Genomic DNA, 576,716 nt, shown 5'->3' with positions numbered 1-576,716 from the left:
AAAGGAGAGACTGAACTGATAACTGCCTTTGCAGAATCACAAGGGAGACTGCAGAGGGGCTGCAGATGCTGAAAATCTGGAGGAACTCAATAGGTCTGGCAGCACCTATGAAGGAAAATGAACAGTCGGTGTTTCTGGCTGAGATCCTTCATCATGATTGGAAACAAAGAATACAGAAAACAGTAGAAATAAAACCCTACTCTTATTCTGGCATCTGCCCTTCCCATCCAGTCATGAATGGACACAGTCTAAAACATCAACTGTTTATTTTCCATTATAAATGCTCCCGGAACCATTAAATTTCTGCAGAATTTTGTGTGCATTGATAAAAGCCTTTATCCCTTTATTTATTATTAAGATCCCTTCCTTCTTTTCTTTTTTCTCTATGTCTTCTAAAGTTATTTTTTATAATAATTAATTCCTACTTTGGTTATTTTGTAAACCCCATTTTAATAATGGCTAATCAGACTGTACTCATATTTTTTTGTATTTGTACATTAATTCATCTTGTTACAAACCCTTGTGTGCATTGAAATAAAGTGACTTTAATTTTATATCTTTACTATTTTCCCCTATTCTAACTTTAATTGCACACACTCATAGCTTTGCACACTCTGTCCCATCCTGACATGTTATTATATATTATTATACAATTTACTACACTGCTCTGCTGCCTTCTCTTTCCTCAAATTTCCTAAACTTCCCTCTCTCAGAACTCTCCCCTCTATTTAGTTTAAAGCATTGGTTACAGACCTAGTTACTCAATTAACGTCTTCAGCCCGGTTATTGAATGAAATTCCTTACATGTCTGATTCATTCCCCGCTGAGACACCTGTTTATCCTTCACAACCTGGTGTACAGGCTGGGATGGAGCTTACAGTACACAGGCTTGCAAGAGGCTGCAAAGGATTGTAGTCAGCCAGCTCAATCACCACCATCATCACCATCATCCATGCACCACCATCAAGGATATTTTCAAGAGGTGGTATCTCAGGAAGGCAGCATCCATCATTAAAGACCTTCACCATCTGGTACAAGCTTTCTTCTCATTACCACCAGCAAGGACGAGGGACAGGAGTTTCTGAATCCATATTCAATAACTTAGAAACAGTTTTTTACCTTCCACCATCAGATAACTGAATGGTCCATGATAGTCAGCCTGTCATGGCTGATTCCTGATAGTCAGCCAGCCTTCCATCCAATTTTATGCATCCAAATCACTTTGAAAGTTATTGCTCCCCCATGTTTTCAGACAACAACTTTTTAAAAATACCCTCCTTATCTCCTTTCAAGTTCTTTTTCCAATTATTCTAAATCCTTTGACTATAGGAGATTCTCCTATACAAATTTCCTATGACTTTTCAAACCCTGATTTAAATCTCTCCTAAATTTTTTCTACAGATATGGTCAGAAGAACAAAGTCAAAGTTGTGTTGTCATCTGCACAAATATATATATACACACGCATAGGGTTCTAGCTTACTTGCAGCACATCACAGGCACGAAGCATCATATAAGCAGCATTCACAAGAGAAACATACCCAATTTTTACAAGAAAGCACATTAGAACAGAAAAAAACAATGTCTATTTTAGTGCAAAATGGTCATAATGTTGCTAAACTGTAGCAATTAGGGTTTTGCCAGTTGGTTCAAGAACTAAATGGTTGAAGGGAAGTAACTGTTCTTAAATCTGGTGATGAGGGACTTTGAGCTTTTGTACCTCCTGCCAAATGGTAAGAGAAGAGAAAATATCCAGTGAGGTCAGTAAGAATTGTCTTGATCCAATCACTCAACCAATAGGTTTAACTTAAATGATTGGAGAACTATAAATGCTATATATCAGGTATGCTATCTTACTCTGACTCCCCATCTTTTGTCAGTCCTGATGAAGGGTCAACTGTGCATTTTTGTCATAGATGCTGGCTGGCCTGCTGAGTTCCTCCAGAATTTTGTTTGTGTTGCTTTGAAAAAAAATTATGTTTTATTTGGACATACAGCATGGAAAAGGACTCTTCAAGCACATTGAGCTGTACTGCCCAGCAACCCACCTGTTTAGCACTAGCCTAATCACGGGACAAAACCAGAGCACTGGGAGGAAACTCACGCAGTTCATGAGGAGAACATACAAACTCCTCACAGATGGCAACAGATTGAACACCAAACTCCAGAATGCACCAAGGTGCAATAGCGTTGAGTTAACCATTACGCTACCATGGTGCCCAATTGCTGTGAGAAGTATATTTGTGATGGAAGGCAGGTTGGTATTAAAATGGAACTTGCATTTTCAGCAAGGATGAGTCTCTTTAAGGCAATGGAAACACAAGTTGGTGGAGAAGACCTTTAAAATTCCAAAAGATGGCAAGATTATAGTGGTTCCTCCTAGATTTAGGTTTTCCTAATAAAAGCTGTTATACACCTTACCATTTAAAGATTAAAGAGATGGGCTTTTTTGTCACAGTTGTTAGAATCAACTGTTTTTAATACTTTTATAAGGTATTAGATGAATTAATATAAGACTAAAATCATAGTTTAATCATAATTTTAACTTCTTTAACAAATTTGTATATTTTTCAGGGCATGTGATGGTTCATCCCCACTTATTGGCATAAAGAGGTATAGCAGTTACATAACAGTTGATCACCTTTCTCATTTTTCATTGGCTAAGTGTTAGGATTTTTCCCACATGATGTAGTTGTGCAACCATTGATAGGTCTATTCTTATTTAAGAACTTCCTCTTAACTCGATTATAAAGGTGATGGATTTTTCCAAGGCACAATCTTTATTCTTTTCTTCGCCCTTTTCATATTTGCTTTTTCATTGAATCTCTGTTTTGCTTCCCAATTCTTCACTTAGTTTGTTTAGTATTTGTATGTGTTTAAACTTTAAAATAAATGACCATTAAGATTCCAAACTCGTCGCCATTCCAGAAGAACCCTAAGTATCAGAAAAATAACAGAGATCTAACATGGTACATCGAAATATCAAAACTTTGAGTGAAATGCATGCATTACCATAATTCCTGCACAAAACCTAACCGTACATCTTTGGATTGCGGGAGGAAACCAGAGCACACAGAGGAAGCTCACGCAGTCATGGGGAGAACGTACATACTCCTTACAGACAGGAATGGGAATCATACCTCGATTATTGATTGCTGGCACCGTGAAGCGATTGTGCTAACTGCTACATTACCATGCTGCTTTGTAGTCGCATTGGAATTAAAGGATATTTTCTCACCATTAGAAGAAGAGGTAGGATCTCTTGTGTCTGGTGTTGTTGGTGCATTTCTTCTGACTGCAGCTTCTTCATGAAAGTGCAAAAGATGCCCTAAGGCACAGAGGGTAAAAAGACTGGCAAGTTGGCATCTGAGCAAAGGACATTAAATTTTTGTAATTTTATACCACCCTTTCACTGCATCCCTTCTACAAACACTATCAAAAAAGGCAGTGAGGCAAATAAAGAGTACAGGATATTTTATTATATTAGGTCATTATTTAGAGATACAGCATGGAGAAGGCCTTCCAGCCCAATGAGCCCAACAACAACCCTAGCCTAATCACAGGAAAATTTACAATGACTATTTAACCTACTAACTGGTATATCTTTGGACAGCTGGAGGAAACCAGGACACCTGGAAGAAACCCAAGCACACACACGAAGGATGTACAAACCTTCTTACAGAGGACGCTGGAATTGAACTCCAAACTTCAACGCCCAGAGCTGTAATAACATTGCGCTAACTGGTTACGCTGCCATGTCCCCTGTGGTAATACCGTGGCATTAATGTTAGATTGTAATGAATTTGCTTGGGATCTCTGATGAGAAGATTTAAGATATCTTAATGAGTTGTGAAGGGTTGTGCAAAGCAATTGGTGCAGTTGATACCTTTGTAACTAAGAGCAGAATGTTCAAGGGTTGGCACCATTTTTCCAATATAAGGTAAATATGGATAACATAAGGAATAGAAACTTTGGAACCAAAAAAATATCCTGCAATGCCACCTAGGGAAATATCCTATCAGAAGTAGACATAGTGCACATATGCAAACTAGAATCAGTGACTCACTAGCCTTTTGGTCTATCAAGTCCATGCCAACCATGGTGTTCAACCAACTAGGCCCAATTTCATGTTTTGGACCCAAATCCAGCTAAACCCTACTTGTACTTATCCAAGTGCTTCTCATACGATATCTTGCCTGCCTCAACCATTTCATCTGTAGCTCATTCCATATACTCACCACCCTCTGTGTATAGAAGTTGACCCTCAGCTCCCTGTTAAATCTCTCCCGTCACCCTGAATCTATGTACCACAAATTTAGACTCCCCTGCCCCGGAGGAAAGACTGTTACTGTATCTATGGTCCCATAATTGTAAATATTTCTATAAGTTCACTTACTTTCCTCTGCACCCAGCAATAAACATATAGCCTGGCCAACTTCTTCCTCTAACTCAGGCCCGCTAGTTTTGGGAACATCCCTACAAATCCTTTCTGCACTCTTTCTAGTTTAACTATGTCTTTCCTATAACCTGATGACCAAAACTGTGCACAGTTCTGCAATGCATCCTCTCCAACGACTATTACAACTACAACATAATGTCCCAATTTCTATAATCAAGGCCCTGGTTGATGAATGCCAGTGTTCTGAATGCCTTTTTCACCATCATGTGACACCACTTTCAATACATTTACACTCCTATGTCCCTCTGTTCCATTGTACCCCATAGCGCCCTCTACTGTTCATAGTGTAAGTCCTACACTGGCTTGGCTTTCCAAAGTGCATTGCCTCACACTTCCCTCTACTGAAATCCATTTGGTATTCTTTGGCTCACTTCCTTGTCTGATTGCGAAATATTAGTAATCTACAATAACCTTCTTCACCATCAATGACAGCTTCTAGTTCAAGTCATCTGTAAATTTACCGATCAAATCTTGTGCACTTGCATCCAAATCATTTATATAAATAATTAATAACAAGGGCCTCACCTTCAGCCCCTGTGGCACCCTACCAGTCATTGACCTCCATTCTAAGAAACAACCTTCAACTGCCAGCCTGTGCCTCCTATCTCCAAGCCAATCTTGAATCCACCTAATTAGCTTTCCCTGCATTCCCTGGGATCTAACCTTCCAGACCAGCGTACCATGTGGCACTTAGTTAAAGGCCTTGCTAAAGTCCACATAGACAATATCAACTCCTCTGCTCTCATCTATCTTTTCAATTTAGTTTTCAAAAACCTCTAAATGTTTCGTCAAGCACCACTTCCCATGCAGAAGCTGTGCTGACTTCTGCTAATCAGACTCTGTCTATCCAAATGCTGGCTGGTCCTATCTCTCAGAATTCCTCGCAGATATCCACCCGCCCCCCCCCCCACTAATGATGTCAGGTATTTATTCATTCCAACCTCCTAAACCCAATCAATGTATGCTTGCTTTTTTTTTTGATGAGATCTCCATATCTCTCAGCAGCCGAGGTTCTCTAAACTTGCTGGGTTTATCCTTCATCAGAACAGGAACATACTGCTCCCAGAATCTTGCTATTTCAGTCTTAAAAGCCTCCCACTTGCTATTTATTCCTCTCTCTTCTAACAGGCTCACCCAATCAGTCTCTGCTAGAACCAGCCTAATCCCCTCAAAGTTAACTAAGCTGCAGTTCAGGATTCTGACCTGTGTACCTGTCCTTTCATTCTTCATCACTAGATAGATAGATACTTCATTGATCCCAAAGAAAATTACATTGTTGCAGTAGCATTACAAGCACACAGATATACAAATATTAGAAAAGATTACTATCTAAAAGCTAATAAAATTATGACGTCAAGATCCATAATGCTGACTGAATGCCACTTCAGATACTTGTCCTATCTCATTCCCTAAGAGAAGGCTCAGTATTGCACATCCCAAGTAGGTCATTCTGTACATTGACTCAGTGTGAGAGTTGCCTATATATGAGGGTCCCCATATGTGCTGTGATGACAGTGAACATTTCTGGTGACAGGTTTAATCATGTATGTGCAGTGAGCTTCTTGTCTCCAATTCTCAGGATGTTGCAAGCTTGCTGTTCTATGGTGGAGAGATTTCAGTGTACCAGAGGCGGACAATTGCATCAAGAGCCAATATTGTGGCCCCCACACACACCAAATACTGAAGGAACAAAGCAGGTCAGGCAGCATCTATGTAGAGAAATAACCAGTCAAGGTTTCGGGCCAAGACCTTTCATCAGGACTGGAAAGGAAGTGAAGGACTTTGACCAGAAACACCCATAGTTTATTACGTTCCATAGATGCTGCCTGACCAGCTGAGTGCCTCCAGCACATTGTGTGCATTATTCAGATTTCCAACATTTGCAGAGTCTCTTGTGTCTCATTATATGGCCCATAAAGGAAGTGAATTTTTGGTAAGACGTCACTTCAGGTGTGAAGAAGACTATTTTGCTTTTAAGTCTGTGCCAACACTATGGTCATTAAAAAGTTAATGGATGAAACATTAAAACCAGAGGAAGTTTGGAGCACAGATGCCAATTAGTTCCTTGAGTTGCTGATATGACAATAAGGGGAGCGTCAGAATCAGTTTTAATATCAGTAGCTATGTCTTGAAAGTTGTTGTTTTGCTTATTGTGTGTGTATGTATATAATTTGCTTATATATATATAAAATAGGTAGTATGAAAAGAGAGGGAAAAATCTGTATACATTGAACACTAGAGAACTTGCAGATACTGGAAGAACTCAGGCATCATCTATGGAAATAAATAAACAGTCGATGTTTCTTACAGAGACCCTTCCTCAGGACCGGAAAGGAAGGGGAAGGAAGCCTCGTTCCTTGAAGAAGGAGGTCATTTCTGATGTCCTGGAATGGCATTTTTACAGGAGAGACAGTGGGAAGAAGTATAGGATCATTAGACCATAAGACTTAGGAACAGAATTAGGCCATTCAGCCCATCGAGTCTGCTCTGCCATCCCATCATGATTGATCCTGGATCCCACTCAACCCCATACACCTGCCTTCTCCCCATATCCCTTGATGCCCTGACCGATCACAAAACGATCAATTTCCACCTTAAGTATATGCATGGACTTGGCCCCCATCACAGTCTGTGGTAGAGCATTCCACAGATTTGCTACTCTCTAGCTAAAAAATTCCTCTTTACCTCTGTTCTAAAGGGTCGGCACTCAATTTTGAGGCTGTGCCCTCTAGCACTAGATACCAAAAGGAACGTCCCCTCCAAATCCACCCTATCTAGTCTGTTCAACATTCAGTAGGTTTCAATAAGATTCCCCCCCCCCCACATTCTTCTAAATTCTCGTGAGTACAAGCCCAAAGCTGCCAAACGCTCCTCACATGTTAACCCCTTCATTCCCAGAATCATCCTCATGAACCTCCTCCGGATTCTCTCCAATGATAACACATCCTTTCTGAGATATGGGGCCCAAAACTGGTAATAATATTCTAAGTGCAGCCTGACTAGTACCTTATAAAGCTTCACCATTATTCCTTGTTTTTATATTCTATTCCCCTTGAAATAAATGCCAACATTCCATTTCCCTTCCTTACCACAGACTCAACCTGTAAATAAACCTTCTGGGAGTCTTGAATGAGGACTTTTAAGTCCTCCTGCACTTCTGATGTTTGGACCTTCTCCCCGTTTATATAATAATCCGTACTACTGTTCCTTTTACCAAAATACATTATCATACATTTCCCAACACTGTATTCCATCTGACACTTTTTTGCCCATTCTTCCAATTTGTTTAAGTCCTGAGGCAATCACATTGCTTCCTCAGCACCATCTATTTCCCTCCACCTATCTTTGTATCATCCACAGACTTTGCCATAAGCCTATCAATTCCATTATCGAAATCATTGACAAACAATGTGAGAAGCTTCGGTCCCTACTCACTTTCTCCATGCCAGTATCTTTCCTGTAATACCATAGGAGTTTATCTTGTTAAGCACCCTTATGTGTGGCACCTTATCAAATGCCTTCTGACATCCACAGCCTCTCCTTTGTCCACCCTGCTTGTTACTTCCTCAAAAATCTCTATCAGATTTGTCAGGCAAGATTTCCCTTCACAGAACCATGCTGACTTTCACTTTTTTATCATTAGTTTCCAAGTACCTCAAAACTTCATCCCTAATAATAGATTCCAACACTTTCCCAACCACTGAGTTTAGGTTAACTGGCCTGTAATTTCCTTTCTATTGCCTTCCTCCCTTCTTAAAGAGTGCAGTGACTTTTGCAATTTCCCGCCCTCTGGGACCATGCCAGAATCAAGTGATTCTTGAAAGATCATGATCAATGCATCCATTATCTCTTCAGCAACCTCTCTCAGGACTCTTAGATGTAGTGCATCTGACCCAGGTGACTTATCCACCTTAAGACCTTTGAGTTTGCCTAGCACTTTTTCCTTTGTAATAGCAATAACACTTACTCCTGCTCCCTGACACTCACAGACCACTGGCACACTACTAGTGTCTTCCACAGTCAAGACAGATGCAAAGTACCCATTAAGTTCATCTGCCATTTCTTTGTCTCTCATTACTTCCTCAACAGCATCATTTTCCAGTGGTCCAATATCAACTCTCACCTCCCATTTGCTCATAATATTACTGAAAAAACTTCTGGTATCCTGCTTTATATTATTGGTCTGTCCTCATATTTAATCTTTTCCCTGCTTTAGCTTTTTTAGTTGCCTTTTGTTGGATTTTAAAAGCTTCCTAATCATCCAATATCACACTCACTTTTGCTACATTATATGCCCTTTCCTTGGCTTTTATGCAGACCTTAACTTCCTTTGCCAGCCATGGTTGCCTACCCCTGTCATTTGAGAACTTCTTTCTCTGTGGGACATATCTATCCTCCACCTTGTGAACTATTCCGAGAAATTTCAGCCATCTCTGCTCTGCCGTTATCCCCGCTAATCCACCTGGAGAAGCTCCACTCTCATGCCTCTGTAATCCCCTTTATTCCATTGTGATACAGATAGCCAAGATAGCCATGAGAATCGGTGAGTTTACAAAAAATATCAGTGTACAATTGTCCCGAGCGATGGAGTTAGAGAGATTGAGAAAGCAAAGAGAGGCGTCAGAAAGGATCAATTGTATTTAAAGGCAAGGTGAAAGTTGATGACATTGATGAGCTCAACACGGGTGTATGAAGCAGCACTCATGTAGTCATCAATTTAGAACAAAAAAGAGTAAGGGAGTACTGCAAGTGAAGGCTTGGAGCATGAACAGTTCCACATCACAAACGAAAAGGCAAGCATAGCTGTGCCCCATGTCAGTGCCCATGAGTTTGGAGAAAGTGGGAGGAAGTGAAAGAGAAATTGTTGACAGTGAAGATCAGTTCCAGCAGAGGGAAGTGGGTCGTGATGGTAAGGAACTTGGTTCTATTGTGAAGGAAGAAGTGGAGAGCTTTACAGCCTTCTTGATGGGGTTAGAAGGGTATAGAAACTGGACATCCATGGTGAGAATGAAGCTATCAGGGCCAGAGCTTTGAAAGTCAGTGAGGAAGTCAGGAGCATCTGAAGTGTGGCAGTTTCGGTGTGAAGGGACTAAGTGAAGGGGGATAAAATGAAGTCAAGTTGTGCGGATATGAATTCAGTGGGGCAAGAGCAGGTAGAAAGAAAGGGCCTACCCGGGCAGTTAGGTTTATGCAGCTTTTGTACAAGTAGAAATGAGAAGTGTGGGGTAAGGGAACAAGGAGGATGATGGATGTGGATGTGGGATTTTCAGAGCTGATATTGTTGGTGATAGTGTCAGAGACAATCTCCTGCTGGTCCTGAGTGGAGTCCTTCTCAAGGAGTAAGTAAGAGGAGGTGTCTGAGAGTTGCTGCCTGGCCTCAGCCAGGTAGGGGTCAGTCCACCACACTGCAGTGGCACCCACTTTGTCTGTGGGTTTGAGGCAGAGGAGTTCAAGGTAGGTAATACTGCTGCCTCACAGCTCCTGTGAGCTGAACTTGATCCTGAACTCAGTTACCGCCTGTGTGCGGTTTGCACGTTCTTGTGACTTGTGACCCCATGTATTTCCCTCATTTGCTTCAATTTCTTCCTAGGTATCAAATACCGATGCTTTCTGCTGACTGCTTTCTGGATATTAACCCTGGCCTCGGTAAAAGGCAAGAGGATCAGCAGGGAGTTAGCAGACACATGAGAGAAGGCTGGTTACAGGGAAATGACATTGATGGGATTTGCTCTGCGATTCAACATTCACACCACTCTATAAAGCTCTGGAGTAGTGCACACAGTTCTGCTCGCTCCACTGTAGGAAGGGTGCCGAGGCCAGGGAGGGGGAGCAGAAGAGATTTACCAGGATGATGCCTGGTCTAGAGGGCACGAGCTATCATGAGAGACTGGACAAACTTGGGTTGTTTTCACTGGACCGTTTGGAGTCTGAGTGGAGATCCGACAGAAGTTTATAAGAGTTTGAGACGCACAGATAGAGTAGACAGGGAGTGTCTTTTTCCCAGGGTAGAAACAGAGGGCATGCATTGAAGGTGAAAAGGGATAGGTTCAAAGGGGATGTGAGGGGTAAGTTTTTTTACTCAGAGTAGTGGATGCCTGATATGCTGGTAGAGGCAAATACATTATGGGCTGTTAAGAGACATTTAGATAGGCACATAAGTATGAGGAGGATGGAGGGATAAGGACATTGTGTAGGTAGAAAAGATCATTTTTTAGAGGGTTTTTGTATTACTTTTTAGCTGGTTTGGCACAATATTATGGGCCAAAGACCCCTTTAATGCAATGTACTGTTCTATGCTGTTCTAACTCAGTTCACTGAATGGCCGCCTTCTGTGGTGCAAAGTAATACATGATTTTAGATCAAAGAATAACAGAGAGACATAGTACAGAAGCACACCTTGACCATCAAATACTCATTTACACTGATCTCATTGTATCTCCCCACAGATTCTACCATTCACCTATAAGCTGGAGTTAATTTACATTTGACCCACCAACCAGCACAGCTTAGGACTGTGAGAGGAAACAGTGGCACGTAGAGGAAACTCACGCCGTCACAGGGAGAATGAGTAAACTTCACTTAGACAGCCCCAGGTCACTGGCCTTGCACAACGGCATCTCTACTATTCCGCTCCTGGACATGAATTCATTTTCGCTATGAGTCAGGAAAGGAGCTCCTGATTGTCACAGTCCACTAGTGGCTCGATCAATGACTCCACCCATGCTGAGGAGAATCCACAGCTAACTTTGCGAAGTGTAACATGAAAATTAACATCCCATTAGAAACAGAGCAAAGAACTTGGGGAGGTTGACTGTTATGAAATCATATTCAATACAATTTTAGACATCTGTAAAAGACCATAGGGAAATTTAACTCTAAAACAGAAAGGTATGACAATGTAAAACTCAAAGACAGAAAGAAGCCAGGAAAGAGGTACAAACCAAGTGTATTTTTGCTTTTTATTGCCATAATTTTCCTTTATTTTAATCAGGGCAAAGTAATACATATTGTTCACCAGTTTAAAGCAATTTCGCACCAATTGTGTTTTTGACTCCTTGCAATAATTTTAGTCAGGGTAAATCAGTGCCTATCTCTTCACCAGTTGAATGTAATTGCACGAAGTAAAACTTGTTTCAATTGAGAAATCTAAAGGATAGGAAGACTTTGTACTTGCATGAAAATCAATAGCAAAATCTTTCTGCGGAGATTTATTAGTTTGATGAGGCTTTCACTGTGGTTTCCAAATGAAAGAGCTGCAAGGATTCAGTCCATTATTGTCCCTGGGAGGCAGAGCTGGGAGCCACCTACATCCCAGTAATTCATTACTGCAAACTTTACACACAAATTTGTTGAGCTCAGCCCCCAGATTTGCTGGCAATCCAAAGAGTGGAAACGTCACTAAGTGGTTTCCTGAGGGGGCCAGGTTGTATCATTTACATAACTACCATGCATTGTATGGGGGGAAGGGGAGTATAGAATAAGATCAACAAGAGAGGTTCCTTCCAGTGCAACAGTGTCACCACCAGAAACAGTGTGCACATGTTTGTGTGAGTGAAAGGAAGAGAGAGAGGGAGAGAAAGATAGCAAAAGAGAGAGGGAGACAAAGAAAGAGAAGCTGAAGTCTGTCCAGCTGGAAGCACTTAAACTGTGCTTGCCCCTGTGAAGTGTTTTATAGAAGAGAAAGATGTTACACAGCGTGTGGATAAGTCTGCTGGCAATTGTAGAGCTTGCTGTTAGCGGGAAAACAGAAATTTACCGGTAAGTATTTTGTTAACAGCAAATAAAGGTTTAAAAAAATTACTTTAAATTCAAAACATTGGATCCTTCATTCCAATCTGAAAGATTGCACCTAAATAGAAGTAAAATATTAAACCTGAATGTTGTTCTTTCACTGGATGGTTATAACTGGAGAAAGTTTGAAACTAAATTAGCATCAGGATTGGCACAACTTTCTGGGCTGAGTAGCCTGTGCAGTTTTGTACTGTTCGATGTTCTGTAATCTGTCTAAATGAGGAACTACAGTGAAATCCTGGCCAATATCGATGGGCTTTCATTCACCTCAATAAGTGATGATTTAATTGTCCAATAAAATAAAAGTTGCCTATCTTGTAAGGTAATGTGACATTAATACTAAATTATGTGTGTGTTTGTATTGAACAAATAGTCAAAATTGTGAACAGAGTGCAGATGAGATTCTACTTTAGGCATGGATCAGAAACTGCTCAGAAATGCATTTGAAATTACTTCAGCTCAGTTAAGCTTCAGGTTTCCAGTGAGATTAATTTCATAATCACCAACATTAAATCTTCCATAAACCAGTGCAATCAGACAGTGTGATAGAATATAATTATTTTCCACTTTTAATTTTTTTTAATAAAACTATTCACTTTAATGCATTTTGGTTTGGTAAAGTCTGCGCAATTTTATTAATTCACTTGTTTGTCAGAGCCATACTTTAGTAAAGGTGCCCTGTGTTTTGCACAGTAAAGTTATGGAGTTATACAGCATAGCAATAGGCCATTTGGCCCACATTGTTCATACCAGCCACTGTGCGTATCAGTGTGTTGCTATGCCTTGGCAATGCAAGTGTTTGTCTAGATTAGTAGTTCCCAATTTTTCTGAGGTTACCACCCCTTTGGCTCCCAGACCAAACCCATTCACCCTTTCCAGTCATTATAGCTATAAAGAATTTTGATTTATTATGCACAGTGAAAGAAAACAGGAACTGCAAATTCAAAGCAGCGACATATAATTGCAAAAATTATTCGTCTATTTAAAGCTACAAAAAATTATTTCATTAATTACAGTAAATATAATTTTCATTAACAATTTTAGAGTGTATATTAGATGTCCAACTAATTTTTGCTTCGTTGCTTTTTCACCTTTCAGTGAGATGATTGGATGGTGCAGTGATCATCATCTGGCTCAATGTCACTCAGAAACAGTGCCAGATCCCTACGTTCAGTAATTTGTTGTCTGTTTCATCACTTTGAAAGGATTGGGTGACAGCACTGAAGCTGCTCTCCACTAAATATGATGTTGGAAAGTCAGTAAATAACACCTTGACCTTTCTCCACAGCGCAGGATAGTGTTCAGAGATTTATTTCTGCAACTAAAAGTGTTGAAATTTCTTTTTGAATCTCAGTTTCAGCTCAAAGTCATTGTGTAGTGAGATCAGTTCTTCCTCCATCCTTCCAGTTAATTCCTCATTAGAAGTGTTCAGAACTGGATTTGTTACCCAATTTGGAAACTAGTTGGACAGAAGATCTTGTCACCTCTCTGACAGGTCTTTATGCATCTCACCCTTTTGACCTACACCTGAAGATTACCATTGAGTACTCTTTCTTTCTCTGGTGACTCAGGGAGTTTCAGAAAATGGAAACGGTCGTCATGGCCAATGTTGCACTTAAATAGGGTTAACATGGACAGAATTGACTTTGATAAGATTCACATCATGCCCTTGCATGAATTAAGATTGATTTAATTGAACTTTCTGAGTAATTCTGACAAATCTGCTCTGTCATACATAATATTCTTGAGTTGATTACTGAATTTGAGTCTTCAAAGAATTTTAGTACAGTTTCAAAGATCACATGAAAGCTTCTCAAGTAAGTTCCTCTGAGAGCCATCTGACTTCTGTGTGCAACAGCAAGCGTTCAAACCGTTCATCATTCTTAAAACAAAGCTCTCAAAATAGTCCAGAGCTGTGAGCATGGGACTTAATTTTATTTACTGCTGTGATAACAATATTTGATGATTTGTGCAGCCAATCATTTAGGTTTTTTGTGACAAGATGTCATCTGTGAATGACACAGTGAACTGTAATTATGTTAAGTGCAGTTTTTTTCAAGTAAGTGGTGGCGTCCTGTCATTGATGGTGCCCCACTTGTTGCACAACCAAGAATGTAGGTCAGTGGAATGTCCATCTCTGAAAAATTGTTCGACAACCCAAAATATTGACTCTTCCTTCATATCTTTTTCAAGACCCCTTGCAAATAACAATTTTTGAACCATGTGTTCATCTTTTATGAAGCAACCATAACCAAGAAGCAAAGATAAATTGCCTGGCAAAATTAACTCATCCAACTGCAGAGCAAATTCTGTTCTCCTAAATATGTTGCACAATATGTCTTCCAAATTCTCAGACATTTCATCTATTGATCTTTGAACAAACTTGTCATTGACCAGAATCACTTTAATTATTTGGACTGGTGACTTATGCAAAACATACTCATAACCTCCTTTACTGCTGACTGAATCAGTTCTTCTCCAATTATACAGGGCTTTCCAGATTTAGCAATGAGCTTCTGCTTCTGAAAGTTTTCATGAAATGACTGAAAAAGAGCCAAGTTCTTGTTTGCTTTATCAGAGTGTATTCTCTTCAATTGTTCAAGGAGTTTGGATGATTTCATTGACTCATTTGAAAAAGAACTTTTTCACACAACAGACACATTGTCTGCTGTTGGTCACTTGGTGCTGGTATAAATCCATATTTCTGATACTCTACAAGATACCATCTACATTTTGTTATTGTTTCATCTGCTTCTGCCATTTTCATCATGGATTAACAACCCTGGTCAATCACCTGTTGTTGAAATCCAACCTCAAGCATTGTGACCAATAAAGGGGAAAGTTATGACATCATAGTAACTCCAGGAAAACCTAATTCTCTACCTGAAAGTAAAGTGAGGCAGCAATATCTCATTTGGGCTGTGGGCTAGAAAAATGTGGTCAAGACCATTCAAAATGGCAAATTCTGAATTTTACCACATTGAATGCCATCCCTAATTCACAGGAATAGCATCACTGCATGGTTAGAGTATGAAAATCTTACTAGATAACACTGTATTACAGCAGTGAACAGAAATAATGCACGGTCTAGGCCTGGAAATAACATGATTTCTTCAGTCCAGAGTTCTCATGATATCCAGGTGCAAAAGTGTCACATTGCTTTTCAACAATTATAACTCACTTTGAGCAAGGTCTAAAAAAAGGACTGAGATGATCACATGATCATTGTATTCAGTTATGAAGCAATGAGGATCAAATGCTTATAAGATTTCACTTCTTAAGTTATACCTGTAATTCCACAGCTGTACCACCTTGCTACCGAGAGCAACCTACCACTGCCCCCTTTATTTTTATCACTCCCTTAGAAACTCTCACCACCCCTGGGGGGTGATATCGCCACTTTAGGAGCCACATGAGACTGTGTCTCATAAAGTCATGGTCCTTTCTGGCAATCCCTCACATTGCTATTTACCTCAGGATTTGAGCCTCAATCCCCTCGTTTAGTTTCCACTAACTACTCACACCTGCTTTCCATCAGAAAATGCAGGATAAAGACCCTGTGATCACAACAAGGAGCTACCAGTTTGTTGGTTGACTCTGGTGTGAGTAACTGCAATTCATGGTTCTTAGCAATGCCAGTTTTAAGTCTAGCATCACTCCTGGATACTGATTCCATGCTCGCTATGTCAATAATGTCTCCCAACTCTGTCTCCGCGCCTGTGTTCTGCATTTGGGTTCGTCCACTGCCACACTCGTGTAACACATAAATTCTGGTTGAGAAGGTTGTGCTATCACAAGTGGCTAAAAAGATTGGATCCTTGCCATTTAAAAGAATGTGAGTTTATCTTGCTGATGCAAATACCCTAAGGCAAACATTACACCATAACTGATTCCACACGTGGGGAGTCTCAAATGAGGGGACATGGTTGAAAGTTAAGGGTGCAGTCTTTTAAAAATGAGATGCAATGGAACTTCTTCTCACAAAGATTGATGTATCTGTAGAATGCTCTGTGCCAAAAGGTTTGTCAGGGCTAGATCACAGGGGGTATTTAAAGCAAAAAAAAGGAGATAAATTTTTTGAAGAATTGTGGAATTGGCACAGAAGAGGAACTGTACCCAGCATAGATCAGCTATGGTCAGATTAAATAGCAGGTTAGGCTTGAACGGCCAGAAAAGCTAATTCTGGTATTACTAATTGTGTTCTTGTGTGAATTTGAGCACTGAATCATCAGACACTATTGGAAACTCTGCTTCAAAATATATTACCACTGACTTAAGCCAAGTTGGCTTTCTCTACCAGAAGATGAAGTATTTAAAAAGATTCCATGCAGCTCTGAATTCAAATATTTGAGAGGTGAACAAAATATGTGGATTATTTTGTGAAAGTCAGGATTTATCAGATAGTCTCTATCCTGTCTTCCTGACATGGAATGCAGCTGTGCCAACCGCCCTCTTGATAGGTTAGTGTCAATTTTCAATATTTTCATAGCATACAAACAGAGGTCCATAAAGGAAATGGTACCTTTCGGAAACTGAGTTGAAAGGGAAATTGTGGTGTACTTTCAATCAATGGAATGGCAAAACAAACAAGTTTCAGATAAGAATCACATAGGCTTTCCTGTTTTAAAAGAGCAAAATAGCATATTATTACAACTTAATCATGATAAGTCAGGAACAACTTGCTCAGTGAAAGTTATCTAGATATTTGAATTAAACTATATAAATATAACAAAGTTCTTCAACACAATTTGATAAAATGTAATCAAGCAAGCAGAGGCATAAGTTGTTTCGATTCAGGTGTGAAGAGAAGGCTTAAAAGTCATAAGCTTTAAAAGGAGTGAAGAGGGCTCTCGCGTTCAGAGTGCACATGGGCTTCATTTGCTATAGGGAGCCAGGAACAGCAAGGCGAAAGTCTTCTGCAAGGGTGTATTCAATCCAGCTGCCAAGACCAACTTCTCAATGTTTCTTCACCTAGCACTTGACCAAATTAACAGGCAGAATGAAAGCCCCTCTGTCAAAGGAGGGGTTAGGACACAAGATTGTAGCAGGCAGGGCACACCAACCCTTGTGACAAAGAGCAGCACTGTGATTCACAGAGGAGAGGCCAAAGGGTTCTTAAATGGGTCATTGTCACCACATATGCCAGTGTTACTAAACTTGATTCTGCAAGCTCTGGTAGCTTAACAAGTGCTTTTGGTGGAGTAAATGTGGAGGAAAGAGAGGAGGGGGATTTGCATTTTTGATGAAAAGGAATGTTACAGCAGTAGTTCGGGATGAAATTAGTGAAGGATTGTCTAGTGAGGCTTTATGGGTGTTTCTGAGAAATAAGAAGGATGACATAGCTGGACATATTTAAAGCCCTCTAACAGTCAATGAGAATTAGAGGAGCAAATACACTGGGAGATTGTAGAGAATAATGCAAGAATAATGGGTTAGGGATTTTAACTTCCCTAACACAGACTGAAACGGTCATATTGTTAGGAGCCTAGATAGAGTGGAATTTGTTAAGTGTGTTCAGGAATGTTTCCTTGGGCAATATATAGAAGTCTGATTAGGCAGAGAGCAAAGCTCAACCTACTCTTGGATAATTAGGTAGTACAAGTGACTGAGGCGGCAATGGGAGAGCGCTTTGGGACCAGTGACTATTGCTCTATTAGTTTTACAATCATTGTAGAAAGGGACAGACCAGATCCACAGATTGAAGTTCTAAAGTGGGACAAAGTGAGTTTTAACAGTATGAGACAGGAGCATGCAAGGTTGATTGAAATATGTTGTTTGTGGGCAAAGGGCCCATATATAAGTCAGAAGCTTTTAAAGGTGAGCTGGTGAGAGCTCAAAGTTTGCATGTTCCTGTTAGAGTGAAGGGCAAGGCTGGTAGGAGCAAGGAACTACAGATGACAAGGGAAACTGAGGGCTTGGCCAGGGAAAAGAAGGGAGCATGGATCAGGTACAGGAATTAAGTGAATCCCTAGAGAAGTATAGAGGATGCAGATTTGTACTCAAAAAGGAAATCAGGAAGGCAAAAAGGAGGATGAGATAGCTTTGGCAGAGAAGATTAAAAAAAATCTAAACAGATGTGAAAGAAGCATCTCCAACATCTTATGACTGTGGGTAAATTCATCTTTAAACTGCTGTGACCATGCAAGTAGCCAGAACAGATGAATGCTAGGAGGTTACAACATAATTTGACCTCAGCAGGCATGTATATTTCAAGTTCAAAGTTTAAAGTAAATTTATTATCTGTACATATATGTCACCATAAATATCCTTGAGATTCATTTTCTTGTGGGTATACTCAATAAATCCATAATATAGTAATAGAAAGACAGCACCAACAAGGCAGACAACCAGTGTGCAAATGCAAAAAGAAAGATTATAATAACAATAAAGCAATTAATAATAAGCAGTAAATATCAAGAACATGAGTAGAGGAATATGAGTCCATAGATTGTGGGAACTGTTCAGTTATGGAGCAAGTGAACTTGAGTGAAGTTATCTACTCTGCTTCAGGATCCTGGTGGCTGAGGGGGAATAACTGATCCTGAACCCGGAGTTGTGTGTCCTGAGGTTCTCGCACATTCATGATGGCAGCAGTGAGAAGAGAGCATGGCCTGGGTGGTGGGGTTCCTTGATGAGGGATGCAGCTTTCCTACAACAATGACTGTGTAGATGTGCTCAATGGTAGGGAGGACTTTACCAGTGATGGACTGGACCATATCCATTACTTTTTGTAGGATTTGCTGTTCAAGAGTATTGGTGTTTCCATACCAGGCTGTGATGCAGCCAGTCAATATGCTCTTCTCCGCACGTCTATAGAAGTTTGTCAAAGTTTTAGATGTTATGCTAATCCCTTGCAAATTCCTAAAGAAGAAGAGGCGCTGCCATGCTTTCTTCATAATTGCACTTACATGCTGGGCCCAGGACAAATCCACAGAAATGATAACATGAATTTATCCATCTGATGCCAACTACCTTTTGGTGTTCTAGATAAATTACTAGCAGGAGATTTACAGCTTGAAGGGGCAGAAGCCAGTTTCGCAATTTTAATCATTAACTTGCTTTGTCAACAACTTTTTCAGGAAGTCAGGTTATAACTGAGATCCTCAGTTATATCATAACCCTTGAGCTCCCTAACCCAAAGAACAAACTCTAATTCCTTCTTGAATATATTTAACTATTTGGCTAATTTCATGATTTTAGAAAATGAATAAAATAAAATTTAGGAATATTTGTCAGCTGATGCATGAAAATTTAAAACAATTAGAGGTTTATGGAAAGTTGCTTTTATTGGGTAGTATCATTATTTCTTCTGGTGATATGACCAGGAATTTCAGAGAGTTCTATCAGATCAGAAAAGGAGAAGATCTATTTCTGGGGTGGTGGGGGGGGGGGGGCTAGTAGAGCTGTTTGTTTTGAATCCTTATTGGGTCCTGAGAATAATGTCTCTAAGTTGAATGGGTATAGGTGAGGGAGGTGGAATGAAATGCAGGAATGAGTCACAAGTCCTCTGTGAGACAAGCTTATGACGTTCATGTGAACTGAAGGTGGGGAATATATATTATATATTAAGATTATTATCATTTATAGTTTTTATATTATTATAGATTGCAATGTACTGCTGCCATAAAACAACAAGTTTTGCAGCATGTGCCAGTGATATATATAACTGGCATGCGCCAATAATTAAATATAACATAAATGTCATTAAATTAAATAAGTAGTGAAAAAGAGAGCAAAATGAAGAAAAAGGCAAGGTAGTGTACATGGGCTCATTATCCATTCAGGTATCTGATTGCAGAGGAAAAGAAGCTTCCCCTCCCTTAATCATATTTCTGTATTGGGTATAATATCCCAGTCCCACATAGTTATCCACGCCTTGAGAACATCTGCCTTACCTGCTAGATCAGCTGTATGTATCCTTGCTATTCAGTTACTTCTGGAAGTCCTTCATTTTTTGAGTTCATTTAGGAGTTAGAGAAATTGATTTTAAAGCCTGATTATGTTGCCCATTTCTAGGTGCCTTTGCGAAGGTTGTGTTGAGTCACCTGTGAACAAATACAGTGCCTTCAGTCACAATGTTCCAGGTTTCTGACCCACTGCTGATGAAGGAGCAGTGTAATATTTCCATGTCATAATGGCCTGTGATAGAGGGGAATTTAGCGGATCCCTTATCATTAGTTGCCAACGTACTTCTGGTTAATAGAGTTGGAGGCTTGGAGAACATTTGTTACATGACAGAAATGAACTGATGCTCTTTGTTAACACAATGTTGACACAGGCCATTAATTATAAACAAATGAGTTGGGCAAGTCACAGTCACCAGGGTTTTATGCTGGTGGTATCACGAAAGATTATTTCTCAAACTGACCTCCAACTCCATAGCCAACCTGCTCAAATCCCACTGAAGGTTAAGATATTGAACTTGAGTCCTGAAACAAATTTCAAATCCCAGTGACATATTCTTAACTTGGCTACTGACCAAAATACTGATTCCAGATGTGTTGGAATTCCACCCATTTCTAAGCCGGACTTTAATTGAAGACAACTGCACTGGTTGTATTGTTCTTATGTCCCCAGATGATTAAACAGAAAAGGCCTGAGCTACTAGGACTGTATAGTTATGAAATGAGTAACCCAGAATTATCCAAGGTTGGCTACAGTGCATGCATCACTGTGGAAGAAAAGTGCTGGAAACTGCAATCACATCAAGTGGATGAGTTGAAGAGGATAGATGCATTTACAGTGTATCAGAGAGATAAAGGCAATTTGTGTCCGTATGTATTGCATCAAAAGGCTCTTAAGTATTCCCCTTGTCAAGACAAGTGACATAGGTAATATAGGTAGAGCTATTAGCAGAATTTTCTTTATTAAAAGCAGTAACTCTCAAATCAAGATAGTGGTCTGCATAAAGATGTATCAGAAGTCACAACACCTGGTGCATTCATATTTCCTAGGAACCCTATAAAAAACCATTATGCCCACCAAGTTAGTACCATCTCCTGAAGCAACTCCATCAATCCATTCCCCCCACTTGATTCCCCTACTCACCTGTCCGGTAGCATCCTTCCTCTGCCAGACACTTCCACTCACTTCAGCCAATCCCAGAACACCCTGGGAAAACACAATTGGTCATAGGATGCGCAAACTCCACACAGACTACAAGTGAGGTCAGAGTCAGCAGAGCTTAGAAGTTTCTTGTAAAAATTGGGTATAATTGATGTTTAATTTATGCTTTTCTTGTGAATGCTGCTGATGTGAAGCTATATACCTGTGATGCTGCTGCAAGTGAATTTTTCATTGTACATGATATAAACTTGACTTTGACTTTGACAGTACTATCTGCTGCCAACATTCAATTATCTCAAGATTTATTTATTTACGTATCTAAACACTACACTTTTTCCTTGTACTTTTCCTTTTCTGCTTACCTCCTGTCCAGTTTGAAGTCACTAAGCCATTTCTTCTAATTATCCCTTGCTGAATCATCTCAAAGGCTCTCAAGTTCACCATGGTATTTTACAATCTGGCTTGATGCGCTCAGGCTACACTGTATTTGCTTGTAACCGGGAAGTCCATGTCTGCTATGATCCCCTGCATTGGATCTTAGGAACTTGTGAGTTGGGTCGAATTTGCAAACCAGTCCCTTCTGAAAGCAGTCAACTCATTCTGTGCCTTAATCAGACTATTCCCCTAGTTGGAGACACAGAGAGTGCAGATGATGGAACCTGTAGCAACAAACAAGATGCCAGATGAATTCAGTGGGTCAGGCAGCATCTCTGAGGGGATGGACGGTCAACATTTCAGTTCAAGACACTTGAGCCTGCATCCACTAATTAAACAATTGAGAACAATTAAATAAGCCTTGTGTTTCTCCATTGGATTGTACCTGCCATCTTGCCATACTGCATCACCTGTCTAAGACTTTTCCTTATCTTGTTTGTGGGCTCCTGTAGTGGCTCGCTGATTGACCTGAAGCTTTGGTGAATTACCTCTCATGCTGTTCAAACAGTTTCTCGATCATATCATCCAGAGGAAGCTTTCCGTTCAGCTGATGCACTAAAGCACAACTCCTTCAAGCTTACCGACTGCTTGCCTTCAGGATTTCTGCACATTTTCATTGTACAGAGGTAGCAACGTCACCGTCCAGGTATTGCCTCTAAATCATTCTGTTCACTATGTCTTCCATGGGCCCCAGCCACACCTCTTCCTCTGGTACATTCTTCTTCTCATCAATGTTCTGTACCCTCCTCTCAGAACCTCAACAAGACTATTCACCCTAAAAACATTTCAGCTTCTTCCATGCTTGAGTTGCTGAACACAGTCAATATGTTCACTGCGTCCAGAAGAAATAGAAGCTGTTGTCTGGTCATCTGATCTCTTGCGCTTAACCCACCATTCAGTGATATTATTCAATTTAAATTATATTAAATCATATTCAATGATTCACCATTCATTGCTTGATGCACCAACCCCTTTTCTCTTCATTCCCTTAAAATCTATCAATGTCCATCGTGAAGAGAAGTAGTGACTGAGTCTCCACAGGCCTGATGGTGGTGTATTCTCTGCACGAGGAAACTCCTTCTTACTGAAGTCCTGAATCACCAGCCCCTTAATCAGAGACTGGCAGGTGATCTCAATGAAACATATAAAATTCTAACGGGATTCAATGGAATGCATTTGGGAATGATACTTCTCCTGGTGTCTGGAACCAAGGGCACAATTTATTTAATCTCGCTAGGATTTTGTATGTTTCAATGAGATCGCCAGCCTGCCTCATCAACTATAAACTATAAACATTTCTGTTGTCCATCCAATATACTTAATTCACACAGAGGTTGGTGGATATATGGAACAAGCTGTCAGAGGAAGTGGTAGAGGCAAGTACAATTGCAAAATTTAAAAGACATTCAGACTGGTCGATGGATAGGAAAGGTTTGGATGGATATGGGCCAAGTGCAGGCAAGCATCTAGGTCAGGTGGACACCTTTGTTACCATGGAGAAGTTGGACCAAAAGGGCCATTTCCATGCTGAATGACATTATGACTTGAATATCTATCTCCAGACTCACCGAGAGAGAAGGTTAGAGGTACTAGAGATTGGTCCAATAATTGTTTGAATATTAGACAAGGGCCCATGACTGAGGTTATTTATATTACTGATGTTTGGAGGTTCAACTGCATGATGATGCTGGTTGGGGAAGTGTCAGGTGAATCCCTCTGCTGCTTCATTGTCATTATGGATTAGACTTCAATATTTCATTCTGTCCTTAGTTTAGAAGACCTAATCCTTTTTCAACGCTCAAATTCTGGGAAATTCAACAAACCTGAAAATCTTTGCTGGTTTGGATTCCAAATCCATCTCGTCTTGTCTGCAGGAACATACCTAAACAGGAGCAGGAGTAGGCCACTCAGTCCCTCAAGTTGTCCTCACCTTTCATCAAGCCTTATCATTTTTACTGTTTCGGTTACCTGATCCTTCAAGCACCTCAAATAATCCAATTCCAAAAGATTTATGACCCTGAGATAAGAAATTTCAACACACCTCAAGTTTAAATGATTATCCGCTAACAATGTAGCAATTCTTAAGGAAATATTTCAACTTCAATCCTAATTTGTCCCACACGTATCAGTCCGCACACCAACCGAGGGACTAGAGAATCTAAAGACTACTTGGATGTTTTTCGAAATTATTTTTAGCATTTGTACTTGCATGTCACCAACCCAGGTGGAAAGACACTCCTCCTTCCCTTCCAGTCATTCCTCTGACTGAGCAGTGCCATTCTCCTGTAGAGCCTGCAAAAATACAAATCATCATGATGATCCCCTGACTGCATACAAGCATAATATGAAGTCGAACTTCACTCAGTCCCTGGTCAATAAAGCATCCTTTCACCCATTCCATTGATAGGATCTTTACAACCTCAAGAACTTAATGAGGATCCAGCCGCACAGAGGAGAGGCTGGAGTTTGCAGGGCCCATGTGAAAATAGATATGCTCAAGAGCATGTCTAATCAGAGCAGCCAAGGCCTGCCTCGTACACTGACTCAGGATATCATCAAAGGTAACAGACACAAGGGACTGTGTCCTTGGTCATGGGTAGGAGATACAAGAGACTGAATCTGAAACAACACAGAAGACAATGTATCCAACAGCATCTATGGAAGAAAATGGGTAGTCAATGCTTTGGGTCAAGAGCTTCATCTGGACTGAAAGATCAAGGGAACATAAGCAGTATAAAAATATTGAAGGAAGGCATGGAACAAGAGGAAGTAAACAATAAGCAGTTCCAGATGAGGAAGTGATACAAATACCAAGGAAGGACACATGGCTGTAGCAGCAAGACTGAGAGTGTGGTTGAAGATCAGGAGGGTAGTGGGAGAGGGTCTCACAGAACTCCTGACAAAGAGAATAGGGAAACATTTTCAATGTGAGAATGTTTGAACAGTCTTTGCGATGATTTAGCAATTATAGACATGAGAGGCTGCAGATGCTGGAACCTGGAGCAGGACACAAGGTGATTGAGGACCTCAGCAGGTCAAGCCGCAATGGTTACCTGGCTGTCACCTTTTCACACTTTCTCAGCCACTGAGGAGCAACGCAGAGGTCATATCAACTTCACAGCTGGGTCAGGAGAGAGAAATTGAAGCAGCCATTGTTAGGGTGTCTCCATAACAAGAAATGAAACAAGAAATAGGAAGATCATACAGTTTAACACATGGCTAAGGAGTTGGTGAAAGAGGGAGAGCTTCAGATGTTTGGATCATTGCACTTCCTTCCATGGACGGTGATACCTGTACAAATGGGATGGTTTGCACCTGCACTGGACAGGAAATACTACCCTAGCAGATAGGTTTGCTAGTGTTGCAGAGTGCGGCGTAAAGAAGAGTTGTAGATGGACGGGAAGCAGAGTACTGGAACAGACAGTGGAGGGGTTGTGGAGAAAGATGTTGTTAAAATACAAAGTCAGGAAGCGAAAGGTTGAGCATGATAGGACTAATGATCGGAGCTGAGTATATTCCAATGCAAGGAATACTGCAGGAACAGCAGGTGAGCTCAGGGCATGGATCAGCATGGGGAATTATGACATTGTAGCCATTAGTGAGACTTGGTTGCAGGAAGGGCAGTACTGGCAGCTCATTGTTCCAGGATTCCACTGTTCTAGACTTGATAGAGTGGGAGGAATTAAAGGTAAGAGTGGTGGCATTACTAGTCAGGGAAAATGTCACTACAGTGTTCAGTCAAGAAGGACCAGAGTGCTTGTCTAGTGAGTCCTTATGGATTGAACTGAGGAATAAGAAAGGTATGGCCATGTTAATCAGATTATATTATAGGCCGCCCAAAAGTCCACGGGATCTAAAAGACAAATTTGTAGCAGATTTTTCCAAGAAACATCAGATTGTGATAGTAGCTGATATTTCACTTTCCACATTTTGTCTGGAACACCCATATTGTAAGAGGGCTGGATGGGAAAGAATTCATCAGATGTGTTTTAGTTAAGGTTCCTTAATTAGTACAAAGAAGTCCCCAACTAGTGAGAGTGTGATTCTAGATCTCTTATTAGGGAGTGAGACAAAGCAATTGACAGAACTTTGTGTAGGAGAACACTTTGGATCTAGTGATCATAATGCCATTAGTTCAATATAATTATGGAGAATAGTTCTGGTCCTTGGATTGACATTCTAAATTGGAGAAAAGCAAATTCTTATGGTACCTGAAGGATCCAGCAAGTGTGGATTGGGACAAGTTGTTTTCTGGCAAAAGTGTACTTGGTAAATGGGTGGCCTTCAGAAGTGAAATTTTGAGATATAATGTTTTAAATGTTCCTGACAGAATAAAAGGCAAGCATAACAGTTTTACGAAACCTTAGTTTCTGAGAGATATTGACTCCCTAGCTAAGAAGAAAAAAGAGGTGCATAGCAGGTATGAGCAGCAAGGAACACATGAGGTACTTGAGGAGTATAAGAAAACACTTGAAAAAGGAAATTAAGAGGGCTAAAAGAAGACATGACATTGCTCTGGCAGACAAGGTGAAGGAGAAACCAAAGGGCTGAAAAGGTCAAAATTCAAAAGTTCAAATTAGATTGATTATCGAAGTACTGTACATAAATATCACTATCTACAACCCTGAGATTAATTTTCTTGTGGGCATACTCAATAAATCCAAAGAATAATAACCATAACAGAATCAATGAAAGATAGCACCAAAAATGAACGTTCAACCAGTGTGCAAAGGACACCAATCTGTGCAAATGCAAAAAATAATTAAAATATTAAATAAATAAGCAATAAATATTGAGAACGTGTGATGAAGAGCCTTTGAAAGTGAGTCCATTGGTTGTATGAACACTTCAATGATGGGTGAAGTTGACTGAAGGTATTCCCTTTGGTTCAAGAACCTGATGTTGGAGGGGTAATAGCTGTTCCTGAGCCTGGTGATGTGAGTCCTGAGGCTCCTATACTTTCTTCCTGATAGCAGTTGCGAGACGGGAGTATGTACTGGGTGGTGAGAGTCCCTGATGATGGATGCTGCTTTCCTGCAACAGGGTTCTGTGTAGACATGCTCATTCGTGGAGAGCACTTTACCCGTGATGGTCTGGGTTGTATCCACTACTTGTTGTGGTATTTTCTGTTCAAGGCATTGGTGTTTCCATACTAGGCCATGATGTAACCAGTCAATATCCTCTCCATGACTCATCTATAGAAGTTTGTCAAAGTTTTAGATGTCATGCTGAACATGAATCTCTGCAAACTCCTAAGGAAGTAGAGGTGCTGTGGTGCTAGCCCTCTTCATCCTGAGGACTTTTGTTTTCCATCTCCTGAAGTCAGTAATCAGCTCTTTGGTCTGGCTGATGTTGATGAGAGGATGTTGTTATGGCGTCACTCAGACAGATTTTCAATCTCCCCCCCACATGCTGATTTGTCACAACCTCTGGTTCGGCCTGCGACAGCGGTGTCACCGGCAAACATGTGTGGCATTGGAGCTGTGCTTAGCCACACAGTCATAGGTGTAAAGCAAGTAGAGCAGGGAGCTAAGCACACAGATAGATTAAGATCAAGAGGATAGCAGGGGACAAAATCAGTCCTCTGAAAGATCAAAGTGGTAATCCATGTATGGAGCTGAAAGGGAAGAGGGAGACCTTAAATGGATTCTTTGCTTCTGTATTCACTCAGAAGGCAGGCAGCGTCGATAGATCCAAGACAATGTAAGAGCGAGGTTATGGACCCTATAGATATTACAGAGGAGGAGGTGTTCACTGGATTAGCATAAATTGAAGTGGATAAATCCCCAGGGCCTGAGAATGTGTTCCCTCAGACACTGTGGGAGGCAAGTGCAGAAATTGCAGAGGCCCTAGTAAAGATATTTAAAGCATCCTTAGCCACTGCTGAGATCCCAGATGTTTGGAGGATAGCTGATGCTGTTCTGTTGTTTAAGAAAGCCCCTAAGAGTAAGCCAGGAACTCACAGATTAGTGAGTTTATGTAGAAAGGAGGGTGTTGGAAGATATTCTAAGGGATCGATATATTAGTATTTGGATAGACAGGAACCAGTTAGGGATAGTTAACATGAGTTTGTACACAGTAAATCATGTCTAACCAGTCTTACAGGGTTTTTTGAAGAGGTTAGCAGGCAAGTTGATGAAGGCAAGGCAGAGGACGTTGTCTACATTGACTTCAGCAGGGGTCAGTCGCCTTGCATTCAAGATGAGGTAGTAAATTGGATTGACATTTGCTTCGCAGAAGAAGCTAGAGAGTGGTAGTAGATAAAAATGTAGAAACATAGAAAACCTACAGCACAATACAGGCCCTTCGGCCCACAATGCTGCACCAAACATGTACTTACTTTAGAAACTACCTCAGGTTACTCATAGCCCTCTATTTTTCAAAGCTCCATGTACCCATCCAGGAGTCTCTTAAAAGACCCTATCGTATCTGCCTCCACCACCATTGCTAGCATTCCATTCCATGCACTCACCACTCTCTGCATAAAATCTTACCCCTGACATCTCCTCTGTACCTACTTCCAAGCACCTCAAAATTGTGCCCTCTCTTGCTAGCCATTTCAGCCCTGGGTAAAAGCCTCTGACTATCCACATGATCAATGCCTCTCATCATCTTATACACATCCATCAGGACACTTCTCATCCTCCGTCGCTCCAAGGAGAAAAGACCAAGCTCACTCAACCTATTCTCATAAGGTCTGTTCCCCAATCCAGGCAACATCCTTGTAAATCTCCTCTGCACCCTTTCTATAGTTTCTACATCCATCCTGTAGTGAGGTGACCAGAACTGAGCACAGTCCTCCAAGTGGGGTCTGACCAGGGTCCTATACAGCCGCAACATTACCTCTTGGCTCTTAAACTCAATCCTACCATTGATGAAGGCCAATGCACCGTATACCTTCTTAACCACAGAGTCAACCTGCACAGCAGCTTTGAGTGTCCTATGGACTCGGACCCCAAGATCCCTCTGATCCTCCACACTGCCAAGAGTCTTACCATTAATGCTATATTCTGCCATCATATTTGACCTACCAAAATGAACCACCACAAACTTATCCAGGTTGAACGCCATCTGCCATTTCTCAGCCCAGTTTTGCATCCCATCGATGTCCCGCTGTAACCTTTGACAGCCCTCCACACTATCCACAACACCTCCAACCTTTGTGTCATCAGCAAATTTACTAACCCATCCCTCCACTTACTCATTCAGTTTATTTATTAAAATCATGAAGAGAAGGGGTCCCAGAACAGATCAGATAGTTGCCTCTCTGACTGGAGGCCTTTGACTAGTGGAGTGCCTCAGGGATTGATGCTGGATTCATTGTTATTTCTTATCTATATCAACAATCTGGATGATAATGTGGTAAATTGACTCAGCAAATTTGTGGATGACACCAAGACGAGGGTGTAGTGGACAATGAGGGAGAATATCAAAGTCTGCAGTGAGTGAAATAGGCTGAATAATGGAAGATAGAATTTAATGCAGACAAGTGTGAAACGTTGCAATCTGGGGAGAACAACCAGGCTAGGTCTTGCTCTGTGATCAGTAGGGCACTGAGGAGTGTGGAAGAACAGAGTGGTCTGGGAATACAGATACATAATTCCTTGCAAGTGGCATCACAAGTGGATAGGGTGAAGAAGAAAGCTTTTGGCACATATGCCTTCATAAATCAATGTATTGGGTATAGGAATATGTTATGTTGAAATTGTATAAGATGCTGGTGAGGCCTAATTTGGAGTATTGTGTGAAGTTTTGGTCACCTAGCTCTAGGAAAGATGTCAATAAGATTGAAAGAGTACAGAGAAAATTTACAGAGAACCTGGGAGTTAGGACCTGAGTTATAGGGAAAGGTTAAATAGGTTAGAAATTGATTCCGTAGTGCATACAGTAGAAGATTGATATAGGTATGCATAATTATGAGGGGTTTAGATAGCGTAAATGTAAGCAGGTTTTTTCCACTGCGGTTGAGGGAGAGTACAAGTAGGGTTCAGGGGTTAAGAATAAAAGGTGAAATATTTAACGGAAACATGAGAGTGAAGTTATTCACTCAGAGAGTGGTGAGAGCGTGGAATGAGCTGCTAGCACAAGTGGTATATGCCAGTTCAATTTCAACAATTAAGAGAAATTTGGTTAGGTACATGGATGGGATGGATATGGAGGACTATGGTCCAAGTGCAGGTCAGTGGGTCTAGGCAGATTAATGGTTCAGTATGAACTAGATGGGCTGAAGGTCCTGTTTCTGTGGTGTAGTGTTCTATGACTCAATGATTATATAAATTTCTTTGCTAAGTGTATCTAAACACCACCTTATAGTTGTACTTTTATTTTGTATGAAAAGAATCTTTGGTCATAGGTTCTAGTCTTTCTCTTGGTCATCCAACAGGATTTCTGTTGCTTGTAATATCCCATCCAGCTACCTCCAAAATCCATCTCCACAGAAAATAAAATGCCCCAGACTCTAACCACTGTTCCCAGCTTCAGTTCCTCAGTCATCATGGCATAATCAAATAGTCAAGTCATACCCGATACGCAGGAGAGTCATATGCACTTCAAGGGTAATAACCAATAATACTTTCCTTACTTTGGTTGGTGGAGTGGGGAGTTCCCACTTTAAAGATTTGAGGACTAAAGTCCAGGCTAATTCTCAACTGCAATTTAGCAGGAACGCTACACAGCTGGAGGGGCCATGTTTCTACCCTGACAAATACTGTAGCCATCACAGTATTCTGTGAACAGCAATGTTAACCTTATCTGACAGTCAGGTAGGTAAGAATAATCATTTCAAAGTAAATAATTTAAAAGTGCTGCTTCGAAGAATCTCAAGGGTGTTATCCCTGGTGTCTTCACCAACATTATGACTCAGTCATTGTAACTAGAAGTACTTTTGGTCACAGTCATTTTGCTAGTTGAGGACATTTTGAGGACATGAGTTGAGAGTTAAGGGGCAAAAGTTTAGGGGTAACACGAGGGGGAACTTCTTTACTCAGAGAGTGGTAGCTGTGTGGGACGAGCTTCCAGTAGAAGTGGTAGAGGCAGGTTCGATTTTGTCATTTAAAAAAAATTAGATAGGTATATGGACAGGAAAGGATTGGAGGGTTATGGGCTGAGTGCAGGTAGGTGGGACTAGGTGAGAGTGAGCATTCAGCACGGACTAGAAGGGCTGAGATGGCCTGTTTCTGTGCTGTAATTGTTATATGGTTATAGTTGTTTGATTTTGGTGGACAGATTGTCTACCACATTGGAGACACAAGAGATTCTGCAGATGATGGAAACCCAAAGCAACACACACAAAATGTTGAAGGGACTCATTCAGTCAGGCAGCATCTATGGAGGGAAATGAAGAATCGATGTTTCTGGCCAAGACCCTACGTCAGGATTAGGCCCTACGTCAGGGCAGCAACCAAAATATAGAGGTAAAAGGAGAGGGAGGAGCGCAAGCTGGCAGGTAATTGGTGAATCCAGATGAGAGGGGGAAGGAGTGCGAGTTAAGGAAGGAAGATGAAAGGAAATCAAGTGAGAAACTAAGGGATGATAGGTGGAGGAGACAAAGTGGTTGAGAAAGAAGGAGTCTGATAGCAGAAGATAATGGGATGTGGAATAACGGTAAGGATTTGAGGAACTAGAGGGAGATGATGGGCAGATTGTGAGGGGAATAGAAGGGGTGAGAAGACCACAGGGATGAGGGTAAACAAAGGGAGGGTGGAAGGAAGGAAAAGAGAGGGAAGCAGAAATTAGAGAAATCGATGTTGATGCTCTCAGGATGGACTTTACCAAGACAGAATATGAGGTGTTGCTCGTAGTCCTCCTCCATGATGTGGTCTCTTCCACCTCTGGCTCCAACACCCCATAGAAAGCCATTTCAATTCCCCCACCATCATATCCCTCCACGGCCTCCTCTGCTATCATGATGAGACCAGATGCAGCTCGGAGGAGCATCACCTCATATTCCATCCTGTTAGCTACCAATGATGCATCAACATCAATTTCTCTAACTTCCAATAACCATTCCCCTCTTTTTTTCCCTCCTCCATTTGTTTTCTCTTTTCCCCATTGTTCCCTCACACCTTCTTATCCCATCCCCCACCCTCATAACCAGCTCATCACCTCCTTCTGCTTATTCATTTCTTTCTCTTTGTTCCATGGTCCAATGTCCTCCCCATGTCAGATTCCTTCTTCCTCAACCCTCTCTCTACCTCTTCCACCTCACAGCTTCTCACAACATTCCCTTTCATTCCCCTTCCCCCTCCTACCATCCTCCTCACACCCGGACCACCTATCACCTGCCAGTTTGTGATCCTCCCCTCCCCACTACCTTCTTACTCTGTTTCTGAACCTTTCCTTTCCTGTCTTGATGAATGGTCATGGCCAGAAAAGTCAACTGCTCATTTCCCTCTATGGACACTGCCTGACCCATTGAGTTCCTTAACCATTTGGTGTGTGCTTACCACATTGCCTACATTGTTGTATTCCTGCCTATCAAAGATAAACTACATGGCGATCAATCACTTGGGGACATTTTAAAAGGGATACAAAAAGCACTATGTGAATGCAAACCCTTTTTTCTACTGCTGGTACTATTGACTTGAAAGTTTGTCACCTTTAATGCACAAGTTTTTAGCGAAAGACCAGGAATGGCTGTAACTAAACATTGACACCTCCATGTTTTCCTCCCTCAGGTTTCGAGACCGAAGACTTTCTGGACTTCAGCCTGGAGTTTGTCGCTATGGGTCCCGACTTGAATGTTGCTATGGTTGGAGAAAGAATTACAGGGGCCACTGTGAAGGTGCAGAAGTAGCAGTATCCTTCTCCTGGCTTTCCAATATAGTGACCCGCATCCTAATCCCTCCCTGAGGTTCCAGTAACTTGGCCTCCAAACCCCTGTCCTCTAGGACTGAAAAGATCAAGGGCAGCAGACACTCAGACCACCTCAGTTTACATATTCGCTCCAAGTTTCACACCTGTCTAACTTGGAAGTACATCACTTCTCCACTACCACCAGGTCTAAGTCCTGGAACTCCCTGCTCAAAAGCACAGTGGGAGTACTGCTCAGGTAGAACAGTAGGGCTTCCAAAAATGGCTCACCACCACCTTCTCAAGGGCAGTAGGGATGATCAATAAGTGTCAGCAATATTCATATCATGTAAATAAATACTAAAAGAAATCTTGTGACTTCAGAATCAAGACAGGAAAATAATATTTTTAAATACAATCATCCATAATCCAGGAGCTGTTGCAAAGTAATTTCCACGCTATGAAATGCAATTTCTGGTATTATTTTGACAGAATTTGTGCACAGTAAAGACCCCTAAACCTTTAATAGAACTTATATTGCCCCATGAAAATAAAACAAATGCTTCAAAGGTTTAGAGGAAATGACTACCAAACTAGGAAAGATGCAGTTAGGAAGGATGATCAGAGATGACTACAGGGACAGAGTCTGAAAAGAGTAGATGAGGGTGGCACAGTGGAATGATTTAAGAAGGGACTTCTAGAGAAGTGGATCTAAAAGGCACAACTAACAGCATGGAAGAGTATCAGATACCAGTCATGATCACCTCCACACTGACAGGCTTGCACATGCAAACTCCTCCCAGTCTTCATCACGCCAATAGGAGTCACCTGACATTCACTTCTAACTCATCACCTGCAGCATAGTTAAACCCAGCTCTCATCCACAATCCTTGTTCGCTCATATGAACAAGCCAGACTCAACCAGTTGCTTCTAACCTTCAGTTAACTTATTGTGTCAAGTATCTGTCTTCCCTTTTTTTTTGTGGCCTCTTGTGGGTTGTTATTTTGCAGTTTATAAATAAAGTTATTGCCCACTGCTAAATTGTCTCCACTGTCCTCGTTTGGATCAGACATCCTCTGCAGTCACTGATAGGACGAGTGAGCCAGTGATTGGCCCAGCAGAGTTTGTTTACCTAAAGGAGCACACAATCCCGAAGCAGCCGGAAACTATTGACCATCTGCTCATCACTCTCAAGCAACTTTCCATCTCAATACTGCAACCCCGCGCCAGTCAGCTTCTTTTTGCCCAAACACTCCGATAGATCCCCAACCCAATGCCGCAACTTCCTGTCCCCCTGCATCTTACCGGTCAAGCTCCAGCCATTTCTCCAGGTTAAAGAACAAGCCAAGGTTGCCTTCATCATCTTTCCCTTGATTGCTCGAGCTCTCGACTGAGCTGCTGCTAACTGGACCAATAAAACCCACGTTTGCAACCAATATGAAGATTTTACTGCTGAGGTGCACTGGGTTTTCTACTATCCAGGGACCGTGAAAGGGAGGCAGTAGACTGGATAACTCATCGGCATCAAGGCTCTGCTCTGTGCTGGATTACATCATGGAATTCAAGACCCTCGCAGCGGAATGTGGAAGTGCTGCTTGTCCGTTACTAGCAGTCTCTCAGAGCTACCTGGGCAATGGCCATCAATCTCAAAAGCTTCATCTCTCTGTCCCTCCATATTGATTGGCATCTTATGGAATGACCTCCAGATCATTAGTCAGGACTATTTCAGGCTGCACAAACCTTATCATCCAGAACCCATGCAGGTAGGGTTAACTCTATTGACCCTCTCCCCCTCCCCCCAGTGTCTGAACATCGGTGAAGAATCAGTACATGTGCTTACTGTGCAACAACCAATCACTCATGCATCAAATGCCAACTGCATCCAGAAAGATACCTCCAAGAAGAGACAAGGGGCCTCCTACCTGGCAAGCTCACCCTGGCCCCTCGTTCCAACACCATAGTCCAACTCACTCTCTCTGTCCTCCTCCGCACTTTGACCACTCCATGCGTACATAAGGCTCTGGGATTCGGGCATAGCAGGCAACTTTCTGCATCGGACTCTGCATAGTTTGGACTTCCCACCAAGTCTGCCCCTAACCTGTTTTGCATCACGGCCATTGACGGACATCCCTTGGGGTCTGGGATGGTCAGAGCACACACCCCCTGTGCACATGAACACCGGAGAGCACTGTAAGTCCATCCTATTCCTCCTGATTGACTCATCCAATACTTCTCTCATTTTGGTTTACACCCAGCTCTCCACTCACGACCCTCACTTCGATCGATCGTCTGGTTGATTGCTGAGTTGGGGCCCTACGTGCTAGACCAACCTCACACCGTGTATCCACGGAGTCAGAGGAAACCCTCAACCTCACCAAACTACCACAGGAGTATCACAGCTTCGTGGTAGAGGTGGAAGCATCTGATTGGGCACCCAATGCCATCCTCTCACAGCAAGGACCTAATGGAAAGACACATCCTTGTGCCTTCTTGTGCAAGTTCAACTCTACACCGTGCCATTGTGAGTAGGAGACAGGAGCTACTCGCCATCAAATGGGACATGGAGGAATGGAGACATTGGCTGATGGGAAACGCCAAGCCATTCTTAATCTGGACTGACCACCTCTTATCTATTCAACAGACCCACCAACTCAACCCAGGCAGGCTTACTGGGTGCTCTTCTTCAAGCAATTCAACTTCAATCTCTTCTACCAGCCTGGTTCCAAGAACACTGTGGTGGACGCCCTGCCACGACAGTTCAACCCAGCCAAAACTGAGATTGAGCCTCAGCCAGTCATTCCATCCTTGAGAACCAGCTCTGCCAGGTCCAATAGCATGAGCCTTCTCCTGCTGACACATCTGGCAACCATACGTGCATGCTCCAGTGGGTCCATTTCTTACCCCTGCCCAGTCATCCAGACACACACCAGACTTTCTGCAGTTCTGGTAGTTCACCATGATCACAGATGTACTTCCGTTCATTGCTGTCTGCCCTCAATGTGCCCAGTCCAATTATTCCAAACAGTGTTAATCTTGGATCTCAGAGTTTCTACCGGCCCCACATCACTGCGGGCTTCATCACAGCTTTGCCACCTTCCGATGGGGCCGTGTTGATCGTGCCAGTAGTGGACCTGATCTCCAAGGTGGCCCACTTAATTTCTCTCCCCAAACTTCCATCAGTCGCTAAGGTGGCAGACCTGGTTCTCCAACATGTGGTATTCCTCACAAACAAGAGAAAATCTGCAGATGCTGGAAATCCAAGCAACACACACAAAATGCTGAAGGAACTCAGCCGACCTTGAAGCAGCTATTGAAAAGATTAAACAATCAACACTTCAGGCCAAAACCCTTCATCAGTCATAAGAGCCAATCAGTTTCTGCGATGCTTCGCCACTTCTAACCCTTCCAAGTGGATGAAGCATCTGCTTCGGGCTGAACTGTCCCACAATCTACACACTTCCTCTGCCATGACTATGACACCCTTTGAAGTGCTTCATAGCTACAAGCTCCTGTTGTTCCCTGCAGATGAGCCAACCATGGAGGTCCCATCCGCCAGGTTTGCCGATGCTGTACGTACTGCAGGTAATGTACTGGCCATGGATGGGGTGAGGTTTCTGTCAGGCCTATACTTGCAGGCACCTCCCAGTCTCCATGCAGAGGAGCTACCTGCCCCTTGTTTCTAACTCATCATCTGCAGCCTATTTAAACCCAGCTCGCATCCACAGCCCTCGTTCACTTGTAGGAACCAGACTGCCTCATCCAGATGCTCCTATCCTTCCGTTATCTTGCTGCTTTTATTGTGTTAGATATCTATTCTCTCTCATTTTGTGACCTTCATGGCTTGTTATTAAAGATATCGTTCACCATTAAATCGTCTCCACTGCTCTGTGTCGAGCCTCTTCTACATTTCCTGACACATTCTGTTTCATTAACTTGGAACCAAATGTGCACAAATTCAACCATGTTTTTGCATGTTTAGCAACTATCCAGACTAATTTCTACTCCAAAGACATAGTACAACATAATATTTCAAGGTGATATTCTCATCCTCAAAAGCACAAATTGTGGGAGTATTTTCAAGTCAAAATATCATTTCCAAACATGAACCTTTATCTATTGCTGTTGGACTCCTGTGTGATACCTCAGGTATTGAAGCCAAATACCAGATAGAAAGATGGGCTATTACAGTAATTGGAAATCTCTGTGGACCTTTTTCCCTTTGAAGTCTGATTAGTATTCATGGATCACTATTTTAACAAGGTCTTGTGAGAACCAGCCTGTGCAAACAGACTGCAGGAAGTGCACACACCTGTTATTGCTGATGGCCTGAAGTAAATGTGAAATGTATCTGATGAAAGCTTTTGCACAAGTCATAATTTTGTTTGCAGAACTATTTTCCCACCAACTGCATCTTAGCTGTTATAGAATAAATGTTTAGCTCCGATCTCTGAGAAATAAGTATGTCCTAGAAAAGGAAAACACTGTCTGGCTCATGCTGTCTGAATAGTTTACCTCATGTCAAGCCATAACTTAGATGACTATTCCAGAGATGCCAGTATCAATTGTGTTCATCTACCTGGTACATTTTGCCTGAGTTGCTATATCATGTAGCATTAATTCTTGGTTAATGTAATATTTTTTCTCTCTGTTGACAACCTTAAATGACATAATGAGATGATCTGGTACATTAGAGAATGTATAAAACTGAGAGCAGACTTGTGGCCAAAATTTCTTCTAACATATGGAATTTGTATTTAGAATGTATGCCATGTTTTGAGAATGTGCAGAAAATATGGCTGTCTGCAAAAATGCTTAATCTTGAACCCTAGAGAGGGTGAACTGATTGTGAGCCTATAGCTCTTGCCAGTGCCTTAGGAGTCAGCTCATTCCAAATTTTAACCACCCCTTGAGAGTTCTCCTGAAGTCCACATCAGACCAATTTCTGATTGATTGACCTATGTGACTATGTATTCATCTGCTCCACAGAAAAAATCATTTCCTTCGATCCCTTTTTATTAATTTGATGGCTGTTTCTATCTGTTTCATTTTCCCAGAGGCTGTAATTTCTGAGTTACAACATTTGTGCCGCTATGCATTTAAAATTACTTTAAGTGTGGTCCAAACATGTTTCTGGAGATCAAAAATAATTTGTCTTAAATGAACCCCAAAATTTATTTAATTATTACACTTGAACTGTCATTATTGCTTTTCCTGATTTGTGTGATGATTCCTGTTTCAACTTTTAAAGGTAGAGTTTCATTCCTGTCAAACACACGTTTTATGTTGTAATTCCCTAATTATGTGCAATTGGAACCACGACTAGTACATCAATGTGTGTAACTTGTACAACCACAAAATTCTGTGCATGGAATTGCTACACTGACACACTGGTCAGTGACCATCCACCGAACATGTTGTGTGCCTCATGCTTGCTATGTTGTTATTTAAAGGGATCATTCATTTTTGGAAGGTCATTGTATCCATGAAGTTGTGCCTTGCCAGCATCACAAAAGTTTTCCACACAATGAAATAAAGGCTGCTCTATTTTGGATAAAGTATGGCTGTTTCGATTGTGATTTACTGGACTATTGGGAGCAAGGAAAGAGGACATGAAGACAACACCAGTAGGCCCAAAGGAGAAGCGGAGAAAGTATTTGCCCAGGAGGGCCTATCCCCCAAGTGTCTTCTAAGAGCAGAACATAACAAAGGTGTGATAGTGCTGGAGAGAGGGCAGATAACTTCACCAGGATGTTGCCTGGATGGGAATGTTTCAGTAATGAGGAGAGAATAGAGTAGCTAAGTCTGTTTGGCTTGGAGGTAAAGGGTTAAGAGGTCAAGATTTTCACCTCTCCCCACCTTTTCATTCTGGTGTCATCCCACTTTCTTTCCAGTGCTGATGAAGGGTTTCAGCCCAAAACATTCACTGCTTATTCCTCACCATAGATGTTTCCCAGCCTGCTGAGTTCCTCCAGCATTTTGTGTGCATTGCTCTGGATTTTCAGCACCTGCAGACTCTCTTGTGCTGAAGAGAGGACATGATAGAGGCATACTAAATTATGAGAGGTATAGATAGGGTAAACGGCAGGAAAATTTTCCCCATATCGGAGGAAGGTAAATTGAGAGGACACAAGTTAAGGGTAAGAGTTAAGAGATGTAGGGTGTATCCGAGGGCCTCTCTCACGATAGAGGGGTGATTACCAAAATACACTGCCTGAAAGAGTGGTGGAAGCAGAGTCACAGGCAGCATTTAACTAGAGACTGTACTTGAATTGACTAGGCATGTGTGAAGTGCTGACAGATGGGATTTGTCACAGATGGGTGCCCACTAGTTGGTGTGGATGTAGTGGCCAAGTGGCTAACATGTTGGTCTAGTGATCTGAAGGGTGCTAGTTACTCTGCGACAGCACCGGTGCCAAGCTATATCGGCCTAGTGCCCTTCCCATGGACAACTTTGGTGGTGTGGAGATGGGAGACTTGCAGCATGGGCAACTGCCGGTCTTCCATACAACCTTGCCCAGACCTCAGTCAACATCAAAATCGATGGACAGCCGAAGAAGAAGTGGATGTAATGGTTTTCCATGGTGTATGACACTATAACTCTGCACATTTACATGCAACATGGTATCCTGAGGCTAAAGTTTTCAATGACAGTCAAGAGTCACTGGAAATATCTGCAAGCCAGGTTCCAGCCAAGGACCAGTGTCTGAATCTCTGTGCAGCAGGAGCTGAAGGTCATGACGTCGCTGAACTTCTCTGTCTCAAGATCATTCAACACGCTGCTCACCGTCTGTGGTCAGACAGAGGTTCTCCACACAAGGAGAGGGAGGCTTACTTCCATCTCCTTAGGCAGCAGTTAGCAAGTCCAAATAGGCATGGGAACTTGACCAACTTCAAGAAGGACAGACGACACCCTTGAGGTGTGACAGACCCTACATGGACCAAACTTGTTCAAGAACAAGTAAAGCTATGAACTTGTGAAGGATTTGCAAACAAAAAAAAATGCCATAAGATCCTCAGAGCCAATTTCTGCGTTAGAAAAACTCAAGCATCAGGTGTAGATTTGGCATGATCAGGTCAAATGGATTATGACTGTCATCAGTTCAACTTCAACTGGCCACGGTTGGGTCAGGGTCCATTTATCATGGACGCTGCTGCAAGGACATCTTCATTGCACCTGTGTATACATGTGCTTGTGCTTTTGACAATAAGCTCAACTTTGACTTTGGTCCAAGAGGGGTGAAATCCTGTGTAGACAGGTTTCAGTCAGTTTGGCACTAGTCAGGGAGATTGGCTATAGTTGGATTGGTGTCAGTTTGTTACAGTGGGGCCAGCATCAGTTTGGCCATGGGTCTACCTGGCTATGGTCTGGTCAGGATGAGAAAGAACATGAACACCAAAGGACAGGAGGAGCTGGAAATCTGAAATAAAAAGAAAGGATGTTGGGAGCACTCAGCAAGTCAGGTGGCATGTGTGGAAAAAGAAATGGAGTTAACACTTCAGGTCCGACACTTCTGATGATATCTGGGAATATTTTTGACCAGCTGAGTGCTTCTAGTGTTTCTGTTTTTATTTGAGATTGGCAGTGTCAGGTTGAGTTTTCATCTCATGCGCAACCAGTTGAGGTTTCTCTCACCTGATGAGTAAATTCTGCCTCAAGCTATCCACTGCTGTCAGCAGAAACCGGTTTCTGAGCAGGTGATGGACATACAGGAGGCAGGTTGTAATCAGCATCAAGTATTTTCACCTCTTAAATTTGCTGAGACCTATTTTGTCCGATATATGACCCTGTGTGGGCTTAACCAGGCTTTCAGTGAATTTTCTTCTCAGCAGAATGCAGATCTAAGCTATTGGTAATTGGACTATTATTGTTACATGTGCTGAGGTACAGTGTAAAACTTAGTTGAGAAACTATGCCCTCACATTTCATCACATCAGTACATCCAGTAGTACATAGGAAAAACTATAATAGAATGCAAAATATACTGTTGCCATTACAGAGAAAGTGCAAAGCAGACGTACAGTATGGTGAAGGGCATTGACAAGGTGCAGTGGGAGAACGAGATTCCATCCTATTGTACAAAAGGTCTGTAAATAGTCTTACAACAATGGGGTGAAAGCTGTCCTTGTGCATGATGGTATATGCTTACAGGCTTCCATGTCTTCTGCCTGATGAGAAGGGAGTGTCTGAGATCTTTGATTATTCTGGCAGCTTTCCCAAGGCAGTGAGAAGTGTAGACAGCGTGCATAGTTTTCATGATATGATCTGTGTCCATCCAGAGTGTGATCCCACTGTCTACCCAGGCCCTGAGCTGGACATAAGCAATTTGTACATAATGCCCGTAATGTGTTTGACAGGGTGGACTGGAGCATAACACCACTGGTTTCCACTGGTCTGCTCACACCTGCTTCTTCCTCCTCTCACCTTCCTTCTGACTTTCAGCAAGAGTGAGACTCCATGTCACAGTCAAACTAAACCAAAACAACAGCTGCTGCTGGCAACCCTACAGTTTCGTTATACCTGCATGGCGTGCCCTCTGCTCCGACAAATGATTGCGTCCAAAAGTCGAATTCTTTATTTGATCCTTTATTAGAATTAACAAATATACAATTTGGAAGTGATGAAACTTAAGCATACCCAATGTAAGCTAGTGTAATTAAGCATCATTGAGAGGTCAATAAAAGACACGACCTCTGTCAGCCCCTGCATCCAAATGCCCAGAACAAAGCATGAATGTGTTACTTATTCCCTTCACTTTTAACATGCCCCACTCATGTGACTAGTTACCATAATAAATGGAACACAGAATACAGCAGAGATAGAGATGGCTCCTACACACCATTTTGTCCTGTGATTGGAGTCTGATCTGGCAATATGGTATTTAAATATTGGATATCCATATGCAGTCCATTTACCTCCAAGGAGGCAGACAACATAAATTAGGGCTTGGGTAGTATTTTTGAGTAAATACACTTTCATGTTAATTTACTGATTTACTCTACACAGGTTGAGAAGAAAGTTGCAGCTCCTTCTTCTTTTAATTGAGAAATGAGTTCTTCTTTAAGACTTTGTTAATTACATTGGTCAGTATTTATTTCCGTAATATTCATTGAAGTCTTCTGGCCCTAGAAGGTGAAACAAAAGAAGATTTCCAGTCAATCACATTCTAAATCTGTTTTCATTCCCTTCATTTGGTTTTGTTCCAGCTGTGTGTGAACATGGATGTAAACATGGTGAATGTATCGGGGCAAATAAATGCCAGTGTTACCCTGGATTTACTGGTAAAACATGCAACCAAGGTAAGTGCCAAAACGTTTGGATAGTCTCTAACTTCTGAATCCGGTGAAACCATGGCAGTAGTATAGGCAGAAAGGTACAACAGAGACCAGGCAGGTTTGTGTACACAAAGGTCCTGCTGGACTTCACAAAAACCAGCAGCAAGTGGCTGAAACTGGGACAACTGGAAACAGTCTCTAACAACCAGAACAGAGTAGCTAAGATCCATAAGCACAGTGATATATGGCCAGTGACAGAAATCCAAACTATCACCGGGTCCATGCATTGGGAGGCTGTAATAGGTGGATGAAGAAAAGGGTGGAAGAGAACCATAGACTGGGATTTGGTGAAGGGGATGGAGAATCATCAATTGTTCTCCTCAGGAGTGTGGTTAAGAAGTATTTACCCTCCATACCAGTATGTCTCATTGCTTTGCTTCTTAAAATCCAGTTAGGACTGGTTAAATTCCTTTTACCCCATGGATGTTGCTTGACCTGGTGAGTTCCTCAAGCATGCTTCTTCACGCCCCTATGAATACTGCATAATGTACCACTGCCATGTTAATGTTTTCAAAGACTTTGCACCATGTGTTATCCAGGAATGTTATAAATCGGCTGGTAAAAGTAATGAATGCAGTCCTTTCAGCTACTCAAGTATTGATCCAATGTTTTTTTGGCTGCTGCAGATTTTAACGAATGTGGACTGAAGCCAAGGCCCTGTGAGCACCGATGTATGAACACACATGGGAGCTACAAGTGCTACTGTCTAAATGGCTACATGCTGATGCCAGATAGCACGTGTGCTAGTGAGTAACCAAAATGATACTGAGATATATCCCATCATGCACTGGGACACAGCATCAGGGATGTAACCTGGGATCATCGGGCATTTTGGGTCTTTCAAAATCAGGCACTCTTGCCCAGGCAACCCAGCCAGGGTTGATCAGACCCTGGCTTGTATCCCATAAGCATTGGTTCATGGGTTACAACTCTAAATCTATAGCCATCTTGAGGCTCACTCAGCAGCCTCTATGATGGTCTTCATTGCCTCTTCTTTGCAGCCCTGCAATGCCAAGGGGAGAGTAGGTTCTCCACAACGGGCAGGCAGAAAAACCTCCACATCTACCTCTGTAGGTTCACATTGAGCCCTCCATCCCTAACACTGCTCTACGATAGCTGGTATTTGGCTTTCTTAAGTTCAAATGCCTCATCAATCCGATCTTCCCAAGGGACAGTCAGTTCTACCATGAGCTCCTGCTTTGAGGTCTCTGCCAGAATGACCACAACTGGCTTCAGGGATGCTGATGTGATGAAGACATGGTACTTGAATTGCTTGCTCAGATTGACTTTCAGTTGTCAGTCAGAGGCTGTGGCAAGTAGGCCTGCTGGTGATCTGACCTGAAGCTGTGGTTGCTCTCCAGCTTTGACAAAGGCTATGGTTTCTGGGTTGGCAGAGGTGCCTACTGTTGTTAATGGTCTAAGAGATACTTTCTGCAACTGCCTTCTGCGGCTGGTCATGGTGTCGGTGGTAGTGACCTTCTCCAAGGGCATTTAGGCTGTTGAGGACGTGTTGCAGGGTCCAATAGTGTGGTAAAATACTTATGCTGCATGCATTATCTGAAAAGTTTATTATGGTTTATCCCAGGCAGTTTTTATAATAGACTGGTTAGTATAAATATGGTATTCTTAAGGTCAGAGCTCAGTACCAATGCTTATTTTATATTTTAAAATAGATTAAAATGATGATTCATAAGTTGCTACCAAAGTAGTTGAGAAGTGAATTGTACGTGTTTGACTAATCCATTAATGATACAGCAAATTCAGGCAAGGGGCAGGCATGTAAATATCTGGCCATTACTGCCAGAGACACTGCTGTGCACTAGCTGGAAAAAAATTAATCTTGATATCTGCCAAAACTGATGAATGCATTAAATCTAATCAAGTCACTGCATTTGGGTGACAGCTATGAACAAAACGCACTGCAAAATATACTAGTGCAGACAATTACAAGCAAAAGAAAACATCGTATCAATGTTCTAATTGTTAGATACTGCCCAAGATGAGAATCTCATTCCTCCAACTTTGAATATTTTAGGGAGATTTTAAAATTTTTATGTTATTTGTTGTTTTCTGCCATTCATTATCTCCTTTAGTCCATCTATCTCTCATCTTATCTCATGTCCTGTATTTAATTAGATTAGAACATCATTCTGCTTTCCATCCTTTGTGATTTTACACTCCAGTTGTTAAAACTCTTTGGTTAAGGAAATGGTCTGCTAACAGGTTCCAGATACCACATTCCCTTGCTGCAACTCACACTTTCAGCAGCCTTACGGGCATGGGAGGAACAGGGCTAACTAATTCCAAATGCGCTGTCACGGGAATGGTTTCAATGAAATACTTAATTCTTGACAGAGTATTGTGCAGTTAGAAGTGAAAATTTCTCTAAAGGGAAATACAAATATGCACAGTTTTAATTTTTGCCACTGAAACAAAAAATGACGAGATTGGGTTCATTAATGGCTCGAGGTCCGATTGAAGTCAATAGAAAATTATATTGGGTGTGGTGTAAGATTGGTAGTCAAGCCAACCCCATGGGTATCCTGCTGACTGAGTTAGACCAGCACCACCACCTTCACCTCTATACCTTAGTTAAATAGCCCCCTCCACCATTTGGAAGCAACAAGGGGGAGTTCTTTTCTCCCTTTAAATTTCTCTGTATTCTCATTAGGGATGTATCTGCTTCCATTCAGAATACACCAATAGCAAAATTGGACATGTCTCTACATGTCTCTACATGTCTCTGGTACAAAAACTGGAAGCACAAGAGCACTATGTCAGCAAAGCAATATAATGCCAACAGGACACCCACCTCCATTGTGGTTAACAAATGCCATATTTTTAGGACAAATGGATGAACAAAATTGATGTTCTGGGAGGCTTGGTGAACTCTTATTGATCCTGCCCCTGGGTGCTATCTGTGTGAATCTTGCATGCTTTCCTAGTGACTGCATTGGTTTTCTCTGGATATGCTAATTTCAGGGAATTTTAGAATGTAAAAAGGATAAAAAGGGAAGTCGATAGGCATGTATGCAGGCTGAGTGTGGGAGAAAAGGTGGAATCTCAGTGGCAAGTTTCCTGATGGTGGGCAATAGGTAAATACATAATTTCAAGAAAGTGACAGAAATCTAACTTATCTTAATCCTCTCAAAGCCTTACTTTCATTCTAGAGCAAACTGTTGGGGCTAATATTTATTCACAGTAGCCTTAATTATGATTATGAATTATGATCGATCTGTTATAACTGAATCTCCAGAATAACAGATGAAATAAGGAATGTGCGTTCCAGATGTCACCTTCCTTTGGGAATAATGAACAATAAGATATTATTTTACCCACCCTCCTTCCCACAGCACCAAGCTTATTCATCAACATTGGCAAAGATTTGAATTCTGGTCACCCATGAAATAAAGGGAACAAAACAGACCGAACCATCTGAACTTGTTGCAGCGTTACACGTGTGCTGAGGGTTTGTGGCTCCCTGTGAACTCTCAGATTTGGTGTCTTTTAGGTTCCAGGACATGCGCCATGGCAAATTGTCAATATGGCTGTGAGAACGTAAAGGGAGAGATACACTGCCTTTGTCCATCCTCAGGACTGCAGCTCGGACCAGACGGGAGAACTTGTGTAGGTCTGTGCATGATTCATCTGTTAGAGCCCAGTTTGCCAGTTAAAAAAAGACAGAAGGAAATGCTTTTATTTCGTAATGTAACCCAAATATATTATTTTCAATTATGGACCATTGTCTGGTCAAAATACAGTGAATTACACTGCTGTCTGGAGTTGTTGACCACCATTTATCATTATTCTTTTGCTCTTTGACCTTTGCTATTACACCATTACCCTTTGACTTTAGCTATTCCAACACCATTCTTGTTTGCTGACTGCTTTTCCTCCCTCTGTGCAATTGTGTTGTTTGCACAGATAGAAAACACATTGCACCGACAAGAGCTTTGAGTGTTCCCTGACACTTGATTTAACAAGGAGGAAATGAAGAAACGTTTAATAAGGAGGAAATGAGCTTCTGCAATTGTCAGGCAAAAGCCAGGATGATTTGCCTCCAGCAATCTTCAGTCTGGCAATTCCCATCAATACTTAAACATACATCCACCCAACAGTGGCTAGGAAATGTTTATTACAGAGGTGTACTTCAATTTATAAGAGAAATATATGGATTACTAATAGGCAATAAAGTGACAATCATTACTAAATTATATATGTACCTTGTGAGTGGGGTGCCTTCCACTGTATTAATTCATTTGCTGCAGATTGCAAATTAGATAAGTGAATGCTTTCAACTATGTACAACACACTACACACTGATCAACCCTTTGATCATTCCTATGGCTGGACATACACAGCTGCCAATATTGGTTGGAAGGATTCTGAGATACATGGACTTTAGCAAGGACTTTGACAAGGTCCCACATGGGAGGTTGTTCAATAAGGTTCTGTCGCTTGGCTTTCAGGATGAGGTAATAAATTAGATTCAACACTGGCTTTGTGGCAGAAGCCAGAGAGTGGTAGTAGATGGTTGCCTCTCTGACCGTGGCTAGTGGTGCACCACATGGACTGGTGCTGGGTCTGATCTTGCGTTTCATCAGTGTCACCAATCTGGATGATAACATGGCAAACTGGGTCAGCAAATTTGCAGATGACACCAAGACTGGGGACACAGCGGACAGTGAGGAAGGCTATATGAGTTTGCAGAGGCATCTGGACCAACTGGAAAAAAATGGGCTGAAAAGTGGCAAATGGAATTTATTGCAGAGAAATAGGAGGTGTTGCACTTTTGAAATATAAACAAGGATAGGGCTTACACAGCGAATGTCAGGGCCCTAAGGAGTGCAGTATTACAGAGCGACCTGGGAATACAGATCGATAGTTCCTTGAAAGTAGTGTTACAGCTAGATAGGGTCATAAAGAGAGCTTTTGGAAAGTTGGCCTTCATAAATCAAAATATTGAGTACAAGAGTTGGAATGTTACATTGAAGATGTATGAGACACTGGGGAGGCCTAATGTGGAGTACTATGTGCAGTTCTGGTCACCTACCTATAGGAACGATATCAATATGATTGAAAAAGTGCAGAGAAAATTTACAAGGATTTTGCTGGGACTTGAGGAGCTGAGTTATAGATAGGGGAAGTTTGAATAAGAGCATAGGAGAATGAGAGAAGATTTGATAGTGATATACAAAATTATGAGAGATAAACGCAAGCAAGCTTTTTTTCATTGCATTTGGGTGAGTCTAGAACTAGAGGTCATGGGTTAAGTGTGAAATATGAAATATTTAAGGAGAATATGGGGGGACTACTTCACTCAGAGAATGGTGATAGTGTGGAATAAATAGGCAGATTAAAAGTTTGGCATGGACTAGATGTGCCAAAGGGCTTATTTCTATGTGGTGGTGCTCTATGATTCAATGAGAGGGTTTATTGTGCGATTCTCAGTAGCATCATAAAACATAACATGAGCATCATCACGGAAGTAGAAGAGGCCATGCACCAGCATGTCAGAATGAGAATGGGAATTTGTTTGCCCACCAAGAAATCATGTCTTTTGCAGCGGTTGGAGTGAAGGTGCTTGATGAAGTGGACTCCCAATCTACATCAACTAGGTGAGGCAACACTGGGAGCAATGGATACAGTAGGTGGCCCTGACAGACTTGCAGGTGAAGCATTGAGGCCATGAATGGTGTGAGGCAGGAGGTGCAGCAGCAAACGTAGCACTTAACCCACCTGCAGGGATGTGCCAGTGGGGAGGGATGAGTGGACAAGGGGGGCCACGTAGAATGCAATTCCTATGGAAAGTGCAAAGAGGGGTATAGTGAAAAATGTGCTTACTGGTAGGATCCCATTGTAGATGGCAAAAGTTACAGAGAATGATGTGCTGTAGAGAAATTCGTGTTGATGCCATCAGGTTGGAGGCTACCCAGATGGAATATGTTGCTCTTCCAACCTGAGTGTGGCCTCATCATAGAGGTAGAGGAGACCATGGACTGACATGTTGGAAAGAAATGTGAAGTCAAACTAAATGAAGCAAAGATTTAGTGTGTATTGCTCAAATTTGCAGCATCTGCAGAATCTCTTGTGTTTATGAAAGCACACAACAATGATAGTTTTAAGACCAGCTGAACTACCGTCTCACAGAAAGTAAGGAACTAATATAAAGTAGTTTAGGAAATTAATCATTAACTCATAAAAGCTTTATAACAATCTAGGAGAATAAATAAGCCATCAAAACATTGGTGTTCCAAAGGCACATGGTGGACCCCTAATTAAATCATTATTTTATATGTTTCCTCCAGAAGGTTTTAAGATCTCTTGAGGGTAAATTTAATCTTGGACAATTAAATACAAGAAGAGATAGTCCTTTCTCGCCCATTTTACTCTCTGCTTGATCACACATGATATGCATCACCCCCAGTTCATCTTTCCCACCAAATGCTAGCCTGTGAAGCAGAAGTATTGAATTAATGTAGGGTTATTTGCTACTGGTAAACAATAAAGTACGAGTTTCCTCACGTTCAAATATTCAATTAAATGAATACATGCACTAAGTAGTAAATCTGCAATTAAGTTTACTTTCTAAAGAGAACATGCACATCTGTCTCATTTACTTTTTCCTCTTCTAGATATTGATGAATGTGCATCTTCCAGACCTCTGTGCCCTCCTCTGAGGAAATGTGTCAACACATTTGGCAGTTATTTCTGCAAATGCCAAAATGGCTATGAGCTTAAATACATCGATGGCAAATACAAGTGTGTAGGTACGGATAATGTTGAAGTTTTTTTTTCCAGTTGCACAACAAGCTTACAGTTGTATATTGACAATCAGGAGACAAACTGTGATCATTTTGAGTTCCCTGCTCACTTTTCAGGGGATTATCTTTGGATATAGCCCCTTTATTATTCCACTCAATGTTAAATTTGTAGTTGTAAAACTGAAGTAGCAAGCTATAAAGTAGTTGAAGTTCCCAACTACTGATACAGGTTGGTTAGTAATCAGAAGGAAGAACTCAAGCCATTTTCTGTTTCCCCCCTAAGGCTTTGTTGATCTTAGTCAGAATTTCAGGATTAGATTAATTCTGGAATGTCAGGCTACATGACTGAATGACATCATGGTTTTACCAATAGAGTACCTCACTTCTTTTGAAGTGGTTTGATGACAGATGTGTTTCTTTTGACAGATATCGATGAGTGTGCTGCCAGTACACACTCATGTAGTCCACATGCAAACTGCCACAACACTCAAGGCTCCTTTAAGTGTAAATGTAAGCAGGGATTCAGAGGCAGTGGCTTTCAGTGTTCCGGTAAGCATTGGTAGTTATTATAATGGTGCATCCACATGAGAAGCTTCGTGTGCTGGGAAGACAGATAATGAAATCACAGGTTCACTCTTAATGGAAATGTTCTTAATAAATTGCGCAGTACAATGGCACAGCTGATGAGACTGCTGCCTCACAGCGCCAAAGACCTAGTTCAATCATTGGATGCTGTCTGCATGGATTTCCCTGTTTCACTGTTTCTATTTCCACCCACTCCCAAAGATATGCAGGTTAGTAGGTTAGTTGTCCACTACAAATTGTCCTTAGTGACCAAATCTGAGGAGAGCCGTTGAGAATATGGGGTGAATAAAATGGGATTAATGTGGAAGTAATCTAAATGGTTGGTGGATTGTCAGCATGTACTTAGTGGGCTGAATGGCCTGTTTCAGTGCCAGATCTCTCTGTGGCTATATGACTATAAATGCAGTTAACATAATTATTTAAAGGTATCATATTATGGATAAAATTATAGACGATTCAGATACATGGAAACAGTTACAGAGATATATATACACTTTGTAATTATATCAATTAATATAGGAAGCATCTGTTCAACCAAAAGTTATAGGAATATCTTATACCAAAATACACTTTATGCATTTTATTCAGTTTTCTTGATTAAGAAATGTTGTCTTCCAGGAGTTCATCTGTTTCACAGATCAAGGAATACCTGAATATGTAGTTGGGTGATAACCTAAACTAAATTTCTCTAACAGCTTTAACATAGTAAAATTGCTAAAGGCATTTTAAAGGAGTGTTAGTAAACAAACATTAGCATAGGCTATCTGAAAAAAGGCATCAAAACAAATGCCCAAAAGCTTAACCTATGCTCTTGAGGAATGTGTAGAAATTGAACGGGAGGAAACAGAGACAGACGTTTGGGGAGGGAATTCTAGACCATAGGGCTCTTTCCTGATGTTCCAGGAATTGAGCAGCACTGATAGTTTGAAGCCTTACAGTGCTAGTGAAGATTTTGTACATGACAAGGGTTAATTACATAGAGAGGGTCAGTTTTTTTTTATGAAGAGGTGTCACAGTGGGTCACAGGAGTGAATAGGTCTCAATGTGCTCAGAATCAGAATTATGTCTATGATTACTGGCATATGTTATGAGATATGTTGTACAATGCAGTAATAAACAAACACTACTGAAGAAGAATAATGAGGTAGTATTCTTTGGTTCATGGACCGTTCAGAAATCTAATGGCGGAGGGAAAGTAGCTTTCCTAAATTGTTGAGTGTGGGTCATCAGGCTTCTGATCAGGCACCTCCTCCCCAATGGCAGTAAACTGAAGGGGGCATGTCCCAGATAGCGAGGGTCTTTAATAATGGCTGCTGCCTTCTTGAGGCTCCGCCTCTTGAAGATGCTGACAACGGCTAGGAGGGTTATGTCTGTGATAGGCAACCTTCTGCAGCCTCTTATAATCCTGTGCCCCAGAGGCTCCATACTAGTCAGGTTACAGTGCACTCTTTGTCTTTGAAAAGAAAAGGAAGGACTTCAGATGAAACAATTTTTTGAGTGGGACAATCAGAAGAGATTTGAAGGCAAAGAGGACAATACTATTCTTGGGATCAGGAGTAGTCAGCAAGTTAGTAGGCATTCGGTTGTCAGACCAAGTGATAACTTTCATGAACAAGCATGAGAGGAATAAGAAAGAAAATAGTGATATGTGTTTAGTGCTGGAGGTGACATTAGTAGCCTGTCACACAGTGATGAGAGAGTGTTTGTTCAAATCCCTTCATTGTACCATCTTTCCCAACACTCTGCTGGCCCTTCAACACCTGTCCATTGAACCCTCCACACTTGCAACACTGACCTCATCTCATCTTGTACAGTTATTAATGCCCAAGCCTTCAACATCTCCACCTCCTCCCTCTCTTCATTTAAAGCCAATATCAAGAACCACTTCTTTGGCAGACAGTTTGGTTGTCCCTTCCAACTTAACTCTTTAGTCTTAGTAACCTGTTTCATTGGATGAGTTTTCTCTTTCAACACTTTCTAGAGGACAGGTACTATATAAATGCAGTTTTCTGTTCCGTATTAATAAATGCCCTTACTAAATGCCAGCGGTAAGTTTAATAATCATAGTTTATGTATAAGGTTTTTAAATGTCTAGGCTTAGAATTAAACTTGCTTGAACAACTCAATATTATGCCAATTATCTATTCACATGATTATGCTGATCATGATACTTTGTAGTCCTAAAGTCTCTTGATAAATCCCTTTATACTTGAAATGCTCTCAGTAAGTTATTGACATATTTGCCCCAGTTAAGAACCAATAAAAATCCCTAGGTTAAAAGAATTTTTCTGCATTAGAAAAGGTTAGTGCTTATAATTCACTTTGCACATATCACACAAGTGGAGTATTAATTATTGTATTCTAATATATTTTAAAAACTAAAATCAGGCACATTGTAGCTCTCTTAATGTCTCTCAACCAAATGGATTAAAATTTTGTCCAGCGATTGTATTGAAAAGAGAATCAAAGGCAGAACAATCAATCCAATGAAAACTGGATTCAGCTGCTGGTGCAATGATCTGCTGGAGGAACTCAGCAGGTCGAGCAGCATCTGTGGAAATTGGTGACGTTTTGATCAATATCCTGTTTCAGGGCTGGGAATGGAGAGGTCAGATAGCCAGCATAGAGAGCAGCAGGGGGTTGGGGGGTGACAGGAAAGGATTCTGAGGTAATTAGTGGACTGAGGAGGGGTGTAAGATGACAGGCAGGCAGTGCCAGGTAGGGGAGGTGAGTGAGTTGGTGTTGAACGACTGCGGTAGGTGAATAACAGAGAAAGGCAGACAAAGAGAGGGGGAAAAAACAACTGACGGAGCAAGATGCGAAGAAGGGAGCAACACATTATATTCTACATGGGTAGTACACAGCCCCATGGTACGTATATTGAGTATTCCAGTTATAAGTAACCCTTCTTTTTAACCCTTTCTGCTCCACCCTTTCTCCATGCCCCCTCCCTCTCTTTCTGATCCTTAAGTCCTCCCATCTTTGTTCCCCCTTCCCACCTTACCCCCAGGCCCCCTTCCCCCATTTTTGTCCACTTCATCCCTAGGGTCCATCCACCCACTTTACACATAGATCCCCCACATCCCACCTGCCGCCCGATACCTGCTTCCATTTATCCTTTCTGTTCTAATGGCTTATATGAATCCAACTCTGGCAGACGTCTCTGCTTCTGTTTATCTCCCTCCAGCAGCTCACTCCCATTTTCAAACTCCTCTATCTCCAACTTGCTCCATTTCCAATTCTTTTTCTTCTCTCTATATCTGCCCCCCCCCATCTATCATTCACTTAGCGCAGTCTTCCAACTGTTCCCACTCACCTCCACTATCTGGCATCTTACATCCCTACTCAGTTCACCAATCACCTCAGAATCCTTTCTCACCTTTCCATTCTCAGTCCCAGTGCAAGGTTCGGACCCAACAAACCTCAACAACTCCTTTCCCCCCACAGATGCTGCTCAACCCGTTGAGTTCTTCTAGCAGATTACTTACTCCTCCTGATTACAGTTTCTTCAATCTCTGGTGTCTTCATTGATCTGCTGTGTTTTGGTTGTATTTCTACAACACTCAGTCTGGTCTGTATAGCACATACTTCATCCATGTTTGGAGGGTGAGGATTGTGGGACTTCGAGTGATATTCATTATGGGCTTCAGTCAGTGACTCATATGAACAAAACTGATCATAACTACAGTAAAATGCAGATCTCATCAGAGATCGCACATTTATGAAACAGATAATGCAAAAATCAGGTCCCACAGAAATGAGCCATTTTGAGTATTCATAAGACAATCTAGGAGACGTATACAACAAATGTTAAGATTGTTTTTTCAGCATACAAATGTCATGGCCAAGACCAGCATTATTATCTACTCCCAAATGGCTTTGGCAAACCACCTTCTTCAACTGAAGGCTTTGCTCATAATTTTCAGACAAATGCAGGTTGCCTATGGTGCATCTTTAGTGGTTCAGCTTCTTGGAAGATTTGCTGCATTAATCCAACCAACTAGAAATTAACTACTCCTTCAACCTTGCTCTGAATCTGTTTCTGGGGTATATAAACTAAATACTGCAGTAAGTTAACAAGCATATCTTTTTTTTTATATAGTCAAACCTTTCCTGCAAGGAAACTTGGAAGGAGAACAGGGCAGCACTGACGAAATCCTCAATGGTGAGATACTAATTCACAGACTGCAGTCATTTAAATTCCTCCACATATGCCACAACTATTTACAGTCATTGCCTCAGCCAAATGGCTATGGTTTTACTACTGCTTTGAACTATACCTCCAACCTTAATTATATTTCATGCATAAAGTCGCACAGGTCACATTAATCTACTCCAAGGGAATCCTTGTGGTTCAGTCTTCACACTTGCACTTTGGTTGTACAGATTTTAAAGTGTTTAAGTGAATTCAGGAGCAATCATCTGTGGAAGAATGGGCAATATCTTTTCATATATCATTTTTCAGATGCATTTCCCATATTAAAGAGCTCTACAACACAGAAACAGACCCTTCAGCCCATCTAGACCATGCCAAACTTTTATTCTGCCTAGTCCCATTGACCTGCCCTTGGACGATAGCTCTCTGTACCCATCCAATCCATGTACTAATCCAATCTTCTCTTAAATGTTGCACTTGAACTCATATGCTATATTCATGGGTATTCTTGTATGGTTGAACAATAATTAAACTTGATATCCACCACTTTCTCTTAGTGCCACCACTGAGTGGTTCTTGTACAGCACACAGTTCGTTGAGTCTGAGGCAAACATCAGTCACCTACTTACGTAAAAGCTAACAGCAACCCCAGATTATTTTATCCCCATTTCCATCAACCACAGTCTCATGACACCACTTCCCTCCCCCACACAACCTCACCCTTCCCCAGATGCTATCTACATTCCAGGGCTAATTTACTCCAATTGACACACCAATACTTAATGAGTCCTCTCTTTGAGACTGGAGTTGGATTCAGATCCCATCAGGACAAATGGTGCTGGAGCCACACATTAAAAGCAGAACTAGGTCAATTTTACACAAAGTGGAAATTTAGGCCTCTGCTGGTGATTCTGTGTAGTAGACCACAGCACAAGAAGTGTCATAAAGCTAAATCATCATTCATTCTGTACCATTATTCTTAATTTTGCAATCAAGATAAAAAAAAACATTTTTGTAGTTCAACCAAAAATGTACTTCGTACAATAGTATAACCAATGTGTGTTCTGTCCTTTGCCCACAGTTTTAAATCCAGAAGTAAACTCTCAATGGACAGCAATAACCCAAACTATTTTAGTGCTGGCAGCAGGATTTAGTTTTAACTTTTAAAAGGTCTTTCATAACTGTGGTCCTTAATTTGCAAAGATGTTTTACTAATGTACCAGGAAGTATGGATAGGCCATAATTTCTATGAGAGAATTACCTGTCCTCTTTTGGTGAGAATATAACAGTGCACATGTTAATATTTATTAAACCAACCAAGATGAATGAACCCTGGACTTCTGTAGTGCCTCTGTTAGTATTCAGGACACCTGATCCTGCTGTGTGCATGGCTTGCTGCCAACACCACAGAGGCAGCCACACCAGCTGTGTTGCTGAGAACCATTTAGCTGCTGTTCAAATTTGGTATGAGTAGATGCAGAGGCATGTTCCCAATATTTCCTATAGAGTCATAGAGCACTACAGCATAGAAACGGGCCCTTTGGGCATCTAGACCATGTTTTCTGTCTGGTCTCATCTACTCATAACCCTCCATACCTCTGTCAGTCACGTGCATATCCAAACTTGCTTAAATGCTCCAATTGATCCCTTATCAATGGCAGCCCGTTCCATACTCGCACTGTCCTCTAAGTGAAGAAGTTCTCCCTTAGGTTTCCTTTAAATATCTCATCTTTCATCCTAAACCTTAACTCTAGCTCTAGTCTCCCCAACCTGAGAGGGTACAGCCCTCTCCATCACGGATAAAACCCTGCTCACCATTGAGCACACCTACACGGAGTGCTGTTGCAAGGAAGCAGCATCCATCATCAAGGGCCCCACCATCAAGGCAATGCTCTCTTGTCACTGCTGCCATCAGGCAGAAGTACAGGAGCCGCGGGACTCACACCAGCAAGTTCAGGAACTATCATTATCCCTCACCCATCAAGCTCTTGAACCACAAGGGATAACTTCACTCAACTTCACTTGCCCCATCATTGTTCCCATAATCTATGAACCCACTTTCAAGGACTCTTCATCTCAGGTTCTCAATATTTATTGCTTATTATTTTCCTTTTTGTATTTGCACAGTATTGTCTTTTGCTCATTGGTTGTTTAGCTGTCCGCTTAGGGTGTGATCTTTTAGTGATTCTATTTAGATTCTTGGAATGCCCACAAGAAAATGAATCTCAGGGTTGTAAGTGATGACATATATGTTCTTTGATAATAAATTTACTTTGAACTTTGAGAAGTCTGCGTGTACCCTATCCATACCCCTCATAATTTTGTAGAAGTATACAAGATCTTCCCTTATTCTCCTATGCTCCAGGAATATAGCCCCAACCTATTCAAACGTTCCATAAAACTCGGGCCCAAAAGTCTTGACAAAATCCTTGTAGATTTTCTCTGCACTCTTTCAAGCTTATTGATATCTTCCCCGAAGGTAGGTGACCAAAACTGTGCACAATACTCTAAATCAGCCTCACCAATGTCTTCAAAGAATTTTATCATAGTTTCAAACAGTGTATAAAGCCATCTCAGACAGTTTCTTTTTGAGAGCCATCTGACTTCTATCTGCAACAGCAAGCATTTAAACTGTTCATCATTCTCAATACAAAGCTCTCAAAATATTTGAGAATTGAGAGCATGGGATTTGATTTGATTTGCTGCTGTGACAACAGTATTTAATGATTTGTGCAACTGATCATGTGAGTTTTTTGCAACAAGATAGACAATAGACAATAGACGATAGGTGCAGAAGTAGACCATTCGGCCCCTCGAGTCTGCACCGCCATTCTGAGATCATGGCTGATCATTCACTATCAATACCCAGTCCCTGCCTTGTCCCCATATCCCTTGATTCCCCTATCCATCAGATATCTATCCAGCTCCTTCTTGAAAGCATCCAGAGAATTGGCCTCCACCGTCTTCTGAGGCAGTGCATTCCACACCTCCACAACTCTCTGGAAGAAGAAGCTCTTCCTCAACTCTGTTTTAAATAACTGACCTCTTATTCTCAATCCATGCCCTCTGGTACTGGACTCTCCCAACATCTGGAACATATTTCGTGCCTCAATCCTATCAAATCCTTTAATTATCTTAAACATTTCAATCAGATCCCCTCTCAATCTCCTCAATTCCAGCGTGTACAAGCCCAGTCTCTCCAATCTCTCTGCGTAAGACAGCCCTGCCATCCCAGGAATCAACCTAGTGAATCTACGCTGCACTTCCTCAATTGCCAGAATGTCCTTCCTTAAACCTGGAGACCAAAACTGTACACAATATTCCAGGTGTGGTCTCACCAGGGCCCTGTACAAATGCAAAAGGACATCCTTGCTCTTGTATTCAATTCCCCTTGTAACAAAGGCCAACATTCCATTTGCCCTCTTCACTGCCTGTTGCACTTGCTCATTCACCTTCATTGACTGGTGAACTAGGACTCCTAGGTCTCTTTGCATTTCTCCCTTACCTAACTCGACACCGTTCAGACAATACTCTGCCCTCTTGTTCCAGCTTCCAAAGTGGATAACTTCACATTTATTCACATATAACTTTACATTTATTCACATAAATGATGTCATAAATGATTCACAGTGAATGGTAAATATGTTAGGTGCAGCTTTTTTCAAGAAAGCAAGAACCCCACAGTGGCATTCTGTCATTGATGGTGCCCCATCTGTTGCACAAACAAGAATATTGGCGAGCAGAAGGTCCTTTTCTTTGAAAAATTGCTCAACAACCCCTTCATATCTGTTTCTAGTGCCCTTGCAAATAACAACTTTTGAACCATGTGTTCATCTTTTATGAAACAAGCAAAACCAAGAAGCAAAGATTCATTGCCTGGCAAAGTTGATTCATCCAAATGCAGAGCAAATTCCAAATATGTTACACAATGTGTCTTCCACAGACACTTCATCTATTCTCAGACATTTCATCTATTTGCCTTTGAAGAGAGTTGTCGCTGAGTGGATTTGCCTTAATTATTTTGTCTGGTTACTTATGCAAAAGCATAATCAGAACTTCCCTTACTGCTGGCAGAATCAGTTCTTCTCCAACTTCATGGGGCCTGTTGTACCTAATAAAATGGCCACTGCCTGTATGTTCATGCTTTTGTGCTGCTGCAGCCCATCCACTTCACAGTTCAATGTGCTGTGCATTCAGAGATGCTCTTCTGCACACCACCGTTGCAACATGTGGCCATTTGAGTTACAGTTGTCTTCCTGTCAGCTGGCCATTCTCCTGTTGTCTCTTTCATTAACAAGGGATTTTTGCCCACAGAAATGCTACTCACTGGATTTTCATTTTGTTTTTCATGCCATTCTCTGTAAATTCTAGAGACTATTGTGTGTGAAAATCCCAGATCAGCGGTTTCTGAGATACTCAAACCACCCTGTCTGGTAACAACAGTTGATCCACGGTCAAAGTCACTTAGGTCACATTTCTTCCCCATTCTGATGTTTGGTCTGAACAACAACTAAATCACTTGCCCACACTTGCATGCTTTTGTGCATTGAGTTGCTTCCACTTGATTGGCTGATAAGGTATTTCCATTAATGAGCAAGTGTATAGTATACCTTATGAAGTGGCTACTGAGTGATTATTTGGAAAGAACATTTTCTAGAACCACAAAGAGTATTTTTATTGAGTTCCAAGGGAGATCCTTACAGTTTTATTTTGCCTATTACCACTTCCATCTGTGAATGTAGCAAATATTATGTCAAAAAACTATCTTTCTGCTTTTGATTTATGGGCAGATGAAGACATGCAGAGGAAAGTTCAGTAGATGTCACTGAGCTGGAAGTGTGTGGTCATGTATGAGACAGATTTGTAGTCAGAAGCTTATTCTAGGTTCAGAAATTACTCCAACTGTGCAAATAATTCATCACAGTTTCAGAAATTTGTCAGAACGAAGAATAGAGGCAATGGCTAAGGAAGCACCTTTGTTGCTGGGTCCAACTACAACTTATTTCCCATAATGTAACTGAAGAACATAACTATTTAGCTTTTCCTGGATGCTTGACAAGCATTCTGACTTCTAATGAGAGGTAATGAGGTAAATATAGGTTTTATCCAAGTATATGTGGCAACTAAAGCTACATGCTCAACTGATGCTGTTAAGTAGCAAGGAAATTAGAGAGGAGGCCAATGTCCTTGAAGATACCAGACTTGATGGTGCAGAAATGGGAGAATGAACTGTTACTGATGATCTGCCTTGACTACATTGATAGCTATGGAACCACAAGAATACAGATGTATTCTGCTGAAATACAATGGATGTGCTGGCTAACCATGTTAAAAGCTGAGAGGCTGAGATTGGACAGAATACCATGATGCAAAGTATCAATGCTGACGTCATTCACAGCTCTTTCAGTGCTCTGGCAAGGAAGGAACTCCTGACTAAAGAGCCTCAGACAAGCAGTCTTTTGTAGGCTACAGAATACCCAAAGACTCCAAAGAGCAATGGTGATGAGGTACAATAGTACGTAGCAAGAATGAGAGAGTCAGTGGATTTTGGTTTACCCAAGGAAAGAGGAAGGGTAGAACTAGAAGGACAGGACCAATATTACCAGGGTCAGGAAGGGAAGTCGGAAGTTTACTCCACATGGGAGCAAGTGAGCAGGAGGTGGACTTGGTGACCTCACAGAGAACATGAGAGGGGAAAACATCTTATGAAAGATGTAAGTTCATGGCCAGACCTAGCATCCAATAAAAGTTACCACCTTATGGAAGGGAAAAAGAGAAAGAAAAATCAGATCTTTGTTGACAGTGTTGTTCTCGATTACAGGGGACTAAAGAGGGATGATTTAAGCACAAAACACAGAAAATGCTTTCAACATTTAGCAGGTCCAGCAGTATTCAAAGAATGGTCTTTGATTTGAAAGGTCAATATTGTTTCCCTTGCCATGGGTGCTACCAGATCTGCTGGGTGTTCCTAGAATTTTATAGAATCATAAAGTCATAGAACACTACAGCACAAAAACAAGCCCTTCAGTCCTTCTAGTCTGTGTCGAACTATTAATCTGTGTAATCCTATTGACCTGCGCTTGGACCATAGTCCTCCATACCTCTTCCATCCATGTATCTATCCAAATTTCTCTTAAGTATTGAAACACTCTCGCCACACTCTGAATGAAGAAGTTTCCCCCATGTTCCCCTGAAACATTTCACCTTTCAAACTGCATCCATGACATAGTCTCACCTAAACTCAATGGGGGAAAGTCTGCTTTCATTTACCCTACCTATACACCCTATCAAATCTCCCTTCATTCACCTATGGTCCAGGGAATAATTACAAACCTATTCAACCTTACCTTATAACTCAGTTCCTCAAGTCCTGGTAACATCTTTGTAAATTATCTCTGCACTCTTACAATCTTACGATATCCTTCCTGTAGATAGGTGACCGGAAATACACACAATACTCCAAATTACAAGTCACCAACATCTTATACAACTTCAACATATCATTCCAGCTCCTGTACTCAATACTTTGATTTATAAAGACCATTGTTTCAAAACCTTGCTTTATGACCTTATCTATGTACCTGCGATGCCACTTTCAAGGAACTATGGACCTGTAGTCCCAGGTCCCTGTTCTATCACACTCCTCAGTACTCTACTACTCATCATGTAAATCCTATCCTGGTTTGTCCTCCCAAAGTGAAACACCTCCCATTTGTCTGCATTCAATTCCATCTGCCATTTTTCAGCTCATTTTTCCAGCTGGTTCAGATCCCACTGAAGGTTTGATAGCCTTCCTTGCTGTCTACTGCACCCCCAATCTTGGTGTCATCCACAGATTTGCTGATCCAGTTTACCACATAATCATCCACATCGTTGATATAGATGACAGACAACAAAGGACCCACACCAGCCCCTGCTGCAGTCCACTACTCACAGCCTGCAATCCGAGTCTTACTTACTGCCTGTTACATCATTGGCTTTTAGGGCAACAGTGAAGGTCCTCCATCTCTGTCTGTCCATACTATTGCACACAGAAAAGGAAGGATTCTTCATTGCTGATTCCATAACAATTTTGTTTTGACCAGTTAGGGTTGTTGGCCCTGAGCTGAACCCCTTAACCTGGAGGACTGGTGGAACATTCTTAGCCTGACTTCTACCCTTTGACCTGTTTGGCATGGATGACCCAACCAAGAGTCAAATCACAAGGCTCTGACTCTAGTCAATTTAGTTCTCCAGGTCATTGAGCAAGCCTCCAAACCCTATGTCAAGGCTAAGGTCCTCTTGGAGGACCAGTCCGAGAGGCAACCACTCTCTGGTTTCTCCTGTGGAGCCAATGTCTAATCTAATTTATTACCTCATCTTGAATGTCAAGCAGCTGAATCTTTTTGACCAACTTCCCACGCAGGAGTTTTCTTTTCCAACATCCATAGCTTTTTGTATTTCCATCAACAGATGCAAAGGTGATTTGCACCGTATAGATAATATGTCATATTGCTCTCTCTCTCTCTCTCCCTCTCTCTCTTTCTCTCTTTCTCTATGTCAGCTGTTCCTGAAATCCCCTACAAAGAAACACCTGTGATTCTGGGAGGAAGCAGGATTAATGGAAGGAAGAGTGTAGTGATAAAGAATGCCATCCCTCAGCCTGTATCTACTCCTCCATCTCTGGATCGTCTCCAACCTTTTGACTATGAGGATGGTGTTTACATTGGGAGCTATGATGAGAAAGAGCTTGATGGGGTCTATAATGGCAATGAAGATAAAGTTGAGAATTACATTGACTCAGAGGAGCTAACTCCCAGAGGGGACGTGTTTGGTAAGTGAAGCTTCTTTCACGTGACATCTAAGGTATGTGAAGTGAAAAGGTAAATGTAAAACAAGTACTTTTGAAGTATGTTTTGTGGCTATCTGGAGAAGATGAATTTCAGAGTTGAATACATGCTTTCATAATAAATGAACCTTTGAACATATGAATTTATTTTACAATGATGGAAGTGCTAAGTATAATGGAATATTAAAGATCTTCTGTGACAGCATTTGATAACAGAGTTTTACCCATCTTGGCATTTCACTCTGCAGTAACCAAGCAGGCTTTTACCATAATGATTCTACTACATATTAGCAAATGGAAACTTATGTTAAGTAACTTTAACCACAGGGAAAACTTAAGTATTTAATCCACAGTGGCACTGCAGATACTGCAGCTCTCGTGACTTAGGTTCTATCCTGATGTCTTGTGTTGTCTGTGTAGGTTTGCATGTTCCCCGGCTAACCTTGTAGTTTTTTCTGGTGTACTCAATCTTCTTCCCAAATCCCAGACATACTGGTTGTTAGGTGAATTGAATGCAGTAGATTACCCCTGGTTTCCTTAGCTGGCAGGCGAATCAGGGGTGTGTTGGTCGGCATTTATGAGAAAATAAGTTACAGGGAAATGAATCAGAGAATGAGTTGGAAAGGATAGCAACGAGAACCAGAATAGAATGGTGAGTCTCCTACTAACTCGAAAGGGAACAGGAGAAATATGGAAAAATAAATGGGCAAGATAACACACTGGAAAGACCTAAACAGTATTATCAAGTCAAGTCAAGTCAAGTCACTCCAAGAGGACCATAACCTTGTTTTAGTGTTTGGAGGCCTGCGTGCCTCAATGTGATCCAGAGAGCTAAGTTGGCTGGAATCAGGGCTTTATGCTTTGGATCTTGGTAGGGTCACCCATGCCAAGCAGGTCAAAGGATAGAGGCCAGACTAAGAGAGGTCCATTTGTCCTCCAGGTTTGGGGATTCAACTCAGGGCTAACAACCTTACTGGTAAAACAGAACTGTTACAAAAGCAGAAATGAAGAATCCTTCTACATCTGAATGCGATCAGAACCTGCATGTTTTGACATTACCGCGCAGACACAATGGGAGCATTGCCGTGCAGGTCCAACAAAGAGCTTGAAAAAGCAGCATTTTTCAACTGGAGTCATTGATTGGAGCAACTGAGAAAAGGAGATCTTAAATTGGGTCCAGATCTTATAAGGGAGCTTAACATCAAGGAATCTTAGGAGGCAGTGATCATAATATGATTGAATTCATACTGCAATTTGAGAGGGAGAAGCATAAGCCAGATGTATCAGTATTGCAATGGAATAAAGGGAATGACAGAGGCATGAGAGGCGAGTTTTCCCAGGTGGATTGGAGGAGGATACTGGCAAGGATGATGGCAGATCTGAGATGGCCGAAGTTTTGGGGAATAGTTCACAAGGTGGAGGATAGGTATGTCCCACTGAAGAAGTTGTTCTTAAATGGCAGAGGTAAGCAACTGTGGCTGACAAGGAAAGTTAAGGATTGCATAAAAGCCAAGGAAAGGTCATATAAGGTAGCAAAAGTGAGTGGGAAGTTGGATGATGGGAAGCTTTTAAAATCCAAGAAAAGGCAACTGAGAAAGCTATAAGAAAGGAAAAGATGAAATTTGAGGGCAGATTAACCAATGATATAAAGCAGGATACCAAATTATTTTTCAGTTATATAAAAAGTAAAAGGGAGCTGAGAGTTGATATTGGACCACTGGAAAATGATGCTGGTGAGGTAATAATGAGGGCAAAGAAAAGACAGATGAACGTAATGGGTACTTGCATCTGTCTTCACTATGGAAGACACTAGCAGTGTGCCAGAGGTCTGTGAGTGTCAGGGAGCAGGGAAATGCCAAAGGAAAAAGGTATTACAAAGGAAAAGGTGCCAGGTCTTAAGTCTCCTGGGTCAGTTGGACTACATCCCAGAGTCCTGAGGGAGGTTGCTGAAGAGATAACAGGTACATTGGTCACGATCTTTCAAGACTCACTTGATTCTGGCATGGTTCTGGAGGACTGGAAGATTGTAAATGTCACTCCATTCTTTAAGGGAGGAAGGCAAAAGAACGGAAGTTATAGGCCAGTTAGCCTAACCTCAGTGATTGGGAAAGTGTTAGAGTCTAATATTAAGGATAAGATTTTGGGGTACTTGGAGACTAATGACGAAATAATTCAATGTCATCATAGTTTCTGTGAAGGGAAATCTTGCCTGACAAATCTGTTAGAGTTCTTCGAGGAAGTAACAAGCAGGGTAACAAAGGAGAGGCAGTGGATGTCATTTACTTGGATTTTCAGAAGGCATTTTATAAGGTGCCTCACATGAAGCTGCTTAACAAGATAAAATCCTATGGTATTGCAGGAAAGGTACTGGCATGGATAGTAGAATGGCTGTCAGCCAGGAGGCAGTGAGTGTGAATAAAGGGGGCCCTTTCTGGATGGCATTCTGAGGAATGACTAGTGGAATTCCTCTACTTTCAAATTGTTTGTCAATGATTTGGATAGTGGAATTAATGGCTTTGTGGCAAAGTTTGCAGATGATACAAAGATAGGTGGAAGGGTAGGTAGTGGCTGAGGAAGCAATGCGATTGAAGCAGGACTTAGACAAATTGGAAGAATGGGCAAAAAAGTGACAGATGGAATACAGTGCTGGGAAATGTATGATAATGCATTTTGGTAAAAGGAACAATACTGCAGACTATTATCTAAATGAGGAGAAGGTTGAAACATCAGAGGTGCAGAGAGAATTGGGAGTCCTCGTGCAAGACTCCAAGAAGGTTAATTTACAGGTTGAGTCTATAGCAAAGAAGGCAAATACAACGTTGGCATTTATTTCAAGGAGAATAGAATATAAAAGCAGGGAGATAATGCTAAGCTTTTATAAGATGCTAGTCAGGTCACTCTTGGAGTATTGTCAACAGGTTTGGGCCGCATATCTCAGAAAGGATGTGTTGTCATTGGAACGAGTCCAGAGGTGGTTCACATGGATGATTCCGGGAATGAAGGGGTTAACGTATGAGGGGCGTTTGTCAGCTTTGGGCCTGTACTCACTGGAATTCAGAAGACTGGGGGGGGGGGGAATCTCATTGAAATCCACCGAATGTTGTGAGGATTAGATAGGGTGAATGTGGAGAAGATGTTTCCTATGGTGGGGGTATCCAGAACTAGGGGGCACAGCCTCAAAATTGAGGGTTGGCCCTTTAGAATAGTGATAAGGAGGCATATTTTTGGTAGAGAGTGGTAACTCTGTGGAATGCTCTGCCGCAGACTGCGGAGGAGGCCAAGTCTATGGGTATATTTAAGGAGGAAGCTGATAGTTTCCTGATTGGTCAAGGCATTAAAGGATATGGAAAGAAGACAGGAGTATGGGATTGAGTGGGATCCAGGATCACCCATGATGTAATGGTGGAGCAGACTAGATGGGCTGAATGGCCTAATTTTGCTCCTGTGTCTTATGGTCTTATGGACAGTAGTGAAAACTGAGATACGGACATGATAAAGGAAGCCCTGAACACCAGGTGGAGAACCTTCATTGCTGCCCTAGATGCCAGTGGTGTAACAGGCAGTAGAGCAGAGAGTATTACGAACCATAATAAAGTAATGAAAGTATTCGTGGACATTATTGCAAACCCAAAGGATCTGTTACAGAGATAAATATAGCCAGGCATCTATTCTTGTTCCTGATTCCCTACATAATTAGCTGTTAATAATCTTTTTATTTCATGCAAATACAAACATATTTGCAGTTCCTAGTTCTCAGAGGAAATTTTAAGAGTATTTGATAGCTACAGGTTTTGCTGCTACCAAGCTATCTGTCTGAGAGAGTTTTAAATCAGGGTTTGCCAGCAACACGAATGAATCTAAACAGGTGACAATGTTCAGATCAAACATATTCCCCCAGTGCGTTGCTTATGGAGGTTGGAAAACAGAGAAACCTTTCTCTCTTTGTTGGGTCATGGCAAACATTGGATCATAAGATAGTGAATATATTGAGCAGGTCTTCCCAAATGCATGCAGATGTATCTCATTCAGAACTCCCTCCTTCTTGGGTTCTAATTTCTATGTGAATCAGTACTGTAGATGCTCACCAACATCAATAACATAAAAAGTTTACAGCAGAGAACCTAGGATTGATTGATAATATGATTTTTGATGTAATGCAACAGCCTGAGAGAAACACAAGAAAATAGTTTTGACTTTAAAAGTAACATTCGTAGAAACTCAATGATGTGCTCAAAGCCTTTTATGCACACTTTGAAAGGGAGAATAAAACTACATCTATGTGAATCTGCAGCATCTGATGAGTTTGTGATCTTTGTCTTTGAGGCTGATGTCAGAACACCTTGCAGGCTGTAGGTAGGGCTCTGGAAACCTCATTCAACCAGTTGTCTCAAGTGTTCAGAGACGTCTTCAATCTCTCATTGCTGCACTCAGAGGTTCCCACTTGCTTCAGGAGAATCACAATCATACAATTGCCCAAGAAGAGCAGGGTCAGCTGCCTCAATAACTATCTCCCAGAGGCACTCACATCTACTGTAATGAAGTGCTTTGAGCGCTTGATTATGGCTATAAACAACTTTTGCCTAAGCAGGGACCTGGACCCACTGCAATTTGCCTATAGACACAATACATCTGCAGCAGATGCAATCTCATTGAGTGTCCACTAGACCTTGGATCACCTGTACAATAGCAACACTTACGTCAGGCTGTTACATATTGAATACAGCTCAGTCAGCGTTCAACACCATCATAACCTCAGTTCCAATCAGAAAGCTCTGAAACCTGGGCCTCTGTACCTCCCTCTGCAACTGGATCCTTGACTTCCTCGCTGGGAAACCAGTCTGTGTGGATTGGAAATAACATCTCCTCCTTGCTGACAATCAACACTGGAGCACCTCAAGAATGTGTGCTTAGCCCACTGTTTTACTCTCCCTATACCCATGGTTCAAACACCATCTATAAAGTTGCTGACTACATAACTAGTGTTGGCAGAATTTCAGATGTTGTCAAGGAGGCATACAGGAGTGAGATAGACCAGCTGGTTGAGAGGTGGCGCAGCAATAACCTTGCACTCAATGTCAGTAAGACCAAGGAATTGATCGTAGACTTTAGGAAGAGGAATTTGAGGGAACACACACCAGTCCTCATTGAGAGATCAGAAGTGGAAAGGATGAGCAGTTTCATGTTGCTGGGTGTCAACATCTCTAGGGATTATCCTGGGCCCAATATATTGATGCAATTACAAAGAAGGCATGACAGTGGTTATATTTCATTAGGAATTTGAGAAGAATTGGTATTATGTCACCAAAGGCACTCACAAATTTCTACATATGTACTGTGGAGAGCATTCTAACTGATTGCATCACTGTCTGATAAAGAGGGGCCACGGCACAGGATGGGAAAAAGCTGCAGAAAGTTGTAAACCCAGCTCATGGGCACTCACCTCCCTAGCATCCAGGAAATCTTCAGAAGGTGATTCTTCAAAAGGACACCATCCATCATTATGGACCCCCTTACCCAAGATGTGCCTTCTCATTGCTACCATCAAGAAGGAGGTTCAAGAGCCTGAAGAGACAAACTCAACATTTCAGGAATAGCTTCTTCCCCTTTGCCATCAGATTTCTGAATGGACAATGAGCACATGAGCACTTCCTCAGCAATTTCCCCTCTCTTTTTTCACTAATTACTTTTTTATATATAGTTATTGTAATTTATAGTTTTTATTACTATTTATTGCAATGAATTGTAAGATACAGCTGAGAAATATAATTGTCTGTACAGTTAATACAGATGTCTTAATGCAATTGAACAATCTTTTGCTGTTTAAAACCAACAGAAACAATGCCAATCGTGGCCATAATTCTTGACAAACTCCTCAAAGGAAATGTGACTGCCGGTCAGGGATACGGGTGTGTTTAAGAAAATGGAGTTTTTGCCTCCCAATACCAACTACCTTGCTGGAAAGTGCACAGTCTCTAGTAAATAAAATTGACAATCTCAGAGCTAGGGTGCGTATCAAAGGGACGTTAGGACCGCTTGCATCCTTTGTTTCACAGAATCCTGGTTAACCCCTTCCGTACTGGATACAGTGACTCAAAATGGCAGGTTCACTATACACCATCCGTTTAGCACTTCCAAGTCTCTCAAAAGGAAAGGTGGAAGAGTATGCCTCATGATCAACTCCTCTTGTTACACAAATACATCAATGTTGTCCCAGTTCTGCTCACCAGACCTGCAGATATCTCACAATTAAGTTCCGTCCATTTTATCTGCCAGAGGAGATTTCAGTGATCATTTTGGTAGCGGTGTATATTCCACCTCAGGCCAATGTCAAACAGGCTCTAGATCGGGGTTTCTCAGCTGGGGTCCTGCGGAACCCTAGGTTTCTGTGAGAGGTTGCTAGGGATTCTGCGAGAAGAATATAAAAATATACATGGCATTTTGAACTTTGTGTTCTGTGTCTATTTAGTTGTCCATTCTCAGGTTTTATTGCAAGATGGGGGAGGCCATTGATAATTGGTGAGCGCTGTATTGTACAGAAGGGAGGACGGTAGGCTGTTGAGGAGCATGAAGTGTGTTTTCCAAACATTGAATGGTCATGTCCAACTGGGGCTGTGACATCAGCCCCTGCCTCCCAAATTACATCTCCCAACTTCCCCTAACGCACCACCGACTGACTTATGGGAGCAAACAAGCAACTGGTGTAGTAAAAGTTTGGAGGGAAAATTTCATTCTAAAGACGGTCCAGTATGGCAATTTTTGAAGAGGAGGTATGAGATGGAAGAGGAGGATTCTAGGCCTATGGACAATTCTGATAAGATTAATGATGAAGAATTACGATCTTCCAAATAAGTTCACTGCACTAGTACAACAATGGACACAAAAAATGTCCATGTTTACAATGAAAGTTTCTTCTCATTGTGTTTTGCACGGACTGGTGACCCAAGCTGTCCTGTTCCATTGTGCCCAGTCTGTGGCAAAAAACCTACAAATGTAGCAATGGCTCCAGCAAAGCTGAAAAGATGCTTAACTACAAATCACAGCCATATGACATGTAGAAGTACTAATTATTTTAATTGACTATTGGAATCTCAAAGCTGATTAAGGCTTTTGAAAATAAAGTCACAGTCAGTAAAAGGATTCAGGAAGTAGCTTTAAGACCAGTTACTCAATGTTTAAAAACCATGTGAAAACCTGGACAAGGAGCACACCAATCTGCTGCTACAGACATAAATCTAGTGGCTTAGCAGAGGAAGAGTTCTCAATGGGGTGTTTAAGCTGAATGGTGAATTTCAGGAATACTTTCAAGACACCAGTAGGTCAGATTTTGCTGAGTGCTTTGAAGATGAAGAAGGGCTGCAGAAACTAGCCTAGGTAACAAATATTTTTCATCATATAAACCAGTTGAAAATGTCTCTGCAAGGCCCTGGAGGAACTTTTGACTTCAAGTGACAAGATTATTCAATTTAAAAGGAAACTGAATCTTTGCAAAAATCATGTTTCAAAAGGAAATTTTAAAATGTTTCCACTGCTGCTTGGGCTTAAGGTTGAGGAAGGTTATCAGAGAGTCTCAAGTCTTATTGAAGACCACTTGGAAGAACTGCAGAACAAAACTGAACAGTATTTTCATCCCTTTCAAAACAAGTATAGGACTGGGTGAGGGAATCTTTATTTGAACCTTCTGCTCAGCCTGAAAACTTGACTTTGAGAGAAGAGGAAAAACTTTGTGAGCTGCTGTCTGATCATGCACTCAAGATGAGATTTACTGACCTGCCCCTGAACAAGTTCCGGATTTCTGTGAAAGAAGAGTATCTTGCCATTCATAATTAACATTTAGCTGCTGTTTTCAACTTCTTACAAGTGTGAGGAAGCTTTTTCATGTTTAACAAGCATCAAGAACAAGGATAGAACTTGTCTCATTTCAGTTGAAGGTGAATTCTGAGTGTGATTACCTCAAGATCGACCCAGAATTCAGAAAATTAATGTTTGCCTTATGAGTTTTTAAAATTTATGAAAGGGAAAGAAAGAGATTAATTTAAAGAAAAGTAAGCTAAAAATTCATTCTTTACTCAAAAGAGCATTGGCAATTATTTTTGGATTATTATATCTACAATTTACTGATCATGCTAACCTACTGTGAGCTGTAGATATAATAATTTTTATGTAGGGGTTGCCTGAGAGCTGAAAATTATTTTGATGGTTCCTCCAGGCAAAAAAGGTTGAGAAAAGCTGCTGTAGATGATCTGAGCAATGGGATCAACATGCACGAAACAGCACACCATGACGCCATCACAATCATCTTGGAGAACTTTAACCAGGCCAGCTTGAATAAGTCACTAAATAATTGCCATCAACAAATCAGTTGTAGTACCAGAGGAACCTACACACTGGACCACTGATACACCACCATCAAGAGTGCCTACCATACTATTCCATGCCCTCGCTTCAGAAAGTCTGATCACTTGTCTATATATCTACTCCCTGAGTATAGGCAGACTAAAGTCTACAGCACCAGTGGTGAGGAGCAAGAAGGTATGGATGACAGGAGCACAGGAGCACATACAGGACTGCTCTGAAGCAATGGACTAGACTGTATTCAGGGATTTATCTTTGAATCTGGATGGGTATGCCACAGTTATTACTGACTTCATTAAAACCTGCGTGGATGAGTGTGTGCCTGTGAAAACTTGCTGTGCATTCCCAAGCCAAAAGCTGTTGATGAACCAGGAGCAACACACACAAAATGCTGGAAGAACTCAGCAGGCCAGACAGCATCGATGGAAAAGAGTACAATCATCCCTCCCTACTGATCTCCCTCCTGGCACTTACACTTGCAAACAGAACAAGTGCTACACCAGCCCATAAACGTCTTCCCTCACTTCCATCCAGAGCCCCAAACAGTCCTTCCAGATGGGGTGACACTTCACCTGTGAGTCTGTTGGAGTCATATACTGTGTCTGGAGCTCTCGGCGTGGCATCAGTGAGAACCAATGTAAATTGGGAGACCACTTTGCCAAGTACCTACACTCCGTCCATCGAAAAAGCAGGATCTCACAGTGCCCGCCCATTTTAATTCCACTTCCCATTCCCATTCCGATATGTCCATCCATGGCCTCCTCCACTGTTGTGACGAGGCCACACTTAGGTTGAAGGAACGACACCTTATATTCTGTCTAGGTAGCCTCCAACCTGATGACATGAACGTTGATTTCTCGACTTCTGGTAATGCAACCCCCTTTGCTAGTTCTTCAGCCCCATTTCCCTCTTTCTCCTTTTCTCCTCATCCACCCATCGCCTCCCTCTGGTGCTATCCCCCCCCCCCTTTTCTTTCTTCCATGGCCTTCTGTCCTCTTTTATCAGACTCCCCCTTCCCCCTTTCACCAATCAACTTCGCAGCTCTTGAATTCATTCCTCCCCCTTCACCTATCACCTTGTGTTTCTCTCTCCCTTCCCCCCCCCCCACCCTTTTAAATCTACTCCGCATTTTTTCTCCAATCCTGCCGAAGTGTCTCGGCCCAAAACATCAACTGTACTCTTTTCCATAGATGCCGCCTGGCATGCCAAGTTCCTCTAGCATTGTGTGTGTGTTGCTTGGATTTTCAGTAACTGCCAATTTTCTCTTGTTTGTGGATGAACCAGGAGATTCGTCATCCGCTGAGGACTAGATCTGTAGCTTTAAGTCTGGTGACCCAGGTCTGTACCAGAAACCAGGTATGTCTTGTAGAGAGAGAGAAGGCTATTTCAAGAGCAAAGAAAGAATTCTGAGTGAGGTTGGAGGTGACATTGGAAGCACGTCAACTCAGGCAGGGTTTGCAGGACATTACTACCTTTAAAGCAAACCTCAATGGCATGAATGGCAGGGAAGTTTCACTACCAGATGAGCTCAACGCCTTCTATGCTTGCTTTGAAAGGGAGAACATAACTACAACTGTGAAGATCCCCCACTACACCCAACGACCCTGTGATCTCTGTCTTGGAGGATGATGTCTGGCTGTCCTTAAGGAGGGTAAACCTTTGCAAGGTGGCAGGCCCTGTTAGAGTACTTGGTAAGGCTCTGAAAATCTGTGCCAACCAACTGGCAGGAGTAGTCAAGGACATTTTCAACCTCTCACTGCTATGATTGGAAGTTCCCACCTGCTTCAAAAAGGCAACAATTATACCAGTGCCACTGAAGAGCAGTGTGGGCTGCCTTAATGACTATCGTCCAGTAGCACTCACATCTACAGTGATAAAATGCTTCGAGAGGTCGGTCATAACTAGAATTAACTCCTACCCAAGCAAGGACCTGGACCCACTGCAATTTGCCCATTGCCACAACAGGTCTTCAGGAGGCGCAATCTCCATGGTTCTTCACATGACATTAGATCACCTAGACAATACAAACACCTATGTCCGGATGCTGTCCATTGACTATAGCTCAAAAATTAACACCATCATTCCCACAGTCCTGATCAATGAGCTACAGAATCAAGTCCTCTGTAACTCCCTCTGAGAAACCAGAGCCCACTGCTCTATTCCCTCTACACCCATGACTCTGTGGCTCGGCATAGCTCAAATGCCATCTACAAATTAGTTGATGATACAGCCATTGTTTGTAGAATCTCAGATGGAGAAGAGAAGGCGTACAGACACAAAATATGCCAGCTAGTTGAGTGATGTCGCAGCAACAACCTTGCACTCAATGTCGGTAAGATGAAAGAGCTGATTGTGGATTTCAAGAAGGATAAGACAATGGAACAAGAACCAATCTTCATAGAGGGAACAGAAGTGAAGAGAGTGAGCTACATGCTATCTTACATGCTATCTTAGATCTGGTCCTGTGCAATGAGACAGGTAAAATTAGTGATCTTGTAGTTAGTGATCCTCTTGGAAAGAGTGATCACAGTATGATTGAATTTCTCATAAAATGCTAGGTGCAATAGTTCAATCTAAAACCAGTGTACTATGCCTAAACAATGGAGACAACAATGAGATGAGGGAAGATTTGGCCAGTGTAGACTGGGAACACAGGCTATATGGTGGGGATGGTTGAGGAACAGTGGAAGACTTTCAAAAAGATTCTTCACTGTGCTCAACAAAAGTACATTCCAGTTTAAAAATGAGGCCAATAAGGATGAGAAAAGCCAGCCTTGGATAACTAAGAAAATAAAAGAAGGCATCAAGCTAAAAGCTCATGCATGCAAAGTCGCCGAGAGTAATGGGAAACTGGGAGATTGGGAAAACTTTAAAAAACAACAAAGTACCACTGAGGAAAAAAATAAAGAAAGAGAAGCTAGATTATGAAAATAAACTAGCACAAAATATAAAAATGGATAGTAAAAGTGTTTATAATTATATAAAGCAGAAAAGGGCAGCTAAAGTGAATGTAGGTCCCTTGGAGAACAAGAAGGGGGAATTGATATTGGGTAATGATGAAATGGCCAAGGCTTTGAATGACTATTTTGTGTCAGTCTTCATGGTGGAGTACATATCTAACATGCCAAAGGGAAATGATATGGGTGCGATGGGAGGTAAGGACCTATATACAATGGTATCACGAAAGAGGTAGTGCTGAGCAAACTTGTGGGCTGAAGGTAGTTAAGTCCACTGCTCCTAATGGAATGCATCCCAGGGCACTGAAAGAAATTGCAGATATTATAGTAGAGGCTTTGCTGATGATTTACCAAAATTCTCTGGACTCTAGGCAGGTCCCAGCGGTTGGAAGGGGGCAAATGTCACACCACTGTTCAAAAAAGTGTGTAGGCAAAAGACAGGTAACTATGGGCCAGTGAGGTTAACATCTGTAGCTTGAAGCTATTATTAAAGAAGAAATAGTGAGGCATCTGTAAAGAAATGGATCCGTCAGGCAGATGCAGCATGGATTCAGCAAAGGCAGGCCCTTTTTGACAAACTTACTGGAGTTCTTTGAGGATATAATGAGTGCAGTGGATAAAGGGAAACTGATGGACATTATTTACTTGGATTTCCAGAAAGCACTCGATAAGTATGACATAAAAGACTTATCCATAAGATAAGGATGCATAGAGTTAGGGGTGATACATTAACATGGATAGAGGATTGTTTAACTAATAGAAAGCAGAGAGTTGGGATACATGGGTGTTTCTCTGGTTGTCAATCAGTGGTGAGTGGTGTGCTGCAGGGGTCAGTGCTGGGTCTGCAACTGTTCACAATATATATTAACGGTCTGGAAGAGGGGGCTGAGTGTAGTGTATCTAAGTTTGCTGATGATACTAAATTGAGCGGAAAAGCAAATTATGCAGAGGATACGGAGAGACTGCAGAGAGATATAGATAGGTTATGTGAGTGGGCAAGGGAGTACAACGTTGGTAGATGCGAGGTCATCCACTCTGGAATGAAAAATGAAAGAGCAGATTATTATTTAAATGGTAAAAATTTGCAGCATGCTGCTGTGCAGAGGGACTTGGGAGTGCTTGTTCATGAATCACCACAGGTGTGTATGCAGATGCAGCAGGCTATCAAGAAGGCAAATGGAATGTTGGCCTTCATTGCCAGAGGGATTGAACTTAAGAGAAGGGAGGTTATTCTGCAACTGTACAGGGCACTGGTGAGGCCACATCTGGAATACTGAGTGCAGTTCTGGTCTCCTTATTTGAGGAAGGATATACTGGCTTTGGAGGCAGTGCAGAGGAGGTTCACCAGGTTGATCCCAGAGATGAGGGTTAGACTATGAGGAGAGATTGAGTCCCCTGGAACTGTACTCACTGGAATTCAGCAGAATGAAAGGAGATCTTATAGAAACATATAAAATTTTGAAAGGGATAGGTAGGATAGAGGCAGGAAAGTTGTTTCCACTGGTAGGGAGACTAGAACTAGGGGACATAGCCTCAGGATTTGAGACAGTAGATTTAGGATGGAGATGAGGAGGAACTGCTTTTCCCGGAGAGTGGTGAACCTGTGGATTTCTCTGCCCAATGAAGCAGTGGAGGCTACCTCAGTAAATACATTTAAGACAAGTTTGGATAGATTTTAGCATTGTAGGGGAATTAAGGATTATGAGGAAAAGGCAGAGAGGTGGAGATAAATCCATAGTCAGATCAGCCATGGTATTATTGAATGGTGGAACAGGTTCAACAGGCAGATGGCCTTCATCTGCTCCTAGTTCTTATGTTTTTATTGTTCTTACTGCCAGGAAGGAGGTACAGAAACCTGAAGACACACACTCAGCAATTCCCGAACAGCTTCCTCCCCTCTATCATATAATTCCTAAATGGACATTGAACCTATGAACACTTCCTCACTTATTTATATATATATTGTTTCTGTTTTACACTATTTTAAATCTACCTACACACATACACACTTACTGTAATTGATATACTTTTTTTTCTTTCTATACTATCATGTATTCCATTGTACTGCTGCTGCTAAGTTAAAAAAATTCACAATACATGCCAGTAATAATAAACCTGATTCTGATTCTGATGTACTGCTGCCACAAATCAACAAATTACTCAACATACACATGCCCACGATAGTAAACCTGATCCTAGTTCTGCACTTTGGTCTATTACATAGAGGCATCTCCATTGAAAATGTTAGTGGGTCTTTTCCAACTGCAGGATATGTGTGCTTTCAACATCTCCTACTTTTATTTTTACATGAGGCTGGTTCAGGTTTAGTCTATTTACATGATACCAGTCAGTTCTCCAAACTCAGACAGAAAAGATGCTCTTGTTTCCTACGCTAAATACAATTCAGGTGCATGGGAGAGTCAGAGGAAGTCACAAGCATGTGAGAGTCAGCATTGGCTGAAGATTTAAGAATTCTCTTTTATTTCTTTAAATCAGACTGCTTCACAAATGATATATTGTTACTGAACATTCGGCAATGAATAAAAACGTTCAAGTTCTGCTGCTGTAAGCAGATAGTTGCTGCAGGGAGAGGTACAGCAAAACAATTTGAGACTGCACCCGGGCCACTGGAGAAATTAGGTCAAGTTAATTAACCAATCTAATGATGACCGTAACATTTCCAGACTGTTGAAAAAACCTATCTTGTTCATTAATATCCTTTGGGGTAGTAAATCTGCCATCCTTATCCAATCTGGCCTGATAATGATTACAGATGTTGTTGATTGCCCTTTGAAGTTGCCTGGCCGGCTAACTGATTCAAGGTCAACAAATTCTGACTAAGCTACTGATGTCCTCCTCCCATGAAAATATAAATCAAAGAAATATATATTGGTAAAGCCGCTGATGATCACTACAATGATGTCAAATTACAAAACTGATCAAGAGAGAATTAATTTAAATAAATAATTATTAATACAATAATTAATTATTGTAGTAAAATATTATTTTTTTAAGGAGGGACACACAAAACTATTGATTACTTCAACGCATTGGTTCATTAAGTAAGAGATGAATATATTATTGGAAACAATTAAAGTATTCAATGCAAATATTGCATAGTTCATAGGTGCCAAATTCAAGGCCCGCGGGCCATATCCGGCCCGGCGTACAATTATATCCGGCCCGCGAGATCATTTTAGATAGATCTATTATTTTAATTATTAATGGCCCGGCGATATGAAGCCTATGATTGTAAGTTAATACCAATCATAAAAATAATTCTTGCTCAGCAGTCTTCTTCATAAGAAATGGAATTTGTGAAGTGAAACACTTTGTAGTTGTAGCAGAGACTGAGACACATGAGAACAGGCTGAAAAAACGGAGGCAATGAAAGCTGTGTTCGCACGCGCCCGACTGATCCAGCCCGCATGAAGCTGCATTTTGCCCAATCCGGCCCGTGACCTAAAATGAGTTTGACACCCCTGGTATAGTTCAACGCTACAGAATTCCATTTCGTATTCTTCCAATGATTAGTCTCCTAGTTCAGTCACATATAACATACAGGAAGTGAACACTGATTACAAACACTGTTAGTATAAATCGATTTTTTATTTCTCAGCAAAGAACATTATTCTACAATTTTCAAACAGTGAAATTTGTCTTACTGTGCTTTCTGTTTCCTATTCTGTATGAATTTTTATCTTAATAATTAAGCCATTAATTTTAAAAAGGAGGTATGATTTTGTTAGATCCAATTTATTGTTTTCGAAGTTGTCACAGAAAAGGAGCGCCCCATTTTTTCCTTTCAGTTTGCTTTTCATTCAGTTGAACCCTTATCTGTATGTTAGCACTGCCTAGAAAAGTTATATGATAAATATTCCCTGTGTACAACATTCAAATGCAAGTTAACTTCACTGTTTACTGGATATGATCATCAACAGTCAAAAGCAGCAGTGATTAGGTGATGGATTTCCAAATGTGTGATCAAAGGAGTCCTGACGAAGGGTCTCAGCCCAATACGTCGACATTGCTTCTCCCTATAGATGCTGCCTGGCCTTCTGCGTTCCACCAGCATTTTGTGTGTGTTGATCAAAAGAGGATTTTAATTTTGCTTGAAGGAAGAAACCACTTAGGTCAAGAAACTGTGTTTTCACTGTTATTAGTGTGCTAAGCTATCAATGCATTCAGAAAGAATACTCTTTTGGTCCTCCTAAAAGTTGTGATGTAGTGGCATCATTCTTCGAGGCAGAATCCTGAGTTCGAATCCAGCCGGGTCCCAACCTGGGTAGCAGCAGTGTCTGCGCGGAAGAAAGGCCTGGCAATCTACTTCTGTCTCTTGCCACAAAAACTCTGTGGACAACTACACTATCCATCGGGTCGCCCTGAGTTGATGACAACTTGATGGCACTCAATAATAGCCTCAAAAGTTGTGAAGCTGGCCAAAGAAAACGTTAAGGTAGTGGTTGATATTGTGAAAGTTATATAAAATGGGACTTGTGCAGCTCTGCTGAACATAACTTCCATTTACATTCAACACACAGAAAATGCTGGTGGAATGCAGCAGGCCAGGTAGTATCTATAGGAAGAAGCACTGTCAACGTTTCGGGCCAAGACCCTTCCAAATTTATATTCTTTAAACTGTAAAGGGTGTCAGCACTTAAAATCACACTCCCAGCAGCAATGAGCAATTTCGTGTCATGTGTAAGAGGCCGCAGTTGAGGGTGAGAGAGCCCCTGAATTTACTGAAAAGGACCTGGATGTCTTCCTCGGTGAGTTAAGTACCAGGGATGATAGTCTGTCTGATAGTAGACCCTCCTGGAGTAGTGTAAGAAGCTCTTGGCAGGGGTGGCTACTATTGTCTCCAGTGGGAGTAAGACTCCTCAGTCAACAAAGCAATACACTGATATATTTCATATTCTTATGAGATTTTAAGACACAGTTGTACTGACCCATTTCAGTAACTATTTAACATATATTTATTTAGAGAGACAATGTGGAATAGGCCTTCCCAGCCCTTCGATCCATGCTGCCAGCAACCCTCAATTTTAACTCCAGTCTAACACTAATCACAGGACCAATGACCAATTAACCTACAAAGCAGTATGTCCTTAGACTGTGGGAGAAAACTGGAGCACCTAGAGAAAAGCCACACATTCCATGATTTTGATATCAGTTAGAATGTGTTATGAAGGATAAATTATTAACGCAGCTTCCAAAAAGTAAATATCATCAGCTCAGTGGCAATTTTGAAACCTGCGTCAATAAAGTGTTTGTAAATCTGATTTATTGCAATAAATTAAACATTGGAACAAGTAATTTGGAGTCTGGAATTCATCTTTAACATAAGATTAATAGTTCTTGTTGGCAGCTGTTTAGTAGCCACAGGACATTTTCAGACTAAAGGTTAACCAGCAGATTATACAAAAGGAAATTTTTGTCTAAGGACCACTGGTGATGGTGCTGTTTGAAGTTAAGAAGCAGTAACACAAATGAATGCCCAACAGCAAGATTGTTATCTGAAAAATTTACTGCAAGGCCTGAAGATTACATTCTCCCAAAACAGGAGGTTACAGGCCTGGGGATTCCATCATTAAATCACCTGAGCTCCTCGTAAAGAGGCAGGCGAGGGGGGAGGTGATTAGCTCCTTAAGAGATTTCTCAGAGGTAATATAAAATGCTCAAGGAACTCTGTAGACCAGGCAGTATCTATGGAAAAGAGTGAACAGTTGATATTTCAGGCTGAGACCCTTCATCAGGGCTCAGAGGAAAAAACTACCCTGAGTTAAGCAATTTAAAATAGATTGAACGGCCAATGGTCTTTGAAAACAGGACAGTGCCAAAACAGTATAAACATAGCATTATCTCTGTCATTCACACTGCGCAAAGGCAAGAAACGCATTTATCAGCTGTGTGTACGATATATTACTTTTTCTTCCTATTTCATCAGAATATGTAATTTCTGTAAAAGAAAATTTATCATACTATTGTCTTTGATGCAGATTAGTTTATTGTCATGTATAACAAGAGGAATGAAATTGTAAACAGTATAAAAAGAATAAACAGTAGACATGGTAATAATTAATTCAACAATAGTGATGAGTGCAAAAACAACAGAATGGTGCAAAGTACAGTAATGCAAAATGCAAACTGAGGGAATGCAAAAGTAGCAATAAGACAAGAACACTAGAGTTGTAAAGTAATTTTGAGGCAAAACTATTCAATGTGAACATGGACCAATATCATTAAGCAAGGGGTCCATGGACCAAGGTTGGGAACTCTTGCTCTAGACAATATCTTCAATAAATTACTAAGTCTTAAAAAATTAGATAATTACTAAGAGGCTTTGCCTGTTTACTGAGATGAATGGAAGCTTAGCATGTAGAGTTGCCAAGGTAACTATCTCCCATCATACAGGTTTGTATAATACTCAATATTAATTTAGTAAAATGTGCAAGATTCCAATAACTGGAATGAAAACATGCAGTCATATCTAACGGTATTGATTGTTTCAGTTCCCAGGAGGAATGAAGCCACAGTATTCAGTCCAGTGCTGGGCAAGAAAGAAATTTCAATGCAAGAATCATTAAATGATGGTACGAAACAAATAAGCTGCTGAAAGTCTGAAAATAGGTGACCTTAAATATTCCAGCATTTTGTTAGTGCAGTGTTAGTGTTGCTCTAAACTTGCCAAAATAGTCCAATGCATCAGGTGTGCAAGATGGGTGAGACCAGTGCATCTACTGATTATTTGTGTGTGTGTGTGTGTGTGTGTGTGTGTGTGTGTGTGTGTGTTGGGGTTGGGAAGCTGAATGGGAAACGGTGGTGGTGGCTATGCTGACAGTTAGGTGACTGCCTGACACAGGATACTTAATATGAACCCCAGGCTTTATTTAAATGGTATAGACACCAAAGAATGTCCTGATACAGCTTTCTGATTTCAGGCTGATCTAAAACTGAGCTATTGGCTTTGATACTATTTTTAAAGAGAAACCGAGAAGTATCAAGTTTTATAATGTAGGATATCACCAACTTTTAATAGAAAACTTTGGGTAAGTTAAGAATTAGCAATTAATTGCAGCAGGTGTATGCAAAATGGGCAGTGACAAGCTGGATGTTCCTCATACACTCCCCAATTTTCCTTCACACATTGAAATTGAATTCCAAACCCTTGGATTTTAGAGGCTTGAAAATAATGAACTCAGGAAGGAACAAATTAAAAAACGAACCTACATAATAAATCTTCATGACATTGTGGAGAGGTGGGAAAGTCTAAAGCATGACCTTAAAGAAAACATAAATGTTCAGAAGAATCTTCATGTTCAGACTCATCAAAGAAATGGCAAAATGGAGATCAAGACAAAGTATCTCGGTTGGTAGCATTCTTGCCCCTAAATCTTGAAGGCTGTGAACTCAAGTCTGACTCAAGCATAAATCTTTAGGCTGATATTCCAATCTAGGACTGAAGAAGTTCTGTTAAATCTGCTGGCACTTGTATGAGACCTTATCAGCTGTCTCAGGTTGATGTAAAAGACTCTATTTCTCTATTTCCTGGAGGAGCAGGTCCAGGGTAACCTGGCCGAACTGTATCCATCCCTTAGTGAGTGAGATTGTTTGCTTATTATAACATTGGTGTTTAGGGGGAGTTATGGTACAGACTGGCTACTGAATTTTCTATCTTACAGCAGAACTTCTACATCAGTGAGACCCAGCGTAAATTGGGGGACTGCTTTGTTGAGCACCTTTGCTTCATCAACAAACAGGATTTCCCATTGGCCAACCATTTTAATTCCGATCCCCATTCCCATTCCAATACGTCAGTCCATGGCCTCTTCAACTGCCATGATGAGGCCACCCTCAGGTTGGAGAAGCAACATCTTATATTCCGTCTGGGTAGCCTCCAACCTGATGGCATGAACATCGATTTCTTGTATGTCCAGTAATTTTACCCCTCCACCTTCCCTCTTATTCCATCCCCCACTCTGGCTTCCCTCTTACCTCTTCCCTCACCTGCCTATCACCTCCCCCTACTGCCCCTCCCCTTTCCCTTTCTTACATGGTCCATTCGTCTCTCCTATCAGATTCCTTATTCAGCCCTTTAGCTTTTCCACCTATCACCTCCTATCTTCTTACTTCATCCCCTCTTTCCCACCTACCTGGCTTCACCTACCACCTTCTAGCTTGTACTCCTCCACTCCCCCAGCTGCTTATTCTGACTTCTTCCTCCTCCCTTTCTAGTCCTGATGAAAGGCCACAGTCTGAAACATCGACTGCTTATTCCTTTCCATAGATGCAGCCTGACCTGCTGAGTTTCTCCAGCATTTTGCATGTGTTTCTTTGGTTTAATATGTTTTGAAACATCCCGAGGGTCCTATATACCAGAAATGTTACATGAGCCTTATTCCCCAATGCTGGAGATTTCTGTCCAATGTTTCAAAGGTGAAAATTGTGCAGATTTTTATTACATTATGTGCCTGAAGTATGACACCTACTTTCAAAAAGATTCCTATTAAAAAGCCTTTCCACTCTCAAAATAGAATTATCAAAAATATATACATTTAACAGTTGGAATTTGCTGATAAGAAAGTCTCTGTGATTCTCTTTAGATTTTTCAGTGGACTGCAATTTTAATCAAGGAGTTTGTGAATGGATACAGGACACAGAGGACGACTTTGACTGGAAAGTCACTGACCTGCCTAACGGTGCTTTTAAAATTAATTTATAATTGAAAGTAATTAATTTAATGAATCAAAACACTCCAATTTGATGTGCATTAATTTCAATAGAGACATGGGATAGTTAAAGCACAAAGTCTGTACTTGTTCTGCACTACAGCAATCCAGCTAGTCCCATTCCCCTGACATCTCCTCACAACCCCGCAAATTCGTTCCTCTCAAAGGTTAATGCAACACCTTGTTCAGCACTACAAATGAATTTGCCACTACCATTCCAGTAGTGCTCTCTAGATCCCAACAAACCACTACACTAAAAATAAACTTTTCCTGATGCTCTTTGTTCTTTTTTCAGTCACCTTGAAGCAGTTTGCTGTTGACACCCCTGCAAGTGAAAACTTTCTATGATTTCTTTCCAACAAGTATTTGGTATTGTTATGTGATTACCATACCTCTTTTTGCACACTCAGTGTTCCATTTACCATCTTTTGATCACTTTGCCTTCCCTTTCTCCCTAATTTCTGCCGCCACCACATCACTACTAACAAACTCTTATGCTAATAAAGAGGACACATCAAGAATATCCTCCTTCCTCAAACAACTGAGATGTCCTCTTTCTTCAAAGTATGGGATTTCCCTTCCTCCATCATTGACGCTGATCTCACCCACATCTCCTCCATTTCCCAGACCTACACCCTCACCCCGTCTTCCCACTGCCTTAACGTTGGCCTCACCCATCACCCCATGAGCTTCCACACTCAGCACATCATTCTCTGCAATTTCACCCATCTTCGAAGGATCCTACCACCTAACACTTCTTTAATTCCACCCTCACTCACTGCTTTCCACTGGGATTGTTCCCTCCATGATTCCGTTGTCCAGTTGTCTTTCCCCAATAATCTCCCTCCTGGTACTTCCCCTGCAGGTGGAAGAAGTGCTACACCTGCCCATTCACCACCTCCCTCACCTCCATTCATGGCCCCAAACTGTCCTTCCAGGTCAAGGAACACTTTGACTGTAAATCTATTATGGTTGTCTACTGTGTCCAGTTCTTCCAATCTAGCATCCTTGACACTGGCGAGACCCAGTGTAGATCGGGAGACCGCTTTGTTGTGCCACCGCTCGATCACAAAAAGCAGGATTTCCTGGTGGCCAGCCATTGCAGTTCCAACCCCATTCCCAGTCCAACTTGTCGGCCCATGGCCTCTTCTACGGTCACTCTCAATTTGGAGGAGCAATACCTCATATTCCATCTAGCCTCCAACCTGTTGGCAGGCAGGAATGGAAATTTGTCTAACTTCCAATAAATTTCCCTCCTCCCATTTCGCTCTTCTTCAATTCCCCACTCTGGCTTCCCTTTTCTTCTCACCAGCCTATCACTTCCCCCGGTGCCTCTCCTCCTTCCTTTTCTCCCATGGTCGACTCCTGTCCTGTTAGATTCCTCTTCTCAACCTCTTTACCATTTCTACTTATCACCTCCCAACTTCTTTCTTATCACCCTCCCCCAACCCCCTGGCTTCACCTATCACCTTCTGGGTTGTACTCCTTCCCCTCCCCCCACATCCCCATACTGGCTCCTCCCCCCTTCCTTTCCAGTCCTGATGAGGAGTTGCAGCCCATAATGTGAAACTTTATGCATTCCCATAGATGCTACCTTACCTGCTGTGTGCGTTGCTCTGGATTTCCAGCACCTGCAGAATCTCTTATGCTTCTGCTATTCTTGTCTTTGCTGTTTCAATGCAGAAGAGTTTAACACCAAATTCATCACTGCTTGTATTAACTCACTGTTTCACATCTGTTTTCATTCTTGAAGACAGTATAAATCATGAGCCTCAGCCTTCAGGTAGCTTTCAGAAGGTAAATAGAATTTTGGAAGAGATCACAGATTAACACATGCTATTTCCCATTTACAAGGCAACGGCTACTACATGGCAGTCCCTGCATTTGTCGGGCTTAAGAATGAAGTTGGCCATTTGAAGCTCCTTGTTGGTGATCTGGTTCCGAAGAAGGATTTCTGTTTGACCTTTAAGTATCGGCTTGTGGGAGAGAGGATTGGAAGTCTTCGGGTACGTTTCAATAACAGGAATCCTTCATTCTGGGAGAGGACCAGAGACAAAAAGGAAGACTGGAAGGTTGGAAGCATTACAATAACTGCTAGAAACAGTTCTGAAACCCAGAAAAATGTAAGTCAACAAGCTACTCACTACACTAATAAAGCAAACAGTGCAAGCTTTTGATTGATGGATTTAATAAAGAAGGGAAATAAGATTCCTGTGGTTTAGATAAATACAGACACACTGCATAAAATGTCTTGGTCTGATTACAGCCTGTAATCTCAACAATAAAATGATCTTGAGAATTGATGGGAATAAACTAAACACACATGCAACTGAAGTAAATTATTTAAACATTCAACAGAACAATTTAAGCCTTTGACATTTGATTCTCCCTCATCGTGCTTGTGAACCGTGAAGCCCATCCACTGCGCATGTATCTCACACAGCCGTGTTCCCAAATTTTGTCTCCAATAATTTGTCATATTTTGGAAATAAAATTGAGGAGGATTTTTTTCTTTTAATTTTGATCGTTTCCACTTTGAAGTTCAATAATTAACACAAGAAAACTTTTAAGCAATAAGCCTAGAAAAGTTGGAGGATATCAATCTCTTTCACCACTATCCACGATTTTATTGAAGGAATCAGACAGAAGGGTGAAATTCACATTAATTTTAGACAACATGGACACTTTTATTATCAAGCAGCTGATTGTGTGCTTTTGCAACTTAGATTTCTAAGCTGCTGATTCTTGTAGTGCAACTCTCAAAATAGAGAAAACCATCATTTTCATTGTAAGGCTCTTTAACTTCCACTTTGTATGGTTAAAAATAACAACAAAGAATGCTGTAAATACTCAGCAGCTCAGTCAGCATATATGGAGAGAGAAACACAACTAGTGTTTCATCAGAATAGGAAAGTAAATAGGTGTAAAACAAGATCTGAGATGCAAGGAGAGGGGGAGAACAAAAGGGAAAACATTTCCTCCTCTTTCTTTCTTTACATCTTTAAACTTGCATTATCCTTAAACTTCGACATTTCTATTGAAAGGTCACAGGCCTAAAATATTAACTCTGTTTCTCTGTCCACAGATACTGCCTGATTAGCTATTTCAAACATTTTCTGGTCTCATTTCAGATTTTCAACATCTACATTTTTTGTATATGATTACCAGATTATAATCAAACCATGTTTCAAAATCCATTATAAAGATTGTTTTTTAAAAGACTTCTGCATGCTCAGATAACTTATTATTTCTTTACGAAGCAAATTTGATTTTATGATTTGAGTACTCCAAGGATGATTAAAATGCAAGAAGCAACTTGTTTTACATCTAGATACTTGGCATAAAATAAATGAAGTAACTGGATATTAATCATTCTGTTCAGAGTGCTTAAAACACATGCTTCAGATTCCAACAGAATAAATGGATATTCTGTTAAAAATAGTTTCCAAGAACTGAGTCTCAGTATGGGGAGGTGGAGAGAAGAAGAAGTTTTTTCTATGTTGTCCAATGCAGAAATCTGTTAAGCAACATTGTTTCATTTGAGTGCACAGAGAAGGGCAGGTCAAGTCTTGTGACATTGAATAGACTTTTGCCTTTGAGAAATAAAATGTTGCAGACGCTGTAGACCTGAAATCAGAATGGAGCATGCTGGAAATATTGATGACTGAGGCAGCATCTGTAGAGAGACAAGAGTTAATGTCTCAGATTGATGATGTTTTAGGTTGCAGAAAAGCAGTAGCGGAGACGGCTGTGACATGAAGGCCAAGAGAACATGAACGGGCACCCACTGAGGGAAGCTGAGGATTTTTGTTTTTGTCATCTGGCCTGTAATCTGGTGGTGATGGATCACTGAACCACAACAGAAGCTGCTGTGTTTTACAGCAATGAGATCAATGGAGAGGGAATCAGAGAGTCGCGGTAATATGTGAATGACAGATTTCAGTTACAATGGGAAAAAATTATCATTGGCTCTCAGTGGAAATACAGGGTTTATGGAGGTGAACGATGTGGAGGAGACTATTCTAGATGTGACTGAGGAATAGGCGTTGAGCCTGGGACGAGTAAATCCCACTCAAAGGCTCTGATTGAGGGGCCAGGAAAAACGCAAGTTATTAATAGAAGAGATCTGGCACCTCCAAGAGGACCACAACCTTGTCGTGGTTTGGAAGTTTGCATCACTCAGTGACCTGGAGTGCAATGTTGGCTGGAGTCTGGGCTTTATGTTTTAGCTCTTGGTAGAGTCGCCCATGCCAAACAGGTCAAAGGGCAGAAGTCAGATTAAGAGTGGTCCACTGGTCCTCCAGGTTCGGGGTTCAGCTGAGGGGTAGTAACCCTGACTGGTAAAACAAAATTGTTACGGAAACAGCTATGAAGAACCCTTCTGCATCTGAGTGGCCAAGGACAGACAGCGATGGAGGACTTTCATTGCTACACTAAACACTAGCAGGCGTAATGGGCAGTAGGTAAGGAGTCTAGCAGAGTTGACTTGATTGGGAATTTGTCACGGCTTAGGGCCAGCTGGCTTAGGCCTTTGTATCAACAGAACCTAATCTGCATTTAAAGAAGGACGAGAATCCTTCTTGCACCTTTGTAGAATGGGGATTAAGATCAGAAATTGAGTGATGCACACAGCAACGTGAATAAGGATCTTATTCTACTGCCTCTGCCCAGTTTCTCTTGGTACTGTGAGTTAAGTAGCAGATATTAAGTCTTTTGCATGGTCCATTATTTCTGCATTGTCTCTTCAGAATGCTTTCCAATTAGTCCCATCCTCTAATTGTTTCCTTACACTGAGTCACAGAGTCATACAACACGAAAATGACCCTTCAACTGAGGTAGTTCACACCAACAAGGAATCCCATTTCTCTGTATTTGGCACATATCCCTCTAAACCTGTCAAGGTCTTACATGGTGTTAACGTACCTGTCTCAACCATTTCCTCTGGCAGTTCATTCCATATGCAGACCACCCTCTGGGTAAAAATGAGGTTGAAGGTTTCAGTAGGGTATTGGTAGATTTTCTGTGCTAGTGGTGGATAAAATTTTTAACAGTTCCGGCTGGTCTGAATAATATTCAGAACCTCCTGTATATGCGCAATGATTGAGATATTGAATTAAATTTACATGTGGTCCATTAGACTATGTGGAATGTGCCTAAATAGTCACAAAGTCCGAAAATCTTACATTAAATTTGCAAAACAACCCTAGGGATACTCATGAACAATCAAACTACTATATTTACATGATTGCCGGGGCTCCACTTCCTGAGGCAAGCAGTACTTCGACTGCAAATCAAATAAAATGTATCGCCAGCTGTATCTGATATTCTCTGCAGGAACAAGGGTCTTATTTTATTTTTGTTAAGAGGTATCATGACGCGCAGAGCATATTTTCCAATGACCCATTATGATAGGTTTGTACTGGTTAAGAAACTGGAACAAATTTATACTTCCTGCTGAAATGCTCTCCCAACACTGCATCCTGCATATGAAATTTGTTTCTTAAATATGCTGCCAAATGTAGTAAGCATATTTGACTCTGATATTTGTAGCAGCCTACTTTAGTAGAAGCTTCAGCGATGGACTGATTTATCTTTGAGTACTAAATTGATGTAATTGTGATTGGGTTGAAACAGGATTGCCTAACCCAGATCTCCCATGAGAGTGAAAATCAAGGTGGTGGGGTGAATTAAGATCACAGTCTTTGATACTGGAGATCACGTCGTCTAAAAATTTGGGTCACAGATTAGTAAATGATGTGCAAATCCTGAGAATTTTCATACAGCCACTCTGGATCTTAGCAACACCAGTTATAAAGGAAGTTTTATATGATGAATGGGTTAGTGCTGAGGAAAAGCTCGGAACTTCCCTCATGGGTTTAGAAAGCAGATCATATTGCTGGTCAGCCTGAGTTATTTGCTTAATACCTCAAAGCAACTTCAGCCAAAGGCTGAGGCAGGTTATTTTAAACAATTTTTTGGACGTTGCTTTTGCTGACTAGACCAAAATTCATTGTCCCATTGGTCGAGGTTGAGCATGCATGTTGCACCCGAGCTATCAACATATTACTCCACACAGGGCAGTGCGACATGAGAGCAAGCTGTTGCCCATGCAGCAGACTCCCCTAATCCAGAGAACAGCAAAGACCAATACAGTTTGGCACCAGTGGCGTCGCAGGAGTCACCAGTCAGCGTTGAACTCAGTTTAGGACCGCCTTAGGGACTCCAGCTCCATATGCTTCTTTGGGGTTAGTCCCAAAGCCTTCAGCATGAGTGGGTATAACCACAAGGCAGCAGAGGTTTGAGATCAGAGCTTTCCTTCTCCTTGATGAGCTGCCGGCCACACCTGATGAGCCCCATCTGCCCGAAGCAAATGGTGCCAATAACCAGCCTTTGCCCCTTTTCCTGTCAGTAGGAACAACTCTGCTGGGCTTAGTAGCTAAGCTACATGTGAAGGCCAGGAGCTGGACTTGGTTGTCAGAGGCTACTTGACGTGTATGCTATTGGGAGCATTTAATAGGTAGTGGGAGCTTATCTCCATTACCCCACCCCACCCCCTGCCCATTGGCTATAAGAAACCTATGCTAATTCCTCCAGAAACATGGTCTTGGTTTGATATTTGAACTGCTACAGCCTGTATTGGTTATAGTTTGTTACATCTGTTCAAAGGCATTAGTAAGCCAGTTTTTTTTCTTAAATATCAGTCAGTTTATTGTCACTCATTTAGGTACAAGCTTTTGCTTTATTTTCAATATTTTTAAAAGTCTATATGTAAGTTCTGAAAGGGCTTAATGGGATTTGAACTCATGCTGCCTGAATCAGAAATCCTGACTGGAACTCCTATGTTTACATTATAAATTTAATCAGGTGGCCTGGGCAAGTTTTGAGAATGGAAACTGCTGGAACAATTTTTATGGGGCTACACAAAGAGAGAGAGAGAGAGAGAGAGAGATGGAGAGAGACAGGGAGAGAGAGAGAATGGAAAGAAAGAAAAGAAAACTAACACCTCCTAACTAGCTCAAGACCAAGAGTAGCAACAATGAAGTGAAATCATTCTCTATCTCTGCTGACCAGACTGATAGGAATTTAACAGCATCATTAGTTAGAGGAACTCTTTTAATTATCAGTTACGTTATGATTTTCATTTTTTTCAATTACTTTGCAGATTATCTTTGAAGCAAAGCGAGGAAAAGGCAGCACTGGTGAAATAGGATTGGACAGTGTTATTCTAATCTCTGGGCCTTGCAGAGAAGATCTCAGAGAATGACGACTGAGAGACATAAATTTCAATTTCAGCTTCCTAAATTCTTCAGTCTGCAAACACATGATAACACCTCAAATGACTTGATTGTTCACCAGCATATAAAACCCAGTCATTTTTCAATGTAGTACATACTGTCATTCTGATGCCAGCTTTTATATGGCAGCGTAGGATTCCTACACACAAGATTGTGGTATTTACAATAATCAGCATCATGTTTCCTAACTTTATAATTGTAATGTTGTACTGGTGCTATTTATGTCAGGTCTGCACTCCTTCAGTGATCTTTAACCTACTTCTCACCCGCCAGGGCTTTCATTCAGCAAGTATTCAGGTCTTTGAGAGAGTTGTTGTCATGAGACAATTGTATTTTGTCCAATGCAGTATTAGTACTACCTAAGCAATTTGTTGAAGCACAAGGTTCATGCAAATGTACTCACTGTAAAAGCATTAACAATATGATATTTAAACATGTCACAGCCATTATATTCAGGGATCTTCAGTGATTTCTGTTGGCTTGCAAAGAATGAATGACCCCCTACTTCTCTTTACTTCCATGCCAAGTTTCTGGATGCACAGAGCAGGAAAAGGAACTTGATCCTCGTGCCCCAAATTCAGTGTGCTCCTGAGATTTATTAGGTTTTGAGAAGACCTTAGCCAATGCCTGCAGTAAGAGCAGACCTGAGTATCCCAAGTATGTCTTAAGTAGCTGAGATCCCAAATCATACAATTCCAGATGGTCTGGCAGTTAAGCGTAAAGAGTCCTCAAACCTCCCTTTTACTGTTCTTCAGTGGCAATCTTCAGAGTACCAACTGACAGATGGGAAGGAGGTGGGGGGCTGGATAGACAGAGAAAATTCAAGGCTAATGTGTACAATGTTGAGAAGATTCAAGTTATTAATATCAATGTGAATCCATCACATTAATATCATGGCTTAACCTCGATCAATATAACTAATGCATTCTGCAAAGGTTTTACATTTTGAATTCAGTATTTTGTATTATTTCCTGTGTATTTGTAGAACATTTTTGCAATAAATTTTGCTCTTTATAGATAACCCTTACTCTCAATTTTCTTTTTCCATAGTACTTTCACTGACTGAAGCTTCAAATTGCTATGATAATGATAGGCGAGAGACATTCCCAGCTCTTGCAGTCACTTGAGTTGGGAGGGCATTTGTAGACTATCCGTTCAGCTAAGTGATCTATCTTCAAAAGGAAGCAGTTGCTGTAGTTCAGTTCTGCTGAATAGAACAACTAGGACAGTTGATAGATGATGGAAAGTGCTAAATGGCCTATGACTGTGTTCCTGTGCTCATTTGACTTGTCAAAAGATGACACCATAGCTTGAGAGCTTGAATTATAAACTGATATTCATCAGTTAAAGTAATGAGAAAAACTGTATTACTTAACTTCAATAAAGCCAGATATGAAGCCATCCACTTTGGATCCAAAATGATAAATTTGTATACTTTCTAAAAGATGAAAAGCAGGAAGTGATATGGAAGGGGGTTCAAAGAGACATTCATAATCCAGAAAGTCATTCCTACACCACATGCACAAGGTCAAGCCCACCCCAAGTACTGCCTATTGTTGTCTTTCAGTTGTTTTCACTGGTACTACTCAACTATGTTCAATCTGTAATGGTATTGAGTTTGCTGACCACAAAGCTCTCAACTCTAACAAAGCCCTTAAGCTCTATATTACACAGGGCTTAAAGTCTTTGTTTGAGTTTAGAACTTTGTGGTATAACTTCCTGCTTTCCACCACTTAGAAAGTATTCAAATAGCCCTGAGTACACTCACTAAAGGAATGTTATACTGTAGTGGTTGCCAACCCGTCGATCACGATCAACTGGTCGATCTTTGTAACTTTCCCAGTAGATGCCGGAAAAAAAAAAGAAAAAGAAATATACAAATACTGTTGCGAGATTGTTTCTGGATTGTGGGGTTTTAGTTCCGTTCTTTCTGCCCAGTGCACATGCGTATAGCTACCCCACCACGCACTACAGTGTACTTCAGTGGTCCCCAACCACCAGGCCGCGAGGAAACGACATGAGCCAGCTGCACGTTTCCTCATTCCCTGTCACACCCACTGTTGAACTTGAACGCACGTGAGGTCATCAGTCGCCTAAACGCAGTGACACCCTCGCGCCAGGGATCACTGGTTGGCCTCTCGCGGCCAGTGGGAAGTGTTGCTGATAAAGGCCTGGAGCGCGGACAGATGGGCACCACCTCTAAACCTGCTTAGTAGACCGAATGTCGGTGGGGAAGCGGTGCTAAAATATTCGCAGACGACCTAATTTGGACTCGGGGTTTCGTAAGTAGCAGAGCAGCTACCTCGCTGCAATCTACTGAAAGTCATCCCTTGAGCCAAACTTTTGTCCGCCGATAGATCCTACAAAGGTGGCGGGCGCGCGTCCTGTCACACTCCTCGCTCGCTCGGCCGCTCTCTCCGGACTGTGACCGCCACGGCCCCAGCATGGAGACCTCCGGCCCTTACCTTGTCCTCTCATCCCACCCACAACCAGCTGCACCTGGCCAAGGTGTCTGGTGGCAGGTGGGCGGGTGGGAGGTTGTCTAATGAGGCAATGAAGCCCTCAAAACTGCTTCAGAACCCTGAGTCCAAGCACCTTGCACTTAAAAGTCAAACCCGTTGAGTGTTTTCAGCAGAAAAAAACGTGAGCAAGCAGGACAGCAGCTAAGTGCTGAGAGCCATGAAAACTAAATTGCCTGTTTAGACCGGACAAAAGGAACCTGCTTTGAGTATCGTTGTATTCCAGTCGTGCTTAACAGCACCCCCTCCCCCGTTGGTCGGTCTGCAAGAATATTAACAATATTAAACCGGTCCACGGTGCAAAGAAGGGTGATGATCCCTGGTGTTCATGCATTATTTCTGCTTCTGGGTTGCACAGGTTTTACTTCCGGTCTTTTCTGCCCCAGTGCGCATGCATGTGACTAATCGATTTGGAGTCGATCTTGCTTTTCACTAAGGCCGAGGTAGGGGATCTTGGGCTTAAAAAGTTTGGTGACCACTATTATACTGTAACCACCCAATCTTCAAAGACTAGCTCACTTCACTGTTTATTCTCCAAGGTAAATTTGCTGCCAATACCTACCACTCCCAACAAGAGAAGACACTTCCAACTAACAAAATAGTTTAACACATCGTTCATTTGTTTACAGTAATACATACGTAAATCCACACAACACTGTTCAAACACTGTGGCGACCCACTTTCTGCGCAGGCGAACCGGCTAACAAATAGCCAGCGTGCGGGGAGAGACTTTGGTAATGCACCTCTGACGTCATTTCCGCCTGGAGAGGGCAGGCGATAGGGATTAAATGCCAGCGCTGCGGTTTGAATAAACTAGTCTCAAAACGACTTACCAACTGTGTGTCGTTACTTCAGCGCTGTGTGTAGCACATCGCTACATTGGTGACCCCGACGGTCCAAACAGGATTTGGACCAACGATGACCAACTCTTCACCTGTTCACGCAGTTTCACTAAAACTGCCGACTTTCTGGACGCTGCGACCACGTGTGTGGTTTAGCCAAGCAGAAGCCCAGTTCCAGATTTGACCGATATCCTCTGATTCCATGCGTTACTACCACGTGGTGAGTGCCCTTGACCAGGAGACGGCCGCCAGGTTGCGGATTTCATACAGTTGTTCCTGGAAGAAGGCAAGTATGAAGCATTCAAAGCACTGCTCACTGGGACCTTTGGCCTCTCACGGCGTGAGCAAGGTGCCCGCCTGCTTCACCTGGACGGTTTGGGAGACAGACTGCTGTCAGCATTGATGAACGAGATGCTGGCCCTGGCCCTCATGTTCGAGCAAGCGTTCCTAGAGCAACTGCCCGAGGACATACATCTGCTGCTGGCTGACTCAGATTTCAGTGACCCCCGGAAGGTGGCAGCCCGGGCAGATGTGCTGTGGAAAGCCAAGAGGGAGAGCGTGGCATCCGTCGGTCAGGTTATCACGCCACATGCCCAACAGCGGACCAGACCAGGCGCACACAACATAGAGGCAGGAGTGAGAAGGCCAGCGAACAGTGGTGTTTCTACCACCAGTGGTGGGGCACAAAAGCCCGCCATTGTCGCCCGCCCTGCAGTGGCCAGCTGCCGCTAATGACTATGGTGGCTGGCCACTAGGACAGCCTCTTGTACGTCTGGGACAAACAGTTGGGACGCCGCTTCTTGGTCGACACCAGAGCGGAGATCAGCGTCTTGCCCCTGACGGGGTACGGCACCCGCAACAGGCAACCAGGACCCACCCTGAGGGCCGCAAACGGCAGCATGATATGTACCTATGGCACCCGCACAGTGCAGCTGCAGTTCGGCGCCAGCCGGTTCACGTGGGACTTCACACTGGCCGTGGTGGCCCAACCACTCCTGGGGGCAAACTTCTTGCGAGCTCACAGCCTGCTGGTCGACTTGCAAGGGAAAAGACTGGTACATGCCGAGACTTTCCGGACGTTCTCCCTGGGTGAAGCCAAGTTGCCGGCCCCACACCTGGACTCCATCACGCTGTCGGACAACAAATTCACCAGACTCCTAGCGGACTTCCTGTCGATTCTGGTGCTGCAGTTCATGGCATCCATGCCCAGACATGGGGTACAGCACCACACCTCGACCCAGGGACCATCCCTCCACGCCTATGCATGAAGGCTCCTCCCGGAAAAGCTCCACCTGGTGAAGGATGGGTTCAAGAGGATGGAGGAATTGGGGATCGTACGGCGGTCCGACAGCCCATGGGCCTCCCCCCTGTGCATGGTGCCCAAAGCAGCCGGGAGTTGGAGACCATGCGGTGACTACTGCAGACTGAATGAGGCTACCACTCCAGACTGCTATCCCGTGCTGCACATACAGGACTTTGCAGCAAACCTGCATGGGGCAAGGATATTTTCCAAAGTAGACCTTGTCCGGGGATACCATCAAATCCCGGTGCACCCTGAAGACATCCCCAAAACACCACTCATCACCCCGTTCGGCCTGTTCGAGTTCCTCCGAATGCCGTTCAGCCTGAAGAATGCTGCACAGACATTCCAGCGGCTAATGGACGCGGTGGGACGCGACCTGGACTTTGTGTTCATCTATTTGGAAGACATCCTTATAGCCAGCAGTTGTCACCAGGAGCATCTGTCCCACCTTCGCCAGCTCTACTCCCGCCTGAGTGATTTTAGCCTCACGATCAACCCGGCCAAATGTCAGTTCGGTCTCGATACCATCGACTTCCCGGGCCACAGGATTACCAAAAACGGGGCAACACCTCTGCCCACCAAGGTAGATGCGATCCACCACTTTGCCCGGCCCAACACGGTCAAAGGCCTGCAGGAGTTCGTTGGTATGGTGAACTTCTACCTCTGTTTCCTCCCCTCAGCAGCCTGTATCATGCGCCCTTTGTGCACCTTGATGTCGGGTAAAGGCAAGGACATTACTTGGGACGAGGAGTCCGCAGCCGCTTTCGTTAAAGACAAGGAAGCCTTGGCAGATGCCACGATGCTGGTACACTCCAGAACGGACGTTCTGACCACCCTCACAGTGGACACATCCGACACAGCAGTCGGTGGGGTGCTGGAGCAGCTCATCGAGGGGCGCTGGCAATCCCTGGCGTTCTTCAGCAAGCACCTACGGCCACCCGAACTCAAGTACAGTGCTTTCAACCGGGAGCTGTTGGCACTGTATCTGGCAATCCGGCATTTCAGGTACTTCTTAGAAGGCAGGCCATTCACCGTGTTCACGGACCACAAACCGTTGACCTTCGCGTTCACGAAGGTGTCCGATCCCTGGTCGGCTTGCCAGCAGCGACATCTGTCCTACATCTCCGAGTACACGACGGACATCCAGCATGTCTCGGGAAAGGACAACGTCGTGGCAGACGCACTCTCCAGACCAGCTGTCCAGGCCCTGTCCCTGGGGGTGGACTATGCAGCACTGGCGGAGGTGCAGCAGGCAGACGGCGAGATGCCCAACTACAGGACCGCGGTCTCGGGTTTGTAGCTGCAGGATTTTCTCGTAGGCCCAGGTGAGAGGACCCTCCTGTGCAACGTGGCTACCGGCCAACCTCGCCCCATCGTCCCAGCAGCTGGAGGCAGCGAGTTTTCGACTCCATACACGGTTTGGTGCATCCATCTATCAGGACAACCATCCGGCTGGTCTTCAGCAAGTTCGCGTGGCACAGACTTCGCAAGCAGGTCAGTGAATGGACCAGAACGTGCACGCGGTGCCAAACAGCCAAGGTGTAGTGGCACACTAAAGCCCCGCCGCAGCAGTTCGAACTCACCCACCGGAGGTTCGACCACATTCATGTGGATATCATGGGCCCCCTACCAGTGTCCCGAGGAGTGCAGTACCTCCTAACTATGGTAGACCGGTTCACGAGGTGGCCAGAGGCGGTCCCGCTCACCGACACATCTGACGATTCCTGCGGCCAAGCACTGATTGCAACCTGGGTAGCATGCTTCGGGGTACCGGCCCACATTACCTCCGACAGAGGCGCCCAGTTCACCTCCAGCCTGTGGTCGGCTGTGGCCAGCCTGTTGGGAACGCAGCTACAACACACAACTGCCTACCACCCACAGTCGAACGGACTAGTGGAACGTTTCCACCATCACTTGAAGTCGGCTCTCAAGGCCCGCCTGAGAGGACCTAACTGGGTGGACGAGCTTCCCTGGGTCCTGCTTGGAATTCACACAGCACCTAAAGGGGATCTGCACACCTCGTCGGCTGAGTTGATGTACAGCGCACCCATGGCAGTCCCAGGAGAGTTCATACCAGCCCCAAGAGGGCAAGAGGATGAACCAGCAGCAATCCTGGACAAACTACGCAAAAGGCTCCGCAACCTGGCCCCTGTACCAACTTCACGGCATGGACAGACCCCGACCCATGTACCCAAAGACCTGCAGAACTGTAAGTTTGTGTTTGTACAAAGGGGCAGACACCGGGCACTGCTACAGCGGCCGTACGAGGGGCGGTTCAAGGTGATCAACAACAATGGGTCCACGTACATTCTGGACATTGGGGGAAAGAGGAGGTTTTCACGGTGGACCGACTCAAACCAGCCCATGTTGACTTGGCGCAGCCGGTTGAGGTTCATGCACTGTGGCGCAGCAGACCTCCCAAACAGAGGCTGATCCAGACTGTGGACATTGGGGGGGTATCACCATTTCTGGGGGGGTGTTATTTAGCAACCCACTTTCTGCGCAGGCAAACTGGCTCATAAATAGCCCGCACGCGGGGAGAGACTTTGCTAATGCACCTCTGACATCATTTCCGCCTGGAGAGGGCGGGCGCTAGGGATTAAATGCCAGCTCTGAGAAGTTTGAATAAACTAGTCTCGAAACGACTTACCGACTGTGTGTCGTTATTTCAGTGCTGTCTGTAGCACATTGCTACAACACATTTAAAATTCAGAAGGGATTTCTATCTTAAACATTTCCCAAATACAAACCATTTCTAAAACACAAACTTTTTCCAAAGCACAAATCACAAAGCATTTCTCAAACAAAAAGGATTAAGGATTTCCAAAACACAGGTACAATTCCTAAAAACTAAAAGTACATACCAAAGATGCAAACAAAGAAGTTGTCCATTACAGAAACCAAAGCTGGAGGAATGGCTTCTGGTTCTTCATTTTTCTTCATGTTCCTTACCCCACTCCTAATAAGCCTGACCTACTCTCCACATTTATACCCTTTCCAGCCACCTGGGTGACTTCACAGGCATGTATTATTTCCTCAGATATCCTTTTAACACCAAGCATATATAAAAAAAATTTGGGGACATAGATCCTACTATTAATATTGTAATGCTGACTTCTGACTACGTGAACGTCTAGGCTATAAACGCATTAGTTATTGATATGCTAAATTATATTCTCTATCTGTTCTGCAAGCATATCTTGAACTAAGCACCTTGTCTGTTTGAAAGAACCCAAATTAAACAGTCCATTGTTTTATGCTCTACTCTTGAGCAATAATAAAGCAGGTACAGTGACCATTTACAGACATAGCATATTTAAAATACAGAACCTATTTACAATGCTGTGTTTTTTTAACCTCAAGGTGCACTTTAAGAATGGAAGACTGGCTTCCATTTATGACCGTAAGTTCAACAAAGCAATATATTTCAAAATTTAATTATAACTGGCTGTGGCCTTTCAAATGGCATCTGCTATTTCAAAAGCAAGCTTGGGAAGCATGAGATAGAAGTGCATATCTATCACAAACCAAAGACTGAAAGTCACATTTATTTATTGACTGACTGATTGAGCGAGCTACAGTGTGGAGTTGGCCCTTCCAGCCCTTTGAGCTGTGCTGCACAATTTAATCCTGGCCTAATCATGGGACAATTTACAATGACCAATTAATCTACCAACTGGTTTATGTTGAGCCATGGGAGGAAACTGGAGCACCCGGAGGAAACCCACATGGTAATGGGGAGAATGTACAAACTCCTTACAGGCAGGGTAGGAATTGAACCCTGGTCTCTGGAACTGTAAAGCATTGTGCTAACCCAGGCATGGGCAAAGTACGGCCTGCGGGCCATATGCGGCCCGTTAAGCTTTTTAATCTGGCCCGCAGAACTTGATGAAATTATATTAATAAACCTTGTTAACGTTTTTTCCCCGCAATTCTGGCAATTTCCCAATAGATGACACACTCTATATACATTTGTGGCGACCCATTTCCTGGCACATCCGAACCGGCTCACAATTAGCCAGCGTTCTGGCTAAGGGAGATAGCCTGCGGGGATTTGCGAGCACAGAGCTTTGGAGCCTCTGCGCAGGGGGGCAGGTTGAGGGAGGCTTAAAAGTGAGGCTGGGGATTTCGAATAAAGTTTTTTTCTTCGACTGCAGTTACCGACTCCATGTCGTAATTTTAGCGCTGCATGTAGCACACCGCTACATATTGACCTTTGTTGAGGTGCAGTGTATTACTCCACATTTGCGCTTTGCTCTTTGTTCGGCTCGACCTATTTGTGTGAACAGGCGTTCAGCGTCATGAACATCAACAAAGCCAGCCACAGATCCAAGTTAACTGACCAACACCTCAGATCCATCCTGAGAATCACCACAACAAAACTAAATCCAGACTTTGATGCACTGGCTAAAAAGGGAGACCAACAACACTGTTCCCACTGAAGTTAAAAATAAGTTTCTTTGTTGTGTTATGTAAAAAATGCGTTTGAAAATATTTTTTTCAATAAGCCTTACATGTTACATGTCATTTCTGTTAAGTGATGGACATGAGTGGTGCGCAGGTGCACGGACGTTCTCAAAATAAAAAATGCACTCCAGATCAAATAACGCGCTCCGCATACTGGCCACTGTTCTGTCTTTGTGCTGGTCGTTGTTGAGTTTTGGCACAGGGGACAATTGAATAAGAAGGAGCAGGACGAGTAGACCTGCATCTCCTACCGTTTTTTAAATAAAGACAGTCAGGAGGAGAGCGATGATGATAATATCTTGAAGGATAACAGAATTTTCAGTGCTTTAAAATAATAACTGTTACTATTAAAAAAAGCTGTATTTTATTCATTTAATTTTCAGTGTTTTAAAAGTCATTTCAATAAATAGCTAAATACCATGGGACTTCAAAGACAGATATTTTGTTGTAATGCATTTGTTCATTTTCAATTGAAATTAAAGCACATGTTTTCTACATATCCCATGATATTTTATTTTCTCCTATGAGGTGTATTACCAAAACACTCCGTCCATCTGCTCCTGGTCCGGCCCCCCTGTCAAATTTTAGAACCCTTTGTGGCCCGCAAGTCAAAAAGTTTGCCCACCCCTGTGCTAACCACTACACTACTGTGCCACACCTTCTGTTGGTTCTCCTTAGTCAAGCACAAGCTGGCTAGCCATGATAGGTAACTCAGTCTAAGAACAAATTGCTGCGGACCAAGATATTCACTCAACACGGGATCATCAAACTTTATGGCCAAATAACAATCCTTTTAATATTGAGAAGTTCTTGTATGAGAAGTGTGACCAAATAAGAGATTAATTGCACCTCCTGAGGGTTGTTTGAAAAAATTTGCAATAAGGAATCAATTGAAGAACATTCAAATTACCTGTAATATCAGGTATTTGGGCATATTCTGCAATTGCCATGGAAATTGCTCTTTAAGATGGCATGAATATGTTTGTACTGGGAGCAAGATAATGAGTGTAGCACACCGCTACAATACCAGACTAAACTGGTTTATATAAAATTCCAGGGAGTTGTTACATTCATGAATGGTGGGTGGAGACTATTAATCCTGTTAATTGGATTAATTGAAATACAAATTGGAGTTTGTATTCCTCATTGTCCAAGTGGTGGAGACAATGAAACAGCTTGTATTGAACATTCCTCCATCAGCAGGTTACAGACTGATACAGTGAAAGTTGCAGCTGCAGATCAAACATCACACATCCTTTGGAAGATGAAGGTGGTGGAGCTGGGTACTGATTCAGCTTTCCACAGATGTAGACACATATGTACCTCCCTCCCACTCAGCCCAGAAGACAATGAGCTAGGTCAGGAGGCCTGTGAGATCAGTTCCTAACGTGCTGCCAGAACTGTCCAGTATAACAGATACCCCTTCCAGGTTTCCTCTTTGACTTCTCAAGCATAAACCTTTTGGCGTTCCTACTGTAGCATTGAACAGGAGCATCATGTGTCAATATCAAAGTTCAAAGTGATTTTTATTATCAAAGTACATATGTGTCACTGTATACTACCCTAAGATTCTTTTTTTTTGTGGGCATACTCAACAAATCTATAGTATAGTAACTATAACAGAATCAATGAAAGACAGCCCAACTATGCCATTCAACCAGCGGGCAGAAGACGACAAACTGTGAAAATGCAAATATAAATAAATAGCAAGAACATGACATGAGGAATCTTTGAAAGTGAGTCCATTGGTTGTGAGAACATATTTCAGTGATGGGGCAAGAGAATTTGAGTGAAGTTACCCTTTTGGCTCCAGAGCCTGATGGCTGAGAAACTGTTCCTGAACCTGGTGGTGTGAGTGCTGGGGCTCCTGTATCTTCTTCCTGATGGCAGCAACAAGAAGAGAGTATGTCTAGGGTGGTGGGGGTCCCTGATGATTGTGCTGCTTTCCTGCGACAGTGTTTCATATTGATGTGTTGAAGTGGTTGGGAGGGCTTTACCCGTGATGGACATTCTCTTCTATGTTCTCAGTGCCATAACATGAAGACTGTTTAACAATAGCAAAATAGATCTCCATTAATCCACCATGCTTCAGACTTTGCTGGTGCTGTACTGGCAGATTAGACATACTGTTAATATCCCACTCTTTGAATTCACATTTAAATTTTTTTTTAAATTTCCACCAAGTTACAAGGGATTTTGGGAAGTGAGACTCTGGTGGGTTTTAAACATGTGGGAATTAGAGGCTGGTGAATTTAAAGGGAATGCAAGACTGTATGCATAGTAAATTCAAAAAGAGCATGGGAACTGGTGGATACACTGCTGAATTTAAAATGAATGTGAGAACTGGCACCATGGTTGAGGGAGACCAAGTACAGGTACACGAGTGTGTTAGGAAGTACAAAGGAACCCTGATGTGTTAAAGGGAGCCTGGGAACCAGCACCCACTGAGCCAGATGACAAAACTTCAGCATTCCTGAACAACATGGGAATGTGAGCATTGTCACCTATTTACCCCGTATGAAGAATGAGTGGAGGTGCTCCTGAAAGAGAAGCATACCATTGAAGTCCGTGGAGAGGACGCAAAACAGAGACACATGGGTCACAAGCAAAAAGAGGAAAGTGTGGCTCAGGACATATAAGAAGGTGACAAATTTATTAAGGGGATCTGCATGCAAGATCACTTCAGAGGATAGCAGAATACAGCACAGCCACCAACAGGGACCTTCAGCCCACAATGCTGTGCTGAACAAATTAAACTAACAATTAAGTAACTTCACTAGAGTTACAACTTTGGCACCTGTTGCCAAAGGCCAAAGGAAATGAGGGGTAAAACCAAAGGTACTGGCAAAAAGGTACTATATTTAGTTAAGAGTTTGAGGAAATTTGGTATGTCACCAAAAACACTCGCAAATTTCTATAGATGAACCGTAGAGAGCATTCTGACTGGCTGCATCACCATCTGGTTTGGAGATGGGTTACTGTACAAGATCAAAATAAGCTGCAGAGAGTTGTAAACTTATTCAGCTCCATCATGGGCATAAGTCTCTGTAGTATCCAGGACATCTTCAAGAAGCAATGCCTCAAAAAGCTTGTGTCCATCATTAAGGACCACATCACCCAGGTAATGATGTATTCTCATTGCCACCATCAGGAAGGAGGTACAGAAGCCTGAAGGCACACACTCAATGATTCAGTAACTGCTTCTTCCTCTCTGCCATTCTATTTCTGAATGGGCATTGACCCCAGGAACACTACCTCATGGCTTTTTAATTTTTATTTTGTGCACTACTAATTTCACTGTTATTTTGTGATTCACAGTTTTTTCTCTTGTTATGTAATGCAGTGTACTACTCCACAAAGACAAACAAATTTCATGACAGATGCCGGTGATATTAAACTCGATTATGATTATGATTCTAATACAAACTTCCTCAGGTTGAGCGCTGCAGGTGCACTTGGTCCTGCAAACAGAATTCAGAACCAGAATCAGAGTCAGGTTTAATATCACTGACATACGTCATAGAACCATAGAGCTCTACAGCACAGTACAGGCCCCTCAGCCCTCCATGTTGTGCCAACCCATATAATCCTTAAAAAAAGCACCCTACACCATAACCCTTCATTTTTCTTTCATCCATATGCTCTCCAAGAGGGTCTTAAATACCCCTAATGTTTTAGCCTCCACCGCCATCCCTGGCAAGTCTTTCCAGGCACTCACAACCCTCTGTGTAAAAACTTTACCCCAATGTCTCCCCTAAACATCCCTCCCTTAATTTTGTACGTATGCCCTCTGGTGTTTGCTATTGGAGCCCTGGGAAACAGGTACTGACTATCCACCCTATCAATGCCTCTCATAATCTTGTAGACCTCTATCAAGTCCCCTCTCATTCTACGCTCCAAAGAGAAAAGTCCCAGCTCTGCTAACCTTGCTTCATATGACTTGTTCTCCAATCCAGGCAACATCCTGGTAAATCTCCTCTGCACCCTTTCCATAGCCTCCATATCCTTCCTATAATGAGGTGACCAGAATTGAACACAATACTCTAAGTGCGGTCTCACCAGAGATTTGTAGAGTTGCAACATGACCTCTCTACTCTTGAACTCAATCCCCCTGTTAATGAAGCCTAGCATCCCATAGGCCTTCTTAACTACCCTATCAACCTGAGCAGTGACCTTGAAGGATGTATGGATTTGAAACCCAAGGTCATGAAATTTGTTGTTTTGTGGCAGCAATACAATGCAAGATACAAAATTACTATAAGTTACTGAACTGAATAAACAGTGCAAAAGATGAAAAATGAAGTCCTGTTCATGGAGCATTAAGAAGTCTGGCGGCAGAGGGTAAGAAGCTGTTCTTAAAAGTTAGGTGCTGGACCTAACGTGCAGAGAACCTCCTGGAACACTCATCCATATGGAGGTGGCAGTGAAATATTATAAAATAGTTTCACTGATTCAGCACAATTCTATAGTAAACAGGGAGCAGCTCACAGAAATTGTGATGGTGGCATTACTATATACAAGTTATTATCATTCATTTACATTTTCTATTATTACTGCCAGTAACATGTATGTTGTTCAAGCTTCACTTAATAACAGTGGACAACTGTGAATTTTTTTCTGTGAGAAACCATTTCCATGCAGGGAGTATTGCTAAATTTTGTTTATCTTAATAAAACATCTCTATGCATTCTATACAATAACTGAAGGGCTCTCAAACTTTTATCAGTTGGATTAGTTACTATTCCATTAAACCTCAGTCAAACTTGTTCAGCAGCAATTGTTTCAGGAGGATGGCAGAAATACAAGATGGTAACACATTTCTTACCTTCACTGTAAAATATTAATGCCTATGTCCCTTGGCTCCTGCACCTGGATTTGCAATTGTCTACCATCCCCCAGGGTGCTAACAGTCATTTTGCAATATCTCCATCATTTCATCAAAGGATGCCTTTCTTCGCACCTGATGCCACGAGGTCTTCCAAACAAGGCTGAGTCTCTGTCTGTCATAAAAATGTTTTCTTTGTTCCAGTACAGCTTCATTTTGAGCAGGCATCTCCATCTAATAAAGCAAACACAAGTCATCCTCAATCCTGAGGGACTAACCAGGAAGGATATGTAGAATATGAGAAGTAACATATGAGAGAAGAGGTGTCTATTTGGAACGTACACATGAATACATACCTGATCGAACCTGTCATAGAAGTGACACGCATATTCACATGTAATACAGGTGTGAGGATCTAAAAAGTCTCATTTGATAGCAGCCCTTCACTGATACTGTTGATCTTTCTTTGATAATTATACTGCTGGAGAAGTATTGAATGTAAATACATCAGTAATTAATGATGTCCAGCTTAATTATTTAGCAATTTCACCTCGAAGAAGTAATTGAACACATTGGCTGCAGCCACCATAGCAACAATGGCTTTCTACAAAGACAACCAAAGTTAGGCTTATCACTGTATGGAGGAAAATATAGTGAGTTAAAGATTTTGATGGACAAAGGGTTAATATAAGGTTTTTGATTCTGGAAGCCAGTTCGCGCATTAGTTTGTTATTGATATGACCTTGGCTTTCAGCAGAGACGACTCTTAGAATAAATACTTGCAGTTGCTTATCTTGTAAGAATTAGACTCAAGGATATGAGACAAACTGTTTGTTAATACAAAGTTGTACAAAGGATTGAACTTTTTAATTTTTGACTGTTGCTATGGGTATAGTTTATCACAAGAGAACTGCATATGAACCTAGCTTACCTTTTCTAATTCACAGGGTTAATCGAACAGCCTTTGCTTTTGCAATTGATTTGTACATGCATAAAATGAGCTGTGCTCTCTGTGTTATTGGGAGTTCAAACCCACTGTTAGAGGTTCCACTCCCCATGATATCGTGAATAAAGCTCTCTTTACTTCGAAGTCTGTGGCTAATTTACTTGCACTCAGCTTTAATCAAATTTCCTTAGCAAATTATTTTCCCTAACACCCTGGAACATGATTTATCATCAGTAATTGAGCCATTTCCTCTAAAGAGTAAGTTGGCAGTCTATATTATGCATCACGGTGGAATACCTCTCCAAAAGTTCATGCTTCATATCACTCCAGAGGGACAGACACTACAGGAAGCACAACAGAGTGGACATTTTTTTACCAAGTTTACACACTACCATTCATATCACTATGTTGAAACAGGTATACCCATTGTTTTCAAGCTCACATATTCTTCTTGAAGCCCTTTTAATTAAGTTGTTTGCCGATCATTTATGGCATGTGCTCTGCTGAAATTTAATTTATAAATCTTTCTGGTCATATTCATACCTCATGTCCAGAGGCACATGTTTTCCAGTAGACACCACTGTTGGAATGGTTTCCTCTCCATTGGAAAAGTCAGCGTACCATAACATTTGCAATTACTTGTTGTTGAAATCAAATAACTGAACACAGATCTTGTGTGGTAAGGTTTTCATTTAGTTTTGCGGTCTGTGTTAAGGATATCCGGTATATTTGACTCTTTTATTGGATCAATGGAATGTTCTTCCTCTCTCCAAGTAGGAAGCATGGCAACAATTTTGGATGAGTTAAGCCATTTTACTTCATTTATCCCAACCATATTACCACATTCACCTCAACTTGTTCAGTAACATGCACCTCTTTGCTTTGACGTGTGTGGTGATCTCTGCACTGGTTAGTAACCAATGACCAATTAACAAATGGTTTTGTGGGGCCCCTACTGGATGTTTCATATGTTTAGAACTGAGAATCGTAAAGCGCAGAAACAGGACCTTAACACCATAATTAACAGCACTTCCAAAGAGATTCAATTATAAGACACATTCTCCCTACTATTCCTATTAACATTCATTTCATGTGTCCCTGGCCCCTCTTCAGTTCTCACCAAGCAACTCCTCTTCTTGCAGCACCTTTTCTGATAACTGCAGGCAGTGCAACACTTGTCCCTTGACCCATTCCTTTCCAGATGAGCCTGTGATTCACTAGCACCTCTTCCAATCTAATGCACTGCATTTGGTTGTTCACAATGTGGTCTCCTCTACAAATGCAGGTTGGATGACAACTTTGTAGAGTACTCAATTTCAGTTCGCAGGGTTGTGGCTCACTTTAATTGTCTGATCTATCTGTTGATGAAAAGGTCTAGACTTTATAGAAAACTCTTACGAGTTCACTTTTAGTCTTTGAAATCAGTATTTCAGCATCATTGCCAAACTCCAGATTTTCATTTTCAGAAAATACAAGGCAAAGGCACATACATACCATATAAGACCAGCTAAACATGGGTTTGTCAGTCAAGTTTTCATTGACAATGTTATATTTGCCTTTCTGAAGAAACCCCTTTTTAATGCTTCATTTTTACACATCATAATCACAACCCTCAGGAAATTTATCAGAATGCTTGAGATTATTTTAGCTGCTACAGCTGTTTCACACTCTAGACAATTGCAGTACAGGTCACAGGATCATAGTGGAAGTAAATTTGATCCATGTCCTCTGAGCACTTAAGCAATTACAGCTGTTAGAATCAGAGTAAATCACAAATGGTTTTGTGGGGCCCCTACTGGATGTTTCATATGCTTAGAACTGAGAATCGTAAAGCGCAGAAACAGGACCTTAACACCATCAAGTCTGTGCTGACAGCAAACTCCATTTGGCCTGAAGTCTACGCTGACCTCTCTTCTCCCCTCAACTCCCCACAGATTCTACTGCTCTTCTATACACTGGGGGCAATATCTTGTTGTTCATTCGTTTAGTCGAGTCCGACTCTTCGTGACCTCATGGTGACCTCCATAGGATTTTCATGGCAATGATACGGAAGTAGATTGCCAGGTCTTTCTTCTGCACAGGTTGGGACCCGGCTGGGCTTGAACTCAGGACCATCTGCCTTGAAGTCCAATGCTGATGCCACTACACCACCAGCCGGCTCAGGGAGCAATATACAGTGGCCAATTAATCACAAATCAACGCATCTTTAGGATGTGTGAGGGAGCTGAAGCATCGTGTAGAAACCCACCAAGGAGAGCATCCCTTTGGCCGTTCCCCTCAACAATGAGTACTCCATTTTGACTTTTGTTTGTGTGGACAACTAACGGTAGGAGCAACAGTGAGCCTAGCCCTGTGGCTCAGAAGGGTAGGAAACTGAAGAGGGTGGCAGCAGTAAGTACCAGGGTCCACGATGTTTCTGACATCCATAGTCTCCTGAAAAGGGAGGATGTACAGCCAGAAGTCATGGTACATATTGGTACCACACATGGGCAGAAAAAAGGAGGAGGTTCTGAAAACAGAATACAGGGAGTTAGGAAGGAGACTGAGAAGCAGGACCTCATGGGTAGTAATCTCAGGAATGCTGCCTGTGCCATGCAACGGTTAGGATAGGAATAGAATGACATGACAGATAAATGTGTGGCTGAAGAATTGGAGGAGGGGCAGGGATTCAGATTTCTGGATCATTGCGACCTCTTCTGGGACAGGTGGGACCTGTACAAAAAGGGACAGTTTGCACTTGAATCCGAGGGGGACCAATATTCTTGAGAGGGCAGGTTTACTTGAGCTGTTGGGAGTGGTTTAAACTAATATGGCAGGGGGATGGGAACCAGTATGATAGAGCTGAGGATGAGCCACCAGCAGATTTACAAGAATATGATGTCTGTAATATGAATATAAATAAGGACAAACCAATGATTGGGTACAAATGCGGACAGTGCAAAGAGTTAAATTGCACCAGAGAGGCAAAATTCAAAAGGATGAAGAATGCAGGACTGAAGGTGCTGTATTTAAATACACATAGCATTCGGAATAAGGTGGACGAACACATGGCGCAGATAGAGATTAGTTGGTATGACATTGTGGGCATCACCAGGTCATGGCTGAAGGAAGGCCATAGTTGGGAACTTAACATCAAAGGATATAGTTTGTATCGAAAGGACAGGCAGGAAGACATAGGCGGTGGTGTGGCTCTGTTGATTAGAGATGGAATTACATCTTTAGAAAGAGGTGACACAGGGTTGAGAATGTTGAAACTTTGTGGATGGAGTTAAGAAACTGCAAAGGTTAAAAAATAACATTATGGGAATCATATATAGGCCTCCACATGTAACCAAGATGCGTGAGTTGAGATTGCAAAGGGAGCTGGAAAAGGCATGTAATAAGGATAATGTCACAATTGTAATGGGGGATTTCAATACGCAAGGGAATTGGGAAAATCAGGCAGGTGTCAGATCACAAGAGATGGAACTTGTTGAATGCCTACAAAATGGCTTTTTAGAGCAGCTTGTGCTTGAGCCTACTTGGGGAAGGCCATCTTGGATTGGGTGTTGTGTAATATTCCAAATCATATTAAGGAGCTTAATGTAAAGAAACCCTTAGGAGGCAGTGATCATAATATGGTTGAATCTATATTGCAATTTGAGACAGCGACACGTAAGGTATATGTATCAGTATTGCAATGGAATAAAGAGAATAAAGGCTTGAGAGAGGAGCTTGCCCAGGGGGATTAGAGAAAAATACAGCGGAGCAGAGAGGGCTGAAGTTTCTGGAAGTAGTTCACAAAGTGCAGGATAGATATGTCCCACAGAAGAAGTTGTTCTCAAATGGCAGGTGTAGGCAAACGTGGCTGACAATGGAAGTTAAGGACTGCGTAAAAGCCAAGTGCAGGGTGAAGAAGGTAACAAAAGGGAGAGGGAAGTTGGATATAGGGAAGCTTTTTTCAGTTATAAGAAGAGTAAAAGGGAGGAGAAAGTTGATATTGGATCACTAGAAAATGATGCTGGTGAGGTAGTAATGGGGACAAAGAAATGGCAAATGAACTAAATGGGTACTTTGCATCGGTCTTCACTGTGGAAAACACTAGCAGTGAGACAGAGGTCCATGAGTGCCATCACTATTACAAAGGAAAAAGTGCTAGGCAAACTCAAAAGTCTTAAGGTGGATAAGTCACCTGGACCAGATGGACTACATCCCAGAGACCTGAGAGAGGTTGCTAAAGAGATAATGGATGCATCGGTCATTATCTTTCTTGAATCACTTGATTCTGGACTGATCCCAAAGGACTGGAAGATTGCAAATGTCACTTCTCTCTTTAAGAAGCGAGGAAGGCAAAAGAAAGGAAATTACAGGCCAGTTAGCCTAACCTCAGTGGCTGGGAAAGTGTTGGAGTCCATTATTAAGGATGAGATTTCGGGGTATTTGGAGGATAATGATAAAATATGTCAAAGTCAGCATGGTTTCCATGAAGGGAAATCTTGCCTGACAAATCTGTTAGAGTTTGTCAAGGAAGTAACAAGCAGGGTGGACAAAGGAGAGGTAGTGGATGTCATTTACCTGGATTTTCAGAAGGCATTTGATAAGGTCCCACACATGAGGCTGCTTAACAAGAGAGTCCAATGGCGTTACAGGATAGATACTGGCATGGATAGAGGAATGGCTGACAGGCAGGAGGCAGCAATTGGGAATAAAGGGGGCCTTTTCTGGTGGGCTGCCAGTGACTAGTGGCGTTCTTCAGGGGTCAGAATTGCGACTGCTACTTTTCATTTTGTTTGTCAATGATTTGGATAATGTTATTGATGGCTTTGTGGCAAGGTTTGTGGATGTTACGAAGATAAGTGGAGGGGTAGGTAGTGCTGAGGACGCAATGTGATTGCAAATGGACAGACAAATTGGAAGAATGGGCAAAATTTCAGGATTTTGCAGTCTCAGGATTGCTACCTGTGCCATGTGCGAGTGAGGCAAGGAACAGAAGGATTGTACAGATTAATAGGTGGCTGAGAGGATGGTGCAGGAGGAAGGGCTTCATGTTTTTAGATAATTGGGCTTTGTTCCAGGGAAGGTGGGATCTGTTCTGACGGGACGGTTTACACCTGAACTGGAGAGGTACTAACATTCTTGAAGGAAAGTTTGCTAGTGCTTCTCGGGGGGGTTTAAACTAAATTTGCAGGGGGCAGGGATCCAGAATGCGAGAGAGGATAGCAAGATGAAGAATAAAGGACAAGTGGGGACTACACAGTTCCGGAATATTAAGTGTGCAGTAGAGAAAGGTGAGGTGGACAAGTGATAAAGAGGACACATGTACAGAGGGATGGTCTGACGGAACATGGAGTTAAATGTTCAGAAAGAATAAGTAAATTTAGGAAGGACAACAAAATTCAAGGGGCGATTAGCCTGATGGGAGTTCGGGGAGTTGGGTTAAGCACAATAGGCAGCAATTTAAACAGAGAGAGGAGAAATGGGCTAAAAATTCTATATCTGAATGCACGAACTGTCAGAAATAAGGCGGATAAGCTTGAAGCTCAGGTGCAAATGGGTAACTATGATGTTGTTGGGATAACAGAGACATGGCTGCAGGGAAATCAGACCTGGGAAATGAATGTACAAGGGTATACGTGCTATCATAGGGACAGAAATGTGGGCAGAGGGGGTGGGGTGGCCCTGTTGGTGAGGAATGAGATTCAGTCCTTTGCAAGGGGGGGACATAGGGTCAGTAGAAGTAGAGTCAGTGTGGATAAAACTGAGGAACAGTAAGGGCAAAAAGACCCTAATGGGTATTGTCTACAGGCCACCAAACAGTAGCATGGATATTGGGTGCAAGTTGAATAGGGAGTTAACATTGGCATGTGGCAAAGGTAATGTCGCAGTAGTTATGGGGGATTTCAACATGCAGGTGAACTGGGAGAATCAAGTTGGTGCTGGACCCCAGGATAGGGAGTTTGTCGAGTGCCTATGGGATGCATTCTTGGAACAGCTTGTACGAGAGCCAACCAGGGACAAGGCTATTCTGGATTTAGTGTTGTGTAATGAACAGAATTTGATAAGTGATCTTGAAGTAAAGGAGCCATTAGGAGGTAGTGACCATAATATGATAAGTTTTTATCTGCAATTTGAGAAGGATAAGGGCAGATCAGAGGTGTCAGTGTTGCAGTTGAACAAAGGAGACTATGGAGCCATGAGGGAGGAGCTGGCCAAAGTTAAATGGACAGATATCCTAGCAGAAAAGACAGTGGAACAGCAATGGCCGGTATTCTTGGGAATAATGCACAAGGTGCAAAATCAGTTCATCCCCCGGAGAAGGAAGGATTCAAAGGGGGGAAAGGGGCCACAGTGGTTGACAAAGGAAGTCAGAAATTGCATAGCATTAAAAAGAAGAAGTATGACAGAGCTAAGGTGAGTGGGAAGACAGATGATTGGGAAATTTTTAAGGAACACCAGAATTTAACTAAAAAGGCAATACGGGGAGAAAAAATGAGGTATGAATTCAAGCTAGCCAGGAATATAAAGGAGGATAGCAAAAGCTTTTTTAGGTATGTGAAGAGAAAGAAGATAGTTAAGAACAATGTTGGGCCCTAAAAGAATGAATTGGGTGAAATTGTTATGAGAAACAGAGAAATGGCAGACGAATTTAATAAGTACTTTAGATCTGCCTTCACTAGGGAAGACACAAGCAATCTCCCAGATGTATGGATGGGCCAAGGACATAGGGTAACAGAGGAAATGAAACAGATTGACATTAGGAAGGAAACGGTGATGAGTAGACTGATGGGACTGAAGGCTGACAAATCCCCAGGTCCAGATGGTCTGCACCCTAGGGTACTAAAGGAGGTGGCTCTGGAAATTGCGGATGCATTGGTAATCATTTTCCAATGTTCCTTAGATTCAGGATCAGTTCCTGAGGATTGGAGAATGGCTAATGTTATCCCACTTTTTAAGAAAGGAGGGAGGGAGAAAACAGAGAACTATCATCCTGTCAGCCTAACATCAGGAGTGGGGAAGATGCTAGAGCCCATTATTAAAGATGAAATAGTGGCATATCTAGATAGCAGTGATAGGATTGGGCGGAGCCAGCATGGATTTACCAAGGGCAAATCATTCTTGATTAATCTATTGGAGTTTTTCGAGGATGTAACCAGGAAGTTAGACAAGGGAGATCCAGTGGATGTAGTGTACCTCGATTTTCAAAAGGCATTTTGATAAGGTCCCACATAGAAGATTGGTGGGTAAAATCAGAGCTCATGGCATTGGGGGGAAGATATTGACATGGATAGAAAACTGGTTGGCAGATAGAAAGCAAAGGGTAACGGTGAATGGGTGTTTCTCGGAATGGCAGGTGGTGACTAGTGGGGTGCCACAGGGCTTGGTATTGGGACCACAGCTGTTTATGATTTACATCAACGATTTAGATGAAGGCATTGAGAATAACACCAGCAAGTTTGCTGATGATACTAAGCTGGGTGGCAGTGTGACATGTGATGAGGATGTTAGGAGAATTCAGGGTGACTTGGATAGGCTGATTGAGTGGGCAGATACTTGGCAGATGACGTTTAATGTGAGTAAGTGTGAAGTTATCCACTTTGGGAGTAAGAACAGGAAGGCAGATTATTATCTGAACGGTGTAAAGTTAGGTAAGAGAGAAATACAAAGAGATCTAGGAGTCCTTGTTCATCAGTCACTGAAGGTGAATGAGCAAGTGCAGCAGGCAGTGAAGAAGGCTAATGGAATGTTGGCCTTTATTACAAAGGGAATTGAGTACAAGAGCAAGGACATTCTTTTGCATTTGTACAGGGCCTGGTGAGACCACACCTGGAGTATTGTGTACAGTTTTGGTCTCCAGGATTAAGGAAGGACATCCTGGCTGTAGAAGAAGTGCAGCGTAGATTTACAAGGTTAATTCCTGGGATGTCCGGACTGTCTTACGCAGAGAGGTTAGAGAGACTGGGCTTGTACACGCTGGAATTAAGGAGATTGAGAGGGGATCTGATTGCAACATATAAGATTATTAAGGGATTGGACAAGATAGAGGCAGGAAATACGTTCCAGATGCTGGGAGAGTCCAGTACCAGAGGGCATGGTTTGAGAATAAGAGGTAGGTCATTTAGGACAGAGTTAAGGAAAAACTTCTTCTCCCAGAGAGCTGTGGGGGTCTGGAATGCACTGCCTCGGAAGGCAGTGGAGGCCACTTCTCTGGATGGATTCAAGAAGGAGCTAGATAGGTGTCTTATGGATAGGGGAATCAAGGGATATGGGGACAAGGCAGGAACCGGGTATTGATAGTAGATGATCAGCCATGATCTCAGAATGGCGGTGCAGGTTCAAAGGGCCGAATGGTCTACTTCTGCACCTATTGTCTATTGTCTAAAAACTGACAGATGGAATACAGTATTGGGAAATGTATGATAATGCATTTTGGTAAAAGGAACAGTAGTAGAGACGATTATCAAAATGGGGAGAGGTTCAAACAGAGGTGCAGAGGGACTTAGGAGTCCTCCTGCAAGACTCCCAGAAGGTTAATTTACAGGTTGAGTCTGTGGTAAAGAAGGCAAATGCAATGTTTCATTTATTTCAAGGGGAATAGAATATTAAAACAAGGAGATAATGCTGAGCCTTTATAAGACACTAGTCACGTTGCACTTGGAGTATTGTCAACAGTTTTGTGCCCCATATCTCAGAAAGGATATGTTGTTCTTGGAGGGAGTCCTGAGGAAGTTCATAAGGATGATTCCAGGAGTGAAGGCGTTAACATATGAAGACCATTTGGCAGTTTTGAGCCTGTGGTCACTGGAATTCAGAAGAACACAAGATGATCTCTTTGAAACCTACTGAATGTTGAAAGGACTAGATAGAGTGGATGTGGAGAGGCCTCAAAATTGAGGGGCGACCTTTTAGAACGGAGGTAAGGAAGATTTTTTTTTTCTCCAGAGAGTGGTGAATCTATGGAATGCTCTGCAACGAACTACAGTGGAGACTGTTCATGGGTATATTTAAGGCAGAAGGGGACAGTATGCTGATCAGTCAGGACATCAAAGGATTTGGCAAAAAGGCAGGTGTATTAGGTTAAGTGGGATCCAGGATCAGCCATGATGGAATAATGGAGCTGACTCGATGGGTTGAATGGCCTAATTCTGCTCCTATGTCTTATGGTTTAAAGGAATGACTTGCAAACTCCACATACAAGGTACTAGAGATTATTGCTGACTCAAGTTATTGGAGCTGTTTGGCTCAGCATCAGGGACTAAAGAAGACAAAGTTTATTGTAAAACACAGCAGGCTAGGCAGCATCTATAGGGAGAAGCGCTGTTGACGTTTTGGGCCGAGACCCTTCGTCAGGACTAACAAAAAGGAAAGATAGTAAGACATCTTTTAAGGCTTACTATCTTTCCTTTCGGTTAGTTCTGACAAAGGGTCTCAGCCCGAAACGTCGACAGCGCTTCTCCCTATAGATGCTGCCTAGCCTGCTGTGTTCTACCAGCATTTTGTGTGTGTTGTTGTTTGAATTTCCAGCATCTGCAGATTTCCTCGTGTTTGAAAGTTTATTGTAGTTGCTTTTGCCTTTCACTGGCCAGAGCTTCCTACTAGAAAATGGGCTTCGAGGAAGGATTGATGTAATAAGAACAATGAAACATGTATTGGTCCATTGATAAATGGGAAATTTTTTGATATTGGACGACTGTGTATAATGCACTATATTAAATATAAAGCATTTCTCTTGATTTCCATTAACATAGCATTTCCTCGAAGAACAAACCAATATCACAAAAGCATGCACCCTAGCAAAACAGAAGATTTTTATTTAGCAGTCATGTAGAGAAGGCTGATTTCTCCCAGTCACTGTCAGGTCAGGTCAGATCAATATTTGGAAAATATTTCTGAATACTGACCTACCCATTTTGCTGAATCTCTCAACCAGGCCACATGCATTGTAACAGGAAACAGCACCTTCTGGAGGTGAGGGAAGAAAGTGCTGAAACAAAAAGAGACTTGGCAAAGTAACTTGAACTATCATAAATGAAAGAGAGGGAGAAAGAGATGACAGTGATATCAAGTTGGTATGGTGCATTCCTCCTGAATGAAAAGGAAGTGAAATTGTACTTTAATAATTAAATTAAAATAGAACATTCTGGAAGGACTCAACAATCAAAGTAATACTGCGAAAATAAAAGGAGTTAACATTTCAGATCATTCTTGAATTTCACTTCAGTTGCAAAGGAAACTGAAGCACAGCCTTCAACTTTTTCTGCTTTATTGGAGCACACACATATTATCTCCTTTTTATCTCTGCATGTTAAGATGAATATAGTTTATCTCCCTGTTTGCTCTGTGAACACTCCAAGACATTCAGTGCCAACTTGTCACATTTTGACGTATCTGCAGACAACAGGGCTAATTGTGTAAAATCTTCTTTGGATCTTTGATAACATCTTTTTTTTTCTCCCCACCAGGAATGTGAGGCACCTTTGGAATTGCTGCACTGCAAACCAAATACTTGTGAACAAATCAGCTAGCGTGTAGGGGCTGGGTAGAGATTAATGGTCACTTTTGATCCGGTGAGCACCTCCAACATAGTTTTGTGCAACATCTGCATTGAACGGTAAACCAGTGGCTGTGATTTCAACAGGGTAATAATTTAAATGAATAATGGCTTAGATTGTGGCATAGAGAGTGCAAATGAACACAATTAATTTCTAAAAGTCTTTTGAAGTCGAAAAGTAGTTTAGAGATGGCGTTAACAAAAAGAACACTCTGAATGATAACATCCAGTAATGAAAAGAGCGGAGCTAAACTACACAGGATGTGGGTGTAGGATTCCTGGCAACACCTCGCCACAGGGTAACATGGCAGACAAGCTAAAACAAAACTATTTGTTTGACTTTGCCACACAAGCTGAAACAATCAGTTATGTCACCAGGCATGCACCTGCGTTTCATGCATTCGGCATACAGTCCTCATACAATGCAGTGATGCAGCCAGTCAGGATGGTCTCAGTCGTGCCCCTGTAGAAACTTCTTAGAATTTGAGGGGGCCAGACCAAACTTCTTCAACCATCTGAGGTGAAAGAGCTGCTGTTGTACCTTTTCACCACACAGCCAGTATGTAGAAACCACATGAGATCCTCAGTGATGTGTATGCTAGGAATTTAAAGCTGTTCACCCTATCAACCCCAAATCCATGGACATCTATAGGGGCTAGTCTGTCTCCATTCCTCTTGTAGTCCACAACAATTTCCTCTGATTTGCGACATTGAGGGGGAGGTTGTTTTCTTGACACCACTGTGTCAGGGTGATGACTTCCTCTCTGTAGGATGCTTCATTATTATTTGAGATTAGGCCAATCGGTGTAGTGTTGTCAGCAAATTTAATTAGTAGATTGCAACTGTGGGTGGTGACACAGTCATATTTATACAAAGAGTAAAGGAGGAGGCTTAGTACACAGCGCTGAGGGGCACGTGTTGAGGGTCAGAGGGGCAGAGGTGAGGGAGCCCACTCTTACCACCTGCCGGCGATCTGACAGGAAGTCCAGGATCCAGCTACACAAGACAGGGTGAAGGCCGAGGTCTCTAAGGTTCTTGTTGAGCCTGGACAGAATTGTGGTGTTGAATGCTGAGATCATTGTAATCTAAGAACAGCAGTCTAAGAACAGTATCCCTCTTCTCCAGATGTGTAAGGATGGTGTGTAGAGCTCTGGCTATTGCGTCATCTGTCAATCGGTTGTGTCAGTAGGCGAACTGTAGGGGATCCAATGTGGGTGGCAGCATGCTGCAGATGTAGTCCTTGACCAGTCTCTCAAAGCATTTGCTTATTATTGAAAAACAAGACACCAGTCATTCAGACATGTTACTTTGTTTTTTTTTAGGTACAGGGACAATGGTGGATGTTTTGAAGCGGGAGGGCACTCTACATGTTCTCTCCATGACCTCTCCATGATTTTATTTTCCAGTTGCCCCAGTTTGCAGCTCAGAGATACTGACAGGTTAATTGGCTCATACATAAATTATCCCTTAATATATGCAAATAGAAAAAAGAATCAAGAGGAGTTGATGGGTGAGAGAAAACAAGGTGCAGGGGTACAACAAAATGAGAAAAGGTGCAGTGCAACCAATGGGATTTCTCCCCTGAGTACCAACATGAACCTGATGGGTTGAAGGTTTCCATCTGTGTTTTGTGTGTGTATCTTGCCTTCCTTAAATACATTTGTATTATTCTCTTCAAGCCCTTCCTGAGGTAGTGACTTCCACATTCTCATTGAGTCATACAGAACAAAAATGGGCTCTTCAGCCCAAAATATCAGCTGTCTGTGGCAATGAATTCCACAGTTTCACCCCCATCGGGCTAGAGAAATTCCTCCTCATCTCTGTCCATCGGGATGTCCTTCTATTCTGAAGCCATGCCCTCTGACACGGTAGTGTAGTGATTAGCACAGTGCTTTACAATACTAGTGACCCAGGTTCAATTCCCACAACTGCCTCTAAGGAGTTTATACATTCCTCCTCGCTACCGTCTGAGTTTCCCCCAGGTGCTGCGGTTTTCTCCCACAGTCCAACGATGTACCTGTCAGTAAGTTAATTAGTCATTGTAAATTGTCCTGTGATTAGGCTAGGGTTGCTGGACGGTGTGGGTCGAAGGGCCTTTTCTGCACGGTATCTAAGTAAATAATATCAATGTCAATCTTTTTACCCATTTATACTATTTGCCCATATTAGGAGTGCCTCTTAAACTTAGAAATTGTATCTGACTCTGCCACTTCCTTTGGTAGAAGTTTCTAGATATCAACCACTCTGTGTAAAAAACTTATTCCTCAATCACCTTTTGAATTCCATCCTCTCATCCTCAAAGTCAAATGATCAAAGGGAAACCTATTTTCTCTCATTTTTGATATTCCTACCATGGGAAAAACAATTTGACTATCTATACTATTTATGTTTCTCATAACAATATATGCTTCTATCAGGTCACTTTTCAACTTCCTCGGTTTCTTTTGAACTTCTCACTGGATTAGTTAGTGACTACCGGACAGTTTCAGACACAAACATATTTTTAGTCAGTGATTTCCTGCCTGTATTACAAGGGATGCAGTCGACCAAGGAAAAAGCCTGTTCAAAGCCAACAATGGGGACTGACCTCTGTTGGATTTCTTCCAACTCCCACCACTTCTCCCACACCACCATTCAGACACATATAATGCATTTAGACTGGTATGGGCATCTGCTGAAAGCACGTTGGTGGTACCCAGACTCTACAACCAGGTTCTACAGTGGAATCAGGAATTGGGTCACATCATTCAACTGCAGTGAGGCTGAGAATTTTCTGGGATAATGTCAACATATGTGCATTTGGTTAGAGTGGAGGTTGGTGGAGGCCAAAGAGATAAACTTTTCACAAATTGTCAAGAAATTTAAAGTACCTCATTTGCATTTGCTGAAGCAGAGCTTGGTTTGAATTTCCTTCTGGCAAAGCCATCAATGTGCTGAAGTTGTCAACCATTTGCACACAAAAAAACTTAATGTGAACTGCGCTGTGCTAAATGGAGATGCGCAATGGTATTGCATTACATCCTTGGTCAATTAGTATTCCCTCTTCGACAGAAGTCAGCAAATCTGTTTTCCCCCTATTAGCCAGTCAGGATAGTAATAAAATCCAGCTTTCCTAGTCTGCTCAATGTAAAGTACAACCACAGATGTTTCCTTACCAGATGTTTTATCAGAAGTACATTAATGAATTTTTTAAAAGAAGTAGTTCCATTAGTTTATAATAACTTTATGATCTAAGATGGTTTAAGGAGAAACATACTGAATTTAAGGGAAAAGTACATTTATCTCATACAAATGGAATATGTCAGTTTGCTTTAATGCAACAGTTCTTTTTATTATAATACAGTTTCAATATTCCACTATATAGTACAAAGTTTATGTCCTTGACAAACACCATCAGGTTCTATCAGGGTCATGGTGAGTGTGTAACACCTTTCGCATACGGGTGACTTGACTGCCATCTTCCATCAAATTTAGATACACAAGTAGATGATGTAGGTTACTCATTAAGGAATAGGCCATAAGGATAAATATGAAACTTGATTTAGCAAAACTGTGTGTACCTGCCCCACTGGGTACATGGCAATGGAATCTAAATCTTGTACTTAGTCCTCAATGTGTATCTCCCCTGGGCCCTTATCACTATTCCAAAACCCATCAACATCTCCCACCCATAGCCATTAATCACCCTGCTATATCCATTACCCACCCAAGTTCCCACTCTCTACCACACCAAGCTAATGTACTGATATTCCACCTCCAATTTCTCATTTGTTTTTTCTAATGTGAATGCCTTCCATTAATGTCTTCTCCAAGCCTTCCCTTCCTCCAGCCTAACAGAGTCTACAAAGAAGTGGTATATATTTACATTTACGTACATTGATTATTTACATTCTTGCATAAAGATGAAAGGATCAGTTTTCTGCATGGGTGCAGCCTGTGATTCTAGAACAACCACATTCAAGATTATCCCCGTCATCAAGGTACACACTCTCCAATTGACTAATGTAATTAGGTGGTTGTTTCAAAACATAATACTCTTTTTTTAAAAATTGCTCCAAAAGTGTAATCAAAAGTGGTAAGAATGGGCAGTCTTGCTTTCCAGGATTGGTTGTGGGAAACAATATTCCAGAAAGAGAACGTAATAGTGCAAAACAGTTGGAGAATGGGACATTGCCCATTGCCTACACTTACCTTTTATCTATGCATTTCCTTGATAGCAACTTCAAGCACCATTAGCAGAAAGATGGAAGAAATCTCCTCAGCATGCCTGGTCCCACTGTGATAGAACTTCAGATGTGGGGCAGTGTTAAAAAACAGCAAATCTACGTAAAACTGACTAAGGAAGAATGGACAAACAAGAGAAAATCTGCAGATCCAAGGAACACACACAAAACGCTGGAGGAACGCAGCATGCCAGGCAGCCATCTAAGGAAAAGAGTAGTCAACATTTTGAGCCAAAACCCTTTAGCAGGACTCAAGGAAGTATGGAGATATAAACATATAATCGATTTACTTTAACTTCCACTGCATAAAAATGCTAATCTTGGCATTAACGTCTGAAAGAGAATTTGTGTTAATTTCTCAAGGACAAAGCTTACCACCTTCTGATTAGTGGATAAAGAAATCTCTTTGAGGCATACTGTCAAGAAGTTCTGAAGATCAGTGCACGATCATCAGAGGTGAGATAGGCTAGGCATTTGCATTCATCTTTAATTAAGCTAAACAATCAATTATTTTCATAAATAAATAAACTCAACAGAAATTGAATGGCAGCAGTAGGAATGTGCCAAAGAACAATGATATCTTACTTAAATAACTATATTGTCACATGGGTACACCCCTGGCACCTATTATCATACCAGGGACGTCACTTCTTGATAGTATTGTGTGAATTACTGCTTCATGGATATCAGGAAACATATCAGGAAATTATTGACCAAGACATATAAAATGGAGCCATTCCAGTCTCTTCCTAAAATCTGAATATACTACTGAGGCTAGTATATTCTCCCCATGACATGACACAATTTGTTCAGACTGCTCTTCCTGGCAACAGATATGTAGCAACAGTCTATTCTTTTCATGATCTGTGAGACAGACACAGCAGGCTACATCTGCTTTCCCAGATGACCAAGTGAGTTTAGTCTGCTTGTGAGATGGGCACACTCTCCTAGGAGTTTGGGATACAGACACAAAGACCTATCTGCTATCCACACTGATACAACAAGCTTTGTCTTCCCTCACTAGAATATCTGATGTGGACAACAGGGGGTTGAGGCAGAAATATTCAGAGCTCTTGTCAGATTTGAAATTCCTCTGGTAATAGCTGCAAGTTCCAGCTAAACCAGGTGTTGTGGCTAGGCAGACTCCCAAAGATTTATTTCTGTATTTTTAGGCCCCTATGTGCTTACTGTATTACAGACATCCCTGCTGGTGAGTGGTGCCTTGCACCAAAGGTTGAGCCAACTCCTATTTGCAGATGAATCTCCATAAGGTAGGCTTGGACTAGGATCTGCTTTGAGCTTGGATATTTTGTTGCTGACAATGTCATTTACCGGGGGAGTCCTTCTCTACCAAACAAAGTCTGCACATGAAGCACCACCTCAATAAGGCAATACCCATCTAAGTTCAAAGCGAGTTTATTGCCAAGGTAGATATATATCACCATGTACAACCCTGAAATTCATTTTTGTACAGGCGTACTCAATAAATCTAATAACGATTTTAGAATCAATGAAATACTGCACCAACGGGTAGACAACCAGTGTGCAAAATACAACAAACTGTGCAAATACAAAAAAGATGATGATGATGATGATGATGATGATGATGATGATAATAATAATAATAACGACAAATATCCAGAACATGAGATGAAGAGTGCTTGAACGTGAGTCCATAGTTTGTGGGAACTGGCCAGTTATGAGGCAAGTGATGTTATTCCTTCTGGTTCATGAGCCTGATGGTAGAGGGGTATTCTGTTCCTGAACCACCTTCTTGATGGCAGCAGCCAAAAGAGATCATGACCTAGGTGGTGGAGGTTCCTGATGATGGATGCTGCTTTCCTGCGACAATGCTCCAAGTAGATGTGCTTAATGGTCAGGAAGACTACTGGTGATGGACTTCGCCTTAGCCACTACTTTTTGAAGGATTTCCTGTTCGTGGGCATTGACGCCATGCCAAATCCTTGAATCCGTCTTTGATTCGTTTAGTCTGGAATAGCCACTTCACCCATGAGATGGTTTTCTGGAGGTCATACCTGGCCCTCTTGTAGCTTTTTTAATTGTCAGACTTGAATGCTTGATCTGGCCCTAAGCAGACTGTGGATCTCATGGTTCATACCCAGCCTTCTGTTTGGGGAAGACTCTGAACGATTCTGTAGGGACACACTCATCTATGACTATTTTTATAAAGATCCCCACCATCTGGTCCATGCCATTTTCTCAGCTACCATTGGGCAGGAGTTACAGAAGCATGAAGTCCCATACCGCCAGGTGTAAGAACAGCTACTTCCCTTCAGCCATTTGGTTCTTAAACCAACTTACTCATTCTTAATGACTATCTAATTATAGAAACACTATGGCCACTCTGCACTACAATGGACTTGGCTTTTTTTGTATTCTAATTGTGATCTTTTGAAAATAATGTGCATAATTTATGTTTGTTTTTTTCTGTACTAAGTGATGCTGCTCTCAGTATTGCACCTGCAGATACCTGTTCTCAGATCTGGAATCAGGTTTTTTTTATCTTGTGAAGTTTCTTGTTTTGTCGAGGTAGTGCACTGCAAGGTATAAAAATTACTATAAGTTACAAAAATAAATTGAGTAAAAGATTAATAATAATATTCACAGGCCATTCTAAAATCTGATGGAAGAGGTGAAAATGTTGTTCTTAAACCATTGAGTGTGGATCTTCTGGTTCCTGTGCACCCTCTCTGATGGTAATAATGAGAAGAGGGCATGTCCCAGATGGTGAGGGTCCTTAAAAATGAAATCCACCTTTTTGAGACACTACGCCTTGAAGATGCCCTCAATGGTAGGGAGGCTTGTGCCTGTGATGAACTGAGTCTACAACACTTCGCACCTCTTGGAATCCTGTGCATTGGAGCCTCCATACAAGGCAGTGATGCAACCAGTCAGAAAGCACTCCACTCTACGTCTGTAGCAATTTGCAAGAGTGTGATGTTTTTGCGAAACAGATAGACAGACAGACATACTTTATTGATCCCGAGGGAAATTGAGTTTTGTTACAGTTGCACCAACCAAGAACAGTGTAGAAATATAGCAATATAAAACCATAAATAATTAAATAATAATAAATTAATCATGCCAAGTGGAAATAAGTTCAGGACCAGCCTTTTGGCTCAGGGTGTCTGATACTCTGAGGGAGGAGTTGTAAAGTTTGATGGCCACAGGCAGGAATGGCTTCCTATGACGCTCAGTGTTGCATCTTGGTGGAATAAGTCTCTGGCTGAATGTATTCCTGTGCCTAACCAGTACCATATGGAGTGGATGGGAGACATTGTCCAAGATGGCATGCAACTTGGACAGCATCCTCTTTTCAGACACCAGCGTCAGAGAGTCCAGTTCCAACCCCACAATATCACTGGCCTTATGAATGAGTTTGTTGATTCTGTTGGTGTCTGCTACCCTCAGCCTGCTGCCCCAGCACACAACAGCAAACATGATAGCACTGGCCACCACAGACTTGTAGAACATCCTCAACATTGTCCGGCAGATGTTAATGGACCTCAGTCTCCTCAGGAAGTAGAGATGGCTCTGATCCTTCTTATTGACAGCCTCAGTGTTCCTTGACCAGTCCAGTTTATTGTCAGCACTCAACTAGCTGATCTGTCTCACTCCTGTACACCTCTTCATCACCATTTTAGATTCCACAAAACAACGATGGTGTCATCTGTGAATTCATAGATGGCATTTGAACTGTGCCTAGCCACACAGTCATGAGTGCAGAGGGAGTACAACAGTGGGCTAAGCATGCATCTTTAACACGTCTGTGTTGATTGTCAGAAGTGAGATGTTATTACTAATCCGCACTGACTGTGGTCTCCCGATTAAAAAAAAATGAGGATCCAATTGCAGAGGCCCAGCTTTTGAAGCATGTTGATTAGTAGTGTTGAACAGGATGCTGAATTAGAGAGACACACACAACATGCTGGAGGAACTCAGCAGACCAGGCAGCGTCTATGGAAAAAAAGCACAATTGATATTCAGGCCGAAACCCTTCGGCAGGACTAAATTAGAGATGATGATGTTGAATGCCGAGATATAATCCATATTGCCTTGTCTTGTGCACATGACAATAAACATTGACATTGACCTTACAGTGGCCCACTAAGCTACCCATTCCAAGTTTTTGCAATACCCCAGGAACCAGAGTACCTGGAGAAAGTCTATGTAGTCACAGGGGAAATGTGAAAACTCCACACAGACAGCACCAGGAGTTATGATCAAATTCAGGCCGATGGAGCTATCAGATCCAGGGTGATGGTACTATCAGATCCAGGGTGATGGTACTATCAGATCCAGGGAGATGGTACTATCAGATCCAGGGAGATGGTACTATCAGATCCAGGGTGATGGTACTATCAGATCCAGGGTGATGGTACTATCAGATCCCAGCTCCAATAGCTGTGCCACTGCACCACCCTAGTTGCATTGAGTAAGAAGAAATAGCTTAGCATTGTTTAAGAAACAATTAAATACTGCAGAGAGAAAATTTTAGGGAGAAGCTGAATAAATCAACTGAAATGACCCTAATGGCTTTCCTCACTATGTGTGAAAAAATGATAATGCTGTTTTGTCATTCCAGTGATATTCACATATCTCAATCTGAATAAGGCACAGAACCAGCTCCGAGCTTCGACTGGTATCACTGTTATGCAGCATTCTTTTCATTGCCTAACACATCTTGAACAACTAATTTTCATTTCAGACTTCTAAGTCATTTGTGACCAGCCTGTTTTGAGAGGCTACTTCGAAGACAGAAAAATGTCTTCAATATTCTCATCAGAAAAAACATACACATCCAGTTACCCTTCTCTAGATCTCTTCAATGCCTTAATAAGTTGGCAAAGTGCTTACACTTGAACTTAATAAACTAGGATTTTAATCAAGTTTTAAGATACTGTCCTCTCGCCTGAAGTATTTTTTCATCATTCTTGTACATGTATTTCTCTCCACAGATTTACAAATATCAAATGGGGCAGGACAATGATATTTATAGATCCTAGCTGTTTGCTATTTCTAAAAACATCCTTTCTCATGAAAGCCTCCAAATAACTCTCTTAAAATTATTTCCTGTTACAGATCACAGAAAACAACAAAAACTTCACCAGTCTGCATTTGGCATTCAACTGATCCCAGTCCAGCCTTTCAGGAGCTGCTCATCAGCATGGGAGTTCATACTGATTTATTGAAGTGTGTTATCAGGCTCAGCTCATAGTGTATTGCACATGAGCACCAACCCCCATCAACAAACTTAGTATATTCCACAATGTGCTAACAGGTATTTCTGGTACAATGGAAAATTATATTCCTGCTAAGGGCAACTGATTTGTCTGAGAGTATTATAACCACTAGTTAGAGCACCCAGACTGGGAGCTTGGAACACTAGCTTCTTTGTTTTGATATAATAACCGCAGAGATAAAATCTTTCTCGGAGTTTGCCAAGCTTTTCCTTCTTAAATAACAGGTACTGTAATTTCATCTGATTGCCTTGATGTAAAAAAATACCGTGTTCGGTATAGATCAAGTAAAACAGATCGGAGACAGGCAGCAACTATTTTGTCATATACATACTGTGCAACTGCTCTGAAGGGCAGCAGTCCAGCAGAGGGAGGCTGACTATTACATAAAGCAGAGCCGGTGACTGGGACTAGCACAAACCGTGATATACTTTATTGTCACCAATTAATACTAGAACGTACAATCATCACAGTGATATTTGCTTCTGCGCTTCGCCGTCTCTTAAGTCCATGAAAAGTCCATCGCAAAAGTAAAACTGTACTAATCCAATTTGCACTCCATGCGTACAATTTCTAACTCCAAATGCATCCCTGGATGCAGGATCTATTTCCTGATTCAAATTTGTCTTGAAGGCTACAGGATCTAGTCTGCACTTCCCTGGGTTTAGGGTCCGGGTTTTTGAGCCTAATTTGCACACCTTAAGTTCAGTACGTAGATTCTGACTTTCCAGTTTGGACAAACTCCTGTCTGCGCTCCCGACCCCGGGGGCAGAGCTGCTTCGCCCTCGGCGCATGCGCACGACCGCAGAGGCCTTTGACGCTCCGGTGATGGCGGTCTGCTGTGGTGAACCAGCAAATTATTGAAGAGTTCTTTCCTTTTCATCGTGTTACCGAAGGAGACCCCTGATGGTAGGGGAGGGTTGCGTACATTAATCTTCCTTCGCAATTCCAGTTGCCTAGTCGCTTAAGAACACGCCCTCTTGTCACTGCCTATGAAATCTGCAGATGCTGGAAATTCAAGCAACACACACAAAATGCTGGTGGGACACAACATCTATAGGAAGAAGTGCAGTCGACGTTTCGGGCCGAGACCCTTCGTCAGGTCAAAGGTCTGTGCCAGCTCTCCCGCCACAATGGCAATCTGCAGTGCTACAAATTTCCTGACGAAGGGTCTCGGCCCAAAACGTCGACTGCACTTCTCCCTATAGATGCTGCCTGGCCTGCTGTTTCCCACCAGCATTTTGTGTGCACAATACTGCCTATGTACCTGTGAAGGTGAACAGTTTTGTGTGTCGCTCAGGACAGTGGCGCCTTCAAAATGGGAGAAGCAATGGCCGCTGAATTACTGGTTGAGCTCAATGTTCTTGCCTATGAATAGGATATTCACAACTCTCAACGGGTTGGGTGTATAGGAAGCTTATTTTATACACTTGATGGGACAAAGAAAAGGCTTTTAAGGTTTTATGAGTGACCATTTATATGTGTCAGGGAGATACTTTGGAAAAAATTACTGGAAATTTGTAGCACTTCAGGTTGCCATTGTGGAGGGAGAGTTGACATAATGTTTTCAAGTCAAGAGATCTTTGACGTGATGAATGGTCATTGGTCTTTTTCTTGTTAAGTTTGATGGCGCTTGGCAAATCAATCTTAGTTGCATTTCCGCCACCTACTAAGGCAGAGCAAAGAGATAGAGAATGGTCATTGACCTGACAGTGTATGTATGTGGAATAGATTAAAAATCCTGCAAAAAACAAATAATATATATTAAAGTAGTGAGGTAGTGTTCATGGATTCAATATCCATTTAGGAATCATATGGCAGAGGGGAAGAAGCTGATCCTGAAATGCTGAGTGTGTGTCTTCAGGCTTCTGTACCTCTTACCTGATGGTGACAACCAGAAAAGGGTGTGGCCTGGGCATAAAATGAAGTGTAAAGACTCTCCACAACTGGTCTGTTCCTGCAAGTTACATTAATGAGATCAGCTGATTTTTTTTTAAAACAGCATTGACCTGAAATTATTTGCTTCTATTTTGCTGAACTCTGGGACAGGGAATCAAATTTCATTTAATTTTGCAGTTTGACTAAATGGAGGAGAATGAAGTCATATGAGTGAGTACTGGCCCAGAGCTATCAGATGTTAACCCTTTCATTTCTTGGCTCATTCTCATAAACCTCTCCTGAACCCGCTCCAATACTTGCACATTTTTTATTGGATATAGGGCTCTAAACTACTCTCAATACTCTATAAGCCATTGCACAGATCACATTTGAAGTCTCAGCATTACATCCTTGTTTTTATATTCTGGTCCTCCTAAAATGAATGCTAACATTGCATTTGCCTTCCGTAATACTTACTTAACCTGCAAGTTAACCTTTAGGGAATCCCCCTGTACAGGATTCCCTAAAGGGTCCCAAGACCCTTTGCACCTCTGATTTTTGGATTTGTGCCCCAATTAGAAAATAATCTACACTTTCATTCCTTCTTCCAAAGTGTGTGACCATTCACTTCCCTACACTTTATTTCATCTGCCATTTCTTGCCCCTTCTCCTAGCTTAAGCAGACTACCTGCTTACTCAACACTACTTGGCCCTCCACTTGTCTTTGTATAATCCACAAACTTGGTGACAAAGCCATGAATTTCATCGAACATATCATTAAAATGTAATGTGAAAAGGAAGCCATACTGACTTTGGCCTATTTTGTCATGTCCTGAAATCTCATACTTAATAATGGACTTGCCAATCAATGAAGTCATGTTAACTCCCTATAATTTCCTGACTTTTGGCTCCCTACAAAGATTGGAGTGACAATTATGAGTTCCAGTCCCTGGAACCATTCCAAACTCTAGAAATTCACTACTAATGCCTCTACAGTTTCTTTAGCCACCTCTTTCAGGACACTAGGGTGTAATCCATCTGATCCAGTGACTCATCTACCTTAAGAACTTGCAGCTTCCCAAGCTTATTTTCTTGGTTGGCACCTGCATTCAGTTCTGTCCTTAAATGCTCTTTAATTAACATATTTATATTGAATTTCTTAAAATAAATCTTTTAAATCTCCATTTTTATTATCCCAGTTCCATAATTTGAAAGTCTATGTGATTAAAATTATGCTTTCATGCATTGTAATATTTTGAGACCTTGTGAATAAAACAAAATCTTATATTGAACCTTTAGAGATAGAAATCTTTAAAAATAAATAGTTTAATTATCTCATAATGTAGATCTTCAAACCATGACTCAATAATTTTCTGGTCATTGTGTTCACCATAGGCTTAAATGGTACCAATGAAGGGTTATCAGCTTAATAGCAATGTGATGTAATTTCAGGTGTTTCAAGTAGATTATTATTCTGAAGGAGGTAATGGTTAAGTGAGATAAAAACAGAGCAAATTAGTGAAATAAAATCAATCACAAGAAAAGCCCTCCCCAACATTGAGCACTTCCACAGGGAATGTGCTGTCACAAGAAGGTAGCAACCATCATCAAATACCTCAGGCCAAGCTCGCTTCTTATTGCTACCATTGGAAAGGAGGTACAGGTCCCACACCACCAGATTCAGGAACAATTATTACCCTTCAACTATCAGGCTCTTCAGAATCTCAATCAGGTTTATTATCACCAGCATATGTTGTGAAATTTGTTAACTTAGCAGCAGCAGTACAATGCAATACATGATAATATAAAAAGTACATAAATAACCAAGCAAATCAATTACAGTGAGTGTGTGTGTGTGTACATATATATATTGACACATGCTCACTGTAATTGATATAAGTTTATTGAATAGATTAAAGAAGTGCAAAACTGGAAATTATATATTTAAAAAAGGGAAAAAAAGTGAGGTAGTGTTCTTGGGTTCAATGTCCATTTAGGAATCGTATGGCAGAGGGGAAGAAGCTGTTCCTGAATCGCTGAGTGTGTGCCTTCAGGCTTCTGTTCCTTCTTCCTGACAGTATCAATGAGAACAGGGCATGCCCTGGGTGATGGGGATCCTTAATATGGATGTCGCCTTTCTGGGGCTCTTGAACCAGAGAGATTCACTTCACTCACCTCACCTCAATATTGACTCCACAACCCACAGACTCATTTTCAAGGACTCTATAATTCATGTTCTCAATATTATTACTTACATTTTTATTGTTATTATTTGTATATCTCTTTGTATTTGCACAGTTTGTCATCTTTTGCATATTGGTTGTCCGAATTTGTTTGTATCTTGTTCTTCATTGATTCTATTTTGTTCCTTTATATCTACTGTGAATATCTGGAAGAAAATGAATCTCAGGAAGATAAATACTTTGGTAGTAAATTAACTTTGATATTCTGGAAAAACCTGACTGGTCAGGCAGAAATGGTGGAAAGAGAATCAGGGGAATGTTTCAGTTTGCAGTGTTAGAACTGAGAATACGTGAAGACATTAACATGTTAGGGGCTGCAAGGAGGATGGGAAAGTGATGACTTTACAACACTTTCTGATTTTATATCAGATTTCCAACATTTGCTTTTTTTGTTTGGATTTTCAGGAAGTCTAAAGAGCCAGCACAAAGCTAAACTGACCGCTGTGGGCCAGTTGAATTGTAAGTTGCTTGCACTTTGGCTTTGAAATCTGGAAGATTTCAATGCATAACCACTTATGAGCTTTGACTGTGTTGGACCATGGAATAAGGAAGAAAATGTGTATTAAATGGTAACTTTTGCATAACTGAATAGAGTAACATTACTTTGGGTGGTATGTAGAGTTTAATTTTCGATATGATAGTGCTGCAAAATAATTATCATTGTGTTACTTTTCCAAGAAATAGAATGGGATTTGTTGGGAGTGTTTTTCATTAACTATTGCCGTATATTTAAGTGAGCATTAAAAATTCAATGACTCATTTCACTCCAAATTTAAAGCCTACTTAAATGCTCCTATCTGTTGTCGATTCATCTCCCTGTACATTTTGTCTAATGTTGTTACAAATTCACATGGTAATTATAATGCGTGGGTTGGTTCCCAGTTTAGAGCTGTTTAAATTTAGACAAAAGCTTAGTCATACTTGAAAAAAATATCTGTATGATTTGTTTTAGAACCATTTTCCATCTTTCTGCAAGCTATAACCTGAAAGCTAGGTACCATGCATCTGGTTCTAGTGTTTAATTTTCTTTTTCCATGATCTTTTGTTTTAATATTTTGGTGCTGTGTGAATGCTGTTATCTGATATCAAACTTATTTAGAGAATTTTATTAAATATAGTTCAAAGTTACAACCATCCAATTATAACATACCTCACAGGATTCATCCTTGAATTATCCAGTTTATTTCTGGATTTCTGTCCTCTCAAATAGAGTTTCTGGTGATTTCTATGCCAAGCCTATTAATTCCTACAATTATCTAGTGAATAATTCATTTTAATTTGTTCAGATGATGCCACATTTTATACATCATATTCTTTTCCTCAGCTGAGGATTCTGCTGTGTATGATTCAACCTATTTTCCAAGCTCCGAGCTCCCGCCCGTCACTTGCTTGTTCTCATATTTCACTTTCAACAGATTGCATTCCACCATTTTTAACATGACCCCAACACCAAAACCTCCGCCTCCTAAAGAGATAGTTTTTCCTGATTGACTCTTCTATTTCACCAATGCATCTTCCAGCAAAGTGTTATATTTTATAGCTTTATATATTGTGTCTTTCTCCGACTTCATGAGACAAAATGGAGATCGCTTTGCCAAACCTGTGTCTTCTAATGTGACATTGGTTCGCTATCTCAATTTCATCAAATGCTCAGTGACTTCTTTGTATTTAGTCCTTGACTGTTCCAATGAAATTTTTGTGTACTTAGTATATCAGTTTTTGTGGGCAACATATCTGAGAAAGCTTCTGATATGTTAATTTAGGCAGTTACTTGCAAAATGAGGCTTGGTTTTAAGCTGGAAAAGAGTTCAAGGAGCTTCAGGAAAGTTGCAAGCATTCGACCTTAATGATTATATATAGAAAAACAAAATCTGCTCGCATTACAATTACTGTATGAACTTCAAGTGAGAGACAAAAAGCAGCTTGTAAAAGAAGATGCAAAGACCAAAGCCCAACTGGATGAATGGAAAGCCAAAAAGAAAAGCACCGATGGAGATACAAAAATAGAGGATTTGTTGGATGGTGTTGGGAATGCAGAAACCAAGAGGAGAAATCAGATCATAAAGGGAGCAATAGAAGGATTAATAAGAGAATAAATACTGCAGTGAACCAAATGCATCTTCCCAAGATCAAGATACACAATCATGAAAGAAGAAAGAGATGACATAAATGCTATGAAAATACAAGAGGATAAATGAGACCTAATTTCTTGAGAAATTAGGAAATTCAGAGATACAAGCAACTAGAAGAAGAAAAAGGAAGGCGAGGAAGAGAAAGGCATGAAAGAGAGTGTGAGTGGGATCAAGACAATGATAGGGATCAAGAATAAGGAAAGAGAGTGAGTCTGAGAAAAGGATTGAGAGCTGGATAATGAGAGAGAAAGAAGCTAGGACCAGGAGTGAAGCGAGGATCGAAGTAGATCCAGAAAGAAAAGGAGAAGAAAGGTGTCCAGAGCTGTCAGAACCTCTTCCTGCAGTCTCAAGAGTCAATTCTTAGAACCACAGTGGAGGCCCCAGAACCAGGCAATTGTCTTCACAGCTACAACTCTCACCTGCCAAAGGTAAATACCTTTAAACAACTCACGGAGTTTATAAACTGGAAAACTACCCAACCTTGGATCAGAACTGAGGAAGCCTCTTGGATGAGTAATGAAACATCTTCTAGACAACTCAGCAAGTGCAGTTGCCTTGCTTTACTACTGTTTGATATACAATGAACTGGATGACTGAGAACCTTCATAGACATACCACAGATTAATAAGAGACAGTATATCAACTCTGGCCCACTTGTTAGCACTTGTTCTTTTCATACAGAAGGTTTTTGAATCAAATCCCATTCTAGGCACTTGAGCACAACAGCCTAAGCTGGCTCTTCAATGTGTCACTGTGCGTCTGCTGCATATTTAGGACAAACAGCTACAACTATGTCTTATCCTCTAGTGCATGTAAAAGGTTCTGAGGCATTATTTTAAAGAACATTGATTTAATCCCAGTTCCCCAGACATTTCTATCCATAAACATTGCAAACTCAAATAGAAATGGGAGCCTGGACTGTACACATTAGCAGCTGTGTTCCTGAGATTTTAAAAAAAATGCATACACAACAAAATATCTTCATTTAGTTGTTATTGAGATAATGAGAAAGCACCGTATAAACAATGCAGGTGGGTCTTTCTCTTGCTTTCTAGAGCTTTCACTCTTTATAATCTAGTTCATTAGAGGGAGCTCTAACATGCCTAATGTAAGTAAGATTTGTAAAACATACTGTAATGAGAGGCAGCCCCCATGCTCTCAGATATGTTAGTAACAATCTTTAAATATTACAAATTTTTAAATATTATTGTAAATACAAGGTTGGTGAAGTTACTGATTGTTACCTTTAAGTAATCTTTTTAAAATAGGAAATTGTTTGAAAGCACTTTAACCTGTAAAGATGTTTTACAGAGGCAGAAATGAACACCAAGGCAAAGAGCATAGTGATGCAGCTAGTAGAGTAACTGCTTCTCAGCTCCAGTTATCCAGGTTCACTCCTGACCCCCGGTGCTATCTCTGCTTTCTCCCTGTAATCACATGGAATTACTTTGGGTGCTAGAGTTTCCACAAACATCCTAAAGTTATGCAGGTTGTTAATTGGCCACTATAGTGTATGCGTGAACAGTAAAATCTGGGAGGAGTAGATAGAAATGTAGAGAGAATAGTATGAGTGTTGTTTATGTAGGATTGGTGTAGGTGAGTACTTGATGATCAGTGTGGACTCGGACTGAAGTTCCTGTTTCTGCCTTGTGTAATTCTATATTAAACTATTAGAAAGAGTTTTAAAGTGGGAAGTAAAGAGACAGAGAGGTACAGATCTCGTGAATTCAGTGGAAAGGAGTAAAAGACAGGAGGACCACCGAAGATCAGAGGAATGAAGATCTGGCACATGGGACTGAGACTAAAGAAAGCTACAAAATAAGGGAGGGACAGGCCTTGAAGGGAATTACATAAGAAGGTGATCATTTTAAATTACAAACTGAGTAAATAAGCAGGAATGGCATCACATGGTGGAAGTAGTTTCTGATATAAAGAAGATTTGGGGTTAGAAGTCAGGAATAATGGGCTGTGATGCGCCTACTTCAACCTGTCAATGGGCAGACAAGGGATTGCATCAGTGGTGAGGATTTGTATTCTGGCCTCTTACTTCAAAATGTTATTGCTTATCTCTGTAATCTAGCCCCCAAGTGGGGTGACATTCCCTCCATAAGCCACCCAGCTTCTTATATTCTTTCCCTCCACTTCTTTATTATCTACCTCTCTGACAAACATTTAGGTCACCTTCCTAATAAGTTTTTAGGTAGTTTAATGTCAAATTTTGTTTGATGATGACACGTGCAAAATTGTAAGTGACATTCCACCATGTCAAATAAGCTGTATAAGCATACTGTACACTCAGAGACTACTTCATTAGGTACACCTATTTGTTAACACAAGTATCTAATCAGCCAGTCATGTGACAGCAATTCAATGCATAAAAGTATGCAGGCATTGTCAAGACATTCATTTGTTGTTCAGACCAAACATCAGAATGGGGACAAAATATGATATAAGTAACTTTGTCTATGGAATGATTGCTGGTGCTGGTCAGGGTGGATTGATTATCTCAAAAACTGCTGATCTCCTGGGCTTTTCATGCACAACAGTCTCTAGAGTTTATAGAGAATTGGCTGAAAAACAAAAAAAACTTTCCAGTGAGCAGCAGTTCCATGAGCAAAAACACTTTGTTAATAAGAGATATTAGAAAAGGCGACCAGACTGGTTCAAGCTGATAGGAGTGCGACAGTAACTTAAATAACCACATCTTACATAGTGGTATACAGAAGAGCCTCTCTTAATGTGAAGCACATGAAACCTTAAATGGATGGGCTATAACAGCAGAAGACAATGCTGGGTTCCAATCCTGTACCTAATAAAGTGGCCACAGAGTATAGTTATTGCTTGTAGCTAAGATAGAAGACAGTAGGTTCTCTTTTGATAGTTGGAATTCATCCAAAACTGGATTTCAAACAGGCTTTGAGCATGGGAGCAGGAAAGAGGCAGTGAAGCTGGTGGAGAAATGATGCTGAATGTTGCTGGAATTTATATGGGTATTGATTCTTTCCTTACCCATGTTATTTCCATAAGGTTACACATAGATAAGAAAGGAGTGACCATATATGAATCCTGGAGAAACTTGATAAAACATTATAAAATACGAGAACACATTCATTGATTTTTAATTATTCATTTTCTCTTATGTAGAATAGCTGCCGTGTTCATGATGATTCAGGAATGCAGTGAGTCCTTGTATTCAGAAGTAGCTAAAAATTTTCCATTCATTAATAATGCATTGAACTAAAATTCCAAGTATAATTTTTTGAACTAAAGAGTAGGATGTTTTATCCTTGTTTCCACTCTCTAACATTGCTGTATTGTGTACAGTTTTTTCATTGTCATATGATATTTGTCATATTGTCAAAGGGCCAAAGTTGCCTCTACTTCCCGAGGAGACTGAAGTCCTTTGGAGTACGCAGGCCTCTCCTTCACATGTTCTACCTGTCTGTTGTCGCCAGCGCAGTCTTCTATGTGGTGGGGCAATGGCATCAACACGGGTGATGCTAATGAGCTCATAAACTGATTAGAAAGGCTGCCTCTGTTATAGGAGTCAAACTGGACACACTGGAGGCTGTGTTAAAACAAAAGACCCTACCGAAAATCCTGGCAACTCTGGATGATATTTCTCACCCTCTGTTTGCCATCTTGGCTGAACAGAAGAATAGTTTTAGTAATATACTAAGACAACTTCGCTGCTCCGAAGAGTGCTATATGAGTTCATTCTTACCCTTGGTCATTAGGCTCTTTTTTTTATTAGTTTTTTTTTTATACATTTTACAGATTAAAAAAACCCCAAATCACAATGAGGAACATTAATGCAGTGCAAAATTAAGCATACAATGACATTATGATACAGAGAAAGAGAATTTTAAAAAAAGCACCTAAATTGAAGACCAATAAACTTACTGTCCTCCCCAAGCCCCACAACACAAAACAACACAAAAACAACACAAAAAAAACTCCAGACCAACGACAACACAATATAGAGAATATAAATCAGGACAATCAAACTCCCAGACTGTGAATAAACTTAGCAACAGAGGATAGTAATGCCTACTACCAGAAAAAAAAAAGAGCTGAAAGCAAGGGACCGAAAAGAAAAAAAACCCTACTCAAGAGGAAGGTTGTGAAAGTACTCGATAAAAGGTCCCCAGACCTTATGGAACTTTAGGTCCGAATTAAGAACTGAATAATGAATTTTTTCAAGGTCCAAGCAGGCCATAATGTCGTTAAGCCATTGAGCATGAATGGGCGGGGCAACATCTCTCCATCTGAGGAGGATCAAGTGTCTAGCCAGGAGAGAGGCAAAGGATAATATTCGGCATAAATCTGTCTCGCCCCAGAAACCGAACAAAGCAATTAAGGGGTTTGGTTCTAGGTGCTGATTCAGAATATACGATAACGTAGTGAAGACATCTTTCCAAAATTTCTCCAAGCTAGGACAGAACCAGTACATATGAATGAGAGAGGCCTCGCCCCTCTTGCATTTATCACAGAGCGGACTAATGTCAGGGTAGAATCGAGATAGTTTAGATTTAGACATATGGGCTCTATGAACAATCTTAAACTGTAAAAAGCAATGGCGAGCACAAAGAGAGGTTGAGTTAACCGATTTGAGAATCGAGTCCCAGCTCTCATCAGATAAGGAGGTATTTAAATCATGCTCCCATGCCATTTAAATTTTATCCACAGGGGCCCGTCGTAAGGCTGCTAATTTATCTTGGATAATTGATATTAAACCTTTACCTAGTGGATTAATGGAAAGAAATAAGTCCATAGCATTTTTCACAGGCATTTCAGGAAAGTTAGGAATTAAAGGAGCAATAAAGTGTCTAATTTGGAGACATCTATAAAAATGATCATTGGACAGATTGAACTTAACAGAGAGCTGCTGAAAAGAAGCGAAGCGATTATCAATGAAGAGATCTTCAAAACATCTAATGCCCTTCCTATACCAAACCTGGAATGCTGAATCGTACGTAGTAGGTAAAAAAAGGTGATTATGTACGACAGGGCTGGAAACGGAAAAACCATGGAAACCATAGCATTTCCTAAACTGAGCCCATATACGCAAAGTGTGTCTAACAAGAGGATTAGCTATTAATCTGGACAGACTGCTAGGGAGTGCAGAGCCAAGAAGTGCAGAGATAGATAATTCTTTAGTGGAGCTCAACTCCATTGCCACCCAATTAGGGCACTTGGGTTGGCCATGGAAGAAAGACCAAAAGGTAGCACAATGTATATTAGCTGCCCAATAATATAAACAAAAGTTAGTTAAAGCCATGCAACCCTCTTTTTTAGATTTTTGGAGATGGATTTTATTAAGAGCGCTTATTCTTCCACAGATATGACAAAATAATAGAGTCTAAGGAATCAAAAAAAGATTTAGGAATAAAAATTGGTCATTAGGCTCTATAATGAATCAACCTATAGCTGGGAAGTGATGACCCCCCCCCCCCCCCCCCGATAGACTGTTTGAAGTAACTTTTATTCTTTCTTATTTTTCTTCTAATATTTGTATATCTGTGCACTTGTAATGCTACTGTGACACTGAAATTTCCTTTGGGTTCAATAAAGCAACTACCTATCACCTATCTATTTAACTACCTATCTAACTACCTATCTATTTCCACACACTCACCACCCTCTTGTATTTCTCAATGAGTGGTGGCATTTATACTTCACCTTGTAATATTTCAAAATTGTCCAGGTAACATCACAAACTTAACAGCTGCATTTAATGACTCACAATGAAGAAGCCACTTTTCACATTAAAAAACAAATTACACTTTTTTACTGATTAATGAAACTCTTCAAATTGTCTTAATAGAATTGACTCAGCACTTAAGGAACCACCTCCTGCTAACCTTTGTTCACCATGAGTATATTTGCAAAGTGCTCAGGGGTCCTACAATTGTTTTAACAATCTGTGTTCCTTTCTGTTTCCTTTTGATGCACTGTCCTCATTTTCCTTAAACCACTCTTAAAGTTGGCCTAAAATACAGGAAATTTTACAGTGAGTTGTAGTGTATGCTGTACTTGGTGTATGTAAGAAAAGCAGTTTGTGGTAAAGGAGAGCGATATAGTGATTGGTCGTTCACCACAAACTATGAATAGTTTTCTCAGAGCTTGCCAGAAATGTGCCCCTCACCCTGAGGTTTGAGATGCAAGCATCATACTCGCAGTTAGTGCTGCTATTCCATGGAGCTGAATTACAGTCTTGACACATTATGCAAAAAGGGAACAATTGTAACAATGGAGTTTCAGTTTTATTGCTCAAAGTTTCATATTTTTCCCTTCCTGTCTATGTTCTCAACTCTTTACCTAATATTTCTTTTGTCATCATTCACTCAAAGGTAATATACTTGGTACATCATTTTGCTCTCACATATTTCTATTTTCAGCAATCTGTACCATGAAAATGAGGATGGGGAAAAATTTCTACCTGTGCCTGTTTTTGGGCCAATCATTCTTTTTTAGTTCTCTTTGGTCCTTTCATTTGTCAATGTTTCATACATCTGATGGAAAAGAAGTCAGGAGATTAGGAGTGCTGCATTTATTTTGTGCGTTCACATGATAAGTTCCCCAACCCAATGTTTCTTAATGTATGCAATAAATGTAAGAAATAAAAATATAAGAAACAACCAGATGTCATACAATCATATATTGAATTTATACCTATATAAATAATAATGTCTACCTATTTGATATTTGACAGCAAAATGAATAACCTGAAGGAAGTGACCAATAGAACTCACCAGATTGAGAAACTTATTTCAGGAAACAATATCCAAGACATCAAACACCTTTTGAATGAGTTTGAGGATATTTCAGTTACCCCTAAAATTCTACAGGAGACTGATCTTGTGAAAGCTGTATATCGAGTTCTAAAGACTTGCCCAGATGCTAGTGTCAGGGGGAAGGCACGGAACCTGCTCTCTGCATGGAAGAAGTTATACAAAAGCTCTACTTTCCAGGAAAAATGTCAGGAAGACAAAGCTGGTATGGAGAAGATGGAGCTGTCAAATGAAATTTGTCAAGAAAAAGTAAAATTTGAAAGTGAGATTAATCAAACTGATTTTGCAGAGGTTACCACTACACAACTAACAGAAGATACTCAAATAACCACAGGAGCTGATGTCATCCACAAACTCCTCACAGATGAAAAAGCACACAACGAAAAGGAATTTTCAGTAGGAAGTTCCAAGGGGTTGGACTTGGATTCAGCTACTAAAAAAGCATCTGAATTAAATACTGAAACTGTCCGGTCCAAGTGTGTAGAACTACTTTTCCAAGCTTTAACTGGCTCTGAGACAGCTGATGAGACAAGGATTGAAGTGTGGCAGAGAATTGCCAAAGAAATTGAGCAATCCATATATGCTATTCATCTTAAAAATATTAAGAAGTACAAAGCTTGTGTTCGAAGTAAGATTTCAAATTTAAAGAACCCTAAGAATCCCCATTTAAGACAGAAAATAGTGTTGGGACAAATAACTCCACAAACGTTTGCTGCGATGTCAGTAATGGACATGGCAAGTGAGGAGTTGAAACATCTAAGAACATTGTACACCACCTCTGGGCTTAAGGACCATCAGCTACCTCATAATCTAGAAGGTATCAAGACAAACAAAATCAGATGTAAACGTTGTGAAAAATTTAACTGCACAGTGACAGCAATTACCAGAGGCACACTTTTTATTCCAGGTTGGGTGCGAAATGGAAATCCTGACGAACAGATGATGACTTTTGTCATTTGCAATGAATGTGGAGAAAAATGGTATAACAGTGGCTGGATTTCTGTTTAGATTTAATAAAGGAACACGTAGGTTTAATTCATTAGTTTTCTACATCACAAGGGGTGGCACAGCCGCATAGCAGTTAGTGTAATGCTATTACAGCACCAGCAATCCAGGTTCAATTCTGCCACTGTCTGTATGGAGTTTGTATACTCTCCCTATGACCACACGAGTTTCCTCTGAACGATCTGGTTTCCTCCCACATTCCAAAGATGTACAAGTTAGGGTTAGTGCGTTGCATGCTATGTTGGTACATGGAGACACTTGCGGGCTGCCATGAGCATATCTTCAGACTGTTGGTTGTTCATGCTGAAGTCCCACACCACCAGGTTCAAGAACAGCTCCCTCCCTTCAGCCATTCTTAAGCCAACTAACACAAAGGAGGATGAATATCTTTAGCCAGAAGGTAGTGTATCTGTGGAACTCATTGCCACAGACAGCTGTGGAGGTCATGTCATTAGGGTATATTTAAAGTGGAGGTTCATAATTAGTAAGTATGTCAAAGGTTACAGGGAAGGTAGGAGCTGGTTGAGAAAGATGATAAATCAGTCATCATGAACTGGTAGAGCGGACTGAATGGGCCAAGTGGCCTAAGTCTGCTCCTATGTCTTTTGGTCTTATGGATAAAACACAGTTCTATGGAAACACCTGCCATTTACATTTAGATGATTGGTTCACTATTAATAGACAAAACTGTATTTTAGGACCTGCAGTTTGGAATGAGTACAGCAAATTCTTAAAATTGCACCTCAACTATTTGAGGTAGGTACACTAAATGTGTGGAAGTTAGTGTATTAATGTTTATTAATAATATAAAGAAGGATGTAAACCTAAGCTCTGAAACAACATCAAACAAGCTGCAAAAACCTGTAAGTAGCTTAAGTGAGAAGGAAAAACATGATAGATGAAATAATGTATAAAGAAATATGTGGATATCCACTTTATTAGGAAAAATTACAAAGCAAGTTTTTTTATTGTATGTCAGAATTTATTTCCTAAATATTTGCATGAAGCCAATAATCACGAGGGCTGAGTATTAAAACACTTCAGATGATGTACTAATCCTTAAAATTGCTATTTGATTTCCCAAAGATTTAATTCCCTCACATTTCCTGTTTCAAAATATGTCATTTAATATATTACTGTCTCCTGTTTTTAAATGACATTCAAAAATATGCTAATATGAACGTTGGACCTGGGACCTATTATGTTCAGATGATTGCAAATAGTTCTTCTAAATTACAGTATTCAGGGGTAAACAAGTAGTTACCATGACAAATAAGGTCAGCTTGGTTTTGTAAAGTGCTTATCACAGAGTCATAGAGCTCTACAGCACAGCAGCAGATCCTTCAGCCTATCTACTCCATGCCAGTCTTGTCCTCAGTCTAGACCCATCTAACTGTACCTGAACTGTAGTACTTAATAATTTTCTCATACATGTATCTATCCAAACCTCTCAAATGTTACAATTGAACTCATATTTAGCTTGTGTGCTGGCAACTCATTCCACCCTCACACCACCCTCTGAGTAAATAAGTTACTCCTTAGATTCCCCTTAAATATTTCACTTTCACACTAAACCTATGACCTCTAGTTCTAGTTCACCTACACTCAACAGAAAAAGCTTGCGTGCCTTCATCCTGTCTGTATTCCTCAGTATCATTTTTCCCCATTCTTCCACATTCCAGTGAATACAGTCCTGACCTGTTCAACCTTTTCCTATAACTCAGGTCCTCGAATCTCAGCAACATCCTTGTAAATATTTTCTGCACTCTCTCAGTCTTATTGATATCTTTCTTTTAGTTAGGTGACCAGAACAGCACGCAATAGCTCAAATTCGGCCTCACCAAAGTTTTATACACTTCAACATAACATCCTATTTCCTGTACTCAGTGCCCTGATTTATGAAGGCCAATGTGCCAAAATCTTTACAACCCTGTCTTCCTTTGATGCATCTTTCAAGGAAATATGGATCTGTATTCCTGGTCCCTTTTGTTCTACCATGCACCTTAGTGTCCTCGGTGAATGTCTTGTAAAGGAAGTTGAGGGCAATTTAAACCAGAATGTTATATCATGCCTTCCAATAATCAGTTCAAAACTGAAATTCATGCTGCAAATCATTTATATTTCTAAAATAAACAAACTGCACATATGTGGATAATATCCTTTAACTTCTGGATGACAAAGATAGTTAAAATTTAGGTACCCATGAAGCAAATTTGACTACGACTGTGTTAGAATGAAAAGCATCAAGACTATTTGGGTTAAATGTCTATGCCACACTAGGATATCTTGCTCTGAAATCAGGATTAGAGTGAGAATGATATTCATCAATCTACTTGAATGGAGCATAATATGGAACCAGCTGAAAATAGGTTCAGCTAAAATAATGGGATGGGCATTTAAGTACAGATAGCAGGGCTGTAGCTAACATTGGAGTAACGTGATGGCCTCCATCAGAGTTGACTATGGTTATTGTGTCCTAGTTGTCTAAACATATAAGCCTGGGCGGTATGGTATGGAGAGCAAGCTATTGCCGATGTAGCAAGCTCCCCCTCGCCATGAATCTGTTGAACCCAAAGGAGCAGCAGAGACCGATAACAGTTTAGGTGCTAGCTGCATCACAGGAGTTACCAGTCAGCACTGAACATAATGTAGGACTGCCTTAGGGACTCCAGCTCCAGACTTTTCCTTGGGGTGTACTCCCAAAACCTTCCACATGAATGGGTACAGCCACAAAGCAGTGGAGGTTTACTTTTCCTTTTAGATGAACTGCTAACCACGGCTGATGAGCCCCCTCTGCCCAAAATGACTGGTTTTAAGGCACCAGTAAACCACCTTTGCCCCTTCTCCTGTCAATAGAAATGGTTCTGCCGGGCTTAGTAGCTAAGCCACGTGTAAAGGCCAGGAGCTGGACTTGGTCGTCAGAGGCTATTTGAGGCACACCTTCATTCGGAGCATTTAATAGTTACTGGTAGCTTGTCCCCATTACCATCCCCAGTTATAATAACCTTAAGGAACCAACACTGGAGTGTCAGACAATTAGAATGGTAAACAGTAGTACACCCTTTTATTTTTGACTTAATCTCAACTTCCATCAGCAGGTTTCCCCAGAGACCCTCACAAATCTGCCCTGCCTAATCCTGAATTAACCAGTACAGAAGCAGCAAGAAGCTGAAGGATAAGGCTAGTCGTCTGGCTTCACGGTAGAAGCCAGAGACTGGTAGTAAGTTTGCCAAACCATTATTCTGCCTGTTACTCTGACTGGAGGTTTGACTCGTGGTGTGTCACAAAGGATTAGTGCTGGGTCTTCTGTTGTTTGTCACCCATATCAATCTATATCAAACTGCATTAGCAAATCTGTGGACAACAAGACTATCAAAGCTTGCAGTGGTATCTGGACCAGCTGGGAAAATCGGTTGAAAAATGGCAGGTGGACTTTAATACAGGTAAGTGTGAGGTGTTGCACTTTGGAAGGTGTTGCACTGTGAACAGTAGGGCACTGAAGAATGAGGTAGAATAGAGAGATCTGAGAATAGATCCATAATTCCTTGAAAGTGACATCGGAAGTAGGTATTGTTGTAAAGAGAGTGTTTAGCACATTAGTCTTCATAAATCAAAGTATCGAGTACAGGAGTTGGTATGGTGAAGTCGTATAAGATGTTAGTGAGGCCTAATTTGGAGTGTTGTGTGCAGTTTTGGCCAGTACCTATATGAAAGATTGAAAGAGTGCAGAGATAATTTACAAGGATGTTGCCAGGGCTTGAGGACCTGAGTTATAGGGGAAGGTTGAATAGGTTAGGACTTAATTTCCTGGAGTCTAGGAGGATAAGGGTGATAGAGGTGTACAAAATTATGGGGATAGGCTGGCAGGCATTTTCCACTGAGGTTGGGAGAGACTAGAACTAAAGGTCATTGGTTAGGGGGGAAAAGTGAAATATTTTAAAGGGAATCTACATGGGAACTTCTTCACTAAAGTTGGTGAGAATGTGGAGCAAGCTGCCAGTGGAACTGGTGGATGCGGGCTCAATTTCAACAAGTAACGTTTGGGAAGTACATGGATGGGAAGGATATAGAAGTGTGCAAGTGCAGGTCAATGGGACTAGGCAGAATAGTTTGGCATAGACTAGATAGTTTGAATGGCCTGTTTCTGTGCTGTAGTGCTCTATGATTCTACAAAGGAAACAAGAATGTTTGGCAGAGCAAGCTACGCAGATGGTTTTATTTATCAGATAGAAACTTCTATAAGTAAATCTTTTTCCTACAGGTTCATAACAGTTCCCTTCATGTGATACCAAATAAATATTGTTCTTGCATGGACCATCAGCATTCATGAATGCATCCTCATTTGAATCCAAAACCTAACTCAGCCCTTTATCAAAACAATTATCAATGCACTCTCTATTACTAGTTAATTCTTGTTCCAGAAAAAGCCACTGTGATCAACTGTTGCCTTGCTACATACCCTCCGTTAAAACATGCATTGTATTTGCTCCTCCTCCACATTGTGATCAATGGGATGTTGCTAACCTTAAGTTAGCAACACTGTATTTGAAATTTTATGATTTTACTGTCTCAATCCAATTCGTCTGCAACAGATCAAGTTCAAGGTTTCCATTAGTCAGTTGAAGAATATGCAGATACACAGGGGATTTTTGAGGAGGATAAGAGTTTTGGTGGTTGATGTACCTGTTTCTTGTTTGTTCTTTTTTGTGCACAGAGGGGGCATTTGGGTTTGATGACTGTGCTGCATCTCATTTCTTACCTGGTTTCATGGCTGTCCAGAATAGAAGAATTTTAGATTTGTATACTTCGATAATAAATGAACCTTTGAACTTAAATGAAAGGTTGATGTGTGCTGACATTGAATGTTTGCATGTAGTTTCTGCACTCTCTAAATTCCTGGGCTTGCCAATGAAGGAGGACAAGGAGCTTTAAAAAGCAGGAAGTTTCTCGACGGGAGTTGTTGATTGGAATATTGCACAGATTCAGCAGAAGTGTTCCCATGCAGGTCGGGGGAAACATAACTTTAAAAACATAGTCTTTTTAAAAAAGGGGTATCACCTAGCGGGGTGGTCGTTGCCTGAGTAGTGTGAGTCAGAGTAGTAAGGCTTTGACTCATCAGGGCTTTGGCGAGTACAGGCGGAAGCAAGGTAAGTAGATACGTTCATTCCTTATTTCTTATTGCTTTTTCTTATTTTACTCTTGTGAGAATAGTGGTGAACAGAGCCAATATTCTGTTCTGGATGTCGGATGTGGTATTTCCAAGAGACTTCCAGCCTTCCTGATGGCCACAGCTACACCAGGTGCATTGAGATGCAGCTCCTTCGAGACCGTGTTAGGGGACTGGAGCTGCAGCTCAATGACCTTCAGCTTGTTAGGGAAAATGAAGCAGTGATAGACTGGAGCAACAGGGAGGTGATCATCCCAAAGCAACAGCAGATAGATAAATGGGTGACTCTAAGGAGAGAGGAAGGAAGAACATCAGATAGTGGAGAACACCCCTGTGGCCATCCCCATCAATGAGTACTCCATTTTGAGTACTGCAGGGGAGGGACAACCTACCTTGGGGAAGCAACAGCGGCCATGCCTCTAGCACTGAGTCTGGCCCTGTGGCTCAGAAGGGTAAAGAACTGGAGAGGATGGCAGCAGTAATAGGGAACACTATAGGGGGACAGATAGGCGATTTTGTGGATGTGAAAAGGAAGCACAGATGGTAGTTTGCCTCCCAGGTGTAGGGTCAGCAATGTTTCTGAACACGTCCACAATATTCTGAACAGCCAGAAGTCGTGGTACATATTGGTACCAATGACATAGGTAGAAAAAAGGATGAAGTCCTGGGAAAAAAGAACTCAGGGAGTTAGGAAGGAAGCTGAGAAGCAGGACCTCATGGATAGTAATCAGTGAGGATAGGGATAGAACGAGGTGGCAGATAAATGCATGGCTGAACAATTGGAGCAGGGATTCAGATTTCTTTGTAATTGTGACCTGTACGAAAGGGACAGGTTGCTCTTGAATCCGAGGCGGCTAATATTCTTGCGGGCAGGTTTACAAGAGCTGTTGGGAGTGGTTTAAACTAATATGGCAGGGGGTTGGGAACCAGTATGACAGAGCTGAGGATGAGCCAGCTGGTTGACAAGTAGTTGATGGATGTAACATGAATGTAAGGAAAAACAAGCCAATGATTGGGTACCAGTGCAGACAGAGCAAAGAGGTAGATTGTTCCACAGAGTCTAAATTCAAATGGGCAAAAAATGCAAGACTGAAGGTGCTGTATTTAAATACATGTATCTTTTGGAATAAAGTGGATGAACTCGTGGCATAGCCACTGATCTGTTGGCATAATGTCATGACTGAAAGAAGGCCATAGTTGGGTGCCTAACATCAAAGGATGTACTTTGGATCAAAAGGACAGGCAGGAAGGCAAAGGTGGTGGTGTGGCTCTGTCGGTAAGAGATGGAATTACATCTTTAGAAAGAGGAGGTCAGAAAATGTTGAATCTTTGTGGCTGGAGTTAAGAAAGCCATTATGGGAATCACATAAAGGCCTCCAAATAGCAGCCAGGATGTGGGGTTGAGATTGCAAGGGGAGCTGGAAAAAGCATGTAATAAGGGTAATGATACAATTGTAATGGGGGACTTCAATATGCGAGGGGATTGGGAAAATCAGGTTGGTGTCAGATCGCAAGAGAGGGACTTTGTTGTATACCTATGAGATGGGTTTTTAGAGCAGCTTGTGCTTCAGCCTACTTGAGGAAAGGCTATCTTAGATCGGGTGTTGTGTAATAGCCCAAATTTTATTAGGGAGCTTAATGTAAAAGAATTCTTTGGAGGCACTGATCATAATGATTGAATTCATACTGCAATTTGAGGGAGAAGCGTAAATCACATTTATCAGTATCACTATGAAATAAAGGGAATTACAGAGGCATGAGAGAGGAGTTTGTTGAGATAGATTGGAGGAGGATAATGGTGGGAAGACGGCAGAGCAGAGAGGGCTGAAGTTTCTGGGAATAGTTCACAAGGTGCAGGATAGATATGTCCCACAGAAGAAGATATTCTCAAATGACAGGGGTAGCTAACCGTGGCTGACAAGGGAAGTTAAGAACTGCGTAAATGCCAAGAAAAGGGCCATCCATACAAGGTGGCAAAAGTGAGTGGGAAGTTGGACGATTGGGAAGCTTTTAAGATCCATCAAAAGGCAACTAAAAAGCTATCAGAAAGGAAGAGGTGAAATGTAAGGGCAAACTAGCCAATAATATTTTTCTATGGTGGGGATATCCAGAACTAGAGCTACAGCCTCAAAATTGAACAGTGATCTTTTAGAACAGAGATAAGGGGGAATTTTTTTAAGCCAGAGAGTAGTAAAATCTGTGGAATCTTCTGCCACAGACAGCAGTGAAGGCCAAGTCCGTGGGTATATTTAAAGTGGAAGTTGATCGTTTCCTGATCAGTCAGGGCCTCAAAGGATATAGCGAAAAGGCAGGTATATGGGTTTGAGTGGGATCTGGGATCAGCCATGATGGAATGGCAGAACAGACTTGATGGGCTGAATGGCCTAATTCTCCTACTTTGTCTTATGGTCAATATGATTATGTTTATCAAGTGCAGTTTTTTTTCTCCTTTCTTCTCAGTGCTTTTCTCCACGTTCAACACTACAGCTAATAATTGTACAAACTGGGGAAATCCAGATCTTGTAGATATAAGTGGTGCAGATAGAGTGAACTGCTAGGTTGATGCGCTGGGTTCAGCTGCACTGAATCAAACATCATTTCTCAGTCGAGCCTCTGTTACAGTCTTTGTTTACAGTAACATACCTTGATTCTGCCACCATAATAAGGATTCAGAATTTGGCCTTTAAGAGCTGGCTCTCAGACACCTCTCGGCTACAATCAAGAATTGAATATTAACAGCAGGAGTGAATATTATGCTATCTCTTAGACTTCACTTATTTTTTGACCTTTATATGCAGTAGTTTAACTCAAAGCATTGAGGAAAAAAGTGAGACAAAAACAGCCTAATGTTTTTACACAACCTACTGTAAAATATATTCTTGATTTGCACAGCATAGTCTTAATCAGCACAACTTATCAGTTATAATAAACATAATTGCTGCTAATGTGGCATCTAGTGCTGCTGTAGGATATCCTTTGAGGTCACTTTATCAGGAATGTTTCCCTGTGGCCTTGATGTTTGGATGTGGTCAAATTATCATAATGGTAATTTCCATTTCTGTAGTAATTTCAAAATTGCTAAGTCCAAGGCACATCACGAATGTTATCAAACAAAGCTCGACACTAACAGACTAAGGAAGCATTGGGACAGATACCCCAAAAAATTTAAAAGTTGTAGGGATAAAGTCTTGGGAACGATTTAGAAACGGAATTCAGGGGTACCAATTTATGCCAGCACAAAGCATTGCTGTAACTGATGGAAGAAGTACATGAAAGAAGAACAGATGTCCTGACAGGCAGAGGGCTTAAAGAGATTACAGATACAGACAATATTGAGTCTGCATGACTTGAAAATGATAGGAACATTGTTGCTTTTCTGGATGCTGATTTGGACTGCGAGGACAAGTGCTAATGAGTAAATCTAGTGCAAGTTGGGAAGGGCAGCTGATTTCTCCAAGGTCTAACAGAAATACAAATCACAACAGGTGCCTGCTCTTACACCCTCAATTGAGGAGCTGCCATCCATACCTCTTTCAATACATAAAAATAACAGAGGAGAGCAGCAGGGAAAAATATTTGCTTGTTAAGCTTCAGATGATTCTTACAAAAGAAAAGAGCAAGATATTATCAGAGTTGAATTTTTTTGACTGTCTCCCTTTTTCTTTCCTGGTACATGATTATAAATGATGACTTCACAAGCACAGCTACCATGGTAGAGAAAGGGAATTGCAAATGAGCTCCGGCTTTTCTTCATTAACTCTGATATGTTCACAGTTGAACGGGGAGCTGAGGAAGAAACCTTGGTTTGTTTTCTTTTGAGCTGAAGAGGCTGAGGGTGAACTGATAGAGATGCACAAAATTATGAAGAGGATCGATAGTAAGAAACTTTAGTCCCTGAAGGAGGAGTCTAGGACCAGAGCCTATAGGTTTAAGGTGTGTAAAGGGTTTGAAGGGGTCCTTAGATGGACAGCGGCAGCTACGTGTTAATTATTCTCAGTTTTTCATGCAAATGGACACTCATTGAGCAGCATTCTGAATTCTTCCTCTAGTTTAACAACATACTATCTTGTTTATTCCTCTTACCACGGTGGATCATCTCACAGTTCTCCACTCTCTATACCAGATTTTGTAAGCTGACTTATGCTTATCTTTGCAGACACTATGGCTTTTCAGCTTGCTTTTCTACCTATTCTTGTTGGAAAATTTGACAGCAATACATGTGGTTCTTTCAACTAATTTGAGTAAATGAGATTGATGCAGTAGGAGAGCATAGTGGGCCAAAGAGCTTGTTCCACTGCTGTACGACTTTTGATTCCAAATCATTAATGAATATTGTAAATAGTTGAGGTTCCAGCCCTGATTATTGTGTCATGACAGCCACTTTATACCTTGCAAGCTTGTAACTGATCCATTTATCTCAACTCTTTATTAGTTAGCAAATCCTCTGTCCTTGCCACTATATTATCCATTGCCCCATAAGTGCTTCTAATGAGACGTACCTCTTAATTAGCACCCTGTTAAATGTCTTCTGGAAATTCAAATGCACTATATCAGGGGGTTCTCAACCTTTTTTATGATATGGACCAATACCATTAAGCAAGGGGTCTGTGGACTCCAAATTGAGAACCCTTGCACTACATCGCCATACAGCACGAAACAGACCCTTCAGCCCAACATGCTGAAGCCAAATATCCAAGTATCTATCCATATTATTCCCATTTATTAGCACTTGGTTTTACATAGCTTACTATACCTTAGTGATTCAAGTGACCATGGTTCTATAATTCCAATCCATCCACTCTACTAGTTACATCTTCAAAGAACTCTAGTGACCTTTGAATGGATGATTTCATGTTGACTACCTGATTGAATTATGATTGCGTTGTCCATCTCCAACTTGTAAAGTATTACAATTTTGGTTACATATTAAGCTTTTATTATTATCAATTAATGCACATAGATAGAAATATTAAACAGGAAAGCCTTAATCTAGAAATAAGTTGAGGCATCTTTCAGAACAAAATGAAAATTTGTTGTTTACTGGACTCTCAGCAAATGCACGTGTCTGTTTGCTTGTGTTAATTTGTATAAAGTTATCTTGAGGATCACAACCACCATAGATAATTTCTAAAATTAGCACTTTCTCAATCAGCAAATCATCGCAACATATCAGCAGATGAAAATTTCTTACCAATTAAGTTAGAGTTCCACTAATTAGTAGCTGCAACGATTTAACCAGTACGTTGGAACAAAAAAATAGGAAAATTTCAACTTGATTTTGTCAATTAATTCTTTTACCAGATTACCTTGTGGCCCAGCGCTGAGCACATGCAATGTGTCAAAGTGCACTTTTGTATTTGACGAGAAAAGTAACACTCATTTGAATGTTCATTCCACTTCTGAATTTATGCAGCTCTTACCACTTTCTCTGAGCGAATGTGTTGAGCTTTTCCTCATTGAAATTGTAGGTCCATCAATCCGTCCCTGAATGTGCAACCAGAGCAAGCTTCCAATCCATCTCGTCTCATTTTCCTCTCCCTCCCCGCTTCCAATTCCAACACCTTCTGCTTTCATTGTGGGTGTTCTTAATACAACCTCTTGGAAGTATCTTCTTGTTGGTTAATGGCTGCATCCTCATACCTGCAATAAGGCAAGAAAGGCGTCGGTTAAGCACTGACAAGTATTGATGACTGAAATGCTGACTCTTCTGCACCAAGTGCTAAGCTAGGTAGTATGAGTGGTTTTCAAAATATTCACTTGTGTTGTATACACAAAATTGAAATTAAAATGGCACCATAAAAGCCTGAGGAACTGTTGTTATGTGGCTCTATTTCACAACCAGCAAACATGTTAACTCCTAATCAATTCCTGCTAAAGATACATATATGGAGATAGAATTGGCTATGTTCTGATTAAGTAGCACAGAAGACCTGCCCGTTTGGGGAAAGTACTCCTGAGTAACCATTGGTTATGAAATCAATAACTGGTTATAGAAACAGAGTAATACCACATGGAAGTAAGCCCTATGTCCCAAATCATCCATGCCAATCTAAGATGTTCCCATTTGCTCATGTTTGGCTTGTATTCCTCTAAACCTTTCCTATCCATATGAATGTCTAAGTGTCTTAAATGTTATTACTGTTCCTGCTTCAGTAACAGGACCTCCAGGTTAAGCAATCTCTGGATTGCTGTCTGTGCCATGTGCTGGTAATGGTAAGAATAGAATGATTTGGCAGGTGAATGCATAGCTGAGGAACTGGTGCAGGGGGCAGGAGTTCAGATTTATGGATTATTAAATGTCTTCTGGGGAAGGTATGACCTCCACAAAAAGGAGGAATGTCTTGTAAATAACATCCTAATACTCTGTGTGTGTGTGTGTGTGTGTGTGTGTGTGTGTGTGTGTGTGTGTGTGCGTGTGTGTGTGTGTGTGTGTGCGTGCGTGTGCGCACGCGCACCCACGCCTGCTGTTGCATACAGAGGACTCACTCTGTTGCAGGGTTAAAAGCAACTAACTTTCAGAAAGCAAGCAGTGTCACACTGATAAAGTGCAATGTAATATATCATGATTAATAATTAGACAGGTTACTCATCCGCAATCAGTGCAGCTTGTGCAGAAGGTGAAGATTTGAATGAAAATGAGCTCCAGCAAGGTTGATCACAGGTTGAAAGCTACCCCCTCCCAGGTGAGCAACCACTGTCTGTAACAGCAGGCTCCACAGAGAGTCAACCCCATAAAGTGGCCAGGTCAGACAAGATCCCAGGCTGATTACTCAGGAGGTGAGCATACCAACTCACTGACATCTTCACAGATAACTTCATCACTCACTCATCCAGGCTGCTGTTTTCACATGCTTCAAATCAGCCGCTATCATCCTGGTACTAAAGAATTCTTGCTGTCTGAACTCCTCTATAGCTGGCCCTGACACACCTAGAAAATATGTACACTTATGTCAGAATGCTGCTTCTGGATTGCAGTTCGGTATTCAACACTATTGCCCACAGACCTTAGTGAACAAACCTCTGCTCCTCCATCGAAATTCACCAGGAATATAGTCCTACCCTATTCAAGCTTTCGTTATAACTCAGGTTCTTAAATCCAGGCAATATTTTTATAAATTTTCTCTACATTATTTCAAGCTTATAAATATCTTGACTTTATGTAGGTGACTAGATCTGCACACAGTACTCCAAATTTGGCCTCACTGATATCTTATATAACTTCAACATGACATCCCAACTCCTGTACTCAATGATTTGATTTATGAAGTCCAATGTGCTTAAAGCCTAAAGCCCAGGGAATTTATCTATCCTAATTTGTCCCAAGGCAGCAAGCACCTCCCCTTCTGTAATCCATATATAGTCCATGACATCACTACTCTTTTGCCTCAGTTCTTTTTTTTTTGTAATTTATTTTTTATTGAAGTTCATCATCAAACAAACATTTCTATAGGTTGTGTCATCTCTTATGGATACTTGCAGAGATGGCCTCTCTGATTTTCAAGGGGACCGATTTTGTTCTTTGCTATCCTTTTTTTTTCTTAATATAGCTTAAGAAGCCTTTGGGATTCTCTTTCACCTTCCCTGCCAGAGCAACTTCAGGTTCCCCTTTAGCCCTTCTGACTTCTCTCTAAGGTGTTCTCTTGCATTTCTTATATTTCTCAAGTACCTCATTTGATCCCAACTGCCTCTTCCTTGATATGTGCCACCTTATTGTTCTTTACCAGAACTTTAATATCCCTCAATAACCAAGCTTTCCTAAACCTATTAGCCTTGTCTTTTATTCTATCAAGACAATACAGATTCTGTACTCTCAATATTTCACCCTTGAAGGACTCCCACTTGCTGAAAAACAGCCTACCTGTATGTCAATGCACACCTGCCAGATCCTTTCTGATGCCATAAAAACTATCGTTACTCTACCTCAGGATCTCAAATTGAGGACAAGTCCTAGCCTTCTCCATCTTTATCTTGAAACTACTGAAACTGCAATCACTAGATTCTAAATATTCCCCTATACCGTCTCCTGTCACCCGCTCTGTCTCATACCATAAGAGGAGATCCAGTATCGCACCTTCCCTACTTGGCAGCTCTAAATATCGATTAAGGAAATCTTCCTGAATGCATTTGACAAGCTCGATAATAATCTCTATCTATTCTCTATCTCTCTCCATCATAAAGTCCATAGGAGTACCACTCAAAATGTGGAAAGTACAATTCCTGCTATCTCTTCATGAATTCGATCCTCTAAATCTCTCTGATTATTGGGATGTCTATAATATAATCCCATTAATATGTTCATCCCTTCCTTATTCCTCAGTTCCACCCATCTAACCTCAGTAGATGAGTCCTTTAGTCTGCCCTGTCTGAGCAATGCAGTGAAATTTTCCCTGATGAGTAATGCCACCTCTTCCCCCCCCCCCCAATACCTCCCACTCTTATGTCTGAAAACAGAACCCCAGAACAGTGAGCTGTCACTCTTGCCTCCCGCAACAAAAGTCTCACTAGTGGCTGCAATGTCCTATTTCCACATGCTGATCCATGCCCATCTGCCTTCCAACAATTCTCCTTGCATTGAAATAGATGCATCTCAGAACATTGGCCCTACAAAGTTCAGCCTTTTAGTTTCCATCTTAGCTTGTAGTCCTAACATCTTCTTTCCCCATAACCACTCCTCTCTGGTTCCCAACTACCTGTGGCTTTAATTTAACCCTCCACCCCAATCAGCACTAACAAACCTCCCCACTAGGATATTAGTGCCCCTCCAATTCAGGTGTAAACTGCAAACTGTCCTGTTTGTTCAGGGTCTACTTGCCCTGGAAGAGAGCCCAATGATCCAAAAATCTGAAGCCATGTGTTGATCTGCATGATCTTCCTATATCTGGCCTCATTAGCAGACGGCACAGGTAATAATCCAGAGATTACCTGAGATAACTTAGCAGCTAATTCCCTGAACTCGCTTTGCATGACCTCACCACCCTTCCTGCCCATGTCATTGGTACTGATGTGGACTGTATCCATTGGCTGTTCATTCTCCCCCCCTTCAAATGCTGTGGAATCAGTCTGAGACATATCTGACCCTCCCACTTGGGAGGCAACATGCCATCCAGGGGACTCATTCTCATCTACAGAATGTCCTGTCTGTTCCCTTAACCAATGAGTCCACTATCTCTAGCCTCTTCAACCTCCCCACCCCACCTTTCCCTTAATAACTACAGAACCAGAGACCTGACTGATGTGGTTTTTCTCTGCTAGGCCATTCCTCCCAAAACCATCTGAAGTGATATTATTGAGGGAACAACCACACGGCTATCCTGCACTGACTGCCTATTCCCTTTCCCTCTCCTGACAGTTACCCAGTTACCTATGTCCTGCAGCATAGGTGTAACTGCCTCCCTACAACCCTTGTCAATTAATTCCTCAGTCTCATAACTGATTTGGGGCAGCTCCAGTTCCCTAATATATTTTTAAAGAGCTGTGGCCAGGTGCACTTCTTGCAGATATTTTCATCAGGAATACTGGTGTACTCCCTGACTTCCTGCAACTTGTAAGTGGAGCACACCATTTCCCTAGCTGGCATTCCCAGTGCTGGAACTGAAATAGGAAAGAAAGAAAGAAAAGAAACTATCAAAACCTCACCCTAACCTCCACTGACTTCCTCTGCATCTTTTCACTAAAGCCTCAACTAACACTGACTGTTCATATAATGGTTCTTCCTCATCTTCGTCTTTTTCTGACTCTTAATGGTGATTGGCGGTTCAACTTAAAGGTGCATTACCACCATCAACTGGACTGGAGTGTGGAAATAAAACCCCCCACTAGTTTTTTTTAATCAAATAAAAACTAAATCACCCCAAAAGCCCTATGAGTTGTAAATAATGAAAGACAATAATGTGAATTAAATTTAAGTCGCTTCCACAACTTAGTAAAGTTTTCAAATGAAAATTATCAACCCCAAAGACAGCATTTACTTTCTTTCAACCTTATATGCTTCACATTGTAAAAGAATGTTGTCAACTGTTTCATAATGATGACAACAACTACACACCCCAGAGTGATATCTTCCAACTAGATATAGGAATAATTAAGCTTAGTATGTCCAATTCTAAGCTGAGTCAATATAATTCCTTCCCTTCTTGTTTTAACCTGTTCTCCCATCAATCCAACAGTTTTATGTATTCTGTAAAGGGGACTCCCCTTATTCCCATTATTCTACAAGTCTTGCCATAATCCCCTAATTCTTAGCCCCAACTACCCCTTAGCTTCTGATTTGCTGAGTGGAAGATCTGTATCCACAGTAGTACATCTAGCAGCTTTTTTTTGGGGGGGACAAGCAATCAACCTGCTCATTCCCTTAAACACCTCTATATGCAGGGACCCATAAGAAGAAGACATGTAAACCAATACTTTGAATATGAAATAAGGGCTGAAAGAGCTTCCAGCAGTAAATCTGACCTATGACTAAAATGGTCTGTTTTAAGACTCGTCGAAACTGAAAAAAGTATCTGAGCAAATTACAACTTTGCAAGGACAGATTTCCTCCACCCACTGCAAGCCTATAACAATGGCAACCAATTCTGTTGTATATAATGATAGATCATTAATAAGACATTTTTATTGTTAGCTGTAACTCAGGCACAAAAATAGCCACTCCAACATTCCCAGTTAAATTATTTTTTGGTCCATTAGTGAAAATGTTTGGCACATCACAATAATTTTCCTTAACATATTGATGTACTAACTGATTCTCAGGTATATCAGGATCCTAGGACTTCATTGAATCGTGCAACCTAAAATCAACTAAGGTCATTGAAAAAAAATAAATTGGTGTTACCGAAAAAGCTACAGTGGGATATATTGTGTAATCCAGCAAACCCATATTCCTAGCATGGTAAGAAGCCAACCAGCCAACACTAAAAACACTCTTCTTGTGATGTTCCCAACAGACTTCAAACACACTTTTAGCAAGGTGACCATTTCTCTGCCCCTCATGTTAGTCCAGTATGTTAACATCAACTTCAACCTCCACATTTCGACCAGTAAAACTGAAACAGGAGATGATCTTTCTGCACCACAACACCGTCTTAAAGTCTGCGTTTGTTTCACATCCAAACATTTTAAATTTGAAGATGAAGCTGATCCATAAGCCACTCAGCCATAATCAACAACAGATCTAATTAAACAGATATAAATTGTCAACAGAGATTTTCATGTAGCACCCCAAGAATACCCACATAAATACCTGAGGATATTTAATGCCCCTTTATGTTTATAAATTTTACATATGCTACTTCCATGTCAGCTTATCATTCAGCCACATGCTGAGAAATCTTACCGCTGACACCTCTTCAAGAGTTTGACCACATGATTTCAAATCAAGTGCAGGTCTATTGATCCTCTCTGTAAAACACATAACTTGTATTTTAGCTGCTAAAAGCTTAAAACCCCACCTATATGCCCACTGTTCCACCTTATTAATTACTAATTGCATCCTATATACAGTTAAATTTAAATTTCTACCTCTGATCTATAAAGCTCCATCATCTGCAAAGAGTACCCACCCGAGTACCTATCTCAGAGAAAGTATCATTAATCATAAAATTAAATAATAAATGGCTACCAATACTGCCTTGTGGGGTCACATTCTCTATCTCATTGAAGCTCGAATACATCTTACCTACTCTTACCTGCATTGACCATCCAAGTAAAAAAACTTGGAGGAAAATTATGTGGCCTTCCTCCCACTCCTAATTTCCATAATTTAGTCAAAAGATCTTCCCTCTATAACGTATCATGTTTTTTCAATATCAAAAATATTGCTATTACAAATTCTTTACTTGTGCTTTCCTAATATCATCTTCCAAACATAAAACTGAATCTAATGTTATTCTAGCCTTCTGAAATCCGCTCTGATAAAATGTTATATCATCTCTGTTTTCCAAGTATAATTCAACCCCTCTATTACATAAGTTCCATTAGTTTACACAAATGGGACGTTAATGATATTGGTCTGTAATTAGAAGAATCCAACATGGGTTCCCAGGTTTTAGAATAAGCACTACCCAGTTTCCATGAGAAGGAAAAATGGCCTAAACTCCAAATAGGATTCAAGAATTTGAATATTATCTCAGGAGAGTTGTCAGCCATATGTTTAAAGGTGCAATTAATATATCATCCTTTCCTGGAGACGTCTAACCTGGACTATTAATAGTTTTCTGAAATTCACACAAAGAAAACTCTCCATCACTAATACTATCATTGCTGCAGCTGACTTCCAGCAGATCAGGGTATTCAGTTAGAGCCTCTTCACTTAAATTATCTTGATTATGAATTGCAGCAAATCACCAAGCCAGTAACTCAACCTTCTCTATTTCAGTAACAATCGTATTACATTCCTTAATCAGAACTGGAATGTTATTAGCCCTTTGAATCCCCTCTTCCCCCCCCCCCATTTTCTTAATCATTCCCTAAACACCTCCAAATTTAATATCCCTTCCAATACTAGCACAATATGACCTCCAGTAAACCTTCTTTGCAACCTTCACCACTTTCCTTAACGTTGTCTATGCTCTTTAATACTTAATGAGGTCACTCGCAGAGTGATACTTCTTAACTTTCCTAAATGCCTTAATTCTTTCCGTAATTGCCTCTGCATACTCCTCAGTCCACCATAGTATAGCCTTTCTCCTATTAATGCCCTTTTTAATGGAAATCACTTCCACCTCAGCTTGATAAATAACATGACATTGCCTTTCATTGAAGAAATCCACATCATCCTCATCATTCAGCACTGACAGACATTCATCATATAAAACCTTAAACTCCTTCCATCTTGTTTTAACAAAATTCCACCTCCTAAAAGTGGCCTCCTGTCCCCCATATAAATCCAAAGGTCAGGGATTCGTTGCCACTGTTTCCAAAATGCTTGCCCACTGAGAGATCTGACACCTGACCTGGTTCATTGCCTAGTACCAGAACCAGTATGGCCTCTCCTAAAGTTGGCCTGTCTGCATATTGTGTCAGGAATCCATTCTGGACACGCCTAACAAATTCCAACCCATCTAGATCTTTTGTACCAAGAAGGTGCTGATCAATATTAGGAAAGTTGAAGTCACCTATGATAACAATCATGTTGTTTTTGCACATTTCTAAAATCTGCTTCCCAATCTGTTCCTTGGTATCTCTGTTGCTATAGGGTGGTAGGGGGTACGGTTCAATAGATTACTCCCAATAGAGTGATTTCCCCCTTCCTCTTTCTGACTTCCATCCACATTTACCCAGTAGGTGATCTCTTCATGACTTCTCCCTTTTTCCTTCTTTACAGCCTCTTTCTGCTTTATTTATTTACCAAATGCCCATTTGTAACTGAATCGTGGTTACACGTCCAAATATATCTGACTCTGGCTTGGCATCCATGTATTTGCATGATTGTAATCCATGATTTTTTTTCTGTCTACTAAAGGCAAGTTATGTAAATATAAATTGTTTTTCAGCCAGTGAACATAGCACTGACAAGGAGTGACTGGCAAGCTAATTTACCACTCAGTGCACAGGATTACTTGCTATCTCTATATTGTTTACCATCTGATGGTGAATCACTAGTGCGTACTTGTGGACTCTGGTTGAAATGTTTGCTTTCCAAATTAGTATTCTTGTCAAGCCCATTGGTAACAAACAAAGATACCCCTGTAAAGTGGCCAAATCTTAGCTTTCATTTCTGAAAAAGGTACTGCAGCTTGAAAGAAGCTTTGACGGGAACATGTTAAATTTTTAGATTATGTTTCTGGAACAAGTAATTCTAAAAATCTCACAACATATGTTGTAGCTGGCATGATCTCTGCCGCCCAGTACAACTAACTAAACTATTTTAGAAGTTTATTTAGGTCAGGTCTGAATGCAGCATTGTCCTGTTTTAAGCATTTTAACACATACTGTTTGAAGAAGGAGCTTGTGTATAATTATGCAAGCCATGTTTAACCTAGGTTGGAGTTTGCATCTCAGCCATTCCTCATTATTGGCCCCTTTACTCATCAGAATCAGGTTTATTATCACTGACACCTGTCATGAGATATATTGTTTTGCAACAGAAATGCAGGGCAATACATAAAAAATTACTATAAGAATTACAAAATGTAAGTAAGTAGTGCTAAGGCATACCAAAATAGTGAGGTACTGTTGATAAAAAAGGACCTAGTGCTTTCCTGGCATGTATTACAAATAAACTCTTCTCAAGCTTCCACCTGGGAGCAGGTATCGATTATAACCGATGTTTCAATGACAAACTCTGCAATCTTGTTCAAGGATATTGCCTGGGTACATTTAGTCCAGTAGTATTTATACCTCCATAGTCCGTCCCTCCTGATTGGTTAATTAGGTTTCTGCTCTCCCACCTTGTTTTTCAATCAAATTCCAGTTCTTACTTAGAGTGAAAACTTTGTCTTTGTTAAAATTCTGTTCCTCCAGTTTTATTTCAATGGCTTCCTTTACCAGGAAGCCCCAAAAGCCATTGGTGCAGCCCAGTAGCTTTGTGCAATTGAAGTCAATCCCATGGCATTACAAATGCCGTGTTCTGCTACCGCCGATTTCTCGGGGTAATCCAAATGGATACATCTCCTGAGCACCTTGATGCAGGTTTCCACTATGCGTTCTGTCTGCCCGATATAGGCTTCTCCACATTACCCAGACAAATTGGCAGTAGCAGTACGCTCCATTTTCAGTGGCCAAAATTTTGACTTTGAAGATGCAGAACTATTGTGCCATGCCAATGGCTTTTGGGACAGCCTGGTGAAGGAAGCCATTGAAATAAAACTAGAGGGAAAGAATTTTAAAGAAGATGAAGGTCTTGCTCTAAGTAAGAATTGGAATTCAATTGTAAACAAGGTGAGACAGTTGAAACCTGATTGAATGAGGACTAATGAATCAGGAGGGACAGACAGCAAAGGTAAGGTATAAGTACCACTAGACTAGACTTAACAAGGCATCATCCCTGCAGAAGGTGACAGAGTTCGTCATTGAAACATTGGTTATAATCAATACCTGTACTTGACTTGAAGCCTGAGAAAAGTTTATTTGTAATGTTGATTGTTTCCTGGACTCTCAGGTACAGTATATGATAGCAGAGATGAAGAAGCTGTTCCTAAAACGTTGAGTATGTACCTTCAGGCTCCTGTACCTGCATATAAGTTTCTCAATTGGTCAATGCATATATAGAACTGACAATTCCAAGAAGAATCCATCAGAGTAGTTTGGTGACTGCTGTCCTTGTGCGCAATCTTTTAAAGTCTGTTTGGGAAATGAATCCGGCTGATCACCAACAACAGTTAAGGGAAGAGCCATGATCTTATCAAATGGTAGAGCAAGAGCCATATGACCCACCTCTGCTCATATTTCTTCTATCCTAATGTCTTCTAGCTCTGCCCTTCAATATCTTCCACCTTCTTTTCATTCCATTGGTCATATAAGTTTCAGATTATCCTGCTGTGTGGACATCCCTTTCTAAAACTTTCTTCAATTCTATTTGTTTTTCTAGAAATCCTTCTCCAAACCTATTTTTTCATCCTTTAAAGATGTTACTTACAGTGCTAAGTACCGAGTAATAAAGAGATGTACAGAGATGTGTTTCTTCTTTTTGCTAATGTTAAAAACAATGATCTATGATATTCACCACCACAGTTTCAGTTACAATAAAGTATTTGGGGAAAAAAATTACTCGTTGACAATTTCAGATGGAACTATAGTTAAATGAAAATTGTGCCAGCTGATGCGTAGGATCATAAAAAGCTGCAAAGGGTTGTAAACTCAGCCAACTCCTTCATGGGTAGTAAACTCCCCACCAACAAGGAGATCTTCTGAAATTGATGCCTTAAAATGGCACATCCATCATTGACGATCCCACCACCCAAGACATGACCTCTTTACTAGCATTGGGGAAGAGGTACTGGAGCCTGAAGACCACCTAACATTTTAAAAGCAGCTTCTTCCCCATCACCATCAGATTTCTGAATGGTCCATGAGCACTACCTCACTAACTTGCTTTCTTTGTGCACTACCTATTTGTTTTTTATGTTTTCTATTATAACCTATGGTATTTTCTATGTATTGCACTATACTGCTGCAAAACAATGTATTTCATGATGGATGTCAGTGATAATAATTCTGATTTGATACACCAGTGACCTTTTCCCTTGCTTCCTGAAATAACCTGGGGTATACCTTGTCTGGCTCTGGTGATTTATCTATTCTAACATTTTTCAGAAGTGCCAACATGGCTTCTTTCTTAACCTACAATAGCCTACTCTATGCTTACCTCACATTCATCAAGATTCCTCTTCTTATCCCATGCTTCCAGGCACATAGTTCCCCGGATATCCTTGAGTGGTCTTACACTCACTCTAGTCATCATCCTGTTTTTCATGTATGTCTGGAACACCATGAGTTTTCCTTACTTATTTTGATATCAAAAACTTTGTTAATTTGGAGTAGTGAAGCTGCTGCTTAAAGTGCAAACACCAATCATGAAGAAATGCAGTGTGCTCATAGAGGTCACCAGCACTTGCATGCTGGAATTCTTGGTGTCTAATCTCAGCATAAAATCACATATGTATATGGTGCTAGACTGCTGTATGCAGACCTTTTGACAGAGTTCCCAATGAGAAAAACAGACATATCAGTCCTCCTTTGTGACCTGTCCCATCAAGGTGCTCTCCTTATTACTCTCAAGAGCCCTGTCTGATCTTGCTTCCTGAATGTTAAGTTCTTCCACTTGACTATATCTTTCACCTCTCTCAACGGCCACGGCTCTTTCTCTCTACCATCCATTCCCCATCTCAGTGGAACTAACATATCAAGAATCCCATGCAAGTGCTCTCTAAACAACCTCCACATTTCTTCCATGCATTTCCTTGAAAATATCTATTACCAATTTACACTCCCAAGTTCCTGCCTAATACCACTGTAATTAGCCCTCCCAGTTAAATATTTTACCACATCTTCTCCTCCTATCTTTGTCCATGGGTGTGGTAAAGGCCAAGGAGTTATGGTCATTATCTTTGAAATGCACAAAAACATATATCACCTGACAAGGTTCATTGCTTAGTACCTGATCTAGTTGGCCTGTCCACATACAGTGTCAGGACTCCTCTCTAGACATACCTAATTAATTCTGCACTATTTAAACCTTTTGCACTAAGGAGGTAACAATACAATGTTAGAAAGGTTGAAGTTATTCATGACTACCCTTATCTTTGCAACTTTTCAAAATCTGCCTCCTGATTTGCACCTCAGGATCCCAGCAGCTATTGGGGGCCTATCGAATACTCCCATCAGTGATTGCTCTCTCCTGTTTCTGAATTTTACCCACATGGATTCACACACAACATCCTCTCTTTCTGGGATTGTGACACTATTTCTGGTTAGCAATACCATTCCTCCACCACCTCATTCCCAATGTTCCACAGATCTGAAACCATAGCCCCTGCACCAATTCTTCAGCCATGAGTTAATCTGCCACATCCTATTCCTACACTCAATGATTCATGGCACAGGCAGTAATCTAGTGGTTACTACCTTTGAGGTCCTGTTGCTTACCTTTTCCTTCCAACTCCCTATATTTCCTCTTCAGGACCTCGTTGCTTATCCTATTCATGTCATAGGTACCAATATGTATCATGACTTCTGGCTGCTGATCTCCTCAAGATTGCTGTGGACCCAATCCAAGACATTTCTGACTTGATAGCTAGGAGACAACCTGACTGTCTTGCTCACCAAGGAATCCCCTATCACCACTGATCTCCTCTTCTCCCTCCTTACTTTCAGTGCCACAGAAACAGGCTCCAAGTCAGGGACCTGACCATTGTGTTATTCCTCTGTTAGGTCGTATCCCCTGAAACTATCCAAAAATTATATACTTATTATTGAGGGCAACAACAACAGGAGTACCCTGCATTGACTGCCTGTTCCATTTCGCTTTCCTGACAGTCACCCAGTTACTTACATCCTGCAACTTAGGTGTAGTTGCCTCCATGTAACTCTTGTCTTCCATCCAGCTCCAGCTCCAGTTCTATAACAAGCCCGTAAGGAGCTGCAGCCAAACGCACTTCGTACAGGTGTAATTATCAAGGACACCTGAGGTCTCCTTGACTTTTCACATCCTACACAAGGGGTATCCCACTGGCCTGACTCTCATTCCACTGTTCTATCTGTACAATGCAACAAAGAGACTTTACCTGAAACCTCACTTTAGCCTCTACTCACCAAAGCTTCCTGAACCAAAACCGAATCAATGAAAACACAAAATAAAATAAAACCTTATATGCTCTCTAAAGCTTTTCCCCTAAAGAGCTGTTCTCCACCCTTCATCATTGGGCCTCTTATTCTGTCTCTTCACATTGAAGCCTCTCGAGCTAAAGCCTCAGTTCTCCATTCAAACACTGGTCTCTCCAAAATGAGCTCAATAAGAGAAACATGGAAATGAAATTTCTTGGTTTAATTAAACACAACCTTGAGACTTTTAGATTATTGTAAGACCCCAGTCAATTTACTGATGCTTTTTAGTGGAGGAAACTTGCCATCTCAGCCTGTCTGGACTTCATACTAATGACTGTTAACTGCCCTTAAATGTGCTAGAGAAAGTTACCCAGTTTAGGGATGGGCAGTAAATAAACTCCTCCAGCAAGGTTTGCATTCTAATCCTCAATACCCACTACAATAATTGTAGTGGAGGAGACTTGGCGTTTCTGTGCTCCATCAATCTGATTAACAGTTTGACAACTTTTCGGAATTTCCAAAGAATTCCATTTTAAAACAGAAGTATACGCATCTGTAGACAACAGATTGTTGTTGAATATACATCCACCCATATTCAGGTCATTAATATAGATTTAAACAACCAGTTGTTCTGCTATATCCACGGTGCAGTTTGCTTCTGTCTGAAAAGCAGACTTGCACTACTTTGCTCTTCTTTGTATAACTCTTTCTTTGCATACTGCTTTAGAACCTTTTATTCCAACAGCTTCAGTCCTGATGATGATCCCATTTTCTGACACCTTATAAAATACCCCATCAACAGCATTTCTCTCATTGATCCATTCAATTTCCACTTTAAAATATTTATTGAGCTGGTTAGACAATCTTTGTCTTCAAAGAAATCATGCTGGCCTTTTCTAAAAGTGTTTTTCTAAAACCACAGCCACCCAGTTTTATTTTATTGAATCTGATAAAATTCCCAGTGTGAAAAGGCAGAATAAATAAAGGCACTATGAATTAAATTAAATTCGGGTTTTACCTATTTCAGTTCATGCTTGGTACATGGGTTTATTGGCTGATGAATCAGAATCAGGTTTATTATCATTGTCATATGTCATGAGATTTGGTGCTTTGTGGTAGAAGTACAATGCAAAATATAAAAAACTGAGTTACAATTTCAAAATAAAATACATAGTGCAAAAGAGAAATTGTGAAATTATTCACGGAATATCCACAAGAAATCTGATGGTGGAGGGGGAGAAGATGTTCCTAAAGCATCTAGTTTACCTCTTCCTGATGGTAGTAATAGGAAGAGAGCATGTCCTGAATAGTGATGCCACCTTTGTCAGGCACTGCCTTTCGAAGATGTGGGGATGCTAGTGTCCTTAATGGAGCTGCCTGAGTCTACAGCCTTCTGCAGCTCTTTTTGATTCTGGACATTGCAGTCTCTATAAGAAGGCAGTAATACTTCAGCTAACTTTAAAAAAAAATCGTAACTGCCTATTCCATCCACTGTTTCATATACATGCCCCTCACTTGCACTGAGTCACTATCCATTTAAAGGGAGAAAGAGCAGACTCGTGTTTAAGCTTGGAGAAAATTAGAAGTTGGACGTTTGATACACGTTTTAAATTTGAACAAACCTGGCAACCTTTCATTCAACATTTTCATATGATTTAAATTTTCTTTTTTTTAAACTTTTTTAGGTAATCTGTTTTCTTCTTCTTCGTGACGTTTCAGATTGGACCAGAAGGTTGTTTCCCTTTTTTTAGGAATTATATCCTCAAATGGACTGCCCAGTCTTTTTTTTTGTTTTAGGTTAGTTTAATGGGTTTTTTTCTTTTCAACAATAGAAATTTTGAGTCTTTTTTTGAATTGTTGAGAGGAGTTGTGGTTCCTTTTATATATTAGCTCAATACTATACATGATTTTGACAGTGTATATTCCTTTCTTTGTACTTTTATTGAAATATGTACTTGATACAACTTCCCTGATTTGTATTTATTCTTTTTGAATCAATAAAAGAAGATTGAAAATGAAAGAGCAGACTCATATTTTACTGTATTGAAGGAGACTGTTAGGTCTATTTCTGTGCTAAAGTGGAAGAATTACACCCTTTATACCAATTCTTTCCTAATCTAAAAGAACTTCCTCTTTCAAATTTATATATATTTCTCTTAAAAGAATGTACTTATACCAGAGTGGATATTTCAACAATGCCCTTTTTATCATTTTTCCATTATTATAGATAGAAAGTAGAGAGGCTCCAGAAGGACTTAGACAAATTAGGAGAATGGGCAAAGAAATTACAGATGGAATACAGTGTTGGAAAGTCATGCATTTTGGTGGAAGAAATGAAAGGGTTGACTATCTTCTAAATGGAGACAAAATACAAAAAACTGAGGTGCAAAGGGTTTTGGGAGCCCCTATGTAGTAGGAAGGCAAAAGCAATGTTACCTTTCATTTCAAGAAGACTAGAATATAAAGGCAAGGATGTAATGTTGAGGCTTTATAAGCTACGTAAAAAACTGCGAAAGGAATCGGGGCATTAGTGGCTGGGGCTCATTCAATCATTACAGAGGAAGATGTGGGAGATGCTGGGAGTGGGGCTGTCCTGGCTGAAGGCTACTGCTACTGAATTGCAGCAGCGAGAGAGGTAATGGCTGCCACCTGGTTCTGGCTGTCTGTGGTGAGTTGCGGAAATGTCGCTAAAAGTGCTGATACCTATTCTTCCTGTTCAGACTGGGCTTGCCACTCTGAAAGCAATTGTTGCATTGTAATTCTCCACCTTCCCCCTAGCCCATTTCCCTCCAGCCTATCACTTCCTAGCTCTCTACTTTATCCCTCCCCCCACTTCTTATCCCCCCTTGACCATCCCATGTTACCACTCCTCATGAAGGGTTTCGGCCCGAAACGTTGTCACTACCTCCTCCCATAGATGCTGTCGGGCCTGCTGAGTTCTGCCAGCATTTTGTGTTTTTATTTATTTCCAGCATCTGCAGATTCACTCGTGTTGCCGTTGCATTGTGTGGGCCATTTCTGCCAAACATGACTGAGTTGACTTCAACTTCTCCATCTGACCAGAGAACTTTTGTTTGGACTGGACTTGCCAATCTGTGAGTAGTTGTCGCACATCATGAGCCACATTGGCCAACCCGACATCAATTTCTCTCCTACCTACCACATGAAATTCAGGGCTCAGATCAACTGTGCTCTCTCCGTGGGGTCCATTTTGGTGGGTGAAAGTTACTGATAAAAGTGTGTGGTTATGCCCCAAGTATAGAGGGAGAGACACTGAAGCAGGTGAACATTTAACTGAATTTTAATAAGAATTATGCAGAATTAAAGGGGGAAATGCTAGGCCAATAGGGTTGTTAACTAAAACTCTCGCCTGAAAGCTAATGGTGACACTGCGGCTCTGAAGCAGTAACTTAATACAAAGTAAATAACATTCTCTTACAGTGTCAATCTAAACAGTGGTCTTCCAGAACAAAGCAGGAAGCAATGATGTTGCTGTGCTTTTAGTCAAGATTTGACAAAACTGAAACAAGAGGAAGGGAGTTAAATACAATCACAATGAAACGCTAAATGGCTGGAACATGCATACTCAAAAGCATGATTGCCACCCCTTTCCGCAGCCCGACTGATGGAATGCCAGACTCTGGGGCACTGGGGACATGGACCCCCACTATCCATCAGTTCTTCCATGCTTCTACGAATCCTGCTATTAACCCTGTACTCTGCCTTTGAATATTCTGCTATTTAATTGATCAGCTTTAATTTTGTTGATAGCAGATATTACAAGAGTCATGCTTGGAAAAAAAGCTGTTGGCTGAGGTTTTTGGCTGCAAGGTATTGGCGATGAATTACCAATGGATTGCAAGCAGGCTTGGAATTTGTTTTTCATACATGCCACTAAACCAGCATGGTGATCTGTCATATATGGTGCTCCATCTGCTGCACAAGAAATCATGTTCGAGATTGGAATACTTTTATCCTCAATGTACATTTTGAGATTGTTGTAGATTGATTCTCCTTTGATAGTTGTTCTTCACTTTTTTAATAAACGTTTCATTTTTGATGAACCAAACATATGCCGTTAGCACCTGCCACATTCTCTTGCACAGTTGACTCATCCAGTTGTATCCCAAATTCTGTTTTTTGTAGCTCTGTGCATAATTGATACTCAATATCTTCATTCATTTCATGATTACAACGAGCTACAAAGTTAGTACTCAAAGGAATTGATTTTAAAATACTGGTATTCATTTTGAGAACAGTGGTGAGCACTTCTGATGCAGCAGGCATTATTAATCTTTCACCAATTGGATGAGATTTTCCACACTTTGCCATCATTTTGGAAATGCCATAAGAAGTAATGAGACTACTATTAAGGTCATTTTTAGCTTTCTTGGTAAATGACTCGAGTGTAATGCTTATCAAAAGCTTCTTTCATCTTCCGGAACTGAGTAATACCATAAGTAGCCTTTTCGGAGTGTCTTTTACGGAAGTGTTCCTGCAATCTTAATGGTTTCATGTCATCATTATACAGTACAGTATCTCAAATAAGACACATGGCATCACTGATCTGATGGGAACAGAGTAAAACCATAGTCCAGGTATGCAACTTTGATTTGACATACTTTCTGTAATTTCTGTTTCTTAGCAGGATTAGAATTCAAGGCTTCACTGCCTTCAGACTCATAGGGATCATGCCGTATGTCTTTATCCACCATTAATGGGGCTAAATTAAAATAAAAAAATAACACAACCTGGGAACGCCTATCAGATATTGACAATAGCAAGGATTTGACACGGTTGCTCAGCTCTCATGCTTCAAGTTAGGGTTCCACTTACTGCGCCCCTCCCAAAAAATATTGAACACCCCCCTTGACGACTTCTATTTCCCCTAATGCCCCCTTAGGACACATAACAACCGTCTTTGAGGGGATGAAACCGCCCCCATTGAATTACTGGAATATGTGGCCATTAAATGGCATTGTCTATACCTTCAGGCATTGCCTGAGGTTCTCTTGCCAGCATACCTTTTCAGATCCTTTTTGATTGCAAACATAGGGGTGAAAATCATCCCTCTTTTCCTATCAGTACAGTAAAATGTCAGCACCGGCCTGAGTACCTCCATCTGGAAGACTTGCAAGTGAGGCATCACTGAAGACAACGAGCCTCAGTGATCAATCTTTTCCAGACTGCTGAAACTTCAGGACTTTTTCAGATTGAATTTTGTGCACTATCTTGTTTGCCTCATGTAAATTTTGTACTATGGCATTTTTTGCACTGGATGCCAAGTCCCAGGCATCAAACATGATGTCAGGTCTGCTCTGCCCTCGCCACCCATAGAATCAGACCCATCTATGACCTGAGTTGCTCCGTTTCAGCTTCACTGCGGGGTGCATCCCGCTGTATTGCATGTGAGAATTGCTTATGGATTGTGTAAAGATTCCTTGTGGAGGAATTGTACTGTTCTGTCAACAGCAAAGTTGTTTATCCCTACAGAACAGAACTTGTCATGTTCCTCAAATCCAATCCGAAAGGCTGGCTTTAGCTGAGCAATAACTGTAATGGCAAAGTTTTATGAACCTTCCCATATGGAGCCCTCTACCTGACACTCAAGTACTCCAATCACATGACGTTCAGAGTCTTGCCATTGAAAAGCAGCTGTATCCATTTGTGAAATTGGTCCACCTGTTTTCAACATTATTTCCTTGACTATTTTTATATACCAGTAGAGTGATGCATTTTTTAGACCATACACACACTTTTTGAGTTTCCACAGTGTAACTTCACTTTTGGCTTCAGGTGGGGGTTGAATATGAATGTCACGTGACAGTTCCATTCTCTGTAATAATGCGGATTTTATGTCCACATAATGGGGTTGCCAATGCTTTCAACATATCACTGCAAGAAGTAGTTGAAGCGACTCAGATGCACATGTTGGTGAGTTTTTTTGGAGTTTTTTTTACATTCATTTCCTCAAAGCCTCTAGCCAGGCATGCTTTTTGTGTAATTCCTGTCGGGATTTCTTTTGGGGTGTACACCCATTTTGTAGATACTGTCTTTTTGCCAATGTCTTGCACTTGGCCAAGCACTCCATTATTTCTCCAAATACTGATTTCATCCTGTTTTGCAGATTCCAACAACACTTACTTAGTTACTAAAGCATCTTCATCTTGACATTTCTCATCTAGTCCAACCTGATCTACATGTCGACTGACCCTGCAGTGCCTGCGATCATGGCTAGTTCAAGGTAATTCAAGCTGTACCAACTCCTGGTTCTCCCAGTGGCTTTGCCTGCTTGTCCTAAGAGTTCAGCGTTGTATGAGATATCAGTGTCTTGGTCTACAAATCTCACAGTTTGTCCTATTTTAAGACTGAAACTTCCATGTTGTCTTTGTGCTTGTGATGATTTCCACTCAGGCAAGTCTGTTGAGTCCCCAGCCGCACTCTCTTCTGCACTGTCTGTGCCACTGTCGAGCAACTCTGTTGGGTCCTTGGCTGCACTTGCTTCAACCCTGTTTGTGCAAAGTGACAGTGTGCCAGGTAAATGATTTTCATTTTGTGTGTCATTCTCCATAGAGTTCTGACAGTCTTCAGTTTGTGCTTTATGTAGTTTGGAATGATGCATTCTCACATATGTACCTTCATGTCTCATGAATACCACAATTCCATCCTGACCAATAATAATCCAGGACTTTTCCATTCTGCGTAGTCTGCTCTTCTGTAATACATTTTGCCCCTGTCTCATATTTCTGATCTGCAGGGTGAACCAATGCCCTCAGTGCTCTTCGAATTCTCTCTGAATGCTGTGCTTCAGTGAAAGCCTTCCTTGATGCATGCAGTGCTGAAATATGTTTCCCAACCCATTAACTCCTTTTAGTGCCCTCCAGAGCAGGTGCTCTGTCAACCAGTACAGAGGGAGGATTAGGATTCCTGCCAAACACCAATTAATATGCCCTATAAACCACGTATGTTGTGCACAATATTCTTCGCCATAAGGGCCCTAGTCCAGGGCTGCGTTCCAATCACAGCCATTACTTTTCCTTACCTTCAGCATTGTTTCAGTAAGTGTTTGATTGTGTTGCTCCAGAAATCTGTATGCCACTGCTGTCTTTGTTTCAATGTTTAAAATTCCCTGCCATGTCTCTGAATTTGTCATTATTAAATTCCCCACAATTATCACTGAATATTTTCTGAGGTGGGCCATGCATACTTTCGCAGGAATGGATGAAGTGTTTTACTATCTCTGAGGGTCTCCATGTATTTACAATGCTACCAGAACTGAAACATGTGAACTTATCAATGATGTGGAGATACAGTACCACTCTCCTTGCTCCAATTCACGTACGTCTGTGGCTACTCGTTCACTGTATTCACTTGCCATTGTATTCAATTGCAGGCTTGGGTTTGAGCTTTCCAAACTTCTGACATGTTTCACAGCAGTCGATTATTTGCTTTAGAATGGAAAAATAATCTCCATCTTTGTTTCCTGAACTCCTGAGCAGTTTCTGAAGTCTATCAATCAAAGCATGTTCAAACTGTTCGTGAAGTTTGAGCAATGCATTGTATTTCTCATCTGAAGTCATATTTGATGTGACAGTTAGTTTTTCATTCTCACTTTGATTCTCTGCAATGTCGTTACATAGAATGTCCAGAGCTGGTGAGCTCAAGTGACACTGGCTGTTGAAATATCATTGCTTGACCATTCTCCATATCCAGTACCGTCCTTAAGAAGAAGAAGAAGAAGAAAGCCCTTAACTCCAGGACGCCATTGTGATGGTGTTTTTTTGTAGCAGGCTTTCTTATTTTTATGAGGTCGAGTTGCTAGCTTGACACTCAACCCAGCACGGATGCAAAGCATGCAAGGGAGCTGGCTGGATTCGACTTGGGAGCATTCGCTCCGAAGTCTGGCACTGATGCCACTATGCCACCAGCCGGCTAGTACCACCCTTGTTTTAATGAAATGTTCACTGGTACCACCTCCATTTCAATGTAATGTTTTGTCTGCCCTATTTTTGCAGGAATTTTCATTCTTTTGGTAGAACGTATAATCTTTCCATCTCCAAACTTGAATGCTTTGTTACTAGGTGCATCTGTGTTCACCAGTATCTGCGTCTCATTCTGATTTATTTCACTTAGCTTTCAAGCTATTTTCTCCACACACTGAGTGTGTGCACGCTGTATCAATAACAGCAAATCCTAGAGATTCTATCATCAAAATCCTCAGATGTCTCTGCAATATTGAGTGATTCCTTTGCAAAAATGTGATATGGCAGTTATCATCTGCAGTTTTGTCGTTTTCTTCAGTTAACCTAACTTGTTAGGTTCTGTGCAGACAGTTTCTTGCCTAGTAGTAAATACCACACATTTCAATCTGCCACACTTGTTTATTGGATTTGTACCACGTAGTGGTACCCTTGTCTGGTTCGTCTGGAATCTTCACTTTCTATACTCTCATTTCTGCTCAGCAAAGTATGCCATTTCCTGACTCAAACTAATTCTGACTGTTGTCTTAGCAGCCTTTTCTCCAAAAATCCTCTTCAGTGCCAATTTCATAGATACAAATGTAAGTTCTGTACAATGCAGCTAATGCTAGCTGTCTGTCTTTTATACACCCAGTATCCAACAATTTAAATGCCAGTACTCTGCCAGGAAGTTCCATTTTGTATTAATGCGTGTGACTACTTTTTGTTCAAAGTCAATAATGTAATCAACCATATCTTTAGAATGGTCTCTGTAAATTTTGTGAAAGTCTGAATATGTATCATAAATCCAATTGTTTCCTTCCTTCGGAAAGGAAAAAATGGAATTCATAGGAGTTCTGTGGATGAGGGCGAGATTCCTGGATGGTATGTTGCCTCCTGGATGTCAGGGGCAGAAACATCTTGGATCGAGTCCAGCATTCTTAAGTTGAATGGGGAGAAACTTAAGAGTAATTTTGATTGGTATATGGATGGGAGTGTGTGGAGGACTATGGTCCGGGTGCAGGTAGATGGAACTAGGCAAATTAATAGTTCACCATGGACTAGATGGGCCAAAGAGCCTGTTTCTGTGCTGTGGTGTGCTATCAATCTAAGGTATCAGTTTGAAACACCAACATTGTTTCACTATGCTTTTGTACTCTTACACATGTTTTATACCTTAATCTACACTGATCAGTTTCTTCAGCCATGGAAATCTCAGGGAAATCACAGCATCACTTTTACTCCCTTCAAAATCAATATCTGTCATCACAGCAACTCAAGAAAAATAGAACAGTCATGGGATGGCAATGAAAATACCTATTGCAATATTTAATATATGATAGTACTATTGATGGTACTCAGAGAGTAATAACTTGTGTAATGCGCTGTAAGGATTCACTGCTAATGAGATGGCTTCTCTGTAATGTTCACTGCTGAGGTAATGGTTTCTCTGTAGCAGCAATGTTTGGGTTATGGCCAGAGATAACAGGACAGTGGTATGATTGTTAGCCAATCAGGATTTTGTTGCCCTGTCTTGTGAATCTGGAAGGAGATTTTTTGCGGGCTTTTGGAGGAGAGAAGACACAAATGGAGAGATTTGGTGGATCGCCGGACGGGGTGGACTCGGAGTGAGGGTCTGAAGGGCAGTGACGATCAGAGGAGGTCGATGGTGGCGATCCACTTATCAGTGAACTCCAACTTTGCGCAACAGACTGTTTAATAAGATTGGGCCTTTTTTTCTTTTTTTTCATTTCTTTACTAACTATATAGTCAAAGTAAGAATTATAAAACTTAATCATTTAATCGCATATTGTGTACTGTTTGTTTTATCAGGATAATGATTTGTAATGGGACACATTGCGCAGCAACCACCCAAACAAGATTTCTTAAGTTTGGCCGAGCCAGGGGTTATCACCCCCTATATTAAGCTGCTAGCCGAAGCAAGAGTTACACTTCTTACAGATAAAATTAAAAAGGAGGAAGTTTTTGGACTGTGGGACAAACACAGAACATAGCTGAAGAAGAGTGAAGTCACCAAACAATCCCATGAGAAATAGAGCTTTGGGTAATTTAAACCATCCCCACACAGGCTGCCTTGAAGCTAATACTATGATTAAAACACATTTTTAAAATTCAACTTAGCCTTTTTCCTAGATCAGTGTCAAAGTTCAAAGTAAACTTCTTATTCAAGTACATATGTGTCACCATATATAACCCTCAGATTCATTTTCTTCCAGGCATCAGGATAGCCGCTGGGAGGCTCTGTATAATGGTTATTTATGTTAAACATGGGCTTGTTGTATAGGACAGAAATGCCAGTAGTACATAGCTACTTCAGGCTCAATACGCTGAAAAAAGTTAAGAAATGCACAGCAGTTAGGTGAAATACAAACAGACAACAAAACTAATCTCCCAACAACGTTGCAAACTTGCTTTAGTAGTAGAGTCCCATAAAGACCAGCATGGAAGCCACAAAGTCGTCCTTTTTCTTGGGTGCTCAGTAACCCTAGGAATTGGACTGCAGGAACTCATAGATAATAACTAGGCCAATTTAAATAGTTCTGTCAGATCTAATGTGGCGAATGAAAAAATGTAGACTGTCTTAAGAATTTCTTCACATTCAATACTCCGCACTGTCCTGGAACTATATGTTCTACATTGTGATATTCCTCAGCTATGACATGGGCATATTGGACCTTCAACTCCCATCTGAGGCATCAATCTGCAAGTTGTGTTTTACTTGTACCATGATCAAATAAATGGATTTATAGGTCATATCTGATGGTACAGTGGTACTTGAGGCAGTATTGTCTCAATTAGGATGGGGGTGATTAGATTACGATTCTGCTTAAAGACACAGTGATGAAGTTAATTGCTTCTAACATATTATTAATTTCCTAGATATGCATGTTTCTGTATTTTGCAGTTTTGCAAGCAGTTTTGGGCTCCTTAGAAAGGATGTGCCAAAACAGAAGAGGGTTTAAAGGAAATGATTCCTGGATTGAACGGCTGATCATATGAAGAGTGTTTGATGGCTCTGGTCCTGTATTCACTGGAATTCAGAAGAATGAGGAGTGACCTAATTGAAATCTATTGAATGATGAAAGGCCTTGATAGAGTGGATGGTGAGGGGATGTTTCCTATAGTGGGAGTGTCTAAAACTCGAGGACACAGCTTCAGAATAGAGGGGCATCTTTTTAGAATGGAGATGAGCAGAAATTTCTTCAGGAGCCTAATTCAACTCCTGTATCTTATGGTCTTATGGTCTTCTAGGCACACTTGCCTAATGATCAATAATTGACATCATAAAATGGAAAATTTACAAAATGTAAAGAATAAATCAGAAAATAATAAACAGCAGATTAGTTAGTATCTGGAGAAAGAAGTTATGGGTCATGATATCTTCTGTGCGTGCCTTGCCGTGGGACTCAGCATTTTTTACAGAGCTACAATTCCTTAGAAAGGAACTGAAGTGTCCTTGATTTGATTCTGACTTAAGTCCACAGGGATTTGTGGACCGATAGCATTGGTTAGGATGAAAGGAGATATGAGAACACAGACCAGTTCAAAGGTTCAATGTTTCAATTTAATCTCAGATAATGTATACAATATGCAGCCTGGAATCGTCACTCTCCGCAGACGTCCTTGAAACAGAAGAAAACCCCCAAGAATGAATGACAGAAAAATAACTTAAGCAGCTCAAAACCCTCTCCCCCTCCCATGCATAAGCAGCAGCAAGCTGAATCTATGTATGTCACAGTAAAATCTGTTCATCTCTGCAATTTCATTTTGGAGCAGTGAGATGAAATATCATGGAGTTCAGCATCCATATAATGAAAGGTACCAGAAAATATTTTTTTCTTAAATGAATTTATTTCAAAATGAAATTTGAATTCAGAGATTGTGACAAAAATAGTTTTGCCGGATAGAGAGTTTAAGCATTTACAATATGTTGGCCATTGTACTTCCTGTGAGTTCATCAAAAGTACAAAAGTGGATTCTTAACTAAGATATGTATCCTAGTCACGTGAAAGTAAATACAAACAGCTCCCAGATTAAGCAAAGCTCTGTTCTGGAGAAATGTTTGTAGCCCATTTTGTTTTGTTACATGAACAAAATCAGTTTTGGGGAGAGGATCACAGATCCTGTGACAGAAGCATGAGCAGGCGTGGGAACAGTAATGGCCAGCTGGTCTCACTGACTTAGTAGTGAGTGAGTATGCTTGGCACTCCCAGCTATACTCGGTTTGATGCAGCCCCTGATTGTTGTGGATTGCTGGGGGGTGTGAGGAAGAGAGGAGTGGGGGGGGGTGCTACAGAGTGTGGTGAAATGACGTGGTGGTGAAAAGAAAATAAACATAGAAAGGTGGAAAATCCCTGTGCACCCCTGGCAAAAATGCCTGAAAACCCACAGGAGCTGGAAAATCCATCCCACCAGTCTCCCAAATATTCATCCATATGCTCAGGATGTCCATCAGTCGGGCATTTGTAAACCAGGAAGACCATGTAAAATGTTTTGCAGCCACTACTGTTGACTTATTTGCTATTTTGGACAATTTCTCTGTTTTAGATATCAAGCATCCTCAAAGTTTTGCTATATATTAGGTTGGATTTGATAGTGATTAAGGCCTCTGTATAAAATCAGAATTTAGATCATTAATACGGAATGTTGCGAGGGAAGCTTAATCACTGAAAGATTTCCACTTGTAGAAATTGAGTACAATGCTTTCTATTGATGAGCTCAATACCTTCAGTACTCACTTTGACCATCAAAACATGGAGGAACCATCACAAACTCCCACAACACCTGATGATCCTGTCATTTCAGTTTGAGATGTGAACAGCCATCAGGAGGGTGAACCCACAAAAAGCATTCGGCCCAGATGGGGTACCTGGCCATGTACCTAAACAATTGTGCTGATCAACTGGCTGGAGTGTTCACTGAGATCTTTAACCACTTGCTTCAGCAACCTGAGATACCCATCTGCTTCAAGCAGTCTTCAGTTAGACCAGTACCTAAGAAGAACTTGGTAACCTTCCTCAATGACTAACGTACAGTAGCACTTACATTTACAGGGATGAAGTGACTTTGAGAAGCTGGTGATGAAACATATCAACTCCTGCTTGAGAAGTGACTTAGATCCACTCCAATTTGCCTACCAGAGCAACTGGTCCACAGCAGATGCCATCTCACTGGCTCTTTACTCAACCCTGGAATGTCTAGGCAACAAAGATGTATGCTCTTTTTTCAGCATTCAGTACCAACATCCCCTCAAAAGTCTTCAATAAGCTTCAAGATCTTGGTCTCAATACCTCCTTGTGCAATTGGATCCTCAATTTACTCACTTGCTGACCCCAGTCAGTTCGGATTGGCAATATCCCCAACAGCACAGTTGCACCACAAGACTGTGTGCTTAGCCCCCTGCTCTACTCATTTTAAACTTATGACTGTGAGGCTGAGCTTGCTGACGACGCTACTGTCATTGGCCTTAATGGTGACAAATCAGCATATAGGAGGGAGATTGAAAATCAGGCTGAGTGGTGCCACAACAACAGCCTCTTACTCAATGTCAACAAGACCAAGGAGCTGATTATTGACTTCAGGAGGAGAAAACCAAAGGTCTAGGAACCAGTCCACATCAGGGGAACTAGAGGTGGGGAGGTTCAGCAACTTCAAATTCCTCAGTGTTATTACTTCAGAGGAGCTGTCCTGGGCCCAGCACACAAGTGCAGTTGTGATGAAAGCACTGCAGTGCCTCTACTTCCTTAGAAGTTTGTGAAGATTTGGCATAACATTTAAAACTGACAAATTTCTATAGATGTGTGATGTAGACTATATTGACTGGCTGCAACACACCTTGGCATGGAAATACCAATGCTCTTGAATGGACAATCCAATGGATATGGCCCAGTCCATCAAAGCCTTCCCCACCATTGAGCACATCTACAGAAAATGTTGTGGCAAGAAAGCAGCATCCATCATCAGGGGCTCCACCACCCAGGTCATGCTCTTATCTTGCTGTTACCATAAGGAAGGAAGTACAGGAGCCTCAGGACTCACACTACGAGGTTCAGGAGCAGTTACTGCCCCTCAGCCATCAGGTACTTGAACCAAAGGATGTAACTTCACTGAACCTCAGTTCAACATTGAAATGTTCCTACAACCTATGGACTCATTTTCAGAACTCTTCATCTCATGTTCTTGATATCTATTGCTTATTTATTTATTATTATTTCTTTAGTTTAGCATTTGCACAGTTTGTGTCTTCTGCACACTGGTTGAATGCCCATTTTGGTGCAGTCTTTCATTGATTCTATTATGGTTATTATTCTATTTTGGATGTATTTATTATGCCTGCAAGAAAGTGAATCTTAGGGTTGTGTTTGCTGGCATATATGTACTTCGCTAATAAATTTACTTTGAACTTTGAGTAGATTGCTCTAGTTAGCAAGCATTTAACAGACTAAAGGGGATTGGGAAGTATTCTGTCAGAGGTATTTAAAATCATGGTGGGCACAGACAGAATAAATGTGAATAGACGGTGGGTGGCGCAGTGATGCACCTTGTAGAGATGCTGCCTCACGGTTCCAGTGACTAGGATTCAACCCTGATCTCTGATACTGTCTGTGTGGTGTTGTATGTTCTTCCTGTGACCATGCAGAGTTGTTCTTGCTCTCCAGTTGCCTCCCACATCCCAAAGATATCTGGTAGTGTGGAGAAAATAAAAAATGGTATAAAAATGCTGTAAAAATTAGTATCTGATGGTCAGTGAGGATTTAGTATGCCAAAGAGGCTGTTTCTGTGGTGTACCTCTATAAGAGAAATTGTTGCCATCGGTAGAGAGCTCAAGGACCAGGAAATATAGAATAGAAAGTAATACACACAATATGCTGGAGGAACTCAGCAAGTTTGGTAGCATCAATGGAATAGATAGTTGACGTTTCAGGCCAAGACCCTTCTTCAGGACAGAGAAAGAAAGGTGAAGGTTTCAGAATAAAATGGTGGGGGTAGGGGTAGGAGACTAGCTGGAAGGTGATAGGTGAAGCCAGGTGGGTGAGAAAGGTTAAGGTCTGGAGAAAGAATCTGATAGGAGAGGACAGTGGACCATGGGAGAAAGGGAAGGAGAAGAGGACCCAGGGAGAAGTGATGGTCAGATAAGAAGAGGTAAAAAGTGAGAGTAGGGAATTAGAGGAAGAGGAAAGGGGGGAATTTTCTTTTAACTGAAAGGAGAAATTGATATTCATGCCATCAGGTTGGAGTACACCCAGGTGGACTATAAGGTGTTGTTCCTCCACCTATATAGAAATGAAATTGATTGACAGAAATCAAGAAGTGACATTCAGAAATTTCATTTGCCTAGTGAATGGTTAGGATCAAGAGTGCCATCAAGGGCAGTTCTAATACTCAGAAAGAAGATGGAGATGTAGCTGAAAGTAAAAACGGATGTTGGACTAAAACAGCTGAAGAAGACTTGTTTTTACACTGAGCTAGTTCTTATTTGATTGGTCAAATGACCTCATTCTATGTTGTAGAGAACCTCCAGCTGTCAACAGTTAGTCATGGACAACCTTGGTCTGACACAAACTAGTACTCAGATATTGGTACATGTGACCTTCCACTCTGCCAATGGACTTGCTGAGCCCATCAGTGAAGGGCTAATGTTTTGCTTCTAAATACAATTTTTCTGTCAGAGCTTGGTAAATGTCTCCGGGATTGAAAAGCTGCAGGAAGCCCGGGTGGACAACTACCTTTCATACACTAGACACAAACTACAAAAGGTATCTGGACTAAACCAAGAGGCATGGGAAATGCAAAACTGGCTAATAGAGACTAGAGTTGTCACTTCCAGTCAAGTTGGACAAACAGACATACTTTATTGATCCCAAGGGAAATTGGGTTTTGTTAAAGTCGCGCTAACCAAGAATAGTGTAGAAATATAAAACCATAAATAATTAAATAATAAATAAATAATGTCAAGTGGAAATTAGTCCAGGACCAGCCTATTGGCTCAGGGTGTCTGACACTCTGAGGGAGGAGTTGTAAAGTTTGATGGCCACAGGCAGGAATGACTTCCTATGATGCTCAGCGTTACATCTCAGTGGAATAAGTCTCTGGTTGAACGTACTCCTTTGCCTAACCAGTACATTATGGAGTGGATGGGAGACATTATCCAAGATGGCATGCAACTCGGACAGCATCCTCTTTTCAGACACCACCGTCAGAGAGTCCAGTTCCACCCCCACAATATCACTGGCCTTACGAATGAGTTTGTTGATTCTGTTGGTGTCTGCTCCCCTCAGCCTGCTGCCCCAGCAAACAGCAAACATGATAGCACTGGCCACCACAGACTCGTAGAACATCCTCAGCATCGTCCGGTGGAAGAGGTGACCTGCTTTTATACCATTAGTGTACCCTTTTAGTATATCAATGTCCAGATCACCACCTGTCCCAAAGACACAAAAGATACTGTAGATGTTGGAAATCTGTTAATCAGTTCTGACGAAAGGTCTTGGCCAGAAATGTTGACTGTTTATTTCCCTCCGGCATTTTGTGTGCATTGCACCCAGAGGGGGCTAGCAGGCCGTTTCTGCTGTACCCAATCTGGAACACTGGTCCACAAGGGCTTCCTGAACCGTCAGGAGAATTCGGCGTTCTCAGATTTTACCCACGGCTTCCAGCATCTGCAGTATTTTAGCGCTGCCCCCCCCCCCCCCCCCGCACATGGCAGTCCGGCGCTTTCCACGTGACTCGCCGGATCCCCTTCAGCGCGTGACCATCAGCTGAAAGGCATCTGATGGTGGGACGCCCTACCCGCTTCGCCGCAGTCACGTCACTTCCGGTGCCTGGGCCGGCGCACTGGCTGGATGCGTCGCTGGGTGAGTGGGTGCCTGGAGCGGAGGGGCGGTCCGGCGGTAAGTGCGGCGAGAGGCCGAAGGCCTGCTCTCTGGCAGCGGGGGCAGGGGGGACAAGTCTTGGCCCGTGCAAAGCTGGCCGGCTAGCAGAAGGAGCGGCTGTTGATCTCCGGCGCACGGTATACCCAGTGATTCCCATGTCAGCAGCCTGCCACCACTCCCTAAACCTTGTGCACTGACACTCCGGCTCTGCAGTGATGTCCCCCTCCTTCCCCACCTCCGCTACCCACCCGAGCCTATGTGCCGGCGCTCTTGGTTTTCGCTGTCTTGTTGCATTCAGCTTTGTAGCTGTTAAGTAACGCTGAACCTCTCACCCCACTCCCCAGCGATTAGTGACATCGGCGGTAGTGGTGCAACAAGCGCTAAAAGTGAGGTAAAAAAGCAGATGACGCTGCAAAATGCTGCGGGGGTTCGAAATAATTTGGATAGTGTCTGTGGGAGAAGTCAGATCTGACTCCATTCTTCAAAAAAGTTAAAATCTGTAGGTTGAAGTAGTTGTCAAAAGGAACCTAGACTTCAACCATTCTTTGGAAGGAGGGACTTATCCGTGATTGAAGATAAGGTATAGTTTGGAATTTGGGGTGGAAAGAAGAAAAAGTCAGCACAGAGCTGTGGGCTTAATGCAATCCCAAGGTGATATGTGAGAAACTTTGTGAAGCTTGTTGAGTGGTAGGCTGGTGGAGTGACAGACAAAGATGTTAAAGGGTTGGGAAGTGCTTAAGAGGCTATCAATAGCAAAGGGGGAGCAGTGTGTGATGTGTACTGGTGAGGATATTCTGCAGAATTGGTAGTTTGAACCATTAAGCTGATGAGATGCTTACCGCCATGAATCAAATTTCAAGTTGTAGACAGGATATCACTGGAATGAATTGTGGCCTTGATACTTCAAATCATTGTCTCTAGATTGCTGATGAAACCAGAATGATCACAGTGAAATAGCACATTAAGTGGTTAAAATATCTTATGACACTTTAACTTTTTAAAAATATACAAATTAACAACAAAATTAGGCTGATTTTTAAAAAGGAGATTATTAAGTTGCCTACAAGTTAATAGGAATCACACGTATTTGGAGAAAAATTGTATTACTTGTCTTGAGAGTGCAGGTTCTGTCAAAGATTGTTGGGTGCAGGTAAAATAGTGTGGGGAGCAAGAGTCAAAATGGAGGTAGAAAATTCTGCAGATGCTGGAAATGTTGAGCAACATACAAAAAGCTGGAGGAGCTCAACAGGTCTAACGGCATCTATGGAAAGAAATACTCAGCTGAAGTTTTGGGCTGAGACCCATCAAGATTACCGGTAGTACCTGTTGAGTTCCTCCAGCTTCTTGGTGTGTATTGGCAAAAGTCACAACTCAGGCTCGAGAGGCGAAATGAATTTCATGTTGGTTTAACAGACAATTTGGTAAATTTGTGGAGGAATTCAGCATTAAAATGTGTTTAGGAAGGCAGGAAGTTGTGAAGTTGAGATACTGAGGTCACTAGTTCATCCAGCCTTCCTAGCTTAGTTTTGGTGGCCAGTTATAGTAAAAAAAACTTTTGACACTTCCAAATGTTCATTGCACCCACCATTCCTTAAGACACTTGTCTTCTGCCACGTTTTCCTGCCACTCACAGGCTTGACTAGCTTTCTCAAATATCGGCCTTGGACTGTATAAAGCAGCCCTACGATATGACTGATTTCAGAATTAACTATAGCTTTCTTTTCCTGACTTCGTTTTTCTCACTTTCCTTCTCTATTAATTTCTCTAAAAAAACTTGAGTCTTTTCTCTATCTACTTAACTCTTCCTTTCTCTAACATTAAAGCTCTCATTGATGTTGTAATTTCTGCAGTTTTTTTTAAGAACTGCTATGAGGCAACTGATCAGTCCTGACTTAAACCTTAAAATAACTGCAAATACACCAAGCTGATCTGACTAATTTTACTTGCCTCTTTTTTGGATGATATTATCAGTTAGAAATAAGTATTTTTCAGTGCATATTGGTAATTTTAAGCTGAATTCTTAGACCTGATTTTAGAGCATTCCTTCCTGTTAAAATTATATGGAAAATTGAACTAAATCCCTTTGGATGGAAAGGAATCAAATTTAAACATTTCCTTTTTGCTTTCTGTTCGGGTAAATTTCTTAACCTTGGTTAAAATAATGTATTGGAAATGAGGATTAGCTGAGACCAGGTGTTAAAAAAATTCTCCTATCTATCATTTCACATTTCGCCCTCCCCCCACTACTTTCAAATCTGTTAGTATCTCTCAGTCCTGAAGAAGGGTCTCGGCCCAAAAAGTCGACAGTGCTTCTCCCTATAGATGCTTTCTGGCCTGCTGTGTTCCACCAGCATTTTGTGTGTGTTGTTTGAATTTCCAGCATCTGCAGATTTCCTCGTGTTTGCTGTTTAAAAAAAATTGTTTTCATTTTAGTATCATGCATTCTGTCCTTAAACCTCAATTATAGTATGGTATTTTTAATTAATTTGAAAGGATTCATTTAAGTAGTTTTGTGCTATAAATTGAGGGGTCAAGGAAAGGAAGTAATGAAAGTTTCTTTTAAATAGTATTTTTAAATAACATTAAATTGATCCATTAACTCAGTAGATCACATTTTTATTTAAAATCAAGGTAACACTTGTGACGGAGACAAAAATAGTAGATGTAATTAAGCAATTGATCTGAAGAATCAAAGCAGAAAGTGTTAAAATTGAGACAGTGCAACAGTAATGTGATCAAAAGACCAGTTGTCACAAAATGCCAGAATGGGAATTTTAAACTTAAGGTAGACATTGACAGTAAGATGAATTTAAAGATGCTTGCAGTCAAAAGATTTGTGTGCATAGTTTTTATTTTGTGATTGCGACATTCACTCCTGGTAACGTGATCATGGATAATTGCATGAAATGCAGTTGGAATGGTTTGGTTGATTTAATTCCTCTTCCTGTATGATAATACCTCGTGCTCGAAGGCTCTCTGTTTCTTGCCTTTGTGTTCTAAAGACGCACTATTATGTAGCTCTGTTTCATGTGATTATAAGTCAAGCTTATTCCTTGTCAGGTGGATTGTTTCTCATTTTCCCACTCTTTGGCTGAGAATATGAATGTTGCATCATTTGTTTTGTATTCAAGCATATTAGGTTGCTTGGGCGTATCTAGCATTTTAAAGTGGGACATAGGAAAATTCAAGGTACAATGCAGAGCACTTATAACCAAGATCAAATGAACATTCTTAGCCTAAATAAATGTGAGTTAAGTACAAAAGGCATACACTCAAAGTGGCAACTTTAAATGGTACATCTGTACACCTGCTTGTTAATGAAAATGTCTGATTTGCTAATCATGTGGCAGCAACTCAGTGCATAAAAGTATGCAGACATGGTCAAATGATTCTGTTGATCAGAGCAAGCAGAAGTGGGTGGGGAGGGGATGTGATCTAAATGATTTGGTCCATGGAATGATTGATGGTGCCAGATGGGGTAGTTTGAGTATCTCAGAAACTGCTGATCTTCTGGGATTTTCAACGCAACATACTCTAGAGTTCACAGAGGACCATGCAAAAAAAAATCCAGTGTGTGGCAGAATGCCTTGTTAATGAGGGGTTATAGGAAAATGGCCAGACTGGTTCAAACTGTGACAGGAAGGTGACAGTAGCTCAAATAACTACACATTGTAACAGTGGTGTACAGAAGAGCAGCTTGGAATGAGCAGCATGTTGAACCTTGAAGTCAAAGGCTACAGTAGACAACACTGGGTACCATTCCTGTACCTAAAAGCGGCTACTGAGTGTACAAGGAGAAAACATGATAACTCTCCTATAAGAGAGTTTTACTGAAATAAATATGTTGAAATTAATACATGCAAATACGGAGATCTAAAGAGTGACAAGACCTGTGGACTGAGATGGTTCTTAAAAGAAAGTCTAAAAGGGCATCCAGATATAGTTAAAACTAAAGGGAAAATGAAAATTTTGTAAAGTAAGGCAATTATAAGAAAATATTCTGATCACTTCAAATTATTGATGAGGAAAAACTAATGTATCCTGCTAAAGATAAAGCAAGATTGATAATGGGATTAAAACAAACAGGAATTGTATTTGATTGCTGAAATGTATAGGGAAGAGTTTGAGAAGTTGTAGGATCTGTTAAGAGGAAGACAAAGGGTGTTATATTAATTGAACAGGAAAATTTGGTGCTTAGATTCAAAGTCTCAGAAAAATGTGATTATTTTAATAATTAACATCAGCTATAGAAACACAGAAAAACTACAGCACAATACAGCCCCTTCTGCCCACAATGCTGTGCCAAACATGTACTTTAGAAATTACCTATGGTTATCCAAAGCCCTGTATTTTCTAAGCTCCATGTCCTATCCAGGAGTCTCTTAAAAGACCCTATCGTATCCACCTCCACCACTGTCACTGGCAGTCCATTCCATCACTCACCACTCTGCGTTTAAAAAAAACAACAAAAAACAAACAAACAAAAAAAAACCAACACAAACAAACTTACCCCGACATCTCCTCTGTACCTGCTTCCAGGCACCTTAAAACTGTGCCCTCTCGTGATAACCATTTCAGCCCTGGGGAAAAAGCCTCTGACTATCCACACGATAAATTCCTCTCATTATCTTGTACACCTCTATCAAGTTACCTCTCATTCTCCATCGCTCCAAGGAGAAAAGGCCAAGTTCGCTCAACCTATTCTTGTAAGGCATGCTCCCTAATCCAGGCAGCATCCTTGTAAATCTCCTCTGCACCCTTACTATGGTTTCTACATCCTGAACTGAGGCAACCAGAACTGAGCACAGTACTCCAAGTGGGATCTGACCAGGGTTCTATATAGAGCAACATTACCTCTTGGTTCTCAAACTCAATCCCATGGTTGATGAAGGCCAATGCACCATATGCCTTCTTAAATACAGAGTCGACCTACGCAGCAGCTTTGAATGTCTGATGGACTCTGACCCAAGATATCTCTGATCATCCACACTGCCAAGAGTCTTACCATTAGTACTATATTCTGCCATCATGTTTGACCTACCGAAATGAACCACCTCATGCTTATCTGGGTTGAACTCCATTTGCCACTTCTCAGCCAAGTTTTGCATCCTCTCGATGTCCTGCTGTAACCTCAGGCAGCCCTCCACACTATCCACAACACCTCCAACCCTTGTGTCATCAGCAAATTTACTAACCCATCCCTCCACTTCCTCATCCAGGTCATTTATTAAAATCACAAAGAGAAGGTGTCCCAGAACAGATCCCAGAGGCACACCACTGGTCACCGACTTCCATGCAAAATATGACCCATCTACAACTGCTCTTTGCCCTCTGCAGGCAAGCTATTTCTGGATTCACAAAGTAAAGTCCCCTTGGATCCCCTGCCTCATTTTTCAATAAGCCTTGCATGGGGTACCTTATCAAATGTCTTGCTGAAATCCATACACACTACATCTACTGCTTTACCTTTATCAATGTGTAAAATTACATCCTCAAAAAATTCAATTAATCTCGTAAGGCATGACCTGCCTTTGACAAAGCCATGCTGACTATTCTTAATTATATTATGTCTCTCCAAATGTTCATAAATCCTGCCTCTCAGGATCTTTTCCATCAATTTAGCAGCCGCTGAAGTAAGACTCACTGGTCGAAAATTTTCAGGGCTATCTCTACTCCCTTACTTGAATAAGGGAACAACATCAGCTATGAAGGACAGACTTGAGAGTCTGTATCATAAGAAAGTCATAGAGTAATGCAAACCTGACTAAGCAGTTGATGTAGACTAAGAATATACCAAGACTATTGTGTAAATTATCAAAAGTTGCAAAAGGTATTTGACTACAGTCTGCATGAAAGGTTTGGTTGAAATGCAATTTAAGTGTATTTAGAGTGAATCCTGGGAATGAACAAGAATCTGGTTTAGTAGCAGAAAATTAGTACTCATTCAAGACTAGGTTTGAAATAAATGGTATGGGTGCTCAGGACTTGCTGTTTGCATAATTGGTTTCCATTTGGTTTCCAATGAATGCAAAATAAATCTGTCTAAAATTAACACCTTAAGATATAGAGCAGATTTAGGCCTTTTGGCCCATTAAGTCTGCTCTGCCATTTCATCGTGGCTGATTCAATTTTCCCCTCAGCCCCAATCTCCTTCCCGTATCCCTTCGTGCCCCAACCAATCAAGAACCTATCAACCACTGCTTTAAATATACATAAAGATTTGGCCTCCACAGATTCACCACTCTCTGGCTAAAGAAATTCCTCATCTCCATTCTAAAAGGATGCCCCTCTATTCTGAAGCTGTGTCCTCTAGTCTTAGAGACTTCCACCATAGGAATCATCCTTTCCATGTCCACTCTGAAACCTATCGAATGGTAAAAGGCCTTGACAATGGGGTCAGCCTTCATTCTTCTAAATTCGAGTGAATAACAGGCCCAGAGCCACCAAACACTCTTCATATGACAAGCCATTCAATCCTGGAATAATTTTCATGAGCCTCCTTTGAACTCTATTTATAGCACATCCTTTCTAAGATGAGGAGCCCAAAACTGCTCACAATACTCCAAGTGAGGCCTCACCAGTGCTTTATAAATTATCAATATTACATCCTTGCTTTTATATTCTAGTCCTTTTGAAATGAATGCCAGCATCACATTTCTATTCCTCACTACTGACTCAACCTGCAAATTAACCTTTAGGCAATCCTGCGCAAACAAGGACTCCCAAGAACTTATGAGCCTCTGTTTTTTTTTGTATTTTCCCTCCATTTAGACTTCCTGACATTGTATTCCATTTGCCAGTACTTTGCCCATTTTCCTAATCTGTCTTAAGTCCTTTTCTAGCCTCTCTACTTCCTCAAAGCTACCTGCCCTTCTGTTTATCTTCATATCATTTGCAAACTTCACAACAAAGCCATCAATTCCATCATCCAAATATAACATAAAAAGAATCTGGCCCAACACAGTACCCTGTGGAGCACCACGAGTCACCAGCAGCCTACTAGAAGAGGTTCCCTTTATTCGCACTCTTTGCCTCCTGCCAAACAGCCACAGCTTTTTTCCATTCTAGAATCTTTCCTGTAATACCATGGGCTCGTAGTTTGTTAAGCAGCCTCATGTGGCACCTTGTCAATGGCCTTCTGAAAATTCAAGTACACAACATCAACCAATTCTTTGTCTATTCTGCTTGTTATTTCTTAAATGAATTCTAACAAAATGTGCCTATTCTTACCGTACTGGCACGTGGCACAAGCAACAACCTAGTGATTACTACCTTTCTACCGAGCTCCCTAAAATCTCTCTTCAGTAGTTTGGGGAGAAATCACCCAGAAGCCAACATTAGACAAGAGTATGTGGCTAAATTAATGGCATGCAGTGCCAAGATTTTGTCCATTGTAAGAATGGTGAAGCAAAGTCTCAGTGCACTCAGAGTTGTTGACGTAAAGATGGATGTTGAAGGAAACAGATTAAAGTTCTTGATGTTTAATGCATTCGAGCCAATACTGGAATGAGTAGATTAAAACAACTGCATGGCAGGGCCATGTGCTCCAGGGCTTTATGTTTGACTTCTATTTATCTGAATTTTTCTCTCACTTGTTTACAAGGTAAAAGCTAAAGTACTGGAGGCAATGCACTTATGAGCCTGGGGCTGTGCATTTCAACAACAAATTTTGTAAAATGTTGATCTTTTCTCCTGTATATGAGCAGTGATGAAATGCATGGGCAAGATAAACTCAGAATATTAAATGTTAAAATTGAGATCATGATGAAGGGGTAGAGATTATGGAAGAGGGGAAAGCTCAAAAGAAATTAAAATATAATTTTGCAGTGGAAAGCTTCTTATGAACCTGTTTTTGGTATGATGTATACACATAGACTTTAATAAAGCTTTTCATACTGTCCTTCATGATTGATCCAGTAGACATGGTGACATAGTAGATTGTTTTCAAAATTGGCGTTGTTATGGAAGACACAGTGTAGTAGGGGCCTGTGATCAGAGGTGTTCACAAAAATCAGTGCCGGGGTGTCTGTTCATATATAAATGTCTTGGCTAAAAATGTCAATGGGCCTCAATGATTAGCAAGTTTGCAGACAATGCAAGAATTGGTAATGGTATGTACAGTGAGGCAAGTAGTCAGAGGATACAGTAGGATATTGACTGGTTGGAAATATGGGCAGAGAAATGGTAGTTTGAAGTATCCTAACAAGTGTGAGGTGTTGCACTTTAGGAGGCCAAGTGTAAAAAAATACAACAAATGGCTTATGAAAAAAATACAACATTGACTTATGAAGGGGTCTTGGGTGCAAATCCATGGCTCCTTGTAAACAAGCAGTTAAGGTGGTAAAGGGGAATGGCACACCTGCCTTCACTGATCAGGGTATTGAAAATAAAAGTTCAAAAGTCATGTTGCAGCTGTACAAAAATGTGGTTTAGCAACATTTGGATCGTGTGCTGTTTTGGTCACTGCATTACAATGGAGGCTTTGGAAAGAGTGTAGAAGATCGTTGCCTAGTTTGAAAAGAACTGGCAATAAGGAGAGGTTCTCCAGAGTTTTCAAGGCTGAGTGGTGACCTGATAAAAGTATACAAAATTATAAGAGGTGTAGATGGTCTTTTTCATGGTGGAAATGTCAAATATTAGTCTTTACAACTTTGAAGAGTAAAGTTTAAAAATTTACAAGGTATTTTTTGTACAGTGGTGAGTGACGGAGAAATGGTGAAAGTACATATGAAAGAATGTTTAAAAGGCATTTAGACATGCACCTGACAAGGCAGGGAATTGAGGGATATCGACCATGTGTAGTTTAAATTAACATTGCGGTTGACACAGGCATCATCAGACAAAAGGCCTGTTCCTGTATTGTACTGTTCCATGTTCTGGACGGATGAAGGAGTTAAGATTGTTAAATGGCATCCATCTGTAAATATCTTGTCTGAGAACACTATCTGCAATACAAATTCAGATGTTTCCCAGTTGCTGCAAGACAAGCTGTGTGCTGACTGAATTGTCTGTACATTTATTAAAATGTACAACGTTTCCCTTCACGGTTCCTTTGTGGGAATTTGACTGTGAAGATAGGAAAGATTGCATTTTAGATAGTAGATTTCTTTCATTTTTGCTATCTTGCCTTCAAGTCTATGCTTTAAAATAATCACTTAATACCTTTTGTTCAGATTCAATAGGAAAATCAGTTTTCTTTTTGGAGGGAAGTGGAATCATTTGTGGATTGTTGGCAGTTGAAGATGTTTTGAAATGCTTTCGTTGCACCTTCAGCTGCACTTGTTCCATATTTCTGTTCACCACAAAATAACAGAATCCATAAGATCAAGCTTCACAGTAATCTTGGATCTGAAGTAAAGTTGCAGAGGATGAGGTAATTTAGCACTTTGAAAAGAAGTTCAAGTTTGTCGTTCATCTGTATATATGTGTACTGCCAAATGAAACAATGTTCCTCTGGATCAAGGTGCACAACACAGTACATATAACTTGCACATAACACAAAGTAACATTGCCAGAAACAAATTAAATAAAATAGATTCCAGCAGATTGTTATTTAGCATAAGGTGCGTTTAGGATGCAAGCTACAAGTTGCACTTGGTACGTGATGAGACCTGGATGATGACAGAGAGCCTGGGGGGAGAAAAGTTGTTTCTCATCCTTACAGTCCTTTTCCTAATGCCGCGGTACCTCCTGCCAGATAGTGGTGGAGGGGGGGAGGGTCGGAGGGAAGAGATTGTTCAATGGTTGGGAAGGATCCTTGACAATGCTAAAAGCACAGCGTACACAGCGCTCCTGATAAATATCTCAGATGGTTCGTTGAGAGACCTCACTGATCCTCTCAGCAGTCCTTGTGATTCTTTGTAGGGTCTTGTGGTCAGAGGCCATACAATTTCTGTACCAGATAGTAATGCAACTGGTCATAACACGCTCGATGGTACTTATCTAAAAATTGATTAGAACGGGGGATGGGGGGGGGGGTCCCTCTTTCACCTCAATCTCCTCAAGAAAGATGTGGCTTCCTGACTAAAAAAGAACCATGTTATGTGCACTCCCAGAAACCTGGTGCTGCTAACTCTATATAAGAGGAGCTGTTTATGTGCAGTGAGGAGTAGCCAGGCTGCATTTTGCTGAAGTCTGCAATCATCTCTTTGTTCTTGTTCACACTGAGACTCAAGTTTTTGTGCTCACTCCATTCTGCAAGCTGCCCTACTCCTTTTCTGAATGCTTTCATCATCATCATTGATGAGACCGCTACTGTTGTGTCATCTGCAAACTTGATTCAGATTGAGCTGGATCTAGCCCTACAGTTAGAGCTTCAGTGTCTGGCTGATGCATTCTGGCTAAAATTAAGTAATTCAGTTGGGTTTAATTTCAAAAATGAATATGACATAAGTGCATTTGAAATGTTTTATGCCTTTTAATAGGAGCACACAGTCCATTTCCACATTCAGCAAGAAAATTGTTTACTCTAAACAACATATTTCCCTGGATGTTTCAATGCGCGCAATAATAGATCTGTCTTGGAATTAAATGCAGGATACTTTTCGTCCTATACATTTTGAAAGTTGTCAAATTGTCAATGTGCAACTGAACTCAATCCTCAAATCTTTGAAAAGTCAGAACCATTACTACAGTTATCTGCCACACTATTTCACTCTCCCGTCTTTTGTGTTGACACATAACACTGACCTCTTCCTTACTTTATTAATAAAGTACGTTGATTTACTGGAAACTGGATTTAATTGATTCTACCAACGTGAACACTGCAGTTTAAGAATTTCATTGAATGTTTGAATGAATGTTTCACTATGGTAGTACCTCGTATTGATATTTTAGTACTGACAATTTCTATATGATTGTACAGCTATCTGCAATAAGAATTTTTTTAAAACTGAAAATTGATATTTCCACCAGAAAACTGAAGTTTTCACCCTTTTGCAGCCGGATCCTGGACTTCCTGTCAGATTGCCGGCAGGTTATCCCTCACCTCTGTCCCTCTGACCCTCAACACAGATGTTCCTCAGAGCTATGGCTTAAGCCCCTTCCTTTACTTTCTGTTTACCCACGATTTCTTTTGCCAACCACAGCTCCAATCTGCTAATTAAGTTTACTGATGATACTACATTGATTGGCCTTGTCTCAAATAATAACGACACAGTCTACAGAGGAGAAGTCATCACCCTGACAGTGGTGTCAAAAAACCTCTCCTTCAATGCAGCAAGAACAAAGGAGCTGGTTGTTGACTACAGGAGGAATGGAGACAGGCTGACCTCTATTCACATCAATGGATCTGGGGTTGAGAGGGTGAACAACTTTAAGTTCCTTGGTGTGAACGTCACCGAGGATCTCGTGGTTTATACATACCAGCTGTGTGGTTTTTAATAAAAAGCATACAGTGCCTCTTTCACCTCAGACGGTTGAAAAAGTTTGGTATGAGTCCCCAAATCCTAGGGACTTTCTACAGGGGCATAGTTGAGAGCATCTTGACTGGCTGCATCACTGCCTGGTATGGGAACTGTACTTCCCTCAATCGGAGAAATCTGCAGAGAGTGGTGCGGACAGCTCAGCGCATCTGTAGATCTGAACTTCCCTCTATTCAGAGCATTTACAAAGACAGATATGTAATAAGGGCCTGAAGGATCACTGGGGACCTGAGTCACCCCAACCACAAAACTTACCAGCTGCTACCATCCAGGAAACTACAGCAGCATAAAAGCCAGGACCAACAGGCTCCGGGGACTGCTTCTTCCACCAGACCATCAGACTGACTAATTCACTCTTACAATTATATTTCTGTGCTATATTGACTGTCCTGTTTATTATTTATTACTATTTATTACAAATTACTATAAATTGCACATTTAGATGGAGACATAATGTAAAGATTTTTACTTCCCGTGTATGTGAAGGATGTAAGAAATAAAGTCAATTCAATTAACTATGTAAGCTATAGAATGACAATATTTTTAATACATTTAATATGTAGATTGAATGGGCAGAACCTAGTTTCCACTTACCTTCAACCCCTGCAATTCCACATAAGGAATCATGATGGCAGACATTTTGGATTTGTGTATTCTCAGCACTTTAGCATGGAAAAGTTTGAAGTTACCTGTGCATATTCTGAACAAGCACTAAATAATTACAGATGCGGGAGTTCATTTTGAAATTTTAATTCAATCATCTAGAAGCACTTACAATCACAAAAGTTGTATTATTATAATATTTTCCCTTCTTCTGCACTGGGGACTCCTGTGGAGTTGATCACCAATTTCATAATCCATTTTACCTTTTAATTAGTGCTGTATCTATTTCCTTGTTCAAACCTCAATTTTAAGAGTAAATATTTTGACTTTCTTTTCTCAGAATTACATGTGCTGTCGTTTTGATTAAAATGCTTACCTCTGATCTGTTCAGTACTCAATTGCCAAAATCAGTTTTGTGTGTTTTTTTCCCCTTGAAACTTTTTCCCAACAGCTTGTTATCAGTATGTTACTTCCATGATTTGTTTTCACATTCTTTGAAAAGCCAAAATCATTAAACCTGAGGTCTGGGCTCTCTGCTCACCATTTTCTCCTTTCCTTGTTCCAAGGGAGACTGATGTGAACTAGTTTTCTGCTCCTTGGCCAAATCTTGATCACTCTCAGTGTTTACCATAATTAGCTCGAATTGAGATTTACATGGTATTTATTCAGAATTGTAAAAAAACAGTTATCTTTCTCGCAATGTACTCTTTTGTTTCCTAAAATGGTTCAGCATTTGATCAGAAATTACATTTCTTCTGAAATTTATGTTGGCTATTTTCTACTATTGTAGAGACATCGAAGTCTTATGAAAGTAGATGTAAGTAATTAATGTCATATTGAAGCATCTCTTTGCTTTATTGCCCTTTTCTAAGCACCAAATTGGCCAAGTTCCCATCTACTAGTACACATGGGTGCCTCTATCATAATGGATCCCAGTATCTCTCAATCTTTTTAATATTCATCTAACTATATAGTCCCTTTTTGATCTCTGAGCTTCGATCACAGTGAATTTTCATACTGTTGCTACTTTTTTTGTTTTGGAATATTTTCCATTTCGTATCCTACTTTAAATTTGCAATATATTTTGGTATGCTTCACTTCTAACTACCATCTTCTTACTCTTGTTGGCTTTTAATCAGCTGTTTTGTTTCTTCAGTGCTCCTACCAGCTTTTCAGGGCTGCAACATCTCAGCCGTAAAGCAATGAAATACTGTATGCCGGTGATAATAAACCTGATTCTGATTCATTGTATTGATTCCAATCTAGTTGTTTTGGTGAACTTTTCCATCATAGGAAAACAGTTCTGTTTCCCCTATAGCATCTATTAACTATTTGTTTAGTCTGAAGTTGTTTGTACTTTCTCCTCCATGCTAATCATTATATCTTTAGTAAGTTTCAATTTGTTCCTTGTTATACTTGTCTTTTATCAAAGTATTGAACATTCTCAGACTATCCAACATAATTAAAGATTTTGCTCTTTCCCTTCAGTAGTTTTCCCAGCTAGCATTCAAAGATATGTGTAACAGGGAGGAGAAGGAAATAATTGAATTAACAATGACAAACATTAGAATAAAACCTCATAAAACAGTACCATGACAACATTTAGAGCAGCAGTTGACAAAAACAATGGAGAACAAGGTTTCAATCTTGACCGTGGTTCTTTTGGAGCAGTAGACATTTCCCTAAAGAAATGGGAGATGCCCAAGTCACTCAACTGTTCCATAGACTTACTAGTGCTTACCTTTTTAGGGACTGGTTTTACACACTGCAATAAAAAAACCTTAACCTTCTGCAGCAAACACGAGGAAATCTGCAGATGCTGGAAATTCAAACAACAACACACAAAATGCTGGTAGAACATAGCAGGCCAGGCAGCATCTGTAGGGAGAAGTGCTGTCGACGTTTCGGGCCAAGACCCTTAACCTTCTGCAGAATAGTTTTATTCATACAACTGCTGACTTCACTATGTGAAGTTGGTGACTTGTCAGTTCAGTCAGTCCATTCAAATGTATCATTTTTCAAGGTCTTGGATTAAAATTAAACATGTTAGATTAATAATTATGTATTGAATTGCAAGTAATTCCGAAATGAAACTGTAATTGGACCCTTCACTAGGACTGGTGAAGGGTCTTGGCCAGAAACGTTGTCTGTTTACCCTTTTCCATTGATGCTGCCTGGCCTATTGAATTCCTCCAGCAATTTGTGTTGCAAAGTAAATTTAGGTTCTTTTTTCTACCACCTTGTATAGTTAAAGCACAATCTTAAAATAACAAAGGTGTGTAGGGACAAGTTTCACAACTGCAGGATAAGTGACATTGACACCTACTTCTGTGTTTCAAAACAGACAAATTGAACAAAGTCCATCTCCCTCCTCCCCACTGATTCACTGTATCCCACATCTAAAATTTGTAGAATAGGGTCCCAGCAGTGGATTTCTTACTTTCCAGGCCCGGTTTTCTCCTCACTACTGCACGTATCAGAGGGGATTTTGTATTGTCTTCTGGGAATATCACTGTCCTACTGTGACTATGCGGCTAAAAAGAATAACATCACAGAGGGCTTGGCATGTCACACAAAGTATCTGGAACTGCATTGTAGTCAGCGCTATACTGATGTACACTAAAAATGTTGCATATAATGTGGAGATCTTGGAAAGTGATTAATTGCAGTTTTTTTCCATTTTGTTTTTACACAGAAATCTAATGATGCAGTAATTTGAAAAGGTATGGAAAATTGACTTTTTTGAAATTCTATTCCAAATTGAAGGTTGAAAATGTACACTTTGAAATGCAAGAGGAGCTACTAAACTAGTTTTGAGTGATTGTGATAATGCTTTAGGGAAACTGCATGGTAACAGGTCCTTCCAGCCCAACGAGTCCACACCGCCATGTTACCAATCAACTTCCTAACATCTTTGGAATGTGGGAGGAAACAAGTGCATCAAGAGAAAACCCATGCAGTCAAGCGAGGCACATATAAACGCAGTGAATTGAACCCAGGTTGCTGGCACTGTAATAACATTATGCTTCCATGCCAGCTGCTTCTATTTTTTTTAAGGGCTACAGCACAGTATCAGGCCTTTCTGGCCTAATCAGTTTGCACCACCTAATTACATACGTGTAGAATCCTGATGAAATCTTTACGGACAATGGTGGAATTGAATCCAAATTGCTGGCACTGTAATAGTGTTATGCTAAACACTATGCTACCAGCTAGCTGCCGGTAGGGTAACATTCATGATGATTTCAGACTCAAAACTTGGGTTCACAAAGTTATCTGTATAAATTTAGCAAACAATTTTTTATGAAATTGTAATCTTGAAGTTGCCACTTTGGGTAAAGATTTTGTATTTCTTAACTGTGATATTTGTATGTTAGAGAAAGCGTTTGAGTAAAAAATAAGTGGTATTGGCAATGCCAAGTGTTTGGAATGACAAGACACTTTCTGATCAAGCATTGTGGTGTAAAGCCAGCTAAATGGAAGGATCTTAAATTTTACTGACCCTCATCCTTCTGGTGGCTCACACTATCACCCCTTAACCCTCACCTGATTCCCTCCCTGCCCCTTATCCCTTTTCCTTGCTTCTCTTCCATTCTTTTTGCTTTACCTTGATTCCGTTGGGGGAAAAAGCCTGATAAATCAAGAGCATATACTCTAAGAAACCCAGCTGCATTATAACGGAAATTTGTAAATGCAGTTTGGTAAATTGAGGAAACCCATAGTGGGTTCTGGATATGCTGAAACTATAGTGTTCTTCACTCAGCTATAACCTGTACTTTAACACTAATTGAACAGGTGTAATACAAGCATCCTTGAGCATGAGCAGTCAAACTGCCCACAGCTTATCCAATTAAAATTCATTTTTAGCAGTTTTGATTTTTGGTAATCTTTATTATTATTTATTTCCATGAATTAGTATTTTAAAATGTCCCTCAAAAACACAAACGTTTAAATCAATTCATTGAATTGGTAGCATATTTCACATTTGTTTGCTTCTTGCCCCTGTGCCAGTGTTGTACTGACTGCATAGTTTCCCTGGTGGAGCACAGCAGGCCAGGCAGCATCTATAGGGAGAAGCACTGTCGACATTTTGGGCCGAGACCCTTCGACAGTGCTTCTCCCTATAAATGCTGCCTGGCCTGCTGTGTTCCACCAGTATTTTGTGTGTGTTGCTTGAATTTCCAGCATCTGCAGATTTCCTCGTGTTTGCATAGTTTTCCTGTCCATTTTTAATCTCACTGCATAGATGATTATCACATTTGATATTTATCATGCACTCTCCAAATAAGTGCTTTACCTCTGTTCAACCACCTCACCTGTGGACCCTCTTTTCCTACTTTTGCTTCTGACTTCACTGTAGGCTTCTGACGGATTTTGATCACTTTTGATTATCCTTAGTCTTTGTACATGGTATATTTTCATGAACTAAATAGTGAATTCCTGTTTTTTATATTTTTTACAGGTTGTTTTGATTTCATCAATTAGACGTTTGAGGTTGCCATGGCTGGAAAATCAACATTGTTGAAGGTTATTCTGCTTGGAGATGGCGGAGTGGGGAAAAGTTCACTCATGAATAGATACGTTACCAATAAGTTTGATATACACCTGTTCCATACAATAGGGGTTGAGTTTCTAAACAAAGATTTGGAAGTAGATGGACATTATGTGACAATGCAGATATGGGACACTGCTGGTCAAGAGAGGTTTAGGAGCCTTCGGACACCATTCTATCGAGGCTCTGATTGTTGCCTCCTTACTTTTAGTGTGGATGATTACCAAAGCTTCCAAAATTTGAGCAATTGGAAAAAGGAATTTATCTATTATGCAGATGTGAAGGATCCAGAGAGTTTTCCATTTGTGGTTCTAGGTAATAAAATTGATGTCAGTGAGCGGCAGGTTTCAGCAGAAGAGGCACAGGCTTGGTGCAAAGACAACGGCAATCATCCCTACTTTGAAACCAGTGCAAAAGATGCCACCAATGTCGCATTGGCATTTGAAGAGGCTGTTCGGCGAGTTCTTGCTACGGAGGATAGAGCTGACAGTTTCATGCAAACAGACACGGTGAATTTAAACAGAGGAAAGAAGCCAAGCTCTTCCTGCTGCTGACTGATGGGCTGGATGCAATGAGCTGTCCACTATGTGCCATTGATTTACTGATGTTGGTTGGGATAGTGCAAATCTGGGACTGTTTTGAGGAAACTGGTGTCCGTCAGCTGAATGAAACTATGTTCCAGTGGTTGGGAAAATATGTGGATATATGTGCACATATTACAATGCCAATGTTATGGGTTATCCCCTGATAACTGACATATTCATAGTTCTGACGATGGCATTTGACAAAACGGTTTTAAGTTTAAGATTGACCAAATAATGTTAAGTTACACACACATTAAAAAGAACAAGAATTTGGGATTGGTACAGTAGTGCTAACTAAAATGAAAACTATGGATGCAAACCATATGGTAGATTGAGATGTTGGTTGTAAGCTCAGAATTAATTTTTTTCATCTCTCTAACAACCACAGGTTTTGTGTTTTGGTGCTTCTGACCCCAAATATGCTGTATTGCACTGTAAATGACTTTTTTCCTTTATTAAAAAATAACAATGAAGTATTTACAGGTATTGAATAAAAACCTGCCTATTTTCATTCCCTAATTTTAACTGTAACTGAACAGTCTTAAGAATGAACATATTGTTCTGCTGAACAGGGTACTTTAATTGGTACGAAAATGTCTTCTACATTGTGAGATTGGATTGTTGCAAAGTCACTTAATCACAAGGTACTGATTCATGTTTGGGGAAGAAGATAGTAGCTTGCTCGGTGGTGCTGACAGGACCATTTGCTTGTGTTGATGCACAATAAATCAACAAAAACTTCGAGATTATAGAAAATGTTGTAAAATGCAGTGTATTTTGAATTGATTTGTCATGACCTGAAATCTTCAATTCCTTATAAATTAACTTGCCTTCAGTACCATTCCACAAGGTGTCATTGCATTAATTTATTTCCCCCTCAGGGTTAAATGTAACCTGTAAGCAAATTATGCTTGTAAATGCTATTATTTTGGGGAATGTAATGGTGTCATATCAGATTACATAAATGCTATCTATGAGATTGTCTTGGTTTTTTAATTCCTGCACTAAATTTAAGTTGCATATGCGTACTTTGCATGGCAGAATTCTTCTAAGTCTTGGGACAACCACTGGCTAATGGCTTAGTTCTAGACTTTAGATTTATTTGCTGCACTATGCTCCATTATATACAAAATCAGGTTAGTTTTTTATGCATAACCACTAAAAAATATTTATTTTTCTATCACTTTTACCTGTGGATTTTCCTTCCTTAGTCATGAATAATAGTTCCAAATGTGCTTTGAGACCTTGTTTTGGTACAGCTGAATGTGTTCAATGCAACCTGGTTGTTCATTTATCCTCTGTTGTATCTGACCACTGTAGTATTAGTAGAGATCAGTATTTGCATGTAGGGATCATTGAGGCAATTAATATTTAAGACTCTGGTACAGTCAGAGGATCTTCAATTTGTATTATTCTCAGTGTGCCATTTATTAAGCACAAAGAGCGAATTATTACAGTGTGGCCGGACGAGGCTTCATTTGGCAAAACAATGGATTCAGTTAGTGAAGGGCAGAGTAAAATCTAAAAATAAAACTGCTTTATTCTTGAGCTTTCCTGCAATAAACATTTGTCTTACTAGCTGAATTATCTCATTAACCACATTAAAATTTGTCCTTGACTGATGTAGTACTGCTGAATTATACAATGAAAAGTAGTTGGAAATAAAAGAATCATCTTGCTGTGATTTTTTTTAAATCAATGCTGAAAGTTTAGGCACTCTTATGTGTTTAGTCTGCCACCATGCTTTTTGATCACTGCTTTTATTCACTATATAAAATTCTTTAATTGATTCATTTTGGTGTCTTTCTTTAGTAATTAACTTTTTTGTGCAGCATGTTTCAATAAGTTATACTTTGCAGTTACTTCACTTTGTAGTCACTGGAAATACTTCAAACTACAAGCCTGTACCAAAAGCATGAGCTTGTTTGAAGTATGTTGTACAGCTTCAACCTTTGTTCAATAATTGTTTACTACTGAGGCAGAGACTTGCGCACATTTGTGACTTACTGCACTCAGGAATTTTTCTACATTTTTTTAATATAGAGAAACGTTACTGAAAATATTCAGTGGGTCAGGAGCATTTGTGGAGAGAGAAATTGAGTAATATCTCAGGTCAGTAACCCTTCAACCCCCCCCCCCCCTTTTCTTATCAAGATTATTTTTGTGAGAAGGATAGGAATTCCCTGGTGCACCAGCCATTCTGTCAACTGCCATCAGTAAAAACAGTTAAAACAAAATAATAGCAAAAGAAACTATGCTGGCAATACTTGGGGCAGACACCACAGGAAGAGGAAAGCAGTTCAAGGCAAAAGTTGCTACAGATGGGGAGAGAAAGAGATACAGTGCAAGGCAGTGACATAACAGGGGGTGCCTCATTAGTGAAGCGGTTTATGGTGATGCTATTGCAGCTCAGCGCATTCTGGAGTTCAGAGTTCATTTCCCGCACCATTCTGTGAAGAGTCTTGGTACGTCCTCCCCATGGAATGTGTGGATTTCCCCCCGGTGCTCTGGTTTCCTCCCACAGTCCAAAGATGTACTGGGTGAGTTAATTGGTCATTGTAAATTGCCCTGTGATTAGCTTGGGGTTAATCAGGTGTTTTTTGAGGGTTGCTAGGACAGAAGGTCCTACTCCGTGCTCTATTGCAAAACGTAAAAGAAAAGAAAAGCACTAAAGAGAAATTGGTGAAGGCAGAGCTACTCTAAATAGTATGAACAACTCTATTTTTACAAAACAGCAAAGATTCTGAAGTTAAATCAAAGAATTGATTAGATAGTGCTTTCAGAGATGAGGTATTCAAGTTTTGGGTGAACTTCATTGGAATAGGGATGGAGAATTAAAGTGACGTAACTAGAAGCTGCTGGCTGAAAACTGTTCAAAGCTGTGGGGTAAGAACCTAATGGAAAGTTTCATTTATCTAGAGAAGACCTCATTCTAAACAAATTAGAGGATCCATGGCCTTTTCAGCTTGGAGATCATAATGAGATAGCTTTGAAAGTAGAGTCCGTGATAGAACAGATGCTGGGTGCTTTACCAAAGTGGTGAGAAGTGTAGACAGTCTGTAGCCAGGAGACTGGTTTTCATGATATGCTCAGTTGTGTCCACAATTCTGCAGTTTATTATGGCCACAGGCAGGGCAGTTAACATAGGATGCTTTTTGTGGTCAACAATTTAAAAATAAAAATTGGTGTGGGTTGATGTGGAAATGCTAAATTTTTTAACATCCTGAACAGTTAGAGGCATAGGTGAGATTTCTTGGCCATGGAGTTATTGTGGTCATGGTGGAACTGTTTACTTCTACGAACGTAAAGCTCTCAACTGCAACACCATTTATTAGGAGCATTTGTACTGCCACCCCCTTCTCTCCCCCCCCCCCCCCACCATCCTGACATCAATGATCAGCTCTTTGTTTTGCTGACATAGGAAACATTGTTGTCATAGCACCATGTCACTAGGCTGTCTATCTCCTTACTGTACTCTGACCCTTTGTTACTTGAGATAAGTATCATCTGCAAACTTGCAGTTGGAGCAGAATCTAGCCATGTGGTCATGAGTTCCAATACCTTGTCCAGATGCCTGGTTGCTGCATGACTGTTGTAAACATTGGATTAATATTTCTAACCTTTTCATACAACATATGAAATGGCAGGGAGTTTGACTGTGTGGAGCTTTCAGACTGTACCGTTTCAAAAAATATCGATGTATATAAGATTGATTCCAACGTTAATGTTGGTTAATGCGAAAGATGGCATTCTGTCATAATTATAACCTGACAATAAATAAATGCCTTGTTTCTTTGGAAAAGGAGTTCGGCTGTGTAAACTTGAATTTTATGAACTTTATTTTCATTATTCTAAATTTTAGTCCGCCAGTTAAGTCTCTGGGATCATTTTTGGTGCTAGATTTCCTGGTATTTTGTAAGGTAGGCTTAATGTGTTGAAATTCATGATCCCCATTTTAAGCAAAATGAAATGAAGACCAACCTTTATTACAACATGCAAGCACATTGGCTTTATTGTGCAGCTTGACGCATGGATGCACAAATATATCACTTCAGTTTGTATCCTCTTTAATTGGAATAGCTTAACAATACAATTTTACCATTGGACTTCACAGTACTTCACTCTTTGTTCTTGAGGAATTTAATCTACACAGCGAGATCACAACGTGTCTCAGGATTTTCCTTAGGATGATGGCACTTTTATTACCAGCTATGCTTACAAATCTCAGTAAATACTTGATGTATGATCTTACGGTCTTATAGAAGTTGGAGACACCAAAAGCTGACTGAATGTGTGCTTTGCATGTTTTCATGTTGATTCTCCATTCCACTCCCATTGTAACCTGTCTGCCTGTGTCTCCTGCATTGTTGAGGCTGAGCAGAGGTGCTGTTTTTCAAGCCGTATCTCCCCTAAGGGTATATTGCAATCTTCTGAACTATATATAAAGTTCAACAATTTCAGGTAGTTTACTTTGCATCAGAACTGCAAGTCATCCATTTGTAACCTCAGCTCTTTTTAACCAAAATTTCCTGACTGGTCATTTCCTATTGCTCTGCAATGCACACTATTTGCATATTTCTTAGCTTGTCCTCCCTCTCTCATTGACCTATTAACCAGATGGCTTCATCAACAACTTTTACCCAGCAACTCTTGTCCTTTGCATTCTTTCCCCACTGCAGGGTGAAAAGTTAACTGTTTGCTCTCATTCTCAGTTCTGACAGAGGGACTCTTTTCCTTACCACTGAGTATATCAGAAATTTCTCTCCAGATTCCTGGATCTGCAGTTTCTTTGGTATTGGTGGTGTTGGTAGTAGTCATAGACAGATCATTTTCACAAGATAGCTTACTGAGGGGCTCATGCACTTCATTCTGCATGGTCATTAAATTCATGTCTGAAGTTTTTTATGCTTTGTAATTGCAATTGCTGTCGTGAGATTGAGGATGGAATTAGATTTGTATTTCAAGGAATATGACCATTTTTCTGGAATCCACAGAACAAGTTTACTAATAATTTCTAGGAAAAGTTGATATTTTTCTCATATAATTAAATATCTGTTGGTTTTCACATTTCTGTGTAATTTACCTGTTCTAGAATTTCACCCTCCCAACATCATTGATCAGTGAGTCCCACAAACAGAATGCATGTAAAGTCTTGCTAATATTAAAAACAAAACAAAGATATATCACACATGGTTTTATTATAAATGTAAGGCAAAACAGCTGCAAGTTGTAGAAGTGCTGTATGTGGTTCTGGAGCATCAGAGGTTATTAATAGTACTTTTGTTTAAAATAATAATTGTTACATGAAGGCAGCTTCTGTGGTGACCAAATGCAATGTGCACTTTCCAATAAATAGTGCAATGATATGTTTGCTTCAAATTGATTTTTTTAAATCAAGGTTAAGTAATTTTTTCAGTGTGTTGAATGGGTTTTGTGTATCTGAATAAGGACAAACTACTGCTGTTCCTCAGTAATGATCAATCACACAAAACAAGTAATTTTTGTCTCTTGTCCTTTAAATTTTGGTATGTAACATTTTTAATGAAGATATTTTAATTAATGGACTTAAGACTTTGAAAATTGCAAAACCAATTAAGATCAACATTAAGGATACAATTCTTAAAAATCAAATTTAAAATATGCAGAGAGTGGTGGCCAGTGCTATCATGTTTGCTGGGGCAGCAGGCTGAGGGTAGCAGACACCAACAGAATCAACAAACTCATTCGTAAGGCCAGTGATGATGTGGGGGTGGAACTGTGTGATGGTGGTGTCTGAAAAGAGGATGCTGTCCAAGTTGCATGCCATCTTGGACAATGACTCCCATCCACTCCATAATGTACTGGTTAGGCACAGGAGTACATTCAGCCAGAGTCTCATTCCACTGAGATGTAACACTGTGCATCATAGGAAGTCATTCCTGCCTGTGGCCATCAAACTTTACAACTCCTCCCTCAGAGTGTCAGACACCCTGAGCCAATAGGCTGGTCCTGGACTTGTTTCCATTTGACATGATTAACTTATTATTATTTAATTATTTGTGGTTTTATATTGCTATATTTCTACACTATTCTTGGTGCGGCTGTAACAAAACCCAATTTCCCTCGAGATCAATAAAGTACATCTGCCTGTTTGCTCAGCAGGTCAGGCAGTATCCGTGGAAACGAACAATCAACATTTCGGGCCAAGACCCTTTGTCAGGACTGTACGTGTTGCTTTGACCCCAACATCTACAGTGTGCTTTCTGTTTGCCTGTTGCTGATTTGTACTCATTGCAGATCTGTCATCTTCGTGCCCGTTGCTGAGGTTTTACTAAGCTGAGGCTTGGGTTTCTGTTTGCAGTGGTGCATGATCACAGGAATTTTCCCCATCTGACTTCATGCTGTGAGGTTCTTGCATTCCTGCTGAAAACCCCCAAAGTGCTAAAGCAGAGAACCCCACCTATTACAGTTGAATAACTAAGTAACAGGGAATTTCCACAGGTATTCTGATGTAGCAGAAGATTAGGTAGTTTGGGCAAAGCATTTCCCTGGAGTTTTTGATCTGCTAAATTTAGTGGAAAGTTTGCTCTGAGTTGCTGCAAAACAAATGCCTTTATTTATGATATTCTGAGATTAATAAATGGATTTTTGGAAGTCATGAGATTTTCATGTAATCAAGGATTCTCCCAATAACTATACTTGCTGTAATGCAGATTCTGTTTGTGGATTAATTTACAAGACCGTAAGACATAGGGGCAGAATTAGGCCATCTGGTCCATCGAGTCTACACCACCACTCAATCATGGCTGATCCTTTTTTTCTATCTCCTTCTTAACCCCAGTTCCTGGCCTTCTCCCCTTAACCTTTGCCATGTCCAATCAAGAACTTATCAATCTCTGTCTTAAATATGCCCAATGACCTGGCCTTCACAGCTGCATGTGGCAACAAATTCCACAAATTCACCACCCTTTGAACAAATTTTTCCACAGCTATTTTGAAAGGACACCCCTCTACCCTGTGGCTATGCCCTCTTGTCCTAGACTCTCCCACTGTATAACAATTACAGCACGGAAACAGGCCATCTATGCCCTTCTAGTTGGTGCCGAATACTTTCACCTAGTCCCACCTACCTGCAATTAGCCCATAGCCCTCCATTCCTTTCCTGTCCATATACCTATCCAATTTTTTTTAAATGCCACAGTCGAACCTGCCTCTACCACTTCTACCAGAAGCTGGTTCCACGCAGACCACGTGAATCGTTCCACCATGGGGAAACATCATTTCCATGTCTGCCGTCTAGGCCTTTCAACATTCGAAAGTTTTCAATGAGATTCCCCCCACCCCTCATCCTTCTGAATTCCTGCAAGTACAGGCCCAAAGCCATCAAACATTCCTTGTATAAAAATCCTTTCATTCTGGGAATCATCCTTGTGAACCTCCTCTGGACTTCTCCAATGCCAGCATATCTTTTCTCAGATGAGGGACCCAAACGGTTCACAATAAAAGGTTAGGTCTCCCTAGTGTCTTTTAAAGCCACAGCATCACCTCTTTGCTCCAGACATCTTGAAATGAATGCTAACATGGCATTTGCCTTCCTCACCACCGACTCAACCTGCAAGTTAACCTTCAGAATGTTCCACACAAGGACTCCCAAGACCCTCTGCACTCAGATTCCTGGATTTTCTCCCAGTTTAGAAAATACTCCACACATTTGTTTCTACTACCAAACTTTGTGACCATGCACTTTCCAACATTCTGTTTAATTTACCACTCTCTTACCTATTCTCCTACTCTGTCAACATCCTTCTGTATTCCTACCTATTCCCTCAACACTATCTGCCCCTCTACCAATCTTCATATCACCTGCAAACTTGACAACAAAGCCATCTATTCCATCATCTAAACCATTTATATACAGCATAAAAAGAAATGGTCCCTACACCGACTCTTGCAGAATACCACTGGTCACAGGCAGCCAGCCAAAAAAGGATCTTTTTCTTCCCACTCGCTGCCTCCTACCAGTCAATGCTCTGTGTTATAACTTTCCTATAATAGTATGGGCTCTTAACTTTGTAGGCAGCCTCATGTGTGGCACCTTGTTCTAAAAGTCCAGATATACAACATTCACTACATCTCCTTTATCTATCCTACTTATAATCTCAAAGAATTCCAACAGGTTCGTCAGGCAGGATTTTCTCTGAAGGAAATCATGCTGACTTTCTACTATTTTGTCCTGTGTCATCAAGTATTCCATCACCTCATCCTTAACAATTGACTCCAACATCTTCCCAACCACTGAGGTCAGGCTAACCAGTCTATAATTTCCTTTCTGCTGCCTTTCCCCTTTCTTAAAGAATGGAGTAACATTTGCAATTTTCCAGTCCTCTGGCACAATGCCAGAGTCCAATGATTTTGAAAGATCATTTTTAATTTCATCACAATCTCTAATGCTACGTCTTTCAGAACCCTGGGATGCAGTTCCTCTGGTCCGGGTGACTCATGTACCTTTAGGTCTGTCAGCTTTTTCAGCACCTCCTCTCTTGTAACAGTAACTGTACCCACTTCTCTTCCTTCACACACTACAACATCAGTCATACTGCTCGTGTCCTCCACAGTGAAAACTGACACAAAATACTCATTTAGTTCATCAGCCATCTCCTTGTCCCCATTATTTCTCCTGCCTTGTTTTCTAGCAGTCCTATATCCACTCTCATTTCTTTTATTTTTAACATAACTTGTAAAAACTTTTATTATCCCTTTGCTATTATAGTATTTGCAAGCTTGCTTTCATATTTCATTTTTTCCCTTCTAATGATTTCTTTAGATGCTCTCTGTAGGTTTTTAAATGCTTCCCAATCCTCTATCTTCCCACTAATTTTTTGCTTTGTTGTATGCCCTTTCTTTTGCTTTTACAGTAGCTTTGGTTTCCCTTGTCAGCCACGGTTGTACTATTTTACCATTTGAGTATTTCTTCATTTTTTGGAATACACATGTCCTGCACCTTCCTTCTTTTTTAGCAGAAGTGCACACGATTGCTACTCTGCTGACATCCCTGCCGGCAGCTTCTTCCAATTTACTTTGACCATCTCCTCTCTCATACACTGTAATTTCCTTTACTCCACTGAAATACTGTTACATCAGACTTTACTTTCTCCCTATCAAATTTCAAATTGAACACAATCATATTGTGATCACTGGTTGCTAAGGGTTCTTTCACCTTAAGCTCCCTAATTGCCTCCGGTTCATTACATAACACCCAATCCAGTAAAGCTGATCTCCTGGTAGGCAGAATGACAAGATCATCCACCTTATTTCTTGTACTACTCATATTTAGATACAACACCTTGTGTTCTGTACTTGCTGTCCTTTCTGACTCTGCATCCCTAATGATTTGATACTCAGCCTGTTGGCTGCAACTAAGTCCCATTATCTGCCTGCCCTTCCTGACAATCTGATTGCAGCCTATCCTTACTTTTTTTTTTAACCATCTGTCCTTTCCAGAGCTCCTTCATTCCAGTTCCCACTCCCCTGCCAAGTTAGGTTAAACCCTCCCCAACAACTCTAACAAAACTGCCTGTGAGAATATTGGTCCCCCTCGGATTCAGGTGCAACCCATAACTTTTGAACAGGTCATACCTCCCCCAGAAGTGATCCCAATTATCCAAGAACCTGAAGCCCTACCCCCTGAACCAGCTTCTCAGCCACACATTTATCTGCTAAATCATCCTGTTTCTACCCTCACTGGCGCAAGGCAAAGGCAGCAATCCAGAAATCACTACCTGGGAGGTCCTGCTTCTCAGCTTTCTACCTAGCTCTCTAAATTCTCTTTTCAGGATCTCTTTGCTTTTCCTTCCTATGTCATTGGTACCAATATGTACCAAGACATCTGACTGCTCCCCCTCCCTCTGCAAGATGTTGTGGATGCGATCTGAGACGTGCCTGACCCTGGCACCTGGGAGGCAACATACTAACCGCGTGTCCTACTGACGTCCACAGAATCTCCTGTCTGTTCCCCTCACTATTGAGTCCCCTATCACTACCACTCCCTTCTTCTCTCTCTTTCCCTTCTGTACCACGGACCCATGCTCAGTGCCTGTAACCCAGTCGCTGTGGCATTCCCCCGGGAGGTCCTCCCCCACAAAAGTATACTTGTTCTTGAGGGGAATGGACACAGGGTTCTCTGCTCTAACTGCCTATTTCCATTTCTCCTACGAGCCACCCAGCTACTTGCTTCCTTCAACTTCAGGTGACTACTTCCCTGTAACTTTGAACAATTATCTCCTCACTCTCCCGTACAAGCCGAAAGTCACCCAATTGCTGCTGTCTGTCCCTAATGCGGCCTCCAAGGAGCTGCATCTGGATGCACTTCACGCAGATGTAGTTCCCCGGGGAGACTCTGGGTCTCCAAGTTCTCCAACATCTGGCGCGAAGAGCACACCACAGCCAGTTAAATGTTATGGTAAGAGAGGGAGAGAAAAAAACAAAAAGAACACCTTAACAGATGCTTTACACAGAGCCAGCGCCTATTCTGAGCTGAAGCTTGGTTTGAGCCAAAGCCTGTCGCTTCTACTCTCGCCACTGGCCTACTCCAAACAATGGTGGCTCCGCTTATCACTTCTGTACTTTTATTTAGTTTGTAGAGCTCTGTTGACACTGCTGATAGGCCACGGACAATGGACGAACAATCTTGAAGCTCCCTTTTTAAATAACCACTGCCAACCTGAGAGAAATCCCTCTTGGTAGAGCTCTGTTGATGCTGCTGATAGGTCATGTGCTGTTCATTTTTAATCTTAAAAGATGACTGGATGTGGAACAATACAGCACAGGAACAGTTCCTTCAGCCTATGCTGTCTGCACTCAGCATGAAGCTAAATTAATCTGTTCTACTTGCATATGACCAGTGGCGTATCTAAAATATAACAGGTATGGCACGTGCCCTGGGCACCACTTGAAGGGGAGGTGCCACTGAGCAGTTTCTATTAAAGTCAGACAAGCCATCCTCAGATAGTGAAAGAAGAATTTTATTCAGATGTATGATCTGTCTTTGATTATCATGGGTGAGAAGCACTAGGATGGCCTTACTTCAGAGCATTGTGTAAGAAGACCATGAAATGTTTCTTCACGCAGAAGGAAAGTGGAGCTGAAGGACAGAAGAGACAAATGTTGGAGGTGGAGGAATCCAAGAAGTCGAGCAAGTTCTTAATGCCATTTTTGAAAAGTCCAGAACAAGTAGTACAACACGTTCCATGGAGTCGCCTGCACCTGCTGCAAGTTTGTTAGAATCTGAAGGTGGATCAAGTACAAATGCGTCACAAGCTGAGGAGGAAGTCACGCCAGATAAATCCAAGTATGACGAGAGTGAGGCTGCCACAGAGAATGTGGACATGACAGGAGGGGAAGATGACGACGATGGTGGTGGTGATGATGTTGAGTTTATTGACGAGATTTTACCTGATGAGATTGAACCTGACGACATTGAACCTTGTGAACTGGATGGTGTCAAAGAGCCTGGAACTGTCATACCAGAAGTGATTGAACTGTATAACATTGGACTTCTGAAGTTCGACAGGAAACGGGAAAAGCAATTCTGCCTGATGAGTTGAGAACAGAAATAATAAAGCTGGCTTCGAAGTATTTCCAGAACAGTGAGGGGCCTTTCGTAGCAACAAATAACAATTCAATGAACAAAACTTAGTTCAAGAGGAAATTGGTAAATGGTCGTGGTGAGGAAGTGACTCGCTTATAGTTGGTCTATTCCCCTTCTAAAAATTCTGCATTTTGCATCAACAAAGGAGTTATTGATACGGCATTTCAGTCACAGATTGAGAAGGAAAAGCAGAAGTGGCATGACATCTTGACGAGAATCCTTCACTGCATAAAATTCCTTGCAATTCAGAACCTGGCTTTGTGAGGACACAGGGAGTCACTTCAGCTAGACGATGACTCCAATGTGGGCAAATACATTGGATTACTGAAACTACTGGCCATCTTTGACCTTGTGATAAAAGAACACCTCACGTATTTGGAAAGTCATCCTGGATCCATGTCTTATCTTTCACCGGGTGTCCAGAATGAATTCATCCACATGATGGCATCCACTGTTCACCAGAGTTTACTGAGAAGCATTTGTAAAGCCAAGTACTATGGTCTCATGTTCGACTCAACTCCTGATCAGGCACACCTTGAGCAGATGTCAGAAGTAGTGAGGTATGTGGAAGTTCATTTTGAGAGGAAGATAGTCTGTGTTAGAGAGTCCTTCCTTGGTTTTATCCAGATTAGCAAGAAGGATGCTGAGAGATTGGTTGAAGACATCTTGAAACAGCTAGAGAAAGACAAAATGGAGTTACAAGATTGTCGGTGTCAGTGCTATGACAACGCTGCTGTGATGGCTGGACACAGAAGTGGTGCTCATCAAAGAATAAATGAGAAAAACAACCTGGCAGGGTTTGTGAATTGCGACAATCACTCACTCAACTTGGTGGGTGTACGTGCAGCCAAGCAGAATACAATGATGGTCACGATTTTGGAACCATCAAAGCTCTCTACATGTTTTTATCTCATTCAACACAGTGCTGGGAAAAACTCAAAAACGCCATACCTGTGGATGTTAAGTCGGAGGCCGAAACCAGGTGGAGTGCAAGGACAGAAGCAGTAAAGCTCGTCAACAAGTACCTTGAGATAATTCAAGTTCTCTAGGACACGATGGACAATGAAAACAAGACCAGTGAAACAACACAAGGCAGCTGTACAACCACTTGTTGAGTTACGATTTTCTGATTTTGCTAGGATTTTGGAACGAAGTACTCATTCGTAATGACTGTATTCAAAAGAGGCTGCAGGGTCCTAGCATGAACTTCCACGATGATGCCCTGGATTTGAAAGCCCTCCGAGATAATTTTTATGATGAAAGAGAAGTGTTGGTCAGTGAGTCACTCACAGGAGGAGTCGTTCTCTGCCAAGAATGGAATATTGAAGTTGAAAGATGTCAGAGATGAAAGAAGCGAATGACTGATGAGAACTTGAGAGACACTGGGTTAAATGGAAAGAGTCATGAAGGGAATACTCAACCGTCTTCACAGAGAAATGGATGTAAGTTTCACTCATTTGCACGACACTGACGCCAATGTCCTTCTCAATGTCGAGGGACTGTGGTACAGCGTTGACAGCAATGACCTAAAGAAGTGTGTGAAAATTTGGGCAAGTTGTACAGCTCTGATGTTGATGGACAACAGCTATATGAAGAAATTTTGGATTGCAGAATGTTGCTATCAAGGCGGGTCAACATGAAAATATCAAGACCTGAAGAGCTTCTTGAATTTATTGTTCGGTATGGAGATGAGAGCATCTTCCCTAATCTTCCGATTGCTATTCACATAATGCTAACCATCACAGTTTCCATCACCAGCTGTGAGAGATCATTCAGCAAGTTAAAACTAATACTTTCTATCTGAGAGCCTCCATGGGTCAAGGCAGAGTCTGTGATCTTGCTCTGCTGAATGTAGGAAGAGAAGAAACTGAAAAAATTTACTTTGATCACATCATAGACTAATTTGCATCAGTGAAAGTAAGGAAGGTGCAGTTATAATTTTCATGTAGTGCCATAATTTGTTAATTAAATAATTAATGAGCTTGACTTGTATTTTTGATCTGATATTATGGTAAAGTTAGCTAAAAGATGGGTGTCAGATGTCCCTAATTAGCACAGGTTCTTCCAAATGGGAGTAAATCCTATCCCTGAGAATCCTCTCTAATAGATTTCCTACCTCCACATGAGGTCCATTGGCCTATAATTTCCTAGATTATCACAATTTACTTGCCTCCTTCAATAACCTATGACAGATTCTATCAAATCCTGGGGAATAGAAGAGTTATAGAAGATGCAACATTGTCCGTTCATCTATCATGATGTAAAAGCCTCTTCTTGTGCATCCAGTGTTGGTCATATCTATTTTTATTCTTTTTTTCTTTAATTGGACTATTTAGGGTTTTTTTGCTTTATGGCTACCTGTGAGCAAGGAAATCTGAAGATTGTATAATATATACATTCTTTGATAATAAATGAACCTTGAATATAATAATCAACAAATTTGTAAGCAATTTCAGCATGGAAAACCAATTGTTAATTACGGTATGAAAATCTGAGTCCTAACTTTTCTCTTTATTAATTTCCAGCATAGATTTATTTTGTAATTGTTCATGCAACACACTTATATCTACTTTAATCATGGATCTGTTATTTATAAACTAAGTAATGCCTGCAGAATGGGAGATCACTGAGTGAGTAGGAGACAGATCCTTGTAGACTTTATGTGCCAGTTTTAAAAAGCAAGCTGGGCCTGTCAGGACTTGTCTGTGGAGTGTGAGATTGGGTTATTAGTAATTTAGCAAGGGCCAATAAAAAGAAAGCAGGTGTAAGCAGAATGGCCATTGATACACAAAACTGCATAAAGAAAAAACTACATCCGAAATTCAGACCAATCCACATGTGCCACGCAGTAGGATGCACCCCTCAGTGAAGCTGAAACTGAGCAACTCAGGTCAAAGATGGGTCAGATTCTATGGGTGGCGAGGCAGAGCAGATCTGACATCATGTTTGATGCCTACAACTTGGCATACTGCACAAAAAAAAAGTGCCGCAGTGCAAACTACATGAGACAAACAAGGTAGTGTGCAGAATTCAATCAGAAAAAGTAGTCTTGAAGTTTCAACACTTGGGAGGTGATGGCTCAATAAGGCTCATTGTCTTCAGTGATGCCTCAGTTGGAAATCTCCCCAAAGGAGGTACTCAAGGGGAACATTTTATTTTACTGATGGGAGGAGAAGGAAGATTTTCACCTCTCTGTTGGCAATCAAAAAGGATCCAGAGAGTTGTACTTAGCACACTGGCAGGAGAAACTCTTGCAATGTCTGAATGTATTGTCAGTGCCATTTATCTGGCCACACCCTATTCTGAGCATGCCCATGGTAACTCAATGAAGAGCGCTGTACAAATTTGTGTCACAACTACTCTCTGGTTGATGTCATCAAATCCACCAAGTCAGTTACAAGGAAGAGGCTTTGTCTAGAGATAGACAGCAACAAGCACAGAAAATTCATCATGTGCTGTGGTCAACTACAAAGGAACAACTAGCTGACTGTCTCTCAAAGAAGGGAGTGTCTGCTCTTGTGCTGCTGAAGGCGCTTAGTGAAGGCATTTGTTACCTTACGAATTGTATCAACATCAAGGGTTAGAATTAATCCCCATATCCTAAAGGACATTTGAGTTGATGTAGTTTTTTACTTTTTAGTACTCTGAAGGCACAAAGTGAGGGTATAGGGTATCTTGGGAAATTTATTAGGTGTAACAACTGGAGGTAAAAGTAATACATCTAAATCAATAGTCATTTTTTTCATATACATAAAAAGGATGGGAGATTGTTGAGTTCTGTGCATTTGGGCATTTGCACTTTCCCTGTTATGTGAGTGCATGAGGGGAGTTTGGGGGAGGAAAGATGGATAAGAAAATGGCAGTCTAGTGTACTAAATATGAAGGGAGAAAGTGAAGTTATTAAAACAAAAGAAAACCTTGTCATTGTTGTTTGATTGTTAACTAGTACCCCTCAGCCATCAGGCTTCTGAAACAGAAATGATAAAATCACTCAATTTCACTTGTCCACTCACTGAGATATTCCCAGAGTCTATGGACTCACTTTCAAGGACTTTTCATCTCATGTCTTTATTATTTATTGCTTATTTATCTATTATTATTTGTAGTAGTATTTCCTTTATTTTATTTCTTTTTGTATTTACACAGTCTATTTTCTTCTGCACTCTGCTTGTCTGCCCTGTTTGTGTAGTCTTTCATTGATTTTACTAAGGTCATTGAATTTATTGAATATGCCTGCAAGAAAATTGAATCTCAGGGTTATATATGATGACATATAGGTACTTTGATAATAAATTTACTTTGAACTTTATACAAAGTTCATGACTATATACTTCCCCACTCAATATACCATCTACCACTTCTTTGCCCATTCTCGCAATCTGTCCAAATCATCAGGAATCTTTGTTTCCTCAACATTACCTGTCCCTCCACCTATCCTCATATCGTCTGCAAACCTATCCACAAAGCCATCAATCCTGTCATCTAAATCATTGACATATAACATAAAACGAAGCAGTTCCAATACCAACCCGTGTGGAACACCACGAGTCACTGGCAGAATAGAATCAGAATAGGTTCCGTTTATTCTGATTCTGTGCTGCCTCCAAGTTAGCCAATCTTCTATTCATGCTAGGAACCTTCCTGTAATACCATGGGCTCTTATCTTGTTAGGCAGCCTCATGTGCAGCACCTTATCAAAGGCCTTCTGAAAATCCAAGTAGACAACATCTACTGATTCTAATTTGTCTATCCTGCCTGTTATTCCCTCAAAGAATTCCAACAGATTTGCCAGGTAAGATTTCCCCTTGAGGAAACCATGCTGACTTTGGTCTACTTTATCATGTGCCTCCAAGTATCTTAAAACCTCATCCTTAATCATAGACTCTGACACCTTCCCATCCACTGAAATCAAGCTAACTGACCTATAATTTCCTTTCTTCTGACTCGCTCACTTGTGTGTGTGTGTGAGACATTTGCAATTTTCCAGTCCTTTGGAACCATTCTAAAATATAGTGGTTCCTGAAAGATCATTACTAATGCCTCCGTATCTCTTCAGCTTCCTCTTTCAGAACCCTGGGATATAGTCCATCTGGTCCAGGTGATTTATCTACCTTCAGATCTTTGAGTTTCCCAAGCACCTTCTCTTTAGTAATAACAACTACACTCACTTTTGGCCCTAACACTCTCGAAATTCTGGCATACACAATGAAGACTGGTGCAAAATGCTTAATATGTTCATCAGCCATTTCTTTGTCCTCCATTACTGCCTACAGCTGGTCCAGGAGCATAGTAGTAGCAGGCCACAGCCCAAGTTCAGTGCAGAGATGAATAAAACATGGCAAGGATCGAGCTGAACACTGCCTTGTCCCTCACCTGCAGCCCCAACACCATGATATGTTCAACCTGGCTCAGAGCTTAAATTGACCAAACATTGGCTTGTTCCTCTCTCTCTGACCTGGGCCCTGCCGCTTCGATACACTTTTGGGCCAGGGCCCCATGATTTAGCCTGTACAATCTGGCCCGGTGCTTAAATCGGACAAACATGGGCTTGGAACCGGGTCCTGCCACTTCAACTCGATCTGCCTTGGCTCGCCTCAGATCTGCTGCTTTGAGTCACCTCCAAGTCCAGTCTAGCAATGGCCAAGCATTGGCTCGTTCCTCGCTCTCGAGTCCAGGCCCACAGTCTCAATTCGACCCGTATTCACCATGCCACAACCATCCTGAACCTTCGAGACCAGTTTACAGCACAAAAATGCCAGGCAGTTCAAAAGCTCAGATCAGAAAGGGAAGTTACAGGCTATTGATTGCAGTGATCGTCGCACAGGAAAAGTGTGATTAATAAGTAGTGAGTAGATTTGTTTGCTGCCAGTAAGGCACCATCTTAAACCAGAAAGTAGGCTCTCTCTTGGGATCCAGCACCAACCTACCTGCATATTGAAATTCCCCATGACTATCATAATGTTGCCCTTAACACATGCCTTTTCTATTTCCTGTTGTAATTTGTATCCTACATCCTGGCTACTATTCAGAGGCCTGTAGATAAGTCCCGTCAGGATCTTTTTACTCTTGCAGTTTCTCAACTCTACTCTCAAAAATTTTACATCTTCTGATCCTATGTCACCTCTTTCTAAGGATTTGACTTCATTTTTCACTATAAAGCCACCTGCCTGTCCTTTTGATACAAGGTGTATCCTTGGATGTTAAGCTCCCAACAATAACCTTCTTTCAGCCATGCCTCAGTGATGCCCCTGACATCATACCTGCAAATCTCTAACTGTGCTACTTTATTCCATATACTGCTTGCATTTATATATAACACCTTCAGTCCTGTATTCTTCACTCTTTTCGATTTTGCCCTCATGTTACACTTAAGATCATCTCATTGACTGCAAGTTCTGATGTTTTAGTAAAGGTAGTGAGGGAGGTGAAAGACATAGGTGAGTTGCATTACTAATCAGGGGCAATATCACAGAGGGGACATAATGGTGGGCTTATTCACTGTATGAGTAGAACTCAAAAAATAGGAAGGGTGCAATTACTTTGATGGGATTGTAACTACAGACCCCTCCCTGCCACCCCACAATAGAAACAGGACATTGAGGAACAGATATGCAGGCAGATTAAGGAAAGGTGTAAAAACAATGGGGTTGTTGTCAGGGGAGCTTCAACTTTCCTAAAATAAACTTGGACCTTCTGAGTGCAAGGGGTTTTGATGGGGCAGAATTTGTTAGGGTTTCTTAAATCAATATGTAGGTAGTCCAACAAGATGAAGGGTTGTACTGGACCCGGTGGTGTGTAATAAGCTTGATCAGCTGACTGACCTGTCAGTGCATGAACAGTTATGGAACAGTGACCTAAACTCCATTAGTTTTATGACAGCTATGGATAACGATGTGTATGGACCTTGCAGGTGACTATTAAATTGGAGCAGGAGCAAATTACAAGAGTGTTAGGCAGGAACTAGGGAATTAGGCAGGAATAGGGAGCAGCTGTTTTTGTGCATCCACCTTTGACATGTAGAGGGGTTTTAAAGACAGCTGCAAAGAGTACAGGACAGGTATGCTCCAGTAAGATGGAAGGACAATGATGGAAAGGTAAGAAAACCTTGGAATTTGACAAAAGTGATGAATTTAGTCAAAAAGAAAAAGGAAAAGTATGTAACACCTAGGAAGCTAGAATCAAACAGAGCCTTTGAGAATTATAAAGAAGCCAGAACAGCAATCAAGAAAGGAATTAGGAAAGCCCTTGGCAAGTAGCATTAAAGAGAAACCCAAGGCATTCTATACATACAGTACTTTAAGCACAAGAGAATAATTAGGGAGAGGGTAGGACCATTCTGCACAGTGCAGGTCCTGAGATGTTAGATTGCGTTGCAGGAGAGGGAGAGTTCAGAAGAAGTGAGGTGTGTGGTGGGGGTGGCGGAACAGTTGGTTCTGTGCACCACAGTTCCTGAGGAAGTGTTCTCAAGGGCCAATAAAAAGTTAGGTTTATGTGGAGCAGCCATTGTGTGAGTGGGCTAGTGTTAGAGTGGGGATTTGGCTCATTGAGGAGAGGCAAAGCTGTATGGAGGTCTTTTGTTTAAATTTTCTTTCCTCCTTATTGCACCATTAGAGCAATGTTGGTACAGGTAGGATAGTGGAATGCTCCTCTTGTAAGAACTGGGAAGGCAGGGAATCCTTCAGTGTCACTGACGATTACATCTGCAAGAAGTGCATCCAGTTGCGGCTTCTTTCAGACCATGCTGAGGAGATGGAGCTGGAGCTGGATGAACACTGGAGCATTTGGGAGGCTGAGGGGTTGATCAACAATACATATAGGGAGGTAGTTACACCCAAGGTGTAGGACACATGTAACTGGGTGACTGTCATGAGAAAGGAGATAGGCAGCCAGTGCAGAGAACCCCTGTGGCCATTCCCCTCAACAGCAGGAATACTGCTTTAGATACTGTGGGGGGGGGGGGGGGGAAGGTAAATGAGAATGCCGAGGAAAGCCACAGCAGTCAGCCCTCTGGCACTGAGTGGCTCAGAAGGGAAGAGGTGAGCTGTGGGGGATTTATTTGTTAGGGGAACAGGCAGTAGGTTCCATGGAGGAGAAAGAGATTCCCTAACGGTATGTTGCCACCCAGGCGCCAGGGTCAGGGACATCTCGAATCAAGTTCTCAACATCTTTGAGCAGGAGGGTGATCAGCCGAAGGTTGTGATCCACATTGTTACCGAATGACACAGGAAGAGTGATGAGGTCCTGCAAAGTGAGCTCAGTGAGTTGGGTGCCAAGTTTAAAACACAGGACCGTCAGGTTTGTGATCACAGGATTACTACCCATGCCACATGATAGTGAGGCAAGAGGTAGGAAATTCGTACAGTTTAACACATGGCCAATGAGTGGGTGCAAGAGGCTTCAGATGGATCCTTGGGCTCTCTCCCAGGGAAGGTGGGACCTCTACAGTGAGGATAGATTGCACTTTAGCCAGAGGAGGACTAATATCCTTGTGGGAAAGTTTTCTAATGCTGCATGTACTGCAGAAGGGGGTGGTTTCTATTTAAGTTAGAGTTGCAGGTGTATGGGAACCAGAGTGCCAGAGCAGATAGTGGACTGGTTGTCAGGAACGGTGTTAAGCCCACATCCAAAATCAGGAATCAAAAGGTTGAGCATGTTGAGTTGTGTATATTTCACTGCAGGGAGTACTGTAGGAAAGGCGGATGAGCTTAGGGCATGGATCAACACATGACCTCACAGCCAATAGTGTGGCTTGGTTGCAGTAGGGGCAGGACTGGCAGCTCAGTGTTCTGGGGTTCCATTGTTTTAGATGTGACAGAGTGGGAGAGATTAAAGGGGGAGGGGGCATTACTATTTAGGGAAGTGTCATGGTAGTGCTCAGACAGGACAGAATGAAGAGCTCATCGGGTGGGGAGGAGACTACCCCTCATCAGCGATGTGGATAATTGAGTCAACATGGTGCCCCAGGAGTGGCTGGAAATGTATAGACTGTAAAGGAACTTTGGTAAAGGAATGAGAGCTTATTGTTAATAATTTTATTTTATTGTAAATAAGTCTTTAATCTTTGTCTAAAGTTTTAGAGACAATGAATGTTTTATTGTAAACATCTTTAATTTGAATAGGAACAGAGAGTCAACACATAATTTATTGTAAATAACTTCTATTGTGTAAGGACTCAGATTTAACAATTTTTTTTTCTACGTAAATAACTTTATTTTGTAATATTTCTGAATAAAGTATTTTTGGGAAAAAATATGGGTGGAACTGGGGAGTAAGAAAGAGATGACCACCTCAATGGGATTATATTATACACCACCCAATAACGCATGGGATTTGGAGGAACAAATTTGTACAGAGATTGCAGGTTGTGATAGCAGATGATTTTAAGTTTTCACATGTTAACTAGGGCTCCCACATTGTAAAAGGACTGGATGGTGCAGAGTTTGTCAAATGTGTTCAGGAAAGTTTCCTAAATCAGTACACTGTGGTCCCAACTAGAGAGAGTAGAATACTAGATCTCCTATTAGAGAATGAGACAGGGCAGGTGACAGAAATTTGTGTAGGGGAAAACTACCATAACACTGTATTACATTATGTAGTGATCATAATGCCATAAACTTCAAGTTAATTATGGAGAAGGATAGGTTTGGTCCCCAGGTTGAGATACTGAATTGGGCTAATTTTGATGGTATCAGAAAGGATCTGGCAAGTGGGGATTGGGACAGGTTGCTTACTGACAAATGTATCCTTGGTTAATGGGAAACCTTCAAAAGTGAAATTTTGGGAGTATAGAGTTTGTATGTTCTTGTCAGAATAAAAGGCAATGATAACAGGTTGAAGGAACCTTGTTTTTTGAGAGATGCTGTGGCCCTGGTTAAGAAGATTAAGGACATACATAGCAGGTGTAGGCAGGAAGGATCAAGTTAGGTACTTCATGAGTATAAGAAATGCAAGAGAACACTTAGGAAGGCTAAAAGTGGTCATCTGTGCATGGAACTGAAAGAGCTAGAGCAGATCTTAAATGGATTTGCATTTGTATTTACCCATGAAATGAACACAGAGACTATAGAAGTGAGGCAAAGCAGCTGTGAGGTCATGGACCCTATAGTGATTACATATGAGTTGGAATTTGCTGTCATGAGGATGGATAAATCACCAGGGCCTGACAAGGCGTTCTTCAGATTGTTACGTACCCCGTAACTGGGTCACTTACCAGCAAAGATAGAAAGATCCGTTGAAGTCTGATGGTACTATTTTTAACAGCATTTATTGGTAAAATTACACAAAAATAATATAAATGTAAACATACAGATAATATATGTCGTCAATACTAACTCTAAAAGTGTGGGTATAATAATAATCAATAAGAAATAAGCTCTATCGTTGTCTAGGGGATAATGTATTGTCGGATGGAAATATAAAAGTCACTAGTTCATTCAGGCTGCAGCCTTTTGTTGGAGAGAGACAGATGTTTTAGACTTGCCAGCTTTTCCTTTTTATGATGTCGATCCTTCGAGAGTTCCGTTTTTGTAGTCGGTCCTTTAGCTAAGCCATTCCGTGGAAAACTCGTCATCCGGGCAAGGATGGACACACACACACACACACACGAGTCACCACCGGCTGTCGCTATTAAACGCTGTCACGGGATTTCTAGCACTTCTCCTGGTGCGTCTGAAGGGGTTGTTCCCCAGACTCTCTTTTATCACAGGGTCTCAGATGTCAATCAGGTTGGGATGATGCAATCCCTCAACCAGCCCACTCTGATCATCTCTTGAGGGCTTCAATGAATAGTACAGTACTCAATACACAATTCCATCTCCAAGAGACAATGGTCGTTATCCGTGGCTTTGTCTTGCAGAGGCCCGGGACACATTCCAAAATCTTGAGGTTTCTCTCTCATTTCCTGGGTCCCAGACCTGAATTAATAGCGATCTTGTGATTCTCAAAAAGGAGGGGGTTACTTTGTACCCTTTGGCCCCTCAGAATTGTGGCACATTCGTAACAAGATCCTATGGGAGGCTCGTGCAAAGTTTGGAGGGGCCCTGGCAGAGATAATTAAAACATCCTTAGCCATGGGTGAAGTGTCGGACGATTGGAGGATATCAAATGTTGTTCCATTGTTTAAGGCTCTAAAAATAAGCTAGGAAATTATAGGCCAATGAGCCTGACATCAGTAGTGGATAGGTATTGAAGGAATCCTAAGAGATCAGATATATAAGTATTTGGATAAACTGGGACTGATTGGGGATAGTCAACATGGCTTTGTGCATGGTAGGTCATGTTGAACCAATTTTATAAAGTTTTTGGGGAAGTTACCAGGGAAGTTGATGAAGGCAGTTTCAGTCACTTGGCATTCAAGATGAAGCAGTAAATTGGACTAGACATTGGCTTCATGGGAGAAGCCAGAGAGTGGTAGTAGATGGTTGCTTCTCTGACTGGAGGCCTGTGACTAGTGGTGCACTGCAGGGATCAGTGCTGGGTCCATTGTTGGTCATCTATATCAATGATCTGGATGATAATGTGGTAAATTGGATCAGTAAATTTGCGGACAACACCAAGATTGGGGTTGCAGTGGACAGTGAGGAAGATGATCAAAGTTTGTATTGGGATCTGGACCAGCTGGAAAAAAATGAGCTGAAATATGAGAGATGGAACTTAATGCAGACAATTATGAAGTGTTGCACTTTGAGAGGACAAACCAGAGTAGGACTTGCATGGTAAGTGATAGGGCATTGAGGAGTGTGGTAGAACAGAGGGATCTGGGAATACAGATTCTTATTTCCTTTGAAACGGTGTCACAGATGGTTAGAGACCTAAAGAAAGTTTTGTCACTTTGGCCTTCCTGAATCAATGCATTGAGTACAGGAGTTGGGATGTTATGTTGAAATTGTATAAATGGTAGTGACACTTAATTTGGAGTATCGTGTGCTGTTTTGGTCACCTACCTACAGGAATGATGTCAATAAGATTGAAAGAGTGCGGAAGCAAGTTACAAGGATGTTGCCAGGACTTGAGGGCCTGAGTTATACGGAAAGGTCAAATAGGTTAGGACTATATTCCCTGAAGCATAGAAAAATGAGGGGAGAGTTGATAGTACACAAAGTTGTGATGGATACAGATAGGGTAAATGCAAGCAGCTTTTTCCACTGAGGTTGGGTGAGATAAGAATTAGAGGTCATGTGTTAAGCGTGAAAGTTGAAATGTTTAAGCAAAATATGAAGGGAATTTCATCGCTCAGAGGGTGTGAGAGTGTGGAATGAGCTGCCAGTGGAAGTGGTGGTTGTGGGATCAATTCCACTGTTTGAGAAATATGGATAGGTAATAAATTTGGATAAGAGGAGTATGGAGGGCGATGGCATGGTGCGGGTCTATGGAACTAAGTAGATTAATAGTTTGCCAGGGCTGAAGGGCCTACTTCTGTGCTGTAGTGTTCTATGACTCTATGACCATTCAAGGATAAAGGGGAAACATTTGCTTGGATATGGAGGATGTATGTGAGCACTTTACATCAGTATTTACCAAGGAGAGGATGTGGAGGATAGGGAGATCAGTGGTGAGGGTATTGATATGCTAGAACACTTCGAGGTAAAGGAGGTGGTAGTATTGGGTCTCTTAAAGAGCAGTAAGGTAGCTAAGTCCCCAGGGCATGATGGGATATATCCCAGGAAAGAGAAGAGATTGCTGGGGCCTTGTCCAATATCTTCATGTCCTCTCTAGCCTCAGGCAAGGTCCTGGAGGACTGCCGAGTAGCTCATGTTCCATTTTTCAAGAAGGGAACCAAGGAATCCTAGAAACTATAGACCCGTACGTCTCATGTCAGTGGTAGGGAAGTTACCGGAGAGTTTTCATGGGGATAGGATTTATGAGCAATTGGAAAAACGTGGCTTGATTAGGGCCTGGTTTTGTGTGGGGCAACTTGTGTCTTACTAATGACTGTGTTTTTTTGATGAGGTGATAAGGTGACAAGGGTGATTGAAGGTAGTACTGTGGATGTTGTTTACATGAATTTTAGCAAGGTATTTGACAAAGTCCCATGTGGGAGGCTCATCCAGAAGATTAAGATTTATGGGATATATGGTGAATTGGCTTCAGAACTAGCTTGCCCATAAAAGACAGAGTGTAGTGGTTGTAGGAACTTATTCTAGCTGGAGGTCTGTAATTAGTGGTGTTCTGCAGGGATCTGCACTGGGTCCTCTGCTATTTGTCATGTATATAAATGACCTGGATAAAGATGCAGATGAGTGGGTTAGTAAGTTTGCCTATGATACGAAGATTGGTGGTGTTGTGGATATCATAAAAGACTGGGAAGTAATACATAGGGATATAAGTCTGTTGCAGATATGAGCAAGAGAAATGGCAGATGGAGCTTAACCCAGATGAGTGTGAAGTTTTGTACCTTGGTTGATCAAATAAAAATAAACAGTGCACTACTAAGGACAAGATCCTGAACAGTGTTGCGGAGCAGAGAGATCTTAGGGTCTAAATTTACAGCTCCCTGAAAGTGGCTACACAGGTTGATAGGGTCGTTAAGAAGCCATATTACATGCTTCTCTTTATTAGTTAAGGCATTGAGTTAAAAAGTCAGGAAGTTATGTTGCAGTTTTATAATTTAGGCTGCACCTAGAATAATGCACACAATTCTGGTCACCTCATTATCAGAAAGATGTCACGGCTTTGCAGGGGTGCCGCAGTATTTACCAAGATGTTGCCTGGATTAGAGGGCATGTTCCCTCTAATCAATGAGGGAGTGGAGAAACATGGGTTGTTTTTTCCCGAGCAGTAATTCTTCATGGGGATGGAACTGGCCCCCCAAGGGGCCGGGGAAATGTCCTAAGGGAGTGTTAGGGGAAAGAGAAGTCGTTGGGAGGGGCGTTCAAGATTCGGGGTGGGGGAAAGGGGACGATAAGTGGCCACTAACTGGAAACATGAGACCTGACCGACCATGCCATCATCAACATACAACAGGCATTCTCAGTTTGTGTAAGTTTAAAAAAATTAGCACTACTAATGATGGAAAGATATGTACAGTGCGATCTCTGAGAGTCTGAAGGTGGTGAAGCCTTGCATTCTAATCCTGCTAAGGAATAGAAACTACAGAAAGTGTGCCAATACATTGTTACGTACCTGGAGTATGGTTTTATTGTATTTCCGCCAGATCAGCGATGCCCCATATGTTTTATTTCTAAAAATGTATGAATGAAGCCGCAAAACCATTAACATTGCAGGAACACTTCTGTAAAAGACACCTTGAAAAGGCTACTTATGCCATTATTCAGTTCCATTAGATGAAGTAAGCTTTTGAAAAGCATTGTGCACAAGGCAATTGCCAAGAAAGCAGAACATGACCTTGATAATGGTTTCATTGTTTTTTATATTTCCAAAGTGACAGCAAAGTGTGGAAAGCCACATATAATTTGTGAAAGATTAATAATCCCTACTGCATCAGAAATGCTCACCACTGTTCTCAGATGGATACCAGTATTTTAAAATCAATTCCTCTAAGCAATAATTCTGAAGCTCATTGTATTGCTGGAATGAGTGAAGACTTTGAGAATTAACTATGCACAAAGCTACAAAAAAAACAGAATTTGGGATACAACTAGGTGAGCCAACTGTGCGAAACAAGGCATTGCTAATGGCATATGTTCGGTTCATCAAAAATGGAAAAGTTTATGAGGAGCTTCTCTTTTGTAAAAAGTTAAAAACAAATATCAATGGAGATTCAATCTATGACATGTTGAAAATATACATTGAGGATGAAAACTATCCAATTAGGAACATGATTTGTTGTGCAACAGATTTGACAGGCTGTCATGCCAGTTCAGTGGCATGTTTAAAAAAAAGAAATTCCAAGAGTGTTTGCAATCCATTGTGTAATTCATCAACATCTCACAGCCAAAAACCTTAGCCAGTGACTTTTTCCAAGCATGACTCTTGTAACATCTGTTATCGAACAAAATTAAAGCTCATCCATTAAATAGCAAAATATTTCACTAGTTATGCTGAGATAATGATGAAAAGTTTGAATGCTTGCTTCTTCACACTGAAGTGTGTTGGCTGCTGCTTAAAACGTTTATTTGATCCTTTTGTCACGGTGGTTGAATTTTTGCTCAGTTGACAAGAGCTTGAAACACGATTTAACTTCTACATGGAGATGTGACATACCAAGCCTATCTGTATGATAAAATGAACATCTTAATTATGAAGCTGCAGAGTGAGAATTCCAATTTAATCCAGGCAAAATGTGTAGTGTCCACTTTTTCGTAAAACTGGATATATGCAAAACATTGGGAGAAGAATTTCCCAGTTCCCTTACATGGGAAGTATAGCACTCTCTTTCACAGATGGTGATCAGCAAGAGTACTGCTTACATCTGCAGTCACTGAAGGAATTTCTGAATCGATTCAAGGATCTGGAACGATCTTGAAATTCTGGATGGGGAAATTAACCCATTTCCTTGCAAGGTGGAAGAACAGGAAGAGAATGTGCAAGAAGAAATGATCAAAATTCAGAATGATAAAGGAAAAATGCTTTTCAAAATATCGGCTTTTGTGGTATGTGGCTACAGAGTCATACGAAGTTTTCTGGTCTTTGGAAAAGAGGCAGGTTACTTTTCCTTACATTTCCATCCTCCCACTTTGCTGAAAGAGGCTTTAGTGCAGTGAACCACATACTGCCAAACAACAGAAAGCACTTGGACATTGTTGTGCGTGGGGACTTAAGGCTTTTGCTGTCCCAACTAAAACCAGATATTTCAACTCTTGCTATCATCAAGCTCAAGGATCGCATTCATATTGAAGCTGCGGCACAGCACACAGGTACTGAGTAAGCCAGGTTTAAAGACAAATAAAAATTTAAAGCAAAATCATAGGAGACATTTTTTTACCCTTTCGGGGCACCAGAGAGTTTATTGTGCGTAGGAGTGGTGTGGCAAGTATGAAGGTGTTTTAGGGAGCATTGGGCTAAAAAAAAGCTTAGGAAACACTGCTCTAGAGTGGTTGTGGCTGAAGGGAGATCTGATAGAGGTTTATAAGATTAAGGGGCATAGGCAGATTAGACAAGACAGTATCTTCAGTATCTTTTCCTGTCTAATACCTGTGGGAATGCATTTGAGGTCAAAAGGAGTAATTTCACAGATGTGAAGGGCAAGTTTTTAAAAACACTGAGTGGTGGGTGCTGTTAAAGGCAGAAACAGCAGATTTTTCAGACATTGGGGAAACAGGGAGGATATGAATATTGTGGAGGCAGAAGAGACTAGCTTCTGTAGCCATTGGTTACTAATTTAATTGGTTTGGCACAACATTGTGGGCCAAATGGCCTATTCTTCTGCTGTACTATTCTATGTTAATGCAGAGGCCCAAGGTGTTGGGTGCAACATAACTTGTGTTGAAGTAGGGAATGCCTTTGCTTTGAATTCCATGTTCTTGCAGAGCATGCAAAGTCAGTTAGGTCAGTACCCGGCCAAGATAAAATTCCTGAAGCTGTAGGAAAGCTATGTTGAAGGGTAGGAAGAAAAGGAAGTTGTCCACCAATAATTGTGTCACGAGGCAGTAAGTTAAGAATAGTAGGTGTTCTGGTGCCATGGAAATAAGAGGTGAAGTGTGAGGCTGTAGCGACGTACTACATACAGAGCTAGAAACAACGACATGCAGTCGGTATGTTGTTTCGAGACTAGTTTATTCAAATTTCGCGGCTCTAGCTTTTAATCCTGAGTTCCCGTCGTCTCCCGGCGGAAATGAGTCAAAGGTGCATTACCAAAGTCTCTCCCCACGCGCAGGCTATTTGTGAGCCGGTTTGCCTGGGCAGAAAGTGGGTCGCCACATAACCCCCCCCCCCCCACCCCCGGAACCGGCAATACACCCCCAATATCCACAGTCTGGATCAGTCTCTGTTTGGCTGTTTGCATTTGCGCCACGGTGCCTGAACCTCGACCAGCTGCGCCAAGTCCACATGGGCTGGTTTTAATCGGTCCACCGTGAAAACCTCCTCTTTCCCCCCAATGTCCGAAATGTACATGGACCCATTGTCCCTGATCACCTTGAACGGCCCCTTGTATAGCCGCTGTAGCGGTGCCCTGTGTGCGCCCCTTCGTACAAACACAAATTTACAGTTCTGCAGGTCTTTGGGTACGTAGGTCGGGGTCTGTCCGTGATGTGAAGTTGGTACGGGGGCCAGGTTGCCGAGCCTTTCGCATAGTCTGTCCAGGACTGCTGCAGGTTCTTCCTCTTGCTCCCTTGGGTCTGGTATGAACTCTCCTGGGACGACCAGGGGTGAGTTGTGCACCAACACTGCCGACGAGGCACACAGATCCTCTTTAGGCGCTGTGCGAAGTCCAAGCAGGACCCAGGGAAGCTCGTTCACCCAATTAGGTCCTCTCAGGTGGGCCATGAGAGCTGACTTCAAGTAACGGTGGAAGCGTTCCACTAGTCTGTTCGACTGTGGGTCGTAGGCAGTTGTGTGGTGTTAACTGCGTTCCCAACAAGCTGGCCACAGCCGACCACAAGCTGGAGATGAACTGGGCGCCTCGGTTGGAGGTAATGTTAGCCGGTACCCCAAAGCATGCTCCCCAGGTTGCAATCAGCACTCGGGCGCAGGAATCAGCAGATGTGTCGGTGAGCAGGACTGCCTCTGGCAATCTCGTGAACCGGTCTACCATAGTTAGGAGGTACCGCGCTCCTTGTGACACTGGTAGGGGCCCCCCAATATCCACGTGAATGTGGTCGAATGTCCGCGGGGCTTTAGTGTGCCGCTGCACGTTGGCTGTTTGGCACTGTGTGCATGTTCCGGTCCATTTGCTGACCTGTTTGCAAAGTCCGTGCCATGCGAACTTGCTGGAGACCAGCCGGACAGTTGTCCTGATAGATGGGTGCACCAAACCGTGTATGGAGTTGAAAACTTGCCACTGCCAGGCTGCCGGGACAATGGGGCGAGGTTGGCTGGTAGCCACATCGCACAGGAGGGTCTTCTCACCTAGGCCTACGAGGAAGTCCTGCAGCTGCAAACCCAAGACTGCGGTCCTGAAGCTGGGCATCTCGGCATCTCCCTGCTGCGCCTCCGCCAATGCTGCATAGTCCACCCCCTGGGACAGGGCCTGGATAGCTGGTCTGGAGAGTGCGTCCGCCACGACGTTGTCCTTTCCCGAGACATGCTGGATGTCCATCGTGTACTCAGAAATGTAGGACAGGTGTTGCTGCTGGCAAGCCGACCAGGGATCGGACACCTTCGTAAACGCGAAGGTCAACAGTTTGTGGTCCGTGAACGCGGTGAACGGCCTGCCTTCTAAGAAATATCTGAAATGCCGGATTGCCAGATACAGAGCCAACAGTTCACGGTCGAAGGCACTGTACTTGAGTTTGGGTGGTCGTAGGTGCTTGCTGAAGAACACCAGGGGTTGCCAGCGCCCCTCGATGAGCTGCTCCAGCACCCCATCGACTGCTGTGTCGGATGTGAGGGCGGTCGGAACGATGCATTGCAGCATCTGCCAAGGCCTCATCGTCCCAAGTAACGTCCTTGCCTTTATCCGACATTAGGGTGTACAAAGGGCGCATGATACGGGCTGCTGAGGGGAGGAAATGGTGGTAGAAATTCACTATACCAACGAACTCCTGCAGGCCTTTGACTGTGTTGGGCCAGGCAAAGTGGTGGATCACGTCTACCTTGGCGGGCAGAGGTGTTGCCCCGTCTTTGGTAATCCTGTGGCCCAGGAAGTCGATGGTATCAAGACCGAACTGGCATTTGGCCGGGTTGATTGTGAGGCCATATTCACTCAGGTGGGAGTAGAGCTGGCGGAGGTAGGACAGATGCTCCTGACGACAACTGCTGGCTATAAGGATGTCGTCCAAGTAGATGAACGCAAAGTCCAGGTCGCGGCCCACTGCGTCCATGAGCCGCTGGAACGTCTGCGCAGCATTCTTCAGGCCGAATGGCATTCGGAGGAACTCGAACAGGCCGATGACTGCTGTTTTGGAGACGTCTTCAGTGTGCACTGGGATTTGATGGCATCCCCGTACGAGGTCTACTTTAGAAAAGATTCTTGCCCCGTGCAGGTTTGCTGCAAAGTCCTGTAGGTGTGGCATGGGGTAGCAGTCTGGAGATGTAGCCTGGTTCTGCCTGCAGTAGTCACCACAGTCTCCTATCCCCTGTTGCCTTGGGCACCATGTGCAGGGGGGAGGCCCATGGGTTGTCAGACCTCCGTACGATCCCCAATTCCTCCATCCTCTTGAACTCCTCCTTCGCCAGGTGGAGCTTTTCCGGGGGAAGCCTTGGTGCGCTCGCGTGGTCCCTGGGTCGGGATGTGGTACTGTACTCTATGTCTAGGCATGGCTGCCATGAACTGCAGTGCCAGAATCAATGGGAAGTCCGCCAGGATTCTGGTGAATTTGTTGTCCGACAGCGTGATGGCGTCCAGGTGTGGGGCCGGCAACTTGGCTTCACCCAGGGAGAACGTCTGGAAAGTCTCGGCATATACCAGTCTTTTGCCTTGCAAGTCGACCAGCATTCTGTGAGCTCGCAAGAAGTCCGCCCCCAGGAGTGGTTGGGCCACGGCAGCCAGTGTGAAGTCCCACGTGAACTGGCTGGCGCCGAACTGCAGCCGCACTGTGCAGGTGCCGTTGGTCCGTATCGTGCTGCTGTTTGCTGCCCTCAGGGTGGGTCCTGGCTTCCTGTTGTGGGTGTCGTACCCCGTCGGGGGTAAGACGCTGATTTCTGCTCCGGTGTCAACCAAGAAGCGGCTTCCCGACTGTTTGTCCCAGACGTACAAGAGGCTGTCCTGGTGGCCAGCTGCCATAGCCATTAGCAGCAGCTGGCCCTGGCCCCTGCAGGGCGGGCGACAACGGCGGGCTTCTGTGCCCCACCGCTGGTGGTAGAAACACCACTGTTCACTGGCCTCCTCACTCCTGCCTCTGTGTTGTGTGCACCCCCTTACACCCTGGTCTGTTCTGCTGTTGGGCGCGTTGCTTGGTAATCTGACTGACAGACGCCACGCTCTCCCTCTTGGCTTTCCATAGCACGTCTACCCGGGCCGCCACCTTCTGGGGGGGTCACTAAAATCTGCGTCGGCCAGCAGCAGATGTATGTCCTCGGGCAGTTGCTCCAGGAACGCTGGCTCAAACATGAGGCAGGGCTAGCGTCCGTCAGCCAGGGCCAGCATCTCTTTCATTAATGCTGATGGCGGCCTGTCTCCCAAACCGTTCAGGTGCAGCAGGCGGGCACCTCGCTCACGCCGTGAGAGGCAAAAGGTCCCAATGAGCAGTGCTTTGAACACTTCATGTTTGCCTTCTTCCGGGGGCGACTGTATGGAATCTGCAACCTGGGCGGCTGTCTCCTGGTGAAGGGAGCTCACCACGTAATAGTAACGCGTGGAATCAGAAGATATCTGCTGAATCTGGAACTGGGCTTTTGCTTGGCTAAACCACATGCGTGCTCGCAGCGTCCCCAAAGTCAGCAGTTTAAGGAAAACTGTGTGAACAGATGAAGAGTCGGTCATCTTTGGTCCAAATCCTGTTTGGACCGTCGGGGTCACCAATGTAGCGATGTGCTACACACAGAGCTAGAAACAACAACACGTAGTCGGTAAGTCGTTTTGAGACTAGTTTATTCAAACTTCGTGGCACTGGCTTTTAATCCCTAGTTCCCGCCCTCTCCGGGCAGAAATGATGTCAAAGGTGCATTACCAAAGTCTCTCCCCATGCGCGGGCTATTTGTGAGCTGGTTCGCCTGTGCAGAAAGTGGGTCGCCACAAGGCCCACAGCCGAGGAGATGATTGGGAGCCCAAAATAAAGCTGGAGTTGACTAAAATTGTCAGTGATTGAAATATTAATGACATAGATTTTTATAAACCAAATATATTAAAAAATAACTTCTGACGAGCTGGTAGGATCAATGATTTCAGATCAACTATGTCAGCTTTGTATTAATTAAATTATTTTTTCCCAGAAGGCTAAATTTCACATTTATTATCATTTATGTTACATTTTATTTACAAAGTCAAATTTTATTTACATAATTCAAACCACACATTTTGCTAAATGGAAGTCTATCTGAAAGAATTGCAATGCAGTTTTCTAACCTCAACTGTTAGCAAAGATTATCTATGGTAGTGCACAGGTACATAGTCTTTACTTGAAGACATTTAAACCCAGAAGGACAGTTCCAATAGCTTATCATTTGCCATCTTATATTATCTTCCAAATTAACTTTAGTTACACAGAATAATCTTGGAATCAGAGAAGATGGTTGGTTGGAACATGAGCATTTCTTTGTTGCAGCTGAGGCAGTAGCAGGACCAGTAAGGTGACAACAACCAGTATGACAATGTTAAACACGTAAAGTAAACATAAAACACAGTAGCAAATCTGAGAATAAGAAATTATTTTCCTTAGTTAATGTACATTCAGGTTTACAATTTTCCCCATTTCACGATGACTAAAATAGGTCCAATTTCAATTACATTTGCTTTCAGTGGGCACATTTGCACTGTACATTTAGGATCTACACAAACTGATGTTATGTTTCATTTAAGTATTAGTGATTGGAAAATCCAACATGAACATTATATACTAAAGTGACCACAAAACTGGTGAAATCACCAGCTGCTTTTACGTTTTTTATACATATTTAATATACAGAGTACCATTTAATAATTAGAAATGTTCAACTCAACAGATGCTTCTTTCCCAGGAACTGAACTTTTCTATCAAATGCTGTTGATCGAATGAGGGAGTTGGGTTCATAAAATGGATTCATAGCAAACTACAAAAGAGAAAAAAATTACAAGTACTGTAAATAACAGAAATCTAAAGTTATTGGATCAAAAGCTGCAGCCTGTTCATTAAAGAATTACAAAGAAATTCATTAATGAACCATTTAACTACAAAATCTAATTATCATACTAATTTGTTTGTGGGATGGCACGTTTAAGTGACTCCCAAGACCTAACAATCCCTTTCTGTCAATTCTACAGCCATGATAGGCTATTTAAAAAACCCATTTAGTGTTCAATATCAATATTCCGTTAGGCATTCAAATTGATCTTATTACAAGTTCATTTAAAGCTATCTATCCTTGAAAGTACAAACCCCATTTCCAGAAAAGTTGGGATATTTTCCAAAATGCAATAAAAACAAAAATCTGTGATATGTTAATTCACGTGAACCTTCACTTAACTGACAAAAGTACAAAGAAAAGATTTTCAGTAGTTTTACTGACCAACTTAATTGTATTTTGTAAATATACACAAATTTAGAATTTGATGGCTGCAGCACACTCAACAAAAGTTGGGACAGAGTTAAAATAAGATTGAAAAGTACACAGAATATTCAAGTAACACTGGTTTGGAAGACTCCACATTAAGTAGGCTAATTGGTAGCAGGTGAGGTATCATGACTATCAAAGTAGCGTCCATCAAAGGCTCAGTCTTTGCAAGCAAGGATGGGTCGTGGCTCACCCCTTTGTGCCAAAATTCGAGAGAGAATTGTCAGTCAGTTCAAAAGGAACATTTCTCAACGCAAGATTGCAGAGAATTTAGGTCTTTCAACATGTACAGTACATAATGTTGTGAAAAGATTCAGAGAATTCAGAGACATCTCAGTGCGTAAAGGGCAAGGTTGAAAACCACTGTTGAATGTGCGTGATCTTCGAGCCCTCAGGTGGCACTGCCTAAGAAACCGTCATGCTACTGTGACAATTATAGCCACCTGGGCTCGGGAGTACTTCGGAAAACCATTGTCACTTAACACAGTCAATCGCTGCATCCAGAAATGCAACTTGAAACTGTATTATGCAAGGAGGAAGCCATAAATCAACTCTTTGCAGAAACGCTGGTGAGTTCTCTGGGCCCGAGCTCATCTCAGATGGACCGAAAGACTGTGGAACCATGTGCTGTGGTCAGATGAGTCCACATTTCAACTAGTTTTCGGAAAAAAAGGGCGTCGAGTTCTCCGTGCCAAAGATGAAAATGACCATCCTGATTGTTATCAGCGAAAGGTGCAAAAGCCAGCATCTGTGTTGGTATGGGGGTGCTTCAGTGCCCACGGCATGGGTGAGTTGCATGTATGTGAAGGTACCATTGACTCTGAGGCGTATATTAGGATTTTAGAACGACATATATTGCCATCAAGGCGACGTCTCTTCTTGGGACGTCCATGCTTATTTCAGCAGGACAATGCCAGACCACATTCTGCGTGGGCTACAACAGCATGGCTTTGTAGACACAGAGTGCATGTGCTTGACTGGCCTGCTGCCAGTCCAGATCTATCTCCTATTGAAAATGTATGGCACATCATGAAAAGGAGAATCAGACAATGGAGACCATGGACTATTGAGCAGCTGAAGTCTTATATCAAGCAAGGACGGACAAAATTTCCAATTGCGAATCTACTACAATTAGTATCCTCAGTTCCAAAATGATTAAAAAGTGTTATTAAAAAGGTGATGTAACACAATGGTAAACATGCCTCTGTCCCAACTTTTGTTGAATGTGTTGCAGCCATCAAATTCTAAATTTGTGTATATTTACAAAATACAATTAAGTTGGTCAGTAAAACTTTTCTTTGTACTTTTGTCAGTTAAATAAAGGTTCACGTGAATTAACGTATCACAGATTTTTGTTTTTATTGCATTTTGAAAAATATCCCAACTTTTCTGGCAATGGGGTTTGTATAATCAAGATTACACAAGTTTCAATAGTAATCATATTTGTTGATACAGGAAAACAAACATAGAATCATAAAATCTACTTACCTTAATGTACAGATCATAGACATCGTTAAAGAAATTTTTTATTCCATCTTCTTGCCGAACATCATGCAACATAATAAATCTCATATGTGAGGAGGAATTAAGGAAAATATCAAGCAAAAACTGAGGAGTAAATGCTCATATCACTCTTTTCAGCAAATAGATGCATTTCTGGTTCTTTAGGCCAAAAAGAAACAACTCCATACTGTGCAACGCACACAAAATGCTGGAGAAATGCAGCAGGCCACTCAGCATCTATGGAAGAGTACAGTTGATGTTTCAGGCTGAGACCCTTCATCAGGACTGGAGGAAAAAATGAGAAGTCAGAGTAAAAGATGGGGGAAGGGGAGGAAGAAACACAGTGATAGGTGTGATGTGATATTTAATTAGGGTAAATTGCTTATAGCAAATCAAGTTTCTCAAAGCAAGCTCTGTACAACTGGTTGTCATCTGAAGCAATCCCATTCCTCTTTGATGTAGACCTAACTGAAGGACCAGCAACATCGTTCCAAATAAAGATGGTTTCCAACTCTGAGGGGTTCCTCTGACCTTTCTGCTCAGGTCTTTCTAAGTAATAGACGACTTAGATTTAGGAAATGGCGTTGGAATAACCTGAATGAGTAACAGTAGTTTATTTTGTAGACATTACAAGCTGTAGCGATAGCGTGCTAGCCATGGAGAGAATGAATTTTTTAGTGTGGTTGGTGGGTGCCAATTATGTGGGCTGCACTACCCTGGATGATACTGAGCTTCAAGAACTATTGGTCTTGCAATCATCTGGGAAAAGTATCCCATTACACTTCTGAGTTGTGGCTTTGTAAATGATATTCGGAGGCTAGTCACTCACAGACCTGCTTACAGCTGAGTAAAGGTAACTACTGAGACATGGCAGAGGAGCTGGCCAAAGTTTACTGGAAGGAGATACAAGCAGGAATGTTGGTAGAACAGGAATGGCTGGAGAACATGGGAGTAATTCAGAAAAAAATCCAGAATCAGTTCATCTCAAAGAAGCATTCTAAAGGGAGGACAAGACAACTGTAGCTGACAAGCGAAGTCAAATACAGCATAAAGATAAAAGAGAGCTTACAATATAACAAACATTAGTGGGAAGTTGGAGAACTGGGAAGCTTTAAAAAAGCTCAACAGAAGGCAACTAAAAAACCAATAGAGAGAGAAAAGATTAAATATGAAGAAAAGCTATCCAATAATATAAAAGAGGATACCAAAAGATGTTTTAGATATGTAAAGAGTAAGAAAGGCTAGAGTGGAAAAATGACACTCCAGAGGTAATAAAGGGGAACAAAGAAATGGTGGATGGACTGTATAAGTATTTTGCATCAGTCTTCACTGTGGAGCCACCAGCAGTAGTCCAGAAATTTGAGTGTGTCAGCAGGCAGAAGTGAGTGTAGTTGCAATTACTAGAAGTTACTTGGGAATTTGAAAAGCTTGAAGGTAGATAAGTCACTTGGACCACATGAACTATACCCCAGGGTTCTGAAAGAGGTAGCCGAAGAGACTGTCGAGGCATTAGTAGTAGTCTTTCAAGAACCACTAGACTTTGGAATGGTTCTGGAGGACTGCAAATGTCACTCCACTCTTTAAGGAGGGAAGGAAGAAAAACAAGGAAAGTATAGGCCGGGGGTCGGCAACCTGCGGCTCCCGAGCCATTTGTGGCTCTTTCACCTCTGTGCTGCGGCTCCCTGTGGCTTTGGGAAATAATTGGTCAGTATTTAATTAAAATGTATTTTATGTTAGTTTGTTAGCTTTTGAAATGTAATTATGGTGATCTTGTACAACCTAAGTGTAGCGACACATTTCCTGCCACATCCGAAACGGCTCACAATTAGCCAGCATTCCGGCTAAGGGAGATAGCCTACGGGGGTTTGTGAGTACGCGTCTTTTGCAGCATCTGCGTCCATGGGGGGCTGGGTTGAGGGAGGCTTAAAAGCAAGGCTGTTTAGTTCGAATAAAGCTATCTTTGACTGCAGTTTACTGACAACGTGTTTTTATCGCTGGCTGTCCAGACGGAAGGTGCTGAAACGCTTTGTCGCGTGTCTGGAAGAAGTGAAAACTTTCCTGGGCAGCAAAGGGCTCACCTTTCCTGAGCTGGAACAGCCAGAGTGGCTGGAAAAGCTACACTTCATGGTAGACATGACAGCGCACCTGAACACGCTGAACACAGCTCTTCAGGGGAAAGGACGTACAGCCCTGCACATGTTGGAGGATGTTTTGGCATTCGAGCGCAAGTTGACAGTGCTTGCCAGAGATTTACAGAAAGGCACTTTGTCTCACTTCCCCAATTTGAGAGAGTTCAAACAAGGTCACGACATGATAATTTCGGAGTATTTACATTCTGCAATCATCGCAATGCAAACATCGTTTGGGAAACGCTTCTGTGAGTTCAGAGAGGAAAAAAACACATTATCCTTCCCGGTCACTCCCTTAAGCATCGATCCTTCCCTACTGAATACGACTGCATTGGCAGGTGTGAGTCAGCCTGATCTTGAGATGGAACTGGCCGTCATAGCCGACAAAGACATATGGGTGTCCAAGTTTAGACGCTTGACAGCAGACCTTGAAGATGTTGCCCGTCAGAAGGCCGTTCTTGCTCAGAAACACAAATGGAGTGATATTGAAAACCTCACAGATGACAGCTTGCGATCCTGTGTAAAGATGAAGGTGACATCATACAGCCCTGATGTGCAGACGCTGTGCGCTGAGGTCCAGGAGCAGAAATCCCATTAACCAAGTATGATAAATATTTTAATTGCCTATTATTTTACTTATATTCATATTTTTTCATTGTTCAGTGAAATAGTCCTTTCATTTTTCAGGATGACAGCTGGCTGACGTTATTTTTGGTTTGCTGCTGGCGGAAAATTTAAGTTCGGCGTTTTTCATAAATACAAGAAGGACTCAAATAGACATTGAATATTTTACTTAAAAGTAACTTTCAACCCAACGTCTTTTTTTCGGAGTTCAAAATGTTTTTGTTGCATGCAGAAATGTAATTTCGTTTTCTCTGCAGGAGTTCATCAATTTCATAAATGCAACACATTATAGTTTGTTTATACATAGCATAAAGGCAAAAAAAAAACGTTGTATGCAGTGTTATTTCATTTTAAATGTCAAACGGGTTTTGCGGCTCCCAGTGTTTTCTTTTCTGTGGGAAACGGGTCCAAGTGGCTCTTTCAGTGGTAAAGGTTGCTGACCCCTGGTATAGGCCAATTAGCCTGACTTCAGTGGTTGGCAGGATGTTAAAAATTCATTATTAAAGATGAAGTTTTGAAGTACTTGGAGGCACATGATAAAATAAGCCAAAGTCAGCATGGTTTAGGGGAAATCTTGCTTGACAGATCTGTTGGAATCCTTTGAGGAAATAAGAGGCAGAACAGACAAAGGAGAGTCAGCGGATGTTGTTTACTTGGATTTTCAGAAGAACTCTGACCAAGTGCTGCACATGAGACTGCAAAGTAAGGGCTCATGGTATTACAGGAAAGATACTAGCTTTGACAGATTAGCTAACTGGCATAAGGCAACGTGTGGGAATAAAGAGGCCTTCTCTGGTTGGTTGCCAATCACCAGTGGTGTTCTGCAGGAGCTAATGTCGAATCTGTAGTTTCCATATTATATATTAAAGATCAGGATGACAGATATGATTGCTTTGTGTCCAAGTTTGTATATGATACAAAGATAGGTGGAGAGTCGAGTAGTGCTGAGGAAGCAGAGGGTCTGCAAAAGGATCTGGACAAATTAGGAGAATGTGCAGATCAAATAGAGTGCAGGGAAGTATATAGTTCTGCACATTGGTACAAGGAATAAAGGGGTAGTCAATTTATTAAAAAAACAAGGAGCACAAACAGAAATTGTATTGTATGGAGGGACTTGGCATTCTCAGTGCATGATTTCCTCAGGTTAACTTGCAGGTTGAGCTGATAGAATGGAAGGTAAATGCAATGTCACCATTCATTTCAAGAGGAGTAGAATATAAAAAGAAGGATGTAATGTTAATACTTTTTTAGGCATTTGTCAGACTACAATTGAAGTACTGTGAATATTTTGAGCCCTATATCTAAGGGATATGCTAGCATTGGAGAGGGTCCAGAGAAGGTTTATAAGAATGATTTCAGGAATTAAAAAGTTATTGTATGAGGAGAGTTTGGTGGTGCTGGGTCTGTATTTGCTGGATGGAGCTTAGCAAATTAAAGGGGGGATCTCATTGAAACGTACTAAATATTGAACTGCCTAGATTTTGTGGATATTGAGAGGACATTTCCAACAGGAGGAGATTCTAGGACCAGAGAGTAGAGCCTCAGAATAGAAGGGCATCCCAGTAGTACAGAGTTGAGGAAGGATTTCTTAACCAGAGATGGTGAATCTGTGGAATTTTTTGCCACAGATAGCCAAGGAAGCCAAGTCATTCGATATATTTAAATCTGAGGTTGATAGGTTCTTGATTAGTAAGGGTGTCAAAGGTTAAAAGGAGAAGGCAGAACGGAGTTGAAAGGGAACTTAAATCAGTCATGATCAAATGGTGAGTAGACTTGATGGACTGAATTGCCCAATTCTGTTCCTATGTCATATGATCTTATGTTGATTGTAAGGGGTTGGGGGTGGTGTGGAAAGAAATGGGCTTGTTCTGGTAATGCCTTTGAATGGCAATAGCTACAATTTCTTCTGCTGTGGATGGTCATTCCCAGAAAGTCCTGTTACATGCCTTACAGTGTAACAACACACATTCTTTTGTTTCCCTCTTGTGGTTATTTGTGAATATCAATAGACAACACACCAAGTGATCATCTAGGGGAAATGTATTGGGTGATTAGGAAAATATTAGTTGCTGGAGCAGCAAGTAAGGTAGACTGTCCCAAACAGAATAATGAGGAAAACTGTTTTTAACTACTTCATAATTGGGAAAACCGTCACCCAATTCTAATTAATGTGAAGGAGAGCAAGTAAAAACAACAATGGATTACTTTTTCATATGCAACTCTATGAATACAAATCATTAATAGTTCAATTACATTTGTACAAGAGGGTGTAAAAATGCTTAGCAAAGAAGAAACTGCAACCTGGAAAAGGTTCCCTCGTAAAAAAGGATATGTCCAGCTGTAACAAACGCAGAGACAAACCATTCATTGAACTTATCAACAGTCTTCAGATACATATTGTTGGACAACCACATGTTCTCATCCACCAGGTCAAGGGCAGCATGTGCTATAAACTGGTTAAGGTGTCGATGATCATCCTGTTTTGGAGAAAAAAATATTTTCATGCACAACAACCAAGAAATCACATGAAACTTAACAGACTCACCTTCTATAATTATCACCCTGAAAATTAAGATTTAAGATTTAGCATAGTTAAAATAGTTTAAAAACAGTTAAATAAAGAATATGACAAAATAGAACAAAATGTCTTAAACAGCAGGAAGGCAAATTTAACTGGATAGAAGTGACTGAGCCAAACAGTACCCAAACGTGGCATTCAAGGACATGCAAGTAGTTCAGGGTATACATATTCCCATGGATCAGAAAGCACATTTAGGATAGGATTTAAGCAAAAGAAAACAGCAGAAAGCCAAGGATACAGAAAACTTAAGAATGGAAGTAAAAGTAGAAAAGCAAAGGCAAGGTATGACAAATTGTGACAAGTTGCAATTTAGTTACAAAGAAAGCAAGATGGAGATTTAGGGAAGAGCAGTGTTTATAACTTGAGCGTGGAAGTTGATAATATGGGCAAAGTTTTTAATGACTATTTGTACAGTGGGATGATACTAACATGATAGTTCAGCAGAATTGTTACACGTATTAGATGTGTTCACCATAATGCAAGTCATTTTAAAATGTTTAGCATTTTTCAAAGTAGTAAGTCACAAATCGAAATGAGACATATCCCAGGCTATTAAGCAAATAAAAAGATGAAATCACATGACCTCTGATTGTTACTTTCTGAACCTTCAAACAACAGGGCATTGTTTAAAAATTAACTATTCTTCATTTTTCACATTGAATTGTCCAGAAATGCACTCATGCAAGGCTTCAACTCCAAACATTTGACAGTTCCTTCCCCCCGCCCTCCACTCATGCTACTCGACCAGCTGCATTCTCCCAGCAGACTGTTGTGCCATATTTCAGCATCTCCAGTCTCTTGCAGCTAAAACTGAGTAGTACAGACCAATATGTTTGAGGTCAGTGTTGGGCAAATTACTGGAATCTGCTGGACCGTATGAACCTGCATTTAGAAAGGCACAAATTAATCAAGGACAATTAGCATGGATTTGAGAAGTTTTGCCTGTAATTGAAAACAAGAGATGTTAATAGTGCAAGGGTTCTAACAGATCCGTTATAGAAGACTCATCAAAAAAACTAGGCAATCCCTAGGGAGAGTGGCAAACTGGATTCAAAATTGACTCAATAGCATGAAAGCAAGGGGATACAGTTGGTGGGTGATTTTGCAAGTAGAATTGGAAGGCCTTTTCCAGTAGGTTGCTACAAAGCTCTATAATCAGTCACTTCCAATTGTAATACATCTTAATGGCTTAGACTCCAATGTAGAGGGCATGTAAGAGTTACATAGGCACATGGGATGCCTTCTCTCATTTGTTGTTCTCATAGAAAACTAGCTAAGGATATGATAAAATAGTAGGAGTGGATCAATTATAAACCTCATGCACCGCAGTAGAGATGTTGTTGAAGGAAAATTCAGTAGAGCTTGTAGGCATAATAAAAATCTCCATCTGCATTGTCCTCCAAGTTATTCTGTGGCATGTCAATCCATGTCTTAATAGAATTAGAAAGAGTTGTTAATTAATTTTGGAACCTACAGATACATGGACAGTATAGAAAACGACTGGTAAGTCACAAAAGAGCAGCTTGTTTAGTAGTGTAGTGCTTTCCCACATGGTGAGTTGACATGCCAGGATTTCTGATCTATAGTGCATTCCTTCAACAAGAAGCAATCCATTACTCAAAATTAATCTCAAAAGTTGAAGAAAAACTGAAATTTAAAACTGTCATTGTGCTTTATGCACATGTGGGTAAATATTATTTACTTACTTTGGGTTCCATTTTGCCTGCTGGAAGAAATTCCATTTCAAAGACAGGATTATCATGGTGACCAACTATAACAAAATAAAAGCTTCCAGCCATTTTTTTTCTGGTCTAACCTATAAAATAAACACAACATCCACTTTAATTGGTTTATTATTGTCATATACCGAAGGATAGTGAACAATTCTGTTTTGCGTGCCATCCACATTGATCATTTCACATCATTATTATTTGTTGTTTGTAATCCATATAATTGGACTGGATGATAATGTGGTTAACTGGATCGGCAAATTTGTGGATGACACCATGTTTGGGCGGGGAAGGGGGCTGCAGTGTTCAGCAAGGAAGGCCATCATGGTTTGCAGAGGGGCCTGCATCAGTGGGAAAAATGGGCTGAATAAATGGCATGTGGAATTTACTGCAGTCAAGTGCGAGGTTTTGCAGTTCAGTGGATTCAACCTCGGTTTGCCTTACACAGTGAACGGTAGGGCACTGAGGAGCGAGGTAGAACAAAGGGACCTGGGAATAGAGGTACATAATTTGTTGAAAGCAGTGTCACAGGTGGACAGGGTTGCAAAGAGAACTTTTGGCACACTGGCCTTCACAAATCAATGTACTGAGTACAGAAGATGGGATGTTATGTTCATGTTGTATAGGATGTTGGTGAAACCTAATTTAGAGTATCGTGTGCAGTTTTGGTCACCTATCAACAATAAGAATGTAAACAAGTATGAAAGAAAGTGCAGAGAAAATTTACAAGGACGTGGCTGGGTCTGGAGCATCAAAGTTAAAAGGAAAGATTGAATGTGTTAGGACTGAATTCTTTAGAACATAGTAGACAGGATAATTGATAGAACAGGGGTCACCAACCTTTTTTGCACCGCGGACCGGCCGGTGGGGGGGGGGGGGATTTGTTACACATGACCCGAATATGATACTCAAAGAAGGTTCCTTATGTCCAGTCTATTCCGCAATTTAGTTTACGTGACTATCAGCACTTGCTTCTGTACCGCTTGCTCACGTTTTTTCCGTTCAAAAAACTCAGCTGATTTGTCTTTAAGTGCAGGGTGCTTGGACTCAAGGTAGCGAAGCAGTTTTGAGGGCTTCATTGCCTTGTCAGGCAGCCTGCAGCCCAAAATCCAGTTTCCTGCCCAACCGCCACCAGATGCCTTGGCCAGCTGCAGCTGGTCATGGGTGGGTTGACAGGACAAGGTAAGGGCCAGAGGTCCCCGTGCCAGGGCTGCGGTGGTCACAGACCAGAGAGAGTGACTGATTGAGCGAGGCATGTGACAGGACGCATGTAGGATTTATCTGCCAACAAAAGTTTGGCTGGAGGGATGACTTTCAGCAGATCGCAGTGAGGTAGCTACTCTGCTACTTACAAAACCCTGAGCCTGAATTAGGTCGCCTGCAGATATTTTAGCACCGAGTTCCTCACGAACATTTGGTGTGCTAAACAGGTTCAGAGGCGGCGCCCGTCTGTCCACACTCCAGGCCAGTAGCAACGGCATTTCTCGCTGGCCGGTTACTTGAGGCCAACCAGTGATCCCTGGAGCAAGGGTAACACTGAGTTTAGGCAACTGATGACCTTGTGTGCATTCAAGTCAACAGTGAGCACGACAGGGAATGAGGAAAGGTGCAGCTACTCATATCATTTCATATTGCCAAAACATTGTTTCCTTGTGGCCCGGTACCAGATGCTTTGCGGCCCGGTGGATGGGGACCACTGTGATAGAGGTAAACAAAATTATGACAGGTATAGATAGTGTAAATGCAAACTGGCTTTTTTCACTGAGGTTGGATGGGACTACAACCAGAGGTCATGGCTTGAGTGAAAGGCAAGAAGTTTAAGAACATGAGGGGAAACTTCTTCACTCAGAAGGTTGTGAACGTGTGGAATGAACTGCCAGTTCAAGTGGTCCATGCTTAATTCAATGCTTAAGAGAAGTTTGGATAGGTACATGGATAATAGGGCTATGGATGGTTATGCCCCCACTGCAGGTCAATTGGGAGTAGGCAGCTTAAATGGTTTCAGCATGGCCTAGATGGGTCGAAGGGCCTGTTTCTGTACTGTACTGCTCTATGAATCTATCAGTAGTACAAGGGAAGAATGACAGAACATAGAATGCAGTGTTACGGTCATGGCAAAGGGCAGTGCAGGCAGTCAACAAAGTCAACGATGAGGTAGTTGTGAGGTCAAGAAAATAAAAAAGTAATTTTATTATTACTTTTTACTTGTTATTACTTCTCTACATTTTGGTACAGATGCTGCGTTTGCGAACGGGGCTTCTAAATAAACCCACTAAACGTGTTTTAATTATCCTCTGAAAACGGTTTATTAACTACCCCAATTTTCACAAGAACGGCATTTTTAGTAAAAATGTGTATAAAAGCTTATAATAGTAAGCTCCCCAATAGGACTGATTCATGGGGTGGGAGGGGTGAAAGTCAGCAACTTTTATCAGGGCGCTGTCAACATTGCTCGGGAGAACAAAGCCACAACTACAGTAGGGGAAGAAGACAGTCTCTCAATTATCAGCCTCTTGACTCTGAGAACCAGCAGTCACAGTCAACAAGCAAACAGCGCTCCTGATGCCGGACCCCGACTGCGTTGCACTTACCGTTCCGGGCTCCAGTCGGTTATCCAAGGCCCAGAGCAGCGGAAACACCGTCACCGTCGGCTCTGCAGCCAATTATCGTCTCCCTGGGCACTGAAGCCAATCACCATCTCCGTCGGCTCTGCAGCCAATCACCGTCTCCCTCGGCTCTGCAGCCAATCACCGTCTCTGTCGGCTCTGCAGCCAATCACAGTCTCCGTCAGCACTGCAGCCAATCACCGTATCCCTCGGCACTGCAGCCAATCACCGTCTCCGTCGGCAATACAGCCAATCACTGACAGGCCTTTGTAACCAATCCAGTTGACGCTTGCGAAAGAATCGGGCGGTACCGGTGCTTGTTTCTTGCCGCCCGAGTGCCGCTGTTGTCTGAGTGACGGTTGGGGTAGCGGTGCGTTTTGGTTTGTGTGTGTTGGTTTTGCCTTCTGCAGGGGAGGCCTTTAACTCTGGGTGCGCATAATCCGAAGGAAAGCAGAGCAAAAGAAACAGTTTGCAAGGGGGGAAAGGGAGCTGAAGGGCTGAATTGACCAGCTCTCCTTGATTGGGTAAACATTGGCATCGGCATGACGGGCCGAGCAATACCTTTGCCGGGGGTTTGAACCCAACGATTACACTCAGGAGGCTGTTTTTGGTTGCTTTTTAAGAAGTCGAGGAAATTTTACGAGGGCAATGGTCTGAAAAGCAATTAAAAGGATGGAATTGTCATATCTCGTGTAACGATGACTTCCCTGAGTATATAATTCTGCACAGAGTTCAAAAGGCTGAACTTGGGATAGGGTAACCTGGCACTGGTTCTCCACAGAAGTTCTAAAATTAATGATTGTGCATTATAAATTATACTCAATTATGTGATGTATATCATCACGATGTGTGATTTTATTCGTGTTGTGACAGTGCAGAGACAAATAGATTTTGCCGATGCTGGAAATCTTGAGCAGCCCACAAAATTATTGTAGGAGCTTAGCAGGTCGGGCAGCATCTAGGAGGGAAATAAACAGGCGAATTTCGACCCGAGACCCAACGTTGACTGTTAGTTACCCTCCATATATGCTGCGTGAACTGCCGAGTTCCTCCATTGTTTTGTCTGTATTGCTAATGACAATGCATCTATAACCTATGACCACTTTCTGCGTTCAGGGGCAAGGGATGCGTGGCAGAGCAGAGTTTGCAGAGTAAAGTGCACAGACAAGTGTGGCTGTCAGATTAAAAAGTATCTACAACTTGCATAGATTTATAGACAGATCAAGTGTTTTGAAATTGTAGTGTGGTCCAATTGCACCACGTTGAAATTCTTGGAAGTGTGAGATTTTCTTCGGCTCTGGATTTGTCAGATTGATAGGATGTTCGAAGATGCAATAATACTTGGCAATTAGGTAAAGAACAGTGAAGAATAAAGAGGAGGAAACGGGAATTATTGGTAATGAAAGCTTAAAGCTGTTCTCGAGATTGTATATACAGGTTTTGCAGAAGTCTGCGTGATAATTGCACAGGACCTATGCAAAAACAAATTATGATCCTGGCAAATGGTAAAATTAGTCAAATACATAGTTTCTTCTTGTTATTGATGCACTTTTCTAAAATGGTGTATTTACTAATCCTATAACTTTGCACAACTTTATCTACGTAAAGTAAGTGTAAACTGTTACAGAATATATTTAATAGAGGACTCAAGTATAAAAGCAAGTCTGTATTGTTGAGGCTTTATAAAGCACATGTGAGGCCCCATTTGGAGTATTTTGAGCGGTTTTGGCCCTCTTGTCTAAGAAAAGATGTACTGGCATTGGAAAGGGTCCAGAGGAGGGTCACAGGAATGATTCCAGGAATGAAAGAGTTAACAAGTGAGTTTGATGGCTCTGGACCTATCCTTGCTGGAGTTTAGAAGAATGAACTGCTTTCTCACTGAAAGCTATCAAATATTGAAAGGTCTAGATAGAGTGTATGTGGAAAAGATGTTTTGTATATTGGGGGAGTCAAGGGCCAGAGGGCACAGCTTCAGAATAGAAGGACAATTGTTAAGAACAAAGATGAGGAGGAATTGCCTTAAACAGAAGGTGGTGAATCTGTGAAACTCATTGCCATAGACCGCTAAGGAGGCCAAATTATTGGGTATATTTGAAGTGGAGGTTGATAGTTTCTGAATTAGTCTGGGTGTAAAGGGGAGGAGGCAGGAGAATTTGGTTGAAAGGGATAATAAACTGACCATTATTAAATGGCCTAATTTTGTTCCTGTTTTATGGTTTTATGGCTATTTCAGACATTTTAACCATTATTCTTGATCTTGATGTTTACATTTTGTAATATAAAATAATTATATAATTTGGCTTAATGTGCTGCAGTTTATAAATAAATGGCTTCTGGAACTAGTCAAGCTATTACTTCAGAAGAGCTTCGGAGAAGACTTTATCAGACATTCAAAAATCGGGGTGTATTAGATTCTCTAAAGGTACTTATAAACAAAGAAATGATGGTATGCAGAAAGATTCAGGAATTGTGTACTAAGAGATAAATAATTCCCTAATTTATGACTAGATTGTTTGTATAATCTTATGTATTGAGTAGAAAACGCTGTGCTTGCATTGGAAGCAAAAATATTTTCCTTATTGTTTTTTGTAATTCTTGTAGATCACTTAAAAAATCAAAATATGTGTGTTGCAACATTTGATTGTAAATGGATGTTAAATAGCAACTCATGCTACTTCTAAAATTTATTATTACAAAACTTAGGGAGTTCTAAATTTTATCTTTGAAATTTTATTCTATTGTTAATTTTGTTTTTGAAGATATTGCTATATAGTTCTGTACAAACTAAGTTCCCCAGAATGCTACCTTAACTTGGCATGAAATAACTATATCTTGGTTGAAATTAGTCCACTCATTAGGGGTGAACAAGTTTCCGCAAAATATCATTTCACTTATAAATTTTTCCTTGACTAGTCTCAGCTTCGAAATCACCTTGTTCATGAATTGACACGTCCTGATTTAAATGGACATTTCCTTTCCTGTGGTCGTCGCCAGCATCCTTCTACAGATGAACCTTCTCTATTGATTTTGGCTGCAAATAGCATTGTAGCAGATCACTTGAGCCGAGCAGGATATGAGTACTCACTGTCTGTCTTCTATCCAGAATGTGGCTTAGAAAAGGAGAAGGTAATATCCTATCATATTCTATTATTACTTTAAATCGCGGTAGCATGAAGCAAATAGCTGAACTGATTATTGGTATAGTTTGAAATCAATATGTAGCCATTAAACTGTCAATGTTTTGTTGCAAAATAACTACTCCGACAAAATGTGTTGCTGTCAAGTTTTACAGATGCTTTATAACAATTTTAATTTGACATTTGGTAATGTGCTTGAGTAAATGCAATGTTCAAAGTAGGAGCATATGGTCTATTAACAATAACTTGTGTTAATAAGTTTATACAGTAAACTTTTGTTTGGAAATGTGCAGCTTGGGTGGTTGATAGTTGGGTTGAGTTGTTCTTCGATCTTGGCCAATTTATTTGCCAGTGCTTTGTCACCATATGAGGAGACATTATCAGTACACTGTTTATTGTGGTGTCTTCCAAATGCTTGGCCTTTATATATGTGTCAATCAGTTGATTGCTAAGTATATAAACACAAGAAGTTTGCCAAAACCCAATCAGTGATGAGACTTACTGTACATCACAATTTAATTTCTGTAATGACGATCAATCATCTGATTGATAAGATTATGAAGGCCAAGCATTCAGAGCACAAATCACAATTAACTGATGATAACTGCTTGTATGGTGAAGAGATGTTTGCAAGTAAATTGCCGAGATCAAAGAACAACTCAGCCCAACTGAGCTTATCATAATTTCCTTCTCTCACTATGAAGGCACTGTAGCAGCCTACAGATCCAGCAGCCTTTAACTTGATAATGTTACAGTGTGCTGTTTTTCCTTCAAATGAGCAATTGCAGCGATTTCAGATTTGGCCTTACTTGGAGTATATTTTCCGTGTGTGATTTCGACCAGTGCTGCAGGCAGTGATCAGGAAGAGAAACTCCAAATGATTTTCCTTGTCTCTTATACTGGAGTAGTTGGGTCAGTTTTTCTGCCTTCCTTTTGCTGTGGCTTGAGCTACCTTGCCTCAGTATAATCCTATCATTCAGCCTATCAGATTTTGCTGACCTCAACTTCTCCAGTGCATTCATCTGTTTAGGCAGATATCAGAGACCGGAGGCTTTTGATGCCAGTCCATAATATGTGTAACATACAGTGCCTATAAAAAGTATTTCCTTCCTCCCCCCCAGAAGTTTTCATGTTTTTGTTTTACAACATTCAATCACTGTGGATATAATTTGGCTTTTTTGACACTGATTCAACAGAAAAGACTCTTTTATGTCAAAGTGGAAACAAATTTCTATACAAATTTGTCTAAATTTATTAAATTATTAAACACAACATAAGTGATTGCATGCTTACTCACCCCCTTCAAGTTAGTATTTAGCAGATCTATCTTTGACAGCAATTATAGCCTTGAGTCTGTGTGGATAGGTCTCTATCAACTTTGCACATCTGGACACTGCTATTTTTCCCTATTATTCTTTACAAAGCTGCTCAAGCTCTGTCAGATTGCATGGGGATCATGAGTGAACAGCCCTTTTCAAGTCTAGCCACAAATTCTCAATGGGATTGAGGTCTGGACTCTTACTTGGCCGCTCCAGGACATTAATTTTGTTGTTTTTAAACTATCCCTGTGGAGCTTTGGCTTTATGCTTGAGGTCATTGTCTTGCTGGAAAACAAATCTTCTCTGAAGTTGCTGTTCTCTTGCAGAAATACAGGGATTTCCCTGAATTTTGCTGCTTTTATTTTACCTTCTACCGTCACAAGCCTTCCAGATCCTACTGCAGTGAAGCATTCTCAATGCATGATGCAGCTATCACCATACTTTACTGTAGGAATGGTGCATTTTTGATGATGTGCGGTGTTTGGCTTACACCAAACATAGCGTTTAGTCTGATGGCCAAAAAACCTAATTTTGGTTTCATCAGACCATAGAACCTGCTCCCAAATGACTTCAGAGTCTCCCACATGCCTTATGGAAAACTCCAGCCAAGATGTCATGTGAGCTTTTTTCAACGGTGGTTTTCTCTTTGCCACTCTCTCACAAAATTGCAACTGGTGAAGCACCAGAGCAACAGTTGTCTGTCCTGAAGCTTATAACTCCTCCAGAGTTATCATAGGTCTCTTGGTGGCCTCCCTCACTAGTCCCCTTCTTGCACGGTCACTCAGTTTTTGAGGACAGCCTGTTCTAGGCAGATTTACATTCTTGCCATTTCTTGGCAATTGACTTAACTGTACTCCAAGGGTTATTCAGTGACGTGAAAATTTTCTTGTATCCATCTCCTGACTTGTGCTTTTCAGTAACATTTTCAGAGTTGCATGGAATGTTCTTTTGTCTTCATGGTGTAGTTTTCACCAGATACTGACTCACCAGCAGTTGGACCTTCCCAATTCAAGTGTATTTTTACTACAATCATTCAAAACACCTTGACTGCACACAGGTTTATATATTGTATAGCTTGGACACCTTAACTCAATATGTGACTTGTCAAACCAATTGGCTGCACCAGTGATGATTTGGTGTGACATATTAAAGGGTGTGAATACTTATGCAATCAATTATTTTGTGTTTTATGTTTATAATTAATTTAGATCACTTTGTAGAGATCTGTTTTCACTCGACATGAAAGAGTCTTTTTCTGTTGATCAGTGTCAAAAAAAAAGCCAAATTAATCCACTGTGATTCAATGTTGTAAAGCAATAAAACATGAAAACTTACAAGGGGGTGAATACTTTTTTACAGGCACTGTATCTTGCCTGTGCTTTTCTATGCAATAGCATTAGTTTGAAAATTTGAGGGATAGGGACTGTTAATGAACAGTTACCAAGTAGGTTGTTAAGATTATTAATTGGACACCAGGATAAAACAAAGGATGTGCCTCTATGTTGAATAATTGATTAATCCATTTAAATTTGGGGCAAATCAGCAAGTTATTTAGTGATTATAGAATAATAACATATTCTTGTTATGGATGGTGAAAGGTATTCTGTATTATTGTGCAATATGTAATCTTGCAGCTATCGCAGGCAGTAGTCTTTTTGGATAAGACTCTATTAGCTTTGCACAACATGATGGAGCAAGATTTGCCCATTCCTCCTTGCTAAGTTGCTCAATTAGTTGAGTATAATCCTATCCGTATAATCTTGCTAAATTGCCAGATTAGTTGGGGAGTGACGGTGGACAGCAGTCTTGAGGTCTTGCTTGGGGTGTTCAATTGGGTTAAGGTCAAGATTCTGACTGCTTTGGGTCATTGTCCGGCTGAAAGATGAACTTCTTCCCCATTTTAAGCTTTCTGGCAAAAGCTAGCAGGTTTTTATCCAGGGTCTCTCTGTATTTAGCAGGATTCATCTTCCCATCAATCTTGACCAGATTTCTGACCCCAGCAGTGGAAAAGCATCCCTGTAGCATACACTATACAGTAGGGATGGTATTACCATGCTGCTTAATGTTGAAGCCAAGAAGTTCCACTTTACTCTCATCTGACTGTAAGACCTTCTTCCATATCTTTACTGTATCTTTTAAGCGATGCTTTGCAAAGTCTATATAGGCAAGGATATGCTTTTTTAGCCAAAGCTTCTTCCTTGTCACTCTTCCATAAGTACCCATTTTGTGCAAGGTCTTAGAGAATGTGGAGCCATGAGCCTCATCACTAGTTACAGTGACTGATGACTTCTGCAGCTCACTCAGTGACTGTTGGCATCATAGTAGCCTGTCAAAAGTGCGATTCTTCTCTGGCGACTAGCTTTAGAGGAGTGGCTTGACCTAGCCAGTGTGGCTGTGATTTCATTTTTTCCCCACTTATTCATGATGTTTTTCAGAGCAAAGCCTTTGAGATGGTCTTGTACATTTCCCCAGATTTGTACTTCTCTATTATCATTTCCCTGACTTTTGCTCTTTTGTTTTCATTTGGTGTGGTCTATTGAAAATCTACCATACTTACAGGGAGAGGGGGTATTTATTCTTGTGAATTCATTGAAAACAGCTGATCCTCAAATTGGGTGTGTTGTTGAGGTGATATAAAATATTGCACCTGATGAAAATTAGCATAGTAATTACAAAGTACTATAGTTAACCTTTTTGTTATTTTTGTTTTTTTTAAAAAACGGTGGTTCTTAGCTGTTCAGAGTACTTCAGGTTATCTGAAAGAAATGGAATTCATCAGTAATTTCTAGAAGCCATCGTATACTGCTCCTTGCCCTAATACTACCTTGGTTGTTATTGCCGTTATTCCTTGAATGTTTTTATTAAGCAACTAACAGCTTTCATGCTGTATTTCCTTCATTAACTGAAATAACTGTTGATAACTTAACAAATTTCCCTCATCAATATCCTGTTCTTTTTATGAATTATGTTTTAGCGAAAGACTAATAATTTGTGCATTTACTTGAGGAGTAAAATTAGCTATTTGCATTACTGTCTTATCTGAGTAATCGGAGAGAAACATTGATCAGGTAGTAAAGTTGTGCTTGGAACACCCTGGGTCTTTATTACATTTTATTTCTGCAACTAACAAGATGATACCAATTGGCCTGACTGAAAAAAATGTGCATTGAAGTTGCCAGATTGACATTTTATCCTTTGTTCGAACATTCTTGGATATTAATCTTATCGTCACCAGCGTGAAATGAATTTCACTTTTACTTTTTCAAAGGTATTCACAGCAAGAGATCTCCTACAGATCATGAAAATCAGCTCAACATCAGACCTTTACAAGTCAATTGTGAGTGTGTGTTTGATCATATTATAAATGAGTCTGACAGCTATGATTGTTTCCCTAGTATTGGATAACCTGTTTTGTTCTTCCAACTTCAGATCTCAAATCTTCAAAAGGATCATCAAAAAGGTAATTGGGTAAATGCAATAATACATTTGGAAAGAAATGTAAATAATGTAAAAAAAACTTTCAAAAATATTTGCACAAAAGATTTCTTAATGGATTCTTAATACTTGTGTTGTTAGGATTTCTGATGGAATTCCTGAAGGAACTGACTGATCATCACTTAACGAGGGACTTTCGAAATGCAGAGGTTCAGACAAACAGTATTCCACAGTATAAGGAATCTATTGGTGAGGAGTAAGGGTGGGCAATTCCCTTTTTAAACTTTTTGCTGTACAGATGTACCTCTGAATTAAGCAAATCTGCTGTAGTGCATACAGTTTAGTTGTGCTTGGTTGGATTTAAAGCTTATTCTGTAATTAAGCAGTTTTATATCAATGTATAAGAATGATCACCTTGCAGTACTATCACACCACAGGTTAAGCTTTTGGAAATTGGAATGCCTCTGCTTTGCAGGTGGCTAAAAAGTTCCTTTGAATATTTCAGTTGCTGATCTTGTGTGTGGCCAGAAAAGCATCTAAAGTCAGAAGCCACGTTGTACTTGTGTAGTAGCAAAAGGAGATAAAGCTCTATTCAAATGTAAATCTTAAAAACCTTTTTTAAAATTATTTATCACCTTTGGCAATTTCTGACTCTTGTCAGCAGCAAAATGACAATGTAAATATGCAACTTTCATTATTCTCTACTGATTTCTTGTTGTTGTCTTCAGTATGCAGCTTTTTATTTTTACAGTTGATAAGCTTCAAATGATTGACGAAGAGTATGCAGCGTTTCAACCTGCAAGCATGCGAGAGGACTTCTGGGAAACAAAACTGCTTAAATATCGTAAGCAAATAGAAGAACAGCTTCATGCAGAACTGCAGCAAAAGGTTGTGTATCATATTATATTTAATCTTAATCACATGATAATGTTGTATAATTTAGTCTTTCCAAATTAGGTAAAATATTCAACAGTTTAATTTATAACCACATATAGAGCAGAATGGCCCATACCTTAATACAGATGCAATTTAATATGGAAGGTGTTAGTGATGCTCTGGTCCACTGGAAGGTGCACTGTTGCATATGTAGTCAGCACACAATCTATGATTGATATGATCTGGAAATTCTTGCATGTTAGTCACACAGTGCACACCCCTGGGTCGCCTCAGGCTCGCTCAGCTCGATCTCGTCTAGGGGGAGCAACCTTCGGCCCCGCCAAACTGGGTAATCAGCTTGTGTGAAATGCTGTGTGATGTCCCCGCCTTGCCAAAAAACAGACAGGACACCATTTACGATTAAATGATTACAATTTATAAAGATTACTATAACTAAGTGATTAATAATGATACAGTATATATGAAGGAAAAGAAAATAAAGAAAAGGCGCCAAACTTATCAAAGTCCAAACCACTTCGTGCACAACTGTTGGAGCTCAATTACTGAAGTCTTCTGGCCACCATTCGATTCCCTCCGAACTCCTCGACTGGCAGCTCAGGACCACCTGAAGTGGTCAACCAAGCACATCTATCTTCGTCTCCTCTCCTGTGGGTACCTCCTGGCCTCGGACACCCACTTGGGGTCTGTTCCTCGCCTAGTTTACAGCATCACGTCCTCTCTCTCTCTCTCACTCCCTTGCGCCGATCTCCCCAAAAGCCCGCCACCAACAGTTTACGGACTCAGAAAAAAGAACAACATTAATCCCAATTGGTTAACGAAGGAATACAATTCTTGTTATCAGTAAATTTTAACCCAAACAAGCTTCCAGCACTCTTTCGCAACAAAGAAGCATTCCTACTTTTAACAAAACAAAGAAGCCATTTTAATTAACATACACAGTAACAAAGAAAAAGAAGAAACCCCCTTTACACTGTGTTTAAAAAAACATTGAATTTTTATTTTAACTATCTTGAATAATGTGCATCAATGCTTTTTACAACACAATAAGAGGGAACTTAGAACTAGCTCTAACCTTGTAAAACCAATTTTGTGTATGTTATGTCGTCAAGGTATAGAATAACATTTAAATTAAGTTTCCGATATACAGCTTTTGCTTTAATTTCATTTGTATTTCCCAAAATTAATTTTAATTTCTCCATATAAAGTAAAATCAGTAGTAAAAACAAGAAGTGTTAAAATTATTAATAGATCTGGCAATACGTGTATATGACAAAATAGTGCTAATGTTTCAGGTCGATGATGCCAGATGACCTGAATGAAAATAGTATATATTGAAATTGGTGGATTTGCATCTTGTATGTTTGTGACATCGTCTTCCCACAAACGATGCCTGATCAGCTTAGTATTTCCTACATTTCTCTTCTGCTTATCAATCATCTGATTTTTTTTTTGCTTTTAACCAAAATTATTGTCTTTTACTCTTTGATTTCCACACTTTTTTTCAATCAGGTTGTGACATCACCGTGTTCCTATAGAAAGTGTTTGATTTCAGACTATGTGGGGGGGGGGGGGAAGAGGGCAATCCTTAGGCTAAAACATACTGTATCTGCCTTTTGCCAAGGACTCTGAAGAGAACTAGCAGGAATGTCTTTCTCACAGGTTAACTTGTCTCGGACTTTTTTCTCCTGAACATTGAAAACAGAAGGCAGGGACAAGTTGGTGGTCAGTTGTCTGCACATCTGACTTCCTTTTCCACTACTGAACTCACCAGCGAGTCCAGCCATGAAGCGCAAGATGACTGAATTGAGAATTGAGGAACAAGTTTTTAGAAGTGTGCTTTTCTTTATTTGAATGTGTTGCAAGGCTTTTTTAAAAAGGAGAGTGGTTTGTTTGTTTTTGATTTATTTGTTACTGTCTGGAAGCTTAAGGTATGATTTTATACATTTTTTATTTTATAAATTATAAAACTATTGTTTTTAAATGTCTCTGGTTATCAGAATTATTTGAAAGCTATGTATGAGTTGTCAAAGCAATTCTGCAAACCCACGATGCTTAAGTGAAATCATAGAAAATACAAGGTTGAGCATGTCCTGCAAGCTAGATTGAACATAATCCAGCCAAGTGTGTGTAAGATCTCATTTTGAGGTTAGGTCAGCAAGGTTGTTAACCTTCATTCCATGATCAATGATCTGGATATTCTAGTGAAATATGAGCAAGCAATGTTGAGACTAGAGTATTTTTCAATAGAGATTTTATTTCCACTTTACTAACGTTGTTAAATTGAGCAAAATTTAATCATTATTACAATGGATATTGATACAGAAATTAAAGCATATTGTTACTGCATTTCAGTATATTTGCATTGTCCGACAACGAAGTTGTGACAGTACTGTCGCTGTGGCAGATATAATAATTAAGGACAGTGGTTTTTGTATTGGTATCAATCTTTCAAAATCTAGAATGCATTGAATTAAAACTGTGTATAAACATTTTAAATAACAGATGGAGTAATCTTCCATTCATTCTTTGTTTCTTGGTTTCCATATGACCATAAGATACAGGAGCAAAATCGGGCCACACGGCCCATTGAGTCCACTCCATCGTTCTATCGTGGTTGATTTCCCCCTCAACAGCATTCTTTTACCTTCTTCCCATAATCTTTGATGCCCTTACTAATCAAGAACCTAATAACCTATCAACGCTCTGCTTTAAATATACCCAATGGCTTCGCCTTCACAGCCAGCACTGGCAACGAATTCCTCAGATCTCCACCCCCCCCCCCCCCCCAATGGCTAAAGAAATTCATCCTCATCTCTATTCTGAGAGGACATTCTTCTATTCTGAGGCTAAGATACTTAATGTTTTCAAACTTCTGTTTGCATTCCAGAAATACCAACATTTATTTTGTTTTAACATCCCTAATCTGAAGTACTGTTCCTAGTTGTCCCCAGTCTTGCTGAACTTCCATGTTCATTGTTCCATGGATCCTGTATGCCCTTCCCAGAATCTTGAGGATACTTCAAAAATGATAAATTAGTGGTTCTGACCATTTTGGTTTGTTAGTAATTTGATTTTGTAAATTCTTCCAAGCATCATGAGTGAAATCATTTTGGGTCCAGCTGCTCTTTGTTGCTGACACTGACATTTTTTTGCTATTGACAGTAACTTTTCTTTTCCTTTACAAATCTCACATTTTCCTTCAGTGCTTTGCACCTTAACATAGGTGTAAAGTACAACATAGGTGTACTTGGCCATGGCACAAGACCAGTTGAATTATATTACAGTTGGCATGCTAACTACTTTATCTTAAGTATTCTTCTCTGCTTTGTTTTAAATACTCTTAATGTTTAATAAACTTACTGGGTTCTTTTATTCCTGGTAGCTACAGCATTTTAAGGATGTGGAATTGGCTAAAATTCAGATTCAGGAGAAAGAGCTGTCAAGGAAGATCATAGAAGACCAAAGATTGAAACTAGATAAAATGTATCAGTTGAAAGTTGAAGCATTGATTGCACGAGAGAAGAATGCTATTGAGAGACTTCAGAAACAGCAGGAGGTAGGTTTAAATATGCAATAGTAGAGACCATTCGTAAATTGGCTTTCTATAACTAAATATTGTTTAAAAAAACTTAAACTAATGATCAATTGATTGGATTGGAAATTTGTTTTTTTTTTGCAGATTGAAGTAAAGTGCATGTGCAGCTCTCACAAATCAAATCAAATTTCTATCACAGTCTCTTAAATTAATTGCCCAGACTGAAATATTCTCACCAATAATCATGGGCATTGCATACTGTTTGTACACACGGGGAAGGGGGAGGTGATACTACAGGGGTGTATTCAATGTTCTGATGCCGCAAAATACCATAATAGGAATGGTTCTCATCATATGTTAATACCCTTTCCTTTAAGGACTATTTCTATTGTACGCAGAGATACTCTAGACAAACAAAAAACAGAGGAAAAATATTTAGAAATGAATAGTGCCTGTTTGTGGTCACTAAATTGATCTGGATGCAGAGGACTGACCAAATATTCTCTCCAGATGCCCTGAAAACTGACAGTTCAGCATTTTTCATTACGCTCCATGGATTACAGTCTGTTCTTGCATGCTGTGAGAGGTATTTTTGAATTCTGATGGAATTCCACAGCCCACTACACATTTCAAACCACTGTAACTTGATACACATGTGCAATGCCAACTGAGCTGGCCTCCTGTGTCCAAGGGTTTCTTCCGCAAATCAGATAGGCCAGAAGTAGTGACTAAGCCTTTGTTGGTGGATCTTAAGCCCCTGCCCTTGAATGTAGTGATCCTTTGATGGTTAACTCCTTTCAAAGTCCTTTGAGCCATTTTATAAGTATCTGATGATCAGCAACTTGTAAAATATTTATTAGTGAAAAATTATTTGTTAATTAAAGACTTCTCAAAACAATTTAAACTGTTAAGAATTATTAAAAAAAATAAAATAACCCACTTTTTGTACTCCAAGATAAATAACCCTTTCCCACAGTATTGAGCCACGCAAGTAATGTCATGCACAGTTAACATAAAGTTGAGGGATTGGGTATAAGTGTGCCTGGTTCCCCTCGTTTCAGCATAGTGCTCCACTACGGAACTTGCTGCTCAGCAGCAGATGATGAGTCACATATGCTGGAATCTGACCTCAACCAGATGTATATTTCTAGCCGAGGCATCCAAAGTACAGCAGTGTCAAATTTTAGCATACTATTTAAACTCATCTGTGCACAGTGAATGATGTGATTTTTATTATAACCAAAATTGTTAGTATATTGGAGTCATTATTTTGAAGTATTTCTTTTATGTAACAGTGAAAACCATTAGATATTGGGTTAGAACTTAAATACCACAGCACTTTTTGGGTTTCACTAATTTCTATTTTGTTTATCGATCCTCATGGTACTTTGCAGTGGTGCCTCCTTTATTTCTTCCTAGTGGCACAAGATGTTTCCCTTTCCCAGACTCACATGGCCTTGATGGCCCCTGGAACATTCTTGCCTTTGGTGGGTAGGCTTCGGACTGCTACCCAAAGTCGAATGAAAGCCCTTTGTTTTAGTTGAGTATAATGGATGGTGGATGATGGAGACTGTGGTGGGATGTGTTTTAATGGCTGGTGCACATCAGATAACCTCTCAAAGGACTGAGTAGACCACGGTGCAATGATCTGTTGGTAATCAGATCACCTCTTTGTTTCAACTATTAGAGCCCCACATAAATTGGCTGACCATCTCTAGATTGAAGGTGTCTGTTCTTTGCTGTTTTAATTATTCTCAGAATCAGCCCTCTGTGTTCTCACAAGGACTCTACTCATGATAAATAGGTTTGTGGGAGTAGTGGATGTGTTTTGCTGCTTGTAGGAAGAGGGCAGAGCTCCCACATATGCCTCTACTTTGTTAGCAGAGTGATCTGCTCATCGGTGGCATCTCTGCTTTTGGAGGAGTAAAATCTGCATATTGCAACACTGGTGTTCATTCTGCTTTCCTGGAGTTTCTGTTGGCTCCTGAAGTTGGCTCAAGCCCAAACCACCTGGTGTTCATTGGAAATAGCAGTCTGCTCACCAGAGAACAGAGCAGCCTTTCTGTTTAGTTAGGTCATCAGGCTACTCCATCGTGGCATTTAATTGTTGCCTTTAGCAGTTGAACCCATGTGGCACAGACCAGATCTTTAACTAAATTATGGTAAAGCTACATGGAAGCAGTTAAGTTGCCACCATAATTGTCATTTGAACATGACAGTATTATGATGGACTTGTCATTGAAGTCAGCAAGAATGTATTCATGCCTCTAGGCTAGATGTTGTGGTGTTCTGCCTTTATACAACCACATGCTAGAGTGTGAAGACAGAGGTTTCTATGCTCCTTGTCTTCCATACTGCGATATGGGCCTAAGTACCGTGTATCTACAATAGTTTACTCATCACACACTCCTGCGAGGCAGTACAGTTTATAGACCTTGCCACCAGGGAACTCCCTATATAGTACAACACTAGATAGTGAAATAATAGACTGTAGCCCCAAGTGACACATTCTCTCCAGTGAATCTTGAAATGCTGTCCTATTTTGCTGTTGATTCTGTTCTCCATGGAAGCAATTGAAAGCATTTTTGCTGTTTGACTATGATGTGACACATTGTAATGTACATTTCTGGGTTTAAACCTTATGCAGTTTCAAAGTTTAAACTAAATTTATTATCAAAATACATACATGTCACCACATACAATCCTGAGGTTCAGTTTTTTTGTGGGCATGCACAGTAAATCCAAGAAACACAATAGAATCCATGAAAGACTGCACTCAACAGGATGGACAATCAACCAATGTGCAAAAGACATCAAATTGTGCAACTACAAGAGAAAATAATAATAAGTAAACAATAAATATCGAGAACGTAAGATGAAAAGTTATTGAATCTGAGTCCATAGACTGTAGCTAAGCATAGCTAAAATGCCATCTATAAATTCATTGATGACGCAGCTATTGATAGAATCTCATATGGCAATGAGAATGCTTACAGGAGCAAGATAGATTGACTGGTTAAGTGGTGTTACAACAATATCGTTGAACTCAACTGTCACAAGATTATGGAACTGATTGTGGATGTCAAAGGAAAGGAAAGTTAGGAGAACACACCAGTACTCATTGAGAGGTCAGCAGCAGAAAAGGCGAGCAGCTTCAGGTTTCTGGGCGTCAACATCTCTGAGGATCTATCCTGGATTCAACACAATCATCATGAAGAAGGCCAACAGCTGTAATTAGGAATTTGAGGAGATTTGATATTTCACCAAAAGCTCTTTCAATTTTGTATAGATGTATGGTGGCGAGCATTCTGACCATTTGCTTAACTGTGTGGTATGGAGGCTCCAATGCACAGGATCGCAAGAGGCTGCGAACAGTTATAGACTCAGCCAGCTCTCTTATGGGCCAAGCCGCTCCACCATCGAGAATGTTTATAAGATGGCTCTCTTTTCATTACAACTGTCAAAGGGGAGGTCCAGGAGACTGAAGACCCGCAGTCAGTCAATTAAGCTTCTCCTCCGCCATCGGATATTTGAACAGTCTGTCAATATTTTTTGTTTTGCATTGTTAGTTTATAGATTTTTATGTCTTGCGCTGTACTGCTGCACAGTACAGCAATTTTCACATTGTATGTATGTCAATAATAATAAATCTGATTCTTAATTTATTTTGGCACAAGTTAAGCAAGTACAGCATCTAATGAAATTAATTTTCAGATTATTTAGAATTTCTATTTTGTTACAGGTTGAAGAGAAAGAAATCTATATGCAGAGACAAAGTTTATTAAAAGACATTGAATCTCTGCGTAATAGAGAAATAGAACTTGGACAACGATTTGAAGCCTTTGAAATGTAAGTATAACATCAAATTGGAGAAACATGGTAATACACATTTAAATACACATCTGTAATACACACTTAAAAAGCGGGGAGGTGGGAAAAAGGAGTTTGATAAACACACAAAATATTGGAGGAAGTCGATCAGGCAGCATCTGTGGAAATGAATAAACATGTTTGTGTTTTGTCCGAGACCAGAAAGTTGAGTTTTTCCATGTTTGTAAACAATTTTTTTAAAGTGCAGATGCTGGAAATTTGAAATAAAAACAAAATGTTGGATGTACATTAGTCAGGCAGCACCTACCGAGAAAGAAATAGAGTTACTGTTTCAGGTCACTGATCTTTCATCAGACCGTTGAGTCCAAAACACGATAAAGAAGGTTCATGGCATGCTTGTCTTTAATAGAAACATTGTTTTCAAGAGCTGGGAAATTACATTGAAGCTTTATAAAACTCTAGATAGACTATTTTTATGAGTATTACATTGATTTTCTGGTTGCCTCATTATAGGAGGATAGAACATAGAACTGTACAGTACAATACAGACTTCCAGCCCACAATGTTGTGCCTACTCCAGCATCAATCTAACCCTTCCCTCCTACGTAGCCCTCCATTTTCTTTTTACATCCGTGTGCCTATTTAAGGGTCTCTTAGAAGTCCATAGTATATATGCCTCTACCACCATCCCTGGCAATGCGTTCTATGTACCCACTACTCTCTGTGTTAGTTAAGAAAAACTACCTCTGACCTCCCCTGTACTTTCCTCTAGTCACCTTAACTTTGTTTCCTTGTAGTAGCCATTTCCGACTAGTTAAAAGTCCCTGGCTGTCCACTGTTAAATATGCCTCTTATAATAGTATGCACCTCTGTCAAGTCACTTCTCACCTCCTGAACAAACTCCTTATAGAAGTTTATAACATTGAGAGGCAGCCAGTTTTTTTAACCCAGGGTTGAATGTCTAAATTAGAGGGTGTGCTTTTAAGGTGAGAGGTGTAAAGTTCAAAGGAGATGTGCATGGCAAGTTTTTTTAAAATACAGAGTGATAGGTGCTTGGAATGCACTGACAGGGGAGGTAGTGGAGCTAAATACAATAGAGGTGCTTAAAAGGCTCTTAAGTAGTCGCATGAATGTGCAGAGAATGGTGGGATAAGGAACTAGTTAGGCATTTAATTGTCAGTTTAAATAGTTTAGTATAACATGGTGAGCTGAAGGGCTTGCTCCTGTACTGTCCTATTCTATGTGATAGTATATGAAATGAGCAATTAAAATTTTTGAAAACTGTACAGATCATGACAGCACACTCATGGGAATGTATATCAATTGTGATTTGGCATAGTTCTCACTCATAATTTTTCTCCTATATCAGGGCTCAAAATCTGCAGGAACATAAGAACAAGAGTGTACAAGATAATCTCCAAAGACGGGAGCTGGCAGTGAAAAATATCGAGGACATGTATGAGCAAAAGCTTAAGAATGAACTATGCAAGTAAGATGCATGATTTGGGAACCCAAAAAACAAAAGTACACCTACTTCCAATGTGTAGCAATTATATTAACTAACATTCTGAACATCCTTCCTGTTTCCTTCTTGAAGTTGTTGCGATAGGTAGAAACTTTCATTGGGGAAAATGCTCAGTGGGAAACATTGTTAACTGCAAAAACTATAATTTACTTCAAACTAATTTGTTATTTGTGATAACTGAAAATGTGCAATTAATTTGTACCAGATTAATGTCATGAAAGTTCGTGCTTGCATTTTAATATTTTATCGATGAGCTTGTAAAACTTGAAGAGATTTAAAGAGTCAGTTCAGATTTAATTTACGCTTGTTTCTATTAACTACTAGATAATGCTGCTCTTCTGTATAGGTATCAGCTTGAACTACAAGAAGATTATCGAAAGAGAGCTGAGAAAGTGGCAGTAAATGAGAAAAGAATTGAAGGTATGTTTTAATATTTGACAGCTTTTTATGGCTTACACAGGAGAACTATTTATTTGGGGGGAAGAAATAAAAAATGCAAGAAACCTCAACATATCTATTAGTATATGTGGGAAACATTTTAGGCTGATGATTTATCATCAGAACATGGTATTAACGGCAAATCATTGGACATGAGACCAGAAGAAACTGAGGCAGGAGAAGGTCAATTAGCCCCCGAAACCTGCTGTGGCATTCAGTTAGATCTTGCCTGATCCAATCCTCAATGCCATGTTTTGGCCTCTCCATCTATACCCCTTGACTCCTGCAGCTTAAGTATCTGTCAGTCTCTTCCCTGAATAGTCTCTTCATTGACTCATTTCCACAATTTTCTGGAGTAGAGATTTCCAAAGAATCTCAACTCTTGAAGCGGGCATAAAACATCCTCCTCTATCGTAAATGGTCAACTCTGAAACTAGATCAGGGATTCCAAACGTTTTTATGCCATGGAGTCTTACCATTAACTGAGTGGTTCTTGGACCCCAGGTTGGGAACCCCTCCTCTAGGTAATCCGGCCAGGGGAAATATCGTCTTGTTATTCATCCCCTCAGTGCTGCTAGGAACCTTCTATTTTAATAACCATTCATTCTTCTAAATTATAATGGATGGAGGCACAACCTACATAGCCTTCCTTCAGGCATCAAAACTTTCATCCTTTTATCCTTTTTTCAACTTTTATGCCCGCTTCAAGAGTTGAGATTCTTTGGAAATCTCTACTCCAGAAAATTGTGGAAATGAGTCAATGAAGAGACTATTCAAGGAAGAGACTGACAGATACTTAAGCTGCAGGAGTCAAGGGGTATAGATGGAGAGGCCAAAACATGGCATTGAGGATTGGATCAGGCAAGATCTAACTGAATGCCACAGCAGGTTTCGGGGGCTAATTGACCTTCTCCTGCCTCAGTTTCAGTCGAATTGGTATAAACCTGTGAACATCCTGCTGTGCAATTGTATAGTTGCTTAAATATGCAAGCCAAAATTTTTCCAAGTTGGTCACATCTCTATCATGTACTGAAGCTTTTCTCACTTTATACTTGATGTCTCTCCTTGGCAAGGGTTATAAGCTTTACCACACTTTTCCTTGGACAAAGGTTGTTCCATTAATCAATTGTATCACTGAGTAAGTTTTAAGTAATTTTGCATTGGAACCATGACAGTTAACTCTTTTGGCTTGAGTTTATGCAAAAGACTTGTATTGCCGTTCTACTAGACAGTTTTTAGTATTTAACAATGTTATTTATTTGACAAACTTAACATTTAATATTAAAGCAATTTGAAATCTGAAATAAAAGTTGAAAACACTGGAACTGTTTTTATCAGCCAGTATCTATATCAGGGGTGGGCAAACTTTTTGACTTGTGGGCCACAAAGTGTTCTAAAATTTGACAGGGGGGCCAGACCAGGAGCAGATGGATGGAGTGTTTTGGTAATACACCTCATAAGAGAAAATAAAATATCATGGGATATGTAGAAAACGTGCTTTAATTTCAATTGAAAATGAACAAATGCATTACAACAAAATATCTGTCTTTGAAGTCCCATGGTATTTAGCTATTTATTGAAATGACTTTTAAAACACTGAAAATTAAATGAATAAAATACAGCTTTTTTTAATACTAACAGTTATTAATTTAAAGCACTGAAAATTCTGTTATCCTTCAAGATATTATCATCATCACTCTCCTCCTGACTGTCTTTATTTCAAAAACGGTAGGAGATGCAGGTCTACTTGTCCTGCTCCTTCTTATTCAATTGTCCCCTGTGCCAAAACTCAACAACGACCAGCACAAGGACAGAACCCTGACAGCGCGCCAGTATGCGGAGCGCGTTATTTGATCTGGAGCGCATTTTTTATTTTGAGAATGTACGTGCACCTGCGCACTACTCACGTCCATCACTTAACAGAAATGACATGTAACATGTAAGGCTTATTGAAAAAAATATTTTCAAATGCATTTTTTACATAACACAACGAAGAAACTTATTTTTAATTTCAGTGGGAACAGTGTTGTTGGTCTCCCTTTTTAGCTAGCACATCAAAGTCTGGATTTAGTTTTGTTGTGGCGATTCTCAGGACGGATCTGAGGTGTTGGTCAGTTAACTTGGATCTGTGGCTGGCTTTGTTGATGTTCATGACGCTGAACGCCTGTTCACACAAATAGGTCGAGCCGAACAAAGAATAAAGCGCAAATGTGGAGTAATACGCTGCACCTCAACAAAGGTCAATGTATATAGAGTGTGTCATCTATTGGGAAAACGCCAGAATTGCGGGGGAAAAACGTTAACAAGGTTTATTAATATAATTTCATCAAGTTCTGCGGGCCAGATTAAAACGGCCCCCGGGCCGTAGTTTGCCCATGCCTGATCTGTATGGAGAGAAACAGATCAGTGACAATTCACTGGAACTTTAAAGTTTTAGTGTCAGATTTGATAAAGAGTCATTGACTATTTTGTCTTGTAATTTTGTTCCCCTTTTCCTAGATGGTGCCTAGTGAGCAGAAATTGTTTTTATTTCTATACCAATCAGAACAAATGTTAACTTTTTAAGATCTATTTCTATATAATTTAGTAATCCAAACCATCAAATTGCCTTCTGAGTAATTCCACATATTCATGTGTTTTAAGATGATGGTGTCCATGTCAGAATATTGTGGGAGAATGTTAACAACCAAAAGTCATGGGTAGGGAACTTTAAAAGTAGTTTTAAATTATACACATGCCTGCAATCTTCAGTTTTAATGACATGGCTTGGGGGATTAACAATATCGGTCAAAAGTCTTATGGTAAAAGGTGCCTTGTGCAAGGTGGCAGCTCGTTACAGTAGCTCCGTGTGTTTGGTTTAATATTTAGCATGTTTCTTTCGTTTGTTTTTGTACTGGCTCGCAACACTGTGAAATAACAATGGGCATTAATCTGTTTAAGACCATTTTCATAATCCTTCTGGCTCTTGGGATACTTTATTCCATCGAATAAAGTGACTACTGTAGCGGAGGGAACATTGTATATATGAGGGAGCAGCTACTAGCGGCTGGGGAGCAGCCTTTGTTTGCCAGAAGAAGCTTGATATTCTGAACAAGCTGAGATTGAGTTACTGAGGCTGCAGATCAGGTAAAAAGCATTGCAACAACAGACGGAGGTATAAACCACATCTCCCAGTCTATCATTATTGGAAACGTTAGATCACTGGCAGATAAAATGAAGGAACTAGCAGTACTCACAAGGACACAGAATGAATATCGGGAATGCAGCATTAAGTGTTTCACCGAGACGTGACTACATGAGAAAATCCCAAATTCTAATGCTGCTGTGAATGGGTTTGCGATGCTACAACCAGAGTTAATCTACAGTGCGGTGAGAGAAAGGAGGTGGGCTTGCTGTGCTTGTGAGCAACAGATGGTGTAATCCCGGTTATATTTCTGTGAAAGAATGAATCTACAGTCTGGACATCAAACTGCCAGCTATGAGTTTGCGTCCATCTACCACACGAGTTCAGCCATGCTGTATTGCTTGCTGTCTAAATTCTGCTTTCCCAATGCTGTGTGTGATGTCATACACATTACCATCATGAGACTTCAGACTCTACACCCCAATGTTTTCATTGCAGTATTGGGAGACTTCAACCATGTTTCTCTCTTGACAACCCTTCCTGCCTTTGATCAGTTTGTCAAATGTCAAGATAAGAGAAGATAAAACACTGGATCTCTTGTATGCAAATATTAAAGATGCATACAGTTCCGCGCTCTCCCCACATGGTTCACCTCATGCCCTTGTATGAACCCAAAGTACAGCAACAGCTAGTTACCACCAAGACAGTAAAGAGCTGGTTTCCAGAGACCGTTGAGGCCTTAAAGGGCTGCTTTGAGGTTACTGACTGGAATATGCTTTGTGAACCATATGAGGAAGACGTTAACGGACTTAATGATTGATTGCATCACTGGTTATGTCAACTTCTGTGTGGACATTGCAATACCATCAAGGACTGTTTGATGCTTCCCCAACAACAAACCATGGTTCACCAGTTATCTGAAGTCTTTTCTCTACTGCTAAAAGAGAGCCTTTAGATCAGGAGACAGGGTGGAATTGAAACGTGCAGAGGGAGCTAAAGGAGAAGATCAAGGTGGCTAAAGAGGAATATAGGAGAGAACTGGAGAACAAACGGGCGGAGTAGCACAGGGCAAGTGTGGAGAGGCATGAAGATTGCTGGCTTCAATCAGCCTAGTTGTAGAGCCTTGGAATGCAGCTATGAAAGGGCTAATGAGTTAAAATTCAATAGGTTTTACAATTGTTCTCCTGTTCACATCCCCCTCAGCACACTCGCCAGGTGTGAAGCGTCCAATACTCCCTCTTCCCTCCCCTTCCTTCCAGATCAACATGTGGATAAACCACACAGGCTACCACTGTCTACACCACCTCCTTCCCCTGCATCTACTATCCACCCCTCCACATACCAGCTGCTGTTGTCCTGATCTCCACCTCCCCCAGCTCCCACCTTCCACAAACTCCCCAGTCATCATGGACTCACCTTCACTACTGAGTGGGTGAGAAAGACTTTGGGGGAACTCAGTTATGGCAAAGCATCAGAACCGATGGTGTGAACCCCAAGGTCCTGAAAGAGTGTGCTGAGCAGCTGTGTGGAGTTCTCCAATGCATTTTCAATCTGAGTTTCAGTCCGGAAAGGTTCCTATCTGTGTGGTCCCAGTACCCAAGATGGGCCAACTGAAAGTCTTGAATGAATACTGACCAGTGGCCCTGATCTCTCAAATCATGTAGACCCTAGAGAGGCTGTACCTGGTTCACCTCCCATCCCTGGTTAGATCAGCCCTCGAGCACCTGCAGTTTGCCTACCAGGAGCATATTGGAGTTGGTGATACTGTTACTCCCATTTGGATAAGCAGGATAGCACTGTGACGATCATGTTTTCTTTATCACTCAGTTTTATTGCAACACCAACAACTTATATTCAATACAATCAGTTGCCGATTACATTTTGACTGTTTAACCCAGCTACCCCCACCCCTCATCCCCACCCCCCTCTCTATCCCTGCCCCCCTCTCCACCCCTCTCTCTCCCCCCCCCACCGTCTCCCCTCCACCAACCAACTGAATAGTAGTGCATACACAGACAGAGCATTCCTATTTTAACAGAAGATCTTTTAAGTTAGATATCAAATTTGTCCACATTAAGATTGTATTTGGTCGTGCATCATTTACCCTTGCTGATGACAGTTCCAGGTAAGAAATGTCCAAAAAGCTCCGAAGCCAGTGAGTACTTGAAATATCATGAGGAGGTTTCCAACGCTGGACTACAATCTTCTTAGCTGCAGCCAGGCTTGCCAGCCAGATTTTGTGTATTTTTTCCATAAGGGAAAGGTGGGAGTATAGTGCGGTCCATTGGTAATTGTACCCTGTTAATTCTGTAAGAGTACCGATGACCTTCCCCCACAAACCAAAAACCCCTGGACATTCCCATACAGCATGTATAAAAGAGCCAATGCTTCTGTGGTGGCAAAATGAGCAATATGGGTCAGAAACCAGTCTGATTTGATATCTAATTTTCGGTGTTAGATATGCTCTATGACAAAGCTTCATGTGTACATACCGATGATTTGGGTTTTTTGAAGCACTGGCAGCATTATCCCAAATCGCATCCTATTCTAAGTCTTGTTCCAGTTCAGATATGTCCCTATCCCAGGCTTTCATTCCTGATGTGGATATATAATTCTGGGAGTTTAATTTATCATAGGTATATGACACTGTCTGTCTTGGAGCACTCTGTATCCAAATTAAAATGGGATGCTCCTTTAAATCTGACCCCCAGGGAACCCCATAGGCTTTACAAGCTGATCTTACTGTAAAGTAGAAGAAAAGAGAGTGTTTATCAATATTATATGGAGATACCAGTTCTTGAAAGCTAAGGATATTACTTGCCCCATTAATATCTTGAAGGGTAGTAATACCTTTATCCTCCCAAGTTCTGTTAGTGAATGGTTTCTCCCCAGATAGAAAATGATTATTGTTTCATAATGGAGATGATTTGCACCATATGCTTTTAAATTTCAGGAATTTTTCTGCTGCTCTAAACACTTGTAGCGTATTTGGTTAAAATGGGACCGTAATACAAGTTGCATTTTTTGGTAGATATGCCTATAAGGAGAAAGTCCTTCAACCTTATTGGTGCTATTAGCTTTTGTTCTATATTTTTCCATGATTAAACGTTATCCTCCTCCATCCAATAGCTAAGACTTTTTAATAAAAATGCCCAGTGATACAGTTTAAAATTTGGACATGTGAATTCCCCATCTGACTTTTTGAATTGTAGAGCTGACCACTTTATATTGGGTTGTTTACCGTTCAAAACATAGCATCATAGTTGGGAGTCCAGTTTTTGCCAACATTCTGCTGGAGGTGCAATTGAGATCATTGAGCTGATAAAATTAATGCGGGGTAAGATATTCATTTTAATGACCGATATACAGGCTGAGACTGATGCTGGCAGGTGTCTCCATCTATTAATATCTTCTATTTTTTTCAAAATTAAAGAGTAACTTGTTTTAGCCACAGACGATAGGGAAGTATTAACTTTAATACCCAAGTGGAGGACCTCATTTGTAACCTTAATCTGGGGAGGGAGAGACACCTTACTTTTATCTGTATTAATCAGCATCAGTGCTGATTTTGACAAATTAGCTTTGTATCCTGAAAGAAATCCAAATTGCTTCAGTGTTTTTAAAACATAGGGGAGAATTTGTTGAACATTTGCCATATAAACTAATGTGTCATCCGCGTAGAGTGATATCGAATGTGATGTTGTACCTATTGTAATGGGGGAGATATAAGGAGAGTTTCTAATTAAATATGCAAGCGGTTCAATAGGTATAGTAAAAATTAAAGGAGACAGAGGGTCCCCTTGTCGTGAGCCCCATCCTATGTCAAATAACTCTGAGAAACCTCCTCCCACACAAGGATCATGTTTTTTGATTTCTCAAGTGCCTTCAATACCATAGAGTTCTCATTGCCGGAGGAAAGCTCTGTTCAATGCAGGTTGGCATTTCCATTTTATCCTGGGTAGTAGACTACCTGACTGGCAGACCACGGTTTGTGCGGCGTAAGAGCTGTGTGTCAGACATGGCTATAATTATCATTAGGGCCCCATAGGAGACTGTATTGGCTCCCTTCATGTTTACCCTGTATACCTCAGACTTGATACAACATTGAGTCATGTCATCTGCTGAAATCCTCTGATGACTCAGCCATAACTGGGTGTATAAAGGGAGGTCGGGAAGATGAATACAGGGCCCTGGTGGAAGACTTTGTCAAATGGTGCAAGCTGAATCATCTGCAGCTCAACATCAATAAGACAAAGGAGATGGTAACTGACTTTAGGAAGACTAAGCTTGCTCTGGTCCCTGTTACTATTTATGGAGTGGATGTGGTGAGGACCTACAAGTACTTGGGTTTCCACCTGGTCAACAGACTTGAGTGGAGCACCAACACAGAGGCTGTGTGCAAGAAGACCCAGAGATGACTCCCCTTCCTGAGGAGACTGAAGTCCTTTGGAGAACGCAGGACTCTCCTTCACATGTTCTACCAGTCTATTGTCAGCAAAATCTATGTGATGGTGAGCTGGGGCAATGGCATCAATACAGCTGATGCTAACAGGCTCAATAAACTGATTAGAAATGCTGGCTTTGTTATAGGAGTCAAACTGAATATGGTGGAAGCTGTGGGAGAACAGAAGACCCTATGGAAAATCATGACAATTCTGGGCAATGTTTCTCACTGTCTGTATGCCACCTTGGCTGAACAGAGGATCACTCTTAGTAATACTCTAAGACAACTGTGCTATTTCAAAGACTGCTGTATGAGTCGATCTATAGCAGGGGAAGTGATTACCTCCCCCCCCCCCCCCCCCCCATTGGACTGTTATTAACCTTGGTTTACCAGAGCGCTGTTTAAGTTCTGTTTAGCTCTGTGTACCACAACAGCTTGCTATCACTGGCACCCTGTGCAGTACTACCATCACTTGCATGGACAGTGTGAATATGCACCCATTACAGTAAATCTTGCATTGCCATCTGATCAGTGTGAAATTGGAAATCTTGCAGATCTTTGACTTGTAAATCTTGTGCATCTTATTTTTAAGGTAACTTATTTTTTAATTCTTTCTTGCTTCTCTTCTAATATTTGTATATGTGTGTACTTGTAATGCTACTGTGACACTGTAACTTCCTTTGGGATCAGTAAAGTAACTGTCTATACAGAAGCTGTGTGCCTCAAGTTTTTGCAGATTTTTTACATTTTCCTCATTCAACCTGCTACTAGGAAATTCACTATTCTTTTGCTTTTGAAAGTTCTCCCTTTCACATTGAGATAGTACTGTTTTGTTGTACTCAGCTCACTTGTGATCTTTCATTCTCAACTGATAACATTTTGGCTTCTTTGGAACTATTAGTTAATATTCTTTTCAGTCATCAATGCTGATTGAGATACATCTGAGGAATACTTGACTAGTACAGAATTTGCCTGGCATCCAGGACCAGAAAAGGCCATATCTCTGGCATTTCCTTTGACCTCACAGTTGACCATCACATCTTCAAAGTACTTCCAGTTACACTTTAATTTTCTTTTAATCTTTTTCAGAAAATATGGATGTAATTTAGGCCTAGTACTCTTAAACACTTCACACGCCTTCAGGGTCTGGATTTTCACGGCTCTAGAGGTGGAAGGATTCAAGGCGGAGCCACTGCTTGATGTTTTGTGGGAGTACGTGGAAGATCAGAAGCAGTGAGCTGGCTGTGTGCGCAGAGACCCGAGTTCTTAGAACACACAGCTTGTAAAAAGCGACGCAACAGTCTTTTAACACCATAAATCAGCGAGTCGTTTCCCCTCTTACTGTGAAACGGGGACACCTCTTTTTCCCTTATTAGGGAGGGGGGGAGGGAGGGAGTGGGGGGGAGGAGAGAGAGAGACAGACACACTGTGGTATGACGAATTACTGGGTGAATGAATAGTCTGGAGTACTGCAAGGCCTAGTCTTTATTAATGTTTTGCTGCACGTTTGAGTGCTCAGTGAGGGGTGGCATTGCTTTGCTGCTGCTAATGCATGGGAGGAGGAGGGGGGATTGGGAGGGATCTTTGGGGTTCTAACGTTTAACTGTCATTCATTCTTTGGGGCACTCCTGTTTTTGTGGATGTTTGTAAAGAAAAAGAATTTCAGGATACATTTCTCTGACATTAAATATACCTATTGAAACCTATTGTATGTGGTCACTTTTCCCTTTTCCCAATTTATCTTCTCTTAAATAAAAGTGCTATATTTAATAGTTGTAGAATATGATCTTTGAAAGATAGCTTTTAAGTTACCTATTTAAAACCTACAAGTGCCTCGCAGATTTCCATTAATCAGCAGAAGACAACTACAGATGCGTTGATCAATATATAAATTGTTCTTGCATAATAAGTGGTTTCAGTATCTTAAATAATCCTTAATAATGTCCAACACTATAGTTTTCAGTAAGACAAATTCTCCCACCTGTGTTACAACAATAAGTAGAGATGATAATAGTTGTTTGATGTTGTCTGCAAGATCTGACAATTAACATTGACTTATCTTAAAGATGCATGCTTTGCTTGCTCTACGCTCTCCCCATGTTGTGTGACTAGGTGCAGCTCAAATGGCATCTATAAATTTGCTAATGACAACAATTGTGGGCAGAATTTCAGATGGTAAAGAGGAGGTATACAGGTGTGAGATAGATCCTCTGGTTGAGTGGTGTTGTAACAAAAACCTTGCACTCAACATCAGTAAGACCAAGGAATTGAATGTGGACATCAGGAAGGGGAAGTAGTGGGAACACACACTGCTTCTCATCAAGAGATCAGCAATGAAATATGTCAACAGTTCAAGTTCCTGAGTGTCAACTTCTCTGAAGACCTACTCTGGAGCCAATATATTGATGCAATTATGAAGAAGCCACAACAGTTGCTATATTTCAACAGAGTTTGAGGATGTCACCCATGACTCTCACAAATATCTACAGATGTACCATGAAGAGCATTCTAACTGGTTGCCCCACCATTTGGTATGGAGGGACCACTGCACAGGGTTGGAAAAAGTTGCAAAGAGTCGCAAACTTGGCCAACTCTATCATGGGCACCGGCCTCCCCAGCATTGAGGACATCTTCAAAAGGTGATGCCTCAAAAAGGTGGCATCTGTCTTTAAGGAGGCCCATCACCCAGGACATGCCCTCTTCTCATTGCTACCATCTAGGTGGTGGTACTGAATCCTAAAGAGAGCTACTCAATGTTTTAGGAATGGCTTCTTCCCCTCTGCCATCAGATTTCTAAATGGAATATTAACCCATGAACACTTTCTTAGTATTCTTTTGCTCTCTTTTTGCACTTAATTTACTTAATTTAATTTTTATATATTATGGTAATTTATAGTTTTTATTTTATGACTATGTATTGCAATGTAATGCTGCTGCAAAACATCAAATCTGCCAGTGATATTAAACCTGATTCTGATTTTGTAAGTTACATAATTATTGCCTGAAATATTATGATTAACTAACAATGAAAATGATAGTTATTGCTTTCTCAGTTTTTCAATCTTAACATATATTCACTTTATATTTTGTTAACTCTCTTCATTACTTTTCAACAATTTTTTTACTTTGTAGCAGAAGCAGCTCGATTACATGAAGAATCTCTTATCATACATTCCAGTAAGGAGGAACTTCAGCAAACTCGTGCTCAAGCAATGAAGTTGGAGGTAATTTTTAGAAATCTTTTTCTCTTAATTGCTTCTGAAGAAAATTTAAAACACTGGTTTAAATGAGGAAAAGAAGATTCAGTATGAGGAAAGGAAGGCTATTAAGGCATCTGCATATCCAGTACTCGCAGTAAGTTCTAAACACTGAGTTTTAACTGGCTGTGGAGAAATGGGACCCATCACTTTCTCCAAGTATACAAATCTCTGAGACTAAGAAGGGCTTTGCTGTGGGCAATTTTTTGCAAAAGTGAGGTTAGTGTTCGTAATGAGTGAATTTCAATGTTTGTGCATTAAATGCCTGGCGTACCTTAAGAGCTGTGCATGTGTGTCAAGGCAGCATTAAATGTTTGAATGCAGCAATATGCAATGTTGTTAGTTGGATTATTAGACTTCTCTTCCAACTCCAACCAGATTAGGATTGGGTCTATGATGCTTTACTCTTAGTGTTAATATCCCTTGCACCTCTAACAAATACTGCTTAATTTCTGTCGGTAGGGAGATTTTCTGGGATTCCTGGCATAAAGGATCTCCCTGCAACTGTTGACTTCTAAAAGGGTCAGTTTTTAGTGTTTTGAGGTGTCTGATGCAGATCCCACCTCCATGCTATTTAGCTAACTTTGAACAGGGAAGTAATATAAATGACCCAGTTTTTGTGTGAATGGGTGTTTAATACCCTGTGCAGAGTTAGAACTCTGATCTTTGTTAACACTGGTTGATTTCTACAAATGTTTGTACTGAAGAAATTATGAGAGTTTTGTTTTACATATTTATACAATTCAAATATGAACACACTCTTGCTTGAGGTACACAGACAAAAGCAGTACATCAATCACATCAAGGCATGTCCCTGTGTGGTGTCATTTTAGCACATGGGTTTAAGGGAAATAAATTTCTAGCCCCGATACTTAGTTGTATTTAGTTAGAATTTGGCTAAACTCTTCTGTGAAAATATGGGGAGAAGGCAGGAGATTTCGGCTGAGAGGAAAAATGGATCAGTAACGATAAAATGGCAGACCAGACTCGATGGGCCAAATGACCTATTTCTGCTCTTATGTCTTATGGTCTTATGGTAAATGTCGTAATGAGTTATAGGCTAGATCTTCATTCCTTTACCCATGAAGAGTCAAAAAACATTGTCTTTAACTTCCAGCTTAACAAGTAAGCATGTATGTTAAAATGTTTCTTTGCTCACAGGTTGAACTAGATGAAGCTAAAGGCCAAATTTGTTTGCTAATGAAGCAGAATGAATTACTGAATGAAAAGTTAAAGGATACAGCAGACTATGCATCATTAAAAACTGGAAATGTACAGTTTCAGACTGAAATCAAACTACTTCGGGAACAGTTGGATGAAGCTCGTTGCGAAAATCAGAAACTTTGTGAAAGTTAGTATACTAATGAAATTTAATTGAAATTAAGTAAAATGAAATTTACTTGTATGGTAAATCATGTAGTGACATTTAGATGGCAAACAGTTTAAGCACTGGCTATTCCATTTGATATAAGAGCATTAGAAGCTGAAACATTTGATTTTTGTTTAAATGTCAGTTTTATGAAAATTAACAGTCAGTCAATTTAATCCCAACAAGATTGCACAAAGGCAATCGAGATAAATGTGTAATGAATCCATTTTAGGGCATTAACAGAGAAATGAATATTGACCATAACCTTTTTATACTGTGATTAGTATCATTTTGATTCTATTTGACCTGAGTATTTAGGGGGCTCAGTTGAATGTCTTGTGCAAAATTAGCTCCTGTGCCAGCTCATTACTCTTTCAGTACTTCAGTGAAGTGTTGATAGAGAATACATTTTCAAATCTAGTATTGGAGCTTATGCCCACTGCTATCTAACTTCAGATAAGAATATTATGGGTGGCAGAATAATAATTTTAAATGTTTCTGTGATACCACAGAACCTTGCTCCTGCCTTCAAGTGAAAAAGATCTTGAATTGTCCTCTTTATTATCTAAATTAGATTTCAATTCATATCATGTACCACTATGGCTCCCCAAAAGTAAATACCTAAGGCAAAGCAGTTAAGTAATTCTAAAACAATGCCATATTATTTAATCCAGGTTTTCCAAAACTATTGGGAAAGTAATTGATACTCAATTCAATCGTTAAAAGGTGGTCATATTTATGTTGCTTTATTGTACACTTCAATTATCATGACCAGTTTTGTGGAATTGAAATCTGGAAAACTCAACACAGAAGTCAGTTGTTACCGACTTCATTGAAACCTGTTTGGATGAGTGTGTGCCCACAAAGACTTACTGTATTTTCCCAAACCAAAAGCCGTGGATGAAGCAGGGGATACGTCACCAGCTGAAGGCTAGGTCTGTGGCATTCAAGTCTGGTAACCTAGGCTTGTACCAGAAAACCAGGTATGATTTGCGGAGGGCTACTTTGAGGGTGAAGAGACAATTTCAAATGAGGTTGGAGGTGACATCAACTGCACAGCAACTCTTGCAGGGTCTGCAAGACATTGCTTCCTACAGAGCAAAACCCAATAGCATGAATGGCAGTGATGCTTCACTACTAGATGAACTCAATGCCTTCTATGCACGCTTTGAAAGGGAGGACTCAACTACAGTTGTGAAGATCCCTGCTGCACTTGATGACCCTGTGATCTCCGTCTCAAAGGCTGATGTTAGACCGTCTTTAAAGAGTGAACCCTCGCAAGGTGGAAGTCCCGACGGAGTACCTGGTAAGGCTCTGAAAACCTGTGCTAGCCAGCTAGCAGAAGTATTCAAGGACATTTTCAACCTCTCACTGCTATGGGCAGAAGTTCTCACTTGCTTTAAAAAGGAAACAATTATACCAGTGCCTAAGAAGAATAATGTGGGCTGCCTTAATGACTATCATCCGGTAGCACTCACATCAACAGTGATGAAATGCTTTGAGAGGTTGGTCATGGGGCTAGACTGAACTCCTGCCTCAGCAAGGACCTGGACACATTGTAATTTGCCTATCGCCACAATAGGTCAATGGCAGACACAATCTCAATGGCACTTTTCATGGCTTTAGACCACCTGGACAACACAAACACTTACATCAGGATACTGTTCATCGACTATAGATAGCTCAGCATTTAATACCATCATTCCACAATCTTGATTGAGAAGCTGCAGAACCTGGTTCTCTGTACCTCCCTCTACAATTCGATCTTTGACTTCCTAACCGGAAGACCACAATCTGTGCGGATTGGTGATAACATATCCTCCTCGCTGACAATCAACACTGGTGCACCTTGGGTGCATGCTTAGGCCACTGCTCTACTCTCTATATACACAAGACTGTGTGGCTGGGTGTAGCTCAAATACCATCTATAAGTTTGCTGATGATACTGTAGCGGTGTGCTACACGCAGTGCTAAAATTACGACACGGAGTCGGTAACTGCAGTCGAAGGAAAAACTTTATTCGAAATCCTCAGCCTCACTTTTAAGCTTCCCTCAACCTGCCCCCCGTGGCGCAGAGGCTCCAAAGCTCTGTGCTCGCAAACCCCCGTAGGCTATCTAATTGTGAGCCGGTTCCGATGTGCCAGGAAATGGGTTGCCACATAACCCCCCCAACCCCAGAACCGGCGATACACCCCCCAATGTCCACAGTCTGGGCCAGAACCTGCTTGGGAGATTGGCCTCTGCGCCAAGGTGCCGGAGACTCGGCCGGTTGCGCCAGGTCCACATGGGCCGGTTTGAGGCGGTCCACCGTGAAAACCTCCTCTTTCCCCCCAACGTCCAGCACGAACGTGGACCTGTTGTTCCGGAGCACCATAAACGGCTCCTCGTATGGCCGCTGCAGCGGTGGCCGATGCCTGCCCCTTCGTACAAACACAAACTTACAGTTCTGTAGGTCTTTGGGTACGCAGGTTGGGTGCCGCCCGTGCTGTGAAGTGGGTATGGGGGCCAGGTTACCGAGCTTCTTTCGTAGTCTGCCCAGGACTGCTGCGGGATCTTCCTCTTGCCCCCGTGGGGCTGGTAGGAACTCCCCGGGGACGACCAGGGGCGCGCCGTATACCAACTCGGCCGACGAGGCGTGCAGGTCGTCCTTGGGCGCTGTGCGGATGCCGAGTAGGACCCAGGGAAGCTCGTCCGCCCAGTTGGCTCCTCGCAGGCGGGCCATGAGAGCCAACTTCAGGTGACGGTGGAAACGCTCCACTAGCCCGTTCGACTGTGGGTGGTAGGCAGTGGTGTGGTGCAGCTGAGTCCCCAAAAGGCTGGCCATAGCTGACCACAGGCTGGAGGTGAACTGGGCGCCGCTGTCGGAGGTAATGTGGGCCGGTACACCAAAGCGAGATATCCAGGTGGCGATCAGGGCTCGGGCACAAGATTCGGAGGTGGTGTCGGTGAGCGGGACCGCCTCTGGCCATCTTGTGAACCGGTCCACGATAGTCAGGAGGTGCCGCGCGACACTGGCAGGGGGCCCACGATATCCACATGAATGTGGTCGAAACGCCGGTGGGCGGGATGGAACTGCTGCGGTGGGGCTTTGGTGTGCCGCTGCACCTTGGCCGTCTGGCAGTGCATGCACGTTTTGGCCCATTCACTGACCTGTTTGCGGAGTCCGTGCCAAACGAACCTGCTGGAAACCATCCGGACAGTTGTCCGGATGGAGGGATGCGCCAAGTTATGAAAACACGGCGCCGCCAGGCTGTCGGGACGATGGGACGGGGCTGGCCGGTGGCAACGTCACAGAGTAGGGTCCTCTCACCCGGGCCCACAGGGAGGTCCTGGAGCTGCAAACCGGAGACTGCGGTTCTGTAACTCGGAATCTTCTCATCCGCCTGCTGCGCCTCTGCCAGTGCCTCAAAGTCTACCCCTTGGGAAAGGGCATGAACGGTAGGGTGAGAGAGCGCATCCGCCACGACATTGTCCTTACCCGAGACGTGCCGGACATCCGTCGTGTATTCAGAGATGTAGGACAGGTGGCGTTGCTGGCGGGACGACCAGGGGTCGGACGCTTTCGTAAACGCAAAGGTAAGCGGTTTGTGGTCCGTGAACACGGTGAAGGGCCGACCTTCTAGGAAGTACCTGAAATGCCGGATTGCCAGGTAGAGCGCCAACAGTTCCCGGTCGAAAGCACTGTACTTGAGCTCGGGTGGCCGCAGGTGTTTGCTGAAAAATGCCAGGGGTTGCCAGCGACCTGCGATGAGTTGCTCCAGCACCCCACCGACTGCCGTGTTAGATGTGTCCACTGTGAGGGCGGTAGAGGCGTCCATTCTGGGATGTACTAGCATTGCGGCGTTCGCCAAAGCTTCCTTCGTTTGAACGAAAGCGGCGGTGGACTCCTCGTCCCAGGTAATGTCCTTGCTCGGACCCGACATCAGGGCGAACAGGGGGCGCATGATCCGGGCAGCTGAAGGGAGGAAGCGGCAGTAAAAATTGACCATACCTACGAATTCCTGAAGGCCTTTGATCGTGGTGGGTCGGGGGAAGTGGCGGACCGCATCTACCTTAGTGGGCAGAGGGGTTGCCCCGTCTTTAGTAATCCTGTGGCCCAGGAAGTCAATGGTATCGAGTCCGAACTGGCATTTGGCGGGGTTGATTGTAAGACCATACTCACTCAGTCGGGCGCAGAGGTGGGACAGATGCTCCTGACGACTGCTGCTGGCTATGAGGATGTCATCCAAATAGATGAACGCGAAGTCCAGGTCCCGTCCCACCGCGTCCATTAACCGCTGGAACGTCTGTGCGGCATTCTTCAGGCCGAACGGCATGCGGAGGAACTCGAAAAGGCCAAACGGGGTGATGAGAGCCGTTTTGGGGACGTTGTCAGGATGTATCGGGATTTGATGATACCCTCGGACGAGGTCTACCTTGGAGAAGATCCGTGCGCCGTGCAGGTTTGCTGCAAAGTCCTGAATGTGCGGCACAGGGTAGCGGTCCAGTGTGGTAGCCTTGTTCAGCCTGCGGTAGTCGCCGCACGGTCTCCAGCCCCCTGTTGCTTTGGGCACCATGTGCAGGGGGAGGCCCATGGGCTGTCGGACTGCCGGATGATCCCCAATTCCTCCATCCTCTGGAACTCCTCCTTCGCCAGTCAGAGCTTGTCCGGGGGAAGCCGCCGAGCGCGGGCGTGGAGGGGTAGTCCCTGGGTCGGGATGTGGTGCTGTACGCCGTGTCTGGGCATGGCCGCTGTGAACTGCGGTGCCAGAACCGATGGGAAATCCGCCAGGACCCTGGTGAAGTCGTTGTCGGACAGCGTGATAGAGCCGAGGTGAGGGGCTGGCAACTGGGCTGCACCCAGGGAGAACGTCTGAAAGGTCTCGGCGTGTACCAGTCTCTTCCTGGGCAGGTCGACCAATAGGCTGTGAGCTCGCAAAAAATCCGCACCCAGAAGCGGTTGGGCTACGGCGGCCAGTGTGAAGTCCCACTTGAACTGGCTGGAGCCGAACTGTAGCTGCACCTGACGGGTGCCATAGGTCCTTACTGTGCTGCCATTCACGGCCCTCAGGGAGGGACCCGGTGCCCTGCTGCGGGTGTTGTAACTCGTCGGAGGTAAAACGCTGATCTCTGCCCCAGTATCGACCAAAAACCGGCGTCACGACCTTCTATCCCACACATACAGGAGGCTATCCCGATGGCCAGCCGCCGTAGCCATCAGCGGCGGCTGGCCCTGGCGTTTCCCGGGAACTTGCAGGGCGGGCGACAACGGCGGGCTTCTGCGCCCCACCGCTGGTGGTAGAAGCACCAGTGTTCATTGGGCCGGGGGTTGGCGGGCTCTGCGGCCGGGCCTGGACTGGTTTGCTGCCGGGACCGTGGCTGGGAGATTTGTGCGATGGATCTGTGCTCACCTTTTTGGCGTTCCACAGCAAGTCCGCCCGGGCTGCCACCTTCCGGGGGTCACTGAAATCCGCGTCGGACGGCAGCAGGCGTATGTCCTCGGGCAGCTGCTCCAGGAATGCCTGCTCAAACATGAGGCAGGGTGTGTGTCCGTCGGCGAGAGACAACATCTCATTCATTAAAGCTGATGGAGGTCTGTCGCCCAAGCCATCCAGGTGCAGTAAACGGGCAGCCCGCTCGCGCCATGAGAGTCCGAAAGTCCTGAGGAGCAGGGTTTTGAATTCCGTGTACTTGCCGTCTGCCGGGGGCAACTGTACGAACTCCGCGACCTGGGCCGCTGTGTCCTGGTCGAGGGAGCTCACCACGTAGTAGTAGCGGGTGTCTTCTGAGGTGATCCGGCGAACGTGGAATTGGGCTTCGGCTTGCTGGAACCATAGGTTCGGTCGCTGTGTCCAGAAACCCGGCAGTTTCAACGAAACCGCATGAACAGAGGCGGCGTCGGTCATTTCTGGTCCAAAAATCGGTTGGACCGTCGGGGTCACCAATTGTAGCGGTGTGTTACACGCAGCGCTAAAATTACGACACGGAGTTGGTAACTGCAGTCGAAGGAAAAACTTTATTCGAAATCCTCAGCCTCACTTTTAAGCTTCCCTCAACCTGCCCCCCGTGGCGCAGAGGCTCCAAAGCTCTGTGCTCCCAAACCCCCGTAGGCTATCTAATTGTGAGCTGGTTCAGATGTGCCAGGAAATGGGTCGCCACAATACAACCATTGTTAGTAGAATCTCAGGTGGTGATGAGAGGGCGTGCAGGAGTGAGATATGCTAGCAAGTGGAGTGGTGTCGCAGCAACAACCTGGCACTCTGTCAGTAAGACGGAACAGCTGATTGTGGACTTCAGGAAAGGTAAGACGAAGGAACACACACCAATCATAATAGAGGGATCAGAAGTGGAGAGAGTAAGCAGCTTCAAGTTCCTGGGTGTCAAGGTCACTGAGGATCTAACCTGGTCCCAACATATTGATGTAGTTATAAAGAAGGCAAGACAACAGCTATACTTCATTAGGAGTTTAAAGAGATTTGGCATGTCAACAAATACTCAGTAACTTATATAGTTGTACCATGGAGAACATTATGACAGGCTGCATCACTGTCTGGTATGGAGGGGCTACTGCACAGGACCGAGAAAAACTGCAGAAGGTTGTAAATCTAGTCGGCTCCATCTTGGGTACTAGCTTACAAAGTACCCAGGACATCTTCAGGGAGCGGTGTCTCAGAAAGGCAGTGTCCATTATTAAGGACGTCCAGCACCCAGGGCATGCCCTTTTCTCACTGTTACCATCAGTTAGGAGGTCCAAAAGCCTGAAGACACACACTCAGCGATTCAGGAATAGCGTCTTCCCCTCTGCCATCCAATTCCTAAATGGACATTGAATCTTTGGACACTATCTCACTTTTTTTACTATACAGTATTTCTGTTTTTGCACATTTTTAATCTATTTAATTTATGGAATTGATTTACTTTGTTTATTATTATTTTTATATAATTATTATTTTATTCCTCTGCTAGGTTATGTATTGCATTGAACTGCTGCTGCTAAGTTAACAAATTTTATGTCACATGCCAGTGATAATAAAACTAATTTTGATTCTGATTCTGAAAATGTTAGGAATACAAATACAAAATGTTGTAGAGTCCTTGATCTGAAGTGTGATCTCTTTCTCTTGTCACCGATTCCGCCTGGCATTTTCTGTTTGTACTTTAGATTTATAGCACATGCAAAAAATAAAGACAGGCATTGAACCTAATCATGAAGTAAAATAATTAACTGCTGGGGCTGTTATTGCAACAGTCGTGCACCTCCATGATCACTAGTTAACACCAACTTTTATTTTTAGACTTTTTTTAAATCTTAAATTCATTTTTTTAGATTGTTGTGGATTTAAACTCATGTTCTCTGAGTCATTAGTCCAAGCATTTATTTGGTTAGTCAGATTTCTTAAGTGCTCCTGGTTGGGCCAAGTAATCTACTTTTTGAAATCTATATTTCTGTGCTCTGTTCATCCTGCAGAGAAACGTTGATTTGAAAACATTGTAAATGGGTTTCCTTACAGAAGGAATATGATGGTAGATATTTTAACAAGTTAAACAATTAAGTTTTCTTTTACTGCATCCTTGTGAAAAATGAAATGCAGTTTCACATTCGGCAGTTGTAAAGATCCTCATGAATTATCTACAATGGTGTTATGTATGTTGCTTTTTATGATGAGTTATCATGATTAATACTGTGAGAATTGTGAATATGCTGTAAGTGTAGCTAAAGTAAAATCTCAGTTCATAAAAATGTCAGAATAGAAAGGCATTAATCAATTAAAGTATCAATATAGAATAATACTGCATGGCATCAAGCCCTCTGGTTCAACTGATCCATGCTGACAGAGTCACAGGGTAATACAGTAAGCAGATCTTGTTTCCTACCCAGTAGACCCCACAGTGGGGACATAAAGGATGGCACTGGACTCCGAGCATACAAACTAGGCTTGCTCCTCATTTTCACTCTTGTCTTTGCTTTGATCCAGGAGACTCACTCCATCCTCTGCCTCCACCTTGTCATGTGTCACCTAGTTTCCAGTTGCTTCTTTCCATGCTCTGCGTCTGTCACCAGTCCAGTCCTTTCCTCACAGTTAATATTTGTCTTTTCAGTGTTAAATGAACCTTCTGCTGCACACATAGCACTTCAAGCTGAGTTGAAGAAAATAGAATATTCCAGAAAACTTGACCAGGATGAATATCAAAGACAAAAAGAAATATTAGAGCAGCAGTTGCAGCATGAGGTAAAGTATCAACATAGTGTTTATCATAACCTTCAAATGAATAGTTGTCATTTTGTTTTGACGTAGCGGTATTTTTACATAATTATTCTGACTGGCATCTCTTTCAGGTGCAGACCCATCTTTAGGATAAATACATGTAAGAGGACTACAGTTCCTACTCAGAAATAATTAGAGATTTTTTGGCTTGCACATTTTAGGGGTCACGGTAGCATAGCAGTTAGCTTAATGCTATTATAGCACCAGTGACGCAGGCTCAATTTCTGCCACTGTCCGTAAGGAGTTTGTACATTCTCCCCATGACTGCATGGGTTTCCTCCAGGTGCTCTGGTTTCCTCCCACATTCCAAAGACGTTCGTGCTTTTGGTTAATTAGTCACAGAAGGGGCTGTTTCTGTGTTGTATCTCTAAAATGGTGCTGTATCATTGGACTCAAATATATGGACTGAAAATAGTCATTGTGAATTAGTCAATGGGGTAATCCAGAAGCAATCAGGAAACATTTAAGAATTAGTTAAGACAATTAGCAAAATATTTAAACTAGGGTTCCATACTTGCATGTTGTAAATTCAGCCAATGGCTCTGAAATCACAAGAGTAACTCTTCATCAGGACTATTTAAAGGGATTATCAATTAATTGCCATAGTTTGTCTTCTCAGGTTGATGATTAGTGGATGTACTTTGCTCTGTTGCTTAAATTTGAGAATAAAGCTTTCAGGAAGAGCACTTCATTCAATTTGACTTACTCATAGGTGGCCAGGTACAGTTTCCTCTGGAGCTGGAAAATAGGGGAAGGAATTGGTTTACACCTGTAAAGGGTCATTACTCAGTTGATCAAATTACAATTTGTAGCCATTGCCGTTTGAAGCTTCAATAAAATGTTTGGTCTGAAGAGGTACGCAAATATGATCACTATTTCGGGCTGTAGCCTTGATTGTCAGGAGGTCGTGGTTGGGGTGCTGGGAGTGCAGGAAATGAGTGTTGCAGAATTTTGTCACAGTGGGTAGATGCGTTTTTTAGCAAGTGAATTTGGTGCTACAGAAGGTATGAGTAGCAGATTGGTACATTGAGGATTGGGAGTTTGTGGTGAGTGTACAAGTTGCTCCAGAATGGTAATGGTTGAGAGGATAACCAACCAAAAGGGGAACTTTGTAGTTGACCCTAAGTCAGCTTCTCAGCTTGGTTTTAGTTCAGACTGGTTGTTTCTGAGCCTTGCTGGAGCAGATTTCAAAAACTTTACTTTTGCAAAATGTCCTAAACATCTGCATTGACATGATATGACATGCAATAATGTTACTTCTATGATTTTCAAATGCACAACAACCCACACTGTGCCTGGGGCAATCATAACGATGAAGGATACAGTTGTGAAAAAAGAAAATTGTGAACTTTCGTGCAGTTACAGTAATTTGTAACCTAATCAGATTAAAGATTATTTGTCTGAATCACCTGACTATTTCATGTAATTGACCTCTGTTTTGAGGGCAAAAGCAAGGGCTGGTTATATGATAGTTTGTTATAATGTTGTTTGAATTTGACTAAATCAGCTTCAGAGAGGATGCAGTGGACTCAAGCTAGCAATGCTTACTTTGTTATTCTGTTGGCACCAATGCTTGTTTGTGAAATACCGAATGCAAAATTACTGAACCAACTTCCTGATTCAGATTCTCTTTTTTAAAACTGGGATGGGTCACAAAGAAATGCATAATGTACAGTTTAGCTATGGGGAAGATCAATTGTCTTTTCCCCTGGGGACCATTGTAGAAATTACTGATCTGGAGATGAGGTTTGAAGTGAAGAGAGAGCTGGAAGTGTGCGTGTGCGTGGGTGTGTGTGTGTATGTACGTACTATAGACATCAGGAAGCCAATTATGTTTCGGTTAAGGGTTCAAAATGGGGTTCAAAATGGAACCGGAGCCCCAATTACCACAAGGGTAGTAATCTCGGGATTACTGCCTGTGCCACGCGACAGTGAGTATAAGATTAGAGTGAGGTGGTGGATAAATGCGTGGCTGAGAGATTGGAGCAGGAGGCAGGGATTCAGATTTCTGATCATTTGTACCTCTTTTGGGGCAGGTGTGACCTGTACAATAGGGATCGGTTGCACTTGAATTAGAGGGGGACCAATATCCTGGTAGGGAGGTTTGCTGAGGCTATTGGGGAGAGTTTGAACTAGAATTGCTGGGGGTTGGGAACCGAACTGAAGAGATGGAGAAAGGGGCTGTGGGTTACAAATAGAGAAAGCTTGTAGGCGGTATGAGAGGGAGGATAGGCAAATGATAGAGAAAGGACTGATGGTTTGAGATGTGTCTATTTTAATGCAAGATGTATCATGAGCAAAACCAATGAGCTTAAAGCATGAATCAATACTTGGAGCTATGATGTTGTGACCATTACAGAGACTTGGATGGCTCAGGGACAGGAATGGCTATTTTAAGTGCCAGGCTTTAGATGTTTCAGAAAGGACAGGGAGGGGTTCAAAAGAGGTGGGAGTGTGGCACTGTTGATCAGAGATAGTGTTATGGCTGCAGAAAAAGAGCAAGTCATGGAGGGATTGTCTATTGAGTCTGTGGGTGGAAGTTAGAAACAGGAAGGGTCAATAACATTACTTGGGTGTTTTTTATAGACCACCCAATAGTAACAGGATATTAAGCAGCTGATAGGTAGACAGATTCTGGAACGGTGCAATAATAACAGGGTTGTCCTGATGGGACATTTTAATTTCCCCATTATTGATTGGCATCTCCCTAGAGCAAGGGGTTTAGATGGGGTGGAGTTTGTTAGGTGTATTAAGGAAGGTTTCCTGACACAATGTGTAGATAGGCCTACAAGAGGAGGGGCTGTATTTGATCTGGTATTGGGAAATTAACCTGGTCAGATGTCAGGTCTGTCAGTGGGAGAGCATTTTGGAGATAGTGATTGGAGAGGGATAGGAACAGACAAGTTAGGGAAACATTTAATTGGAGTAAGGGGAAATATCAAGCTATAAGGCAGGAACGTGGAAGCATAAATTGGGAGCAGATGTTCTTGGGGAAATGTACGGAAATGTGGCAAATGTTCAGGGGATATTTATGTTCCAATGAGACAGGGTACAAGAACCATGGTGTATAAAGGCTGTTGAAAATCTAGTCAAGAAAAGAAAAGCTTACAAAAGGTTCAAAAAACTAGGTAATGATATCTAGAAAATTATAAGGCTAGCAAGAAGGAGCTAAAGAATGAAATTAGGAGAACCAGAAGCTGCCATGAGAAGGCCTTGGTGAGCAGGATTAAGGAAAACCCCAAGGCATTCTACAAGTTGGAAAGCATCAAGTTTGATAAGTCAACGGGACCAGACAAGATTATACCCCAGGCTACTGTAGGAGGTGACAGAGGAGATAACTGAGCCTTTGGCAATGATCTTTGCATCATCAATGGGAACGAGAGAGTTTCTGGAGGATTGGAAGGTTGCAGATTTTGTTCCCTTATTCAAGAAAGGGAGTAGAGATAGCCCAGGAAATTATAGACCAGTGAGTCTTACTTCAGTGGTTGGTAAGTTGTTGGAAAAGACCCTGAGAGGCAGGATTTATGAACATTTGGAGATCAGCATGGCTTTGTCAAAGGCAGGTCATGCCTTACGCGGCTAATTGAATTTTTTGAGGATGTGACTTTACACATTGATGAAGGTAGAGCAGTAGATAGAGTGTATATGGATTTCAGCAAGGCATTTAATAAGGTACCCCATGCAAGGCTTATTGAGAACATAGGAGGCATGGGATCCAAGGGGACCTTGCTTTGTGAATCCCGAATTGACTTGCCAACAGAAGGCAACAAGTGGTTGTAGACAGGTCATATTTTACATGGAGGTCGGTGACCAGTGGTGTGTCTTGAGGATCTGTTCTGGAGTCCCTTCTCTTCATGATTTTTATAAATGACTTGAATGAGGAAGTGGAGGTGTGGGTTAGTAAATTTGCTGATGACACAAAGGTTGTGGGTGTTGTGGATAGTGTGGAGGGCTGTCAGAGGTTACAGTGGGATATCGATAGGATGCAAAACTGGGCTGAGAAGTGGCAGATGGAGTTCAACCCAGGTAAGTGTGAGGTGGTTCATTTTCGTAGGTCAAGTATGATGGCTGAATATAGTATTAATGGTAAAACTCTTGGCAGTGTGGAGGATCAGAGGGATCTTGGGATCTGAGTCCATAGGACACTCAAAGATGCTGCGCAGGTTGACTGTGTGGTTAAGAAGGCATACAGTGTATTGGCTTTCATCAACCGTGAGATTGAGTTTAGGAGCCGAGAGGTAACGTTGCAGCTGTATAGGACCCTGGTCGGACCCCACTTGGAGTACTGTGCTCAGTTCTGGTCACCTCTCTACAAGAAGGATGTGGGAACTATAGAAAGGGTGCAGAGGAGATTTACAAGGATGTTGCCTGGATTGGGAAGCATGCCTAATGAGAATAGGTTGAGCGAACTTGGCCTTTTCTCCTTGGAGCAATGGAGAAATAGAAGAGGCCTGATAGAGGGGTATAAGATGATGAGAGGCATTGATCATGTGGATAGTCAGAGGCTTTTCCCCAGGGCTGAAATGGTTAACACGAGAGGGTACAGTTTTAAGGTGTTTGGAAGTAGGTACATAAGAGAAGTTAGGGGTAAGTTGTTTTTCTTTTTACACACAGAGTGGTGAGTGCGTGGAATGGGCTGCTGGCAATGGTAGTGGAGGCGGATACAATATGGTCTTTTAAGAGACACTTGGATAGGTACATGGAACTTAGAAAAGTAGTGCTATGGGTAACCCTAGCTAATTTCTAAAGTAAGTACATGTTCGGCACAGCATTATGGGGTGAAAGGCATGTTATTGTGCTGTATGTTTTCTATGTTTCTATACTGAGATACAAGTATTGCTAATCAATCAATTATCTATACTCCTGTATTCCAGCCTAAGTGCTGAAAACTCTTTCAGGGTTTTGGATGTTGAACAAAACATTTTGAATTGCTTTGAAGAGCTATAAAGATATTTTAAGATCCTTTAAACTTCGAAATTTTGGTCATAGTGCTTCATTATAAAAATGTTGAATATTTCACTTTAACATTGAACTCATGGCATGTAAACATCAAATTTCTTTGTATATAAATGTATTTGTGTTTTTGTATTAATGATGTGACATCTAAGTTAAGCTGTGTACGAAGTTCAAGTTAATTTTGTGACTTGGATAGAGAATTTTGTATTCCTGTTGTACAGCTTTAACTTAATAGTGCAATTGATTTGCAATGGTATGAAGATGAACACAAGGGGATAGTTGGAAAGTGAGGAAGACGAAAAGGTCAAGCTCTTGCAGTCATTTGTTTTTTTAAAATTTCTGTTGTTGCAGATGGAGCGATGTGCACAGGTGAGAAGCCAACTTCTAGAATTTGAGGATCAAACCAGAAGGTTGAATGTACAAGTTGATGATTTGAAACTTCAACTGCGACAGACACAGTTAGGTACGCCGTTTTGGAATACCATTTAAAATTATCTGCTTCGCAAGTTTGATTTTCACTGAGCTATTGGAATATTGTCAGTGTTTTTCCTGAATTGTAATAGTTGCAAGCTAGGAGACATGAACTTCAACATGGGGAAGTGCCTTTAGTGATCCACCACAGCTGCGTGTTGAAGTGAAAATTCCCCATAGTTGATGATAAATTCAGGTTAATGAGTCAAGTCAGTTATTGTCTGCCTTTATGCTACTGGCAGGAATCTTGGTCAATACTAAATTAAGAATTAGGAAACATTGGTGTCATGCAAAATGCATAATGGTTGGTAACTTGTCAGGGCTAGGTGAGATCTATCCCAGGTTTTTATGGGAAGCAAAGGAGGAGATAGTTGGGACCCTTACAGAGATATTTGTATTGTCATTATCAACATGTAAGGTGCTAGAAGATTTGAGCTAATGTTGCTTCTTTATTTAAGAAGAGTTGCAGGGATAAACTGGGTATTACAGGCTGGTGAGGTTTGCATTTGTGGTAGAGAAATTATAGGAGGAAATGGTGAGGGATAGGATTTAGTCATATTTAGTAATGTAGGGTCTGTTAGGAATATTCAACACGGCTTTGTAGAAACCCTACTTAGTTGATACACGTTTCTTTGGAGGTAACTAACAAGTTTAATGAAGAGGTTTTCTGTATGGAGATTGATGAGGTCCTACATGGTCCAGAATATTAAGAAACATGGATCCAAAGTGAGGTGGTTAATTAGATCCAAAATTGCCTTGGAAGTAGGGGGTAATGGTGGAGGAATGCTTTTCTGATTGGAAGTCTGTTTCTAGTAGTGTGTGACAGGAAGTGGTGCGAGGACCCTTGTTATATATATTAATGACTTGGATGTGAATGTAGGAGGTATGATGGACAAGTTTCTGGATGATACTGAAATTTGTATTGTGGATAGTGAAAAAGGTTGCCTAAGGCATCAGCAGGATGTAGATCAAATAGAAAGTTGGGCACAGCCTTGGCAGATGAAATTTAATTCCAGCTAGTGCAAAGTGGTGCTTTCTGCAAAGTCAGAAGTAGGATATATACAGTAAATGATAGGGTGCTAAGTAATGTTAATGAGCAGAGGGACTTGGGAGGGGTGTGGTTCAAGTCCATAGTTCTGAAAGTGACAACACAGGAAGATAGAGTGGTGAAAAAGGCTCAAGGCTTGTCTTCATAAATTGGTCGTAACATATAAAATTTGGGACAAGTGTCTGAATTTTACAAAACATTGTACAGATTACACTTGCAAATATTTTGTGCAGTTCTGATCATTAAACTATGTTCTGGAGAGTGTGCAGAGGAAATTCACCAGCGTGAACTGATAGAGGTATGTAAAATTATAAGACCATCAGACCATAGGAATTAGGCCATTTGGCCTGTCAAGTCTGCTCTGCCATTCAATCATGGCTGATCCTTTATTTCCCTCCTCAGCACCACTCCCTGGCCTTCTCCCTGCAACCTTTGAAGCTGTGGCCAATCAAGAACATATACACCCAATGACCTGGCCTCCACAGCTGCCTGTGGTAATAAATTCCAGAAATTTTTCACCCTCTGGCTAAAGAAATTTCTCCACAACTGTGTTTTAAATGGATGTCCCTCTATCCTGAGGCTGTGACCTCTTGTCCTAGACTTGCCAACCATGGGAAACATCCTTTCCACATCTACTGTCTAGACCTTTCAATATTCGAAAAGTTTTAGTGAGATCTCTCATCCTTCTAAATTCCAGTGAGCACAGACCTAGAGCTATCAAACAGAGCTATCCCACCCCCTCCGGTCTTCTCTTATCATTTTGCATTTCCCCCTCCCCCTCCTCCTTTCAAATCTCTTACTATCTTTCTTTTCAGTTAGTCCTGATGAAGGGTCTCGGCCCGAAACGTTGACAGTGCTTCGCCTTATAGATGCTGCCTGGCCTGCTGCGTTCCACCAGCATTTTGTGTGTGTTGCTATCAAACATTCTTTGTTTGATAACCCTTTCATTCCCAGAATCATCCTTGTGTATCTCTTCTGACCCCTCTTCAATACCAGCACATCTTTTCTGAGATGACCCCAAAACTGTTCACAATACTCAAGGTGAGGCCTCACCACTTCCTTATAAAGCTTCAGCATCACGCCCCTGCTCCAGGATTCTAGACCTTTTGAAATGAATGCTGATAATGCATTTGCCTCCCTTACCACTGACTTTACCTACAAGTTAACCTTTAGGGTGTTCTGCACAAGTAGCCCCAAGTCCCTTTGCATCTTAGATTTTTGGATTTTCTCCTCATTTAGAAAATAGTCTGCACATTTATTTCTACTACCAAAGTGCATGACCATTTTCCATATTGCATTTTCCAATATTGTATTTCATTTGACACTTCTTTCCCATTCTTCTAATCTGTCTAAGTCCTTCACAGTCTACCTGTTTCCTCAACACTACCTGCCCCTCCACCAATCTTCATATCATTTGCAAACTTGGCAAGAAAACCATCTATTCCATCATATAAATTATTGATATACAGTATAAAAAGAAGTGGTTCCAACACCAACCCCTGCAGAACACCACTATTCACTGGTAGCCAACCAGAAAATTATCCTTTTATTCCCACTCACTGCCTCCTACCAATCAGTCAATGCTCTAACCATGGCAGTAACTTTCCTGTAATACCATGGGCTCTTATCTTGGTAAGCAGCTTTGTGTGTGGCGCCTTGTCAAATATACATAAATCTCAAAAATTCCAACAGGTCCATCAGGCAAAATTTTTCCTTGAGGAAACCAAGCTGACTTTGTCCTATTTTGTTGTGTGTCTCCAAGTACTCCGTCACCTCATCCTTAACAATTGATTCCAACGTCTTCCCAACTATTGAGGTCACCGGTCAATAATTTATTTTCTGCTGTCTTCCTCCATTCTTAAACAGTGGAGTGACATTTGCAATTTTCCAGTCCTCTGGCACTATACCAGAGTCCAATGATTTTTTTTTTAAAGATTACTTCTAATGCCTCCACAATCTTACCACACCTCTTTCAGAACCTTTGGGTGCAGTTCAGTTGGTCTGGGTGACTTGTGTACCCTTAGGTCTTTCAGCTTTTTGAGCACCTTCTCCCTTGTAATAGTAACTGCACTCACTTCTCTTCCCTCGCACTCTTCAACATCTGGCACATTGCTAGAGTCTTCCACAGTGAAAACTAATGCAAACTACTCATTTATTTTATCAGCCATCTCCTTATCCCCATTATTATTTCTCAGGCCTCATTTTCTAACAGTCCTATATCCACTCTCGTCTCTTGTAATATTTTACATACTTGAAAAAGCTTTTACTCTGCACTTTGATGTTGTTTGCTAGCTTGCTTTCATATTTCATCTTTTCTCAACTAATGATTCTTTTAGTTGCTCCCTGAAGGGTTTTAAGTTTCCCAATCCTCTGTCTTCCCACTAATTTTTGCTCTGTTGTATGCCCCCTCTTTTGCTTTTACATTAGCTTTGATTTCCCTTGTCAGCCATGGTTGTACTATTTTGCCACTTGAGTATTTCTTTGTTTTTGGAATATGTCTGTCCTGCACCTTGCTCATTTGCCTCAGAAACTCATGCCATTGCTGCTCTGCTGTCATCCCTGCCAGCATCTCCTTCCAATTTGGCCAACTCTCCTCTTGTACCACTATAATTTCCATATTCCACTGAAATACTGCTCCCTCAGACTTTACTTCTTCCCTATCAAGTTTCAAGTTGAACTCAATCATATTGTGATCGCTGCCTGCTAAAGTTTCTTTTACCTTAAGCTCCTAATCACCTCCAGTTAATTACATAGCACCCAATCCAGCTGATTCCCTAGTAGATTCAATGTGACAAACTGCTCTAAAAAGTCATCTCGTATGCATTCAACAAACTCATTCTCTTGTGATCTATTTCCAACCTGATTTTTTTCCCCTATCAACTTGTATGTTGAAATCTCCCATGGCTATCATAACAATTGTCCTTTTGACCTGCCTTTTCTATTTCCCGTTATAATATTGGTCCACATCCCAGCTATTGTTGAGAAGCCTGTATTTAACTGCCATCAGGGTCCATTTACCCTTATAGTATCTTATCTCAACCCAGAAGGATTCAACATCTTCCATTCCTATGTCACATCTTTCTACTGATTTGATGCCATTTTTTTACCAGTTGAGCCACGCCACCCCCTCTGCCTACCATCCTATCCCTCCGAAACAATGTGTAACCTTGGATATTTAGCTCCGAGCTACAGCCATCCTTCAGCCACGATTCAGTGATGGCCGCAGCATCATACCTGATAATCTGTAATAGTGCAACAAGATTATCCACTTTATTTCTTGTGCTCTGTGCATTGCGATATAGCACTTTGAGTCCTGTATTTGCAACCCTTTTTGATTCTGCATCCCTAATATACTGATGCTCACCCTGCTGGCTGCAATTATGTCCTATCATCTGCCTGCCCTTCCTCACAGTCTGACTATACACTCTTTGCTTTTTTTTAATCATCTCTCCTATCCTAAGTCCCTTCACTCTGGTTCCCATACCTCTGCCAAATTTGTTTAAACCCCCACCCTCCCCCACAGCTCTGACCACCATCCCTGTGCAAATATTTGATCCCCTCTGGTTCAGGTGCAACCCATTACTTTTGTACAGGTCATAACTCCCCCAGAAGAGAACCCAATGATCCAAGAACTTGAAGCCCTGCCCCCTGTACCAGTTTCTCCGCCATGCATTAATCTGCTGAATTATCCTGTTTCTGCCCTCACTGGCATGTGGCACAGGCAGCAATCCAGAAATCACTACCTGGTAGGTTCTGCTTCTCAGCTTTCTACCTTGCTCTCTAAATTCTCTTTTCAGGACCTCTTTGCTTTTCCTTCCTATGTCTTCGGTACCAATATGTACCAAGACATCTGGCTGCTCTCCCTCCCTCTCCAAAATGCTGTGAACGCAATCCAAGATGACCCCGACCCTGCCATCTGGGAGTCAACATACAAATCAAGTCAAGTCACTTTTATTGTTATTTTGACCATAGCTGTTAGTACAGTACATAGTAAAAATGAGACAACATTTTTCAGGACCATGGTGTTACATGACACTGTACAAAAACTAGACTGAACTACGTAAAAAAAAAATACAGAGAAAGCTACACTAGACTACACTACACAGGACTGTGTAAAGTGCACAAAAACAGTGCAGGCATTACAATAAATAATAAACAGGACAATAGGGCACAGTGTCAGTCCAGGCTCTGGGTATTGAGGAGTCTGTTAGCTTGGGGGAAGAAACTGTCACATAGTCTGGTCGTGAGAGCCTGAATGCTTTGGAGCCTTTTCCCAGACAGCAGGAGGGAGAAGAGATTGTATGAGGGGTGCATGGGGTCCTTCATAATGCTGTTTCCTTTGTGAATGCAGTATGTAGTGTAAATGTCTGTGATGGCAGGAAGAGAGACCCCGATGATCTTCTCAGCTGACCTCACTATCCGCTGCAGGGTCTTGGGATCTGAGATGGTGCAATTTCCGAACCAAGCAGTGATGCAGCTGCTCAGGATGCTCTCAATACAACCCCGGTAGAATGTGATGAGGATGGGGGGGTGGGAGATGGACTTTCCTCAGCCTTCGCCAGGTGAACACCAAGAAATTTGGTGCTCTTTACGATTTCTACCGAGTAGCCGTCGATGTACAGCGGGGAGTGGTCGCTACATGCCCTCCTGAAGTCAACAACCATCTCTTTTGTTTTGTTCACATTAAGATACAGGTTGTTGGCTCTGCACCAGTCCGTTAGCCGCTGCACCTCCTCTCTGTAAGCTGACTCGTCGTTCTTGCTGATGAGACCAACCACGGTCGCGTCATCGGCGAACTTGATTATATGGTTCAAGTTGTGTGTTGCAGCACAGTTGTGGGTTAGCAGAGTGAACAGCAGTGGACTGAGCACGCAGCCCTGGGAAGCCCCCGTGCTCAGTGTGATGGTGTTGGAGATGCTGCTCCCAATCCGGACTGACTGAGGTCTCCCAGTCAGGAAGTCTAGGATCCGGTTGCAGAGGGAGGTGTTCAGGCCCAGTAGGCTCAGCTTTACAATCAGTTTCTGAGGGATGATTGTGTTGAATGCTGAACTGAAGTCTATGAACAGCATCTGAACATATGTGTCTTTTTTGTCCAGGTGGGTTAGGGCCAGGTGGAGGGTGCTGGCAATGCCGTCATTTGTTGAGTGTTTGGGATGGTACACAAACTGCAGGGGGGTCCAGCAAAGTCTTCATATGCCTCATGACGAGCCTCTCGAAACACTTCATGATGATGGATGTAAGTGCAATGGGACGGTAGTCATTGAGGCAGGACACTGAAGACTTCTTCGGCACGGGGACGATGGTGGCAGCCTTGAAGCACATTGGAACGTAGCGCTGCTCAGGGAGATATTGAAGATGTCAGTGAGAACATCTGCTAGCTAGTCTTCACATCCTCTGGACCAGGGATGTTGTCTGGTCCAGCAGCCTTTCGTGGGTTAACCCTGCACAGGGTTCTTCTCACGTCTGCCATGGTGGTAAGACCCTGATCATTTGTAGGAGGGGTGGACTTCCTCACCGCCACGTCATTTTCTGCCTCAAACCGGGCATAGAAGTTATTCAGCCCATCTGGGAGGGAGGCATCACCTGCACAGTCAGGTGATGTCCTGGATGCCCTTTCACATGCGCCATGTGTCGCTGCTGTCCTGTAAGTGGCTGTGGATTAGCTGGGCGTGTGCACACTTTGCCCCTCTGATGGCTTGGGACAGTTTGGCCCTTGCTGTTGTTAGAGCTGCCTTGTCGCCTGCTCTGAAGGCGGAGTTGCTGGTCCTCAGCAGTGCACGCTACCATCCGGGTGTCCCATTCACATCCACAGAATCTCCTGTCTGTTCCCTTGACTATTGAGTTCCCTTATCACTACCGTTCCCCTCTTCTCCCTCTTTCCCTTCTGCACCATGGACCTATACACAGTGCCAGTAGCTTGGTCTCTGTGCCATTCCCCTGGGAGGTCATCCCCCCACTACAGTGTTCAAAGCAGAATACTTATTTTTGAGGGGAATGGCCACAAGGGTGCTCTGCACTAACTGCCTATTCACATTTCCATTTCCCCTGACAGTCACTCAGCTACTCGCCTCCTGCAACTTTGGGGTGACGACTTCCTTGTAACTCTGATCAATTATCTCCTCACTCTCCCATCCAGCTGCTGCTCCAGATCCCTAACGTGGTCTTCAAGGAGCTGCAGCTGGATGCACTTCACGCAGATGTGGTTCCTTGAGAGACTCTGGGTCTCCCAGGACTCCAGCATCTGGCATGAAGAACATATAACAGCCATTTACTACACTAGGTACTGTAAGAGGGAGAGAGGGAACCTTAACTGAATTTTACTCAGAGTCAACATCTCTTTTGAGCTGAAGCCTCCTTTGAGTCAAAGCCTGACACTCCTACTCCCACCACCGGTCTACTCCCGACAATGGTTGCCCCGCTTGTCCCTTCTGTACTTTTACAAGCATCGCTGACCAGAGAGAAACCCCGTCGCTGTGGCCTTCCTGCCGCTGACTAAGCTGTCTGAATGATCCTGGATGCCCATGAAGCTCTCCTTTTAAACAACTGAGGCATAATTGAAATTTTTTTTCTGTGGTAGGGGTATCAAAAACAAGAGGGCTTGGGTTCAAGATGAGAGGAAGGAGTTTCACTGGGGATTTGAGGGGAAAATACTTATAGTGAAAGTTGTTGAAATTTGGAACCCACTATAGTGGTAGGTAATAGTCAGATACATGGTTGAAGAAATATTTAGACAGGCACTTGTATAGTTAAGACATTGAATGGCACAGCTAGTATAGACAAATGGGATTTCTCAGGATGTGACGGGGTCAGGATGAGCATAATGTGTCAAGAGGCTGTTTCTGTGCTGTGCAACTCAATGGCTGAATGACTATCTCAAATAAATGAATTAATTTGGGCTGAAGATCTGGAAACAAGCTTGCTAAATATTTCCCGCTCTGTCTGCCACGAGTGCACTGTGTCCACAAGATGTCTGTTAATAACTTTCCGAGGTTTCATTCTTCATAGAAGCAGTTTGCAGCAGAACAAGGCAGTGGATGCCTAGGAACAATCCATGCACAAAGTTCTCCCCCAAGTCACAGAAGTACCCTACTTAGGTGCAATAATTTCTGAATGAGTTTGTTTGCAAAGGGTTGGAAAGTATTAATGCATCATATATTATCATTTGCAAAGTAATTTGAGCTCTGACAAGCTCATGAGAAAGCTACTTTTTCCACATCTTGAGCAGGATATTTAATGAAATAATAATGTTGTACTTTGCCTCCTATTTCTGATTTTGCTTTTTGCATGTTTTGTTTGTGTTATTGCAGCTTTAGAGAATGAAGTGTACCGTAATCCCAAACCCTCACTGGTTGATCGGTCGGCTCTTGACCTCACTGCAGACAGAATAGTACCTCCTGACATCTATCTAGATACTGGTTTACCCAGGAGCCGGATAGTACTTGAGGAACGATTCCTTTATCCAGGCTCTAGTATGGGTGCAAACTACTCCAAGTACTTTGGAACACCAAGTTCTTCATCAGATTCAGACCAAGATTTTGTAGCAGGGGCCAAGGCCCGAATAAGAGAGCTGGAAAAGGAGTCCGAGAACTTAGAGGAAGCCTACAGGAACTACCAAAGTAGACTGATTCAAGCTGCTGTTCAGAGAAGTTCAGAGGCTCGACCTTTTTCTCTATTGCCAGTTAACAACAGTAGTCTCAATAAAATTTCATCCAGCCACCCACACAGAGTTACATTTGCAGACTCTTTCTTAACTTCCGAAAAATCAAAGCCATCAAGACACCCAATATCTGAAGTAAGCCATCAGTCAACAAATATAATTGAAGATTACCAAACCCCTTCTGTAGGCTTGTTCACTTCCCCAAAATATAGCTCTTCAACGCCTGTCAAACACAAACCTGAATATGGCATGTACATGAAGACTTCAGAAGGTAAGATTCATTAAAGGATATAAGATATTTATTTGATCTGTAATGAGGTACAATATCAGTCAATGTTACCAAGGAACTTTACTTTTACATGCAAAAAAGGACTTTCAGTTTACTATTCCCAGCCACCTGAAGTGTTGTGATACAACTGTAAATCCTGCAGAGAGGCTCAAAGTGAGAATCTAATTAACTTAATCATTCCACTTATTGAATTACTCAATTTTCCAGACAGATCAACGTTACTTACCACTGGCATGTTGACGAATAATTATTTACATTTCTGCTGTGTCTGTGGTCCTGCCTTGAGTGTATCAAATGGCAATATAATTTTACATTGATAGATGCAAGCACAGTTCTGAGAATTTCTTCTGCTTTCTCTGTAACTGAGAGGTTAGCCATGGGGTTATTGTGGAGGGATGCTAGGCAGGACATTCTTATGGCTTAAATAACACCAATCAAACATGGTTTATTTGGGATCCATGCAGAAGTGGAAGAAGACTTTGTTTTATTAATATTAGTCCAAGAAACACAGAGCTACCCATCAGCAGTCTATTCAGTCCATTTTGCACAAATATTACTTTGAGTTCTATTGCATGGAAGCAGGGTCCAGCCCATCTGGTCCATGCTGACCTAGATAATGATCTAAGATGGTTCCACTTGCCTGCATTTTATTCATGCCCTTCTAAACATTTTCAATCCATGTACCTATCCAAACTCTATCTTAAGATTAATTATTCAGCAGTAATCTATTTAAAAAAAAAATATGTACAAGGAAGTAACATGTAAAGGGAAAGACTTAATAAGGCACTTTTAACAACCATCCTTCAGGAGTGGAACTAATGGGAAGCTGTTCAACCTACAGAGGTTGGGCTACAATGTACAGGCAGTGTTTCCATTTGCACATGCAGGGACACCATCAAATAATCTTGCTGAAACTTAAGTTGGTGGTTATCATGAGGAAATCGCCAAGGTGTGGAGTCATACCTTGTACATAGGAATATAGATGTTATTGTTGGAGGCCAATCATCCTAGATACAGGACATAATTTCTGGGATCTGAAGGACAATGTTTTAGACCTAGCAATCTTAAGTTGTTTGTCATCAATGAATCCCTCTCCACTAGGTCAGAAGTGAGTATGCTCTTTCTTGGAATCGAGTAGTAATTTGAATAGCTTTAATATTTCAGGTAACTTGTAACAGTAATTCAAAATATTTCTCAATCCTTAAGAAGTTTAAGCTTTTTTTTTACCAGAAGAACTGCAGTGATTTAAGAGGGCAGTTTACCAGCATCTTCTCAAGGACAACCAAGAACTGGCAATAAATACCAGTAATGCCCACATCCAAAAAAGTTGAATTAAAATGTAATGTATGGAGGAATCTTCAGGTTCAAGTCTATAGCTCCCTGAAAGTGGCTGCAGAAGTTGATGGGGTGGCTTAAAAGGCTTGCTTGTCTCCATCCATTGAGGCATTGAGTTCAAGAGTCAGAAATTATGTTGCAGCTTTATAAAATTCTCATTGGGCTGTTCTGGTTAGACATTTAGTTAGCTTGGCACAACAGTGTGGGCAGAAGGGTTGTTCCTGTCTTGTAGTGGTCCATGTACTTCTTTTAAAAAAAAATTAAACAAACCAACCTCCTGCTCCCATTTGTTAACTCAAAGGAAGTAGATTAGTTGACTTATTTTCTTATTTACAAAAGGCAGGCTCATAGTCTGTTCCATCAGTAAAGTTTAGAGAATTGATTTTAACTAGTTTGTGATGTAGTGCTCCATCTGGTGGTCTGTATGAGAAATCATAAAACCCTTTTAACATAACGTGTTCTTAAAATTTAAATAATAGTACTTAAAATATATGGGAGAAAATAATAGTCTATTGGTGAAGGCAGTTCAAGCACACGTATTTTGCAAGAACAAGCAGCACGTTGCCATTCACCATTTCTTCTATAAGTATGGACATAACAGAAACATCAGAGACTGTAGATGCTGGACATCTGCATCAACACACAAAATGCTGTAGGAACTCAGCAGGTCAGGCAGCATTTGTGGAGGAAAATGAACAGTATGTTTTGGGCTGAGGCCTTTCATGAAAAAGAGTGAGAACCTAGAGTAAAAGAGGAAGGGGAAGAGCTGGCGCTGGCAGGTGAGGGGTTGGGGTGGTGCTGGAAGAGAAGGGAATAATGTGAAAAACTGGGAGGTGATAGGCAGAGAAGGCAAAGGGCTGAAGAATAAGGAAACTGATGGGAAAGGACAGTAGACCATGCAATAAGGTGAGCAAACAGAGAATTAGGAAGGTGAAGATGATGTACAGGTCATGGCAGTGGGGGACGGGAAAAAAGAGTACCAAGACTTGGGACAAAGTGTATTTCCTTCCAACACTGAACGGCATCTCCATTCTAACCATATAATAATCAAAACTTAACCCCATTATTCTCCTTCACAATGATTGCTCAAATAGAGTGAGACTATGACAAAGAACTATTTTCCAGTCCTTCAGTGAATGCATATGATTCTGAGCCTTAACTCCACTTTTTTGGCTATGCAAGTTTTTAAATCTACCCATTCACTTAAATTGTGTTTAATTAGTTTGTGGCAAGACCAGGATTTAATGCTGATTTCCCCCAATAATTCCGAAAAAGTGGTAATGAACCACTTGAACCACTCTGGATTTTGTAGTGAGGGTAGTGTCATAGTATCAATTAGGGGTTTTATATTCTGTTCTGAATATCAATAAAACTTGTAGATGACTGTATAGGTGTTGGTGCTTGCTATCTTGCCTTTCTAGCTTATAGAAGTACCTGCGTAGAAGTGATGATCTTGTGTTATTTAACAATCCTTTAAGAATTGCATTGTTCCCAATAGCTCAGAAGGTTTTGCAGTACAGCTACTACCACACTTCCAGTTGTGTGGTACTCAACTAAATTTCTTTTATGGAACAATATCTGGATCCTAGCTAAAGTTATCAAATCCAATCCCATCCCTACCACTCTGCACAATTCAGCTGTGTTTCTCCATCCCCTCATAAACATTTCATTTTACTTTAGACTCCTGTCCACTGAGCTGAAACAAGACTGAGTCGTACAGCACAGAAACAGACCGTTCAACCAGTGTGTCTGTGGTGTGACGACCCATTCATTTTCTTTATTATCCCCACATTCTCATTAATTCTCCTTGGATTCTACCATCTGTCCTTCTAATTTATCAAAAGATTTTCTATGCCTTTGAACTATGCATGTTTTTAGTACTTTGATCTCTTCATTAAGGAAAAAAACTGCCTCCAACCCTTTGATCTTAGAGTCATAGAGCAATACAGCATGGATACAGGTCCCTGGGCCCATTTGAGTCCATGCCAACCAGCCGTCCATCTAATTTCCTGTGTTTGCCCCATATCCCTCTAAGCCCTGCCCCAAATGTACCCAAGTATTTCTTAAATTATACTCTTGTACCTGCCTCAACCAAATCCTTTAGCAGCTTGTTCCAAATACTCACCGCACTCTGCATAAGAAAAGTTGCTGCTCGAGTCCCTTTTAAATCTTTTCCCTGTCACCCTGATTCTATGCTCCCTAGCTTTAGACTACCCCTCCCTATCCTGGGAAACAAATGTTACTATCTACTTTATTTGTGCCTTTCATGATTTTCAGCATTTCTTCCAAGGCCTCACCAACGTTTTGTTCCAATTCCTGTGTACTCGGAACCCTGACTGATAAAGGCTAGTGTGCTAATTGTTTTCTCTACCACCCTGTCTACCTGAGATGCTGCTTTCAGTGAACCATGTACTTGTACTCCGACGTCCCTTGTTGCATTACATTCACTAGTGCCCTAACATTCATTGACTTTCCAAAAATGTGTCGCCTCACACTTTTCTGTATTGAAATCCATTTGCCACTGTTCAGCCTATTTCCCCAACTGATCAAGATACCCCTGTAATCTACGATGGCCTTCTTCATTACCACCAAACACCACCTAATTTTGTAACTTCGTAAACTTACTGCTTAAACCTTGTTCATTTGCATCATATCATTCATATAAATAACAAAGCTCCCAAAGCCGACCCCTGCAGCACACTGCTAGTTGTTGGCCTCCATTTCAAGAAACAACTTCCAAACACCACCCTGTGCTTTCTACCTCAGAGACAATTTTGCATCTACCTAACAAGCTCTCCCTGGATTATGCTGTTAGTGATATTTTGAGGTATTTATAACAACTGTAATGTGAAATGAAAATATCAGTGATATCTATTGGTGACAAAGTCCACAGGTACTGCTAATACTACTGTGGTTTGTTACCTATATTCATAATTGAATGAAGTAATTAATTTCAGTTAGAATTTAGGGAAAGTAAAGATGTAAATTGTTTTTCCCCATCCAAGTTCATGGACACCCTGAAATTAATCCACAGACCCAAGGTTAAGAATTCCTGCCTTAGAGATTCTGGAGCCACGAACTTCATCTCCATTCGCAGCCACTGACTTCTGCAGTTTACTCTGAGTAACTGTTGACTTTACAGTTACAGTGGCCTCTCTTCCGGCAGCTAAGTTTAGAGGGGTGGCCTGACCTAGGCAGTGTGGCTGTGGTTTCATACTTTTTCATGCTGGACTGCACTGAGTTCTAATGTATATTCAGTGCCTTTGAGATGGTCTTGTACCATTCCACAGATACACGCTTCTATTATCATTTCCGAATTTGTCTTGAATGTTTTGTCTTCATTTTGGTTTGGCCTGTTGAAGATCCACTGTTGGGCCTTACAGAGAGAGTTTTATTTATTTTTATGGATTCATTGAAAACAAGTGATCCTCCAATTTTCTACATCAACAAATAGGGTGAGTTGTTAAGGTAATGTACAGTAAGGTAGAGTAGTAATTACAAAGAAAATGAATAATTTTTCAACTTTGGTTTTATTTTTTTATCGTTGATAGGTTTTGGAATTTTTCTTTTGATTTGACATGATGCTCATTTTTGTAGATTAGTTCAAAATATCCTATTTAAATATATTTCAAATTTAGAAAATGAAACAATAAAATGTGAAAATAACTGTGGGGGCTGAACACTTTTTTGATGCTTTGTAATGAGTCAGGAATCCTTCCTGAGCTCATATAACCATTTCTGCCCATCCAAACCTTTTGCGCTAAAGAGGTGCCAATCTCTATTAAATAAGTTCAAGTCCCCTTGTGACAACAACTTGTTATTTATTTTTCACCTTTTCAAAATCTGCTGCCCAATCTGTTCATCACTGTTTTTTCACACCTTAAGTTCAGGTGTAAGCCATTCATTAAGTTTAGGTCATTCCTTCCCCAGAATGATCCAGAAATCTGAAACTTTGCCCCCTGCACTAATTCTTCAGCCACACATTCATCTGCTAAAGCATCCTATTTTTAACTTCACTGGTGTGTAGCACAGGCAGCAGTCCAGAGATTACACCCCTTGTGTTCTTGCTTTTCACGTTCCTACTTAGCTCCATGAATTTTCTCTTCAGGTGTTCATTCCTTTTCCTACTTAGTACTGGGCAAATGTCTTAGGCTCATATATAGTGCCTATAAAAAGTATTCATCCCCCTTGGAAATTTTCATGTTTTATTGTTTTACAACATTCAATCACATTGGGTTTAATTTGGCTTTTTTGACACGGTCAAATTTGTGAAAACAAATTTCTACAGATTGGTCTAAATTTAGTACAATTATTAAACACAAAATAGTTGATTGCATAATTACTCACCCTCTAAGTCAGTATTTAGAGGATGCACCTTTGGCCGCAATTACACCCTAGACTCTGCATGGATAGGTCTCTATCAGCTTTGCACATCTGGACACTGCAATTTTTCCCCATTCTTCTTTACAAAACTGCTCAAGCTCTGTCAGATTGCATTAGGATCATGACTGAAGTGCCCTTTTCAAGTCCAGCTACAAATTCTCAATAGGATTGAGACTCTGACTTGGCCACTCCAGGACATGAACTTTGTTGTTTTTAAGTCACTCCTGTGTAGCTTTGGCTTTATGCTTGGGGTTATTGTCTTACTGGAAAACAAATCTTCTCCTAAGTTGCAGTTCTCTTGCAGACAGCATCAGGTTTTCGTCCAAGATTTTCCTGTATTTTGCTGCATTCATTTTATCCTCTACCTTCACAAGCCTTCCAGATCCTGCTGCAGTGAAGCATCCCCATAGCATGATACAGCCACCATCATACTTCACAGCAGGGATGGTGTGTTTTTGATGATGTGAGGTGTTTGGCTTACACCAAATGTAGTGTTTAGTCTGATGATCAAAAAGCTCAATTTTGGTTTCATCAGACCATAGTACCTTCTTCCATCTGCTTCAGAGTCTCCACATGCCTTCTGACAAACTCCAGATGAGATTTCATGTGAGTTTTTTTTTCCAATAGGTGGCTTTCTCTTTGTCAATCTCCAATAAAGCTGTGACTGGTGAAGCACCTGGGGAACAGTTGTTGTATGTGTAGTCTCTCCCATTTCAACCACTGAAGCTTGTAACTCCTCCAGAGATGGTGGCCTCCTTCAGTAATCCTGTACTTAGGCGGTCACTCAGTTTTTGAGGACAGCTTGTGCTAGGCAGATTTACAGCTGTCCTATATTCTTCCATTTCTTGATAATTGACAACTGTACTGCAAGGGATATTCCGGGACTTGGAAATTTTCTTGTATCCATCTCTTGACTTATGTTTTTCAATAAACTTTTCACGGAGTTGCTTGGAGTTTTCTTTTGGCTTCATTGTGTAGTTTTTGCCGGGATACTGACTCCCCAGCAGTTGGACCTCCTCCTTTTTCTTCTTCTATTTCCGGCAGTTTAGATGCATCTAGGCATATTACTGCCCTCTGCAGGATGTACAATTAATTACAGAATTTAGAGAAACTCAAATTCTCAAATATAACTTAGTCGCACGTAGAAACAGAATAATAAACTTTTCAATCTCTTGGTGGTTCTCTTGGTGGCCAAACAAAGATTTAATAGAAAAACAAAATACATTTAAGTCAGACAGCCTCTTTTTTTAATAATTTTTTTTATTGAATTTTCAAATAGGTTACAGAAGGAATAAAGATTATCAACCCTTGCCCCCTCCCCTTAACCCCTTCCCCCTAACATATCCCTGTGGAAAGAGAAAAAAAAGAGAAGAAAAAAGAAAGAAAGAATGAATGCCTGGATATCAGAAGATCCCCACATGCTCCATGGAGTTCATAATAGCTTTAGTATATATATTTAATTCTTTCCCCAGATAACCAATATTTTTATCTTCGGAGCACCTATATATTTAATCCTAAGTTTTGTAAATAAGGGTACCAAATTTACAGAAATATTTCATATTTATCTCTTAAATTATAAGTAATTTTTTCAAGTGTAATACAGCAAAAAAATTCATTCTTCCAACAAGTATGAATCCGATTTCCAAGTAATTGCAATAGCCTTTTTGGCTACTGCCAATGCAATTTTTATGAATTCTTTCTTATATTTATTCAGTTTGGATTTCGGTTTTATCCCTTCAATATCGCCTGGTAAAAATAATGTTGGATTATGTGGAAGTTGTGTTCCAATAATTTGTTCCAATAAAATTCTTAAATTTGTCCAAAAAGGTTGAATTTTAAAACAAGAAGAGTGTAAAAAAAGTACCAATTTCTTGGTTACATCGGAAACATTGATCAGATAAATTTGAGTTTATTTATTTTTTGTGGTGTAATATATAATTGATGTAAAAAATTATATTACACTAATCTTAACCGGACATTTGTTGTATTTGTCATACTGTCAAGACGTAGTCTTGACCAACTTGTTTCTTCAATTTTAATATTCAAATCAGTTTCCCATTTTTGTCTTGACTTATGAATTCCTTGTTTAATTGCCTGTTTTTGAATCAAACTATACATACAAGAAATATATTTTTTTAATTTTTCCTTTTTGAATTAAAGTTTCTATTTCATTAGGTTTCGGCAATAACATTGTTTGACCCAAATTATCTCTTAAATAAGCCCTTAATTGGAAATAACAAAAAAGAGTGTTTGATGTTTTGTATTTATTCTTTAATTGATCAAATGACATTAACATACCTCCTTCAAAACAATCTCCTATATATCTAATCCCTTTTTGAAACCAATTGTATAAAAGTTGGTTATCCATTGTAAAAGGAATAAGTTTATTTTGAATTAAAGGTCTCTTTGCTAATAAAGATTTCTTTATCTCATCATCAACATTTACCTTATCCCATAAATCAATCAAATGTTTTAATATAGGAGATTCTTTCTTTTCCCGTATCCATTTAGATTCCCACTTATATTTAAAATCTTCTGGTATATTTTCTCCTATTTTATCTAATTCTATTCTAATCCGTGCCAGTTTATCTTCATCAAAAAAAGATGATTTGCTTTATAATAATTCTTAAAGTTTGGAAGTTGTAACCCTCCTAGGTCAAATTTCCATGTCAATTTTTCCAACGATATTCTTGACATCTTACCTTGCCATAGGAACTTCCTCACACATTTATTTAACTCTTGAAAAAACTTCTGCGATAATTGTATTGGTAGTGTTTGGAATAACTGTTGTAATCTAGGGAATATATTCATTTTTACACCATTTACTCTGCCTACTAATGTTATTGGTAACGTCATCCATTTATCAAGATCTTCTTGAATTTTTTTCAATAATGGTAAATTATATAAATTCTTTATATCATTATCAACTCTTATACCTAAATATTTTATACCATTTATCAGCCATCTAAATTGAGTTATTAGTCGACATTGACTATAATCTCCTTTAGTAAGGGGTAGAATTTCACTTTTAAACCAATTTATTTTGTAGCCTGATATTTTCCCATATTCTTCCAATCTAGAAGATAATTTACACAGCGAATACAATGGGTTTGTTAAATAAAGCAAAACATCGTCAGCAAATAAATTAATCTTGTATTCCTCCTGGTTAACACTGAAACCCATAATATCTGGGTCCATTCTAATTAATTCAGCTAATGGTTCTATCACCAACACAAATAAAGCAGGTGATAATGGACAAACTTGTTTAGTTGACCTTGTTAACTGAAATGATGTTGAAATTTGACCATTTGTCACTACTTTAGCTTTGGGATTAGTATTTAAGGTTTTAATCCATTTTATAAAATATACTCCTAATCCATATTTTTCCAATACCTAAATAAAAAATCCCATTCCAATCTATCAAATGCTTTTTCTGCATGTAAAGCAACTGCCACACTCATTTCCTCCCTCTTTTGTGCCAAATGAATTATGCTAAGTAACCGAGTTACATTATCTGCCGATTGTCTATTTTTGATAAATTCTGTTTGGTCCATATGTATTAATTTTGGTAAGTATTTAGATAATCTATTAGATAAAATTTTTGCTATTATATTATAGTCAGTATCCAACAAAGAAATAGGTCTATATGATGTTGGTTTTAAAAGATCTCTATCTTTTTTTGGCAATACTATTAAAATAGCTGTTGAAAAAGATTCTGGAAGTTTATGCCTTCTTTCCACTTGGTATATTAACTCCATAAAAGGAGGGATTAGTAAATCTTTAAACTTTTTATAAAATTCGGGCAGAAAACCATCTTCTCCTGGGGATTTATTACTCTGAAGTGATCCTAGAGCTTCTTTGGCCTCTTTTAATGTAAAAGGCATAGTCTAATCCCTTCTGTTCTTCTGAATTCAATTTTGGAAGAGTTATTTGTGATAAAAACCTTTTGATCTCAACATTATCATTTTGTGATTCTGATTGATACAGTTCAGAATAAAAATTCTTAGAAGTTTCATTAATTTCTAAAGGTTTATAAGTAATTTTATTTACACTTGTTCTAATTGCATTTATCGTTTTGGAAATCTGGTCTGTTTTTAACTGCCAAGCAAGAACCTTGTGTGATCTTTCACCTAGTTCGTAATATCTGTTTAGTTCTCATAATTGCTTTTTCTGTTGGGTATGTCTGAAGTGTATTATATTGTAACTTCTTGTTAACAAGTTGTCTTCGTTTTTCTTCTGTCACATATCTTTGAGATTCTTTTTCTAATTTTGTAATCTTTTTCCAATTGGTCTATTTATACCATATATTCCTTCTTAATTTTAGAAGTATAACTTATTATTTGGCCTCTCAAATATGCCTTCATTGCTTCCCATACTATAAATTTATCATCAACTGAATGTAAATTTGTATCTTAAAAAAAAACTGAATCTGCTTTTTCATGAAATCACAAAAATCTTGATGTTTTAATAATATTGAATTAAATCTCCATCTGTAAATCGATTCCTCTTTATCCATCATTATCATTGTCATTGTCAAGGGGGAATGATCTGACAATATTCTTGCTTTATATTCCATATTTTTCACTCTGTCTTGAATATTCGTTGATAATAGGAAAAATCTATCCTTGGATAAGTTTTATGTCTATTTGAATAAAATGAGTAATCTCTTTCTTTTGGATTAATTCTTCTCCATATATCAATTAAATTTAAATCTTTCATCAATGATAAGGTTAATTTTGCTACTTTTGATTTTGTAACAACCTTTGTTGTTCTATCTAAAACCGGGTCTAGACAAAAATTAACATTGCCACCTATTAATATTTTGTCATGTGCGTCAGCCAATTTCAAAAGGCCTCTTGTATAAATTTTACATCATTTTCATTTGGTGCATAATTATTCATAAGAGTCCATAGTTCTGAAAAAATTTGACAATGTATAATTACGTATCTCCCCACAGAATCAAATAATACATTTTGTATTTTAATTGGTAAAATTTTATTAACGAAAATTGCAACTCCCCTCGCCTTTGAATTAAATGAAGCTGCAATAACATTTCCGACCCAATCTCTCCTTAATTTCTGATGTTCTATCTCTGTTAAGTGTGTTTCTTGTAAAAAAGCTATATCTATTTTCATTTTCTTAATGTATGTTAAAATTCTTTTTGTTTTCACCGGACCATTAAGCTTATTAACATTAAAACTTAAAAAATTCAGTAAATTAGTCATTATTTTTAACAGGGTTACTCCGATCTATAGTAATTCCTAACCTTTCAACTTTCATAGTACCTTGGGGAATTTTTTTTTTAATTCTCCCCCCCCCCCCGATTGTCCAGGCAAAGAAAGAAAGATGAAAGAAAAATAGATTATAAAGAAAAAAAATAACAAAATACCCCCTACTAATGTTGTGAAAAAAAAACATTACCCCCCTCCGTTGTGCAGGTCATGACAATCGCCATGATACACACATGAGTCCTGTAGCAATCGATCCGAAGTTCCCCCAGCTCCCTCATAACATAAAAAAGTATATATAAGAAAGAAAAAAATATCACTACTCTCGATTAATATTGCTCAAATTTTTACCTTTCTCCTCTTGTATCATATAATTAAGAATATATTTAAATATTCTTCTATCCTTAAACATCCATCAACTCCATTCATTGTCCCTGTCTTCATCTTTAATCCGTTTCACTTTTAAATCTTCGGCCGTGGTTAGCAAATGTTTGGGAGTTCTTGTGCAAATTCTTCCGCATCCCGATAATCAGTAAAAAATTCTTCTTTTTCCGTCATCCAGAAAAATTATCAGGGTTGCCGGGTGGCGCAATATAAATTTATAACCTTTTTCCCATTAAACTTTTATCGCTGGGTTAAATTCCTTCTTTCTCTTCAAAAGGTCATAACTTATATCAGGATAGAAAAGAACCATTTTCCCTTCTATCATCAATGGCCCGTTTCTCTTTCTGGCACATTGGGCAGCCGCCTTCAGGATATTCTATTTATCTTGATATCTTAAACATTTTATCAAAATTGATCGTGGGTTTTGATCAACTTGAGGTCTTGGTCTTAAGACTCCGTGAGCCCTTTCAATTTCAATTAACTGGATTCCTTCTTCCATTTCCAAAATTTCCAGAATCCATTTTTGAAAAAAATTTATTGGATTCTGTCCCTCTATACCTTCTTTAAGTCCAACAATCTTAGTATTATTTCATCTGCTAAAATTTTCAAGTCCATCCACTTTTTCCAACAACCATTTTCTTTCTGATGTCCAGGCAGAAATATTATTTTCCATTTTATTCACTCCATCAATGGTGTCTCCGGTTGTTTCTTCCAAGTTTTTAATTTTCTTGTCCATTTTGTCCTGTCTTTTTATCATTTTATCAAACATAATCTTCATATTGTTAATACCTTTTTTATTACTTTTAATGCTTTTAATTCATGCATTATTTGCACCGAAGTTTTTTTTATGTCTCCAATATCACCTCCAACCTCTTCCTGTTGCTCTTCTTTGTCTCTTCATCTTCATCTGATTTATCCAGAGAATCTGATTCCACCTCATTCATTTTCACTTTCAGTTCCGATCATAGCTGGGATTTGTAGTTTGGGTTGCTCGTGTTTGCGCATGCTCCTTCCTTCACGCATGCTCAATCCCTGTTACTCTTTTTTTTTGGAAACGGTTGGTGTTGCCGCAGTTTCCTGTTCTGCATCACTGGAGATAAATTGCACTTGAGCCCAGGGCCCTTTCATGGCATCCGGCCTTGATTCTTTTCCAACTTATGTTGTCTTCAAAGCAGTAGTTTTCTTTTGCTTCTGTTTAGGAGGCATATCTTAAGACAATCCTGAGTAGTTTATAAGTAATTTTTAAAAGGTATTTACTAACTTTTCTTCACTTAAACATTATTTTACTGGTTTTTTTATGGGAGAGCTGGATTTCCACGTCTCGATCCTACATCATCACGTGACGTCCCCCGTCAGACAGCCTCTTGAACAATATTCTTCTTTCAATTTTATATCGATTACAACTCAGCAAAACATGCTGAACTGTCTCTGGGCTACCACAGTCACATAATCCAGTTGGATGTTTTCCTATTATCTTTAAGTAATAGTTTAACCCACAATGCCCTGACCTAAGTCTCGTTAATTTCACCATATCTCTATGATTTAAAGAGTAACAGTCTGAGACCTTTTTAACTAGAGGGTAACTAGAAAAGAAATGCCTTCCCTTTAATTTATTTTTCCAATCCTCTTGCCATTTCTTCTGTATGCCTTTTTTTTTCATCCTACTTCTCAATTCTGCTCTGCCTAGGGGTATTCTAATTCTTACTTGCCCACTCTGTAAGGAAGACTTTGCAATGCCATCCACAATTTCATTTCCCTCCACCCCAGCATGCCCAGGTATCCATGTAAATCTGACTTCACAACCCATCTTCCCTACTAGCAGTTGGACCTTCCAAATACAGGTGTATTTTTAATACAACCAATTGAAACACCTTGACTGCACACAGGTGATCTCCATTTATCTAATTATGTGATTTCTAAAAACAATTGGCTGCACCAGTGATGATTTAGTGTGTCTTATTGAAGGGGGTGAATACATATGCAATCACTTATTTTGTGGTAAATAGAAAGCATCACTACTGTACCTGTGCCCACAAGAAGCTGTAGACGCAGCTCAGTACATCATGGAATCAGGCCTTCCCTCATTGACTCTGTGTACACTTCTCACTGCCTAGAGAAAGCAAACAGCATAGACGCTCTCTTTTCTTCTTGCCCTCATTGGGTAGAAGATATAAAAGCTTGAAAACATTTACCAACAAGATCACAGCTAAAATGTTCACTGTTTCTACCCCTCCATGGATGCTGCTGGACCTGCAAAATTACTCCAGTGCTTTGTGTGCTTTGCTTAAGGATAGCTTCTATCCCATTGTTCTTTGACTGGGTTCCCTTCGATCGCTCAATCTGCCTTATTATAACCTTGCACTGTATTGCCTACCTATATTACATTTTCTCTGTAATTGTAACTCTTTATTCTGTATTCTGTAATTATTTTATCTTGTACTACCTCAATGCACTGTTGTAATGAATTGTTCTGTATGAATAGTATGCAAGACAGGTTTTCCTTCTGTACCTTGGTACATGCCCATTTTAACAATTTTGTTTTTCAAAAAGGTGAGGATGGGTCATTTCTGATCCGTGTTCCCAGTGTATCCGAACATCAAAAGCCAATTGCAACCGGTGAAGTACAATCCCATGGCAGTTCAGATGAAAGTAATGCAAACCATCCTTCATCTATCATCTGTGGAGCAAATGAAAGGTAAAAATCCAGTCTCTTCAATAGCTGTTCTTAAATACTTAATTGTTTCGGAAATCCAAAAAGAACAGGAACCAGAGCAGGAGCTGGTTAATGGGGTTCTAGAGTCTGCTTAGCCATTCAATAGATAGTGACTGATCTAATACTAGCCATGTTTCTACTTCTCTGTGCTGTCCCCTTGACTCCCTTGTAGTTCAAAATCTATTAGTTTCTGCCTTAACAATATTCAGTAACTCCACCATCATAGATGTCAAGGGTGAAGAATTCCAGAAGTCATGGGGCTCTGGGAGAAGAAACTCCTAATCTCTGTCAGAAATGAGTGAGCCTCCCTCTGAAACAATGCATTCCTTTTTCTAATACCTATTCTGAAGGAACATACTCCTGGCATACACCCTGTCAGTCTCCCTCAGAGTCTATTATATTTCATTAAGTTTATGTCTCATTCTAAAAATCCAGCAGGTATAGACTGAGCCTCCTCAACCAACTCTTTTGTCCTGGAATTAAAGGAGTGAATCTTATCTGCACTGTGTCCAATGCAAAATATTATTCCCTAAAAATGGAGGCCAGAACTGATTTGGTATGGTCTCTCCATTGCCCTGTGAAGCTGTGGCAAAATATCCTTTCTTTTATTCTCTGTACTCATGCTTTTCAATAAAGGAGGACATTTCATTAGTTTTTCTAATTACTTGCTGCATCTGCATAGTGATCCTTTGTGTTTCATCCATTTGGAGATTTATACCACCACATTTTCTAATCTCAGTCTATTTAAAAAAAAATAGTTTTGTTTCATTCTTTTGAATTGGATGACCTCACAATTTCCCACTTGCTTACTCACTTAATCTACAGAGGCCTTGCGGGCTCTGTGTTCTGTGTCCAAGTCATTAACGTTGAATGAAGCAGTTACAAAACCTAGCATAGATATTCATGGCATCTCATGGGTTGCTTGCTGTTTGGAAGTTTGAAAATTACCTATTTAACTTTACAGATTGTTTTCTGTTAGTTAGTCTTCAAGGAATATTACTTCACATCTACAGTTTACTTTTTATCTACCCCATTTGTTAGGACCTTAAACAACTCCAGCAAATTTGTGAAACTCAATTTCTCTTTCACAAAAAAACAAATTGCTACCATTTGATGCTCTTCAGATTTTTCTCCTTCCACTTAAAATGGCAATGCATAGGAGATGAAATGGGTGACAGTTAATTAATAAACAGTACTCGTAGACTGTATCTTCATAAGTAAACAAATGGAACTTAGACACTTCACTCAATTTTATCAGTAAGAAAACTTACTGAATTTGCATGCTTTAATTTGGTATTAGTATTGCACTGACACAAATAAGAACTTTATTTGCTTCTGTATTTTGACATCCATGTTTTGACTTTTGTGCAAGTAAAAATAAAACTTCTACCTTTTTGTTATTACTTGAACCAGTGAATTAAGTGGAATACTTCATACTTAATTTAATTTTTGAAGTTTTTAAAACTATTATTTTGTTATTTTATACTTCAGATGTATACAGCTGCAGTTTCATTTGTTTGACACCCAAAGCATTCTTTGCAGGAGCCTTTATACCACATACGTTTCTGACCATCAGGAAATGTAACAACTTTTAAGGAAACAGTGCAGAGCTTCCCTCTTTACTGTTGTACCAGGTGTTGTGATGTTTGTATCCCTGATGATAAACCCATTGCATCAAACATTACAGTAGTATTTTAATAATTTCTTTGCATTTTAAAGGCAAAGTGCAGAACAGACTATTTCCATATGAGCATAAGAAATAGAAACAGGAGTAGGTCATCTAGCCCATTGAGCCAGTTCTGCTATCCAATAAGATCATGGCTGATCTGGTCATGGATTCTTCTCTATCTGCTTGCCTTTTCCCCATAGCCCCTAATTCCCCTTCTATGCAAAAATCTATCCAACCTTGTCTTAAATATATTTATTGGGGTATTCTCCACAGATTCACCATTCTGTGGGAAAAGCAGTTCCTCCTCATCTCCATCCTAAATCTACTCCCCCGAATCTTGAGGCTGTGCCCTCCTAGTTCTAATCTCACTGACCAGTGGAAACAGCTTTCCTGCCTCTGTCTTATCTATCCTATCCCTTTCATAATTTTATATGTTTCTATACGATCTCCTCTCATTCTTCTGAATTCCAGGATTGTACTTATTGGCCCAGTTGATAAAATGTTGTACAGGTGGCCCCCGTTTTTCAAGCGTACGCTTTACGACAGCTCGCTGTTACGAAAAACCTACGTTTGTACCTGATTTCGCTAACCAAAGAGGATTTTCGCTTTTATGAGAAAAAGATGCCCGCTTTATATGTGTGTTTACCCCGAAAAAGACTAACATGACAGTGAAGCCTTGTGTGGGCAGTTGTGTGCACATGCGTGTACGTTCTGATTTTTTTGCTCTCCAAATCGATTTCAGCTCGCTGTCTTCCCGATTTTGATAAGTGAAACTACACTGTACATAAAATATTTCTACTTTATATAGGCTGTATATTTACCATATCATTTCTGCTTTTACTATATGTCCGTGTTATTTTAGATTTTATGTGTTATTTGGTTTGATTTGTTAGGTTATTTTTTGGGTCTGGGAATGCTCACAAATTTTTTCCATATAAATTAATGGTAATTGCTTCTTTGGTTTACGACATTTTGGCTTACAAATAGTTTCATAGGAATGCTCTACCTTCGGATAGCGGGGGGAAACCTGTATTTAATATTCGTCCTTAAGATATATGGAGTTCTGCTTTCATATATTCTGTTTCTAGATTCAGTATCTGGAGTAGGGGAGATTGATACCATGGCTTACCTCACTACAGTAAAATGCGCTATCTTTCAACATGTAAATTTGCTCTTAATTGGGGATCCATATCCTTTAATTATCTGAGATTTTATTTTGAAGGCAGTTCAGATTGTTTTTTTAAACTAAAGCAAGCACCATTTGTTAATATGATTATTTTAAAACAATCTTGTAATGGAAAAGATCAAAATAATTTTTAACCTTATTTTTGGTAACGTTTATAGTTTAATAGTAGTGAATATATTCTTGTTATTTTTCTTTCTAATTAACTTGCAGGTCAGAAAATGATCAGGTTGATGATCCCTTGTCTATGCCTTCAACAGCTCCAAGGTTTGAAGAACTGCTTGATCAACCAGATAAACATTGTGAAATCGGTAAGTATTTGGCTAAGGAAGTACTGACGTAGTCTGTAGAATTTGACAAATAACGCTGAAGCTTGAAATGTGAATGTGATATCTGGAAATGCATACTTGATGAGATGAAATTAAAACAAAAAAAAGGTTAATATTTAAAATTACAACCACTCAACAGAAGTGCAATAAGAAGCCAAGTGAGTTACTTAAATTAAGTAACCATAATAAGGGGAAGGAAGGGGCAGTTGGTGAAGACTTGAAACGTGAATTCAAATAACTTTATTTTCTTTGTTTACAAATAACTGGATGATGTATACTCTTGTCTACCATTCTAGTAAAATTATTGGATGGTGGGGGCTTGATGATGGGTGCTGCTTTCTTGCAACAGCACTCCTTATAAGTGACGCACTGGCCTATAACCACTACCTTTGTAGGCTTTTCTGTTCAATGGCATTGGTGTTTCCACACCAGGCATTGATACAACTAGTTATATACTCTCCACCACACATCTGTAGAAGTTTATCAAAGTTACAGATATCATTAGATTAAATTTAGCTTTACTGTCGTTGTGCCAAGTACAGATACAAAGCCAATGAAATGCAGTTAGCATCCAACCAGAAATACAAAGAATAGTGTTATTTACAAGATAACTGTGAATAAAAAGTAAGTGCTGCAGCACACAAATATAAAAGTATGGAGACAGTACAATATGGGTGCAATACTACTTAGTGTTGTGATGTGAGGTTCAGCAGGATCACAGCCTCAGGGAAGAAGCTCTTCCTGCGCTTTCTGGTGCGGGAGCAGAGGCTCCTGAAGCACCTACCGGATGGGAGGAGAGTAAAAAGTCCATGGTTCGGGTGAGCTACATCATTGATAATGCTTTTCGCCCTGCCCAGGCAGCGTTTATGGTAGATGTTCTCAATGGTGGGCAATTGGGTGCCAATAATCAGCTGGGCAGTTTTCACCACATGTTGGTGTGCTTTGTGGTCCGATACGGGACAATTGCCATACCACACTGAGATGCAGTTGGTGAGTATGCTCTCAATGGTACAGCGGTAAAAGTTCATCAGTATCCTGGGACAGAGGTGAGCTTTCTTGATGCTGCTCAGAAATAAAGGTGCTGTTGTGCCTTTTTGATCAGGATGGAGGAGTTCAGGGACCAGGTGAGAACCTCAGAAATGTGGATACCAAGGAATTTGAAGCTTGATGGCAAATCTTCACAATCTTCTAAGACAGTTATACCTAGCCTATATATCTGAAAAGGCAGGCTACATCTTTTCTTGGTTATCTTCCATTAACCAGTTTTGAAAATCCATGTTGCTTTGCAACCTCTTGTCATCCCTCACCCTCCCTGCCGCCTTCCTGTTCTAGTAGTGTTCATTCATTAGTTGTTTTCTAGGTCATTTAAGCCACTCTGGATTGAATCAGGTATACATAACTCCTATAAAAGCCATATACAGTGGTGCTAAGAAGTTTGTGAATGCTGTAGAATTTTCTATTTCTGCATATGACCTACATTGTAATCACATAAGTCCTAAAAGTAGAGTACCCAATTAAATAAATAACACAAAAGCATTTTGAGAAAAATGATCCAATATTAATGTATTTGTTGGATAAAGTATGTGAACCTCTGGGGTAATGCTTTCGACAAAAGCAATGTGGAGTTAGGTGTTGGTTATAGAGGTGCCTGCCCTATAAAAAAGACACACAAACTCAGGTTATTGATGGAGCCTGCTCTTCTCATGAAAGATCTGTTTATGTGCACCATGTGTTGATCAAAACAACTTTCAGAGGACCTTAGAAGAAGAAGAATTGTAGAGACGCATGAAGCTGGAAAAGACTACAAAAGCATTTCTAAAGACCTGAGTGTTCATCAGTCCACAATAAGAGAAATTGTCTACAAACGTAGAGTGGGCATCCTGCAAAGGTCACACCAGGAGCACAATGTGCAGTGCTGAAGGAAGTGAAAAAGAACCCAAGAATAACAGCAAAAGACCTGCAGAAATCTCTAGAACTTGCTAAAGTCTTCAATCGTGTGACCACTATAAGAAAAACAAGAGGGACACCATGAAGGAAACAGCTGTACTCCAAGAAAACAAAATTGCTACATGTCTCAAATTTGCAAAAGACCACCTGGATGTTCTACAACGCCTCTGGGACAATGTTCTCTGGATAGATGAGACAAAAGTTGAATTTATTGGCAGAAATGCAGATTGCTATGTTTGGAGGAAAAGGGGCACTGCAGACCAACACCAAAACCTCATCCCAGCTGTGAGGCATGGTAGAAGGAGAACATTGTTTTGGCACAAACAAGAAAAAATCTGCAAATGCTGGAAATTCAAGCAATAAACACAAAATAAGGAGAAATTCAGCAGGCCAGGCAGCATCTATGCCTGCTGATGTTTTGTGCCAAGACTGGACAAGCCCCATGGTTTGGGGCTGCTTTGCTACCTCAAGGCCTGGACAGCTTACAATCATTGAGGGAACAATGAATGCAAAATTGTATCAAGACTTTTTACAGGAGAATGTCAGGGTAGCAGTCCATCTCCTGAAGGTTAATAGAAGTTGGATATGCAACAAGACAAAGATCTGAAAGACTAGAGTAAATCAACAGAAAGGTTTTTTTAAAAAAAAAAAGAAAATTCTTGTTTTGGAATGACTGAGTCGGTTCTGACTTTAATCCTATAGAAATGTGAAAAGTCCCGAGCAAGCAGTTCATGCAAGGAATCCCACCAACATCTCAGAGTTAAAGCAGTTTTGTAAGGAGAAATGACCTAAAAATTCTCAGGCCGATATGCAGGACTGACTGATCAACATTTACTAGAAATGTGAGGTTGAAGTTATTGCTGTATAAGGGAGTCTGAAAGCAAAGGTTCACATACTTTCTCTAACAAATACATGTAATATTAGATCATTTTTCTCAATAAATAAATGAACAAGTATAATGTTTTTTGTGTTATTTAATTGGGTTCTCTTCAGCTTTAGAGCATGCGTGAAGATCTGATCACATTTTAGGTCATATTTATGGAGAAATAGAGAAAATTCTACAAGGTTCACAAACTTTCTAGCACCACTGTACAGTACTTTAGCTCCCTTCTTTATATTTTTTCATACTTTCCCACCCCCAACTGTTTGAATAACCACCTTGTCTTTGATGCTGAGGATTTAACAATTAAATCATGTCTCACTCAGCTTTCCTGAGTCCTGAAAGACCCCAGTCAGTCTGAGGTGACATCAATACCTCAAGCTCCATCATACTGAGCACTGGTATATCCCAGGGCAGTGTGCTCAGCTTGTTGCTGTTCACACTGCTGACTCATGACTATGCTGTCAGATTCATGTCAAACTGCATCATCAAGTTCTCTGATGATATTACAGTGGTTGGCCTCATCAACAACAATGTCGGCATACAGAGAGGAAGTAGCGAAACTTCTCAAATGGTGTGAGCAATGTAGACAAGACAAAAAAGATGATTGTGGACTTCAAGAAGGCACACGTCGACCGCTCTCCATTGCACGTCAATGGCTCTGCTGTGGAGAGAGTGAAGAGCATGTAATTCATGGCTGGGCACATAACAGACAATCTAACCTGGACTCTCAATACTAGTCAAGAAGGCAGCAGCGGCTACACTTTCTGTGGAGTCTGAGGCAAGAAAGGCTCCCTGCCCCCCTTCTAACAAATTTCTACAGGGGCAGCATTGAGAGTGTCCTGTCTGGCTTCATCATTGTGTGGTAAGGAAACTGCAAAGCACTGGACTGCAAGACCCTATCGTGGATAGTTCAAACAGCCAAGAGGATCACCGGGGTCTACTTCCCCCTCTATTTGTGAAATTTACCAGGAGAAGGGCCCAAAGTATTATTGAGGACCCCTGCCGACCATCCCACAATCTCTGACCCACTACCATTGGGAAGGGGACACAGAAAGGGACACTAGAACCACCACACTGTGTAACAGCTTCTCCTTACAGTCTCAGGCTATGAGACTAATGAATAACCTGCCACTACCTGGGCCGTTTCCTGTTTACCTGTGCTATATTCTTTTCAAATCATATTTTATTAACTGAATTATGGTAACATTTTGTTTATGTCCTGTGTGTGTTATGTTTTGTGGATGCACTGTGGTCTGGAGGAATGTTTCATTTGGTTGCAGACGACAATAAACTTGAACTTGCCTTCCTCTATGGACCTGAAGTATTCCTTGGGATCTTCCTGCTGTCTGACAGTCTGCATTTTATTACATCATTCCCTCCAGAAGCCTTTTGGCTACTCTTGAACAATTGATTGATTCACCATTCTAAGCTAGTTTGGGAATCCATACTGTTTGCAACAAAATATCATTTGGAAGTTTGGCCTCTGGATCTTTCCATTTTTCCCTTTCCCATCTGCTATTATAGCATAACTTAAAAAGTGTCCCAAAAACACGTTTCTCTTCCCAGTAACTGTATCAACTTCCAAGGACAGAAGAGACAGTGAATCCATCTAGTTTTATCAATCGTGCTCTTATCTGAGGCTCTTGTTGAGCCATTTTTAGAGGTATAATCAGTCCTTGTATCACGCTGTCTGCTGATTATATTACAGTGTCTTCTTCTTAGCCATACTATTTCCATGTTCTACAGCAAAGTAGTATTTATGTTTTCAATAATTAACTTAAGAACTGAAAATATTAGTTCTGCCTGTTCGCTTTATTGAATTATCTTGTTGTGAATTCCATTTTTGTGGTTATAAAGAATCATTGGGGAGACATTTCAGCATATTTCCCCATGAAGGCATCTATTCCTTTTTGCACAAGCCTCAGGCAGCCCTCTAAGTATTTCTGGTCTGCTGTTGGCTGCTTGGAATTTTTTCATCCACCTGTTTGATCAATATATCAGCATTATTTTTAAGAAAACTAAAGCATAACTAAATTATTAATGTTTATCACTTCAGTATTACAACTTTGGAGTTTACCAGCACCTGCTGAACCATGGAAGGTTGTCAAATCCTCCAGAACATCCAGCCAACCTCTCTACCTACTTCACTAGGTATTCTCAGATTCCCTTCACCTGGATTTCCATGAGCTCATTTCATGAATTTTGCTTAGTAGCCCTCTGATATTACCCAACAATTTTCTTTAACTAGCAGTCTTTCTCATTAATTCGGAGTTGCCGCATACCCTTCAATGTCTATCTGATGCTTGAGAAAACTAAAAACTACGAGAATCAATACATGTTGGATGTTGGTTTCTTACTTCCCCTGTGGGTTTTAATAAAGGGGCTGTAGTAGCAGCTTTCCATTCACTGATTTTAAAGTTTGCCCTTTGAAACACTGAAATATTCCATACTAGAGTTGCCATACACGTAGAATCTTAACACGTTAGATGGAATTCAAAGGCTACAACTGATAATTCTGCCAAATAAGTTGTCTGCTCTACCCTTAGGTGCATTCCTGGTAGCAGGGGAGTCAACTTCCAACTTTGTGCAAGGTTTATTGCTTGCCCTGCAACCTCCTGGTTAACAATCTCTTAGTGGACAAGTGACCAATCACAGTGAACGGTTTGAAATCTTTCACAGCTCAATAATCTGCTGATAAGGATTGCTCATTATTGGAGTATCCTTCTTTAACTCGTACAATCCTTGTGAGATGCCTGCTACCAGCGTAGGTTTGCCATGTATTGTATTTCATACAAGGATACTCCACGAAGGTGAGAGTTAGTAGTAGTCACCTCAATCAAAAAGATTAATTTCTGCTTAATGCCCTGAATGCCAGAGCCACATGTAGATGCCATTCTTATTTTGCTTTTGACAAAGTCCTAATTTCTGCTTTTCAGAGTAAATTATGTCATGCTAGCATAATCCCTGATATTTTTCAGGAATAACCAGTTCATCCAATGAAAGACCAGAGACCTGGAACCCCTATTATAATAATTCAATACAGCTTGTCTCAGCATTTTCCATCCTTATTACATGCTTTTATTCACCAGTCCCAAGAACTGAAACTACATACAGTGCCTATAAAAAGTATTCACCCCCTTGGAAGTTTGCATGTTTTATTGTTTTACAACAATGAATCACAGTGGATTTACTTTGGCTTCTTTGACACTGAGCAACAGAAAAGACTCCTTCGTGTCAAAATGAAAACAAATTTCTACAAATTGGCCTAAATTTATCACAATTATTAAACACAAGTAATTGATTGCCTAGTTAACTCCAAGTCAGTATTTAATAGATGCACCTTTGGCAGCAATTACAGCCTTGAGTCTGAGTGGATAGGTCTCCATCAGCTTTGCACATCAGGACACTGCAATTTTTTCCCAGTTTTCTTTACCAAACTGCTTAAGATCAGTCAGATTGCATGGGGAAAGTGAATGAGTCCAGCCTCAAATTCTCAATGGGATCGAGGTCTGGACTCTGACTTGGCCACTCCCAGGCATTAGCTTTGTTGTTTTTAAGCCATTTTTGTGTAGCTTTGGCTTTCTGCTTGGGGTCATTGGCTTGCTGAAAAACATCTCCCAAGTCAGAATTCTCTTGCAGACTGCATTAAATTTTCCTCTAGGATTTCCCTATATTTTGCTATAGTCATTTTACCTTTTACCTTCACAAGCCTTCCAGGTCCTGCTGCAGTGAAGCATCACCACCATGCTTCATGGTAGGTATGGTGCGTTTTTGATGACAAGCGGTTTTTGCCTATGCCAAATGTAATATTTAGACTGATGGTCAAAAAGCTCAATTTTAATTTCATCAGACTGTGCAACCTTCTTCTAGCTGACTTCAGAGAATCCCACATGCCTTCTGACAAACTCTTTCTGTGAGTTTTTTTTTGCAACAGTGGCTTTCTCTTTGCCACTCTCCCATAAAGCTGTGACTGGTGAAACATCTGGGCAACAATTGTATGCGGAGTCTCTCCCATCTCAGCCACTGACACTTGTAACTTCTCCAGAGTTGCCACAGGTCTCTTGGTGACCTCCCTCACTCGTCACCTTCTTGCACAGTCACTCAGTTCTTGAGGATGGCCTGCTGTAGGCAGATCTACAGCTGCCATATTCTTTCAATTTCTTGATGATTGACTTAACTTTACTCCAAGGGATATTCAGTGATTTGGAAATTTTCTTGTTTCCATCTCCTAACTTATGCTTTTCAATAACCTTTTTGCAGAGTTAATTGGAGTGTTCTTTTAGACAATAGACAATAGGTGCAGAAGTAGACCATTCAGCCCTTCGAGCCTGCACCGCCATTTTGAGATCACGGCTGATCATCTACTATCAATACCCAGTTCCTGCCTTGTCCCCATATCCCTTGATTCCCCTATCCATAAAATACCTATCTAGCTCCTTCTTGAAAGCATCCAGAGAATTGGCCTCCACTACCTTCCGAGGCAGTGCATTCCAGACCCCCACAACTCTCTGGGAGAAGAAGTTTTTCCTTAACTCTGTACTAAATGACCTACCCCTTATTCTCAAACCATGCCCTCTGGTACAGGACTCTCCCAGCATCTGGAACATATTTCCTGTCTCTATCTTGTCCAATCCCTTAATAATCTTATATGTTGCAATCAGATCCCCTCTCAATCTCCTTAATTCCAGCGTGTACAAGCCCAGTCTCTCTAACCTCTCTGCGTAAGACAGTCCAGACATCCCAGAAATTAACCTCATGAATCTACGCTGCACTTCCTCTACAACCAGAATGTCCTTCCTTAACCCTGGAGACCAAAACTGTACACAATACTCCAGGTGTGGTCTCACCAGGGCTCTGTACAAATGCAAGAGGATTTCCTTGCTCTTGTACTCAATTCCCTTTGTAATAAAGGCCAACATTCCATTAGCCTTCTTCACTGCCTGCTGCACTTGCTCATTCACTTCAGTGACTGATGAACAAGGACTCCTAGATCTCTTTGTATTTCTCCCTTACCTAACTCTACACCGTTCAGATAATAATCTGCCTTCCTGTTCTTACTCCCAAAGTGGATAACCTCACACTTACTCACATTAAACGTCATCTGCCAAGTATCTGCCCACTCACCCAGCTTATCCAAGTCACCCTGAATTCTCCTAACATCCTCATCACATGTCACACAGCCACCCAGCTTAGTATCATCAGCAGATTTGCTGATGTTATTCTCAATGCCTTCATCTAAATCGTTGACGTAAATTGTAAACAGCTGTGGTCCCAATACCGAGCCCTGTGGCACCCCACTAGTCACCACCTGCCATTCCGAGAAACACCCATTCATCGCTACCCTTTGCTTTCTATCTGCCAACCAGTTTTCTATACATATCAATGTCTTCCCCCCGATGCCCTGAGCTTTGATTTTACCCACCAATCCCCTATGTGGGACCTTATCAAATGCCTTCTGAAAATCGAGGTACACTACATCCACTGGATCTCCCCTGTCTAACTTCCTGGTTATATCCTCGAAAAGCTCCCAACAGATTAGTCAAGCATGATTTACCCTTGGTAAATCCATGCTGGCTCGGCCCAATCCTATCACTGCTATCTAGATATACCACTATTTCACCCTTAATAATGGACTCTAGCATCTTCCCCACTACCGATGTCAGGCTGACAGGTCGATAGTTCTCTGTTTTCTCCCTCCCTCCTTTCTTAAAGGTGGGATAACATTAGCCATTCTCCAATCCTCAGGAACTGATCCTGAATCTAAGGAACATTGGAAAATGATTACCAGTGCATCCACAATTTCCAGGGCCACCTCCTTTAGTACCCTAGGATGCAGACCATCTGGACCTAGGGATTTGTCAGCCTTCAGCCCCATCAGTCTACTCATCACCGTTTCCTTCCTAATGTCAATCTGTTTCATTTCCTCTGTTATCCTATGTCCTTGGCCCATCCATACATCTGGGAGATTGCTTGTGTCTTCCTTAGTGAAAACAGATTTAAAGTATTCATTAAATTCTTCTGCCATTTCTCTGTTTCCCATAGCAATTTCACCCAATTCATTCTTCAAGGGCCCAACATTGTTCTTAACTATCTTCTTTCTCTTCACATACCTAAAAAAGCTTTTGCTATATTCCTTTATATTCCTGGCTAGCTTGCATTTGTACCTCATTTTTTCCTCCCCGTATTGCCTTTTTAGTTAAGTTCTGTTGTTCCTTAAAAACTTCCCAATCATCTGTCCTCCCACTCACCTTAGCTCTGTCATACCTCCTTTTTTTTTTAATGCTATGCAATCTCTGACTTCCTTTGTCAACCACTGTGGCCCCTTTCCCCCCTTTGAATTCTTCCTTTTCTGGGGGATGAACTGATTTTGCAGCTTGTGCATTATTCCCAAGAATACCTGCCATTGCTGTTCCACTGTCTTTTCTGCTAGGCTATCCGTCCAGTCAACTTTGGCCAGCTCCTCCCTTATGGCTCCATAGTTTCCCCTGTTCAACTGCAACACTGACACCTCTGAGCTGCCCTTATCCTTCTCAAATTGCAGATAAAAACTTATCATATTATGATCACTACCTCCTAATGGCTCCTTTACTGCAAGATCACTTATCAAATCCTGTTCATTACATAACACTAAATCCAGAATAGTCTTGTCCCTGGTCGGCTCTCATACAAGCTGTTCCAAGAATGCATCCCGTAGGCACTCTACAAACTCCCTATCGTATGGTTCAGCACCAACCTGATTCCCCCAGTTCACCTGCATGTTGAAATCCCCCATAACTACTGCGATATTACCTTTGCCACATGCCGATGTTAACTCCCTATTCAACTTGCACCCAATATCCATGCTACTGTTTGATGGCCTGCAGACAACACCCATTTGGGTCCTTTTGCCCATACTGTTCCTCAATTCTATCCACACAGGCTCTACTTCTCCTGACCCTATGTCCCCCTTGCAAAGGACTGAATCTCATTCCTCACCAACAGGACCACCCCACCCCCTCTGCCCACATTTCTTTCCCTACGATAGCACGTGTACCCTTGTACATTAATTTCCCAGGTCTGATCTCCCTGCAGCCATGTCTCCGTTATCCCAACAACATCATAGTTATCCATTTGCACCTGAGCTTCAAGCTTATCCGCCTTATTTCTGACACCGTGCATTCGGATATAGAATTTTTAGCCCATTTCTCCTCTCTCTGTTTGAATCGCTGCCTATTGTGCTTAACCCAGCTCCCCGAACTCCTTTCGGGCTATACGCCCCTAGAATTTTGTTGTCCTTCCTAAATTTACTTATTCTTTCAACAAATTTAACTCCATGTTCTGTCAGTCCATCTCTCTGTACATGTGTCCTCCTTATCACTTGTTCCGCCACACCTTTCTCTACTACACACTTAATATTCCGGAACAGTGTAGTCCCAACCTGTCCTTTGTTCTTTCTCTCGCTATCCTCTCTCACATTCTGGATCCCTGCCCCCTGCAAATTTAGTTTAACCCCCCCAAGAAGCACTAGCCAGCTTCCCTGCAAGAATGTTAGTACTGCTCCAGTTCAGGTGTAAACCGTCCCTTGGGAACAGATCCCACCTTCCCTGGAACAAAGCCCAATTATTTACAAACCTGATGCCCTCCCTCCTGCACCATCCTCTCAGCCACGTATTAATCTTTATAATCTTTCCGTTCCTTGCCTCACTCGCACGTGGCACAGGTAGCAATCCTGAGATTGTTACCCTGGAGGTCCTGCTCTTCAGCTTTGCACCTAACTCCCTGAACTCCCTACGCAGGACCCCCTCACTCACCCTACCCATATCATTGGTCCCTACATGGACCACAACATCTGGATTCTTGCCCTCCCTCTTGAGAATAACCTGTACCCGATCTGAGATGTTTTGGACCCCGGCACCAGGGAAGCAACATACCATCCGAGACTCCCGATCTTCTCCACAAAATCTCCTATCTGCCCCTCTGACCATAGAATCCCCTATCAATACCGCTCTCTTCTCTTCCTAGTCGAGGGCCCAACCTCAGTGCCAGAGACAGGACCACTGCAGCATGTTCCTGGTAGGTCATTCCCATCAACAGTATCCAAAACAGTATACTTATTTTTGATGGGAACGGCCACGGGTGCTCTTCTCTCTTTGTCTGCTCCCCCTGCCTCTTTTGACTGTCACCCATTTGCCTACCTCCTGTCTTTTCAGTGTGACTACCTCCCGATAACTCTTATCTATCTCTGCTTCTGCCTCCCGAATGATCTGTAGTTCATCCAGCTCCTGCTCCAATTCCCTAACTCAGTCTGATAGGAGCTGCAGCTGGATGCACCTGTTGCAGGTGTGGTCATCAGCGACAGCTGTGTTGACCCTGACCTCCCACATACTGCATACAGAGCACACCACTGCTCTGTCTCCCCCATTACCTGATCCCAGATTAGTCAGAATAAATGAAAAGCACGTACTCAGGATCACTGATGTCTTCTTGCCGAAGTCCTCTTGCGCTAAAGCTCAGCACTCTGCTCCTGCAAACTCCGCTGCCCGCACCGACGCTGCCTGCTCCTGAAAGTGGGCCGCTTTTTAAAGCCTGCACCTGCCACTGACGTCACCCGCCCTTGCGCAGCTTTACCTTCCTCCTCAGGTACTCTCCAGGTAGGTCCGAGGGTCTCAGCCTACCTACAACGGCTGATCCTCCGATCCTCCGATCTCCAGTCATCTATTGATCATGAACACTCCTTACTCCCGCTCTGCTGCCTGCACCGGTCTGTATGGTATGGTTTTTGCCAGGATTCTGACTCACCAGCAATTGGACTTTCCAGATACAAGAGTATTTTTACTACAATCATTTGAAACACCTTGACTGCACACAGGTTTATGTATAGCTAAGACACCTTAACTAATTATGTGACTTCTAAAACCAGTTGGCCGCAACAGTGATGATTTGGTGTGTCATATTAAAGAGGATGAATACATGTACAATCAATATTTTGTGTTTTATATTTGTATTTAATTTAGATCACTTTGTAAGATCTGTTTTCACTTTGACATGAAAGAGTCCTTTTTTGTTGATCACTGTAAAAAGAAACCAAATTAAATCCCTGTGATTCAACGTTGTGAAACAATAAAACATGAAAATTTCCAACGGGGTTAAATTCTTTTTATGGGCACTGTATATTCAATTTATACTTTCCTACAGTTAATGGATGAAGGGGTCGCGTGTTAAAGTTTTAATGCTGAGATACGACAGCATCACAACATGTTCATATCCTGAAAAGCTGAATAAAATATAGGGAATTCAACAGGACATGCAAAGGAAATGGGATTCACTGTTCTGTAACTATTTAGTCTCTTGACCTTCCTTCTACGGTATCTTAATGCCTGATATTCCCTGATTGTCATATCTGTGTGAACAGAGTTATTTAGCTTGGGCCCACCTCCCTTATTGCTGATTGCTCTGGTCCTGAGGGGTACTGCTTGTCACATACAACATGTCAACTACTGTTTTGTCCGTAATAACTGGATCATCTCATTGGTGGGGCTGTAGGATACGATGTGGATGTCTTTTGCATTTGTATTTCTTCAGGTCCAATTTTACCTAGGCTTTGGGCTGTTCCAGGCAAGTTGCTCCTTGACTGACTACAGAAGCTTGATGACTGGTTATCAAATCTATCCATACTATGCTTAGACCTTAACAGTCACAGATTTGCGGATACTGATTGTTATGTTTCAATGGTAGACCCAACTGTCTTCCTCAGGCACAGGTTTGTCAAATGACAAGTCACCCTAGAGACACCTCCTTGTATATCCTGTTAAATGAGCACAGGCATAGGTGGGGCTTAATGCTCAATCCTCATTGGTGGGATCTGAATTGCATATTCCTAATTGGTTAGTTTGAATGGGCTTTGTTCTGATTGGTCATTTTCCCCCCTTTTTTATGTTAAAATCTCTTTAGGAATGTATGATCCCAGGCTGGAGCTATCTCTACACTCTTAGAACCTACATTTAGGTCTCCCACATGCTCCATCTCTTGTGATTCTCTAATCTTTCTCTTGTAGGTATTCTCTTCCCTGCCAAGGAAGTTCACCTCATCAAACTTCAGTGTACATGAGCATGATAGGCTGTTTTCAGTGATCCCACTTTGTTCAGCTCTCAAGTTTTTTTTAAGGCCCCCTAATGTTCTGCTATTATGGTCTTTAATGGCCTTCAAGTCTCACCAATATATACTTTTTTTGGCATGATGTTAGAGGAATGGAGTACACAACTCCCTGGCACAGTTCTTTCGGTCTTCTAGGTGCCACTTTGCTTAGACTTTTTTCTAATTGTGTCCTCACTTTTTACTATTAACTGACACCATATTTTTGGCAATCTCATCTTTGCTTTTCAGTTAAGCTGCCACTCTGGCTCAACAACCGTACTATCTAGAGGTTGTCTTCCACTCTATTCTTTTTTCAATTAAGTGCATGATGTAACCATTTTTCTTGAATACTTCTCTGATGTTCTTGCACTCTTCCTCCTTTCCAGTTCTAGTTGTGCACAAGGTATTTGCTCTTTGTGTCATGCCTTGAACAATGCCAAGCATTCTCTTCTTTGGATGTTCCTTCCTTACACAGTTGTAGCTGAGACGTATTTCAGCTCTCTGAACTTCTTCCTCATCCAAGTTATTATTTTGATGAAATGGAATCTTTCTATTTTAGTTTAGTTTTCTCATGAGGGACTCCTGTCTCCATATTATCTTATGTCCTTGGGATCAAACCACATCTAATTCCTAATTCCTGGGAAACACTGAGCATTTAAGATTCTAAAACACTGATTTTGGAGTTTTCCTGTAATCCATTACTCACTATTTCACTTTGACAAGTCCATTGAGAGACTGCAGATTTTGTATTAGTTTCTGGCAAGTTTTGTCTGATTTTGTGCATGACCTACCAGCACATATTTTTTTTACAACTTATGAGATGTAGTCTTTTAGATCTTGAAAGCATTCCCTCTTTCTGTTACTGCAGGCAAATCCCCAAAAGGTGTGGATGCCAAGGCATAAAGAATCGTTTTCTTTCCTATTTGATACATTCATGAATTCCATTGAGTTTCTGTTGCCAGAAATTGTCGACTTGGGCAATTGCCTCTGAGTTATTCAAGCAGTTTCTTTGCAAATCCTGCATTTGAGGCACGGAGTTTACGAAGAAACTTGAGTGTCCCAGAAGCATATTTGTAATGCTCATGGGTGGTGGGTGGATATTTTTATAGCCCACCCAGTTATCTGTTTGTGGATGGAGGTCGGGGAGTAACTGCCCCGGTTAATAGTAAATTGTGTGAAGGTTCAACACACTTGTCCTATTTCAGGGATTTCCTGGGGTCATCATTTAAATATAACATTCCTTACTGTTAACAGCCCTGGTCTCCAAGTTCTGCAATTTGTCTTTTGCACTCACTATCATCTCCCACTACATTTTTACTTTTGGAGAACCTCAACTGTGACCTTTGTAATATTCCTTTCTTTCACTGCAATTTCTGGCTTGGTTCTCCCCCTTTCGCATTTGCTTGACATTCCTGCTAGTTTTAGGTGAATGCCTTTACCTCACATTTATACAGAAACAATATTTTTACACCTTTTCAATCATCCCTCCATTGAATGATTAATTCACTGTCTATTGATAAAACTCCTGCAGTCACACAGCATATTGCTGTTGCTCTTGCCTCAGATTTTGGCTAGGATTATGCCTGCAGATATCCTGAACCCATCCCTTTTCTACCTTTGGGTTTCTGGCCAAGTTGATCTACCTGATTTAAGGCATGCCTCTGGTTGCCAGTTACACAAAACACTATTCAGCTGCCAGAACTTTCAGCTTTGCTAATCATTCCGTCTTCATATAATTAAGTTCATGATCAGTTCTTATTTGACTGATCATGATTGGTGTCTTGTGCATCACTTTATATACTACCAATGTTATTTTTTTATGTTGATTTAATTTGTAACAGATGCCTAGATTATTATTTTCTATAGAATGTTATGTTTTCAATCAATTCATAGGTGCAATATTCCCTTGTGTATCATAATCTGTTATTCAGGAGACACTGACACAGAAATACATCTTTTACTTCCCCTTTTAGCCATTTGTGTTCAGGAAGAAAATTCCCTAACCTATCTTAATCTTGTTTTTTTTTCTTCATTTGTCAGGTATTATCAATTATAACATACTAATTGCATGACATGTTTGAATATTCTTTGAATTTTTTTAAACAGAGGAGTGAAGGGTTAAGTAAGTCATGTAAGCAAGTTTGCAGCTGTTCATTACCTCATCATGCAGCTGGCAAGGAATTACCATTACCATTACTTGTTCGATGAAACTTAGGGTGACTGAATGTCTGAGAACTTTAAGGTGAAGGTTCAGTGTAGCAATCTCCAGAGAATCATCATTCTCACTGCAGTTACAGGGGTAACCCTTGTAGACTTAACATGTTAAATGAAAGATGAAGGCAAACACAGATGTGCCACTGTTGAAATAAACATGCAGACAATGGAGAATAACTAATAGGAAATGTTTTGCTCTAGAGACTTCCAAGACAGATGTCTAGGGATATTTATGCTGGTTAAAAAGTAAAATACATTTTCCTGTTTCCCAGGCATTTGAAATCTGAGGAAGTTTCCTGGTTATATATTTATCGAAGATTAAAATTCTAATTTGTTTGATAAAGGAACAGTAGATGGGCCTTTTAATGGGTAAAAATGATTCTAATTAGAAATTTATTGTTTTTGCTTCTGTATTTTCTGTGTCATTATATGAGTCATATAAAAGTGCCTTTTGTGTATTTATTGCAGTGCAAGAAGGTGTTTCAAAGCTTAACAAATACTGGGAAGAAAATGAGGATAAAAGCTCTGTTTCTTCACTACACCAAGAAATAATTTCCTCTCCAGCAGATGCTTGTGAGTTCCCATCATCATGTGGTATGTTGTGTACAAGTGAGTGTAGACCGTTTTAGCTAAAATGGTAGAGTTGCATTTAAAAAAAATTGAATTATTATTATGTTTATTCATACTAACTTTATCAATATCTAATAGCACTTTCATAATACTATTCTTTTATTGCAAATGTACATATTATAAGAGGTTATAAATATTTTTATTTCTCTTGCGTTTGACACTCATGTACGATTCGGATTATTCATCTTCATACAAAAAGCAGGAAATCATTTAGGAAACACAAAGTACACTGCAGATGCTGTGGTCAAATCAACACGTACAAACAGATCTGTCCCTCCCCACAGACCTTTCACCTGGTACTTATCCCTGCAAGTGTAAGTGCTACACTTGTCCCTACACCTCCTCTCTTACCACCATTCAGGGCCCCAAACAGTCCTTCCAGGTGAGGCAACATTTCACTTGTGAGTCTGTTGGGGTCGTCTATTGCATCTGGTGCTCCTGGTGTGGCCTCCTCTACGTCGGCGAGACCCAACGCAGATTTGGGGGACTGCTTCATCGAGCACCTCCGCTCCATCCGCCACAACAGACAGGATCTCCCGGTTGCCACCCACCAACTCTGCTTCACATTTCCATTTGGATATGTCCATACATGGCCTCCTCTACTGCCATGATGAGGCCAAGCTCAGGTTGGAGGAGCAACACCTCATATACTGTCTGGGTAGTCTCTAGCCCTTTGGTATGAACATCAAATTCTCCAACTTCCGGTAATTCCCTCCGTTCCCCCATCCCACTTTCACTCTGCCTCCTCTTCCAGCTGCCTATCACCTCTCTCATGATTCTGCCTTCTTCTACCACCCATTGTGCTTTCCCCTTACATTCCTTCTTCACCTCTCCTACCTATCCCCTTCCTGCTTCCCCTCCCCCACCCCTTGATCTTCCCTCTGATTGGTTTTTCACCTGGCACCTTCCACCCTCCCCCCACCTTCTTTATAGGGCCCCTGCCCCCTCTTTCTTCGGTCCTGACGAAGAGTCTCAGCCCGAAACGTTGACTGCTCGTTTCAACAGATGCTGCCCGACCTGCTGAGTTCATCCAGCTTGTTTGTACGTATTAATCATTTAGGAAGCCTGCTCAGCTTCCATAGGTGGAATGGATTCTGAAGACTTGAAGAATGGACAACTTTGACCCATAATCTCTCTGGTGCATTTTGCTAAACAACTCATGATCAGATGTTTATATCATACAATACAGAAGGTACAGAACATATTTTTAAAAAACTTATAAACAAAATGTGAGTTGCAATGATCCCAAATTTGTGCTAGCAATGTTTAGTATTTAAATAGATACTTTATTGATCCCCAAGAAAATTACAGTCACAGTAGTAGCATTACAAGTGCACAGATTTATAAATATACAAATACTAGGAGAAGTAAGAAAGAATAAAAAAATAAGTTACATTTAACCGTCTAACAGAGGGGGTCATCACTTACCTGGCTATAGTTGAGTCAATATAGAGCCTAATAGCCAAGGGTAAGGATGACCTCTTATAGCACTCTTTAGAGCTGTGCAGTTGTCTTAGTCTGTTACTAAAAGTGCTCCTCTCTTCAGCCAAGGTGACATGCTGAGGGTGAGAAACATTGTCCAGAATTGCCAAGATTTTTCGTAGGGTCCTTTGTTCTACCACAGCCTCCAGTGTGTCCAGTTTCACTCCTATAACCGAGGCAGCCTTTCTAATCAGTTTGAACCTGTTGGCATCACCCTTATTGATGTCATTGCCCCAGCGCACCACTGCATAGAAGATTGAACTGGCAACAACAGACTGGCAGAACATGTGAAGAAGAGGCCTGCATGCTCCAAAGGACCTCAGTCTCCTCAGGAAGTAGTGGTGACTCTGACCTTTCTTGTAAACAGCCTCTGTGTTGATGCTCCACTCAAATCTGTCATTCAGGTGCCCTCCCAGGTACTCGTAGGTCCTCACCATTAATAGTAACAGGGACCAGAGCAAGCTTAGTCTTCTACCCTTTGACAAAGTCCTCCACCAGGGCCTGTATTCTTTCTCCCATCCTCCCTTTATACATGCAACTATTGCTGAGTCATCAAAGAATTTCTGCAGATGACATGACTCTGCTGTATCTAAGGTTTGAGGTATACAGAGTAAACTTTAAGGGAGCCCTGTGGGACTCCAGTACTGCTTATGGCCATTTATCGAGAACACAATGGAAGTGCCAACCTGCACTGAATGGAGCTTTTCCCCAGCAGTGAGAACTGTATGGTACTGAAGGCACTAGAGAAATCAAAATCATGATCCTCACTGTGCTGCCCTGCTTATTCAAATGGGACTAGGCTCTATTCAGCAGGTAGATGATAGCTTCGTTGACTTCAATGTGCTCCTGGTAGGCAAAGTGCAGGGGATTAAGGGCTGATCTGACCAGAGGTTGTAGGTGAGCCAAGACCAGCCTCTCTAAGGTCATAATGACGTATGAAGTCAGGGCCACCGGACAACAGTCATTCAAGTCTTTCAGTTGGCCCTTCTTGCGTACTGAGACCACACATGATGTTTTCCCACACTATATGTGGACCCAGTATCCAAGAAGGCCCAAAGCAAAGTCCTTATTGTCTGGTTGCTCTGTCCTTACACATCATGCAGTTTGTTTGGAATGGACATAAAGGAAGATCTAAGCATATCTGAGTTCTACAAGCTTGATACTTTAGTTGTTTTTGTGGTTATTTTTATGGTTGTAGTATTACACTGTTAGTTTAAATGTGGTTTTTGTAGAATCCTGTTAGAATTTATGACATTTTAATTATTTAACTTTTAAAGACAATCATTTCTTATCAACTATGCAAAATTTGCTTTTGTGGCCTTTAACATTATCACGGAAAACGATAGAATCAGAGAGGACAGGAAAATTTTTAATTGGGGAAAGGCAAATTATGAGGCTATAAGGCTAGAACTTGTGGGTGTGAATTGGGATGATGTTTTTGCAGGGAAATGTACTATGGACATGTGGTCGATGTTTAGGGATCTCCTGCAGGATGTCAGGGATAGATTTGTCCCGGTGAAGAAGATAAAGAATGGTACGGTGAAGAAACCATGGGTGTCAAGTGAGGTGGAGGATCTAGTCAGATGGAATAAGGCAGCATATGTGAGGTTAAGGAAGCAAGGATCAGATGAGTCTATTGAGGAATATAGGGTAGCAAGAAAGGAGCTTAAGAAGGGGCTGAGGAGAGCAAGAAGGGGGCATGAGAAGGCCTTGGCGAGTAGGGTAAAGGAAAACCCCAAGGCATTCTTCAATTATGTGAAGAACAAAAGTATGACAGGAGTGAAGACAGGATCGATTAGAGGTAAAGGTGGGAAGATGTCCCTGGAGGCTGTGGAGGTGAGCGAGGTCCTCAATGAATACTTCTCTTTGGTATTCACCAATGACAGGGAACTTGATGACGGTGAGGACAATATGAGTGAGGTTGATGTTCTGGAGCATGTTGATATTAAGGGAGAAGAGGTGTTAAAATACATTAGGATGGATAAGTCCCCGGGGTCTGACAGAATTCCCCAGGCTGCACCATGAGGTGAGAGAAGAGATTGCTGAGCTTCTGGCTAGGATCTTTATGTCCTCGTTGTCCATGGGAACGGTACTGGAGGATTGGAGAGAGGCAAATGTAAACCCCTTGTTCAAAAAAGGTAGTAGGGACAGTCCGGGTAATTATAGACCAGTGAGCCTTACGTCTATGGTGGGAAAGCTGTTGGAAAAGATTCTTAGAGATAGAATCTGTGAGCATTTAGAGAATCATGGTCTGATCAGGGACAGTTAGCATGGCTTTGTGAAGGACAGATCGTGTCTAACAAGCCTGATAGATTTCTTTCATATAGATGAGGGTAGTGCAGTGGATGTGGTCTACATGGATTTTAGTAAGGCATTTGACAAGGTACCACATGGTAGGCTTATTCAGAAAGTCAGAAGGAATGGGATCCAGGGAAGTTTGGCCAGGTGGATTCAGAATTGGCTTGCCTGCAGAAAGCAGAGGGTCATGGTGGAGGGAATACATTCGGATTGGAGGGTTGTGACTAGCGGTGTCCCACAAGGATCGGTTCTGGGACCTCTACTTTTTATGATTTTTATTAACGACCTGGATGTGGGCGTAGAAGGGTAAGTTGGCAAGTTTGCAGACGACACAAAGGTTGGTGGAGTTGTGGATAGTGTTGAGCATTGTCGAAGATTGCAGGGAGGCATTGATAGGATGCAGAAGTGGGCTGAGAAGTGACAGATGGAGTTCAACCCAGAGAAGTATGAAGTGGTACACTTTGGACGGACAAACTCCAAGGCAGAGTACCAAGTAAATGGCAGGATATTTGAAAGTGTGGAGGAGCAGAGGGATCTGGGGATACATGTCCACAGATCCCTGAAAGTTGCCTCACAGGTAGATAGGGTAGTTAAGTTAGCTTATGGAGTGTTAGCTTTCATAAGTCACAGGATGGAGTTTAAGAGTCGCGAGGTAATGATGCGGCTCTATAAAACTCTGGTTACGCCACACTTGGAGTACTGTGTCCAGTTCTGGTTGCCTCACTATAGGAAGGATGTGGAAGCATTGGAAAGGGTACAGAGGAGATTTACCAGGATGCTGCCTGGTTTAGAGAGTATGCATTATGATCAGAGATTAAGGGAGCTAGGGCTTTACTCTCTGGAGTGAAGGAAGATGAGAGGAGAAATGATAGAGTTATACAAGATATTAAGAGGAATAGACATAGTGGACAGCCAGTGCCTCTTCCCCAGGGCACCACTGCTCAATACAAGAGGACATGGTTTTAAGGTAAGGGGTGGAAAGTTCAAGGGGGGTATTAGAGAAAGGTTTTTTACTCGGAGAGTGGTTCGTGCGTGGAATGCACTGCCTGAGTCAGTGGTGGAGGCAGATACACTAGTGAAATTTAAGAGACTACTAGACAGGTATATGGAGGAATTTAAGGTGGGGAATTATATATGGGAATTTAATATGGGAGGCAGGGTTTAAGGGTCAGCACAACATTGTGGGCCAAAGGGCCTGTACTGTGTTGTATTGTTCGATGTTCTATAGGACTGATCCTGGGGTTAAGTCTCTGAATTGAAGAAAGGCCCAATTTTGATGGCATCAGAAAGGATCTGGCAGTTATGAATTGAGATAGGTTGTTTTCTGGGAAGTGATAAGTAGGAGGCCTTCAAAAGTGAAATATTGAGAGTACAGAAAATGTATGTCCCTGTTTGAATAAAAGGCAAAGCTAACAGGTTTAGGGAACCTTAGTTATTGAGGCCCTAGCAAAGAAAAAGGAGGCATGTATCAGCTCAAGGCAGTTAGGATCCAATTACCACTTCAGGATTATAAGAAATGCAAGGGAACACTTGACTGAGAAATCAGGAGGGCTAAAAGACGACATGAGGTTGTTCTGGCAGACCAGATACAAGAGAATCCCAAGGACTTCTATTAAGAACAAAAGAAAGAACAAAAGAATAGGAAGGTACAAAATTGATCTTGAAGATCAGTTAGTTATCTACACATGGATCTGAAAGAGATGGGGGAGATCTTAAATGAATTTTTTTTGTATCTGTATTTGCACAAGAGACAGATACAGAGTTTATAGAACTGAGACAAAAGAGTAGAGAGGTCATGGACCATATCCGGATTATGGACGAGGAGGTGTTAGCTGTCTTGTGGCGAATTAGGACGGATAAATCCTCAGGGCCTTTCGAGGCCAGTAGATAAACCAGAGAGTTTTAATAAATGGTTATTTCTCTTACTGGAGGCCTGTGACAAGTGGTCTGCTGCAGCATTGGTGCTAGGCCCATTGTTGATTGTCATCATATTAATAATTTGAATGATAACGTAAACTGAATCAGCAAATTTGCAGATGAAACCAAGATTTGGGTTGTAGTGGACAGTGAGGAGGTTATCAAAGTTTATAAAGTGATCTGGACCTGCTGGAAAGATGAGCTGAAAACTGGCAGATGGAATTCAATGCAGACATGTGAAGTGTTGCACTTTGGGATGGTAGAGCACTGAGGAGTTCAGTAGAATGAAAGAATCTAGGAATACAGATCCATAATTCCTTGAAAGTGGTATCACTGATAAATAAGGCTGTAAAAGGAGCTTTTGGCACATTGGGCTTCATAAATCAGAGTATTGTGTGTAGCTGTGGTCTCCTACCCACAGGAAAACTATCGGTAAGTTTGAAAGAATGCAGGGAAAATTTATAATGATGTTACTGGGACTTGAGGACATGAGTTATAGGGAAAGGTTGAATAGGTTAGAACTTTATTCATTGGAGTGCAGGAGAACGAGGGAGGTCTTATTGAAGTGTACAAAATTGAGGGGCACAGTTTGAATGTATGCCAGCTATTTCTCCTCAGATTTGAGGTCATAAATTTAGGTTAACAGGTGACTCAGAGGATGGTGTGATTGTGGAATGAGCTGCCAATTTAAGTTGTAGATGCAGGCTCAATTGTAACATTTAAGAGAAGTTTGGAAAAGTACATGGCTGGGAGATAGGTATGTAAGGATATGGATCAGGTGCAGGCAGATGTGATTGGGCAGAAGGCCAGGCCAATAAGTTTATAGTAAATTTATTATTTAAGTACGCTACAAAGATAAGGAAATAGGATAGAATTTGATGAAAACTATACCAAGCAAAGAAGGCCTGTCAAAAGCCTATATGCAAAAGAAGCGAAACTGAAAATAAAAATATTGAGAAAATCCGTTGTAAAGTGTCCTTGAAAGTGAGTCTGTAGGTTACAGAATCAGTTCAGAGCAGTGGTGGATGAAGTTATTCACACTGGTTGGAGCCTGTGACTGTAGATTACTATCCCTAAATCTGTTGGTGTTAGGACCCGCAGCTTCTGTACCTCCTGTCAAATGGTACTGTTGAGAAGAGGGCGTAGCCTGGACTGCGGGGGTCTTTGATGGATGCTGCTTTCTTATGTTAGCACTCCATGTAAATATATTCAGTGGTGGGGAGGGCTTTGCCTGTGATTGACTGGGCATCAGTGTTTGCATACCAGGCTGTGATGCAACCAGTTAAAATACTCTCCTCTGTGCATCTATAGAAGTTTGTCAAAGTTTTTGGTGTCAAAGTTGTTGTGCCTTCTTTGTGATGACACTTATGTGATGTTCCCAGAACAAATCATCTGATATGATAATACCAAGGAACTTAACTCATGGACTAGTAGTACTTTAACATTCTGAAGACTATTCAACCAATACATTTAATTTGTAATTGGATCTGGGTTTCAAGTTATTACCTTAATAATCAATTGATTTGAGGGCAAATGAAGGGTATCTAACAAATTTTTTTAGAATGCAAACTTTCAGAAGATTTTGGGGGTCACAATGCAAAAATCTATAGGTGGCATATGAATATAAAGTTAATGATAGCAAAGGCAGAGTACTATAGATGCTGGAAATGAAACCGGAGTTCTGGGAATATTTGATATATTACGAGTATTTGTGTGAGAGGATGAGTCAATATTTCAGGTCAGTAGCCATGCATGAAAACAATAAAAAGATGGAAATATACCAAATTGACAGAGGCAGGAAATAATCAAAGTTAAGGTCTGGTGTAGGGTGGGTGACAGGAGAAATTAAATAACAAAAAGAATGATAGTACAAGATAAAAGTAGAAGGCAGCAGGAAAAGTGAAGAACCTGAAATTTTTAACATTGAATTAAGAGGGCAGCATTTTGCATAATCAAAAGAATAGGCACTTTCATTCTACATTATGTTTTAAGATGAAGGTCAAATAAGCTGATACAGCTTTTGGATGTTTCAGTTTGTCAGAAGTGATATAAAATAGTGTTAGTGTAAGAATCTAAGGCAGAAAGACCTCTGGGCACCCTGCAGCAAAGACCATGTGCCATCTATCTGTTTTATCACCAAGGGCCTTCAGTGCTTTAAATGCAGATACATTCAGTCATTATGTACTGACATTTAGTAGGAATCTATTTCTGAAGTTTAGCCATCTTCTTTGTCAACTGTAATGTAGGCATGATACAACCTTCCCTCCTTGATTATCCCAGGCTTGTAGCAATTAATGTCTTTGTTAGTTCTTTCAGACAGGAAACTAGTGCAGTCAACAGCATGGCTTGCACTTTCATCTCCTATTCTAAAACGTATGTTAATACTGCCAATTTCATTGTAGTACAAAGGATTTTTAAGAAAATATGCTACTGTAACATCATTTTCCAAACCTGCAACTTCTACCAACAACCAAACCAAGAGCTGCAGGTGCCTGGGATCCACCACCAAACTCCATCTTGACTTGGAAATATACAGCTGGTCCCTTGTTGTTGCTGGACCAAATTCTGGAATTCCTTGTCCTAAAAATGTTGATGAAATCTTCACCAACACAATTATTACCTTCTCAAGAGGGAACAAGTGCTAGCCTTGTGCAGACTTGTAAATCCACAACACAAAATAAGAGCTACGTTCAGCAGGTTATGTTAAAAAGTAACTACCAGTATGTTAGTTCTTCTTTCCTTTACAAATGTTAACTCATCTGAGCATTTCCAGAATTTTCTATCTTTATTTCATCTTTTACTACTGTACTGTTAGAAAGCTTTCTTCTAAGAGAAATCTTCAAAGCAGAATTCTATTTCTTAACTTTGTGCTATCGTTTTATATGTCTGTGTAGCAATGTGTGTCAAGTGACAACATAAAAAAAAACAGTCACAGGCTCTTTGGGTTCACAATACCCCATTACCTCCATATGCAATTGTATTTAATGGTGGCTTTCTGCAACCCAGTGGTTTGCAATTCTTCAATGGTTCTTTGCTTCAGGAGTATTTCTCTTATAATTTGGCATCTAGTGTGAGCAGAAAAATATTTTTGAAATCAGAGTTGTGCTAAATTAGTTCATCTTGGATCCTTTGCTCCTATAAAATTTAAATGGACATGCTGTTGGTTTGTATATAAAGGTATAGACATCCATGGAAGAAGTAAAAGTTGATGAAAGTTTAGTGTGGATATGTTGTCAATACAACAAGCTGACAAATAATCAAAGCAGACTTGAAAACAGTCAAGCTGTGGCCACTTTTTTAACCATTGTTTTCAAGGCATATAATTGAGTTTTCTTTTCTTTGGTGGCAACAAATAAGGTATCCACAAGATGTGTTCTTTGGTTTGAATATGATGAGCTCAAATTCAAATTGAGAAAATAAATCCATTTGTGTGGCTCCTAATGAGATTCTTATGATACACAGCTGAAATGGAATGGATTGAAGAAGTGGAAAAAACCAGAGGAGAGGAAGAAAGCAAAGAAAAGGGAAATCGAGGTGTAGAAGAAAACACATGGCACGAGCAGAGACAAAAGGGGGAAGAGAATCAATGTTTGGAAAGCGAGGAGTCAAGTGAAAAAGAAAAGGAACAGGAACGACTAGAACAAGAAAAGGTGATAACATTGTCCAGAATGCAATTTTGTATTTTGCCTATTTCTAATATTGTTCTTGTACATTATTGCTATTATTGGAAAGCATTTCAGAGAAAAATAACTGACTGACCTTTAACTCGCCCAGCTTATAAAGAATTGAGAAGCAAGTATGAACAGTCTAAAGTTAATGTAAAGGACAGTACAGCTTGAGAAATTTTAAAATTCTTCTCTGGAAGCATAATAATGGCCTTATAGTTAAGCTAATGGATGACAATAATTGTGCAAAAGGCAGCCATAAGTATAGATAGATGTTTGCAGACAGTGAAAGATGGAGACAAAGGAAGTGACTTGGAATGGAAGAATTTGTGTGATGTCTTTCATGGATTGTTGCTGTCGTCTGCATAAATACTTCCAAGGTTCAAATGATCAAAACCAGTCCTTTTTTTTCCCCCTCTTAAAACTTGTGATTCATAATAGCATTTTTGAGATCCCAGTAATGTAGGACGTAACATTTTCAACTTTTTTGAACTTGAAGGGTGAAAAGCTAATGATGGATCATGATAGACAAAGCCCAGAAGAGCATATTCCAGAAATTGTAGAATTACCTGTATCAAGTGTGGATCCACTGGAGAAATATATGAAACTAATTCAACAGCAGAAAGAAGAAGAACAACAACAGAAGGAAGAACAGCAGGAAAAGGTAAATCTGTTGGATTAATAAATGAATGTCCAGTTTATGGGTGGGGTAGAGGTGAGAGATTTCTTTCTCTTGAGAGTTGGTCAGTGGTGGAATCTGTCAAATTCAACTTTCATTCCATCTCAGAAACTATTGTGTTATCAGTACCAGGCTGATTTAATAATAGATTTATATTTTATTCTGAATTTTTTGGGTGGATATACATAATTAGGGTTAGCTGTGATTTAATTAGTTGATTTTCTGAAAATACCTAAAATCAGAATCAAGTTTATTATTTCTGACATACTGTATGTCATGAAATATTAAGGTTTGTGGCAGCAGTACAGTGCAGTGCAAGATGTAAAAACTGTTGTTGCTGTTGAGTGCCGTCGAGTTGTTGTCGACTCATGGTGAATCTATAGTTGTCCATCGGGTTTTCGTGGCAAGATATGAAAGTAGATTGCCAAGCCTTTCCTCCACGCAGATACTGCTGCTGCCCAGGTTGGGCTATAGGTTACAATAAATAAATAGTGCAAAAGAGAAATAGTGAGGTAGTGTACATGGATTCATGGACCGTTCATAAATCTCTTGGCAAAGAAGCTGTCCTAAAATGTTGGGTATTGTTTTTCAGTCTCTTCTCCTTCCTCATTAGTGGTAGTAGTGAGAAGGTGGCATGTACCGAATTGTGGCTGCTGCCTTCTTGAGGCACCACCATATGAAGATGTCCTCGATGGTGGGAGGTTGCGCCATGATGGAGCTGGCTGTCTATAATACCATATCAGACAATGATGCAACCAGGCAGAATACTTTGCATTGTACGTCTTCACAAAGTTGCTAATCTTCTTGTTACATAACAAATCTCCTCAAACTCGTAATGAAGTATAACTGTTGGCATGCTTTCTTCATGATTGCATCAATGTGTTGAGCCCTGGATAGAACCCTTGAGATATTGACATGCAGGTACTTGAATCTGCTCACCCTTTCCACTGCTGACCCCTCAATGAGGACTGGTATATGTTCTCTTGACTTCCCCCTTCCTGAAGTTCACAATCAAATCCTTGGTCCAGCTGTTGAGTGCAAGTTTTTTTTTCTTAGATACAGCACAGAATAGGCCCTTGCAGCCATGCTGCCCCAGTAATCCCCGACAACCCTGATTTAACATTAACCCAATCACGGGATATTTTACAATGACCAATTAACCTAACCGGTTCATCTTTGGGCAATGGAAGGAAACTGAAGCTCCCGGGGAAAACCCACACATTCCACGGGGAGGACGTACAAACTCCTTACAAAGTAAGGCGGGATTGAACTCCAAGGCCCTGAGCCGTAATAACATCATGCTAACCGCTGTGCTACCGTCACACCAAGTTGTTGCTATACCAGTCAACCAACTCTATTTCGCTCCTGTACACTTTCTCATCCCTCGTGAGATTCTGTCAACAACAGTGGTGTCATTGATGAATTTATAGATAGCTTTGAGCTGTGCCTGCCACACAGTCATGTGTGTAGAGAGAGTGGAGCAACATGCTAAGCACGCACATCTGTGTTAATCATCAGTGAGGAGATCTGCACTGACTGGGCTCTCCTGATCAGGTAGTCAAGTATCCTGTTTCAGAGCTCCAAGTTTAGAATCTTCTTGGTCAGTAGTGAGGGGATGATGGTTTTGAATGACAAGCTGCAATCAGTAAGTAGCAGTATGACATGTGTATTGCTGCTGTCCAGGTGTTCCCAAATATATTGCATCTGATACTTCACAGTTACTTCTGATGTTACACAACATGCCTTACTACTAAGTTGGAGCTAAGGTAAAGCAGAAAATATTCAAAGTTGAGATTTTCCTGGAGATTTCTTTATAGATTTAGAATTTGCAATTGTGTTAGTGCAGTCCACACTGGAAAAGAAAGGTTGAGGAAAAGAAATTAATGAAAGCTTATTTTGGTTAAAAATCTGAAAAGCTATATTCATTATTCTTTTTTGTAAGTCGATCAGTATTTCAGTAAGCTTTTGCATATGTTGGAGAGGAGTATTCTTTTTTCCATAGTATATTTGCCAATTACACCACTATTAGTAGAATCTTAGATGGGAATGAGGAGGCTTACAGGAGTGAGAAAGACTGGCTGGTTGAGTGGTGTCACAACAACAACCTGACACCTGATAACAGCAAGACCCAGACTATGAACTGCAGGAAGGCAGTCGGGAGAACACACGCAAGTCCTCATTGAGCAGTCAGCGGTGTAAAGGGTGAGCAGATTTAAGTTCCTGGGTGTCGACTTTTTGAGGATCTTTCCCGGGCCCAACACATTGATGCAATCAGGAGGAAGGCATGGCAACATCGTTAGGAGTTTGAGATTTGGTATGTCACCCAAGACTCTTGCAAATTTCAATAGATGTAGAGTGGAGAGCATTCTGATTGGTTGCAGGTATGGAGCCTTCATTGCACAGGATTGCAGTAGGCTGGCTATAGAATTGGCTAACTTCGCTCTCACAACGCATCCCCCCCCCCCCCCCCCCAACATCTTCAAGAGACACTGCTTCGAGGAGGCGGCATCCTTCATGAAGGACCCTCACTATCTGGGACATGATTTCTCATTATTACCATCAGGGAGCAGATAGAGGAGCCTGAAGACTCACAGTCAATGATTTAGAAAAGGTTCTTCTCGTCCTTTGAATGTACCATGAGCCTAACCTCATTATAGCTTTTTATTTGTGCTATTGATTTTAATAATAGCTTTTTGTCTTTGCACTCTTCTGCAAATATGTACGTCAATGATAATAAATCTGATGCTGATTCACATGTATAACTGATGTTCAAGTTGATCATTTGGTGACCAATCAGATTCAGTTTGTACTTCTTGGGCATGAAAGCATGCTGATGCCTAGAGTGTGAACAGCCTGCCCTTCAATCTTTGCTGTCCTTTTATAAGGGAGCCAGCGTGACCTGTTTGAAAGGGATAAACTACTATTTTTAATATGGATGTAATAGTGGCAGATGTGAAGTTGTTGGAGGCAGTTGAAAAAGAACCTGAGGTAAATAATTTTACAGATTTAGACCTAGATTGTGTTTGTTATGGAGTGAATGTAAATGGGGAAAAATGGAAGTGGCAGTTTAAGGTATTAGGTATGTCATTTGTATTTTTCTGATTTTAAATTACTTAAATTATTTCTCTATCACATCTTTATCTGTTAGCTGCACCTTCTCAACATTATTTATCTTGAAACATTGTCAGCCTATTTGCTGATAAAATCTTTTCTATGAAGTTTTTCCAAGCTCCTGTTGCCTTTTTTATGCTTCAATCTCTTGGCTATGCTTAATCTCCTTATGTCATTAAGCATTCTTCATCTCAGCACTGGCAACTGTGCCTTCAACTATTCAAACATTATGGTCATAAAAATCTTCCTCTTTCATCTTCTTTAAGCTCTTATTTAAGTTCCATCTGATTGATAAATTTCTTTGGTGAGACCCTCCTAATACCACCTCCTGTTTTGCTATCAGCCTCTTTCACCTTGATGCAGCACCATTAAGTCTTTTCCTACATTAAAGGTACTCAATGAAATTGACCAATGGCTTGGCAGGAGGGAACATGTAGTAAAGGTGTATTTGTACAGTGACATATCTATAATCCAATGATTATATAACTTCAGAGTTCCAAGAAGGAAGTAGAAGAAGAGAGTTTGTCACTCCAAACACTGTCTGATGGGAAAACTGGCAGGTAAGGACAAAGCCAGACAACTTCAAAATATGAAGTTATTTCTCACTTTTTCTGTGTTCTTTCAGATCTTTTCAAAACCATTTATGTTCAATTTAATCCATTGCAAATACAATTAGAATGAGTATTGACTGTCAGAAGCAAACATTTTTATGCTATGAAACAAATTTAATAGGTATTATCCAATTTTACAAAGTTTCAAATAGTTAATTTAATAATTTGTATTTGGCATTTTGCTTTTGAAATGCCAACAGAAAGAAGTCTCTTAAAACTATAACCACATTGGTCAATGAAGGAGCTTAACCCCCCCAAAATGCCCGTGACTACCTTTGGCAGTTCCCAAAGCCAAGGTTAGAGCTTTGCCAACATTCAGAAACATTCATAAGTTATTTAAATTACCACAAATTTCAAGATAGATCTTTTTTAAGCAAATTAACCATAGTGATTTTAAATATGAAAGCTAAATGTAAAATAGAAAAAAATGCCTTTCCTTCTGCCTTCCAATTTTCTTCTTTATAATCCACATTGAAATCATTGACGACTCAGATCCTGAGACAGGCGTGACTTGCCATTTAATTCTGTTCCTTCCATTTCCAGGTTCTATGCAGGCACACAGGAAAAACATGAAGGGAACTGATGGGTTCAGCCTTTCACTGTACATGCTGATAAGCTGGGGACTGATTGCACTTTTCCATTGCTCAGCGTGATCTGGGATGTTGGAATTGCGCATTCATAGCTCATACTAGTGTATAAAATGGAGCAAATGTATGCATTATTTCCATGCTCTTCCTCACATCAGTTCACCGAACCAAAGCACGAATCACTGAGGGATTTGGCACCATGCTGTTAGGAAGACAATGATTTGCATAGACATTGTTTTGATAAATGTACATCTTTTCACTGACTTTCATTTATTTCACTAGGTAATGGCCTCTGGCTGTGGGAGAGCAGTGAGGCATGAAAAATAGAGTAGTATAGCACAAAAACATGAGGCCAAATCAAACTGCTGCACATGATCCATATCCCTCGTTGCCTCTCTTTAGTAACTTGAGATAGTTAAATTCCCCAGGGCCTGATGATATCTATCTTAATCTTATGCGGTAGACCCAACAGCACCACCACCTTGATTTCATCATACTCAAGATTACTAGCATACCCCATTGTGATCTCCCTTTCTACCTGATGAATTCCAGTAAAGGAGTACTCTTGCCCACGTTGTCCTCACAGTTACCAGGCTCTCATTTTTTTTTTTTGGTAACATCAAGCCTTGATCAATGAGAATAGGAACTTGGGTTTTCAGGATTTTATATTCGAGTACTACCAAATAAACTGTTTTACTGAGCCTATATCCACAGTAAATGTTGGTGCTTGCCCACTGATTTCTTACACTAGCTTTATTTTTTACAGCCCTGCAGCCTCACATGAAGAAACTGATGATACATTCTGGTGAATTTGCCATAGCAACAGCCCTTTAATATGGATCCATCACAGAATTGATTTAAGCTACATTCAACATTTTTAAATAAATTGTTTATTTGAAATTTTATAAATCTTATGCCTTATGACAGTTTTTCCAAAAATACTTACCCTGTTGGTAATTTTTTTTAAATTGTAAAGGTCCTATAATAAGAGAATGATTGGCAAATAAATTTAACCTCATGCATAGCTGGACAATCTTGAGAGATTTTAATTTATTCATTTAGATTTGAATTCTCAATTACTTAGTCTATCAATAGATTTATGTTTGCAGATGGATTGACTTGCCACAAGTTGGTGACAACAGGAAAATAAATGCAGAGGAAGCTAATTAAAAATGGTACACAGTTCAAGAAAGAAAACTGATATAAGCATTTTAAAAACAAGGTAATAAATTGAAATATTAAATCTGGAGATAAGACCAATAGCAAGCTAATGCATTTCCACCCCAGAGTGTTAAATGATTGCTTCAGCTGTAATAAGTAATTAACTATTGAAAGGGAACTATAGGAAGCTGCTTTCACTTACAATAGAAAATATCAAGTTTACTATAAGATTATAAAAGTGGTAAGTCATAGAAAATTATTCTACATGATACAATTTCATTAGATAAAAATGTTTTGCTTAAGCAACAAAGCAGTAATGTTCTGTTATAGTAACAAAACCTTAATTCTTAATTCAAAGAAAGCATCTCAGAAACACACCCACATGCTTAGCTTATCCAACAATACATTTAACTGTATTGCCTTGGAAACAAAGAACTTAGAAATGCATAATGAAACTACTTTAAACATTTGAACAGTCTTAAGAGCTTTTAATCAATTGTTAATGAGTTAGCACAGCTACTAAGAAAATTAAAAACTATATTTCCACAGTCTTGAAATAAAACCTTTTTTTTTCCTTTTTCCTTGCATGTATTTTAAACCTGGTTAAACTTGCACATTGATTTGACATAGAGATATATATTATAAACATTAATAACAAATGGAAAATAAGAAATTAAATGTCACACAGCACCTATCAGGTTGACTGTTAGTGGAATTTGTCATAGGTAGGTAGTTTTCCGGGCCAACAGTATGAAAGATTTTACTGCAGCACTTAACAATAAAACAATGTTAGATACAGAAATTAAAAAAATCTACAAGCATTAATTTTTTTTGCCTGTGTTTATCAATATGAGAATGTTTAGTAAAAAGATTCTAACACCTTAAAAACATTTTCTGTTTTTAAAAAAACTGTACCAGATGTGACACTATTCCCCTTACGGCACTGGGCGTGAACTAGAACTATATATTGAATGGTGCTGGTTAACTCCAACTATAGTAAGCTTTCTAAAATTAAACTTTATATTTAATATAAAAGAATGGTTAACATGTTAGATTACATTTATTTTCTATTTGCATATTAGCAACACTGAAAATATTTGGGCAAGATATATTAAAAAACAGTTATAATTAGACTATCTAGAAACTTATATTTGCTAATGAAAGTGTAAAGGTCCTGATCCACAATAATAAAGCGGGAGATTACTGTACACAGAAAATGTAAGGGATCCACTGCAAGACTATTAAACATGTGGTGGTATCTGCTTTGATTTCAGAATTTAACTTTCATCCTTTTCTACTAACTTTCTTAGTGTGCATTTCCTTGCAGTGCATATATAATGTAGGTTGCAGGTGTGCAGTAAATTTAGTTCATTCACGGGGAAACAAAATTTTCAGCTAAGACTAATAATAACTTTTCAAATGTTGCCCCCCCCCCCCACTGCAATTTCAGATGGAATGAAACCGTAAAACAAGTCCTCTTTCCTAAGAGGCTTTTCAACTGAAAAAATCTGTAATACAAGAATTAATGCAAACTGATCATTGTAGATGTTCAGTTTTGTAATTAGCACTTTCATATCTGCACTACACAGCAGCCTAGAGATTTGTCATGGCTGCTAGATTATCTGTTGAATGGCTCTGATGGTAAACGTTGGACTGTATTCCTCTTATGTGTAAGAATTCAGTCGCTCTTTTGATCGGGAGGCATGGATATCGTGGAGTTCCTGCTCTTCCTTCATTTTGAGATCTTGATATATTTGCATTTTGCATGCATCCTTCAAGTACGCCCAGTTTGCAGACAAAATCATGAGGAAATGGATCTGGAAGAGAAGGGTGAGGAGGATGGCTAGTAAGCATGTCAAGATGCATATAGCATGCTGCTAGTCTGATTACTCTGAGCTTGTTATTAAGACATTGTTATAATGAAGGGTAACATTAGTGATAGTGACATTCTAGATAATAAGACAACCTCAGTGTTATTTGGGATCACACAAAGACAGCTATGAACACATATCTTTGATATGAAAGCTAATTTATGAAGAAGTGTCAGAAAATAAGTCCTAGAAAATGGTTTATTTTCTGCTTCCTGAAAATGTTTGAAAATCATGAGGCTTTGTTTTTTGCAGATGTAATTTTCTCTGTATGTGTATGCAATATCATAAGCTATAGTTGATCCTTATCTCCTGAATAAATCCTAGAATACTGCAGGCTACATTTTATTTGAAACATGGATACCAAAAGAGCCTGAACATGAAGTTAAAGAGATGTAAAGAGCATGCAACATCTAGCCGGCATATCTGCAAATTATAGGTAAAACAAATGTCCTAGAGAAGATGTATCCATATTTCTATCAGTGCCTGCAACCCTTGTAACAGCTTTCAAAAAAATTTACCAGTAAGAATATGCTTTTATCTTTTGAATGCTTTAAATGATAACTGGTTGAAGAAAACAATTAATCAACTCTTCAATTCTTAGAACTTGTGCCAAAATTGGGAGTATTATTCCACAGACTAAAGCAATCATATCTTTCAGTTACCAGTGTGCTTAATGACTAAAATGCTATGTGCTTTTCCACTGGAAGGCCAGATTCAAAGGAGGTGATGAGGTCTTACAGAGGTGGAAGGGAGTGGTTCTAGGAGTCCCTATCATCAACTGTGAATGAAGTCTCAATAAGTCAGGACATATAGACAACATAATGTTTAACTGATAATGTCATGTTACCCCTTATCGTATGATGAACCAGTACTACTCCATGTTGAAGATCAGCTGTAAGTAGCTTTGCGGTGTGCAAAGACATAAGTGGCTCAGTATCACTACAAAAACCCTAAATGGCCAAGTCCTTAAAGTGATGATGGCCATTATCCTGAAAGTAGATTCCAAATCCATGAGGAGAAGAGTAGGTGGCATGTGAAAATGTCACCAGTTTATTCTCACCTTTCATGATACATGGGTCAAACAAAAGTCTTGGTACACTTTGTCCAATAACACAGTGGGAATACTTTCATGTGATTATCTGCAAAACCTCAAGAAATAATTTCACAGCCACTTTCTCAAGGGCAATTAATCCTGATATCATTAGCAATGCAAAATTCCTTTGGAAGAACAAAATAAATGAGAGAGCTGAGACCATCATTGACATTAATAAATATGGCTTGCATCAGAAAATTGAACTTGGAAAAATTAAAAAGACTTCATGAGGAACATACTGGAAACACCAAGCAACAGAGAACAGGGATGTACAAAAGTGCTCCGGTGTAGATTTATGGACCTCTTCCTTGGGAATCCCAAGAGTATATTCCATTTCCATGTTAGAAATTAGACCAAATAATTTAAAGTTTCAGTATAATCACTAAGTTGTCATCCTAATCACAATTGGCCAAATGGAAGATAATCCCAACAAATGAAATTCACCAATTTTCAGCTTCAACATGGGACTTTGCAACCAAACTGGAAACTCTCATCAGATTAACTAAATCTAAATGATTAGCTAAGGAGAACAACTCTGGAACGCTTCTGCAAGTAAAATCTAGTGCATCTGCTAGCACTACCAAATTGAATTCTGACTGGCCACTTGCAAAATGCATTAATCTGTGTAAAGAAGTCTAGTTCATCTCTTTGGTAGCTAAGAACCTGACCAAGACTTAAACTGCTATTAGATCATTGAACAAGCACAGTGATAGGGAAAGGCTTGCTGTGTTTGGGCATATTAAGAGGGGGGAGTGCTAGTCACCGGAGGAAAAAAAAAGTAAATTAAATAGTTGACTGGCAATCAAAAGATGGTAATTCTTAACTGCCTCTAATTTACTTAATTTATATGCATATAGCTAAAAATGTTAACAACTAAAACATGGTTACATTCATATTTGCAATATATACATGTTATATTTGATAGTAACATATAGGAAAGCATGTTAAACTATAATTTCAAACAATATTTAGAGGGTTATCTTCCAATAAAGTACTTGTGCTATAAAGAGAAAAGCTACTATATATAAATGTCATACATAACTACTTAAAAATATGCTGAAATTTCCTTTGGATGTAGCTTTATTCCTCGACTGAATTTAAAATCTAGAGTACTAAAAGCTTCAATAAAAATGATGGATGCAAGAGAGACAATCTGTATTTGCCTCTTGATGGCAAATGATTATGCAGCAGAGCTATAAGGATGTATAAAAATCTACTCGTCAGTTGTTTCCACCTTTCCCACTGAAGGAGAAAGTGGACTGGCGAGATCAAACAGGAATGAGAAATAATAAAAGAAACACCGTACAATTCCTAAATGCATGTGGCTGAAGAATGATGAAAATCACAAAAAGGCAGCGATTTTGTAAAGAAAGCATGTTTATTTTGAGTATATGAAGAAAAAAATGACTGAAAGTCAATAAAGTGTCTATACATACAATTCAAAATACTGTATTAAGAAAATTAAATAATGCTGAAAAGTGGGAATTTTTGTAACAAAAGGTAACTAAAAACAAGTGTAAAGCATGCAGTTTAGAGGTTAACAAATATTATAATGGCACATTTGAAGATTTAAAAAGGATGTCTGGCAAAGGTAAGTGTTTAACTTAATTACATGATACAATTAACTATCTCTTGGCTGCCAACACTGTAATTGCAGGGGAAATTTCTATTAGTATTTAATGTAGTCATTCTTAATCTTTTATTAAGCTTCAAATTGGTGTATTCCCAGCATCACAATGAAGAACCCTACTTGTAGGAATAAAAGAGGTGGGGGATGAGGATGGATGAGAGAGAGCCTACATTCCAAGCAGTTTTTTTTTAAAACAAGCAATCTGTTTTTCACTTTGTGTTCCAACAACTGAAACATCTTTGCCTTGTGTAAAATGTATGATCTAGCTATTTGAAGAATCTATTTCCAAGACTGTTTCATTTGTATTTGACTAAGCATTTGCTGTTGTTCAATTATTTACTGAATAAAAATAACTTGTTGCACTTTATCTGAGTATATTTTTTAAAACTGTTCTGTTGTAACATAAAGATCCTCTTTTTTTGAGAGGGAACTATATTTATTATATTATATTATATATGCTCCCAAAATGAAGGCTTTTACATGAACAATTTTAAATCCACAGAAATTTAAGGTTTCATCCAATGCAAACTAAACTATTGAAACTGATAAAATCAAGTGATGGAATACTCAGCATGTCAGCCAACATCTTGCATCATGACTAGGAAAAGTTAGAGATCAGATACATTTTAAAACAGTCAAGTCAGGAGGCATGGGTTTGTATGATACATCTGATAGATTTTTATGATAGTGTTAAATATTATACTAAAGGTATTAGGGAATAACAAAGATAGATCTGGAGAAATGCATGTAAGTGAAGCTAAAAAATCATGAACTTACCATGAAAATAAAACTAAACAAATAGCTAGAATCGCTGACCATCTGAAAATTTTTAAACATTGCTAGTCAGGTGAAGTACTGTTCCTCAAGAGTTTCAATGGGACAGTTTAAGAGGCCAAAGACAAAATGTTAGAGTGAAATGTAGAAAATATGAAGAGGAAAAGTAAATCTGTGTCTCAAACTTGAATTTATAATCTTAAAGTCAAAAGTCTAGTGACAATGAAAATTACTGCATTTCTGCATTAAAGATGCACATTGCATTGGAATGGCAGGTAGGTAGAGGGGGCAGGGTGGGCTGTTGGTAAAAATTGAAATCAAACCCTTAGCCTTGAGGGCAAAGTTAAGAAACTGCAGGGATGAAAAGACTGATAGGAGGTATGTACAGCTCTTTGAACCCTAGCTTAGGATGTGGGCAACAAATTTCAACAGAAAATAGAAAATACATGTCAAAATAACAATGTTACCATAGTAATCAGGGATTTCAATATGGAGGTTGATTGGAAAAATCAGATTGGTGCTGGATCCCAAGACTGAATTTGTAGAATGCCTAAGAGATAGCTTATTAAGAGCAGCTTGTGGTTGAGTCCACAGGGGGAAAGTATATTCTGGATTGGGTGTTGTGCAACGAACTGGATTTGATTAGGGAGCTTAAGGTAAAGGAACCCTAGGACGCAATGATCATAATGTGATAGACTTCACCCTGCAATTTGAGAGGGAGAAGCTGAAGTCCAATGTATCAGTATCACAGTGGAGTAAAGGGAATTATAGAGGCAGGAGATAGGAACTGGCCAAAATTGATTGGAAGGGGACACTTCTAGGGATGATGGCAGAACAGCCAACACTGGAATTTCTGGAAGTTCACAATGTGCAGGATAGAGTCATCCTAAAGAGTTAGTATTTTAAAGGCAGGATGACACAACCGTGGCTGACAAGGGAAGTCAAAGCCAATATAAAAGCAAAAGAGAGGGTATATAATAGAGCAAAAAATAGTGGGAAGTTAGAGGATGGGAAAGTTTTAAAAACCAACAAAGCAATTAAAAAGCCATAAGGAGGGAAAAGATGAAATATGAAGATAAACTAGCCAATGACAGCAAAAAGAACGTCAAAGGTTTTTTTTCAGTTATATAAAGGGCAAAAGAGGGATGAGGGTAGATATTGGTTGGCTGGAGAGATAGTTATGGGAGACAAGGAAATAGCAGATGAAAAAAATAACTATTTTGATAGGTGGAGAATGGCAGGTATTGTTGAGGAAGTAGGGAGGCTGTAGGACTTTGACAGATTATGAGATTGGGCAAAGAAGTGACGGGTGGAATACAGTGCCAGACAGTGTATTATCATGCACTTTGGTAGAAGGAACAAAAGCATAAACTTTTCTAAATGGGCAAAACATTCAAAAATCTGAGATGCAAAGGGAGTCCTCGTGTAGAACAGCCTGAAGGTTAACTTGCAAGCTGAATCAGTGATGAGTAAGGTAGATGCAATGCTTGCATTCATTTCGAGAGGACTGGAATATAAAAGCAAGGACGTAATGCTGAAGCTTTATAAGGCACTAAATAGGCCTCACTTGTGTATTTAAAGAAAGGATGTGCTGACATTGGAGAGGGTTCAGGGGAGGTTCATGACAATGATGCCAGGAATGAAAAGGTTATCATACAAGGAGTGTTTGATGGCTCTGGGCCTGTATTTGCTGGAATTTTGAAGAATGGGGGAGAGGGGGAGATCTCATTGAAACCGATCAAAGGCTTAGATTCAGTGGATGTGGAGAGGATGTTTCCTATGCTGGGGGAGTCTAGGACCAGAGAGAATAGCCTCAGAATAGAGGGATGCCCATTTACAATTGAGATGAGGAAGAATTTCTTTAGCCAGAGGGTGGTGAATCTGTGGCATTCATTGCCACAGGTCCCTGTAAAGGCCAGATCATTGCATGTATTCAGGGCGGAGGTTGATAGATTAAAGTTTAAAGGAGAAGTCAGGAGAATGAGGTTGAGAGGGATAATCAGCCACGATGAATGGCAGAGCAGACTCGATGGACCCACTGGTCTTAATCTACTTATATCTCTTATGCTCTTAATTATAATATTCAAGTTGATTTTGTGTCCTTGATGTCAAATGTGGTGTTAAGATGCAATGGGAAATTTTATATTATCAGTCATTAGAAATTCCAGAGCAGGCAAACCTCTGTAATATTAGTGGACCAGTGGAAAAGTCTAATTGATGGAATCAGACAAAACTCACTAAAAGAACTTGTAGCACGAGACAAAGTGGATCTGTCTGAGTCTGGTGACAAGAGTTAGATTAAGATTCTAAAAAAGCCTTTATAGAAAATAATTTGTTGCAATAATGACTTTTCTGCACAAGATTTAAATTCTGGAATATGTTTTTGATTTTATTAACAAAGATCATGAAAGCTCTTTGTAACAAGATTTCTATTTTGACTATATCTGAAAAACTATTGTATTGATAAGTAATGAATCGCTGAGTAACTGAGAGAGAAATACATCTACAACAGATTTGTAACCCAATGAATAGTTTGGAATTGGGCCATAATGTATAACCTTTCTCTCGCTGTTGAGTGACACTGGTTGTTTAAAGACCAGCTGCCAATTCAGCAAAGCAAATTGCTGTGGATGTTCTCAGTTGCTACTTAACTTGCTGAGTATATTCCAGGATTTTCTGGCTTTATCTAATAAGTAATAAAAAGCACAGTCTTATTTTTTTTGTCTAGCCCAAATTAAATTTATGAAAACTTATAAAAGATAGACATTTGAATGTGAGTTTTAAAGCCACTCATAGTCTGATATTCAGTGTTTCTAAACTCAAAGTATAATAGTGATCTCATCTGTTCTGATGTACTCCTTTTTGATGCAACCTAATCTGCATTCATATGCAACTGCACAGAATATTAACTGCCATTCGGTTTTATTTTTAACCTTTTTTAAAATTACATTTATTTGTCAGGAAATTGACTTGGTATTGTCAAATTGCCTGTAGAAAGCCAGTTACTTTATCAGAGAAAACAATTGTTGGCTTCTAGGTAGATCTTGAAACAATAAATTTTGGAGCAATCAGGATGCTATTTGCACTGTTTTCCTTCCAAAGCTATTTCTTCAGCCAATGGTGACTTGATCTGCATTTATCCCCAAATTAGAAAAGAAAAATAGCCAGATCATACATTTTCATGGTGGTCATTTAGTTCAAATTAAAAAAAAAAGAGTGCCTTAAGTGAGTTGATACTAAATGAAGCTTTCTTATGCTATTTACAAATTTTCATTTGCAAAATGCAGATTAATAAATTCTGTTTTAGTCCATGGTGTCAGTGGTAGTTCAAGCTACTCAGTGCGGCTCGTAGAGCTCTGTATACTGCTTCTATAGCAACTTAGAATTTTGTGCAGCAGTCTTCTCGACTCTTAAACTTCAAAACAGCAAAGTTATATGTGGTAGCCATCATGTAGATGAGCTGGTAGAAGGAAACAAAACAAATGATAAGACAGTGCTCACCAATACCACCACACTAGGCACAACACTACAAATCCACATGACCTCCTTGCAATACCATTTGGTAACAAGAAAAAAAAATCCATCCACATTGACAGAAGTTACTATGAGCAAATTAGCTCTTTCAATTAATATAATCTTTAAAAAAGAATTTTAGAAAGAACAGAACAAACAAGTTCTACTCTAAAGTAGGTACAAATGCCATTCGTTAATGGGCACAAACACGAGCACTAAATATACTAAACAGATCATAGTAAGATCCTGAAAAGAGTAATTCCACAATAAATGATTCCCAGTGTGTACTTTCTCATTAGATGGATTGAAAACAGAAATACTATATTAATCACATCTCCAGAACATGTTTGAAGGTACCTAAATTAAACCTCATTCTCCAAGGACCACTGTTGACTTTCTGCTGAAATACTAACTTTTAAACTGGTCAGAGGCAAGTGTTTAGAATAGTCCCTTTTCGCATGAGTCAAAGCTGCCTCAAACAGTTAAAAGGAACTGAGAGTGGGCAGGTTGATCAGTTCAAACTTAAATGGGAAAGAAAAAAGCAAGCAAAATGGCAAACACAAATGTGAAGAATGCAGAAAACTTAATGAATTTACCAAACTCCTCTTTACCCTCTTCCTATTTGTAATAAGAATGAAAATATTACACCTATTTTGTGAGCTTTCCTCCATGCTATAGTGGCCAATAACCCATATCACTTTGTTCACTGAATGAACCTACTGCTTCTTATACTATACGGTATCACCATAAATTATCACTTGAAAATTAGATTTTACTATTATGTAGCATCTGCATTATGTTTAAAAGGAATAGACCAATCTATAGCACACAGAAAATTTAGATACAACTCAATAGGTTTTTTTTGCAATTAAATAACCTACAAATGTAAAAATTGTTCCTAGTTATAAGTCCTGTAAACAAACTTATTATTTTACTTTCTTGCACTCCATTCCTAAGCAAGGCCTCTTATTTCTCACAGATAGTTTTCATCAAGATCTATCCATCCCTGACTCTTATCCCAGTGCTAATTCTACTCTCATCTCCCCACTTCCTTGATGGAGCCAACACTGAGCAACATTGGAAAGAGAGTCTAAATAACATATTGTTATTAAATCTGAGAAATTCTTATTTCAAGGAGGTAGAAAGGATGAGAGGGAGACTAAGTGAATAAGACTAAGAGACTATGCGATTATATGAGGATGAATTTACTAAAGCTTCTCCCACTTTTGGGGAATACTCTGTGCTATGTGAATTTCTAGTCTGATAAATGAAGACTAAATGTGAGAGCGCTTGAGAAAGGCTGAACAGAAACGAATTTGTTTGAAGTCATTTTACCATTTCGATTGAAGATACAGTATTTGAATTTTCTACAGTAGCATACCTGAGCTCCCAAGATAGCCATATGCTCTAACTGAGAGAAATTTTTGTAGAGTTTTCCTCTACTTTGAGAGCTGGCTGTAAAATCTGTTAGGACAATCTAAAACTATTTTCAAATTCTATTACCTTCCAACAAAAAACACACTGCTTGTTCCTTTTTCTGTTGGCACCCCTCAAAATATTCTGCAAAAGTCTTCAACAAAGCATAGATTTCCAATAAATGACAAGACAATCCTATATTGTAAGGCAGACCTGCAGAGTGACTGCTGCATCAAATATTTACAGACTGTAATGGCCAAACTTGGGGGGAGAAAATAAACTGCAGGGTTCCCTGGCTTGGATAAGGGTTCACTAGTCCTCAAGAACAAGAAATAACTGGTAGGAGTGCTTGGTCTTAGTTCGTTTGAACTTCACTCACCAGTGCAATGACAGTCGCACCAGCTCCAGCACAGGCTACGATGAACAGATGATAGGACAAATCAAACTGGAAAGAACAGAAATAGGGTTAACCACAGTTTTCACAAATAGAAGAACAAACATCTTTGGTGATTAAAAATAAGTGCAGTGTTTCAATTGATTGAAGCAATTGAATGGCAACTTGCTTGCATATCTCACCCCCACAGAAATGTGCAGAAATGGTTTCCCTACCTCAGATGTGCTGCAGATGGTGGTCAAGTTTGAGCCACAAGCTTTGCCAGGGTAAGCATTCCAGGGTATAATACCTGAACAAGGCAACCAAAGAAGAATCAAGTTTTAATTCTTAATTTTCATTCCTGTCTTAAAACTTAGTTTGGGGAAGATGGTAAAGTAAAATTAGAAATCTATCAACCAATAGTTTTGCCATGTGGTTATGAGTAAGACTCAAAATTTGTTTGATGTATAATCTTTCTCTTGCTGTATTTTGCCTCTTAATAAGCTCATGAGAAGGCATATAAAGATTTCAGTATAATGTTTCTATGACTCATTTTCACATCATTTCAATTCTTAAGTGAGATATTAAGGTACACTGCGTTTAAATGTGAATGATCCAAAACAAATTTTATCCAGCTTCAATGCAAATTGGCAAATCTCTGCACAGCATTTAAAAAAAAACTTTCAACTTCCCTTTAAAAATTCTTACTCCCACCTAAAACCTAGGCTCTTTTGTTTTTGTTACCACTATTGCGTGAAAATGATTTTATCAGTCTTATTTCTGACTCTTAGAATTTTATACACTCAATCGGATCACATCTCATCCTACTCCGTTCACTGTGTTCCAGAGAAAACAAGCTCAATTTATACCATCTGTCTCTTAGAACTAAATCTTACAATCCAGGCAACATCCTGGTGAATCTCCTCTGCCCTCTCTCCAGTGTAACTACACCCTTCCTTTGGCATAGACAATACTCCAAATGCAGTCTAACCAGTGTCCTGCAAAATTTTCCCAACTTTTATATTTTATGATTTAGTTTATGAAGACAAACTTATGAAGATATGCCTTCTTCACTACCCTATCTACTTGTGTTGCCATTTTCAGGAGCTGAGGACTTGAACCTAAGGCTTCTCTGCTCAACAATATTCCTTAGCAACTGACCATTCATTGTATATGTCACACTGTTTTCATCAAACTTTATAGTTACCTTCTCAGACAACTCAATTCAAATTAGTGAGGCAGGATTTCCCTCACATCAAACTATGCTGACTCTTCCTGATCAGGCATTGACTTTCCAACTGTGCATATATGCTATCAGTTCGAACTTCCTCCAACAATTTCTAAATACTGGTGAAGGGCTCACTTGGCTGGAGTTATGTGGCTTGTCCCTGCTGACCCTAAAGAAACATTCACCATCCTCCAGTCTTCTGGTATTTTGCGATATGCTAATGAAGGTGCAAAAAGTCTCTGGCGGGGCCTAGCAATGACCTACCTTGCTTCCTATAGCAACCTGTAATCCTGTAATAGATCTCACCTGGCTCTGGGGGCCTATCAATCCTTAAGCATCCCATAACAAGTATTTTCACATGTACTGAGGTGCAGTGAAAAACTTGTGTTCCATTCACACAGATCAATTCATTACAACAATGTATCGTGGTGGTAGAAGGTAAAACAATAGTAGAATGCAGAATAAAGTGTAACAGCTACAGAGAGAGTGCAGTTCAGGTACCATAAGGTACAAGATCCTAACAAGAGACAAGTGACTATCTAAGCACACTAGGGGCCCATTTAATAATCTAAATTAGTAATAGCAGAATAGAACTTGTCTTTGAGCTTGCTGTGGTGCATCCAGATAGGATGTTTTCTATGGTGCTTCACTAAAAATTGGTGAGGGTCGAAGAGGATATGCCGAATTTCCTTACCCTCCTGAGCTTCCTTGGCCATGGAATTGGTGTGGTTGGATAAGCTATTAATGCTGTTCACTCTAGGGATCCTCTCAATTATCTTGATTTCCAGTAAGGGTCAGAGTCACCTCATTTGAATGCTGCAGATTTAGACCTCAGTAGGGAGTGGATCCCCTGTTTCATCCATGGTTTTCAGCTTGGGAAAACCCAGATTTGCTAGTCTACAACAACTTGCTGATTTAAGCTGAAAGCTGAGAAATTTAATAGGGACTTGAAGGGCAGCCATTTCACCTAGATTGAGTGTAGGCAGGTACACTTGCACTATGAGGCTTAAGATATTTGGAATGTCCCCAGTTTTTATTGAGGCATCATAGAAAGTGTCCTATCCAGATGCATCTCTGCTTGAAATGGCAACTGCTCTGCCTGTGAACTCAAGAAACTGCAAAGAGTTGTGGATGCAGCTCAGCACATCATGGAAACCAGCCATCATGAAAACTCTGTCTACACCCCTCACTGCCTCAGTAAAGCAGCATAATCAAAGACCCCACCTACCCTGGATACACTCTCTTTCTCCTTTCCCATCAGGAAGATACAAAAGCCTGAAAGCAGGTACCACCAGCCTCAAGGCAGCTTCTCTTCCGCTGTTAGAAGCCTATTGAATGGTTTCCAAGAATGATAAGAAGGATTCTTGATCTCACAATCTACCTTTATAAGATCTGGCATCTTATTGCATACCTGCACTGTGCTTTTCCTGTAACTGTAACAGTTTCTTCTGCACGCTGTATTGTTTTACCTTGTACAACCTCTATGAATGGTATGTAAGGCATGTTTTTTCACTGTACCTTTCAGTATATGTAACAATAATGAACCAAAGAATCATTAATACCATTTAAAAACACACATGGGCAGGTACATGCATTGGAAAGGTTTAGAAGCATACAGGCCAAATGCAGGCAAGTGGGAATAGTTTAGATGACCATCTCATTCAGCATGGACTGGGAGAGCATAAAGACCCGTTTTCATGATGTCCATAACCTTTGTTGATCCCAATATTTCTCAAACTGTTTTAAAAACAGATGACTGAAAGTAAATAAGGTCATGCTAAATTTACACTTTTCAAACTGGCACACTGGTTGTTAATTTATTCTCATTCCATTTAACAAATACTGTGGTGCTCATCTTCAGGAAAGCTGCCTGATTTTACTAAAAGAAAACCAAACCCCTTGAAAAATATTAAATTTCATTAAAATATTCAAACAGTTATCGTTGGTTAATGGACTAAATATAATAGAGCCCCATCATAAAACACGTAGTACAGTAATGTTGAGGTATTGCTGTGCTAACCAGTGATGTAAAAATAGAAGCAATCTATTAATTATTCAGATTTTCACAATGGGCATCCCTAAGGGCTGCTCCATTTGAATTTCTTTGATTTCAATTTATGGTACTCACTGCATATTGCATCTGGATATATTAATGTTTCAACCTTCAAGACATATGGGACTTTATTTTTAAGATTATTTTTAAACACTACAGGACTCGGAGATCTATTTTATAGTAAACAAAGGCCCAGCTGCTTTCCATCGGGGGCGTTTTTAATGCAGACAAATAAATTCCCTGATGGATTTCAAATGCTGCAAAAGCTACAGAAAAATTGAAGGAAAAAAAAATGACCTACTTACATGATGGTGTTCCCAAAATACTTGTGTTTTTTGTTTTATGACTGAGATTTTGCACCAATCGCTGTTAAGAGTTGTTATTTCTGGGTACTTTAATGAGTTATTATCTCTTAGTATTACAACTCGGACTAATTCTGTGTGCATGCATCTCCCAAGCCCTAGTACTCTTTGGAGTTTAGTTTCCTTCAGGACAAACTTATGAACCAGATTCCAGAGCAACTTGATTAGAATTATCAACATATTTTAAGAAGTAATAGAGCAGCATTTTAAAATTATAGAGCAAAACTCTGCTGGAATAACTCAGAAGGTTGAGCAGCATCTGTGGGAAGAAAGGATTGTCAATAATTTGAATCAGAATCCTGCATCAGGACTGAATTAAAATTGTAATTTAATAGCAGTGAGTGTATTGCTCTTCCTTTCACTATGTGATGACCCACTCTCCTCAGGATACCATGTGATTAGATCATCTCTTAAGATTAATTACAAATTCATTAACTCTCCTCTGTGGACCTCAGGCCAAGAACCAATTTCTGCCCTCTTTCAACCTTATTTACTTCTTTCCTGTAAGTAGGTGACCAGAATTGTATACAATACTCCAAATTAGACTTAAGCATTTTATACAGCTTCAACATAACATCCCATCTCTTATAATAGACAATAGACAGTAGGTGCAGGAGTAGGCCATTCAGCCCTTCTAGCCAGCACCGTCATTCACTGTGATCATGGCTGATCGTACACAATCAGTACCCCGTCCCTGCCCTCTCCCCATTCCCTTGACTCTTCTATCTATAAGAGCTCTACTCTATATAACTCTCTCTTGAATGCATCCAGAGGCTTGGCCTCCACTGCCTTCTGGGGCAGAGCATTCCACATATCCACCACTCTCTGGGTGAAAAAGTTTTTCCGCATCTTTGTTCTAAATGGCCCACCCCTTATTCTTAAACTGTGGCCTCTAGTTCTGGACTCACCCATCAGCGGGAACATGCTTCCTGCCTCCAGCATGTCCAATCCCTTAATAATGTTATATGTTTCAATCAGATCCCCTCTCATCCTTCTAAATTCTAGTGTATATAAGCCCAGTCGCTCCAGTCTTTCAACATATGACAGTCCCGCCATTCCGGGAATTAATCTTGTGAACCTACACTGCAGTCCCTCTATAGCAAGAATGTCCTTCCTCAAATTTGGAGACCAAAACTGCACACAATACTCCAGGTGGGGTCTCATCAGGGCCCTGTACAGCTGCAGAAGGACCTCATAATTCCTATACTCAATTCCTCTTGTTATAAAGGCCAGCATGCCATTAGTTTTCTTCACTGCCTGCTGTACCTGCATGCTTGCTTTCATTGACTGATGTACAAGAACACCTAGATCTCATTGTACTTCCCCTTTTCCTAACTTGACTCTATTTAGATAGTAATCTGCCTTCCTGTTCTTGCCACCAAAATGGATAACCTCACATTTATCCACATTAAACTGCATCTGCCATACATTTGCCCACTCACCCAACCTGTCCAAGTCACCCTGCATTCTCATAACATCCTCCTGACATTTCACACTGCCACCCAGTTTTGTGTCATTGGCAAATTTGCTAATGTTACTTTTAATCCCTTCATCTAAATCATTAATGTATATTGTAAACAGCTGCGGTCCCAGCACTGAACCTTGCGGTACTCCACTGGTCACAGCCTGCCATTCCAAATGGGACCCGTTAATTGCTACTCTTTGTTTCCTGTCAGCCAGCCGATTCTCAATCCATGTCAGTACTCTGCCCCCAATACCATGTGCCCTAATTTTGCCCACTAATCTCCTATGTGGGACTTTATCAAAAGCTGTCTGGAAGTCCAGGTACACTACATCCACTGGCTCTCCCTTGTCCATTTTCATAGTTACATCCTCAAAAAACTCCAGAAGATTAGTCAAGCATGATTTTCACTTCATAAATCCATGCTGACTAGGACTGATCCTTCTACTGCTATCCAAATGTGTCGTAATTTCCTCTTTTATAATTGACTCCAGCATCTTTCCCACCACTGACATCAGGCTAACCGGTCTATAATTCACTGTTTTCTCTCTCCCTCCTTTCTTGAAAGGTGGGACAATATTAGCCACCCTCCAATCAGCAGGAACTATTCCTGAATCTATAGAACATTGGAAAATGATTACCAATGTGTCCGCGATTTCTAGAGCCACCTCTTTAAGTACCCTGGGATGCAGACCATCAGGTCCTGGGGACTTATCAGCCTTCAGACTCAACAGTCTATCCAACACCGTTTCTTGCCTAATATAAATTTCCTTCAGTTCATCCTTTACCCTAGTTCCTTTGGCCACTATTACATCTGGGAGATTGTTTGTGTCTTCCCTAGTGAAGACAGATACAAAGTACCTGTTCATCTCATCTGCTATTTCCTTGTTCCCCATACTTAAAGCCTTTATTTATAAAGGCTAATGTACCAAAAGCTGTCTTTCCAACCCTTTCTATCCGTGTTGTCACTTTCAATTAATTATGGACCTGTATTCCCAGACCTCTTTGTTCTACCACACTCTTCAGTGCCCTGTGTAAGACCTACAGTGGTTGGTCCGACTGAGTTGTAACATTTCGCACTTGCGTCTATTAAATCATCTGCCATTTTTCCAGCAGGTCCAGATCCCGCTATAAGCTCTGATAGTCTTCCTCGCTGTCCACTACACCCGCAGTGTTAGTGTCATCTGCAGATTTGCTGATTCATTTAACCACATTATCATCCATTCATTGATATAGATGAAAAACAACAATGAACTCAGCCTCGATCCCTGCAGCACACCACTAGCCACAAGCCTCCAGTCAGAGGGCAACCATCTACTACCTCTCCCTGCCTTGTCCTAGAAGGCCAACACTAATCCAATTTACTACCTCATCTTGAATGCCAAGCCACTGAAAATTCCTCACCAATCTTCCATTCTCCCCTCAGCCTATTCTATTCCAAAGAAAACAGCCTAACCATCTATCCTCATTGCTACACTTATCCAGCTATGACAAGATCTTCATATATCCTCTCTGCTGCCTCCTGTGCAATCACATCTCTCCTACAATGTGGTGTCCAAAACTGTATGGCCTAACTGGTGTTACTTACAGTACTGGCAAAACCTCCTTGCTACTAACTTCTATTCTTTGGCTAAGAAACTAAGCCATTCTATTTGCCTTAATAACCCCCTAGTTGTTCTGCCATGTTACCTTCAAGAATACGCAGTCTCCAAGGTCCATCTGATCCTCCACACCACTCGACGTTCAGCCATTTGTTCTGTACACCCTTCATTTAGTGCACTTCCCCAAATGTGTTAATTCATGTTTATCCAGATTAATTTCAATGTGCAACTTCAGTGTGTCATATTTTCCTGCAGTATAAAGCTCTCCTCTTTGCTGCCACACAGCCAATTTTTGTATCATATAAAAGCTTTTTATCATATCCTTTACATTCAAAGCTTCATCTTTAACATATACTGCAAAAGCAAGGGACCAAGTCTTGAGATCTGTGGAACCCCACTGGTAGCAACCTTCCCATTACAAAAGCACTTATTAACCTTTCCCCTTTGCTTCCTGGCACTGAGACAATCTTGGATTCAAATCTCCATTTGCTCCGTGCGCTTCCACCTTTATTAAAAAAAAATCAGCCTGCAACCAAAAATGTTAGTAAACCTTTGTTAATTTTATCAAATGCACTGCCCTTACAGGCCTCCTTGTTATTTCTTTCATACGTATTTCTCTGAAATAAAATGGTTCTGCCCATGGTGCAGATTTCAATACGTGCCATGTATGAAGAGACTGCCACATTTCCAATAGCATAACAGTGACCAACTTGAATACTTAATTGGTCACTAAGTTCTTGGGAACTTGCCAACATCTTGATAGGGACCATTGAATTGTCCTTCTTTAAACAGAGTATCAACATACCAGGACACTTATGACTCTGATTATGAATGTTTTGGCAATGAGATTGGAAGTTCAGTATCCTTAGTTTTCAGAAAAGATACAGAACAAATGGAAATGAGAATGGTTGGAACTGGATCTATAGATAGAATGAGTGCTGCATGGAAGAGCACAAAAATCAGCTCGAAGGTCCATTGCCTTGGGCTATATCTGTCACTGTGGAGGACAGTAACTGCCAAAATATCTCTGTCCTAGTGCAGGAAGTTGTGTCAGATGCTGCATTTTATAGCAATTTGTTATTCATAGAAACTTGAGGAGATTGGGCACAGAAGGTGGTTAATCACTCTCTCATGTGCACATTGGGAAAGTATTCGTCAAACGGTTAGTAGCCCAAAGTGCCATTTGAATTCCCACGGTCAGAATTATTAGTCCAGGTTTACAGCTTAACCATACCTTCTCCCTCTGTATCACCTGACCTGCCTGTACATTTACTTAATTTTTTGATTTAATAAAATGTTCAAAGCTCCATCAACAGAGTGTAATGAAACAAAATTTGGCCCTGATTTACATAAGTAAGTAATAATCCTACAAGCTGGACCTATGACTTGTCTCACTGATCTTCCATTCCATGTTTCACAGGACCATTTTTTAAAAAGTCTGGGAAAAAATTAGGAAAGAGAGGTAGAGAGGGTTAGTGGTGGGGATGGGGAGAACTGCAGAGTTTCAGGCCCTGCCAGATGAAAGAATAGTTTCTGTTGGGTAAAAGTGGGAAAAGGTAGAGGCCAGAAGACACTTTAGAGGACTGAAGGAAGTGGTGAGGCTGGTGAGGGATTTTTAAACTGCAACATTGTTTGGTCTGAAGCCAGCAAGAAGTAACAAGGATGGGGGTAAGGCGAGCCAACATAGGTCAAAGACAATGTTGTCTTAAATGACTTCAGGCTTATGAAGGGTCGAAAGGGAGCCCAGCATGGCGTGCATTAAAATAGTCAAATCTAAAGGCAACAAGATCATGTTTGAGGTTTTTGGCAACAGAAATGGCAACGTAGGCAGAGTCCAGTAAGGGTTTGAAGGTAGTAATCAGCATCTAAATAATGGTGTATATTTGTGAATTCAGTCACAAAGATAGTCTATTCTAACCGACTCTAATTTTCTTTTAAATAGCAAGAACTTACGACTTTTTGGTTAACACTTCATGAGGCCAAATCAGAATTGTGTTTAGTAATGAACCATAATAGCACAAGAGGGTCTGATTTAGCATCAGCTAGGCATGTTAATCATCTTCATTTAGCCTGTTTGCTCAGTGAAGTACCAATTATCTCAGGCCGTAACTCCACACGAGCTGCAACTTGCCACAAGCCTATTTTGCATTCTGCCAGTCTTCTTTGCAGTCTTTAATTTTGCATACTGATCCCTATTGCTGCTTAGGGTCATACAGAAGTACCGCACAGAGCACATGCTAAAACCATTTAAACTGCCTACTCCCATCAACCTGCACTGGGACCACAGCCCTCCATACCTCTATTATCCATGCACCTATCCAGACGTCTCATAAATGTGGAAATCAAGCTCCTATGCACCACTCGCTCGTTCCACACGCACACGACCCTCTGAATGAAGTTTCTCTGAATGTTCCCTTTAAACTTCCCAGCTTTACCCTTAACCCAGGACCTCTGGTTGTATTCCCACCCAGTGGAAAAAGCCTGCTTGCATTTACCCTATCTTTACCCCTCATAATGCTTCTGGCCATCTAATGCCATCAGTTACTGGCACTTGTAATAAGAGGCTAATTCCACTAATTATTAGATACCAGAATTTGTAAGATTGATACAGATTTTTTTAAATGTAAATTCATTATCTATAGTTAGTAGGTGTCCACCTAATTTCACTATTAGAGCATACATCCTCTCCAACACATCTAGCAAATAATGAAGTACATTATCTTTTGAGGAACCTTGTCAATTTATAATTAATTCACTCCCTCATCCTGGAGGTATTCCAAGATTTATTATCAAAGTATTCGTCTTCCCACAGACAGCCACGGAACGAAGATGACCATGGGACCTGTTCAAAGAAAAACATCAAACCCCCAGCATGCAAAAAAAAAATCACAGAAGCAGCAAGAAAAAAGCAAAGGACACAAAATACAAAACACCAAAAATCACAAAGACATCCGGAGGTATTGCTTTATGTTTAATATTTGTTTTAATTGCTGTGTTGGAGGAAATTTACACTTTATTATTCTGAGAGATCCTTTCCTGCAGTTTCCCCTTTGTATTTTGTGTCTTTATTAATTTCCTTCCTTATTTTCAATCATTAATGTAGGGCACTGATGTCATCTTCTTCAATTTTAAATTGTTTTCTCAAACTTACATACCATTAGCATTTAAAATTAAATGGTTGTCCTTGTTTACAATGGGGCACTTTTACGCTACAGCTATGTAATATCTTTTCATTCTATAGTTTGCCAACCCAACCCCTGCCAATCCATTCATTTCCTAAAATCTGTCCAATATTAATCTGTGAGTATTAGTTTCCTTTTAGATTTTTTTTCATTTGGATCTTAAACTTCAAGAGATAATTTGCCACATTTACCTCCCGATTCCCTGGAGGGGCAAGATGAATTTGTTAAATATCCACTAGGATTCATCCAGCACAGAACTAGGGCTGCCAGGATCTGAAATTGGACTTTTTATAACAACCATCTGATATGCGATCTAGGTTGCATAAATCAGCACTGAAAACGGCATGACTATGACATTGTGATGCATGTAACAATATTGCTGATAAAAAGCTTTGGCTCTACAATACAGTACAGTTAGCTTCCAGACTGATTTCCAAGTTGATCAGGAACTGTACTGTAGAGTGAAGAAAACAATAGTGCGTTCACTTAGGTCTGTTATCTGTTGCTTATTATTAAGCTGTGTAGCCTGAAACATTGTGACATCACCACCTCTAGCACTGAAGGTAACTTGTTCCCTCACTGATACACCATTGTTTTGCACAAGAGTCTCAAATATATTATTACATCAGGGGTATTTTAAGTTCAAAGTTTTAAATTTAGTGGGATTTTCAGAAGCTGGTGTACTTTTTAAATGCCGCATGGAAATGATAGAATTAAGAGAATGTGTGAGCAGAGCCTGGAAGTGTTGTAACAGTAAGCTGAATAGGAATATTCAGAAGATTCAAGATGTAATTTCCAGAGTAAAGGAGAACAAAATAATTGCTACTCCAGGTCTGATGCAGCACAAAAGAAATACAGTTGGGGTGGATATACGAAACAGCTTAATTTCTACCACTGATGTCTCTCTTTTTCCTTTCCAGTGTGTGGGGGGTTCTGTGGGAGATCCTGACCTGCAGCCACACTCGGACTTTGGGGTAGTGGGATCCGTTCCCGGGGGAACGCTTCTTGATATCCCAAGGATGTGGTCTGGAAGATGAGCATGTCTTCAGGGGTCCGAGGCATTGCGATTCTGTGGATGAGCCAATTCTATGCCAGTGCCACCAACTGAAGTGTCGTGGAAGAAAATGGAACATTGGGAACAGCGGAGTGGCTGTATGGGGCTCTGTACGCAGCCAATCGCGTGCTCTCTTACTCTCATTGATGGGGGAGAGTTTGTTGCTGACTCTTGAGTCGGACAACTTGGTAAAATAAAAAGTGACACGGCAGGTTTTATCATCGCAAATCAGCAAGCTATTTTGTCATGTTTCTCCTTTTGCTGTGAAAGGGTGACACCCCTCTTTCCCTTCATTGGGGGGAGAGAGGGAGAGCCCCTGGCATGTCGAATTATCTGGTCAACGATGAGTTGATGTTGTTTTGCAGATCATGGTCTTTCTTGGGGGCTTTGCTATTGCTTGCCCGGGGGAGGAGGGTGCTGATGTTTTTGTTTGGCTGCAGTAAATGGGGGGGAGAGAAGGTGATTGTTTTGCTGCTGCTGGTGTGTGGTGGGGGGTATGTGGGTCGGATGTTTTCACTGTCACTTATTCTTTGGGGCACTCTTCTGTTTCTGTGGATGTCTGGGAAAAATAAGAATTTCTGGTTGTATATAGTATACATTGTCTGATGTTAAATGGAACTATTGAACTATAAGATAAAAAACACAGTAAAAAACACTATAAATAGAAATACATAAGATAGCTTATATACTTAGATTGATTGTATGTATATAGAATGATTTCTAGGCATAGGAGTGTCTGTCCTTGAGGTGATTCTGACAAGAAATGATAAAGTTGTGGTGGTGGGTAGATTAGTGGGTGATAAATTGGTCAGTCTCACTGTTCGGGGGAAGCAACTATTTCTGAGTTTAGCGGACCTCACTACATAACCTGTTCCATGATGGGAGTGGGGCAAACAGTCCATGAGTGGGGTGAGTCGAATCCTTCAGGATATTGCTTGCTTTCTCCCGGCACCTTTTTGTATTTGTGTCCATGACGGTGGGTGGGTTTGTGTTGGTGATGCATTGGGCAGCTTTGACGACCTGTCCGCTGCAGTTCAGTTTCCGTAATCTGCAGTGATGCAGCGTGCAAGGATGCTCTCTACTGTGCCTCTGTAGAAGTATTGGTGTTTATAGTCCAGCTCACTTCAGCTTCCTCAGAAAGCAGAGGCCCTGGAGAGCTGTTTTGATTGTGTAAGATTTGTTCAGGGACCAGGAGAGGTTGTGTGAGATGTGAACTCACAAGAGTTTAAAACTGCTGACGGTTTCGACTGCCTTGCTGCCGATGTAAAGAGGGATCTGGATGCATACAGGTCAAAGAGGAACCTTAAGGACTGTAGAGAAAAAAAAAATTCTGGTACTAATTGGATCAATTTGATTTTGGCACAATGCCCTGAATGACCTCTCTGTTGGCTGTATGATTCTCTGAATCTGGATCTCAACAAGCAGATGTTGCCCCTCTTTTGTAATTTCACTCTAATTTCAAGCAATAAATTTGTCCTGAGTCAAGGTTAGACAAACATGCACAAGGCCCCAACAAAAGATAATGAACAATAAATCAGGTGTTACTTTACCAAACTGTCGGACGTCTACACAGATCTCATCAATCGCCGTTGTCAGGTTCACCGGTGGGGAGCTGATGGTCTGACAAGCTGACCACATGTTGTAATAAATGAAGACTGGGACAGCAGAAAAGCCGAAGACTCCTAGCCAGGCTATTCCCAACACGTAGGTCAGAAAAACAAACTGAAGAGAGTTTGAAACATAGGTCAATTTACTTATGTACAAAACAAATAGTGCATTCAAAACGCAACACGATGACAAGCGGACCTCTCACACAGGAGTGTTTGGGCCATTGATTTTTGGTTCTTTTGGATGTCTGTGACAAGAGCTGATCCACATTACAACACACTGTGACCAAGTTGCAATTACACAGAGTAACGCATACAAAATACTGGAGGAACTCAGCAGGTCAGTCAGTACCAGTGGAAAGGGATAAACATTTTGGGCTGAGAAGCTTCGTAAGGACTGGAAAGTAAGGGAAAGAAAGGCAGAATAAGGTGGGGGGGAGGGGAAGGAGTACAAGCAAGAAAATGATAGGTGAGGCCTGGTGGGTGGGGGAAGGGGACGAAGTGAGAAACTGTAAGGTGACAGGTGGAAAAGGTAAAGGGCTGAAGAAGGAGGAATCTGATAGGAGAGGAGAGTGAACCATGGGAGAAAGGGAAGGTGTGGGGCAACAATGGAAGGTGATAGGTAGGTGAAGAGAAGAGATCTATCCTGGATTTCTAGCACCCACAGAAACTTGCAATCTGTTAGACCTGGGTTAGGTGATAAATTGCATTGACACCTTCAAAATCCTCTGCAAAGTCCAAGCTCTTTTACAGGTTATTTCCCACAAATATTTATACGCTCCTCAAAATCTGACATTGGATGTTCTGTGATCTGACGATTGAGGTGAGATAAATGATAGATTGCAGGAGGTTGCTTGTTTGAGAAATATATTTCCTCAATGTCCAACGTGATTGATCTCTTTACAGGTATTGTTATCCTACAGGCAATACATTGATGCACAGCCTATCTGAAGGGCTGGTGATGTCTCAAAAGCTAACTACAAGTTGCTAAAAGGATGGGCAAGCAGGAAAAAGAAGTCCACTGACCAGACCATTCTCTACAGCTTTCTCTAGAGTAACAAACAACATTCTTGGATGGAAATGGAGAGTCAACATTTGAGATCAAGACCCTTCATCTGGACTTTCTCCAAACCATTTCACAGAACCCCACATTAAACAATTATGTAATGACCATCCACACACCTCCAAACCCTAGAACCCAAGAACTTCCATCGCACATCAAAGTAGGTTCTCATGATTTACATTTTACATGTATATTTTCTACATTAGCTCTGAAGAAATCTATCTTTACTATCTTTTTTATTTAGTGCTCTCTTCACAGTGATTCACAATTGCTGGGAGAACATTTGGCTCCTTGCATTCCACCAGAAGTTATTTGCCACATATTTGGATCATATAGGGATCTGTGACTCAGTCTCGATGGAAAACGTTGAGTCAGGATGATCTGGAACTTCATGCAAGCTGCACCATCCGTGCTTTTCCTCTCATTCCCTCTGTGTATCTGACACTTTCGCACAAGGAAAGCTTGAATGTGCTAAGTGGTATTCTTTCTTATCCAGTGGAGCCCCTCAAACCCCTTCATGTTTCTTTAGGACCATAACTGACCAATGTACTCGTCAGCCCTTTGCCTCTCTATAACTTACCCCATTCACTTTCTGATGAAAGGCTACTGAATGGAATAATTGCCTCTGTCTCTCCTTCCACTGATGCTGCCTGACCTGCAAAACAGCCTGTTTTGATTTTTAATCTCATAGCATCTGCGGTTGCTTCATTTTCAAGTACTTGAAGTAGTTCCTGTCTGTTGAGTTTAGCCCTTGGAATCAGCATTTGTTTTACTACCTGGCTCTTTAATGGCTCTCCAAGCCCACTTCTCAATATATTGTGAGCCTCCAAAAACCTTCTTCAGTTTGCAGCCCTTGCATAATATTTGCCCAGCTACCAAGTTGCCATCCCAATCTGGCATTGACCTTGACAACACCCAGCACCCGTGAATATCCCCATCAACATGATACAACTGCTTCTTCTGTTGTCCGTCAGGGCCGCTGCTGCAACTTCAGAGAACCATGGGTTCTTCTACGGACTGGGCAGGAAGAGACTGACAGGATGGACAGTTTGGGAGGTGGTGTGCTCCTTCTACTAGCTGCACTGGGTTGCCACGTGTTCTGAGCACATGAACATAATGTTCTCAGTGCCATTCCAAATACTCCTTCTATACTTGAAGAGATGTTGGATCAGGATTCCTAAAACAAAGAGACTGGCCCTTTGGCCTACACTGTCCATGCTGACCCTGAAGCACCCATCTCATGTTACATTTCCTCAAGCAGACTATGAGAACGCCACAATTCATTTGCTGTGGTCCACTTGGCAATCCCTTCCTGTGACATCGCTTGGAAAAAGAGCTTGTTTCAGGAGCCTCACTGCAAATCCCTATTGACTGTCTAGCAGAGTGACTAACTACTGGCCACCTATCAATCTCAGGATACTGAACCCCTGTATCAATCGCTAGGTGCAGACTCTTCTTCCCTAGTCCAGGCTGCTACCCCCTCAATGGATGTGAACTGGAAGGGGTGGAGGGCGTAAGCCCTCCTTTCACTCCATCCTTTCTAATCCCCAGCTTTCTCTCCTTCCCCATGGCCCTCTCCCCTGAGCATTAGTCCTCTCCCGATCACACAAAACCCAGACTCAATCTTAGCTGAATTTCACAATGGCTGTGCTCAGTACAACCTTTGATTGCATGACACTGTCCCATGAGCCACCTCTACCTGTGCAATTCATTTTCTAAGCTCCATCTGAGTGTTCTAATGAACATCAAAATTTCCATGGCCCCAAACATGGAGATCGGGCAGTGATCTACCTGTAGAGCTCAAACGGGAAAGATATAAAGTCATTAAATCTACCAGGAAACAGGGCAACTGACCAGAGGAAGTTTCCTGGTTGAATGGCAAACAGCCCAGATAGGGAATGAAGAGAAGGTGTCCACAGAGTGGATAACCAATCTGTACGGTTTCTCCACTGGAGGTGCACTGCCACCTGTAAATTCAGCACACTGAGGTATGTGCACGTTTGTAAATTGAAGCCTTATATTAATGTTTAGGGGAGAGACAGTGAATGGATATTACATCCTACATCAATCCACAGGAAATGCTGAAGCCTTAGAGATAAACCCGCTGATGCACCATCAATAACTCTCCGAGACGTGAGGCGAGATATCGGCTTTTATTGACTGGAAGAAAAAACAAGCAGCACTTGACCACCATGCTACATCCTGGAGACTGAGGGCTGGGCTCAGGCCCCAATCACCTTTATACCGGGGTCTGTGGGAGGAGCCACAGGAGCAGTCAGTGGGGGTGGGGAGCGTGTCCAGACAGGTATATATAGTTCACCACACCCGCCAAGTCAGTTTATCCACAGTAATTGCAGCTAAATATCTGGATGAGCTGCTGGTGATATAACACTTGTACAGCATCATCACACCCACAATACATCAATCCAAAACTCAGCTGGATCCTGTAGAGTGAGAATGGGAACCTTAACTTACACCCCCTGACAAACAGGAGGCTAAGTCTTCTATTTTCCAAACAAGATATTTTTCATAGCTGAGTTAATTTTAAAATGGGCACTGAAGAACTAGCTCTCACCATATCCCTTTCACACACATGGTCTCTCGAATGTTGCAGACAATGGGACAGTAGACGACTTAGTGACATCAAAACAAATTATGGCGAACATTGCCAGAACATGGGGATGTCATGATCAGCAAACAATACATTCCAGCTAATTGTTTTTGTGAAAGAGCATTTGCTTGTAAATAAGCTTGTTCTTTTGCAACATTTGGTGCTTCCACCAGCCAGTAAACTGATATTTTACCTCCATACTTACAGGTCGAGGGATGTACAAAGGATGGGTGTTCAGTCACAAATTCAGAAATGAGAATAATACTACAGGATCTGATAAAGTGAGAATGACTGCTGCTTCAGAACCTGAAGTCACCTATAGACTCTCCCAGAATATGTTTGAATACAGTTGTTTGTTAGCCATCACCTTGTTGGATGGTAGGATGAGCTTGGAGGGATGAGTGGCCTACTCCTGCACCCACTCACAGGTTTATAAAGATTGCCGTGAGGCATTGATGCATTTTTCCACTGGAATCACAATCATTTCAACAGTGAACTGCGACAGAGATCTGAATCCCTTCCCACCCAAACAAAGACTCCTTCCTCAAATATTCCATCACATCCTCAACCATACACAAGAGAGACATCTCGGATTTCACAGGAGCAGACCTCTCTGCACTGCAAGAGACAACAGCCAGGCTTGTAGAAGAATGGGCCAGACATCTGAATGGGCCAGTGTTGGGGTTGGTGGCAATGGCGTGCACTCACACCCTGTTCAGTGTCACAGGAAGTTCAAGGACACAGTGAAGTCATCCCAGGTAAGAGAGCTTTGATTGCAGGATAGATTGCTCTACCAATCATAAATGCAATGATTAAAATCAGTGGTTCTTTTTGCTGCCTCTTGGTCTTACCTTCACATGCTAAATCAGGGCCCATGTAATGTGCACCATGTCCAACCACACGGAGCTCACAGTAGGTGGATCAGATGATTGAATGTAGGAACACTGGAACAGCCAGCTATCCTTAACACTGAAAATCCATGTTGGTGGATAGTGTGTCCAGGGTGGGGGCCCTTTAATTCACCCCTTATTTAACCATCTCAATGCAACATGTTCCCGTTCTTTGCTTTAGTGCTTGATCCACAAGGCCTGAATCAGCCCAGGCCAGGTTGAACTCACTTTCCAAACTTACTGGGGGAAATGTAGTGTAGCTTTAGGGTGAAACCTTACATGCTGCTTTCCATGGCTCTAACTTTGTTTACTCCCAGGATCAGATCAAACCTATTGTTTCACTATGCATCTTCCCAATATGCTCATGTACTGCATGGGGGAGGCCACGTAAAGCACTCTCACCATACTCTGTTCTCATATGCTCCCCTCCCTTCCATCAAGAACATAAACAGTGAAATCTCATTTCCCGGCATCACAGGGTTTCAGAGTTTGAAATGGAGCTCAGCTCTCCTCCAGCATGAAATGGCCAGGGATCTGGAGCTTGTGAACAGTTCGGTCCCAAATGTGCAGCTTTCCAGTTCCCTTCAGAACCACCGAGTGTCGGCCAGCAAGCATGCAGTGTTCCTCAGACACTTGCTGAACTTCAGAATGAGGTAGAGGTCAGATACCAGCTTGTAATCGGTGGAATACAGAGGTGATGAAGGGATGGATGCGCTCCCTCAGCTTTGTGTCTCAGAGAGACAGCAGCAGATGCTGACCCATGATTTGAATGAGGTGTCGGACCTCTTGGAAAAAGGTTTTATTTTTGAAGTTTAAATAACATTAGTGTCATACAAATTCTAAGTTAAATTTACTTGACTTAGTTAAATTTACTTTACTGGAGTCAAACCACTAGCTGTTGTGCCAAGATAACGTTCATGGCCTGAAATTAGATCCAAGAATCATGTAGTTAATCTGCAAATCCCACAGGAACGAGATACAGCCCAGGCTAGGTTGAACTCACAGAGTGAAATCACATCTATTAGAAAAGCAATCTGGGGCCATCCATATTCACGTTAGAACATTATGACATCTAACTGACATCACTCATGCCCCTCGTGATGCTACAAGTCACTTTCCAAACTCACCGGGGAAAATGTAGTGTAGCTTTAGAGTGAAACTTTCTACCCTTGTAGAAAAAGCACTAAAGCAAAACGGGAACATGTTGCATTGAGATGGTTAATAAGGGGTGGATTAAAGCACCTCCACCCTGCACACAGTATCCACCAGCATGGACTTTCAGTGTCAAGGATAGCTGGTTGCTCCACTGTTCCTATATTCAATCATCTGTTTCACCTACTGTGAGCTCTGTGTGGCTGGAGATCCTGCATTTGTCCCTGATTTAGTATGTGATCTGGGGTGTAAATCATTCCAACACGCATTTGTCCAACATCTTTCTGACCAGTTTCATAATGATTTTTTTCCCCTGTGCTGGGCAGTGATTTAACTGGAGTTTAATGTTTTGTACAGCACTCGCTTAGAAGCAAGAACTGCAATTTCTTGGCATTGATCTTCAACAGAAATAATTAGAATAGTTGACTTCCTACTGGCAAAGTGCTGGAATGCTGGAATTACTCTGCACTGGCTGTGCTGGTTGCTGCCCTTCCTGCCGCTGGATTCATGCCCCTCGTTGCTCTGGGCAGTGCACCCCCGAGGACGCACCCAGGGTGGCTAACTTTGCACATTTTAAAATAAAGCCCCTCAAGTAACTTCCGATCAGAGATTCATCCTATTGCAATCTTACAGATACATTGCAAATGTAAATACAGGGAAATGGTAAATCCAGCACTCTCAGATCTTTGGTGGTACTGGACCGGCGGATGGACTGCACTATTGACATTATTTTATTGAAACTTCAACACATTTTTTTCATTCGCCTTATAAAAAGCAAGATATTATACAGTAGAACTTCAGTGAACCCGGCGAGTTTGCAGGGAGCACAGAGGCCACAGCCACAGGTAGTGTTGAAGCGGGCTGGGGGAGTGTGGGAACAGGGACGCAGAGGATTGTGTGGGGATGGGGACCAGTTGAGTGGTCAAACAGGGCCAGCACAGGGACCTGGTGAGTGCTCGGGAAACAGTGGAGTCTGTCAGCATCACCTAGTGAACCAGGTGCCAAACCAGTGGAATTTCAGAATGCTTGTTCGATCAAAGTTTCATGAATCTGCTTCAGAATTACCAACCATTGTGCTCAAGGCTCAGCACTCAATAACTCAGTCCTTCACCATCACGTCCATGCCTTATTTACTTGGCAGTCACAGGCTATCAGCACCACGTACAGTAATGTGGTCCAATCCCTGTCTGCCTCCAGACTGAACCTATAGTCAAGAATGTACCACTAAACCATGAACTGCAGACTGAGTTTCATACCATCCCACTGATGCAGCGTCCACACACAGTTGTTTTGAACTCGCCATGGATTTCTTTAACAGCACTTGAGGTGTAAAATCCTTCTGCCAGGAGGATTATTCCATACAGGAAGAAGAACGAGGCAACTCCATAGATGACATACTGCATCATTTGGATTCTGAGAAGAGGAAAAGAGGCACATTTTATGGATTGTAGGACTAGTCTCCCAAAGCTGTGGGTAAACAGCGAAAAAAGTCAATATTTAGGGGATCCCATTTTACCTCAGGGCTTCAGCTAATGAGGAAAAATATACAGAGTTAAATAAAGGTATTGGCCAAGCTGCTGGAATACTTGGCAAATGCTTCATGGTCAGATACCAGAAACATGAATCATAAATATTAGATATTCCGTGTAGTGGAAAGATTATAATGTCAGATTGTGGACCACAAAAACCCTAAGGGTTGGTACGATGGCCCGGTGAACTTTCTTTTATGAGTAATGGAGTAACTTCCTGCAATAATAGCAGGAAGGAAGCCTTCGGAACAATGGATTAAACTTTTCCACAGCAGTCACCTGCTAGGAAATTTTCAAGTCAAAATTTCTTCTGCTTCTGCAGTCATTCTATCTTTGCTATATAGCAAAGTTTAAGTCATCAACAGGAGATCATAATTAAGAGGTATTATTGGGAACCGTTATGGTCTTACTATGCTACATCATGCATCTCCACTGCTCCTTTGAACTAGTGGCAGGTTCCATGCTTTTTATCAATAAGTATAAGCCAGGAGCTGCCCATTCCAAACTATATAAGATGATAAAATGGCAAGAATCCACCTGCAGGCATGGAAGTCATGATTTAGGTAAGGGTGGGGTGTTAAAGGTACAACTCATCATCTATTTTCAAAACAAGATACTTCTGGCTGAATTTGAAAACTACTCATCTTGCAGCCAGAGAGACAGCCCAGAATCTGATCCAGTGTTATCTAAGGCACAATTAGGGGCCCTTGCATTTGCTCTCATTCCCTGATCAAGGTTTGGATGTATTTCTAAGCCTGTGTAGGTGCTTTATAGCAATTCCATGTGCCATGAAAAGGAGATTGATGTGGCTGACATCACCATGATCACTTTCTACACAGCTGGCTTAGTCGCCAGTAGCTCTTAACATGTGGAATGAACACTGTGAATTTGGAGCATTGTGCTTTCTCCCAACGGTTTTAATATAAGGATTGTCTCCAACATGTAATTTGGTTTACACTGTTATTGGCAAAAGCTGTATTGCTCTGTAATTACCTTCCAAAAGCTGATCTTCCAGAGATAAAAGCATACCACTGCATCATTACAGCAATTTGCAGTTCATACTTTGTTATCATAGGCAAGATACTAGATTTTAGCTTTTTCAAATTGTACCAAATTGTATTTTCATATATACCAAGATACAGTGAAAGCTTTGATCTGCATGTCATCTGGACAGATAATTCCAAACACAATTGCATCGAGGTAATTGAAAGGGCAAACACAACGCAGAATATAGTGTGGACATAAGAGATGGCATTTGCAGAATATAATGATACAATTACAGAAAAAGTGCAGTGCAGGGAGCTAGGTGAAAAGCAAGGGTGATAATGAGGTCATTGGGGTAATCAAGAGTTCTTTATTTAGAAACATATAAAACCTACAGCACAATACAGGCCCTTCGGCCCACAAAGCTGTGCCACATACGTCCCTACCTTAGAAATTACCTAGGCTTACCCATAACCTATTTTTCTAAGCTCCATGTACCTATCCAGGAGCCTCTTAAAAAGACCCTATCATTTCCACCTCCACCACTGGCAGCCCACTCCATGCACTCATCACTCTCTGAGTAAAAAAACTTACCCCGACATCTCTTCTGTACCTACTTCTAAGCACCTTAAGACTATGCCCTCTCATGTTAGCCATTTCAGCCCTGGGAAAAAGCCTCTGACTATCCACACGATCAATGCCTCTCATCATCTTATACACCTCTATCAGGTCACCTCTCATCCTCTGTCACTCCAAAGAAGAAAGGCTGAGTTCACTCAAACTACTCTCAAAAGACATGCTCCCCAATCCAGGCAACATCCTTCTAAATCTCCTCTGCACCCTTTCTATAGTTTCCACATCCTTCCTGTAGTGAGGTGATTAGCACTGAGCACAGTACTCCAAGTGGGGTCTGACAAGGGTCCTACAGCTGCAACATCATCTCTCGGCTGTTAAACTCAATCCCACTATTGATGGAAGCCAATGCACCATATGCTTTCTTAACCATAGAGTCAACCTGTGCAGCAGCTTTGGGTGTCCTATGGACTCGGACCCCAAGATCCCTCTGTTCCTCCACACTGCCAAAAGTCTTACCATTAATATTATATTCTACCATCATATTTGACCTACCAAAATGAACTACCTCACACTTAACTGGGTTGAACTCCATCTGCCACTTCTCAGCCCAGTTTTGCATTCTATCTATGTCCCGCTGTAACCTCTGACAGCCCTCCACACTATCCACAACACCACCAACCTTTGTGCCATCAGCAAATTTACTAACCCATCCCTCCACTTCCTCATCCAGGTCATTTATAAAAATCACCAAGAGAAGGGGACCCAGAACAGAACCCTGAGGCACACTACTGGTCACTGACCTCCATGCAGAATATGACCCATCTACAACCACTCTTTGCTTTCTGTGGGCAAGCCAGTTCTGGATCCACAAAGCAAAGTCCCCTTGGATCCCATGCCTCCTTACTTTCTCAATAAACCTTGCATGGGATACCCTATCAAATGCCACCCAGTCCCAGTGACTTATCCAAATTAATGCTTTCCAAAAGCTCCAGCACATCCTCTTCCTTAATATCTACATGCTCAAGCTTTTCAGTCCACTGCAAGTCATCCCTACAACTGCCAAGATCCTTTTCCATAGTGAATATTGAAGCAAATTATTCATCAAGTACTTCTGCTATCTCCTCCAGTTCCATACACAATTTTCCACTGTCAGACTTGATTGGTCCTATTCTCTCATGTCTTATCCTCATGCTTTTCACAGACTTATAGAATGCCTTGGGGTTTTCCTTAATCCTGTCCACCAAGGCCTTCTCATGGCCCCTTCTGGCTCTCCTAATTTCTTTCTTAAGCTCCTTCCTGCTAGCCTTATAATCTTCTAGATCTCTATCATTACTTAGTTTTTTAAACCTTTTGTAAGCTCTTCTTTTTTCTTTACTAGATTTACAACAGCCTTTGTACACTACGGTTCCTGTACCCTACCATCTTTTCCCTGTCTCATTGGAACATACCTATGCAGAACCCACACAAATCTCCCCTGAACATTTGCCACATTTCTTTCGTACATTTCCCTGAGAACATCTGTTTTCAATTTATGCTTCCAAGTTCCTGTGTGATAGCTTCATATTTCCCCTTACTCCAATTAAACGTTTCCCTAACTTGTCTGTTCCTATCCCTCTCCAATGCTATGGTAATGGAGATAGAATTGTGATCACTATCTCCAAAATGCTCTCCCACTGAGAGACCTGACACCTGACCTGGTTCACTTCCCAATACCAGATCAAGTACAGCCTCTCCTCTTGTTGGCGTATCTACATATTGTGTCAAGAAACCTTTCTTAACACACCTAACAAACTCCACCTAAACCCCTCACTCTAGGGAGATGCCAATCAATATTTGGGAAATTAAAATCTCCCACCACAACAACCATGTTATTATTACTCCTTTCCAGAATCTGTCTCCCTATCTGCTCCTTGATGTCCTTGTTACTATTGGGTGTTCTATAAAAAACACCCAGTAGAGTTATTGATCCCTTCCTATTCCTAACTTCCACCCACAGAGACTCCTTAAACAACCCTTAGACTTTTATTGTATGAGAGGTCTGTTCAAGAGTCTGATAACAGTGAGACTGAAATTATCCTTGCAGCTGGTGGAGTGTCTTTCCAAGCTTTCGTGCTTTCTCCCTGGTGGTAGCAGAGAGAAGAAATAATGACCGGTGTGGAAGGGGTCATTGATGACAATGGTTGCTTTCCTGAGACAGCAGGAAGGATCAGCTGAATCAATGGAGGGGAGGGTTGTTAGCATGATGGAATGGGCTTCCTTTTCAAATAACTGAAATACTATTTAAGTCAGAGAGGGATACATCATGGAGACAGAGCTTTCAGCCCTCTGAGTCTAACCATGCCATCTTTATGTGCCTGTTATTTCATCAAACCAACCCCAACTCATTTTATTCTGCCCACATTCTCTCTCTCACACACACACACACACACACACACACACACACACACAGAGCAAATTACAGTGCTCAGTTAACCTGATAACCTGTACATACTTCATATTTGGGATGTGGGAGAGAATTTGAAGATCTATTGGTCAGAGCAACTTGGAAACTCCACACAGATGACACCAGGGGTCAGGATTGAACCTTGTTTGCAGGAGCTGATAGGCAGTTTTACCAGTGAGCTGTTCAGAAATCTGCTCAAGTTACTGAGCTTCTTTATGGAGCATCAGTCCTTCCCCACGAGGCTGTGACGGCCAGGTGGGTTAAGACTTCTGCTTCAATAGTTTAGACAACGTAGAGCTGAATTTAACAAAGTGTGGCTTCACATCTCATGTCTGGATGTGGATAAGTCACATCCTAAGTATTCCCAGGAATGCCAGGCTACTAGAAACTAGACCAGGCAGGAACTGGTATAGAACTGGGAGTAGGGGTGGGATGTGGTGCCTGAGTAACAGTCAGTTCCATTATGGAGGGGTAGGGAATGGGGACAGGGAGGGTCTGGGAAATGAGATGGTCTGCACTACAACAAGAACAGTACATGCACAAATGAATGAGAAGGGCATCTTCAGACTGATTCTGCTTTCTTTAGCTGCATTTCGGAGCAGGTTTTATTGCAGCTGCCCTTGCCCTTTCCTGCTCTTCACAAATGGGAGAAAAACCGGACCCACGTGCCCCAAAACGTCAGCTCCCTCCAACCTTTTAAACTCATCGCTGCAAAGCCCAGAGTCACTTGCAGTGCTTCTGAAATCCAGGCCCTCCCACTGCTTCAACCCCAACTGTGTGCACACCAGTCCTCTCAAGAGCAATGAGCTACTGGGGCTACATAAGTGAACTCTGAGGAAAAGGTGCAGTGTGGGCTTCCATGCAAATATCGAGTGGGGGGTGAGTGAAACTGTGTGTATTGGATGTGATTATATTGTCTCTGCTCCACTCTGCATAACTCAGAGCACTTTGGGATCAAGTTATTTTAGGATAAGATATTGAAGTGACACAGTTAAGATGCATACCAAGGCAATATATTTATAGAAAAGGACAGCTCTTAGCAGTTAAACTCCAAAAGATCAGTAAAAAATCTGCATTAGCATTTTATCGAAATGGAATGTGTCATAGTTGTTCCCTGTAAATCAGTAACCCAGTTATTCTGGGCACAGGCCTTCTCATACAACAGTGCAGCCCCTGACAGTGTAGAGAAGATCATGGGAGCCTGTTAATGTTGGCGAAAAGACAGTGTCTGGGGTTGGCCACACTTAAATTCAGCCAGGAACACCGCTGCATCGATTACACCAAGTCATCACGAGTCAGAGCATTTAGAGTAAAGATGGAAGAAGAACAATTAAAGGGACAGTACTGGAAAAATGGCAGAACTCACACGTCACATAATAACTCGTGGTCACTGGAGTTGCTGGAGAAGTACATTGTAACGATCCTCTCCACCTTGGTAAGGGCCACATGACCACAGCCGCAGAACAGCGCCACGCCAGAAAAACACAAGATCGTTGCCACCAGCGACGCATATGGAACCCCTCCGAGGCACTTAATACAGCATTCAAAGCAACCTGTGGACAGGAAAAGAGCAGGATGGTAAACGGCAAGCATACTGTATTTATGTATCGTACTGAAATAAAAATCCCTTTGGTCTGGTGAGGAAGTATAGTTATGTGAGGAGCCCTCTCTCTGGACCATGATCTAAAGAAGCTTCAGGATTGAGAGGAGGCTATTTAGCTCTTCAAGATTAATCCATCAGTAAACTGAATCACGTCTGATCCGTTTACTATTCATTTATCCTAGAAAGTTCCAGATTCCTTGATACACTTCCCTAGAAAATATTTTAAAAGAAAGTACTCTGGAAGTAAGTGAGACCCTGAGGTATTAGTCCTTCAGGGTAGTTCAAACAGGAATGAATAACCAAGACTTCCCTCTCCACTAATTTTACCTGACAGGAATTCACAAATTGTACGGCTATGAATTCCTGAGACATGCGGGCTGTGAGACTGATTATTCTAGTACGAGCCATCTCGGTAGAGGTTGATGAATTGTAGACCCATTTATATCTAAGTGTTCATTTAAACTTATTCCCACCTATAGGGGCAAGTTGGGAACTCTCTCGTAGATACAAACTGAATCAGAGCAGTTAGTATTTCTATAGGTGGACCACGTGCAGGATCTTTGTTCCCTGGTTTTATACGTGGATCGCTAAGGTGAGGATCTAGAGAACTGAGAATTGAAGACTCATATGAGAGATTCCACAGATTCTGGAAATCTGGAGCAATAGACACAAAATGCTGGAGAAACGTAGCAGGCCAGGCAGTTTAATTTCCCTGCATAGAAGCTACATAACCTATTGAGTTCCTCCAGAACTTCATTGAGATTTGAAGGTGGCTAAGTTGATTTTGGGAAGGAAACGTGTCCTGGAACTGTGGCTAGATTTCCAAATTGAACTACTTGCCAAACTGGAACCCCAACATTTCTCAGGACCCAATCAAAGAGGCTTCAGTGTGGTTGAGGATGGAGTTCCAAGGCTTGTTCAGAAATAATGTGCTATCAACATTAATATGCCTTGCCCATTGAAATTGACACCAAGACAGGGGCAGGCCTGAACTGACAATGGGACCAGTAAACCCCAACTTGAAAGTTTAGAATCTCTGTATGAAATGTTGGATAACCTGCACGTGCATCTTTTATTACCTGTCTCCATTAAAAATTGGCTTATCCAGAGTTGAAAATGAAGATTCCCCGTATAAACTTGTTCGGTAACACTGTTGCTCTTTACAACTTTAACACCACTGTTCTACATTTCTCAGCAGAACAGGAAACAAACTCCCTGACTCCAGTCAACCCACTTTTAATATGGAGTTTGTCAACACATTACATTATATACTATCACTTCGAAAGGTATGAGAAATAATTTATAGCTATAGGTCCTAATAGAACTGTTTACTGTCTGATTACTCTGTAAACTGCATGTCCTTCGCTCTCAAACTACAATGTGTCAGACATTACAACTTATCCAGAGCCACAGATAAGTGGTAGTAGATTAGTATTTATTTAAATCAAATTGCATTATCCTTTGCTATAATCATGCTTGCTTTTAATAATCCATACATTTTTTATCAGGTACTTGGCTAAAGAAAAATCAAAACAATCTTGTCTTATAATAGCAAATCTTTATTCAATGGGCTGTAACTTTTAGACAGTCTGTAGGAGAGTTGAGCTAAAGTGAGTCTATTTTTTTGTAGAAAGTTCAAGGACAATCCATGGACAGGGTAATATGAAACTTTACAAGACTAGGACTTGTTTTTAGGATCATCCATGGACTAATTCACCCCATTGAGGAAGGCAAAGAAGGAAGTGCATGGAAACTGACAAAGAACCTTGATCTGAAACCTTAACCATGTTTTCCTCTTCACAAGTGCTGCCTGACTCACTGGAGGTTGCTAGCAATTTCATCTTTAAGACCATAAGGTATAGGAGCAGAATTAGGCTATAGTCTGCTCCACCATTTCACCATGGCAGACCCAATTTTCCTCTCAGTCCCAATCTCCTGCCTTCTCCCCGTATGCCTTCATGCTCTGACCAATCAAGAATCTATCAACCTCTGCCTTAAATATACATAATGACAAAGAATTCCACAGATTCACCACTCTCTGGCTAAAGAATTTCCTCCTCATTTCCATCCTAAAAGTACACTCCCCTATTCTGAAGCTGTGTACTCTAATCAGGAATCTCCCACCACAAGAAACATCCTCTCCATAACCACTCTATCAAGGCCTTTCACCAGTCAATGGATTTCAATTAGATCACCCCTCATTCTTCTGAATTCCAGCGAATACAGGGCCAGAGCCAGCAAATGCTCTTCATATGACAAGCTACTCAAGTTCTTCTGTAGCTCCTCTACTTCCTCAAAACTACCTGGCCATCCACCAATCTTCATATCATCTGCAAACTTTACAACAAAGCCATCAATTCCATCATCCAAATCATAATGTAAGAAGTACCAGTCGCAACACAGATCTCTGTGGAACATTACTAATCACTGGCAGCCAACCAGAAAAGGCTCCATTTACTCCCACTCTATGGCTCCTGCCAATCAGCCACTGCTTTATCCATGCTAGAATCTTTCCTGTAATACCATGGGCTCATAGCTTGATAAGCAAAGAATTCCAACAAAGCAAGATTTTCTCTTGAGGAAACCATGCTGACTACGACCTCCAAGTACCCTGAGACCTCATCTTAAATAATCAGCTCCAACGTTTTCCCAACCACTGTCAGACTAACCTGCCTATAGTCTCCTTTCAGTTGGTACATTTAATGCCAGAGAAATGTATACAATATACATCCTGAAATTCTTTCCCTCCCTGAAAACAGCAGTTAAACGTTAGAACCCCAAAGCTCCCCCCAACTCCCCCCTCCCATGCATAAGCAGCAGTAAGGCAATGACCCTACCCCCCCACCAGCAAAAAAAGCAATAGTGCCCTCCACTGAGCACTGAAACGTGCAGCAAAGCATCAATAAAGGAACCATTCCAGCATCTAGTGATTCTTGAAAGATCATTACTAATGCCTCCACAATCTCTTCAGCCACCTCTTTCAGGACCATCAGGTCCAGGTGACTTATCTACTTTCAGATCTTTCCTTGTCCCCATCACTACCTCTCCAGCATCATTTTCCAGCCATTCAATATCCAGTCTCACCCCTCTTTTACATTTTATATATCTGAAGAAACTTTTGGTATCACTTTACTATTACTGATTAGCTTACTTTCATATTCTATCTTTACCTTCTTAATGACTTTCTTAGTTGCCTCCTGTTGGTATTTAAAAGCTTCCTAAGTCCCCTAATTTCCCACTATTTTTTGTCCTCTCTTTGGCTTTAACTTCTCTTGTTAGCTACGGTTGTGTCATCTTGCCTTTAGAATACTTCTTGTCAGTATATATACAGTATATATCCTGTGCCTTCCAAATTCCTTCCAAAATTTCCAGCCATTACTGCTCTGCTGTCATCCCTGCCAGTGTTATTTTCCAGTTAATTCTAGCCATCTCCTCTCTCATGCCTCTGTAATTCCCTTTACAGTACTTCACTGTAATACTGATACATCTGACTTTAGCTTCTCCTCAAATTTTAGGGTGAATTCAATCACATTTTGATCACTTTCCCCTCAGAGTTTTATTTTAATCTTAAACTCTCTAATCAATTCTGATTCATTGCACGACACCCAATCCAGAGCAGCTGATCTCCAAGTGGACTCAACCACAAGCTGGTCTAAAAAAGCCATCTTGTAGGCATTCTACAAATTTCCCCCCATTTGGAATCCAGCATCAACCTGATTTTCCTAATCAACCTGCATATTGAAATCCTCCATGACTACTGTAGCACTGCCTTGTGGCATGCATTTTCTACTTCCACTGTAACTTGTACATCACATCCTTACTATTGTTTGGAGGTCTGCATACAACTCTCATCAGGATCTTTTTACCCCATGGATGGAGCTTGTTTTTTTGCTGTACCCACAATGATTCAATGCCTTCTGACTCTATGTCACCCCTTTCTAACAATTTGATTTCACTTTATTTTTTTTACTAATAGAGTACTGCCACCCCTTTTGCTATCTTTTTGCCTGTCCTTTCGAGACAATCTGTATCCTTGGACATTAAGCTCCCAGCTGCAATCTTCATTTAGCCATGATTCAGTGATGCTTTGCTGTTGAAATAATTTGATTTTGTGCACTTATATTGTGCATCTCCTGAAAGGTAATCTTCCAAGCCAAAGTAATTTGGAATGAGTGAGAGATGGGGTTTCAGAGGCTCCCACCAGCTAACAGGGATGAGCCATCGCAGCCCATGGGCTAATGCCCATGAAAAACATTTCCGACTTCCAGAATTGCCAGTTATCATAGATATCCTCTGTGGAATTGTTGGCAAAAATACATCAAAATTCAGCCCACTAGGCACACCCAGATGAGAGTTACTGACATGGTACATCTTACTATAGCAAGCAGCCCTGTGGTCGAGGATGTTGTGGCAAGATTTAGAGTTTGTTGCAAATGGCTGTGCTTGAAAGTACTGCAGTCCCATCGATCTTCCATAAATGAAGTGTTCAACAGATGAGTTAACAAATCACAGCAGGTTGAAGGAGAGTGGGAGAGAGACTGCAATGCAAACAATGCCAGTCACGTCTTCTGTCAGCTAAACTGTCCATTCTGGTACAGCAAACAGCTAGGATTCTCACGTCACAGGATCCAGTAACAGAACATTGTTAAAAAACTGCTTTTGAAAATGTATTTAACAATCTATATTACTGTCACATTAAGAGAGACCCTGCATTTGCAAGGATAGCTCTCAAATCTCCAATCAATATTCACTGAAATCTCAAATCTGCAGGCAAGTCCTAGCATTTATAATCTACTTTCAGAATATGAACAGTAACACACCGAGTACTCTACTCCACGGTAAAACGCACCGAGTACTCTACTCCACCGCAATGCACCGAGCACTCTACTCCACAATAGCACACTGAGTATTCTACTCCTCAGTAACATACTGCATATTTCAGAGTCTGAACTGCTCCGAATTTTTGTGAATAAAGTAGTTAAAGTCTAGTCTTTCCACACTGTTCCAGTTGTTTAACCTTGACTCATTTCCACATGACAGCTTCATATGCTGGTTTTTAGGTTACGCCTTTAGAGAACCATTGACAACATAAATGACAGATTCTCTTCATGGTTGCATCCCTAATAAAATCATTCATTAACTATTATGGAAATCAAGAGTATTACTTCTGGCAGCCTGGTCTTATGATGATAACAGAAAACAATACCAACTCATGACTAGAGTCTTATTGGCTTGGCATCCATAGTAAATGCTAATACTGGTATTTACTGTACATAAGTCAATATGCTTATGTAAACAGACACAACATCATGCAGAGCTTCTCCTAAACTCTCAAAAGCAAATACAGTAAGTTCAGCAACACATTAAATGCTGAAGCAACTCAACAGGTCAGGCAGCATCTAAACTGGGAATTGGACAGTCGATATTATGTGTCAAAACTTTTTTTTGGTAGAAGACAGATTGCCAGTATAAAAAGGTGGAGCAAAAACTGCCAGGTAATAGGTGAATCCAGGTGAGGAGGGGGTACAGGTAGCTGGAACAGGAAAGAGTGGAAATATTGCCAGAAGCTGGTAGGTGATTTGTGGAAGCAACAAAGGACTAAAGATGATGGAATCTGGAAGGAGAGGAAAGGTATTACCAACTGTAATCTTTTCTGTCACCGATGATTTTGGGTTTGTAAATAGATTAATACAAATAATAATACAGAATAAATGATTAAAAAGGAAAAAAAGAATTCCTGCAGCATGTCTAAGTTAACACTCTTGCATAGCACTATGAGATGGTAAACATTAAACATCTGCCCTCTCAGATAGATGTAAGAGATCCTATACTGTTGCTCAAAGGTGAGCAGAGAATTAACCGTCACTGAACTATTAGAGCAATGTTTAAGATATTGAACAAATAGTCCGCAGATTCAAATCCTACCATGGGAATTGCAGAATTTAACCAGTTAGTTATCTGGAATTACTTTAAAAATGTATTATTAAAATTAATATAAAAATATTAGATTGTCATAACAGCTTATTATACTCATTATAAAGTTTTATAAAGATTATTTTTATTTGTACATCAAAACATACGGTGAAATGTAACATCTGTGTCAATGGCCAATGCAATCCAAATATGTGCTGGGGGCAGCCTGTAAGTGTCGCCATGCTTCCGGCACCTACACTGTATGCCCTCAACTTACTAACCCTAATACTGCCTTCGGAATGTGGGAGCACAAGTCAGGTGTAACCCCCTGGGTCGCCTCAGGCTCGCTCAGCTCACAGGGGGGAATTTCTTTACTCAGAGAGTGGTAGCTGTGGTAGAAGTGGTAGAAGTAGAAGTGGTAGAGGCAGGTTCGGTAATGTCATTTAAAGTAAAATTGGATAGGTATATGGACAGGAAAGGAATGGAGGGTTATGGGCTGAGTGCAGGTTGGTGGGATTAGGTGAGAGTAAACATTTAGCACGGACTAGAAGGGCCGAGATGGCCTGTTTCCGTGCTGTAATTCTCGTATAGTTATATAATTAAGAGTGACACAGGACTGAGTGGCTTTGGGATTTACTAAGTGAAAACTAACAAGAAACAAGCACTATGGTTTACATCAGAAATGAACAGCAAATTAATTAAAATGGAATCGTACACTGGCTTGGTTGTTTCAGTTATTTCACAAAATGAGTTTGAACAGCATTTCAAAGATACTGAATTGAGGCCTATAGATATCCAATGAAGAACTTATACTGGAGAAAAGGTAACTCCTGTGGGAATGACATTGGTAACAGTGAAATGCAACAACCAACAAGCTACATTAGATTTGTATGTGGTAAAAACAGGAGGGCCAGCATTGTGGGACCATGATTGGCTGAGATAGCCACAACTTGATGGCGATCTATCACAATTTACATGTCACATCTCCTACAACAGAGTCAAATGAAAATGAATTAAGAAAGGTACTGGATGATGTCACAGCAGTGTTCAAGGACAGCACTGGAAAACTCAAACATATCAAGGGTAAAATAGTGTGAAATGGAAATGCCACACCTAAGTTTTACAAAGCCCATCTGGTTCCTTATGTCATCTGTGATAAAGTAGCCAATGAGTTAGATCTTATGGAAGCTGAAGGAATTTTTTCCCCCAAAGTTGAGTGGATTCATGGGTAACATTAGTGGTACCAGTAGCCAAGAAGAATTGGTCTGTCAGAATCAGTCTTTATCCTAAGGTCATAATCAACCAAGAACTGAAAGTAGATCGATACTCTTTGTCCAAGATAGAGAATACCTTTGCCAACCTTTCTGGAGGGAAGCACTTCCGCAAAGTGGACTTGGCTGAGGCCTACCTACAGGTGGAGATGGAAGAAGAGTCCAAACTATTTCTCACCATAAACACTCAAAGGGCTTTAATGCTGCAATAAGTTTATTTTTTGAGTAGCATCTGTACCTGCACTCTGGCAGAAAGCTAGGGGCACATTGCAGCAAGGCTGCCCAAGCACTCAGTGGATGACATCATTGTTACTGGTGAGGATGAAAAGGAACTTCTTCTAAATCTGAAGAAAGATTAGAGGATTATGGGCTCAGAGCACAACACAAGCTTGAAATCTTCAAACCAAGCATCACTTACTCTGTTCACACTATTGACGCACAATTATACAAGTGTGCTGAAAAAATTCAAGTAGTAGTGAATGCCCCAAGGTCAAAGGATGTGTTACAGTGGCAGTCCTTTTTAGCATTTGTCAATTACTATAACAGGTTCTTGCCAAATCTGACTACTATGCTTCATCCCACAAACTCATTACTACAGATTGGGAGGAGATGGCAATGGACAAAGCAGTATGAGGTGGCTTTCCAAAAGGTAAGGGAAATGGTGACATCAGACATTGTGCTCACACATTATGATCTACAACAACCTGTGAAGCTTCCCTGTGATGCCTCGCCTGGTGGTATAGGCGCAGTTATGTCACGTTATGATTGATGGAGATGAATGCCCAATAGCCTTTGCATCACATTCCCTTTACACTGCAGAGAAAAATTAAGCACAGATTGACAGAGAGGTCTTGAATCTGGTTTGGCATGTAAAAAGCTTCAACCGGTACTTGTATTGGAGAAAGTTGACCCTTAATACAAATAATCAACAACTATTGTCCAGAAGTTGCTAAGAACAGTGCCTCTGCATCCCTGGGAATTGTCTGCATTGCCCTGGCAGAGAATTCATGTGGACTTTGCCGGACCATTCATGGACACAAATTTCTTAGTAATAGTGGATGCAGCTACAAAGTGGCCAGAAATGTTCCCTACAGCCTTCACTGCAGCCACACCCATTGTTGATGTGCTAAGAAGCCTCTTCTCAAGGACTGGTGTTCCAGAACTCTTAGTCAGTAACAGTAGACCACAGTTTGTTCTGGAGCGTTTTCAGTCTTTCCTGAAAATGAATCCTCCAAGAGGACGACAACCATGCCGTAGTTTGGAGGCTTGAGTGTCTCAATAACACAGATAGCAAAGTTCGCAGAAGTCAGGTGTAACCCCCTGGGTCGTCTCAGGCTCGCTCAGCTCGTTCTCGTCTAGGGGGAGCAGCCTTCGGCCCCGCCAAACTGGGTAATCAGCTGGTGTGGATGCTATGTGATGTCCCCAACCCCGCCAATTAACAGACAGGACACCATATGCGATTAAATGATTACAATTTATAAAGATGACTATAACTAAGTGATTAATAATGATACAGTATGTATGAAGGAAAAGAAAATAAAGAAAAGGCGCGAAACTTATCAAAGTCCAAACCACTTTGTGCACAACTGTTGGAGCTCAATTACTGAAGTCTTCTGGCTACCATTCGATCCCCTCCAAACTCCTCGACTCGCAGCTCAGGACCACCCGAAGTGGTCAACCAAACACATCTATCTTCGTCTCCTCTTCACGTAGTACCTCCCGGTCTCGGACCCCCGCTTGGGGTCCGTTCCTCGCCCAGTTTACAGCATCACGTCCTCTCTCTCTCAATCCCTCGCACCGACTCCCCCAAAATGCCCGCCAACAATAGTTTACAGACTCAGAAGAAAGAACAACATTAATCCCAATTGGTTAACAAAGGAATACAATTCTCGTTATGTGGTGAACTATGTGCCTGTCGGGACACGCCCCTGCTGACTGCTCCTGTGGCTCCTCCCACAGGCCCCTGTATAAAGGCAATCTGAGGCCTGACGCTCGGCCTCAGTCTCCAGGACATGGTATGATGGACACTCACTCCTGGTTCCTTCTTCCAGTCAATAAAAGCCGATATCTCGCCTACGTCTCAGTGTGAGTTATTGATGGTGCATCACGTTATCAGTAAATTTTAACCCAAACAAGCTTTCAGCACTCTCTCATAACAAAGAAGCATTCCTACTTTTAACAAAACAAAGAAGCCATTTTGATTAACATACGCAGTAACAAAGAAAAAGAAGAAACCCCCTTTACACAGGTCTTTATGCTTCGGCTCGTCAGGGTCACCCATGCCAAACATGTCAAAGGGTAGAGGTCAGGCTAAGAATGGGCCATCAGTCCTCCAGTTTGGGGGTACAGCTCATGGCTAACAACCCTGACTGGCAAAACAAAATTGTTATGGAAACAGCAATGAAGAATTCTTCTACATCTGAGTGTGACGGTATTCCTGAGTTTCCACCCAGGACTTGCATGACTGACAGTAATGAAAACCGAGAGGAAGATACTGACATGATGAAGGGAGCCCAGAACACCGCCAGAGATGGAGGACCTTCATGGCTGTTCTAAATACCAGTGGCATGATGGCAGTAAGCAAGCAAGTGAAAATGAATGAAATAAGGCATATTACATCTGCACTGTACTGCCCAGCTATAAATGGCTTGGCAGAAAGATTTGTCCCGATTCAAAAGAATGCACTGTGAGCATGGTTAGCTGAGCTCATGACACCGACATTGAATCAGAACCTCACCAATTTCCTCCTATATATAACTAGAGAGAAATATGTTACATATTTGAATTGAGATGCATTCTTGTGTATTTAATATTTCAGTAATATTGTTAATATTTTGCTTTGTTAAGCATTCTTTGTTTACATAATTAATTACAGGGTATATGCAAAAGTATGTGAATGGTACACGTCATTTCGCCACCACATTATAATTTACACCTCGTTAAAAAACTAAGTTGACCTAATGAACCAATCAATTATTCCAATATATTTTGTGGGATCACGTGTGCAGTTTAATCACACTTTGGGTGCACTAATGTTATGTATAAATCAATGAGTTTTATTTCCATTATGGTTCTATAACTAGTTGTAATTTCACCATTATTGTAAAATACAGAATTAGTTATAACTTAAAAGACTGTGTTACTGTATGCAAATCTCATCTCCCATTTTTTGCCATTTCTGTGCTATATTATTATATTGAAAACCCTCCCATTTCTCCATTAACTGTCCATTTTTGTTATGAATTGGTTTGAGAATACCATAAAGCAATTTTTTTCACTCAAGTCAGCATTTTGACATGAAGCTCTTATTCCATCATGAACCAGGTCTCAAAATGGAAAGGTCAGCATGTAATCTACTGCCTTCGTTGCTTAAAACAGTTACTTTATTACATAGTAACACTCAACTTTTCACTTCAGTAACTTTCTTGACATTGTTTTAGGGACCCGATCTGGTGGAAACAATCTCAGCCCAAGCTCCTTGTCAAACCAGGGGCAAACAGAATATAATCCGTCGCTGCCTTCCCACGAAGAGCAAAAGAAGGGGAATCAACCTGATAAACTGTGTGGGAGTGCTGAGAAGTAGTGGGTTAACGTCCCATTCTGTCAGGAAAGGTGGTGGAGCATCAGTCTTATTCCTGACTGAAGATGCCATGTCCAGGTGCACTGATGTGAAATGGACAGCAAATCTGCCAGATTGGAGGGAATGGGAAAATCAGAGGGGCGACTGCTGGAGATCACAGAGACGGTTCTGCAGTTGCTTTATGAGTGCGTTATATATCTCCATTCTGTTAAATGTTTAAATGTGTCAGGGTGTTCAAATGTTTAAGTGGAACCAAAACTCCAAATACTCCTCCTGAACTGCTTGGAAAAGTAAAACAGAACTGAAATTTGAAACAAAGCAGATCCAGCCTCTTGTCAGAAAACAAGAAAATCTATACTTTTGTTACGTGGTGTGGATATTAATCGAGCAGGGAAAATAAATTGCAAAGTGAGAAGAAAATATTTTGAGAGCAAAATTAAACTGTGAAGTGTGATGCAGAAGGCATCAAATTCTGAAATAGTGAAGGCGGCTACAAGACAAGTTTTTGATCAGACACTGCTGAGAATGACATATCCTTGCCTGCAATACTGCCAGTCAGGAAATCTATGCAGATTTTCTCCATGGCTTCTGGGTGCTGACTTGGAAAATCATTTTCAGCATAGAGCAGAGTTGGCTGCAGATCCCCAGCTGGCAGTGCAAACATTGGAAATTCACACCTCGCACATAACCCGCCCAAGAATATCTTGTGGCACCACAGCATAGTTCAACATGAGCAGCCATCACCCTGCAGTGCTTTGCAAACCTCATTGTGCTTTCCTCTCAGTTTTCCAATAAAGGCAGTCACCCCTTTAAATCCTCTGGGCGAACAGATGTACAGAATTCCCTGAACAATTGTGCTACGGAGGCAGGATTCCTGTGCACACAATTGGCCATAACAATAAGGTTACTGCACTATGAGCAAAGGGACAGAGGGAGCAGGAGCAGGAGCGGGGGAGGGGAGGGAGGGGAGAGTTGAAAGCAGACTTCATGGGAAACTTTGGTGTTGCTTTTTTTTTGTTCCCATGGCCTTGTGATCCCTAGCAATAATCCAGGCACCATGGCCAAACAAATCCCCAGGCACTTTCCAGGGAAATAATGATCATACAACTTTAATACTTCTCTGTTTGAGAAAGCTGGGAAACAATAACACTCATTTGGGTTTTTAGTGCCGCATACACAAAGATCACAAATTGTTCAGTTGCATTTTAGCCATCATCTATTGAGCTGATTTGCAGCATATTGATTATAGATTGGTACTTTAAAATACAAGATTTAGCTAGGGTGCCTCTCACATTACAAACAGGTAATCCATCTTGTATACCAACCCAAAAAAATCACAAGGTTAAAGACTGTGGGCGGGTTGGAGGAGGGTTGCAGTGGTAGAAAAAGATGTAAAGAATATCGAAACCCTGAATTTGGTGGAATTTTCCCAGGAACATGAGAGCACCTCAAACCAGAATGATAATGGACACAGGAAAGCACAGGAAAGCTACAGGATATTAGCAAGAAATAGCCTGGTAAAATGCTTACAATTCAGAACATGTCCATCATGATGGGCATAGTACTCTACATGATTAAGAAGCCAGGAGACACACTCAACTGCATTTGGCCACCAAAGTGATTAAATACTGACAAAGTTTCCTCAGATTGAGTTATGGGGCTAAAAGAACCCAGCCCCCATTATCACTGTCATTATAAATCCCCAATTTTCTGCATTGCAATCAGCTTGGGGAAGTTGGGGGTAACATATAGATGTTCCGCAGGTCTCCAAGGGAATTCAGCACATTGCCAAATAATAGCTCGCTACACAACGACAATAAGTCACTGCACTCCTTGTTATATCACAATGTACGTTCACACCCCAGATAAGCTTCCCAAACTTTGTTCTGGCACCGAGAATGAACAGGGCCTGGGTTCCATGCTCTGGAGAAAGCTGCCACCCCACGGATACGGGAGAGCTGGATGTGTGGGAGGCAGTACATTGGGTCAAGTGGGAGGTCAGGAACTCTCCTGCTGGGGTCAGGCGAGGTAGGGATGTGGCAGAAAGGGCCTATGAAGGATGCAACAAATGGCAACAACACGAGGAAAGTGTGGAGACTGAAGCAGCTTCTGCATTCCTCCCGATTATCTACTCACGACCATCTTAACCAAGGTATTCTCACCTATCACCCATATGTGTATTATTTAAAGTTATTAATGGAAGTCCACTTGGACCATAAGACATAGGAGCAAAATTGGGTCATTTCGACCATTGAGTCTGCTCCACCATTTGATCATGGCACATTTATTTTCCCTTTCAATCCCATTCTCCCGGCTTTCCCCCATAACCTCTGAAGCTTTTTACTCATCAAGGCTCAACAGAATACCCTGGCAAGATGGTGGTGCGACAGGTCACAGCAACTTCTACGGGGTCAACAGAAGATGCTACCGTTTATCATTGAATGTACGTCTAATGATTGCGAGATCCTGCAGTATGTTAAGAACTCAAAGGAGTGCAGGTCTGCACCATCAGCGAGTTGCTTGCTGGCGGAGGTAACGAAGGAGCTTCAAAATGTGTAGTTGATGCCTGAGTTATTGGAGACTTGCAGTCAAAAGGCGAGTGGCCATCATAGTCGCTTTTCGTGATCTAAAGACTCCTTTGGTCATCGTTAATCTGGTACGCCGCAAGTTCGATTGGCTGATTTACTGGATGAGACCAAGGGCGTATGGAGGGGTCCTAGTCCTTGTACGCATTAGCCCTGAAAGCACGGTGCTGTCTGTTTACAGCTGCTGTCCCATAATGAGGAGACAAAGCTGTTGCGCTTCACCGGGGCAGTGTGTGCACGGTGTCCAGATCGGAGTCGGAGCTGCCCTCCCAGGGTTTCGCTTGGCAGAAGACAATCTCTGTTGTGGCCAACTGCAGACTTTTCTAGTAGCACTCAATAGAATCAGGCTTCAGGCTTCCGGGTGGGCTGTAGGTGAGCTGTTCAAACCATCGCGCTCTACCGGAGGCAGCATAGCACAGTTGTTGCAACTGAAGATTTAAAATGGACTGAGGGGTCTGGACTATATATATGTATTTGTCTGGTTGTCATTTTACTAATATTCCATATGTGCCTGTATATGCAAGGACTGGCCTCGAAGCCACGGAATTGCCTAGTGGGAGTCAGGTGTCAGGGCAAGCATTGGGCCTCAAAGCCATGGTGTGCCTAGTTGGGGGCCAGGTGACTGATTATATCGGCAGGCTGGGGGGTCTGGATGGTATATATACATGCATATTCTGCGTTATTGTATTTCTACTGATGGTCTATATGGGTTTGACCTCTAAGCATCAAACTGCAGCATCGGATGGGGAGGGGGATGGTGGGCCCTGGAACTCTTAATCCGTGATTATGATCTTGTGTATGCTTACCGTGGGTGATTGTTGGTAATATGTCTTTGCACCTTGAACCCGCTGTCTCATTTGGCTGTATTCATATATAGTTAAATGACAATTAAACTTAAATTGAATACTCCGCCCTGTGAAGAAGGACAACATGGTGGATAGTTTATGCATCCTGCGCTATCAGTACTCTACCTACAGTGACTTAATTTTAACTAGTCATTCAAATTCTTGCCATTTCATTGTTACAAATCACAAAATAAATTGCATTAGTTTGGCAAAAAAACATTGAATTTGTTCAAATGAAAAATGCTACACAATAGAATTAATTATGTATGTTGAAATTTTGTTAATCGGCAGGATGATGTTTAATAATAATCGCTGGGATTAATGACATGGATATTGAGGACTGGCCCCATACTGAGGAGTACGTTTGAAGTGAGACAATGGAATACTCTCGGTACTGGATTAAGACAGAGCGGTTGGTTGAGTGTTGCAACAGCAGCCTTGCACTCAACATCAGTAAGGCCAGGGAAATGATCGTAGACTTCGGGAAGGGGAAAAGTCAGGAGAAAGTGCAGCAGTTCTCACCAAAGTGTCAGCAGTGGAAAGGGTGAGCAGCTTCACATTCCTGGGTGTCAACATCTCTGAAGATCTATGCTGGGCCCAACTTGTTGATTCATTTACCAAGAAGGCACTGCAGCAGCTGTATTAGGATTTTAAGTGACTTGGTATGTCACCAAAAGATGTTCTGTGGAGACCATTCTAACTGGTTGCATCACCATCTGGTACAAAGGGGCTACTGCACAGGACTGGAAAAAGCTACGGAAGGTTGCACACTCAGCCCGCTCCATCACAGGCACCAGCATCCCAGCATCAAGGACATCTTCAGAAGGCGATGCCTCAAAAAGGTGGCAGTCATTATTCAGGAACCCTGTCACACAACTACCACCAGGGAAGAGGATGGGGAATAGGACCCTAAAGACACACACTCAACATTTTAGGAGAATCTTGTTCCCCTTAGCCATCAGATTTCCGAATGGACAATGAACCAACACATGAAAACTACTTCTCTACTTCTTTTTGCTCTACTTATTTACAGGCAGTCCCCGAGTTACGAATGAGTCCGTCTTTAAGTTGGATTTGTACGCAAGTCAGAACAGGTGTATCCAGTATTATTTAGCATCAGTTAGTCAAACATTTGTCTTAGTATATAGTATATATTTTACCTTTCTATGCATATAAAACACTTAAGAAATGTATGTATGTATTTCAATAATTAAACCACTGTGTTGCTTAGTAATAATTGTAGCTTTCATCGGGGCAGGGCCTTTCACATGCTCCATTGTTCTCACTTTATCCTTTAAAGTTGTTCCGATCATTGACCGACTGTAGCCTAACGCTTTTCCAATGACCAATGGCGTTTCACCACTTTCCGATCGCTTTATTATTTCCTCTTTATTTTCAATCACGATCGTTTTCCGTCAATGGAACAGAAAACTGCGGATTTTATGTTCTATCGCTGAACCGTCTGATCGGCTTATCAGTTTTCTTTAGGAACTAGTTGACTTGATCAGAATTTCTGATCTGGCTATTGTTCACAATCGCACTTAATAAAAAAATACAGCAGCAGCCGCGGGCGGCGAGGCTTGTGCTGCTCCGGGTCCTTAAGTCCACCCACGCTGAGACAGGTTAAATGGGACAAGTGGGGGCAGTGCTGACTGAAGAAGGAGGGGTCAGGGTGAATCCTGCTAAGAAATACTTAAGCCAAATATAAAGTTACACACTCAACGCAGTGTTAACGGTAATGACTTAAAATGGCGGACGGTGTTGTCATCCAACTTAAAATGGCAGATGGCGTTCTCCTCCCTCCATTCGTAAGTACAAGTTGTCTGTAAGTCGGATGTTCATAACTCGGGGACTACCTGTAATTTAATATTAAGCCTATATTCCTTATTGTAACATTTCTATGTACTGTTGCCACAAAACAACATTTACTAGTGAGATGATTTAGTTGCAAACTATTAAAGTTTATAACTCAAATGCAAGTGGCCAAGATCTCACTTACCTGGTAGTTTATGTTTTCATGTAAATGTTTCTCAGGATTTTGCACTGTAAAAGAAACAGGTTTACCTGTTTGTTCAATGTTACTCTTCTCCCCTGTCTGCTGAAGGCATACTGAGAAGTCCCAACACTTCAATATAGTTTATTGGTTTTATTACTGTCAAATCTTTTGTTTGCATGCTATCCAGTCACATGATGCTTTCCATAAGTACATTGAGGCAGGATGAAGAAGAACGGAACACAGAATATAGTTTTGTAGCCATGGAGAAAGTGCAGTGCCGGTAGGCAAATAAAACGCAAGGGCCAGGCTGTATGGTCTCAATTCACACAAGACTTTTAAAATAAAGCTTGCCAACATTATTGAAAATTTGTCACCGAAGATTCAAATGGAACTCATACAAGTTCCAGGTGAATGAAGATCAATTTCCAAAGTTGTCCCAATAAACAAGAAATGATTAGTGTTTTATAGCCTAACAACTTTCTGAAGCACATGTTAATACACAAGCTGAATCTGGAGCATCAACACTGTGAATGAAAAGTTCAGCTCAGTTTTCTGTGCTTTGACAGTGCTCTAGCCTCCTTCTGATGCACCGCAAAACATTTCCATACATTCGGATTTCAATAGCCATTTTGTTCGACGGTGTCACCATGCTCTTTTGTAAAGGGCCGCACATTGAAAACATTTTTTTTGTTTATGTTCCTGTGAAGAAGCGTCTCTATGGAAACACGGTTACTAACGAGCCAGCGATTTGTCTGAATTTGGCCAAACAGCTGACCGTTTGTTGGCAGAGAGTTCAATGCATTCACAGGATGAGGGTGGGCAACCGCAAACACAAAACCCCTGGCAAGGGTCACAATTAATCTGCAGCAGCGAGTGTTACTCAAATAATGAATTAAGAGCCTGGTCTATCCAGAGCAATGGGCTGAGAGAGGGCAGGCCATGGTCTCAAAACACTTCTCACCAGTGATATAAACAACTTATAAATCCTTTTAGGCCAGTAAAGGATAATTGAGGAAGTTGATGAATCTGGGCAACTAAGTGGAGAGACAATCTTTTATAGACTTGATTTTTTTTGTAAGCCTGTTTAAGAAAGGGAATCATTCCAGCAAGAACTATCTGTCTTGTACACTAACTTCATGATAATTTTTACTCTATAAAAGCAACAGCATATTGATTTTCTCACCTGAATGCTCAATTTCTCAGCCCTGGCAAAAATAAAACTAAGAATTAGCACTGGAAAGCATTAGCAAAGATAAAGCAAAACAGTGTGGGTGCAAGATTGTGAAGCAACTTGTGAATGCGCTCTGTGGGCTCAGTTGTCAAAGGTATCATTCCAATTCCATGGCACCCCACAGTCAAATAATGTTAGGTCTTGAGGAAACTGATGAGGCAGTCGACTATAATAAAGACCGTCTACACTGGGGGTTGCCGATCCCCCCCTACCCTTGTGGAAAGAATGCAGCTCAGATTCCCTTTCAGTGTCCATGTAATGAAACAGTACAGTCAGACTCTATTAATCCAATATACGTAAGATGCTGGTAGTACTGGAGTTGCAAATTTTTCAGACCATTGTATTTAATTCCTGTCGGTTCTGCAACAGGCTCTGAATTCATAATTTTTTACAACATGTAACTCAGTGTTCCAATAAACTTCTCAGTGAGGGCAGCTGGTGTAAAGAGAGCAAAGTTAGCAGAGCACCAGTGAGCTTAAAGGCAGCATAGAAATCGGGACCCTAGTGAACTTAAAGAGGGAAGTCAGGCCCTGAACCATGGAGATATTGAATGGGCTAGAGAGGGAACTATTGGGGTTTACTGTAAAATCATTTTTCACCCTTGCCCATGATTTTTAGTTCAGTGGCCAATCTGCCATCACACTGTCAATTTCTTCAGGTATTTGCCATGTGCCTGTTATTGCAATGAATGAGAGAATGATTCTCTGTCAGGCCCAGTTGCAGCCTTCAGCAGGAATCAGGGCTGTATTCAGTGAAGTGATCAGATCTGGCCAGTGAAAATCAAACAAAAAAACACAAGAAAACTAATATCAAAACACAACCCTGACACCAGGTCTTCAATCTGAAACATCAACTATTAATCCTCCGATAGATACAGCCCGACCTGCCGAGTATTTCCATCACCTTCTGTATTTTTTGGTGATCTGGACCTGACTGGTCAAATATGAAGTCAATTTAAGTTTCCTCTTTGTACATCAAAAGTGGATGGTGCCTCCATCATCACGGTCCCCTTGCCTTGCCAGCTAGTCTGTCCCTTGTTAAGTTTTGCCCACACAATGAGATTGCTTTGATGGTCTGTGATCTCTTCAAGCTGCAAGACTCAACGGCAAGTTCTATCACACAAGGTCAACAGACCATAATTAAGCACCACCTCACGCAAAAGCACTGAGAAAAGAAATACTATTGCTCAAGAGCACTGTGTTCTTGGCACTCAGCTCTGACAGAGCCTTGGGTTTCACAGCAATGCTGTGCTGAACTGCATTGACACAATCCAAATATGTTAGAAAACATCCATGCACTCTTCTCTTAGTCCACCTGCCACTTTGCCGCACAAGGAATTGCCCCAGGGGAGACCAAAGCCATGAGAGTTCAGCATCTGGCTGTCTAATGCTTAAGATTATAAACACACTCTAATAGGACTGTGTGCAGGACAGCGGTGTACTGCTTTATGGCACCAGTGATCAGAGTTCAATTACCATCGCTGTCCGTAAGGAGTTCGTACACTCTTCCCATGACTGCGTGTGTTTCCACCAGCTGCTCTGGTTTCCTCCCACGTCCCAAACATGTACGGGTGAAGCTTAGTAAGCTGCGGGCATGCTACGTTGGCACTAGAACAATGGTGACATTGTGGGTTGCCCCCAGCGCATCCTCGCACTGTGTCGGTCTTTGACACAATTAAGATATTGAAATGTACGTTCTGATATTTTGATGTATGTACACTTGACAAATAGGGCTCATCAAATTAAAGAGACAAACATTTAGTATGTTATTTTGCCTGGTGTATATTCAATGATTATTAGGTACAAGTTACATTTCACTAACCCTCTGTAGTAAGCCATTTACCATGACAATGTTGCTTTTCATGCATAAAGTCATAGAGAGACAGCACAGAAACAGGCTGTTCAGTCTACTGAGTCTACACTAACCAACAACCATTCATTTCTTCTTAAGCTTGTTCACCCCTTCTGGGGTATAGGCAGCTGACAGCAGCTTGCCAGCTTCTTCTGTCCTGGGCCAGTCTTTCAAGTCTGGGTGTAGCCCATCTACACGTATTCTAGGCGAAGATCCTTCGTCTCCCAGGAATGAGGTCTTTGGAACTTCTACTAGCATTTCTGCAGCCCTGGGTTTTTACAGGATGGGATTGCTAACCCCACGTCTGACCCTCCTTCTTTTGCAACCACGCTTGGGACCATGCTTGGCGGAGTTAGCCATCCATTTACACTGATCGAATTCATTTGCTTACATGTCAAAGTGAAGAATATCTGGTGTATAATCCACTCACTATTTCCATTGACTCTGAGAACAATCACACCAGATCAGTATTGTAATATCATGGATAAGAAGGTTTGTATTTAGATAGGGCTTTTTGCTGCCTTGGGATATCCCAAACCTCTCTACAGTCAATGAGGGCAAGGTACAGCTCATGTGTACAAAGAAAGTCACTAGATATTCTGCATTGATAATAACAAGTGGAAATGCCAAGCAGGTGAGGCAGCATCTACGCAAAGAGAGAGAGCTGGCTGTCTACAGGGTTCTGGGTGAAAGGAGGTCACATTCTCCATTCAAAGTTAGCAATAAACTGATCATCACAGGAAGTCACTAGAGTTATTGGCATGGAAGATAGATAAACGGACCAGGAGACTAAAACTAATACAATACCTGATAAGTGTTTTTCACTTTCGAAGGGATCACAAGGCTTCAAACCATGAGGTTTATGCTTACAAGCTTCTTCGTAACCAGCCTGCAAACATTAAATGGGAGAAGGCGTCTACAAGTCCATAGAGTGCTGTGCCCAACCTGCTCTGATGCATGCTGCATCGATCTTAACCTATCAATATTAACTCAAGAGTTTCCATAAACTGAAGTTAACCTCGGATCAGCCGTGAAATGATGCTACACAAGGAATTCCTGACAAATTACAAGCCCCAAGGGGTTCAACTGTATCAGAGAAGGACAAAACAAAAATAGTGAGAATTTACCAAAGGTGAACTTTTTTATAAAAGGATGTTCACTTACTGTAGTAAAAGATAGTGGAGATAGTGAATCACAAACGAGGGAATCTGCAGATGCTGGAAATCTGAGCAACACACACAAAGTGCTGGAGGAACTCAGTAGGCCAGGCAGCACCAAGATTGATGATAGTGAAGAAAAGGTGGGGGCAGGGGAAGGACAGAGTCTGTTTCACTCTAGTCAGAGTTAATCCAACCGATGCCGCCTGACCCAGTGAGTGGTTCCAGCATTTTTATTCCACATATGTAAATGCTCAAGGAAGTGGATTTAAAGTGAAGGTGATATTTCAGACATGGGTTCAATAGAGTGCTTCACTGAAGACCAAGTCACATAGACACAAGGAGAAATAGGTGAGGGACAGGCTGAAGATTGAGAGAGAAAGGTCAAAAGAGACAGGAAGAGAAACGAGCAGGGACAAAGTCCCAGGATGAAACAGAGAGATTTTCATCTTCACCGAATGCATGCTAATCTTGCAGATTTTATCTGGTTTGGTATCCACTCTCCCAGATTATTGTCCTTAAACTAAGAGTGGAATCTATCCTTGTTTGCTTTCGTTTGGCAAATCAGAGTCCTGCCTCTGTGCTCTGCAGTCATTTGAATGCAGACTACCCAGCTCCAGCTGTGAATTCTGGGCTGATATTCAGGGTGATAAATGCCACTGTTATTCCCCCACCTGTTCATCATGTGAAACAGCTGGCATCATAAACCTTCCCAGTTCCTGTACCCACCCTTTTGCCAGTTTATTATGAAGTCTGCAAATCCCAGTTTTCTAGGAAATAATATGAAATGGAAACAATCACTGCCCCTTCAATCCACCCTTCCACAATTAACACACAGAGTTTACAGTTTAAGCATCGGAAAATGAAAGGGAGCAATGAAAACAATGGCAATGTTTAAAAAGACATAGGACAGGCCGTGGATAGGAAACATTTAGACAGAGGGATACGGGTCTAAAGCAGGCAAATGGAACTGGGTCAGGAAGGCACTTTGCTTGTCATGGATGGGTTGGGGCAAAGGGCCTGTTTCTGTAACTCCAGGACCTTAGTTTTCAGCTTTCCTTTCCCACCAGTCTGTAGATTTAAGAGTCAATCCTCAAATTCCTATTGATCCACAAATTACCCATCTCCACCCTGCACAACTGCATGGTTGTGCAGTTCAAGCAGAGGGCAGCTGATTTTTGGACTTTCTGGGATCTGAGGGATTCAGGGTTAGAGTAGGAAAGTGGGGCAAGATAAAAGATCAGCCATAATTGTACTGAATGGGAGAGCAGGCACAAAGGCCAAATGAACTAGTCCTGCTGCTCACATAGAATAGGGATACAGGCTCTTCAGCCCATTGTTCTTGCTGGCCAACGACCATCCATTTTCATACTAATCCTTCCCTAATCCATTCTCATTGACTACACCCCAATACACACACCAGCAGCAACTTACAGTGGCCAGTTAATTACCAACATGCATCTCCTTGGGATGTGGGAAGAAACCCAGGCAGTGAAAGGAAGAACTTAGCAACTTCACACAAACAGCAGCCAAGGTCAGATTGAACCCAGGTCTCTAGCACCATGACACAATGGCTCTACTAGTTGTGACACTGCAGATTCTTCATATCCCTTATTCTCATGCTGAGAAGTGGTGAAGTTCAGATGAACCTCCTACCCCATCAGCAGGCTGTGGTGAACTACATATACCTGTCTGGACACGCCCCCCTGCTGACTGCTCCTGTGGCTCCTCCCACTGACTGGGAGCAGCACTGGCCCTGGGGATGTCAGCCAAGTTGGTAGGGTGGTCCCAGTGGCACAGGCCAAGTAAATGGCTCAGTAAGCAAGGAACCCTTTGGCTTGTCAGAGCCAGTGACCTTTAGTCCTAAGGAAGGAAATGCTACTGAACTAATTACTTCACATAATGCATCAGGCAAAAAACCAAAAACAAAAATCATTCTCAAAAACACGAACGCATTACTAAGGTTTTTTTTAAGTCCAGTTCCTATTGCTGTTGTGTTTAATCTATCTTGTTCTGCAAAGCTACAAAAAGTTTTGGAAAGATAAACAAATAGTATGCTGTCATGTTTCAGTATACAGTGCAGTACACAGCCTCTGCTCTAATGGACTGATATAGTTCCCGAGGCCAGCAGATTACAGAGAAGAGTTTGTCAGCAGCTCCTTATCTTCCACAATTCAACAAATGGCTCAAAGAGAATTAGTGAAGGAACATTATTGCATTGACAGAAATTCCCTTGGTCGTTTGTACACAACTAACAAAATTACATAATCGTATCCCGAAAAATGTCCAAGCAGCCCAATATCAGCCTCTAGACTCCTCCCGTTCTACTTTGTGTAACCCTAGCAACAGACTTGTCTAATCCTGCCACTTTTCTACCCATTTCACCAGCCCATATGTACCTCATTAGGCGAAGGCTATGCTATTCATGGCTGATAATGCTTCTGTGTTTTCTGTCATCTGTAAATTTAAAAGTTTTACCTTGTACACTCCAGCCTAAGTCATGAACATATATTAATGTCAAAGTACATTAATTATCAAAGTATGTATACTTTATACAACCTTACGATTTGTTTCTTGCAGGCAGCTACAAAACAAAGATACCCAACAGAACCCATCAAAACAAAAGAAGACCATCGAACACCCAGTGTGCAGAGAAAAGAAAAAGAACATGCAAACAATGAAAGTAAGCAAATAGCATTCAGAACTGAAGTTCACAAAAGTGAGTTCACACGGTGATAATTGCAGGCCATAGCCACAGTTCGGTGCAGAGATGAGTGAGCCTCGCAGAGTAATGTATTAAGTGGCAATGCTCCTGGTGAACTCTGTGGAATACCATTCTGTATTTATTTCCATCGTTACTCTTGTGCTGTTACTTGATCAATTTATTCTTTAGTTGACCATGGCCTTTCCTCAACAAATCGTGGCATTTGTCCTTGACTATTTTGTGCCTTTCTAAATGAAGGTGCGAGCAGACCCCTGAATTTAGTTCCAATAATTATGAGAAATAGCTGAGTCAGCTGTGATGCTACTTTAAGCACAGGTAGCCAAAAGCTTGATCCAAAAGCTGATCCAGCTGCTCAACAAGCTGAACATCATGTTTTATTTGATACTGTTATCGTTAAGTCTCCCAAGACTTTTTTTTACCATGTTAGTGATGCTTTATAAATAAAGTGTGATGGAGAGCAGGCGGCGAACGTACTCCTTATACACACACACAACAACGCCCCCCCCCCCCCCCGTCATACCACTGTCATTGTGTAGAGAGTATACACTCTTCCCCAGTATATACTTATAATGGGTCCTAAACTGAGCTGATGCACTCGGATTGGCTTTATGGTGCCTTTCCCACCAGACACAGCAGAATATTCTGTTTCTTTAGTAATGGGGATATGTAAGTGCGGATATGTTGTTTGGATTCTGTATTTAGGGTGTTAATTTTGTAATATGATTGTAACTGCATTGTGGGGTGCACCATATTCTAATACATGTGTAGTCTTAAGTTAACTTTGTTGGTAAATAAAGGTAGTGTGTCCTAGTGTGTAAACAGAAAGAGTTCAGAAAGAGAGATAAGGCCTGCCAGCGGTTTACATGAGATGAGAATAAGCACAGAGCTATTATTGTGTTTTCTGGTAGATATCCTTTTGTAAATATTGGCAGTTTTCTTTTCATTATTTTCACTAATTTCTGTAAGTTTGATATTTAATGACACACCTAATAAAAACCCTTGCACTAAAGTGCTCAGTGACACCAGCCACGTTTCCTTTGGTCATAACCCATGTATCTAACATACCACTAGCTGACAATCTTGTTGTGCCATGAAACTGCCTTATTTACAATTGCTGGTTTTCATCTTCTCATGAAGAAACATCTTTAAACGTTCATGTTTTAAGATGCAAATGGCCTCCACATCTTTCTTTGGGAAAAGTGATTATGACAGTTCAACCTTTCCTGATGTTTGTCATTTCAGACCTGCTAATATCTTTGTGAATCATCATTTAAGTCTTCTTTAGAGCTCCCAAAGACATGTGCCTCAAATAGCTTCTGAGGACCAAGTCCAGCTCCTGGCCTTCTCATGTGGCTTACCTAGTAATCCGGGCAGAAACATTTCTACTGACAGGTGAAGGGGCAAAGGTAGGTTACTGGCACCTTAAAACCAGTTGCTTTGGGCTGATGGGTTTGTCAGCCATGTAGGCAGCTCACCTAGAAGGAAAACTCGAATCTCAAACCTCTGCTGCCGTTTTGGCTACACTCATTCATGGGGAAGCTTGGGGAGTAAACCCAGAGGGAGAAGTCCAGAGCTGGAGTCCCTTTGGCAATCCTACATCGAGTTCAATGCTGACTGGTGCCAAACTGTATCCGTCTCTGCCGTTCCTTTGGGTTCATCAGATGTGTGGAGAGGGGGAGCTTGCTACATGGACAACAGCTTGTTCTCCATATTGTACTGCCCAGGTTTGCATATCCAGACAGCTAGGATGCAATATCCATGGCTGACCCTCACCCACAGAGGCCTCTACTAGTGCTTCCATGTTCACTTTATAATATGAAGACAGTAATTGGGTGACAAAACGATACCATACTATCTAACACATCTGTCTCAGGCCTCAAGGACAATAAGAGATGGGAATGTTAATTCCTTACTTGTTTACAACAGAGAATTGATAGCCTGGTATTTTTTTATCATGTGCTGGCCATGGTTCTTCAATCAGCATGAAGTAAAAATGTCAATCAGGAACGTTTTATTGAGTAGTGCTCACTCAGTAAAAATTCAGTTATTCCAAATGGCCTTTGTACATATGCACCAGACATCCTGCAACTTTCTAAAAGAATCTTCACAAACTGTGATTAAAAACAACAACAGGGAGACATACGGAACTACAGATGATAGAGTCTGGAGCAACAAATAACCTACTGGAGAAACTAGCAGGTCCTGATGCCAGGTCTCACCCTGAACCATCGGCAAATGCTTTCCACTGTTACAAATGCTGCTCAGTCTGCTGAGTTCCTCTAGCAGATTGTTTGATGCTGCAGAACTACAAGTTGTTTGATTCAGGGAAAATTTTAAGATATCTTGTTAAAACTGAATTATAATTGACATGGCAATCCGACAGAACAAATCCATCTTTCCTTTTCAAGCTCCTGTTTCTTCAACACAGAATGGGGAGGGGGAGGGGGAGAGATATAAAGTATCTTTACCCATGAAGCTACTCCATATTACCCAGGTTCGATTTTGTAAAGCCGCCATCATGTCCACAACATTCCCACCTGTGTTGCACTATGCACTCAAACACCTCAACCCTCCCAGCCAGATCTCTCCTAATGTAGGGGTTTGCTAACAAACTATCAGCTACTGTGGGCATGGACATTCAACCAAACTGTAGGAGATAGCTCTCCTCTCATTCTGATGATCTTCCTTGCAACTTCCTGTCACAAGCAACTCATTACAACCCAGGAAAACCTCCATGGCTCCTGGTAAAAAAGACATTCTTCCTGTGGGTGTCAGAGTTTCATTAGCATATCATTCTGAGTCATTAGAGGCACTTTCCGAGCACCCCTTTATCCTTGTCAAATGCATTTATTTAGTAGTAGCACATAACAGTAGCTGGAAGAGTGCTGCTTGCATTATTTGCTTCCTCAAGAACTCTGCAAAGACTGTACCTGCTGGGCTGTGTGCTGGGAGCAGTGAGAACATGCAGCGCAATAGTGGGGCACACTGACCTGACAGTGACATTTGGCCCGAAACAATTATTCATTTTCATAGATGCTGCCTGACCTGCTGAGTTCCTCCAGCATTTTCTGTGTGGAATACTGCCAATGCTAGTTTCAGTGGAACAGTACACACAAGGAAACCCAACAACACTGTCTCACGGACTTCACAATCAAAGTTCTACATTGTGCTGCATATGCTACGAAACAATACGTTTCGTATATCATATCAAACAATACGTGGATGCTGGTCAAGGCTCTGACCTACTGGAACATACTCAAAACCATGTTCATGTCCCTCGAAATACCTGACAAATCTTAACACACACATGCAAGCCTCCCACTGAAATTATTAGCTCAATATCCTACACTGACATCATCAATATTTAATTCTATTTTCTGAAAAGAAAATACATTTAGATCTTTAAGTCTCTCTCAAGGTGAAAATAATTGTTTCTTCCAGATTCACGATGGCAATGCATGGCAGAGTATGTGAGTAATGTATACCCAAACAGCAAGTCAGGCAGCATCTGAGGAGACAGAAGCAGAACTTTTTCAAGTGAATGATGAAGTCAATAGGCTCGATGACCCCTGCACTTTTGTGATGTCTGAGATGTCTCTCCAATGATGTTACATAGCTGAATTTCATGATTGTCTGTTCTTGGAGATGCTGTATTCTTACAAGGTAGATTCCATGTGAATAGGCAGCACGAGGAGGAGATACACACAACTCCTACAAAATAAGGCATAGGAGCAGAATAAGGCCATTTGGCCCCACATAGTCCACTCCACTGTAAGGTAGAATTTACATTAACCTGAAGAAGGTGATAACGTGTAAATTTCTAGTTGTCTCAGAGCCCATCAGGAAATTTTTTACCTTAAATTTCAGTTGGATTTTTGTACACCACAGCAGTTGTAAAATTCATCAGATGACACTCAAAATTTACCTGCAGCATGACTTTCAACCTTGTTGGCCTGAGAAATGACCTCCCTAATTTACTCAGAGAACAAAATCCTATTCCACTGAACAATGCACCACTCAAAAGAACTGGTCCTCACGTTTCTCGGTCCTTTGTGAGACTTGGAAATTTGTACAATGACCATGAACTATGTGGCAAAGCCTTAACTGTTCTTCCATGGTTACCGTTACTCTCAGTTTCCTTGTAAGAGGATCATTCTAACCTGCTGCTGTTAATCCCTGTCACCATCTTCTAATCACTGCTATGCATGGGAAGTTACTTAATCTCCAAAGGGGAATTCTTAACTATTTCTCCTTTAACTCACAGGTCCATGCAGAGCAGACAGGGTCATTTAAATAAATTTTAGGCTTCACCAATGTGCCAACATTAAGAAGCTTCCCCCATATTCTTCCCAAGACTTCCCTGGAGGTCTCATATGAGCAGCACCTGCTGCAACACAGTAAAGGACAGCAAAGGGGACATACTGTCTGCAGGCATATTTCTTCTGTCTCTATTCCTTTACAACACCTTCCCACCCACATCATTCTTTGATGATCACTCAGCAGCAACACTCTCCAATAACTAGAAGAGTGCTGTATCTAGTTCTTGAACTGGCTGTAAGGGCAGTATCAGTTACACCACAGCATCACATAGGAACACGTTGTTCCAAGGACCTCTCAACTTAGGTTTTCCCTCTTTATCAAACTCCCATAACCAGTTTAGGGTGAACCACAATCCTAATTTAAAACCAAAAGCGTCGTGGCGCTGCTTCTCAGTCCTTGTTTCATCACCTCCACAGAAAGATTGCACATTGTAAACAATACGGGTTAGAAAAGAGGATTCAAGTCTAAGCTGAAGGCCCAGCAGTAGCCTGTCCTGGGGCTGGAGGCCTCTTCGTGTGAGGGGGTGAGTGGGACAGGGGCTTGTTTTGCTCTTGTTGTCTTGTTCTGTTCTCTTGTTGTTGCTGTTGCTTGTATTATTCTGCTTTGCGTGTTGTGGGTTGTGTTGGTGTGTTCAATATTGAGGGTACGCTATGTTGGTGCCAGAATGCATGGTAATACCTTCTTGGATGTGTTTGCTGTTGAAGCAAGTGATACATTTCACTGTTTCAATGCATTCAAGATGGACATTGAACCCATGAACACCATCTTCTTTGATTTCTATGTTTTTACTCATTAATTTAACTAATATATACTGTAATTCAGTTTTTTTCTATTATTATGTATTGCATTGTACTACTGCCACAAAGTTAGCAAATTTCACAACATACGCTGGTGATATTAAACCCAGTTCTGATTCTGAGTTTTAAATTTATTTGCCACATGGACTTTGAATCATGAACACATGTGCAAGATGAATCTGAATTGGATCTGAACCTAAACTTGAAACCCAAATGAATATTCAGACTGGCTAGTAAACCTTGGCCGTAATAAACTATAAATTCTTTTCCTAGAGCCCTGCTGCAATGGCAACCACTCAATAATTCTTGATTGTGCAAGATCATTCACTTTTAACAGATCAGTGATGTGAAACAGATCAAATGCCGACTCAAAACAAGGATATTTATCAGTCGTCGGATATCCTGTAGTTTTATTTTCCAAAGCTGGACTCACACTCACAAATTCAGCTGACTGCTAGAAACTGCCCAAAGTTAAACTTTGGCAGCTGGATCCCTTATTGAATATCATTTTGCTAAATTACAATAGCTGCATCCCTTATTATTGCCCGGCCTTCTCAGATCCTTAATAAAACATGCATAAAAAAATCAGATACTGGCCCACAAAGAAAAATGGTAACATTTATAGAGCTCAACAAGGTCAAAGTCAAGTCACTGTTTCTCACTAGATGAACTGTCTAGAATCAAAAGTTATTTCCTTCAAATAAGGATGGCCATGAATGGAAAAATGGCACAAATGTGGCTAACAAGAGAGGTTAAGGCTAAAATAAAAGCAAAAGAGACAGCGTACAAGGAAGCAAAAATTAATGGGAAAACTGAGGACTGGGCGACTTTTAAAAACTTGCAGAAGGAAACTAAGAAAGTCATTAGGAAAGAAAAGATGAATTATGAAAGGAAGTTGGCAATTAACATAAAAAATATACTAAGAGTTTTTAAAAAATATATGAAGAGTAAAAGAGTGACATGGGTAGATATAGGACCAGTTGAAAATGATGCTGGAGAAATTATAATGGTTAACAAAGAGAGAGCAGAGGAACTAAATGAGTATTTTGCATATGTTTTCACAGTGGAAGACATTAGCAACATACCTGAAAGCCAGAGGTCTCAGGGAATAGAATTAGGGACAGTTAAGATTACTAGAGAGAAAGTGCTTGGGAAGCTAAATGGACTAAGGATAGATATATCTCCCGGACCGGATGAGGTGCACCCATGGGTTCTGAAGGAGGTGGCTTCGGAGATTGTGGAGGCATTGGAAATGATCTTCCAGGAATCAATAGACCCTTTCGGAGGACTGGAAGGTCGCAAGTGTAGTTCCACTGTTTAAGAAAGGAGGGAGGCAGCAAAAAGAAAATTACTGACCTATTAGTCTGACATTGGTAGTTGGAAAGTTTTTGGAGTCGATCTTCAAGGATGAGGTTATGAAATACCTCAAGGTGTACAACAAGTTAGTCCCAAGCCAGCATGGTTTCAAGAAGGGAAGAACCTGCCTCACCAACCTACTGGAATTTTTTGAGGTAACCTCAAATAAGATTGTCAACAGAGAGACTGTGGATGTTGTGTATTTGGATTTTCAAAAGGCCTTCGATAAGGTGCCGCATAAGAGGCTGCTTAATAAGCTGAGAGCCCAAGGAATTACAGGAAAGATATTGAAATGGGTGGAACATTAGCTGATAGGCAGAAAGCAAAGGGTGGGAATAAAGGGATGCTATTCTGTTTGGTTGCCGGTTACTAGTGGTATTCTGCAGGGGTCAGTGTTGGGGCCGCTTCTTTTTACACTGTATATCAATGATTTAAATTATGGATTAAATGGTTTTGTGGCCAAGTTTGCAGATGACACCAAGATAGGTGGAGGAGCAGGAAGTGTTGAAGAAACGGAAAGGTTGCAGAGATACTTGATCAGTTTAGGAGAGTGGGCAAAGAAGTGGCAGATGAGATACAATGTAGAGAAATGTATGGTTGTACATTTTGGAACAAGAAGTAATCAGGCAGATTATTATTTAGATGGTGAGAAAATTCAAAAATCGGAAGTGCAAAGGGACTCGGGGGTCCTTGTGCAGGATACCCTAAAGGTTAACCAACAGGTTGGATCGGCAGTAAGGAAAGTGAATGCTATGTTGGCATTCATTTCAAGAGGAATAGTGTATAAGAGTAAGGGGGTGTTGATGAGGCTCTATGGGGCAATGGTGAGACCTCATTTAGAATACTGTGTGCAGTTTTGGGTCCCCTATCTTAGAAAGGATGTATTGATGTTGGAGAGAGTTCAGAGAAGCTTTACGAGGATGATTCCTGGAATGCAGGAGCTAACATATGAGGAGCATTTGTCGGCTCTTGGACTGTATTCGGTAGAGTATAGAAGAATGACAGGAGATCTCATAGAAAGATTTCAAATGTTGAAAGGGTTGGACAGAGTAGACGTGGAAAGGCTGTATCCCTCGGTGGGTGAGTCCAGGACAAGAGGACACTGTCTCAGAATTAGAGGGTACCCATTTAAAACAGAGATGAGGAGAATTTTTTTTAGCCAGAGGGTCGTGGATTTATGGAATTCGTTGCCACATATAGCTGTGGAGACCCAATCACTGAGCGTGTTTAAGGAGAAAATTGGTAGGTATCTAATTAGTCAGGGTATCAAGGGATATGGGGAAAAAGCTGGAAATTGGAACTAGATAGGAGAATAGTTTAGCTCATGGTGGAGTGGCGGAGCAGACTCAATGGGACAAATGGCCTACTTCTGCTCCTTTGTCTTGTGGGATCTTGTGTGAACTGGCAAAGCAAGACCAGAGTGGGAAGAAATTCCTGTACCCAAAGGATAATGAATCTTTGAAATTTCCTACCCAAAAGGCTCAGTTTGCGAATAGGACAGGAAAAAATTTTTTTAGATAGTAAGGAAATCAAGAGATTGGGGGTGGGAGTGGTAGTGCAGCAGATTTGCTGTGAGGTAAAAGATAAGCATGATTCTATTGAACGGCAGAGCAAGCACGAGGATCTATATGTCCTACTCCTGCTTCTCCACCTGATGGAAAGTCAGCATGACATTTGTTTAGTGAGCAAGTGTTCTGTACAGATCACTGTACACACATCAGAGCAAGGCAATGACTATTGGTGTAATGCTAATAATCTGCATAGTTCCCCTGTGATCTGGGAGGCAGTGACAGTAGATCTCACTGTCATGGGAGAGGGGCAATGTAGGACCTTCCTTGTTGTAAAGGAAATTAACTTTCAGCCATTTTGGGCTACAGTGCATTTGTCACAATCCTTTCCTTAAGCTTCTCTTTACTGAGCTCACTATTCTGGGTTGAACAAGCCAGCTTTAGAATATGACAAGCAGGGAAATCCGTTCCAGATGCCGCTATTAAAATAGTTCAAGAAGGCCAAACCTTTTCAGGGAAATGGTCTGGGAGGCAGGATTAAACCCCAGACTTAATCACAGTGAATATTAAATCTGAAGTATGCCTGCTAGAAAACAAATCTCAGGGATGGACATGGTAACGTATATACTTTGATATTAAATTTTCTTTGAATTTATAGAGGCATGTTTACACATAAATTGAGAACTCTCTAATACAGGAATTAATTATCTGTCATTAGAAAATAACAGCAATGTGTGCGGTAAGAATGGTCTTCACTTGAGCATCAATCCGCCATCAGGAAATTTCCACAGTCACACAAGAAAATGTCAGATTAAACGAAAGAAAATGGCCAACAGGTTCATTAGGATTTGTGCCAGATTCTGTTCATTTGTATGCATTTGTTAACACTATCCATGCCAATAAAATAAATCCTGTAAACTTTAACTACACTGCAATCCAGAAAACAAAGATATATTGAGAAAGGTATGGAGACTTTACCAACTCTCCACTATATCTGTTCAAGATCTTTGTTGACCAGTAAATCAAAAACATGCAGCTGATGATCAGAACTGTTTAGCCAATCGTTGCCACTGAAGATGGGCATAATATAATATTTCTATTAAAAATACCGATATACCCTTCTTTTGCTCATTACAGAGCAACTTCTTTTTGCCTATACTGTATGGTGTTTTTATGCATGATTTTTTTCTGTAATGTATAGGATGCATCCAGAGCAATTTAAAAGTACCACATTCATATACAATGCTCAAGGTTGGACATGAAATTTAATTTTTTAAAAAGTTATTTTCTTCTGTGTATTATTAGTCAAGATGGCACTAAACAGCGAGTCCTTTGCTTGCATCTTTGGAAACAGCTCTATTTTCATCTTAAATATCTCTATTTTTCCCTCTCAGGGTTCTTTTGAAGACCCTGACTTGGAGTTACATACTGACTTTAGTTCTTTGCAGCAACTGATTTTTAACATCGTAAACCAGCGAGTTGTTTGTTATGTCTCCCCTCTTGCTGTGAAATTGAAACATCTCTTTCTCCCTTATGAAGGGAGGGAGGGGGGGAGAGAGGGAGGGGGAGGAGAGAGAGAGAGAGAGGGAGGGGGAGGAGAGAGAGAGAGGGAGGGGGAGGAGAGAGGGAGAGAGGGAGGGAGAGAGAGAGAGAGAGAACGAGAGAGCGCACGCGCCTGTGGTATGTCAAACACCAGGTGAACAAGTAGTCTTTGGGGTACTGCGCCTATGTCTTTGCTATTGCTTTTGCTGCATGCTTGAGTGCTTGGTGACAGATGCCGACACTTTTTTTGCCAGTGGGGGGGATCGTTGCTTGCTGTTGCTTACACACGGGAGGGAGGGGAGCTTGGGGAGGGTTTGAAGTTCTAACATTTAACTGTCACTCATTCTTTGGGGCACTCCTCTGTTTTCGGGGATGGTTGTGAAGAAAAAGCATTTCAGGGTGTACATTGTATACACTTCTCTGACATTAAATGTACCTTTGAAACCTTTTGAGGCATTTGCAAGAATTCCTAACTGAACCATAAGACCTAAAACTGTGTATCATTAAACTGAATTTACTGTATGTAATGAATGGGAAATAATGTTTAAACTAAATGTAACAAGCTGTGTCTGTTAGGAGTAATGCACATGACCAAGAATGGATCCTTATGAAATGTGTGTGCCATGTGCTATGATTTAATTTGTCCTTACATCAGACACCACTGTAATCTGGGAGTTCACTACCTTCAATGAAGCATATGCAAGTTTTATTTGCCTTTGTCACCAGCAGCCCGACAAAGTCCCCAGACACTGGATTGTGACAGACAAATAGAGTGACGATGCCAACCATAACCACTCTTGGGGGTGGCTCTCTTTTAAAGTGGAAATATCTTGAACTGACAATTTAAGAAAAACTTGCTTCTTCCTAATCTTCCATATTTGCTGGGTTGGAGGGGGAAGTGAATGATGGATAGGATTGGGATGGAGGGAAAATGATAGTGTGGGGAATAGAGGCTGTGATTGGGGAGAAGATTGTGAAAGGGTAAGAAGAGGTGTGTGGGGACAGGATCCATTCGCTGAACAAAGGTTGGGGAAGAGCTTGGGAGGGGCTGCATCTTGGGTTCTGGAGATGACTGGGGGAAAATGGTGGGTCGACAGCGACTTCTGAAGTTGAGTGTGGAGCTGGAATGAGAACAACCACAACCTACTCAACACCTAAAGAACCTATCTAGAAGAAGATGGGTGTCTTAGACAAGGTAGCAGTGGTGCTGGCAAATTGAGCCCTTTGGAAAAGGCTGAGGCACCTTTGTTTCAGTGAAGGCCTGCTTCACAGATTACCTGTGGACAAAGCAAGTCAGCGCAAGTGATATTGAAATAAGAGTTGCACAGTGTTTGGCGTCACCTCACCCCATGCAGCTATGCACACCGACCATAAGCTTCATGAGGATCTATATCTAATTTCTGGGAGTGTAATACTAGTGCACGATGTATTCATCAACATATCAACAATTCTAGACCAACGTCTTCCTCCAAAACTCCTCAATGAACAACCTCCATGAGCAACCCTGTGTTCCAGCAAGAAAAATATAAAATTAACACAAACATAACCACAAAGCAACATTTACAATCTCTCTGCAAAGCTGATTGATTACTAAAAAAGGCACACAGTCATATTACTTGAGCACTGATACATTTCTACAGATCTCAAGAGTTGTGAAATAAATCACCACCAGTTCAAAATCAGAAAAAAATTATACATCATGGTTGATTAAATTATCAAACTGATTGTAAAGAATTAAAATTCTGGATGCAAGTTTCTGCCTCAACATGTCATGTGGGGATTTAAAATCCAGAATGAGTTTATAGATACAGATTTAACCTGTACTCATCTTAAAGTTGTAACTGTTAATACAATAAATCTATTATAATTTGTTTGAAAATTATGATGGTTTAGTATCCTGGTCATTGGCTTTAACGCCTCTGATTCCTATCAACTCTATACTACCACTATAAATTTAAAGAGTGTTGCAGTATCAATAGGACAGATATACAATGGTACAGAGGATCTGCTAGTTCAGCGTTACTGATGTCCCAAAGGTGCAGAATGCATGGAGTTTTACTGTATGATACTCAATGACAAGTTCATTTGGAACAGTAACAGAACCACAACATAAAGAAAAATCTGAAGTTGTTAGGAATTCTCAGCGGACCAGGCAGCGTCTGTGCAAAGAGAAACAGAGCTGCTATTTCAGAAGGTCCGTACAATCACCAAAAAGCAAAACTATCCTTCATCTGGAGCAAACACGAGGAAATCTCCAGATGCTGGAAATTCAATCAACAACACACACAATATGCTGGTAGAACACAGCAGGCTAGGCAACATCTATAGAGAGAAGTGCTGTCGACGTTTCGGGCCGAGACCCTTCCTCAGGAAGGTAGTGAACTCCCAGATTACAGTGGTGTCTGGTATAAGGTCAAATTAAATCATAGCACATGGCACACATATTTCATAAGGATCCATTCTTGGTCATGTGCATTACTCCTTCATCTGGAGTTGGCTCCGCACGCCCCCACTGGCAGTAATCTGTAATTACATCCGATGACCTCATAAGGCAACTTATAAACAGAGATATACACATTCAAGAGAGATAGAAGAGAAACTCAGTTACTGAAAACGTGTAGCTACACACAATAGAGTTGGAGGATCTCAGTGGGTCAGGCAGCATCTAGAGAGGGGACAATTGGCATTCTGGGCCAAGACTCTTGATCAGTCCGGACCCAAAGTATTGACTGTCCATTTCCCTCCATAAATGCAGCCTGACCCACTGAGTTCCCCCAGTTCCTTTGTGTGTACTTTTATATACAAATTCAAAACTGGAAGTGCAAATGTACAGAAGTCTTCTATGGTTAATATGTAAATTGCAAACAGAATTTTCAAGGATGTAGAGATTAATTTTCTCACAATATTAGCATGAAACAGTTAAAATCATTTGCCTTTTCTGTAGATATGCACAGAACTGTTCACATTTTTTCTATTAGACTGTGGTTATGTGACTGGATTCAATTAATCTAGAGCATTAGACAAATTATTAGTTGTGTATTGAGATCTCACCATAGCTGCTTGAGATTTAAATTTCATTAAAAGCATAAATTTGGATTCTGCCATGCTACTAAAATGGTGTAGAAGAAAATAAACAGCAGATGCTATAACCAGAAAAAAAAAACAGAAACTCATAAACACGAGGTCCAAAATGACACACACATAATGTGGGGGGAGGGGAGGACTCAGCAAGTCAAGCAGCGTTTATGGAATTGAAGAAACGGTTGATGTTTAGGCTAAGACTACAGGACTGAGAAGGAAAGGGGAAGGTGCCAGAATGAAAAGGTGGGTGGAGGAGAAAGAGGCTAGCTGGAAGTTGATAGGTGAAGCCAGTTGGGGGGGGGGAGGGGTGGAAGGTAAAGGGTTAGAGAAGGAGGAACCTGCTTTGAGAGGACGGTGGACTGTAGGAGGAAGGGAAGGCGGAGGGGACCCAGGGAGATGCAGGTTAGAAGAGGTAAAAGGCTAGAGTGTGGAATAGAGGATGAAGTGATGGGGAAGGAGTTTTTTTTAAACTGGAAGGAGAAGTCAATATTCATTCTGTCAGGATGGTGGCCACCCTGACAGAATATAAGATGTTGCCCCTCCACCCTGAGAGTGGCTGCATCATAGCACAAGAGGAGGCCATGGACCAACATGTCAGAATGGGAATGAAGGAAACATTCAACAGACCAGGCAGTGACTGTGGAGTGAGACCAGAACTAACATTTCAGACCAAAGAACACATTTAGCATATCTTAGCGAATGAAAAGGCAGCTGATGGCTTTATGTGGTCTGGCCTATGTTTAACACCAGATCTCCTCTCAAATCAGCTGTCAATAGATATGTCCATGCCAGAATTGGTAAGAGCGCCCACTCAGTTATTGATCAGATAGCTTTTCCCCACAAGCTAACAGTTCTCTCTGACCAATTGTGTGAACTAATTGGGGCAGCTACAGAACAAATAGCAGTTCAAAACTGGGCATCCATCAGGCACTTGCAGGCCATCATACTCCTCCACTGTCACCTTGTCGCCCAGCTATCTGATTTTAATATCACCTCAAGGCCAGTCTCAATGAACAGCATAGAACAAGCAGTATTAACCGCTAAACTGGCAAAACTTGGCACGAAAGCCAAAGAGAAATAGTGTGCCAAAGGCAGAACTAAACAATCCTGCAACAGATGGAAGTTCTGCAATCCTATCACATGTGGTCATAGAGAGCAGAGAGCCAACTGAGTTGTTGTGTGTGAGAGGGAGACAGAGACAGAGAGTTACTTTACTCCCATCTTCATATAGACCTTCCAAAACAAGGATCACAGTGTTCTTTTGAGGTCCCAGTCATCACAAAAGTCATTGTCCAAACTGATCGACTTCACCAAACTGAGAAACATGCGAGTTTACTGAATAAAGACTACTGACCTCACAAATCCTGGTTGTAGTGCTAAAGCCTTGTACTCCAGACTAACATGAATCTGCTCTTAGCATTCCTTACAGTAAATATATTGGAATCACCTCAACCATGCAGAAAATTATTTTTGTTCAAACCTAGTAACAAAAGTAATATGGATAATTACGACCAATTTGTTTTTTCACAATCATCTAAATGATGGAAGGGTTTGTTAACTGCGGCATATTGGCATTTACTCACCAAAAACCTGATTGTTGATGCCCAGCCTGGCATCTGATCTCGCTGTAACAAATAGTCTGTACTCGAATAAACAAGCTGACTTCCAGAGGTCCAGTGAGAATGCAGGGTGACAAAGAGCCCCATAAAACTGAAAGCAACAAACACAAGGGGTAATCTGGCCCAGTTGCTACAGTCATACCGTCAAAAGGAAGATTGCCAGAGGGAAGTCATTTGTGCCCCAAAATATCACTACAGTAAGTCCTTGGCATAGTGTCCCAAGCTTAACTTCTGCTGCTTCATTAATAACCTATGCTCTTGGTAAGTTAAGAGGTTTGCTAATGACTGCATAGTGGATGACTCCCTTCGCATCTCTTCAGATAATATTGACATTCAGCAAGGGTTGGCAAATATCAAGTGAGACTTGCAAGGCAATGGGAACCTCCGATTAGATACAGTATGCCCATTGCAAATTTATGCTCATCATGTTGCTAAATGTCCAAGCATCACTATTCTTGGAGGTGACCAGTGACCAGAACTTGACTGGATCAGTTATCTAAATAGGGTCATTATAAAAGAAGCTGAAAAATTTGGTATCATACAATCAACAAGCTTCTTCTTGATTTGTTAGAACTTTTATCATCCACAAGCTCAAAGCAGAAAAGTAATGTGATACCCTTCACTCACTCTGAGCAGTACAGCTACAAGGAGACCTAAAGATGTCAACATCACTTCAATCAGAGCAGCTTGCCTGACAAACAACTGATGCTCACACCCTCCATCATCAGAAACTGCAACGTCCATTTCACAGCAGCTTCAAACATCTCTATTCTCAACAGTTTCACATTCCCTCCTAGGTCCCTCACAACACTGGAGACGTACAACTGTTCCATCACTGCTCCTGGATCTAGATCCTGGAACACTCTGCCCAAAGACAATGTGAGAGAACCTTCACTGGAAAGACTGCAGTGACTCACTACCACCTTCTGCAGGACGGTTAGGTATGACATGCTGGCCCTCCCTATCAGATCTCATGACTAAATCTGAAAGATCCACTGTTCATTGATGTGCTAGTATGGTTAATTTAACCTGCCACCTCTCTACATAAATCCATTACACATTGAAATATCATTTTCATTTCCTTAACTCTGCAGATTTAAACATGTGGAGTTACTTGCAACAGCATATATATTTTCACAATAGAAAACTCCATGGAGTTCTTCAGATATCGCAGTCAACGTTTATTCATCAACTAATAACTGAAATAGATGATCTGGCTACTTGGTTGACTGCTGTTACTTAGAACTTACTATGTAGAGATTTGTTACTGCATTTTCTTCTATTTCAATATGATTAACATTTGAATAAAATGCTTCTGTATTTATTGAGCACTATAGGATGAGCTGGAATGTTTAAAAAAACTTTATAAATGAAAGGCTTCTTCTGTAAGACGATCATACAACACTCAAAGCCTAATAACAGGAAGAATATGAAGACACAGTAATAGCCCTCTTGGTCCTCAGAATTAGAATCAGGTTTAATATCACTGGCACATGACAGGAAATTATGTGATGGCAGTACATTGCAAAACATAATAAAAGATTGTAAATTACAGTAAATATATAATGTTAAATAAATAGTGCAAAAAGGGGAAAAAAGTAGTGAGGTAGTGTTCATGGGTTCAATGTCCTCAGAAGTCTGATGGCAGAGGGGAAGAAGCTAATCCTGAATTGTTGAGTATGTGCCCTCAGGCTCCTGTACCTGCCATTCAAAAAGATTGTGGCTGATCTTTTAGTTTTTCTTCCTGTAATAATGCCTATCCCTGATTATTTAATTTCTAAACATCTTTCAGTCCCTTTCCTGAATTCCAAAATTCATCAGTTTATATTGTGTTCAATTCAGATCAACTCACTGGACAAATACATTTCTTTAGAAAGATCTCCATCAAACCCATAGTATGGAGCTAATTCCCTGAAAGACTGGGAATGATGCAGCTTCACTGTTGATGATAGCTCTCTGGACTTCCTTTGAGAGATGATACTAACATTTGGTGCTAGGTCTGAAGGACCAATTGCGTTTCACTAGCAAGTCTAAAGGTGCATCAAGTTCAACATAGTAACGGGAATTCGGACTAGGAATCTTAACCAATGCTGGAATTAATTAGAGATGAAAAGCGAAACAAAAACTCCCATAAATATACATTGAAAGGAGATTTTGTATAAAATAGTTGTTCTAAAAAACAGCTGAAACATTTGATTATTCATGCCCCATTACTGTTGACTGCTTTTTCTTTCAAAGTTGGAATAAATTAGCTTGCTCAGGAACTTCCAGTGATTGAGGAGGACATAGAGATGATTTTATTCAATTTCACATCATATACGGTATAATCTGTGGGATTTCAATGAAAGGCCAAAACAATTTGAACCTTTAAATAGATTTACATTTCTTACTAAAGTCATCTGACTTAACCTCAACAGCTCACACAGAACTGGTAACCATTTTTTGTGGCGAAGTGGGTGTCTACCGCACTATTTTCTTTTAAAGAAAGACATTATTGAATCAGCTGTGCATTTCAGTCTGCCTGGGGCTACTTGATCCTTATGAATTCCTATCTTGAAAAGCTCATTTCTCCAACCAATCCGCACTTGTGACCACAAGAAGATCAAACAAGGCTGTGCCATAATGCTGTGCTGCTGCACTTCTTTGAAACAGGACCAGCTTTCTGAAGCACTCTTCTCTTAGCTAAAAAGAGTAGTCTACAGTACCCACTTACAGCGAGTCCAGTTCCTTGCACCATTCATTTCTGCCATGGTTCCATGACTAGATCGTTTGAAACAACTTCTCAAACCAGAGGCCCAATGAGAACTAGCAAAATTAATTCTGCCAAACGTTGCTTTACACAAAGAATAATGGGATGCTGGAGCGTGGTGTATTTTGAACACTGGTTAATCAATGGTGTTCATAAATAGAGCTCACAGACGTAAAACTTTAGATAAAGCTTATAAGAAATGAAACTTTTCATGTGATGAGCAGTTACCATCTGAAACTCATGGCTTTATAGGGCCATGAGGGGGACCAGAGAGGGTGGATGGAAATCTGAAGGAAAATCAATTACAGGGCAACAGGGCAAGACCAGGGAAAGCAAAGACTTATAAAAACCACCTCCTGTGCTTGGGCTTTACCCTTTACATTTTCATTCCTGAAATTGCCTTTTCCAATTTTTTTTTAAGTGGACTGACAAGATTTGTGTGCTGTTTTTCGATTAATGGGGTTAGAATTCAACATAGTTTTCAAGGGGCCTTCAGCAAGCGTACAATTGGTCTACCTCCATGTTGTGGATTCAGGATACTTCTAATATCCTGCAATTCTGTCATTATGCTCTAGTTATAATCCCAATTAAACCAAATGATTCAGCATTCCCATCTTAAAGAAGCAACAGGCTAGCACTTTTCTTTCTTTGAAAAGACTCCAACTCAAATATTCTTTTACTCCCAAATGAAATAGAGTTACATGTAAAACTTTATCCTGTTTGAGAAGCCTGATTTCATAAGCTTCTGATTTTCATTCTGATGTGTGGCTCTGAAAGCTGGAAGACAAATACAATGCTACAAATCATCATGCTGTTAGTAGCCTCCAAAAATGGCTTGGCTTTGGAGGTGATCTCTGCAGTTAATTAAACTGTTTAGCAGTAACAGCTTAAGTCATCAGATGAAAGAAGCTTCAAGCTGATTTCTTGTCCTCTCCCACTCCTTCCCCCACCCCCAAAAAACTCATCCAAAGAAAAGTAGACAGCAGCCACCTGCATTTGATATCCCAGGGTAATAAGCATGTGGCCTGTGGACATCTGTTTGTGCAGACCCAGCCTCTGAACTTTTATTTACTAGTTCATAGGACATAATATCACTGGCTTTTATTGTCCATACTTTTTGCTCCTTAACTGAAGAAGCACTTAAGATCGACCTCAGTGTGATTGGAGTGACATATAGGTCTGGATCAACCTGTGTTTTCTGTCTGTCCAGTTGTTTTGCAAATATCGTAACAAGTAAGTTTTACCCAGTTTTAAAACTCTGTGTATTATTGATCTGAAATAACCCATTCACCAAAGTCTCAAGTCTACTAATCTAATAATTTCACCACTGCCTCCACCTTCTTTAGATCTGTAAATGGAGTGAACCCTGTCTCATTTGGGTGGTACGTTAGTATGCAGTCACAGGAGCACACGGCTCAGCTGCACTCCTGGGGTGAGCACCTAGTATAATTCAACCTCTAGAGCATTGTGTTTCTCCAGCATTTGGAAATTTCACGTTTTCTGAAGGGCTCAATGAGTATAATTAACCTTCATATGAGAGAATGATTTCAGTTCTCTAAAAGCCCTTATTCCAGCCATTTCGAGTTGCACTTTGCACTGACAGATATGTGTCTTGAAACCCTCAATATCTCAATCTATCTCACCAGATTTCCCCAATTCAGTCACATTTCCCTTGTGACTGGTGGCCAGAGAAATTACAAGAGGATCTGCAAAAGGGAAGGGATGATTCAAAACTAATGATTCCATTCAATCTTCAGACTTCTAAAGCCCACTGTGGCATGCCGAGACATGTCTGGACCAGGTACAAAATGGAGGGAGAGCAGTTGTATCCTTGCTGAAGGCCCCTTGAAAACTATCCCCCATTAATAGAAAAATAGCACACACATCTTGTCAGTGCACTTACAAAATTAACTGGAAAAGGCAACTTCAGCGATACAATGGGATAAAGCCTAATCATACAACTCCACTCGCTTTTAAATGATGCACTTTTGAGAAAAATTACCAACAAACCTTTCCACAGAATCTGAACCAAAACCTACACTGCTGAGACACTTGATCACAATGTCTACAGTTTAAATCCACACAAATATCCCTGTGTAAAGCCGTAATTGCCATTTCTGTGTGCAAAACCACTGTTCTGCTGGGCAACACAATCTTAATAACATGCTGCACAATTCTCCAGGCAGGAGGCTTTTTCCATTTGTATTGACCATAATTGGTTTAATTATGGAAATCTCAAATTCAAAGAAGATGGACCAAAACAGCAAAATCTTGTGTCTTTAAGTGGGCTGTGTCAGCCCTAATTGGCGCAGAGTTATTTGCAATTATAGAGCATATCTGTACACAATCATGTTCTGCCTAGCCCAAGAAGTTTTAACCCCTGTGAGAGCTGAATTAATTTTCATACTGCATTAAATTAAAACAGTTAGTCTCTCTAAAGGTGCATTTTGATGATGATGAACACTGCGCTGACAACCTCCATTTGGAAAGGACTTATTCTGAGAAGTGAATCCTATTAATGTCTGGTAAAGCATTAAATCACTGATGGTGGCTTTTGGTGAGAGGCGTACGACTGGACTAGATTTACTGCGTCTGGTGAAGCATTGAATTCTGTCACATCAATCACCTAAAACACCCCAAGCACTCCCGAAACCCGGGTTCCTATCCACTGTGTCAGTGGCATCGCAATAACAATGCAGATGGAAATTTTTAACCAAATTTGATAAAACTACATTTTTTTTTAATTGGGATTTAATCTCTGAAATAAATGAAGCACAAAAATGCATTAACAACAGTAATGGCAGCAGTGAAATTCAGAGCTGCGTTTAACACCCCAGCCCGATCCAGACCTCATCACCAGCAGTGGTTTTGCTGAGCTGAGCCCTTATAGTACAATACCTTTGCTTTCTTGGTTTAGTTCGTGATTGTCTTCGGGGGTTGTAGCTTCCAAAGCCGGCTTCATCCTAGACACAAAGGCAAATTCAGAGACAACACTTCCCGCTGTCTCTTTGTTTCCTTCTTCACCTTTAACTCACACTGCAACAGTGATTGAGACGTGCAGTGCTGCTTTTTGTAAACGCTGTCCTTTCCAGAGATGCAGAGGTCTTGTCAGAGGCGATTTTACTCAACTTACTGGTCCATGAAGATCCCTGCCAGCTAATGGTCTCACATACGTCACGGAGGGCTCCACTTCTAAACCAGCACGGCTGAATTAAAATTCTGCTCAAGCTCCTGCCCAGCTAAAGTTTAAAAGTACATTTCTGATTCTCCTCTAAAACACACCAAACGAAATGACAAAGAATGGAGGGATGAATTGATTACATTATGAGAGAGTTTGTGCCCTACAATAAAGGGGACTCCGTCTACTCACAGCAGTCTCCAAAAAAATCCCCGCTGCACTGGTCTCTTGGGAGAATGCATGTCATTGCACAATGAGAGGACCACTTTTCCCAAAGAGCATTCTTAAGTCGTGTTCTGCATTTTAATTTGCTTTAAATTTCCACACAGATGACAGCCTTAATTAATTGCATCTGATGGGATGTGGTGAAAAATAGACCGTTACTCTTCACTCCCCTTCAAGCCTAGCTTTTTTTAAACTCAGGATTGAAAAAGAACATAATTACTCACATATTTACTAACAGATGAATTGTAACACAAAAGATTCATACCTAAATTGCTGTCTTGTTTTTACAAAGTAACGTCCACAGGTCATAACTGTAAGAGCATGATGTCTAGAGAGCCTAAGGTACTGAACTAACATATGGTTTCCATATGATCATAAGAAATAGAGACAGAATTAGGCCATTTGGTCCATCGAGCCTGCTCCAGCCATTTGATCATGGCTGACTTATCATCATTATCCCTCTTAACCCCATTCTCCTGCCTTCCCAGCATAACCTTTGACATCCCATCTAATCACGAACCTATCAACCTCCGTTTTAAATCTACCCAATATTTTGGCCTCCACAGCTGTCTGTGGCAATGAATTTCACAGATTCGCCATCCTCTGGCTGAAGAAATTCCTCCCCATCACTGTTATAAAAGGATGTCCTTGTATTCTGAAGCTGTGCTCTCTGGCCCTAGACTCCCCCATTATTGAAACATCCTCTCAATATCCACGCTATTTAGGCCTTTCAATATTCCACGTACTTCAATGAGAATCTTCCCCCCCCCCCCCATTTCTTCTAAACTGTTTCATCCTTAGATTCTGCAGAGTTGTTGTAGGGAAGTCCATCCAACCTGTTCGATGCAGTTGATGGAACATAGGCTCCTATGTTCCCAGTCTGGCCTTGTTTACTTCTAAAATGAGTGAAATCAAGTACATGTAAATCTTTTGCTGCTCCTGGATTAGAACAATGTTGGCCTTTAATTGTCTCATAGCAATATTATTTGTTGTCAGTTTCTGTTGAGAGTAAAGCCTAGCACCAGCTTATTTGGCCTAGAAGGTTGGAATATGCACACATTATGTTTGTGTTAAGAGGAATAGTTTTACATTGTGTCATTCCATCTCTCCTGAATTGCACACAGTGCTGGAGAGAGGGTGAGGGAGGCAGGTGAATAACAGGAGAGGTGCAAAATATGAAGAGAAGCATGAAATCTGAAAAACCAGGGAGTAAAAATGAACACCCCAGAATGTGATTCTTCTTCCAATAAAAAGCAAAGGTCACTGAAAAATCAGGCTCTGCAAGAAGGCCGCACCTTTCTTTCGGGCGTCTTCCACGTGCCTGACATATTGAAGCACAGAGATACTGGAACGTAGCATACAGCAGCACGCAATGTGCACATGGACACTGTTTGCTTTTCCTGTACATTATTCAGACCCAACATGACTAAGGAGCGGCTGCAGAGCAGGTTTCAGGGTTGGTATTGTAAACTGAAGTCAAGTAGATGCCCTGCACTCTGAGTCAGTACCAGAAACTCTTTCGGCAGAACTACCCTTCCAACATTCTGAAGGGACTATACCCACTGAGTTGCTTGGGTATGCTCTTCCAACCTCACCCACATCTTCTCATGATACCGTCCCATGTAAACACAGGAGATGCAATACATTACACATACACACACACACACACACACACATTTTTATATGTATATGTATTCTCTGCCTTTTAAAAAATCTGCTGTATAATCTCTCACTTCCACACACTTGGTCATATCTTCGGATCCTTCCCAGTATCCATGGTCAGCATTGTTAAAGGCAAGTTCCGTTTACTGCTGCCCTTGCAGCTGGTCAAGGAAGCATTGCAACTGAAACCATGGCTCCCCTGCAGCACTTCGGCACCACTGGTTCGCAGGAGCTTGAAGCTGTGAAGAGGTTTGTCCTGATAAGGGAAACTACGGCAAGAGCATGAATACTCAGGGTAAAGGCTACGCTGCTTCTGACTGAGATGAAGATTGTGAAACTTTATGGTTTTTCCATTGGAGGTGCTGAGTCACTAAGAACATTCGTTGCCACATTAAATTTTTGGATTCCAGGAAAAGATGGAGGCGGGACTCAGGCTGGAAAAGGAAGTTGATGCTAAAAGCTACAACCTTAGTGGAATAACAAAGCAGGCATGGGGTACTGCATTTACCCTAAATCCCCCCCTGCTCCTATGTCCCACAGGGATGGCATCACAGGATCATTCCATTGAAACAATTCTGTTTTTAATGATTAGTGCTTGTGCCAACTAGGTCATCTAGCACTTAACTAACCGATGTGCCCATTAACTGGCACCTTAGAGGAAACTGCCATTCCCACATGGGGCACTGTGGGATCAGGACGACTCAGATGGAGTGCCCAGGCCAACAGAGGAGTCTCTTGGCTCATCAAATCGACAAAAGAGCTCTGCTGTGGAATGTTATACAAAGTTGCATGAGGTGCAAGTGAGTTATGATGAAATGTCAAAACAGTTTCTAAACTACATGGCCCTGAAGACTAATTCTAGTGTGAAATTTCATTCTCTAATAAGTAAAATTTTCAAAATATGATAAGTAGCATTTGTATTATTAATTATTAATTTATTAGAATGTTTTTGCCAAGAACAGGCCATTCAGCCCAACAAAGCTCGCTACATTCCTGTTCACATAGCGTGTTGAAATAACTATCAAGTTTAGATTTGAAAGTCTCTACGGTACTGCTCTCAACTACACAACTCAGTGGTTTGCTCCAGGTGTCCACACCTCGTTGTGTAAAGAAATGTTTCCTGATTTTGGTCTGAAATCTGCCCTTAACCAGCCTGCTCTTCTGGCTCTCTGCGCTTGTTGATGGATTAATTTTGAAATAGCACCTGGCACCCACCTTACTTAATGATTTTGAACACTTCTATCATGTCTCCTCTCATTTTATGTCTACTAAGGCTAAAAAGATTTAATTCTTTCTACCTTTCTTCATAGCTTATACCTTGCAGACCTGGAATGAGTATAGTTGGCCTTCTCTTAACTCTCTCCAGTGCCTACACAATATGGAGACCAAAATTTTACACAGTACTCAAGGTGTGACCTCACAAGCTCATTATACAGCTTAAGGAGAATGTCTCTTGACGTGAACTTCACTGAGCACGTTGTAGAATGCAATATTCTATTAGCCTTCCTAATCTCTCCTGCGAATTGTCTAGATGTTGATAGTGACGAGTCTACCAGGACGCACAAATCCTTCTCGTATAATGTACTCAAACCCCTCCCCCAACGGTATATTTAGATCTAATATTTCTACTTCCTATATGTAATATTTTACACTTTAAATTTCACCTGCCATTTATCTGCCCACTTCAAGATTTTGTTTAGATCTAACTGTACTGATCCTGCTGCCTGCAGGTTATCAGCCTGTCCACTTAATTTGTGTCATCAGCAAACTTTACTAGTTTATTTGTTATGCTCTTATCTGAATCATTAATGTAAATTAATAACATCAGCAGCCCCAAATCTGATCCCTGTGGAACTCCACTTCTGTGGACTTATAGTAACGACTGTAATTATTATTCTTATGCCCTAATATTTATTCTTTGCTGTGGTATATGCGTACAACTTTAATTAAAAGTTGTGCTTTCCTTCCTGAGGATCCATGAGGCGAGATGCCAGCAGTCCTCGAGAACTGGCAAACAACACATTCAGTCAGGTAAAATGCAAGCTACAGAGATCACTACATTTCCATGGGGGCTTTCTGCATCATCAATGTGAGTGCAGTTACTTCATCGCTTACTGCTCTTCAGCCTATGCCTTACAAAGTTAAAAATGAGATTGTCTGCTGAAATAATATTGTAGCAGTTAATGGAGAACAAGCAATTCCTTTTCTGCGCTGAGCTCCCTCTCAATTGTCAATGGAAGTGATCTCTCAGCCTTTCTCTAGCACCTCAGTAAACTCACATAAACTGCCGGAGGAACTCAGCGGGTCAAGAAGAGTTTATGGAAATGAATAAATGGTCCATGTTTCAGGCAGAGACCCTTCTTCAGGACTGGAAGGGAAAGGAGAAGATGTCAGAATAAAAAAGTGAGGGGAGAAAGAGAACCAGCTGGAAGGTGATAGGTGAAGCCAGGTGGCTGGGAAATGTAAAGGGCTGGAGATGAAGGAATCTGATAGGAGTGCAGAGTTGACCATGGGAGAAAGGGGGCAAAGAGGGGCACTGGTGGGGGGTGGGGGTGGAGAGGAGAAGTGTTAGGCATCTTAGCAGACTGGGTAAAAGGACAGAGTGGGGAATAGAAGAAGAGGGAAGAGGAGGAGAAAAATTAACAGAAGGAGAAATTAATGTTCATGCCATCAGGTTGGAGGCTACCTGCATAGAATACAAGGTGTTGCTTCTCCACCCTAAGAGTGCTTTATGCAAAAAAAAGGCCAGATATTGACAATTCAGAACAGGAATAAGGATAGGAAATAAAATGGATGGACACCTGGAAATTCCACTTATAGCAGATGGAGCTGAGGTGCTCATCAAAGCGGTCCATTTTACGTTGGGTATAGAGGAGGCTGCATCAAGCACTCAGTAAACCGATGCATTCCGCAACATCTGTTTCTATGATGACCATGCTTTCTGACATCGGTAAAATAACAACAGAGCAGCTTTTCAGTATTAGACTTATGAGATACAATCAGCCTTAGTATACTGCTTCACAATTTATAGATTTATCTCTCAACTATATTGCACCAGCTATAATGATAGAGTTCACCAATCTAATGTTCTTCACAGCTGTGTCCAATACCTACTGCTCCGTCATGGTCCCCAATAGTGCTTTCTACTCATGAGGCACTTGAAAAGTTCCTGCAGTACGACTCTTTCGACCACAAGTCCAACATTTAGCAGAATATATTAGATTTGATGACATAACAAATGTAAAGAAAGACGCACTGATTTTTGTTTTCTGTATGTGTAAATTAAAAAAAAAACAAGTTGCTGTACTGTATAAGACTAAGGTACAGTGAGGCTGCCGAGTTTGAAAGAAATTCAGAAGAATCCATTAGCACCATGGCCAATTGACTAACTGGGATTAGTAATGCGATGTGAATGCATTGTCACCTTATAGTCCTCCCTGGTCAACTTCATGTATTAGAAAGAACATTTGGAATAAAGTACTGGTATCTAGTCTTCACTTGTTACATAACCATGTACTGAAAATAACTTCATTACAATCATATTTTTCAAAAATACATCTATGGAGAACAATAATTTGTACATCTTTCTTTACATTCATTGTGTCATCAAATCATTAAATGATAGACTTGTAGTCAAAAGTGTTTTCCTGCAGAAAGTTTTCTATGAAGGGCAGGTAAAGGGGCAAGGTCCGTGGAATGGAGTGAAGCCAGGCCCATGTTTGGCAACCCCAGAGACAGACTCCACTTCAGCATGCAATGAAACTTGCTCTTTCCTAAAAGGCCGTAAGATGTGTGAAGCAGTATGCCAAAACTAAGTAAAGTGAACGAATTGTGCTGTGCTCCCTCCCTACTCATTGCAACAATAAATCCTCTACATTTCAGATGAGGTTCATTCCCGAAAAACAAAATTACACACGTGACTTTCTTCAATAGAAAAAAAATCAAAAATGTTGCCTGCACTCTCATTAAGAGGAAACTTAAACGAATGTGTCACCAACACCAAACTATTAACAACTCAGTGATGATTTCATGTTTGCGCAGTCATAGTGACAATCACATTTTCCCACTGCAACTGAATCATTTACAAAGCAATGTAAAGAAGACAAGTTCCTCTGATAGATTTACAAGTTTTCTGTCTTCTGATCTCAAAATCTTCAGCTTTAGCATTTAGAATTACTCTCAGAGCTCCGGCTAGCTTTTAGGGCATCTTCATCAGCCTTGACATTCAGACCATAAGATACAGGAGCCGAATTGGGCCATTTGGCCCATTGAGTCTTCTCCACCGTCTCATCATGGCTAATCCAATTTCTCTCTCAGCCCTAATCTCCTGCCTTCTCCCTGTATCCCTCCATACATTGTCAATATGCCACTGACTGAATAGAAACCTTGATGTGAATCATTTTCATAGCTACTAGGTATATCATTGTGGCCCTACGGGACCTTTCTCAATTCTTCAACCAGCCTCAGCACTATGGTGCAGAAGATACTGCAAGCTTCACTCACCATTTCATTCCTGATCTCAGGGTGTGGTGTTCACACATTCCTACTGTTTGACACCCTAAAGATCTGCTGGTGGTTTAATTGGCCACTGTTAATACAACCCACTTGAAGGTGAAAAAAAAAAGCATCAATGAGGCACACATGAGAGAGAGAATAAATTGCAGGGGTACAGGGGAGTAAGGAGAGGGGTAATAGTGATGATCAGATTGCTCCCCTGAGAGCTGTAGAAACTCTCCAAATGTTCTTCAAATTTAACAAGTAAACTGATGGAACAATATATATGTGTAAATCATTAACCACTAGCAAGGTGCACACACATCTGCAGCAGATGTTACTTTTTCCTGGTATCCAGGATACCATGAATAATTAGCAATAGGACAGCATTCATATAAGCACTTGTCTAATGGACTTAGCCATTGTTCCAGACAACACAATACATAAAGAGATGTTTACTTTGTCCACCCCAGTTTTCTGTGGCTGCCTCTTCATCTCTTTCTGCATTGGCTCTATCTCAGCTCACGTGCTCGATATTGGCTCCTGAATGTCCAACAAGTCTGCACAGGAGCAAACGACTTGCTTCAGTGAGCTTCCTTTCGTGCTTGCCGTTCATATGTTTCTGCTGAAATATGATGTGCTTTCAGTCAATAGCAAGATAAAGTTTTATATTCAGCTCCATAAGCTCAGTCTTCCATCATAAATGAAAACTTGGAGAGGGCAAGTCGCTAGTGAGGCTCCAGATGGCTGTGGATCAAGAGGTGTGAGCCATGGACCAATGCTGCTAGGACACAAACCAGGATGATCAACCCTGACTTGGTCGCCTGGGCGAAGGTAACTGATGTTGAAAGTCCCGGAGCACCGGAAGACCACAGGTTACATCACTGTGTCCCACCCACCACATCTTAGGATGTATCTCAGCATCGTACTGTTTGACATAGGTAATGCTCTCTATGTTATAGTAAACTGACATCCTTGACCACTAATTGAAAATTGGTTTATTATTTTTAAATGGACTGAGACATGTGAAAAGATTCTGTTAAGTGACTCATTTCAGTTCCAAAACACTCTTTGCTGATTTGCATTGATATACATAGAATATCCTTCACTATCGAACTCTATCAGCAATCAGGAGTGAATTTGATGACGATGGTAAATTATTCTATTTCAGGTAGATTTGAGGCTAGATATGAGCGAATAGTGGGTTGGAGCCAACTGTGCTCCTACCTATATTGTGTTAAAGTGAATCAAAAGAAGAACCATGACAAACACAAGCAATCAGCTGTGGCCTCTGTTAATACAAACAGTCCAGGAAAATGAAGGCAGTAAACTGTGCAACTATAAAGAGACGAGGGGGAAGTAAAACAACAGGAAGGCAGATACAATCACTTCTCCCACTGAGCGCAAAATTACACCACTTCAATTGTATCTTAAGGTACAAGTTTTCTCTTGCTACTCTGTGTACTCCTTTACACTGAAAATAGCTGTCTTTTTATATAAAAAGTCAGAACAACTACTCAACAGTCAGGTTCGAGTTCTAGAGGGCTTGGATGCCATCACCCCCTGCAAAACAGGCAACATAAATGACAACAAGGTTCCTCTCCCAGATGGGCTCAATGCCTTTTGTGCTTGCTTTGGCTGACAGGACATGGAGGCATTTCATGAACTCCCATAGCCCCCAACGACCCTGGGATTGCAGCCTCTGAGGCTGAAGTGAGAGCATCCTCGAGGAGGGTTAATCCATGGAAAGCATCTAGTCCAGACAGCGTACCTGGCTGAATACTGTTTCAGCAGTCCGAGGTACCCACCTGCTTCAAGCAGGCATCAATCATACTGGTGCCCAAGAGGAGTGTGGTCACATGCCTCAATGGTTACACTCACAAGTGCTTCGAGAGGTTGGTCATAAAGCATATCAACCCTGAAGAGTGACCTGGATCTTCTCCAATGTGCCTGCCATCAAAACAGGTCATCAGCAGATAGCATTTCATTGGTTCTTCACTCAGATTTGGAACACCTGGACAATGAAAATGTATATGTCAGGATGCTCTGCATTGACCACAGATACAACTCAGCATTCAACACTGTCATCCTCAATTAACACCTGGCCCTGGGCTCAGTACCTCCCTGTGCAACAAGATCCTTGATTTCTTCACTGGCAGATTAGCAACAACATCTCTTCCACAATCACCATCAGCAGAGGTACACTACGGTTGTATGCTTAGCCCCCTGTTCTTTTCACTTTAAACATATGATTGTGTGGCCAAGTACAACTCCAACACCATATTTACGTGTGCGGGTGAACACCACAGTTGTTGGCCGAATCAAAGGTGGAGATAAATTGGCATATAGGAGGGAGACTGAAAATCTGGCTGAGTGATACCACAACAACAAACTTACACTGAACATCAGCAAAACCAAAGAGCTGATTGTTGGCCGCAGGAGGAGGGATTCAGAGCATCATGAGCCCATCCTCATTAGGGGAACGGAGTTGAAGAGGGCCAATAACTTTAAATTGCTGGGTGTTAATGTCCCGGGGACCTTGGGACCAACACACAAGTGTCTCACAAAGAAGGCATGAGAGCACCTCTACTTTCTAAGAAGTGTGCCTAGGTTCAAACTGTCACCAAAAATGTTGGCAAATTTATATAGATGCACAGTGGAGAGTATTGTAACTGGTTACACCATGGCCTGAAATGAAACCACCAACCCCCAGGAATGGAAAAGCCTACGGAAAGTGGTGGATACAGTCCAGTCCATCACAGGTGACGCTCTCCCACCACTGAGCACATTAAAGCAGTGCCACAAGAAAGCAGCATCCATCATTAAGGACCCCTATCATCCAGACCATGTTCTCATCTCACTACTATCATTGGGCGGGAGGTACAGAAGCCTTGCGTTCCACACTACCAGCTTCAGAAACAGTTATTATGCCACAACTTCATCAGGTGACAGATCTCTTGGTGGGTGAACATTTCAGAAACAGTGAACACGACTCCTCAATCTTCCCCAAAGCCTTGGAAAGCAGCAGAGTGTATAAGAAAATATTTAATTGGGGGAGGGTTAATTATGATGCTATTATGCAGCAACCTGGGAATGCAGTAAATTGGGAATGAATGTACTCAGGGAAATGCACAAGAGAAATATGGATGTTTTTCAGGGAGTACTTGTATGGAGTTCTGAATACGTTTGTCCTATTGAGGCAAGGATCAGACAAGGTAATTGAGAATTACAAGGTAACAGGAGGGAGATTGAATGGACTTGGGAGAGCTAGAACGGGATATGAGAAGGCCTCGGCAAGTAGGATTTTAAAAACATCCCGACTTATATGAAAAAAAGGAGGAAGATGAGAGTGAGGGTTGAGCCAATCAGGGAAGAAAGAGAAAACATTTGCCTAGACTTGGAGGAAGTAGTATTGGCCCTTAATGAACACATTGCTTCAGTATTAATCAATAGTAAATTAATCGATATTTAGGATAGTAAATTTTATTGGAGAGGATTCTTAGAGACAAGGATTTATGAGCATTTGGAGCAGCTTAATCTGATAGAGATAGTAAATATGGTTTTGTGTGGAACAGATCATGTCTTCAGGACCTGTTTGAATTATTTGAGGAAGTAACAAAACATCTTGATGAGGCAGAGCGGTGGATGGGGTGTGTTTGATTTTACAAAGGCAGTTACAAGATTCCCCGCTGAATTAAATTCAAATGCGCATGGGGGGATTTTCTGCTGGCTTGAGAGGGCTGCTTAGTGTGTAACCTGCAGGATATTGAATCCACTGAGCTCGAATGGAGAAAAGTCAGTCTGACCTCAATAAATTCAGGGATGTGCTTGTTTGATCTCTAATCAAGAGGTAGGGGTAAAGGTTGCTTCCCAACAAACTATTACCTTTTTTGACTCCAACAGCTATAGCTGGAGTCAGTTCCAAGTTCAACGTAAATTTATTATCAAACTATATATCTATCACGACATACAACTCTGAGATTAACTTTCTTGCAGGCATTATCAATAAACCTATAGAATCATACCCATAACAGAATCAATGAAAGACCACCCAACTTGGGTGTTCAATCAGAGTGCAAAAGACGTCAAACTTTAATAATAAATAAATAAATAAATAAATAAACAGGCAAACAAACAAATAAATAAATAATGCATAAGCAATAAATATTGAGTACATGAGGTGAAGTTTCCTTGAAAGTGAGCCCATTGGATGTGGGAGCATTTCAGTGATCGGGCAATTGAAGTTGAATGAAGTTATCCCTACTGGTTCAACAGCCTGATGATTGAGGGTTGGTACCTATTCCTGAACCTGGTGGGGTGAGTGCTGAGACTCCTGTACCTTCTTCCTGATGGCAGCAGTGAGAAGAGAGCATGGCCTGGGAAGTGGGGTCCCTGATGATGGATGCTGTTTTCCTGAGACAGTATTTCATGTAGATGTGCTCAAAGGTGGGGAGCGCTTTACCCATGATGTACTGGGCTGTATCCACTACTTTTTGTAGGACTTTCCGTTCAAGGGCTTTGATGTTTACATATCAGGCTGTGATGCAGCCAGTAAATATACTCTCCACCACACATCTATATATGTTTGTCAAAGTTTTAGACATCATACTGAATCAAAATCTCCGCAAGTTCCAAAGGAATTGGAGGCGCTGCTGTGCCGTCACCGTGCTGTGAACTTGCCGTCACTGTGCTGTGAATTTGCCGTCACTGGGCTGTGAACGTGCCGTCACTATTTGAATAGCAAAAGATGTAGATGCTGGAAATATGAAATAAAATGTTGGAAATATCTAGTAAGTCAGGCAACATCTAGTAGAGGGAAATAGTTAATGGTATTGATGAGCAACTCAGCATTTCCAGCATTTTACATTTTCAGCATCTGCAAAGATAGTTCTTCCGGTCAAACTAGAACAGGAAATTTAGAAATTCTTTCACCATTTTGATCCATTAATGATCACTGCTTGAAACCCTCAGCAGAAATATTGGTGGTACATTGGACTCCAGTGGCTGACTGAATCTGACACTACAATGCCCAAATGAGACTTTAAGCGAGACATAAAAAGCTGGGTAAAATCCTTAGCTCAGTGCAATATGAAAAGGGCACTTCAATCCAGCATTGTGGGCACTTAGTATGTAGACAAGCAGAGGACCCCTGTTCTTATCCATTACCTGCCTAGCCAATCAAACGTGGCTTAAAGGAATCCTGAAAGCACACTGCCTGTCTGCCTTTGTGGTGCGGGAGGAGACAAGGGAAGGGGAGAAGAGAAGGCAGTGGACCTGCAAAATGATGCAAGTGGTTTTCCCACAATAAACAAAATCAGTACTCTCTTCTCAACACACAACAGACTCTTATTTGGCCCAAGACGCCTAAGATGGTTCTATATGACTGACAGGTTCAAGATCTAAGATTTAGGATTCAAAATTGAAGTTTATCTACCATGTGTACATCTAAACATACAGTGAAATGTGTTATTTGTGTAAACAGCCAAAACACCCGAGGGTGGGCTTGGGGAAGCCCACAAGTGTCACCACACATTCCGACACCAACACAGCATGCCCAATTTTGGACAGGCACAAGGTTTTGAGTTGAATCATCAACTATTCCTTCCCTCTCACACACTTGCTTGACCCAACGGGTACCCTCCAGCACATTATTTGTTGCACTGTTTAAATTTTACTCACTTGAAATGCCTCTTCTCAGAAAACATATCATCTGGCACTGAACTGAATTGTCGACTCACTTCACCAGTTTCCTACTTTTTCTTCAGTAAAGTTTAATATTTCCACAGATTATTTTGTATATTCTGTACACTGAAGAAAAGCATGAATGTTAATAGAAACCCCCTGGGGCCCCCACTACTTGCACTAATCCAGTCAGAGAGAAACGATTCATTCAATGCCACTCTCTGCCAAGTAGAAGTCAACTCTGTAGTATTTATTATTGTTTTTCACAACTGATTGCAACGTGGCTTTGTCACATTCAGCAGTAAGTGTAACCAAAATCACATCTTCAGTCTGACACTTAAGCAATTTTGAAAGCGTTTTTAAATGATCACGTACAGGAACTACAAGAGAGACAGTTACATTGAGCAAACTGGAAATAGGACACCACTGGAATTGCAAACACATGTGCCATTAGTTCTCAATCTTCATCCGTTTCAGTACTCCCATGATTTTTCAGCAAGCTTTAATCTGCGTAGCAGCAACAGGCCAGCTCTTCCCGTTGACTCTACCCATGAGAAACTACTCGCCTTGGGGCAGCTTGGCGGCCCTGGGTCTTTATGGGTGAATGGACTCTTCAGATCTATTCATCCCCGCTCTGAATAGATAATGGGAGACAACAGCGGAGACTCACCACAGAGAGCCTCTCCCATTGTGCTTTCCTTCATCATCATTCATATCTGAGCCGTGACAAGAGAACAAAACGGAGGAAAATTACTGGGGTAACTGCAGTTCAACACCCAAGGAGGAAGCGAGTGCAGGCAATTCATCTCATTTTATTTTGTTTGATTCCTTTACTTCAACGCACAGCAAAAGGCCCAAGGAGGTAGGAAACTACTTTAACAGCACTGGAGAAAGTGGGAACCCACTGTCCCCCAACTGAACCCAGAATGCAAACCCTACGGAAAGAGAATTAAATACTTTCAATCCATATCCAGTCCAGACTGGCATAAGGAGAGAAAACACCATCACCACCCACCTCATACTAAACAGCTTCTTTGCAAGACTTCACACCATTTTGAATCACAGAGGCTTTCAGCAACTTTGGTTCACATACTGAGTTAATTTGTAGCAAAGTAACAGAGGGGGTTATTTAAGAAACTATTTTTCAAACGCACCTCAAGTAACCCAAAAGCAAGGTATCTTTTATCACGAAAAAAAACATGAATCACCATGGTAACTGCCTGTAAAATAAGCCCCTTTGGAACTTAACTAGCACATCAATTAAATGAACTCATTAAACCCTGCCTATTTTGCGATGATGAATGAGCATTAAAGATGCTTAACAAGTGTGTTCCAATCCGCAGATTAAAATTAATTTGTACTTTTATCCAAAGCACAGTGAGATTAGTCAATAAATCTATAGAGATGTATTAGTTTAGATGAATAAACAATTACCTATGACAAAGTAATTGGCCAAAACTATCAACAAAATACTCAAAATGATAAAGAAACTTAAGTATCTATTGTTTGGTGCGTGGACTGGGTTATTTTACTAATTATCAATCCTGTAGGATAATTTCTGTCTATGATTTTACCAAATTTTAATATTTGCTTTGGTGACATAGATCAAGGAGCTTTAAAAATGTATGTGCAAAACAGGATTCATGCCAAACATTTGGTACAAATAAAGATTTGGGGGTTTATGTGAAGTTAAGCACACCACACCTCCCTTGTTTAACTTTACTGTGCTTCTCAGAATAACTCAAAGCTGAACACACAAGGCTGCAATTATTGACTTCCATCAGAATCAGCGATGTACACAGCAGGAGGGGTCAATGGTTAGGCCACTGGATAAACTGATTCAGCAACTGGCCAGCACTGGCCCACAGCCCTGTGAAATTTCAGCGCTGAGAGAAATTAAAGTTGTGTGAAGTATCTCTCCCTCAAGCTCTCACTCGATGCTTTCCCTGTCTGGCCACGTTAGACGTCTATTGAAGGAGGTCACACTCCCAGCACCCCAGAGCCTTGTTCCAATCTGTGCTGGGATGGGGGAGGAGGATAATTCAGCAACCCTCACACAGAACGTAGGAGAAATCTGAAACTTTCTCCCTAGAAAAGCTGTTGAATCTGGGGCTCAAATGGAATATCAAACTGGAAATGATAAGATTTTTGTTTGGTAAAGTTAAAAGATTTTTTGCAACATAGAAGTTAATCAAAATTAAGATGCAAAAAAACCATGAACTGACCACTTAGTGCACAATAAGCAGTCTGCACTCATCATCCTCATGGCCCTGTTTGTATTGTGTCTGACCCTTTACCATGCCAGCTGCTTCATCTGCAAGCAAGTCAACAATCTCTGCGAGAGACTGGAGCCAAATACTGAAGCTTGATGCATATCATGCATTAGGTGCGTGGCTGTAGATAATGATTGGTGGGTGACTGATTAGAGACATTGATTGGTGCTCAGTTATAGTCTGTAATAAGTGAATTGTTAGATGCTAAAAGTGAGATGGCTAAGAGACCTGCAACTACTGCATGGTTAAAAGTGGTTGCTCTTGATGAAGTGCAGATAATCATCTCAGAACGAAGTCATCCATGCTGAGATGTTTTGAGACATGTGCAGACTAGGTTTCCTGACCTGCAAGGATCTTCCGCAGGGTGAAGATGATAAACTGGTCATAAAATCGTATCATTGTTTTTGATCAAGAGGAGGCTATTTGGTCCATTGAGTCTATTCCAGCTCCTGGTAGAGCAATCCCATCAGTTTCATTCCTGCTATCATTAGAGTTGAACAGACAGCTGCAATTAAAGGATTTTTAAAAGTGTATTCTGAAACTAATGCACGACTTGGGATTTTAGTTCAAAAAGTTAAATCGTGACACGCTGGATCGCAAACCAACGTTTCTGATCTTATCCCTTAATTACCTGGGGCAGAATTGTTAGGACTAAAACACAGCAATCTGCCAAATCCTTATTTAAAGCTTTTTCTTTAGGTCACAAGTCAATGCCACAATGCAGCCTGAACACACACCAAAATGAATTGGCTGAAGTAAAGCTGGCAACGCAAGAGAGAGGGATGCGATCACTTACTCTGACTGCAGAGGATGCTGCTTGTCATTATGAGTGGCAGCATGTTACATTGAAGGGGAATCATCCCAATGTTTTCTGTACTTAGCTGTTATTTTATTAGTGTTGACACTTCAGTAACATGCTGCCCATTATTTACAGTCAGTTACAAAGCTCAGTATTTCAGTGATGTTCTACTCGCACAAGGACCCTATGAGACTGAAGGCAGCAGGGGAGTTGTATGAAGGGTGGACTAGGCCTCGTGCCTTAGTGTCACCCATTGCAGCTGCCCAGGAGAGGTGATGCCTGAGGGGGTGTGGTGCATCATCCATGCCAATTGGGGACTGGCCCCTTTCATCAGCACTGCACTCCAGTGTTTGCTTGGTGCAAGACAAGCTGAGGACTGCTATGGGCTTGTTCTTGCTGACATCTATGGACTCGGTGAATTGAGTTATATTATTTTTTTGTATCACTGTATGTTTACTGCTATCTTATATGTGCTATATGAACCTTCTGCTATGTACAATTGTTGGTACAGGTGTCCCCCCTTTACAAAGGTAGAGCATTTCTATGAAACCTTTCTTAAGCCGAAATGGCATAAAGTGATGAACCATTAATTTATACAGGAAAAACTTTCGGAAAAGCAAAAATCCTCTTTGTAATGTTAAAACAGGTTACTAATGTAGGCCTGTTGTAAAAGCGAAGAGGCGTAAAGCAAACATTCGTAAAGCAGGGGAGCCTGTACTGTGTTTTGCATCTTGGGAATAATGCTGTTTCACTTGACTGTATTCATGGGTATTCATGTATGGTTGGATGACAATTAAACTTGAACTTCAACCTGAAAATTCCAATGAAGAATTCTGATAAGTATTGGTATCCTTGACTATTTCTTAAACAATCTAATTTATAACACACTTGGGTCTGAATTCACATTTTCTAAATAAAGGCCTTCAGCTTAGGAAACTGTTTCAAACTCTTCTGCTATATGGTTCAATTTTTCTTCATTTGTCGTGCATCGTTAATCTCCATTAAGCCCAAAGAACAACATAAAAGTGTCTCAGGGTGAGGTACAGTGCGCTATACAAGTACCCCTATAGAACCTTCCAATTATAATCCTTCATGGTTTTGAACTAAGTATACTTGCTGAAATACACTCAAATTTGGGACCCTGTTCTAATTAGTACCTAAACAGACTTAACTGTGCACTACAGTTGGGAATTATTCAGATACATTACAATTGCCTACCTATGACCTATTTAGCATGTCACAGATGGCCATTTGGCCCATTGTACCCATGCTCTGGCACAGCTAGCCCATTACCCCTTCTCCAAATTTTCCTACCAGTCTGCAGCTAATTCTTTTTCTCTTGGGTGCCCATCAATTTCCCTTTGAGCTTTTGCCATTTATCAATATTACCAGTTAATTAGTGTCACCAGTTCATCTACCGGCACATCTCACAGTGAGAATGTACAAACTCCACACAGGCAGCACCTGAGGTCCGGGCCAAGTTTGCATTGCAGCAGCACTGTACCTCCCCCAAGAGGTAAACTCAGTTTTCTCTCCATGTTCTCAGTGATCAATGCCTAACTTCTTTCTTCCGAAATTTGATTTCTGCTTTCCTATGCCTTCGGTCTTTTCACTAATCTATCTGCCCACCTCTTCAATCATCATCCCAACCCCCCTCCATGGCACAACTGATATTTTCAACAAGTCTTTTCCCAAAATTCTCTTTGAGTCCACTTGCCCCCACTAAATAACCTCACCCCACCAACTTAGAAGGATTTGGGCCATCGAGTGAAGATTTGTTTAATTAGCTCCTTTCCAAGTTTCCTACCTCCCTCTCATGTCTACTTTAAACTTCAGCCATCCTCTCCCATGCCTTAATCTTCTCATGAAGATAGATGAGAAGATCAATCACTTCCTCCCGATCCTCATCACTATCTTCCTAGTGTGCGTCCAACAATCAATGGTCCTCTACTTGCCATAGCACAGTTGGAGATGACAGAGCCAAGGTCGACCTCACAGTTTGTGTGCACATACGTTCACAAAGCTCAGAAATGCTGATTCCAGCCTGCAAAACACTTTGGTTGTAGCACCTCCACACGACAGCATTGCAAACTGGTAGGAGATAAATGCTTCTACAAAAAAATTATGAGTATTACTCAAAAAGTTCACATTGAGCGTTGGAAAGTTGACATTGCATGCATGGCTGGAATGCATGTTTGCCCATGCAACACACATATGCATTAAGTTATGAACTGGGTGCTGCATTTTAACCTCTCATGTTGCTCTGCCATTCAAAAAGATCGTGATTCCCTATGGTCAGGCACTCCCAACATAAAAATAACTTGCTTTCTCTTATATTCTGTTTTCCATCATCAAGGCACAATTCCTTCTAATTTAGTTTGATAATCTTCTGTGGCGCTTTGTTGAGGACCAACCAACTGCTCAAACACTCACCAATTCATCCTTATATAAAAAAATACAATTTTCTTTTACAAATCCCTGCTGATTATACCATATTACTTCCTAAGTGCCCAGCCTCGGCTAACTTGATTATAGTTTATAACATATTTGCTACTGAAGTTCTGTTGTGTATTATTTTCTCTCCAATGTTTTATTCCATATTCCACATTTTCTTACAGTATATAAGAAAATCACTTGCCCACCGAATCTATCTCAGCCTTCAAAGCGAACCCATAAATCCCACTCCTTAAAGTAATCTATCTTATCTCCACCTCCCTGCACAAGTGGTAATTTACCTAACAAACAATACCCCTTCAGGAACTGAGCTGAGTTAGCATCTGGATATAAATTCTCCCATTTTATTTTGTAACGAATACCAATAACTTTTCCTTCTTGCACAGTGAACAAAATTTTTATGATCTATATTTATTGCTAGATTACCTTTGCTTCTACCTTCCCTCTTCCTGTCAATTACTTTGTGTTTCAATACCAAGTTTGGAATTTTTTCCAATCCCTGGATTGTTTGCTCCTTCTAGCAAAATAAATCTCTTTAATTCAATGTTTCCATTGGATTTGGACCTTAAAGGGGTACATATTTGCTGTAAACGCTATATTTTCATACCTTTTAATGTGATTCACAATCAAATGGTCTCTCTTTCCTTTGATGATGTTGGAGGGTGGTATCAAGGTTCTGGATTGAGCTGCAGTTTGATTGGACTCTTTCATTTTTATGTTTTTATATTCTGTATTTTGGCTCTTTTTTGTCGCCGTTTGCGTGATTTGTTTGTTTTTTTTACATGAGGGAGGGTTGATATTCTTGTTGCCGTTTGTGCTATTTGTTTTTTTTTGCGCATAGGTGGGTTAATATTCTTGTCAAACACGACGAGATCTGCAGATGCTGGAAATTCAAGCAGCACACACAAAATGCTGGTGGAACGCAGCAGGCCAGGCAGCATCTCTAGGGAGAAGCACTGTCGACGTTTCGGGCCGAGACCTTCTGTCAGGACTTTTTCTTGTTATTCTTCTTGCTGTTTGTGCTTTTCTTTGTGCATAGGGGTGGGGTTGATGTCTTTCTTTGAATAGCTTCCATGGTTTTCTTTGTTTCATGGCCGTGTGGAGAAGACGAGTCTCAGAGTATTTTGCTGCATACATACTTTGAAAATAAGCGCTCCTTGAACTTTGAACCTCAATTTCCCAATATGGAACAACCATCTCTTTCCTCAACCCTTAATAGTTTGTTTAATTTTAAGACACTTCTTTCAGATTGAACAACACTCTCAACATCTGCATAAAATTCTATCATATTATGATAATTCTCTAATTAACCCTTTCCTATTGTACAATATTTCATTAAAATAGCCTCTTTTCCCATTGGTTCCCAACACACACTCAGTGGCTACTCTATTAGGTACACCTACTTGTTAATGCAATATTTAATCAGCCAATCATGTCACAACAGCTCAATGTATTAAACATGCAGACATAGTCTAGAGGTTCAGTTGTTCAGACCAAACAGCATGGGGAAGAAATATGATCCAAGTGGCCTTAACTGTGGAATTGTTATTGGCGCCAGACGAGGCAGTTTGAGCATCTTAAAAACTGATCTCCTGAGATTTTCATACATAACAGTCTCTAGAGTTTACAGAGAATGGCGCAACCCCCCCCCAAAAAAAAAACATCCAGTGAGTGCCAGTTTTATGAGTAAAAAGTCTTGTTAAAGGCAGAGTTCAACGGAGATTGACCAGACTGGTTCAAACTGACAGGAAAGTGATAGTAACTCAAATAACCACATATTACAACCGTGGTATGCACATCTCTGAATGTTGAACCTTGAAGTGGATGGGCTACAGCAGCAGAAGACGATGAGCATAACTTCATTAGTTACAGGAGGTACCTAATCCAGGGGCCACAGAGCATACTCATCTAACAAAAATTATCTTAAACACTACACGAGTTCACCCTCCATATTATTAAGGTTTATTTGGCTTACCAAGACCACATGAAGATTTAATTACCCCGTGATTATTTAACCACCCTCATTACTTACTCTCTAATTTATATTCGGCTGCACATCACCACAACCTGGGGGCCCATAAGTAACTCCCCCCCATGATTTTTTGCCCTTTGCTATTTAACTGCAGCCAAACTTACTCTGTTCTTTGATGTTCTGAGACATGTTCTTTTCTCTATTGCCTTCATCACATCCTTAATTATCAGGCACCCCATCCTCCATTTGGCTCATCTCTTCTCAAGCATCTTGTAATATTTACCAACCAGCCTTGATCACTTTGCACCAATCAAAGCAAAAACACAGACTGCTGCTGTAATTAGAACTCATGCCCCATCAAGGCCGGCTCACCATGAGCTAGTGACTCACGAGTACAAAAACTGCTCCACGTTTTGTTCCTGTTTAAATTGCCACACAACTCCACCTACATATTTTTACTTCAATTACTTGCTCTTACATTCAATGTCTAACTTCAATTTAGTCATTTATAGTGAGTTGTAAGTATATTTGATGAATCTGCTTAAAAAAGCCAATTCAATCACCGACTGATTAGTGGATATCAGAATTAAGTGAAATAACACTTGACTAAATGCCAGTTAAACATAAAGCACTTCAAGGAGCCACTTCTTGGTATCCCTCCATCCTCCACCTGAGCAATAACATACCAAGAGTTTCACTCACAAAGAGTTAAACAAAGGGATAACATGTTTTCTGGAACAACAATACTATTTACTTTTTCTTAAAGGAAAACAAACCCCTGTAATTTACAGGGTTGGCTCAGTTGCTGACAGTGCAATCTGGTTACCCTCAACTGCTTATTACACATAACAGCAATAACATTAACATTGCTCGTTCTGGACCTTAATGGTAACATAAATCATCAGTAAAATCAAAGTACACACATTTTCTAAAGCTAAAGATGCCAGTTACTACATCAGAAGTGAATGTCTTAGATACAGTAAATCAAGAGCTTTTGGAAGTCATAAAAAAGGGAAAACAAATTGCCAACTACAGCAGGCAGTCCCTTTAAACAACTTTTCTATAAATAGTTTTGAGCTTCAATATTTCACTTTCCAATTATTGATATGTTAGATTTTTATTGATTTTTCATGTGTTTGCAGAACAATTTGATAATTCTGCTTATTTAACTTGAAATTTTAATTTCTGTTATCAATTTCACCTAACAGTAATCTGTAGTTTACTTGTATAGAGATACAACACGGAAGAGGCCTTTCCAGCCCTTCACACCATATCGCCCAACAACCCCTGACAACCTCAATTTAACTCCAACTTAATCACGGGACAATTTACAATAGCCAATTAACCCTACCCGGTATGCCTTTGGACTATGGGAGGCAACTGGAGCACCTGGAGAAAAAACCCATTGATTGACAAAGGCAACATACAGAGACGTCTTACAGAAGATGCCAGGATTGACCTCTGATCTCTGATGGCCTGAGCACTCATGACTTTACACTAACCACTGCTCTACTGTGACGCCCAATAAACATCAATAAACAACCGTCGTTTATTACTGCCCAAGTTGCTTAGTGTTATGGAACTTTCCCCACCCAAGTTATCAAGAAATAGACTCAGCCAGCTCCATCACTGGCAAAACCCTCCCTACCACTGAGGACATCTTCAGAGATGCTTCAAGATGGTGGTAACCATCACTAATGACCTTCATTATCTGAAACATAATGCTACTTCTCAGCAGGTAGGAGGGACAGGAGCCTGAAAACACATACTGATGCAATGGTAACTCTGGACAACTAAGATTTTGCTTCCTGAATACTTCAGGGTTGATCTTACAGATTTTGGGCACTGATCATGAAAATCACCATGAAATTGCCCTATCGGGCACCATTTTGTTGAAATTGCCTTTATTTGTTATTTCAATTCATAATTCAGGTCAGAGTAACTGATGCCAAGATTAAGGAAGGCATTTTTCTTGGTGCACAAATCCAACAGGTCATCAATAACAGGGAATTCGAAGACTTCTAGTGGGACTGGCGAAAACAATTTGTTGTCCAGTTACCAGCTCCTTCCGCTCCACCAACAGATTTCCGAATGGTTCATGAACCCAAGAAGACTACCTTGTTGTTCTTTTTCTTTTTACTGTTTAGTTAGTTTTATATTTTATAGATGCTTCATATATTTGCAAAGCACCACTGCTGCAAAACAACAAATTTCACGTCATATGTCAGTAATAGAAAACCTCATCTAGTCACGTGTGCACACAGAAATGTGTGATTAGTGTTCTTGCAGAATTTGTGCATTTTGTAAGTCATATTTTAAAGCATATAATGGACATTATCATGTACAGTACTAACCCAGAGCTTTGTTAATGCCATAAAGTATTCTAAGTAGGCTTTTAAGGTGGATCTATTTGGTGATCAGTTAGTATCTAAACAGTCAAATATTGTTATCTAACAGGGATAGATGCATCACACACTGTATAACAACTCTAGAGTAATCGGGAATATGGGGAATTTTGTTTAAATACAGGTCATCCTTTGTGGTTTCTTCGCATGTTATTATACCAAAGTTATGAGATCACTGATACACAGAAAGCTGCAAGGGCTATTATTAGAATTCTAGGACAGCACAATGATATGTACCAAATCTTCATGAAGCCTCATTCACATGGCATCTGAGTCATTTAAAAAAAAATGACATTTTTAGCAACTCGCCTAATTGTTCCAAGATTGAGTTGATTTGAAATGTATGCAACTGCCTTAAAGCATGAATGTATTGTACGGATATAATGCAGGCAGCGGGCCTTTCAATTGCAAAACAAAGCTGCTGTGTTAAACAGTATAATTCCATCCTCATTTGGAGAGGAAAGGCCTATTAATCATTAATGCACCAAATAGAAAAGGGACTAAGAAATAGAGCCCACTGTTTTGAAGCCTTTCTAGGTTATTTGTGGGAACACTCCCTTCATTTTCTTGTTTTGAGCTGTTTCTCTTTCATTTTCCACCAAATTTAACAAGATGATTGAGTTGCAGAATATACAATGCATAATGTAATGCCCTTTCTCTCTCAGCATAACAGTTGTAGTTATTAACTTTAGCCTATATAACAAAACACAAGAGCTCACATTTAATTCGGGTCCAGACTCGATCAATAAAAGGAAATAAGGAAACAAATGGATATCTATTAGCTGCCACTAGGGCAAAGATACATGGGGCATTCAATCACTGATATACCTGTTTTTATTGCAATGCTTGTCAAAGGGCAGTGAGGTGCTGAGATTTCATTACAGCTCAAATATCAGGAAGTACATTTTATTTTAATATAACATTTGGAAAAGAATTCATGTCACGGTCCTTGGTGATTCCGCTTGCTAACATTACACAAAGCCGATCAACAAGATCATGAACTTCTACCTTAACATCATTTGCCTCCTCAGTACCCATTCCCCTCGAATTCTGTGATGCCCAGGAATCTTTTAGTCTGTGTTTTGAATCCATTCGAGAACCAAGTATTCAGTTCACTCGGACAGGGAATTCCAGCGATGTTAACCTACCTTGTTATTCAAGTCAAGCAGGTGACTTTCTATATTGCAGCCAATGGACCCACAACAAGATCTGGTTCAATCAGCTGCTAACAACTCTGCAAGCCATTAAGGACCTTGTTAAATTGTACAGGCTTCTATCTGTCATTCAGTCCTGATTTGATGTGTGTGGTTCACATTGTGCACGCTGAGTACCCAATTAAAAAGGACAAATATCAGCTGAATAGTTCTTGAGCATTATCACTGTTCACTCTATGTTACATAGAACTTGCACGATTCAACCTTAATAAAGCCCATCAAAAATGTCCACAACTGGGAACCTGCAGAACACAAAAAGATCACAGGCATCAAGAAATTTCTACTTCATTATCACTTGGTTAGTCAGATTGCAAACACAATTGAAGATCTACCCCAAATCAATTTTCTTTTTGTTAACATTACACAAACTTTCAATGAAAAGCAAATGTTATCATCTTAATATCCCGAGCTCTGGAGGGTTTTATCAAAGCATTCAATATCTCAACTTCTATTAAGTACATGTGGGATCAAGGCTGTGAAGAATATTATTCCACACATCCCAATGTTGGCGACAGTTAATGCTGTTGACATTGGCTCCTAATCTGAATAACCTCTGACTTGGCTGAGACCAGCACTCCAAGGCTTTCTTAGATTCAGAGACCGAAAGATAAAATAAAATTAATTATTAGGCATACTACTGTCTGACTCTGTAATAAGCATATGTCAGGCCAAAGTAAACATACACTTAGTGGCTACTTTATTAGGTACACCTGTACACAGGCTTGTTAATGCAAATATCTTATCAGTCAATCATGTGGCAGCAACTCAATACAAAAAAGCGTGCAGAGATGGTCAAGAATTTCAGCTGTTGCTCAGATCAAACATCAGAATGGGGAGGAAATGTGCTCTAAGTGACTTTGACCATAGAAAGTTTGCTGGTGTCAGACAAGGTGGTTTAAGTGTCGCAAAAACTGCTGATCTATTGGAATTTTCACGCACAGCAGCATCTAGAGTTTACAGACAATGGCTGGAAAAAAAATGTCCAGGGAACGGCAGTTCTGTGGGTGGGAAATGGCCAGACTGCTTCAAGCTGACAGGAAGGTAACAGCAACTCAAATAACCATGCATTACAACAATGGTATGCGCAAGAGCATCTCTAAATGCCCAACATGTCAAACTTTTCAGTGGACGGCTATAGCAACAGAAGACAACAGACATATACAATGTATAGTGCATGTGTGTGTATGTAATATATTATGTTGTCACAATGCCAACACAATATTATAGAGTCATTGAACACTACATCACAGTAACAGGCCTTCGGCCCATCTAGTCCATGCCAAACTATTAATCTGCTTAGTCCCATCGACCTGCACCCAGATCATAGATCCCCATACCCTCTCATCCATGTACTTATCCAAAATTTCTCTTCAATTTTGAAATCGATCCCACATCCACCACTTCCTCTGGCAGCTCATTCCACACTCTCATGACCCTCTGAGTAAAAAATTTCCCCCACATGCTACTATTAAACTTTTCACCTTTCACCCATGACCTCTAGTTATAGTCTCACCCAACTTCACTGGAAAAAGCCTGCTTGCATTTACCCTCAATTTTGTATACCTCTATCAAATCAATCTTCTACCTGTAGGAAATAAAGTCCTGACCTATTCAACCTTTCCCTGTAACTCAGTCCTCGAGTTGCAGCAGTATCCTTGTAAATTTTCTTTGCACTCTTACAATCTTATTGTCATCCTTCCTGTAGGTGAGTGACAAGAACTGCACACAATACTCCTAATTAGGCCTTATCAACATCTTACACAACTTCAGCATAACCTCCCAACTCCTGAACTCAGTACTTTGATTTATGAAGATCAATGTGTGAACATATATATAATGTTAAATAAGTAGTGCAAAGTAAAAATTGTGAGGTAGTTTTCATAGATTCAATGTCCATTTAGAAATCTGATGGCAGAGGGGAAGATGGAAGGAGTGGTGCCTCAGGAAGGTGGAGTCCATCATTAAGGACCCCTACTACCCAGGACATGCCCTCTTCACATTCTTACAATCAGGAAGGAAGTAAGAATCCTGAAGACACACACTCAGCAATTCAGGAACAACTTCTTCCCCTCTGCCATCCAATTCCTAAATGGATAATAAACCCATGAACAATACCTCACTACTTCTTTTAAAATTTCTATTTTTGCACCACTTACTTTAACTTAACTATTTAATAGACTTTTATATATTGTTACTATATAATTCCATTTTTTTCTCTATATTTATCATGTTTTTCCATTTTACTGTTGCCGTAAAGTTAGCAAATTTCAAGACATGCCCTGGTGAGACCACACCTGGAATATTGTGTACAGTTTTGGTCTCCAGGTTTGAGGAAGGACATTCTGGCAATTGAGGAAGTGCAGCGTAGATTCACTAGGTTGATTCCTGGGATGGCAGGGCTGTCTTACGCAGAGAGATTGGAGAGATTGGGCTTGTACACACTGGAATTGAGGAGATTGAGAGGGGATCTGATTGAAACGTTTAAGATAATTAAAGAATTTGATAGGATTGAGGCAGGAAATATGTTCCAGATGTTGGGAGAGTCCAGTACCAGAGGGCATGGATTGAGAATAAGAGGTCAGTTATTTAAAACAGAGTTGAGGAAGAACTTCTTCTCCCAGAGAGTTGTGGAGGTGTGGAATGCACTGCCTCAGAAGACGGTGGAGGCCAATTCTCTGGATGCTTTCAAGAAGGAGCTAGATAGATATCTGATGGATAGGGGAATCAAGGGATATGGGGACAAGGCAGGGACTGGGTATTGATAGTGAATGATCAGCCATGATCTCAGAATGGTGGTGCAGACTCGAGGGGCCGAATGGTCTACTTCTGCACCTATTGTCTAATGTCTATTGACATATGCTGGTGATGTTAAACCTGATCATGAATCATTGAGTGTGAGCCTTCAAGTTCCTGTGATGGGGGTCCTTAATGATGGACGCTGCCTTTTTGAGGCATCGCTCCTTGAAACTGTCCTCAATGCTGGGGAGGCTTTTGCCCAAGATGGAAATGACTAAGCTTACAACTTTCTGCAGCTTATTTTGATCCTGTGCAGTAGCACCCACCTCCCCCTCCCCCTCCTGCCAGATGGTAATGTCGCCAGTTAGAATGCTCTCCGCAGTACATCTGTGAAAATGTGCAAGTGTCTTTAGTGACATCGGGTCAAGTTACTTTTATTCTCATTTCAACCATAACTGCTGGTACAGTCCACAGTAAAAACGAAACAACATTCCTCCAGGACCCTGGTGCTACATGAAACAACACAAAACTACACTAGACTACGTGAAACAACATAAAACGATATCAGACTTCAGACCTACCCAGAGCAAGACAGTACAATAATTAATAAACAAGGCAATAGGCACAGTAAAGGGGAAATTACAATATAATAGTAAGTAATGTAAATGTAAACAATGTTACAATGTTTTATCAGGAACTGAGAAAGAAATGAGCAAAAATTGCAAAGGGAGTGGAGTGGTGTACAGGTGGTGGGGGGGTGGTGGTGTGGGTGTGTGTGTGTGTGTGAGCACGCGTAAAAGTTGGTGTCTGTCTGGACTCCCAGTTTTGAGGAGCCTGATAGCTTGGGGGAAGAAACTGTTACATAGTCTGGTAGTGAGAGCTCGAATGCTTCGGTGCCTTTTCCCAGATGGCAGGAGGGAGAAGAGTTTGTATGAGGGGAATTATCTCTGAGGTTACCTAGGAGATGAACTGTCGTCTCCAGCTCGTTTTAAGGCAGGCAGGGTGTTCAAACCGCAATGCTGGTGTGGGGTGGGACTGGTGTGACTGGACACCATCAGAATGGACAGCTGAACAAGCTCCACATATAAAAAAGCTTCAAGGCTTCTGAATTACGTGGGCAATGGGGAGGTCAGGTTGTAAAATAACATATGTAATAGCAATTTGCAGTGAAAATAATGACCTCTTCAGAGTTTAACCTTTCATAACAACACATAAACTCTTTCGTTTTTTAATTTAAAAAAAAACATCTCTCTATTGCTTTTACAGAATGAAAAGAAAACCCATTGGATCATCCATAGGTTTGAAAATGCAACAAGTACTTTTTTTAAGGATTATATGGAGGGCTGGAGGGCCTGTACTGTGCTGTAATGTTCTATGGTTCTGTGGATCTATGGAAAAATAGATAAGAATTCAAAAGAAAACACACACAAAACAGCAAACACCCCACCATTAAAAAAAAAGTCAATTCAGTTCGTTACTTTCATCATCCTGAATATTGTTCTCCAGAAACTTGTAGAAAATGTCCCAGATTTCCCGAAATTTGCCAAGTTTATTTTTTGTTATGTAGCTTATCTTTTCTAGAGCAAGAAGTCATTCCTTTCTGCCATTGTGAGAGTCCACTGGTTGTTGGTTTCTTCCATGAATAGGCTATGCAGTGTTTGGCTTCCAAAAAACAATTATTAAACAGAGACCTTACATTATTGGAGGTTACAAACTCCTTTGGATAAATACATAATTTAGGATCAATGGGCACCTTTTTTCCAATAATCTGACTAATCAAATCCAGCACCTTATTCCAGATAAACTCTTTTATACAAATGACATTCTCACATAAAAAGGCAGTCCCCATCTGGGAACAAGAACCTTAGGAACAACATCTCTAGTCAACAGCTGAATCAGAAACAGGTTGAATATCACTAGCATATGTCATGAAATTAGCTTTTGTGGCAGCAGAACAATGTAATACATAACAATAAAAACTGAATTAGTAAATATATTACACACATATACACACACACACAAAATATATAAAATAGATAAAATAAATAAATAGTGCAAAGAAGTTGTGAGGTAGTGTTCATGGGTTCAATGTCCATTCAGAAATCTGATGGCAAAAGGGAAGAAGTTGTCCTTGAATCATTGAGTGTGTGTCTTTAGGTTTCTGTACCTCCTTCCTGATGGTAGCAAAGAGAAGAGGGCATGCCCTGGGTGATGAGGGTCCTTAATGATGGATGCCCTCTTTCTGAGATATTGCTGCTTGAAGATGTTCTGGATGCTGGGGTGTGCCCATGATGAAGCTGATTAAGTTCACAAATTTCTGCAGCTTCTTTCAATCCTGTGCAGTAGCCCCTCCATAACAGAGGGTAACATTGCTTCCCCTTTCCAACTGACGTTACTTCCTGTATTAACTAGGAAGCAACACTATTCTTAGTTGTTTTAAGTGTAATTGTCTTAAAATCAATTCTTGCTCTTTAAGGCTTTTCTGTTAGTGTCTTAAATGCAGAAGATAACAGTCTAGAGACTATGAAACAAGTGATCTTGGCTGGTCAATGTTTGAGTGAGATTTAGCAGTGGGAAAACAGGTGATTTACAGGGTGCAACATATTCTCTGTGGCAATTGCTTTATTTTCACCAGATGTTTATGGTTGAGAATCCAAAGTATTTTAGCTTGTTGGCAGAAAAAGAAGTATAAAATCCCTGAATGCTAATGCTTTTGCACATGGCAAGGCAAATTGACGTATTAGCATATCAACCATTAAACAGACCTTCATAAATGACATTCTATGAGTTTCTATTCATTTTATTGTCATTGCCAAGAATATCAGATGTGGTTGCTTCCTGTTTATTACCTGGCCATAAACATGTAATATTCTCATCAGATTTGAGGAGGCAATCACAGTTTGTTAAAATTATGCCTCATCAACAGGCAATTGTCAGGTTTTAGTGGATTTACAACTAATGTGACAATTTTTATTCCACAAGCACAGCCCTGATCACATCAAACTTCCAACACCGTCAAATCAAATTCCTATTTGTTGTGGAAAGACTTTCTTTCCATTGAGATACAGCTCAAAATAGACCCCTAGAGCCACACTGCCCAACAATCCCACGATTTAATCCTTGCCAAATCATGGGACAATTTACAATGACCAATTAACCTGCCAACCGGGACCAGTACATCTTTGGACTGTGGGAGGAAACCCAAGCACCCAGATGAAACTCAAGTGGTCACATGGAGAATGTATAAGCTCCTTACAACCAGCAGCAATAATTGAACCCCTGTCATCTAGACTGTAAAGTGTTGTGTTAATCACTCGGCTACTGTGGAGCCCCAGTTTTTTTTAAACTGACACAAAATCAGTTCTCTTTTCTTATTACCCAATCAGACACATATATCCTAATACGCTGGTGTTCTCAATCAGAAACTTTCATTGTCAAAGAGACAGTTTCACTTGGTTGAGAGTATTTGGGTTTCGAGTCACAGTCTAGCTCACAGGCACTGCAGAAATGAAGGAGAGCTGCATCATCTGAAGGTCTGCCTTTCACTAGAGGTTAAACTGCAGTCTTGTCTATTCAGCATTTGTACTGTAAATAATTATCTGGCCCCACCAAACAGTATCTTCCTCAGTCTACTGGCCAACAATGCCCCCTCAGCCACACGTACTCGGATTGTAATGTCAATCATTAAACTGCTCTGTGTGGAATCTTGCTATGTCCAAAGTGATTCATGCATTCTTACATAATAGGCTTTATCTTGCACCTCACTCCACCTCTCCCTCAGTTCTGAGGAAGGGCCACTGTTGACTGCCTTCTCTTTCCCCAGGTGCTGCTTGACAAGCTGCGTTCCTCCAGCATTTCTGTTTTTGTTTCATGTTCCAACATCTACAGTTTGATTTGTTTTCCATCTACCAAGATACAAATGCTTGGGTTTTTATTAAAGACAATTCTTACCATTTACCCAGGTAAGTGTTGACAATCTGCATTTAAACATCAGGAATCAGGGAATCCAAATAAGACATAATGCAGGAAAAGCTTTCCTTTTACCTCAATGGAAGAGCCATGCTATGAATTACCAAATATGGACCATCCCTGGGTTAACAACGTTTGACTCACAACTACCCCTACCTACAAATGAGCTCCGATGATATTATTGAATTCAAACAGTGCAATGTCCATACATAGTCTGTTCCTCTGAATGACAGAACTACTTTTCACAACCCCCCCCCCCCATTTAGAGATTGTTCTTTCTTCAAAGTTCAAAGTAAATTTTATTATTAAAGTACAAATATGTCACCATATACAACCCTGAGATTCATTTTCTTGTGGGTATACTCAGCAAAACTATTGAATAGTAACTTTCACAGAATCAATGCAAGATCAACCAGGGTGCAGAAGACAACAAGCTGTGCAAATGCAAATATAAATAAATAGCAATCAATAATGAGAACTTGAGATCATGAGATAAAGAGTTCTTAAAGTGAGATCATTGGCTGTGGGAACATCTGGATGATGGGTAAAGTATCCCCTTTTATTCAAGAGCCTGATGGTTGAGGGGTAGTATCTGGTCTTGAACATCTCGAACTCACACCACCAGGTCCATCTAGTGTGCTTCTGATCCAATATATTACAATACTGGCATATGGTTGTCACAGAGTGATTTGTTTTTTTATTTTCCAAAGGGGGAAAAATATCAAAGTCTGTAAACAATGGAACCACATCATCTGGGGATAGTTTGCTTGAGTTAGTACAGATTGTTTCAAAATATCACAAGTACTGAAAGTTTAAAATAAAAGCCAGTAGTTACTGGAAATCTAAAAGAAAACAGAAAATTATGTAATCAGACAACATTTGTGGAAAGAGAAACACATTTAACATTATGGGTCAAAGGCCTTTTGTCAGAACTCAAGTCAGACCAGCTGGGTGTTTCCAGTATTTCTATGTTTAAATATTTATATTTAAATGGTTGTCCTGAAGAAGGGTCTCGGCCCTAAATGTTGACTGTTTATCCATTTCCATAGATGCTGCCTGATCTGCTGAGTTCCTGCAGCATTTTGTATGTGTTGCTTTAGATTTACAGAATCTGGAGACTTTCTCATACTTATATTTTAAGTTTTCTTATAACGTTCAAGATGGTTGTTTCCATAACTTTAAAAAATATTTCTGATGTTTTTGAACATTAAAAGCAATTAGATGTTCGACAATATTCACAGTTAAATCGGGAGGCATAGCTCACTCAACTGTCGAGATCAGCAGTTTACAACAACTCTTTTTTTGGGGGCTGTGCATGGCAGCCTCTTACTTATGACGGAGAAGCAGGACAAACCCAGCCATTAATCCTAAATGTTGCCAAAGTCACTTTTGAGGGGTAGAAATTTGCTGCAATGGATAAAGTGGCTGAGATATGTGGGATTCTGCTGGGGGAATCACATCAGGGAAATGAAAATGTTGTTCATCAGTCAGCATCAAAGTCAACTGTATTTATTTATTGAGATACAGCGCTGATTAGATCTTTCCGGGCCAGCAGTTCCCCCCCCCCCCCCCACCCCCCGATTTAATCTTAGCCTAATCACAGGACAATTTACAATGACCAATTAACCTCTGAATCTGTATGTCTTTGGACTGTGGAACAAAACCGGTCCAGCCAAAGAAAACCCACATGGTCACAGGAAGAATGTGAACTTACAGGCAGCGGTGGGAATTGAACCCAGGTTTTACTGTACAGTAAAGCGTTGTGAAAACCACTACGTTACTGTGCCGCCCCAATTGTGGGAGAGTAAAATCAATCTGTTCCCTTAATCTGGATATGTGAACACTTCCCAGTTAAAGTATTGGAAGACTGTGGACTACATATTGCAGGAATCATGAAGGAAACTCTCTCTCAAACCTCGCATGTTTGGCCAAGGGGGTTAGCTAGGGATGAATCCCTGACCTTGCGAGAATCTGGTTAGAAATCCTAGCACTTTCATAGATGGGAATTAAAAAGACCACCCAGCATAATGTCATTATGATGCAGTGTGAATTACATTTTTTCCTCTAGTCACATCGTTAATAGAGTCTCTGACAGCTAATGTTCCTAAGGTTGGAAGAGAAATGTAATTTGTTAACTTAACAGCCAAAGGAACCTACAAGATTTCAAAATAATTTCAGAGCTTTTTCCATAGTTCTGGGGCCCACCAATGTTGTTACTATATCTGAGTTTATTCCTTCCACTCTACAGTGAGCCAGAAATCCCAAGGTGCTGAAATTGAGATTTAAGGGCGCCTGAACCCAGACAGATTGTTGTTACGCTGAATCATAAACACATCCCATGTCAGTGTTTATCCTCCACATAAGAATGCTCCTGCCTCTTTCCTTCCTCAGATCTTCTTTGCCCACCTTACCTTTAGTCATCCATCTCACTGATTCTGCTCTCTACAAAACAGCTCCCTGAAGGGGCAAAGATCAACTAACTTTAACCTGGCAGCCGGACAGATGAAGGAAACCTGGAACGGAAAGGTAATCAGAAGTAGAAATGGAAGAAAGTGGACTGAGAAACTCACAATTCAAAGACAGCCAACTAATATATGATTCATACATCCATATTTCTTCTCATGCTTCCTGCTGTAATAATAATGGTGGGTGTGGGAAAGTACAGTGTGAGTTCCAAGGGAAAGGGGATACGTGTTTGTTGCAAAGAAAAGGGACGTTAGGGAAGGCAGGAATACATTGTGATGGTGTTAGCAATGAGTCTATGTGTGGTGAATTATGTGCCTGTCTGGACACGCCCCCTGCTGACTGCTCCTATGGCTCCTCCCACAGGCCCCTGTATAAAGGCGATCTGAGGCCTGACGTTCGGCCTCAGTCTCCAGGACATAGTATGATGGTCACTCACTCCTGGTTCCTTCTTCCAGTCAATAAAAGCCGATATCTCACCTTACGTCTCAGTGTGAGTTATTGATGGTGCATCAATATGCAAAAATAATACAAAGACATATATTTATAAATGCAAACTAGAATTTATGGGTAAACTGAGGAGCCAAGGTATTTATCTGGGACTTTAATGTTCCTAGCATAGACACTGATTAATTTTGAAGCTGTAATCATGCACATGAGCCTTTCCATTCCCAATTGTGCCATAGATTAGATTTGGACTGAGTAAGTGTTGTGTATTTAATATTTCAGTAATATTTGAGTAATCTTGTAAACCTGTTGTTGATTAAGCATTCTTGTTTGTTTAAATAATTCATTACAGGTTATATGTAAAAATAAGTGAATTCCACACGTCATGACGCTATCGCGAGATATGTGCACGCTTCACTGAAAGAACAAACTAAGACTCACATCTCTCAGCTCTCGTGCTTCCCTTTGAATTAGCTTAATGTTTTGAAGTTACAAAACATAACATTAAGCAATAAACAGGGTGTTACATAAATCAATGCTGCATTACCTCAATGGATGTCAGCAAAAAATATTGAAATATTCAGCAATATATTCCTTTCAAACCTCTGGTTAATAATTGCAAGCAGTGCCTACAGTGGAAAATAGCACAATAAAACAGAAGTCTTGGAAATCTAATGATAGTCATTCATAGTGGGAATAGCCAACTATTAATCCTTTTTTTTCCTTTTATCCACATTGCACCAAAGGCTTTTTATATCAACATAGGAGCCTTCTGAGATCAATGATTCCAAGACATCATAAATATGGAATACAGCTCATATGGCACTGGGGAGATACGGCATCTCTCAATGGAAGGTTTCTCACACTAATATTACCAGGCAGCATTGAGCATGAATTTCCCGTTACATAAACACAGAGGCCCCTTTAAGAATGGAAACCGTCAATAATCGCCAAGGAGTGTATTTGCAGACAATATTAACAGAATCCTGTTTGGTTTTGCAGGCACAGATTATGAAGCAGCAACCAGGGTGGCAGGTTCTACTGGCTCACACTTCAGACTACAACTTCCAATCACCAGTTTCTACCAATAAAATCCCCGAAGCCCGCTCTTCAATTATTACATTTGTCACCAACTAATATGGTGTATTCTGGTATTTAACAAAAAAAATATGAATGACCAAAGCAGTTGAGATGTCACAGACAAAAGGATATTTTCAAACTCTTGCCAATCATCAGCACATTGGGTCACTGGCTAAGAGCCTCACAGCATCTAGCAGTGTTATGCAGGAACATATTGCAGAGTGGCCATTAAGACACTTTAAAAGGCCTTTGTTTAGCTTTGTGATATTTAGTGAGAATCTATGGCAAGAACTGAATTCCATCCAAAAGGACAGAGTTGCTTTCAAGTAAATCAGAAAAATACATGCTCAAACAAGCAAGCATGTTGGCAATGTTGTTCCAAAAATTCTCCATTAATTACATGCATGCTGTAGAAATATTCTGTATGCTACATGGCAACAGTATAGAGAATTCCCCGCTGGAATGCTGGATGGTGAAAGACTTGTTGCATGGGCCACCATGCACTACAGTACAGCAAGCAGTTCAATGTTCAAACATTCTTGTGGGTAGAGTCACCATATATCATATTATTTTTCATGTGAAATGCCTACCTAATATTGCTTTTATTTAAAATAATTTATTTATTGAGATACAGCGTGAAGTATGTCCTCCCAGCCCTTCAAGTCACACCGCCCAGCAATCTCCCAATTTAATCCTAGTCTAATCATGGAACGATTTATAACCTACCAACCAGCAAATCCTTGGACTGTGGGGGGAAACCTACATGGTCACAAGGAGAAGGTACAAACTCTTTACGGGCAGTGACGGGAATTGAACCTGGGTCGCCTGTACCATATGGCGTCGTGCTAACCACTACGTTACTGTTCCCCCCCTTCCCCAAAAAGGTCAATTGGATTGGCAAAAGATTGAATTGGCACTTCAGACAACATAAGAACAATGAACCAGATGGTACTTGATGAGGCTTGCTTGCCACTTTCACCAATCTTCATCCTTTTCACAGCTTCAATTATTTTTTTGGGGATTCTTGAAGATCTGACTGTAGCCAAGGCCTCGCTGCTGCATCCACTGTGTGAAGGAGTGGTCCACGTGGTAAATGATTTATCATGACCACAGGTACTGAGATACAGTGGAAAAACTTTCTGTCCCCATGCCACCCAGACAGATGATTTCACAACGTGAATCCATCAAGGTAATACAAGGGAAAAGCAGTAACAGAGTTTAGAGTTACAGTCACAGAGAAGGTGCAACACAGGTAAATACGGCACAAGAGTGATCAGAAGGCAGTCTGTGAATTCGAGAGACAAGAGCACAGTGGTGAATAGATTTCAGGAAGTGGCTTCGAAAAGCTCCACGCCCGATGGGTCACTTCTGTCAAAAGCCTTCAAATTTCTTTAAAATGTTTCTGATCACCAGAGACATTTAAAATAGTTCAAAAGGAATATATAAACTATATACTTACCTAAGTATATTAAATAAATACACACTTTCGTGCTTTTCCAAGCTTTCGTGCTTTCTCCCTGGTGGTAGCAGAGAGAAGAAATAATGACCGGTGTGGAAGGGGTCATTGATGACAATGGTTGCTTTCCTGAGACAGCAGGAAGGATCAGCTGAATCAATGGAGGGGAGGGTTGTTAGCATGATGGAATGGGCTTCCTTTTCAAATAACTGAAATACTATTTAAGTCAGAGAGGGATACATCATGGAGACAGAGCTTTCAGCCCTCTGAGTCTAACCATGCCATCTTTATGTGCCTGTTATTTCATCAAACCAACCCCAACTCATTTTATTCTGCCCACATTCTCTCTCTCACACACACACACTTACTTCATAGAGGTAATCCCCACATTATGTCTGTTGGGATAATTCTTCCTTTCAGAATTTGTTAATCATTAAAAAAAAAGAGATACTGAATGGAATTTGCTCTCAGGAATTTATGTGGGAGAAAAAGAGAACATTTATATTTTTCAACACAAGTTTCTTGATGCATGTGCAGATGATAAGATTAGTTTATTTTTCACAAGCACATCAAAACATACAGTGAAGTGGAAAAGGACCTGGTGCTGTCCCATCGTAAATGACAAATAAACTCTTCTTGGGCTTCCAGCCAGGTATAGGTACCGACTGTAACCGACAGTTTGATGACAAACTCTGCCATCTTCTTCAGGGATGAAGCCAGGGTAAGTCTAGTCCAGTGGTATGTATGAGCCATGCCCAGGCATCATCCCTGAAGAATATGGCCAAGTTTGCCATAGAACCATCAGTTAAAATCGATATCTGTACCTGGCTGGAAGTCTGAGAAAAATTTAATCATCATACAGTGAAGTATATTGTTTTGATATGTTGTTGCTTTATAGAAAACTACAATTCAGACCATCTTCTAGAAATGTAGCCCTCATGTAACATGGTGGTTGTCTAACTATTTCTGAAAAATAATACATTTTAAATCCAAAACATTTTTATTATAAATTAATTAAAAACACCATGATTAAGAAAAAAAATCCTTCCTGCCTCTAGCTTTTTAACTAAGTCTGTAAGGATGTGATTTTACAGGAGAGTGCAGAAGAGATTCATGAGGATGTTGCCTGCGTAGGGAGAGAATGGGCAGGCTGGATTGTTTTCTTGGAGCAAAGGAAGACCAGAGGTGATCTGATATTAGATTCTGAGAAGCATAGATGGGATAAATAGTCAAAATCTCTTTTGTATGGTTGACACAACAAAATTGAAGGAGTTTTAAGTTTTTTGTACACAGAGGGCAATTGATATCTGGAGTGCATTGCCAGGAGAGATGGTGGGTTGAGATACAATCTTACATTTAAGAGATATTTAGATAGACACTTACACAAGCAAGGCACGGAAGGGTGCAGTCCTTATGCAGACAATTGGGTGAGAGGTTCAGCAGAGATATGATGGGCTGAAGAGCTTGTATCTGTACTGTATGATCCTGACTCAGTATCCTTGCTGAGCTACTTCAGCCAGCCAACATTAATGATGCAGATACAGAAGCAAATTGTATGCTCAGAATGTTTGTGCTCGGAGCCGCGTTCAATGAGTTTACCAACAGAGTGAGAGGTCAGAGGCACGGCCACCACCCTCCTGTTCACCTCTCACTTATGTGTCCATTTGTAGGCGCAGAGACAAAGAACAGTTATTACTCTTTAACCGTCAGAGAAACTTAAACCAGAGGGGATAACTTCACTTGCCCGTTACTGCACTTTTCCAACAAGCTAGCAACTCATTTTTAAGGGCTCTTCATCTCATGTTCATTTATTATTTGTTACTTACTTATTTATTTATGTATTTATTAATGATTTCTTATTTTGCGTATTTGCACAGTTTGTTGTCTTTTGCACATTGGTTGTCTGTCTGTCCTGTTGGGTGCGGTCTTTCATTGATTCTACTGTGTTTCTTGGATTTACTATGTATGCCCAGATGAAAATATATCTTAGGGTTTTATATGGTGACATATAAGCACTTGGAAAATACGTTTATTTTGAACTTTGAATAGAAGGAACTATTGGCATCTCTCCATACAACCCCGGGGGGGGGGGGCACTGAGCATAGTGGTTAGCACAACGCTTTACTGTACAGGAGACACAGGTTCAATTCCCGCCGCCGTCTGTAAGGAATTTGTACGTTCTCCCTGTGAGTTTCCTTCAGATTCTCCCATTTCCTCCCACAGTCCAAAGACATACCAGGTGGTAGGTTAATTAATCATTGTAAATTGCCCTGTGATTCGGCTAGGTTTAAAGTGGGAGATTGCTGGGTGGCTTGGCTTGAAGAGCCGGAAGGACCTGTTCTGTTTTCAGTAAATAAATAAAAATCCATTCCAGGCCAATTAGATTTATCTTCATACATGTTAAATCTTCATAGTAAAAAAGCCCATTCCTCAAGGGACTAATATATACTATATAATTGCTGTCAGTAATATAACTATGAGGAATGCTCAATATTTTCTCCAGGTATTTTTATTTCTAAATAGTTAGATATGAAAATATCAATAACCAATCTCCATAGTAGTGACACAGCCATGGAGTGTCCACTATAGTTGTTTTCTTAATGCTTGCAGACTGGCCCTGTTTCTAAAGTGAAGACTTGCTTTTACATAGCTCTGCTCCTAACCTTAGGTCATCGCGAGCCACCTTACTGTCCATACAAGTACACATCAACTATCAAGGCACAGGAGTCACACAGAACCAGCTCAAGGAAAGGTGACTAAGTATGATCCAAGGACATGTGCATCAAACCTAAAGGCATGTGCTAATCTGGCTCATTTTGAACACTGTTTTGTTCCTCGTGTTTTCTGCTGTAGACATGCAATTCATTACAGAGTTTGCAAGGTTTGCTGCAGCTCATCCTTTAAACTCAGACACCAGTTCCAAGATGAGAGCCAGGTCTTACCTTATAGAGAATGCACCTGGAAACAGCTGGCATTCCTTCACTAGCCCCATCACTGAACTGATCCCACAACTTAGGGAAAAATTTTCAGGAACTCCTCATCTCGTGTTCTCGGTACTTCTTGTTTATGTATTTATTTCTGTTTCTCCTTTGTGCATCAAAATTAAAGGCTGGAACTTGTGCTAATCTGGCTCATTTTGAACAATTCCCTTACTGCTAGATGCCACTGAGTAAAATAAATTCCAAGGGCAGAATAACGTCATGCTTGGCGAGAACAGAGAGAAAGGATAGCTGAAGAGGGCCATCACCGAATCCACCCACTGGGTAAAGTTTGCCTGCATTTTACGGCATGAGCAGACTCGCCATGTTCTTGCAGCAGAGTAGAGACAAAAGGAGCTCTTACTCAAAGGTTCTCAGAATCAGAGAACCTTCACCCCACCCCCTCCGGTCTTCTCCTGTCGTTTTGGATTTTCCCCTCTCCCTCCCACTTTCAAATCTCTTACTATTTTTTCTTTCAGTTAGTCCTGACGAAGGGTCTCGGCCCAAAACGTCGACAGTGCTTCTTCCTATAGATGCTGCCTGGCCTGCTATGTTCCGCCAGCATTTTGCATGTGTTGCTTCTCAGAATCAGATTTAATATCACCAGCATATGTCTAAAATATGTTGTCTCTGTGGCTGCAGTACATAATAGTAGAGGGCAAAAACTGTAAAAATAAAACATTAGTGAGGTAGTGTCCGTGATTTCAATGTCCATTCAGAAATTGGATGGCAAAAGGAAAGAAGCTGTTGTGGATTCAGGCTTCTGTACCTCCTTCTTGATGGTAGCAGTGAGAACAGGACATGCCCTGGGTGATGGGGGTCCTTAATGACAGAAGCTGCCTTTTTGAAGCATTGATCCTTGAAGCTGTCTGTGATACTATGGAGGCTAGTGCCCACAATGGAGCCCACTAGGGATATAACTCTGTGCAGCAGATCCCACCAACCCCCACCACCATCCCAGGCAGGATAAAGCCAGCTCGAATGCTCTCCATGGTACATCTGTAGAAATCTGAGAGTAGCTTTGGTGACATACCTAATCACCTCAAACTCCTAATGAAATGTGGCCACTGTTGTGCCTTCTTTGTAATTGCATCAATATGTTGAGCCCAGGATGGATCGATCCTCAGAGATATTGATGCCTTTTATGCAGCACAAAAACATCTAACACTTTTAAAACAAAGGAATCAATGAACTCAATGGGAATATGGAAGTAAAGAGAATGTTTAAATTGTGGCATGCAGGGCTCCAAGAAAAATGTTTTATTCACTAAACTAATTCTCAGGCTCTCTGCTATAAGGGCAATGGGCCTTGAAATCATATTATTAGAGTGTGACAGAAGCTGCTGAATGGTCCTTCAGAAAGTAGGGCATTTCAGTATTCACAAAAAAAAAAACATCTGCTATCTTCCATCTTATAGATAAACCACAAATAGAACCCATTGCGGTACTGGTCATGCATCCTTTGCAAATAGCTGATATAACTTGAAAAAGAGGTATAAACATCTCTCTATAATCAGAGGTACAGAAAAACTGCCATGTTTTTGAAGGACACTGGTCGATTGTGTCAGCAGGCAAACCACGTGTTGTTATGCTCTAATGAAAACATTTTTTTTTGTAAATTATCAATGAGATTTGATTCATCATCTAACGATTTATGGAATCGGGCAACAGTTCACATCGAGAATGAAGACTGAAAAGTTTAGAGGCTGTGGAGGGAAGGGAGGAGGGTGATAGTGACTTAGAACATGCACTCCCCAGATCAATGCTCCCATTACACTCTATGTTCTGCTTAGGAGTTCAGGAGATGGCAGGAGCAGCCACATACTCTACCATGTGCTGGGTGTGAAGCAGGAAGTTCCTGGGCTCCTCCATAGCTGTCAGGTGCTGCCCACAGCACCAGTGGCCAGGACACAATCCCCAACCTCCGCTGTTGACTAAGTGAATGTTTTTTGCTTATTCTCCCAATAGGTTTCTTTTGGGTGCTCTGATTTCCTCTCACATCCCAATAAGATGCTGACCGGTTACTGCAAATTGCTCCAAGTGTAACGAACAGCAAAATCTGGACAAGGATAGCTTACAAGGAAAAATAATTGCAGGTGTAGGACTGGTCTGTGAACTGTCATCCATTCAATGGGCTGCAATAGACCCCTCCTATGTCATAGATAGAAATTTCATTTTAGCTCTGGTAAGCTTTCCAAAAAAGGATTTTTCCTCAGCTGCTTGTTAAAGGATCCCTTTTTATGTTACATCAGTCTGTGTGTTCTCTTTATACTCGCTGTCTGCAACTTTCTGAATATCACTGGTTAGCAATATTATGGCCAGCTTTGACTCTTACACTCAGACTGGAGACAGCACCATAAACGATTGATGGTTACAAAGTTAGCCTTAAAGTCTGGAGAAACATAGGCTCCCACAAATAGAGTACTTGTACAATGAAACCATTCAGCTCCGACTCCACTGATAAATACAATTTACAGCTGATCTGATTCTACCCTCAAATCTGTGCTTCTATCTAATCCCAGTCACTGTTCACCCCCTTGCTTAGCATGTATCTACCTACCTCTGCCTTAAAAACATCCTTTGAAATAAGAGCTTGAAAGACACTTAACTATTAAGTGAAAAAAAGAATGGCTTTTCGTGTAGGGTGACCTCTTATTGTTAAATAGCAATTCTTTCTCTAAATACTTCCATGAGGAAACCTCTATTCTACGTCTATCCTGCAAAGACCTCTCTGGATCTGATTCAATGAAGGCACTTCATGGCTAGATAACTGAGCTTCTTAAAAAATGAAAGGACTGGATGTATTAAGTTTGATGTGACTACAACAAGCAGGATGGAGCTGTACTAAAGCAAAAACAGAGTCAGATTTGATGCCAACAACCTTCTCATTGCTTGGATATGCACTAAGACAGAAATGGCAGATGGGAGTTAATACGGCACATCGGTGGGTTGTGAAGTATGTAAGATCACATGATGACATGCCTCAACATTGTGGAATCCCTGGATGGAGGAGGAAATTTTGTTCATATTTTCTGCTCACATTTTAAAGTAGTAAACTATGCATCTATCAGCTTCTTCTGAATATCTGAGCAGTTTCAACTTTTAACCAAAAGCAGAAAATGTTGGAAACACTCAGCAAGACAGTCAGCGTCTATGGAAAGAAAAGCAGAGTTAATATTTTGGATCAATTATCTTACAATAGAACTAAGAAAAGTTCTAAAAACATGTGTTACAGATTTTCATCATTTGGAGCTATTTTTTTCTTTCACCTGATTTTGAACTCTTCTGCTGTATTGTTGTTGGATCATTGACACGTTTTTTTTAAAATATTGGATGCAAAAACTTCCCCCATCTGCTTCTCTCATGTGAGATCATTAGTGGTGCTGGGATAGTGTAGGGCAGATTATCCTCTATTCAGATGTCCTCTTGAAACCTATTTTTGACCATTACTGTGCATGTTAACCTAGCTGCTTGTGACTGTACCCAGCTCCAAGTTAAGGCTTCATCTGACTGCACGTACAGTAGCATAACAAAGCAGTGCTCCTCACTCAAGGCTGGTGCTGTTCTAGGGGAAGGTACCAACCTCCAGCTACTGGGATGGTAGACCAAAGTACTGCCAAGTTGCGCATTTGGAGAGAGAGAGGATTCAAAGAAATGCAGGCGAACAGCTTGGCTAGAACTGCTCAATCAACATCACATTTAAAAACACGATAGATAACTTGGTTATTTACATCCTTGCTCCTGTTGGGATTCTGCATGCAAAATATTTTCACCATTTCCATTCTTGATTGTTAACCTCAAGATTATATTGCGGCAGTCAAAAATAATGAGGTGCCCAGGATGATGGAAGGTCCAATATAAATGCAGATGCTTCCACCCTCCCCATTCTTGGCTTAGTCATACAATCGACATTTATTCATGGACTAAGATACCGAAACCATGTGGCCTGAATGAATTATCTCATTTGGTCTTTGTGAGAATTCCCTGTGCAAAGAGTAACCATGGCAATTGCCAGCAAAACAGCGTCAAAAAAAGAGGAAAGCTATTGATGACTGAAGCAGAGAGAAATACAGAGAAATTTCTTCAAAGAGTGTGGAATTTTTGAATTCTCTACCCTGAAGAGTTGTTAGGACTGTCAGTTAAACCAAGATTGATAGTGTTTTGGATGTTATATTAGGTGATGGTAGGGATAAGGCAGGAAGATAGTGTTGAACTAACAGTAAGTTATGGTCTTCGCTCAAATTCCAAATGCCCAACAGCTTCTATTTCTAATGCTCTTATGATGAGTAATTTGCTGGCAGAACAGTATTTTTTGGCCGTGTAGCTTAAGAAGTGAAAGGTACCGTGTATGTACAATTTGTTTCTTTTGTCTGCCTTATCAGCAGTTTTGAAATACTTTACCACTGCAGGGAACTAACTCTCCAAGTGTCCAGTTAAATCACTGTGTCTCTGAGATGTTCTGTCAACATAAGGTCAGTCAAACTTAGCCCTGAACATCATGTACTGACAGCCAAACTGGAGCTTGCCTGCATCCAACTGAACCTGGGACCTTAGGGTAGAAGCTGCAGTTTGGAAACCCTGTGGTTTCCCTCCCTTGGGAACACTGCCAGTTACATCCATCAACCAAGCTCTTGTATGTGACAACCAGCTGCAACTGATCAGATTAAGTGCTTTACTACCCCATCTGATAGGAGAAAAACAGGGAAGGCTTGGTTTAACTGGCAGGACATGAAAGGAATGGGTTTATTCAGCCAGGAAAAGGACCACAACAGATTAGTTTCTAACTAATCCACTTAGCACAGTGCCAGTTACAGGTTCAAAACTAAAATATTTGTGCAAACCCATGAAAACAACTTTAACTGTTATGAATGACGATATCTGATGTGAATAAAACGGGAATAGTGACAACACTTAAGCAGATTTTCTGCTTTTATTTCAGATTTGCAGCATCTGCAGTTTTTCTCCCACCCCCACTTTCATTTAGCAGGATCACTTGGAAATGATCCCCCGTAATTTGTATGGCGGACTTGCACAGAATTTTTCTGTGCAAACACAGCCCAAAATATAATTTTAAAGAGTAAAACATTTAATAAGCATCTTTGTAATATTTAAGAGGGATCTGAAAAGGCACTTGAATCTCCAAGGACACAATGCTACAGAGCACATGTTGGTAAAGTGGAGAAGTACAGATGAGTACTTAGTCATTGACATGGACACACTGGGTCACGGGGCTTGTTCATCTGTTGTATGACTACAACTCACAGCCAGTGAAAGACTACCTGTGGCCACTGTTGCAATGTGGAAAATTTACAGAAAATCAGTGTTCAGCAAGATCTCACAAGATCAGTATCATAATCTGTTATTACAAAGTTGGTTATCTGATAAATATCAATGGGGGGAAGCAGTCTTTTATAATGTTGATTTGGTCTTTCTCTACTGTTAAGGACCTGATAGCTTTGTTTTAAAGCAACTGCCTTCAAATCAAAGGAATTCAAATGTGTAATTCCCAAAGGGCAATAAAGACTAAGATTAATTACTCATCAGAAGGAGAGGAGCTTTGATAAGCAGAGTATTCCAGCAATGAAGTGCCATCCTGGATTATGTTCTCAAATTTCTAGAGATGAACTCAAACCCACAACCTCTAACTCAGAATCAATATTCCCATCACAAAGCCACAAATAACACTGTTTAAAATAACTTATTTTGAAGCTGCTGCCACACTCAGGCGGATGATGGAGTATCATACCTACCTCACCATTCTGACAAAAATGAATCAGAATAATGACAAATGCTGATGGTTTGGGTGTATTCTGGAGATATGGAATATAGCAAATATTAATTTCAACAGCAACCAGTCTTCACTTCTGAATGTGGATTGTAGATCAAGTTTAAAATGCAGCTCAGAACAATGGTCTTCCTGGAGCTGCATTTTGGGGTTAATTGCAGACCAGGAAACCACCACGTTGACCTGAGATGTCTGCATGTGCATAAATGCAGCTCAAACGGTAGTGATCAACACTCATTTAGTTACCGTTAAGACATAGGTATTTGAAAATTATATGCTACTCAAAGGAAGCATTATTTATGCAATTTAACTACAGAAATTGTCCAGCTGTTACTTTGGTTCTTTAAAATATAAAAATGTTATCTACTAGAGACCTCAGCCTTGGAATCACACGTTCATTGCCATTTTTGTTATTATTTGTGTTTCTTGGTTCTTATTTGTTCAGGGAGTAGATCGATTAAGTTTTATTCTAATTTCAGTTGATACATTGACAGATAAGTACAGATGGATAAGGACAAGGTAAAATTCATTTCTTTTAATGTCAATGGGCTATTAAATCCAATCAAACGGAAGAGAATTTTATCCAAAATGAAAAAAAGTACATGTTGTATATTTACACGAAACTCATTTAAGTGATAATGAACATAAAAAACTAAAGAGAATGGGCTTCACTAATTTGTTTTTTTCCTCATATAAATCAGGACATAGGATAAGAGTTGCTATTCTTATCTCAAGTAAGCTAAATTTTGAAAAAAATATTCAAAATGGGAGATAAAGAGGGCAGATATATCCTGGTAAGGGGGAATATAGATGGCAATTCAGTTACTTTATTGAATATATACGCAAACCCAGGAAGTGATATTGGTTTCTTTCAGAAAATTACTGATATTATGGTAACGGAAACAGAAGGTCTCCTGATATGTGGGGTAGACTTAAATTTACAATTACAACCAAGCTTAGACTCTTCCAATAGAAAAACCTATGAAACAAAATTTTTTACATAAGAAAGTTAATACACTTTTTGAGGATGTTGGTTTAATTGATATATGGAGGGACCTTTTCCCTGACAGAATGGATTACACTCATTTTTCTGCTCCCCATTCTGTATATACAAGAATAGACTATTTCATAACATTTGGAAAAGACAAAGACAAAATAAACACCTGTGGAATTGGGACAATAGATGTAATTGACCATGCACCTATATATTTATCTGTTGATTTTGACCTACAACCAAAAAATACTATTTGGAAACTAAATTCAAGTCTTCTCAATGATCCGTACTTTAAGGAACAAATTAAAAAAGAAATTGGTCTCTACTTAGAATTTAATGATAATGGAGAGGTTTCACCTCCCATTTTATGGGATACTCTGAAGGTGGTCTTAAGAGGGAAAGTTATAGTGATATCTTCATATAAGAAAAAAATAAGGAATAAAACATTAGAGGAATTACAAAATAGTCTGAAGGAACTAGAGAAAAACACAAATTGAATTTGGCACCGGATACATTAGGGGAAATTAAAAGAATTAGGAATGAAATAAATAATTTGGCTATTCAAGAAATCAGGAAAAACTTAATGTTTCTGAAACAGAGACATTATGAAAGTGGATCAAAATCTATGAAAATTCTGGCGTGAAAACTGAAAAGAAAAAGATAGCAGAAAATACAATTCATAGAATTAGGGACCCAAGAATGAAAATGATAAAAAAATAAGCTAAGTGAAATTCAAGAAGCTTTTGAAGTGTTTTACAAAACTCTATATTCCAAAGTTCTGGGGGAAGCATAAACCAAATTGACACCTTCTTGAATTCTCTAGAGTTCCACACTTTAAGCAAAGAACAAAATAGAACGATGACTGCTGACATAACTGAAGTTGAATTAAAAGCTGCAATTAGTAGGCTTAAATTAAGCAAGTCACCAGGATCAGATGGGTATACGACAGAGTGCTACAAATAACTTAAAAATGAGTTAATTCCTGTTTTACTCCCCACACTGAACTGGGCTCTAAAAAAGGCATAAATACCACCCAGTTAGAAGGAAGTGATAATCTCAGCTATACTGAAAGAAGGCAAGGATAAAATGGAATGCGGGTCATTTAGACCAATATTTGTTCTTAATATAGATTATAGATTATTTACCTCCATCATGGCCAAATGACTAGAGGAGTTTCTACCCATACTGATACGTAACGAACAGACAGGTTTTATACGACAACACCAGAAACAAGACAATATACAAAGGACACTTCACATTATGGATCATATACAAAAAAATAAAATCGAAGCAATAGTGATAAACGTGGACACTGAAAAAGCATTTGATTCGGTTAATTGGAATTTTCTTTACAGAGTTTTACATAGATTTGGTTTCCAGGACACAATTATTAAAACTATACAGACACTATGACAACCCTACTGCTAGGATCAAAATCAATGGATATTTATCAAATAGTCTTACCCTAGAAAGGGGCACAAGACAGGGTTGTGCATGGTCACCGCTACTCTTCGCGTTATATCTGGAACCATTAGCTCAATACATCAGACAAAATGAAGATATCAGGGGAATTACTATTAAAGGGACAGAGCATAAATTGGCTTGTTATGCGGATGACATTTTGATCTATCTAGGGCAACCAATATACTCTTTACCTAAATTGATGCAATCCTTTGAACAATACGGTCAATTATCAGGATACAAGATCAACATAGATAAAACGCAATTACTTTCATATTACTATAGCCCACGAAGAGAAATTGAAACTAAATAGCCCTGGGCATGGCACTCAGAGTCTTTCAAATATTTGGGCATCATTATGCCAAAAGATTTGGCAATATTATCAGAATGTAATTATCAGCCTTTATATAAAAAAAATGTAGGAAGATGTGGCAAGATGGAACCTGATTCCTTTTTTCAGTCTCAGTTCAAGGATTGAGTCTATTAAAATGAATATACTGCCCAGACTGTTATATCTCTTTCAGACCCTACCAACAGAGATTAATCAAAATCAATTCAATGAATAGAACAAGATGTTATTAAGGTATAGTTGGCAGGGTAAAAGGCCTAGAGTTCGTCTCAAAATTTTGCAATTAGCAAAGGAAAAGAGGGGGATGGGGCCTACCTTCTCTTAGAGATTATTATTTTGCAGCACAGTTGAGAGCTGTGATATGTTGGTGCAACCCATCATATGATGCTCAATGGAAAAACATTGAGGAGCGGGTACTTCCCATCCCCATACAAGCAATTTTGGCTGATAACAACCTGCAAAGGTACATAAATACTATTGATACCATGGGTGAAATTGATTCTTAAAATATGGAAAACTGCCATAAAAGAATATTATCTAGAGGGAGATATTGCAATTCTTAAATGGTGTGCAAATGACTCAGATTTTACACAAAATAAATTGGATGCTAGATTTAAGGACTGGATAGCTAAAGGAATAACAGTTCTTTGCAACATAATGAAAGAAGGAACATCGTTCAGTTTTGAGATGTTTAAATAGAAACACTTATTAGAAAAACAAGATTTTTATTGGTATTTACAGATGTGACAATATGTTAATAAGACGCTTAAAAATGTAACCAAGGCAAGTATATGCTTGATAGAGATATTTAGAAAAGCATATAATTCAGATAATGGTAGTAGAATCATTTCAAGCATGTATAAGGGTTGCCAAATCTTAAAACACATTCGACTTCATACATTAAAACAAAATGGGAGGAGGAAGGAGGGATAATTATATCTGAGGAAGAATGGACAACAATACGGAGGTATCAATGGAAGTGTACCAGTTCACAGAAATGGAGGGAGTTTGGATGGAAAAACTTAATAAGATATTTTATTACACCTGCTCAGAAATCCCATTATGATAGCAACCTCCCTGTTTGCTGGAGAAATTGTGGAAATCAAAATGCAAATCATTATCATATTTTTTGGGACTGCCCTGTTATCAAAAACTATTGGAGGGGGATACACAATGTCCTACAAGACATCTTTAAATGTGAAATACTCTTAGAGAGCAAGACCATATATTTTGGATATATACCTCAAGAATGGTTGAAAAGAGATAAATATTTAATGAATATACTGTTGGCAGCTGGTAAAAAAGACACTTACTAGGAAATGGTTATCACAGGAGAGCCCAACTTTAAATACATGGATGGAAATTACAATAAACATTTACACAATGGAGAAGATAACAGCATCAGTTAATCATAAGCTGAAACAATTTGATTCATACTGGGAAAAATGGTTTAACTACATAATGCCTCATAGGCCTGATTTTATTCTCACAAATCAATGAATATGTTGTTAAAAAAAATCACTCCCTACTTGTACATAGTTCTTTCCTTTTGCTTGTTTTTTCTTTCCACTCTTTTCTATAAGTGTATACCTCAGATAAATACTTTGTGGAGATTTGTGATATATATGATATATATGTACAATGTCTAAAATCCATCTTATGGAAATATTTGTTTGATGAACAATAAAAAAAATTACAAAAAATATAAAAATGTCATGTACCAATGGGTCAGGGAGCCTCTCTCTCCAGAATGATTCAAAATGCTTCCAGCTTGTGTGTGCTGAATAAAGACTATATACTAACAGCTGCTGTCCCTCTAGCGGCTTTTGTTGACAGTCAGAACAGTGACAATACAATTATTGGTGGACTAACAATTATTTTGCCCTCCTTTTCATTTGTGAAATAGAGATAATCTTAATCAGCTTTGAATCTTAAAATATTGATATTCAGAGAAAGAATGAAAGAATCATACAAGAATAAAAGTTAACAACATCTCAATGTCTAATATTTCCAGAAACGTTCCTATGTGGGAAGAAAAATAATCTTTACATTAGGTTTCTATCTACATTCACAGTCAATTAAGTTAAACCACGAAGATTTTACCAACCCTGATCTTTAAAACTTTTTGGTTCAGAAGGAGAAAAATTGCAGTAATGGATGTTGTAACCAGAATAAGGGAGGATACCCAAAATAATGGAAGCTGGTTCTTATTTTTCAATCATCAGAACACAGCATAGATATATCTCAATCCTTACAGCCCTATAGACAGATCAAATATTGTTCCTCTTTAAATTGAGCCTACTATACTGATTTTTGATGAAAGATATTTTAAAGTTATTGGGAAACGTGCTGCATTTGACCTACCTATTGCTTATACAGTATCAAATGTACTCAGTAAGTACATCAAAACTCCAAAACTATAATTTTATCCAAATATTGTCATACCTTCTTGATCAGGGATTTCAACACTTCTCCTATTGTAACTAATCCGATTTTTACTCTACAGATCTCTGATTTGACTGAATTACATATTTCATTTAGTTAGCACTGTATTCTTTAAAGCCTGAGTATGGTTTACATTTGTAGCCAGTGCAACAACAGAGTGGGAAGGGAGCAGAAGAGGTGCCACACAAAATATCCCACCAGTGTTACTCCAAGTCTTGCTTGTGTTTTGTATTGACTTCAGTATTTAAGATGAGCATCTAAAATTATCCAATTTGCACTACTGCTGAAAGGGGCTCCAGCTGGAAACAAAGCCTAGAAAGTTTTCTCTGATAGTATGATGGAATAGTTATGACACAGAGGAGGCTATTCAGCCTGTCGACTCTGTGTCTGTCCTAGACAATATCTGTTTCCTGCTCCTACCCTGAAGAGAACAAATAATTTTCACTCTCAGACTTCCCTGTAAAGCCTTGATGGACTCAATTTCCTAATATGCAGTCTTCCAAATGATCATTTTCCTCACACTGCCTTGTTTATTTTGTTCTTTGTTTACAATCTGAACCATTTACGAGTGGGAGCAGATCCCCTCAACCCATCTCATATTTCCATCTATCAAGTTGAAGCCAACTCTCAAAATATTCCCATCATTCCCATCAGTTCCATTTTCCCATTTATTTCCCTGTAAACTATTTTCTCTTGCAGGCATAGTAACTCCACTCTGATTCTCCCATCAGACATATTACATCACAAATAATTAGCCTATCAACTACTACATTTTTGAGTTGTGATAGGAAACTAGAGGATTTGGTGGGGGGAAGACAACACAGCCACCAGGTGAACACATACATTCCAGACAGCCGTCATGGAGATCAGTTTTAAACTTGGAAGCTGTGAGGCAGCAGCGCTATCCACTGCACTACTGTTGTAACCAAATCCAAGCTAGTCATGAGTTTGCACAGCTCTCAGGCATTTTTGGACCAATGACAACTGAGCCCACCTTGTTGTTGAGTCTGTCATCCCTGGACCTATTCTGGGGATTCTCCCCTGCACCCTCTCTGAAAACTTCAGATCCTTTCTGAAATGTGCTGACCAGCATTGGAGACAAAAATTCAGCTGTGGCATAACTAATACTTTATAACCATTTAACATGACTCTGGTTCCTATGGTTGTCATAGCTGGGGGTGGTAGTGAGGATAAGCTCCCATTACCTATAAAGTGCTCCAAATGGTGTGCGACTCTAACAGCCTCTGACAACCAAGTCCAACTCTTGGGCTTCATGTGTGGCTTAGCTACTAGGCCCAGCAGAACTGCGTCTACTGACAAGAGAAGGGGCAAAGGCGGACCACTGGTGCCTCAAAACCAGCTGCTTCGGGCAGGTGGGGCTTGTCAGCCTTGGATGGCAGCCCGCCTAGGAGAAGGGAAACTCTGATTTTAAAACTCTGCTGCCTTGCGGCCATACCCACCCACGGGAAAGGCTTCAGCAGTAAACCCTAAGGAAAAATCCAGAGCCGGGGTCCCTAAGACAGTTTGGTGTTGTTTACAACTTCACTCTGGCATCCTCTGCGATGACACCGGTGTCCAGCTGTATTAGCACTTGCTCCTCCCTTGGACTACATCAGTGATGTAGAGAGGGGAACCCACTGCATGAACAACAGCTGGTTCTTCAAATCTTCCCACCCAGGCTTGCACCCTGGAGAGGACAAAGTCCACGAGAGACGCACACCCATGATCCTCTGGGATCAACGGCTAACTACTACTATTAACATGACTTTCCTGTTTTTGTATGTGTTGCATCAATTTATGGAGTCCAGGATGACACATCAAATTTGAAGAAAACATTCCAGAAATAAGACAGTTTCCATTCACTAGAAATGGTCTTTCCACCTGGCCACAGAAATAGAGTAGAAACAAGTTTAATGTGGGAATTTCAGGTATTGGGGATTTTTCTTTAATCTAATAGAATGACTTTTCAGCCTGTGTGGCTGTGTGTAGGGATTCAGTTTCTAAACTTTGGAAAATGTCTTTCCTCTAGTTGTGACAAATTTGCAACAAAAAAAATCAAATATTTAATGAGTTTGAACATTTTTTTGAAAAGATATCCATATCAGATTCTGTCTCTGGCTACAGGTTCCCAACCAGCATCCATCACTTCAAACATTACTCAAACAGAAGAGGTTCAGAGTGGAGAAAGTTTCTGTGATAAATAGCAAGGCAGAGACAGGAACATAGTCTCTGGAATTGATATCAGGCAGTAATCCTCCAAAAAAAGTGAGATATCTCAGGAAAAACAGGAATCTTGTGATCGGAGGCAGGAAAGGCACAGGAGGCACAGCTAGCAGAAAGGTTTCAGCTGTGGGAGGAAGTGGATAATAACAACCCTTCAGAGGACCAGGGGATAGGCCGTTGGATTCCATAGGAAGGGAGGTAGTAACGGAACACAGGGGAGGGCCACCAAATGCTTTGGGAGTGTGAATTAAGACACAGGTTCTGAAGCAATGTTTCCTGAATAGGAAATAGGCTTGATAGACAGATATATTAGAAAAAAAAACTTGGCACAGTTGAGAATTCAGTCTCAGGAGAATGCTTTGCAACACATCCACTAATTGCTGTAAAGATAGGACAGCAAAAAATCAACCATTATCTTTGGTGACTGAATGTGCTTTTGCTGATTGCAATCTAAATTATTAATTGTTCAAGGTAAAAATAAAGTGGAGTTTACTTGTTTAGCCCAATGAGTTAAAAATGCAAACAAATTAATTTCTACCTCTATATTTACTGAACCCTCCAAATATATTTTGGTAAAGCAACCATTCCATTTTAGCTCCAAGAAACAGTTAACACTAAGTTGCTGAGAGTCTATTTCCCCCATGGCACTTACAGTTTTCAGAGTAACCATTTCACAGCACTGAACTTAATGACATAAACCACAGCTCTGACTATGACCAGGTTTCAATAAGGACTTAAACTGTGCCAATTGGAGTTATGAAAAACAATTCACATGCCCTGTGACTGGCAGATTTCTCTGCACACTGCCCAAGCTGCAGAATACTTGAGCAACCTTTCTGAATTTACATTAAGAGTGGAGTAACCTTAAATTGAGCCGAGCTCTGGTTCTGCTTTCCACCAAGTTATCAACCAGCTCTCTGTCGGATGACACTTTATTCTGGCCAATACTGTACTGAATAGGAAAAAAAAAGCTTTCTACTATATAGTTTCACCTGCTAAATGTGACTGAGCTGCAGGAAAATTTCCCTCAAAATTACAAATGGACAACCAATACGTCCTGGTAGAAACAAAGGTCAGAAAAATCACTCTCATATACAGTAGTGTTCAATGTTTGGGCTCTTTGCAATACTTACTCGTGTAGAAAAGTGGATACAGGGGCCACGCAACAATGGCGAGCACAGGATGGAAAATCACCTCAATTGCACGTGCAGAATAAGAGAATGGGAACTGCTAAAGCAGATCAGATTTATTATGGGCAACAATGAGATCCAAGGGTGACAAACCAGGTATTATAATGGCGAGAGATTGGGAATGGCAAAAGGATTTGGCTGCTTGACTACACAACTAGTATAACATGATCACATAGGCTAACGGAATTTTTCTTAGATGGACTAGATTTCAAAGGAAGTTTTGGTTATATGGAATTGTCAGCTTTGAGCACTCTTCCTCAGGAATACTGGAGGATTGGAAAGGGTACAATGCCTATTCAACAGAACTAAACTCCAGGATATATAAGTGTACAATCTTGGTCTATCATTCTTTAAATTTGGGAGATTGAGGAGCAATCTAACTGAAGTATTTGAAAGTTTAAAGGAACGTGCCAAAGTAGATGCAAAGAAACTTCTCCCATCAGCAGGAATATAGAGCTTGCTGTATCAACCATTCTAACAGGAAATTCTGAGGCACTTCTACATATGGAGCACATTCGGTGAAAGGAAAATTCCCATAGCTGGGATTCGGGATTTATATCATCATCAAGGAGTAAGCTGTCCAGCTTGTGAAATCCAAACAAGTCTAACTCAACAAAATACCAAGAACTCTTTTATTGGAGACTCTAAACCCACAAGCTACTGCTTTCTCATTCCCACATCAGAGGATTGTGACACAAGTGGAAAATGTCTGAGGCTTTATTATCCAGTGCAATCCTTTCTACTTGAGCCAGGGGACAAAATCAGCTGGATTGATTAAGGAAAAAAATCATTTCTTCAGCGGTGTTAAATGTGCAAGAATGCACAACTTTTGTTCTCACACCATCACTATCTGCTCAAGGGGGTGGAGCTCTGAGAAGCAGAAATCCAAGTGTGTATCAAGAGAGGTTATTCACACATTTGCATAAAGGGTAGTTTCCTGAAACTGATCCTCCTCTATATGCTCAGGGATGTTTGCGTAGGGAAAATCTTTGCTCAAAGGAATGGGCTTCTCTAGATCTTAACCACATACATGTGAGAAAGAAAAAGGATTCTGCCACAGTGCTTCAGATATCAGAAGCAACTCATCTGGCAATTTAACTAATACAGTCCTAAGAAAATATGGAGTTTGCCATAAAATTGGCATCATTGCTGTTAAAAGTGGACAGCCATCAATTCTTGACACAAGCCCAAACACCAAACAGAATCAGTGACAGCGCTCTTTGTTCTGGCCTCTCTGCCATTTAGCACTGACACCAACATTAGCTATAACTTTACAGGCAGTGCAGACACAAAAATGTGGTAAACTCTTACACAAGGTTAGCAAGACCTGTCAAAGCAATAGTGCACCAGTGGGACCTTCAGAACTGCAGTATAATTGCCAGAGGAACAGGGAGCCACCATTTTTTCCCCTGGAATGGCTAGACGTAGAGATGTATCCCAAAAGACCCAGCTCTTTTGCTTTATAATTTTTGCCAGTTATTGGCACAACAGATTATAAATGAATTTCTCAGCCACAAATCAACATGTTAATGGAAATGTAAAGACAATGGGTTATTATTCTAAAACTGTGCTTGAAACTCAGCTTCTGCTCAGTGCACCACTGCAAGATTGTGGAGGTAAGTTGACATGTTCACACAGTAGCCTGCTGTCCTTTGCACTGGGACTCTCAGCAAATTGTTGTGAAACTGCAGCTCTTCAGTGAAATAATCTGCTGGCAACAAACCAGGGGAGGAGCTGCAATCAGCATTAACAGCGGGTTCCCCAGGTGGCAGCCTGCAATTTCAGCTCACTTCATACATTCATGGTAATTGCAAGGCTAGAATGAAGAGTTATGTCACCCCAATGCGGGATGAAGACACTAATTGCATGCCTGGCATGCTAGTTGTCCATTTGACAAGTCCTAATTCTCAACTCTAAATACACTTCCATGTACTTACTTACAGAAAAAAACATTCCATCAAAATTGCACAGAACCATTAGAGGTATTTATGGAGGAACTTATATGTAGTCTCTTAAATCTGCTGGCAAAATGCACCTGACAACACAACTACCCATGTGAGTGCACCTGGGTGTAGTATAAAACACAGTTCAATACATGGTGACATCATATCAATTCATACACCTACCAATATTCCATCAATAAAAGAGAATACAAAACTGCATCACACACTTCTAATTTTCCAGTGCCACTGCAAAAATCTTGTTTAATAAGAAAAACAGTGCATGGTAACGATGAAAATAATTCTGATTTTAAATAACTTGCTTAAAGGGACATTAAGCTGCAATTAGCACACAACCTGATAATGAACAAATTTTACCTGTACCTGGGCATCTAACGCTGTCCAGTTGCACTTGATGTGCACACTTAAGATTCCTCATTTTATGTACCGCAAGTAGCATTACTGGACATCTAATAAAACCTAATTACTGGATTCCTAATAAATGATACATAGAAGATTGAGTCTACACAATAGTAAAGCTTTCGTTGCAGAGGATGTTAATCTGCAGAATTTAAAATTCATTCCATCATCATCTACTTTATATGACAAGATATTAACTGTTAGGCAACTTAGATTGTATTGCTTGTGTAGCAGAGGTGTATTAGGCCACGTGATACCCTCCAATGCTGCTGTAGACAGGTAGAAGCTATTATTTATTTACTTAGAGGTACAGCACGGCAACAGACCATTCAGTCCAACGAGCCCGCGTCACCCAACTACACCCATGTGACTAACTAACCAACTGACCAGTGTGTCTTTGGAATGTGGGAGGAAACCAGAGCACCCGGAGGAAATCGGTGGATTTTTCGATGCTTATGCTGGATCATTGCGAGTTGTCCAGTATTTCCGTCCCTGGCCTGGCGATCTTGTTGCACAGGTCGTAGATAGATAATGGCGAGTGGTTGGTATTAGTCACATGGGAGGACATGGCTGACAAAGCGTAGCTTGAACAAGCTCCTCAAGAAGTTTGTGACTTTTCTGACTGAATACTTATCACACAGTGTGAACATATACAGGCTGACAAATTTGTCAATATCATTCAGTCAGCTGAACTGTGTTTCCTTAGTATTGAGCAGCATTTATCTGATTTAAATCCAATAGGACATAATCAAGTATACAGAGAGAAGGCAAGCTTGTTGGTTCAACTATAAGGATGCTCAGCGTCGCAAATGTAACACCTGCAGCTACTTTATGTGTTTCTTCTTACTCTCAATACCCTGCCTTAAAATTCAATTATGATTTCAGCACCCATTGAAACTGTATCCCTCACAGAATTTTCAGTGAGCTGGATCTTGTGAGGCAAGAGCAGCAACGTCCAGGCCAAGCTAAAACAGGAGCAGAATATTTATCAACTGCAAACAATGTATCCATATTTAGCAGGTTATCTGCATTTCAATGGGTTTATGGAATTTTCAGAACTTAATTAAAATTCCCTTCACAGCTGAGATGCTACCTATGAATTGTTATTATCCCCACGATGCAGGGAGAGTAATATATTAAAAGTTCTGTTTCAAACCTTTATAATGTTTTCCATTATTGTTTACGGCATATTCCTTTCATTTACTAAATCATAATCAATGCTATGATTTGGGTCGATAGAGCTCTGTCAAACGTTAGCAACCAGCATACCAGGTTGTGAACAGGACTCTACCAGTCTGCCCTTTTAAGTTAAATGTTCTCTGTGGAGGACAATCCTGAGTGTTGGTCATCATGACCCAGATGAACACGATCTAAAAGAGCTGGCAGCTAGCTAATCTGCTTCATATTCCAGTTAAATATGGCACTAAATATATACTTGCAATGATAAACACAAGAAAGTTTGCAGATGTTGGAAATCTAAAGCAACACCCACAAATAGCTGGAGAAACTGAGCAGGTCAGGCAGCATCTATAGAAGTCGACATTTCGGGCCGAGACCTATACATAAAATGGGCATTTGTCTCTGGTTCTACAATATCTGATGCTGTTTCCTTCCAAAGATAACTTTAAGAAAACCTCCCCAAATACAGCTCTATAACCTTGTTTTGACATTTCCTCATCCTCCTCATTGATCTCTTATTAAATGCTTGCTGAGTTCTTGCAGGTTGCTTCATTATCTTAGCTCCTTGAACCTACCCTTTGTCAACTGGCAGCCCCTTTCCTTTCTAAACAAGTTGATACAGTGCTGCGATAGCACTTCAATTACCAAATTAGTAAACAGGAGACGTGGATTAACAAATCGGTGATCCAAGTTCAAATTAACTTCAACAAATGGTTTAAAAAAAAACTAGGAACTGCTGGATTATTTTATCCCATCCCATTCCAGCTAGAAAAGCTCCCACCCTTACCCAATCCGGCCCATATGTGAGGCCACTATTGAGTAGCCCGACCGTTTTTCTCCACACTGAGGGAAGAGCAGAAGTTCCTGAAGCCACATTGACTTGCACTGTTGTCATACACGTTTGCATTTTGATCATCGCAGCAACAGAAGGAATGGTAATGGTTTCCCTTCTTCTTGGCATACAAGCTCGAGAACAGGCCGCAAGATTAAGAGGAACTACACATTTTAAAATATAATTTCCTTCCTCTCTTTAATGCAGAACATTTCCATCGGGTGTTGTAATTCTTTGTTACTTAATCCAAATTGATGAATGTATCCTTATCAACAAGTGCCAAAGGCTTTACTCCCTTTTTGTCCACCACAACTCAGTCTTGATGTCCTCCATTACACCTCACATTGAGGCGCATCCCCTAGGTGGTGGATGGGGGATCCCTCGTGTGAGGGGTGCACCGGATAATATGGAAGAAGGTGCCGTGAACCAACATAGCTTAGGAGAAGGAACTCCGATTCCAAACCCGGGAAGATAGGACTCGTTAGCCTTGGATGGCAGCCTATCTAGGAGAGGGTAAACTCTGATTTCAAACCTGGGCAGGTGGAGCTTGTTAGCATGGAAATGCCATCGCCTAGGGGAAGGTGACCCTGACAGAAAACCCCTGGTCCTCCAGGTTGGGGGGTTGTGCAATGGGCTAACAACCCATTCACTTAAAACAAGCAACTGTTACAGAAACCGTCAACAGATTGTCAACCATTAATCCAGATCTCAGGAAAAGCAGGGCCCCATTCAGGAGACTGATGACATGCTGCAACCAAACCCGTCAGGAAGCTGCAGGACTGACAGCCCTCCTTCACCTGAGGAAAACCATAATGGAGGTTCCAAAGCTGCTCTCACAGAAGAAATCTATCCTAATCGGAACATGGAGTGTGAGATTACTTTGGGAGACAGGTAGTTGCGCACAGGCAGTGAAGGAAATGAACCAATACCACCTCACTCTCCTAGGCATGTGCGAAGCAAGGTGGAATACTTTTGGTGAGACCAAACTGCAGACTGGAGAAACTCTGCTCTATTCCGGCAAAGAAAAAGAGGAAGACCCGCACGAGGCTGGTGTGGCCCTGATGTTGTCCAAAGAAGCAGCCAGAAGTTTGATAGAATGGGAACCAGTGTCCGACTGTATCATCACAGCCAGGTTCGAGTCCAGGTTCCAGAAGGTATCCATTATCCTGTGCTACGCCCCAACTAACAACGCAGAGGAAGAAGAAAAAGATCTCTTCTACACCCAGCTTCAAGCAGTAGTTGGAAAGGTACCTAAGCAAGATATGTTGATCATCATGGGAGATCTGAATGCCAAAGTAGGCAGCGATAACACTGGCAGGGAGAAAGAGATGGGCCAGAATGGTTTGGGGAGTATGAATGAAAATGGAGAACTCCTTACCGACTTCTGTGCCTTCAACGAACTGACCATTGGAGGTACCCTCTTTCCCCATCGACACTGCCACAAGATAATCTGGGTCTCCCCTGACCATCAAACAGAGAACCAGATTGATCACGTCATAGTCCGCCAGCGCTGGAGAAGTTCATTGCAAGATGTGAGAGCCAGAAGAGGAGCAGATATTGGATCTGACCACCATTTGGTTGTTGCAAAGCTGAAGATGAAGCTGTCAGCCAAGAAGAAGCAACAGAACACGCGAATAAAGTTTGATGTTAGAAAACTACAAGAAAGATTTCCACATCGCCTTGCAAAACCACTTTGGGGCTCTTCAAATAGAGGAACAAGATGAGAGAACAGTGGAACACGCCTGGATTACCTTCAAGCAGGCCACTGTAGGAGCCTGCAAAGAAGTACTGGGAAGACCACCAGTCAACAGTAAACCTTGGATCAGGGATGAGACATGGCAGATGGTGGGGGAGAGGAAAAAGCTCAACAGGAGTTGAATCAGGCCAGAATCCGGCAACAGAAACAAATTGCCGCCAACAGGTACAGCGTGATGGCCAAGGAGGTGAAGAAACAGCTCAGAAAGGACAAGAGGTCATACTTCAATGAAATAGCAGAGCAAGCAGAAACAGTGGCCAGTAAAGGGGACCTCAAGGCACTCTACACGACAACTAAACTTTTGAGAAGGAAGAAGAGCAATTTCAACAGACCTGTTAGAGACAAGACAGGCCATCTGCCCACTTTGGTTGAAGATCAGCTGGTGAGATGGAAGGAACACTTCCAGGAAGTATTGAATAGACCACCACCACAGAACCCAGCTGACCTGGAGCCTGGAGACCCACTCAACATCAATATAGGTGAAATCGCCAAGCAAGAAATTCGAAAAGCCCTGAAAAGCCAAAAGAACGGCAAGGCTGCTGGAGAAGACAACATTCCTGCAGAAGCATTGAAAGAGGGTGGAGAGGTTATGGTAGACCATTTGCATATCCTGCTGAATTTGATATGGAGAACAGGAGAGATCCCATCAGATTGGAAGAAGGGCCTCCTTGTGAAGCTGCCAAAATCCGGAGATCTTTCACTGTGTGGCAAGTGGAGGGGGATCACCTTGTTGTCCATTCCTAGCAAAGTTCTCACCAGGGTCATCTTGGAGCAGATGAAAGACGCCATTGACCAGAGACTTAGAGATGAGCAGGCAGGGTTCAAGAAAGAGAGATCATGCATTGACCAGATAGCTACACTTAGAGTCATTGTGGAGCAGACAATAGAATGGCAAACTCCACTATATGTGTGTTTTATTGATTTTGAGAAGGCATTTGACAGCCTGGACAGAAAGTCAATGTGGAGCATCTTACTACACTATGGTGTACCAAGAGATGGTAAATATCATCAAGTAGCTTTATGATGGCTTCTCATGCAGGGTCATCCATGATGGGAGATTGTCCGAAGAGTTCCTGGTCACTACTGGAGTCAGACAGGGATGCCTGCTGTCGCCTTTACTTTTTCTTGTGGTACTCGACTGGGCTACAAGAACAGCCTATGCTGGCTCAGAGAGAGGCATCCTGTGGACGTTAACAGGGAAATTGGAAGACCTGGCATTTGCAGATGATCTCGCTCTTCTCTCACACCGGCTTCAAGATATGCAGGAGAAAGTAGATTCCTTGGGGGAGACCTCACAGCGAGTAGGCTTTAAGATCAGTCAGGGGAAGTCCAAAGTTCTACACATTAATAACAAACAAGCGGAGCCATTACAGCTTGAAGGACAAATAGTTGAAGATGTAGACAAATTCACCTACCTCGGAAGCAAAATCAGTAAATCAGGAGGTACAGATGAGGACATCAGAGCAAGGATTGGAAAAGCCCAACATGCCTTCACAACTCTGCGACCTGTTAGGAGATCTACGGCCATCTCTCTCAAAACTAAGCTCCGAATATTCAGCTCCAATGTGAAAGCCATCCTGCTATATGGATCCGAAACATGCAGAATCACTAACACCAGCTGCAACAAAATCCAGACCTTTCTCAACAAATGCCTCCCGCAGATCCTCTGCCTCAAGTGGTACAACAGGGTGTCAAGCCTAGAACTACGGAAGAGAACAAACCAAGAGCCCACTGTATTCCAGATAAGGAGGAGGAAGTGGAGATGGGTCGGCCACACCTTGAGGAAGAGTCAGTCGAATGTCACTCGACAATCACTCGAATGGAATCCACAAGGGAAGAGAGGAAGAGGTCACCCAAAGCAAACCTGGAGGCGTAGGCTTTTGGATGAACTGAAAGCCGCCGGCCAAACTTGGGAGACTGCAAAAACATCTGCTAGAGATCGCAGGAAGTGGTGGACTTTTGTTGAGGCCCTACGCTCCATAAGGAGTGAAAAGGATTAAAGTAAGAGGGAAGAGCAGAAGTTCCTGAAGCCACATTGACTTGCACGGATGTCATACACGTTTGCATTTTGATCATCGCAGCAACAGAAGGCATGGTAATGGCTACCTTCTTCTTGGCATACAAGCTCGAGAACAGGCCGCAAGATTAAGAGGAACTACACATTTAAAATATAATTTCCTCCCTCTCTTAAATGCAGAGCATTTCCATCGGGTGTTGTAATTCTTTGTTACTTAATCCAAATTGACTTGATGGATGTATCTTTATCAACAAGTGCCAAAGGCAAAGGAGTTTGAAGCCAGAATAAGATAGTGGGGGTAGGGGAAGGAGTACAAATTGGCAAGTGATAGATAAGGGGGAAGGAGGGTAGTTGGGGTAAGGGAAATGAAGTGAGAGGCTGGGAAGTGATAGGTGGACCATAGAAGAAAGGGAAGGAGGAGAGGCACCTGAGGGAGGTGGTTGGCAGGTAAGGAGAAGAGGTAAGAGGGGAATGGAGAGAGAAATGTGGGGGGAGGTTAGAATGTTCTTGCCATCAGGTTGGTACCTACCCAGATGGAATATGAGGGGTTGCTCGTCCAAACTGAGTGTAGGCTTGGAACGTGGATTGTTCCATGAAAAGGCAGGCAGAGCTGGAGCCCATCTGGTGCCCATGGCGACACCTTTGATTTGAAGTGGGAGGAGCTGAAAGAGAACCTGCTGAGTGCAAGAACCTGTTCTGCCAGACAGAGGAGGGTAGTGGTGCAAGGTAAGCAGTTAGGCCTGTCATCAGAAAGAAGCAGCAAGCTTTAAGGTGTTCCTGATGGGGGATAGAAGTGTATAGGGACTGGACTTTGATCATGCAAATGAGGTGATCAGGGCCAGGGAACTTAAAGTAACTGAAGTGACCGAGTGTGTGAAGTATTACAGATGTAGGTGGGAAGGGGCCAAAATGTAGGCAGGGTATGTGGACACAAGATCACATTACAGGAGCCCGCAGAAACAATAGGCCTACCTGGACCATCAGGTTTATGACTTTATAAGTATATAAACCTGGGTTTAGGTGGAGTCATGAAAGTACACAAATTATTAAATATTGCAGAGTTTCACATAGAGCTTAATGGATTCCAGTTAATTGGTCCATCAGTTAATCAGGACAGCCTCTTATTTGGAACAACTCTTAAAGAACAAAATCTGATCAAGAAAGTAGCCAGGATTTCCTTCATTTATTTGGGACAGTCTGCCATTTAAGGAGACTATTTCTCACCAGTTCCTTACTGGTGGATTAACTAGCATCAGTCGCATGCACTTGCATGGCCACTAAACACTATTCAGTGCTCAGAGTGAACCGCATCAGTTACATGCACTTGTGTTCAAAAAGCAGTGATTTTTTATCACAGATAGTTGCTGAGAAAATTAAGTAAGACAATTTAGAATTGTTTTCCCCACTGCAGTTTCAAGCATTCAGGCTTGGCGATGCTGGAAAAGCCATGAGTGAAAATGAAACAATTTCACTACTTCAACAAGTTTAGGAATTATGAAGAATTTGAAGGTATCGACAATCATCTTGAATGTTACAATGAAAATGAAGATTTCAAAGATGCAGTTAATGAAACATGAAGGCAGGCCATTATCTGCATTAGGTGTCTGAGCTGATTTTATTCATTTACAGTCAATCAAAAGAACATGGAGGTGTGTTGGTTGCCCGTAATATTTGACAATGAGAAACCTGTGCGGGAGAGTTTTTAAAGTAGAAAAGCCAATGTGCTGGGAAAGTTCCAATCTCTCAGCTTTGGAAGGCTGGATGCAGTGGCACAGTTGGGGTCTTCCTTCGTTGCAGTGGATCATGATATTCTGTGCCTTACAGTGCCCTTCGCTCTCCATAAAGTGTTGCCTTCCTGGCTGTTGGATCTCACTATTGATTCCACCTGCCCAGTTTGTCAGAGCAGACTTCACATGCTAGGACCCCCATTTCACCAGGGTCTGAAGCCCGCTGGCTACTTTACCTGTTGAAGCGATGTAGTGGGGTGTGACCGCTGTCACATGCAAACAGTTACTTGGAGCCAAAGGTGAATTGACTGCTCCAGAATGGACATGACAATTCCTTTCACTGGAGGTGTTACCCCTCTCTAGACTCCTCATACACAACAGAGTAAACTGGATGAATTCCTCTGTTGGTAACTGCTAGGAACTAATAAAACAGTTTTATAGTGCGGTAATAGCATTGGTAGTGTTCTAATTTGTTTGAATTTTATTTAAATACATAATTTGTTACTCAGTAAAACAGTAATTTGTCTTGTTTATACCTTTTTAACTACTTCCATGAAATTTCAGCTAAATGGGACAGTGGCTTAATCAGCCAAAAATGCATTGGTACCGACGTGTCCCAATTAACCAGAATCCATTGTAATTGCAAGATGGATTTTGGATTGAATTAAACATGATAATGGTTATCTTTATCGTTTTGTTCTGCTGGATGGTATTTCAACCAGAGTAACCCTGATTTCAAAGTGCAACATGAAATCAAATTTATCAGAGTGAAATACTGTGATCCAAGCTACAGTTCCCCCGCATACCACAGTACCATTTGCAAGTTCATTACAATGCTCTCCTTGTCTCAACAATTTCCTGTGTGTTATATTATCATTGAGGGGAAATGGAATTAACTGATGTCCATACAAAATGCCAAACTCAGTGTTTTCGGCCAGAAATGCAACTGCCTTCTGTTCTCTTAAATACTCAAAATAATGAAAAAGGAAGAGGAAAAGAAAACAATTATCTTTCAGGACGTATCAGCTTCAGAAACACAGAAGTACTTTTGATCTGTTTTACTGACCACAAAGAGTGTTGTTGTCTACTCACACTGTAGTGAATAGGAATTCCCGCACCATTACTTTCAAGCAAGGGCAAAAGCTTTCCTCCCTCAACATTGTTGAGGCCACATTTAGAATATTATGTTCAGTTTTGGACACCTGCTATACAAAAGATGCCACTAAGCTGAAAAGGAAGCAGAGAATGTTGCGAGGACTTGACGGACGGTGTGGTGGAGTGAGCAGGATGGAACTTAATTCATTAAAATATTAAAGAATGAGGACTGATCTTATAGAAGTGTAGAAAATCATGAGAGTCATAGATAACATGGATCTACACAGGGTTTGTTTCAGGGTTTAGGGATCAAGGACCAGATGGTACATAGGTTTAAGATGAGAAGGGAACGATCTAATATGAACCAGAAATGGGAATCTTGGGCAGCTTGGATCAGTAGGGCTGAACGACCTCTTTCTGTGTTGTCTGACTTGTCATCATTACAAATGACTTCTTTTGTACCTATTAGTCAACTTCTCTGAACTGGAATTTAAAAGTCTATAGCTTCCATGGTGGGAATTGAGTTTGAGAGTCCAGGTTATTTATCCAATAATGTAGCCACTGTACCACCACAGGACGTGTCATCCATCTGATTGACCAACAGACATTTGATTGATCAACTATGCTGATAACTTCCTAAAAAAATACAGTAAGATTAGCTAAACATGAAAAGCTTTGTCGACTATCCCTAATCAGTCTCTGTCTCTCCAAAAACAGTGGATTCCAGTTAATTGGGTCACATTGGGACCAATACACAGCTGTTCCATTTAGCCAAAGTATCATGGAAATAGTTAAAAAAGTATAAATAAGACAAACTACCATTTAACTCAGCAGCAAATTATGCATTTGATTGAAATAGAGAACAAATTAGAACATTATCAGTACTACTACTATAGTATTACAAAACTGTGTATTAATTACTAATAGTTATTGATGGATCCAGTGTACACTGTTGCATTTTCACTTCAGCCATTTTTTTGGCACCTCAAGCCTAAGTACTTGAAACTGCAGTGAGCAACACAGTTCTGAATTGTCTTGCTGCTTATTTCTTACCAACTATCAATGACAAAATCACTACTTTTGAGCACAAGCACCCACTATGGACACTAATTAAAAATTGTTTGCTCTGAGCTTGGTGTAGTGTTTAACAGCCGCATGGGTGCATGTGTCTTGATGTTAGTTAGAAACTATTCGACAACAGTCTCCTGCCCCAATTAAACACTATAGAGTCCCAAATAAACAAAGGGAATCCCAGCTATTTTCTCAATTATTGTTTGTTCTTTAAGTGGTGTCCCAAATAAGCAGCTGTCCCGATTAACCAATGACCTAATGCATTGTACGTATATATCCAGTCCCTTAGAATACCTTCCATTAACTTATCCACTACTGTGTTAGGCACTCTGGTTTATAATTTCCTCGCTTATTCTTAGAGTGTTTCTTAAAGAATGGGAAAACATTAGCTATCCTCTAATCCTCCAAGGGCCTCTGCAATTTCTGCACTAGCCTCACATAGGGACCAAAGGAACATTATGTTAGGCCCTGGGAATTTATCCATCATAATTTTCCTCAAGACAGCAAGCACCTGCTACTCTATAATCTGAACATAGTCCATGACCTCACTATTGCTATGCCTCACTTCTATAGACTCCACGTCCATCTCCTGAGTAAATATGAATGCAAAAAAATCATTTAAGATTTTCCTGATCTCTTTTGGCTACATGCATAAATGACCACTCTGTTCTAGAGGACCAATTTTATCCCTTGCTATCCTTTCCCTCTTAATACAACTGTAGAAGCCCTTGCGATTCTCTTTCACATTGTCTGCGAGCACAACCTCATGCCTTCTTTTAGCCCTCCTAATTTCTTTAACAGTGGTCTTTTGCATTTCTTACATGCCTCAAGTACCTCATTTGCTCTTTCCTGTCTATACCGACCAAACACCTTTTTCTTCTTAACCAAGGCCTCAAAATCTGAAAAACCAAGGGTCCATAAACAAGTTATCCTTACCTTTTATTCTATCAGGAACATACAAATTCTGTACTCTCAAAATACCATCTTTGAAGGCCTCCCATTTACCAAGTATATCTTTGCCAAAAAACCACCTGTCCCAAACCACACTAGCCAGATCATTTCTGATAACATCAAAACTGGCCTTTCTCCAATTTAGAATCTCAACCCAAGGACTAGACCCATCTTTCTCCATAATTACCTTGAAACTAATGGCATGATGTTCACTAGAATCACCTATTATCACAACCTAATTTTTCATACAACAGTCTGTGATCTTTGTAGAAATCTAAATCCCATGGACTTGGGTGGTCGATAATATAGCCCCATACCTTTCTTAATCCTCAGTTCCACCCATAAAGCCTCACCAGATGAGTCCGCCAGTCTGTCCTAACTGAGATCTGTCATGTCAATTCCCTGACTGGAAATGCCACCCCTCCCCTTTAATCGTGTCTAAAACAATGGAACCTTGGAACACTGAGCTGCCAGTCCTGCTCCTGTGTCATGAATGGCTACAGTATCATAATTCCCTGTGTTGATGCATGTCCTGAGCTCATCTGCCTTTCCAGCAATACCTCTTGCATTGAAATAAACGCAACTCAGAACATTTATCCCACCTTGTGCAATCTTTCGATTCCTTACTTGGTATGTGAACTTAACAACATCTTTCCCCACAACTATTCCACTATCTGCTTTGGCACTCTGGTCCCATCACCCTGAAACTCTAGTTTAACCCCCCCCCTCCCCCTCCCTGCATTGTGTAGCACAAGGAAACCTTCCTGCAAGGATATTGGCTCTCCCTCCCCCTGCAGTCTAGGTGCAAACAAACCCTTCGGTACAAGTTCCACCTTCCCTGGTAGAGAGGCCAACAATCCAAAAATCTGAAGCACTCCCTCCTGCACCATCTCCTTTGTCACAGGTTAAACTGTATGAAATTCCCGTTTATGGCCTCACTAGCACATGGTATGGGTAGCATTCCTGATATCACAACTCTAGACGTCCTGTCCTTTAACTTGGCACCCAACTCACTGAACACCCCTTGCAGGACCTCATCACCCTTCCGGTTGGTACCAATAAGGACCACAGCTTCTGGCTGCTCACCCTCTCACTTAATGTTGTGGATTTGATCTGAGACGTCCCTGACTCTGGCACCCAGGAAGCCACCTATCATTCGGGAATTTCATTTTCAGCCACAGAACTTCTTGTCTGTTCCTTGCAGGTGTATTCCTCAAGGGACAGCAGATGTCTACCTTTCCTCCCAAATCCCGCAGGAGGAGCATTCCACTATTCTGCCTGTCTATCATTCCACTTCCCAATAGCTGATGGCCTGTCTTCTTTGTGACTGCAAAAATATGTTGGGCCCAAGGTAGGTTCTCTGAGACACTGAAACTGAGAAAACCAAAAGTGTTCACCCTTTCAACCGCTGACCCCTCGGGTGTGTGTTCTCCTGACTTTCCCTTCCTGAAGTCCACAGTCAATTCCTTAGTCTTGCTGAGTGAGAGGTTGTTATTGTGATATTACTCAACCAGCTGATCTGTCTTGCTGATCATGGCACAGGTAGTGGAAGTGGTGAATGCCCTGTCTCATGGCTCCTGCAACGTGGACTCAATCCTGACTTCAGCATGCCACGTGGAGTATGCACGTTCTCCCTGTGACCATGCAGGGCTTCCTCTGGATGCATAGGATTCCTCCCTATCCCAAAGGCATGCCAATTGGTGTGCTAATTTTCAACTATAAACTGCCCTGGTGTGTTGGTGAGTGGTAGAAATATGGGGTCAGGAAGAGATGGGGAGAGATAGTTTGGAACCTAGGGGAGAATAAAATGAGATTACTACAGAATTAGTGTAAATGGGTGCATATTGGTCAATGTCAGCTCAGTTGGCCAAACAGCTGGTATCTATTCTGCTTCACTCTGTGACTCTATGAAGCATTGAAAATGAAAGATACAGACAGATGTGAGTACTCAGTGATCTTAACTTGGAACATTTTAGCAGTGGAAGTATAGTCAAACAGATGCTTAAAAGGGGAATTAGATGGGCATTTGAAGGAAAACTACTGGTAGGGAAGAGGGGAATGGGACTGAACACACTGGTCTACAACAAGCCACCGTGAATCTGGTGAGGGTAATGTGCCATAAAAATATTATGGTCCTATTATTCAAAAAAAGAAAATCTGCAGATGCAGGAAGTCCAAGCAACAAACAGACGAAGTGTTGAAGGAGCTCAGCAGGCCAGGCAGCATCTATGGAAAAAAAGTAAACAGTCGACGCTTCTTCTTCAGAAAATTCATCAGGACTGGTGAAGGGTCTCAGTTCGAAACATCAACTGTTTACTCTTTTTCATAGATGCTGCCTGGCCTGCTGAGTTCCTCCAGCATTTTGTGTAGTTTGTTGCAATCAGGAGTTAAACAATGTGTACAGGTTACAGAGATTTGGCTTAGATATACTTGATGTGAACATTGGATGCCCAAAGTGGAATATTTTCCATTCCTCAGCAGTAAAATCATTCTCCTTAATGAGCATTAAAATTCACCATAAAAGTCCAACTGTCTGTAAAGATTCCTCACATCTGGAACACCAATTTTTAGCTGTCACATCCAGTTTAGAGAAAGCAACAACTGCTGCTCAGTCCACAGCAAAGGAATCCACTTTCATAGCTGATGCTTTGTAATATAACATATTTAGCCACTTTCAGAGGCTGACAAATGCACTTGGGGCCCACAGTGAAAATGCATCAGGTGCAGAAAGATCAAGATGTTAGACTCAGTTAACAGATCAAGAAAAGCACAGTGAAAATAAATGAAAAGCATGTGATTCAAGACAAAAATATTTGAGTGGCAGGGCTTGAATACTATCACCTCTTCTGAAGTGAAATCAACAGACAGACAGACATACTTTATTGATTCCTGAGGGAAATTGGGTTTCGTTACAGTCGCACCAACCAAGAATAGTGTAGAAATATAGTAATATAAAATCATAAATAATTAAATAGTAATAAGTAACTAATGCCAGGTGGAAATAAGTCCAGGACCAGCCTATTGGCACAGGGTGTCTGACACTCCGAGGGAGGAGTTGTAAAGTTTGATGGCCACAGGTAGGAATGACTTCCTATGATGCTCAGCGTTGCATCACGGTGGAATGAGTCTCTGGCTGAATGTACTCCTGTGCCTAACCAATACATTATTGAGTGGATGGGAGACATTGTCCAAGATGGCATGCAACTTGGACAGCATCCTCTTTTCAGACACCACCATCAGAGAGTCCAGTTCCACCCCCACAAGAACACTGGCCTTACGAATGAGTTTGTTGATTCTGTTGGTGTCTGCTCCCCTCAGCCTGCTGCCCCAGCACACAACAGCAAACATGATAGCACTGGCCATCACAGACTCATAGAACGTCTTCAGCATCATCTGGCGGATGTTAAAGGACCTCAGTCTCCTCAGGAAGTAGAGACGGCTCTGACCCTTCTTGTAGACAGCCTCAGTTTATTTGACCAGTCCAGTTTATTGTCAATTCGTATCCCCAGATATTTGTAATCCTCCACCATGTCCACACTGACCCCTTGGATGGAAACAGGGGTCACTGGTGCCTTAGCCCTCGCAAGGTCCACCACCAGCTCCTTAGTCTTTTTCACATTAAGTTGCAGACGATTCTGCTCGCACCATGTGACAAAGTTTCCCACCATAGCCCTGTACTCAGCCTCATCTCCCTTGCTGATGCATCCAACTATGGCTGAGTCATCAGAAAACTTCTGAAGATGGCAAGACTCTGTGTTGTAGTTGAAGTCCGAGGTGTAGATGGTGAAGAGAAAGGGAGACAGGACAGTCCCCTGTGGAGCCCCAGTGCTGCTGACCACTCTGTCTGACACACAGTGTTGCAAGCGCACATACAGCGGTCCGCCAGTCAGGTAATCAATAATCCATGACACCAGGGAAGCATCCACCTGCATCGCTGTCAGCTTCTCACCCAGCAGAGCAGAGCGGATGGTGTAGAACGCACTGGAGAAATCATAAAACATGACCCTCACATTGCTCACCGGCTTGTCCAGATGGGCAGAATCACGGTTCAGCAGGCAGACGATGGCATCCTCAACTCCTAGTCGGGGCTGGTAGGCGAACTGGAGGGGGTCTAAGTCCAATAAAGGCAACAACAGGGTTTTGCTTCCAGGTTAGCTCAATGCCTTCTATGTTCACTTTGACCATCCAAAGATGGAGGAATCATCATGAAGTCCCACAACCTCCAATGATTCTGTGATTTTAGCTGCTGATACTAATGTGCAAGCAGCCTTAAAGAGGAAGAACCCATGAAAATCATCCAGCCCAGACAGGTTACCTGGCCAAGTACTAAAAGACTGCACTGATCAACTAGCTGGAGTGTAAACTAAGATCTTTAACCTCTCGTTTTGGCAGTCTAGGGTACCCACCTGCTTCAAGCAGGCTTCAGTTATACTGATGCCTAAGAAGAACATGGCAACCTGCCTCAATGATTCTGGTCAAATAGCACTTACATACACTGTGATATGAGTGTATGTACTCTGAGAGGTTTGTTATGAAACTGAGAAGCAACTTGGATCCACTCCAATTAGCCTACCAGCACAACAGGTCCATGGAAGATGCCAATTCATTGGCTCTTCACACAACCCTACAGCACTTGGACAGCAAAGGTGCTTGCATCAGGATGCTCTTTATCCACTACAGCTCATCATTCAATACCATCATCCCCTCAAAGCTGAACTGTAGCTCAAAGACCTCAATACCTCCTTGTGCAGTTTGATCCTCAATTTCCTCCCTTGCAGAACCCAGATAAAATTAGCAAAAACATCCCCTCCACGATCTCCATCAGCACAGGTGCACCACAAGTCTGTGTGCTTAGTCCCCTGCTCTCCTCACTTTAAACCTATGACACGTGGCCAAGCACCACTCCAGGGCGATATTCAAGTTTGCTGACGACAGCATTGTCATAGGCTGAATCAAAGATGGTGATAAATAAGCATATAGCAGGGAGATAGAAAATCTGGCTGAGTGATGCCGCAACACCAACTCCATACTCAACGTCAGCAAAACCAAGGAGCTGATTATTAACTTCAGGAGAAGAAAACCAGAGGCCCATGAGCCAGTCCTCATCAGAGGATCATTCATGGAGAGGGTCAGCAACTTTAAATTCCTCAGTGTTGTTATTTCAGAGAACATGCCCTGGGCCCAGAACGCTAGTGCAATTATGAAGAACGCACGGCACCACCTCTACTTCCTTAGGAGTTTGCGAATATTTGGCATGACATCTAAAACTTGGAAAAACTTCTGTAGATGTGTAGTGGAGCATATATTGACTGGCTGCATTACAGCCTGGTATGGGAACACCAATGTCCTTGAATGGAAGATCCTACAAAAGGTAGCGGATATGACCTAGTCCATCATGGGTAAAGCTCTTTCCACTATTATCAGGAACCACCCAGGTCATGCTCTCTTTTCACTGCTGAGGAAGGTACAGGAGCCTTAGGACTCACACCACCAAGTTCAGGAACAGTTAATACCTCTCAACCATCAAGCTCTTGAACCAATGGAGATAGCATCTCTGAACTTCACTTGTCCCATCACTGAAATGTTCCCACAACCTATGGACTCACTTTTAAGGACTCTTCATCTCATGTTCTCAATATTTATTGTTTGTTTATTTATTACCATTCTTTTTGTATGTGTACAGTTTGTTATCTTTTGCATATGGGTTGAACACCCAAGTGGTCTTTCATTGATTCTGTTATGTTTATTATTCTATTATGGATTACTGAGTACGCCTGCAAGGAAATGAATCTCAGGGTTGTATATGGTGACATATATAATAAATTTACCTTGAAGTTTGAACTTTTGAGTGGAAATTAATTCATCTGAGTTGGTCAAATGGAACTTGTCCCAGAAATGGAAGACTAGTTAACAGTACCCTGGAATTGTGTGAAGAAGACAGTTTCAGCAAAGATGAAGAAACAAAGGAATGCTTTGATTGGTACATGAGAGATAAGAAAGCCAGATAGAGAAGGTGTGTGATTTAGAAAATTTTAAATGTTACCTTTATGTGGGGAGATGCTTGGTATCAATTCAGATTGGAAAATTTCTCTACAGTTACACTGGCAGACTTTGACCATAGAACAGTACAGGCCCTTCACCCATGATGTAATGCTGATCTTTTGACCTATTCTAACCCTTCCCTCCACATAGCCCTCCATTTCTTCTTTCATCCACATGCCTACCAAAGAGTATCTTAAATGCCCCTAAAGTATTTGTCTCTACAACCAGCCCTGGCAGTGCATTCCACACCCTAACCGCTACTTGTGTGAAAAAAACATCTCTGACATTCCCCCTATACTTTTCTCCAATCACCTTAGAATTATGCCCCCATTGTATTAGCCACTTATGCCCTTGGAGAGAAGTGCTGACTATCTATCTATCTAGTATCTCTACCTGTTATCATGTTGTATATTTCTTCTCCTCACATCCTCCTTCACTCTAAAGAGGAAAAATCCCAGCTCACTCAACCTTTCCTCATAAGGTAGGTTCCCTAATCCAGGCAGCACCTGATAAATCTCGTCTGCACTCTCGCTAAAGCTTCCTCATCCTTCCTATATTGATGCAACTAGAAATGAATACAATTCTACAAGCATAGTTCAAGCAGAATTTTATGGAGTTGCAACATTACCTCATGGCTCTTGAACTCAATTGCCCAGCTAGCAAAGGCCAACACAGGATATGTCTCCTTAAACACCTTATTAATTTGTGCTTCAACTTTGAGAATCTATAGACTTAGACCTTAAGATCCTTCTGTTCCTCAACACTGTGAAGAATCCTATCATTAGTTTTGTACTCTGTCATCAAATTTGACCTTCCAAAATATATTACTTCACCCTTCTCCGGATCGACCACCATCTGCCACTTCTCAGCACAACTAAGCACCCTGTCAATGTCCCATTGTGATCAATAGCAACTTACTACACTATCCACGAGAATACCAACCTTCCTATCATCTACAGCTTAGTCACCCACCTTTCCACTTTCTCACACGTCATTTAGAAAATTCACAAAATGCAGAGGTCTCAGAACAAATCACTGCCAACACCACTAGTCAGGACCTCCAGGCAGATTCCATCCCCAACCTCCTTCTCTGGAAAAGTCAGTCCGGAATCCATGCAGCCAAGCTCCCTGGATCCCAAGCCTTCTGCCTTTCTGAATGAGACTGCCATGGGGTATTTCGGCAAATGCCTTCTTAAAATCTTAATATGTACCATGTCCACCAGTCTACTTTCAACAATTTATTTTGTCACTTCCTTGAAAAAGTCAATCAGGCTCATAAGGCATACCTTGCCCCTCACAAAGCCATGTTGACCATCCATAAATCAGATGATGTTTCTTCAAATGCTTTTAAGTCCTATTTCTAAGAAGCTTTTCCAATAGCTTTCCCACCACTGATGTAAAGCTCACTGGTTTATAACTCCCAGGATTACTTCTCGTTACCTTTCTTGAACAAAGTAATAAATTTGCAAACCACTGATCTTCTAGTATTAATCCTGTGGCCAGTGAGGACCCAAAACTCTTCATCAAGAGCACAGCAATCTCTTCCCTCACTTCCCATAGGAAGCTGGAGTACATCTCATCCAGCCAGTACTGCCTCGTTGGTTATAGTTGCCCACCAGAGAACAAGAAATCCAACAATGCATGAGAAGCTCAGTACCATTCGTGACAAAGCACTTAATTGACATACAGGTCACCATCCTACACATTCATTTGCTCTATCTGGCTCTTCTGTATACCATCTAAAAAAAATATAGTACAGTTACTCTACCTTAGCTACACTGAAGGTACTACACCTGTACCTGTACTGAAAGGACAAGTATGGGAACTCTGCCACCAAATTATATACCATCCTAACAATATATCACTTCCTTGTTGCCAGATATATATCCAGGTACTCTTCACCCACCAACTTTGTAGCAGCAGCTTTACCAATAGGATCGCAGTGATTAAAACAGGCAGCTTGCCATCACCACCTCAGGGGTATTAAGGAATGAGAAAAGCTGGCTTTTCCAATGACATCACACACACACAAAAATTGTTTAAACAAAGTCCACTGGACATGCATGATATGTGCTGACTTGGCCTAGCCTGATCCAAGGAAAATGGGGAACATCACACCCCTGCCAGCTGGCCTTCAGCAGAATACCCACATGATGCTGATGTGGGAGAAGACTGTGGAAAAACCATTGCTGTGGATCAGTATTCAGAATGGAAGTAAGGAAGGAGAAAAAACAAACAAGGCTGAAATGAGAATAGTCAACCAAGTTCAGATGATTCAGGGTATTAGAGAAGGTTAATGGCTGGCAGCAGAGGCACTGATTTTAATTTTGGAAACTTTGTTGGGAAGTTGTAAATGTGCCAAACTACTGGAGGGCCACAGATGTTTACAATTGCTGTAGAAAAAAAAGGGATAAACCAGGAAATTATGAACCAGTTAAACTTAACTGATTGTGGGCTAACATGTCTATGTTGTAAAATATATAGGAATAGACTGTAAAGGGAAAAGCTTGCTTGATTCTGCTTGACAATTTTAAAATAGAATAAAAGAGGCATTGTTTATTGCTCTGCCATCAAGATTCTGGCTGATCTTTTTTGCACTAATTTTGTGCATTTGGTATATATCCCTGAATGTTCTAAATCTATCAGAGTCTCTCCTGAAGATACTCAGCAGTTCTGCCATCCTGGATAGTGAATTTCAAGGAATTACTATCCATCTGGTGAAGAATTTTTTTCTCATTTCTTTGCAGAACATGTAACTTCTTATTTTGAGACACCAAATTTCAATTGAAATATACAAAATTGTGTCTCTCTTAAACAATCAACAATGGAAGCAGCAACGATCCCATAAGACATAGGAGCAGAATTAGGCCATTCTGCCCATCAAGTCTGCTCCACCATTCCAATATGGCTAATTTATTATTCCTCTCAGCCCCATTCTTCTCCCTGCAACCTTTGACACTATGACTAATCAGGAACCTATCAACCTCCACTCTAAATATACTCAATGACTTGGGCTCCATGGCTGTCCGTGACAATGAATTCCACAGAGTCATCACCCTCTAGCTAAAGAAATTCCTACTCATCTCTATTCTAAATGGATGTCTCTCTATTCTGAGGCTGTGCCCCTGGTCCTAGACTCGCCCAATGTTGGAATTGTTCTCTCCATCTCCACTCTATCTAGGCCTAGGATGCAGGGATAATGCAAAGATACTCGACTAGACAGGTTGGAATTTGTACAACCCTGCAAACTTAACTGCCAAGGCCACAATTACACACAATATTACACATTTAAATGAGGAGATAGGAAAACAAATATATTGTTGGAAGTTCTAAATTACAACTAAATATTAGCAGTTTAAGCATAGTGTTAGAAATGTTGCAAACAAATTCAGCTCAGGAAATCACAAGTTGCCCACTCTGGCATTAAACTGGACAGAACAAATAGTTAAAAGCTGTAAGCAGGAGGTCCAGTGATGACATATAGCTAAAAGAATTTACCCCTAGAGAATCAAAAATACAAGGGACAGAAATTATTGTATGGTTATACAAATCCCTGTTTAGACCACATCTGTAATACTGTGAGCACTTCAGAGCACCTGTCCTTTGGAAGTACATGCAGGTCTTGTATGGGGCGCAATTTAGATTTGCCAAACTGGTTTGTGGATACTAAGGACACAAAGCTGTAGCTAGAATTGTATTCCCTCACTTTCAGAAGTTTTCACCATAGTAAGTGGTACATAACACAGTGGAGAGAAACCCTTTGCCCTGATTTGGGAATCTAGTTGTAGGTGGAAAAGCCTAAAAAGAAGAACCAAGGAGTGAAGCCAGAAATGATCTTTGGTCATTTAGTTGCAAACTTGAAGTTCTCTTGGGCCAATAGCAATTGATTCCAGATTAATTATTATTGCAACATCTGAGACTGATAGTTTTTTTTTAAAGAGAACAAGTGGAATGAAGAATATGCAAATAAGGTAGGCACATGATATTAGAGGAAAGATCAGCCATGACTTCAATGGACATTAAAAGGTTTCACGGTTCCAAATAGCCTATTTCTGTTGCCATATTCCCATCTTATTATCTTTATTAAAATCATTAAGTTATAAGCCAAGATCAGCTGAAGTCTGCATTAGACTCCGCTCAGCTTACATAAAATATTGCTTTTCTAATCCCTTGACCCATTGTACAAGTGACTCAAATGTCAAGTTGGACACGCAACAAGGAGGAAAGCAAATTTGGCCACTACAATTTTTCCGATTTTCTGTTCTAAATGCAACTAAAACAATGCACTTTTATTTATCTTGGCACTGAATTTAAAACCACTCTACTTCATATGTTTGAACAATGCAGGGTACAATTTTAATTTGATTTATTTGAGGAAGGGGTAGGGAAGTGGGATTGACTTTAGGCACCCATCTAACACCCCTCTTACTCTTAAATGGTATTTGCGACACCTCTCTGCCAGGGCTTCAATAAACCTGGGACTGAAATGTAAAATCAGAAACATTCCTGAAGTACAATCTAGGAATGTGATTTGAAATTTGAATTGGACGGGCATGGGGGAGAAAAAAGGCCCGGAAAAGAGGTTATGTTCACTGCGTGGGTTGCTGCACTGAGATACAGTGTCAGTCTCCAGGCACATGGTGTGGGAAGACATGGTGACTGGTGCCAGATGGTTGTGGGATGGGGTAGGGGGGAGGTGCAGTTTGAATAGGATGCAATACAATACCAAAATACATTTTACTTAACATTTCCATAGTATGATACACATTCATTAATGAATCATTTTACAAAAATTAAATGTTCTTGGAAGTTGAGGATGTACTGCATTTGGGACAACCGCAGAAGACGACTTCATTTTTTAATGCCCTAGTTTTATTTTCTTTCTTGAGAAGATGCAAAAATCCTCGAGTTAAAGCTCTGCACACCAAGATTCCCCTGTTGAATCTTCATCTGTCCAGCAAATACTTCTAGTTTTTGCAAACCAGAGACCCTCTTTCCTCACCTATCTGAGAAGCTGATTTCAGTCAGGTCACTGGGGGAAAGATACAAGGATGATTAGAGCCCTTCTCTCTGAAAGAGAAGGAGAAGACAGCTGAAGTTGGAGGGAGACCTTTCTCTCAGTGGGAGTGAAACTGCGTGTACAGCAGCTGCTTGCTGTCTGACTGAGTCACAGGAAGTGCTTTGTTTGGAGGGATGTCTGAAATGGATTAGGGTAAAGGGGATGGAGTGGTATAGGGAAATTGGGAGTTTTACTGGATTTGTGGCATCTGGTGGGTCACATCTGATGAATTTGATGGAAGCGCAAAAGGGGAGGCATTGCAATCTTCACTGGTTAGAACATTCACCCAATCAATTCCCTCAAAATCAATAATATTGAAAATTGTATAGACAATGCAACTGTCAACCCCAGTTCGAATATGGCCCAAGCGCAGAGTGAGAGACACTGAAGCAGGTTGATAGTTCACAGACTTTAATGTGAACAGTGTTAAAGGGAAAAGAAAACAATAAATGCTCGGCCAAACAGGGTTGTTAACTAAAACTCTCAAATGGAAAATGAAGCCTATACTGCAGCTGAAAAGAACAACTAAGAATAAAATGAATATCGCTCATCTTTGGAGTCAGCTGACTCGACAGTCCAATTTCTCAGGCAAGGCAGAATGCAAGCAGGCAGCGAAGTGATGCTGCGTCCAATTCTTGACAAATACTATGACGGAATGAATGGAGTTAAAAACAATCACAATGAAATAATAATTAGTTGACCTGTGCATACTCAAGAGCGCAACTGCCGAATCCGTGGTTGTGACAAAGGCAATATCATCATCCCCAACCACATCTCAAAAAACATTTCTCCAAATTATATTGTCACTTGCCACTAATCACAATATGACCAGATGCAGTGCCCATTCTCCAGCAAAACTATTGCCCTAAACTCAGCCACAGCAACAATGGACAATTTTTTTTTTTTAATATAGCCCTTAACTTGGCAGTTATTCTTGTTCTTACAAGGCCGAGTTGCTAGCTCAACACTCAACCCGACTTGGATTCAAATTTGGGAACCTTTGCTCCGGAGTCCAGCGCTGATATTGTTGCACCACCAAGCAGGACACAATGGACAATTAAATGGGTGTAAACCAGATGTTGGATGCTGAATCCACTGCAGATACTCTGTGTGTAGAGAGGGGTGCATTACCTGCTACAGTGAAGAAACACTTTGAAAATCAAAGACTTCACAGGGGATGCATCTCTGATTGACAAAGTGATTCTTCAGTATGACATACACTCTGCACTGAAGTCATTTCAGCCTCAGGCACCTGGTTTACACCTGTTTCATCTTCTGATGCTTGAGGCTGGGTTGTGAGGAAGGGTTACAGATGTGGAGAGGTGATGTTTGGATGGTCAGAGTGTCAGCTACAATTGGTACATTGAATATTCCTAAATCAAGGAATTAGTGTACTGCAAGGGGTCTAGTGGGAGGTCAGTTTACTTTTGATCACTTTCAGTGTTGGTGAGTGACACACAGCACAAAGTGCACATGGTGAACTACAAACGTTGTAAGTTAATTTGTTAATTTTCCACCTATCCTATAAAGTTACCCAAAAATGTACCACTCTGTTTTTAGTGCAGGGAAAAGAGGTGAAACACAAAATAAAACCTTAAGAGCATGCTTCTGCAGTTCTCCAAATTAGCAACATGACCAAATATAGCCCGGCAATGCTTTGACAAAATATAAAGCACTTGCACCATGCAAACATCTGTCACCATGGAAACAAAACTTCATTAAAAATAACTGCCAAATTCTTCAAAATTGGTCATAAATTTGTGGATAGCATCCTCAATTATGGCTTACCCAAAATAGGTGTATTAGCCATGGTGTCTATCATAAAGTGTACCTCATTTGATTTATTCTCCAATTATTTAGAGGTACAGAGTAGAAAGTCAGTCCAGAACTTTATCCTCCATAAAAACTGCAAACCATAAAGTTTTGAAAATTGACTACACACTCTGAGCCTCCCCCTAAGCACAGGAAAAGGTTTACTTTCCATCACATCTGCCAGGGTCTTTAAATGAACAAAACAATGTAAAAATAATCTATCTGATGCTAGTTTGGAAACACTGAGTGAGATTTCAGAGTATTTATATTTTCAGACACTTGAAAATGGAATGCTTTTCCAGAAAATACACTATTCAGCAAAGTGATTCAACAGCTTAAAATTTGGTGTAATCGAGTTCAAATTTTAAAAAGTTAGGGAAAAAAGCATCTTGGAAGGAAAAGGAATATTATACAAGTCATAGCTAAAACATGAAGAAATAGCAAAGGGGCTTGAAATAAACTCTTTACCCTTGTCAACCTGCTTAATCCAATTTTTAACTTTGCAATGGTATATTTTCACTATAGCATATACTGTGCATACCATGGCATTGAAATTAATTGTCTCTGGCAGTTGGCTTGAAACTGAGTCTAAATGTGGTAATGATTAATTGGAATCCTAAAGGGAATTTCCATGGGGCTTTCCAAAGACATTTTCAGCCTTTAATAGGAAGCCAATATTGATACTCTGTTGTCCTGTCTCTTAAGTATACCTGTTATAACAGTGAGAACAGTACAACATCACTTATCCTTTTTCATCTAATTTTCTTCAATAAGTTGGACATAATTTTTCCTTTTTCTTCAAATGTTCTTCAATCAGTTGGATATTCTTTAGGAGTAATTATACAAAATAAGAATTGAAGTCATCCTATTCTTAATGTCATCCAATGTCTACATCTGAAAGCAAGCACACACACACACACAGAGAAAAGGAGGGAATGCTGACCTTTGAAATTCAGTAAGATTATGGTTGATTCCATGCCTGATCACATTTCTGTCTGAACACCATATTTCCTAATTGTTCTCAGTGTCCCCAGATCTATCAGCTTCAATCTACAAATACCCAATATCTGACCATGGCCCTCTGAGCAACAGAATTTCAAAAATTCACAACCCACTTTAAAGAAAGAGTTCCTCATCCTAATTGTAACCTGTCAACTGCTGATCCTGTGATTTTGAACCCTCCAGTCAAAGGAGACTATTTCTCAGCATCTAGTCAGCATGTAGGAGCAGGTATCTAGTCCAGCTCATACTTAGACTTAAACACTGGGTACAAAAGTCAACCATAAGCAGCAAGTAGTTGACTAGCTCACTCAAATAATAATTGGGGTTTGCCTTAGGATCTGGCTCATTTGGGCAGTTCAGCAATATACCATTCATTGCATTTAGCCACTGAACAATGAAAGGAGAATAGGTGGTGCTGGGAACGAGTGTGTAGAATGACAGCACTTTACTAACCCAAAAATACTATAATTATAATTGTAACTTATCACTCCTTGTAATGAAACCCCAAAGACAATCTGAGATAAAATTTGGCATAAATCTTAGTAAATATACTAACGTTTATCCCACATTTTTTCTCAGATTGTTGAGAAATATACTTTGTGGAAACACTCCAGATCAGGGCATTCAAGTGATGATAAAAGGCAGCCAACTGTGGACTACACTAACAACCGTACCTACACAACTGATTTGTTAGTTTGTTTACTCTTCTACTTGAAGATTCATACAATGGAACAAGCAAGGGAGATACATAATCATAACCAAGTTAAATATTTTTACAGAAGGATTTTTTCCCCAGAAAAGCAAAAAGAACAAGCAAATTCTACTGATCAGAATAAATCCACAGGGCGCAAGTAACAAATTCAAAAACTTGAAAATTTACTAAATGAGTAAGTGTGAAATAAGTTAAAATAAAAAGTGGGGCAAGTAAGAAATACAAGAAACTCATAAGTTTGCAAAACCAGGCTAGAAGCAGGTACAAACGTTTTAAGTATAAAGCAGGTTTTGGCCACATTGTTCATGCACATAAATATATTTAATGCTCAAGTGTTTGTTCGTAAAGGTGTTAACACTTCTATTTAGTTTATTATTCAGCAGTCTTTTCACCAAATAATATCTGAACAATAATCAAAATAACTTTAAGGAATATATGGTGACTTATAGGACTTTCTGCGCAATGAAATTCTGTGCAAAAAGTTTTATTAAAACTGCACATTTTGACAAACCACTGATGGAATACATCAGATAAAGACCTGCCCATTATAAAGAGAAGGACCACTTAAGGGCTATGATAGACTCCGTCTTTTTACAGTGGACCACAATTGTCTTGAAAAAACAATTAAAATACAGCTGCAAGGAATTTTATTCTTACAGACTGATAAAGTTAAATTGTTTTCAAGAAAACAGAGCTCCGTCTACCCTGATTAGTTGCAGTTTGGTAAGATAAGTTAAGATTTTTTTTTCTGTCACCAGGACAATTTTAGGGACACTGCACTACACATCAGGGCTATTCATCCACAACAACAAAACATCCTTTCAATGGAACTCCATTTCTCATAGCATGAGATACAGCTTCCACATACAAATGAGCTCTATTTAAGGCTTTCATTAACATCCTGCTGGTAGTCACAAAAACTTTTGTTTTCTTTTATGAATCAGTGGGGTGCAAAGTGGAACTGAACCAAAGCAACTTCACAACGAATCCTTTCCCTGTAATCCAGCCAAATCAAAATAAAATGGCTCTTGTAATAAGTGGGATAGAGTGGGCAAAGTGAAGACAAAGTTAGATTTTCATAGATCTAGCAAATTTAGTTTATTAGTCAATTCATGGAACAACTTATCAACATGTATAAGATCTCAATAATATTTTAAGTAGAAACGGATGTTTGGCACAATACCATTCATTTTCTATTCTTGAGTCCTAATGCTGATCTATCGACAGCTGTTTAACCCTTGAGGGGACTTCTGTCGAGATGTTACCTCAAAAGAAAGTTGATTGGCTTTTTTGAATGCATTTCAGTAAAGTCAGTTTACTGCTGGAATTCTTAGTATATTTGTCATCAAAAATCTATTATTTTTGGTCCATGTTCTCGAAAGTAAGACCCAATTTCATGTGCTAAAGCACTCAATGTATTTTAAAACCACCCCAATTTCAAAGGCTAACTTCCAAGCAAGTTGGGATGTGAAATCCCTGGTGCAAAAGGCTGGTCAGCATGAGCACAAATATATAACGGACAGTAGAAAAGGAAGGGGTTGGCTCAACCCCACACCTTCTTAAACTGAAAATCAATTCCAAGCCAAGTTAGTTGTCTTAGCCAGTATCAGCAGGGTTACTACATTTGGTCTCGGCATGCCAGGAAAGGAAGAATTTTGCAGCAAAATGTTTGTCGAGGACTGTGCTGAGATAAGCTAGTTGCCCATCAATGATTCACATGACACAGAGTTCAAAAGCCTGTTTCCCAGCCCATCCCCCACCCCTGCATTTCTCTTCAGCATATCACATTTACACTGACTACCAAATATCTAAAATACCTTCTTGTGCTAATCTTATGCATTCCCACTAACTGCCTCCAGTTTCTAACACTCACCTGGACATAAGGAACAATCTACAAGAACAAATTGACTTCCCAACCCATGCGTTTTTAGAAGGTGAGAACAAAACAAAGCACCTGGAGGGAATTCTGTGACCACGGGAAGTGCAAACTCCACACAAGCAGCTCCGGATGTCGGGTCTGAACCCAGTTCGCTGTAGTTATGAGGCTAGTTGCACCACAACACTGCTCTTTACTTTCAGATACAGTTTGCACAAAGACTTGTGCTGGGTCCTCTGTGCACCTTCAGCAGAACTGAGTGGAATATTCTTCAAGAACACATTCTGCCTGTTCCAATCCCCAACAGGAGTCCCACACTCTGCTGGATAGGATATTGGGCATGCAATAACTCAATACTATTATATACTAAAGCACAGACAACAGATACTGTACATATTCTCCAAATATTTGCTTATCATTAGCAGTCCAGCCATGTTGAAGTAAGTTGAAAGTAGTCCTGGTGTTCCGTTTTACTTTCGTACAGGGGTATTTGAGCCCGATACTTAAAAGGAGATGGCGAGAGTTATGTTATGGAAATGTGAATGAAGTGGCTTCCTTTCCCTAATTCAGTGGGAAAACTTTATTAACATTTCCTTGTTTCCATTTCCAAGATCAGCTAATCACTTGGACGAGTAAGGTTTCTGCATTAAGCTACAGCAATGAGTTAAGGTTGATAGCTGGGGGGAGGGGTAGTGGAAGAAAATATAAAAAGTCAAAAGTTTCCCCATATCAACTCTCTTCATTGTATCCCCATAAAATTCAAGTACATTTGCTCAACATGGTTTACCTTTCAAAAACTTGTTTTGTTTATATTCAGATTTCCTAGATGATTAGTGATTTCCTCTTTGGTTATTGACTCTAGCACCATGCCCACTACAGATATTAATGTTTTGAACAAGGGAGTCACATTGGCTGTTTTTCAGTCTTCATTTGCCTTCCATAATTTAGTGAATTACGAAAAACTTCTACCAGTGTGTCTACAATCTCTGCAGCTTCTTTAAACCCCTAGGATACAGGACATTGGGTCCTGGTTATTTGGCTGCCTTCAGCCCTGTGAGACGTTTTGATCATTTATCCCTTGTGATTTAGATTCGTTCAAGTTCCTTGATGTCATTTTAAATTAGCTCATCTCTTAGGAATATTCCTAGCATCCTCCATGACGAAGACATACGCAAAAATTGACCTAATACATCTACCAGTCCTCTGCTTCCTGCTGTTAATTCATGAGCCTTGTTCTCTAGAGGTTAAACACTTACCCTAACCCACTTCTTCCTTTATATGTATCTGTAGAAATGCTTACTGTCTGTTTTGATATTGCACACCAGTTTTCTCTCAAAAATCAATTTTCTCCATCTTATGAGCTTTTTAGTATTTTGCTGTTGATCCTAAATACATCTGGTAAGTCCACTGGGACACCCTCAGTTCTTCCCTTTTTGTATGAGCCACCAATTTAACATTATCTTTGACCTCCTTTGTTAATCACAGACTGTGCCTCATTCTCATGGATTGTCTTTCTGTTTGGGATAAACTCCTGCTGAGCATTAAAGACTAGCTGTTTCAACATTTGTCACTGTTCATTTACCGGTCCACCCTAGGCAACTCCAGTTTCATATCATTATACAAGTTAAAGACTCTGGTTTTGGTGCTCATGATCAAACTGAATCTGGAATTCTATCATGTCGTGACCAATACATCCTAAGAGACATATTGGTGTGATGCCAGTTGTAAACTCAGCCAGTGCACCTCCATCTTCAACACTAGTCTCCCCAGCATCGAGGAGACTTTCTACAGGCTATGTCTCAGAAATGTGACGTCCATCACTGAGGAGCTCCAGCAGCCAGGGAATACCTTCTTCTCATTGCAGCCATCAGCATTACCCACTTGGGCCGATAGCTGCTGACTTAAAGAGAGTAATTTTTGATCATTTTGTTTTTTTCATATTAATTTAGGAAAAAAAAATTCAGAACCTAGCCAAGATACCATAAAAAGATTTGACTCTTGCCAAAAAAAAATTACCCAGTGGGACCAAATTAAAAGCCATCCGCTGAACACCACTCACTGCCAGCTAGAGAGATAAGCAGAGTGCCAACATCTTCAAATGCATGCTCAATACTGTACATCTGCAAGATATTCTGTAAGAACTTACTCACTTTTAAACCTCCACAAAAATAGGAACTCCTTTCTTCATCTAAGACCTTGAAGTCCAGTAGCTTGTTCTATAACTTCTAATTGCTATAAATGGAAAATATTGGGAAGCAACACCATTTATACAGTACTTATGGCATAGTGATAGAATATGTGATATAACATGTATTAGAACAATCAAAACTCATTAGCTTCTAACTGTTCATCCATAAGTTAAAAGGAGAATATATGATGTACAAATGATGGTGCAGTACATGGTTAGTGCAATACCATTACAGCTTGGGGTGTCAGAATTCAGAGTTCAATTCCAATGTCAACTATGAGGAATCTGTAAGTCCTCCCTGTGAACTGTTCTTCTCCCGGCTCCACTTTCATGTCAGTTAGTAAGTTAATTGGTCACTGTAAATTGTCCCATGATTAGGCTAGGATTAAATTGGGAGATTGCTGGCAGTGTGGCTTGAAGGGTAGGTAGGGCTTATTCCGTGCTGTCTCTCAATAAAATAAATAAATACAATGAAAAATGAGATGATCACAGCTTGCTTTAAAACAATTTGAAATCACATCGTTGAATATTCATTACATCTTATAGATTAACAAAAAATGAATTTTCGTGCTGACTTTTCTGTTTTCCGAGAACATAATTGGGCGGATCAACAATGCATTAATGGTTCAACAAAGATTTAATTCAATCTGCATTGAGCATCTGAGCAAGCTTGTAGGTGGTGCCACAAGACTCTCTGTGTTGTGCAGTTTCATTTTGAATGATCACATGCTTCTCTATAACATTCCTGATGGAAGAAATCATTGCTCCCCCTCACATGAGAGAGAAAGTATGTGTAAAAGCACTTCTATAATCAACAGTTTTGTCGGATCCTCACAACCGGCTTATAATGGCAGTAGTTGTCAGTGATAATGATAGCATATGGCCATGGAAAGATCCAAACATATGCAAAACCAAGTAATGGAGGAAATGTAATGGACATCAGGCTATCCCAAGATTCTTTAAATGAAGTTGCTTATCTCGTAAGCAGACAAATTTGTTCAACGGGAAACACAGCAGCCAATTTGCACACATCAATAGCACATTAACATCAACCTGGTAATAACCAGATAATCTCGTGGAAAAATAAGTATCGAACAGAGTGACTCCAGAGAGATTTCTTCAGCTCCTCTTCGAAATAGTGCTATGGAATCTGGGTGTTGAATCTGGATTTCAAATTCATCAAGTGCTGGGCATTTGTTTAGACCATTATCTATTGTACTTCTGGTGCTGGGAATGGTTACAGTGAAGAATCAAACTTCATTGTATTTCAAGTTTGGAGTGGTTTGACAAGAGAGAACTGGTAGTGGTAGTAACAGATCAATATGGAACTTTTGCTCTGACGGTGCTGTTGACAAAAGAAAAATCACTCTGAGGTCCAGACTCAGTAAGCTCCCCACTCAGAATTTCAGCTAAAGTCCTGCAAGGTCGTGATTCCTAACTTTGGATCACAGAGAACAGTACAGCACAGTCTGTGCCATGATGCCAAATCCAACTAAACCTATCTGTCTGTACATGGTCCATATCTCTCCATTCCCTGCATGTTCATGTGCCCATCTAAATGCCTCATATACTATTATCATGTCTGCTTCCACCACCCCACCCTTAGCAGAGCATACCAGGCACCGACTATACCATACTGCAGAGGCAAGTATGCCACATGCCATTTTTCATGCTATTTACTTATGTTGGCACTTTTAAGGTGCAATGGACTTGCTCTCCAAGATCCCTCAGTATGCCAAAGCTCCTCTGGATCTTCCCAATAAATAAATACTTTCCCTCCGTACATTTGAGATCACAGATTGGAACACTTCACACTTACCCAGATTAAACACTATCTGCCATTTCTCTGCCCACTGAGCTATATCCTGCTATAACCTTGGAGAGCTTGTTTCATTATTCACATCACCGCCATTTTCTGTGTCATCCACCATTTGAAAGGAAATCTAAGGGGCCAGATATACAAGTAATTGGTTGGACAGGGACTGATTAGGGATAGTTAACATGGCTTTGTGCAAGGTAGGTCATGTCGAACCAGTCTTATAGAGTTTTTTGAGAAGGTTACCAGGAAAGTTGATGAAGGAAACACAGTGAATGTTGTCTACATGGATTTCAGCAAAGCTTTTGACAAGGTTGGGCACGGGAGATTGGTCAAAAAGATTTAGTCGCTTGGCATTCAAGATGAGGTAGTAAATAGGGTTCAACATTGGTTTCACGGGAGAAGCCGAATAGTAGGAGTACGTGATTGCCTCTTTGACTGGAAGGCCTGTGTCTAGTGGTGTGCCATGGTAGTTGGCGCTGGATCGGTTGTTGCTTGCCATCAACACTCAGTGTCACATTATTAGGTACGCCTGGATACCTGCTTGCTAATGCAAATATCCAATCAGCCAATCATATGGCAGCAACTCAGTGAATAAAAACATGCAGACATAGTCAAGGGGTTCATTTGTTGTTCAGACCAATCATCAGAATGGAGAAGAAATTACTTTGATTGTGGAATGATTGCTGGTGCCAGAAGGTATGACTTGAGTATCTCAGAATTTGCTGATCTCCTGCGATTTTCACTTTCAACAGTCTCTGGAGTTTACAGAATCGTGCAAAACCAAACAAAAATCCAGTGAGCAGCAGTTCTGTAGGTGAAAGCACTTTGTTAATGAGAGAGGTCAGAGGAGAATGGCCAGACTGGTTCAAGCTGACAGGAAGGCAACGACAACTCAAATAATCACACAACAGTGGCATGCAGAAGAGCATCTCTGAATGCACAACATGTCAAGCATTAAAGAGTATGGGCAACAGAAGCAAAACATACTCAGTGGCCACCTTATTAGATACAGCAGGAACCTAATAAATACTCACCTGACAAGAAATATCTTAAACACAACATGAGTTCACCCCTCCCTCATGTTATTACTGCTTATTTGGTTTATGCAACCCACATGAAGATTTAATTACTCGATGATTATTGTACCACCCTCATTACTTACCCTCCCTCTCATATCTACAGCAGCAGGAGACCTAAACACACACATCCAGGCCACTTTATTAGGTACAGGAAGTGCCTATTAAAGCAGCCACTAAGTGTATATCAGTGCTCTGGATGATAATGTGGTAAACTGGATCAACACGTTTCTGGGTGAAACCAAGCTGGGGAGTACAGTGGAGAGTGAAGATGACTGTCAAAGCTTGCACGGAATCTGGACCAGCTGCAAAATGACAGATGGAATTTAATGCTGACAGCTGTGGGGTGTAGCACTTCAGTTGGATAAACTGGTTTAGAACTTACACAGTCTATGATAGAGCACTGAGGAGTGCAGTAGAAGAGAGGGATCTGGGAATATAGATACATAATTCCTTGAAAGTGGCATCACAGGTAGCCTGGATCACAGGAAAAGCTTTTGACACATTGGCGTCATAAATCAAAATACTGAGCACTCCTTCTTACTTTCACTTCTTCCCGTCCTTTCCAGTCCTGAAGAAGGGTCTGGGCCCGAAACGTCAACTGCTTATTCTTTTCCATAGATGGTGCCTGGCCTGAGTTCCTCCAGTATTTTGTGTATGTTGCTTTGGATTTCCAGCATCTGCAGGTTTTCTGGTGTTTATTGAGTACACGAGTGGGGATGTAATGTTGAAGATGTACAAAAATGCTGCTGAGGCCTAACTTGGAGTATTATGTGCAGTTCAAGTCATCGACCTGCAGGAAATCTATCAATAAGATTTGAAAGACTGCAGAGAAAATTTACAAGGATGTTGGGGACCTGAGAATAGGTTCTGAATTTATTCCCCAGAACAAAGGAGAATGAGGGGAGTTTTGAGGTATACAAAATTGAGAAGTATACAAAGTTATGAGGGGTTTAGGTAGGGTAAGTACAAGCAGGCTTTTTCCTCTGCATTTGGGTAAGCTAGCAATAGAGTGAAGGGTGAAAGGTGAAATGTTTAAAGGGGACATGAGGGGGAATTTCCTCATTCAGAGGCTGGTGAGAGTGTAAAAAGAGCTGACAGTGGAAGTGATAGATGTGGGCTCGATTTCAACATTCAAGAGAAGTTTGGATATGTGAGGGATGGGCGGGGTATGGAGGGATATGGCCCAGATGCTGGTAGGCAGGATAATAATTCAGCATGAACTCGATGGGCTGAAGGGCTCCTTTCTGGGCTATATGACTGACGCCGTATGACATTTCTACACACCCATGCTGAAACCATAACAACTTTGACTGAACAATTTCATTCTGTTCTAAATACGCTGGAGCAACAGACAAATCCTCTCAGAGCTGATAATGACAAGAACACTGAGGTTTAACCCATTTTGTAAACACAGCCTCCTGCTTTATATAAACTCTCAATCAAAAACATATGGCCAATCAACATTAGAGGGTCAAAGATAAAACCCAGAGACTACACAGCAGATCATTAGGCATCTCTTCAATGTGTGCAACAGCCTGGTTCCACATTTTCATGACCTTTTTTTCTTCTAATTAATACCTCTGATTATATGCCAGTGAAGGAATCATTCCACTCTTAGGAAGAAGAAAATAACAAAGCTAATTACATGATGGTCATTATCAAAAATGTCAACTGGCAACAGGAAACACACATGTTCACACAACTGGAGCTACTTGTAAATATTGGTATTTAATAAAGATAACAGGTAAAACTTCTATTGCATAAAATCTCAAAATAAGAGAAAGCTTGATGCAATGTTGTCTCACAAAACACTTACCAGATAATAAGCCTCTTCTGCATACATCCAACAGATTTGAGAGGTAATCTACTTGGCTATCAATAGTAACTGGACCTTGTGAGCTTCTTAGTGGTTAGAACAACAAACGTGACAGGTTATGGTCACAAACAAAAAGCACATTTTGAAGACTGCAAGCGCTCCACTCGAACAAAACAAAGATAAATGGCAGTATTTCATTGATGGTTCTATAAACAACCGGAGTACACACTGAATTGAAACTTGTCACATTGGTAGGGATGTTTAGTGTAATATGGGGAATACAGAGCAAATATGAAGAAAGCAGGGCAGCTCCTCAACCTCCTTAGAAGTTTACAAAGATTCAAAAATATTAACAAACTTCTACAGATGCGTGGTGGAGAGTATATTGATTGGTTGCATCATGGCCTGGTATGGAAATGCCAAATCCCTTGCATGGAAACTCCGACAATGAGTAGTGGAAAAGTCCCAGTCCATCAGCACATCTACATGGTGCACAGTCGTAGGAAAGCAACATCCACCACCTGGGTCATGCTCTCTTCTCGCTGCTGCCATCAGAAAAAAAGATACAAATGCCTCAGGACTCACACTACCATGTTCAGGAACAGTTATTACCCCTCAACTGTCAGGCTACTGAACCATTGGGACAACTTCACAACTTCAGATGCCCATCACTGTACTGTTCTCACAATCTATGGAATCACTTTGAAGGAGTCTTCATCTCAGGTTCTCAATATTTATTGCTAATTTATTTGTTATTGTTATTATTATTAAATTATTGTTTCTTTCTTAGCCCAAGTTGGTAAATCCTGAGGACAGGCATAGCCAAGCACACACAATATTCAATTGCTAGGAACTTTCGGACTATTCTAGTGATGGTTAGTTTTGTGGCTTTCTGGAGATTTAAACAAATATTGCTGTGTAGGCCTAATTGTTTAATGCTACTTTGCAGTGACTTTAGAATAATACTGCTACTGGGACAATGTAACCCTGTTTCTGTTTCATAGTCTTTCAATTTCACCTTTAAATTCAGCTTATTTCTGGCATTTTTCACTTGTTGAATTCTGTATGTTATGTGTGTTTGGAATGGTAGAAGGTACAAGAGCCTCAGGACTCACACAAACAGGTTCAAGAACAGTTACTATCCCTCAACCATCAGGCTCTTGAACAAAAGTGGACAACTACACTCATTCTATTTTTGGTGTTTCCACAACGATGGTCTCATTTTACAGACTCTTTTTCTTGTTATTTCATGCTCTCGTTATTTATTGCTATTTATTTATATTTGCATTTGCACAGTTTGTTGTTCATTGATCCATTTTACAGTTACTGTTCTATAGATTTGCTGATTATTTATATACATCAATATGGGATACCAGAAGAATTTATTGTCTTTGTTCTATTTTTACTGTTGAGCTCTGTTTGGCATACTTTCTTAAGCCTTGAAGTAAATTCTGTCAAAAGTTTTTCCTTTATCACACTGTGATCAATTTTGATTGTTGATATTTCAGATCCTTCTATGTTTCATCTTCATCCTTCAGTTATATTGTATCCTGCTGCCTGTTTTGTATTCTATTAGCTCTATTGCAGCTTTATGTTTAACGTTCTGCACTTATCCAGTCTGTGTCGGCGTGTGGCCTAGATCACAAGGCATCAGTCTTGTGATCTGAACGTCACTGGTTCGAGCCTCAGCTGAGGCAACGTGTTTGTGTCCTTGAGCAAGACACTTCGAACAACATCGGTGGCATGGACAGGGGAAGGCTTGCAGTTTGGGCAACTGCCGGTCTCCCATACAACCCTGCTTAGGCGCAAATCCATGGTCTCACGAGACCAGCGGATGCCTATCTATCATATCCAGTCCAAAGTTCATGTTTATATCTTTCAAAAATAGTTCTGTTATTTGAATTAATTGCTTTGGCTTTACTGATGATGAAGTGTATAAATTTCAAATGGCCCATGTATAGAAGGTGTGTCAAGGTATAACTTGTTTGGTCGTGTCTAATTTGATACCCTATTTTTGTCCATTTCAGTAAATTAGAGAGCCTATTGCAAGCTAGACAAAACCATAGTGGGCTTACAGCATTGCCCTGGAAATGCCTGTTTATTTTGATAATGGTGGTTGCTGTTTTTTAGTTATTAATAGATGGGATGTTTATAGTTCACCAATACTTCATCAGATGATGTAGGAATTTCACAAGTACTGGGCGTAGTTTATGTATATTAAGAATTTCTATTAACCATGACTATCAAATGCTTTTTGATAGTCAATATAACTATGTGAAAGATTTCTGCTTTTCCACCAGAATTACAAAATCTATGATCTATCATCCTTTTATATCCTTACCTTATCATTCCTTAATTTTCTTTCTCTTTTTTTTTACAGTTTGTTGTCTTTTGCACACCGGCTGTCTGGCATTTTGGAGCAGCCCTTCATCGATTCTATTATGATTACTGGATTTATTGAGTAAGCCCACAAGAAAATGAGCGTCAGGGTTGAGATATGGTGACACATATGCATTTTGATACTAAATTTGCTTTAAACTTTAACTCAAAAAACATTTTCCCAGGATTATATTATTAGCATAGTAACGGACAACCTCCTGAGTAATCCCCTGCATTATACACAGGGACTGATTGTTTAAATGCAAATATTTGGTCAATTAAGCTTTTCTGGCATGAAGATTCCCCAAGTAGAACCTCTTACATAAAGGAAACCAGTTCCACGATTCCAGTGCCAGGGAAGAAATTGCTCCTGCATTGTAAATAATGAAACAACATGACTATTCATATGCTTTTTAAAAAAAAATCAACAACATCCATCAGACAAACGAAAGTGTGATTGTTCTACACATCAAAGAGATTGAAGCAAAATATAGGTCACAGAGTTGTAACTATTTTATTTTAATCCCAAAGAAGAGAGGTTGAGAATGTTTTACGATACGTTGTTGGTTGAAAGTCTGGCATTTCTCTTTCTTCATTCCAAGCTTTTGCCATCCTCCTTCCATCACATACCTATCTGCTGATCATTCAGGACGGTTGACTGCTAAAAGGTAGACTATTTAAGCAGTGTTTATCCTTCTCAGCCACGTGTGTCTGCAGTGTCAATCACAGTTTAATGCCTATCATGTGCAATACCAGTATAATGTATACTAATTGTCAGCATATTTTGAACATGTCCTCATATATTCACCTGGGCCTAAGTAAGAGTTCAGTCCAGTTGTAGGTAATTTGTCTAAATTTGGTTAATTTATTACAGAACTACAACTCCAATGTGCCACAGCTGTGCTACAGTTATCTAATAAAATTTTCATGTAATAACTTTCAGTTGTGTTAAGAAAAATAAAATTTGCAACTGAGATTGACTTTGAAGAACTTTTACCATCGAGAAAAATACAAACACACTCCTAACAAAAAAAAGATTTCCAAAGGAGCTTTTACATATAATTTGCAAACACGAGGAAATCTGCAGATGCTGGAAATTCAAGCAACACAAGCAGAATATAGTATTAATGGCAGATTCTTGGTGGTGTGGAGGATCAGAGGGATCTTGGGATCCATAGGATGTTCAAAGCTGCTGCACAGGTTGACTCTGTGGTTAAGAAGGCGTACGGTGTACTGGCCTTCATCAATCGTGGAATTGAATTTAGGAGCCTAGAGGTAACGTTGCAGCTATATAGGACTCTGGTCAGACCCCACTTGGAGTACTGAGCTCAGTTCTGGTCGCCTCACTACAGGAAGGATGTGGAAACCATAGAAAGGGGGCAGAGGAGATGTTGCCTGGATTGGGGAGCATGCCTTAAGAGAATAGGTTGAGTGAACTCGGCCTTTTCTCCTTGAAGCGAAGGAGGATGACAGGTGACCTGATAGAAGATTACAAGATGATGAGAGGCATTGATCATGTGGATAGTTAGAGGCTTTTTCCCAGAGCTGAAATGGTTGCCACAAGAGGACACAGGTTTAAGGTGCTGGGGAGTAGGTACAGAGGAGATGTCAGGGGTAAGTTTTACTCAGAGAGTGGTGAGTGTGTGAAATGGGCTGCCAGGAACGGTGGTGGAGGGTCTTTTAAGAGACTTTTAGATAGGTACATGGAGCTTAGTAAAATAGAGGGCTATAGATAAGCCTAATAATTTCTAAGGTAGGGACGTGTTTGGCATGACTTTGTGGGCCGAAGGGCCTGTATTGTGCTGTAGGTTTTCTATGTTTCTACACACAAAATGCTGGTGGAACACACCAGGCCAGGCAGCATCTACAGAAGGAAGTACAGACGAAGAGTCCTGACAAAGGGCCTCAGCCTGAAACGTCAACTGTACTTCTTCCTATAGATACTGCCTGACCTGCTGCATTCCCCGAGCATTTTGTGTGGTGCTTTTACATATGATTGTTCTTTGAATGCTAGCTTACAGCTTACTCATGGTCAAGGTGGACTCAATGTTAGTAAGGACCTGCCTCCAATCTGTATTTACTCTACAAAATCAAAGTACCTAGTAGAAATTCACATAGTGACTGGGAGAACATGTACCGAAGGATTGAACTCAGATCATGAGATAACATCTCTACTACCTGTGCCACGGTATCTAAAGTCACTTTTCTGTACTGGGTGACACCCAAGATTAGTTAAAGCCTATATGTGTTTTTCATAGCCATATGTTGATATTCTCCTACTTTTCATTTCTCATTAACAATAAGCAATTATTTAGTTGAATTGGAATTACAGCAGGCCAAATGAGCTACCATTCTGTACTACAAATTAATACATTCACATAAAGTGGATCAAATGTCCACAGCGGAAAGGTGTCAAAATGCCAAAACACACACAAACTGCTGAAGGAACTTAGCAGGTCAGGCAGCATCAATGGAGGGAAATGAACAGTTGACATTTTGGGCCGAATTCATTCATCGGGATTGGAAAGGAAGCAGGCAGAAGCCAGAACCCTTGATGAATTTTCTTAGTCCAAAAATGTCAACTGTTCATTTCCCTCCATAGATGCTGCCTGACCTGCTGAGGTCCTCTAGCACTTTGTGTGTGTGTCGATTCAGTTTTCCATTACTGTATTCTCTCGTGTCGAAAGGTCCAGGTAGGCAGCACACATACTTCAGTCAAAGTCCCCAATTTCCCCATTCTCCAAACCACAATTCATCTATCCCAAAGATCCCAGCAGCCTCTTCCTACTGGTGCCAAAATAAGAATTCAGTTTCAAGACTAAAGCTTTTTACAGTCACTCAGAATAGGGAAGTGATCCCTTCATCACAATACCAGTCCAGACAGCTCAAACTTGCCAGCGTTTAACTGTACCTCTTTAGTAAGATTGGCATGTAAAATATGCAATATATTACACAAACTTTGTTGAAAAGTCAGTAATGCCAAAAATATTTGCTGAAGAATCGATGTATTTTGTCATAACAACACTCATCGTGGAAATAGCTTCAATCCCCATGGATTAAGATATACGAAATTCAGCTATATTGGAAAATACAGCTGGACGAGTAGACAAAAAGAGTTTGTTAAGTTTGACCTTCAGTTAATATTGTGCAAGGACATTTAGCACAACTAGTTTTAACTTATGCAATTGCACATTCCCTTGATGCCAAGACATCTGTTTCATCTTTCAATGTACAGGGGAAAAGTATGCCAGAAATGGCGGCTTGAGCATCACAAACTTTATTATTTTAATCAAGAATGTGCAAAGAACATAATTTCAACATAAATGGGAAAGAACTTTCCCATCTGCTTCAAACTTCAGAGCAGAGAACAGGCACAGAAAGACTTTTTGAAATTTAGAGGACAGTTGTAAGCCTTTCAGTCCACAGCACGTGTGATGGCTTTAAAAACTAATGCCCCTAACTTGTGCTGTCTACAGAACACAGAGAAGAGAGTTAAATTTTCTCTTTAGAGAATAAATCAGAGGTCCTTATTCTGTTGCCATTATACCTGGGGCACTGTTATTAGGGATTCAGTGATTAATGATACAGCATTATTATATACCTGTGGCAATCTGCATTTCATTAAATAATTGTTGAGAAAATGTATACGCTGCCACTACTGGATCACAGACTCTTAGAAGCCACTGGAGTCACTTGCTGCATTTGTGTCTTAAGTTAGTCAATACTGTACCAATCTCTCATGTAGGTATTTTTTAATACCATGTTACTAAAAAGGATCAATTAAAGTCGTGTGCTTCAGAAATTATCTCATCATTAATGGTGGGGCAGTCTTGCGTCAGGAATGATGCAGGATAATGATGGAGTGTCAATGCAATCTATCCTCCATTCACTCACAATCCCATACAATCAAACGTGCAGCCTCCACGGAGTAGGCTCATTCACCTCCCAGGAGAGTAGGACACTTTTGCCCCTAGTCTATTGCCCCTTGGTGTTTACTAAGGAGAATATTATTACTGCGAAAGAAACAAGGGTAACAATTCATGACGTCTTGGATCATATTCTTACTATGAGGAAGGAGGTATTTGCAACCATCAAATGAATTAGGGTAGGAAAATTCCACAGACCCTGACCAAGTTTATCTAGGACCTACAGAAGGGCCAAGGGAAGGCCATTGTAGAGATATTGGCTTAATTGTTAGCAACAGGCAAAGGTCCAGAAGAGCAAAGAGTGGTTAATGTTGTTTCATTGTTCAAGATGGGTAGCAAGGTCAGGCAAGGGAGCTACAGCCTGGTGAGCTGACTTCATCTGTAAGGAAGTCACTGCAGGTAATTGAGGGACAAGATCCAAGATGACTTAGATAGCCAAGGCTTCATCAGAAATAAAAGAAGTAATTAAAAGGATAGATGAAGAAAGGGCAGTAGATGTTGTCTATGCGGACTTTACTAAGGCCCTTGACAAGGTCCCACTTAGCACGCTGATCTGGAATGTTAAGTCACATGAGATCCAGGAGGATCTAGAGAGGTGGGTTCTAAATTGGTTTGATTATGGGAAGCAAAGGGTGATGTTTGTAGACCCATTCTCTTACTACAGGCTTATGACTAGCAGGGTGCCGTGGATGTCATTGTTCGGACTTCTGTTATTCATTACTGATGTTACTGATTTGTATATGAACGCACATGGCATGATTAGCAAGTTTACTGATGATAGTAAATTGGGGGGGGTCTTGTTGATTGTGAAGCAGGTTACAATAAATTTTAAGGAGATCTTGATCAGTTTGGGATGTCGGCTGAGGAATGGCAAATGGATTTGAAATTTTATAAGTTTGAAGAGACCAATTTTGGGCAATCAAACCGGGGTAGGACTTGTATAATGAATGGAAGGGCACTGACAATTTTTTTGGAACAGAAGGGACTAGGAGTACACATATACAATCCACTAAAAGTGGCCACAAAAGCAGATAGGGTAATAAAGGTGTTTAGCATGTTGGCCTTCATCAGTCATGATATCGAGTTTAAGAGTAAGGACATTATTGGCAGCACTGGCAATATGAAGTATAGTTTTGGTCATTCTGTACAACTGCAACATTTGAGAGGCATTTGGATAGGTATGTGGAGGGAAGGAGCTAGGAGGATTAAGAGTGAAACAGGCAATTGGTCAGCATGGAGCAGATGGGCAGAAAGACTTGTTTCTAAGCTGTATTATTCTATGACTCTAACCACAATATAAGAGGGAGACAAGAAATCAAGAAAGTGGAATAAGGGATTAAAAAGTTGATCAATACGGATGTTGATAATGATGAAAATAATCAAAAATAGTTTGTTTACTGATCCCCACCCAAAAGTTTACTCAGCCATTAAAGGGTAAGGTCTTTAATTACACCACCAGTAAGCTTTTGGATCTAGCTAAGAATTAGTTAAATGCAAGACTATTGCTACTAACATGTCACTAGCCATTATAGTTCAGAAGTATGACAAATGACATGCTTTACTGCTTTGGAAAGTTGGCCAAGAACTTGGTAAAGGGTTCCAAACTGGAACGTCAACAGTTCCGCCCCCCCCCCCCCCCCAAGATGCTACCTCATTCCTCTAGCAGATTGTTCCTAGGGAGAGGGTGTGAAATTAATTCAGAAATCATAAAGAATGCTAAATTTCAGTCTTGCCCTGTGTAAATTTTCCCAAGATCAGCAACCAGATAAGGATTTTGAGCATTTACCATCTATTTTTGCCACAAATAACAATGAAAAATTTACAATTTGTTGCAAGTGTGAGACCATTTAATGGCACACTAGCACATAGTTGTCCACTCTAGTCTGAAAGTCTCTTGTTATCCGCTCAAATGATCACCCCAAAAATCACACATTTATTTAAAATACAAAATAGTAAAACAATCCAGATTCTTCCTCAATTGCGTGCATATATCCAATTTTTATTTAATCCTGTAAAATGTTTCAAAAATTTTAATAAGTGATTTGTACTTCCTGATTTGTTGTCTGCAAGAATTCTCCAATTTGACTGGCTTGCTTGATGACTTAACTAATGTTGGATGCCACAGAGACAGACATTGAGGAAAGGATGCTCACTCCTCAGGGATTACTGGGTCTTTGAGATGAGTTAGTTTGTTCCACTGCCAACTGTAGAATCTAGGTTGATGTGCCTATGTAATTACTTAGGATTACCTCTCATATTCACATTGATTCCCTGAAGTAATTCCCTGATTCCTCAGAAATTCAACATTAAACAAGTCTTACAAATATTTCTATCCATATTTTATCTGTACCTGTGACAACTACTTTCCACACTTATAACAATTAACAGAGTTAGAAAGAAGCTGTAGTAAATGGAGCAAAACTAATCAAGAAATAAATATTACTCATTAAGCAGGTCAACAGAAGGAATTGCCACCTTAAGATTTATCAAAAGAACTAGCTTTAACCTCCAAAACACAGAAGCAAGACTAGTAAAGCAATATGAAACATTTGCATAGGCATAATCTATTTCTGCCATCTCTTGGAGAAACCAGTGTTTCATTCCTCAGTTTCAATAAACTACAGAATTGCCTACAGGAGATGCAATCTTGCTGCATGAAATTCTATCGAGCAAGAAATTCAGAAAACATGCCAGAAAAAATAGAAGTGGCACCAGCTATTGAAAATAGTCACATCTAAAACAAATTTCTTTAAAGATTAGTTGCACATTCTGTCTACAGCTCAATATGTTCACACGTAGCTTTACAGGATTATATTAGGGTTGTAATAAATTGGCATGTCATATGCTAGAGCAACAAAGGCAATTTTGTCTAAATCTAGTAGTTTACCTATCTGCTTAATATGTTAATATAATGCAACCAAGAGCCTGACAAAGGCTACTTAACGTTTCTTCTACTGAAGTACAAGTTCAATTAACTAACATAAAGCCAGAACTAATTTCATTCTGATGGTGTGAAATGTTACTTCAGTCCTTGAGCTGCCACATATTTTTCTGGTTGAAGTTGCAAACTTGGCATTGTTCTTTGTTCATCTGGTCACAAACTATGGCCTCAGCATTTGACCCTGTCCTTCATTGTTGCACTGAGTTTCAGACGAGTAAAACATTTTTAAAGGCATTTTGCTTCGGCTTAGGCTCAGCAGCAAGCAAGAGGATTAGTTACCAAAAGTGTTAAAAAAAATAATTCAACAAAAAAAGAGTGTCAAACTGCAAATAAACAATGTCCATGCAGTTCTTGGAAGGAATAAATGAAAAGGCAGAATAATGTTGATGTTATGATCTGAATAACAGCAAACCACTACAGACTCTCAACCCAGTGATTTGATGACAGTTCTTTGGCTTTAAATAAAGTTTCTATTGTAGTTTCTGCAAGAACTTCATTAAATTTGAATTGGCTAAACAGCAATTAGGCTAGGTTATGATAAGCAAGTTCATCACTGTATAAACTTGCATAAGACAGCTAATATTTTAGTTTTAATGCCATAGATGTGGTCTGTTAAATCTGATTTCACAAATTAGCCTTCCAACCCACAACTATATAAAATGTGATCTTGTTCAGACTTGGGAAGAATAATCAGTTTGCAAGCATTTGTCTAAATTTCAATGCAAGGAATTATTTTTCAAGTAGAAAATTTTTGAAATCTTCCTAGAAAACTTGGATAATGCAAAATGGTTCAAATGCAATCCTACAGGCTGCTGCCCAACAATGTGTAAGAATCAAGTACGATAGCAGGACATGGAAAGTGGATGCAATCCCTATTGTGAAGGCAGTTTATGATCAAACCACAGATTTTGACTGTCAGCTCCAGCAAGGCAGTACTGTCTAGACAGCCAGACACCCACACACACACACACCTGTGATGGGCTACAGCAAAAGATAAAGTTTCACACTCAAATTGACAGTTGCATTCACAACATAAATAATAATGTAATTGCTCTGATACCTCACATTAATAACATCATAACTTAGGTCAGAGGAGGAAACAAAATGTTCAATGGTGACCTGTCTACAATTTGCATACAAATTATGTCTCACTTAATATATTAAGGTATATTTCAAAACAGAGAAACAGTGCTGATTGTTAAGCATGACATGACTTTAGCAAGATCAGTTCAGTTACTTCCCGACATGTTAATCATAACCTGAAACATTCCCCTTCCAAGTACTTATCCAGTCACTTAGTGAAAGTCACAATTGCCCCGACATCCACTATCCTTTTAGACAGGGAATTCCTTGTCATGACCACTTGCTTGGTGACAAAGTTCTTGCTCACGCTACTTTTGGCTCTTTTCCCACCCACTTTAAGTCTATGCTCAACAGGTCTTGGGCAATTTAACAAAGGATGCAATTTCAGTACAGGAGTTTTTATTCTGGACCCTTCATGATCTTGAGCACTTTTTACAAAGCAGCTAGAAACCCTCTAAAGCTTACAACACTTTTTGAGTGTTCACATTTCTGGGTTAGCAGAAATTTCAAGATAACAAAAACTAACTAAGTCAGTTCCTGAAGCAAAGCCACAAGAACTTCCTTTGGAGGATCCTGCTGCACATTTCTAGTTTGTTGTGCATTTACAGGATGGATGCATACTCAGCTAATTATCTAAAACAGTACAAAATAAACACGCATGAGAGGTATGTTCAGGTACAACTACTCATTAATTAGGCTGTCAGTAAATAACCAGATTAATCACTATAATGTATCCTATAGCCTCAATATACATCTCCTATTTATCATGATTTTTGCTATATGTAAACTTACTCTCATCTAATGATCCCAGCTGTTCAGTGAGCCACAAATATCTGGTATTGACTGCCCCTCAGGCTCAAGGATGACCCAATTTGCTTTAGATCAATACAATGGAAAAAACAGACTGACATTATAGCGGTCGAGTACATTGAGGTGCCACAGCTCAAAGAGGGAATTGCTGTGTTTATCCCTCCCCATTTCCCACATCTTGAGTTCTTGATCCTGCCTGGCCTCTTCAGGGAAAAGAGTTTCTCTGCAGAGGTGGAACAACTGGCCTTCCAGTAGCTGTTTTCAAAAAACACAAATAAGAATTTTCCCCCAGGCAACTGAGAGCATATTAATAAATTCTTTATTAGTTCATTGGCTTCTCCTCATTACTACCTCAATAGACAGAATATCTGATCTCTGAAACTCCTGATGCTCAGCATTGGTAACCAATTTATAGTCTCTCTGACAGTTGGCACAGGAGGCTTATCCAATATGTGGCTGAGCAAAGCAAACCTGGAATATACCTTCTGTGACTGTTGAATCAAAAGCAGACCCACAACTAGCCTTAATCTACTTGGCTTTGGGGTAACGATTCAGTTCCATGTTCCAACAATCTCTATCGTACAACCTAATCTGGAAATGTATATTTGGACCACTGGGGTAGGAAGGATTCAGCCCAGGTATGATGCCTCAATTGGTTGAAATATGCCTATGGTACACTGAAAGAGCTACCTCACTATAAACTCATGACTGTCTAATCTTCTTCATATGTCCATCTAAAGTAAAACATTTTTCCATTGATAATACAATGTAAAACTGCTGTTCAACATCTTGATTGAAACATGCGCTTTCCACAAGCAGTGAACAAACCAAAAAGTGTTGTATGGTCTACTGTCTTGGTGCTGATCCTGAATTGGTACCCTCATTCTTTCACTGACATAACAAACAATGGAAATTGACTTTCCCTACATACGTCTCCAAAGTCTATCAGATCATTTGATAAAAGTTTAAAATTAAAGAGTCAATCATTAACACTTCCCAATGCCAACATTGATGGAAGCCAAATGGCCCATTAGGTATATGCTGGTTTCGAGATGGTTCCCATCAGTCCCATTCTATCATTTATCCCCCTGCAATTATTCTCTCCCATGTGCCCACCAGTTTCACCCCACCTCCTTCATCCACTATTCCCTACATACTTTTGGACCAGTTACAGAAACTATTAACCTGCCTCAGTCAGAAACTTTGCCAGTTGCTAACAGTGAAGCAAATATCCCTCCAATGGCCTTCCATAAGGTCCTTAGGTGAACTTCATCAGTTTCTGCAGAATTTTTCCACTCTAATGTGCTGGCAGACTACAAATACCTCCTTACTCATAATAAAGCATATGATCCAAGACCTCTCAAATTACTACCCTTGTTTCTTTGGCATTAATAATATACTCCTGAGTAAACTCCAAGGAGAAATAGACTTGGGGTAAGTATCCAGCTCTCCTAGGAGATGGATAAAGCTTTACTCACTGGAGGCAGCACATTTGATTGTAAGGGATTTTGGGTGAATGGTGGATCAACTGTGCTGACACTCAATCACTATCCTGCATCATTCCCCATGTAAGACCCACCATTAATGATAACTTCTTAACCACACTATTTGCAAGGGGAGAGGAAAAAGTCAACAGAATACATGCCAAAGTAAAAGGACACTTAATTTGACATTATGCACAAAACAAAATGGAGTCTCACTCTTTTCATATCTACCACATAATTCCAATCCTACATCAATTTCTCAACATTAAATTAAAACAGGCCTTCCTGAAAATAAATGAAAAGGAATCTTTTCTGATATCAGGAGAATTGCTTAAAAATAATGGACAGAAGAAACAAAGATTTTAAATACAACAATTTATGATCTGGAAGCAAGTTTGACTGCAAATTTCAAAAGGGAATTGGATATACAGCAAAGAGAAAAATATTAAGGGGCCAAAGGGAGGAGAGGAAAGATTACCAGTTGGGTAACTCTTTCCAGGAACATGAGGGCCAAAAGGACTCCTTTTATGACGTGATTCCACAAAATCAATTCCAATTTGCCTTGCAAATAAAATCTCACTATACTTCATTTCCCCCCCATTTAAATTCCCACTTCAGAAACATACCCTCTGAGTTCATAAACCAAAAAAATGTCTTGCACGTGTCAAAAATCATCACCCACAACCCAGGAAATCTACTTCATGCCAACTACCACTCCTACTTGCCCACCTTCCAAAAAAGCAGCTCATCTTACATTCTCAGGAATTATTGCGTCTTAGTACTATATTAATTATCAGCCAAGCAGCGTCAGTCAATAACCCAACATTAAATGCACCGCATTGGCACTGTTTGGTTGCAGCAATGGGGCAATCTATGGAGACTGTAACTACTGAGAGGCCCCTTAAATATTTTCATCTTCAGTGGAAAAAGCTCAACATGGAACAGATTGCAAGAGAATCAGGCACTTTCTCACATATAAATGGTAAATTCGTTAGTGAATCAATTTTAAAAAAAAATATACACAGCGAGGCAGTCTGCAAAGATGTCCAAGCATTAGTTGTGCCATCTCCGTTGTTGCCAATGCAATACTTAGCAGAGAGAGGGGGAAAAATCAGCATTCCCACAATATAAAATTCCTGATAATCTTGCCAGGCAGGCACAAACTTTCACCATATCCTGCTTTAAAACAGCTGCTATAAATCAGCACTCGAGTTCACATGATGATTAAAAACATAACTTTTTTTTTATTACGTGTGCTTTTAGCTCTCTGAAAGCCTTTTTTTTTACTGTTAACTCCGCGATCTGGAGAACGTCCTGTGAAGTAAAGCGAGATTTGATATATATATATTTTAAAAAATCCTTTAAGTTAAAAGAATTCCTTGAGATTTGCAGATCCGACAACACAATTATTCCAGTCCGCTTGATTCATGTATCCTGGAGTCAGCTACAAGCACTTTCATCTCTTGCAAGTGAGCTAGTCAGGATATCATTAAAAAACTATATAACAAGCCCCAGAGTGTCCTTTCCTTTCAAGTATATTCCAAGCTCCCAAATACCGCTTCGCACACTGTACCGGCATCAGAGAGAAAAAAAAGCAAAACTTTTCAAATGGACAAATTGCAAATTAAAAGCTCGGCTGAACAAAGAAGAGAGAGCAGCTCCGGCGGAGACAGCAGCAGAAAGCTACGTTGCAATCACATTGATATTTATGTATCATTTAAGGCAAAAATCCCAAGTAACGTTTATTCATCATTTTGAAACAAAGGGTAGTTTCACATTCCCAGCTCAGATTTTGACAGTTCAGTGTGGAGAGGAATTTTCCTGACTTTTGTCCGCGCGTTCCCTGTTAAACGAGTGATTTTGGGGGAAGGGATAGAGAACTGTGTTAGTGCCCCACGTCTGTGTTCGTGCCCCACGTCTGTGTTCGTGCACTTACCCATGTTTGAACTTAGAAAGGCGAAGCTGGTGGACAATAGTGTTCCGTTTCTTTTGCAGCAGCCTGCTTGCTTTCTTGCTGGTGCTGAGCTCCGCTCTGCCTCTCTCTGCCGGGTCGATGTGCCTGTGCCAGAGCTCAGCGCTCACAGCAGAGAAAGAAAGTCCGGCTGACGTCAGGCGCCCTGCTGAAGAGAAGAAGGATTAAATAAAGTCAGCAAGAGCCTAGCTAAACATTGAAGAGAGTGGGGAATATTACCTGGGTGACTACAAAACTTTTCCAACAAGTATAAGTGACAGCCAAAGTGCTCAGCAGCACAACGGGCACTGGTTGCTACCAAATGATGGTGCTAGTCAAAGCGTTGAGCTCAACACAAACAGTGATAAAAACAGATTAAAAGCGTATTTTGGAATGCCGAACAATAAATTTACTGTTACTGGATCAATCTAAGGCCAATTTTAGATATTTAAAGTAGCAATTATGGTGAACACCAATCTTGCCTCTGAGATTGAAAAGATTCCCCAACCTCCACTTCAGCTAGTCATACTTTACTAAGACATCAGCAAAATTGAATGTAATTCTTCTGGCAATAAAATCATAAAGTATGTATGTTTTCTATGATTGTCCGTAATATATTTAAGATCTGATATTTGTGCAAAACTGTACTTTATCAGGACCAGAGACTGGTGACTCCAGTCCTGATGAAGCAACATTGATGGTTCATTTCCCTCTATAGGTGCTGCCTGGCCAGCTGAGCTCCTCCAGCTCTTCCAATGTGTGTTGTTCAAGGCTAATCACCAAACTGTATATGCTTCCAAAACAAAAGAAAATTAATTTGGTACATTACATCATTATAGGTATTTTGCTAGAGGAATCTTACGTTATTTCCACATCCCATATGCACTTTATCCCACAAACTTAAGTTTATTTCTTTCAAACATACATCTAATTGTCTTATGTAGATTATTTTCCCCATGGAATTATTTTGGTCCAATACTTTCCAAGATATATTTCAGTTAACCCCTCACTTTGATCTCTTGGTGGTAATTTTAATGCTCTATTCACAAAAAATCACATTCTTCTTCACTTGACCAAAACCCTTCATTATTTAAAAAAATAAACAGAGTTCCATCATGTGGCTTTCACTCATCCAGTGTAATTACATCACATATTTAATCTTTAATCAAAGCTAATTTTCTATAATTGATATCAATCTTGTGAATCAATTACAAAAACAAAAGTTCATATTTATAGAGAGTGACTATGACATCATAAAAATTCATATGTAGGGGGGTCTGGAAGAGTCTAAATCTGAGACCTTTCAAAGGCAAAAACCCTGCACTATTCTGTGGAATATTGTGAGTTTGTGGGCAGCAGGGAGTGGGGGGAGGGTGTTTGGGCTTTACCTCCAATCTTTACTCCGGTCTCCCCACCTACTGCTATCACAGGTCATCTCCCTGGAGTGTACATTAGTCAAAAACTTACAGTAAGTTGCAAAAGGGGCATCTGATGAAGTGATCATAAGCTTGGCCAAAGAGACAGTTACTTTAAATATGCCTTGGTGCTCTGAGAACTGCACAGAAGAGGAGATGAGGTCTGGGGTAGATCATGCTGAAAGATGGAGCAAGCTTGAGGGGCCAATAGCCAAAACCTGATCCTATTTTTCATGCTCTTATGCTTAACTTATGTCTTGCACAAATTTATTGTTACTTCTTCAAAACACAGGATTCTACTGGCACATTCTCTAAATAGATTCATCTACCTGCACTGACGTTTTTAGATAATATTCCAGAGATACAGATTATTTATTTTTCCATTAAGTTCATACTCTCAATGTGTTTTACTCCCAGAATATATTGCTTCATACATGGACATTCAGTTGCATTTTCATCCAATCTTGCACCAGATTGGTAACCATTTAAGGTTTTCCTCACCTTTCTGCTAAGTCAGTTGCAAATGTGCCAATTGGCATCCCTTATTTGTAACTTTTCTAGTGTTGTCTTGTCTCTATTTTATGATATTGTTTTTCCCTTTCACCAGTAAGTTTTTCCTTGTCCATGCATCATTATGTGGCCAAAAAGCAAGATAGATGGTATGACAAAGTCCTTCACTAATGTTAACTATCCTGAAATGGGAATATCTCACCCAGATGTTTCTTCGCTTCTCCACTGCTAGATCTGTCCTTGGAAACCTACCACTGGCAAAAATATAGGCCAGCATTTCACTATGCTCTGAAGGATATTTTAAAATGCATACAAGAATGCTGGCCCTTTATTCCCTATACAACAATTGAGTTGGAATGTGAGACCCAACAATTAGCATATCCTCTCTCATACTGATACCCTAATTTAAAATTGACTTGGAAATTAAGGCTGGTTATCATGCTCCATGGGAGAAGCGATTTTGTTCTGTTATCTTGGGCATTAGGGAAATTACATGTTTAACAATAATCTTCATAATGTTATTGTCACACTACCAGAAAGATATGATAACCAAAGAGGAGATTTATAAGGACATGGAAAAGACTGGAAACTGATTAGCTATGAGGAAAGGTTGAAATAAATATGGTTATTTTAGTTGCAACAGAGGGGTATTAGAGGAGATTTAAATGATGTGTATAACATCATGAGAGGCCTGCACAGAGCAAATAAAATTGAGAATCTGACTAAGCAGATGAAAAAGTAGGGAGAAAGACTAAAAATCAGATGAAGAGAAACATTTTATCCTTGTGAAAATGCTCTGGAATTCATTTCCTGAAAGGATGGAAAAGACAGAAACCCTAAACAAATACTTGGATGTTCCTTTGAAAGGTCCTGACCCGCAGAGCTATGGAACTGGTGTTGGAAGGGAGAATTATGCCAAGGAGCCAGTGCAAATATGATAGGCTGAATGGGCCTTCTGCTTGTATAACTTTTTCTTGTTTTTTTATATTATTAAGTATATACAATTTGAAATATTCCAAAAAACCCCATGAGTCTGTTTTGTCATTCCATAAGAACTTAGTAGATCTACTTGTTGGCCTCAGCTGCAGATTTATATGTGTGCAGTCCAAACTTTCATCCCTGCCCGTAATATATTTAATATTCAGCATCCTCAGTATTCTGGAGAAGACAATTCAAAAACCAAAAGATAATCACCCCCTTCTCATTCTTAAGATTAAACCCACTGAAGTTTAGTTCATGATATGCAGTCCTAATCAAAAAAGCTACAGAACTTGGGCCTTTGTACCGCCCTCTGCAACTGGATCCTCAGCTTTCTAACCAGAAAACCACAATCTGTGCTGATTGGCAATAACTTCTCGCTGACTATCAAGACTGGCAAACCTCAGGGATGTGTGCTCAGCCCACTGCTCTAGTCTCTCTACACCCATGACTGTGTGGCTAGGCACAGCTCAGATGTCATCTATAAATTTGTTTATAGATTGTTGGCAGATTCTCATATGGTGATGAGAGGGTGTACAGGAACAAGGTATACCAACTAGTTGAGTGGTGTTGCAGCAACAACTTAGCAATCAATGTCAGTAAGACCACAGAGCTGAGGTGGACTTCAGAAGGGTAAGACAAGGAAACACACACTAATCCTTAAAGATGCAGCAGAAGTGGAGAGGTTGAGCAGTTTCAAGTTCCTGGGTGTTAATATCTGTCAGGACCTAACCTGGTCCCAGCATATCAATGCAGCTATAAAGAAGGCAAGGCAGTGGCTATATTTCATTAGGACTTTGAGGTTTGGAATGTCACCTAAAACACTCAAAAGTTTCTATGGATGTACTGTGGAGAGCATTCTGTCTGGGTGCATCAATGTCTGGTATGGGGGGGAAGGTGGTGTTGGCTACTGCACAAGATCAAAGTAAGCTGCAGAGTGGTAAAATTAATCAGCTTCATCTTCACAAAGCCGTGCCTCAAAAAGGTGGCATCCATCATTAAGGACCACCACCACCTAAGATATGTTCTCTTCTCACTGTTACCTTCTGGAAGGAGATACAGAAGCCTGAAGGTGCACATTCAGCGGCTCAAGAACAGCTTCTTCCCCTCTGCTATCCAATTTCTGAATGGACATTGAAACCATGACCACAACCTCTCTACTTTTTTAAATTTCTGCTTTTGCACTACTTATTTAACTATTTGACACACACACACACACACACACACACATATATATATATATATATTTATTTGTAATTCATTTTCCCCTTATTATCATGTATTGCATTGTACTGCTGCTTCAAACTCAACAAATTTCACACATGTAGTGGTGATATTAAATCTGATTCTGATTCTAAATGACTTGAGTAATTAGAAAATATTGTGCATAGCCTTGGAAAATATCACAATAATGCTTCAAATGTATTCACCTTCTTGCATAAATTTTGTTTCTTCTTCTTCCAAAGACTTGTGTTTCCCCTGATCTCCGGATGTTTCAACATGCTAAGTAGTTTTGAAGTAGTCAGTATTGTGATGTGGGAAAAGTGGCACACCATTTTTGAACAGAGGGGCCTGCTTAACAGCATTGTAATGAACTGCTAAAGATTTCAAATTGGAGAGAATGATCTGGTTCACCTAAAGCATAATTAATTTCAACAGAGGCATGGTAGAATAGATGAGCCTGACCAAAGTCTTGTGCACCAATCGTAACATTGTTACTTCTGAACTCTAAATGCTGGAAACAGATCCTAGTCCTGTATCAGTACTTCTAAATCCTCTGGTAATGTCTAATGCTGTTTTAATTTTTTACCACTTGGATATCTAAATCCTTTGCTCCGCAGTTCTTCTGCAGCTTCTTCTGAGATATGGAAAGTATTTAATTTCCCTGTCAAAGTTGTTTCACTTCATAATCATTTGCCATTTACTCTCCAGTTGATGGGCTTTCTAATATATTGCATTGCATCCCTCTTGAATGGGAACACAATCTTTACCTCGGTATCGTTTGCAAATTTCATATTACATTACTTATTCCTGTCCAGATCTTTAATGAAAGCTATAAATAAAATCATCCCCAGCAGGGAAACAATACTTTCTTCTTTCTTTCAAACTGAAAAGCTGCCCTTTTTAAAAAAAACCCCTCTGCTTTCTACTTTTTAGGCTATTTCCCAACTGCTCAGTTGTTTTCTTACCCAGATTGCTCAAAAGAGATGGTTTAGATATCTTTGTAGGTTCCAAACATATGACATCTGCTACATTACTCTTAACAAAAGTAAATGGAAAGCCTTCAAAGAATTCTGTCAGATTAGTTAAGCAACAATATTGCTTTTGGAATCTATGCTCAGTATTTATAGGTTGGTTTCCATCTCTAGATACTTTTCTATTGCTTTCTTTGAAAGCATAGATTCCAATTTCTTTCCTACCACTGCTATAAAGTTGACATGTCTATCATTTTCATTCTTAGCTCACCTGTTGTTGTCTACAGGACAAACATATATATTGAAATAGTTAGTTCAATCAGAGAAAAATATCCTTGGTTGAAGCAATAGGGTAATCTTCAAGCAGTTCCATAGTTATGACCAACATTTTAACTCTAGTGCTAAAATTATAATCACAACATTAAAAGAACAGAATCTTGAATGTCACAAGGAAACTAAATGCAAAAGAGGAACATAGTTTCCTTCATAAGAACACCATGATTAATTTGTGCAGGCTATGGATATTGATGTTAGCTTTAGTTCTCCTACAGCTTTGGTTTCTATGGCAACACAGAGCAGGACAGAAATAACTATCAGTAACTCTGACTCAATAGTGTTCTGAAGCTCAAGAACTGGCTGGATAAAAGATGAGCTGGATTACTTAAATTCTGGAAAATATAACTCTAATACTAAATCAAAATGTTAAGGAAATTATTATTTCAATTCCTTTGATGAGTGGATCATTAGGTATGAAACTTAATCAGGGAGACCAGGTTTCAGGTCGTTACTGATTTTATGTATTTTGGTTTGCAGGATTACAAAGTGTGCCTCAACATAAAGGCAATCCAGTCCATCTTAAATACACAAGACAGTATTATAACTGAAACTTTAAATACTAGCATCTTCTTTTCAAGCTCCAATTTGAATAGGAGATAGGTTTTAGCTCTCCAAACTCTTTGGCAAGCAGATATGACAAGGTGTGTGAAAATAGCTCATAGCATACCTGTGACATAGACAATCCAATGAACAATCAGTACATGGCTTGGCAATGGATTGCATTTGGTATTATTATGTGCAGCAAAGTATAAACCAAGTGGATGATGTTATTTGTGTGATGTGGGTTGCTCTTGTACTACTATAACTATATAATGATCAATATGTGTGCTAATGAAGAGCTAAACAACGAGTGAATGGTCTAGCAAAAGAGTAAAGATAAGAGTTGATGATATACAACCTGGGATAATCAGCAGGTAGGATATCAATTAATGACTGGTTAATACAATGTTCATGATTTGAGTGGACTATTAGTTTTGCTGGCATTCCTCCTTTCATATATCATATTTCTACTGCTTCAATTTAACTTTCATCCATAACGTGAATCAGAATCAAAGTTAGATTTAATGTTTCTCGTGATGATTCTGGAAATGAAAGGGTTATCATATGAGAAACATTTGATGATCTGGGTCTGTACTCACTGGAATTTAGAAGGATAAGGGAAGATCTCATTGAAACTTTTTGAATGTTAAAAGGCCTAGACAGAGAGATGTGGAAAAGATGTTTCCCATGGTGGAGGAGTCTAGGACAAAAGGGCACAGCCTCAGGATAGAAGGGTGTATAAAACAGAGATGCGGAGAAATTTATTTAGCCAGAGGGTGGTGTTTTTTTGGAATCTATTGCCACATGCAGCTGTGGAGGCCAGGTTGTTGAGTGTGGTTGAGGGAGAGATGGATAGGTTTTTGATTGGACATGCCATCAAAGGTTATGGGGAAAAGGCCAGGAAATGGGGTTGAGGAGGTGAAAAAAGGAACAGTCATGATTGAATGGTGCAACAGACTCAATAGGCCAATTGGCCTAATTCTGCTCCTGTGTCTTACGGTCTTATATATCATGAAATTCGTTGTTTTGTAGCAGCAGTACATTGCAATAAATAATAACTATACAATACAATAAGAAATGTATATTAAAAGTTAAATTAAGTGGTGCAAAAAGAGAGCCAAAACAGTGTGGTAGTGCACATGGATTCATTGTAATTTCAGAAAGCTGATGGATTTGACAACAAAATACACTTCGATACTGTGGACATTTTATACAAGTTTTCTTCATGAAACCCCCCTTTTCATATCTTCATTGCTATTCAACCTCTGTTCAGCTGAAATCCATTAGCGACATCAAGTGCAGCTGGTTTTCTTTTGAATCAGCAGACCCATATATCTACTTTAGATTCAGCAAGAAACTAACCATCAAAAGAAAACTAAACCATCAGAACATCTTAAAAAGAAAATTTAAAAATTCACATTGCCAGTAAGAATTAAAACAGAAGGTAGTATAAAAATATAAAACTAAAATTAAATTATTGTAGCAAAAAGGCTTAAGACATCTGACTCTTCAAGAACATGGTTATATGAACACTTCTGTTGTGGGAAGGTCACAATAGACAAGCTTCTGATCTGTCAGCTACTATTATACTGTATTTGAATACCACTTGTTTTAAGAAGTCCTCTTTCACACTCATCCTTTAAAATACACAGAACCAAGATATGCATTTTTAACAGTTCAATATCCTAATTTAAAGCTTAGTGTAGGAACAAGTGATACAGCTGGAAAATTAAATTATTTAGTGGAAAATGAACTGGACACTTGCATTCAAATTTGCATAATGTACATGTATTTCAATTGTGTTAAATTTTATGGTGGAATGGATATATAATTTCAACTATTTTACCAACAAGTATCCTGTAAAAGGATCAAAATTACTTGGAACAATATTTTCAAAAACATATTTTGTATTATCAATGAATATGCCCCATTTAGGCACATTATAGCCCTTAGAATTCACCAATGAATCAGATCATTTCAGAGAACCCCTTACCAGATTGTGCCACTACTGGCCAATTCCAGTTACAACATAAAATTTACATTTTTTTGTCATCCCTCCACAGAAGGAATCAATACACTGTACATGTTACCTGACCAATGTAGTGATGATGGAAATGGACAGTCAATATTTCTCCCTCCTGATGCTGCTTGGTAGGGATAACATTGACTGAGTTCTTCATATTCCAGCATCTTAGGTCTTCTGTATCCCCTGGTATCCACACTAACTGTGACCTTCAATTTTTTTTTTGTTTCCACCCCATCACAGACACTAACTTTGTTCTCTTCCTCTTCCTCTTTTTCTGAAAATTTAATGGTGCTTGTTCCTAACACACAATGAAGGTCACAGCCTGAAATGTTAGCTCTATTTCCTGTTTCCAACATCTTCAATTGTCATTCTTATTTTAGTTTGGGATCTGATGCTTTTGGAACTCATTCTACTTCTAATTTTGGAAGGGTGCATTAGACTTGTCTGTTAGAACGCAAAAGTCTCATGCTGTTAAAATGTTCATTGTACAGCATTCAATTTGACCAAGATTCAATTTTATTCTGCATTGCACTACAATTAACATGACAGAAAATACACTAGATCTATCAGCAAGATCAGAGCACACATTTTACGAATCAAAACAAGTTTTTGTATTCTTGCCCAATCTGATGTGCATTTTCCATTTTTAGTTTTACTGTTGTAAATTTCCAAGTTATCTGTCACTGACATACAAAAACAAAGCCTATCCTTTATTGAGTTTTAAGTTATTTGTTCCTTTGCTTTTTTGGGTTTTCCCTGTCCTAGCTGATATGTATAAATCAACCATTATAAGGGCTGTTCCATTTTCCAGATTACAAACTGAAATTACTACAGCTCAACTTTGATACAGAAATCTAATCATACACTTTTGATTAATAGTTCACCTGATTCAGAAGGATCTTCATCTCATTAAGTCACATTTAGTTTGCTAAGGGTCATCATTATGGATTTTTTTTCTGTCCCTGGTCTGCCATTAGAGAAAGTAATTCAAAGCATACAGGCTTTAAATATGAGCAAAATGTTTTTAAAAATACAGCATTATTTTAAGTGTGGACTAATATATAATTGGCATTTGTTCTTTATTTCCCATAATGCTGGTTTTAAATTTGAAACAATTGCTGGTAATTATAATACTCATTATATCCCTGATTATGATGGAGGAGATTAACCTTAGGAACATGCATTATAACGTTTGATAGGTCACTTGAGCCAGACTGCCCCCACCCCACAGAAAATTACCTTGTAAACACACAAGAATAATTTATTTTGAACTTTCTCATTCATTGACTATTTGAGAAGCTCTTTAATGGTGTTACAATTACTCAAATTACTCACACAAACCTGTATTTTAATACATAGATTGATCCATGATAAAACATACTGCATGTTTAAAGCATTACCTTTCAAATAAAATCCAGAATTTTTGATCACTTCAGCTAATTAATTCTTTGATATTTTTAATCAAGGCTAAATCATTGCAGGAAATATTAGTATGTGGAAATGCTGCTTAAGCAGGAATTAGTTAATAATTCTTTGCAGTAACAACGAAGTACATGCTACTAGTTTATTTTGTGAATGTACATAAGCATGGTTTCCCATTGCAAGTGATCTTGTAGTTAAAAATGTTGCAGATGTCTTAAGGTTTTCTATTTGCAGAAAGTGCAATAATAAATATTCTCCCTCATGTCTTCTAATTGCAGCGTTGCAATTAAAGAAACTGCTGAACACTTTCAATATTCAGCTCCATCTTCGAGTTATTGAACTTCAGGCGTGACGATTCCTTCCAGGTAATTTCAGCTATACCAAACAATTAAGAGATTAAGTGAAAAGTTCTCTATGAAGTCCAGAATTGAGAAACATTGTTGACATTAAGGTAATCTACCCCCTGGACAAATACAAAATGTTATAGTCAATTTTATTCTTCAAGTAATCTGTGAAGAGATTTCTTTGCACAGCAATCCAATATAGAATAAACTGTGCCCAAACGTTTCCATGGCAATGAAACTATCTGCTTAGGAGTGCATGCCCATTCATCTTTCAAGCTGTGTCTTCAAAATTTGCAGAATGCTGCTAGTCAGTGGCCACTTCTGTACATTTAAATCCTTAGATCACTTGCGTCACAACGCAGGATAGCAGGCCAGTGTTCTTTTCTGATTACAGTATTTAAAAAAAACAGCTGTTTTCCCTTGCTTTTCTTCAACAACATTCCCAGCACAAAAGTTGCAAATATTCCCAGTTAATATTTCATTGACTTTTTCTTAGCTTGCCACTAGGTGAAAATACTTTCTCTCAATGTCCTCTGTAAACACAGGAATTTGTAATAAATAAGCAAAATACATTTTTTACTTGATGACCACTGGAAATTACATTATTTATAATACAACTTTCATGTTGTCACCTCCCAGTGTTTATTGCCAGTGTTCAAGGGCGAAGAGACAATTTCGAACGAGGCTGGAGTCGACATCGGATGCACGGTAACTCTAACAGGGTCTTCAAGACATTACTTGCTACAAAGCAAAACCCAGTAACATAAATGGCAACGCTGTTTCACTACCAGATGAACTCAACACCTTCTATGCATGCTTTGAAAGGGAGAACACAACTACAGCTGTGAAGATCCTTGCTGCACCTGGTGACCTGTGATCTCTATCTCAGAAAACAATGTTAAACTTTCTTTAAAGAAAGTGAACACTCCCAAGGCAGAAGGTCCCAATGGAGTACCTGGTAAGGCTCTGAAAATCTGTGCCAATCAACTAACCGGAGTATTCAAGGACATTTTCAACCTTTCATTGCTATGGGCGGAAGTTCCCACTTGCTTCGAAAAGGCAACAATTATACCAGTACCTAAGAAGAATAACGTGGGCTGCCTTAATGACTATCGCCTGGTAGCACTCACATCAACAGTGATGAAATATTTTGAGAGGTTGGTCATGACTAGACTGAACTCCTGCCTCAGCAAGGACCTGGACCCATTGCAATTTGCCTATCACCACAATAGGTCAACGGCAGATGCAATCTCAATGGCTCTCCAGAGTTTTAGACCACCTGGACAACACAAACATCTATGTCAGTATGCTGTTCATTGACTATAGCTCAGCATTTAATACCATCCTGATTGCGAAGTTGCAGAACCAGGGCCTCTGTGCCTCCCTATGAAATTGGATCCTCAACTTCCTCACCAGAAGACCACAATCTATGCAGATTGGTGGTAACATATCCTCCTCGCTGATCATCAACACTTGTGCACCTCAGGGGTGTGTGCTTAGCCCACTGCTCTACTCTCTGTATACACATGACTGTGTGGCTAGGTGTAGCTCAAATACCATTTATAAATTTGTTGATGATACAACCATTGTTGGTAGAATCTCAGGTGGTGACGGGAGGGTGTACAGGAGTGAGATATGCCAATTAGTGGAGTGGTGCCTCAGCAACAACCTGGCACTCAACGTCAGTAAGACGAAAGAGCTGATTGTGGATTTCAGGAAGGGTAAGATGAAGGAACACATACCAATCCTCACAGAGGGATCAGAAGTGGAGAGAGTGAGCAGCTTCAAGTTCCTGGGTGTCAAAATCTCTGAGGATCTAACCTAGTCCCAACATATCAATGTAGTTATAAAGAAGGCAAGACAGCAGCTATACTTTATTAGGAGTTTTTGAGATTTGGCATATCAACAAACAAACTTTATAGTTGTACTGTGGAGAGCATTCTGACAGGCTACATCACTGTCTGGCATGGAAGGGCTACTGCACAGGACTGAAAGAAGCTGCATAAGGTTGTAAATCTAGTCAGCTCCATCTTGGATACTAGCCTACGAAATCCCCAGGACATCTTCAGGGTGCGGTGTCCCAGAAAGGCAGTGTCCATTATTAAGGACCTCCAGCACCCAGGGCATGCCCTTTTCTCACTGTTACCATCAGGTAGGAAGTACAGAAGCCTGAAGGCACACACAGCGATTCAGGAACAGCTTCTTCCCCTCTGCCATCTGATTCCTAAATGGACAATGAATCTTTGGACACTACTTCACTTTTTAAAAAAAAATACAGTATTTCCATTTTTGCAGGTTTTTAAAAAATCTATTCAATATGCATAATTGATTTACTTGTTTACTTATTATTAGTTTCTCTGCTAGAATTTACAAACTTCACGTCACATGCTGGTGATAATAAACCTGATTCTGACAGACACTTCAGCCCATCTAGTCTGTTCCAAACCAATAAGCTGTTTTGTCTCATTGACCTGCAAAAGGACCATCACCCTCCATAACACCCTCATTTACGTACCCATCCAAAGTTCTCTTAGATGTTGAAATTGACTCTGCATCCACCACTTGCTTAGGAAGTTTGCTCCTCACTCTCACCAGCCCAAGTGAAGAAGTTCCCACTCATGTTCCCCTTAAACATTTCACCTTTTACCCGTAACCCATGACCTATAGTTGTAGTCCTACCCAACCACAGGTGAAAAAAGCCTGCTTGCATTTACCCTATCTATACCCATCAAAATTTTGTATACTTCTATCAAATCTCCCCCTCACTCTTCTATTTTCTACACTCCCAATCTTGGTGTCATTCACAAATCTGCTCATCCAGTTTGCCACATTAACATCCAGATCATTGATATAGATGACAAACAATGGACCCAGCACTGATCCCTGTGCACACCACTGGTCACAGGCCTCCAGTCAGAGAGGCAACCATCTACTACCACTCTGTAGCTTCTTCATGAATCCAATGTACTACCTCATCTTGAATGCCAAGCAACTAAACCTTCCTGACCAAACTCCCACGCAGGACCTTGTCAAATGCCTTGCTAACGTCCATGTAGACAACATCCACTCCTTGCCTTCATCAATTTTCCTGGTAACTTTTCCAAGAAAGCTATGATAATTTTGGAGGAGTTACAAGTTTCAGTGGCCAAGATGGGAGAGTCTGCACATGCAACATCTGTTGCCCAGGCACTTCACCAGTCTCAGCTTTATGGGAGAGTGGCAAAGAGAACACCATTGTTGAAAAAAAACCTCATGAAATCTTGGCTAGAGTTTGCCAGAAGGTACGTGAGAGATTCTGAAGTCAGCTGGAAGAACGTCCTATGGTCTGATGAAATCAAAATTGGGCTTTTTGGCCATCAGATTCAATGCCATGTTTGGCATAAGCCAAATACCGTACATCACAACACACCATCTCTACCATGAAGCATGGTGGTGGCTGCATCATGCTGTGGGGATGCTTCACTGCAGCAGGCCCTGGAAAAGTTGTGAAGTAGAGAGTAAATGAATGCAGCAAAACACAGGGAAATCCTGGATGAGAATGTGATGCACTCTGCAAGAGAACTGTGACTTGCGAAAAGATTTTCCAGCATGACAATGGTGCCACACATAAAGCCAAAGCTACACAGGAATGGCTTAAAAGCAACAAAGTTGTTGTCCTGGAATGGCCAAATCAGAGTCTAGACCTCACTCCATTTGAGAATTTGTGGCTGGACTTGAAAAGCACTGTTCACTCATGATCCTTATGCAATCTGACAGAGAATGGTGAGTTCTGTAAAAAATAGAGAAAAATTGCATTGTCTAGATGTGCAAGGCTGTAAGAGACCTATCCACACTCAAGGTTGTAATTGCTTGCAAAGATGCATCTACTAAATACTGACTTGAAGGGGGGGGGGGGGAACACTTACGCAATAAATTATTTTCTGTTTTATATTTGTAATTAATTTAGATCTGTTTTCACTTTGACATGAAAGAGTCTTTTTCTATTGAAGTGTCAAAAAAAGCCATATTAAATCCACTGTGATTCAATGTTGTAAAACAATGAAACATGAAAACTTCCTGGGGGGGGGGGGGGGTGAATACTTTTTATAGGCATTGTAACATTTCCACCTTGCTGACAAATAACACTGGCACTCCACAGGCATGTATGCTTAGTCCACTGCTCTCTAGTCTTTACACCCATGACTGTGTGGCCAGGCATAGCTCAAACAGCATCTATAAATTTGCTGATAATACAACTATTGTCGGCAGAATTTCAGATGGCGACAAAAAGGGTGTACAAGGTGAGATATACCTGTTAGTTGAGTGGTGTTGCAGCAACAACCTTGTTCTCAACATCAATGAGAAAAAGAGCTGATTCTGGACCTCAGGAAGGGTAAGACACGGGAACACAAACCAGTCCTCACAGAGGGATTAGAAGTGAAAAGAGTAAGCAATTTCATGTTCCTGGGTGTCAATATCTCTGAGGACCTAACCTGAACACAATGCAGCTATAAAAAAAAGCAAGACAGTGGCTATCTTTCATTAGGAGTTTGAGATTTAGTTTGGCAATTAAAACACCTGAAAACTTCTACAAATGTACCATGGACAGCATTCTGACAGGCTGCGTCACCGTCTGATATGGGGGGGGGGGGGCCTCTGCACAAGATCAAAATAAGTTGCAGAAACATGTAAAATTAGTCAGCTCTATCATGGGTATCAGCCTCCGTAGTATCCAAGACATCTTCAAGGAATGATACCTTAGGAAGATGGCAGCCATCGTTAAGGATCCCCACAACCCAGGACATGCCCTCTTCACATTGTTACTGTTGGGAAGGAGGTACAGAAGACTGCAGGCGCACACTTAGCGATTCAGGAACAGCTTCTTCCCCTCTGCCATCTGATTTGTAAACTGTCTTTGAACCAACGAACACTACCTCAGTACTTCTTTGTTATTTTGCATCACTTATTTTAACTTAACTTGATAGACTATTACATATATATATACACACACACACACTTAATGTAACTCAGTTTTCTCCCCCTCCTCAATATTTATTTATCATGTGTTCCATTGTATTGCTGCCATAAAGTTAACAAACTTCACAACACATGCCGGTGATATTAAATCCGATTCTTAACTTCCTCGAAAAATCTCAGTAAGATTGGTATGCACAAAGCCATGTTGACAATCCCTAAATCAGTCTGTGTCTATCCAAATACTTGTATATCCAGCCCCATAGAATATCTTCAAATTACTTCCCCACTACTGATGTCAGGCTTTCCAGCCTGTAAAACAATTGAACAATATTAGTTATCCTCTAATCCTCTGGCACCTCACCCATGGCCAAGGGTGGTTTGAAGATTTCTGCTAGGACCCCTGCAATTTCTGTACTAGTCTCTCACAGGGTCCGAGAGAACATCTTGTCAGGCCCTGGAGTTTATCCCGCCTCCCCTCAATTTTTCTCAAGGCAAAAAATGTTTCTTCCTCTGTAATCTGTATAGGGTCCATGACCTGCTGTATTTTGTCTCCAGAGTAAATACAGATGCCAAATAATCAGTTTAAAATCTCCCCCATTTCTTTTGATTTCAAACATAGATTACTAATCTTGTTTACTCATTTCCATAGATGCTGCCCGACTTGCTGAGTTCCTCCAGCATTTTGCACGTATACCAGTCCACACTTGCTAGATCCTATTTGATACTATCAAACCTGGCCTTTCTCCAATTTAGAATCTCAAGGTGAGGACCAGACCCATGCTTGTCTATAAATACTTTGAAACTAATGGCATTATGATTACTAAATGCAAAGTGTTTCCCTACACAAACTTTTGTCACCTGCCCTGTCTCACTCCCTAAAAGATCTAGTATCACACTCTCTCATTGGGACTTCCATGTACTGATTAAGGAAACATCCCTGAACACATTTGACAAACTCATTCCCAACCAGCCCTTTTACAGTATGAGTCCCAGTCAATATGTTGAAAGTTAAAATTGCCTATTATCACAACCTAGCTGAATGCTGTTTTTAATCTCTATTTTTGTCATCACTAAATTCTTCCAATGTTTGATTCCAAATGTTTTATTTTCCTCATGCATATTCTACAACAGTAATTCATCCAAAATGTTGCTGCTGCACCAATGTAAAGGTAGTTCTTTTATTATTGCCAGGTTCCAGAAGCTCTTCATACAAATATAAATCAACTTCATTTTATTCTTATATTTATATGTCAATGTAGCCTTGGTGAAATGCACTTTCCTCATGTCCCTTTTTGCGCCCTGCATCTCTATTCCTTGTTCTTTTAATGATACCTTTCATGAAGCAATCTTTAAGTGATTTTGCTCCAGCTCTTCCCAACACTTAGCCCATATTTTACCCTCTCTTTTGACTGCATCAAACTTCAATTATTTAATTGTAATGTATTGAAAACTGTAGAAAGGATGCAAGGATTATATCTCAAGCAATAATGTAGGGATGTGAGCCAAGATTAGAAAAAGAGCTAAATTTTACAAGCCTGATAAAATAAACGAGTGGACCATAATGTTCTTTTGGATGTTGACCTTCTGACTTTGAACATACCACTAGGTTAGAGCAGAATTTGAGGCTTTCATTGAAAAGTATCTCCTACTTGGTAATAATAAAAGATACAATGTTTATTAAGTCATAAATGAGTATTATAAAGAAAAAACTGCTAAAAATTCAATGTAGAAATATTTGTCACAGATCCATAGAATCAGTAAGTTTTTATAAGAATATGCAATCAAAACTTAAGAGGAATTACAGGCCAATACTTTGGCTGCTTTTTATCACACTGTCTGTCAAATGAAAGTTGCATTGCAGTTTCCATTCCTTGTATTTTAGCAGCACTATCTCCATATAATCTTTTCATCTCAACCATTCTCCTTACACCAGGCCTTTCTGCTGGTGGCTGGATAGTTCTTCCTGAAGCGTTGTGAAAATCCTGGTCAGCCAAAACGTAGGTCATAAGCTGTTCGGCATCAAACTGCTGTTGTCGCTCTGTGGATGTAAAGAAGAGCTTGTGTGAGTATTATGAAGCATAAACATAAATGCTGATTTCCATCTTCAGTGACAAAAAGAAAACAACAGTAAGGATGTTTATCAAAATGAACCCGCGTCAAAAGGCTCACATCTGAAGTTTGGAAGCAATGTAATAGTATTGGCCTATTGGTTGCACAATAGGGAAGTTATCCCTATTAGAGCTAGAGTTCTTCTGTGGACCAGTTAGGCCAAATATTTCTGTGCTGTTTATTCTATGTAATTTCACTCAATTGCAATGATAGAAAATGGAAGTTGCAAGATAAGCCTCCAATGTTCCAAACTATTCTGTAAGCCTAATAACATTTATGAGATTTTTTTTTCACAAGAAAAACTTAAAAAGAAAAAGATTTATATCTTGGAGATGAGAAGCTTCTATGCATTTTTATACGAGGTAAAATATTCATAAATTGAAGTTCAACCCATTATCTGATCATTTCTGAGCATTTCAGAGATACTACATGCTATGACAATTTACTGTACTATAACGTCAAACAATGCAGAAATGAATTTCAGATTTATCATTTGAATAATTCTTAGTTTCTAATCTACTTTCTCCCTTCACTTCCACAATCTTTTGTGAATGGAGCTATCTGCATGATGCATTTTTACTTTAAACACTAAATGATTTCAACTGAATTAGAATTACAGAACCAGTACATTTTGCTTTGAACACATACAAGGCACAAGTTGTTGACTTTAATGTCAAAATGTAATGCTTTTCTTACGGTCATCTATATGTTGGTTGCTTGGGGAGATAAAAAAGTAACTGACACGTTTTTACACGAAAAAATACTGCATCATCTGAGACACTTCAACATTGAAGTCAAGTGAACTTAAACATTGTACTCTGTACCTACCTACTTGAACTATTACATTCACTTTTAGTATTTGCATTTACTTTCAATGTGCATGTTTCCATTGTAACTCTAGTTAAAGAACATAATTTTAAACACCTAATTATTTCTATTCATGGAATCATACTTTTAGGTTAACTTTATTTCATTTACAAGAATGTTATAAAATTCATCTGCATGAATATAAATGCAAACAATATGATTGCTGGCATAATAACCTGAGCAATGCCAGGTATATCAGGCCACATCCACACTAGATCGGATAATTTTGAAAACGCTGGTTTCACGTAAAAACGATAGGCGTCCACACTATACGTTTTGAAAATATCTCTATCCACATTAAACGGAGATTTCGGCAAATCTCCTGTCACTGGTCATGCACAGGACACATCTACCGAAAACAAGCAACATGTTGGGAGTCGAATCTTGCCATAAAAGTCTGCGTTTGTGCAGTTACAGACTAGAAAAACTTAAAACGACGGACAGCTGTTGGCTCTCGCGCACAAGAAGTTAAAAGTAAAAAAAAATCAAATACTGGAGTGTAGACAACCGACAGGGAGTTCACGGACAGATTGACCCGGCTGCTGAAGAACATTGAAAAACTGACTAACTCTGTTGCATTAATAAAGCACCTTGTTAAATGTATAAATGCTTTAATGTCTGCATCCATGTTATCTTGTATTTCCATACAACATTACATTAGGCTGTTACACATCTATTGTCAGAGAAGTACATGCATAAAAAGGTAAACCACCTTCATACGAGCAAGGACAGAAAACAGGGCAAAGTGAGTATTCTTATTTATTCAGAAAGTTATGGGTCAAAGTATTTGGTGAGTACATTTCTAACTCTTCTGGCTTCAGTCTTGTTGCTGTCTGTTCTGAAATTGTTAGGTTGTGTTCAAGAAAACAATGAAATAGCGCGCTGCTGTCTGATAGCGTTTTCAGATTTCTCCGGTTACCCCGTCCACACTAATCTGCCTGAGCAGCGTTTTCAAAAATACCTACCCTGGAAAGCATTTCTGAAAAGCTCCAGTTTCGGGGGACGAAAACGTCATTTTAGTCAGTTAATAAATAAGTTTGAAAGGATTAGATAAACAGCATCTACACAGATCCTTTCATTTCGGTATGTTCTAAAGCACATTCAACATAGAGACAGTGTCCTAATCATTAATTTCACTGCACTGCGCTGTTTTTTTAAAAACAAGTAATCTTATTCACTTTGTTACAGTCACCCTAGTGGCTGTAATGGAATGAAAATGTGCCAGCATGCCAGAAATATATTAATGACTGACCATTTCAACAACCCAGCTTTGTTGAAAAAGTGACTGTAATTTTCAATGTTTTCCACTAAGTAATACCTATAAGACTAGAGATTTTAGAAAGTTTAACTTGGGGTTGTCATTGGCAACCATTACAAACAAGAAATTTACCAATATTAACTCATAGGGGAGGGGAGGGGGGAGAACAAAGCTTCAATCCAGTGAATTTGTGTGCAAATTTTAACCATTCCCTTCAAATCAGAGTTGCAGCAATCACTTCCATTTTGCCACTGACACAGCCATTGGCACCACATTAGAATGCAAGCTGTAAGACTTGATTTAAACCAGCTGACATAACAATGTGAATTTGTTAACTCCGAAATGTCATTATTTTCATTCTGTATACACAGTACTAACAAGACAGATTTAGAACACCCAATTAATAGTTACACCATCAAATCAAATTTTCCACGTGTAATGATCACATATACAACATTTACCTAAAAGTAAAAGTGCAATGCTATAATTAACAGCAACTGGTGGAATTAATGATATTTTAGTGGGGGTATATGGAGTTCCACACTAACCAAAATATCCTGATTACAATGGCAATCACCAGACAAAAAACTGAAGCTTTGCAAGAGTAATAATTTGTTCCTAGTTAAACAGTGGAAAGACTGAAGCCACCATCTTCATTTCCCATCATAATTTCCAGAAGATTACCAGTGATTCACTGCCTTGCACTGAACTAGACTCCTCAGAACTCAGCATTTCATGACTCCTTATCGGTTCCAACCAACTGACATCAGTTCTGTTAAATTTCCTACCACAAACCTACCTAATCATGTATGCTGCCAAAATCCTCTCCCACATTGTGGCACCATGACCCAACTATTCAATGCTCTTCTACTGATGTGGAAAGGATCTCACATATTCCTACATTGTAGTTCACAATATGGGAACATTTGAAGCAAGTGGATAGAAGTAAACAGATGGCACATCTAGGCCTCAAAGGCAAATTTGCATGGATAAAGCTAATCAATTGTTGGATTCTAAGGTTTTTAATCCAACATTTTTACAGAAGTCAGGAAAGAGGCACAAATTTGTCGCTTCATGATTGTTTTATTAAATGTTAATAGAACAAAGAAATTTGAAAACAGACAGTGATAGAGGCTCTAGCAGAAAGGAGAGACAAAGAAAAAGATGTGCTGCCTTTTTGTCAGCTCTTTTTCTACACATAGATAAGAAACATTCTATTCAGATTTGCAGATAAGGGTCAGGAAATCAGAAAGTCACTTTTCAAATAATCTAGCACCAGAGAAGCTTCCAGAGTTTTCCAGAATCATCCAAATGTGACCACTAAAGGGACACACTGAACTGCAAACAATTAATTGTTGGACTGCAAAGAAAATACCACTTAACAGTTGGATCCAACAACCACTCATTTAGAATCATAACATCTGAAAATTTAGAAGCAGTAAAACTTATGGTAACTACGTTAAATATAAAATAATCAAAATGATATGACATGTGAAAGGTACATATTCTTTAAAGTATAGGATTATGTCCTGATTAGGCAGATGAGTAGGCACACTTACGTGAACTTGAACTATTCTATTAATGATAACCCTTGACCAAGTAAAAATATGTAAATTATGAAAAGGCATATTAGTATGAATAATACAACTCATAATAATAAGTAATTCCTGCTTCAAAGACTTAAATGAATCCAATCAAAGAAATCCCATCCATCAGATAGATGTATTTTAGCTGTAAATATAATTGTATGATCCATCCCCTACTGGAATGGTATCTTCAGAACTTAATCAAAAGGTAGCTTTTATAGTCAACATATGGAAAGATTTAATAGCTTTGACATGAATATTAGATGCAGATTTACAGATATCTCAGGATAAGGCATAAATAATGAGGGTGGAGTACAATGACACTTAAAAGCGACTCCTTCAAGCTCATCAACAAAAATAGCTTAATTTCTATCTTTGATGTCACTCTCCTTCCTTTTCAGGGTGGATCGGATTCTGTCCAAGACCGTAACCTGCAGTTGCACTCAGACTTCGATCCTTTGCAGTGATGGAACCCACTCCCAGGGGCTCACAACCTGTGCTTTTCAAAATCCCAAGGACACGGCTGGGGAGACCAGTGCGCCTTCAGGGTTCTGGGGCTTCACTGCCTTGGGAACGAGCTATTTCTAATTTGGTGCTGCTGACTGAAGCAACACAAGAGAAAGCAGAACATCAGGAACAGCGAATCAGCTGTCGTGGCTCTGTACGCAGCGAATCACGGACTTACTCTCTCGGTCAGAGTACTCGATAAAAAGCAGCGTGACAAACATGCAAATCATTTGTTATGTTTCCCCTCACTGTGAAAAGAGACACCTCTCTGTCCCTTTATTGGGGACACAGACAGAGAGCCTATAGTATGTCAAACTGTCAGGTGAACGATTAGTTTTGAAGATCGTGGTCTTTCTTGGAGGCTTTGCTATTGCTTGCTTGGTGGGTGGAGGGCGCTAATGCCTTTTTTTGGTGAAGTAAGAGGGAGAGGGGGAGGGTCATTGCTTTGTTGCTGCTTGTGTGTGGGGGAAGTTTTGGGGGTCTAAGTTTTTACTCTAACTCATTCTTTAGGGCACTCTTCTGTTTTTGTACATGTCTGTGAAGAACAAGAACTTCAAGATGTATACTGTATATGTTTTTCTGATATTAAATGGAACTATTGAATAGGTCAGATACTATATGATTCCTTAAATCGTGCTGATTAAATTTACATAAATGATCCCAATGGTACGTAGGGGGCATGATCATCATATATTTGCGTCTCTCTTGAGAATATTGAATCATAGGCATAATATAAACATGGCCATTGCTGGAATGTTTAATAAAAAAGGCACATGTTTGTTCCTGATCTGCCGGAATGCCCAGCATTGATGAATAGTTTGCAGTGTGTGGTATATACTGAGATACCCAACAGGCAGAGGCACTTAACAACATCAGGAAATTCATGTGATTCTTGCAAGTGTAAAAATGGACCAGGTGGGCAGAAGCATTTAATTGCAGTAGCTTTACTGCTGCTTGAGGATTTGTTTTCTGTCATGTCATTCATCTTTCAAACATGTGTTGTTCCTGTGCCCTGAACTTCGGATTCTACACCATAGGGAGAATCTGTTGATCATCTTTTGCACTCCAATGTGTCAGAGGAAGTGTACCTGCTGTGCCAAATAAGGAAGCAACGTAGTTGGAGCTACTAATCTATAACTATTACATCTCTGTACTCCACTTCTCACCATTCTCCATCCAGAACCACTTTTGACAGTTAGAGCAGTGAACTCACGATTCTCAAGAATCTTGTTGGTTGTCTGTGATACAGAGTTTAACTTCATTTCCATACTTCCAGTTGTTGGGTTCACTGCATTATGTTCTCAGTACTTCTTGTAATTCTTCCTGTGCTGTGTACTCCACAATCCGTGAATGCATTTCCACAGCTTTCCATTACAGTCGATTTGGAGTGGCTTTTAACTTTTAGTACAACTTCTGATGACAACTGTATAACATCCATGAGTTCCTGTACTAGTTGGCTATTCTTGATTGGGGTTCCTACAGCCTTATTATCTCCATAAGTTTCCAAAATCATGCATAACTCCAAAAGTATACCAAGAATCGGTGTAAATATTAGTTGATCTTCCTTTCGCCAACTCACAGGCTTCAATTAAAGCTTCTAGTTCCTCCTACTGTGCAGATGCTCCATGAGTCATTCAAATACCTCTCTTAACCACTGAGGAGTCATCAATGTACAAAATCAGATCTTTGTCAGAGCAATAACCAACAGGATGCTGGTTGTCTCCATGTTCGAGTTAAGACCTCCATCATTGACATACAGGGCATACCTGCATCGGGGAATCTTAATTCAGGCGTAGCACATAATGTCACCTTTCAAGCTTAAAATTTGTTCTTCATTTAGAGTCACAGGGTCGTCTGAGCACTTACTGCCTTAAGCAGATTTTTCAGTGGTTGGGCAATAGTTGATGGATCTTTCATCAGAGGGGTCAATACCTTGATTAGCAATGGTTTCATCTTCAGTCCTGCATGTCTTCAATCCTGGGTCTTTATTGGAGCATATCTTGCTTCATCACTGTCATCTTTACTTGAGTTGCTAGGAGCCGCTGGAGAGTCCATCCATGTCCATTTCATCTGGACTTTTTCATTAATTTTAATCACAATTTGCGTCACATTCTTCTGCTGTTCCAGTTATATACAGCAATGGAATAGAGAGTGTGTTTTCCACTGCATTTTAGCTTGCTACATCTGACCTACAACTGTTTTTTTTTTACAATCCTTGCTTGTAATTTGGGAAGAGCTCACTTCCCACTGCTAGCACTGTCACCTTAAAAAATGTATCAGACAATTACACCCCCAGGAGAGGGTGAAGTTACTGGGCTTGTTTCTGAAATTAACAATAATGATAGTCATTAACCCATGTCATTTTAACTACAAAAGTTAACTGCTTCAAAATGCAGATCAAGCCTGTTAATATTATCAGCACAAAATGCATGTTCCAACAGTTCTGTCCAAATAAGGAGGACATTACTGCCAGGAAACAAAAGACTTTCTTTTAGAACTTGGCACCCACTAGACATCAACTCTCACCACCTACATGTCCTTTCTTTTAAAACCTGAATTTGAAAGCAGCCATGTGTGCTGATATTTTTTTTGTTTACTGACTGCAAATTTCCCAAATAAAATAATCAGCCTCAATTTGGTCATTAGTTCAATTTGAAGAGCTGCCTTTAATTCAGCAATAGCCATCAGTGTTACTCTGTTGACAACAAGGAACTTTGTTGGAGCAGGAACCCGTGCAGAGGTTTGACCCCATATATGGATTCTTAGGCTCCAATTCACAACACTGATTCTCTCTTCATATATCAACCCAGGTAATACTTCTGCATTTTGTTAGGATGTATATATTGTTGCATGCTCAATTATTCTCCTGTGTATTTTGACTTTACAAGGTATAAATGACTAAAGAGACAATTATAAACACGAGAAAATCTGCAGGTGCTGGAAATCCAAAGCAACACACACAAAATGCTGGAGGAACTCAGCAGGTCAGACAGCATCGATGGAAATGAACAAACAGTCGACATTTTGGGTCGAGACTCTTCTTCAGGACTGGAGAGGAAGGCTGAAAACAACAGAATAAAAAGGTAGGGGAGGGAAAGGAGGATGGCTGGGAGGTGACAGATGAAGCCAGGTGGGTTGGAAAGGTAAAGGGCTGAAGAGGAAGAATATGATAGGAGAGGAGAGTTGACCATAGGAAGAAGGGACCTAAGGAGAGAAGATAGGCAGGTGAGGAGAGGTAAGGGGCCAGAGTGGACAGGGAGAGAAATTATTTTTTACCTGAAGGAGAAATCAATATTCATGTTGTCAGGTTGGAAGCTTCTGAGACAGAATATAAGGTGTTGCCCTTCCACGCTGAAGGTGGCCTCATCGTGGCACAAAAGCCAGCCTTGGACTGACATGTTGGAATGAGAATAGGAATTGTAATTAAAATGTTCGACCATCGGGAAGTACTTGACGAAATAGTCTCCTAATTACAATGTGTCCCACCAATGTAGAGGAGCATTGGACACAATAGACAACACAAGTGGATTTGCAGATGAAGAGTTGCCTCACCTGGAAGACTGTATGGGGCCTTGAATCGAGATGAGCGAGGTGGTTTACGGCAGGTGTAACACATACAACGCTTGCAGATTAGTGGGGAGGGACTAATGGACAAAGGAATTGTGGAGGGAACGGTCCCTGCAGAAAAGTGGGGTGATAATGTTTGGTGGTATGATTCCTTTGGAGATGGTGGAAGTTATGGAGAATGATGTGTTGGATGTGGAGGCTCATAGGGTGGTAGGTAGTAAGTTGATTCTGACTCTTCTAATACACAGAGAGGCAATAGCTTTTAGCTGGACAAAGTTGGAATATTCCAAACGATCTTTGCATGCCTGAGTTATAGAATGAAGAGGAAGACAGGCCTCAAACCAGCGAGCTTCACTGTAGATGTACAGTTGATTGTGACACTTTCACAGTCAAACAGTCACAGTAACATTTAACAAAGCTTGTGGATTAGGGTGATAAGAGGAAAAAGTACCCATAATGGATGAAATCATATTGTCTTAAAGGACTAATGTCTTTGAGAACTCAGAGATTTATAGGTTAAAAACTAAAAGAAATGTGACATCATTCACCTGTTGAAAGAGCAGCAATAATAAACAACATAGTAGAGAATATCAGATCATGAATTATTATCTGTAGAGAGAGAGAGATGGGAAATGACAACACAAGTTTGTGCATAATTAATACCGGGTTGGTGAAATGAAGACTGAACTCCATAATTACCCCAAGTTGGGATTTAATTATCCTAAACCGGAAAGCCATCACAGCATTGTTTCTTTGTACTACTAACTGTTATTAACCAAGTATAAAATCTGCACTAGGATCATGCCAAAAGGGTAACTTGTTTTTTCAGATAAACGAACAGAATACAATGGTTAGGGGAAATCAGAATATCTGGAACATTATAATAATTACTTTCTACTTCCTAACTTCACACAACTATGTAGCACACAATTCTTGTTAATTATTTCCAACTATTTCAGAGATATGACATGCAAAAACAATCTATTGTACTATAACATTAATCAATACAGAAATGAATGAGTTGAGATTTGTCATTTGTATAAACCGTTCAATTTATTGCCATTCAACTCCACACATGTATATCACCAAATGAATCAACATTCCTCCGGACCAAGGTGCAGAACACAGTACATATAACTCATACAAACACATACAATAATATTACCACAAATAAATTAACAAATAATGTGTATTTATGACACAAGTTAAAAAGTAAGCAGTCTAATGCTATTGGCACTTCGTATGTGAAGAGACCTAGGTGTTGGCAGAGAGTTCAGTGGACTTACAGCCTGGGTGAAGAAGCTGTTTCCCATCATAACAGTTTGTGCCTTAATACCTCCTGCCTAATGGTAGGTGGTCAAACAGATTGTTGGACAGATGGGAGGGATTATTGACAAAGCTAAGGGTCATGCCTATGCAAAGCTCCTGATAAATATTTCTGATGGATGGAAGAGAGACATTTATCAATCTTAGTTCCTAATACACTTTCCCGCTTCACCTCCACTAACATTTTTTTGGGAATGCAGTTTTCTGCATGTTGCATTTTTACTTTAAATAGTGAATGATTTCAATCCAATTAGAATTACAGAATTTAGCAACCTGTAATCTTGAAGATTAATTCAAACTTAATTTATAGTAAGGCTGGTCAATGTTGAAGTCTATTCACCAACCATACTGTTTGTTGCTGTATGTCCACGCATTTTTAGATTGAAGCACTATCAAAAAACAAACAGCAACTTTCCTCAGTTTAATGTAAACCAGATGGCCAGTTAAACAAAAATGTTAACAGATGTTAGAAAAGAGCTATTTTACAATAGGCTACATAATTTTGATACTTTACCCTTGAAGTCTCCAACTTTGTCACTCAAGACTTACTGGGGTTATGAGCAACACACACAAAACATAGAAGGAACTCAGCAGGTTAGACAGCATCCATGGAGGGAGGGAAATAAACAGTCAATGTTTTGGGCCAAGACCCTTCCTTAAAACTAGAAAGGAAGAAGGCAGAAGTGCGAATAAGAAGTGTTCAGAGGGAGAAAAAAAGCTGGCAGGTGATAGGTGAGACCAGGCGAGGAAGAAGGTGGGTGTGTGGGTGAGGGGAATGATGGGAAAACTGGAAGGTAATAGGTGGTAGAAGTAAAGGGTTGAAGGAGACGGAACCAGAGGGAGGTGATGGGCAGACCATGAGGGTGGGGGGTTGGAGAAGGGATGAGAATGGTGGAGGAGGGGTAAACCCAAAAGTTAGTAAGGGTGGGGTGTGGAAAACAGAGGGGAGTGGCTACCAGAAGTTAGAGAAATCAATGTTTATGCCATCTGGTTGGCACCTACCCAGATGGAATATGAGGTACTGAGTGCATGGAGATTATTAAGTGATTAACTGGTGATCAAGGACTGAGGAAGTAAAGATTCTTCTTGTTCTTTCTGGACCCATTGTGGAATAGAAGTTCAATGCTGTTCATGCATCGGTTTTCTTTAAATAATCTCTGGTGACACCCATAGAGAGGAAACTGTACTGCAGAATGTAAAGTTACTAATGCATTGTGATAAGTTGAAAGGTGCTGCCTTCTTGTGTGGCAAAATTATATCGAGCAGGCTTTACACCTCAGTAAAGTTTTGTTTTGGTTAATAGCTCAGATTAAAGAAATTATATCCAAAGAACAACCCACTTTCATTTTTCATGTTCTCAATGTGATTAAAACTAGAGCACAAATCAAAAGAACGGAAACTTTTCATTGTCTAACTTTGATGAAATGGTCCTGATGAAGTGTCTCAACAAGAAATGTTGACTGGTCGTTTCCCTCCATAGATGCTGTGCGACCTGCTGAGTTTCTCCAGTTCCTTTGTGTGGTGCTTCAGATTTGCACCATCTTCAGTCTCTTGCATCTCCATATTTTCAATTCTAATTATTTTTGTGCATTTCACATTTTCACTCCAACTATTCCCACATCGATTTCCTTCCTCAGCCCCTCTTATTTCCATTTAACATCCAACCAAACCCCACCCGTAGAAATATCAGCTGTAGCAATTTTCTATGGAGTGGAGTTTGTTAGCTGTGTTCAGAAGGGTTTCCTGACACAACACATAGATGAGCCGACAAGAGGAGAGGCTGTACTTGATCCGGTATTGGGAAATGAACCTGGTCAGGTGTCCAGGTGTCAGGTCTCTCAGTGAGAGAGCATTTTGGAGATAGTGATCACAATTCTATCTCCTTTACCATTGCATTGGAGAGGGGTAGGAACAGACAAATTAGGAAAATGTTTAACTGGAGTAAGGGAAATATGAAGCTATCAGGCAGGAACTTTGAAGTATAAATTGAGAGCAGATGTACTCGGTAATGTACAGCAGAAATATGGAAAATGTTCAGGGGATACTTGCATGGTGTTCTGTATAGGTACGTTCCAATGAGACAGGGAAAGGATGGTAGAGTACAGGAATCATGATGTATAAAGGTTGTTGAAAATTTAGTCAAGAAGAAAAGCTTATGAAAGGTTCAAAAAACTAGGTAATGATAGAAATCTAGAAAATTATAAGGCTAGTAGAATTAAGGAAACCCCCCAAGGCATTCTACAAGTATGTGAAGAGCAAGAGGATAAGACATGAGAGAATAGGACCAATCAAGTGTAACAGTGTATATGGAACCGGAGGAGGTAGCGGAGGTATTTAATAAATACTTTGCTTCAGTATTCACTATGGAAAAGGACCTTGGCAATTATAGGGATGACTCACAGCAGACTGAAAAGCCTGAGCATATATATAGACATTAAGAAAAAGGATGTGCTGCAGCTTTTGGAAAGCATTAATTTGGTTAAGTCACAGGGACTGGATGAGAAATACCCCTGGCTACTGTGGGAAGCGTGGGAGGAGATTGTTGAGCCTCTGCAATGATCTTTGCATCGTCAATGGGACGGGAGAGGTTCCAGAGGATTGGAGGGTTGCAGATGTCGTTCCCTTATTCAAGCAAGGGAGTAGAGATAGCCCTGGAAATTATAGACCAGTGAGTCTTACTTCAGTGGTTGGTAAGCTCATGGAGAAGATCCTGAGAGGCAGGATTATGAACATTTGGAGAATCAGCATGGCTTTGTCAAAGGCAGGTCATGCCTTACAAGCCTGATTGAATTTTTTGAGGATGTGACTAAACACATTGATGAAGGTAGAGCAGCAGATGAGTGTATATGGATTTCAGCGAGGCATCTGATAAGGCACCCCATGCAAGGCTTATTGAGAAAGTAAGGAGGCATGGGATCTAAGTGTCCTTGCTTTGTGGATCCAGAATTGGCTTGCCTACAGAAGGCAAAGAGTGGTTGTAGATGTGTCATATTCTGCATGGAGGTTGGTGCCCAGCGGTGAGCCTCAGGGATCTGTTCTGGGACCCCTACTCTTTGTGATCATTATAAATGACCAGGATGAGGAAGTGGAGGGATGGGTTAGTAAATTTGCTGATGACACTAAGGTTGGGGGTGTTGTGGATAGTCTGGAGGGTTGTCAGAGGTTACAGCGGGACATTGATAGGATGCAAAACTGGGCTGAGAAGTGGCAGATGGAGTTCAACCCAGATAAGTGTGAGGTAGTTCATTTTCGCAGGTCAAATATGATGGCCAAATTTAGTATTAATGGTAAGACTCCTGGCAGTGTGGAGGATCAGAGGGATCTTGGGATCCCAGTCCACAGAACACTCAAAGCAGATGCGTAGGTTGAATGTGTGGTTAAGAAGGCATATGGTGTATTGATCTTCATCAACCATGGGATTGAGTTCAAGAACAGAGGGGTAATGTTACAGCTATATAGGACCCTGGTCAGACCCCACTTGGCTCAGTTCTGGTCACCTCACAACAGGAAATATGTGGGAACTATAGAAAGGGCACAGAGGAGATTTACCTGTGCCTGGATTGGGGAGCATGCCTTAAGAGAATAGGTTGAGTGAACTTGGCCTTTTCTCCTTGGAGTGACAGAGGATGAGAGGAGACCTGATAGAGGTGTATAAGATGATAAGAGGCATTGATTGTGTGGATAGTCAGAGGCTTTTTCCTAGGGCTGAAATGCCTAACATGAGAAGGCAGAGTTTTAAGGTGCTTGGAAGTAGGTACATAGGAGAAGTCAGGGTAAGTTGTTTTTAGTTGTTTTTTTTTACACAAAGAGTGGTGAGTACGTGGAATGGGCTGCTGACAATGGTGGTGGAGGTGGATACAGCAGGGTTTTTTGTTTAAAAAGAGGCCCCTGGATAGGTACATGGATCTTAGAAAAATAGAGGGTTATGGTAGCCCTAGGTAATTTCTAAACTAAGTACATGTTCTGCACAGCATTGTGGGCCAAAGGGCCTATATTGCGCTGTAGTTTTTCTATGTTTTCTAAGCCAAGACTGCAGACAAAGATGCTAAAAGATGGACCACAGTTTAGCAAGAAAAATATAAAGGTCGAGATAAAGAAATGAAACAGTTATTTTAATTGCAAGAACCTTGTCAATGTTAGTGAACAGATGGTTCTTGAGATACAGTCAGTGAACATACAGGAACGGTAAGCAATTAGAAAGGCAACTCCAACAGTTATTTTTATTGCAAAGAAGTTAAGAATACATGAGAAAGTCTTTCTTCTATTGTATAAACTCATGAGCCTTATCTGGAACATAAGAAAATCTGCAGATGCTGGAAATCCAAACAACACACTCAAAATGCTGGAGGAAGTCAGCAGGCCAGGCAGCATCTATGGAAAAGAATAAACAGTTGACAGTTCAGGCCGAAACCCTTCATCAGGACCTGCGGACATGAAACAGGCATCCAGATGGTATTTTACCTCCTACGTGCCAAGGTCAGAGATGTCTCTGATTGGGTTCACAGCATTCTAAAGGGGAAGAGTGAACAGTTTGAAGTCATGGTGCACACTGCTACCAATGATATAGGAAGGAAAACGGAGGTGGTCCTGAAGTGAGAATACAGCTTTTCCCCGCAATCCAAAGGTAGAGCGTTCCTCTGAAACCGTTTGTAATCCGAAATGTCGTAAAGCGAAGAAGCAATTACCATTAATTTATATGGGAAAATATACTGAGCATTCCCAGACCCAAAAAAATAACCTACCAAATCAAAGCAAATAACACATAAAACCCAAATTAACACTAACATATCGTAAAAGCAGAAATGATATAATAAATTTACACCCTATATAAAGTAGAAATATTGTAGGTACAGTGTAGTTTCACTTATCAAACTCGGGAAGGCGGTGAAACAAAATCAATTTGGAGAAAAAAAATTGGCACGTACACGCATGCGCAAAGAAATGCCCGCACAAGGCTTCACGGTCATTGTAGTCTTTCTCGGGGTAAACACACGTATACAGCGTGCGTCTTTTTTTCGTAAAAGCGAAAATCCTCTTTGGTTAGTGAAAACAGGTACTAATGTAAGTCTTTCGTCACAGCGAGTTGTCGTAAATCCAACGTTCGAAAAGCATGGGCCACCTATATAAGGAATTAGTAGAAAGCTGAAAAGCAAAATCTCCAGGATAGTAATCTCAGAACTGTAGCCTGTTCCACATGCAAGTGAGGGTAAGAATAGGATGATCTGGCAGATGAATGTGAGGCTGAGGAATTGGTACAGGGGTCAGAGTTCCATATTTCTGGATCACTGGGATTTCTTCTGTGATTTCCTACCAACGTAGGACCTGCACAAAAAGGACAGCTTACACCTGAATCTGAGGGAGACTAATATCCTTGCTGGAAGTTTACTAGATCTGTTGAAGAGAATTTAAACTCATTTAGAAGGGGGAGGGGATGCAAAATGATAGGGCTGAGGATGAGACAGTTGGTTCTGTCAGGTGAACAATGGTAACATCCTTCAGATGCTCATGAAACTTTTACTACTTCTTTCAAATATGATTCTACTACTAAACTGTGTGTGATTGGAAACTGTGATTTACATTTTTATGGTGTGTTTTTGGGCCAATTGAGCAATCTGACACTTTGCTGTCTCCGAGGGAGTATGGTGAGGTTTGGAGCGGAGTGAGTGGTCTGGAGACGGGACGTAAGCACTCAATCAACTCTGTTTCTCACTGATCTCACCAACTAAAGCATCAAGCAAGTTTGAAATTAACAAGAATAAGAATAGAAGGTGAATGGGTTCAGTGCTGTCTGCCTGGGTTTGACCAAACTCCTTCTTTCTCACTGTTGCCAGAGGATGGTGCAGGAGTCTTGAGCAAGGTTTGACTGGCACATTTTGTGAATTGGACTTGTTTTTAGAAGACCCTGCAGTTTATGTTATATGCATTTCTGGTTTCTAGTTGTGCCTTTTGTTAAATTGCTATTTTGTACAACTTTGGTCGGGGTGGACTGGCTCTGCAGCCTGGCGTCAATGAATGATATAGCACTAAACTGAAATGAACTGAACATTCTTAGACTGTTTCCAGGACTCTGTAGTTTGATGATTAATATTCTCTGTGTTATTTGCTCATTTTCAGCCATTTATGCAATTTTTTTGCACATTGGCTGTTTAATGTTTTCCTTGAACAAGTTCCAAAGTATTTCCTTTGTTTCATGGTTGTCTGCAGGAAGGTTAATCTCAGGGTTGTATACTGTATACCTAGCTTGATAATAAATGTACTTTGAATTTGAGATGCAGTGCACAGTGACACTGAGGAAGAATGGGCAGGTGATACGGCAAAATTGCAGGAAGAGCTGAAATGTAACATGGAGGCAGTTTCAAAAAGGGTGATAAATACAGGCCTAAAGGTGTTATATTTGAATGCAAGTAGAATACAGAATAAAGTAGATGATCTTGTAGCGCAGTTAAAGATTGGCATGTATAACGATAGCCTGCTGGTGGCATAGTGGCATCAGCACCAGACTTCGGAGCGAAGGCTCCCTTGCATACTTTCCATCCATGCTGGGGTGAGCGTTGAGCTAGCAACTTGGCCTCGTAAAAACAAGAAAGCCTGCTAAAACAAAAAAAAACTACAAGGGTAACCAGGTGCTGATGGAAATTATAAACAGGCTTCTCAACAGTAGCCAGGATGAGGGATACAAATTAAAGACAGAAAAAGCATGTAAAAAGTGTGATGTTTTGTTAGTCATGCGGGATTTTAATATGCAGCCAGATTTGCGAAAATCAGTTTAGAGCTGGATCCCAAAAAGAAGAATTTGTAGAATGCTTACAAGATGGCTTTTTAGGGTAGCTTGCAGTTGAACCCACTAGGGGAAAAGCAATTCTGGATTGTGTGTTCCATAATGAACCAGATTTGATAAAGAGAGCTTAAGGTAAAGGAACCCTTAGGAACCAGTGATCATAATATGACAGAATTCACCCTGCAGTTTGAGAGAGAGAAGATAACGTTGAATGTATCGGTATTGCGGTAAAGGGAATTACAGAGGAATAAAAGAGGAGCTAGCCAATGAGGACAGAACAGCAATGACTAGGGTTTCTGGGGACAATTCAGAAGATGCAAGATAGATACATACCCCAATGATTTAGTGGTATTCTAAAGGAAGTATGAGGAAGTCAAAGACAACATAAAAGGAACATAAAAACATAAGAAATAGGAGCAGGAGTAGGTCACCCGGCCCATCGAGCCTGCCCCACCATTCAATAAGAACATAGCTGATCTGTCCGTAAACTCAGCTCCATCTACCTGCCTTTTCCCCATAACCCTTAATTCCCCTACCATGTAAAAATCTAACTTTATCTTAAATATATTTAGTGAAGAAGTCTCAACTGCTTCCCTGGGCAGAGAATTCCACAGATTCACCACTCTGCGGAAAACAGTTTCTTCTCATCTCCATTCTAAATCTCCACCCCTGAATCTTGAGGAAATGTCCCCTAGTTCTAGACTCACCTACCAATGGAAACAACTCTTCTACTTCTATCTTATTTATCCCTTTCAAAATTTTATATGTTTCTATAAGAAAACAAAGGGCATCTAATATAGCAAAAATTAGTGGTAAGTTAAAAGTTTTGGGAAGCTTATAAAAACCAACAGAAGGCTAAAAAAGCCATAAGGAGAGAAAAAGTGAACTACAAACATCAGCTAGCTAATAATACAGGAAGATACCAAAAGTTGTTTCAGATATATAAAGAGTGAAAGAGAGTGGATATTAGACCGCAGAATTTTTAAGTTTTCTGAGAACACTGAAAAGCTCCTTTATAGGGCTCAACAGGAAAATTATTTTTTGAGTGTCAAATAATAGATTATACATGATCAACAGTGACCCTACTTTAGAAAAGCATGCTGCATCTAAAATACAGCGTATGTGGTCTTATTGCACACAGATCAGAAATAAATCATTTGTTACACATTGAATTCTACTGGCAACAAAAAAATCTGTGTAAAAGTAAATGCATAACTGGATGTGGAAAAGGAAGAAGAATCGTGAAGCCAAGAAAAGTCTAAAGCAGTGACACTTACTTAACTCTTCCCTGTGTTTTTCTGTTTGTTCGAAGTATTGACGTAATTCTTCAGTAATTTCCACATTGCTGACATCACATTCCAATTCATTCTCTGTGTCACTTTCCACTTCTGTGTCAGAACTTATATCAGCTATATCCTTCAAATTTTCCTCTTCATTATCTGTGCTGTATGGGGACTGCTGCCATTTGCTTTGATTGAGATCATCTTGCTGAGCACATCTTGAAGAATAGTATGAGGAACCATGATGCCAGTCAGTAAAGTGACTTGCTGTAGATTCTGTGCTATACCAGGGTGAATGCTCAAATGATCTGATCGCCTTGTGATAAGCCCTTCTATGTTTCTGCAGCCATCCCATAGCTTGTTGGTAATGTTGCCAAAATCTAGAATACATTCTATGGTTATACCACATGTCTGATGATTGTCTCATTCTGACATCCTATTAAAAAAAACACACAAGAAAAACGTTATTGTTTCCATTTTCTCTCAATTTCTTCTCTACTGAAGAAATTAGTTTATGTTGCAAAACAAGCACTGGTCCCAAGTGATTAGTTTTTTTTTAAATTGAGAAATAGCACAAAATAGGCCCTTTCAGCCCCCTAAGCCATGCCAGCCAACAATCTGTGGGATGAAATCACACGGAGAAAACCCATGTAGTCACTGGGAGAAATTACAAACTCCTTATAGGCAATGACAATAAGTGTTCAGATTTATAGCCAGGCACTAGACATGTATAATACAAGAAATGAAAATTACACTCCCTGATCATTGTTCTATTCTGATTTTTTTTTGTTTTAGTGAATGCTTTTGAATGTTAGTAGTCTACCTCATTCAGAGACCTGATGCAGGGTTTTGATCAGAAATCTCAACAATTTTTCACACCTGCAATTGTTGCATGAACTGCTGAGTTTCTTCTCTACATCACAGATTATGTCTTGTGAGGCATCTAATGTGCAGGTTTACCATTAGGATCAGACCATCTTGGTGTGCAAGTGGGTAGCAAGTTCTGGCCTATTACTAGTTTAGATAGGAATTGCATGCTGGCATTCCTGTGCGTATTTTACTTCTTGTTTCAATTTTTTTTATGGAGGAGCAAGGAAACTTTGCCCATTGCAAAATTCTAGGTATCACAGAGAATACCAGGACACTGCAAATGAATAAAGCTAGATTCAGAGAGTGGCTGAAAACTTGGCAAATGCACTTTGGTGAATGGAATTTAACCACAAACTTTTTTCTAAATGAAGAAAGATTGCAAATATGCAAAATATAGAAGCATCTTGATATTCTTGCGTACAAACCACAAAATATTAGCAGCCAGCTGCAGCAAGTCGTTAGGGAGACAAGCAAAATACTGCTTTTCAATACAATCTCAGTAGAGATTAGGGATAGAGATATACAGTAGTCACACTTTGGATACCAATGAGGCCACACCTGGAGGTACTATTAACCATCTTGATCCCCTTATAAGAAACAATATACTGGTATTAGAGGCAGACCAGAAAACATTCACTAGGCTAATTCCTGGAACTATATAGTTGTCCTATTGTGAAAAACTGAGGAAATTAGATCTTTCTTCTTTGCAGTTTGGCAGCATGAGGGGCAGTCTTAATGAAACATACATGATACTTAAGGGGCAGTACAAGAGTAGATGTCAGATGACCACTAGTGGGAGACATAGCTACAAGATCAGAGTAAAATTGCAGTGTGGGAAGTTGTTGAAGAGGGTAGTGAATCCCTGGAATTCTTCAGCCTTAGATAATTGGGGGTACTCAAAGGAAGTAGATTATTTTAATAAAGATCAGGGTATTTGGGGGTATCAGGGAATTGGCAGAAGAGAAAGTGAGGCCAGGGGTTGATCAACCATGTCATATTGAATGACAAGATAGGCTTGAGGAACCAAGTGGGCCCCTCCTAGTCTTGCACCCATTTTCTTATGCTTATTCACCATTAATGAAACCATTAAATACAAATAATTTTACTTCCAATCTCGCCCACAGAGCACCAGATCTGAATTGCTTCACAAAAGATGTCAAAAGTATTCTATTCATTGTCACTGTGCACAAAGTAAATTTAGATTTGGTACTAAAACAATTAATGAAACAAAGCCAAAATTGTGCAGTAATGGTCAACAGCTTTCCTTTTAAAAACAGTCCTAAAAATATCAAAAATTTGCTATCCAAGAGAGGTAAGAGAATGATCGGCTACATCAACTGTTTTATATTGGGAGGTGTGATGGTAGCTGTTATTGTTGAGGTCTAAGTCAGTGAGAGTAGGCTTCTGATAGATGCTATACCTGAGGCTACAATCCAGTTTCCATCTTATTAGAATGTCCAAGAAATTAGCACAGCCATTTGTTCCTATTAGTTCCCCTTATTGAGGAAGTACATTGTGTTCAAAAAGGTTAACAGTACCCTTATCAAACCTTGACTGCAGGAGGACGTAGCTGTCCTTAATGGGAACTCGTGAATACTTTTTCAGTTACGCCAATGACACCTTCATAGTGTGGCCACATGGACTCCAACAGTTTCACGCCCATCTGAACAGCATACATCCAAACATTCAATTTACGATGGAGATGCAGAATGGTTGCCTCTCATTTTTGCTTATTCTAATATGACAAAAACTGGACAGCAGCCTCTGGCATGGCGTCTATCAGAAGCCCACTCACACAGACAATGACAGCCATCATCACACCTCCCAATATAGAGCAGTTCTTTCTACTTTGAATAACCATCTTCAGCTGCTTCATCAATTACCTTCCTTCCATCAAAGTCAGAAGTGGGTTATTCGCAGATGACTACACAACGTTCTGCATCATTTGTGACTCCTCAGATAGTGAAGCAGTTCATACCCAAATGCAGCAGGACCTGGACAATATCCAGGCTTGGGTTGAAAAATGGCAAGTAACATTCAAGCCAAGCAAATGCCAGGCAATGACCAGCTCCAACAAGAGAGGCTCGAACCATCATCCCTTGACATTCAGTGGCATCACCATCACTGAATCCCCTACTGGGGATTGACAGGAAACTAAACTGGTCTATAAACACCGTGGCTACCACAGCAGGTCAAAGGCTAGGAATCCTGCAGCATGTAACTCACCTCCCGACTCCCCAAAGGCTCAGGTCAGGAGTGTAATAGAATACTCATCACTCGCCTGGATGAATGTAGCTCCAACACTCAAGAAGCTTGACAAGGCAGCCCACTTGATTGGTACCCCTTCCACAAGCATCCAATCCCTCTACCACCGATGAACAGTTGCAGAAGTGTGTATTATTTACAAAACACACTGCTACAACACACCAAAGTTCCTAAGGCAGCAACTTCCAGACCCACAATCACTACCATCTAGAATAGTGGTTGCCAACCAGTCGATCGTGATTGACCGATCTTTGAGACTTTCCCAGTAGATCCCAAAAAAACATGTAAAATGCACACCAGACAGAAAAGACCGGAAGCAAAACCCCACAAACCTGGAAACAACCTCTCCCCACAAAAAGCTCTCCGCAGCGGGAGCACGAGTACATCACCATTATCCTAATCGACATCAACCAACCTTTATAATGCTCACATTACAACACTTCTCCCCCTATAAATTCCATCATTCCCCAATTGTAACTGGGAAACAAAAAACAGCGGTGTCATTAGCTTGCGTACCTCTGAAACGTATACTAGTGTCTCAGTAACAGTTTACCTATACAAAACAGTGGGAAAATGTGGCAGATTCAACATTCAGTCCAAAGGAAACTGTCCATTCAAATATTCAGTCCGTTAGGAGGTTTGCAAGCGTGCTGTGCTGCAACAGATGAAAATTATTAAACCTAAGTACAGGAGTGTTTTACTGGCAGACACCTCACAGACTGTCTCAAACTGGCTGTCTGTAGTTTTGAGCCAAATTTCAGGGAACTAGCAGAAAGTATTTAGCCCCAGTCATCACACTGAGTGCAACAGTCAATTTTTATTCATTTATTTTTCGTGTTGAAATAAAATTAAATAATGAAACATAGAATTAAAGATGCTGTAATGTGCGCATTATAAAAATAAGTAATACCAATTAAGATACTGGTAACATAGCAACACTTCTGCTATGGAAAGCCGCCTAAAAAGACAGACTGCTTCCGGGGCTGCGGGGCTCGATTTCTAGTCCCTTCTGCCTGGTGCACATGTGTGTGTCTAAACGATTTAGTAGGTCGATCTTGCCTTTCTCTAAGGCCGAGGTAGGGGATCTTGGGCTTATAAAGATTGGCAACCACTAATCTAGAAGGACGAGAGCAGCAGATACCTGGGAACACCACCACTTGGAAATCCCCCTCCGAGTCGCTCACCATCCTGACTTGGAAACATATTGCCATTCTTTCACTGTCACTGGGTCAAAATCATGGATTTCCCTCCCTAACAGCACTGTGGGTGGACCTACACCTCAGGGACCGCAGCAGTTCAAGACGGCAGCTCATCACCACTTTCTCACGAGCACCTGGGGATGGGCAATAAATGCTGGCTTAGCTGGCGAAGCCCACATCCCATAAATGAATCGAAAATAATTATTTCAGACATTGAGAATCTCCACAAGGAACTAAGACAATTATACATGATATTCCTATAGAATGACTACAAAGTGAAGGAACCTTAAAAGGGTCGATGGAAAAACCAGGAAACCCAACAATGAGGCGGAATCTGTCACTACCACCTGTCTTCCCTATATTTCCATGGTTTCTGGAAGGAGCACCAGGATCCTAAAGAAATACCAGATTAATACCAGCCACAAACCCATAAGGAAGCTCAAATCACAGTTTATGTGGGTTAAAGCTGATCTGTTACTCAGGATGGCTAGCCGCTTACAGGATTCCCTGTGAATGCAGAGCAGTGTACATCAGCCAGATAGGACACATGATGGAAACCCCCATCAAGAGCACAGGAGGTGTATCCATTTGGGTTACCCAGGAAAAATCAGCAGTAGCAGAACACTGCATGCGCAATGGCCATAGGATTGACTTTGACGGCACAAAACTACTATGCTGTGCCAACAGATTTTGGGATTGCCTGGTGAAGGAAGCCATTGAAATACAATTAGGGGAAGAGAGTTTCAACAAAGACAAAGGTCTCACTCTAAGTAAGAACTGGAATTTGATTGCAAACAAGATGGGGGAGTGGAAACCTGATTGGTTGAGGACTAACCAATCAGGAGGGACGGACAATGGGGATATATATACCACTAGACTAGACATGCCCAGGCATCATTCCTGAAGAAGATAACAGAGTTTGTCATCAAAATGTCAGTTCAAATAAGTATCTGTATCTGGCTGAGAAGAGTTTATTTGTCACTTACGCTGGGAAAGCACCAGATCCATTTTCAAGGTTTATATTATTTCCAAAAAAGTTGAGATCCATATTTGAAGAGACCAAATGAATATTGTTAAACTTTTCTCAGTATACATTCTGACTTTCTTTCATTTTAGCAAGAAGATTGACTATTAAATTTTGAATAATCCTGGTAGCTCCTTGAAATCACTTCTAAAAGATAATGAACTCAGCATTTACTGTGCATGTGCACGTTGTACTATTCAAAGTGACAGTTAATAAAATACTTCTGACATTTATTAGTATAAAGCATTAAAGTACTGTGGGGGCAAATTTTGTGTAGCTTCAACAAATACTTTAAAGCCAAATTCAACTAAAGAAAACATGCCTCCATTCTTTTATGCAAATCAAAAGTTGCACAATCCATATATTTACATTTTATAAAAGGTTTCCCAATCCCATTGGGATTTCTTCAATCCTGGACGTTTAACTCCATGATCAGATCGACCATGAACTTACTGAATGACAAACCACCATCAAGAGGCTCAATAACATTTTCCTAAGCAACACATAAAATACTGGAGGGCAAACAAGAAAAAAATCTGATGCTGTAAATCAAAGAAGTAAACACAAAATGTTGGAGGAATTCAACAGGCTGGGGAGCATTTATGGAACAATGTAAGTAGCCAGATTTCTAATCTTTTTTCCAGTCCTGATGAAGGGTTTCGGCCCAAAATGTCAACTGTTAACACTTTTCCATAGATGTTGTCTGACCTGCTGAGATGCCGGAGCTCAGCAAGTCAGTTGGCATCTATGATGCAAATAAACAGTAGACACTATGGGCAGTGATCCTTCATCAGGAGTGGAAAGGAAGTGGGGAGAAGCCAGAATAAGGAGGTGGAGGGGAGTTAAGAAATATAAGCTAGCAGTTAATAAGTGAGGTGGGTGGGGGAGAGGGGATAAAGTGAAAACCTGGGAGCTGAGATGTGAAGATGATAAAAAGCTGAAGGAGGAATCTGATAGAAGAGTGGACCAAGGGAGAAAGGGAAGGATGAGGGGCATCTGAGGGAGGTGATGATGGATGAGAAGGAAAGGAGTAAGAGCGGAGCTTGAATGGGGATCGAAAAAGAGAGGAGGATGGGAGAAATTACTGGAAGTTAGAGAAATTAATGTTCATGCCATCAGGTTGGAAGCTACCTAGATTGTATTGCTCCTCCAATGAGAGTGGTCACTTCTTGGCAATAGAGGAGATCATATCAGATTGGGACATGGAAGTAGAATTAGAATGTGTGCACAGCAGGAAATCCCACCTGCTGTGGTAGATCGAGCGAAGGTGTTCAATGTAGCAGTCCCCCCCAATCTATGCTGTGTCTCAAAGATGTAGCGGAGGCCACACTGGTTACACCAGACAGATGACCACAATGGACTTGCAGGTAAAATATCACCAGACTTAGAATGACTGTTCAGGGTCTGGATAGTTCTCCTAAACCTGTTAAATTTATTTGTTGAGTATTTCCAACATTCAGTATAACATATATTAACAATATTTTGCCCCGTTTGTTCAAGCAAAGATGATCCAAAACTTTTGATACTTTTAATTAAAACAAGACAGTGAGACTCAACTCAGAAAATCCTAAAACATTTGCACTTCTTCCATGATGAAAGGAAAAAAAAATTAAATCCCAGTTTCCTCTAACACCCAATTAAAATATGCTTAGTTTTCACTTCTGAATGCCCCGACTATTATTGTGTTCCAGTGCTTGGAATTCTCTCAAAAACACAAGAAAACACTTTTTATTTCTTGAGCTTTCCGTATTGTATCAGATTTTATTTATTGGTATTGGGATGTGGACATAATATGCAAAGCCAGTATTTATTGTCCAATCCTAATTGCTCACCTCATAGATAGCAGCCCTGATGAAGCAAGGAAAACAGATTTCTTTTTCAATCTTTTTATTGATTTTCATATATAAAAAATAACATAATATTGAATTGATTGTAAATACATTAGGCTTGAAATTGAATTAGTGATAATATATCAATATCTTATTAATCAGTAATATCTTATTAATCAGTAAACAAAAAACATCATATAATAATCAGTCAAACCTATATTGATTGTACATGAAAAAGAATAATCACTAAAAGAGAGAAAAGAAAAAAAATATAAAAAATACAAGAAAAAATATATATTGAAAAAAAAATAGTAAACCTAGACTAACATGGGCAATAATAAAAGTTTATATGTACATGATAGTGTCAAGAACTCCGGAACTCCATACCAGAACAAGGATAAAAAGAGAAAAAGGTCCAGAAGAGGTCAAATTAACTCATATGAAAATGTCGAATAAACGGTCCCCAAGTTTCTTCAAATTTGATTGATGGATCAAAAATAGTACTTCTAATTTTTTCTAAGCTCAAACAGGAAATAGTTTGAGAGAACCACTGAAACGTGGTAGGAGGGTTTACTTCTTTCCAATTTTGTAATATAGACCTTCTAGCCATTAGGTTTGTAAAAGCAATCATTCGTCTAATTGAAGGGGAAAGTCGACTACTATCCTCATTTGGTATACCAAAAATTGCAGTAATAAAATGGGGTTGTAATTCAATATTCTAAACTGAGGAAATGATAGCAAATATATCCTTCCAATAATTATATAAAGTGGGACATGACCAAAACATGTGGGTCAATGAAGCAACTTCTGAGTGACATCTGTCACATTCAGGGTTAATATGGGAGTAGAATCGAGCAAGCTTATCTTTAGACATGTGAGCTCTATGTACTACCTTAAATTGTATTAAAGCATGTTTAGCACATACAGAAGAAGAATTAACCATTTGTAGAATTTTTTCCCATTTTTCTGTTGATATAATATATTGAAGCTCTTTTTCCCAGTCTTGTTTAATTCTGCCTGACATTTCTGGTTGTATCTTCATAATATTATAAATAAGAGCCACTAATCCCTTTTGACAAGGATGCAAGGTAAAAATCATATCTAAAAAATCTATTGGGGTTGAATTGGGAAAGGATGGTAAAACTTTATATAAAAAGTTTCTGATTTGTAAATATCTAAAAAAATAAGATTTAGGTAACTTAAATTTGCTAGAAAGTTGGTTAAATTTGTTAGAAAGACATCAAACTACCTTGAAAAAAAAGATCACGAAAACATATTATACCTGTCCTTTTCCATACGCTAAAGGCTTGATCTATTAAAGAGGGTTTAAAAAAAAAGTTAAATAAGATAGGGCTATCAAGAACAAAATTTCTCAAGGTAAAGAACTTACAGAATTGAAACCAAATTCGTAATGTGTGTTTGACAGTAGGGTTAGATATCTGTTTATTAAATTTGACTAAATCAACAGGAAGAGAAGAACCAAGAACGGAGAATAAAGAATATCCTTGTGCTTCAGTACATTCCAAATTTACCCACTGTGGACACAATGGTGAATCCAAATCTTGTTTCCAGTATATTAAGTTTCAAATATTATTTGCCCAATAGTAAAATCTAAAGTTAGGTAAAGCTAAACCACCATCTTTTTTAGGTTTCTGTAACTGTTTTTTACTTAACCTGGGGTTTTTATTTTGCCACACAAATGAGGAAATTTTTGAATCTACGTTGTCAAAGAAAGATTTAGGAATAAAAATTGGTAAAGCTTGAAATAAATATAAAAATTTCGGTAAAACCATCATTTTAATAGCATTAATCCGACCAACCAATGATAAGGATAAGGGAGACCATCTAGTAGTAAGTTGTTGAATTTGATGAAGCAAAGGTAAAAAATTCAATCTGAATAAATCTTTATGTTTCTTAGTAATTTTTATACCTAGATAAGTAAAGTTATCAGTAACAACTTTAAATTGTACCCTATCATTCAATAAAGTTTGCGCATTTAAAGGGAACAATTCACTCTTATCCAAATTTAATTTATAACCAGAAAGACTACCAAATTGAACCAACAAGGATAGAATAGCGGGAATGGACCTATCAGGGTCAGAAATATATAACAACAGGTCATCAGCATATAGTGATAACTTAGATAACTTCTCATTACGGATAATACCAAAAATATTAGGTGATTCACGAATAGCAATGACTAAAGGTTCTAATGCAATATTAAATAATAAAGGACTTAAAGGACAACCTTGTCTCGTACCACGAGATAATTGAAAAAAAGAGGATCTGTGATTATTTGTAAGAACAGAAGCAACAGGTTTATAATATATTAGTTTAATCCATGATATAAAAATAGAACTAAAGTTAAAATTTTTTAACGCATTAAATAAGTAAGTCCATTCAACTCTATCAAAAGCTTTTTCAGCATCTAATGAAATGACACATTCTGGGGTTCTAGATGAAGAGGTATAAATTATATTAATCAATTTTCTAACATTGAAAAAGGAGTACCGGTTCTTAATAAAACCAGTTTGATCTTCTGAAATAATCTGTGATTGTATCTTTTCTAACCTAATAGCTAAAATTTTTGTAGGAATCTTAGCGTCTACATTTAATAGTGATATAGGGCGATAGGATGCACATAAGGTAGGATCTTTATCCTTTTTAAGAACTAGAGAGATAGTAGCTTCATAAAAAGACTGGGGTAATCTCTTCTTAGTAAATGCATCATTAAAAATTTCACATAACCATGGGGAAAGTAAAGAAGAAAAAGTTTTTAAAAATTCCATAATATAACCATCAGGGCCAGGAGCTTTCCCTGAATTCATTGATGAAATAGCCTCTCCTACTTCAGCCATAGAAATAGGAGCATCAAACAAACTCTGATATTCATCTGTCAGTTTGGGGATATTTAAATTATTAAAAAAATTATCCATCATGGACAGATTGCCATCAGATTCTGATTGATATAAAGATTTATAAAAAATCTTGAAAAGTATCATTAATTTCTTTATGATCAGTAGTCAAATTACTGTCTTGTTTACGAATTGTAATAATTTGTCGCTTAGTCGAAATAGCTTTTAATTGGTTAGCTAATAATTTACCAGTTCGATCACTATGAATATAAAATTGAGCCCTGGTCTTAATTAATTGATTCTCAATTCAAGAAGATAATAATAAGCTATGTTCCATTTGAAGCTCAACTCTCTTCTTATAAAGTTCTTTGGTAGGAGTCACGGAATAAATCTTATCAATTTCTTTCATTTTATCCACCAACATGGCTATATCAAGATACCTTTGTTTTCTTTTACCAATGGAATATGAGATAATTTGTCCATGGATAAAAGCCTTAAAAGAATCCCAGAGTATACCTCTGTCAATCTCTTCGATATAATTTGTTGAAAAGAACAAGTCAATTTGCTGTTCTATGAAGGTGATAAATTCTGGATCTTGAAGCAAAGTAGTGTTGAGTCTCCAAGATCTAGTATTAATGGAGGAATCCGATATCTTAATAGACAACTTCAAAGGAGCGTGATCCGAAATGGCAATAGAATCATATTTACAATCAATAACATCTGTTAATAAACGGTGATCAATAAAAAAAAATCAACTCTAGAATAACTATGATAAACATGTGAAAAAAACGAAAATTCTTTATCTTTAGGGTTCAAAAACCACCATACTTCAGTAATTCCTGAATCAACCATAAAGGAATTAATAAGTGAGGCTGATCTATTCGAAAGAGTTCGAATAGGTTTAGATCTATCCATCAAAGGATTCAAACAACAATTGAAATCTCCACCCATTATCAACATATGTTCATTTAAATTAGGGAGGGAAGTAAATAAACGTTTAAAAAATTCAGGGTAGTCAAAGTTTGGAGCATAAATATTAACTAGAGCCACTTTTCGATTAAAAAGTGAACCAGTAATCAACAAAAATCTGCCCTGTGGGTCAGAAATAATTTCATGATGTGTAAACGAGATTGAGGGGTCTATAAAAATAGACACACCCCTAATTTTGGCAGTAAAATTCGAGTGAAATTGTTGACCCTTCCAGAACCTAAAAAAGCGTTGAATATCCTCCCTCCCAATATGGGTCTCCTGTGCAAAAATATTAGCATTTAGTCTATGGAATACTTTAAATATTTTTTTACATTTAATCCGATGGTTTAAACCATTAGTATTCCAAGAGATAAAATTAATAGACTTATCCATCATGCCAATACTAAATGTATATATCATAAAAGGTTAAAAAGACACATAACCCATAATTCAGGAAGAAGGGAAAATGATTCAGGAGCAACCGGAGAACATGACACCTCAACAATATTAATAATTTAAAGTCAGCCCATAAACTAAAAGCAAAAAAATAAAAAGCAAAAGCATGAAAAAAGACCCCTACCCCCTCCCCCAAACCCTCGAAAAAAAGCCAAGCGGCAGGCGCACAAACTAATACTAATATTACCCCCATTTCAAGATGGCAACTCCACGAAAAGGTAAAAAGAGACAATATAACACCCAGGTTTAGATAAAAGGGTTGATAAGAAAAAAATATATATCAGTCAAAAAGAGGGAAAAACATAAAATAATGAAAAAGATCATTAATAAAAAAAGAATAAACATTAGAGTTTAAAAAAAAGTGTAATATGCCTTTAAAAAAAATTCCATATTCAAATGCAAGTAGATGACATGGTCCAAAGGCAAAGACTTCTGGAAAGAAGAAACGACATTTTGAAAAAACCATATTACAAAATATAAATGTAAATTCACCAATCTATTAAAAAAAATTTAAAAAGTCATCAAAATAGAATAGAAACAGGATTCAATAATCACTACAATATAAAAAAGGTCTAAAAATCCAAAACATTCGTCCCATATTCAAGTATAAGCAAACAAATAAACGATCATGGAAGCAAAGTTTTATGGGAAGAAGAAACGACATCTTAAAAAAAAATCTTATTACAAAGTATAGATGTGTATACCCAATTCAGAGAAAAAAAATTAAGAAAGAAGACATTATAGTAAAATAGAAGAGCGTCTATAATCGTGATTGTAAAAAAAAACCAGGTCTACAGACCAAAGTAAAAGGCTATAATGCGGCTTCATAAGTTAAAGCCCAAAACGAAATGGCATCTTCTCTCCAAAAATTCTTCAACATAACACATAGTTCAACTTGCGGTAGAAGATCGATATTCTTCGACAAATTTCTTCGCATCTGCTGGAGTTTTAAAGAAGCGCTGGCTGTTGTCACCCGAAGTAACTCTGAGATTCGCTGGGTATCTTAAAGCTTGTTTAAGTCCGATCGAATGAATCTCTGCCATCACTGGTTTAAAAGCGATTCTTTCTCTCATCACTTCAAATGAATAATCTTCAACAATACAAAACTTATTGTTTCTGTGAAAGATCATACCTTTCTGACGAGCTAATCGGATTAAAAGCTCTTTCTGCCGAGGATAATGGAGGCGAACAATCACAGCCCGTGGCTTGTCGCTCGAGACCGAGAATCTCGAAACTCTGTGGGCGCGATCAATAATAGGTTTAATTTGCAAAGCTTCAGCACCAAAAACTTCCCACAGAAAGTTAGAGAAAAATTCAGTTAAGTCACCAGACTCAACATTTTCGGGAAGCCCAATGATTCGCAAGTTCTGTCTGCGAGATTGGTTTTCAAGATCGGTGATTTTAAACTTATAATGCTCTACTATTTAAGCAGTCGACAGTACCCTTTTCTCCAATGTTTCAAGTGTACGTATTTTTTCACAAATTAAGTTTTCAAGAGACGTAATCTTGGTTTCATGCCGTTGAATATCTGCTGCCTGCGATTGAAGCTTGGTATCAAGCGATCTAACAACTTCTTCAAGCTCAGACATTTTCGCGGTAAGCTTATTTTCCAAATTTACCATTTTACTTTCCAAACTTGCAAGTTTAATATCCAGAAGATTAGAAATTGCCTCGAGGGATAAAGGCTCTTTAGACAATTTCTTAGTTGTAGCCATTTTAAGTTTGAAAAGATTAGATCAAGTATTGTTTTAGAAAAAAAGTAAATCGTAAGTATCAACCCATGTAATTAAGTACGAAAAGATTTGATTAAAGGGTGAATATAGTTTAAAAAATGAAGAGCGCCTAAAAGGCAGATGTCTACGTCGCCATCTTGAAAAACCAGCTCCGGAAAACAGATTTCTAATTTCTTCTCTGAAGGATATTAGCAATCCAATAAGTTTTTATGAAAATACAGCCATTTCAATCATTATTAATCATATACAGTAGTGCAAAAGACTTAGGCACCCTAATTTTTATATAAATTTTGTCTACTGCATTAGCGTCAGTAAAGAACAAATTTTAGATTTCCTAACGTGTATTTTCCAAAAAAAAATATTTGTTTTTTGTATTTCATTAAAGAAAGTAACATGTTAAATAAAAACTTTTTAAAATAACTTTGTTATTTCAAATAAAAACTTGATAGGTAGATAGCCTCGTGCATGGTTAAACAAAGATAACAAACAGATCAATAATGAGTTAAAAGACCTAAACTGATTAACTGAAACAGAAACACATGTAGAAGTGATCAAACTGGGTGAAGGACAACCAAACTAAAAGATGAGGGTGCCGCAGATATGACTGTTCAATCTTTAAATTATCAATTCCTACACCATGGCAACAGTGAGCATTGCAACAAGAGACAGGATGGTCATCCAGCATCAGCAAGCTCTCTCCAAAGCAGAAATTTTATGGCAGACAGGAGTTCCTGATGCCTTCCCCATCACTAAGGTGGATTTTAACCGGGCCAGCTTGAAAGTCTCTAAATAATTATTACCAACAAATCATTTGTACTACCAGAGGAACCACCACACTAGACCACCGTAACACCACCATCAAGAGCACTTACTGTGCTATCCCACCCCCACACTTCGGAAAATCCGATCACCTGCCTATACTTCTTATGTCCAAATGTAGCCAGAGACTGAAGACTGCAGTAGTGAGAACCAAGAAAGTATGGACAAGGGAGGTGTAGGAGCTCCTACAGACTGCTTTGAACTGGCAGACTGGACTGTATTCAGAGATTCATCTTTGAGTCTGAATGAGTACACCACAGCTGTCACTGACTTCATCAAAACCTGTGTGGATGAGTGTGTGCCTATGGGAACTTACTGTACATACCCAAATCCAAAGCTGTGGATGAACCAGAAAGTTCACGGTCTGCTGATGGCTAGATCTGTGGCATTCAAGTCTGCCTACCCAAGAAAACCGTTATACCTACAGAGACCTAATTCAAGAGCTAAGGAAAAACTCCAAGTGAGGTTGGACGCAAAATTGGACGCAGGTCAACTCTGGTAGGGTTTGCAGGACATTACTTCCTACAAAACAAAACCGAACACCATGATGCTTCACTCCCAGATGAGCTCAACCCTTTTTATGCTTGCTTTGAAAGCAATGCAGATCCCTGCAGGACCTGATTACTCTGATCTCTGTCTCAGAGGTCGGTGTGAGGGTGTCTTTCTAAAGGGTGAACCCTCATACCGGCCCAAATGCTGTACGTGGTAGGGCCCTGAAAACTCGTGCCAACCAACTGGTGGGGATGTTCAAAGACATTTTCTATCTCTCCTTTCTGGTTGGAAGTTCCCACCTGCTTCAAAAGGGCAACAATTATACCAGCGCCCAAGAAGAGCAGGGTGAATTGCCATAATGAGTTGCCAGTAGCACCACGTTTACAGTGATGAAATGCTTTGAGGGGGTGGTTATGGCGAGAATCAACTCCTGCCTCAGCAAGGACCTGGACCCATTGCAATGTGCCTATTGCCACAACGGGTGTACGGCGGATGTGACTTCATTGGCTCTTCACGTGGCCTTGGAGCACCTGGACTATACAAATATCCAAGTCAAGATGCTGTTTATTGACTACAGCTCAGATTTTAACACAATAATTCTCACATTCCAATCGAGAAGCTCCAGAACCTGGGCCTCTGTACCTCCCTCTGCAACTGGTTCCTTGACTTCCTAACTGGCAGATAGGAAATAAATCTCCACTTCACTGACAATCAACACTGGCACACACCGGGGATGTGTGCTTAGCCCACTGCTCTACACTCTCTACACTACTGGTCACCAAACTTTTTAAGCCCAAGATCCCCTACCTCAGCCTTAGTGAAAGGCAAGATCGACTTACTAAATCATTTAGGGAAAAAACAGTTCAGATTGTACTTCCAACTTGAGGCCCTTTATTTGGGCTAATTGTATTTTAATTAGATAAAATGCTTTTGTCAAACTTTCAAATTAACTTAACCAAGAAAACACTGTAACCAGCATATCAAGCAGGCCATAGCGGCGTCAAGCTCATCCAATAACACCGTGAATAAGCGCTGCTGAAGCACTTTTGCTGGAATTGAGTTTATCAGTTTGACCACCAGTGTCACTACATGAGAAAAGTCCACAACCTTCCCAGCCAAGGCCTGCTGATGAATCACAGTGATAAACCAGGAAGTCGGAAAAATCAGGGTCATTACGGCACAGTGCAATAAAAACCAACGCGCACCACCGCACATTAGTGGGGCCCCATCAGTAGTAATTGCCACCAGTTTATGAATGGGGATGTCATTTTCACAGACATATTTTTTAAACTCATTGTAAATATCCTCACCTCTTGTCCTCTCCTTTAAGTGCAAAACAGTGAGGAAGTCCTCCAGTTTTGTAAAATCCTGGAAAGCCATTCTAACAAATACAATAAGCTGAGCGGTTTGCATTACATCCAGGGATTCATCAAACTGTCGTGAAAAATATTCACAGAGTGACAGGTCTTTTAACACTTATCAATCCACGTCCGCTGAACAACATGTTTGCTTGGCGTTCAACCCTGTTTTCAGCTTCTCAATTTTCCTGGTATTGGTAAACTGTTACTGAGATACTAGTATAAGTTTCAGGGGTACACAAGCTAATGACACCATTGTTTTTGTTTTGCATTTCTTTACATTTGGGGAATATTGGAATTTAAAGGGGGAGAAGGGTTGTAATATGAGCATTATAAAGATAAGTTAATACTAATTAGGATCATGGTAATATAGCAATACTCCCACTTCGGAAATTGTTTGTAAAGAGAAATTGTTTCCGGGGTTGTGGGGTTTTCCTTCCGGTCTTTCCTGCCCGGTGTGGATTAGTGAAAAGTTCTGTATGTGAATATCATTTTACCATCGTAGATAAAGTTGTTCTTTTTGGGCACAAAGTTGTCGTGGTCCTTTTTCAAAGTAGAAGTTACCACATATTTGCATCAAAAGGTTTATCAGGCATAATGTATTTGTGTATTTATTTTTCTTTTTTTTCTGGATCTACTGGGAAAGTCTCAAAGATCGACTGGTTGAAAACCACTACTCTACACTCTTGACTGTGTGGCTGGCACAGCTCAAATGACATCTATAAATTTGCTGACTATACAAGCATTGTTGGCAAAGTTTCAGATGGTGATGAGAGGAATGAGATACATCAACTAGTTGATTGGTGTCTTAGCAACAATCTTACATTCAACGACAGTAAGATCAAATTGTTGACTTAAGAAAGGGCAAGCTGAGGGAACACACACCAGTCCTCACAGAGGGATCAAAAATGGAAAAGAGTAAGCATTTTCAAATTCCTGGGTGTCAGTTCCTCTAAGGATCTAACCTGCATGCAAAATATTGATGCAGCTACAAAGAAGGAACAACAATGGCTATATTTCATTAGGAACTTGAGGAGATTTGGTATGTCTCAAAAAACACTCAAAATTTCTACAGCTATACCTCTGGATGGGGGTAATGCACAGGATCGAAGCAAGTTGTAAACTTAAGTCAGCTTCATCATGGGCACTAGCCTCCATAGTATCCAGGGCAGACTCAATGAGCCAAATTACCTAATTCTTCCCCTATATCTTATGGTTATATCCCTCCTTCCTCATATTCATGTGCCTATCTAAATGCCTCTTAAAAGCCTCTGAAGTATTTGCCTCTACCACGATTCCAGACATCCACCTCTCTGAGTAAAAAACTTACCCTTCACATCCCCTTTGAATCTACCCCCTCTCACCTTCAATGCATGCCCTCTGGTATTGGGCATCTCCACCCTGGGAAAAAAAAAGATGCTCCCTGTGTACTCCATCGATGCCTATCATAATCTTATAAACCTTTATCAGATCTTCCCTCAGCCATTCCAGAGAATGCAACCCGACCTCTCATGCCTTCTAGACCAGACAGCATCCTGGTAAACCTCTTCTGCACCCTCTCGACATCCTTCAGAACTGTCTCTCGAACGGCCTCCGACATACCCGCAACTCGCTGCGGAGAGCCCACTCATTTTAAAGCAACACGTCCCAGACCGCCCGCGGCCGCGCCGACCAGATGAGACTTCACAGTACGTTACCTGACAACCACCATCCGCCGCCATCGTCCACCCCATGAGTGAAAACTCGCGCATGCGCGGACTCGGGAGCACGCACCGTCACCAGATCACGTGGTGCTTCGGCGCTGCCTTTATGGTTCAAGAGCCTTAGTGGAGTTTAATGTACAGTCCACGCGAAGTTGTTCAAAATTAGCCGCTTGGAGATTACAGTCGACATTGGATTGGAATATGCAGCAGATTGTCTGAGACTATTGTCGTCAGGAAGTTGGAATCAATAAATAGCCTAAATTTTCAGTCCGGAGAGGGATTATTGCTGTGTATAGGTTTTATGATGAGATATAGTAGCAGGCAAGGGAGTTGATAGTACGTACTAGCAACCAGTTCGAGATTCAGGAAAATTTAAATGAAATCAGAATATTCTGGACACATTCAGCAGGTCAAAACAGCAACTAGAAATCAGAATGCGCTTTAGTATCACCGGCATATTGTCATGAAATTTGCTGTTATGCGGCATCAGAATCAGGTTTATTATCACCGGCATGTGACGTGAAAATTGTTTATAGTTCGATCTAGCAGATG

General features: G+C 40.7%; 8 protein-coding genes across 27 annotated transcripts; 5 read left to right on the top strand and 3 right to left on the bottom strand.

The window, feature by feature from the left end:
• Nucleotides 1-12,111: 12,111 nt before the first annotated feature.
• egfl6 (EGF-like-domain, multiple 6) lies at nucleotides 12,112-88,555 on the top strand. The gene is made up of 13 exons (XM_059968052.1): nucleotides 12,112-12,216; nucleotides 32,427-32,533; nucleotides 41,747-41,839; nucleotides 42,502-42,621; nucleotides 45,387-45,506; nucleotides 48,511-48,645; nucleotides 49,066-49,188; nucleotides 53,327-53,389; nucleotides 60,924-61,193; nucleotides 79,030-79,110; nucleotides 81,121-81,216; nucleotides 83,101-83,369; nucleotides 88,409-88,555. The coding sequence occupies exons 1-13, from the start codon at nucleotides 12,143-12,145 to the stop codon at nucleotides 88,508-88,510; spliced, it is 1,653 nt and encodes a 550-aa protein (XP_059824035.1). The 5' UTR covers nucleotides 12,112-12,142; the 3' UTR covers nucleotides 88,511-88,555.
• Nucleotides 88,556-124,235: 35,680 nt separating this feature from the next.
• LOC132393152 (transcription elongation factor A N-terminal and central domain-containing protein) lies at nucleotides 124,236-140,558 on the top strand. Of its 3 annotated transcripts, XM_059968037.1 has the most exons (4): nucleotides 124,256-124,364; nucleotides 127,982-128,035; nucleotides 136,424-137,319; nucleotides 137,410-140,558. In XM_059968037.1, exons 3-4 carry the CDS (start codon nucleotides 136,428-136,430, stop codon nucleotides 137,508-137,510), a joined length of 993 nt encoding a protein of 330 aa, XP_059824020.1. In that variant the 5' UTR covers nucleotides 124,256-124,364; nucleotides 127,982-128,035; nucleotides 136,424-136,427; the 3' UTR covers nucleotides 137,511-140,558. The 3 variants fall into 3 exon arrangements, with proteins under 3 accessions (XP_059824019.1, XP_059824020.1, XP_059824018.1); XM_059968035.1 differs by having other exon boundaries at nucleotides 136,424-140,558; XM_059968036.1 differs by lacking the exon at nucleotides 127,982-128,035 and having other exon boundaries at nucleotides 124,236-124,364; nucleotides 136,424-140,558.
• A 26,597-nt stretch (nucleotides 140,559-167,155) lies between these two features.
• On the top strand, nucleotides 167,156-196,742 carry rab9a (RAB9A, member RAS oncogene family). 7 transcript variants are annotated; one of them, XM_059968045.1, is made up of 4 exons: nucleotides 177,718-177,769; nucleotides 186,961-187,160; nucleotides 192,509-192,536; nucleotides 194,276-196,742. In XM_059968045.1, the coding sequence occupies exon 4, from the start codon at nucleotides 194,314-194,316 to the stop codon at nucleotides 194,917-194,919; it is 606 nt and encodes a 201-aa protein (XP_059824028.1). In that variant the 5' UTR covers nucleotides 177,718-177,769; nucleotides 186,961-187,160; nucleotides 192,509-192,536; nucleotides 194,276-194,313; the 3' UTR covers nucleotides 194,920-196,742. The 7 variants fall into 7 exon arrangements, with proteins under 7 accessions (XP_059824031.1, XP_059824030.1, XP_059824026.1 ...); XM_059968044.1 differs by having other exon boundaries at nucleotides 177,733-177,805; XM_059968048.1 differs by lacking the exons at nucleotides 177,718-177,769; nucleotides 186,961-187,160 and adding an exon at nucleotides 167,156-167,179.
• Nucleotides 196,743-223,370: 26,628 nt separating this feature from the next.
• On the bottom strand, nucleotides 223,371-240,115 carry trappc2 (trafficking protein particle complex subunit 2). Of its 2 annotated transcripts, XM_059968034.1 has the most exons (5): nucleotides 239,982-240,115; nucleotides 237,367-237,476; nucleotides 235,414-235,556; nucleotides 230,312-230,399; nucleotides 227,149-228,322 (listed from the first exon to the last, which is right to left on the bottom strand). In XM_059968034.1, the coding sequence occupies exons 2-5, from the start codon at nucleotides 237,457-237,459 to the stop codon at nucleotides 228,224-228,226; spliced, it is 423 nt and encodes a 140-aa protein (XP_059824017.1). In that variant the 5' UTR covers nucleotides 237,460-237,476; nucleotides 239,982-240,115; the 3' UTR covers nucleotides 227,149-228,223. The 2 variants fall into 2 exon arrangements, with proteins under 2 accessions (XP_059824016.1, XP_059824017.1); XM_059968033.1 differs by lacking the exons at nucleotides 235,414-235,556; nucleotides 237,367-237,476; nucleotides 239,982-240,115 and having other exon boundaries at nucleotides 223,371-228,322; nucleotides 230,312-230,404.
• Nucleotides 230,430-235,407, top strand: LOC132393153 (general transcription factor II-I repeat domain-containing protein 2-like). Its single transcript, XM_059968038.1, has 2 exons — nucleotides 230,430-233,057; nucleotides 233,143-235,407. The coding sequence occupies exon 1, from the start codon at nucleotides 232,226-232,228 to the stop codon at nucleotides 233,051-233,053; it is 828 nt and encodes a 275-aa protein (XP_059824021.1). The 5' UTR covers nucleotides 230,430-232,225; the 3' UTR covers nucleotides 233,054-233,057; nucleotides 233,143-235,407.
• Nucleotides 240,116-240,277: 162 nt separating the features above from the next.
• Nucleotides 240,278-341,359, top strand: ofd1 (OFD1 centriole and centriolar satellite protein). Of its 7 annotated transcripts, none has more exons than XM_059968027.1 (23): nucleotides 240,278-240,366; nucleotides 242,312-242,418; nucleotides 242,910-243,122; nucleotides 247,721-247,789; nucleotides 247,882-247,912; nucleotides 248,029-248,136; nucleotides 248,639-248,775; nucleotides 252,167-252,340; nucleotides 256,062-256,168; nucleotides 257,520-257,639; nucleotides 258,022-258,095; nucleotides 268,814-268,905; nucleotides 270,100-270,289; nucleotides 278,387-278,517; nucleotides 283,861-283,972; nucleotides 292,336-292,956; nucleotides 306,855-306,999; nucleotides 310,083-310,180; nucleotides 325,824-325,964; nucleotides 335,145-335,332; nucleotides 335,847-336,011; nucleotides 339,630-339,697; nucleotides 341,102-341,359. In XM_059968027.1, the coding sequence occupies exons 2-23, from the start codon at nucleotides 242,323-242,325 to the stop codon at nucleotides 341,142-341,144; spliced, it is 3,123 nt and encodes a 1,040-aa protein (XP_059824010.1). In that variant the 5' UTR covers nucleotides 240,278-240,366; nucleotides 242,312-242,322; the 3' UTR covers nucleotides 341,145-341,359. The 7 variants fall into 7 exon arrangements, with proteins under 7 accessions (XP_059824010.1, XP_059824015.1, XP_059824014.1 ...); XM_059968031.1 differs by having other exon boundaries at nucleotides 240,314-240,520; nucleotides 325,824-325,928; XM_059968029.1 differs by having other exon boundaries at nucleotides 240,314-240,520; nucleotides 325,824-325,949.
• A 610-nt stretch (nucleotides 341,360-341,969) lies between these two features.
• On the bottom strand, nucleotides 341,970-524,903 carry LOC132393154 (proteolipid protein DM gamma). Of its 3 annotated transcripts, none has more exons than XM_059968040.1 (8): nucleotides 524,833-524,895; nucleotides 524,578-524,761; nucleotides 377,330-377,516; nucleotides 371,688-371,844; nucleotides 364,659-364,830; nucleotides 352,403-352,476; nucleotides 352,173-352,238; nucleotides 341,970-343,313 (listed from the first exon to the last, which is right to left on the bottom strand). In XM_059968040.1, exons 2-8 carry the CDS (start codon nucleotides 524,579-524,581, stop codon nucleotides 343,161-343,163), a joined length of 813 nt encoding a protein of 270 aa, XP_059824023.1. In that variant the 5' UTR covers nucleotides 524,582-524,761; nucleotides 524,833-524,895; the 3' UTR covers nucleotides 341,970-343,160. The 3 variants fall into 3 exon arrangements, with proteins under 3 accessions (XP_059824023.1, XP_059824025.1, XP_059824024.1); XM_059968041.1 differs by lacking the exon at nucleotides 341,970-343,313 and adding an exon at nucleotides 345,820-350,324 and having other exon boundaries at nucleotides 524,833-524,903; XM_059968042.1 differs by lacking the exons at nucleotides 524,578-524,761; nucleotides 524,833-524,895 and adding an exon at nucleotides 420,591-420,762.
• A 16,064-nt stretch (nucleotides 524,904-540,967) lies between these two features.
• On the bottom strand, nucleotides 540,968-576,204 carry gemin8 (gem (nuclear organelle) associated protein 8). Of its 3 annotated transcripts, XM_059968024.1 has the most exons (4): nucleotides 576,159-576,204; nucleotides 558,590-559,028; nucleotides 548,918-549,032; nucleotides 541,218-541,352 (listed from the first exon to the last, which is right to left on the bottom strand). In XM_059968024.1, exons 1-4 carry the CDS (start codon nucleotides 576,192-576,194, stop codon nucleotides 541,334-541,336), a joined length of 609 nt encoding a protein of 202 aa, XP_059824007.1. In that variant the 5' UTR covers nucleotides 576,195-576,204; the 3' UTR covers nucleotides 541,218-541,333. The 3 variants fall into 3 exon arrangements, with proteins under 3 accessions (XP_059824005.1, XP_059824006.1, XP_059824007.1); XM_059968022.1 differs by lacking the exon at nucleotides 548,918-549,032 and having other exon boundaries at nucleotides 540,968-541,352; XM_059968023.1 differs by lacking the exons at nucleotides 548,918-549,032; nucleotides 576,159-576,204 and adding an exon at nucleotides 571,192-571,298 and having other exon boundaries at nucleotides 540,968-541,352.
• Between the last annotated feature and the right edge of the window lie 512 nt (nucleotides 576,205-576,716).

This window comes from Hypanus sabinus, chromosome 4 (genome assembly GCF_030144855.1).
Source record: "Hypanus sabinus isolate sHypSab1 chromosome 4, sHypSab1.hap1, whole genome shotgun sequence".
In the NCBI taxonomy this organism is placed as follows: Eukaryota; Metazoa; Chordata; class Chondrichthyes; order Myliobatiformes; family Dasyatidae; genus Hypanus; species Hypanus sabinus.
This window is presented reverse-complemented; position numbering and strand designations above follow the sequence as displayed.

Coding starts and splice junctions, on each gene's coding strand:
- egfl6 (XM_059968052.1), top strand. CDS start 12,143: ATGTTACACAGCGTGTGGATAAGTCTGCTGGCAATTGTAGAGCTTGCT. Junction 48,646..49,065: donor TGGCAAATACAAGTGTGTAG/GTACGGATAATG, acceptor TTCTTTTGACAG/ATATCGATGAGTGTGCTGCC. Junction 49,189..53,326: donor CAGTGGCTTTCAGTGTTCCG/GTAAGCATTGGT, acceptor TTTTTTATATAG/TCAAACCTTTCCTGCAAGGA.
- LOC132393152 (XM_059968036.1), top strand. CDS start 136,428: ATGAATAACCTGAAGGAAGTGACCAATAGAACTCACCAGATTGAGAAA.
- rab9a (XM_059968048.1), top strand. CDS start 194,314: ATGGCTGGAAAATCAACATTGTTGAAGGTTATTCTGCTTGGAGATGGC.
- trappc2 (XM_059968033.1), bottom strand. CDS start 225,065: ATGAGGCCTTGGCAGATGCTGCAATGCATCGTTCCGACCGCCCTCACA.
- LOC132393153 (XM_059968038.1), top strand. CDS start 232,226: ATGGGGGGCTGGGTTGAGGGAGGCTTAAAAGCAAGGCTGTTTAGTTCG.
- ofd1 (XM_059968027.1), top strand. CDS start 242,323: ATGGCTTCTGGAACTAGTCAAGCTATTACTTCAGAAGAGCTTCGGAGA. Junction 247,913..248,028: donor TCAAAAGGATCATCAAAAAG/GTAATTGGGTAA, acceptor TTGTGTTGTTAG/GATTTCTGATGGAATTCCTG. Junction 278,518..283,860: donor AGCAGCAGTTGCAGCATGAG/GTAAAGTATCAA, acceptor CTGTTGTTGCAG/ATGGAGCGATGTGCACAGGT.
- LOC132393154 (XM_059968042.1), bottom strand. CDS start 420,654: ATGAAGCCGGCTTTGGAAGCTACAACCCCCGAAGACAATCACGAACTA. Junction 371,845..377,329: donor CACGAGTTATTATGTGACGT/GTGAGTTCTGCC, acceptor TCCTCTTCTCAG/AATCCAAATGATGCAGTATG. Junction 352,239..352,402: donor CCATCTGCAGCACATCTGAG/GTAGGGAAACCA, acceptor TGTTCTTTCCAG/TTTGATTTGTCCTATCATCT.
- gemin8 (XM_059968022.1), bottom strand. CDS start 576,194: ATGGGGTGGACGATGGCGGCGGATGGTGGTTGTCAG. Junction 559,029..576,158: donor CGGCGGATGGTGGTTGTCAG/GTAACGTACTGT, acceptor TTTTTTTAATAG/GATGTCAGAATGAGACAATC. Junction 541,353..558,589: donor AAAACACAGGGAAGAGTTAA/GTAAGTGTCACT, acceptor TTACATCCACAG/AGCGACAACAGCAGTTTGAT.